This window comes from Triturus cristatus, chromosome 7, assembly GCF_964204655.1.
Source record: "Triturus cristatus chromosome 7, aTriCri1.1, whole genome shotgun sequence".
In the NCBI taxonomy this organism is placed as follows: domain Eukaryota; kingdom Metazoa; phylum Chordata; class Amphibia; order Caudata; family Salamandridae; genus Triturus; species Triturus cristatus.
The window spans coordinates 1,182,424,724-1,183,001,439 of NC_140590.1; the positions used below are offsets into that span (position 1 = coordinate 1,182,424,724).

Below are 576,716 nucleotides of genomic sequence, written 5' to 3' on the forward strand. Positions count from 1 at the left end.
CTACCCCCTCGCATTCAGTGTAGACACTTAGACGCTTGTACACGCACGCACAGTCAGTATAGAATAGATTCTGTCCGAGAGTCCTTCTTTTGTGGATAACATAGTTCTTTAAACATAGGATGTTAGATATGATTTGGGATTAGGTTGACTTGACCCCCCAGACTTCTTGTCTCCACACGTAGAGCTAAATGTCAAGTCCCCGTCACCCCCTAGTTACACGTCAATTACACGTCAGACTGCTGCGCGCGCATCAATGCCAAGTATTATCTTATAGATCCACCTATGTATTACATCATAGCCAATCATGTTCCTTTTTACTCATTATTACACCCATTTTCGGTTACGCAAACCAAACGTCAATGTCCTTATCAATTGTTACGCCTACTGCATTCACTTCATTATGATGTATGTATTATAAAAGTTACTGCTTGTCAATAAAGTATGTACTTCACTTCCTGAACTCCCGTGGTGATGGAACTTGAAGCATCCGATTATAATCGCTTATTGGAATAAAGCCCATTCTGAAACTCTAATATCACGGATTCTGCCTCTCATTTCATTGAGCTATTTTACTATGTTCCTGTATCAAATTCAGTCCCGGTAAAGGAGAAATATTTACCACATGATGGCGCCCGAACAGGGACACTTTCTCATCTCACGCGCCGGCGGTGCGTTGCAGGCCCGGTCTCCTGCCACAGCTGGACGGACAATAACGCGTACCAGCAGGATTTCCTGTATCTCCCTCCGGTCAAGCGGGGGCGACTGAGACTGCAATCAACACCCAGACGAGGCGGTGAGAAGTGCGAAGTATCCCGACCAGAGCCTAGCTGAGAGAGCAAGATCCGAGGTATACAGAGACCCACCAGTCCGACGTCAAGCCCAGTGTCCGACGAGTCGAGTCGAGTCCAGTCCAAATCCGAGTCAAGTTCAAGTTACTGAGGCCTTCCGTTTCCGAAGCTACCCGGTGAGTACCATTACTGGGGAGGCATTTCTGACGTGCACATAGGTTGTGCCGGTCAAGACGGGTTTGGGTACACAAATCCGGTCTGCACTGTTTTAGCAGTGTATCTGTACTGTTTAGCAGTATATCAAGTATTCCGAAGTATTCCGAAGTGTCTAGTTATTATCTAGTTATTGTCGAGAATTAAGCTTGGTGATTAGTTATGCAGACGATCATCATTGTTGTTTCAGTTAAAGGTTTAATGTTTAATGTGTGAAGTGTTTAAGTATATCGTGGTATGAATGACTGTTCATTATCGTGTTTATTGTATTAAGTCTGTTCAAATTCAAGTATCAGGTCAAAATCAAGTATAAGGTCAGTTCTCAATATGCCGTTCTTTTCGAAATTAAGACAGATCACTACCAGAAAAGGGGTTCTCGAAGAAGCCGTCCCTATTCCTCCTAGGGACACCCCAGGGCACTTTATGTATCACAAACATGGATTAGACGCTATATTATTTCTTGATTTATGGGTAGACTATACCAAGGGATTACCAGAAAGTCAGAGGTGGCCCACAGCAGGGACCTGGGATGCAGAGTGCATCATGAAAGTCGAGGAAGAGTTATGGAAAAGGAAAGTCAGACAGTCACAGAAAGACGCCGTTGAATTATGGCGTAAAGAATCACATAGACGAACAGAAAAAGCACGTAGACAGGAAGAGAAGAGTAAAGAGAATTCCAATAAAGTTCGAGAGAATCTATTAATTGAGGAAGGAATCCGAGTGAAATCAGAACAAGTAGACAGACAAAGAAATGCCCTTATGAATGGTATGTATCCCCTCCTGGCCGAAGGATTACCTAAGGCTACTCCGGAAACGCCAAAAGACTTGCCAACCCCATTGTTCCCCATAAAGGTACATCCTAAGGGGCATCCTAGAACCGCAGAAGATGTTTTTCTTTCCTCATATTTAGATGACGCAGCTCCCGAGTATGCCAATTCCGCCCCACATAGACCGCATACCAGGGAGGTTCAACGCCAAGATCCAGTACCCGTATCCCTACAGCAACAAATCGAGTCACAAGTTCCGGCAAGCACATCTGTCTCTGTATCCGCTCCTACAGCTACTTCTATGGCTGTGTCCACACCTGTAGTTGCTGTGTCACGTTCTACGAATCCTTTTACACCCGACGCCCCAGATGGAGCCGCGGGAGGAGCTACCAATGTCTTTTCTACGCCACCCAGAATAAATAAGCTTACTTTTCAAGAGTCAGCGCATTCACGTACACCCAAACTCCTTAGTGCCCGTGCGCTTAAGGAACTTCTTATAGATTGTAGATATGACCCGGTGCCTGGAAAAGAGGACGAAATGACCCTAGCATCATTGCGTATCAGACGAGCCGCAGTGTATTTAGCGAAGTTACCAGGAATGACTGCGCATCTAGATAATATATATCATTTTGTCCAAACAGGGCGAGATCCAGAATGTATTTACAGAGCTATGGAATACCAGAAAGTAGAGATACAGGGGGAACTGTTACGTTTCCTCATAAACTGTGTGATCAGAAATCAAGACCGACCGGGGGTAGACCCGGAAGCCATGAGAATTCTTACAAGATGGAGCCAGAATATATCAGAAGGGAGACATGATAAACAAAATTGTATAATAGCCATGTGCCGAAAGATCCGTAAAGAAATAGAACGCCTACACGAAGAGAGATTAGAGACAGACGAGTTCGAACAAAACGAGGAAGAAGGGCCAGGACTGCCCACAGGACAGTCAGACACCATAGCCTATGTAGGTAGAGGAAGATCTTGTAATAGGAATCAGACTAGATATCATACTGACTCAATACATCCGACATGTCCAGATAATAACAGGAATTTTCAAATACCTATAATTAATATAAGGTCTAACGAGCATTCGTTCCAAACCGCCGACAAACTACTCCGAGAACGAAGGGGTTATCATTTCCTCGATTCTATGGATGAACAAGATTTAGCCAGGGCAGCTGTCCATTGGGTGGACAGTCCCGGAAAATATAGTGATGATACAGTAGTACGCACATTTTTGAATCTTACCCCAGATGAACAAAGGTTAGCTGGGATTTATATGATCCAACAACTCATTATACTATATCGGAGTCAGCATTCGGACCCTGGTCCCTTGCCTGACATACTGACTGAATTACTTATGAATAAATGGAGAGGTCCAGGTACTGAATTAATTAAAGAAATTCTAGAATCAAGAAAGCAGTATATTCTTTTCGTATGTTCAGAACATGTTCCATTGTCCGTCAAGGAAAGAACTACGTATCACATAGATAGACAGAATCCCTTACGAGAAGTGCACCCAATAAAGGGTGAGGACAATGAGTTTAAACGCGTATTTGTATATACGCCTATATCAAAAATAGAATTATTAGAAATGAAGAAAGTAGTACCCAGTCATGACAAGGACCCAGCGGGGTTTCACCGAGAAATTAAAGACATGTTACTCATGGGAGAGTATACCTACCCCGACATTATGACAATATTAAAGGTGTTGATGCCTGCTGGCATTTATGAGAAACTCAAAGAAAAAGAGTGGGAGGTAGGTGATCAAAAGATAGAATGGTCAGCATTAGAAGCAGAAGAAAGGGCCCGAGGTCCAGGTTCGGGGCTTGGGGACAAAACTAAGGCATTACCAGGACTACTAGTACAGGTACTGCCACGCTTATTAACCACGAAAAAGGAAGATTGGGGTACAATTTCAGCATGTAAACAGAAGCAAGATGAAGACACTAGTGATTACTATGCCCGTTTTGAAAAATGTTTTGGTATAAATAGTGGCATAAAAGCAAGTAGCGAATCATACCCACATCTGTTTGTAACAAAATTAGTAGAAAATGCTCTGCCTCCAGTAAAGAATAGAGTATTAAAATTCGAAAGTACCTGGCAAGGTAACACTCCAACACAAATGTTACAAATGTTACAGTACCACCACAATAGAATTAAAGAGGAACAAGAACATGAACACAGACGCATGAAAGACACAAAAATGAAAATGCTAGTTTCCCAGACAGTTCCAGCTGAAGGACATAAAAAGGGTATGACACATTCCGATTCAGCAGGACCTGTAAAAGGGACATGCAATTATTGTAAAAAGCCAGGCCATTACGTACACGATTGTCCAGTTTTAAAACATAATATCGCCATAGGTAAAACACAAGAAAGATCACGGCCACTCAGACAAGACCAGAATGAACAAGGAGCTATACAGCATGTCCAGGCAATGCCAGCCGCACAACAGCCAATACAGTTTGTGCCAGCTGCACCCCCATTGCCTGTTGCTGCCACACAGACAACAACACGACAAATGTATCAGACCGCACAGTATGAATATCCCGAGTATCAGCGTTACGCATGAACTAGCCTAGAGAGGGAAGTTGACTTACCCCTTATCGAGATTCCTGTAGATCAAGAAGGACCTTATGTACATAGTAAATTATTAGGTCAAGATAGAAAATTTTTACTCGATACAGGGGCAAGTCGAACAACTATAAAACGTAGTGAAGTTCCAGGGGCACCCCTCTCAGGCTCACAGAATATTTCCCTTGGTTTTTCAGGAAAACCTATTGTTAATGAAGTGTCACAACCTCTTCCACTTACGATAGGACCTCTGACCCGAACTACAGATTTACTGCTTACTAAATCATGTCCAGAAAATTTATTAGGAATAAAAACGTTAAAAGCTCTAGGAGCCATAATATGTTGTTCTCCGGAAGGAGTAAGATTGTTTCTACGTGATTTTAAAGGTCACTATGTATCTAGAGACATGGATCCCCGACTGCAGACTTTACCTACACATCTATGGGCACAAGGCCCTACTGATGTTGGTTGCATGAATATTACACCATATCGAGTCACACTAAAGGCAGGAGTGGTGCTACCACGAATGCGACAATACAAGTTACCACCAGATGCTGTAGTGGCTTTACTACAAATCATTGACGAGCTCATTGCCCAAGGAGTAGTTGTGGAAACAGACTCCAATATATGTAATTCACCGATAATACCGATTCTTAAACGAACAGATCCGAAGGCCCCGCCAGTATATCGATTGGTTATTGATCTGCGCGAATTAAACAAATGCATTGTGCCACAATTCCCTGTGGTCCCAGATATCTCGTCATTACTGACAGCTATTGATTCCGAAGCGACATTCTTCACTGTAATCGATCTCAAGAATGCCTTTTTCAGTGTCCCAATAGATCCGGAAAGCCAATATTTGTTCGGATTTAGTTTAAATGGACGTAGCTTTAAATTCTCACGCGCACCTCAAGGATTTACAGAAAGCCCCAGCATCTATAGCCAAGCACTGAAACGAGAACTTGACAGTATCCACATGCCAGTTAACACTGCTCTGCTTCAATACGTCGATGATCTGCTGATCCCCGCAAGAAGTGAACCTGAATGTGAAAAAGCATCACTGACAGTTTTACAATTTCTAGCTGAAAAAGGGCACAAGGTGTCCCCTTCTAAGCTGCAATTCTGTGTCCAGCGAGTTGTTTATCTTGGACACTCGCTGGACAAGGAGGGAAGGCAGCTTACACCCGACCGCATTCAGTTAATAGCTAACATGCCAATACCCAAGACACAAAAAGAGGTGCGGGCTTTCATAGGCCTCACTTCATATTGTAGACAGTGGATCCCGCAATATGCATTCCTAGCAAAACCACTCATTCAGTTGACAACCCAGGAGGCAGCCACATCGACTGTTCTCCCTTGGACTCAGGAACACACACAAGCTTTTGAAAACCTAAAGAAAACTTTATGTCAAGCACCAGTTTTAGCAACACCATGTTACAGAAAACAGTTTACACTCTTTGTTACAGAACGCGAAGGTACTGCTTTGTCAGTACTCACACAGGAACAAACAGGAGCACACAAACCATGTGCTTATTTTTCTAGTACATTAGATCCCGTAGCTCAGGCTTTGCCTGCATGTCTGAAATCAGTGGCAGCAACAGCCTTAGCAATCAGACAAAGCGATGCCATAGTGTTAGGACATCCATTGACAGTTCAAGTACCACACGCAGTAGAGGTTCTTGTAAATAGAACACAAACACAACACTTGACTGTAGCACGACTTACAGGGTATGAACTTACATTGTTACAGCCACATATAGAAATAAGACGCTGTAACACATTGAATCCTGCCACACTTTTGCCAGTAATCGGAACAGACCCACTAGCTCATGACTGTATTGAAGTTATTACTGTAACAACAAAACCCAGACAAGACTTGACCGATGTTCCATTGTCAGATCCAGACCTGACATTTTATGTCGATGGTTCATGCATGAGAACAAGTACAGGAGAGTTAGTAGCCGCTTATGCAGTCACAACAGATACTGGAGTCATTGAAACTAATCGTATAAATACTTTGTCAGCTCAAGCCGCAGAACTCATCGCTCTGACACAAGCCTGTATTCAAGCCACGAATAAAAAAGTCAACATATACACTGATTCACGTTATGCATTCGGAGTTGTACATGACTTCGGCGTGCTGTGGCGAGAGAGAGGTTATTTAACTTCCCACGGTGCCCACATTCAGCACGGACCCCTCATTCATGCATTATTAGATGCAATACATCTACCCACTGCAATATCAATTATGAAATGTAAGGCCCATACAAAGGTTACTGATACCATTTCCCAAGGCAATGATCTAGCCGACAGAACAGCTAAACTGACTGCTCAAACTCAAACCCCCGATATGACAAAGACAATAGTCCCGACACCAACACATTGTATGACAGTTAAAGATCCTACTCTTGACGTAATTGACATACAGACACATGCTACACCAGACGAAATAAAGAAATGGACTGAATTAGGAGGGATCCAAACGGACCAAGGATGGATGATGAAGGAAAGGTCTGTATGGTTCCTTCCTGATTCAATGGTCCAAGTTATAATTAACACTATACATAGTCCAGCACATCTAGGAGAAAAAGCTATGCTAGACAGCATTCAACACATTTGGTTTAATAAGCATTTACGAGCAGCAGCCAAACAAAAGGTCCGTACCTGTATGATCTGTTGCCAGTTCAACCCAGGAAAAAGTGTTCCCGTAGAACAGGGTGGATTTCAGCCTCCTGATCACCCTTTTGAAGTCCTACAGATGGATTATATCCAGATGGAACGATGTCGAGGATTCAAATATGTTCTCGTAGTTGTCTGCGCTCTGTCCCGTTGGACAGAGGCGTACCCGGTTTCAGATTACACTGCCCCGACTACTGCCAAACAGTTAGTTCGAGAATTCTTCCCACGATACGGTTTACCACGTGTTGTCTACTCAGATAACGGCCAGCCGTTCTCATCCGAATTAATGAAACACGTTTCACTTCTGTTAGGTTATCAGTGGAAATTCCACTGTGTCCGACATCCCGAGGCAGCAGGTCTCGTAGAAAGACATAACCAGATACTGAAAATCAGACTGTCCAAAATATGCAGAGAGAAAGGGGTCGACTGGATAGTAGCATTACCAGTTGCACTCTTTTACATGAGAATGGTAGCACACTCTAGAACAGGGCTATCCCCGTATGAGGTGATCTTCGGTAGACCACCGAATATGTGGGGGACGCCCATACCACGCAAAATAACTGATATTGACTGTAATATGCTGACAGATTACTTGGCTTCCTTGATGTCTGCACTACAATCTTCTCGTTCACAGGTAGCTGCAGCCTTTCCCGACAACACTGAGGTGAAACCCCATGACGTTGTTCCGGGTAATCTTGTCTTTGTGAGAAATTTCGACAGAAAGACTCAACTGGAGCCCAGGTGGAAAGCACCCAAGTTGGTCCTGTTGACCACAAGAACAGCCGTGAAGATCGAGGGCCGCAAGGGCTGGATTCATTCAAGCCACATAAAAAAATTTCATGGACTACCTTCGGATATAGACATTGTGCCCTGCACTCCCTCACAGACTGATACAAAACTCCCATTTGTTGAACAGAACAAATCTGAAAATTACAAACTAAAGCTTAGGCCCACCAAGTCGAGCAATTTGATTGTTTAAGTCCTCTCCAAGGTGAAGCGGTTGAATTGTCTCTGACATGTATCCCCTGGACCTAAGTAGAGGAAATACCGGAAAAATGTTGAAACGACAGGCGTATTGTAAATCACTGCGTAGCCACTGCATAGTGACATTATTAATTTTGTTTTTATTGAGTCTTTTAATAATTATTACAAGTATGTTGTTGCACATATATTACCCTATTTCTAGACATGTTTATAATGTTGCTGCTGAACATTCTTTTAGTGACTTACCTCCGCATGAATTGTCTTACAGACTTGCGCTGCGCAATAACACTTTCATTAGTATGTTACATCATTCCCATCAGACTAGTAACGCCACCAATTGTTGGGTGTGTGGCCGACTCCCTCCCTATCAGAATTATGAAGGAGTCCTGCCTTTCTTTCCACATCCATTTACACATAATGGCTCCTGTGGAGCATGGTTTAGTTTAATTAATTCCATAGACTCAGACACAGCAGTTTACCAAGACCATTGGATATGGGGAAACCTGAACCTAGTTTTACTCAAAGTCTGCTACCCTGACAAGGAGGGTCGCCCCAAAAGAACAGGAACTGATCTAGAAAATGAAGTATATGGATTAGGTAATTTTACACCTAATCTCATGATTCTAAATGTCGTATCCGAAGTTGAGCTAGTCTTACCCACCATGTCAGTATTCCCAGCAAAAGGTGAATTGTGTGTAAGAAAGGTTGGTTCTATACATATGGGCCATAGTAAATGCACTACTACAGTAGAATTCAGTGATCAAGGCAAATCTTCATTCAGAGCTTCTCGCCACTCCTACTTTATATGTGGTCAGACTGCATATATGCGTCTACCTCTAGATTGGGATGGTACCTGCTACATTGCATTCCTTTTGCCACCTGTTTTCCTAGCTCCTCCTGATTATTACAGAAATATTCATTTAGTACACAACAGAGAACGGAGAGATCTCCCCATTGTCGATTACACTGAGACGGCATGGGACGAGTATGTAGATTTTAATAAAGGCATCTTTCCTTATATAGGTACTGTTACTAATAGTAAGCTAATACGTAGATTAACTAGAACCCTTGAAGCAGTAGTGAATGAAACTATTTCCGCCTTAGGCAATTTAACAGAAGAGCAGTCTGCTATGCGGATTGTTGTGCTTCAAAATCGTCTTGTCCTTGACGTCATCCTGGCTGATAGAGGCGGAGCTTGTAGGGTCATCGGATCAAGCTGCTGCGTATTCATACCAGAAAATTCGCCATCCGTATATAAAGCCATCACTCGCCTTCATAAGATAGTAAGCCAGATACACCAGAACCCAGGCACTTGGACTTGGTCCAGTTGGTTTTGGAATACGGTATCAGCCTGGGGATGGAGAGTTTTATCCTTCCTAGGTATTGGCCTTCTCATACTATTCAGTTGCTGTCTATGTCTACAATGTGGACCAGCGATCTGTGGTCTATGTGCCACATCGTACATTCCACATCAAGATTTTCATTCAAGATCCCGGAAGAAGAAAGAAGAACAAATGATGCTATATGAACAGATCAATGGATTGATGAAGATTGATATCTATTGAAGGGCAAGAAGGGGACAAGGAGGGAATGTGGAAATATGGATTTTTCTGGTCAGTTATGTCCCCTATCTTGGACCCCAACGGTTCTATGTGCATGTCGCAAGTACATGTATGCTCCCTCCAGTTCCAGTAATGATGACGCAAACACATGTGCGTCCACCGTCAACATGTCCTCTGTCAGATCCGCCATAAATGGGCTGGATATTCCATTCCTAAATATGAAAGGCCACCGGCTTTATATGGTTCACTTATGCCATTTTACAGTCCAGGCAAGTAGGCCCTGATTCTGTCATCGAACTCCTCTTGCCTTCTGCCTCTGAAAGCTCCAGTTCAAGCCTGCATCTGTGACCATGAACTTTGTCTCATTCTCTGCGCGGCTCACGAAGCCTGACATCAGCCTATTCTCTGCCAAGAACTGTATTTCACCTTCGAATTATCTGCTTCCCCCTCAGCCGATGCATTCCTGCCTAGTAGCTTAAGTAAACATTCTTCCAGTTACCAAGCAAAAAGGCCCATCTTCTCTGTCCTCATGCAAGTAATTCATAGCCCTGTTACCATGGAATATTCCTACCCCCTCGCATTCAGTGTAGACACTTAGACGCTTGTACACGCACGCACAGTCAGTATAGAATAGATTCTGTCCGAGAGTCCTTCTTTTGTGGATAACATAGTTCTTTAAACATAGGATGTTAGATATGATTTGGGATTAGGTTGACTTGACCCCCCAGACTTCTTGTCTCCACACGTAGAGCTAAATGTCAAGTCCCCGTCACCCCCTAGTTACACGTCAATTACACGTCAGACTGCTGCGCGCGCATCAATGCCAAGTATTATCTTATAGATCCACCTATGTATTACATCATAGCCAATCATGTTCCTTTTTACTCATTATTACACCCATTTTCGGTTACGCAAACCAAACGTCAATGTCCTTATCAATTGTTACGCCTACTGCATTCACTTCATTATGATGTATGTATTATAAAAGTTACTGCTTGTCAATAAAGTATGTACTTCACTTCCTGAACTCCCGTGGTGATGGAACTTGAAGCATCCGATTATAATCGCTTATTGGAATAAAGCCCATTCTGAAACTCTAATATCACGGATTCTGCCTCTCATTTCATTGAGCTATTTTACTATGTTCCTGTATCAAATTCAGTCCCGGTAAAGGAGAAATATTTACCACAACTCGCTTGCGATCCTCCATGCCATCTTGGGTCCGCCTCTCGTTCTCGGCCCCTCAGCAGTTCCGACCTTTTATTGCTCCCATCTCCTGGAATGGGTAGGTCTCAGTGTTCCTGGTCGGCACAGCTCCCCGCAGATCCAGACCAGAAACACTGCGATCCTCTATATGTGCTTTTTGCAGCTTGTGGCAGTCTCTGGGCTCCGGAGCTGATGCAGATCAAGTCCGCTCAGCCATCTTGCTTGGCCACGCCCCAAGCTCTATCTTTTTATCTTTGTTGCTTCTCTTTCCCCAGAGGGGGACTGGAATCCCTTTCTTGGGATTACCCCTCTGGAACTTTATAGACATGCTGGTGTGCACTCACATCACTCCTCCTTACCAAGCTGCCAGGGCTCTATCAGCTTGGAATCTACCAGATGCTGGTTGAACTTAGATGAACAATCACACAAAAACTGTGCTCTTTCAAAATCAAATTATAACCCCATCATTCCTACTCACTTACTGTCCGTCACCCAGCCTTCCTGTGCTTTCAATTAGGTATTCACAAACTCTACCCATGTTTGATGTGCCTGCCTGTTCGTGACCCAGAATGTCTTTCACTTCTCTTCAGTTGTAAAACCAAACTTTTCCACTAGTGAGTCCTTCATTTGGGTGGATGAATCAGCTACCTCTTTACCCAGAGTAAGGATTGTATTCCTCCCCGCTGTAGGTGCCAGAACCTACAACAACGCTCTCCTGTGTCACTTGCCCACCTTGCACATTCTCAATGCACTTTCACATGAGGTGCCCTATTCAGCTATGTCATTCTGCACCACAAAGCTAGGCACTATATCTTTTGGCCAGTGGGAGTTGTGTGGCCCCCACTGTAGATACCTCCCCATTACTGCCATCATCTTCATTGAACCACAGGAGTCCTAAACTACACTTCTTCTCCACCAAGACCAGCCTCTTTTCCTCTAGTGCTAGTTTCATTCCCCCCAAGGGGACTGCTGCCAGTTTGACTTGCTGACTGCTTATTGCTGAACTCCAGCTGATGGATTACCAGTTTAAAGCGGCTTATCCTTGCGGAGCCTATGTCACTATCATTCCTGGAAAATACACCAGAAAATCAATGTTGGAATACTTTGTCCCTGCCCACTTTTTTTCTTGGGTTCCCTGAATTACTTCATATTCCTCACTCTCCTCCAAGGTGATCTGTACTTAGCAAACCTCTTAAAAGGCCCTCAGAGGTTTCTCACAGTCCGCCTTCCTGGCTCCCAAGCGTATCTTCAGCTTCCTTCTACACCACCACAGTAAGATTGGCTAGGGTAGCTAGATCCCTCTCCATGTTCCCAAAAAGATTAAAGGTACAAATATGGAATCAAAAATAATTTAGAAAAATCAAAATTTACCAAATTGATGCTACAAATATTTGTTTGCTGTCAAAAACATTTAGGAAATTGTATTTTAATAGCTGATATGTACTGTTAAACACATGTTCTGGATCCCACTGTTGAAAACCAATGTGAGAAAGTGGTTTATTGGTTGAAGTGGACTAATGTCCACCACAAGTGATAAAGGCCCTGCCGTGTTAGGTCTACTTCAAGGTTTCCGTCATTTAAACTTTAGCTCAACCCCTAGTAACTCTGGCACAATGCTTAACTTTAAAAAAAATGTAAAGCATGTAGGAGTACCAAAACAGTTCAAGAGTCAAAAACACAACACAATAAAAACCTCACTCCAATTTATAAAAATAGAGTAACATATAATGAACAAATTGAAAACCAAAACAAGAAAAATCCAACAAAAGGAAGCAGATATCATTTTTTAAAGATTTAAAGGAAATAGTTCTGAGAAACACAAAGCGCCAATGCTAATCAATGGTTGTGAAAGACTAGGACCTAGGCATGCTTTCAGGCCCACCGCTATGCTGCTTGGGTCAGATATACCAACTCGGTTGGAGATTTTACCTTAGGACTTAGTCTTTTTTTCTGAAAGTCCAAATCCTTCAGCAGGGCAAAGCAGCAGGCTGTAAGTGTGGAAGTCTTCACAAAGTTTCATAGGCAAGGTACTGCTTAAGCCATTGGTTTTGGCAGGAAAATCTCAGAGTGGGCGAAATAAAAAATTCTCCCCAGGGAAGTCCTGTTGTGGGTTGGATACTTTTGACGGCTTTGCCCAGTAAAGATTTTTACTTTTGTACTTAGTCTCTTTTTTAGAGGTCAGAATCCTTCAGCAGCCGGGCAAGGCCGCAGCTGTATCGATGCTGAATTCCCAGAGGCTAGCTACCTTTTCACCAAAGTCCGCTCAATCAGATTAGCTTCTGCAGAGAAGCTTTGAGCGGGAGAAACCTGATTTCTCAGGCCAGAAAGGTTGTGCCTTGGTCGTATAGGCTAGGCCGTATAAGTTTGCCCCAGTTCCCTGGAACTTAAAAAAACTTCTAAGTTCTGGGCTTACAGGCGTAGAAGGAGAAGTTCAGTTAGGCACAGCTAAGGGTCCCTGGACTTCACGATAAGCCTCTGTGGTTCAAGACTCACTCGAGCAGCGGCCACTAGCATGGTCCAGGTTACTTCCATTTGGTACTGCTCAGCTGGAAACTTCAGAAAATGGCTTCTTGCAGCTTTGGTAGCCCTATAGCCACCTAGGTGGTTAGCCAACTGACTCTTGGAGTACACTTCTTATTCCTGGGTACAAGAAGTTGAAGTCCAATCCTTCTGGGCTCCACTCAGGTCAGCTAAGGCAGGTCCAATCCTGTTTTTTCTTTCACAAGCCCAGAAAGTGTTCTGAAGAGGTGCCAGGTGATGCCACATTTATTCTGGGCACTAGTTATTGCATGGGTGTGACTTCTTGCCCCAACCAATGGTGAAAACGTCCCCAGTGATAGCCCTACTCCCCTTTGAACGTTACACTCAAAATCCAAGATGACAAAACCTTTCTCCTCTTGTGCAGAACCTGTGTGTCCACCCAGAGTTGTGAGAAGGATAATGAGCTGTGCCCTCCTACTTGGTGACTTCAAACCAGTTCTGAGGGCAGCACAGCTTTCCGCCACTTGGTCTGGACCCTGCCTGACTGCAAGGACTAAAGCTGGGCCTTGCTAGGTGAAACCGAACATTTGCTTGTGATAGGGAAGGTCTCCTTAATCTAAATGAAATTTTTGTGTACACCCCAACTGGACTTCTTGCCAAGGGAACAGAAAACACCTTCCCATACCCAAGCGTTTGCCTCTGCCCTGGAACCAATTCCCACACCTCATCAGGAGATATTCAGTAGGTGGGCTACAGTTGGAGAGCTAATGCAAATTAGCCTCCAGGAGCTTCAGGCAGAGAAATGGCCCCTTTCTAACACTTACTTTTCTTTAATATTTATTAAAACTCAGACTTCACCATTAAGTTGGCTTTTAATAATTATTAAAAAGAATGGGCTTATCATATTGCTAGCTGTTCTCAATCGAGAGCTCACAGAATTAATATTTAATCCTGCTATCCATAGTATCTTTATCGGCCAGCTAGCCTTACTACAGTAAAACAATAACTTTTGGGTGCTAGTCACTGAAAGTCCAAGTTAACTTTAAATTTCTATATGTCTGTAAGAATAAGTCTGTAAGACTCTTTGCAGATTTCCCCCTGCTTTTTTTACTCCATTTGGACTACTAGATGCTGGTTTTCAACTCTGACTGTGCACGGAAGCCTGCTAACCAGGCTCCAGTGCCAGTGCTCGCTCCCTAAAACTTATGTGTGAACTGGTTATCCCCAATTGGTAAATACTTTACCACCTTATAGGTCCCTAGTATGTGGTACCAGGGGTTCCCAGGGCATAGGAGTGACTTGGTAACCCCAATTAGAAAATACTTTACCACCTTATACGTCCCTAGTATATGGTACCAGGGGTTCCCAGGGTATAGGTGATAAAGGGGTCCCCAGGGCTGTTGCACGGTTTTGTGCCACCCTGGGTGACCCAAACAAACTACTTACAGCAGGCCTGCCATTGCAGAATGCAGGAACAGTGAAAATCGCTCAAACCTGACTGTGCCCACACCATGTGTGGCACAGTCAAATACACTATCTTTAGTATATGACAGGCACCTCTAAGGCAGGAGCTCCCAGCCCATGAGGCAGGGTGAATTATATTAAAGGTGAGGACATATAGGTGCAATCCTATATGTCCCTATAATGGCTTTCCCTATTGGAAACTATTATAAGTGTTACATAGGATGCTACCTTGAGGTTGGCAGTTTCATTATGGTACTGAAAAAATATGTCATTTTTGGAATCAAACAACGTGCCTTCTCACCCCTGACATGAATCTTGTGCGCCTGGTGACATAGCATGCACCCAGGTGGCGACCTTAAGGTTGACCCCTTGGTTGCCCCAGCTTCTCTGTGCTCTGGCTGGCCAGCCCACACTTTCCCCTGCCTGCTTCTGCCAAGACAGAATTCTGACCTCCTGCCAGGCAGTGTGATCGCTCCCAGGAGTCAAGAACAAAGACATGGGCAAGAAGGAGGCACACCTCCCTCGTCCAAAACAGGCCTCTGATATGCATCAGGGCTGACTTCCAGTGGTGGAAGCAGCCCTCCCCCAGCACAAGGCACAATTGAACCTGGGCAGGCCAGAAACTAGCTAGGCAGGGAGGTGTACACCCCTGGAAGGCTAGCCAAACCTCCATGGTAAGCAGTCTGGTCTGTACACCATAATTATATTCCTGCCATCTTTAGGAATGACAGAATATAGGTTTCTGTGTGGAAAAGGTGACCTACACCCCTGGATGTGGTCACCTCAGGGGCGGATTAGCTGCAGGGACTAGCTGCCCATTGACTACTACCTTCCATACATCTTACTCCCCTAAATCTAGGATTTAAGGGAGCCCCATGACACCAGTACTTCAGATCTGAACAACTTGCATCAAGGAAGATTTGGGGAGGGGATGTGGCCTAACGGCTAGGGCGATGGATCTGAAATCTGGGGAACCCGGTTCGTGTCTCGGCAACTACGCTCAGCATCCTGTGATTCTGGGCAAAACACCTAATCTCCCTGTGCCTAATAAAAATGAATGTGTCCTTATGTAACGCAACTGGTGCTAATGTAAAGCACTCTGATACCCGATACCTTCAGGTCAAGTTCGCACTATATAAAACTCTGAAAGAAAAAAAAGGAAGGGCCAAAAGGATACTTGTGTCGCTGACAACAGGACTTTGCCTACAGCACCAAAGTAAAAGAGGGATACTTTGGTCCTATTGCAACAGACTTAGAACTGAGTAAACAACCATCATCCATGGCTAAAACTTGGCACTCTCGTAGAGAGAGGCCCCTGTGGAAGACAGAAGCACCTTCAGACTTTCCTGAACAAGTGGCAATAGTACCCTGCAAACTGCAGGTAAAAACACTCACCAGATACGAAGAATCGCTGGCCATTGGGCTCTCCGTGGGATCGCCCAAATCTAGGTGGTCAAGTGCATTGTGGGAGTTGTAGTCTCAGCTGCTGCAAAGTTTCCGGCTGCTACCACACTCCCCGGGACCCAATGAAGTTCCAGTACCTTTTCGTTGTGCTTACCCCAACCAAGGCTTGTTGTTCACCAATCCGGCAACTAACCCCCACACTCGACGTTGTATCTACAGGGAACACCATGCAACCTTCATCTGACGTCAGCAGCTGTGTATCTGTTGTGTTTTTGCATTCTGTTTCTTGCAGCCTCCTGTAAGCCGTAAAAACAGCATCCCCACAGCTACCAATCAGCACCAGTGACAGCCAGAACAACTCTGCACCCAGACTCCATGGTCTAGGTAAAATGTATCTGATTGTTGTGGCCTGGCCCAGGGGCCCGCATGACTTTTACCCTGTAAGGTTTCAACGTAACTTGACCTGCAAGTAACCGATTGTCACTAGTAGATTTTGCCATTCACCGCAATGTTATATTTTCCATGTATTATTTTGCACTTATTTAGTATATTGCTTAAAAAATCTATAACTTCTATAACTCTGGGTATAGTTATGCTGTTCCGTTTGTTTTGGTGTCTAAATAGAGATAAAAATACACTATTTTTATAATCTGCTGTTGGATTTCTCTAAAGTTGTGTCAATTACTTATCATTCTTGTTGGTTCTCTGAAATGCTTAACACATGTTCCTCTAGTAAAGCCTGACTGCTCTTTGCCACTCTACCAGGACTCAGCTAAGGATTTATTAGTTTGAATCCAAGGACCATTTGGGGGTATTGTGATAGTATTACATGGGTAAGATTAACCTCCACACTACATAATACTCCACTTTTCTACAATGTCCTACTTTTAAATACCATGCACTCTGCTTTACAGGCTGCAACGCTTACATAGGGTTGAATTATTAATATTTAGAAGTAAGTGTTTCTCCTGTTAAAAAGGGTTATTTTGGCAGGTTGGGCATAAGTTTAAAACTGCAGCAGCCAGGCCATAGTGGCAGGCCTGGGGTTGTGTTTGCCTTGTCACACTAGTAGATGGCACACTGCTGTATTCCATAGGTGACATTTAACTTACTTGCCAGGAGTGTATTTTGGGCTCCATATACCATGGACATATACCATGGACATATTAAAAAGTTATATTATGCCAATTAGGTGCTAGCCAATTTCATCATATTTTGGGGGTTCGAACACATGCACTGGGCCTGAGTAGCCGTGTTCCACTGCACAGAGTAAAAAACCTCAGAAGCATTAGTCAACAAAACATGGGGGTGACCATGCAAGAAGAGACGCTTTCTCATAGTGGTATATAAATAATAATTGTTTACTTCTTCAGTACAAGATACATCTTACACAGGCGAGCTTACTTTCTCCAGTGACTAATGTAGAACACTCTATAATGGTAGAATACCTCAGAGAATGTACATTCTAAAACGAAAAATAAAGAAAGATATCTACAATACCACAACAACCTAACACACCAAGCCAAGCTATCATCATTCAGGTGTTAGGCAGGAACATACACAAAGAGTATTTTCGGGCTAGAGAAGGTTGAAGACAGGACAATGGTAAATATGGAGATTAAGAACATAAAACCTTTAAGTTTTGGGCAACCTGTATTTGCTTCCTGGATTGGGGTAATTTCCAGGTCATTAGTGGTACAGCCCTATTGGAGAGCCCCATGGACTAATGAACCTTGCGTGGCAGCTTTGTATCTGTACCAGTTTGCACGCATACTTAATACCTCACCTGTGTTGGATTTCCCCTTCTTATTGGAGGTAGCAAATTCACTGTAGCTACAGGCATAGGTGTTAAGTGATAGCTGGGGCTTTTTTGAGTCTGTGAATGCTTTTAACTAGTAAATTAAAACGACAGAGACGGGGCATTGGTGCTATGTGAGTCTCATTAGACGGCAGTCCTTTGCCAATAAAGCAAACTCTCTCAGGATAACATTCTAAGCCAAAACTGTAAAGGTCTATTCAAATTTAGGAGTCATTGAGGAAGGCAAAAGTAGTTAGTCAAATTCAAATCGGCATCAATGATGCATCAAATAATACCAATTGCGAAGGATAACATGAGGGTGACCTCCAAAGCAAGTAAATAGCCAGAACCAAATTGTAGTTCAGTAAAGGACTAGAATAAATCTGCTCAGTTCAAGAGTCAAGGACACCAAGTATAAATCATTAGACAGACTAATGCAGAGTGTGCCTTCAAGAAAGTAAGCAGAATGTGTAAGTATAGATAATTAGACAGACTAGCACAGAGGGTGCCTTTTTGGAAGTGAGGACAAAGTCTAGCTCAAGGATAAATTTTTATAGGTTTTAGACAGTGAAAGGCACACTCTTGACATGGGGAGAACTGACACCACTGGGCTCTACTAATAATATTTCATTCACATCCACCAATAGTAAAACAAAACAAAATGTGATGCATTACACAAGAAACATTTAGAAACACCTACTTTATACCTAATTACAATAAAGCTTGCACAGGAAATAACATGAGATTTATGCTTGCAACAAGTGAAAACAATACACAGTACAACGGCTTAGCGCAGACACATACAAACGGTCCTCAATATGTTGCTTTGACTGGAACATTTAGTACAAGGCTTCCTCCTAGGGGAACAAAAATGAATACTTTTCAGCTGAGCAAAATAAACACCACCACAAAATGAATTATATTGCACTTATTTTCTGACAAGGAAAATCACGGAAGAGAAACATACATGTAGGAAACTCATTCATGTAAATTTTAAAGGCTACATTTTCTCTTTTACTGTAAAACAAATGTCAATGCAGGCAAGGCTTTGGCCTAGTCTCTGAGTGAGGCTTAGTTATACTAACTTAGACACTTTTTAAAACAAGCATTATTTTCGATTTATTAAAGACTCTGTAACAGGTCTACAAACTTGAACTCTGTCATAAGAAAAACCACTTCCATGAACAAAGTTCTACCTTCATACCATAGTCCTTCCAGCTGTTTTTACTATCTTAAGAAGCAAAGACCTCTATGGTAATTAGAAAAGGAAATGAAATTTTAGAAACCTGCACTGTCTTTTGGCCCCCCCCTCTTGACGCTCCTGCCTGAACGTGCCAGGAATAATTCAAAGTTGATGTATTTTTTGGGGGACAGTTTTGTGCAAACTCATCAAACTGTACCAAAGTTATTAAAACATGTCTTTTCAATGGAAAGTTGGACCCAACAATTACTAAGCAGCTGTTATTGCCGCCTGTGCAATATTTAACTGTATACACATATATATATCATTTCATGTATATACAACCCAGTGGCGGTTGCCACTGGGTAGTTATAGGTGGGTCAGCTGTTCCATAGGTAAAATATTTTTTGTGTTGCTAATAACTTTGGCCCCTTTGATGAATCGCCACTAAACTTTCCAAAAATATGCTACTTTTTGTCTGATTTGTGTATGTAAAGCTTTGGGGTGATCCGTCAAGAGTGGCCCCAAAGTGCAAACTCCCCATGCATTTTCTATAGACCTCTTTAACAGGCTACAGCAAAAACTGCTGAATGGATTTACACCAAATTTGGCAAAAAGCTAGATCTTGTTACGCACGTTGTGCTTCTTGTGATTCGGTGTAAATCCATGCAGTAGTTTTTGAGAAATCAAGGATAAAACAAATATAGATAGATAAAAAATAGAGCAGTCTGACTGGCCCAGGGAGCTTTTTTTCCATTGGGTCTAGTTACTTCAGTGGGAGTAAGAATCCTGCGGGAGCGAGCACTCTGATTGTCTGCTAGCAACATCAGACAAATGTTGCTGGCAGTCATTACATGACTACGGGACTTAGTCCCCTGTCCTGAAGTAAATAGGAAACATAATGCAAGGGGGCAGTGTAGGGATACCCTGCCCCCCTAGGCACATAGGGGGAACCCAGAAGGACCCCTCCAGGGCCAAAATGAAGAGTAAATTGTCAATTTTTGCCACAATCAAGCACGGCTCCAGCAGGATCAGAAGAAAAAAGAAAATGGTGGCTGGGTATGCGTTGTTTCTGGAGCCCACCCCTGGGCCGAAATGCCAATAAAAGTGGAGGGGAGGCGTGGCCCCCCTCCCCAAAACTTCATAGGCCCCAGGAATCCCATCCTTTGGGTCAATATATTTAATTTTGGGGGAGGGGGGCCAGGCTGACCCTCTCCTGAGCCATTGAAGGCCCTGGGGAGCCCACCCCGGACAGATTAATCAAATAAAAGGGGAGGGCACGGCCCCCTCCCAAGATCCTAAAGGCCGCTCATATATTCTGTCCCAGGTAACCCACCCCTGGGACACAGTAGTTTTCCTGCCTGCACCAGCGTGGGCAGGGAAACTTGTGATTGCTCCTGCCTACCGGGAGCATTTTTTAATCTACTGCCACGTGGGATCAAGCACAAAGTCTGCTCCGAGTAGGCGGGAGCTTTGAAAATACTGGAAGCAGACTTTTGATCTGTTTCCCTGCCAAAACTGATGCGGGCAGGGAAACAGATCAAGAGATTAAGCCCACCCAGAGGGTGCAGCATAAGTAGCTGCTTCCTGCGGGCGTGAACAATGCTGGCTCACTCAGCATGCGGCGAGCCAGCTGGGGCCATAGGGGCCCTGAGGCTCGCCCAACAGCCTCCAACGTTGAGCCTTTATCAAAACCAATGAGCTACTGCATGACTCTCAGTCTGGCTTTCACCCTGGTTACAGCACTGAATCTGTACTGATTGAGATGGCTGATTGCATTCGCTGGGCGGTGGATGGGGGATCTGCGACCATGCTAGTTCTCCTCGACGTATCGGCAGCATTTGACACGGTGTCTCACTCCATCTTGCTTGAGAGACTTAAGCAAATAGGCATCCATGGGACGGCGCTGGATTGGACCACTTCCTAACTCTATGGCCATGACCAACAAGTCTTTCTCCACCCTCACGCCTCTGATGTGAAACCACTCAGATGGGGGTTGCCTCAGGGCTCGGCCCTAAGCCCACTACTCTTTAACATCTATCTGGCACCATTGGCGGAGCTCATTACGAAAATGGGGGTCAAGGTGATATCCTATGCGGATGACACCCAACTGATGTGCTCCTTCAGAGATGTGTCATCATCAGTCTGACTCCTTCAGAGACTGTCTCAGAAGCATTGCCGTCTGGATGAGCAACAATTTTTTAAAGCTTAATGCTGATAAAAACGGAGGTTCTATTTTTCAACCAATCAGTGCCACCAACGGCAGCCCTGTGGCGGCCTGCTGAACTGGGGTCTTTTCCTGTGCCTAAGGATTCGGTCAAGAACCTCGGGGTTCGGTGGGACAAAGACTTGTCCCTTTCAGCCCATGTCAGCACATGTCTGCGACCTGCTTTGGTAAGATGAAAACTATTAGAAAATTCATCGACGACTTGCCCGAGGAATCCCGTAAAACTGCGGTGCATGCCTTAGTCACCTCGCACCTTGACTACGCCAACGGACTGTACCTAGGCCTGCCTAGTGGCTTGATCCGAAGATTGCTGATAGTGCAGAACGTGGCCTCAAGTATGGTCTGTAAGGTGCCACTCTGCCAGCATATCTCTCCCCAATTCAGACAACTTTATTGGCTCCCTGTTGCCAAGAGAATTGAATTCAAGGCCCTTGCGTTCGCTTTTCGGACCTACCAGGGCAGAGGCCCTAACTATCTGAGGAGGAGACTTCACCCTTACCAGCAGGGCATATCTCTAAGGTCCAACCATAAATGCTACCTCACCATTCCCCGTTTTGCTAAAGTGAGGGTGGGGGGCAGAACATTTGAAATGGGAGCTTCAAAATGCTGGAATGACTTGCCTATTCATCTATGTGTGCTGCACTATGAACTGGAGTTCAGAAAGGCCTTGAAGACCTGGCTGTTCTGCCATAGGGACTAGCACTTCTCCTGCTCTGCTCTGTTTTCCGCTTTAGCGCCAGGGCACCTCAGTCGAGGTAGCTGTGCGCTGTATAAGGAATATGCTACTTACCAGTATGCATCTGTTCTTGGCATGTAGAGCTGCAGATCTACACACTTTTGCATAGATCGCCATCTGGTGTTGGGCCCGGATGTTTGCAGTTTGTTTTTCCTCTTGGAAAGTCTTTGGAAGTCACGAGGTCGGTGACTCCTCCTTTGGATGGTATTGCGCATGGGCTTCGGCTCCATCCTCAGATTGTTTTTCGCCAGCAGGGAAAGATGGAGTGTAGTAATAACAGTGAAGAAACCCATGTGTGTATCTAAATAAGATAAACTGGGACAGATACAGGTAGCCGGGGAGGCGGGTGGGCGTGTGTAGATCTGCAGCTCTACATGTCAAGAACAGATGCATACTGGTAAATAGCATATTCCGTTTGAGGCATATGAGCTGCAGATTACACACTTTTGCATAGACTATATAGCAGTTCCCAACCTTAGCGGCGACCACCGGTATCTGTTGCAGTGGTTTTAAATAATGTTTTGAGTACAGCCTGGCCCACACTAGCTTGTTGCTTAGTTTGCACATCTACACAATAGTGTTTAGTGAAAGTGTGCGGTGTTGACCATGTAGCTGCTTTGCAGATATCATCTAATGGGATGTTCCCTAAAAATGCCATGGAAGCCCCTATCTTTCGTGTAGAATGGGCTTTAGGGGGAACGGATAGCGTTCGTTTTGCTTTGTGGTAGCAAATCTGAATGCATTTTACAATCCACCTAGCTATCCCTGATTTTGAGATGGGGTTGCCCTTGTGTGGTGGAGAGAAAGAGACAAACAGTTGTTTGGTCTTGCGGAAAGGTTGTGTTCTCTCGATGTAGTAGAGGAAGGCTCGTTTGACATCTAGCGTGTGCAGAGCCCTTTCTGCAACAGTCTGTGGTTGCGAGAAAAATACTGGTAGTTCTACAGATTGGTTTAGGTGAAAAGGGGAAATGACTTTAGGTAGGAATTTTGGGTTGGTACGAAGAACAACCTTGTTATGGTGCATTTGAAGAAAAGGTTCTTGTATGGTAAGTGCTTGTATCTCACTGACCCTTCTAAGTGAAGTGATGGCTACAAGGAAAGCTGTTTTCCATGTTAGGAATTGTAGTTTGCATTTGTGTAAAGGTTCGAAGGGAGGCCCCATTAGCCTTGTGAGAATGATATTTAAGTTCCACACAGGTGAGGGGGGTACTCTGGGGGGAATTATTCGTTTTAGGCCTTCCATGAAGGCTTTAATGGCAGGAACTCTAAAGAGTGATAGATGTTGCCTGTTTTGTAAGTAAGCTGCAATTGCTGCGAGGAGTAGTCGAATGGACGTATAGGCTAGATTACACCTTTGTAGGTGGAGTAAATAGCCTATGATGTGTTGAATGGACACGTCCAGGGGATTGATGGTGTTGTTATGTCAATAAACAACAAATCGTTTCCACTTGGCAGCGTAGCACGCTCTAGTGGTAGGTCGTCTAGCTTCTCTGATCACGTTCATACAGTCAGGGGGAAGATTTAGGTACCCAAATTCTAGGATTTCAGGAGCCAGATCACAAGGTTGAGCTGAGCTGGGTCCGGGTGTCTGATCTCTCCATGGTTCTGGGTTAGGAGGCATGGTGAGAGGTGTAGTTTTTGGTGTGGTACTACAGAGAGTTCCAGCAGCGTGGTGTACCACGGTTGTCTGGCCCACGTTGGAGCTACTAGGATTAGTGTGAGGGTGTGTTGTTGTAGTTTGCGCGCCACTAATGGAATGAGTGGGAGAGGCGTAAAGGCGTACGCAAATTTGCCTGACCAGTTCATCCATATCGCATTTCCTTTGGACAATGGGTGTGGGTATCTGGCGGCGAAGCTTGGGCATTTTGTGTTTTCGTGGGTGGCAAAGAGGTCTATCTGTGGATGCCCCAACATTTGAAAGAACGGATGAAGAGCCTGTGGGTGAAGTTCCCACTTGTGGATTTGTTGTGTCTGTCTGCTGAGCAGATCTGCCACGGTGTTTTGGACTCCTGGGACATGTTGAGCTAGGAGAAAGATTTTGTGGAGAATTGCCCATCTCCATATGCTCTGTGCTAATTGAGAGAGCTGTGGAGAGTGTGTGCCACCTTGTTTTTGTATATAATACATGGCCGTCATGTTGTCTGTGCGAATGAGGACTGCCTTGCCTGAAATCTGTGTTTGAAAAGATTTTAGGGCTAAAAAGATTGCTAGTAACTCCAGATGGTTGATATGGAGTAACTTTTGTTGAGGCGTCCATGTGCCCTGCACGGTGAGATGTAATAGGTGGGCTCCCCAGCCGGAGAGCGATGCGTCCGTTGTTAGTATTATCTGGGGAACCGGGTCCAGGAACGGTCGACCTTTGGAAAGGCTTGTGGTGTTCCACCACTACAGAGAGCGATGGGTGCGACGGTCTACCAACACCAGATCTGTCAGTTGACCTTGGGCCTGGTTCCACTGGTGCGCTAAGCACTCTTGGAGGGGACACATCTGGAGTCTTGCGTGGGGCACTATGAAAATGCAAGAGGCCATCATCCCTATTAGTTGCATGAACACTCGTGCTGGAAGGGAGTGTTGAGGTATGAATTTTTGTCGTAAAGCCTGAATGCTTGCAATCCTGGCCGGATTGGGGTAGGCTATCGCTTTTGAGGTGTCTATGGTGGCACCAAGGTATTGTTTTATGTGGGATGGTTGAAGCTGGGACTTTTGGTGGTTCACCGTGAAGCTTAGTTGGTGAAGTAGTTCGATTGTGGTGGAGGTGTGTTGTACACACTGATTGTATGAAGTGGCTTTTATCAGTCAATCGTCTAGTTATGGGAAGACGTGAATGTGCTGTCTTCTCAAGTGTGCCGCCACCACTGCCAGGCACTTGGTGAATACCCGTGGTGCTGTTGTGACTCCGGAACGTGAGCACTTTGAATTGGTAGTGTTGTCCGTCCACTACAAATCTAAGGTACTTTCTGTGAGCATGGTGCACTGGAATGTGGAAGTATGCGTCTTTCAAGTCCAGAGTGGTGAGGAAGTCGTTTTGGGAGAGGAGCGGAAGTACCTGCTGAAGCGTTACCATATGAAAATGGTCTGAGTGTATGTATGTGTTTAGGGGCCGGAGATCTAGAATAGGTCGTAGAGTCTCGTTTCTTTTTGGTATGAGAAAATATAGGGAGTAGACCCCCATATTCTGTTGATTGACAGGAACGTGTTCTATTGCCTGTTTTTGTAGGAGGGAGATTACCTCCTGCTTTAGTAATTTTGAATGTTCTTGTGACATTGGGCGTTGCCTGGGTGGAATATTTGGGGGGTAGATGTTAGTTCTAGGCAGTAGCCTGACCGAATTATTTGGGTCACCCATTTGTCTGAGGTGATGGTTGCCCAGACATGAAGGACATTTTGGAGTCTGCCCCCGACCGGAGTGGAATGGTCTGGGGGGAGCGGGGGGAAGTCATTGGGTAGGAGGTGTGGCAGAACGGGCGTTGCTTGTTTTGCCTCTGCCCTTGTTGTTGTTACCCCTGTAGCCGCCTCTTTGGTAACCTTTTGTAAAGGTGGTCTGAGTAGGGGATTTGTATGATGCGGACGCTGTGTCTGAGGAGTAGCCTCTGGATGTACTGCGAAAGGAGGAGCGGCGAAAGGATCGTCTGGGCGGGTGTGACTGTAAGGCCCCCATGGATTTTGCGGTATCCGTGTCTTTTTTCATTTTTTCTAAGGCCTCATCCACCTTTGGCCCAAATAGATGTTCCTGGTCAAAGGGATGGTTTAGGATGGAGGCTTGTACTTCTGGTTTAAAACCAGATACCCTTGGCCAAGCATGGCGACGGAGAAGGACGCTGGTGTTGATGGCCCTGGAGGCTGTGTCTGCTGCATCTAGGGCACAACGTTTGGAGGTATTTGTGATTGTTTTACCCTCTTGAATTAACTTGTTGGCCCTAGCTTTATATTTTTCAGGGAGATGGTGCATTATGCTTTCTAACTCATCATAATGAGCCCTGTCATATCTGGCCAGTAGTGCTTGAGTGTTTGCTATACGCCATATGTTGGCCGCCTGGGATGCTGTGCGTTTGCCTGATGCATCTAGTAGTTTTGATTCTTTGTCAGGTGGTGGTGCATCACCTGACGCTTGTGAATTTGCCCTTTTACGTGCAGTAGATACTACTAAAGAATCTAGTAGTGCTGGTCCTCTGATGTAGGAGGGATCTGAGGGAGCAGGTTTGTATTTTTTTTCAATACGTGGGTTAATGACCGTGGCTCTAACTGGGTCCTTAAAAACTTCTGGTGCATGGTTTACCACTCCTTTGAGCATGGGCAGTATGGAGGTGGACCTATGTGCGGTATCAAATGTGTCTAGGAGGAAATCTTCCTCCACGGGTTCGGTATGCAAGTCCACCCCGTGATAATGTGCCGCCCTTTGCAGAAGATGGTTGAACCCTAATGAATCTTCTGGTGGAGATGGCCTAGAAGGGTAAAGATCGTCTTGTGGGACGTTGGGGATATCTGGAATATTGTAATCGTCCCATGGGTCTGGGGATCCTGTAGGGGTGGGGTCCTGTGGCACATCCCCTATATCATGATATGGGTCCCCCTGATCATCATCGTCTGGAGACTGGGTCGGAGAACGATGAGGTGGGGGTGGAGAGGGCGGACGGGGTGGAGGTGGGGAAGGAGGAGGAGGTGGAGGGGGAGGGGCAGGTATTCTGAACGGAGAGGTAGCAGAGTCCTTCCTCTTTGGAGGTGGAGGCGGAGCAGGCTTCTCCAAATGTCTCTTTTTGGTAGAGAGTGTCAAATGTCCAGTTTTTGGATCCTTGGTGAGAGTTTTTTGCAAGGGATCCGGTGTAAATAGTTCTGGTGAGGTTATTTGGTGTGTCGGCGCCGAAGGCGTCGGGGCTGATGTCTTTTTAGGTTTTTCTGTGCCGGTTTGTTGCTTAGAACCCGGCTTGGGAACCTCCGGTCTCTTGGTCGGCGCCGAGATGGGCTTCGGCTTGGAAGTGTCGGTGCCGGTGGCCTTGTGTGGTTTGGTCGGTACCGAAGATGGCATCGGTACCGAAGAGCTGGGTTTCGACCCCGAGGGCTTCAGTGCGGAGCTCGGTGTCGGGGTGGAGGCCGGTTTCTTTTTCGGTGCCGAAGTGTGTTTCTCGGCACCGCTGGTAGGCTGGCTCGAGCCCGAGCCGCCGGAAGGCTTACTTGGCTTCTTCACCGGGCCCGAAGGTGGGGTGTGTGAAGCAGTGTCTCTAGTCTTACTTAGGCCTGGAGGCGAAGGTGTGACCAAAGACTTTTTGGGTGTCGGCGCGGGTGTGGGGGGGGGGGGTAGATTGGTACTCACGACCCTCTGCGCCGGGGTGATGTCTTCCACATCTGACTCGTCGGCCTCGGAAGCGCTGACGAGGTCCTCTTCGGTGCGATGCTGTTCCGGATCGTCGATATCGTCTCCGAAGATGTCCACTGGAATGGACGTCGAGGAGTGTGCCATGTTCCTTCTGGCTCTTCGGTCCCGAATAGTCTTTTTGGATCGGAAAGCCTTACAGGCCCGACAGTCTCGAGCCTCGTGTTCAGGGGAGAGGCAGAGGTTGCATACCTCATGAAGATCGGTGGGGGGAAATTTGGACCCACGTCGAGGGCACTTTTTAATTGGAGTTCTTTCCATGAGCCGGGACCGGAGCTTGGGTAGGCCCGAAGGCCGCCGTCGACGACTGGAACCGAAGGTTTGTGCCGATGAGAAGGCGCGTTGATTGAAGAGATCGCGATCGAAACAATACCGCGATTTAGGGTGAGGATTGCGCGTCGATCGTCGAACTGGAAGCTGTTCGGAACCGGAGCGGGAAGATTACATCCGAGCCCGGTGGTGGAAAAAAACAATCTGAGGATGGAGCCGAAGCCCATGCGCAATACCATCCAAAGGAGGAGTCACCGACCTCGTGACTTCCAAAGACTTTCCAAGAGGAAAAACAAACCTAAACATCCGGACCCAACACCAGATGGCGATCTATGCAAAAGTGTGTAATCTGCAGCTCATATGTCTCGAACATGTCTTTATTATTATTATTATTATTGTGGGTGCCCTGGGTAGGCACCGGGGGAACCCACCTTGACATAATGTTTTCCCTGGGGGAATGGGGTCCCCAGGGCCGTTTTTAAGGCTTGGGAAGGGGGGATCCTCCCCTTTTTTGTAAGTTTTGGCCCCACAGGTTGGCTACCCAAGGATTCATCTGGCTCGGGGAGGGGGGGCCTACGGAACCACTCCCATTTTAATATAGACTGAAAATATACACTATATACACTATATACACTGAAAGAAACAAAAGATAAAGACTGAAAATATACACTGTATACACTATATACACTGAAAGAAACAAAAGATAGAGGGACGTTATATTTAGGCTCACATTTCACTAGTACAAAACCAGTGAAATTCAGCAGTTATAGTAACCAGAGCTAACTATAACTTACGCGCCTGAAATGCACTGCTTATGACTTCACATAATACATCACTCATGACATCTCAAATTACACCACTCATGACATCATCCAATGAATGTGAGTGTTTCTAAAAGTTTATGAGTGTTAGATATATACTACGGTATTACAAAAGTACCACATACTCCCAGATATACAAATTTGGTGTTCATATAATATCTCCAAAACTACAAAACGGATTTACACCAAATAACAAAAAGGGTGATCTCTGGAACAAAATCGGCCTTTCTGCCAAATTTGGTGTAATTCTGTCCAGCGGTTCGGGCTGCAGGCGTGTCTAAACACTCTATGGGGATTGACACGAAAAACGCACTCCCCCCCGCCCCCCTTTTATTACTTGGCCCCCGCTTGACGGATCACCCTGAAACATTCCATGTACAACTAGAATCACAGCACACTTTTTTGGGAGTATTTTGTGAAGATTTAGCAACCGGCGCAAAAGAAATAGGAAAGTGAAAAAAGTGTGAATTTAGTGAGAATATGCTCTCATTTCAGCTTCTATAACCTCTATGGGAACCTCTATGGGAAAATCATAAGAAAACAGTTTCACTCAAATGATTGACGATTGATGTGCTCCCAGCAGAAAGCGATTTCACAGAGTAAAATCACCGTAGAAAAATACCACAATTCCTAAAATTAGTATGGTACCATCAACTAATGATTTCTCTTTTTGTGACCCTCAAAACCTACAATACATTTCAGTGGGGTGCTATCATGTATATTGGTCCTGAGATGGCTGCCAGCACTTTCCGGCTGCACAGATCTCACCATGAGATCTGTGCTTAGGCTCTGCCCAGATATCCTTATTAGCTTTGTCTTAAATTTCTACTACTGAACAGATTGACAACAAATAACTGAAAGCATGATCTGCGAAACAAAATCTACCTTCCTGTCATATTTGGTGTAATACCGTCCAGCTGTAGGCACAACAAGAATCACTATAACACTTTAAAAAAAAAAAATTGTTAAGAGTCGTCAAACAACGCCGAAGATATAGGCAAGTCAAAAAATTATTTTTCTATAGAAACATGATCCTAACTCAAAATACCTACTGGCAACTGCCAGTAGGTAATATATGTAAGGGTAAGGGCATTTTTAGAGTTTAGGGTGGGCGTTGTTTTTTGTTGAGAGGGGATTTTTTAGGGTTTAGGGTGGATATGGGTTTTTGGGTGGCAAGGGTTTTTGAGTGGTATGGGATTTTTTAGGGTTTAGGTTGGTGTATGGGTTTTTGGGTGGCAAGGGAATTTTTAGGGTTTAGGGTGGGTATGGGATTTTGGGCGGTAAGGAAATTTTTTAGGTGTAGGGTGGTATGGGTTTTTGGGCTGCAAGGACATTTTTAGGGTTTAGGGCGGATATGGGTTTTTGGGCGCAAGGACATTTTCTGGGTTTAGGGTGGGTATGGGTTTTTGGGTGTGAAGGGATTTTTTAGTGTTTAGGGTGGGCATGGGATTTTGGGTGGTAAGGTATATGTTAGGGTTTAGGGTGGGCATGGGATTTTGGGTAGCAATGAAAGTTTAGGGTGGCTGTGGGGTTTTGAGTGGAAAGGTATTATTTTAGGGCTAAGGGTAGGTATGGGTTTTGGGCTGGCAAGGGAATTATTAGGGTTTATGGTGGGTATGAGTTTTTGGGTTGTAAGAGATTTTTAGGTCTCGCCTGACCCAGCGCATGCGCTGGTCTGGCGAGACTTATTGAGAGGGCTCCAAAAAGTGCTACCAGGCCAGCCTACAGCTACAGTGCATGTACGCGGGCACGCGTGCCGCGCTTTACCGCGATTACTTTCACTTTCGCGGCCGCTTTGCATAGCCAATAGGTCTCGCTTTTGGGACCTTATAAGTATTTAGTTATGCAACTGTTGCATGGCTAAACACGTATAAGGTCCCAAAGTCGAGACCTATATGCCACTGCTTGTTAGGGTGGGTATTGGTTTTAGATAGGCAAGGGAATTTTTAGGGTTTAGGGTGGCTGTGGGGTTCTGAGTGGTAAGGTATTTTTTTTTAGGATTTATGGTAGGTATGGGTTTTAGGGTAGCAAGGGAATTTTTAGGGTTTACGGTGGGTATGGGTTTTTGGTTGGAAGAGATTTTTAGGGTTTAGGGTGGGTATTGTTTTTCATGTGGCAAGGGAATTTTGTAGGGTTTAGGGTGGGTATGGGTTTTTTGGAGGTAAGGTATTTTTTAGGGTTTAGGGTGGTATGTGTTTTTGGGTCACAAAGACATTTTTAGGGTTGAGGTTAGGCATGGGATTTTGGGTGGTAAGGTATTTGTTAGGGTTTAGGGTGGGCATTGGGTTTTGGGTGCAATGACATTTTAGGGTTTAGGGTGGCTGTAGGGTTTTGAGTGGAAAGGTGTTTTCTTAGGGTTTAGGGTAGGTATGGGTTTTGGGGTGGCAACGGAATTATTTGGGTTTACGGTGGGTATGGGTTTTTGGGTTGTGAGAGATTTTTAGGGTTTAGGGTGGGTATTGGTTTTAGGGTGGCAAGGGAATTTTTAGGGTTTAGGGTGGGTAAGGGTTTTTGGGGGTAAGGTATTTTTTAGGGTTTAGGATGTGTATGGGTTTATGAGTGGCAATGGAATTGGTATGTTTTAGGGTGGGTATGGGTTTTTGGGTGGTAAGGTATTTTTTAGGGTTTTCGGAGGCTGGGTTTTTTGAGTAGTAAGGCATTTTTTAGGGTTTAGGGTGGGTATAGGTTTTTGGGTAGCAAGGGAATTATTAGGGTTTATGGTGGGTATGGTTTTTGGGTGGTAAGGGATTTTTAAGGTTTAGGGTGGGTATTGGTTTTAGGGTGGCAAGGGCATTTTTAGGGTTTAGGGTGGCTGTGGGGTTTTGAGTGGTAAGGTATTTTTTTAGGGTTTAGGGTAGGTATCGGTTTTGGGGTGGCAAGTGAATTATTAGGGTTTACGGTGGGTATGGGGTTTTGGTTGTCAGTGAATTTTTAGGGTTTAGGGTGGGTATGGGTTTTTGGGGGGTGAGGTTTTTTTTAGGGTTTAGGATGTGTATGGGTTTATGAGTGGCAATTGAATTGGTATGGTTTAGGGTGGGTACGGGTTTTTGGGTGGTAAGGTATTTTTTAGGGTTTTGAGTGGCTGGGTTTTTTGAGTGGTAAGGTATTTTTTAGGGTTTGGGGTGGGTATAGGTTTTTGGGTAGCAAGGGAATTATTAGGGTTTACGGTGGGTACGGGGTTTTGGTTGTAAGAGATTTTCTGGGTTTAGGGTGGGTATTGGTTTCAGGGTGGCAAGGTATTTTTTAGGGTTTAGGGTGGGTATGGGTTTTTGGGGGGTAAGGTTCTTTCTAGGGTTTAGGGTGGGTATGGGTTCTTGAGTGGTAAGGTGATTTTTAGGGTTTAGGGTGGCTGTGAGTTTTTGGGTGGAAAGGGAATTTTTGGGGTATAGGGTGGGTATGGATTTTTGATTGGCAAGGGAATTTTTTGTGTTTAGGGTGTTTATGGGTTTTTGTGGGTTAAGGTTTTTTCAAGGGTTTAGGGTGGGTATGGATTTTTGAGTGGTAAGGTTTTTTTAGGGTTTACGGTGGTATGTGTTTTTGGGTCACAAAGACATTTTTAGGGTTTAGGTTGGGTATGGGTTTTTGGGTGGTAAAAGATTGTTTAGGGTTTAGGGCGGGTATGGGTTTTTAGGCGCAAGGAACTGTTCAGGTTTTAGGGTGGGTATGGGTTTTTGGGTGGTAAGGGATTTTTTTAGTGTTTAGGGTGGGCATGGGATTTTGGGTGGTAAGGTATTTGTTAGGGGTTAGGGTGGGCATGGGGTTTTGGGTGCAATGACATTTTAGGGTTTAGGGTGGCTGTGGGGTTTTGAGTGGAAAGGTATTTTTTTAGGGGTTAGGGTCGGTATGGGTTTTGTGGTGGCAAGGGAATTATTTGGGTTTACAGTGGGTATGGTTTTTGGGTTTTAAGAGATTTTTAGGGTTTAGGGTGGGTATTGGTTTTAGGGTGGCAAGGGAATTTCTAGGGTTTAGTGTGGGTATGGGTTTTTGGATGGTAAGGTATTTTTTAGGGTTTTGGGTGGCTGTGTGAGTGGTAAGGTATTTTTTAGGGTTTAGGGTGGGTATGGGTTTTTGGGTGGCAAGGGAATTATTAGGGTTTACGGTTGTCACAGCTCAAGCCTCTTGTACCATCAAATGGCCCCACTGTTAGTCAGGGGTAGCAATGCCTGATCTGCAGAGATAGAGAACGTTTTGCAAGATTCCCTTGCCATGCTGAAGAAGGACAGGAATTTATACACGCTCTCTTAAGGGACTGAAGAAGGACAGGAATTTATACACGCTCCCTTAAGGGTATAAATGCAGGCCAGCAGATGGACCCAGTGCTTGGCTTCCGGAAACTTCACCCTTGAGACCAGGCCCACTTCCTGTTCCTTCGTGGAGATCATCCTTGCTGTGGCTGAAACCTGTTTTTCTGTGGAGGTATTAAATCCTATTTATTTTGGGCTGCCAATCCTTTTTGTTCCTTTCTTTTGCCAGCTGGCACGCTACCGCTCCCTCATTCTTTTTGTGGATGGAGCGTTTGCCTGTTATTGCGCAGTAGCGCAAAAGGCATTTAATGAGCAGCACCTATTTTTTTATTTGAGCAGTGTGTGACTCTGCGGCCGCGTTTGAAGGTTATTCGTGGCCGCGTCCTTTTTCTCGCTGCAAACCAGGTCGCGTATATATCTAATCCGCGACCATGTTTATTACAGTAGCACCTCTCTGTTTTATTTTTTTGGCTTAAGCGCCAATTCATGAACATTCCTGGCCCCAATATCAAGTGGCAACATTGGGCTGAATAAACGCCCCAGAAATAAAAGGCCTTTTGGGAAATTGAACCATACTACAGCTTTTTTATTTTGTGCCAAAGTCTCTATGTTTGGAAATCTCCATATGTTCTCAGTAATAGACTGTGAATGCTCTTAAGAGGCCTACGAATTAGTAAAGTCAGACTTTTTGTGGAACTTACGCCTTTAAACATATTTGGACATTGAAAGCAAACCATTTTGGATTTATCTGCCTCTACTTCTTCAGATCTTCTGCGGACTGTGAAGGAAATAACTGATGTGCCTGATTTACCTCGTTCTTCGAATCACTCACAAAGTTCATACGTTCCTTATCAAATCTGGCTGGTATGTGGAACGACTGTCTCTGCAGGACAGGCATAATATCCTTACGAAGTTTTTGAGATTTACATAAGGGGATAGAATTTCATTTGGGGCATTTCTTGTTTTCTCTCCTAGGACACTCATTTTGAATTCGCTTTCCTTGAACGTTTTGGGGATTCAGAAGAGGCTACCTGGGTTGGATATCATTCCCCGCATCTCCCTGGGCTAGCCTTCCTGTATGAGAGAATCTCTTTTCCATATCAGGGGGGCTGTCTTTGGGGAGTGTGGAGAGCTCTCTTTGTTCCCGTGGACAGGGCATCACTTCAGGTCAGTGGATCAGGCGACAACGTGGGTATGGGTTTTTGGGTGGCAAGGGATTTTTAGGGTTTAGGGAGGGTATTGGTTTCAGGGTGGCAAGGGAATTTTTAGGGTTTAGGGTGGGTATGGGTTTTTGGGGGGTAAGGTTTTTTTTTAGGGTTTAGGGTAGGTATGGGTTTTGGGGTGGCAAGTGAATTATTAGGGTTTACGGTGGGTATGGGGTTTTGGTTGTAAGAGATTTTCTGGGTTTAGGGTGGGTATTGGTTTCAGGGTGGCAAGGGAATTTTTAGGGTTTAGGGTGGGTATGGGTTTTTGGGGGGTAAGGTTTTTTCTGGGGTTTAGGGTGGGTATGGATTCTTGAGTGGTAAGGTGTTTTTTAGGGTTTAGGGTGGCTGTGGGTTTTTGGGTGGCAAGGGAATTTTTGGGGTATAGGGTGGGTATGGATTTTTGATTGGCAAGGGAATTTTTAGTGTTTAGGGTGGGTATGGGTTATTGGGGGGTAAGGTTTTTTCAAGGGTTTAGGGTGGGTATGGATTTTTGAGTGGTAAGGTATTTTTTAGGGTTTAGGGTGGTATGTGTTTTTGGGTCGCAAAGACATTTTTAGGGTGTAGGTTAGGTATGGGTTTTTGGGTGGTAAAAGATTGTTTAGGGTTTAGGGAGGGTATGGGTTTTTGGGTGGTAAGGGATTCTTTAGTGTTTAGGGTGGGCATGGGATTTTGGGTGGTAAGGTATTTGTTAGGAGTTAGGGTGGGCATGGGGTTTTGGGTACAATGAAATTTTAGGGTTTAGGGTGGCTGTGGGGTTTTTAGTGGAAAGATATTTTTTAGGGTTGAGGGTCGGTATGGGTTTTGGGGTGGCAAGGGAATTATTTGGGTTTACAGTGGGTATGGGTTTTTGGGTTTTAAGAGATTTTTAGGGTTTAGGGTGGGTAGTGGTTTTAGGGTGGCAAGGGAATTTCTAGGGTTTAGGATGGGTATGGGTTTTTGGATGGTAAGGTATTTTTTAGGGTTTTTGGTGGCTGTGTTTTTGAGTGGTAAGGTATTTTTTAGGGTTTAGGGTGGGTATGGGTTTTTGGGTGGCAAGGGAATTATTAGGGTTTACGGTTGTCACAGCTCAAGCCTCTTGTACCATCAAATGGCCCCACTGTTAGTCAGGGGTAGCAATGCCTGCTCTGCAGAGATAGAGAACGTTTTGCGAGATTCCCTTGCCATGCTGAAGAAGGACAGGAATTTATACACGCTCCCTTAAGGGACTGAAGAAGGACAGGAATTTATACATGCTCCCTTAAGGGTATAAATGCAGGCCAGCAGATGGACCCAGTGCTTGGCTTCCGGAAACTTCACCCTTGAGACCACGCCCACTTCCTGTTCCTTCGTGGAGATCATCCTTGCTGTGGCTGAAACCTGTTTTTCTGTGGTGGAATTAAATCCTATTTATTTTGGGCTGCCAATCCTTTTTGTTCCTTTCTTTTGCTAGCTGGCACGCTACCGCTCCCTGATTCTTTTTGTGGATGGAACGTTTGCCTGTTATTGCGCAGTAGCGCAAAAGGCATTTAATGAGCAGCACCTATTTTTTTATTTGAGCAGTGTGTGACTCCGCGGACGCGTTTGAAGGTAATTCGTGGCCGTGTCCTTTTTCTCACTGCAACCGCGGTTGCGTATATATCTAATGCACGACCATGTTTATTACAGTAGCACATCTCTGGTTTTTTTTGTGGCTTAAGCGCCAATTCATGAACATTCCTGGCCCCAATATCAAGTGGCAACATTGGGCTGAATAAACGCCCCAGAAATAAAAGGCCTTTTGGGAAATTGAACCATACTCCAGCTTTTTTATTTTGTGCCAAAGTCCCTATGTTTGGAAATCTCCATATGTTCTCAGTAATAGACTGTGAATGCTCTTAAGAGGCCTACGAATTTGTAAAGTCAGACTTTTTTTGGAACTTACGCCTTTAAACATGTTTGGACATTGAAAGCAAACCTTTTTGGATTTATATGCCTCTTCTTCTTCGGATCTTCTGCGGACTGTGAAGGAAATAACTGATGTGCCTGATTTACCTTGTTCTTCGAATCACTCACAAAGTTCATACGTTCCTTATCAAATCTGGCTGGTAAGTGGAACGACTGTCTCTGCAGGACAGGCATAATATCCTTACGAAGTTTTTGAGATTTACATAAGGGGATAGAATTTCATTTGGGGCATTTCGTGTTTTCTCTCCTAGGACACTCATTTTGAATTCGCTTTCCTTGAACATTTTGGGGATTCAGAAGAGGCTACCTGGGTTGGATATCATTCCCCGCATCTCCCTGGGCTAGCCTTCCTGTATGAGAGAATCTCTTTTCCATATCAGGGGGGCTGTCTTTGGGGAGTGTGGAGAGCGCTCTTCGTTCCCGTGGACTGGGCATCACTTCAGGTCAGTGGATCAGGTGACAACGGTCGGTATGGGTTTTTGGGTGCCAAGGGATTTTTAGGGTTTAGAGAGGGTATTGGTTTCAGGGTGGCAAGGGAATTTTTAGGGTTTAGGGTGGCTGTGGGGTTTTGAGTGGTAAGGTATTTATTTAGGGTTTAGGGTAGGTATGGGTTTTGGGCTGGCTAGTGAATTATTAGGTTTTAGGGTGGGTTTGGGGTTTTGGTTGTAAGAGATTTTCAGGGTTTAGGGTGGGTATAGGTTTTAGGGTGGCAAGGTGTTTTTTAGGGTTTAGGGTGGCTGTGGGTTTTTGGGGGGGTAAGGTTTTTTCTAGGGTTGAGGGTGGGTATGGGTTTTTGAGTGGTAAGGTGTTTTTTAGGGTTTAGGGTGGCTGTGGGTTTTTGGGTGGCAAGGGAATTTTTAGTGTTTAAGGTGAGTATGGGTTTTTGGTTGACAAGTGAATTTTTAGTGTTTTTTGACTTGCCTATATCTTTTGCGCCGGTTGACGAATCTTCACAAAAGTGTTCAAAATAGCTGTGCCGGTGGTTCTAGTTGTGCATGGAACGTTTCAGGGTGATCTGTCATGTGGGGGCCAAGAAAAAGGGGATTAAAAAAAAGTGTGTTTCTCATGTCCATTCCTATGGAGTCTTTAGACATGCCTGCAGCCTGAACCGCTGGATGTAATTACACCAAATTTGGTAGAAAGGTGGATTTTCTTTCAGAGATCATGCGTTATGTTGTTTGGTGTAAATCCGTTCAGCAGTTTTGGAGATATCATAGGAAAACCAAATTTGTATATATGAGCGTATTTGGTACTTTTGTAGTACCTTAGTATATATGTTTAACACTTATAAACCTTTAGAAAACACTCACAATCACTGAATGATGTCAGCAGTGATGTAATTTGAGATGTCATCAGTGATATCACTGACCATGTCATAAGTGATGTAATATGTGAGGTCATAAGCAGTGCACTGCGGGGGCGTACGTTGTTGTTAGCACAAGTATCTATAACTTTGGATTTTCACTGGTTTTGTACGATTGAAATGTGAGCCAAAATATAACGTTTCTGTAACCTTTGTTTTGTTTCAGTGGATGTCTAAGGTTTTTTAAATTCTATTTCCTAACTATAATGTCACTGTAACCTTTGTTTTTTTCGTTGAGATGTCTAAGGTTTTTCTAATTCTATGTCCTACCTGTAACCTTTGAAAATGACTGTGTGAGTTAGTGCAAGGGTGCCTCAGTGGGTTTGTGACTGAGTGCATGTGTGTCTGAGTGGGTCTGGGACTACCTGCATAAGTGTCTCACTGGGTGTGTGATTGGGTGCAACACTGTCTGAGTGAGTCTCTGATTGTTTGAGTTGATGTATAAGTGGGTGCATGAATGTCTGAGTGGGTCAGTGACTGGGTGCATGAGTTTTTGAGTGGATTCGACATTTGAGAAAGACCTATAACATGCCAAGTGAAGCTTGCAGTAAGAGAGCACACACAGGGTCTGCACTAGTAGCCATAACCCATGTTTGAAGGACTATTTTCTGTACAGGATTGAGATGGTTATGTCAGTACTTGCCAACATATCTCAGAGAGTGTAGGAGTACACCTCTAGCAGTGCCATGAGACATTTAAGTAAATATGCTGATATGTAACTGCCTGCTATAATACCTCTATGGCTGCCTAAATGTGTATGTACGTGGCTGCACAAATGCTTCAGTTCATGTGTTAGGCAATAGAGAGCTGTGTAGGTGTCACTGCAACTACCTTTGAGAGTGCTGCATGAATAGTTTCTGGCAAGGGACTGGATGTATAAGTGCTTCTGTAACTGTCTCTGTAACTGAAAGAGAGGCTCTATGCTTTTGTGAACATCTATGTCAATTGTTTTAGGGATGGCATACTCTATATAGTATTTGGCATAGAGGCCTGCAAGTGCACAAGTAACTTATTCAACTCAAAAGGGCACCTACCAATGTCTTAAGCACAGAAATAGCGTCCTTTATGCAATACCTACAGAATATCTTAGAGGAGTGCGTTTGGTACTTGACCTGTCACATACCAAGTGAAGCTTGAAGTAAGAATATACAGATAAGGTCTGCCATCCCCCAAGATTTATGACTGATTTCCCTGCATGGTTCAGGAGGTTGTGTCAGTACTTTCCCACATATATAAGTGAGTGTAGCAGTACATCTGAATTAAGTGCCATAAGATGATTAAGTAAATATGCTGGTATGTGACTGTGTGTTTTAGTAGCTCTATGGCTGTCTAAATGTGTATGTAAGTAGCTGCACAAATACTTCAATGCCTCTGTACGGGAACAGAGAGCTAAGAACGTATGACCGCAACTACCTTTGGGTCTGCTGCAGGCATAAGTAGTTTCTAGTAAGTGACTGAATGTATATGTGCTTTTGTAGCTGTCTGATTAGGTTGCAGAGAGGGTCTATGCTATTGTGAATATGTATATCAGTTGCTTTAGGGGTGCATACTCTACTTTGCATAGGGGCCTACAAGTGGTCAAGTAACTTATCCAACTCAAAAGGACATCTGTCAATCTCTTAAGTGTGAAAGAGCACCCTTTATGGCATATTTACAGCATATTTTAAAAGTGTGTTTATGTTCACCAAAACGAGGGTCTGACGCTTCAGAAACACCTATAACATGTCAAGTGAAGCTTGCAGTGACATTGCACAGGCAGGGTCTGCACTAGTAGCCATCACCGATTTTGAAATACTTCTTCTCTGCATGGTTGAGAAGATTGTGTCAATACGTGCCTATGTATCTGAGAGAGTGTAGAAATACAACTCTATCAGTGCCCTGAGATATTTAAGTAAATGTGCTGGTATGTATGCCTGCTATAATACCTCTATGGCTGCCTAAATGTTTATGGAGCCCTGCCAGGTACCACGTATCAGGGGTTAGACTGACGCATTTTAGTGTGGTGTTCCGCATCACTGTCATGACCAGACCAGGGGCACTAGGACCCTGGGGAAAAGGGCAGAGGCCAGAGGACATTGGACACCAGGTCCGGTGAGGGGAGGGGACAAGGGGGACAGGAAACAGTCGAGGGCAGGACCTCAGGGCGAGAGGTCGGGGACGAGGAACGGAACAAGCCCATGTGAAATAAAGAGTACCTGAACGATCCTGTGTCTCTCGTGTCTTCTGTGGGATCGGGAACACGACAACTGGCGACGAAGGTGCGTGATCGTGTGCCCAGCAGAGGAAAGAAGAGCGGCGGTCCGTCGCGTTGAAGGACACCGTCATCGAGACCAGGAGCCCACCCTGGCTCGTGTGTGCGGCCACACAAGGAGACGCGGCGCGGGAGCCCACCCTGACCGTCATCGAGCAAAAAAAAGACTGTCCTGCACCACCCGGTAAGGAGACTGGAAAGCCGAGTGAACGCGCGCTGTGAGCAGTTTGAAGTGCGAAATATCGCGAGAAGAGGGGCAGCCACTTTGAAGTCAGGCAGAAGGAGGGACAATGAGCATTAGAAACAGCGGGCGGCCATTTTTAAGTCAGGCAGCGCCCCGATTGGAGAAAAAGTACCACGAGACCACCGGCGGCCATTTTGAGGTCAAGCAAAGGAAAAAGTGCCAAATAGAACACCGATAAGAGAAAACAAGCGTTGGCAAAGGCAAATAAAAGGGCCAGAAGTCAAAGGAAAAAAAACAAGCATTGGCAAAGACAATAAATAAATAAATAAATAAATAAAGAGGGCCATAAGTGACAAAACAAGCGTTGGCAAAGGCAAATAAAGAGGCAGCAATAAAAGAAAAGGATGGCAGAAAGACAAAGTGCGCAATATCGTAGACCATTACCATTTAACCTATCAGAGCCACAAGCAGGAATACGGTGGGAGAAATTGATCAGGCGTTTTGAAAGGTACACGGAAGCGACCGATGTGACAGCAGAGAAGCAACTAGGCCTATTCCTAAACCTAGTAGGGGATGAGGTTGAAGACCTACTAGTGACACTGCCAAAAGAAGAGACTACCACCTACGACAAACTAAAGGCGTGCCTGACAAATAAATTTGACCCGCAAAGAAATGTCGATTTTGAGCGATACACCTTCACGATTGCTTTCCAACAACAAGATGAAACGCTGGATGATTTCGCAACGAGACTGCGAAAGCTCGTAACACACTGTGAGTTTGACAAATTCGATAACAAACAAGCCATCAGACTGCGAATCATTGAGGGCTGCTGTGATACGGAATTTCGCGCAAGAATTCTAGAAAACATCCTATCACTAGCAAGAGCAGAAGCAAGAGCGACAGCACAAGCAAAGGAAATGGAACGAGGAAAGGAACGATCAGTGGACCAAGTGCACCGAATGACAAACAATAACCGCACAAGTGGATGGAAAAAAGAGAGAAATGACCAGACAGTGAAGAAACGACCAGAAGGAACGTGCTACAGGTGCGGACTTGAATTTCCACATCGAGGTTCGTGCCCGGCGTTTGGTCAGACATGTCGGAAATGCAATGGGAGAAATCACTATGCCAGTGTGTGTCAAGGAATGCAATTCAGGAACGATAGAGGAAGAACAGGAAGACCCCGAGCATCAGCAAGCAGACATGTCCGACACATTGAAACAGGAATAAGGAGCTCCTCAATAGAATCTGAAGAAGAAGAAGAAGAAAAAGAAGAGGCACCGACGGGACGACTATATCTCATGTCGGATGTCACTACCGAACATGCTGAGGAGGGTAAAAGCGGAGAAAGCATATGTCTGGTAGACAAAAGCAAGATAAAAAGGACAGAATCGGTGACAATAGGTGTAGGGTCGCACAAAGCAAAGTTTATCCTGGACAGTAGCGCAACATGTAACATCATGTGTGTGTCGAAATACAAAAAATGGAAATAAAGCCAAGCTTGAGGCCGTCCCGAGTTGAAGTATTCACCTGGGGGTCCCGAACGCCAGTAACAAACATGGAAGTTTACAGAAGACCTGACATACAAAGACCAAAAGACGATGGAAGAAATTCATGTGTTAAAGGGTGACATCCCAGCGCCATGCCTATTGAGCAACATCACGGCTCAGATGCTGGGTCTTTTTTAAATGACTTACAATGTATCAGATAAAGGAAGCATCCTGAATGAATACCCCAAACTACCGCAAGGACTAGGGAAGCTAAAGGGGCGGCAAATAACACTACACATTGATGAAACAGTAAGACCGGTAGCGCAACATCATCGGAGGGTACCAATACACTTGCAGCCGCAGGTAGAAGAGGAATTGGATGCATTACTAAAGCAAGACATCATAGAACGAGCAGAAGGACCAACGCCGTGGGTGTCACCGATCGTGGCCGTACCAAAGAAAGATACGTCAAAAATAAGAATCTGTGTTGACATGAGGATACCAAACAAAGCAATTGAACGCGAAAGACATCCCGGACCGCACCTTGATGATATGATCAGCTGTCTAACAGGCATGAGGCGGTTCTCTAAACTAGACCTGCGCAAGGGATACCACCAGCTAGAACTAGATCCTCAGTCTCGATACATCATGACGTTTTCCACACACTTAGGCCTGTTCAGATACAAACGTTTGAGCTTTGGTGTATCGTCGGCTGCGGAAATATTTCAAGAGACAATACGACAAGTAATAAGGCCGGTAAAAAACAGCCTGAATTACAGCGATGACATCCTGGTGTTTGGAAAGTCAAACGAGGAGCACGACAAAGCGCTAAGAGAGGTATGCTCTCACTTAGAGCAGGCGGGTCTGACACTAAATAAAGAGAAATGTGAGCTGGAGCGAGATGAACTAGTATTCTTTGGCCACATCTTCTCCAAGAAAGGAATGCGGCCGGATCGCAACAAGGTAAAAACGCTGGAAAGAGCACAACAACCAAGCGATGTGGCAGAAGTGAGGTCATTTCTTGGCCTGGCCAGCTACTGTGCAAGGTACATTCAAGACTTCGCCACTGTAAGTGCACCGCTGAGGGAATTAACAAAACAAGGACAAAGTTTTGCATGGACTGAAAAATGCAGCAAAGCTTTTGAGGAGATAAGAAACGCCGTAACGGCAGTAGATCACCTAGCATACTTTGATCCGAGGCTGTGCACTGAACTGACAGTAGATGCTAGCCCAGTGGGGCTAGGGGCAATACTGGCGCAACATCAACCAGGAAAAGACTCCCCAAGACATGTAGTAGCCTATGGAAGCAAAAGCCTATCGGATGTCGAAAAAGGATACTCCCAGCCAGAAAAAGAGAGCTTGGCGGTAGTATGGGCATGTGAACACTACCACATGTTCATTTACAGAAAACCTTTCACAATAATAACAGATCACCAAGCACTGATAACAATATACGGAAATCCAAATGCAAAAATACCACCCAGGATAGAGAGGTGGGGGATACGGCTAATGGACTACAACTTCAAAATAATACACAAACCAGGGAAGGAACACAATCCGGCTGATTATGTGTCAAGGCACCACCTGCCACAAACATCTCAAGTAACAACCATGGCGGAGGAATACCTAAACTTCGCACTCAAACACAACACCCCGGCAACGATATCAATGGAAGAACTGGAACAGGAGACAAGGAAAGACCTCACCATGCAAGCAATAATGAAAGTGACGAAACAGCAAAGGTGGAGGCACGTCAACAACAACAACAGCTGGGAAGAAGGAGAAAGAAGAACTGCTTGCATTCAAAAAGATCAGCGAAGAACTCTCAGAAAGCGAAAATGGAGTAATGATGAGAGGCACCGAATTGTAATACCCCGAACTCTGAGGAGAAAGACAGTAGAAATAGCACATGAGTCACATCGAGGGATTGTGGCAACAAAAACAATGCTACGAGAGAAAGTGTGGTTCCCGGGACTGGACAACATGGTGGAAGACACCGTGATGCACTGCCACATCTGCCAAGTAACAGGGCCCCCATCAAAGCCGGAGCCACTGCAAATGTCCAAACTACCAAAGGCAGTGTGGACAGAACTGGCGGCTGACTTCTATGGACCTCTGGAGACAGGAAACTACTTGCTGGTAATAATAGACGAATTCTCCAGATTCCCAATAGTGAGGCAGGTAGCGTCAACGTCAGCAAATGCAACACTGCCAGTTCTGGATGACGTATTCGCAGCATGGGGCTCACCACAGACACTGAAGACGGACAATGGGCCCCCATTTTCAGGCGAGGAATTCAAAAGGTTCATGGAATACCTCGGGATAAATCATCGACGAATAACTCCCCTATGGCCACAAGCAAATGGGATGGCAGAACGGTTCATGGGGACAATCAAAAAGGCAATATAAAGAGCAAAGTTGACGCAGATCTCAATAGGACAAGCTCTGTGCCAGGTCCTAAGGGACTATCAAAACACCCCTCACAGCTCCACAGGAAGGTGCCCCGCAGAACTGGTGTTGGGGCGATCGAGCAGGACGAGGTTGCCACAAGTGAAAGAAGAGGAAAGCATAGAGCGACAAGACATAGCAATGAGAGACACCGAAGCGAATGAAAAGATGAAGGCATATACTGATCGGAGAAGACACGCGGCAAGCTCAAAGATAGAAGAAGGGGACACCGTGGTAGTACGGCAGAAACAAGTGCGAAAATCAGACAGTGTTTTCTCAAGGGACCCATTGACAGTGACAGGAGTGAAAGGGCCAATGATAACGGCTTCAGCAGGGCCATACCACATTACTCGCAACAGCTCGCACTTCAGAGAATTGAAATCAAAAGAAGAGGAGCTGCCAATACATGGGCTGAAGGAAGAGACACACGAGGAGACAGCTCCAGCAGATATCAGAACGCAACGACCAAGAAGAGAATGCAAGAAAACAAAAAGACTAATTGAAGAAATGTGAGGAGACAGAAGTCTGTAGAAACTATCTCTCTCTCTCTCTAACTAAAAAAAAAAGAAAGAAAAAAAAGAAAAACATTTTGTTTGCAACAAGGGGGGAGATGTCATGACCAGAACAGGGGCACTAGGACCCGCGGGCAAAGGGCAGAGGTCAGAGGACACTGGACACCAGGTCCGGTGAGGGGAGGGGACAAGGGGGACAGGAAACAGTCGAGGGCAGGACCTCAGGGCGAGAGGTCGGGGACGAGGAACGGAACAAGCCCATGTGAAATAAAGAGTACCTGAATGATCCTGTGTCTCTCGTGTCTTCTGTGGGATCGGGAACACGACAATCACCTCACTAAAATGCAAAGTCATGCATTTATAGCGCCCCCCTGAAGCTCTCACAGACACTGACTGCTGCAGGGCATGGGGGCTGGCTCAGCTACACTTGCTGGCTCCAGTGGCAGTCACGGTACAACATTACTTAATGGGAGACTCATTGCAACAACTTGTCTGATCATTTAATTTGCCCAAGGGCGGCCCAAGACTTATAATTATGGCGGCCCATCCGTGGCGCAACGGGAGCCAGAGCGGGTACCAGTAAAGTTGCCACAGTTTCTTAAAGGTTTTCTGGCTGGAGTGAGCTTGACGCTGCTCGCACTGCTGGCAGTATTTGGTGCACACTTGCAGCCTCTCACTAGATGCCTCTTGAGTGCAGACTGTGACCGCGAGAGATAGTTTGGGGCCTGCAGCCTCTCATGACATTTGCCCTGCCTGTACCCCTTGGCACGCTCTGCCAAAGTCAGGTTGTCATTAGTCTCAACCAGGTAATTTAAATACTAATAAATTAATATTAGAGCGTCAATCTTCACTGTTGTGACTGTGAGCATGTTACAGTGCTCAATTCTTGGCTTTCTATTCTCTGTTGTAACTGGATGCATTGCACCTTGTTAGGCACCTGACTCACAGGCATCAGCCCTTCACCAGGCCTTGACGGGATCATAGCGTGGTGCGGTGGTGGTGGTGGGGGAAGGAACCCACGCCACCCGGATTCACCCGCTCAAAGTGTCTGTCTCCTGAAATAAAGGCCCCTTCTGTGTTGACTTTTATTTTAGTTGTTTTGATTTTTTTCACATTTATGTTGCTCCATGTGGAGTCATCCAGATGCTTCAGAGTTATTTTAACTCCTTTACTTTATTTGCTATTTTCGAACTTCATTATTGCCACATGTGGCCTCTTGGAGAAAAGGTATAAAATATATTAATTGTTTCCGTGGTATATTTGATGCAGCGTGGACCTGGGGCACTGATCTGAGAACGGTGTCATTGCAGGTATTGTTTGTTTACAACACATGAAGCTGCTTTTTAGGTCTCACCTGGCGTTATCAGCGCGCATGCGCTGCCCTTGCCATGCGAGGGCTTCTTGTAATCGATACGATTACAGAAGTGGAGTGTAGGCTCCGCCCCTTATTTTGATTTGCTAGCGTTATTCTATATGCTAAACCCTGGCTTCCTATTCTTTGTGAGGCTTTTAAGTCCCTCCCGGTTACCACCCTGTCCAGTTTTAGACCCACCCACCTGGACTGGATGCTTTACTGGCGGCGTGACACTCTCCCCTTTATTACTTGGTGTAGGAACTTTTTTTCAGGAGAAAGCGCAGCTCCTGAGTCCGACTGCTGCCTCCTTCTGTCAAGCCGCCTTGTTCTTTTTGTAGCTCTCATTCAATTCCTGGCCCGCTGTGCTGTATTATCAGTCTGCACCATGCTGAACAAGTCATTGGCCAGGGAGGTGTCCGCTGGCACAAGTGCCACAAACCATTTCTACTTTGTCCCCAGTGGCCCACGAGTCTTGAGAAACGGCGAGTTCCTGCTTTATCGCGGAGTTCTGCGGGCCTCCGAAATAACAAGCAGCGCACGCAGTGAAAATAAGAACCATACGGGCCAAGCTGCACGGTTTGTAAATTCAGGGTGAAATACACAATGCCAAAAATATGCGCATTCGTCCTGCCTCCCTTTGAATTGCTTTTTAAAATGCACTGAAAGCTCTCTTGGAATAATTTCAAAGATTTTTGGTTTTGGAGCTAAATTATCTAAAAGGATAGCTCTGTCTGTTAACCGCTTCAGCATTTCGGGGAAATGGACGCACACGCCTGGACAATTTCCTATCTTTGAATTGTATGTGTGTGTGTGTGTGCGTGTGTAAATTTATAACCCGGTATCCTGTATTGCTAATTTTTTTCTAGGGTGTCCTCCTGCAAGCCCGTAGGAGAGCCGAAACATTTCTCATGGTAACCCCCAAGAACCTCCTTTGAAGAATCTGGAAAGCGGCTTTACCCTGGCATCACAGCAGAGGCAGCGGTGGCCTGTGCAAATGGCGGCTCATCCCAATGCTTTCGAACCTGAATCTTTATTTTGCCCCGCGGGGACCTTTCCCACAGAATCCTTTGAAAGGTGCAAAGCAATTAATGGATTTGAGAAGGAGAGGGCTGTGGTGTTTACATTAGCAGATAATTCCACAGAAGGCTCATAGATAATTTCCAAAATCAACAGAGGTTAAATGGTCAGAATAACAAGGTAATTTAGAGAAAAAGGATACATTCTGGCATCTGTTTAAAAGCCACGTCAAAGAGTGGAAAAGCCGTCAAAATGTGATACCTATTAAAATATGTTTAAAACAAAGAACCATAATCTATAACAATAGCTTCCTATAGCCATTACGATCATTCCGTGAGTTATTTGTTTTTGACTCTTGACCAGGTCATCTCAGCTATTAATCCTTCCAAAGCATATTCGCTGAACAAATGCATGTAATGATAGTAACCGTTAATAAAGCGTTTCAACAGTGACATGTACGTTGTTACATTACTTTTGCACTAGTAATTCTAAATCACTCAGATTTCTCGTGTACACCTCCGGATCACGGATCGATCAGACCTTTTTCGTACACTGTATCTGTATTGCACTCTGCATATTCCTTCTTGCATTTCTGCTGTATGTATTACCTGACTACTATGTGTACAGCGGTCTGATAGATACCCTGAAAGGTCATGTTTGCGCTATATAAAACTCCGGAAATAAATAATTAAAATAAATAAATATCGAGTCATTGATGGAACGGTAAAAAAGCATTGTTGTTGTTATTGCTGAATGAGGGAGATAAAAAGCACACTGAACACAAATCTCCTATTTAATTTTCAGCAAAAGATTCTTGTCTGAAAAACGAAACCCTTGCATACTTTTCTGGCAAACAAAAAACAGTTACACTTAAACTAAAATCTTTTGTGTAATTTCATTTTAGGCAACCGCACAATTAATCAAATCTGCACTGAAGATAAGGCCCTGGGTGTAGCTATGCAATGCTTTGGAAGGCTCTTTCGCTCAGCAGGAGAATGAACATTAATTTTATATATTTTGTAAACAGCTAAAATCCTGGGGTCATATGTAGGAAAGTATTTTGCTGTTGCGAATCTAGCAATTCTCAAAATCACAGGTGTTGTGTCAGCACAATTGTGTTTTTGCATGTAGTAAAAGCATTTTGTGCAGTCTTCCCGAATCGCAAAACAGCTTTCCACAGAGACAGAGGCGCGCGCGTGCGCCCGAGAGGAGGCGCAGCAGTTGCGTCCTCACTGGCCAGTCTCCTCCTCCCTACAGCGACTTCACTGGGCGCGGAGTGGACGGAACGCCGATGGCGTAGTCAAAGGGGAGACTCACATGGGCCTAACGCTGAGAATGAGCAGTTCGAGGACGGACCAGTAAGTCAGATATATCAACTAGAATAACATTTACCTCCTGCTGAAAGGACACAGCCAACACCCACTCAGCTTCAGAAGTGAATTTAAAGCCTAGCGATTCCATTCTCAGCAGTTGGGGGCCGGTCCACGAAACAACGTGTACTCGGCAACCCGTTGATTCTATTTGCGGCATTTCGTAGACGTGGAAATACACAACCCTTCCCCCTCCGGATGGCCTTAGACATTAATAATTATGGCTGCCTTCTTCCTTAATGCCACCGCCCCGTAGACTTACAATCCAGCCAGGCATGCCGTTGACGGCTTCCCCAACTGGACAATCTAAAATACTCACCGGACTCGAGAACACAGAGACTCGTTGAAGACCCCACTGTTAAGCCTACACCCTACAACCTAACACGCATGCGGCTAGAGGCGCAAATCCACTCATTTGCGGCTATGCACCCATGACTCTCGGAGTCATGTCGGTGTGGAGCCTTCCATGAAACTCCAGCCCGTACCCAGGACAGTGACCAGAAGCGCATTAGACCTAAAACAAATATATAAAGAACGGGTGGTTGGAGGCTGAATTTCAAAGGCATGGTACAGCGATGTCCCAGGGGTGGAAAGGTCACGGCTCTGTGAATTGATAGACTTTACAGTCTGGTATTCTTTGTAGTCGTTTAGGGAGCATTCTTTCCATTCAATAACTTTATTTCGGCCAGTTTGACCATAACAGCACAGACAAAACAGCAGACATTGCATTTACTTTAAAATAAATATAAAAAGCCAAATACGTGCAATTATAGAAATTAGATCAAAACAAAGCCAATTATGGCCTAAAACATTATAAAATACAGTACAATCTATGGTAGCAGCTAAGTGGTAGGAGGTTCACTTCATATGAGTCACGGTAACGATCAGAAATAGGGAGTAATAATGATGATTGTAAGGTGCATGTGCCAAATATAAAAACAAATCACTAGGCGAGATTTAACAAATCAAAGTTTTAACTACTCTGGTATAAACGTTCGAATCTCAAAGGCATCAATCCAGTATGACGGTAGATTTCTATTGGAATCAAACAAATGAAACCATAATAGTAATTCCAGATTAAACAATTAATACCTTTGGAATAACATCGTTAAACAAGGGGTGAGCAGAGGTTGGATCATCGTCATTCATTTAATTTATTCTTCTTATTTTACTATTAATTTTTCAGAGTTGACTTTAGGAGTACTCTACGAGTGCACCACATAGAGAATAGAAAGCCTACTACCGAATAAGCAATGGGGAGGCTAGTGTCATTTTTCAATATGCTATAGGCCTCAGAACAGCGCCTAGTTCCCAAGTTTCTGCAGATCTGAACCAGCCACCGTTTTCTTGCTTTGAGATACCCGGGGCAACAAAAAAACACATGATAGACTGTTTCTATGGTACAGTCACAAGCCGGACACCTGGGTTTGTGAGCCCGCCCATTTGTTGGTAAAGGAGCGGAGTGGCAGCACCCCATGTCTGAACTGGAGGTAGAGCTTCCTGACTCCTGCCGGCTTGATATCGTTCCTGCCGGCTTGATGCCGGCTATACAGATCCTTAGTTTCTAAAAAAGCTGCGGTTAACTTGCCTACTAGGGGATTAGTCTGGAGTCGTGCCAGTTTGTGCTCCCAGTAACAGTCCTTTAGTTCTTTCCTGGACACTATGGCACATGCCTCTTCTGGGTTGTCCCAGAGATTGCCCTGTCCCATATTCATTAAGGTATGTCGAACGAGGGCGAGCCATGGTAATCTCCTTGTCCCTGGTAAGCTCGTCACCTCTCTAAGTTTGTCCATATAGTCTACAAGTTCTGGGGTAGCCCACAGACGCCGCCAAAATAAAATAGGTCTATGGTTGACTTCTTCAGCAATGGCCCTTACCCCTAGGTCCAAGTGGAGCGGCACAAGTGGGGAGCTCCGTGGGAGACCAAACAGTTGCCTAAAAAAGGTGTTTTCTATCTTCGTGAGACTGTCAGGACAGCAATGACCCCACATCTCTGCACCATACAAAGCCGCTCCCCTGACTTGAACCTTGTAAATTTCTATTGCTGGGCTCACAGGTTTGTGACTAGATTTACGAAAAATCTTCGCTAGACCCCTTGTCGTTTGTGCTAATTTCAGGGTAGATTTTTTTATTTGAGCCCCCCAATCCATTGTTTCTGTGATGGTTATGCCGAGATAGTCAAAAGAGGATACTCTCTCTAGGGGTTTACCATTAAGAGATGAATTTGATCGGGAACTTTTGGCTGAGTTAAACACCATAAATTTTGTTTTTTGGAGGTTAATCTCAAGCCCTCTTTCTTTACAAAAGGCATAAAATCTATTAAGTACCCTCTGTATCCCCATGGTAGATTTTGATGACATTTAAGACTCCCCCCCCCATACTTTGTCCCAAGGGCTGGGTTGAGCCCCCCCTTGGGTCTTGGGCTCTGTGAACGTTAATTCGCCCCTCATTAAATCCTGCTTTGCTGCAGTGAATGAGACCAGGCAGTACAGCAGGAGACCCTTTTCAAATACGCTCTGTCCCAGGTGTAATGGGGGGGCTAGCGTAACATGAGACTGCACAGCACTATTAAAGTGTGGGTGCTCACCGACCTCTCTTTAAAAACCGGAACATGCATTTATTTTTGCAAAATGTGTTGTGACACCGGGACAGTCCATGAAAAACTGAGACTATCCAGGACAATTCTGAACGTCTGGTCCCCTTACACATACCGGCTTTCTCTTCCTCCCTTATCTTTTGGATTTTAGCTTTTATAATAGTTAACTAATCCACCTGCCCGTGGAATCGAGGTGTTTTGTTTGTATTTCTTTTATAACTAGTCATATTGTAGCCGGTTCCCTTCCCTCATTGAAACCCATCAGAAAAAATTGTCACACCAGTGAGTGACCTAGGAAATGCGTTCTAACGTTATCATACGCTTTCAACAGTGCAAGAGTAAATAACTGTACTATGTCTTCAGTAGACATTTTAAATCTAAAAATATGCTCCTTTTTGAAATCTCAAGTGGTTGCCGTGGGGGAATCTAAAAAAAAACAAGCCAAGAAGCAGAGTTAGGACCACACAATGCCATTCTATAATTATTCCTCTTGAATAGGGCTCCCGGGTTTATGGTATTTATTTAGTTACATTTAATTCTGTATTAATCCATACTTATTTTTTTAGCAATCTTACCTGTATTTTTTCACTTTCATTTTGTGAACAAATGATGTTATAAAATTGTACATTTCCACATTTATTTAACTGATAAACGTGCACTCACACTCTAATAATTGTTGTGTATTAGCAAATTAATCAGGCAAATATAGCATACCACACACCCACATACTAGAAATGTATGTTAACATAGGCCGATATTTAAGGAAATTCCATCCTGCTTTTGAAATCCCCATTCAGTCTACTTGCTCAGTTGTTGACCTGGATTCACGAGAGCACGGAGAGTAACTTAAAAGATGCTCGATGTTAAGTATTTTTCCGCTTTTAAAGATAAAAGCAGAAAGATCTATTTGTAAAAATGGAAAACACTGGAGCCTTAATCATAAACAATGGTGATATTGGGGGGCGGGGGTGGGGGGGGGGGTGCGATTTTGCAGCTATGCTGCAAGAACGGCCCTATAACAAAATCGGCCCCCGTGCGGGGATTGCCCAGTGCCCGCTACGGCCAGTCCGGCCCTGGGGGTAAGTTTCCACTGCGTACATCACAAAAGAGATCCCTTGGCATGAAGGGGATTGAGTTTACTCTTTCACAGTGGTAGTACGTCACCCCACACCTCCACCCTGCAATTATGCCCTGCACCCCGGGCCTGATCACTTACTTAACCCGAAGCATCCCAGCGCATAATTCAGACGACTACTGGAGCCACTCTGTCTAGAGACCCCATAAAACCCCCTGAAAAGCCCATCCAAAACCTACCCCTTTTTAGGTTCCCTTTTGGTGTACTACAGTCCAGGAATTTTCCTTCACTACATCTTCCTTCTGATCCCCTTAATCATGACATACGCTTTGGCACTCTTTGCCCAGTCCGCATTCTCCCTCTGGGCTACAGATACAGCCTCTTTCCAAATATGGAAATCCATGTATGCCTACTCTCAACCTTCCACTTAGAGGTCCAAAGAACACTGTACCGTGCACAGTGCAAACGCTGCCCTCCCCAAATATTTTTTATCTAGTCGCTATGTCCCAGTTGGGTGTTCCATAGATAAGAAGCTCCAAGGAGTATATTTTGCCCATACAATAAATAGGACACCATACCAGTACCCCTTCCATACACCCTACACCAGTGGATTCCATTTTTCATATGCCCCTTCCACTTTGAGCAAATAGGCGAGGTGGAAGGGTGCCCTCATGTTACATAACTTAGTAACCTTAATGGTGGACATTAAACACGACTAGTAGAGAGCTTTAGAAATTATGGGTTATTTGTTCATGGCTAAATTCAGAGGGCAGTTTAAATATGCACGCAGCACTGCTTTCCACATATTAGATGTAAAGTGCGACAAATAATACAGTGTAGACAGCAATCCCTCAAGCTCCCCTGTATCCCGGAAGACAACCCCAACATTGTTAGCAAGCAGATCGGGCCAATTGACTTCAATGGAGCCATTCTGCCCCTCCGTGTGCACATACTCCATGTCTTCTTGTCTCCAGCAAAATGTGCAGGTGGCAGGGTGACGGCCTAGGCCAGTACATTGGTTCTCTGTCATCATCATATCTTCTGCCACCCCTCCTGAGCAAGCCGTCTAGCTATATATCTGTCTGCTGGCCCAAGAGAGTCTCTCAGCCTGCACCCAGTCATCTTCAGCTCGCCATCATAGACCGTCTTGAAGGTACTGTCTGATCTGGCTCTCTTGTTACCTCAGCCACACCTAAAGAATCCGGCCTATATCTGTGCCAGCCATGAGTTAGCCCGGAGACACCTCCAGCCAAACCGCAGACAATCCTAGCATGGCATCTGCCTTTTGACAGCTAACCTCATCCAGCCCTCTAACCACCATAAGTCTCTTGCTGCTTGCCCTCAGAAGACCTTAATGAGCCCTAACCTAAACCTGAGAAGCTTTGAGCTTCACATTCTCTTAGCAGGCCCTTATAGACCACCCATTCTGTTGCATCCACACTCACCGCAGAGAGGATATTTGCATTTCCATAAGAGCATCTGAAACTTGAGAGGCAGTACATAGGCCAGACTTCTTCATGTAGTATGTATTTCAAACAAGCCTACAAAAGAGAGAACATGAAGAGAAGGTGCATTGAGAGGATGTGGCCTAACGGCTAGAGCGCTCGATCTGGAAGCTGGGGAACAGGATTCGAGTCTCAGCGTCAGCTCAAGAACCTGTGATTCTGGGCAAATCACGTAAGCTCCCCTATCTAACAAAATGAATGTGACCTTGTGTAATGTAACTGGTGCTCATGTAAGCGCTCTTACTCTTTGGGTCGCACTATACAAAAATACACAGATCTATAAAACTGAACACGGCTAAACACACATGTGGTCCCAAAGGCGAGACCTATTGGCTATGCCAATGCTTGTTTTTTTTTTGGTTCAGCTCACGTCAGACAGACGTTCTTGATGTTTCCTCAGATGAGGGTTGGTTCGTAGTTCGAGGTCACAGCTGTGCCTTATTAAAGGGACAGACACCTCCCTTTGGCCTGGTTCCCTAGGGGTACATTTAATCAGAGCCCTTGCTCTGACGTCACTACGTTGGCAGCACAGCACTGGACGCTGACATTGCTGGGGGTGCATTTACTCAGAGCCCTCGTTCTGATGTCTCTACATTGACAGCACAGCACTGGATGCTGACACTGCTGGAGGTGCATTTAATCAGGGGACTGTTAGCTTTTCTTCGAGAGTTGAGTGCAAGAGGCTTCCATGTGCTGAATATTCTGGTGCCCTCTAGAACACCAGGCAACTGAAGATAGTTGAAAGCAAGACTGAGTAATTATGATAATTTATTAGCAGGCAGCTGAGATCATGGGCGCTGGGGCCTCTCGCATCCTATATGGTACAGTCGGGTCCCACAGTGCCCTTCCAATTCTAGTGCTTTGCAGCAGTTTTAGGATGATCTTATAGCTTCTCATTGCTCAAATGTCTGTAAATTCTGATATATATTTGTTTCCCTCATCTTCATTGCTTGATTTTGCTCGCGAGAAAGTGTCATTAATAGTCGCTGAGTGTAACGAGGCAAAAAAGCAAAGATGAGCAATGACTCCGGAGGTGTCTATAGGGAAATGTAAACCAGGGATAAAACTAGCAACCTGGATTGTTGCGGGCCTTGGTTTAAAGATGGGTAATGCACAGTGGACGTCTATTTGGCAGAAACAGGATATATTATGTTTACAGGAGACCTGGGCAATAGACACAATATTTGTAAATGCGCACGGATCGTTTCAAATGGAAGAAATCCCTTCCCCATCAAGTAGAGATAGAGGTGGTCTATTGACTTTAATATCGAACACATTGCCAATCAAGCTTAACCCCTTCGCTGCTAGGCCTTTTTGCCCCTGTGCTAAGCCTTTTTTTGGCTATTTGGGGTATGTCGCACTTAGGCCCATGTAACTTTTTGACCACATAAGGTATCCATGCCAAATTTGCGTCTTTTTTTTCCAACATCATGGGAATTTTAAAGGTACCCAGGGTTTGTGGATTCTCCTGGAGAGAACCCAGAAAATAGCCAAAATATAGCTACATTTTTATTTATTTTTAAAATGGGAAAAAAGAGCTACAGATGAAAGCGACTGGTTTTTCCCCTGCAAATGGTATCAAAAAAGGGGTTGTGGTGCTGAAATTACCATCTTCCCAGCGTCCAGCGACAAGTAGACTTTTGTCAGAAAACCAACATTTTTTACACAGTTTTGCCATTTTTCTGGGACATCGCCTAATTTTGCTATTTTTTGTGCTTTCAACCTCCTTCCCGTTAATGATAGAAATGGGTATGACAGCAATAATGGATCCTGGAAAGCTATACATTTTAAAAAAGTAGACACAATTCTGAATCCAGCAAGGGGTCATTTGTGTAGATCCTTCAAGGTTTCTTTGTGTACATTAACAGTTAAATATAGGAAACATAGAAAATTTGTTGAAAAAAATAGCCATTTGTGCCAACGTTTTCACCTGTAACTTCTTCTAATTGTGACAGCTGTTTAAAAGCAATATACCGTTACATCCGCTAGACCTTTCTGGTTGTGGGTATGTGTAGGACTTGTAGGTTCACCAAGAACCCGACGAACGCAGAGCCAATAACTGAGCAGCGTCTTGCAATGTTTTTTCATTATGTTCCGGGTATATAGCAATTCATTTGGGAAAATATATACGTGGAAAAATCGGTATGAAAGATACCTATGTATTTCTGAAATTGGAACAAAATATAGAGGTTAGAAACAGTAGATATTTGTACATTTCCGAAATTGTGAGTCCCCTTACTAGCATGAGACTTATAGGTAATTTTTCAAAATGACTTATTTTTTACATATTGTCTTTCATTTGGAAGGCAGAAATGCATTGAAAGTCAATAGGTAATTACAGTTGCTCTACAATTCTGTGTTACCCTAAGTCTCCCAATAAAAATGGTACCTCACTTGTGTGGGTAGGCCTAGTGCCTGCGACAGGAAACGGTCCAAAATGCAACGTGGACACACTTTATTTTTACAGTAAAAACTGACCCTTATTTTGCAAAGTGCCTAGCTGTAGATTTTGAACCCTAGCTCTGCTGGCAGCCAGGCAAACCTATACATTTTTTAAAATTAGACACCTAGGGGAATCCAGGATGGGACGACTTGACTGGCTTTCACCAGGTTCTGTTACCCAGAATCCCTTGCAAACCTCAACATTTGTCCAAAAAAACAAATTTTCCTCACATTTCTGTGGTGGAAAGTAATGGAATCTGCATGGATCCACACAATTCTACCCACCCTGTGTTCCCCAAAGTCTTCAGAGAAAAATGGTACCTCACTTGTGTGGGTAGGCCTACTGCCCGTGTCAGGAAACGACCCAAAACCACATTTTCACAGTGAAAACTGACCAATTTTTTGCAAAGTGCCTAGCTGTAGATTTTGAACCCTAGCTCTGCCGGCACCTAGGGAAACCTAGCAAACCTATACATTTTTGAAAATTAGACACCCAGGGGAATTCCAGGGAGGTATGGCTTGCATTGATTCTCCAACGTTTTCTTACCCAAAATCCCCTGCAAACTTTAAATTTAGCTGGAAAATCACTTTTTCCACACATTTTTGTGTGGAAAAGTTATGTGGCATCACCGGGCTGACACAGATTTCCTACCACCCAGCTTTCCCCCAGGTCTCCCGATAAAAATAGTACCTCACTCGTGTGGGAGGCCCAAGTACCCGCGACAGGCAACGACCTGGTTTTGCAAGGGGTTCACCTGGGTTTGGCCCCGTGCTCGGTGGCCAGCTAGGGAAACCTACCAAACCCACACATTTCTGAAAACTAGACACCCGGGGGATTATAGAGAGGTATGGCTTGCATGGATCCCTCAACTTTTTCTTACCTAGAATCCCCTGCAAACCTCAAATTTAGCTGAAAAAATCACTTTTTCCACACATTTTTGAATGGGAAAGTTGTGGAATCACCGGGATGACAAAAATGTCCTACCACCCAGCGTTCCCCCAGATCTCCTGATAAAAATGGGGCTTCACTTGTGTGGGAGGCCCAAGTACCCGCGAAAGGGAAGGGCCCAAAACGTATTGAGGCGACATCAAAATTGCCTATCACAAAATGACCTGGTTTTGCAAGAGGGGTGTTGCGCGGTGAATGAATGCACAAGTCAGAGGGGTGGAATGCAAGGGTATTTATTCTGCCAACAGAGATTGAAAAAAAGAATGTACTTCATGTAACACCGTCCACACTCTTTCTCTGGAATGGGGGAATCAGCTCCTCGCTCCTCTCCTGGTCGCGTCTGTCTCAAGGACTTCCCAAGTGGCGGTATGAAAGGGAAAAGGAAAAGAAACAAGCCCTTACTATCAGGCGGTCCGGCAGTAATGGGGGAAGGGATAGTGAGGGAGCACCAGTAGGCCGGGGCGTGAGAAGGGTAGGGGGACTAACACCGAGACACGGGACTCAACCCCGGTACACAAGGCTATGGACACCACCCGCTTTAAGTTTCACCCGGGTACGAAGCAACCACCCGTCTCCCAGACCCCCGGAGTCTCTCACGAACCTGTTGAAGCCACGAACCTCCGGGTCTGTGGCTGGGCGCTTGGCGGCAAATGCCTCCTGGCTCCTCGTCGAGTTGTCTGATGTCGTAGCCTGGTTCCGCGGCAGCAGCGCTTCCTCTCCTGGGTTCTATCCGTCCTCGGGGTAGGGAATCGTCTTCCTCTCTGCTCCATTCAACGGGGTCCTGATTGGCTGGCCGGGTTTTAACTGCCGGCGAATCTGATCCGGCGCGGACTTCAGGGGCGGGGCCTTGCATCACATCAGCCCCGGAAAGGGCCAGAAACCTGAGACATCCTGCGTCCCAGGATCACAAATGGCAACGTCGGCGTCCGGAAGCTGAAAACAAGCAAAGGGATTTGCAAGAGGTGAGTCCCGGGGTTGTTCTACAGGACTGGGACAGTTCGAACTCCGACTGGGGGTCACCTGGGTTTTTGGCCCTGTGCTTGGCGGCCAGCTAGGGAAACCTACCAAACCCACACATTTCTGAAAACTAGACACACGGGGGATTTCAGGGAGGTATGGCTTGCTTGGCTCCCCCAACTGTTACTTACCCAGAATCCCCTGCAAACCTCAAATTTAGCTGAAAAAATCACTTTTTCCACACATTTGTGTGTGGGAAAGTTGTGGCATCACTGGACTGACACAAATTTCCTACCACCCAGCGTTCCCCCAGGTCTCCCGATAAAAATTATGTCTCACTCGTGTCGGAGGCCCAAGTACCCGCGACAGGCCCAAAACGTAATGAGGAGTCATCAATATTGCCTATCACAAAATGTTTTGGGCCTTGCCTGTCGCGGGTACTTGGGCCTCCCACACGAGTGAGGCACCATTTTTATCTGGGCTGGGCAGATTGGGGGCTACTGCCCCCATCTGCCCCCCAGTGGGGGCGGAAAGGCTATAATGGTGGTGGGGTGGGGTCATTGGCATGCCTGTTTTGGGCAGCCCCCACCCTAATTACATATGGCATTGAAAAATCCCTGGCGTCAAGTGGGCCTTCTGCCCCCCGGGGGGCAGATTGGGGTCTACTGCCCCGGGGCAGAAAGGCTGTAATGCTGGCGGGGGCTTTGGGGTGCCCGTTTCGGGCAGCCTCCATCCTAAAAACAAATGCGCAAAAAAAGAAATCCCTGGCGTTTAGTGAGCTTTCCCCCCCCCCGGGGGGTAGATTGGGGGCTGCTGCCCCCATCTGCCCCACAGGGGGTGCAGAAAGGCTGTAATGGTGGCGGGGTGGGGGCATTGGCTTGCCCGCTTCGTGCAGCCCCCACCCTAAAAACAAATGCGCAAGAAAAGTTTAGTGGGCTTTCTTCCCCCCGGGGGGGCAGAAAGACTAATTTATGCCCATTTGTTATGGGGGGAGCGAAGGCCCTTGCCCCAAGGGGCTGCTCCCCCCTCCCTGGTGTCTATTGAGTGGATCCCTGCTTGGGGATCGCCCCCCTGGGGCCAAGCAGGGGTCCACTGGGGAGATTCTCCCCTTTCCAATGATACCCCTCCCGTCTTTCTACATCATCAGGGGGCTGAGATAGCCCAACGAGCACGTAGAAAGTGAAACTGAAATGAGCCTAAAGGCTCATTTCAGTTTCAGTGAAATGACATCAGCGCGACGTGCACGCTGATCGTCATTTTACTGAAACAGCGGGGGGGGGGGCCTAGGGAGCTGGAGAAACTCTTCCCCAGCTCCCGAGGCTACAGGGGAGAAATAGAAATCCCTCTGGTGCCGGGACCAGAGGGATTTCCGTGGCCATGTGCCATGACAGCTGGGAGCCGTCATGCGCACACGAGCACCGTTGCGCACGAAGACACCCGGCCGTCGTGCACATGGAAGGGGTTAAAAAGTTCGAAAGCCCATCTACCTATTTAAATATTTGTTACTTGAAGGAGAAAGCGATCTGGACCTGCTTCTGATAAACTTTTATAATAATAACTTTGGTGGGAATATGTCTTCGGTGATAGTTTTATTGGAAAAAGAGATTAATAAAATCAGTGGAGCATTGCCCAAAAAAATGTATTTACACTCTGTGGGTAGGTGATTTTAATGTCCAGCCATGTAAACACTCAATGGATATTGTTTGCTGTTTAGTGGACATTGCGGGTGACACAATTTACCATTTTACACATCAGGAATATGGCAATAGCCTAAATCAGATACTATCCAACAGGAATTTGGAAATAATCAACAAGGTAGATTCAGACACAGGAGGTTCTGTAAAAAAAAATTGTCCGCAGCAAGTATGAGTCTACAATCGACTTTGTAGTAGCCTCTGAATCTCTCCAGCGAACTATTACCCAAACAGACATTAAGGTGCCGATTCCAATCCTGTAAAACCTGGGTACGAATAGTCGTACGGAGCGTATTCTCCGTCCGACTCGTACCCGGGAAAACCACCTTACAAACCCGCAAGTACGATTCGTACAGAAATACCATTTCCGTACGAGTCGTACAAAACACCGACCGGCAAAAAAATACCCACAATTCCGATCCGGAACATCGCGTACGTGACGTCCGGACGGAGTCAGGCAGCGTTTTACGGACCAGCAAGTACGATCCGTGCCCACGTCACTCCGCAGCGCTCATTTTTTACGGCAGCCAAAAACTCCCGGGAAATTGAGGACGCCGCGAAGAAGGAGCACCGGTACGCGACGGACAGCCATGGACCCCATCCTACGTGTCATCCCGGCCCTCCTAGCCTACGACCTGGTGCACAGAAACCGACGCAGACGCCGCAGAAGGTCAGAACAACACCCAGGGGCAAAGGGGGGGGGGCAGGGGCAGCAAACATAACCCCCACCCAAGTACAAATGTTAATATGTCCTGTACATACCTGACCTCCAGGGTCTGGTCACTTCGGGGGGGCGTGTCCACCAAGCGCTACGTACCGTCACAACGGAAGTGGACGTGGACGCGCACCCGTCACCACGACAATGGTGGTAAAGACCGTACCCACGCCCCCAGAGCGTGGGTACGGCCCGTACCACCATTGGAGTGGTGATGTAGGGGTACGCGCCGTACCCACGCCCTCAGAGCGTGGGTACGGCCCGTACCACCATTGGAGTATTGATGTAGGGGTACGCGCCTGTAACAAGGTGTCCAACCCTGACCGGGACAAAAACCACCCATTGCGGACTGACTGCATGAACAACCCCATTTCCCCTCTTTACCTCCAGCATCCTGACGCCTGGAACAGAGAGGCGGACTTAAGAAGCACGGGAGGAAACGAAGACCCCTGTTTCTTTAACTGGAACGAGCTCGGCTCAGACCACGCCCCCATTGATGACGACACGGACGGAAGGAGGTCATATGGCGGAAGTACAGGAGAAGAGAGGAGAGCGACTACGGACGAAGAGGAGAGCGAGACGCGAGAGAGTCGAGAGGAGAAACCAGAGAGAGAAGGAGAGGACGAGAGACCTATCCCAAGACCGAGGATCCAGACATCGGAGCCAGGAGGCCAACGACCCGGTGATTCGCCCCGCCATGTTTCTGGAGAAGCGTGGCACCAGCAGGTACGGGCTCGTATCGCGGGTTGGGCGGGACGTCAGAAGTTAACTAAGCCCTAGGAGTCGTATTCCCCAGTACCCGTTCCCTCACTCACCCGACACCTAGGACAGGAGAAAGAGCACGGTGTGACTCCCTCACTCCCCGTCCCCTCATGTTAAACCAAGTTTGAGCACTGGACTGATACCGGTCTCCTTTCTCTTTTCCCACGCACCCATTTGGACCAGAGAGTCTTCCTCTACCCCGGAGAACACGGCAACCTGGACCAGAATAGGAGAGGAAAGAAGGCTCCAAACCGACGGTCGGCCGCAGATCAAGAGGCGGACTCCCCTCTTCCCTTCTACCGGACAACCACCTATAGGAAAAGAGTGTACCGAACAATAAAAACCCCTTCAACCTCTTATTCCGCCTCCGTGATTCATTCAATTCCGCGACAGCGCAGTACCCACGCCCTCAGAGCGTGGGTATGGCCCGTACCACCATTGGAGTGTTGATGTAGGGGTACGCGCCGTACCCACGCCCTCAGAGCGTGGGTACGGCCCGTACCACCATTGGAGTGTTGATGTAGGGGTCCGCGTTGTACCCACGCCCCCAGAGTGTGGGTACGGCTCGTACCACCATTGGAGTGGTGACGTAGGGGTACGCGCAACGGAAGTGGACGTGGACGCGTACCCGTCATCACGATAATGGTGGTACGGGCCGTACCCATACTCTGGGGGCGTGGGTACGGCGCGTACCCCTACGTCATCACTCCAATGGTGGTACGAGCCGTACCCACACTCTGGGGGCGTGGGTACAACGCGGACCCCTACATCAACACTCCAATGGTGGTACGGGCCGTACCCACGCTCTGAGGGCGTGGGTACGGCACGTACCCCTACATCAACACTCCAATGGTGGTACGGGCCATACCCACGCTCTGAGGGCGTGGGTACTGCGCTGTCGCGGGATTGAATGAATCTCGGAGGCGGAATAAGAGGTTGAAGGGGTTTTTATTGTTCGGTACACTCTTTTCCGCCTCCGAGATTCAGTCAATCCCGCGACAAGTGGTGGAGAATGCGGGCATAGCACAAGACATCTGTAAAGAAAAGATGGACGAGTTAATACAACACATCGTAAAGGGTCAGGAACAGCTGGGATGGATGGTAGAGCAACAGCTCACTTCCGCACAAGCCGATATAGAGACTTTCAAGACTACCATCTCTGCCCAATTGGAAGGCATACAGACCATGATACGGGATCCTGTAGCCGGACCATCCCCCAGCAACAGACCAGCCCCTCCAGGACCGTCTGGGATTTCACTACAGAAATACGTGGCAGGCGAGGATCCCAACGCATTTCTGCTTAATTTTGAAAGAGCCGCCCTAGCGTGCGGATGGCCAGTAGAAAAGTGGCCTTTCCTTTTAGCTCCCTTGCTAACTACTGAGGCCCAGGCGGCCTACCAGGTCGCCAACGCTACCGGCAACGTCCCTTATGCTAACATCAAAGCCATCATACTGGATCATCTAGGGCTAAACGCGGAAGCATACAGGGTGCGGTTTAGAAAAGAAAGGGGAAGGCCAGGGGAGAATCCCAAAACCCTGTTCTTCCACCTCAAAATGGCTGTGGACAAATGGCTAGCGCCGGCCTCCAGTACCAAGGACGAAATCATGGACAAGATCTACTTGGAGCAGTATCTGGAGGCGTTGCCCTTCAACACGCAAAAATGGCTTCGACAACAGCCCCACTTGTCCACAGTCCAAGCCATCGACATGGCAGCTTCCTATGCTCGAGCGCAACCACACGCTACTCCTTGGGAAACCGAGAAAACATCCCGAACCTTCCCGGCTAAAGTAGAGAGGAAACCCCGCCCACGCGGAGAAACCATCCCGCCAAGGCCCTTAAGGCCAGAAGCCCTCTCCTTCAAGGGACCTCAATGCTTCGAATGTGGGACTTGGGGGCACATTGCGCGATTATGTCCCCACCGGAGGTCCCAGGAAGAACCAATGGAGGTGGGGTACGTCCCCAAATCAGTCATGTACACGGCGGAACTGGGGAGTTCCTTCTACGTAAGTGTGAGGGTGAATGGGAAAACGATCCGGGCCCTCCTAGATTCAGGATGCCGCCAGTCAGTAATACAAGGAGTGTTTGTGGAAGCTAAACAAGTGGTTCCCCACTCCTTAGTAAGCATCAAGTGTGTGCATGGGGACACAAAACCTTATCCGGTGGCAATCATCCGCCTTGAGATCCCTGGGGGTGGGCAACATATAGTTGGGAGTCCTAGAAACACTGCCGGAGGAATTGATAATAGGGACAGACAATCCCGAATTTCTGGAGCTCTTTTCACGCTCCACGTCCATACCTTCTCGCCGTGACACAACCACTACCCATGGGGGTCAAGCACGCCCTGCCTATATTACTCCAGAACCGTGGGTAGGGGATAAAAACTTTAGCTTTGCCCAAGCTAACGATAGCACCCTCTATAACGCCTGGGAACAGGCCCACTACTCTCAGGGAGACCCCACACCCAAATTTCCCCGATTTACCATTCAAAAGGGATTGTTATATAGACAAGGGACCAACGAAGAACCCCTACAGATGCTGGTACCCACTCCCTTCAGGGACCAAATCATGTTTTATTCACATTCCCATCTATTAGCAGGACATATAGGCAGTGAAAAAACGACCCAGAACGTCCTACGACATTTCTATTGGCCGGGATATATAAAGATATCAAACTTCATTGTTCCTCGTGCGAGGTCTGTCAGAAAAAGAACATTCATCGGCCCCCTCCTGTCCCTTTGCAACCACTCCCCATCATAGGGACCCCCTTCGAAAGGGTGGGCTTGGACTTGATAGCTCCCTTACCCAAAACCAAAAGAGGGAACCAATACGCATTGGTTGTAGTGGACTATGCCACCCGGTTTCCGGAAGCTTTCCCCTTGCGCACCCCCACCTCACGAGTAATTGCCGAGAAGATGATCGAATTATTCTCCCGCGTGGGTTTCCCAAAGGAAATTCTAACGGATCAGGGGTCCCCGTTTGTGTCCCGACTAATGAAAGAGGTGTGTCAGCTGGTGGACCTCCGACAAATAAGGATATCCGTTTACCACCCTATGGTAGTCTATAGTCCCTAACGGGGTGGCGGGTCCGCAAATAAGCCGTCTACTACCACTGTATTGATTCTGCCTTTATTGTTTTTAACACGTTTGGAAGGGTAGGCAAAGTAGAACCAAGTTTAGGCAGGAGTTATCTCCTAACAGTCACAGGTATAACAAGAAAACAAAAACAGTCTCTGTCCGAGGGTTCTTTCTTGTGGGTGTGGTCTTCTATGGGGAGGGTACGTCGCCTTCAATGTTCCGTAGTCCGCCACTTGAGGGGCTCGGTGGTTGAAGGGAGGGAAGAAAAGAAAAGAAAACAGGTCTGAGTCACTGCTACTCTCCGTAGTTTGCTGTGTGTTACCATCACCGAAGGAGCGTGTAGGGAGGGGAGTGCGGGAGTCGGGGAGGGTCTCACCCTGTTCTGGTGCCTCACTGCCCTTCACAACCTCCCCACCAACCCCACCCGAAAGGTCCCCGGAGAGCCACTTGCCTCGAGCCACGGCCCGTTCCCTGGACCGCGGCGCTGGGACCCGGGGCGTCTTCTCCTCCCTGCAGCCCACCGGGTTTGATCGCCGTAAAGACCTCGATGTTTCTTCTGGGTCCGCCGTCTTCCGACTCGCCGTCCTGCGCTCCTCTCGCCTTCTGCCTTGGTCTCTGCTCTTTTCATCCGGCCCGCTTCCTCTTCCGTCGTTGGCTCCTCCCCCAAGGTTGGTGTGAACGCTAGACCGTCTCCTGCTTCCGGAGCGGAGCCCAGCGGCACAGTCCCGCTCCACTTCCGGTCCGTCTCGTGCTCACACACCCCCAAACGGACGGTCTCGTCGAACGTTACAACGGGACCCTCAAGACCATGATGAAGAAGATTCTGTCTGTGAGTGGGAAGGAGTGGGACAATATACTACCACTGGCGCTGTACGTGATACGAGGACAGACACAGAGCAGCCTTGGCTGTTCGGCTTTTGAGATGCTGTACGGACGACAACCACGAACCCTGCTCGAAATGACCAAAGAAGCGTGGAAAAAAGATGCGGGAGAAAGCCAAGGAGTACTGGAGTATACACAAGACCTGAAAAGCAAGCTAGGGAAGTTAAGAGAACTGGCCTACGTCCACTTAGCCCAAAGCCAAATACGCCAGAAGAACTGTTATGACAAAGGAAAAAAATTGAGAAAACTAGAAGTAGACGACTGGGCTTTGGTGCTGTTACCTTCGGCGACCCGAAGATTCCAAACGGAGTGGATGGGACCATACAAAGTAATCGCAACCATAGGGAAGACCAGCTACAAGTTACAAGTATCCCCTAGAAAGACACAGGTATACCATATCAACCTGCTTAAAAAATGGATCGGCCCACCACCCCAGAACGTACATCTCTCAGTACCTACAACCATCCCGTCTGACTCTACGCTGGGGAAGTTGATCGTGAATGACGACCTTAGACAACAAGAGAAAAAGAGCCTACAGGAGACCCTGGTCCCCTTTTCCAGATTATTTTCGCATGTTCCGGGGAAAACAACAGTGATCGAACACCGAATCGACACACCTCCGGGGGCGGTCGTGAAGAAACGACCTTACCGGATCCCTGCCGCCAAAAGACCAGCAATACAGAAGGAGGCCCGTGAAATGCTGCGCCTTGGAATAATAAGGCCCTCGCGGAGTGAATGGTCGTCACCGATAGTGATGGTACCAAAACCCGATGGAAGTACGAGGTTTTGCATGGACTTCAGGGCCTTAAACCAACTGTCCTCGTTCGACGCCTACCCCATTCCACGGGTTGACGAACTCATCGAACAACTAGGAGAAGCCAAATACATCAGTACCCTGGACTTGACCAAAGGATATTGGCAAGTACCGCTACGCGAAGAAGATCGCAAGAAAACGGCCTTTTCAACACCCGACGGGTTATTTGAATTTAACGTCTTGCCATTCGGACTCCATGGAGCCCCCGCGACGTTCCAACGGCTAATGAACGAAACACTACGAGAATACCCCTCCTTCACCTCGGCATACCTCGACGACATCATAATCTTCAGTACCAGCTGGGAAAAGCACCTGTTACACATTTCTTTGGTACTGCAGGCATTACAGAAAGCAGGGTTGCACGTGAACGCCAACAAATCCAGAGTGGGCTATCAGAAAGTGAAATATTTGGGATACGTCCTGGGCCATGGGGTCATTGAACCGCAAATAGAGAAGGTTAGAGCCATTTCCGAAACCCCTTTTCCCTCCAAAAGAAAAGAAATGAGAGCTTTTTTGGGGCTTATAGGGTATTATAGGAGATTCATCCCCTTGTTTTCCGAAATAGCCGCCCCTCTAACAGACACACTCAAAAAGCGGTATGACTCCCAGAATTTCCATTCTCCCTCCCCGGCTATGTGGAAAGCCTTCAACACGCTGAAAGGGATTATCACCACTAACCCGGTCTTAGCCTCCCCTGATTATACTAGACCTTTCATCCTCCATACCGACGCTTCGGACTATGGGGTGGGGGCGGTATTATCTCAAAGGTCAGAAGAAGGAATCGAGCACCCCATACTGTATATTAATAGGAAACTGTTCCCTAGGGAAGTAAAATACCCCACAATAGAAAAAGAATGCCTGGCCATCAAATGGGCCGTGGAGAAGTTAAGATATTATCTGGAGGGTGACACATTCACCCTATACACGGACCATGCCCCCTTGCAATGGATGAGCCGGAACATGTCCCACAATCCCCGAGTGTTACGCTGGTTTTTGGCACTACAAACCTTTTCGTTTACCGTACACCACCGGAAAGGTGTAGAGAACGGTAGTGCGGATTTCCTCTCCCGACACCCTCTCCCCGATCGGGAGAATCCAGGGGGGTGGTGTGTAACAAGGTGTCCAACCCTGACCGGGACAAAAACCACCCATTGCGGACTGACTACATGAACAACCCCATTTCTCCTCTTTACCTCCAGCATCCTGACGCCTGGAACAGAGAGGCGGACTTAAGAAGCACGGGAGGAAACGAAGACCCCTGTTTCTTTAAGTGGAACGAGCTCGGCTCAGACCACGCCCCCATTGATGACGACGCGGACGGAAGGAGGTCATATGGCGGAAGTACAGGAGAAGAGAGGAGAGCGACTACGGACGAAGAGGAGAGAGAGAAGCGAGAGAGTCGAGAGGAGAAACCAGAGAGAGAAGGAGAGGACGAGAGACCTATCCCAAGACCGAGGATCCAGACATCGGAGCCATGAGGCCAACGACCCGGTGATTCGCCCCGCCACGTTTCTGGAGAAGCGTGGCACCAGCAGGTACGGGCTCGTATCGCGGGTTGGGCGGGACGTCAGAAGTTAACTAAGCTCTAAGAGTCGTATTCCCCAGTACCCGTTCCCTCACTCACCCGACACCTAGGACAGGAGAAAGAGCACGCTGTGACTCCCTCACTCCCCGTCCCCTCACGTTAAACCAAGTTTGAGCACTGGACTGATACCGGTCTCCTTTCTCTTTTCCCACGCACCCATTTGAACCGGAGAGTCTTCCCCTACCCCGGAGAACACGGCAACCTGGACCGGAATAGGAGAGGAAAGAAGGCTCCAAACCGACGGGCGGCCGCAGATCAAGAGGCGGACTCCCCTCTTCCCTTCTACCGAACAACCACCTATAGGAAAAGAGTGTACCGAACAATAAAAACCCCTTCAACCTCTTATTCCGCCTCCGAGATTCATTCAATCCCGCGACAGCGCAGTACCCACGCCCTCAGAGCGTGGGTATGGCCCGTACCACCATTGGAGTGTTGATGTAGGGGTACGCGCCGTACCCACGCCCTCAGAGCGTGGGTACGGCCCGTACCACCATTGGAGTGTTGATGTAGGGGTCCGCGTTGTACCCACGCCCCCAGAGTGTGGGTACGGCTCGTACCACCATTGGAGTGGTGACGTAGGGGTACGCACAACGGAAGTGGACGTGGACGCGTACCCGTCATCACGATAATGGTGGTACGGGCCGTACCCATACTCTGGGGGCGTGGGTACGGCGCGTACCCCTACATCAACACTCCAATGGTGGTACGGGCCGTACTCACGCTCTGAGGGCGTGGGTACGGCGCGTACCCCTACATCAACCCTCCAATTGTGGTACGGGCCGTACCCACGCTCTGGGGACGTGGGTACGGTTCGTACCACCATTGGAGTGGGGATGTAGGGGTACGCGTGGTACGGACCGTACACATGCCCCCAGAGCGTGGGTACGGCTCGTACACACCATGAATGTGGGTGTAAGGTCCGTCCCACCCGTACCCCTACGGCACTAGTACAGAATGGATACAAGGCATACACACGCCACGAATGTTGGCTTAGGGCCTGGTGCAGCATATAAGCAGTATATTGGTGTGTGTGTATGCACAGGACAGCAGTGTACTGCACCAAGGGGGCGGGTGGGTGGGTGTCTGGGTGGCTGCAGAGGACTCCCAGCAGTGCCCAGACATATGAGGGGTGGGTGCAGAGGAACACCCAGTAGTGGACAGAGACATGTGAGGGGTGGGTGCCTATCACTCCCAGCAGTGCCCAGACATATGAGGGGTGGGTGCCCAGGACTCCCAGCAGTGGACAGAGACATGTGAGGGGTGGGTGCCTATTACTCCCAGCAGTGCCCAGACACATGAGGGGTGGGTGCAGAGGAACACCCAGTAGTGGACAGAGACATGTGAGGGGTGGGTGCCTATCACTCCCAGCAGTGCCCAGACACATGAGGGGTGGGTGCAGAGGAACACCCAGTAGTGGACAGAGACATGTGAGGGGTGGGTGCCTATCACTCCCAGTAGTGAACAGAGACATGTGAGGGGTGGGTGCCAATCACTCCCAGCAGTGCCCAGACATATGAGGGGTGCGTGCCCAGGACTCCCAGCAGTGTACTGAGACATGTGAGGGGTGGGTGCCTATCACTCCCAGCAGTGCCCAGACATATGAGGGGTGGGTGCCCAGGACTCCCAGCAGTGGACAGAGACATGTGAGGGGTGGGTGCCTATTACTCCCAGCAGTGCCCAGACACATGAGGGGTGGGTGCAGAGGAACACCCAGTAGTGGACAGAGACATGTGAGGGGTGGGTGCCTATCACTCCCAGCAGTGCCCAGACACATGAGGGGTGGGTGCAGAGGAACACCCAGTAGTGGACAGAGACATGTGAGGGGTGGGTGCCTATCACTCCCAGTAGTGAACAGAGACATGTGAGGGGTGGGTGCCAATCACTCCCAGCAGTGCCCAGACATATGAGGGGTGCGTGCCCAGGACTCCCAGCAGTGTACTGAGACATGTGAGGGGTGGGTGCCTATCACTCCCAGCAGTGCCCAGACATATGAGGGGTGGGTGCCCAGGACTCCCAGCAGTGGACAGAGACATGTGAGGGGTGGGTGCCAATCACTCCCAGCAGTGCCCAGACATATGAGAGGTGGGTGCCAAGGACTCCCAGCAGTGCCCAGACACATGAGGGGTGGGTGCAGAGGAACACCCAGTAGTGGACAGAGACATGTGAGGGGTGGGTGCCTATCACTCCCAGCAGTGCCCAGACATATGAGGGGTGGGTGCCCAGGACTCCCAGCAGTGGACAGAGACATGTGAGGGGTGGGTGCCTATCACTCCCAGCAGTGGACAGACATATGAGGGGTGCGTGCCCAGGACTCCCAGCAGTGTACTGAGACATGTGAGGGGTGGGTGCCTATCACTCCCAGCAGTGCCCAGACATATGAGGGGTGGGTGCCCAGGACTCCCAGCAGTGGACAGAGACATGTGAGGGGTGGGTGCCTATCACTACCAGCAGTGGACAGAGACATGTGAGGGGTGGGTGCCAATCACTCCCAGCAGTGCCCAGACATATGAGAGGTGGGTGCCAAGGACTCCCAGCAGTGCCCAGACACATGAGGGGTGGGTGCAGAGGAACACCCAGTAGTGGACAGAGACATGTGAGGGGTGGGTGCCTATCACTCCCAGTAGTGGACAGAGACATGTGAGGGGTGGGTGCCAATCACTCCCAGCAGTGCCCAGACATATGAGGGGTGGGTGCCCAGGACTCCCAGCAGTGGACAGAGACATGTGAGGGGTGGTTGCCTATCACTCCCAGCAGTGCCCAGACACATGAGGGGTGGGTGCAGAGGAACACCCAGTAGTGGACAGAGACATGTGAGGGGTGGGTGCCTATCACTCCCAGCAGTGCCCAGACACATGAGGGGTGGGTGCAGAGGAACACCCAGTTGTGGACAGAGACATGTGAGGGGTGGGTTCCTATCACTCCCAGTAGTGGACAGAGACATGTGAGGGGTGGGTGCCAATAACTCCCAGCAGTGCCCAGACATATGAGGGGTGCGTGCCCAGGACTCCCAGCAGTGGACTGAGACATGTGAGGGGTGGGTGCCTATCACTCCCAGCAGTGCCCAGACATATGAGGGGTGGGTGCAGAGGAACACCCAGTAGTGGACAGAGACATGTGAGGGGTGGGTGCCTATCACTCCCAGCAGTGCCCAGACATATGAGGGGTGGGTGCCCAGGACTCCCAGCAGTGGACAGAGACATGTGAGGGGTGGGTGCCTATCACTCCCAGCAGTGCCCAGACACATGAGGGGTGGGTGCAGAGGAACACCCAGTAGTGGACAGAGACAAGTGAGGGGTGGGTGCCTATCACTCCCAGCAGTGCCCAGACACATGAGGGGTGGGTGCAGAGGAACACCCAGTAGTGGACAGAGACATGTGAGGGGTGGGTGCTTATCACTCCCAGTAGTGGACAGAGACATGTGAGGGGTGGGTGCCAATCACTCCCAGCAGTGCCCAGACATATGAGGGGTGCGTGCCCAGGACTCCCAGCAGTGGACTGAGACATGTGAGGGGTGGGTGCCTATCACTCCCAGCAGTGCCCAGACATATGAGGGGTGGGTGCCCAGGACTCCCAGCAGTGGACAGAGACATGTGAGGGGTGGGTGCCTATCACTACCAGCAGTGGACAGAGACATGTGAGGGGTGGGTGCCAATCACTCCCAGCAGTGCCCAGACATATGAGAGGTGGGTGCCAAGGACTCCCAGCAGTGCCCAGACACATGAGGGGTGGGTGCAGAGGAACACCCAGTAGTGGACAGAGACATGTGAGGGGTGGGTGCCTATCACTCCCAGTAGTGGACAGAGACATGTGAGGGGTGGGTGCCAATCACTCCCAGCAGTGCCGAGACATATGAGGGGTGGGTGCCCAGGACTCCTAGCAGTGGACAGAGACATGTGAGGGGTGGGTGCCTATCACTCCCAGCAGTGGACAGAGACATGTGAGGGGTGGGTGCCCAGGACTCCCAGCAGTGGACAGAGACATGTGAGGGGTGGGTGCCTATCACTCCCAGCAGTGCTCAGACATATGAGGGGTGGGTGCAGAGGAACACCCAGTAGTGGACAGAGACATGTGAGGGGTGGGTGCCTATCACTCCCAGCAGTGCCCAGACATATGAGGGGTGGGTGCCCAGGACTCCAGCAGTGGACAGAGACATGTGAGGGGTGGGTGCCTATCACTCCCAGCAGTGGACAGAGACATGTGAGGAGTGGGTGTCAATCACTCCCAGAAGTGGACAGAAACATGGGGGTGGGTGCAGAGGACTCCCAGCAGTGGACAAAGACATGGGGGTGGGTGCAGAGGATTCCCAGCATAGTGCTGACATATGAGGGGTGGGTGCATCATCCTCAGATGACCACACCTCCATGGGTTCATTAACGCATCCCCAATGTGTGAAAATGTTGAGAGTGCCATATCAACACATCACTGACAGCACTGTCCCACTCCCATGAGGATGGACGTCTTTCCCCCACGGCATGACACACCACATGTGGCTGTGAGGACAAATGACACATGCATACCCACCCCTGGCAGATGCAGCACAATACACACACTGAGAACATGTCACAAGACAGCATAGTTCTGTGAAAGCCTACTAAACTAAGAGAGCCAAAGGGAATACACACTGTCACGCACATTCCAGGACTGATAGGAATGTACAGGTGCTGGCACAGCCACCAAGTAGTTGTCTCCCATGGAAGGAATAGGGTGGACTTCCCACAGGTGACCAAATACCCTGCAGAACAAGTACCAATTGTGTGCTAGGCTGGGAGTACACACATGCATAGTGCGGAAAAGGGACAATTTCCACATGGAGGCATGGCAACATACTCTATACACAAGTACAGTGACTACTAAGGATGGCACAGACGATGCAGCCGGAGACATTGCTGAGCAGGCATGGGCCTAGTTGAAGTGATCCGTCTGCCACCAAGGAAATGTAGACACAGGTCAGCACAACAATTGTGCAACTCCCTGCAGGGAAGATGTCAGGTGCCACAGAGGAAGGAACACTCCTTGGGACAATGTCTCCAATCACAAAGAGCATACACGAGCAAAGAATCTTTGCAGAGACCTTGTGATGGCACGCAGATACCAGGGTTCACCCCATGAGCACCATACTACAACATTTCCCAGACACCTAACACATGATCACCACCTCAACTCATGGAGCATCAGCACCAACATCAATACCTGAAAAGCAATCGTGTTCAAAGGGAAAACAAAATGCTTTATTCAGCAGTAAAAAAAATGTATGAAAGGACACTATGTACAAAGGCCATAGGCCAGTCCAGATGCGATGTCCTGGGGGGGGGGGGCACATGTCCATGCATCTCCCCTACCTTGCCTGCACATTCGAAACCTCTGGTTCATCGACTGGGGTGGGGGCATCATGTGGGGAAGGACCAGGCACCGCAGGGACAGGAGGGGGAAGGGTAGGTGTTGTGGGTGCAGGGACGGACGACTCCACCACAGGGGGTGGGGCAGCGGCAAAGGTGGAGGTTAGTATGGCGCTGCACACGTCCGCAAGGTCTGCCAGCGTCTCCCCTGCACCCGAATGAACCACAGGCCCCAAGGAGGGGGGGGGGTGGAGGGATGGGTTGCAGCGCTACTGGGGGTGGTGGTGGACAGGGGGGGACTCAACTCCCCTACCCGTGGAGTGCCTTGCCCGTTTGCGCGATGGTGAAGCTCTGGGGCTGAGGCCCAGCACAGCCAAGTAGGCCTCCTTCTCAGACTGTGGGGCAGGGGAGCCGAGGGGAGTGACATTGGAGGGACTGGGGAGTGAGGCATGCGGACTCCGACTGTGGCTGCGTGTCTGCCTGTGTGCCCTAGACCCAGTGGGTGTGCCTTCTACCCCCTGAGTGTGCGTGACTGGAGGTGTGCGCTTGCCCTTCCCTGTTGGTGTGCTGGCTGTGTCTGGTGTGGTGCCTGCCTGGGAATGTGTGTGTGTGTGCTTGGGACAGGCATGGGAGTGGGAAGTGTGGATGGTGCAGGGGTAGGTGGGGGGACCAAGCGCTGCAGGAGACCCACTGCTGTCGTCAGTGACGAGTCCATGGACCTCAGCAACATCCGTTGGTCAGACATCGCTGATGACATGCCCTCCATGTATGACACCATCTGTGTCAGCAGTGTGGTGTGGCCATGGAGGACAGTCAGGATCGATGTCTGCCCAACCTGCAACTGCCGCTGAATGTCCACAGACTCGGAAGTGAGGGCAGCAGGGGAGACAGGGGCAGGGGGTGCGGTGCCTGGCACGAAGGAGACACGTTGTTGCCGTACACGGACAGAAGGGACCGGAGCAACTGGGAGGGCGGTGATGGGAATGGAGGGGGCGGTGACAGTTGTAGTGCTGCTGCCAGCTGTTGGAGCAGCCTCCGCCCCCTCAGGGAGTTCAGCCTCGGACCCGGACGCGTGTGTACGGGCCGTATCTCTATGGCGTACGCCTACGGCAACACTACCATAGGGATACGACCCCTACACACGCGTGTACGGGCCGTATCTCTATGGCGTACGCCTACAGCAACACTACCATAGGGATACGACCCCTACACACGCGTGTACGGGCCGTATCTCTATGGCGTACGCCTATGGCAACACTACCATAGGGATACGACCCCTACACACACGTGTACGGGCCGTATCTCTGTGGCGTACGCCTACGGCAACACTACCATAGGGATAGGACCAGTGTGTACACGTACGTGTGTACGGTCCGTACACACACGCGTACTCCTGCCCAACCCCTATATAGTGATACGAACGTACACACGCCCTCAGAGCTTCTGTACGGTGCGTTTCACAGCTTACACTGGTGATAGGAGGCGCACAGGAAAGGAATGGAGGTGTCAGCCTTGCACAGGAATGGACATCAAGTCATTGTCAGTGCAGTCCTTCATGTGTAGGGCCTAGGTGTGTCAGGCAGTGATGTGGCACATGTCTCCTCATGTTTTAACCCAATAGTTGTGTGATGACCTGTGTACACATGTCATGTGTGATGGGGCACTATGTGGCACACTTCCCCTTCACACCTTTTACATGTGTGCATGTAGTACAAACTTGTCAAGCACTGCATCACTGGCATGACACAGTCACCAACACCCTCAACTGTCCCCTGATGCCAGGTACACGGATGATGACACCTGACATCTAACTACCAGCGTGCCACGATGTGACTATGTCATGTGTTCCCATGAGCTTGCTGTTGGTGTTCCGTCAACTGCATCTGCTGTAGCTGCATCCAACATGTGTCTGTGTGAAGATGCCCATGTCACATTATTACGCACACCAGGCCAAATGTGGAATCACACGTAACGTGTATCTGTATGCAAAGAAGAAAAGGGTCTTGCGAGCTGAGGACATATCAGCGTAGTCTCAATGTCTGTGTGATAAGTTTTGACATGTACCCCTTCATGGCAAGGTGTGTGGTCTGTCCTTTTTCAATGACATGTGACCTGTGCATCTAGCTTGCCGCCAGCTGTCTGTATGAGATAACATCCTTCAAATGCACATATGTGGATGTATGTCACTCCTGTAATGTGTCTGGCTGTTCACTCACACTGGCCCACAGCTACATTCATGGCATGTCATGTAGACCTTGACAATCCACGTTTGTAGCTGGCTCTTGGTAGGAGTATCACCTGGCTGGCATACGTGTGCAGGATGTATTGCACAGACCAGACTCTGTATATAGCATATGTGTATTAGCTGTCGAACATGTGCTCAGTTCATTGACATTGGTGTAGTAATGTACTCACTCTTCGTTATTCCTTCCAAATTTCTGCAGGGCACCGCCTCTCCCCCAACCAATGCCAGACTTGGGTGCCATGAGGGAACGTGACTGCATACGCCGCTACAGATTCCCCCAACAGTTAATTGAGGACCTGACAAACAGGCTGGCACCACACCTCCAACCGCGACACAGTTATCCAACTGCGCTGACCCCCAAGATGAAGGTGATGTCAGCCCTACATTTCTTTGCCACCGGTACGTTTCAATTCACCATAGCTGATGTGGGTGGCATGTCCCAGACCATGTTCAGCCGTGTCCTGCATGATGTTTTAGAAGCCATGTTGGAGCACCTGGATGAATTCATCCATTTTCCAACTCGTGAGCAGATGACAGGTATCAAGGGTGAGTGCTATGCTCTGGGAGGGATGCCCCATGTAATTGGGTCCGTTGATGGGACACATGTGGCTTTGGTACCACCACAGGCACAGGAGGTAGCCTATCGAAACCATAAACATTATCACTCCATTAATGCCCTTGTGGTGTGTCTTGCTAACATGCTGATTTCCCATGTATGTGCACGTTTTCCAGGGTCAGCACACGATGCCTACATCATGAGGCGTAGCAGGGTGCCAGAAATGATGCTGCAGCTGCACAACGAACGAGCATGTCTTGTTGGTGGGTAGACTCTGTTTGTCCAGTATTTAGCGGTATCTTTGTATGTATCGGCATCTCCTGACCCACTTCTTTACATGATGTTTCCATGTAGGGGACTCTGGCTATCCCAACATGCCATGGCTGGTGACGCCTCTCCGCAACCCCAGAACAGCTGCAGATCACCGTTACAACAACGCCCATGGGCAGACCAGGCGAGTGATTGAGAGGACGTTTGGCCTCCTGAAGAGCCGATTCCGTTGCCTCCACAAGACAGGCGGGTCCCTCCCATATGCACCGGTGAAGGTCTGCAAAATCTTCCTCGTGTGCTGCATGCTGCACAACATGGCAGTGGAGAAAGCTGTGCCACTCATCCTGGATCCCGATGAGCAGGAACATTCACCCGTGGAGGATGACGGCCTTGGTCACGAGGCAAGTGAGGAGGAGGAGGAGGAGGACATCCGGAGTCAGCTCATACGCAACTTCTTCTCATAATGGTGAGTCCCTGGGTCTGAGTGTGCACGCTTGGAGCCTTGTGTGGCATGTGTTGCAATGTGTGTGTCCAGCTGACTGTATGCTAAGTGACTTTGAGGTGTGTTCTGATGTGTCACTCGAGTGTTGATGTCATTCCACACATTTTAGCTGACACACTCAATTGACAACTAGCATGGTGTCAACCTTAGTCATGTAGAGTACATGACCATGCATGCGGATGACTATGTTTTTCCTGACTTCTTGTGTGTCTCTCATCCCCAGGTAGTTGCGCATACTGTCTGCTCGTGGCATCGTTGTGCTCCTGCTATTCCTCATGAGTATTGCAACGTGTGCTGAATCAGCGTTACATGGACGGACATGGTGAAAAGTCTCCTTTGGGTAAGGATTGCAGCAAGGCATTTTGGGTGTGGTAGTTGTTTGGAATGTGTGGGCACTGCTCCTGTGCAGGTTTTGTTACTGTGCATACATGTCGACTCACCATGGGGCACATGACATGTAGCATGACTCACATGAATTGATAGTCACACTTCGTGACAGTCATCTGTTATGGGATTGTGGATTTTGATGAAGGCATCAATGTGTGTACAACTTCCCTCGGAAACATACGGGAGGCTAAGGGTGGACATATTGCGGGACATCCCCATAAGAGGCTCAATGGGGAATTGCAGCCTCTCCGTGTGCAAAAGGGGATGTTTGGCTCACCCCCTTCACTTGTGTGCCACTCCAATGGATTTACAGCATCTGAGTGTGAAGGGGGTATCCAGTGTAGGTCCCACATGTTAATCCAAAAGACCTGTGAGTCTGTTAATATTGATGCATTTCCATAGGTGTGAGCCTGAGTAATAAAGGTGTTCCTCAGCCTCCAAGGTGCCTCATCTCTGTCAATGCAGGTCTCTTGCCACTGTGCATGCGCCATCTCTGGCATGGTTGTCAAGGATTGTGCATATGAGTCTATGTGTAGATTAGCAACCTGCATGCTGTTCTTCATGTATTTGATTCTCTATTGTGCATGAAGTCCAAGGCTGTGTATGTGTTTTGGTATGTTGGTCCCCACAACGGGCCGTCAACACCTTCTGGGGTGTGTTTCCTGTGCGCAGCTCGGCCTTCAGTCTCATGATCCGGTGTCAGTCATCTTTGGTGATTGTGCATCCTTTGTCTCTGGGTGTGCCATTGAAAACCGGTCACTCCTTCCTTGACATACACCTGTTGCAGTAGTCTTTTCTGACATCCTAGTCTTTGTGTGGAAATTGTGGCATAGTTCCCAGGACATGCCGCCTGCTGTTGCAGCCACTGCAGCAAGGGCACACGAAGTTTCCTGATTTGGCAACACACACACATCAAAGATGCTCCTCCCTTCCTCCCTCAACCCATTCATTTGGCTGTCATCAGCTTGTCTGTGCCACAGTTGCGGCCACGCGGTGCCAAAGGCTGGACCGTCTGCACATGCAACGTGCCCATTGCACGACCCTCAGGTCCTTGCATGACCCACATCACACTACAGTCTGATGTTGCAGCCACCCTCCAAGCAATGTCCATCCACACATCTCCCGCCTGCTCTCAGGCATACACTAATCGCACACACAACACCTTTGCATGATGAGTGTGCAACTCCGACTGCCTACACAGCGCTGCCACGCCTTCCAGGCCCTGTCACACCCACCAGGTCATGTTCCTCCTACTCCCCACCGGCTCTGTACCCCGGCAAGGCCTTGGGAGTGGGACTCAAGGCTTCTGCATGTAGTATGCTGTCGTCGTGAGGCACATGGCACAGGTATCATCTCTCAGCGTGTCAATCTACAATGTGTCCAGGACCCCCCTCTCCACCATCACATGCGCACAGCACCACATCATCAGCTCGTATGCCATTGACAGCCAGGTGCTCCTCACCCTCACCAAGGACGCAGACATTGCCAGTTCCAATATTCAAGATTGCATGAGATCCATTGATGAATGGCAGAACAGCAGCCACCTGAGGCTGGACTTGTACAGGACTGAGGTCAACATCTGAGGGTTGTCCCATTACAGCTGGGTCAACTGCTTGTGTCCCACCCGCAGAAGCCCCGCACAAGCACCCAGTGTCCACGCACACAAGATGGTGTGCATCATGGATTGCTTGCTCACATTTGCCATGGTAATCACCAGCATCTGTACCTCAGACTGCAACACCCCCTGCATTATGCACATGATCTCCAGATAGATCCACTCCAAGGAAAGACGGACCATCCCCCAGGTCCACGACAACATCCGTGTCAAATACTGCCCTGCCCTGCCCTCTACGGAGCAGCCACATCCAAACTCCCGGGACACTTGTCCACATCCAGGCTGCATCTGCACACCTCAGCTGCAACATCCCGCGCCCCAGCCACATTACCGTCCAGCAGAGATAGCTGCAATGGATCACTGTGTGCTGCAGGATGACCTTCAGACTCCCCACCCACACTCAGGAGGCCGGCCACAACCCCGACCCAAAACCAACCTTGTACCACAGTCATCCGAGATCCCGTAGTGCCATCTCCGTGCATCCAACCTTGACCTGGCCACCATTCTTCACATCCACGTACTCCAGCATGCAGGACATAGTTCTCCCACCTGGGAACACATACCTGGGACTCCCTCCCCGGGAACCTCCAAATGAGGCATGACCTCTACGCCTTAATGATACTCTTCCAAATAGGTCTGTCCGCACAGTATTGCAAGCACCCCCTCAGCAGCTTGAGGCCATCACAGGTGAGAATTGTGCTCCATGTCTGCATTGACTGATAAATTGTGACCCATGTGTGTCCTGTACCAGACTCAGATCCCAGGGTATGGATGGGTGGAGTTAGTTCAACACTCAGGCATAGTTTGACATTTACACACACATATGTTGTGGACTAATGCCAAATGACAGCAACATCTCATGACAAAAAAAGATTTTATTTTTGGTGGGGTAAGTCTTTTGGTAGATGTACTAAGGTGCTCTACCGGGTGCATAGAATCCAAAGTTCACAGGGGGAGATGGCATCCTTGTCAGTTGGAGTCATCAGAGTCCAGACCACAGTGTTGGTCATCATTGGTCAGACTGTGACCAGCAAGTCCATGTGGCAGAGAATGTCATTGGGTGAGGTGCTGCTGTTGCGCCAGTGGGCCAGGTGCCAGGCCAGGTGACCTGGGAGATGTGGATGGTCCGCTGACTCTCACGGTCTTTTCCGTGGACGACCCACCTTCCTGGGGGGACCCCCAGATGCAGGTCTTGATGATGTCTGTGATGCTCCGTCGGACGAATCCTCCTCCTCCTCCCTCCCTGTGGCTGATGGTGGTCTTCACCTGGTGGCACAGGGAGGGTTGCCCATGTTGTCGGCGATCCGACTGAGTGAACGCCTCATGTCCGTTTGCACCGCCAGGAGCTCAGCCAGTCTTGCCTCCATCCGTCCTTGGTGTTGTTGTTGACTGGCATGTTGCTCGGCCTGCAGGTTCTTCATCTCGTTGAGGGCCCCCTTCATCTCTGTGAGGCTCGACACTACCTGGCTGATATCCCTGGTGTCATGCCGGTATGTGTCCAGGATGTGGCATATGTGTGACATACCGGTTCCCTCAGCTGGCTGGTCAGGTTCTCGCCTCCGCCTGCCTCCACTCCCACCACCCCTGCCCACACGAGCCTGGCCTGCCATTGTGGGCACATTGGGTCTACGGGACCCCTGAGGGATGGTATTATCGGGGTTGTCTGCCTCCTCCTGGGTGCCCGGAGAACCTTGTCCCTCCTGGTCAGACTGGCTGTGTTGTTCAGTGCGAGCAGGGCTCGTGGGTGTCTCCTGGGATGTGGCAGGAATGGGGGTGGTGGTTGGCACAGATGTACCTGACGCAGGTGCTGCAGGGGCTTGGGCACCAGAGGGGCCAGGTTGGTCGGGGTCATCCACGGAGTGGTGAGAGTCGTCCCTGCCAGTGGGATCATCTTCACGCTGAGCCTGGGACTGTGATTGTTCCTCCCATTGTTGGGGGGAGGTCGATGACGTTGCCCTGTGTGTGAGAGAGAGACAATGTTAATGCTGTTTCATGCCACATCCATGATTCATACATATACAAGTTGTCACAGTTCCTCCAGGTAGTTGGATGTGCCTAGCATTCCTCTCAATGTACACTTGGGGATGGGGATGTTGCGGGGGACAGATTGGTATGTTCTCCTGAATGTTTGACCAGTAGAATTTTGGCTCGGATGCTTATTTGGCGATGGTTTGGTCTTGTTGTGTCACATGTCCATTGTGAGAGTGGGTAAATCCGTTGCCTGCCCCGGGGGGGTGTGCTTGTGTGAGGGGGGTGTGTGACCGGGCCTGCTGTTGGGTGTAGTGTGATTTGTCATTGGGTCTCCCAGGTGATGTGTCTGTCCCCTCATGGTGCATGCTGGCATGACAGTGAGTTTGAGTTCCTGTGCTAGATTGAGCTTGTGGAGTTGGTGTTGAGTGTACAGTGGTCACAGGAGGGCCTTGTGCTGCATACAGCAGGGCCATGTGTCAGCTACCTTGTCAGTACTTTGCCAGTCCCTGTGCATTGGGCATGGTGCATGGGTAGGTACCTAGGCCATATGGGCTGAGGGCATTGGTGTCTGCTTCTGAGTTGCACAATGTGTTGTGTGAGCCCCACCCTCCCAGCATCCCGGACATCCAGTCTTGGGTTTGTGGTTGGTGTGGCCTGGGACATGACATTGCCTTTATTTGTGAATGGGGCATGGAGACGTTAGTGGCATGAGCGTGGTTTTTGACTGTGGTTGTGTGCGGTGAGGGCTTGGGGGAAGTTGCGTGCATTTGGTGTATTTGTGGAGTGGATGGCATTCCCCCATGTTACGTGAGTTGTTTGTGTACTCACCAGGCTCTGCGACTCCTTCGACTCTGTGTACTCCCACCGGCGGAAGCATGGCCATCACCTTCTCCTCCCAGGGATGGTAATGTACGGGTCTGCGGGGCAGCCCGCCTCCAGTGATGTTACTCTGGGCGTATTCCTCGTTCATTTTCCTCTTGACTGCCCTGCGCAGATCGTACCACCTGGCTTGGCATTCATGCCTGGTCCTTCGGATGGGCGCAACAGCATTCACCTTATCGCCGATCCTCTGCCACAGGCTTGTTTTTTGGGCTATGCTAGTCTGTATGACCAATGTTCCAAACAGCTGTGGCTCGACTCTGATAACTTCGTTGACAAGGAGGTCCAGCTCCGCCCTTGTGAACTTTGGATTCTTGTCTGTGGGCATGGTGTGGGATGTGGGTGTGGATGGTTGTGGGTGTGTGGGTGTGAATGTGACGGTGTGTGTGTGAATGTGAAGAGGGGGTGTTTGTGAAGGAGGTTGTGTGAAGGTGTGTAAGTTAAGGTGTAGTCAAGGTGTAAGTAAGGTGCAGTTGTTTGTCTGTGGGGTCTGGCAGCAGTGGGTCTGTTGCAAAGGCTCACGGGTTGTGTGTGTGGACCCTTTTTATTAGTCCATTTGTGGGTGTGGCTGGGTTTGAATTTGTGGTGGGTGTGTTATAAGAGGTGGTTGTGATTTAGAGCCTCTGTTTGCCTGTTTGGATGTGCCAGGTCAGTCATAGAGATGTATTTTGTCATGTAGACGTGTTTTGTGGTGTTGTGCGAGTCGAATTGACCCTCTTTGTGCTGTTTTACAGTGTCCTGGGTCTGTACGAGTATTTTTCGCGTAGGTAAGGTCCGTACATACGCGATGCTGGGTGAGGGTGCTGGGGTACGGTGTTGGGGTACGGTGCGTTCAGGTACGGGGCTGGGGTACGAGCCAGGGGTGCAGCGCGTACAGGTGGGGGGCTGTGCTACGGTGTTGGGGTACGGTGCGTACAGGTGCGGGGCTGTGCTACGGTGTTGGGGTACGGTGCATACAGGTGCGGGGCTGTGCTACGGTGTTGGGGTACGGTGCGTACAGGTGTGGGGCTGGGGTACGAGCCTGGGGTGCGGCGCGTACAGGTGGGGCGCTGTGCTACAGTGTTGGGGTACGGTGCGTACAGGTGCGGGGCTGTGCTACGGTGTTGGGGTATGGTGCGTACAGGTACGGGGCTGGGAGACGGGCCTGGAGTGCGGTGCATACAGGGGGGGCTGGGGTACGGTCCTGGGGTACGGTGCGTACAGGTGCGGGGCTGGGAGACGGGCCTGGGGTGTGGCACGTACAGGTGCGGGGCTGTGCTACGGTGTTGAGGTATGCTGCGTACAGGTACGGGACTGGGAGACGGGCCTGGGGTGCGGCGCGTACAGCTGGGGGGCTGGGTTACGGTCCTGGAGTACGGTGCGTACAGGTGCGGGGCTGGGAGACGGGCCTGGGGTGCGGCGCGTACAGGTGCGGGGCTGGGGTACGGTCCTGGGGTACGGTGCAGAGGGGGGGTACGGTGCTCACATACTGGGTACGGTGCTGACATATGCGGGGTGAGGGGGGCTGTACGACTCGTATCCGGGCACAAGTTTACCCGTGTACATGTGTGCTACAGCGTTCGCTCCGTACGGGGCCTTTTACATGCGGTTGTGTATTCGGACGGGCGGTACGGATCGTACTTGTGCGCTCGGACTTCTGTTTTACGATTTGCACGTAAAAATGTCCGGCTCCCTATCGTACACTTTTCCCGACGCTATTCGGACGTAAAAATTTCCGGCTCCCTCTCGGACCATTTTCCCGACGCAATTCGTATGTATTTTTCACGTACGAATCGTACTTCGCAGTTTGTACGGTACTTGTACGATTCGTACGTGAAAATATACGGATACGAGTCGTACGCAAATTTTTTTCCCCGGATCGGAATCGGCACCTAAAAGTACCAACTTCAGTGACCATGCAATCCTTTTCTTACTGATGATTGGGGCGGGTGCTAGTACTTCGCCAATAGTAAAGGTACCGAAGGCAATTTTGGCTAGAAAGAATGGCTACCAACTAAAATGGGATAAAATCGACAAGGCGAAAGTAGTTCCACAGATTTTATTTAATAAGTTGGAATCAGTATTTAAGTGTTTAGATCCTGATTTATGCCCTGATTCATTGCCATCACTGTTTCTGTAATTACTTGGGGAAATCAAACTCGCCTTGACTCGGCCTAAACTTCCTAACGGGGCCCCAGTAAACCAATGGTTTGATGAGGCCTGTAGAAAATCCCTAAAAGACTTGCACAGGGCCCTTAATGCGCAAACTAGAGACCAGGCCCAGATTAAGGCATTATTCAAGGTGTACAAGTCAGTCTGGATAACTAGGGAAAGGGGTTTGAGGGAAGCTGCCTGGGAAAATCTTGCACAGACAGCAATTATTTAGCATAGTAAGGAATTCTGGAAGGTGATAAACGCTCCCTTTTAAAAAAATAATAAAGAGATAACACCGGATACTCATGTCAGCAAGAATGCTTGGGTGGCCCACTTTGAACAGATGTTTGGGACCACGGACGAATCCCTGAAAGACCCAATTAGTGCAGTCCCAGCCCCAATGGAGTACTTGGTATTCAATCTGGAAGAAGTAGGAATTGGGCTGGGTAAGTGCAGCAGTGCTAAAGCCCCAGGCCCAGATTGGATTCCTATAGTTTTTTCTTAGAGCCCAAGATTTATGGGCCTCACTCCTAACCAATGTATTTAATGCCAATTTATAACAAGCATTTGCAATGCAATAGGTCTCGCATTTACAAGAGGTTGAGCTATTGGCATTGTAAATGACAATGCCTTTTATTTATGTGTTGATTTTAAAACAGGTAAATAAAAGGCATTGTCATTTACAATGCCAATAGTTTAAACTCTCGCAAATGCGAGACCTATTGCATTGCACTATAATTTGTTTTTTAAAGCGTTAGGAGAGAGCGTGTCCAAAGCGATTTGAGAAAATTGTGCTCGAAGGCTGTAATTAAAGCCCTAAGTAAAAACACATATGGCAGGGGGTGTCGCCATGGGTTGTTACAAAAAGAGACAAGGCGGTACTAAGGAGGGACTACTAAGCCTATTGACCAATGAACAGCCACAGTTTACTGTGGACAATGACACAAGTCAATGAAAAATATGGGCTGAGAATGGGTGGAGCTTCAAGTCCCTACCCGAATACAGAATGCCTTGCAGAGCAGCGCATGTGCTGCACAGGCTCGACCTAAGAACCTGCAGAATCATAAGAAAAAGGGGTGACCATTCAATAAAAAGACATTTTCCTACAGGTGGCCCCTGCAGTGCATCAGCATTTCCCACTGTTTAATTAGAAACCTGTTCATAAATTGTAAAACAAAACCTAAACATTCAACCTGCACATAGGGCCCATTGTTAGCAGACTGTAACAGGAGAAGCTTGAAACATTGCTGAGCTTAGCCAATGCTCCTTGTGTAGTAGTCTATGTGTGAAAGGAAACCCTAAACATTCTAAATAGAATCAGGGCAAAGTGTTCACTCAACATTGCAGAAGTAGTTTAAAAAATGTCTGAGCATAACCACTTTGTGTTGTGCGCACTGCTATATTCACAAAAGCTTCACTTTCTAACTGCGATCAGGGCCCACTGGTAGCTCGGCCTTGCTAGCAGCTTCAACAATCTCTGATTTCTATAGCCAGAATGTGCTTTTTAAGAAAAACATGTTTTATGAGGAGCTCTGTTTTGTAACTACATAATTAAAAACTTTTCTCTTATTAGTAGCACAACTAAAGAATTTAAGCCTGTATTGTATTTACTGCTTGAAATAAACATTTACATGTATGAAAATTATGCAATGTTGTCATGCTCTATGCACCAAAGTAAGTATGCAATACAAAACATACATGATGAGTAACTTGTGCAATATGTTCCTATACTGCCATTTGGAGGAGGGGTGTCTGGTGACATTCACGATGCCACTGCAAATGATTGATGGTGATACACAGGACCATAGCACATTGATGCCTGTTTTGTGTTATAGATAGATAGATTAGATAGATAGATAGATAGATAGATAGATAGATAGATAGATAGATAGATAGATAGATAGATAGATAGATAGATAGATAGATAGATAGATAGATAGATAGATAGATAGATAGATAGATAGATAGATAGATAGATAGATAGATAGTTCACAGGGAATGAGACAGAGGAGAGAAAAACACAGATACAGATAGAAATACAGCAAGAGAGGCTCACAGAGAGTCTTAATCAAGCATCCTAGGACCGGTTTCGGGGTTTCACCCCTCTTCAGCCAGGATAGCTTGATTCCAGTGGCATGGAGAGCAAGGGACCCACGTCTGGACATACTTTTTTTTTTTTTTGCATCTTTTATATAGCGCGAACTCGACCCGAAGCTATTGGAGCGCTGTATATGAGCACCGTATTTACATTACATATTCAGGCACAGGGAGATTAAGTGACTTGCCCAGAATCACAGGATTTGGACACAACAGGACGCGACCTCGAGGCTCGAACCCTGGTTTCCTGCACCAAAGTCGGCAGCGCAGCCGACGGACCACATCCCCTCTTTTACTTTGTTAAATTGCTACAGATATGTGTTTGCTTTGCCTTCAATATTTAGATTTTTTTATTTCTCTTTTCTTAAACAATACAAACATTCGCAAAGGCAGCAGCAGGTAGGTCCGTTATTAATAATGCAAGACCTATTGGCTTTGCCAATGCTGATTGCCTCTGAAAAATCTGGTCACCGTAGCTCTGCCATCTTCGCTTTTGCCTTTCAACATCTTCCCTCCCCAGCTCCCGCCGCTCGATGCTTTCAGACAGGCATCTACTTCTGTCTGTGGATGAACTTCTGCGGGAAGTGACGTCGAAGCGCGTGTGGCGTGTCCTCTTTCTCAGCGGCACACCGGCCGGTTCTCTCTGTCATTCTTCGCCCTGGCCCTCACTCACCATGGCCCTGCACGTACCCAAAGCTCCGGGCTTCGCCCAGATGCTCAAGGACGGAGCCAAAGTAAGTGCGCAGGGGGAGGACTTTGCATCTTGGTCACCCCTTTCTAGATGTTTCTTGGGCTGCCCTGGTGTCGGGAAACGTTCAGCTGGTACCAGGGAAGGGAGGCTGCCCGTGGGCTCATTCAGGAGAAGTCCGTATAGCCTGAGCTGAGACCGCTGCTTACCCCACGCGGGCCACTGCGGGGAATACACATGGTCTCGCAGCATACTGCTGTGGGCCACGCTGGCGCTTTGTCATTCTCCATCATCCGGTGCTCCGTTGTGAAGGCCCTATATGGAGCGAGAGCACTCTCCTGTCTCCATCGCCCTTCTTCTGCGTGTGTTCCTCTCAACGCTTCAGTCGTAAATTGTTGTGGTGGTTGCCATGAAACACTGACTGGAGGCTTGATCAAAGGGGGCGTCCTCTGTTGACACATTAGTGCTTCAAATCGCCCGACCCCCATTTTTGCAAAAAATATTAAACTGAATCGTAAAGCGAGGCGTTTTTTACTTTAAGAATTTCCGTATTTTAAACAGCCCTAACACCACACGTTAAAGCTCCCTAGGATTCTTAATGTCTGCTGTCAGATTTAAGCTCTATAGGACTTGGGCGTGGTCTTTAAAACGGTGTCCCTTTACGTTAGGTGCTGTTTTAAGGTGGTAGTACGTACGTTACTTTGATAACTAAAGTTGCCACTGATTATCTTCAATTAGTGATTGTCTGTCTATTTATTTATGCAATTTTATATAGCTCGGACTTTATCCAAAGGTGTCGGAGCGCTTTACAATAGAACCAAGTACGTTACATGACGAGATTTACAAATTTACACGTTACAGATACAAACGGTATAGTTGAAAAAATAAAATAAGAGGTGGCAATCACAGCAACAAAAAAAAGGCAATGGATGAGCCAATAGTCTCAAAGGCGAGACCTATTGGCTTTGCCAATGCTTGTTGTACAGGGGGCGGCGGCGGTGGCGAGGTGTCTGCGCGCGCGTTAGGCAGCCGCGGATGCGGTGAGGGGGGTCGGCAGCGGTGGGGTGTGTGCGCGCGTGTGTGTCTGTGTGTGCGTCTGCGCAAGCGCGTCCACAGACCCCAATCGCTGCGCGTGCCCCGGTCTGTCTCCCTTGAGAGGCATCTCGGCGACAATAGGTCTCGAGAGCGAGACCTAAAAAAGGATACAAAGTAAAACACCATAACTATAGACCCATCTCCAATTTGGATAGCACCTCAAAATTGATGGGCCATATTTTGCTAAATATGCTGGAGGAGTGGAGTAGGGAGAAAAACATCCTGATTCCAGCCCAGTATGGCTTCCAATGGGGTAGAGGGACGATAGACCAGTGTTTGAACTTGAGCCTGACCATTGCTAAATATAGCACAGCTAAGAGCGATCAGACCAACATGGCCTTCATGGATTTAACGGCTGCATTTGACTGTGTGAGCCATTCTAAACTGTGGAATATAATGGAAGTGATTGGTGTTGATGCAGTATTAATTAAATTTATCCACCAGCTGTATTCCCAAGCTACGGCACATGTGCGTTGTGGTAAAAATGGGGAATGCACACAAACCTTCCAGATTATGAGGGGCGTTAGACAAGGCTGCGTCCTTGCCCACTTTTTATTTTCGATTTATTCAAATGGGGTTGAGGCCGCAGGTGTTATACTGGACGTCCCCTCTTTTAACACAGTTACACTCCAGATTTTGGCTTATGCTGACGATGCAGTCTTAATACCTAGAACAGGGGGTGGCGTTACAACGCCTTATAGTGGCCTATGTGAACTTTATGAAATCACTGGACTTGGGGGTAAACAAGTCTACATTCTTTGTATTAGTAACAGGGGTAGTGCCCTCCAAAGGAATTCCATCCTTTTATATAGGGTCCCGAAAATTGGATGGGATGGACACCTTTCCCTATTTAGGGGTATCGTTTGATAAAAATCAATCCTGGTCAAATATGGTGTAAAACAGGGCCCTAGTAATGGAGAGAAATATTATAGCCATTTTAAGCTGTATTAAAAAATTGGGATCCAAACCAATTGTGCCCATAAAAAAGGTTTATAATGCCAAGACCATCTCCGCCACGACGTATGAGGCAGGGGTCTGGAGAACGGCACCAATAGGCTCTCTCTGGATCTTGCTCTAATTATGTTTGCCATCTAGAACTTGGTTTACCATGTGTGACTGATACCATGAAACTTGCACCTATTTTGCTACGGTACTCAATTTGGAGAAGGGACACAGTCAACCTAACTCAAACTATAAAAAAAAACTGCTTGTCATTGGATAACGTACATAAAATTACATGGTTGCAGTATGTAAGCACTGCTCTGACTTCTTTAGGACTAGCTGATTTATTCATGAACCCTAGATCCTGCATTAACTTTCTGAAAGTGAGATTAAAGGCATTATTTTTATCCAAGGCAGTTTATGAAAGAAAGGAAAACAAAATATGCAAAATCCTTTGTAAAGCTATACCAAATTACCCCTCCAATAATGGAGGGAGAGTACTGGTATTTAGAAAAAGTAAGGAACCCTCAGCATAGATTCATTCTGGTGAGGCTTCAAATGAATTTAATCCCTTTGATGCTTTGTTTCACCGCAAAGAAGTATGGTTTTAGCTAACTGACAACTTGCCCATGCAATAATACCTCTGAGCAATCTGACCTTCACTTACTTTTATTCTGTGGCTTATATAATGAACAAAGATCAAGATATATTTTGCCTGTTTGACGACGTTATAATGTTACTCAATGTCGCCCTGCTTTGTACTTTCTTTAAAAACGTAATGATCCATTAATTCGTTTTTCTTTAGCTTTATTTCTTTGGGCCTGTATGAGAAGGGGGAAATTCTGTTCAGCTGAGAAGCCACAGAAGCGCCTATCTGATCTATATAACTTATCACTCAGCACTTTATGGAGCCAATAATAAGGAATTTTGAGGGGTAATTGTCATAACTTTTAAAAAGAAATGTTTTTATAAGGTAATTTTACCTGTTTAGGGGTTTTTAAATGTGATGGCTGCACTGTGTATTATTAAGCTTAGATATTGTAGGTTGTATACACTTTATGGGAAGATGTTGGTAGATATGAATTCTGAACTTGGACATGTTAATCGCACTGTGAATAAGTAAGTAGGTAATTGTCTACTTGGCGGACCTTGAGTGAAATTTTTAGAGTTCATTCCATCTACCTATGGTATAATTTAATTAATTAGTTTTCTGGATAATGTTAGGCTTGACGTGTTAATAATACGGACGCCTTAATGCCATTTTTATCCTGTATTTTCCACTAAGATTTTATGTATCGTCATTATCAATGTTAGAATCCGGGTTCCCTGGTTGGCACAGGTAGGTACTTGTGACAAGCAGGAAACCTTTCCTCTAGTCAGGGTAAGGGGTTACACTCCTAAAATAACCCCTGCTCACCCTCTAGGTAGCTTGGCGCGAGCAGACAAGGCTTATCTCAGAGCGTTATAGGTTAAACGTTTGTGAACACATACAGTAACCAAGTGACAACACTACAAATGGACACCACACAGGTTTTATATTAAACATAAGGATTCTTTATATAGAGTTACCACAAGACCATTAAACGACAAAAATACACAATACTGTTACTTTAGATGGTAGAAGTTTGCTTAGTTCTCTTAAGTTCTTAAATGCGACACTTTAAGTCAATGTACCTTAGATGCGACACGCAGGGCAACGAAAGTGTTGCAACGATGCTGATGCGATGAAGTTTTTGGTGCAAAGAAATAAAGACGTGAAGATCTTCCAGATGCGTTACGCTTCTCCGATGTTGCGAGAAGACTCGACTCGATGCGTCAGCTACAGCGGCGTCACCCCTTTACGCGATGCGACAACAGCGGCCTTGGCAGCAGCACTCTTCTCCGACGTTTGCGAGATGCTTCCGCTCGATGCGATGCTGCAGCGGCGTCACCCCTTTACGCGATGCGACAACAGCACTTCCGATGGCGGCACGCTTCTCCGTGGATGCGAGGCGCTTTTCTTGATGCGGTGCAATGCGACAACTACGATGGCTGCGATGGCTACACGCTTCTTCCTCAATGCGAGACTCTTCTCTTGATGCGGTGCAATGCGTCAGCTACAATGGCTGCGATGGTGACACGCTTCTTCGGCGTTGCGAGACACTTCTGGAATGATGCGAGACGCTTCCGCTCGATGCGATGCTGCAGCGGCGACACCCTTTGCGAGATGCGACGACAACAGCTCCGACGGCGGCACGCTTCTCCTTCTTGAGTCGCGCTTCCAGCTCCTTGCGACACGCAGTCCCTCAGAAGGCCCAACAACAGCAGCAGGCACTTCCAAAGAACTCTGGGGAGCTGGGGGGGGGTGAAGTCCACTGGTCCTGGGACTTCGTTCAGGGGGCAAGCTCAGCACAAGCCCTTGGAGATCTTTTAAGCACAAGTTGAAATAAAGTCTTTGTAGTCTTTCTCCTCTCCTTCCAGCAGCAAGGCAACCACTGTAGGCCAATCCCCCAGGTCAGGGACAGTACTCCTCCTTACAGCTTTCCCAGTTCCTTCTCCTCAGGCAGAGGTTCTTCTTGTCAAGCAGGATCTAATTTCTTGAGAGCAGGGTCCCAATACTTATACCCCTAATTCCTTTGTTCCTCTGGGGTAGAGGGGCCTTTGACCAGTCCAAACCAGTTCTTGAGCACTTTGTTGACATGACTCTGCCTTTCTATTCAGGGTGCAGGGCAGAGACATCAGCCGCTCCACAGGAGGTGGAGCCAGCATTGTGGTGGCAGAGCACAGCCCTATTCAGAGTCCAGGTGCACTCCTCCCACCCATCTGGATGTCAATCTCTCTATTCACCACAAGGCTACCTAGCCCTGCCCCTCTGGGTTTCCCCAGCCCTGTCACTCACACAAACCAGACAGGCAGATACACATCATAGCAGAGGTGGGCTGAAATGGTTAGGCAAGCAAATACCAACTTTCTAAAAGTGGTATTCGCAAACCCAGAATATTAAAATAAACTTTACTAAAAGATGTAGTTTATTATTCTGAGTTCAGGCGTACTAAACTCGATTTTCTACCATGTTCCCTGGGTCTGTTAGGATCATAGGATGTAACAATTCTAACAGCCCATTCTGGCCTATGGAGAACAGGTAGCCTTACAATAGTGAAAAACAAAAATGGCTGCAATTCACTATTAGGACATGCCACACACATCAGGGCTTGTCCTACCTTATGCTTACAATGCACCCTGCCCGTGGGCCTACCAGAGGGGTGACTAATATGAAGTTAAGGGAAGGTTTAGGGACTGGCAAGTGGGTGCACTTGCCCAGTCAGCATGACAGTACCAGACTGCACGCAGGTTCTGCAATGGCAGACCTTAGACACATTGTACTAGGCCGCTTCCGTGGGTGGCACAACCAGTGCTGCAAGCCCACCAGCAGCATTTGTATTTACAAGCCCTGGGCACTCCTGGTGCACTTTACTGGGGTTTGACAGTAAACCAAATAAGCCAATCATGGAATCCAACCAACATATACATTTTAAATAGGGAGCACTTGCACTGTGGCACTGGTTGGCAGTGGCACAGTGCTCTGAGCAGCTAACACCAGCAAAACACATGAGGCACAGCGACAAAAAGTGGAAGGGAGATTCACGCCAAGGTGCCAGGTCTAACACGTGTCCCCTCCAGCTGAAAAGTGGGGAGATCTTCCCTACCTCAGGGAGTTCCTCATCACTAAGGCGGACAAATCTGGACAGACCGTCAGCATTTGCGTGATCTGTACCAGGGCGATGTTCCACCGTGAAATCCATACCCTGTAGGGAAATGGACCACCTCAACAGCTTTGGATTCTCACCCCTCATATGCATCAACCATCTGAGGGGCCTGTGGTCTGTCTGAACCCGGAAGTGAGACCCAAACAGGTAGGGTCTTAGCTTCTTCAGCGCCCAGACCACAGCAAATGCCTCATGCTCAATAGCACTCCATCTCTGTTCCCGTGGTAGTAACCTCCTGCTAATAAAGGCTACAGGTTGATCTAGGCCCTCTTCATTAATCTGTGAAAGAACAGCCCCCACACCATGCTCTGAAGCGTCTGTCTGAACGATAAACTCTTTGGAGAAGTTGGGAGCCAAAAGCATGGGCGCCGTGCACATAGCAGCTTTCAGGGCCTCAACAGATTTCTGACAGGTGTCAGTCCAAATCACCTCCCTGGGCTGCTTCCTTGAAGTCAGCGCTGTCAAGGGGGCAACAATGTTGCCATACCCCTTGACAAACCTCCTGTAGTACCCGGTGAGACCTAGGAAGGCTCTCACCTCTGTCTGGGTTTTGGGCGACTCCCAATTCAGGATGGTTTCTATCTTGGGTTGAAGGGGTGCCACCTGGCCACTCCCAACTTGGTGCCCCAAGTACACCACTGAACCCTGCCCGATCTGGCACTTACTCGCCTTGATCGTGAGGCCTGCCCTCCGCAGCACCATCAACACTTCCCAGAAGGCGCAGGTGTTCCTCCCACGTGGAGCTGAACACTGCGATGTCATCCAGGTAGGCTGAACTGAACGAATCCAGCCCAACTAACACCTGGTTGACCAACCTCTGGAAGGTGGCAGGGGCATTCTTCATCCCAAAGGGCATAACCCGGAACTGGTAATGCCCATCAGGGGTGGAAAATGCTGACCTCTCTTTGGCCCCATCGGTCAAGGCGATCTGCCAATACCCAGATGTCAAATCAAACGTGCTGAGGTAGTTGGCAGCCCCTAGCCGATCTATGAGCCCATCAGCTCTGGGGATGTGGTGTGCGTCAGTCCTGGTGACCGAATTGAGTCCTCTGTAGTCCACACAGAACCGGAGTTCGGGTGTGGCTCCCGGCGCTGCAGCCTTTGGGACCAAGACCACTGGGCTGGCCCAAGGACTGCTTGAGGAATCAATTACCCCAAGGGCAAACATCTTGGAGACCTCCTCCTTGATGCAGGCCCTTACCCTGTCAGTCACCCTGTAGGCCTTGTGCCGCACAGGTGTACTATCCCCAGTGTCCACATCATGGACACACCAATCAGTGACACCGGGAATCAGGGAAAACAGGTCAGAGAATTGTCCCAGTAACTGGCGACAATCGTTCTGTTGCTCAGGGGTCAGGGTGGCATAGAGGATGACACCATCCACTGACCCATCTTGCTCCTTGGCTGACAGGAGGTCAGGAAGAGGCTCGGTCTCCTCCTCCATCCCAGCATCTGTCGCTAAGAGCATGCCCACTTGGGACCTCTCCAAGTGGGGCTTGAGGCGATTGACATGAAGGACCCTCAAGGGCTTCCTTGGAGACCGCAAGTTCACCAAATAGGTGACAGGGCTCTTGCGCTCCACAACCTCAAAGGGACCGGTCCACTTATCCTGGAGCGCACAGGGCTCCACTGGGGCCAAGACCCATACCTTCTGCCCAGGCTGAAGCTCTACCAGAGTGGCATTCTGGTCGTACCACCGCTTCATCTCCTCCTGGCTGGCTTCCAGGTTTGCCTCGGCAAGTTCCCTGAAACGCCTAGTCTGGTTCCTGAAGGCCAGCATGTAGCTATATACATTCTGGGGAGGTTTCCTGGGAGATTGCTCCCAGCCTTCCTTGACCAGACTTAGAGGTCCTCTCACTGGGTGTCCGTACAGAAGCTCAAAGGGACTGAACCCTAGAGACTTCTGTGGCACCTCTCTGTAAGCAAAGAGAAGGCATGGTAAGAGGACGTCCCACTTACGCCTCATGGGTTCCTCGAGACCCATTATCATGCCCTTTAGGGTTCGGTTGAATCTCTCAACCAACCTGTTTCCTTGGGGGCGGTAAGGTGTGGTGAACTTGTAGGTTACACCACACCCTTGCCAAAGGGATTTCATATATTTAGATATGAAATTGGTACCCCGGTCAGACACCACCTCTAGAGGGAATCCCCTCGGGAGAAAATTCCCATCAGCGCACGTCCCACCACGGGGGCCGTCACTGTCCTCAGAGGGATGGCTTCCGGGTACCGGGTGGCATGGTCCACCAGGACCAGGATGAACCTATTGCCCATCGCTGTCCTGGGGTCCAGTGGCCCTACAATGTCAATCCCCACTCGCTGGAATGGGGTACCGACCACAGGGAATGGCTGGAGTGGAGCCTTCTGCTTCCTTCCACTCTTCCCACTTGCCTGGCAAGTCTGGCAGGTCCTGCAGTGAGTTTCTGAACTACTGCGCATTTGGGGCCAAAAGAAGTGGGTGACAAGCCTTTCAAAGGTCTTGTCCTGCCCCAAATGTCCTGCCAATGGCACATTGTGAGCCAGCCCCAGTAGGAAGGCTCTGAAGCGCTGGGGTACCACCAGCACATGGGCTGACCCAGGCTCAGCAACCTTAGGCTCAGAATACAGGAGGTCGTTCTCCCAGTAAATGAAATGTGTTCCAGACTGATCACCGTTGGCCTGGTCTGCAGCCTGCTGCCGCATACCCACGAGAGAAGGGCACTCTTCCTGTTCTCTGCAGAATTCCTTCCTGGAGGGTCCTCCTTCTTGCTGCCAATGGGTCAGCTCAGGCAGGTCCCCCAGTTCAGCTATCTGTTCCCCTGTAGGTTCCAGGGCATCCCCCTCAAGGTCTGCTTCCTTCTGGACCGTGGGAACTTCAGGGGCCGGTTTCCCGCGCCCCCTGCCTCTTCTCACTAAGGCCGGTTCCTGGGCCTCCCTCTCAGGCTCCAGGTCCTCTTGAGCACCTCTACTTGCTGTCAAGGACCGTGTGGTGACACACGCCCAATCTGGCATACCCAACATCTCCAGGTGAGCACTCCGCTCCACCTTAGCCCAGGGTGAGCTCTCCAGATCGTTCCCTAACAGACAGTCTACAGGCATGGCGGGCCTCACAGCTACCTGAAGAGTACCAGAGAACCCCCCACCCCCCCCCCGACTCAAAGGGAACCTGAGCCACCGGGCAGTGACTCTCGGTGTTGTCGGCGGCAACAACCGGATAGAATGCTCCTGGGACGACCTGCTCCTGAGACACCAGGTGGCGCTTGACAGCCGTCACACTGGCTCCTGTGTCTCTGAGAGCTTCCACCCTATGGCCATTTATGGTCACCCACTGCCTGTATTTTTTAGTGTTCTCAGGCAGCTGGGTTTTGGGGACCACTTCACGGTCTCCTTATGAGACCAGGGACATTTCTACTGAACCCCAACCCACCTTGGACACCCATCTCTCCACCCAGGGCTACACTAGCTGTCTGCCGGGGGGTTGCACCAGGGGTTGCTGGTTTACCAAACTGGCGACACTTGGGATCATTGGCAAAATGACCCAGCTCACCACATCTGTAACAGGTTGGGGGCCCTCTTTGAACAGGGGTACCTGTCGGCGCCCCAGTCCGTTTCTGGGGTGGGGGAGGCTGAGAACCTTTCCCTTGGTTCCCTTGGGGAATACTTTGGGGCCTCCTCTGGAACTCCCTCTGTTTACCCTTGTCCCCCCGCTCTTCTGCTGGGGACCCTGCCCACCTTTGGCGGAGTCTCCCACGGGACCCTTGTGGACCCTGGTACTGACCCAGCGGTCCACCTCCTCAGCAAGCTTCCTAGGGTTAGTCAGCCTACTATCAATCAGGTGCTGGCGTAGCTCAGGAAAACAATTACTGGACAAGTGCTCCCATGCCATTAAATCAAGAAGCCCTTGAAAATTATCAACCTTGCTACCCTTCACCCAACCATCCAGTGCTCTGCAAAAAAAGTCACATACTCCACATACGTACTATTGGGAATCTTAGTGCAACCCCTGAACCTCTGTCTATACATTTCAGGAGTTAACCCATACCTAGCCATTAAAGCATCCTTCATATGGGGGTAAGAGTTATGCGAATCTGAGGGCAAATCTAGCAGTGTGTCCCGCCCTTCACTCAAGAACCGCCCCCACAACCCCGCTCCCCAATCCTTCTCAGGGACCCGGTGGGAGGACATGGCTACTTCGTAGGCTTTGAACCACTGCCCTATGTCATCTTTTTTTTTTAATTCCTTCACTACATCTTTGGGTATGTACACTCTGGACTCTACCTGCACTGGGGGTGTGCTGCCACCAGAGGGAGTGCTTCCCAAGCCCTGGGCTTTCAACTCCAGCTCCCTCATTTTCATCTCATGCTCCATTTGGCTTTTTCTCTCTTCCATTTCCAGCCTTTTTTGTTCCATTGCCAGTTGTCCATTTAGTTTCGCCATCTCTATCTCATGAGCTCTGGTTTCCTTCCTGTCTACCAACTCCTCTGGAGATAAACTTTTGCTAGAAACACTGCTACCTGCAGGGGAAGGGGTTCTCCTTCCTCTTGGACCCACTGGCCCATCCAGCTGCTCATCTGCATTATCATCATCAGTGGCATTCCTTGCTTCTACCCAGGCCCTCAGCGCCTTGTAGAACTCTGCCTTGTTTTTACATCCAGTTGTAGAAACATTACATTTCTTGCAGAAGAATTTCAGCTGCTTGGCAGTGTAGCTATCCAATTTCTCTTCTTCCCATTCAAATTCAGTATTAACAGAGACTATGGATGCTGCTTTCTCCACCATGGTTAAGCTTGGCAGTGCTCAAAAATAGATAGTCCCAAAAAGAAATCTACCTACAAGTATTGGTTGCGTTTAAGGTCTGCACTCACTACGTAGTGTTCACCAATTACTGTACATGAGTCACAAATGCAAGTCCAGAATCCTCACCGCTGACCACCAATGTTAGAATCCGGGTTCTCTGGTTGGCACAGGTAGGTACTTGTGACAAGCAGGGAACCTTTCCTCTAGTCAGGGTAAGGGGTTACACTCCTAAAATAACCCCTGCTCACCCTCTAGGTAGCTTGGCGCGAGCAGACAAAGCTTATCTCAGAGCGTTATAGGTTAAGCGTTTGTGAACACATACAGTAACCAAGTGACAACACTACAAATGGACACCACACAGGTTTTATATTAAACATAAGGATTCTTTATATAGAGTTACCACAAGACCATTAAACGACAAAAATACACAATACTGTTACTTTAGATGGTAGAAGTTTGCTTAGTTCTCTTAAGTTCTTAAATGCAACACTTTAAGTCAATGTACCTTAGATGCGACACGCAGGGCAACAAAAGTGTTGCAACAATGCTGATGCGATGAAGTTTTTGGTGCAAAGAAATAAAGACGTGAAGATCTTGCAGATGCGTTACTCTTCTCCGATGTTGCGAGAAGACTCGATGCGTCAGCTACAGCGGCGTCACCCCTTTACGCGATGCGACGACAGCGGCCTTGGCAGTGGCACTCTTCTCCGATGTTTGCGAGACGCTTCCGCTCGATGCGATGCTGCAGCGGCGTCACCCCTTTACGCGATGCGACGACAGCAGTTCCGACGGCGGCACGCTTCTCCGTGGATGCAAGGCGCTTTTCTTGATGCGGTGCAATGCGACAACTACAATGGCTGCGATGGCGACACGCTTCTTCCTCGATGCGACTCTCTTCTCTTGATGCGGTTCAATGCGTCAGCTACGATGGCTGCGATGGCGACACGCTTCTTCGGCGTTGCGAGACACTTCCGGAATGATGCGAGACGCTTCAGCTCGATGCGATGCTGCAGCGGCGACACCCTTTGCGAGATGCGACGACAACAGCTCGGACGGCGGCACGCTTCTCCTTCTTGAGTCGCACTTCCAGCTCCTTGCGACACACAGTCCCTCAGAAGGCCCAAAAACAGCAGCAGGCACTTCCAAAGAACTCTGGGGAGCTGGGGGGGTGAAGTCCACTGGTCCTGGGACTTCGTTCAGGGGGCAAGCTCAGCACAAGCCCTTGGAGATCTTTTAAGCACAAGTTGAAATAAAGTCTTTGTAGTCTTTCTCCTCTCCTTCCAGCAGCAAGGCAACCACTGTAGGCCAATCCCCCAGGTCAGGGACAGTACTCCTCCTTACAGCTTTCCCAGTTCCTTCTCCTCAGGCAGAGGTTCTTCTTGTCAAGCAGGATCTAATTTCTTGGGAGCAGGGTCCCAATACTTATACCCCTAATTCCTTTGTTCCTCTGGGGTAGAGGGGCCTTTGCCCAGTCCAAACCAGTTCTTGATCACTTTGTTGACATGACTCTGCCTTTCTATTCAGGGTGCAGGGCAGAGACATCAGCCGCTCCACAGGAGGTGGAGCCAGCATTGTGGTGGCAGAGCACCGCCCTATTCAGAGTCCAGGTGCACTCCTCCCACCCATCTGGATGTCAATCTCTCTATTCACCACAAGGCTACCTAGCCCTGCCCCTCTGGGTTTCCCCAGCCCTGTCACTCACACAAACCAGACAGGCAGATACACATCATAGCAGAGGTGGGCTGAAATGGTTAGGCAAGCAAATACCAACTTTCTAAAAGTGGTATTCGCAAACCCAGAATATTAAAATAAACTTTACTAAAAGATGTAGTTTATTATTCTGAGTTCAGGCGTACTAAACTCGATTTTCTACCATGTTCCCTGGGTCTGTTAGGATCATAAGATGTAACAATTCTAACAGCCCATTCTGGCCTATGGAGAACAGGTAGCCTTACAATAGTGAAAAACAAAAATGGCTGTAATTCACTATTAGGACATGCCACACACATCAGGGCTTGTCTTACCTTATGCTTACAGTGCACCCTGCCCTTGGGCCTACCAGAGGGGTGACTAATATGAAGTAAAGGGAAGGTTTAGGGACTGGCAAGTGGGTGCACTTGCCCAGTCAGCATGACAGTACCAGACTGCACGCAGGTTCTGCAATGGCAGACCTTAGACACATTTTACTAGGCCGCTTCCGTGGGTGGCACAACCAGTGCTGCAAGCCCACCAGCAGCATTTGTATTTACAAGCCCTGGGCACTCCTGGTGCACTTTACTGGGGTCTGACAGTAAACCAAATAAGCCAATCATGGAATCCAACCAACATATATATTTTAAATAGGGAGCACTTGCACTGTGGCACTGGTTGGCAGTGGCACAGTGCTCTGAGCAGCTAACACCAGCAAAACAAATGAGGCACAGCGACAAAAAGTGGAAGGGAGACTCACGCCAAGGTGCCAGGTCTAACACGTGTCCCCTCCAGCTGAAAAGTGGGGAGATCTTCCCTACCCCAGGGAGTTCCTCATCACTAATGCGGAAAAATCTGGACAGACCGTCAGCATTTGCGTGATCTGTACCAGGGCGATGTTCCACCATGAAATCCATACCCTGTAGGGAAATGGACCACCTCAACAGCTTTGGATTCTCACCCCTCATATGCATCAACCATCTGAGGGGCCTGTGGTCTGTCTGAACCCGGAAGTGAGACCCAAACAGGTAGGGTCTTAGCTTCTTCAGCGCCCAGACCACAGCAAATGCCTCACGCTCAATAGCACTCCATCTCTGATCCCGTGGTAGTAACCTCCTGCTAATAAAGGCTACAGGTTGATCTAGGCCCTCTTCATTAATCTGTGAAAGAACAGCCCCCACACCATGCTCTGAAGCGTCTGTCTGAACGATAAACTCTTTGGAGAAGTTGGGAGCCAAAAGCATGGGCGCCGTGCACATAGCAGCTTTCAGGGCCTCAACAGATTTCTGACAGGTGTCAGTCCAAATCACCTTCCTGGGCTGCTTCCTTGAAGTCAGCGCTGTCAAGGGGGCAACAATGTTGCCATACCCCTTGACAAACCTCCTGTAGTACCCGGTGAGACCTAGGAAGGCTCTCACCTCTGTCTGGGTTTTGGGCGACTCCCAATTCAGGATGGTTTCTATCTTGGGTTGAAGGGGTGCCACCTGGCCACTCCCAACTTGGTGCCCCAAGTACACCACTGAACCCTGCCCGATCTGGCACTTACTCGCCTTGATCGTGAGGCCTGCCCTCCGCAGCGCCATCAACACTTCCCAGAGGTGGCGCAGGTGTTCCTCCCACGTGGAGCTGAACACTGCGATGTCATCCAGGTAGGCTGAACTGAACGAATCCAGCCCAACTAACACCTGGTTGACCAACCTCTGGAAGGTGGCAGGGGCATTCTTCATCCCAAAGGGCATAACCCGGAACTGGTAATGCCCATCAGGGGTGGAAAATGCTGACCTCTCTTTGGCCCCATCGGTCAAGGCGATCTGCCAATACCCAGATGTCAAATCAAACGTGCTGAGGTAGTTGGCAGCCCCTAGCCGATCTATGAGCCCATCAGCTCTGGGGATGTGGTGTGCGTCAGTCCTGGTGACCGAATTGAGTCCTCTGTAGTCCACACAGAACCGGAGTTCGGGTGTGGCTCCCGGCGCTGCAGCCTTTGGGACCAAGACCACTGGGCTGGCCCAAGGACTGCTTGAGGACTCAATTACCCCAAGGGCAAACATCTTGGAGACCTCCTCCTTGATGCAGGCCCTTACCCTGTCAGTCACCCTGTAGGCCTTGTGCCGCACAGGTGTACTGTGGTAAATAATTTAATTACCGGGACTTAATTTGATGCGGAAAATCTATAACAATAGCTCAGTAAAATAAGAGGCAGAATCCGTGGTATTAGAGGTTCGGAACGGGCTTTATTCCATAATCAATTTAAATCGATGAGCTCCATATTCCATCACCACGAAGGTTCAGGAAGTGAAGACCCAACTTTATTGACAGGTAATCATTTTTATACAATAGGCATTACAGTGAAACAGATGGAGGAGGCGTAACAATTGATAGCAAAGATAAGACATACATGCGTAGCAAAAATGGGTGTAACTGGGTGTAACTAAAGAACGTCATTGGATATGACGTCATAAATGGGTGGTTCCATGAAAGAATTTCGCAATGTCAGCAGAAATACTTGGCAGAGATGCGCACGCAGCAGCATGACGTGTGACTGACGTGTAACTAGGGGGTGAAGGGAACTTGACATTTAGCTCTACATGTGGAGACAGAAGTCTGGGGTTATGTCAACCTAATCCCAAATCATATCTAATATCCTATGTTTAAAGAACTGTGTTATCCAGAAAGAAAGGTCTCTTAGAGTAGAATCTTATTCTATACTGACTATACTGACTGTTAGTGCGTGTACAAGCGTCTAAGTGTCTACACTAGATGCGAGGGCCGAAATCTTTCATATTAACAGGGCTATGAATTACTTGCATAAAGACAGAGAAGCCGGGCCTTTTGCTCGGTAGCTGAAAGAATGTTTACTTAAACTACTAGACAGGAATGCATTGGATAGGGAGCGGAGCAAAGCAGATAATCTTGAAGGTGAAATACAGTTTTTGGCAGGCAACAGGCTGGAGTCAGGCACCGTTAGCCGCGCAGGGAGTAGGACAAAGTTCATGGGTACAGATGCGAGCTCGGACTGGAGCTTTCAGAGGCAGAAGGCAGGAAAAGGCTTGATGGCAGAATCAGGGCCTACTCGCCTGAACTGTAAAATGGGATAAGTGAACCATATAAAAGCCGGTGGCCTTTCATACTTAGGAATACAATATCCGGCCCATTCATGGCGGATCTGAAAGAGGACATGTTGACGGTGGACGCACATGTGTTTGCGTCTTCATAACTGGAACTGGAGGAAACATACATGTACTTGTGATTTATACATGAAACCGTTGGGGTCCAAGATAGGGGACATAACTGACCAGAAAAATCCATATTTCCACATTCCCTCCTTGTCCCCTACTTGCCCGTCAAGAGATATCAATCTTCATTAATCCATCGATCTGTTCATATAGCATCATTTGTTCTTCTTTCTTCTTCCGTGATGAATGAAATCTTGGTGGTGGAATACACGATGTGGCACACAGACCACAGATCGCTGGTCCACATTGTAGGCATAAGCAGCAACTGAATAGTATGAGAAAGCCAATACCTAGGAAGGATAGGACCTTCCATCCAAAGGTAGATAATACACTCCAAAACCAACCGGACCAAGTCCAGGTGCCTGGATTCTGGTGTATCTGGCTTACAATCTTATGAAGGCGAGTTATGGCTTTATATACAGATGGCGAATTTTCTGGTATGAAAATGCAACAGCTTGATCCGATGACCCTACAAGCTCCGCCCCTATCGGCCAGGATGACGTCAAGGACAAGACGATTTTGAAGCACAACAATCCGCATAGCAGACTGCTCTTCTGTTAAATTGCCTAAGGCGGAGATAGTTTCGTTCACTACTGCTTCAAGGGTTCTGGTTAATCTACGTATCAGCTTACTATTGGTAACTGTACCTATATAGGGAAAAAGACCTTTATTGAAATCTGTGTATTTTTCCCATTCTGTCTCAGTGTAATCGACTATTGGGAGATCTCTCCTTTCTCTATTGTGTACTAAATGAGTATTTCTGTGATAATCAGGAGGAGCTAGGAAAACAGGTGGCAAAAGGAATCCGATGTAGCAGGTACCATCCCAATCTAGTGGCAAACGTATGTATGCCGTCTGACCACATATGAAGTAGGAATGGCGGGAAGCTTTAAATGTAGACTTGCCTTGATCACTGAATTCTATTACAGTGGTGCATTTACTGTGGCCCATGTGTATAGAGCCATTCTTTCTTATGCATAATTCACCTTTAACTGGAAATACTGACATAGCGGGCAAAATTGGGGCAGCTTCAGATTCAACATTCAAGATCAAGAGATTGAGCGTAAAATTACCTAATCCATACACTTCATTTTCTAGATCAGTTCCTGTTCTTTTGGGAAGTCCCTCCTTGTTGGGGTGGCAGACTTTGAGTAAAACTAAGTGCAGGTTTCCCCATACCCAGTTGTCTTGATAAACTGCGGAATTCGAATCTTGGGAATTAATTAAACTAAACCATGCTCCACAGGAGCCATTGTGTGTGAACGGATATGGGAAGAGGGGCAGAATTCCTTGATAGTTCTGATAGGGAGGGAGTCGGCCACATATCCAACAATTTGTAGCATTGCTAACCTGATGGGAATGATGTAACATACTAATAAAAGTGTTGTTGCGCAGCGCAAATCTATATGACAACTCATGCGGGGGAAATTCACTAAAAGAATGTTCAGCAGTAATATTGTAAACATGTCTAGAAATAGGATAATATGTGTGCAACAGTATACTTGCAGTAATTATTAAAAGACATAAGAAAAACAAAATTAATAACGTCACTGTGCAATGACTACGCAGTGATTTACAGTACGCATGTCGTTTCAACTTTATCCTTCTGTTTCTTTCTCTATACAGGTCTAAGGGATACATGTCAGAGACAAATTCGACCGATTCACCTTGGAGAGGACTTAAACAATCAAATTGCCTGACTTGTTAGACCTAAGTTTTAGTCTATATTGTTCTGAGTTATTTTGTTCAACCAAAGGAAGCTTTGAGTCTGTCTTTGAGGTAATACAGGGTTTAGTCTCTATATCGGATGGTAGTCCATGAAATTTCTTGATATGACTTGAATGTATCCAGCCTTTTCGACCTTCGATCTTCACGGCTGTCCTCATTGTTAACAATACGAGCTGAGGCGACTTCCACCTAGGATCCAGCTGAGACTTCCGATCAAAGTTCCTCACTAGAACTAGATCCCCTGGAATTACGTCATGGGGTTTCACCTCGGTGTTGTCGGGAAAGGCTGCAGCTACCTGTGAACGACAAGATTGTAGTGCAGACATCAAGGAAGCCAAGTAATCTGTCAGCATATTACAGTCAATATCAGTTATTTTTCGTGGTATAGGCGTCCCCCACATATTTGGTGGTCTACCGAAGATCACCTCATAAGGGGATAGCCCTGTTCGAGAGTGCGCTACCATTCTCATGTAAAAAAGTGCAACGGGTAAGGCTACTACCCAGTCGACACCTTTCTCTCTACATATTTTGGACAATCTAATTTTCAGAGTTTGATTATGTCGTTCCACGAGACCTGCTGCCTCGGGGTGTCGGACACAGTGGAATCTCCACTGATAGCCTAACAAGAGTGAAACGTGTTTCATTAGTTCGGAGGAGAACGGCTGGCCGTTATCTGAGTAGACAGCACGTGGTAAACCGTACCGTGGGAAGAATTCTCGAACTAACTGTTTGGCAGTAGTCGGGGCAGTGTAATCTGAAACCGGGTATGCCTCTGTCCAACGGGAAAGAGCACAAACAACTACGAGAACATATTTGAATCCTCGACATCGTTCCATCTGGATATAATCCATCTGGAGGACTTCAAAAGGGTGATCAGGAGGCTGAAATCCACCCTGTTCTACGGGAATGCTTTTACCTGGGTTAAACTGACAACAGATCATACAGGTACGGACCTTTTGTTTAGCTGCTGCTCGTAAATGTTTGTTGAACCAAATGTGTTGAATGCTGTCTAGCATAGCTTTTTCTCCTAGGTGCGCTGGACTATGTACAGTGTTAATGACAACTTGGACCATTGAATCAGGAAGGAACCACACAGATTTTTCCTTCGTCATCCATCCTTGATCCGTTTGGGTCCCTCCTAATTCAGTCCATTTCTTTATTTCTTCTGGTGTAGCATGTGTCTGTATGTCAATTACGTCAAGAGCGGGATCCTTAACCGTCATGCAATGTGTTGGTGTCGGAACTATTGTCTTTGTCATGTCAGACGTGTGAGTTTGAGCAGTCTGTTTAGCTGTTCTGTCAGCTAAATCATTGCCTTGGGAAATGATATCAGTAACGTTCGTATGAGCTTTACATTTCATAATTGATATTGCAGTGGGTAGATGTATTGCATCTAGTAAGGCATGAATAAGGGGTCCGTGCTGGATGTGGGTACCGTGAGAAGTTAAATAACCTCTCTCTCGCCACAGCACGCCGAAGTCATGTACAACTCCGAATGCATAACGTGAATCAGTATATATGTTGACTTCCTTATTCGTAGCTTGAATACAGGCTTGTGTCAGAGCGATGAGCTCTGCTGCTTGAGCTGACAAGGTATTAATACGATTTGTTTCAATGACTTCAGTGTCTGTTGTGACTGCATACGCGGCCACTAACTCTCCTGTACTTGTTCTCATACATGAACCATCTACATACAACGTCAGGTCTGGATCTGACAATGGGACATCTGTCAAGTCTTGTCTAGGTTTCGTTGTGATAGTGATAACTTCAATACAATCATGTGCAAGTGGGTCTGTTCCGTTTACTGGTAACAGTGTGGCAGGATTCAATGTACTACAACGTCTGATTTCTATATGTGGCTGAAACAATGTTAACTCGTAACCAGTGAGTCGTGCTATAGTCAAGTGTTGTGTCTGTGTGCGGTTCAAGAGAACCTCTACTGCATGTGGTACTTGTACTGTCAATTGGTGTCCTAACACTATGGCATCGCTTTGTCTAATTGCTAAAGCTGTTGCTGCCACTGATTTCAGGCACGCAGGCAGAGCCTGAGCTACGGGATCTAATGTACTAGAAAAATAAGCACACGGTTTGTGTGATCCTGCTTGTTCCTGTGTGAGTACTGACAAAGCAGTACCTTCGCGTTCTGTAACAAAGAGCGTAAATTGTTTGCTGTAACATGGTGTTGCTAGGACAGGTGCTTGACATAAAGCTTTCTTTAGGCTTTCAAAAGCGTGTGTATGTTCCTGAGTCCAAGGGAGGACAGTCGATGTGGCTGCCTCCTGTGTTGTCAACTGAATGAGTGGTTTTGCTAGAAATGCATACTGAGGGATCCACTGCCTACAATATGAAGTGAGGCCTATAAAAGCCCGCACCTCCTTTTGTGTCTTGGGTATTGGCATGTTAGCTATTAACTGGATGCGATCTGGTGTAAGCTGCCTTCCCTCCTTGGACAGCGAGTGACCAAGGTAAACAACTCGCTGGACACAGAATTGCAGTTTAGAAGGGGACACCTTGTGCCCCTTTTCGGCCAAAAAATGTAAAACCGTCAGCGAGGCTTTTTCACATTCAGGTTCGCTTCTAGCGGTGATCAGCAGATCATCGACATATTGAAGCAGGGCAGTGTTGACTGGCATGTGTATACTGTCAAGTTCTCGTTTCAGTGCTTGGCTATAGATGCTGGGGCTTTCTGTGAATCCTTGAGGTGCGCGTGTGAATTTAAAGCTTCGTCCATTTAAACTAAATCCGAACAAGTATTGGCTTTCCGGATCTATTGGGACGCTGAAAAAGGCATTCTTGAGATCAATTACAGTAAAGAATGTTGCTTCGGAATCAATAGCTGTCAGTAATGAAGAAATGTCTGGAACTACGGGGTATTGTGGTACAATACATTTATTTAATTCGCGCAGATCAATAACCAATCGATATACTGGCGGAGCCTTTGGATCAGTTCGTTTAAGAATCGGAATTATCGGTGAATTACATACATTGGAGTCGGTCTCCACAACCACTCCTTGGCCAATAAGCTCGTCAATGATTTGCAGTAAAGCCACTACAGCATCTGGGGGTAACTTGTATTGTCGCATTCGTGGTAGTACCACTCCTGCCTTTAGTGTGACTCGATATGGTGTAATGTTCATGCAACCAACATCTGTAGGGCCTTGTGCCCATAAATGTGCGGGTAAAGTCTGCAGTCGGGAATCCATGTCTCGGGACACATAGTGCCCTTTGAAATCACGTAAAAACAATCTTACTCCTTCCGGAGAACAACATATTATAGCTCCTAGAGCTTTCAAAGTTTTTATACCTAACAAGTTTTCTGGGCATGATTTAGTAAGCAATAAATCTGTAGTTCGTGTCAAAGGACCAATCGTAAGGGGAAGAGGCTGTGATACTTCGTTAACGATAGGTTTTCCTGAAAAGCCAAGGGAAATATTCTGTGAGCCTGAGAGGGGTGCCCCTGGAACTTCACTACGTTTTATTGTTGTTCGGCTTGCCCCTGTATCAAGTAAAAATTTTCTATCTTGGCCTAATAGTTCACTGTGTACATAAGGTCCTTCTTGATCTACAGGGACCTCAATAAGGGGTAAGCCAACTTCCCTCTCTAGGCTGTTTCATGAGTATCGTTGGTAATCAGGATAGTCATACTGTGCGGTCTGATACATCTGTCGGGTCGTTGTTTGGGTGGCAGCAATAGGCTGCTGTGGTGGAGCTGGCATGGACTGTTGCGGAGCTGGCATGGACTGTTGCGGAGCTGGCATGGACTGTGCATGCTGCGGAGCTCCTTGTTGATTCTGATCCTGTCTAGGTGGCCGTGGTCTTTCTTTTGTATTACCTATGGCGATATTATGTTTTAAAACTGGACAATCGTGTACATAATGACCTGGCTGTTTACAATAGTTGCACATTCCTTTTACAGGACCTGTTGGAACACTGGACTGTGTCATACCCTTTTTATGACCGTCAGCTGGAACTGTCTGGGAAACTAGCATTTTCATTTTCGTGTCTTTCATGCGTCTTTGTTCATGTTCTTGTTCTTCTCTAATTCTATTGTGATGGTACTGTAGCATTTGTAACATTTGTGACGGAGTGTTACCTTGCCAGGTACTCTCGAATTTCAATACTCTATTCTTAACTTGGGGCAAAGAATTTTCAACTAACTTTGTCACAAACAGATGTGGATACGATTCGCTACTTGCTTTTATTCCACTATTTATACCAAAACATTTTTCGAATCGGGCGTAGAAATCACTAGTGTCTTCATCTTGCTTTTGTTTACAGGCTGAAATTGCACCCCAATCTTCCTTTTTGGTAGTTAATAAACGTGGCAGTACCTGTACTAGTAAACCTGGTAGTGTTTTGGTCTTCTCCCCAAGCCCTGCACCTGGACCTCGAGCTTTTTCTTCGTTTTCTAATGCTGTCCAATCTATCTTTTGGTCTCCCACCTCCCAATCCTTTTCCTTGAGTTTTTCATAAATGCCCGCAGGCATTAATACCTTCAATATCGTCATAATGTCTGGATAGGTATACTCTCCCATGAGCAACATGTCTTTTATTTCACGGTGGAAACCCGCTGGGTCTTTGTCATGACTGGGTACCACCTTCTTCATTTCCAATAGTTCTATTTTAGATATGGGTGTGTATACAAACACACGTTTAAACTCATTGTCCTCACCTTTTATCGGGTGCACTTCGCGTAAGGGATTCTGTCTATCCATATAGTACGTCGTTCTTTCCTTGATGGGCAGTGAAACATGTTCGGGACATACAAAAAGAATGTACTGCTTTCTGGATTCTAGTATTTCTCTAATTAGCTCAGTACCTGAACCTCTCCATTTATTCGTGAGTAATTTAGTCAATATATCAGGTAATGGACCAGGATCGGAGTGTTGGCCTTTATATAATATAAGGAGTTGTTGAATCATATAGGTACCAGCTAAACGCTGTTCATCTGGAGCGAGGTTCAAAAACGTGTGTGCTAGTGTGTCGTCACTATACTTTCCGGGACTGTCAACCCAATGAACGGCTGACCTGGCTAATTCTTGTTCGTCCATAGAATCGAGTATATGATAACCCCTTCGTTCTCGGAGTAGGTTGTCAGCGGCTTGGAACGAATGTTCGGGGGACCTTATATTTATTATAGGAGTTTGGAAATTTCTGCTATTATCTGGACGTACCGGACGTATCGGATCAGTGAAGCATCTAGTATTATTGCAAGATCTTCCTCTACCTACATAGGCCATTGTTTCTAACTGTCCTGTGGGCAGTTCTAATTCCTCCTCCTCCTCGTTTTGTTCAGGTTCGTCTACTGCTAATCTTTCTTCGTGTATTCGTTCTATTTCTTTGCGGATTTTTCGGCACATAGCTACTATACATGATCGTTTATCGTGTCTCCCCTCTGATATATTCCGACTCCATGTGGTAAGAATTTGCATTTCTTTCGGATTTACCCCTGGTCGGTCTTGATTTCTGATCACACAATTTATGAGGAAACGTAACAGTTCCCCCTGTATTTCCACTTTTTGGTACTCCATGGCTCTGTCAATACTTTCGGAATCTCGTCCTGACTGGACAAAGTGATATATATTTTCTAAGTGCGTAGTCATTCCTGGTAGCTTCCCTAAATATATAGCAGCTCGTCGGATACGTAATGATGCTAGCACCATTTCGTCCCCTTTTCCGGGCACCGGGTCATATCTACAGTCTATTAGAAGTTCCTTGAGCGTGTTGGGAGTTACTAGTTTGGGCGTACGTTGGTGAGCTAATTCTTGAAAGGAAAGTTTATTTACTCTGGGTGGCGTGGAAAAAATGTTTGATGCACCTCCGGTAGCCCCACCTGGGGTGCTGGATGTGAAAGGATTCATCGAACGTGACATAGCAACTATAGGTGTGGATACAGATGTCGAAGCAGATGTGCTTGCCTGAACTTGTGTCGGAGTTTGCTGTTGCGGAGGTACAGACGGAAGAGGGTCTTGGCGTTGAACCCCCTCTGCAGGCGGTCTATGTGGCGCAGCATTAGTATACTCGGGAGCTGCGTCGTCTAAATAAGAGGAAAGAAAAACATCTTCTGCGGTTCTGGGATGTCCTTTGGGATGTACCTTTATCGGAAACAATGGGGGTGGCAAGTCTTTTGGTATCTCCGGCGTAGCCTTAGGTAATCCTTCGGCCAGGAGAGGATACATACCATTCATAAGGGCATTTCGTTGTCTGTCTACTTGTTCTGATTTTACTCGAGTACCTTCTTCAATTAATATATTTTCTCGAACTTTATTTGAATTCTCCTTACTCTTCTCTTCCTGTCTACGTGCTTTTTCTGTACGTCTATACGATTCTTTACGCCATAATTCAATGGCGTCTTTCTGTGATTGTCTAGCTTTCTTTTTCCATAATTCTTCCTCTACTTTCACGATGCAATCTGCATCCCAGGTCCCAGCTGCGGGCCACCTGTGACTTTCTGGTAATTCCTTGGTGTAGTCTACCCATAAATCAAGAAATAATATGGCGTCTAGGCCATGTTTATGATACATAAAGTACCCTGGAGTGTCCCTAGGAGGAATGGGAACAGCTTCTTCGAGTAACCCTTTTCTAGTTTTGATCTGTCTTAATTTCGAAAAGAGCGGCATTTTGAGAACTGATCTGATCTGATACCTAAATTTTGAACACGTTTAATACAACGAGACACAATAATGAACAGTCATTCATACCACAATATGCAGAACGTATTTAAAACATTTAACATTTAACATTTAATGAACAACAATGATGGCCGTTCACTAAGCATAATACTCGATACTAACTAGATAATTCTGACTTCATATACTAGACATACTTGATATACTGCTAAACAGTACAGGTACACTGCTGAAACAGTGCAGACCGGATTTGTGTACCCAAACCCGTCTTGACCGGCACAACCTATGTGCACGTCAGAACGCCTCCCCGATAATGGTACTCACCGGGTAGCTCGGAACGGAAGGCCTCGGAACTGAACTGAACTGGACTCGGACCGGACTGGACTCGACTCGATACTTCGGAGCTTCGGGACTTCGGAACTGGTGGGCCTCTGTATACCTCGGATCTTGCTCTCTCAGCTAGGCTCTGGTCGGGATACTTCGCACTTCTCACCGCCTCGTCTGGGTGTTGATCGCAGCCTCAGTTACCCCCGCTCGGCAGGAGGGAGATACAGGAAATCCTGTGGGTACGCGTTGTTGTCCGTCCAGCTGTGACAGGAGACCGGGCCTGCAACGCACCGCCGGCGCGTGAGATGAGAAAGTGTCCCTATTCGGGCGCCATTCATGTGGTAAATAATTTAATTACCGGGACTTAATTTGATGCGGAAAATCTATAACAATAGCTCAGTAAAATAAGAGGCAGAATCCGTGGTATTAGAGGTTCGGAACGGGCTTTATTCCATAATCAATTTAAATCGATGAGCTCCATATTCCATCACCACGAAGGTTCAGGAAGTGAAGACCCAACTTTATTGACAGGTAATCATTTTTATACAATAGGCATTACAGTGAAACAGATGGAGGAGGCGTAACAATTGATAGCAAAGATAAGACATACATGCGTAGCAAAAATGGGTGTAACTGGGTGTAACTAAAGAACGTCATTGGATATGACGTCATAAATGGGTGGTTCCATGAAAGAATTTCGCAATGTCAGCAGAAATACTTGGCAGAGATGCGCACGCAGCAGCATGACGTGTGACTGACGTGTAACTAGGGGGTGAAGGGAACTTGACATTTAGCTCTACATGTGGAGACAGAAGTCTGGGGTTATGTCAACCTAATCCCAAATCATATCTAATATCCTATGTTTAAAGAACTGTGTTATCCAGAAAGAAAGGTCTCTTAGAGTAGAATCTTATTCTATACTGACTATACTGACTGTTAGTGCGTGTACAAGCGTCTAAGTGTCTACACTAGATGCGAGGGCCGAAATCTTTCATATTAACAGGGCTATGAATTACTTGCATAAAGACAGAGAAGCCGGGCCTTTTGCTCGGTAGCTGAAAGAATGTTTACTTAAACTACTAGACAGGAATGCATTGGATAGGGAGCGGAGCAAAGCAGATAATCTTGAAGGTGAAATACAGTTTTTGGCAGGCAACAGGCTGGAGTCAGGCACCGTTAGCCGCGCAGGGAGTAGGACAAAGTTCATGGGTACAGATGCGAGCTCGGACTGGAGCTTTCAGAGGCAGAAGGCAGGAAAAGGCTTGATGGCAGAATCAGGGCCTACTCGCCTGAACTGTAAAATGGGATAAGTGAACCATATAAAAGCCGGTGGCCTTTCATACTTAGGAATACAATATCCGGCCCATTCATGGCGGATCTGAAAGAGGACATGTTGACGGTGGACGCACATGTGTTTGCGTCTTCATAACTGGAACTGGAGGAAACATACATGTACTTGTGATTTATACATGAAACCGTTGGGGTCCAAGATAGGGGACATAACTGACCAGAAAAATCCATATTTCCACAGTACTATCCCCAGTGTCCACATCATGGACACACCAATCAGTGACACCGGGAATCAGGGAAAACAGGTCAGAGAATTGTCCCAGTAACTGGCGACAATCGTTCTGTTGCTCAGGGGTCAGGGTGGCATAGAGGATGACACCATCCACTGACCCATCTTGCTCCTTGGCTGACAGGAGGTCAGGAAGAGGCTCGGTCTCCTCCTCCATCCCAGCATCTGTCGCTAAGAGCATGCCCACTTGGGACCTCTCCAAGTGGGGCTTGAGGCGATTGACATGAAGGACCCTCAAGGGCTTCCTTGGAGACCGCAAGTTCGCCAAATAGGTGACAGGGCTCTTGCGCTCCACAACCTCAAAGGGACCGGTCCACTTATCCTGGAGCGCACAGGGCTCCACTGGGGCCAAGACCCATACCTTCTGCCCAGGCTGAAGCTCTACCAGAGTGGCATTCTGGTCGTACCACCGCTTCATCTCCTCCTGGCTGGCTTCCAGGTTTGCCTCGGCAAGTTCCCTGAAACGCCTAGTCTGGTTCCTGAAGGCCAGCATGTAGCTATATACATTCTGGGGAGATTTCCTGGGAGATTGCTCCCAGCCTTCCTTGACCAGACTTAGAGGTCCTTTCACTGGGTGTCCGTACAGAAGCTCAAAGGGACTGAACCCTAGAGACTTCTGTGGCACCTCTCTGTAAGCAAAGAGAAGGCATGGTAAGAGGACGTCCCACTTACGCCTCATGGGTTCCTCGAGACCCATTATCATGCCCTTTAGGGTTCGGTTGAATCTCTCAACCAACCTGTTTCCTTGGGGGCGGTAAGGTGTGGTGAACTTGTAGGTTACACCACACTCTTGCCAAAGGGATTTCATATATTTAGATATGAAATTGGTACCCCGGTCAGACACCACCTCTAGAGGGAATCCCCTCGGGAGAAAATTCCCATCAGCGCACGTCCCACCACGGGGGCCGTCACTGTCCTCAGAGGGATGGCTTCCGGGTACCGGGTGGCATGGTCCACCAGGACCAGGATGAACCTATTGCCCATCGCTGTCCTGGGGTCCAGTGGCCCTACAATGTCAATCCCCACTCGCTGGAATGGGGTACCGACCACAGGGAATGGCTGGAGTGGAGCCTTCTGCTTCCTTCCACTCTTCCCACTTGCCTGGCAAGTCTGGCAGGTCCTGCAGTGAGTTTCTGAACTACTGCGCATTTGGGGCTAAAAGAAGTGGGTGACAAGCCTTTCAAAGGTCTTGTTCTGCCCCAAATGTCCTGCCAATGGCACATCGTGAGCCAGCCCCAGTAGGAAGGCTCTGAAGCGCTGGGGTACCACCAGCACATGGGCTGACCCAGGCTCAGCAACCTTAGGCTCAGAATACAGGAGGTCGTTCTCCCAGTAAATGAAATGTGTTCCAGACTGATCACCGTTGGCCTGGTCTGCAGCCTGCTGCCGCATACCCACAAAAGGAGGGCACTCTTCCTGTTCTCTGCAGAATTCCTTCCTGGAGGGTCCTCCTTCTTGCTGCCAATGGGTCAGCTCAGGCAGGTCCCCCAGTTCAGCTATCTGTTCCCCTGTAGGTTCCAGGGCACCCCCCTCAAGGTCTGCTTCCTTCTGGACCGTGGGAACTTCAGGGGCCGGTTTCCCGCGCCCCCTGCCTCTTCTCCCTAAGGCCGGTTCCTGGGCCTCCCTCTCAGGCTCCAGGTCCTCTTGAGCACCTCTACTCGCTGTCATGGACCGTATGGTGACACACGCCCAATGTGGCATACCCAACATCTCCAGGTGAGCACACCGCTCCACCTTAGCCCAAGGTGAGCTCTCCAGATCGTTCCCTAACAGACAGTCTACAGGCATGGCGGGCCTCACAGCTACCTGAAGAGTACCAGAGACCCCCCCCCCCCCACTCAAAGGGAACCTGAGCCACCGGGCAGTGACTCTCGGTGTTGTCGGCGGCAACAACCGGATAGAATGCTCCTGGGACGACCTGCTCCTGAGACACCAGGTGGCGCTTGACAGCCGTCTCACTGGCTCCTGTGTCTCTGAGAGCTTCCACCCTATGGCCATTTATGGTCACCCACTGCCTGTATTTTTTAGTGTTCTCAAGCAGCTGGGTTTTGGGGACCACTTCACGGTCTCCTAATGAGACCAGGGACATTTCTACTGAACCCCACCCACCTTGGACACCCATCTCTTCACCCAGGGCTACACTAGCTGTCTGCCGGGGGGTTGCACCAGGGGTTGCTGGTTTACCAAACTGGCGACACTTGGGATCATTGGCAAAATGACCCAACTCACCACATCTGTAACAGGTTGGGGGCCCTCTTTGAACAGGGGTACCTGTCGGCGTCCCAGTCGGTTTCTGGGGTGGGGGAGGCTGAGAACCTTTCCCTTGGTTCCCTTGGGGATCACTTTGGGGCCTCCTCTCGAACTCCCTCTGTTTACCCTTGTCCCCCCGCTCTTCTGCTGGGGACCCTGCCCACCTTTGGCGGAGTCTCCCACGGGACCCTTGTGGACCCTGGTACTGACCCAGCGGTCCGCCTCCTCAGCAAGCTTCCTAGGGTTAGTCAGCCTACTATCAATCAGGTGCTGGCGTAGCTCAGGAAAACAATTACTGGACAAGTGCTCCCATGCCATTAAATCAAGAAGCCCTTGAAAACTATCAACCTTGCTACCCTTCACCCAACCATCCAGTGCTCTGCAAAAAAAAGTCACATACTCCACATACGTACTATTGGGAATCTTAGTGCAACCCCTGAACCTCTGTCTATACACTTCAGGAGTTAACCCATACCTAGCCATTAAAGCATCCTTCATATGGGGGTAAGAGTTATGCGAATCTGAGGGCAAATCTAGCAGTGTGTCCCGCCCTTCACTCAAGAACCGCCCCCACAACCCCGCTCCCCAATCCTTCTCAGGGACCCGGTGGGAGGACATGGCTACTTCGTAGGCTTTGAACCACTGCCCTATGTCATCTTTTTTTAAAAATTCCTTCACTACATCTTTGGGTATGTACACTCTGGACTCTACCTGCACTGGGGGTGTGCTGCCACCAGAGGGAGTGCTTCCCAAGCCCTGGGCTTTCAACTCCAGCTCCCTCATTTTCATCTCATGCTCCATTTGGCTTTTTCTCTCTTCCATTTCCAGCCTTTTTTGTTCCATTGCCAGTTGTCCATTTAGTTTCGCCATCTCTATCTCATGAGCTCTGGTTTCCTTCCTGTCTGCCAACTCCTCTGGAGATAAACTTTTGCTAGAAACACTGCTACCTGCAGGGGAAGGGGTTCTCCTTCCTCTTGGACCCACTGGCCCATCCAGCTGCTCATCTGCATTATCATCATCAGTGGCATTCCTTGCTTCTACCCAGGCCCTCAGCGCCTTGTAGAACTCTGCCTTGTTTTTACATCCAGTTGTAGAAACATTACATTTCTTGCAGAAGAATTTCAGCTGCTTGGCAGTGTAGCTATCCAATTTCTCTTCTTCCCATTCAAATTCAGTATTAACAGAGACTATGGATGCTGGTTTCTCCACCATGGTTAAGCTTGGCAGTGCTCAAAAATAGATAGTCCCAAAAAGAAATCTACCTACAAGTATTGGTTGCGTTTAAGGTCTGCACTCACTACGTAGTGTTCACCAATTACTGTACATGAGTCACAAATGCAAGTCCAGAATCCTCACCGCTGACCACCAATGTTAGAATCCGGGTTCTCTGGTTGGCACAGGTAGGTACTTGTGACAAGCAGGGAACCTTTCCTCTAGTCAGGGTAAGGGGTTACACTCCTAAAATAACCCCTGCTCACCCTCTAGGTAGCTTGGCGCGAGCAGACAAAGCTTATGTCAGAGCGTTATAGGTTACGCGTTTGTGAACACATACAGTAACCAAGTGACAACACTACAAATGGACACCACACAGGTTTTATATTAAAAATAAGGATTCTCTATATAGAGTTACCACAAGACCATTAAACGACAAAAATACACAATACTGTTACTTTAGATGGTAGAAGTTTGCTTAGTTCTCTTAAGTTCTTAAATGCAACACTTTAAGTCAATGTACCTTAGATGCGACACGCAGGGCAACAAAAGTGTTGCAACGATGCTGATGCGATGAAGTTTTTGGTGCAAAGAAATAAAGATGTGAAGATCTTCCAGATGCGTTACGCTTCTCCGATGTTGCGAGAAGACTCGACTCGATGCGTCAGCTACAGCGGCGTCACCCCTTTACGCGATGCGACGACAGCGGCCTTGGCAGCGGCACTCTTCTCCGATGTTTGCGAGACGCTTCCGCTCGATGCGATGCTGCAGCGGCGTCACCCCTTTACGCGATGCGACGACAGCAGTTCCGACGGCAGCACGCTTCTCCGTGGATGCGAGGCGCTTTTCTTGATGCGGTGCAATGCGACAACTACAATGGCTGCGATGGCGACACGCTTCTTCCTCGATGCGAGGCTCTTCTCTTGATGCGGTGCAATGCGTCAGCTACGATGGCTGCGATGGCGACACGCTTCTTCGGCATTGCGAGACACTTCGGGAATGATGCGAGACGCTTCAGCTCGATGCGATGCTGCAGCGGCGACACCCTTTGCGAGATGCGACGACAACAGCTCGGACGGCGGCACGCTTCTCCTTCTTGAGTCGCACTTCCAGCTCCTTGCGACACGCAGTCCCTCAGAAGGCCCAACAACAGCAGCAGGCACTTCCAAACAACTCTGGGGAGCTAGGGGGGTGAAGTCCACTGGTCCTGGGACTTCGTTCAGGGGGCAAGCTCAGCACAAGCCCTTGGAGATCTTTTAAGCACAAGTTGAAATAAAGTCTTTGTAGTCTTTCTCCTCTCCTTCCAGCAGCAAGGCAACCACTGTAGGCCAATCCCCCAGGTCAGGGACAGTACTCCTCCTTACAGCTTTCCCAGTTCCTTCTCCTCAGGCAGAGGTTCTTCTTGTCAAGCAGGATCTAATTTCTTGGGAACAGGGTCCCAATACTTATACCCCTAATTCCTTTGTTCCTCTGGGGTAGAGGGGCCTTTGCCCAGTCCAAACCAGTTCTTGATCACTTTGTTGACATGACTCTGCCTTTCTATTCAGGGTGCAGGGCAGAGACATCAGCCGCTCCACAGGAGGTGGAGCCAGCATTGTGGTGGCAGAGCACAGCCCTATTCAGAGTCCATGTGCACTCCTCCCACCCATCTGGATGTCAATCTCTCTATTCACCACCAGGCTACCTAGCGCTGCCCCTCTGGGTTTCCCCAGCCCTGTCACTCACACAAACCAGACAGGCAGATACACATCATAGCAGAGGCAGACTGAAATGGTTAGGCAAGCAAATACCAACTTTCTAAAAGTGGTATTTGCAAACCCAGAATATTAAAATAAACTTTACTAAAAGATGTATTTTATTATTCTGAGTTCAGGCGTACTAAACTCGATTTTCTACCATGTTCCCTGGGTCTGTTAGGAACATAGAATGTAACAATTCTAACAGCCCATTCTGGCCTATGGAGAACAGGTAGCCTTACAATAGTGAAAAACGAAAATGGCTGTAATTCACTATTGGGACATGCCACACACATCAGGGCTTGTCCTACCTTATGCGTACAATGCACCCTGCCCTTGGGCCTACCAGAGGGGTGACTAATATGAAGTTAAGGGAAGGTTTATGGACTGGCAAGTGGGTGCACTTGCCCAGTCAGCATGACAGTACCAGACTGCACGCAGGTTCTGCAATGGCAGACCTTAGACACATTTTACTAGGCCGCTTCTGTGGGTGGTACAACCAGTGCTGCAAGCCCACCAGCACCATTTGCATTTACAAGCCCTGGGCACTCCTGGTGCACTTTACTGGGGTCTGACAGTAAACCAAATAAGCCAATCATGGAATCCAACCAACATATACATTTTAAATAGGGAGCACTTGCACTGTGGCACTGGTTGGCAGTGGCACAGTGCTCTGAGCAGCTAACACCAGCAAAACACATGAGGCACAGCGACAAAAAGTGGAAGGTAGACTCATGCCAAGGTGCCTAACAATTAATCTGTATTGTTATTGATATTTTTTAATTGGTTCGAATAAAGTTATTGAATTGAATTGATTGTCACTCATAATTACATTAAAATTATGAAAATGTTACACATAAGCAATCTGAAACCTTGGCAGGTATGTGTATGTAAGTGGCTGCAGACGGTTGTATGACATAATTTCGACAGACAGAAAATCGACCTACAAATATATCGCAACAAAAATATCGATGTCAAGAATATCGACATCCTATCTACAACATGGTAAGTACAAAAATATCGAAAATTAAATATCGATGTCAAAAATATCGTTATTAAAAATATCGTTTTTCTTTTACTTTAAAAATATATGTAAAATAAACCAAATTATACTTAGAAATTAAATAAACATAATTAAATATATTGTATAATATTTAAAATTTATAATTAATATATATAATTTAATAAAACTTTAATTAAACATATACATATAATATATAATATATATACTTACTTAATAATTAATTGTAATAATAATTTCTGTAACGTATAAATTATTAAATGTTTTTAAAAATTACCAATACATCTATACACATAAAATAATAACATTAATAAATATTTAATAATTACATATAGCAAATAATAATCAATATTTTTAATGTGAATAATTTTTATTATTAATGATATATTACAATAGCAAAAATAATACAAAACATATGAAATATCAGACACAATAAAACTACTAGTCCAACACCAACAAAAACAACAGTAAGGAAAATGTTGGATACCGTAGGGGTAAAAATTACTATTCCAACTCCAAAGAGTGCAACAGTAGGGAAAGCGTTGGATAGCGTAGTGTTAAAATTACTATTCCAACTCCAGAGAGTGCAATAGTAGGGAAAGCGTTGGATAGCGTAAAGGTAAAAATTACTATTCCCACTCCAGAGAGTGCAACAGTAGGGAAAACGTTGGATAGCGTAGGGGTAAAAATTACTATTCCAACTCTAAAGAGTGCAACAGTAGGGAAAGCGTTGGATAGCGTTGGGGTAAAAATTACTATTCCAACTCCAGAGAGTGCAATAGTAGGGAAAGCGTTGGATAGCGTAAGGGTAAAAATTACTATTCCCATTCCAGAGAGGCAATAGTAGGGAAAGTGTTGGATAGCGTAGGGAAAAAAATTACTATTCCAACTACAGAGAATGCAACAGTAGGGAAACCACTGGATAGCATAGTGGTAAAAATTACTATTCCCACTCCAGTGAGTCCAACAGTAGGGAAAGCGTTGGATAGCGTAGGGGTAAAAATTACTATTCCCACTCCGGAGAGTGCAACAGTAGTGAAAACGCTGGATAGCTTAGAAGTAAAAATTACTATTCCCACTCCAATGAGTGCAACAGTAGGGAAAACATTGCATAGCATAGGGGTAAAAATTACTATTCCCACACCAGAGAGTGCAACAGCAGTGAAAACGCTGGATAGCGTAGGGGTACAAATTACTATTCCCACTCCAGTAAGTGAAACAGTAGGGAAAGCGCTGGATAGCGTAGGGGTGAAAATTACTATTCCAACTCCAGAGAGTGCAACAGTAGGAAAAGCGCTGGATAGCGTAGGGGTAAAAATTACTATTCCAACTCCAGAGAGTGCAACAGTAGGGAAAGCGTTGGATAGAGTAAGGGTAAAAATTACTATTCCCACTCCAGAGAGTGCAACAGTAGGGAAAGTGTTGGATAGCGTAGGGAAAAGAATTACTATTCCAACTCCAGAGAGTGCAATAGTAGGGAAAACGTTGGATAGCGTAGGAGTAAAAATTACTATTCCCACTCCAGTGAGTCCAACAGTAGGGAAAGCGTTGGATAGCGTAGGGGTAAAAATTACTATTCCCACTTCAGAGAGTGCAACAGTAGTGAAAACGCTGGATAGCGTAGGGGTACCAATTACTATTCCTACTCCAGTAAGTGAAACAGTAGGAAAAGCGCTGGATAGCGTAGGGGTAAAAATTACTATTCCCACTCCAGTAAGTGAAACAGTAGGGAAAGCGCTGGATAGCGTAGGGGTAAAAATTACTATTCCAACTCCAGAGAGTGCAACAGTAGGAAAAGCGCTGGATAGCGTAGGGGTAAAAATTACTATTCCAACTCCAGAGAGTGCAACAGTAGGGAAAGCGTTGGATAGCGTAGGGGTACAAATTACTATTCCCACTCCAGTAAGTGAAACAATAGGGAAAGCGCTGGATAGCGTAGGGGTAAAAATTACTATTCCAACTCCACAGAGTGCAACAGTAGGGAAAGCGTTGGATAGCGTAGGGGTAAAAATTACTATTCCAACTCCAGAGAGTGCAATAGTAGGGAAAGCGTTGGATAGCGTAAGGGTAAAAATTACTATTCCCACTCCAGAGAGTGCAACAGTAGGGAAAGTGTTGGATAGCGTAGGGGTAAAAATTACTATTCCCACTCCAGAGAGTGCAACAGTAGTGAAAACGCTGGATAGCTTAGAAGTAAAAAATACTATTCCCACTCCAATGAGTGCAACAGTAGGGAAAACATTGCATAGCATAGAGGTAAAAATTACTATTCCCACACCAGAGAGTGCAACAGCAGTGAAAACGCTGGATAGCGTAGGGGTACAAATTACTATTCCCACTCCAGTAAGTGAAACAGTAGGGAAGGCGCTGGATAGCGTAGGGGTGAAAATTACTATTCCAACTCCAGAGAGTGCAACAGTAGGAAAAGCGCTGGATAGCGTAGGGGTAAAAATTACTATTCCAACTCCAGAGAGTGCAACAGTAGGGAAAGCGTTGGATAGCGTAGGGGTACAAATTACTATTCCCACTCCAGTAAGTGAAACAATAGGGAAAGCGCTGGATAGCGTAGGGGTAAAAATTACTATTCCAACTCCACAGAGTGCAACAGTAGGGAAAGCGTTGGATAGCGTAGGGGTAAAAATTACTATTCAAACTCCAGAGAGTGCAATAGTAGGGAAAGCGTTGGATAGCGTAAGGGTAAAAATTACTATTCCCACTCCAGAGAGTGCAACAGTAGGGAAAGTGTTGGATAGCGTAGGGAAAAAAATTACTATTCCAACTCCAGAGAGTGCAATAGTAGGGAAAACATTGGATAGCGTAGGAGTAAAAATTACTATTCCCACTCCAGTGAGTCCAACAGAAGGGAAAGCGTTGGATAGCGTAGGGGTAAAAATTACTATTCCCACTCCAGAGAGTGCAACAGTAGTGAAAACGCTGGATAGCGTAGGGGTAAAAATTACTATTCCCACTCCAGTAAGTGAAACAGTAGGGAAAGCGCTGGATAGCGTAGGGTTAAAAATTACTATTCCAACTCCAGATAGTAAAACAGTTGGGAAAGCACTGGATAGCATAGGCATTCTATAAACATAATAACCAATTAAATAATTAGTTATAAAAAAATAGCATATTAATAATTAATTTACAAAATATGTATTATTAAATACCAATTATTTAAAATAAATATTTATATAAATAACTTTAAATTACAACCCACACTATTCCCCCTTTAACACACTACACATACAAAATACACAATACATTTAAATATCAGTGTATCTATTATTTACAATTAATAATACATTCTTTATAATTAATATACTTATTATTTACAAATTTATACATATTAACTACCAAATTACAATTATTCACAAATTAATTATTAATTAACAATACATTAATTAGCAATAACAACAAATAACATGAAATAATAAATTATTTATATTTACTATATTTAACGTACTAATAACAATTAATTACCAATTAATAATTAATTAACAATTAATTATTATTAATTACAAATAAATACAAATTATCAGTAATTATTTGAATTTAATTACATCCCACCCTATTCCCCTATAAACCCACAACCCACTACACATAAAAATTCACATAATTAATTTAATCATCAATTAATCACTTAATAAAATTAAATCACCAATTAATTAGTAATTAACAATTAATTAACAATACCAATAAATAAATATTAATATTAAACTAATTATAACGTATATAATTAACCAATTAATAAAATTAATTTACAATTAATAATTAATTAACAATTAATTAATCAATTAATATATTTAATTAACAATTAGTAATTAATTAACAATTAATTAATCATAAATACCAATTAAACAATACATATTAATTAATTATCATTAAATTATTTCCCACCCTATTTCCCTATAAACCCACAACCCGCTCTGATACTAAACCGCTAAATTATATTTTAAATAATTATTAATCTCTAAACATTTATTTATAAATGTATTAAAATACATTGCAATAATCTTTAACATACAAATAAAATACATATTAAAATACATTACACTAATAAAATATCGATATTCTTGACATCGAAATTTTTGATTACGATATTACTTACATCTATATTAATGACTTCGATATTATTAACTTCGATAATACTTACCTTGGGGTCGATATTCTGTCCATCGATATTCTTGACTTCGATATTCTTTACCTACGATATTTACAACTCGATATACTTGTAGGTCGAAATTTAAAACTCGATATTTAGACTGCTCACCGCTGCAGACATACCTCAGTGCCTGTGATCCAGCGGTGTACCAACATCAACAGATACTCCACTACTATATACTCATCTGGGCCCATAAAACACACACACACACACAATTGAGTAAACCGCTGGAGTCAAAGTTTATATGATTTTCACAATATTTTAGGATTAGTTATTTCATACTCCTAACTAACCTTTCACTGATCAAAAAGTTTTTTCCTCTGGTCAATGGACCATTAGTTGAACTAGTTGATGGTGATAATGAACACTAAGGTGCCGATCACGATCCGGCAAAAAATTCCCCCGTGCGACTCGTATCGGGTCTTTTTACCGTACGAATCGTACAAGTGCCGTACGAACTGGCAATCACGATTCGCATGGTAAAAAGTCCATACGAACCGCTTTGGGAATCATTCCCCACACGTCCTCGGGTCGGAAAATGTGTCCGACACGTCCTCGGACGATTTACCTTACAAACGTGAAAATCCAAGTCCGACCGAGGAATCACGATCCATCCCGTGCGTCCGAGCGTACAACCGTATGGAAAAAACACCGTCCGCACCGAACACCTATAGCAACCATGGAGACATGTGCCCGCATTCGCGCCCAACACTCCCCCCAGCCCCCGTACGTCCGACACGTACCCCCCGTATATGTATACCCCCACCCGTCTAGGTACACCCCAGTACGTTCCAGTTGTACCCCCACCCCAGTACGTGTCGTACCACCGTCAATGTACACCCCCCCACCCCTGTACGTGTCGTACCACCGTCTATGTACACCCCAGTACGTTCCAGTCGCACCCCCACCCCAGTACGTGTCGTACCCCCCGTGTACCTACACCCCAGTACGTTCGAGCCACACCCCCACCCCAGTACGTGTCATAGCCCCGTCTACCCACACCCCAGTACGTTCCAGTCGTACCCCCACCCCAGTACGTGTCGTACCCCCGTGTACCTACACCCCAGTACGTTCGAACCACACCCCCACCCCAGTACGTGTCATAGCCCCGTCTACCCACACCCCAGTACGTTCCAGTCGTACCCCCACCACAGTACGTGTCGTACCCCCGTGTACCTACACCCCAGTACGTTCGAGCCACACCCCCACCCCAGTACGTGTCATAGCCCCGTCTACCCACACCCCAGTACGTTCCAGTCGTACCCCCACCCCAGTACGTGTCGTACCACCGTCAATGTACACCCCCCCACCCCTGTACGTGTCGTACCACCGTCAATGTACACCCCCCCACCCCTGTACGTGTCGTACCACCGTCTATGTACACCCCAGTACGTTCCAGTCGTACCCCCACCCCTGTACGTGTCGTACCACCGTCAATGTACACCCCCCCACCCCTGTACGTGTCGTACCACCGTCAATGTACACCCCCCCACCCCTGTACGTGTCGTACCACCATCAATGTACACCCCCCCACCCCTGTACGTGTCGTACCACCGTCTATGTACACCCCAGTACGTTCCAGTCGTACCCCCGCCCCTGTACGTGTCGTACCACCGTCAATGTACACCCCCCCACCCCTGTACGTGTCGTACCACCGTCAATGTACACCCCCCCACCCCTGTACGTGTCGTACCACCGTCAATGTACACCCCCCCACCCCTGTACGTGTCGTACCACCGTCTATGTACACCCCAGTACGTTCCAGTCGTACCCCCACCCCTGTACGTGTCGTACCACCGTCAATGTACACCCCCCCACCCCTGTACGTGTCGTACCACCGTCAATGTACACCCCCCCACCCCTGTACGTGTCGTACCACCGTCAATGTACACCCCCCCACCCCTGTACGTGTCGTACCACCGTCTATGTACACCCCAGTACGTTCCAGTCGTACCCCCACCCCTGTACGTGTCGTACCACCGTCAATGTACACCCCCCCACCCCTGTACGTGTCGTACCACCGTCAATGTACACCCCCCCACCCCTGTACGTGTCGTACCACCGTCAATGTACACCCCCCCACCCCTGTACGTGTCGTACCACCGTCCATGTACACCCCAGTAGTTCCTGGCGCACCCCCAACACAACCTCCTAAGTACGGAGCGCACCCCATGCCCCAACATCACAACCGCATGTACGAGTCGTACAAAGCCACACACAAGGACATAATCGTACCACCAAATGGCCCATGTACACACCGTACACACGCTCAAAACGCACGTACACAACAAGGACAAAACAAAACAACACAAGAATACACCATTCGAAAGGCACACAGCCACTAAACATGGCCAACAACCACTAAAATAACACAATCACTGACCTGCAACTGTCAAAAACAAACAGAGGCCCAATACACCACCACTCCTTATAACACACCCACCCAAAATTCAAACACTGCCACACCCACCCATGGACCAATAAAAAGGGCCCACACACACAAACCATGAGCCTTTGCAACAGACTCACTGCTGCCAGACACCACAGAACCAGACTACAAGCTACACCACACCTTACACTTGCACACCTTCACACGACCACCCTCACAAACACCCTCTCATCACATTCACACACACACACAACCATCCACACCCCCCCCCAACATCCACACACCCCCCACACCCACACCATCCCCACCCACACCCCTCACCATGCCCACTACCAAGAATCCAAAGTTCAGTCACCGAGAGTTGGAGGTCCTTGTTGATCAAATCCTCAGAGTTGAGCCACAGATCTTTGGAACATTGGTCAGAAGCACCAGCCAGGCAGCCAAAACAGCCATGTGGCAGACCATCGTCGATGCTGTGAATGCCGTTGCGGACACCAGGAGGACCAAGCAGGATTGCCAGAACAGGTGGTACGATCTGCGGAGGAGGGTCAGAGCCAAGAGGCAGGAGGAACACGACCAGGCCAACGCCACCGGAGGAGGGCCCTCCCGCAGACCCGTACAGTACCATCCCTGGGAGGAGAGGGTGATGGCCATACTGCCGGTGGAGGCAGTTGAAGGAGTAGAAGGACTCCGAGACCCGGGTGAGTACACAAACAACGCACCTCACATGGGGGGAACTGCAACCACAACCAAAATTACTAACAGGCACGCAACCACCACAAGCCATCGCATGACTCAACCACACTCCATGAGCACGCACATGCCACTGCTGCCACCATGCCCCATGCACCCAGCTGGACAATGTCAAGTCACAGGCTACAGAAGACAACAACACATGACACGGTAACCCGGATGGCGGGAGGCTGGGCACAAAAAATCACATAGTGCGACTCCAAAGCAGACAACAATGCCCTCTGCCCATATGGCCTAGGTCACAGCCAGACAAACACTGTGTCCCAACACAGGAATGACTTGCCAGCAAATGGCGGACGCCTTGCATCAACACATGGGGGTGAAGGCACTGTTTTGCACATGACAGCAGCTAATGAACAGCCAACATTGTGAAAGAGTGGCAGCACACACCACCACAGCAGCAGCGCACAGACACACAGCAGACAAAATGGGTGCCTGGAGATCAGAAACAAACTCACATCAACAGGCCAAGGGCCACTCAAAGATCTGCCAACAGTGTGTGCCCAGGAAGCTGGGCCAAGGTGACAGAGGGTGACACACGGAGGGAGGGAGAGGGGGACAGAGAGGGAGGGAGAGGGGGACAGAGGGAGGGAGAGGGGGACAGAGATGGAGGGAGAGGGGGACAGAGAGGGAGGGAGAGGGGGACAGAGAGGGAGGGAGAGGGGGACAGAGAGGGAGGGAGACGGACAGAGGGAGGAGGCTGACACACGGAGGGAGGGAGAGGGGGACAGAGAAGGAGGGAGACACAGGGAGAGCAAATCAGTCCTTTGGTGTGTGGGAATGTCTGCTCGTCAGCAGGTGGACTGCGTGCATGTAGACAAGGGTGGCCAGTGCCAGAACCCCCCCTCTTCATCATGGCAAAACGCAGGGCCATGTCCCAACCTGTACACGAGCACAAGGACAGCCACCTGCATCATATAAGTGTGTGGATCCACTCCATGTGCACATGTACAGTGCTACAAGGAAGGCGCAAATGCATGGCTCGCCACACCTGCACACTCCACTGCTGACTGCAGTCACACTTGACGCAGCAAGTAAGACTGTGCCACACATAGTTAAAGGGGCCAAATTGGTGCCCAAGGGACACACCCATGCACAAGTGCACTGTGAGTGGAATGCAAGACAGATCCTAATTCCAAGAGGAAATGTGCCAACTTTGAAACGGGTGAAACATGGATGTTGCATGGACCACAATTAACATTTTCTCTCTCACACACAGGTCAACGTCGTGCTGCACCCCCCAACACTGGGGGGTAACACTCACAGGACCCGGATCTGCAGGAGACCGATCCCACCGGCAGCGACCACTCTCACCACTCTGCGGACGACCCCGACCGACCTGGCCCCTCTGGTGTCCAACCACCTGCAGCACCTGCGTCAGGTACAACCGTGCCAACCACCACCCCCACTCCTGCCACATCCCAGGAGACACCCAGGATCCCTGCCCCAACACCACAATGCAGCCAGGCTCGCCAGGAGGGACACGGTGTCCCGGGCACCCAGGAGGAGGCAGGCGACAACGCCAATGCCACCCCTCAGGGGTCCCGGAGACCCGATGTGCCCACAAGTGCAGGCCAGACGCAAGTGGGCAGGGGTGGTGGGAGTGGAGGACGGCGGAGGCGCGAGCCTGACCAGTTGGCTGGGGATCCGGTATTTTCCCATGTCCGTAACATCCTGGACTCATACCGGCAGGACACCACGGGCATGGCCCAGGTTGTGTCCGTCCTCGAGGGGATCAAGGTCCAGCAGGCCCAGCAACATGCGGAGCTAATAGCCTGTCTACAGGTACACCAACGGAGGATGGAGGACAGACAGGCTGAGCAAGTGACGGCGTCCCAGGGGATTCACGCTACACTCCGTCGGATGGCCGACACCATGGCCGACCCTCCCTGTGCCAGAAGGCGGAGAACATCACCACCCACAGGGAGGGATCAGGAGGAGGAGGAGGAAACATCCGACGGAGCATCCCAGACGTCGTCACGGCCTGCTGCTGAGGTTCCCCGCAGGAAGCCGGGTCGTCCACGGAAAGGACCGTGAGGGTGGCTGCTACATCACCATCTCTCAGGACACCTGGCCTGGCACCTGGCCCACTGGAGCAACAGCATCACAGCATCAAGAGACATTCTCTGCCACATGGCCCTGCTGGTCACTGGCTGACCAATGTTGACAAAGACTGTGGCATGGACTCTGAGGATTTCCAATGGCAAGGACACCAACTCCCCTACTGAACTTTGGATTCCCTAATCCCGGAAAGCCCCTCACTTTGTCCCCCCCCCCCCCCCAATAATAAATCACACTATTAAGAGTAGATGCCTGCTGGTAGCATTATTACCTAACATGTGTCTTGTACAGTCTAAACATGCCTGAGTCATCTGTTCACTTCAACCATCCACACCCTGGGGCCTGAGTCTGGCACAGGACACATGGGTCACAGTTCATTAGGCAAGACAGACATGGAGCACCATACACACCCGTGATGGTCAGAACCAGCTGAGGGGGTGGCCGAACAACCGTGCTGACAGACACATTGAGTACAGCAACAGTCATGCGCAGAGGTCAGGGATCCTGGCCAGTGTCCTGGGGGGCACCCAGGTATGTGTAGACAGGTGGCAGAACCATGTCCTGCAAGCTTGAGTCCGGTGGATGCAGAGAATGGGGTCATGGACAACATTGGATGCATGGGGATGGCACATGTCACAATACCCACACAGTCATGGACATCATGCCCAATACACAGTCTCAGCACACACACACAGCTTGCATCTTGCCACTCGACGCATTGACACATAGCCACAATCAGGGAATACCATGCCAGACATGCAGGATGCACCGTGCCAACACACCAGCATTGACTGAGAAGAGGCACCTTGGAGGCATAGGGACACCTTTATTAGTCATGTTTTTGGGATTGCAGAGGCAACGTGAAGTACACATGAACACATCATGTGGAGTAACATGTGGGTCCAACACTGGCACCCCCCTTCTGCAGCACAAATGCGTGATAGCCATGGAACTGGCACACAAGCGTCGGCTAACAGCTAAACACCCACAGCTGCTCACGGAGAGCCTGCCATACACCATAGATCCGCTGATGTGGAAGTCCCACGCCATGTAAAGACAATGTTAACCGTATGTGTCCGAGGGCAGTGTCACACACATTGATGCCATCATCACAATCCACTATCCCATCACTGATGACTGACAACCAGGCAGCCCATCTATTCAGGTGTACCCAGCTGCATGTCGTGTCCCATGGGGATGCCACATGTCCGCAGAGGAACCAAACCCCGACCGGGGCAGTGTGCACACATCGTGAACAACTGCCACACCCAATACACCCCAGATGCATCCCTTACCCCATGGAGACTTCCAAACGTGTCCGTGCCTGTAACGCTGAGTCAGCCCACGATGTCATGTCCATGAGGAATAGCAGTGCCACAACAATGCAACCAGCAAACGGCATGCGCAGGTACCTGGGGAAGAGAGACACACAAGAAGTCAGCCACAAAAAGCACAGCCACTTGCATGTGCATTTACTCGACACATGTATGGATGACAACATGCTAGGTCACAATTATGACTGGGGAAATACTACCATCACTGCCACCATCACTCCAGTGACACACCCACACACACCTCTGACCCATGTGCCATACATGCAGGTGGAGACACACATCACAACGCATGCCACACGGGGACCAATGCGTGCACACTCAGACCCTGGTACTCACCACTAAGCAAAGAAGTCGCGTATGAGCCGAGTCCGGATGTCCTCTTGCGGCTCCACATCCTCCACATCACTAGCCCCATTGCCAAGCCCTTCGTCCTCCACGGGTGGATGGTCCTCGTCATGTTGATTCAGGATGAGTGGCACAGCTCTTTCAACTGCCATGTTGTGCAGCATGCAGCAGACCATGAAGATCTTGCAGACCTTCGCCGGGGCATAAGGGAGTGCACCGCCGGTCTTGTGGAGGCACCGGAATCGGCTCTTCAGCATGCCAAACGTCCTCTCTATCACTCGCCTTGTCCGGCCATGGGCGGTGTTATAGCGGAGCTGGGCCGGCGTGATGGGGTTGCGGAGAGGTGTCAGCAGCCAAGGCATGTTGGGATAGCCAGCGTCCCCTACATGGGAAGCACATGGACATCGTTAGAACTGGTGAAGCGGTCGTGCTGGTCGGCTATACAGAATACAGGACAGACAGACTGTACCCACCAACAACACATGCCCGTTCGTTGCGCAGCTGCATCATCATATCAGGCATCCCGCTACGCCTCATGATGTAGGCATCGTGTGCTGATCCTGGGAAACGAGCACAGACATGTGAAATCACCATATTGGACAGACACACCACAAGGGCATTGATGGAGTGGTAGTGCTTCCGATTGCGGTACGCCACCTCCCGTGCGTGTGGTGGTACCAAACCTACATGTGTCCCATCTATGGACCCAATGACATGGGGCATCCCTCCCAGGGCATAGAATCCACGCTTGACCTCAGTCATCTGTTCAGGGGTTGGGAACTTGATGAAGTCATCCAGGTGAATCAACATGGCCTCCAAGAAATCATGCAGCACACCGCTGAACATGCTCTGGGACATGCCACCAACATGAGCTATGGTATTTTGGAAGGTACCCGTGGCAAGAAAATGTAGGGCAGCCATTACCTTCAGCTGGGGTGTCAGTGCCGTAGGATACCTGTGCTGCGGTTGCAGGTGTGGTGCCAGTCTCGCCGTCAGCTCCAGAATCAACGGTTGGGTGAAGCGGTAGAGCCGGATCCTGTCATTCTCCTGCATGGTAGCCAAGTCTGGAATTCTTCGGGCAATAGGAGGCGCTCTGCAGTAATTTGGAAGTGACAAGGAAGAGTGAGTGCACTACGAGAACAACTCATGTCTACTGAGCACATGTAAATCTGGCAATACACACATGCTACATAGGGAGTCAGGCATGTGCTACATGCCCAGGACACGTATGGATGCAAGGTGACACTCCTTCCAAGACCCAGCTACACACGGTGATTGAGAACCTCCCCATGCCACGCCATGTTAATAGCTGTGTCCCAGTGCAAGTGCACAGCCCGACGCAAGACAGGAGTGACATACGCCCACACATCAGCAGAAGTAGGATGCCGATTGCAGAGACTGGTAGCGGAACACTGGAGCCACAGGTCACATGACATTACACTAGTCCAGCCCACACACCTTGCCATGAAGGTGCACATGTCATGACTCACCACACATTCCTTGTGAGGATGCTGACATGGCCTTGTCACGCTACTCCTTGTCCCATGCATACATGTGCACCTCACATCCGATAACACATGTGGCATGGTGTGCGGAACAGTGTGCAATGACAATCTACACACAGCCACATGTTGGTTGCTGCAACGGCTGCAGCTTTTGAGGGTGCTACAACATCAACCTGATGTAAATCCCGGACACATATATGACATAGTCACATTGTGCACTGTGGGTAGTGACAAGTCATGTGTCATGACCCCTGTACCGGGCATCATGGGACACTTCCGTGTGTTGGTGTCCGTGCCATGCCAGTGACGCTCACCCCAAGTGCGCAGTCCCACATGCACACATGTCAAAGGAGTCAAGGGCATGCCTGGCACACATTGCACCCTCACACAGTACACATGTACACATCTCATCATACATCTGGTGCCTTCTCCACTCAGGAGGCATGTTCCACATCACATCCTGTGACACCTGTGCCCCACACATGTAGTAATGCACAGACGATGCCTTGATGTCCATTCCTGGACAAGTATGTCCATCCATGGACAAGTATGTCCGCCCTATTCCTACCTGTGTGTCGCCTATCACCACAGTGATGTGTAAAAACCGCCGTACTGCTGCTGAGAGGGCCTGTGCATGTTCCCAAATCACTGTGGGAGTGCTGCCGTATGTGTACCCATCGTGATGGCGAGCGTACAGGCATTTGTACGGTCCGTAGCACTACGAGTACGCATACGCGTGCAGACCCATAGTGATAGTGAGCGTACATGCGAGTGTACGGTCCGTACCACTACGGGTACGCATACGCGTGCAGACCCATAGTGATAGGGCCGTACACACGCATGTACGCTCACTATCACTATGGGTCTGCACGCGTATGCGTACTCGTAGTGCTACGGACCGTACACTCGCATGTACGCTCACTATCACTATGGGTCTGCACGCGTATGCGTACTCGTAGTGGTACGGACCGTACACTCGCATGTACGCTCACTATCACTATGGGTCTGCACGCGTATGCGTACTCGTAGTGCTACGGACCGTACACTCGCATGTACGCTCACTATCACTATGGGTCTGCACGCGTATGCGTACTCGTAGTGCTACGGACCGTACACTCGCATGTACGCTCACTATCACTATGGGTCTGCACGCGTATGCGTACTCGTAGTGCTACGGACCGTACACTCGCATGTACGCTCACTATCACTATGGGTCTGCACGCGTATGCGTACTCGTAGTGGTACGGACCGTACACTCGCATGTACGCTCACTATCACTACGAGGACGCATACGCGTGCAGACCCATAGTGATGGAGAGCGTACATGCGTGTGTACGGTCCGTAACACTACGGGTACGCATACGCGTGCAGACCCATAGTGATAGAGAGCGTACATGCGTGTGTATGGTCCGTAACACTACGGGTACGCATACGCGTGCAGACCCATAGTGATAGTGAACGTAGGCATGCATGTACGGGCCGTTGCCATGCATTTGGGGTGCCCTAGGGCCCCGAAACGCACCGTACCTGTGTGTGATGCTCCAAATTACATAGGGGACAAGTATTAAGGCCTACATGCATGCTGGTTGTCATGGAGACCAAGTTCAAATTTCGAAATTGTTCTGGAAGGTGCACAGCAGAAGTCAGTTGGAATTCTTCTACTTTGTTGCAATGTGTTTGTGGGGCTGACATCATGCAGGAGAATGAAACCGATAGAGAACCCACAGACTGCTAGGTTTGAAGGGATTGGTGGAAACATAGGATGCAAATGTGAGTGACCAATCACTCTGTACTCCTGTGCATGAGACTGGGCAGAAGGGCACATATAAGGCAGCCAGGTCCCATGAGGGAGCACTTGCCTGCACATCTTTGCATTCGTCGACCCAGCTGCTGCTACTGATTCCCTGGAACCATGTCAAGGGCTGTGGAGAGGACACAGCCATTCACCCTGGAGGAGAACATGGCTCTGCTGGATGTGATCCTCCCACAGTACTCCATGCTGTATGGGCGACCAGGGTATCAGGTGAGTGCATAGGCCACTGCCACAGACTGTCCCTATGTTGTGACTGTGACTTCTGCCATTGCGTCCAGGTGTAACACACATGCCATGTACTGTCGGGGGGGTCCCAGGGGGGGGGTGCCAGATGTCTCCCAGCAGTGCCCTGAGACAGGAGGGGTGGGGGCCTATCACTCACAGCAGTGCCCTGAGACAGGAGGGGTGGGGACCTATCACTCACAGCAGTGCCCTGAGACAGGAGGGGTGGGGGCCTATCACTCACAGCAGTGCCCTGAGACAGGAGGGGTGGGGGCCTATCACTCACAGCAGTGCCCTGAGACAGGAGGGGTGGGGGCCTATCACTCACCGCAGTGCCCTGAGACAGGAGGGGTGGGTGTGATGCACAGTGTGAGCCTTGATCATTGATTGTGACATTGCCATCATTCCACCTGTGTACCCACTGTGGCACGTAATGCTTTTTCCCTCACCAGGGGATGATGTCCCTATGACAAAGATGCAATGCGTTGGCTGCATGACATGCCTTGTTGTAACCAGCTAATTTGTACCCATATGTCTCTCTGTGACATGTGGCTGGTGTATTGATGTGGTGTCACTTGTTCCTCCTCACAGGTAGGCGCCACTGCCAAGGAGCAGATCTGGCTGACCGCCGTCAGTGCCGTGAGGGGTGTGGATGGTCGGAGGCGGAGCCTGCCCCAGGTGAGGAAACGCTGGCAGGATATCCGGTGCTGGACGCGGAGGATTGCACGGCTCCTGCTGGGGGACTCACCTGAGAGCCACAAGAACCGCGGCCGCCGCCGTCTGAGCCACCTCCACAGGCGTGTGCTGCCGGTGGTCTTTCCAGACCTGGAGAGGCGCTTACAGGCGATGCAGCAGCCGGAAGGGGGTAGGTACATGCGTGTTTGTTGTGTGTCACCGGCATTTGTAAGGGCACAGTAGCATGAATTCACTGGCAGGGTTTAAAGGTGCTGTGCAGATCCTGTTTGCCCCAGTATAGCGCTGTGCCCCTGCCACCCTTCCCCTCCTTGCAATGTGTTCCCTGGTCTGTGTGTAGTCACTCCTTCACAAGGTAATGTAGGCTGGCGCTTTGTCCACGAGAGCAATGACTGTAGCATCATGTGTGGGGGTGGTGTGTAACAGGTTGTGGGACCTTGCCTGTGCACTGTCAAGTTCACTGCATGTGGGTTCCATGTCAGTTGGCACTGATGCTGACTCCAGACATGGGAGTTGGTCTCTCATGTGTCATGCCTTACAGCGCACATGTCCTATGTAGTGGCCTGTGACATGATGTGCATGAGTGTGCGATACACATAGTGCAGGGATGGTGACGTGTGTTGCAGTCATTGCCATTCAGTAGCATGTAGTTGCGTGCCCACTACTGTCCCCTGGGGCACCTTTTCCTCAGTGGTGTATGTGTCATCATTAACGTGGCCAATCTCAGTGTCTACAGCGTAGGTTGTGCTCTGTGCCATTGTCCCCTGTCACCATGTATATAGACGTGCTATTTTGTACAGGTGTCCACTGTGCAGCCTGACCTGATTGTCCTTCTTCATACTCACAGTTGCCAGTGCCTGTGTGTCTTGTTATACTCATCTGAGGATGGGCACTGGTACCTCATTATTTGTACAGGCGCACCTTGGCTGTTTGGCGTACACTCTTGCTTTTTGCCTGCCCCTGTGTGTATCACCCAGACTATGAGATGTTGGTGCCACCTGTGTCTCAACAATTTGCCTCGTGTAGGGTCTTGTTGAGGCGGGCAATGCCTATGTGTCAAATCCTGATTTCTACTTGCTGGGTCTGGGCAGTGTGTGATGTGTCTGGACACACACGCAATGTGCAGTGACCGAGTCATGTTGGGCATGTTTTCAGCATTACCTATGCAGCATGTGTCTCAAGTTCATGGATATGGTCCCTGGTCATCGGTATTTTCGCCAACGCTGTGTGGTGCAGATGCAGTGCTGAATTGTCCCCAGGGCCTGGGTGCTATGTCAGACTCCGTTTCCTGTGTTTAGCTATTGTCTCATGCTCTCCATGGTATTTCAGTGGCATGGTGGCTCAACCAACTGTGTGTTTCATGCCCTACATCGGTACCTTGTTCAGTAGATGTTAGGGATCTTCCTTTTCAGGCTATGCAATGTTACCTATGTAGATTGGACTCATGTGACAGATGTGTACAGGTGTCTGATTAATTTCTGTCTCTCCACCCTGCCCACAGCATCGTCGGGGGACACAGAGGGAGACATGGACACAGACCAGGCGGAGGGACCGAGCACCAGTGCCAGCCGTGACATCGGGGCTGGCACATCGAGTGGGACAGAGGCGGAGGAGAGTGTGGCCGAGGACCTGTCGACTGGCACATCAGACTACGAAGCTGACAGGTCCGAGGAGGATGTCTCCGAGTGGGCGGAGGCTGCACCAGCAGCTGACAGCGGAACAACACCTCGCCCCGCCCCCTTAGTTTCCATCAGCCGCCTCCCACTTGCTCGTGTCCCTTCCCAGCGTGCCCGGTCACAGCATGTCTCCTTCCTGCCAGGCACCGCACCCCCTGCCCCTGTCTCCACTGCTGCCGCCAATGCAGAGTCTGTGGACATCCAGCGGCAACTGCAGGTTGGTCAGGCTGCGATCCTTAATGTCCTCCATGCCCACGGCAAAACCCTCACCAACATCGAGGCTTTCTTGGAGGGCATTCATTCATCGCAGGCTGACCAACGCAACTTGCTGAGGTCCATCGACTCCACACTGACTGCAGCAGTGGGTCTCCTGCAGCGCGACCTCCCCCCACCTACCCCTGCCCCATCCACACTTCCCACTCCCATGCCTGTCCCACGTACACCCAGACGTCGGCATGCACCCACATCAACGGACACGGGCACCACACCAGCAGGGAAGGTCCACCCCACTCCTCCTGACACGCACACACAGGGTGAGGTAGGCACACCCACTGGGTCGGGGGGCAAACGTGTGACACGCAGCCATAGTGGGAGTCCGCATTCCACCCAGTCCACTCCCTCCAAATCCCCTCCCCTCAGCTCTCCTGGCCACATCTCCCCCAAGGACTCCTTCATGGCCGCTCTGTCCCTGAGCCCCACAGTTACACCACCACGCAAGCGGTCAAGGAGGTCCCCGGTCAGGGTGGTTGAGTCTCCCCCCCTGTCTCCACCCTCCCCCGGTGGCGCTGCGACCCATCCCTCGGACCCCCCCCCCTCCTTGGGGCATGAGGTCCCTTCGGGTGCAGGGGACTCCCTGGAGGACCTTGCAAAGGTGTGTAGTGCCATCCTGGCCTCCGCCTTTGGCACTGACCCACCCCCTGTGGTGGAGTCCTCCATCCCTGCACCCACGACGCCGCCCCTTTGCCCTGATGTCCCTGCGGTGCCTGTTGCTTCCCCCCCCCTGATGCCCTCACCAGTGTGGAAGACGATGCCATTTGACTGTGCAGGCAAGGTAGGGGACACGCATCCCACTGTGTCCCCCATCCAGCTGAGAATCATTGACTGCCCTATGGGCTTTGGGAAGATTGAACTGCCTGCGATCCACGGACATTGTGCTCATGCTGATTAAAGCTTTATTTTGTTTTCATTATCACACTACTGCTATGCTGGTATTGGTGTTGGTGGGGCTGCTACATGGTTTTTGGTGGTGTGTAAGGGTTTGGGTGTGTGGGATATGTAGTAGTGTACTGCTCATTGGTGGGACCCTGTGATCTGTGTGCCATCACAAGGTGTTGGCTAACTTTCTTTGTTCATGTAAGCAGTTACTGCATGGTGCACTTGTCCCAGGGTGTATTCCTTCCTCTGTGTACCCAGCTTTCTTCCCTGCAGGGTGTTCCCAATGTTTAGCGCAGAGCTGTGTCTACATGAGCTGTGTGTGTGACGGAGCCCTTCTACTTTGGCCATGCATGCAGGGCCATGTCTCCACCTGCAACAATCGTGGCATCCTTGGTGATCACTGTACTTGTGTGTGGAGTCTGTTGACATGAGTTCATGGGGACATGTTCCCTTGTAGCCAGTATGCATGTGGATAATTCTGGCCTCACACACATGTGTTACACCCCTCCTGTCTCAGGGCACTGGTGGGAGGACTCCACACCCACCCCTCCTGTCTCAGGGCACTGCTGGGAGGACTCTGCACACACCCCTCCTGTCTCAGGGCACTGCTGGGAGGACTCTGCACACACCCCTCCTGTCTCAGGGCACTGCTGGGAGGACTCTGCACACACCCCTCCTGTCTCAGGGCACTGCTGGGAGTGATAGGCACCCACCCCTCCTGTCTCAGGGCACTGCTGGGAGGACTCTGCACACACCCCTCCTGTCTCAGGGCACTGCTGGGAGTGATAGGCACCCACCCCTCCTGTCTCAGGGCACTGCTGGGAGGACTCTGCACACACCCCTCCTGTCTCAGGGCACTGCTGGGAGTGATAGGCACCCACCCCTCCTGTCTCAGGGCACTGCTGGGAGGAATCTGCACACACCCCTCCTGTCTCAGGGCACTGCTGGGAGTGATAGGCACCCACCCCTCCTGTCTCAGGGCACTGCTGGGAGTGATAGGCACCCACCCCTCCTGTCTCAGGGCACTGCTGGGAGGACTCTGCACACACCCCTCCTGTCTCAGGGCACAGCTGGGAGGACTCCACACCCACCCCTCCTGTCTCAGGGCACTGCTGGGTGGACTCTGCACACACACCTCCGATTTCAGGATATGTACGCTTGGCACATACACGGTGGGGGTACGCTCAATGCATTCGAGGTAAGGGTACGAGTCTACTTGCACTGGTGTGGTGGGGGTACGCTCCTTGCATACGCGGGTGAGGGTTCGAGTCGTACTTGCACTGTTGGCATGGGGGGTACGCTCCATGCATACGCGGGTGGGGGTACGGGTCGTACTTACACTGTTGGGCTGGGGGGTACGCTCCTTGCATACGCGGGTGAGGGTTCGAGTCGTACTTGCACTGTTGGCATGGGGGTACGCTCCATGCATACGCGGGTGGGGGTACGGGTCGTACTTATACTGTTGGGCTGGGGGGTACGCTCCTTGCATACGCGGGTGAGGGTTCGAGTCGTACTTGCACTGTTGGGCTGGGGGGTACGCTCCATGCATACGCGGGTGGGGGTACGGGTCGTACTTACACTGTTGGGCTGGGGGGTACGCTCCATGCATACGCGGGTGGGGGTACGGGTCGTACTTACACTGTTGGGCTGGGGGGTACGCTCCTTGCATACGCGGGTGGGGGTACGGGTCGTACTTACACTGTTGGGCTGGGGGGTACGCTCCATGCATACGCGGGTGGGGGTACGGGTCGTACTTACACTGTTGGGCTGGGGGGTACGCTCTATGCATACGCGGGTGGGGGTACGGGTCGTACTTACACTGTTGGGCTGGGGGGTACGCTCCATGCATACGCGGGTGAGGGTTCGAGTCGTACTTACACTGTTGGGCTGGGGGGTACGCTCCTTGCATACGCGGGTGAGGGTTCGAGTCGTACTTACACTGTTGGGCTGGGGGGTACGCTCCTTGCATACGCGGGTGAGGGTTCGAGTCGTACTTACACTGTTGGGCTGGGGGGTACGCTCCATGCATACGCGGGTGGGGGTAGGGTCCGTACATATCCGTCCCCACGCTATGTGATGTTTGTGCGGCCCGTACCCAGGCCTTTGCCACGTGGGTGCGATCCGTCCCGCCATTGTTGGGGTGACGTGTGTGGGCGTGGTCCGACTCGTACCCACGCTCTTCAGGCGTGGGTACGGGACGTACCTGTCTGGTTGTGTTGCCGGTTCGCGTGGTGACGGACTTCCGTTGTGGCGGTCGCTGGCTTATCAGGACACGCCCCCACCCCCTCGTGGTGACCAGGGCATGGGAGTCAGGTATGTCCAGGCCATGTGTGGTGTGTGACTTATGTGGTTGTTTTGTGGCCTGCCCTGGTCCTGCCACCCCCACCCCACCCCACTTTCCCCCCTCCCTTAGTTATTCTGACCTTCTGCGGCATCTGCGTCGTAACCTGTAGAGGAGGTGGACTGCTATGAGGGCAGGGATGACTCGTAGGTTCGGGTCCATGTCTGTCCGTCGCGTACTGGTACTCCTTGCTCGCGTCGTCCTGTCGCGTACGGGTCCTCCTTGATCGCGTCGTCCTGTCGCGTACGGGTCCTCCTTGGTGGCGTCGTCCTGTGTGTCCGTCACGTACTGGTCCTCCTTGTTCGCGTCGTCGTCTGTCCGTCGCGTACTGGTAGTCCTTGTTCGCGTCGTCCTGATTTCCCGGCAGTTTTTGGCTGCCGCAAAATATTCACCGTGCGGGGTGACGTCGGTGCGAATCGTGATTCCTGGGTCGTGAATGGCTGGCTGCGAGCGTCCCGACGTCAGGTCGGCGCTTTCCCGGATCGCATTGGTAGGTGTTTTTTTGTTCGGTCGGGCTTTTTTACGATTCGTACGGTAATGGTGTACCCGTGCGAATCGTAATTCCTTGTTTGTGAAAATTGACGACCGGGTACGCGTCGGGCGGAGATTGTGCTCCGTCCGACGGTTCGTACCCGGTTTTTGCAGGATCGTGATCGGCACCTTACTCTAACTTATTCATATAAAAAGTGAATAACCACAGACTCTGGAAATTTTTTAATCTTTATCTAAATTAAATGCATGTGAACCACTTCAAAAATACAGTACAATCACCATCATTCATATGAGAGAAAATTCAATTGATTAATCATCAAACACATACTTCGAACACATGCAGTGATCAATACTTTGAAAGGGAGAGGACAGAGAGAAAGAACATCTACAAGTAACGTGACATTATAGTTACCAAGATGGTGTGAAGACCAACCCCCTGGCAAGGAGCTGGTAAGGGTCCCCCGGGATAGATCAGGCGACTGTTACAACAACCTGAGTTCTGTAGCCACAGTTCCTTTGTCAACTGTTAATTGGCAGTATACATTTGTATTTGTATGAAAATGGACACACGAAAAAAACTCAATAAAAATATTTACAAAAAAAAAGAAAATGGACACACGGAAGAAACAGTTTTTGACCTCATTGATACTTCTACCTTTGGTGTCATACTAGGAGTTCCATGGTTAGAACAACACAACCCTAGAATAGATTGGGTTAAACGGACAGTGACTTTGGACTCAATACATTGCAGAAATCATTGTTACCAGGATATTCAAGACCCGATACTCCCTTTGTTCTGTTCTGCAGTAGAATCAGCCGTTCCTCAGTTACCCACAGATTACCAAGACTTCTCTGACGTTTTTGACCCAGTCCAAGCGACAAAATTACCACCTCACAGGGTTTATGACTGCAGAATAGATCTAATTCCCGGTGCGGTCTTACCCTGTAACACAATTTTCGCCCTGACTGAGCCAGAAAATCAATATCTAAAAACCTATCTAGAAGAACTCTTAGAAAAAGGTTTTATACGACATTCCACATCACTAGTCTCCTCGCCACTCTTTTTCGTGTCCAAAAATTCTGGCTCTTTGAGAGCGTGCATAGATTATCGCGCAGTAAATAAGGCAACAATCAAGAATCGTTACCCTCTTCCTCTGATACAAGTTTTGCTAAATCAAGTGAAGGGGTCTAGTATTTATACTAAATTGGACTTGCGCGGCTCCTACCATCTGGTCTGTGTTAAAGAAGGTGATGAGTGGAAGACCGCATTTCGTACAAAGTATGGTCTATTTGAATATACAGTGATGCCTTTCGGCCTCTGCAATGCCCCGGCCGCATTCCAGTACTTCATTAATGAAGTACTGCATGATCTACTGGATGTTTGTGTCATTGTATATATAGATGACATACAAATTTTTTCTAAAACAGACTAGGAACATCCCCAACATGTCCATTCCGTGTTGCAAAGGTTAAAGGACAACTCCTTGTATGTGAAACTTGAAAAATATGTTTTTCATACCAAAAAAGTAGAGTTCTTAGGATATTGGCTTTCCCCCGAAGGTATAACCATGGATCTAAAAAAGGTGGACGCAATATTAAATTGGCCCACACCATCTTCAATAAAAGATACTCAACGAGTTTTGGGCTTTGCCAATTTTTATTGGCGTTTTATCTCTAACTTCTCTGACATTGTAACACCAATCACACAACTACTTCGAAAAGGTGTAAAATTTCAATGGAATTCAGATGCTGAAAAGGCCTTTTCAAAATGCAAGCAAGCCTTTACTTCCGCGCCAATTCTGATCCTTCCAGATCCTGACAGACAATTTTTTGTTGAAGCAGACGCTTGTCAAACAGCCTTAGGATGGGTCTTAATGCAAAAAGATGTAACAACTGGACACCTACATCCCATCGCTTTTTATTCTCGCAAGCTGTTGGCAGCAGAACAAAATTACACTATTGCTGAAAGAGACTTGTTGGCAATTAAGGCAGTATTTCTCGAATGAAGACATCACTTATTGGGTGCCAAACATACCATCACCATATTTTCAGGTCACAAGAACATACAGTTTTTTACCACAGTTAAGGCTTTAACTCCCAGACAGATGCGCTGGTTATTATTTTTTAGTGAGTTCGACTTTATAATCACATATCGCCCTGGACAGAAACAACTGCTGTCAGATACACTTTCAAGATTAGTTTGTGATAAAAAACCTGAAGATGGAATGAAAGTTCAGAGTATTATTGCATCTGAAAAGGTAATAGCATTCACACAAGCAGATACCTTTCTAACACAATTAAAACAGAGCACTCAGACACTGAATCAACAAGAGTGGCTTTCATAAAAATCAAATTTCATACATGAAGGATATTTTTTCCACAACAAGAAACTATTCGTTCCTCCAGGAGAATTAAGACAACAGATCATAGAATGGAATCATGATTCCTGCTTGGCAGGGCATCCAGGAATACATAAGACCTTGGAGCTATGTCAGAGACATTTTTGGTGGAACAATATCAGTCAGGAGATCCAACAGTACATTAAATCATGTCCAGTGTGTGCTCGACAGAAGTCCTCCCATCAGTCTCCCGTGGGACCCTTGCAACCATTGCCCATACCCCCGTTTCCTTGGCATACCATTAGTCTAGACTTCATCACAGATTTACCTAACTGTCATAATTTCACTGTAATCCTAGTAGTAGTTGACTAGCTCTCTAAAATGTGGCATTTCATTCCATTAAACAAACTACCAAATGAAATTGAGATAAGTGAAATTTTTATAGATCACATAGTAAGACTACATGGCCTTCCCTGTAAAATTGTTTCCGACAGAGGCCCCCAATCTGTCTTTAAATTTTGGGGTCAGCTATGTAAAAATTTAGGAATAGAAATAGCACTGTCCCTTGACCCCACACTTAGATATGACCGCAACCTGGGCCCACCCCTGCAACGGCTTAAAAGTGACATCGTACATTGGAAGTCACTCCCGATCTCTCTATTAGGCAAGGCTGCCTTGTTTAAAATGATGTCCTTGCCCCATTTCCTTTATGCATTACAAAATGCCGCGGACCCTGTCCCTAACTCGTATTTTAGAGAAATAGAAGGACTCCAGAGGGACCTCCTATGGTGTGGAAGACCACGCATCGCCTTGCCAAAACTCACTCTTAGTTGGTATGACGGTGGAATCGGGCTACCAGACATCAGAAAATATTACTGGGCTGCTCACCTCACAGCTATAAATCACGGCACCTATGGCCCCCCTGATGCTCCGGGGTTCCGGATGGACCGCTGGATCCTCCCTAACGGGGCCTATACCCGAGCTCTGTATTCCAAGCCTTACAAATACCCATTGACGGGGCCCACTAAACACACAGTCAAGATCTGGCACGTTGCAACACAATCTCTAGGCTGGAACAATAGACTAACGCTTGCCACCCCACTTTGGGACTCACAAAAGCTAGGATATTTGGGGAACACCAAAGGTTTTAACAAATGGGACCTGATCGGCATTTCCAGTATTGAAGATCTGTGGGGTGCAGAGGGAGTAAAGCCGTTCCGCGTTCTTCAGAGTCAGTATTCATTGGCGGACTCTGAGTTGTTTAGATATCTTCAGGTCCGACATGCACTGCAGTCTGCAATAACTAGTGACGCCTCCTTACCGGACAGCTCCCCATTAGAGGACAGACTTCTAGATGGGCACATGCCTGAACGGGCTATATCCCTGACATATAGGAAGCTTATCAACAATATGAGCGACCCCCTGACCTTGTTGCGAGAGAAATGGACAGAAGACGGTATTGAATTAGACGACGAAGGATGGCAGGAGGCGATTTCATCCCCTAAAACAGTCGCAATATCAGCGCGGCTCCGGTTGGTGCAACTTGACATTTTGCACAGAATATATGTGACGGGGCCCCAACTGGTACACATGGGGGGCCAGACGGATGGGTCTTGCAGACGGGGGTGCACACAACCAGGCATTTTCATGCACACTTTATGGCACTGTAGGCTAATTCAGGACTACTGGCGTAAGATACACAAAATCATGACTGACACTCTAGAAATTGAGATCCAACCAGAAGCTCCCAGATGCCTCCTTAATATCTGGGAACCAACGGACCTGAACAATTACGCCATGCAATGGGTCACACTCGGTTGCATGATAGCCAAAAGGAATATCGCACAGCTCTGGGGGGCTTCAAATACACCCAAAATTGCGTACTGGAAAAAAGACCTTGATTGGTGCATGCAGCGGGAGAAATCAGTCTACACTGCTCGGGGCTGCCCCCGTAAGTGGTCCAAAGTATGGGCCCCTTGGAACGCATATCGTGGTAACATATGTACCCCACCCCCCCCCCCCGCCCCCCCCCGATTGCTAGAGGAAGATGTCTCCTTCACCGTGTAATTCCTACTGCATAAATTTAATGTATTCTGAATAACTTCTGTTTTGCTGTCACCTTTGCTATGATTCTGTGATACTGTGCCATGTTGTCGAATCAGTTTTAATAAAAAGATTTACAAAAAAAAAAGAAATAGCACTATCCTCTGCTTTTCACCCACAGATTGACGGACAGACGGAAAAACTAAATCAGTACCTAGAACAAAGTCTAAGTTGTCTAACGTCAACAGGGTCAACTAGCTGGGATGAGATTTTACCATTAGCTGAATTCTCGTACAATAATAGTTTTCACGCATCCATAGGTTGTTCGCCCTTTTTTTTGTACTACTGGTATACACCCACGTTCCCTTCCAACTATCTCTCCAGACTCTACAAAAACAGTACCTGCAGTTGTGGAACGGTTGCACAAATTACAAAACAGGCCAAGCAAAGTTTAGCCAAGCATAAACTAAAGAGGAAACTGATAGTTGAAAAACATAGAAATCCAACATCACCTTATCAGATAAGGGACCTTGTCTGGCTCTCAACTAGGAATATTCAAATGGATGGTCCAAAGAAATTAAAACCGAGATATATTGGGCCTTATCCAATTGATAAAATTAAAAATCCCGTTTCCATTAGATTGATTTTACCTAAAGAATTTGCTATTCATCCTGTGTTTCATGTTTCCTTTCTCAAGCCACAAGATCCCTCCACTCAACAAGATGACCCACCTCCACCAGTGGTTGTGGGAGACCACGTTGAATATGAGGTTAAGCGCATATTAGATTCCAAACGAATACGTGGACGTCTATATTACCTCATTGACTGGAAAGGCTATGACACTTCCGAACGCTCATGGGAACCAGAAAACCATGTTACTGCCCCACACCTCATCAGGTCTTTCCATGCCTTACATCCAGATAAACCCCGCCCTGTGAGAAGATCTTTGAGGGGGGGGAGGGACTGTTACGAAAAACTGAGTTCTGAAGCCACAGTCCCTTTGTCAACTGTTAATTGGCAGTATACATTTGTATGTTTCACGTTGCATTATTGTTCATGATGGCGCACTGGATGATGGTTTAATTACACATTGCTCTTCGCATTTCTTTGAAACACTATAAGTAACTGCTAGAACAAACTATTCGATTTGTAGTTACCAATGCTTGTTTGTTTTAAACGAACTATCAAGTCTGCAATTATTCCATTGTTCAAAGCTCATGCTTTACACGTGTTAACCGTTCAGGTTGCTCCGCGTGCCATGCTGTACACGTGTTAACCGATCTGACTGCTCTGCGCGCTATGCAAATCAAGGCACACCCTAGGACATGTTGAAAGCACCTTCGTATTTGCATACGCAATACTATTTAAACCCCACCGCCTTGTCCCGATGCTTCGCTTCCCGAGAGAAGAATCTTACCTGACTCCGCTTCAATCCCTCGATCCTCCCCTGGATTCCTGCTCGTGTGCATCGCTCCGTGTTGGTCCCTGACTTCCTCGAGGGTGCTTCAGACTTGGAGATCCGGCTGGGTCCCCTTCCGCTCCTTGATTTCCGGTGACCTGAAAGAAGACGAACAGACAGTCAACAACCGGTTGCCTAGCAACCCTTTGTGGAACTTGGTAACCTTTAGCTTTAGAAAATCCTTATTACGGTAAGAGCTCTTACTTTATTTTTTGAAAGACAAACAAGCCAGCAAGCTTTTGATCTTATAAACCTGCGCAGAAACCCAAGTGAAATCTTTACAAACACGGATGTGTTTAACAAGAAAAGAACACAGCATATTAATAAAAAGACTTTGTGTGAGAAGTTGGCCTGGCATATGCTGTTCCTAGTTATAGGGACACCTTGCACCAGTCCAATTCGACTCTTATTGATGATAGGTTTAAGACAACCTTTAAAGAAAGCTATCCTAGTGGTAGCTGTGGAGAGCAGCCTTCAGTCTAAGTCTTGAAGGAGTGTTAAGCTTATTGTTTTACCATAATAACCTCTTGAATAACCAAATGAAAGAGTAGCCCACACAGGTATATATATAAAATATATGTATTTATTCTAGACAGAATCCCACAGTCACTTTATGAGGCTAGTGGCAAAGTTACAATTCAAACAAGCACTTATAAACACAATAAATAGCACAGGAATCACAGGGCCCCAGGGGGGGACCAAACCATATATAAAAAAAAGTGGTATAAGAACCACGACAAGGGGACCCACGGGAGGCGCGTGCAGTGGAAATAGCTGCTATCGGGTTCTCTATTATAGTCTAGGGAGAATGTCGTGGTTGAAATTACACAGATTAAAGTCACTTCTAGCAGGAGTACAAAGTTAAAACTTTAGACTTAAGCTTTTGAGGAGCCCACTACCATGAGAGTACCGAGGTACCACTGTTACCTGCCCCAGGGAAGCCGGGTGCATAGGTCGATTCTGGTGTCGGGTCGCGGGCTGATTTTCTATAGGAAAATGTTCAAAAGTGCTGCTAGCCAAAAGCGTCGATGATACTGTGAAGATCAAAGATGTGAAGATTGTAGAGAAGAACCTGAAAGCAGAGGGGACAGAGTCTGGGTCACGGCAAAGTGACCAGGAGGCTCAAAGCAGAGAGCCCTTCGATGTCGGGTGCTTCAGGTGCGAAGTGGTGTAGCTTGGATCTGCAGCCACGGGCTCCGGGAGGCTTCAAGGAAGGCCAGCTTCCGGAGGGCGACTGCCTCACGTCGGATGAGGGTCGCTGCGGTGTTAGTGTCCGGATTGGATCCACTAAGCCTTGGCAACCGCAACCCACAAAGAATAAACAAATCGGCTACAGTGCACACCCACGAGGTCTGGGAGAGGTCTCCTTTGGAGAGACTGTAGAGCAGGCCTGGAGCAACCAGGGAAACTCTTGATTGTCGGAATAGACCTCCGCTAGGGCCCACAAGTCGAGAGACAATGGACCGCGGGAGGCGGCAATTTGGAGTGCGTAAAAGGGCACCCACGAGCCACCGGAGGGGGCTAGGGCGCTGGTCTTTGGCACAATTGCTGTAGAGTGGTTGGCTCAAAAACGGGCCAAAGCACAACTTCCCTACTGGTCAGGGTCGTGTGCTACACAAGAGGTGGCCGGTGTCCTAGGTTATTGGGGATCTCGGCACCCACGCGGTCCACGGTGCCCAAACTCGTTGAGCACACTCACTGGCCTCTGGGATGCGCTGGAAACCCACCTCAAGGGTGCTGGAAGTTGTCGAAGTCCGTAGGAGCAGCGCGGTTCCAACCGGGTCACTTGCAGTGTTTCAGGTGCCTGCCAAGCAGGGGGATAACTCCTTTATCCCAAGGGAGATTCCTTCCGTCAGCTGGGCAGCAGCAAGTCGAAGGTCAAGACTGTAAAGTTCAAGATTAATCTGAGGCTCTGGGGCCACGTTATTCACCTTTATCCCCAAGATTAGGGGAGTGTCCAGAGTAGCGTCCACCAATGAGTGGTGAGGCGGGAAAGGGTGGGTACACCCTCTCCCCTTTGTGTTTTTCCCGCCTGGGCGAGGGGCAGGATGCCCCTGAACCGGTTCCAAGCGGTGTATGCAGAATGAGGGCTCTGCAGCTGCCTACGTGCAACTCTGAAAGGACATTTGGTGCACCCACCCTGTTCCAATCCACATTATCCTGTCTGGGGAGATGCTAGCACCTCCCTGCCACAGGAGCCCTATTGTCCAGCTGGCGAGGCTGGGGTTTTCCCCAGCAACAGCCAGCCAGAGTCGTGTGGGTGGCGGGTAGTAGCCATTTTGTACTACATGTGCACTTTTAAATTGGTGTCTCAATTCTGCCGCTTTTCCCATATCGCCCCTCTAGCAGGGGGGGATCGTACCCTCATGCCCATGGCTGGACTGGGGGTATGATTCCTACATGTTTGACACCAAACACGATATGGTTCTGTGTAGCCATTCTCAAGTTATCACGTTATCGCGATAGACTTATAATGCGGTTAAGAGTATATGGTATGGCTACACTACAAACAACCCAGCAATGATTTTACGAAGGTTGCAGGGAGGTCCTACTCATGTAGGGGTCCCCCCTCACACATACCTCAGCACCCTGCCTTGTAGGATTAGCAAGGCCTGCCATAGGGGTGACCCATGAGAGTACATGTGTTGTAATGGGGTGGGATATAGGCTACCTATATCCCTGTAAGGGGTGCTAGCACCACCTTACCCAGACTACAGTAGTGGTCTGGTGGTGTCAGTTTGTATGGCTGTCCCAGGGTGGCACAATAAGTGCTGCTGCCCTGGTAGGCCTACTGAGGGACCCATGCCATGGGTACCTAGGGTACCATCTACAAGGGACTGTCAGGGCATCCTCAGCATCCAATTAGTTTGTACCTAGGGTACTTCACATTAGTTTTAGGGAGAAAGCAGATAGGCTGGGGTCCTGGATAGCAGGATCCCAGCCAGACTAGTCAAAAACCACTCAAATACCAGGCAAAAAGTTGGGGGCAACCATTAGTCAGATTCCACCTTCCTACATAACCCCCCCCCCCCCCAAACGAAAGGAGATAAGGCTAACCTTGTCCGATAAGCCTTTATTTCCTGAGTGGCCATATAAGGAAGAACCTGCACTAGCATGGTTGCTCCCTGTCTCATGGTCCACTTGGGAAATCCTACCCCAAGGGGTTCTAGAGTTTCTCCAAAGTCTAGGGGAATTACCTGTATTGGTGTTTGGTACAGAGGTGGGCTGGTGGGGTGTCTGAGTCTGGAAGTGAGGCCCTATTTGGGGTGGTCTCAACCTCCTCAGGTCACTGGTCACCATGGAAGCCTTTCTGCCCATGACTGTGTCATATCTGGCCCTAAGGGTCAACCTCTGGCTGCCTACAGCTGGGGGTTGGATCCCTTTGGTTGGAATAGTGGAGGGCACTGGAAGGTTTGGGGCAACTATGCCCCAGGTTTCCCTGTGCCCAATAACATCCATATGAGGGGTACCTATACCTAGGGGTAAGGGGGATCCCTCAGTTTGTAGAGGAATATTCACCTGGCTAGAACTACTCTGCTGGGTGTCCCTAATCTGCTGATGAGGGGGTTCCTCTGGGCAGGGGCCCCTTAAGGGTCCACTGACCTCTGCAGCCCTGGGCTGACTGAGGCAGGGTAGAGAGGGGCAGGATACCTGCTCCAGACTGGGTACCGCCTTGGAAGGATCCCCTGCCATCAGAGAGGTGGCCAGGCCAGGCCTGTCCACTTCTGGGGCAGTTACTTCACAAGGGGCAGGATCAGTTCCCTGAGAAACTTGACCCTTACCTTTAGTCTGGTGGGGGGAGGACTGTTCCTCTTCCCCTATGCTCTCTGTTTGGGTGGGGTGATCCATAGTTTCAGGCTTCACTCTTTTTACTTTCTCCTGGGGTGGAGGTGAGGCCTTTAAGGTCTCATCCACTCTCTCAGGGATGCCTACCATTTTCAAGTGGGCCTTGTGGTCTACCTTAGCCCAGGCTGAGATTTCCAGATCATTCCCCAGTAGACAATCTACAGGCAAGGTTGGGGACACTGCCACTCTCTTTGGGCCAGTGACCCCTCCGCAGCTGAGATTTACCACTGCCATGGGATGGTCTGTCCTAATTCCATCTATGTTGGTCACCTGGTAGCTAAACCCAGGTAAAAGCTGTTCTAGGGGCACTAGCCTCTTGGTCACCATGGTGACACTGACCCCTGTGTCCTTGTAGGCCACAGCCTTCTGACCATTGATCATGGGCTCTTGTCTGTACCTGCCCAAGATATTGGGATCCATGGTAAAGTTGGCAAACCCCATGCCACCATCACATACTAGAGTTGCTTGTGTAGGGGACCTGGTTAGGCCAGAGTCCACCTGAGTTCCCCAAGAAAGCCCAACAAAATATTTGGGTGCACTCCCACCACCTGGGGGATTACTACTAGTAGTAACAGGAGGTGTTGGAGCTGCAATGGGAGGAACATTTTCTTTATTGCCATTCTTTGGACAGCTTGATTCAGTTTTCCAGTGGCCAGGTTGCTTACACACATGGCAATATGGTTTCTTGTTAGAAGGGGAAGGATTTTGGGACCCACCCCCAGCACTGGGTTTTTGGGGCCCTTCAGAGGACTTTTCTGTTTTATTATCCCCACCTTTCTCTTTGGGCTTGGTAGAATCTTTCTTCTGGTCACCACCTTGGTTCTTGGGCCTGATCCTGGTTCTGACCCATTTGTCTGCCTTCTTTCCCAATTCTTGGGGAGAGGTCAGATCAGAGTCCACCAGGTGCTGGTGTAAGAGTTGGTTCTGACAATTATTAAGAATCTGCTCCCTCATTATGAGATTATACAATCCTTGGTAATCATTTACTTTACTGCCATTTAACCAACCTTCCAATGCCTTGGTAGCACAATCAACAAAGTCTACCCAATCTTGATTCTGTGCTTTTTGGGTGTCTCTGAACTTAAGTCTGTATTGATCAGTGGTTAAGCCAAACCCATCTATTAAAGCATCTCTCAAGATATAGTAATCATCAGCATCCTCTTCTCTTACAGAGAGGAGCTTATCTCTACCTTTGTCTGCAAAGGAGAGCCACAGGATTGCTGCCCACTGCTCTACTGGGACCCTTTGTACTTTACAGGCCCTCTCAAGAGCAGAGATCCATTTGTGGATGTCATCCCCTGTCTTATAGGGGGGCACAATCTTGTGGAGGTTCCTATTGTCAGGGACTTTCTCTCTAACTCTTGGGGTTGCATTACTGCCACCAGGGGTCTCTAGACCCCACCTTCTTGATGCTTTCTGAAGCTCCAGGGACTCCCTGTCCAATGCTAACTGTTCTCTCCTGAGCTGTAGTTTTGCCTGCTCAAACTGGATCAGTCTGCATTTCCTCTCTTGGGAGGATTCTCTCCTCTGAGGAGAGGCAGAGGTCCTTTTGGATCTCCTAGAATGGTGGAACCCACTGAGGGGGATCTGTTCCTTCTACTTGGATCCACCACTCTCCCTTTAGGGATGGAGAGAGTGCCTTTTGGGCCATCACCACCATGTTGTGAGTGGTCTGGTTCTTCCAGGTCAGGATCATCATCCTCTTCCTGCTCCTCATCAGAGTCCTCTCTAGGAGGGTCCTCTTCTGAGGGGTGCCCACCCAAACTATCTACCCCATCAGACCCTAAAGTCTGCTTAAAGTTTGCTATGAGCAGGATTTCCCTGAGGCGTTGAGTATTGGCACCTTTGTTTGTCTTAAGTTTCCTAGAGGTGCACATCTCCCTAAGATCAGCAAAGGAGAGATCATATTTGTCGACTGGAACCCTTTGGGGTCCTTCCAGAGCCTTATGGGCACCTGAACCTAAAGACATTTCTAGTGTAGTGATAGTGGTGTATCTACCTACTCTAGGTGTGGCCTACTAAACCCTTTCTTGAGTTGTAGTCAAGGTGTGCTAAACCCTCTACACACAACTCCTAAGTTCAGTAGAACTTATTGTATTCTAGCTTGAATTTATATGTACCTTTGGTACCAAGTGGCTTTCACTTTAGAAATTCAATTTGTTATCTGGTAAAACAATGGCAAGCTTGAATCCCACCGCTGCCACCAATGTGAGAAGTTGGCTTGGCATATGCTGTTCCAATTCGTCTCTTATTGATGATAGGTTTAAGACAACCTTTAAAGAAAGCTATCCTAGTGGTAGCTGTGGAGAGCAGCCTTCAGGCTAAGTCTTGAAGGAGTGTTAAGCTTATTGTTTTACCATAAAAACCTCTTGAATAACCAAATGAAAGAGTAGCCCACACAGGTATATATATAAAATATATGTATTTATTCTAGACAGAATCCCACAGTCTCTTTATGAGGCTAGTGGCAAAGTTACAATTCAAACAAGCATTTATAAACACAATAAATAGCACAGGAATCACAGGGCCCCGGGGGGGACCAAACCATATATAAAAAAAGTGGTATAAGAACCACGACAATTCTACAGACAATGCCTAGGGCATTTAGGATCGCTGGCCCCTTAAGAATCCACCCCAGGTTATGAGGAAGGGGACCCACGGGAGGCGCGTGCAGTGGAAATAGCTGCTATCGGGATCTCTATTATAGTCTATGGAGAATGTCGCGGTTGAAATTACACAGATTAAAGTCACTTCTAGCAGGAGTACAAAGTTAAAACTTTAGACATAAGCTTTTGAGGAGCCCACTACCACGAGAGTACCGAGGTACCACTGTTACCTGCCCCAGGGAAGCCGGGTGCATAGGTCGATTCTGGTGTCGGGTCGCGGGCTGATTTTCTATAGGAAAATGTTCAAAAGTGCTGCTAGCCAAAAGCGTCGATGATACTGTGAAGATCAAAGATGTGAAGATTGTAGAGAAGAACCTGAAAGCAGAGGGGACAGAGTCTGGGTCACGGCAAAGTGACCAGGAGGCTCAAAGCAGAGAGCCCTTCGATGTCGGGTGCTTCAGGTGCGAAGTGGTGTAGCTTGGATCTGCAGCCACGGGCTCCGGGAGGCTTCAAGGAAGGCCAGCTTCCGGAGGGCAACTGCCCCACGTTGGATGAGGGTCGCTGCGGTGTTAGTGTCCGGATTGGATCCACTAAGCCTTGGCAACCGCAACCCACAAAGAATAAACAAATCGGCTACAGTGCACACCCACGAGGTCTGGGAGAGTTCTCCTTTGGAGAGACTGTAGAGCAGGCCTGGAGCAACCAGGGAAACTCTTGATTGTCGGAATAGACCTCCGCTAGGGCCCACAAGTCGAGAGACAAGGGACCGCGGGAGGCGGCAATTTGGAGTGCGTAAAAGGGCACCCACGAGCCACCGGAGGGGGCTAGGGCGCTGGTCTTTGGCACAATTGCTGTAGAGTGGTTGGCTCAAAAACGGGCCAAAGCACAACTTCCCCACTTGTCAGGGTCGTGTGCTACGCAAGAGGTGGCCGGTGTCCTGGGGTATTGGGGATCTCGGCACCCACGCGGTCCACGGTGCCCAAACTTGTTGAGCACACTCACTGGCCTCTGGGATGCGCTGGAAACCCACCTCAAGGGTGCTGGAGGTCGTCGAAGTCCGTAGGAGCAGCGAGGTTCCAACCGGGTCACTTGCAGTGTTTCAGGTGCCTGCCAAGCAGGGGGATAACTCCTTTATCCCAAGGGAGATTTCTTCTGTCAACTGGGCAGCAGCAAGTCGAAGGTCAAGACTGTAAAGTTCAAGATTAATCTGAGGCTCTGGGGCCACGTTATTCACCTTTATCCCCAAGATTAGGGGAGTGTCCAGAGTAGCGTCCACCAATGAGTGGTGAGGCGGGAAAGGGTGGCTACACCCTCTCCCCTTTATATTTTTCCCACCTGGGCAAGGGGCAGGATGCCCCTGAACCGGTTCCAAGCGGTGTATGCAGAATGAGGGCTCTGCAGCTGCCTACATGCAACTCTGAAAGGACATTTGGTGCACCCACCCTGTTCCAATCCACATTATCCTGTCTGAGGAGATGCTAGCACCTCCCTGCCACAACAGCCCTATTGTCCAGCTGGCGAGGCTGGGGTTTTCCCCAGCAACAGCCAGCCAGAGTCGTGTGGGTGGCGGGTAGTAGCCATTTTGTACTACATGTGCACTTTTAAATTGGTGTCTCAATTCTGCCGCTTTTCCCATATCGCCCCTCTAGCAGGGGGGAATCGTACCCTCATGCCCATGGCTGGACTGGGGGTATGATTCCTACATGTTTGACACCAAACACGATATGGTTCTGTGTAGCCATTCTCAAGTTATCGCGTTATCGCGATAGACTTATAATGCGGTTAAGAGTATATGGTATGGCTACACTACAAACAACCCAGCAATGATTTTACGAAGGTTGCAGGGAGGTCCTACTCATGTAGGGGTCCCCCCTCACACATACCTCAGCACCCTGCCTTGTAGGATTAGCAAGGCCTGGCCGTAGGTGTGACCCATGAGAGTACATGTGTTGTAATGGGGTGGGATATAGGCTACGTATATCCCTGTAAGGGGTGCTAGCACCACCTTACCCAGACTACAGTAGTGGTCTGGTGGTGTCAGTTTGTATGGCTGTCCCAGGGTGGCACAATAAGTGCAGCAGCCCTGGTAGGCCTACTGAGGGACCCATGCCCTGGGTACCTAGGGTACCATCTACAAGGGACTGTCAGGGCATCCTCAGCATCCAATTAGTTTGTACCTAGGGTACTTCACATTAGTTTTAGAGAGAAAGCAGATAGGCTGGGGTCCTGGATAGCAGGATCCCAGCCAGACTAGTCAAAAACCACTCAAATACCAGGCAAAAAGATGGGGGCAACCATTAGTCAGATTCCACCTTCCTACACTTTGCATATAGCTGCGTAAAAACATTGGGTTACAAGGAAAAGACTTTCATTTGAGTGATTTAGCTTTTGAACACTCAATGCCTCAGAACATTGAAGTTAATGGAACTATAATCGAGAGCAGTGTGCCCTGAAAAGATTTCAATTAAGACTTGCATTGTGAAATACTATTTTATTTGTTAGATGTTCTTTCTTTTCATGGAATCTTTTGCACTACAGTCATGCTAACAATTAGGTATGTATTATTCCTAATGCTTTTCAGGAATTTGATTCATGACGAGATTCACAGCACATTAATTAATAATTTGTTTATGTTTATTAAAGGACACAGCACAGTTATAGGAAACTAAGAACAGCATTTGAATCCAGGAAGTGATATTAACATCTGGATTCCTTTTTATTGGTATGTGAAAGAGGAAGCTTTAAAAATAAGATATTGTCTAGTGACATAGAGTTGTAAAGACAAGGTTTGTGCATTAACATTTATCTGTCTCTATTAGACGAAAGTCCCAAGTCACGCTGCAAGAAGAACCAGGAATTCGGTGCCTTTCCCTTCCCTGAGAAGACTCGTGATTGGATCCAGTCTTGGGCTCCAGTGTTTTATCTTCTTGTCTCTCCTTCCCATTCCCCGGGGGTCAATCTGAGTGACAAGTGACCCCTCCTTGCCGCTCTGGTTGGTGTCAGAGGGAGTCGGGACCTGGCAGCATCGAGGAAGGAACAAACCGGAGTTCAGGTGGGTGACTTCGTAACAGCGACAAAGACTTCAGGACAGGATTCAGGACAGGATAGTTGACCTCTCTAGAAAACCGACGGTTGCGCCGCACCCCTCTCTGACACTCTTTTCCTCCTCGAGATTCTTTTGCAATCTTCTTATCTAACCCAATTAAATTAGGATAGAAGGTTCTGCATTTGGCTTCTTCATCAGCATCTCTCCCAGCATCAGCATCTCCCGCTCCAAGCTCACAGCATCTGGACTCTGCATTCAGCAATTAGTCATCTCTTCTTCTAACTAACTAAAGCTATCTCAATTATACCTTTTGTTCATCATGTTCCACCCACTAAAGTTTCAGCAATGTAAAAATACTAAATCTAATTGGTCAGGCAAGGGGGATGATCATCACACCATGCTTACATGTCATCTAAATTAGTTTGACCATTGTTCACAAACCCATCTCCTTAATTTTTTATTTAAAATCTATTTCACGGGGGGAGGAGCCTAGCACGCATCCAAGATGGTCGCGTGAGCACAGGGCTCCCCGGACCCTCGCTGCTCCTCGGAACTTATCCTGACTCTATCCTGACTTGGTTGACGGATTCTGGAAGATGAACGTTGGCTGAACCCTAAACTCTTTTCAGAAACCAAATCGGACCTGGGAGACCTGATCTATGGTGGTTTGAACTTTTGAGGCCCAACTGATGGCTGTGCCCGGTGCGAAGGTGAACTGTGGAGCCGGGGCATAGTTGAACAACAACGGCATCGGGGCTGTGCCGGCGGCCGTCTCATCACTTTCGGTTTCACTTTTGGATCTCTGAGTGGCTGGACAGTGGAGTTGCTTTGTGCGGCTGGGTTTTTACTCGGCCTTCGCTTCGTGCCTTTGCCTCCGCCTGAACCCAGTGTGCCCATTGACTTTGATCCTCTCGCACCGCCACATTGCGGTCCCTGGTACGGCTCGTGTCGGCTTCGCCCGTGCCACTTTGACGCTTGCTCGGTGGTCCCCTTCGGCGAGCGTGGTTCCACATGGGAGGCAGAGGGGATCCCGAGAGGCGTAAGACCAAGACATCCCTACGTGGGGGACCGGTCCAGACCAACAACATGGACCGCTACACTCAGGGTAAAGGGTCCCCTGGGACTGCCAGTGTTCTCCCGGATGACGCTGGGGGTGTTCCGTCCGCCCCTCCGGATTTGTCCCTGCAGGACATCATGGCGCCATTAATGGCATCAAGGAGACCATCGCTCAGCAGTACGAGGCCTTGGCCCGTAAAATCGACACGGTGGCCATTGATGTTACGCTAATTCGGGCGGATCTCTCTAAGACCAATGAGAGGGTCCAGTCGCTGGATTTGCGGACGTCCACCCTTGGTACGGATGTGTCGGACCTGCAGACTGCTCTCGGCGACCTCAAGTCGACCAACGACCTGATGGCCCGGCGGCTGGAGGACTTCGAGGGACGGGCTCGACGCAATAACATCCGCGTCATAGGTGTTCCGGAGACCTCCGACAATCGCCCGGTTGATCTTATGGTTGAGGAACTCATCCTCAAACAGCTTGCCCCCGCTGGCCTGAGTAAGTTCTTTGCCGTGGAGCGGGCCCATCGAGTCCCAGGCGGTCGGCCGCGACCGGGAGCTCCCCCGAGGCCTATTGTCGCAAAACTTTTTCACTACAGAGACCGAGATGCGATTCTGCAGGCCTCACGGGTACATGGCCCGGTCCGATATGAGAACTCATCCGTTAACTTTTTCCCGGACTTCACCCAACTGGTCCAGAAACAGCGGATGGGTTTCCAGGGGGTGAAGCGCCGTCTCCGGGACCTGGGTCTTAAGTACTCGATGCTTTTTCCTGCTAAGCTCCGAGTGGAATACGAAGACCGGGCTACCTTTTTTGACTGTCCTGCGACTGTGAGTGACTGGCTGGATTCTCTGCCGGACCGGGGTGACCGGCCTGGGCCTTCTGGTGGTGCCGAGGGTGGCGGGCCTCCTTCGGAGTGACTTTTGGTCCTTGACTTTGACATTTTGTTTTGTTCGGCTGGGTTCTACTTCTTTTGTACATTTTGTTTAATTATGATCTATGTTGGGGGCGGGCAGGGACGGGTCCCTTTCCTCCTCCGGGGTCTTTTCGTAGAATGGGGTTTGTAGGGCGACAGGCACACTGCAAGTTGGGGTGGTTTTTTGGACCGCAGGGGTGCAGGGTGGGAGGAGTTGAATTTGGGGGGGGGTTGGTGGGTGGGAGGGGTTGTTTGGATTTGTGTTTTTTGTTTTCAAGGCGAGGTATTGGCTCAGTTTCAGTTTCAGGTGTCGCGCTATTTGCTGGGGGACCTTTGATCTATTGGAGGGGATGGGGGGGGACGGGTTGAGACTGATGTCTTGGAACGTCAACGGATTGGGGGATCGTATCAAACGGGGTGTTGTGCTGCAGTATTTGCGTCGTTTGACTCCTGATGTGGTATTCTTACAGGAGACGCATCTGGTTGGTAATGTTTGTCATGCCATGAACAGGGGGGGATACCGACTCGTGGCCCATTCCGGTTTCACTACTGGCTCTAGAGGGGTGGGCATTCTCCTACGATCTTCACTTCCGCTAGAGATCACCAGGGTTGTCCTAGACGATAGAGGGCGCTATGTGGCTCTGATTGGGAGGTGGGAGGGACAGTCCCTTTCCTTGGTTTCGGTTTATGTTCCCCCGGGCCTCCAGAACTCCACTTTCTCAGACTTGGGTCGTATGCTGCTTGAGCTTCCTGACAGTCTTTTGCTTATGGGTGGGGATTTTAATTCGGTTGTTTCGGGTGATTTGGATCGCCACCCGCCCAAGGCCCTCCCTGCTGCCCAGGCGTGGCTCGGCGGACTCTTGGATACCTTCGGTCTGGTGGATTGTTGGAGGTTAATGCATCCGACACAGTGTCAGTACACATTTCACTCTGGGGCCCATGGGAGTCTCTCCAGAATGGATTATTTTCTTATGCCCGCGGCCCAGACTGCCCGGATTCGAGAGGTCAAGCACTTGGCCCGGGGTATCTCTGATCATTCCCCACTGTGGTTGCTTTTCGACACCGGGATGCGGTCCGCTGGGCGGATCGCCCCTATTAACCCTTGGTACTTGCGAGACCCCAAGATTCGTGATAGCCTTGTTAAGTCGATTGATCAGTATTTTCTCGAGAATGAGGGGTCGGTGTTGTCCTCAGTGTCCCTGTGGGAAGCCTTCAAAACAGTGCTCCGCCGGCATGCCCTATCCCAGATAGTGGAGGCTAAGAGGGTTAAGAATGAGGCGGTGGTGAAGCTGGAGACTGAAATATCGGGGCTGGAGGCGGCTTTGGAGACGGGTGTCACTCAGGATGGGCTTCATGCCCTCAGCTTGAAGCAGTTTGAATATAAGTCTCTTGTCACTGACGCTGCCAAGAGCATGTATAGGGAGCAACAGGGTAGGTTGTATGATGCCGGGGACAAGGCGGGTAAACTGATTGCTTGGTTGGATAAGAAGGAGAGAGTGAATCGTGTGGTCCCGGAGCTTCGGGTTTCGGATGGAGTGTGTGTGACTGACCCTGGTGAGATTGTGGAGTGTTTTGCTGACCACCTCCGGGCGGTGTACTCCCCGGTGTCTGATAGAGATGAGGATGACTCGCGTCTCTTGCTGCGGGATATCGCCTTGCCCGGCCTATCCGTCGAGGACCGTGAGCAGATGGATGCCTCCCTGTCTGTTGCCGAGATTGCTACCGCGATTCGTTCCCTTCGCTCGGGCAAGGCTATGGGCCCCAACGGACTGCCGATTGAACTGTATAAACTACGCCCGGATAAAATCGCGCCCTTCCTCCGTCGTATGTTTCTGGAGTCGCTCGAGCGGGGTTCCCTTCCCGACGACCAGCGTCTGGCTACTATAGTTGTTATTCCCAAGGACAGTAAGCCACGAGACCGCTGTGCCTCATATAGGCCTATCTCCCTACTAAATGCCGAACCGAAAATCCTTGCCAAGGTTCTCGCTAATCGCTTGCTGGGAGTTATCTGTGATTTGATACATCCGGATCAATGCGGCTTTATCCCTCATCGTAATACCGCTCTCAACTTGCGGCGTCTACATGGCGTCCTCGCTAGGGCGGAGTACTTCTCTGAACCGGCCATATTGGTTTCCTTAGACGCCACGATGGCCTTTGATACCATCGAGTGGCCATTCCTTTGGGCCGTATTGGCGAAGTTTGGCTTTGGGGAGGGATTTATTGGTTGGGTGAAGCTCCTCTATGCTGGTCCAATGGCTCAGGTGGTTGTCAATGGGCGGGTTTCTCGGCCCTTCGCGCTCGGGAGGGGTACTAGGCAGGGGTGCCCGTTGTCCCCTCTGCTCTTTTCTCTCGCCTTGGAACCGCTCGCTGCCTGGCTCCGCTGGGAGCCCTCGATCAGAGGGATCCGGTGGGCCCCGGGCTTCGAGGATCGGGTCTCGTTGTACGCGGATGATATTCTTCTGTACCTCACCTCGCGCGGAAGTCGCTCAATGTACTTTTTGATGTCCTTACTTCCTTCGGGAGAAATTCGGGTTTGATAATTAACTGGTCCAAATCTTGCGTATATCCTATCTCCGGTGGCCTTCCTCTCTTGCCGCCTCGGCTTCCGATCCAAACATCTCAATCCGGCTTTAAATACTTGGGGGTATACGTTTCGTTAGATCCGGCGGTCCGCTATGAGCAGAATCTCCTGTCTCCCCTCCGGCGTTTGAGGGCGGACACGGCTCGGTGGTGTAAGTTGCCCTTGTCTCCACTTGGTCGCGCAGCACTGTTTAAAATGATGTCCCTTCCCAGATTTCTTTACGCTCTCCAGAACTCCTTCGATATCATTCCGGCGGCCTACTTTAGGGAAGTGGAGAGTTTGCAGAGGAAACTGGTTTGGGACGGTCGTGCGCGTATCGCTTTGGCAAAGCTGACTCTTCCCTGGTATGACGGGGGCATCGCGCTTCCTGACATTAGAAGGTACTATTGGGCCTCCCAGCTGTCTGCCATTAACCATGCTACGTACGCTCCTGGCTCGAACCCGGCATATGAGATGGATAAATTCCTGCTTCCCGGCGGTAACTATAACAGAGCGCTTTACTCTCGATCTGCCGGAAGGACCCTCACGTGCCCTACTAGGATTGCGGTACGTGTGTGGAAGGCGGCGAATGTAGCTGTGGGCTGGAGTGAGCGGTTAACGTGTGCTACTCCTCTATTCGCCTCTGAGCGCTTGGGAAGCTTCTGGACAACGAAAGGCTTTGAGCACTGGGATACGATCGGCATTAGCAGAGTGGGGGACCTATGGGTTAAAGGCGCGGTTAAATCCTACGCGGCGCTTCAGAGCGAGTACGAGCTTAGTGAAAGGGAGTTCTTCCGCTATGCCCAGGTTCGGCACGCCCTACTCTCGGTCTTTGGGGAGGGGACCACGGTCCCTGTTTCTTCGCCTCTCGAGGACCGTATACTCGACGGACACGTCCCCGACAGTACTATCTCCCTGATTTATAAAAAACTAATAAATAATCGGGCTGATCTCTTGGTGCGTCTTCGGGAGGCATGGACGGGAGATGGGGTGGAGTTGGACGGCGAGGACTGGCAGTCTGCGCTGTCATCCCCTAAGGAGGTTGCCATCCCGGCCCGTCTCCGTCTGGTCCAGCTTAAGATTCTCCATCGTGTCTATGTGACGGGTCCCCGTTTGGTCTCGATGGGGTTTTCTGACGACGGGCTCTGTAAGCGTGGCTGCGGGCTCAGTGCCACCTTTCTCCACATCCTCTGGGAGTGCCGCGAGGTGGCGGAATATTGGCGTCAGGTGCATGATGTTATGAAACGAGTCACTGGGGTCGCTCTGCTGCCGGAGGTGCGCCGATGTGTTCTGAATGTGTGGGAGCCCAATGACTATAACGCGGCCCAGGCTCGGTGGGCGGCCCTTGGGAACATGATCGCAAAGAGAGATATTGCGCAGCTTTGGGGTTCCCAACGGCCTCCCACCGTGTCCGTATGGAAGGAGAACATGGACTGGTGCATGTTCAGGGAGAAGACGGTGTATATGGCTCGTGGTAAACCGGGGGCGTGGGGTAGAATCTGGGGTCAGTGGAATGTGTATCGAGGGACTATCTGTTCTCCCCCCCTGGTGGATACGTCTGAGGTTGCCTTGTCCCTCTGATCCTTGAGGGTTCCTTGCTTACTCTGTTCATCTGAGTATAGATTTGGTTTTCCCGTGGCCCCCCCCTCCCTCTCAGACCCCCCTTTTATTGACCACCCTAGGGTGGTCCTATGTGGAGTTCCTCTGCTATGGTTAGACGCCCTTTCAATGTTTTTCGCCTTGCTTTTTGTTTTTCTTTACTTTGGTTGATAGTTATGTAAAAAGGGTGTATCCTGACTTCCTTTATGTGCAGCTTGATCTCCTGTCATTTAGCGGAGCCCCTGCGGGCCAGTCATTGTTTTTGAACTGCTTGATCATTTCTGCATACTAGCGGCCGGCCCAGGAGGTTGTAGGCCCGTGCTTGTACCCTTTTTCTCTGCACAATAAAATTTTTATATATAAAAAAAAAAAATCTATTTCACACACGCATTCACGTTTTATTTGCAACATTTTTATTAACAGTTTGAATGTGAGTCCACATCGTTGAACTTTTCACCATCCGTTCCCAGGGTAGAACACTTTGCGACCTTGGCTCCCGTTCAACATCCAAGTCATCATTCTGGGTTAACTTTCAGTGGACATGCACAGTCATCACATGAAGCAGCTTTCTTCAGTTATACAAGAGAGGCCCAAATGCCCACTAGTGATAAAGTCAGAAAGACAAATATTATTTCCCGAATAAATGGTTTCACTGTTTACCACCCATCTCTACTCTTTTCCCCTTTACTTATTAATACTTTCCCCATATTAGCATTAATAAAAATAGCTCGTTTTTGTTTCAGTTAAGCAGATGCCATGCACGCGAGTCTTCAAGACTCCATTTTAGTGTCTTTTGCACATGCGCAAGAATTTCCCTCCAAGTGATAGCTCGTCATACTGCGTAGGTGCAGTTGACGCATGTGCAGTAAAGATTTTCTGTTTAAAGCGGTTTTAGTCCTTCGTTCATGTTATTCGCGTTTGTAAACACATAAGTATGCTTCACTAACCTGTGTAATCATGTGGTGCGCAATAGTTTTACACAAAACAATTTTAATAACTTGTTAGTGAGTTAAAGGAGCAGATTGCTTCTGAGCAAGTCTCTTTTCTAAGAGTCCTTGCTCCATCAATCCCCTCTCTGATGGCATTTTGAGCCATTCCTTTGTTTCTGCAACATTTGCACCAAATCATTATTGCTAAAACTATTATTGTTATACCAACTATTGGAAGAATTATTTGACCTAAAATATTTTTCCCTAAATGAGAAAACCAAGTCCCTATTGAAGAAATACTCTTTGTTAGTCTCTCCCATACACTGTCAAATATTCATGAAGTTTTGTAATATTCTTCATATACCCTTTAATTTCCTTACTTTTGTCAGGAATGTAAGCATGTTTCTCGTGCAATGCATTTTGTTTTTGCTGTCATCTACAACAAATTTATGGAAATTTATTTTTATGATAAATTATGTACACTAGAGGGATATTTGGATTTATTGTAATTTCATTACTTCCAGCGCTGAGGAAGTCGCTTGGGTTAATCCCTATTGCGACGAAACGTGTGGGGAGTGGAAGATTTCTTTTCAAGAATAAAGAAGAACAAGATTTCTAATCAATGCCATTTGTCTACTGATTGTGTATACATGTATTTAAAAGTTTGCGTGTGCATCAATAGTTTGTCTTTATTCTAATCAATCTTTGATTGAGTTATTTAGGGAATTGGGTGTTATTCCCTACTATGATAGCACCGCACTTATTTGGTTCAGATTTGTGAATATTAGTGTGGATTCCTGTTGGAGCGCTAGTTTCGTTTCCCCTTACACCCATCAAGTATATAGTTCAAATTTGGGTTCAGCTGCACCACAGGCACAATATCAATAATGAGTGATAATTTGGACAGAGATAGGTTAGCGGACGAATTATTTGATAACCTATGTAGAGGCAGCACAGTGAATGAGGCAGTTAGAAGCACAAACCAGACAAAGAATGAAGGACTGCGTGAAAAATTTATAAGACTTGAAAGGCTTAAGCGGTCTGAATTATCGAAGTGGTGGGATGGTGCTACTTTAAAACAGTATTTAAAATTAAATAGGATTCCCAGAGGTCTTCGATCCCAAATCATCCCAACATATGATGACTTGGACGAAGACCTCCTTTCGATTTGGGAAAAGGAGCTAACATCTAGCTCGATCAAACTAATGGAAATCCTCATTGAAAATGCGGAAAGGAAAGTAAAAATATTACAAGCAGAAATTATACAATTGGAGGAGGAAATTACATCTTTAAATAAGCCTGAAGTAGCAGCTAAGAATTTTGAAATACTGAAAGGAGTATTATTAAACCATCAGAATGACATCAAACAGAGAAAGGCACGCAAGTTAAAAAGGGATGAGGTAGATTATAACAGCGGAAGAATTTTTACTTTTTCTAAAAAATATGATTACCTCATTTCTGATAAGAACAGACAGGTCCCTGATCCCCGATCTACAAGTTCTCTGCACAGTACCAACTAGTGGTAGTGATGTGGAAGGGGGCTCAGAAGCAACAGACAAACAATTATACCCTTTGGGCAATTCATCTTTCCTACAGGAAGTAAATCGGATCAAGAGAGGGAACAGAGTACAGGAACAGAGAACAGGAAATTTAAGAAAACCAGGAGAGGCAAGAGGAGTGGCAGCGGAAGGAAACAGAGCAGGGATGAAAACCCGCTCATGGGACAAGAGGGATTGAATGGATCTGAAATAGAGGATGTGCAGATAATTAACTTGTCAGACTTCTTACTTACAACAGATATGGTTAAGGTCTTGAAGAAAGGTTTGGGTTTTTGTCCATTTCAGGTGGGAAATCTGTGTGACATGAAAATTGATCTTTTTCGTTTTATTAGACATCTGAAATTGAAAAAACATTTTGCAATGAACCCAATCCCAAATAAAAAGGCTGTATCGCAAGTATGTAATCTGGCTCCTAATACATTGACTATTAGAGATATTCAGGATACAGTAACATTGCTTTCAATTACCGAAATGGAAGATGATCCAGTGACAATGTCTAGAGTATTAGACGATTTGGATATTAGACCAGATGTCTCTCTATCCAGTGGACTGAAGGGGAAATCTCGCTGGTCTCCAACTTTGGTGAGTGGCAATAACATTGAAATCTTTCATTCCTTGGTAGTTAATGATTTGGATAATATCTGCGATAGAAATGCTAATGCCATGAAATTTCATCAAGACAATCTAACCAAACAGGAACGACAAGCATTACCTAACCTGATTATTAGAAAGGCAGACAAAGGGGGCAACTTGGTTCTGATGAACAAAAAAGACTATGAACAAGAAATTTATGCGCAACTAAATGATGCACAATGTTATGAAAGAGTTGTCCATAATCCAATTTTCTCTCTTGTTACCGTAATCAATGGTTTTCTTAAAAATTGGCATGAAAATAATCTACTTGATGATGATGAGTTTCTATATTTAAAAGTAAATCGCCCTAGATATCCATGCCTATATACCTTACCAAAAATTCACAAAGACCTCCCTTTTCCACCAGGGAGGCCTATTGTATCTGGTATTGGTGGGCCTACCGAGCGCCTATCACAATATGTGGATGTGTTCTTACAGCCAATTGTGGTCAATCTACCATCGTATATTAAGGATACAAGGCATATTCTTAACATTCTAAGTGATATTGTATGGGAACCGGATATGATGCTTGTTACGCTTGATGTGGTATCATTATATACCAGTATACGAAATGAGTTAGGTTTGAAAGCAGTTAACCATTTTTTGTCCAAAAGACCTGCCAGCCAATGGGAACATACCGAAATGTTATTATCTATGACGGAACTAATTTTGTGTAACAACTATTTTCTTTTCAAAGGGGATTGGTTCAGGCAGAAGCAAGGAGTGGCTATGGGCTCGAGATTTTCGCCGGCCTATGCGAATTTGTTCATGGGTTGGCTAGAGGAAATGCTGGTATGGGGTCCATCGGGCAGTCGTTGGAATGATCAGATCCTTTACTGGGGACGTTATATAGATGACTGCCTGATGATTTGGACTGGTACAGTGGAGTTATTGCAGGAATTCACGAACTATCTCAATGACAATGATCTAAATATCAGGTTTACGTCACATGCTAGTCCTACTAATATAGTGTTTCTTAATGTAGAACTATATGTAAAAGAAAATAGAATTCATAGCAATATGTACCGAAAACCCACATCATGTAACGCTATATTACATGCGGATAGTGCGCATCCTAAGCATCAAATAACAGCAATCCCATATGGCGAAATGTTAAGAGCACGAAGAAATTGTAGTGAAGACAAATAATTTATATCTTGTATTACAGACATGGAAAGACGCTTTTACCAAAGGGGCTACTCTAGATTGGATGTACTGAAAGCGAAAAATAGAGCTTTCAAAATTAAGAGAGCATCCACACTGAAGTCAGTTCACCTAACAACACAGGAATCACCTAAGATTAGAATGGTTGCAGATTATAATTCTATGAGTACGACACTATACAAAAGTCTAAGAAAACATTGGCATATATTGAAAGCTGACAGAACTTTGAAGGAGTGTTTGGGGACAAACCACAAATCACATTCCGGAGAGGCAAAACATTGGGCATAATACTAAGTCCCAGCTATCCCATTGATAAAAGAGAGGAGGGATGGCTCTTTTACAATTGAGCAAAGGATTTTATAAATGTGGCCATTGTAACATGTGCAAATCTGCTAAGGATAGAACAATACAGTTCACAGATGATAAGGGCCGTACATATGACATTTTATCCAATATAAATTGTACTACTAAATATGTGGTATATCTTATTTTATGCAAATGTCAAAAAGTTTATGTAGGCAGTACAATCAGAGCATTAAAGGATCGTATCAGCGAGCATTTAAGGGCTGTTAAATGTAATGATTGTAGGTATCCAATTGCCAAACATATTTATAATTGCTCAGCACAGGGTCCATCTAAGTCCTTTCAATTTATGGGAATTGAGCATGTTAAATTAGACCCACGAGGTGGGGATAGAGAGCTTCAATTGCGGAGACGGGAGGCAAGGTGGATCATGCGCTTAAGGGCGGTTGAATCGGGTCTTAATTACGACCATGAGTTACAATATTTTTTGGGTGACTAGGCATCATCGGGGATGAGAATTTATCCTCCATTTGGGGCTTTACTGATATGAGTACTCTGTAAGGCGGTAGTTGGTAACTTTTAGACGCTGGAGGCTCTAATATGACATGTTATTCAGTTTTGATGGGACATTTATGTAGTAAGTACACACTGTGTGTACTAATAATGAGATGTCTATATATTATATAGCATTATAATATTGAGTAATGCATAAAACAATTCTTGGGATTTTGGTAAATATTTTAGATTTACTTTCTACATATATTTGTGTTCTCTTACCAGGCTTGTATGAGATTCGAATATCTTAATTTACAATTTGATTATTGGCGGTCACGTATTGTTTTTGGTTACCGCCAAATGAAAAACAATCGCAAGCACAATTTGAAGGAATAATCATTTTCTGTATTTCCTCATTCTCAATAATATTACCACTTAGTAATGGCGCCTGATTTTATGCATTGGAGGCTAGTCACCTCTTCTGTGTTGGTGTTGGGCCTGTAAAGTATTCTAATCTTGAGATAGCCGAGGAAACGTTAATAATAAAATTTAAACTTGGACTATGGGGTTAAAACCTATTTTGCGTATTATCAAATGATAAATAATTATGCTTGAAAACAGAAGGGTGAATTACCGTTTTTATTTCGTTAGCCTCTAGTCACAATACCTTTTAAATATGGCGCCCGATAATACGTTTGAAATTAGTCACCTCTTTTATGTTTCCTGTTGAGCATGTATAACGTGACGCTTGTGTCTCGCGTCAGCTGATGTAGCCTGTATTCGGGTAGCAATGTTATTTTGAAGGTAAGCGGGAGCGTTTGAATTCTCAAAGCGTTTTGGGATATTATTAGGAGCATGAAACATCTGTGACGAATCTCTCCGATTTATTATAGGTCCCAGTACTCTAGGGCACCTCTAGACACTATGAAAGTTGGATTATAAGCGTCTTTTGAAAAACGAATTCTGCAAGGTGATCGTTTTTCTAATCTTAACGCACATATCGTTGCACGTTGTCTATATTAGTGAACTCACTCCATTTCACTTGATGAGTTGGGTCTATCTCTAATCCTTAGGTCCTGAATTTGGAGGTACCTTCGGATTTAAATATTGCTCTTTTTGGCGTTTTTTGGATATTTTCTGGCATGAGATATGACGGCTTTGTTTTAGAGGTGAGCACACTTAAAAAGCACTGAGAATCTTTATATTGAGTTAATAAAGGGCGCAATTGTGTACGGTAACATTCAGTCACATATTAGTTTTGGTTATCCTCTTTTAGGGATTATGCTGCAGTATGTGAAAACAAATTAAAAAAGAATCTTGGATCATTAAGAAACTGATTGTTTAAGGAATAACGAGGTAAGCAATATCTTTAGAAAATATTTTAGGTGGCGAATGAATCGCCCTGCGAGTGATGTTTCCTTGCCTCCTGTATCTTGCAGTTACTAACTACAAATATTTTCAATATAATTTAATAGGAATTCTATGAATTAAGAATACTCAAGGTACGAATTAATAATAAGTGGTTATGGCATGCTATTTCACCTTTTTTGGGGGTGAACTGCACTTTTGTTTTGTTTTGGGTGCGTTTACTATATGATATTTAGTTTAGAGCTCGTTTGAGTATATGGTCAAGCAGGGCACTGGGTTCTTACGAATATTGGTTGACACATATTTTCATTAATGTGAAACTTTAAGCAACATTAATTATTTTGTAAGAACTTGTTGTACGTAATTGAAATGGTATTATGTTTCTCGTGCAATGCATTTTGTTTTTGCTGTCATCTACAACAAATTTATGGAAATTTATTTTTATGATAAATTATGTACACTAGAGGGATATTTGGATTTATTGTAATTTCATTACTTCCAGCCCTGAGGAAGTCGCTTGGGTTAATCCCTATTGCGACGAAACGCGTTGGGAGTGGAAGATTTCTTTTCAAGAATAAAGAAGAACAAGATTTCTAATCAATGCCATTTGTCTACTGATTGTGTATACATGTATTTAAAAGTTTGCGTGTGCATCAATAGTTTGTTTTCAGCATTCCACAGTCTCCGCCCTCTTCTGCTAATAAAATATCAAGCGCAAGTCGATTTTGTAGAACCATAGACCTAATTGCAACCATTTCCATATTTGTCATCAAGAAACTCCCAGCAATATCAGTCGAGAGACAATCAACTACTGTCGACAATTTACAAATTCTATGTGAATTTAGAATGACTCCCACTGAAGGTATCAATGCACCAAATTTATCACCTACTATTTCTGAAAAACTAGCTCTCTCTGCTCTCTGTGTTAGTCCATTAGTGTTTTCATTGTTTCCAGTGATTCTTTTTACATGATAAATTTTCGGGAATGCTATCCCAAATTGCAGCTTCCATACCACCGTGCAGGCAACTTATAATAAGCATTATTCCCACACATGTAGTAAACCCCAGGAAATACTGGATCAGTTCCCCCTTTTAGTCCCCAACCTCCCAAAATTAGGAAGTTATGTTCACATTCACTGGAACCAATAAATAAGTTATTATAATCTGTCTTTAACCTATTGAGGCAGGTTTTCCCTTTCTTCACAAAGTCCAGGGACATTGCAGCATGAGCCTTGCCAGTTGCATAAATTCCTTCTTTCCCAGCCCATGGTGGTACATGGGTTTTCTGCTCAGCAGCTTTCTTTTGGAAATCCTGTCTCCTTCCCTCTACTAAATTCAAAAGCACTTTCTCTTCTTCACTTAATATACATGTTAAATTATTCTTGAGTGCCTTCACTATATCTATTGATTTCATTGTTAAGAAAAATTCACCCATGAACTGTGCATCTTGACTACTAAGTACTGGATTCATATTCTTTCGAATAGGAAGCTCTGAAAATACTACATCTAAGTTTGAATAATAATACTGAAGTTTTCCTGTTGCATAAAAGAGACTTGCAAGAACACTACATGATATACCATATGCTAAAGGTAAATGGTGATATGTAACTGCCTCTGCCACTGGTAATTTCATACAGACATAACAATCACTAATCTCCATTGTATCTACATATTGAAATAAGAATTTCGTAAAAACATTTAAAGATGTGTCATCATCTAATACTGTGTGATGAAAATCTGTCTCATCTGCTGCTTCTAATTCTACTCTGTCTCCTTTTTTTGTAGCTGCTTTCTCATTAGTAAGTGTATCATTTTTTTTTATTTGTTATCATCAATAATCTGTCTCATCTGCTGCTTCTAATTCTACTCTGTCTCCTTTTTTTGTAGCTGCTTTCTCATTAGTAAGTGTATCATTTTTTTTTATTTGTTATCATCAATAAAGGCGCTGCCACTGTTAGAAATAGCCATACTGAGATCACTAATAAAATACTAGATATGCAAGCTCTACAACATCTTCGTGTTAAACTTTGTTTCGGTTGCTCAGAGACTCAATTTTTCGCCATTTTAATCTTAAGAAGATGATTCTTCTTTTTCTTTCTTCACTTGGAAATTCAAACTTTTGTTTCTAAGGTGGTCTCAATTTTCTTTCATCAATCTGTGTAGCTACTTCTTCCGATTTCTCACTTAAATCTAAATTCTCAAAGTCTTCTAATATTACATAGGTCCACTCAGGGGCCTTGGATTTATTGTTCAAAATTCTCAGTCATGGGCTTCTTCGTGTATTTCTCACAGTTGGCTGTTCAGACTAAGTTTGACTAGTAAACTCATTCACTTGCTCTGGTCTTTCGTTTGTTTTTCTCAGATAGTATCTCAATCTTTTCACTCCATTCTGCCAGTTATCACCTTTTCTGACCCTTTTAACTTGAATTGCACAATCTGTTCTTGTTCTGCATCATTCCCTACATGTTCCTGTTCAGGTCTTATTATTGTTATTTCATTCGCCTGAACCTGTTCTTCTTCCTCTATCTGGTCCTGTTCAGGTCTTATTTCAAATTGATCTTCTTCTTCTTCTGCCTGAACGTATTCTTCTTCTCCTAACTTGTCCTGTTCAGGACTTACTACAATTTGCTCTTCTGCTGCCTGAACGTGTTCTTCTTTTCCTGTCTGTCCCTGTTCAGGTCTTTGAATAGTTCTGGTCTCCTTTGCCTGAGTATATTCCTCTTCCCCTGCCTGGGCCTGCCCAGGGACTCGAGTAGCTTTGTTCACTTCTTCTTGAGCGTGCACTTCTACACCTATCTCATCCTCACTACTTTCCTGTCTCTCTAATCTAGTTATTCTTCTTGTTTGAATAACAACTTCAGGTATGTCAATCACTGGTATCCATCCATCCTGACTTGTGCTTGGTTGTTCCTCATCTATTACTTCAGAATCTATTACTCTAGATTCTTCGACTTCACAACCTTCAGCTGTTTCAACTGGTTCTCTCAGTTGCTGTTCTTCAGTAGGGCCTGGAACTCTCTTGGTATGACTGGCATGAATCCAATTGGGTAAGTCTGCACACTTCACTGCTGTGGTAGTAACCAGTATGACTTGACGTGGTTTATCCCACCCGGGTGCTAGGCACGACTTTCTGGCGTGTTTCTTCACTACCACCCAGTCTCTAGGATTCAAATCATGCGCCTGTGTTGACTGCCTGGCAACTGCGTCTTCTCCAACCTGGTGAGAGACAAAATGCACTAGGTCAGCCAATCTTTTACAATAGTCCAATACCAGATCATCAGTTATATTCATCAATTTATGTCCAGGAATAAATGCTTGTCTCATTGCCCTTTCATGAGTATTTCATGTGGACTCAATCCTGTTTTTCTGTCAGGAATACTTCAGAGTCCCATCAACACAAGAGGCAATGCATCTGGCCATTTCAGTGATGTGGATGCACACGCTTTCCCTAACCTTGACTTGATTGTGCCATTTAGTTGCTCAACCACTCCAGAAGCCTCTGGACGGTATGCTCAGTGCAGTTTTTGTTCAAAATTGAATGCTTCATAGATTAATCGAATTATTTCATTATTAAAATGAGGTCCTCTATCTAATTTCAAAGTGACTGGGAAACCGAAACGAGGAATCAACTCTCTTAACAGCAATTCAGCAACTGTTAGACTGTCATTTCTCCTAGTGGGATATGCCTCCACTCATCGTGAAAACAAACACACTATGACAAGGACGTACTTCATTCCGTTGCTTGGAGGTAACTCTATGAAGTCAAGCAGCAGTCTTGTGAATGGTCCTTCTGCTTTCCAATTTTTCCCCAACTGACCGCTGTCTTCCTGCCTGGATTTAACTGCTGACAGATCAAGCATCTTTGGCAAAGACTCCCTGCGACTACCCTGAACTTTGGATTGTACCAAGTCTGTCTTAATAGTCTATTCATTGCATCCCTACCCACATGTGTGTCCCCATGATACATGCTTGCCATTTGAGAGAGTAAGCAGTCTGGCATGACTGGTCTGCCATCAGTGTATACCCATATATCATCTGTCCTTCTTTCACAACCTGACTTTATCAAGATTTCCTTTTCATTTGCCTCAACGTCATCCTGCAACTGTCTAACCTCATCCCATGTTTCTAGAGCTGAGAAAAACATAAGTTGGCAGCTGATTTCATTTGTTTCAATTTTTCTGTTAAGTGCCATGTTATTTCTTGAACAATATTGAGCAACTTGGTCAGCGTATCTGTTACCTGCCGCCACATAGTCATTTCCTGACTGGTGAGCAGCCCACTTGACCACTGCTATTTCTTTTGGCAATTGTATTGCTTCCAACAAATCTTTTACATTTTTGCCATTTTTTATAGGAGATCCTAAAGAAGTCAGAAATCCCCTCTGCATCCAGAGCTGGCCAAAGTCGTGCACAACCCCGAAACCATATTGACTATCCATAAATATGGTTATTCTCCAATTTTTCCCAATTTTGCATGATCTTGTTAAGACCACCAATTCGGCTACTTGTGCACACTTAACTCCCGGTGAACAGGATGCTTCAATGACCTCTGAAATTTTACATACAACATAGGCTGCACTAAGTCCTCCTCCTTCTGTTCTCATGCATGACCCATCTACAAATAGTTTATGATCTGGCTCTTTCAAGGGCACTTCTTTTATATCGGGACGGGGCTTGGTACACATCTCAGTTACATCCAGACAGTCATGATCCACTTCATCCTCCACTTCTTCACAACAGGGGTCTGGCAATAATGTGGCAGGATTCATTATTGTACATCATATTACTGTCACATTTTCCGCTCCCAGAATCACTCTTTCATACTTAGTCATCTGACTAGGGGTAAGGTGCTGTGTTCGAGTTCTTGTTAAAAGAATCTCAACTGAATGTAGGACGTAAACTTTGACCCATCACAATCGACTCACTTTGCTCCAGACTCATACAAGTAGCAGCTACTGCTTTTAAGCAGCCAGGTAAAGCAGCCAGGTAAAGCTGAAGCCACAGGATCCAGAGTAGCAGAGAAATATTCTACTGGACGTCAGCTTTATCCATGCCTTTGAGTCAAAACTGAAAGTGCACAACCTTCTCTGTCACAACAGAACATTGCAAATTCTTTAGTGTAATCAGGCATGTCTAAGCCAGGGGCCTCGCACAGACAATTTCGCAATTTCACAAATGCTTCCACACACTCATCATTCCAGACAATCGAATCTTTTGCTCTTGTCCGGGTCATTTGAATCAATGGTTTTGCCAGCAGGGAAAACCCTATCTTCCACTGCCTACAGTACCCAACTACTCTGAGAAACATTCTCATCTCCCTTTGTGTCTGAGGCAATTTCATTTGCTTTATTCTTTTTATTCTCTCTGGGGTCACTTTTCTAACTCCTCTTTCTATTTTGTGGCCTAAATCTTTAACTTCTTGCTGACAAAACTGCAATTTCTCTGGAGACACCTTGTGCCCTCCTTCGGCCAAATGGTTTAGTAATGCAATTGTGTCAGTGACACAATCTTCTCGTGTTTTTGATGCCACCAGTAGGTCATCAATGTACTGAACCAAAACTGAATTCCTGGGCATGACCAGTGTTTCTAGACACTTCTTTAGGATTTGATTAAAAATGGAAGGACTCTCTGTATACCCTTGAGGAACGCGGCACCATGCCAAGACACAGTCTTCGAACTTGAAGGCGAAAAAATATTGGCTGTCTGGGTGCAAAGTAATACAGAAAAAGGTTTGGCATAAATCAATTACTGTAAACCAGCCTGCATTCCAGGGTATCTGATAAAGGATCACTGCTGGATTTGACACTACTGGGCAACAAGGCACTACCATTTTGTTAATCTTTCTCAAATCCTGTACTATCCTGTCTTTTCTGCTAGGCTTTTTAAGTCCCATTATTGGCAAGTTGCAAGGACTGCTCATTATTTCTTTTAAAATGCCGTGTTTAATCATTTGGTCAATTTCTGAAGCAACTCCTACTTTCACTTCTGGGCTCATTTTGTATTGTCGTGTGTTTGGATAAACTGCACCTTCTTTCACTGTTACTTTCACAGGATCTACATTTGACATCAGCCCTATATCTTTTCCTGTAAAATTCCACACTTCTGGATTTACTGTGGTTCTTAACTCTTGTGGCAATTCACCTTTGGTTATCAATGAAAACATCTCATCTACCTCAGTACCCTGCTTAGCTAGCATCATTTTGTATACAACATCTTCATCAGGGGTTTGGAAAGCAACACCATCTGGTGTACAGTAGATTGTGCAGTTCATCTTGCACAATAGATCTCTTCCCAACAGATTTACTGGACTGGAATCGCAAACTACAAACCGATGCATGTCTTAAAAATTTCCAATATGTACTTCCATTGGTTTTGTGATTGGGGTTCTAATCTGTTGATTCGACACTCCTACAACATGGATAGATTCTCCCGAGAGGGGTAGGTTTGGGATGTCTGCTGCTCTCACAGTAGACCGGGTAGCACCAGTATCCAATAGAAAAGTGATATCACTACCTTCCACTTTCCCATCAATAAATGGACCTGACTGATCTACCAGCAAGGATGCGGCAAGCACACACTCCTCTACCCCCCCCTTTCAGGCACCGTCATTGCACATAGTCTGCTTCGTCAATATCATTCTGTAAAAAATATTGTGTAACCACAGAATTTTTTTTACCACTTCCTCCGTGAAATCCGGCGTCCGCACTGTATTTTTGAGTGTTCACAAAGTTTGGCATAGGAGCTGGTGGCACCTGATAGTGTGGAGTAACTACCTGCTGCGGCTGATTTATAATCACTTCATTCTGCGTCTGTAGATTGAAATTTTGGTTTGGCCCGTCATTATTCTGAATAATCTTACACTCGTTCTTCCAATGTCCAAGCTTTCCGCACGCATGACAAGGAAACTTCTTCTTCGCTTCCTCTCTATTCAATCGTCCTCTTACTTTACCACCATTCGCCGCTTGATCATTCTGATTCTGCTCTTTCACCTGATTATCAGTCTGGGTATTTAAATTATTTTGCTGCTGTTCTGCCAATTTCACTTGTGCCCACATAATTTTCTCTTTTAGCTTTCTATGCCTTGCCTCAATATCACCTCCGCAATACTTGGCATACTTCAAGATCTCGTCGATCGCTTTACTCTGCCAGCACAACATGTGCTGCTGAATCATCTGTCTAATCTCCGGTTTCAGACCATACAGAAACCGATACACAAAATGTCCCATATCCTTATCACCAATGTTCTCAAAACCACTATAGTGATTAAACACTTGTAGTAACCGCTCATAATACGCATGTACAGACTCATTTGGCTCTTGAGTTGTTCTATCTACCTTTACCCAATCTGTTTCTTTAGGAGGGTTTTTTTCTTTCAGAAAAGTAATTACTTGGTGATATTTCTGTGCATACTCCACATCTTGGCCAATCTACTGTGATCTTACACTCTGTCCATAAATCAGCAGGTACCACAATATCAAACAAACCATCCAGATCCTTCAACAGAACCTTTGAAACTTTCACAAATCTTTCAACCTGTTTGTACCATTCAACAGGCTTCTCTCTTAACCTAGGGAAATTGTTTGTAAATGACAAAATATCCTGTCTGTTCCATGGAACATGAACATATCCACCACCAGGAACCTCTCTCATGGGACACACTCTCTCTGCCTTTTTTATTCTTTTAGTAAGAATGCAAATGATGTTTCCTTTGCTTGTGCTTCCTCCTTTTTCATGGCCCACCTAGTCCTCCACTTGTCAATGTATCCCCACTGCTACAAAATGTTAATTAACTCATTTATCTGTAGTCTTTTACCAGACACATTCATATTCTCCAAATCCTTATCAGTAAACTCCACTCTATATGGTTTCTGTAATAATTTCGATCTCCCTATATCCACTCCAATCTCTGAAGCAACCTCTGTCAATCTGTCATGAAACAACTTTGCGTTTCTGGTTATACTCCTACATATAAACAACAACTCTTCATCATTATAAAGGTTCAACCTCTCTATTCCCACATTTCCAGCTATCATCTCTTTCAACTCCACTTTCAATCTGGAAATATCTAAGATCTTTGGTGTTGAGCTTCGTTTTTGTATCCCCGGTGCTCATCTTTCCAAATCTTCTGGAGTGACTGCTGTTGAAATTCTAGTTCCTAAAGGTACCATAGACCCTTTTCCTTTCAAATTTCCAGGTGTAACTCTTTTCGGATTTTCAGTTAAAGGTTCCCTTATTGGAGGGTCCGTTAATGAAATGCCTGAATCGCACTCACTGGCCTGATCATCAGATATTATTACCCCTTTTCTGGGATTACTCAAAGGAGTTGTTACAGCTTGAGGTTTTGGGCAACTCATTTTATCTCCATATATTGGGATAACAGGACCTATAGTCACCGGTACTTTCAATGTTTCAGTATTTAAATTCAATTGACTTATTTTCTGTACTACTTCCTCCCCATTTTTATTCATGGCTTCTCTCTCATTATCTTGAAGCACCCTATTAACCGATGTATCATGTAAAATGTGAGGAATTAAGGGTGTTCCCATTACTGGTGCACTTGGGGGGACTCTACAGGGTCCTTCTTGAAACGGTGGAGGATTTTTAGTTAACATTTCCTCCAACAATTCATCATCTGATTCACTATATCCTGTCACATTCATGTGTTTTGCTTTCTCCTTACACTTGCTCCCCGACTGTTCCTCAGCCATTAACACTGGGTATAAAACTTCTGATACCATAGCTCTTCTTCATTGCTTCATCTGACCTTCACGTGACTGAGGCAAATGTCTGGGAAAAAATCCTCTGTATCTCTTACCACCTCTGCATTTCTCTTGCACAAATTACTTAGTCTCCCATTCCTTCTTAAAACTTTATTCAATTGTTTAAAAACAGTCATAAAAGCACATGGCATCAATAATACAATACAATACATAAAATGATAAAATAACAATACATTCAGTTAACAATAAGAAAATGGGGCAAAAAAGGGGGGGTGAGCCAAATGGACAACATCTGCAAGTATCATTTCACATATAATTTCAGTAAATAATACTTTTCCTGACGGACACAGATTGCAAAATAAAGGTCGGTGTAAAAAAGCATACATCCGGTTCGTCAAGTGCAAAAAGAAGGATCATCGCAGATCTGACATTAGACACTGAATATTTTTAAAAAAGGGGTTTAAGATAGGCAATTCGGAGATATAAATACAGGGGGCAAAGAAGCAGAAAGTGCTCAGTGCTCTGCTTCGATGTCCCATCACAAGGACAGGGCATTACCGTATAATTATTAATCAACGGAAAGGCCACTAAAATGTGGGCAATACCTAGACGTAGTCTGGAGAGGACAAACTGATAAGATTGTTTGGTGACCACTTTTAGGTACTTGGCGAAACCTAAACTTGCCTGGTTAAGGGAATAATAAAATTGGTGAGTAGCCAACGTGCAAGTTATATCTCTACGCACTTTGGATTTAATCCCCAAGTAAATAAGTTTTAGCTCCTTTTTTGAGGAATCTACAGCCCTGGCAGGGTCCACCAAAACATTCATATCGAATATCTCTCTATAAGATAAGATCACGTAATTAAGCCATGGAATCTGGTTATATTTATCCAAACGGAGACATTCTTGGATAATTTTCCTAGTGAAGCCAGTTTCCTCCTTAGCCCAAATCGATCTCCAAGTCATTAGTGGGCCTAACCCCGTAAGGTCAGTCAGATATTCCAGCCCGACCTCAAGGTGGGACAGTCCAGTAGAGGCTGACTTTGGGAGACAAAGAAGCCTCTTTAAAAAGCTATTTTCCTCCACCTGGAGGTCTCCATGGCGACAATGACCCCAAACCCCTGATCCATAGAGGGCCACAGAAACACATCTAAGGCGGTAAATGTGCAACATATCACAAGGACGCCGGCTTCCTAATTTTGAGGCGAATTTAAAAACACCAGAAATGGCTTTGCCCATCTTTGCCTTAACGTTACGAATCTCCTGTGCCCACATGCCATTACTACTAAAAGTGATGCCTAAAAGCAAAATGTATCCACCACTTGTATCTTTTGGTCCACAAACTGGAAAGATCTCAGATTTTTTATTTTCTTGCCACAAGCCATAATAAACATCTTGGAGTTGTTGATTTTTAATTTCCTCCCCTGGATAAAACTGAAAAACTATCCATTAATCTCTGCAGACCCACTGGAGTTCTAGATAATAAAACAGTATCGTCTGCGTAGAGCAATACAGGAATGGCTTGGCCCTTGGCTTGAGGTGCATCAGCGGAGACCAATCTCAATTCTGAATCCATGTCATTAATAAAAAGAGAAAAGAGCAGTGGGGCAAGGACGCAGCCTTGTCTGATACCAGATTTGACCTCGATATCATCAGTGCATTCACCCGCTTGGCCATAACGAATCCTGGCCGATAGTTTACTATATAATCTGGCCAGAAAATAAATAATTGCGGGTGGGGCGCCCATGTTTAATAACGTGGTGTACAGAAGGGCATGGTTCACCAAATCAAAAGCGCTGGACAAATCAGCAAAGCAGAAGAATAAGGAGCCCTGTTTGGCTCGGGTGTATTTACCTATAATAAGATCCAAATTAACACACTGCTCAAAGGTACCAAGGCCCCTACGGAACCCAAATTGGGAGTCAGCCAGGATACCATTGACCTCTGCCCATTCCTCCAGACGCTGTAAGAGCACCCTACTCATTATTTTTAGCGAGGAGTCCAGAAGGGAGATAGGGCGGTAGTTCTTTGCCTCGCTCCTAACGCCCTTCTTGTAGATTGGTATAATGATTGACTCACCCCAAGTAAGAGGGGTGCTTACCATAACTGCTGCGTTAAAAATTTTGGTCAGAAGGGGTCCCCACAAAAAAATTTCAGCCTTGTAGAGGTCTATCGGCACCCCATCAGGCCCTGGGGCCTTTCCTCCCTTGCTGTTTTGGATGGCAGTAACTACCTCATCAGTTGTAATATTTAGAGGAAGGTTTGGACCAAGGGCTGCTGCTCTAGGACACGTACTAAATTCCCCCCCTGGATTAAAAATGCTATTGTAAAACACAACCCAGTTTTCTTCACTAACCTGGGCTGACAATACTGGGTAAGCCTCCTTCTGATCCAGAAAAGGACTATTCACAGTGCTCCAGAAGAGTTTGCTGTCCCACAATTCGGCTGCTTTGGAGAAATTATCCCAGGCTTCCTCCCGTAATTCGTGCTTCCTCCGGGACAATTGGTCCTTATAGTTTGCTCTGAGGGATTTAACAACACACTTGTCCCTGGGGTGATTGCATAGGGCTTTCTTTAGTTCCTGCAAAGACTTCGTACAGGCCCTGTCAAACCATCCCACGTTAGCCCTGGGCCTGTTGGGTGCAGTAAGTATTTTTTTAGTTATGGCATTGATTTCCTCGAAGTCAACAATAATGTTTGCCGCACTTGTATTATCATCTAAACAGCGCTGCAGCTCAGGAAGACTTACAGCCACAATTTTTTACATCAATTTCTCAGAATTCTCACTGCGCCATTTTATTCTACATCCATTAGGCCTATGAGGGGTTAATTCAGCAACTGTCCTACGGGCAACTTGGGCCTTCCTCCCCCAAATCAAGGTGTTAAAAGTAATTCCGTTATGATCACTAAGGGATAGGTCTACAATTTGCGGGACAGAACAGAGAGAGCTGATGTTCTCCGAAACCAACAAGTGGTCGATAACAGAGGCTAAGTTCCTCCCTACAAAAGTTGGAATCGGGTTGCCCTCCCTATCATTAGCGGGCACATGGACAAATAGGTCAAATCTTAACAGTAAGGCATTTAGTGATTCTCCGTAAGGTGTATGTACGAAATGTGCCCGGTCGGCCCCTTGGTCCCCATCAAATCCGCAGGCGTTAGAGAAAGAGAAAGTACATGTGGGAATATTAAAATCACCCCCCCAGATAATAACAAATGGAACCGGGTTAGCCCTACATAGATTATCAACTTCAGTTGCAAGTTCATTAACTACAGATGAGCTCGAGGAATCAAACATGTTGTTATAGTGGTTAATCAGCAGGACATCACGGCCCCCACTTTGCTGCAGCCAAAGGACCTGTGAATGGGATCCTACAACGGTGTGAGATTTAACTTGAACCGGGAAGCTTACAGACAAAAGGATCACAAGACCGCCTTTGGCCCTACCCATGGTTGATGCCTGCGCCGAGCAGTAAAAAGAGACAAAACCATCAAAGAAAATCTCTTCTATGGACCAGGTCTCTTGGAGGCAGAGTATATCCTGGCCGTTAACAATCTCCCTCCACCCTAAGGCCTCCTCCTTTTTACGCCATCCTGCAATATTCCAGCTCAAGATTTTAAACCTTGCACCATAATCCACAGCATCAGATCCAAGGATATCCCCCACGGGACTACTGAGGAGTGTCAAATCCTTAGTGGCCGCCAAGCTATTAAGTTGGCTGGCGCACACGGAGGGAGATTGGGGCTGGTTGTTAGGCCATGGCCGAGCACCAGCCGTTGGCAGATACTCCGCACGGGCCAATTCTGACTGATCAATACTTCCTATTAAAGCTTCTACACTCAGGGGAGTACTCCCCTCCCCAGGAGATGGCTGTATTACCCGGGGTAGTCAGTCAACTGCATCAAGGCAGCTAAAACGGTTATAATCACAAAACGTGGCTCTAGGTGGCATAGGGCCTGAAACGCCATGATATCTCCTATTTCTGCCCCTATAGTTGACCCTAATCCACTCATTACTGCCACTCCCATAGGGCATCGGGGATGGGGGGTAAAAGAAAGAGAGCGGCAGTGTCTGAATAGTGGAGTCAAAAGACCTATTAAAACCGGCACAAATATGGTGAACTGTTCTGGGGTCCCTAAAATTAATTATTATACAATCCCCATTTATAGTTTTTGCCAGCTTTCCCGCCCAAGGTACCCTTCTTCGCATTATGATCTCGCTAGACAGCTGGGGTGGCAGGGGTCTGTTCCAATTAAGCCATTTGACAACCTTGCTTTTAAGTGAGGTAAATTATTCATCTTCCCCTTCTTCTAGGGCTGGGACACCCGCCAAGACCATCATAAAGCGGTTAGCTTCAGGGGGAAAGTCCGGGGATCGGGGTTTAACAGCCCTGATATCTTTCACTGACGTTGGAGGTACACTATTACCCCTGTCTGTAACTGTAACCCCCGGGTTATCATTACCTCTGTCATCAGCCGGGGAGCAGGCCAGCGGCTGCCTAGGAGGTACCAAGGGAAGAGGGTTGGAGCCCGGTAATCCAGGCAATCTACAGCTGGGGATAGGCAAACTACTAGCTGAGTGGGGAGAGCATCCTCAGGAATAATTGTACTGGAAATATTGGCAGGAATAGGTCTTGCTACTAAAGTGGACGTTGCTCTCTCAATGTTAGCCAATCTAGTTTCAATCTGTTCCAATTTGATCTCTAGGGGGTATAATATAGATTTAAATAGTGCTCCCAGGTTTTCAAGGGTCAATGCAGTACCATGCTGGCCTGGGATATGGGTAACGGGAGGGGGCAAGGTCAAGTCTACCAATCCACTACCCAAATCTTGTAGCCCTGCAGCAGGCCCGCCTGATTTGATATTACTACTATTTTGCCTGGCAACCATTCTTTCAAAGCCTCATACTGAGTTAACCTAGGTCTTGGTTATAAATCATTAATTCTCATTCTTAAATTCTGAAGAATTCTCCCATTAAACGTACCATGTTCTGGAAAAGCTAGAACTCCATCACCCTTTGTATATTTCATCCAATTCTCCAACCATACACAAGTATGATATCCTCTTTCCATCATCATAAAGGAAGCGGGTGTTTTTGGTAGCGGAATACGAATTCCCTCTCTAGTCAATAAAGGCTTATCTTTATTAAAGAAATTCTTAATTTTCTTTATTAACAACATTTTTCTCTTTTCTCCATACAGTCTAGACGAACGATATATGAAAGAATATTCAGCAAACTCTTGAACTCTACTATCTGTGCGACTCACACCAGCAGTCAAATCGGAATCCAACATACAATTTCTTCTTAACCAATGCTAACAAAGCTTCTATCTAATAACCAATCAGACTCAGGCTCATGGTCTGACCAATGCCAGCGCAGCCTTTTGTGACGCCAGTATTGCTCCTTACTACTGACCCCTCCTTTACAATCTGCTTCTGTCTCACACCCGCTATTTTTACCAATCCCAGCGCGGCCTTCTGTGATGTCAGCACAACTCCTGCGACTGACCCTCCCTTCACAAGGTAATACGAAAAATGTATTTCTTTATGTTTCTTATAATAAAATCCGTTAGTAACAACATAAAAACATTCGCTACTCTGCCTGTTCCACTAAACAAAGGATAGATTTTCGACTTATTCTGGAGTCTCAGAATTGCACCTCTTCTACTGCGAGTAAAACCCCTGCTCATTCAAGCTCGGGAGAACCTGTTACTCCTTCAGTGTTACCCCCTACTGGGAAATATGACCAAAGTTTCACCAGCGAACCCTCTGCTATCACTCACACTCTACTTTTATACGAAATAGTCCTTAGTTTAATATAGCCAGCCCTACGTAGCTTCTCAGTATTATTCCAACAGACGAGTAACCTCACTGCAATGTGGCTTCTGTCACCACCCGCTATTCATTTCCCCAGGATTTTCCGGACAACATAAAACAAGACACTCTTTTGTTAAACATGAATCAATAATCAGTATTTATCACCAAACTAGTCAATAATAACTATAACTCTGCTACCAGAAAACTGATCCAGGGGCGTACCAACAACAACAGATACTCCACTACTATATACTCACCTGGGCCCATAAAACACAAAGGCACGATTGAGTAAACTGCTGGAGTCAAAGTTTAATGATTTTCACAATATTTTAGGATTAGTTATTTCATACTACTCACTAACCGTTCACTGATAAAAAGTTCTTTCCTCTGGTCAATGGACCATTAGTTGAACTAGTTGATGGTGATAATGAACACTAACTCTAACTTATTCATTTAAAGTAAATAACCACAGACTCAGGACATTTTTTAATCTTTATCTAAATTAAATGCATGTGAACTTCAAAAATACAGTACAGTCACCATCATTCATAGGTAAGAAAATTCAATTGATTAATCATCAAACACATACTTCGGACACATGCAATGTTCAATACTTAGAAACGGAGAGGACAGAGAAAAGAACATCTACAAATAACGTGAAATTATAGTGACCAAGAATGGTGTGAAGACCAACCCCCTGGCCAAGGAGCTGGTAAGGGTCCCCCGGGATAGATCAGGTGACATAGACTTCAGGACAGGATTCAGGACAGGATAGTTGACCTCTTGTTGGGTTTTAAATGTTGTTGTTTTCCCGTGACCTCAAGGAATCCTTACCCCGTGAGGTTCCAGAACTGGAGGCGCCGGGAACAGTTTACGGTTGTTCTGCTGAGCCGTACGGTCCAGCGGTCCTTTGCTCTGTCTTGATGGGAATAAAGAATCTGGCTACATACCTGAAAACTGCCTGTCGTCTTCCTTTCACTGGCGACGATCTTCGAGGCCACCAAGACTGGATGCCCACGCATGTCTGCCATTTTTCAACTCGTCTTCAAGGATTTAGAAGATATCACGAAGCAACGGACCATTAAAAGTATTTGAATTATTCAAAAAGAACATTGCCGTTCCTGAAGAAGAAAAGCGTACCTTCGTCAGAGGTTGTGGTGAGAATTTATACAATTTAAACACTCTAAGCTGTTTCGCCATTTGAAAAATTGCACGCTCGCGCTGTACACAGCTTCGTGATCCAGGATACTTTCTTTTATGACGTAAGCGCATCATACCTTGACTTTCCGCCTGGCTGCCTGAACGCTGCATGTTCAGCGTAGGTGAAGCCATTTTGAGTACTCTGTATTTGCGATTGCTTGTGTCACCGTAGCAACCCAATATTTGTTTAGCGGCTGCTTTGTGGTGATTTAAAAAGTGACTTTTCCACATGCGCGAGTTATATTTGTACAAAAGTGTTACCATAAGCAACAGTTGTTTGAATTGTTAATCAACAGGCGCACAGTTTAAAAGGAAATCACTGATGCGCACAGTTCTTTGACATTTATACTACCACTACGTTTTTGCATGCCATCTATAGTAAAGCACACAGTGTGAATTTCACGGTAAATTCACCATTGTGTATATTTCACTTAGTAAGAAAAATTAAATGGTGACACACACATCATTGCAGCCATGCAACAATCTTTACAGCCTCCTCCTGCGATTTCACTGAATCCTTCCTCTCCTGAGACTGATTGGGAGAAATGGAAGGAAAGTTTTGAGGCATATTTAGATGCCCTTCATGGTGAATCATTCATGAACAAGAAAAAAATCGCAATTTTAAGACATTGTCTAGGCACAGAAGGTCGGAGTATTCTTAAACATATTCCAAAGGTTCTTGTATTGTTCATTGAAGGTGAAGGAGATGCGTTGAAGATGAAAACGCAACAGCCATCAAATCACTGGACACCAGATTCAAAGCAAGCACAAATATCACGTTGGAGAGGCATACATTCTATAAAAGAGCTCAACTTTCTGGAGAATCTGCGTCCAGTTTTGTCTGTGCTTTAAGAATCCTAGCAGCTACGTGCAATTATAAGAGATTTGAGGAAGTAATGATTAGAGACCAACTTGTGGAAAAAACAAATAGCAAAAAAGTCCAAGAAGCTCTTTTGTCAAAACCTGATTTGTCTTTACTAAAAGCACTGGAGATAGCCACAAGGATCGAGAGCACTACTTCTTATCTGGAAGAAATGTCAATTTCTACTCCATCTTTGTCAACGCAAAATGTTTTGGCCGTCAAAAGTAAATGTAAGTCTTCAAAATAGATACCACACCATGAGAAACCCGGAGAGCGTGTAAAATCTGACACCAGACCCTCTAACAAACGATGGGAGTGTTTCCGTTGCGGTAGTACCTCTCATCTCGGAAATGCCAAATTTTGTCCTGCTTTGGAAAAAACATGTGCTAAATGTTTTAGGAAAGGACACTTCGCCAGTGTTTGTATATCTGCTAATTCAAAGTGGTCTTCTTCGAAAACAATTCTCAACATCGAGCAGCACACCGGAGAATCATCTTCAAGTGATGAGGACCACATTTGTTTAATATCTGAATCACAAAGCACTGATGTTGTCTCCACCATTTTGCAAGAGAGAAGACGTCCTTTATGTATCCTCTCAGTCAACGGTACAGATGTTAAAATGTTGGCTGACTCTGGGTCCCCATTCACAATTATCAGTGACAAAATATGGGAAGAGCTCTTTCAGCCTCAAGGGTTCAATTTAAACCATTCAGCTGTTCGTCCTGTTGGGTACGGTGGGTAAACCATTTATGTATTAGGTGAATTTCATGCCAATTTGTGTTTTAAAGGTAGTAATGCACAGGGTGTTATTTATGTTGCCAAAGATGATACATGTTTGCTAGGATGGCATGACCAGGGTAATCTAGATATCATTTTAGTTCCCAATGATCCTCACCAGGTCATATTAAAGAAAGATTTAATTTGTGTATAGGCTGTCAAGGAAGAAACATGGGAGTCCAGATATCCCAAAATCTTTAATGACAAGTTGGGTCTATTTAGGGGATTTAAACATAAAATTTAGATTACTCAATGATGCAAAATCTGTGGTACACAAAGTCTGCAGAGTTCCTTTAGCCTTACGTGACACACTTAAAAAAGAATTACACAAGCTGTGTTCAAGTGATGTAATAGAACCCATTGAATCCTCTGATTGGGTTTCCCCCATTGTTTTGGCCCGTAAAGCCAATGGGGCGTTGCGCATGTGTGTTGATCTTCGCGATTTGAACCGTAACATTTGGGTTGATCAACACCCCTTGCCCAACATCACTGAGATGACAACCACATTGAAAGACGGTAAGTGGTTTATCCTACTTGACATGACTTCCGCCTACCATCAAATTGACTTACATCCTGATTCCAGGCATTACACTGCGTTCATCACCTCGGAAGGTCTGGACCAATACAAACGCATGCCCTTTAGACTTGCTTCTGCATCTGCAGTCTTCCAAAGGATTGTAGAAAGCATGTTCAAAGACGTACCCGGGGTGGTGGTGTTCCAAGATGATGTGTTGGTCCACGGCTCCTGTCAAGATCAACATAATGAAAGGTTGAACAATGTCTTTTCCATTTTAAAAAGGTGTCACATTGAGTCTTGAAAAGTGTAAATTAAATGTAACTTCTGTAGATTATTTGGGGTACAGAATATCTGCAAATGGTGTTGAGCCGAAAGCAAATTTAGTTAAAGCTATTGAAGATTTCTGTGCACCTGGTGATAAAGATCAGTTAAGGTCTTTTATGGGACTCATCGAGTTCTATGCAAGATTCGTACCCAGTTGTTCAAGTAAGACTTTTCATATGAGGAACCTCCTTAAAAAGAATGTTATTTTCAAGTGGAGTAATGAATGTGCTGAGGAGTTCCAAAAAATCAAAAAAGAAATTGCTCATGCCATTCCGCTCAAGCCCTTCGACATCAATGACCATACCATAATCATGACTGACGCCAGTCAGAAGGGTCTTGGTGCTGTGCTAATGCAACATAGGAATGGTAGAGATGTAGTGGTAGTGTTTGCTTCTAGAGGTCTCAAGGGAGCTGAAGCTACGTACTCAGTAATAGAACGTGAAGCGTTAGCCTGTTGGTGGGGTACTGTTCACTTTAAACAATATTTATGGGGCTCCAAGAGTGGACCACAAACCTTTGGTCCAACTTTTCACTATGAAAGGAGGAGACAAAGCCACTCCTCGGATTGCCAAATGGCAATACAGGCTTTTAGAACACAATTATGATGTTGAGTATATTCCAGGCATACGAAACATTTTAGCGGACTGTCTGTCCAGGTTGCCCAGCAGTACGCATGAAATAAATGATGATGATAAGAATTTTGATTCTGACATCTACTGTTATGCTGTGTCTTACCCCAATGGAGCTATTTTAGAGAGCGAGTGGAGAGATGCATGAGATTCTGATTTAGACATTAAGAAACTTATGAATGTAGTTCACACAGGTTGAACAAGAGAATGTTCTCACGATGATGATCTCGGTAAATTCAAGCATGTTTTGGATGAACTTTCTGTGGTGAATGGTCTTCTATATCGCTCTTCTTTACTGGTAGTTCCTATGAGCATGAGAGACAAAGTTCTTAACCTGGTTCATGAAGGCCACATAGGCATGCGCGCCATGAAGAGAAGAATTAGAGAGTTCTTTTGGTGGCCTGATTTAGACAAACAAGTAGAGCATTTTGTGAGAGACTGTATGTCCTGCGCTGTGAGTGATAAATCTCAAGTGACAGTTCCCAGTCTTGTTCAAGCTGTTAGCGTGCCTTCCAAGCCTTGGTCCAAACTCGCAGTTGAAATCAATGGCCCTTTAACTCTGTCCGATAACGGTGTTTCCAAATATGGTATAGTTCTAATGGATTACTACAGTCGTTGGCCAGAGTTGAAATTTGTTAAAGCTCCCACCACTGTCTGTGTAGTAGAATTCTTTGACTTTCTATTTGCTCGAGAAGGTGTTCCCGATGAAGTAGTCTCTGACAATGGTTGTCAATTTACTTCATCACTCATGACACTCTCTTCCTCCTCGAGATTCTTCCGCGATCTTCTTATCTAACCCAATTAAACTAGGATTGAAGGTTCTGCATTTGGCTTCTTCGTCAGCATCTCACAGCATCTCTCCCAGTATCAGCATCTGCCACTCCAAGCTCACAGCATCTGGACTCTGCATTCAGCAATTCGTCACCTCTTCTTCTTCTAACTAACTAAAGCTATCTCAATTATACCTATGTCATTGATACTAAGGGAATTTGTAGCACAAATTTCAGATTACCTTCCAAATATATACCACAACCTCCAAGGGACAACATCGATGTCTTCGCGGGTGTTGTGGCAAATGATATTCTAATACTGAGCAAAAAAACACAGAAGAAACACAATATAGGCAAGGCAGAATGGGAAGCTCTAGCTGCCCTCCAAAGAGACCAGACTATCATCATCAAACCATCGGACAAAGGGGGAAACATAGTCATCATGAATAGTAAAGACTATGTGAAGGAGGGACTCAAACAACTTAGGAGCACAACATGCTATATGAAAGTAGACAGAGAGTATATCAAGAATGTAGAAACAAAATACACAGAGAGATTATTAAATTGGCATGAGGACCAACTCTTAAATTGGGACGAGTTATTGTTTTTGAGAAATGACACACCCATGAGCCCAACACTGTACTTGTTACCAAAGGTACACAAAAATCCTAAGAATCCACCAGGCTGCCCCATTGTTTACTCTAAGAACAGTCTGTTCGAAAATACATCACTTTTTATTGACTAATTCCGTTCACCTTTTGTACAAAACCTAAACTCTTATAATAGCGACACGAAAGACTAAATCCAGAAAACACAAAATCTATGTTGGAAAAATGAGTGTTGGATAGTGTGTTTGGATTTAGAGAGTCTCTACACCAGCATCAGACATGATGATGGTATCAGTGCATGTAAATACTTTCTACGAACCAGTAATGTTACTGTCCTACACCATAAACAGATGTTATTAGCAATGATGACCATCTGATTGAAAGAGAACATCTTTTTGTTTGAGAAAACTCTTTACCAACATGTACAAGGCACTGCGTTTGCACCTGCTTCGCCCCCAGCTGAGCCACTTTGGCAGTGGGCTGTGGGTGGAGCAGGTGCTCTGGGGCACGGATCTCAGCAAATGGACCAGCGACTTCAGTGTGTGGTTGCATTACATAGACGATATTTTGTTTGCTTGGGAAGGAAATGAAACTGATTTAAATATCTTATATGGCAAAAAATCAAATAGAATGAAGTAAATCTTAGATTTACCATGCAATATAGCAGAAAAACAATTGACTACTTAGACATCGGATTGACAATTAATGAGGGTAACCTACACACTGAACTGTAACAAGGGGGCCTTGCCAGGCCATGTTCCTACGGGCTCTAACGACTGGTGGTCGGCATATTCCCCTTTAGCCCCTCTGTTTTCTCCCCACCAGGACACCTGGAGAGAAAGCCCGGACGAATGGGAGACGGCGTCTCCCCATGAGAGACACCGCAGTCCCTTTAACCCGAATCGGAATCAACCTGAGGCCTCGCCTACCAACAACGTCATGGCCCTTTCATTGGATAAAGACCCGGATGCCCTGAGGGAGGTGTGGCATACACCCCGAGTGCGGAGACCGGAGGAGCTGGAGTTGCGGAGACCGGAGGAGCTGGAGTTGCGGAGACCTGAGGAGCTGGAGTTGTGGAGATCGGAGGAGCAGGAGTTGCGGAGACCGGAGGAGCTGGAGTTGCGGAGACCGGAGGAGCGGCCGGCTTTGGAGAGGGCGAGGGCGAGGGCGAGAACCACCGTGGAAGAGGGAGCGGCGGAAGGCGAGCCAGGAGGCCAACGACCAGGCGCAGCCCCGAGCCACGTACCAAGGGGTGCGTGGCTTCTTCAGGTACGGGAGCGGATGGCAAGGGTGTTGGGAAGGCGGGAGAGTGCGGTAATAGAATAGCGGCGTTTCGAAACTACCCGAAACATACGAAACCAAGAGTGTCACCAACTCATTGTTACTTCTCTCCTTCCCTTCCCTACTTTTGCATAAAGCGCACCCTCCACCATTTATTCACGTGTAGAAAGTGCTATCACTCTGGGTGTACTCCCTCACTCCCGGTCCCTTGGGGAATCCTTGGATATAGCATCCAACCGCCACTGACCCCTTTCCTGTTTGTCCTTTTCTCTACCTCGTGAGGGAACGCCCGGAGGACGTGAATCGATCCAAGGACGGCAGAATTCTCCCTACTGAGAGTACGGCTCCCTGTCCAAGAATAGGAAGAAACGTCCACTGCCCTTACGAAGAACAGGACTGTTGAACGGAGCGGGACGTCAAGAAAGACGGACCCCTCTAAAGAACTGAGCAAACAAAGACTCTTGTATGGAAAACATAAATACAAGGGAATAAAACCATATATCCGTAAACCAGGTCTACGCCTTTTCACTGCCCCAACCAGACATGAACTATTCAGGAAAAACAGGGCTGGCAATTCAATTCTACATGCAGATGGCTGCCATTCACTCAGCTTTTGCTGGAGTATTCCGTACAGAATTTCTCAGGGCAAAAAGGAATTGCAGCTCAGAACTTAGTTACAGAGGACGAAGAAAGAAATGACTGAACAATTGGTAGCAAGGAAATATCCACAGAAGGCCCTTCTGAAAGCTAGTGAGAGAGTAGATTACAAAACCAGAGAAGAAACATTACACCAGAGGTTACAACCAAATATGGAACCCAGTAAGGAACCCATATGCTTTATCACTAGATTCAGTAGACAGGCGGTACACCTTAGGAAGATACTGAAAAATAGATGGCCAATACTTACACAAGACAACATATTGAGTGCCAGAATTGGAGACACTCCCAATATCACCTATCATTGAAACCTCTCTTTGAAGCACATGCTAGTACACAGTCATCTAACCCCCCAAAATTTGAATTGACACCACCAAAGCAAAGGCTTTAAACGATGTGAACATTGCAAGGCATGTAAGCATAGTGTTAATGTCAAGAGAGGTTACACTTGAAAGGATCAAAAAGAAATGTTGTATCTCCAATTTAATCACATGCAAGCCTGACTTTGTAGTGTATGTAATTACTTGGCCTTGTGACAAGTGGTACATAGGCTCCACCACCTTTCCAGTACAAAAACGGATACTGGAACACTGATGATCAATTACTAACGCAGACATGAGCTATAATACAGTGAGCCAATTTCAAGAGCATCATGATGGGGACTGGACGAAAGCAAAGCTTTTTGGTATTGACACTGTGCCTGGACATCCCATAGGTGGTAATAGAATTTCTGCTTTACGTAGACTGGCATCTAGATATATCATGCAAGCTAGATGTCTGATTTCCCCATGGAAAGAATAGTGATGAAGAATTACATACACATCTGTAGATTGAGCAATCCCCGTAACTAATACAGTTCCGGGAGTGTTTTTATAATTATAATCAATGCAATTCCTCTTTTCCTGCCGTTTTCTTTTCTTGTATTTCTAGTAAAGTAGTATATATATTGTGTGCTATTTAGTTCTGGAATAACAATGTTATCTTGTTTTGGCAGATATAAGGAAGGTTCGCTAGGATTTTGCAACACTGGGAGAATGGCACCAAGGGAGTTAATCTGCACGAAGTATGCTCTCTGTCATTATGGAAACCTTTTCTTCTTACTAGTGGGAGCACCAGAAGAACCCCTTGGTAACTAAGGGCCAAACTTTTGAAAAACAGTGGATAATCCTAAAGCTACTTGAGCTAAACTGTACTCTAATACTAGATGAAACATTTGTTTTCCCCCATGAGTGACAATCATACCTCCGACTTTATCTCGGAAGCTGAATTTAATTAGGTACTATACTTTTATTTTGTGCATATGATAACATACATAATTAAGTTTAGTTACTGCTCTACCTTCATTCGAACTTACCTTTATCTGAACCTAAAACTAATTGAATATGTTCTATCACTAAGTATAAAACCGTTTTCGAGTAACTATGCGAACCATTGATTATATTTTTGTATCAAATTATTATCTGCGTGAAAACAGAATAACAGAGACCTCTTTTGAAATTAGGATGCATGCACACATGTACTTAAAATAACACTGGTTGGAGTTATTACTTCTGTTAAGTACAATTTTCTAAATATGTTAAAAAAAAGTTTTCAAAATTACCTGAATATGGGAGGAAAAAAAAGAAATGGTTGAATTTTCCCCAAAGTATTTTTCTCGTTTTGGTTCGGTGCGTCCTGTGTGACTGTCAGGACTCATCGGGCAGGATAGCTCCAAACAGAGGACACGGAGCAGATGACGGGCATGGAACTACATTTCCCGTCACTCCGTCCGCACTGACAACGCACGCACCAACGCAAACACGCTGCCTGACGTGCTGTCAGCGGAGCGGTATATCCCAAGATGGCGCCTGGATGAAGACGCCGATTATTCCTGGTGTTCCGTTGATCCTGGGAGCACGGACGGTAAGGGTGCGGATGCGCACCAACCTGTTTCATTGTTGTTTAGTAACTAGTGAACTCCGGTGTGTTCCGGGAAATCCATTGTGTTTTCTCCCATTGGCGAGACGCACACTTGCCCTGGTGGTCTCATGCGGGAGGAAAGACTGGCATTTCGCTTTCTCCCGTTGGCGAAACACACGCTAGTCCGGGTGGTCTCATGCGGGAGAAAGACTTTCTCTAAAACACTTCCTGGGGCAAAAACACTCTTGTTGCGAGGAAACAGCGAGAGCAGTCTCAGCCTGGATAACGGGCATTACGGTATTTCTTTCTGACAGGCTCTATCGGGGACTAGTAACTCTCGTTATGAGGCAATAGCAAGAGAAGCACCCCGTGTGATTGTTGGACTCCTCAGTACTGACAAAGTTGTTTTGGGTTGCTACCATATTTCTGTTGAAAGCGCATTGGATAGAGCTTTTCCCTTATGGTGCATAGCAACAGAGAACTTTCTAAAAGACCCTCTGGATGTACAGTTAATCTTGGACTCTGTGTTATCTTTTGTTTACAGGGGAGGTCATTTGGGGGTATCCAGGGCTAAACTGTCAGAGTTTAGTAGGGGACAAGCACTATCCTATTGAAGGTATGCACATAGGTGTCCTACCTGTTGATAACCTAAAACAGGAGTGGCTGTTGATTCTTTGTGTTGTCTGTGGAGTCTATCTCTGTGTTTCCTCATGACAGGCTCATGCTGGTACCTTGTGATTACCCTCATGTCTCACCCCATTTAAGGCCATCATTATTTTATTTTACAGGTAGCTATATAATTGTATATGTATGGTGAAAATTCTTTCAGTGTGATGTTCCGTGATAGACAGGAATAACTAGGAGTGGAACCTCTTTGTAAAACTGTTTTCTCTCTCTTGTTTACTCCTAGGTCTCCTTCCCTGCTGTTTCTACCCTTTCCTTCGCTCGTCAATCCATCCCACTAGTCCGAGAGGATCTATTCCATCCGGACTTGGGGCTGTCGAAAGGTGGACCCCATAGAGCTTCAACCTGATCCTGAGGATAATCTGGTGACCGTGACAGTGACGCCATATTTAGTCCGGTTTGCCGGGGTACTGTGGTCATGTGACCAAGACCGGTGTAAGTCGAAATGCGTCTTTTAGTTTGTGGCAACAATTGTGGATTTAAACTCCGTTGGTGTGGCTGGTGTCCTGTCTCATCGCGGGGCGGGATTGAAATATATATTCACTGAAAAAAACATAGGTTTCAGAGACATTATAGTTAGAAATTAGCATTTAAAAAACCTTAGAAATTCACCGAAAAAACCATAGGTTTCAGGGGTGTTATAGTTAGCTGGACATTTCATTTGTACAAAACCATAGAAATTCCTCCGTTATTGTTAGTTCTGCTTATTATAACTTGCGCGCCCGCAATGCACTGCTGATGATGTCACATATTACATCATTCATGACATGGTCAGTGAAAAAAAGGAGGGGAGGCTGCTGGGGAACGGGAAGGCCTGATAAACCCCAGGTCCAAGAAGTGATCGAGGTACTCCCTCAAATAGTTGGTCTCAGGTTCCGAGAGCGCGTATACCCTACATGCAGGTAGGATAGCTCCCTCGACTAAGTCTATCTGACAGTCGTATGACCGGTGAGGCGGGAGCTGCTCTGCCCTTGTCTTGCTAAAGACATCAGCGAACTGGGCATATTCCTGAGGGATCTTCACTTCCTTTTCGGCCGCCGTTGCCAGCAAGAACGGGCTAGCTAACATTGCTGCACATGACTCTGGCTCTGACATGACATGTTCCTGACACTCTTCTGACAAGAACTGGATGGTTTTTTCACGCCAATCGATGGAAGGGTTATGCCGTCTGAGCCACGGCATACCCAAGATCACCTCATACTGAGGTGCCTCGATGATATTCAGGGCTAGGATTTCCACGTGTCTTCTCCCCCTTGCTCTAATGGTAAGTTTTACGGCCTCTGTCTGTTCTAGTAGTAACCCCGAGGTCAGTGGCTTTCCGTCCACTGCGCCAATATTGAGACACCCACAGATGGATACCCCCTTTGTACGAGGCGGTGGGAGCCATACTCTCACAAAGAGATAAAGACACGGGTCAGCTGCACCCGGTAGCCTTCCTTTCCAAGAAACTAAACCAGGCAGAAAGAAACTATAACATCACAGAAAAAGAGTTGCTGTTGATCAAGAAGGCTTTTCAGGAATGGCGTCCGTATCTATGGGGAGCCAGGTATCCGATTACCGTGTATTCCGATCACCGGAACTTGCAGAATCTCAAGACCGCTAGACATCTCTCCCAACAGCAAATGAGAGGGATGCTTTTCTTCGAAGAATACGAGTTTACTATCACCTATCGGCCAGGGTCCGACAACCACAAAGCAGATTCCCTGTCTCGGTTGGCCTCACCATCGGAGAAGGCCACCGCTCCAGAAAAGGCCATTATAGCTCCTTCTAAAGTGGTATGTACGCTCAAAGCTGAACAGTACTTGGACCACATACGTAACAACCGAAGTGCGGCTCGTTGGGGTGTATGGGCTACCGCCACACCTGAGAGAGACAGGGCCTGCCTTTTCATATGAACAAGCTACTCCTTCCTACGGCGGAGCTGTGGAAAAAGGCGTTTGCGTGGTGTCATGAATCCCCAATTGCCGACCATCCTGGGATGAAAAAGACTATAGTTTTGGTACAGCGATATTTCTGGTGGGAGACGTTGGTACCGGATGTTAAGAGATGGGTGTTAGAATGCGACAGTTGTGCCAGAGGCAAATCGGACACTTCCAAAAGGAAAGGAAAGCTCATTCCTATGCCTACGCCTAGGGCACCTTGGCAACACATAAGCCTGGACTTTGTTACGGGGCTTCCAGTGGACCAGGGGTGCTCTGCAATCCTCGTGGTGGTGAACAGTCTCACCAAGATGGGTCATTTCGTTCCTTGCAAAAAATTGCCTATGGCGGGACAGACCGCTCTGTTAATGCTCCAAAACATTGTGCGACTCCATGGCACCCCCGAGGTCATAGTGTCAGACAGGGGGCCCCAGTTCATAGCAAGCTTTTGGAGGAAGTGGTGTCAGGCCTTGCAGGTGGAGGCCGCGGTATCCACCAGCTTCCATCCTCAGACGGACGGACAGACAGAAAGACTGAATCAGACCCTCAAGAAATACCTGAGGTGTTATGCCACAGAGGCCCACGACTCATGGGTTTCCTTGCTGTGGATGGCCGAACTGGCATATAATAACGCCCCTCACAGCTCCACTGGGGTGTCACCATTCGCAACGCCCACATCAAGACTCTCACGGAAGGGCATCAGACGGTGAGGAAACAGCTACTGAAGGCAAAATTAATGTATAAAAGATGGGAAGATAGACATCAGATAGTGGGCCCACAGTATGAAGACGGGGATCTAGTGTGGTTATCCACAAAAAACATAAAGTTCAAGCTTCGCAGTGTGTTTCACCCGCGGTTCATAGGCCCCTATCCGGTGGTAAAGAGGATAAATCCTTTTGTGTTGTTAAATATGTGGAACTATGGTTTAGACTGCACGTCCAGAATGCAGTAAAGGCACTGGTTCATTGGTTGCATCTCAGAACTACATAGACGGAAGTCTGCCAAAACGCTGGGGTTGCACCGCCCTACACCTCGCTTTAGGGGAGAACCAAAGGTTCTGTGAGTTTCAATACGTTTTTGTACAGGGGATTTCTACGCAGGTGTGTACCTGGGGAACCGGTGTGCTGGCTCTGGGGAAAGTGATTGGTTGAGTATGTGATAATGTTGGTGTGTTCTTCTTGTTTCTCATGACAGGTATGAAGTAATACCTGTGGTTAGAGGAGGATGGCAGAAATTGTGTTGCATCATTGAAACAGGTATAACAGACGGTCTAGTGAGAATTCATTGAGAGTAGTGTTGCATGCTTCCGTTTAAGTTAACGGTGTATTTTTGTATTACAGGTTCTCCTCCCCGCTGTTCCCTTCCTACCCTTCCCTCACTTGTTACGTCACTCGAACCCTGAGGAGCACCCCTTTCGGAACAGGAGCATAACAGTAACACCCCTGAAACCTATGTTTTTTTCTGTGAATTTCCAAGGTTTTTTAAATGCTAATTTCTAACTATACCGTCTCTGAAACCTATGGTTTTTTCAGTGAATTTCAAAGCTTTTTTAAATGCTAATTTCTAACTATAACGTCTCTGAAACCTATGGTTTTTTCAGTGAATATATATATATATATACATACATATATAAACATATATATAATCTGCATATCTATATAAATACAAATATAATTGCATGCATACATATATGCATACATATGCATGTTATGTACATGAAAGTTTGAAAAACACTAATAGAAGCAAAGCTAAAAAGCCACCTAATTACTAACAGAATTGCTTTAACTTAAATGAGGGCGAGACCTATTGCATTTTCAATGCTTGTTTACTTTGGTTCCATCAAGAAGGCATTCAGATGTGTCACACATTTGCCATAAATTCTGAATGGTAGCACTCTAGTTGCTCATTAGATCACTGTAGTAAAGCTACTGCTCACCAGGTAAGTCTGCTGCTGGTATTCAAAGTGCATGTTTCAGTCTGCATGTCAGAAATAGAAGAGGATTTGAGAAGTCAGAATGAGCCCTAATTTTTCTTTCTGCAGCACTAATCATAATTTCTATGGCAAAATGAACCCCCTCATTTTGTTCCTTTGCAAATTAAATGTTTTAAGTGTTACCACTTTATTCCAATCAAGATGGCTACAGGTGTGACATACTTTTGTCATAAGTAAGACTGTTAGCGCTCTAGTTGTTCTTTAGAACACTCTGGGACATTCTGTCATTGGGCTATACTTGGGCTACATCTGGGTGATATTTGTGCTACATTTGGGCTCTTTTGTCTCTGGTGGCCATCTTGGGAGACTTATTTGTTATGAAGTTTCCTAATTTCTTCATTTACTACAGTCGGAAATACTTGTCGTTTTTTTTACTTTGATTCCATCAAGAAGGCATTCAGATGTATCACATAACACAATTTCGGAATGTTAGCACTCTAGTTGCTTATTAGATAACTGTAGTAAAGCTACTGCTCACCAGGGAAGTCTGCTGCTGGTATTGAAAGTGCATGTTTCAGACTGCATGTCAAATTTTTTTAATGAAATAGAAGAGGATTTGAGAAGTCACTCAAAATGTGCCCTAATTTTTCTTTTTTTCAGCACTAATCATAATTTCTATGGCAAAATGAACCCCCTCATTGTGTTCCTTTTAAATTAAACTACTCACTCTCTACTACTCACTCGCTACTACTCTCTACAACTCACTCTACTACTCACTCTCTACTACTCTCTACCACTCACTCTCTACTACTCTACTACTCTCTACTACTCTCTCTCTACTACTCCCTCTCTACTACTCACTCTACTACTCTCTACTACTCACTCTCTACTGCTCTCTCTACTACTCACTCTCTACTACTCTCTACTACACACTCTCCACTACTCACTCTCTACTACTTGCTCTCTACTACTCTCTACTACTCACTCTCTTCTACTCACTCTCTACTACTCTCTCTATCACTCACTCTCTACTACTCTCTCTCCACTACTCACTCTCTACTACTCACTCTCTACTACTCACTCTCTACTACTCTCTATTACTCACTCTCTACTACTCTCTACTACTCACTCTCTACTACTCACTCTAATACTCACTCTCTACTACTCTACTACTCACTCCCTACTACTCTCTACCACTCACTCTCTACTACTCTCTCTACTACTCACTCTACTACTCACTCTCTACTACTCTCTCTCCACTACTCACTCTCTACTACTCACTCTCTACTACTCACTCTCTACTACTCTCTATTACTCACTCTCTACTACTCTCTCTACTACTCACTCTCTACTACTCTAATACACACTCTCTACTACTTGCTCTCTACTACTTTCTCTCTACTACTCACTCTACTACTCACTCTCTACTACTCACTCTACTACTCACTCTCTACTACTCACTCTCTACTACTCCACTACTCTCTACTACTCACTCTCTACTATACTAATCCCTGCTACTCCCTCTCTACTACTCACTCTCTACTACTCCCTCTCTACTACTCCCTCTCTACTGCTCTCTCTCGACTACTCACTCTCTACTACTCGCTCTCTACTACTCTATACTACTCACTCTCCACTACTCACTCTCTACTACTCACTCTCTTCTACTCACTCTCTACTACTCTCTACTACTCTCTACCACTCACTCTCTACTACTCACTCTCTACTACTCTCTCTCTACTACTCACTCTCTACTATTCACTCTACTACTCTCTACTACTCACTCTCTACTACTCTCTCTACTACTCACTCTACTACTCACTCTCTACTACTCTCTCTCCACTACTCACTCTCTACTACTCACTCTCTACTACTCTACTACTCTCTATTACTCACTCTCTACTACTCTCTCTACTACTCACTCTCTACTACTCACTCTAATACACACTCTCTACTACTTGCTCTCTACTACTTTCTCTCTACTACTCACTCTACTACTCACTCTCTACTACTCACTCTACTACTCACTCTCTACTACTCTCTACTACTCACTCTCTACTACTCCACTACTCTCTACTACTCACTCTCTACTATACTAATCCCTGCTACTCCCTCTCTACTACTCACTCTCTACTACTCTCTCTCTAAAACTCCCTCTCTACTACTCACGCTCTACTGCTCTCTCTCGACTACTCACTCTCTACTACTCGCTCTCTACTACTCTATACTACTCACTCTCCACTACTCACTCTCTACTACTCAATCTCTTCTACTCACTCTCTACTACTCTCTACTACTCTCTCTACTACTCACTCTCTACTACTCTACTACCCACTCTCTACTACTCACTCTACTACTCTCTACTACTCTCTACCACTCTCTCTCTACTACTCTTTCTCTACTACTCACTCTCTACTACTCACTCTACTACTCTCTCTCTACTACTCACTGTCTACTACTCTCTCTACTACTCACTCTCTACTACTCCCTCTACTACTCACTCTCTACTACACACTCTCTACTACACACTCTCCACTACTTGCTCTCTACTACTCGCTCTCAACTACTCGCTCTCTACTACTCACTCTACTACTCACTCTCTACTACTCCCTACTACTCACTCTCTAGTACTCTCTACTACTCACTGTCGAGTATTCCACTACTCTCTACTACTCACTCTCTACTACTCACTCTCTACTACTCTACTAATCCCTACTATTCTCTCTCTACTACTCACTCTCTACTACTCACTCTCTACTACTATCTACTATTCACTCTCTACTACTCTCTCTCTACTACTCACTCTCTACTACTCACTCTCTACTACTCACTCTCTACTACTCTCTCTAAACTACTCACTCTACTACTCACTCTCTACTACTCACTCTCTACTACTCTCTACTACTCACTCTCCACTACTCCCTCTACTACTCACTCTCTACTACTCCCTCTACTACTCACTCTCTACTACTCACTCTCTACTACACACTCTCTACTACTTGCTCTCCACTACTCTCTCTCTACTACTCACTCTCTACTACTCACTCTCTACTACTCTCTCTCTCTACTACTCTCTCTACTACTCACTCTCTACTACTCACTCTCTAGTACTCTCTACTACTCACTGTCGAGTATTCCACTACTCTCTACTACTCACTCTCTACTACTCACTCTCTACTACTCTACTAATCCCTACTACTCACTCTCTACTACTCACTCTCTACTACTCACTCTCTACTACTCACTCTACTACTCACTCTCTACTACTCTCTACTACTCACTCTACTACTCACTCTCTACTACTTCTACTATTCTCTCTCTGCTACTCACTCTCTACTACTTTCTACTACTCACTCTCTACTACTCACTCTCTATTACTCTCTACTACTCACTCTCTACTACTCACTCTCTACTGTTTACTCTCTATTACTCATCCTCTACTCTCTACCTCTCCACCTCTCTCTACCTCTCTCTCTACCTCTCTACCTCTACCTCTCCACCTCTACCTCTCTACCTCTACCTCTCTACCTCCACCTCTCTACCACTCTCTACTTCTCTCTACATGCACACATATGCATATATATATATATATAAAAGTAAAGGTGCTCAGATATGAGGCCGCACTCCGCTGAACAGGCTGGTTCACACCACTTTATTAGCAAACCATACACCTTCCCTTCTCGTTATTAGGTCCCTCGGCCTGACGTGTTTCAAAGCCTTTGTGCTTCTCTTCAGAGGCCTCCGCCAGGATTCACAGTTCATTGCCTTTCACGCCACCCCTTTGCATGCTCTTAAAATACTCTTATTGGCCTCCGGTGTGCCTCTGTAATTAATTAGGTCTCACAATGCATGCTGGGGCACGTAGTTGATTTTGGCATATTTTGACCCTCCAGTGGGTTTGATTCCGTGCCCCAGCAGATTATGGCCTCGGGAGGGGGTCCATGCGGCCCCCTTACGGAATTTGGAGGCAGGCCCTGGGGGATGGGGTACCCAGGACCAATAAATTAGAAAAAGAAGGGGGGCTACACAGCGGGGGAACAAATTCCCCTTGAATACTGGGGATCCCTGGGGGCCAACTAGCCCACCAGTTACCTCCAGTATGCGCCAGGGAGCTGCGTTGCAGAGAGGTGTTCTGAGGCCACGCCCCTTTTTACACCTCTCTGCAACGCAGCTCTGTGGCGCTTACTGGAGGTAGCTGGTGGGCTAGTTGCACCCCAGGGACCCTCTGTATTCAAGGGGAGTTAATCCCCCAACTTAAAACGCGCCACGGGGCGCGTTTGCACAGTGGTGAAGGGATGGGGCGGGGCCTGAGTTCACATGTGTGCAAACACGCCCTGTGGCCCGGTTTAAGTTGGGAAATTAATTCCTTGTCAATACTGAGGGTCCCTGGGGGTCAACTAGCCCACCAGGTACCTCCAGTAAGCACCACGGAGCTGCGTTGCAGAGTGTTGTAAAAAGGCGCATGGCCTCTAAGCACCTCTCTGCAACGCAGCCTCCTGGCACATACTGGAGGTACCTGGTGGGCTAGTTGGCCCCCAGGGACCCACAGGATTGAGGAGGAATTAATTCTCTAACTTAAAACGCGCCATAGGGTGTGTTTGCAGACATATCACCTCAGGCCACGCCCCTTTATTTCACCACTGTGCAAACGCGCCCTGTGCCGCGTTTTAAGTTGGGGAATTAATTCTCTTTCAATACTGAGGGTCCCTGAGGGCCAAATAGCCCAACAGGTATCTCCAAAATGCGCCAGGGAGCTGCGTTGCAGACAGGTGTTCAGAGGCCACGCCCCTTTTTACACCTCTGCAACACAGCTCTGTGGCGCTTACTGGAGGTACCTAGTGGGCTAGTTTGACCCTAGGGACCCTTAGGATTGAAGGGGACTTAATCTCTCAACTTAGAACGGTGACAGTGCGTGTTTACACAGTGGTGAAGGGAGGGGACGGGGCCTGACAGGATGTGTGCAAACATGCCCTGTGGCGCGTTTTAAGTTGGGGAAAAAATTCCACTTCAAACCTGAGGGACCATGGGGGCCAAGAAGCCCACCAGGTGCTTCCAGGAAGCGCCACTGCGCTGCGTTGCAGAGAGGTGGTGCAGGCCGTGCCCCTTTTGACATCTCTCTGCTACGCAGCTCTGTGGCGCTTACTGGATGTACTACGAATTCCGATATACTCACCTGTTATCAGGAGAGACCTCAGTGCTGCATCTTTGAGCCCAGTACTGATCCGGAAAAGTAATTCTAACCATACATACCAGTAACTTGAATTTCCTTCCATAGGCTAACATTGACTGGTTTCACTTGGAAATTCTTCTGAGTGTGGAGTTTTGGAACTTTAAAATATTCATCGAAAATCATTCGAAGAACCAATTCCGATTTACTCACCTATTATCAGGAGAGAACCCAGTGCTGCATCTTTTAGCCCTACAAAAGGGGGTGGTGATGGACGGAGCATCAGAACCAATCAAACACTCAAACCCAGTCAAGAGATCTGGGTTTGATCCATCACCGTTCTTTAGCCCACTCTGCCACCCCAGTTCAGACATGGCCATATGCAAATCAGTCTGACCCTGTGCCTCATGGGAACAGTCCAGCCCGAACTGCCAAGCCATGCCTTCCCTGGAGCGGAAACAAGCTTCCTAGGACCGGTTTCTGGCATTTCAGCCGTCTTCAGCCAGGCTTGCTTGAATCCAGTGGCAAAGTGAGCAAGGGACTCACGTCTGAACATACCCTGCCAACAAATGGCGAACAAAGCGGTAAAAAAGGGGGTGGTGATGGACGGAGCATCAGAACCAAACACTCACACCCAGTCAAGAGATCTGGGTTTGATCCATCACCGTTCTTTAGCCCACTCTGCCACCTCAGTTTAGACATGGCCATATGCAAATCAGTCTGACCCTGTGCATCATGGGAACAGTCCAGCCCGAACTGCCAAGCCATGCCTTCCCTGGACCGGAAACAAGCTTCCTAGGACCGGTTTCTGGCATTTCAGCCGTCTTCAGCCAGGCTTGCTTGAATCCAGTGGCAAAGTGAGCAAGGGACTCACGTCTGAGCATACCCTGCCAACTTATGGCGAACAAAGCGGTAAAAAAGGGGGTGGTTAAGGACGGAGCATCAGAACCAATCAAACACTCACACCCAGTCAAGAGATCTGGGTTTGATCCATCACCGTTCTTTAGCCCACTCTGCCACCCCAGTTCAGACATGGCCATATGCAAATCAGTCTGACCCTGTGCCTCATGGGAACAGTCCAGCCCGAACTGCCAAGCCATGCCTTCCCTGGACCGGAAACAAGCTTCCTAGGACCGTTTTCTGGCATTTCAGCCAGGCTTGCTTGAATCCAGTGGCAAAGTGAGCAAGGGACTCACGTCTGAGCATGCCCTGCCAACTTATGGCAAACAAAGCGGTACAAAAGGGGGTGGTGATGGACAGAGCATCAGAACCAATCAAACACTCACACCCAGTCAAGAGATCTGGGTTTGATCCATCACCGTTCTTTAGCCCACTCTGCCACCCCAGTTCAGACATGGCCATATGCAAATCAGTCTGACCCTGTGCCTCATGGGAACAGTCCAGCCCGAACTGCCAAGCCATGCCTTCCCTGGAGCGGAAACAAGCTTCCTAGGACCGGTTTCTGGCATTTCAGCCGTCTTCAGCCAGGCTTGCTTGAATCCAGTGGCAAAGTGAGCAAGGGACTCACGTCTGAACATACCCTGCCAACTTATGGCGAACAAAGCGGTAAAAAAGGGGGTGGTGATGGACGGAGCATCAGAACCAAACACTCACACCCAGTCAAGCGATCTGGGTTTGATCCATCACCGTTCTTTAGCCCACTCTGCCACCTCAGTTTAGACATGGCCATATGCAAATCAGTCTGACCCTGTGCATCATGGGAACAGTCCAGCCCGAACTGCCAAGCCATGCCTTCCCTGGACCGGAAACAAGCTCCCTAGGACCGGTTTCTGGCATTTCAGCCGTCTTCAGCCAGGCTTGCTTGAATCCAGTGGCAAAGTGAGCAAGGGACTCACGTCTGAGCATACCCTGCCAACTTATGGCGAACAAAGCGGTAAAAAAGGGGGTGGTTAAGGACGGAGCATCGGAACCAATCAAACACTCACACCCAGTCAAGAGATCTGGGTTTGATCCATCACCGTTCTTTAGCCCACTCTGCCACCCCAGTTCAGACATGGCCATATGCAAATCAGTCTGACCCTGTGCCTCATGGGAACAGTCCAGCCCGAACTGCCAAGCCATGCCTTCCCTGGACCGGAAACAAGCTTCCTAGGACCGTTTTCTGGCATTTCAGCCAGGCTTGCTTGAATCCAGTGGCAAAGTGAGCAAGGGACTCACGTCTGAGCATGCCCTGCCAACTTATGGCAAACAAAGCGGTACAAAAGGGGGTGGTGATGGACAGAGCATCAGAACCAATCAAACACTCACACCCAGTCAAGAGATCTGGGTTTGATCCATCACCGTTCTTTAGCCCACTCTGCCACCCCAGTTCAGACATGGCCATATGCAAATCAGTCTGACCCTGTGCCTCATGGGAACAGTCCAGCCCGAACTGCCAAGCCATGCCTTCCCTGGACCGGAAACAAGCTTCCTAGGACCGGTTTCTGGCATTTCAGCCGTCTTCAGCCAGGCTTGCTTGAATCCAGTGGCAAAGTGAGCAAGGGACTCACGTCTGAGCATGCCCTGCCAACTTATGGCAAACAAAGCGGTACAAAAGGGGGTGGTGATGGACAGAGCATCAGAACCAATCAAACACTCACACCCAGTCAAGAGATCTGGGTTTGATCCATCACCGTTCTTTAGCCCACTCTGCCACCCCAGTTCAGACATGGCCATATGCAAATCAGTCTGACCCTGTGCCTCATGGGAACAGTCCAGCCCGAACTGCCAAGCCATGCCTTCCCTGGACCGGAAACAAGCTTCCTAGGACCGGTTTCTGGCATTTCAGCCGTCTTCAGCCAGGCTTGCTTGAATCCAGTGGCAAAGTGAGCAAGGGACTCACGTCTGAGCATACCCTGCCAACTTATGGCGAACAAAGCGGTAAAAAAGGGGGTGGTTAAGGACGGAGCATCAGAACCAATCAAACACTCACACCCAGTCAAGAGATCTGGGTTTGATCCATCACCGTTCTTTAGCCCACTCTGCCACCCCAGTTCAGACATGGCCATATGCAAATCAGTCTGACCCTGTGCCTCATGGGAACAGTCCAGCCCGAACTGCCAAGCCATGCCTTCCCTGGACCGGAAACAAGCTTCCTAGGACCGTTTTCTGGCATTTCAGCCAGGCTTGCTTGAATCCAGTGGCAAAGTGAGCAAGGGACTCACGTCTGAGCATGCCCTGCCAACTTATGGCAAACAAAGCGGTACAAAAGGGGGTGGTGATGGACAGAGCATCAGAACCAATCAAACACTCACACCCAGTCAAGAGATCTGGGTTTGATCCATCACCGTTCTTTAGCCCACTCTGCCACCCCAGTTCAGACATGGCCATATGCAAATCAGTCTGACCCTGTGCCTCATGGGAACAGTCCAGCCCGAACTGCCAAGCCATGCCTTCCCTGGACCGGAAACAAGCTTCCTAGGACCGGTTTCTGGCATTTCAGCCGTCTTCAGCCAGGCTTGCTTGAATCCAGTGGCAAAGTGAGCAAGGGACTCACGTCTGAGCATGCCCTGCCAACTTATGGCAAACAAAGCGGTACAAAAGGGGGTGGTGATGGACAGAGCATCAGAACCAATCAAACACTCACACCCAGTCAAGAGATCTGGGTTTGATCCATCACCGTTCTTTAGCCCACTCTGCCACCCCAGTTCAGACATGGCCATATGCAAATCAGTCTGACCCTGTGCCTCATGGGAACAGTCCAGCCCGAACTGCCAAGCCATGCCTTCCCTGGACCGGAAACAAGCTTCCTAGGACCGTTTTCTGGCATTTCAGCCAGGCTTGCTTGAATCCAGTGGCAAAGTGAGCAAGGGACTCACGTCTGAGCATGCCCTGCCAACTTATGGCAAACAAAGCGGTACAAAAGGGGGTGGTGATGGACAGAGCATCAGAACCAATCAAACACTCACACCCAGTCAAGAGATCTGGGTTTGATCCATCACCGTTCTTTAGCCCACTCTGCCACCCCAGTTCAGACATGGCCATATGCAAATCAGTCTGACCCTGTGCCTCATGGGAACAGTCCAGCCCGAACTGCCAAGCCATGCCTTCCCTGGACCGGAAACAAGCTTCCTAGGACCGGTTTCTGGCATTTCAGCCGTCTTCAGCCAGGCTTGCTTGAATCCAGTGGCAAAGTGAGCAAGGGACCCACGTCTGAGCATACCCTGCCAACTTATGGCGAACAAGGCGGTACAAAAGGGGGTGGTGAGGGACAGAGCATCAGAACCAATCAAACACTCACACCCAGTCAAGAGATCTGGGTTTGATCCATCACCGTTCTTTAGCCCACTCTGCCACCCCAGTTCAGACATGGCCATATGCAAATCAGTCTGACCCTGTGCCTCATGGGAACAGTCCAGGCCGAACTGCCAAGCCATGCCTTCCCTGGACCAATATAACAATTAATACATTTAAAAATTGTCATTTAAAAACCTTTGAAATTCACTAAAAAAACATAGGTTTCAGGCACGTTATAGTTAGAAATTAGCATTTAAAACCATAGAAATTCACTGAAAAAACCATAGGTTTCAGGTGCGTTATAGTTAGTTGGACATTTCTCTCGTATAAAACCATTGAAATTACGCACTATGTAATACCCTCCACCGAACCATACAGACACTCATACTGATACTCAAAAAACCAACTAATAACCTAGATAGACACTCATGTAGCTACTCAACAACCCATGCAGCCACTTATACACAAAGTGAGAGACTGATACAGATATCTACATATTTAAAGATTACTTACTAACCCATGTATTCACTAAGATACACTTAATCAGTCAGTTATTGAATCAATTTTCCCCCAAAAAATTCATCCATTTAGACACTTATATACCCATTTATTCTTCCATCGACCTTGAGATATACATATATAAAACATATTTGATTTTCAGAAAAACACACATTCAGTGGATGATGTCAACAGTGATGTCATCAGTGATGTCATTTGAGATGTCATCAGTGATGTCATGAGTGATGTCACTGACCATGTCATGAGTGATGTGATATGTGATGTCATCAGCAGTGCATTGGGGGCGCGTGAGCTATAGTTAGCTGAACTAACTATAACGGGGGAATTTCAATAGTTATGTACGAGAGAAATGTCCAACTAACTATAACGCACCTGAAACCTATGTTTTTTTCAGTGAATATATATATATATATATATATATATATATATATATATATATATATATATATATATATAAAGCTCAGTTCCCTCTGGTTATCAACAGAAAGGATGTCGCACTCGCGGGGCGTTGAAATGCAGTTTATTCAATCAAATGACCAGCAGTGTAACAGACGCGTTTCGGCGGAATGCCTTTCTCGATGTTACTGAGGCACCGCTAACGCCATGTTTTTCAATCATTTCCGTGTCCACAAAATAGAAAAGGGGACCAAAAAGAACACCTCCAAACACCAGGTGGTGTCCCAACAATGTGGCTTACCGAGCTCCACAAACTTGCAGCTTCTGGTCCCAATGTTGAATTGATGGTGTTACTGGAACCTGGTGTAACTCCTGTAGCTATAGCATTAGCTACAGGAGTTACACCAGGTTCCAGTAACACCATCAATTCAACATTGGGACCAGAATCTGCAAGTTTGTGGAGCTCGGTAAGCCACATTGTTGGGACACCACCTGGTGTTTGGAGGCCCTTCACTTTACGGGTCTTCGCAGCGAACTACAACGACCAGCATGCAATTGGCCCCGGTGAGCACGAGGGAACTGCAGACTACATGTCGAGGCGGGGCACCAGCATTTCATTGGGTGTGGCCATGAGAGCGTCACAAGATTTATTAACGACCGCCAGGTGAGAGATTCGACTTGGGAACCGGCACTGAGGAAAGCACTACCGCTGAAACGCGTCTGCCAAAATGTTTCCAGTTTGAAGGCATAACCCGTGCTGTTAATTGTGGAATAAATCCTGTTGTCAACCCCAGCATATGTCGGGCTCATTTGTAGTGACGAGTGAGCATTGGATTTTATGTGAAGCCAGTATTGCTGACACTGGCTACCGGCATGCCCTCACGTTCAGGTGCAACGCGCATTCAGCAAAAAACTTTGGATTTCGTATTTTCAAGTACAGCACGGTGCCCCCCTTTGAGGATCATCAGTACTGACTGTGACCACATCAGGAGTGAGGATGTAGCATTAGCTACAGGAGTTACACCAGGTTCCAGTAACACCATCAATTCAACATTGGGACCAGAAGCTGCAAGTTTGTGGAGCTCGGTAAGCCACATTGTTGGGACACCACCTGGTGTTTGGAGGCCCTTCACTTTACGGGTCTTCGCAGCGAACTCCAACGACCAGCATGCAATTGGCCCCGGTGAGCACAAGGGAACTGCAGACTACATGTTGAGGCGGGGCACCAGCATTTCATTGAGTGTGGCCATGAGAGCGTCACAGGATTTATTAACGACCGCCAGGTGAGAGATTCGACTTGGGAACCGGCACTGAGGAAAGCACTACCGCTGAAACGCGTCTGCCAAAATGTTTCCAGTTTGAAGTCATAACCCGTGCTGTTAATTGTGGAATAAATCCTGTTGTCAACCCCAGCATATGTCGGGCTCATTTGTAGTGACGAGTGAGCATTGGATTTTATGTGAAGCCAGTATTGCTGACACTGGCTACCGGCATGCCCTCACGTTCAGGTGCAACGCGCATTCAGCAAAAAACTTTGGATTTCATATATATATATATATATATATATATACAGTTTCACAATGCCAAAGCTTCAAGACGCACTCTCCATAGGAAAAATCAGGCAACAACGTAGTCTGTAACTCCCTGGTTCATAACATTGCCTTACGCGTTTCAAACATAAGCTGTCCTTTGTCACAGGCAGAGCGACATCAAATGAAAGGCAAAGACTGCTGCTGAGTATTACAAATACTTTTAATTGCCTTCAGGTGAGGCCTTGTAGTTTCAAAAAATTGCATTCTGGGAACAGCAGTTCTTACATCAGCCTCGTAGTTCGTAATAAACAGCCAATGTCCACTCTCAATATATTTATAATTTCGCCATTAGTGGGCTTACCAGTAGAAGCAGAAAAACGTTGTTAAAATAATAAGCCATCCTCATGGACCGAGAACAGCTCTTGACATCCAGAGCCTCCGGCCCGCAATTACTCTCTGCGGTGGTGCAGTCCTCACGGCATGGCTGCCGTGTATATTATACAGTTTCACAATGCCAAAGCTTCAGGACGCAATCTCCATAGGAAAAATCAGGCAACAACGTAGTCTGCAACTACCTGGTTCATAACATTGCCTTAAGCGTTTCAAACATAAGCTGTCCTTTGTCACAGGCAGAGCGACATCAATTGAAAGGCAAAGACTGCTGCTGAGTATTACAAATACCTTTAATTGCCTTCAGGTGAGGCCTTGTAGTTTCAAAAAATTGCATTCTGGGAACAGCAGTTCTTACATCAGCCTCGTAGTTCGTAATAAACAACCAATGTCCACTCTCAATATAGTTATAATTTCGCCATTAGTGGACTTACCAGTAGAAGCAGAAAAACGTTGTTAAAATAATAAGCCATCCTCATGGACCGAGAACAGCACTTGACATCCAGAGCCTCCGGCCCGCAATTACTCTCTGCGGTGGTGCAATCCTCACGGCATGGCTGCCGTGTATATTATACAGTTTCACAATGCCAAAGCTTCAGGACGCACTCTCCATAGGAAAAATCAGGCAACAACGTAGTCTGCAACTCCCTGGTTCATAACATTGCCTTACGCGTTTCAAACATAAGCTGTCCTTTGTCACAGGCAGAGCGACATCAAATGAAAGGCAAAGACTGCTGCTGAGTATTACAAATACCTTTAATTGCCTTCAGGTGAGGCCTTGTAGTTTCAAAAAATTGCATTCTGGGAACAGCAGTTCTTACATCAGCCTCGTAGTTCGTAATAAACAGCCAATGTCCACTCTCAATATATTTATAATTTCGCCATTAGTGGGCTTACCAGTAGAAGCAGAAAAAAGTTGCTAAAATAATAAGCCATCCTCATGGACCGAGAACAGCTCTTGACATCCAGAGCCTCCGGCCCGCAATTACTCTCTGCGGTGGTGCAGTCCTCACGGCATGGCTGCCGTGTATATTATACAGTTTCACAATGCCAAAGCTTCAGGACGCACTCTCCATAGGAAAAATCAGGCAACAACGTAGTCTGCAACTCCCTGGTTCATAACATTGCCTTACACGTTTCAAACATAAGCTGTCCTTTGTCACAGGCAAAGCGACATCAAATGAAAGGCAAAGACTGCTGCTGAGTATTACAAATACCTTTAATTGCCTTCAGGTGAGGCCTTGTAGTTTCAAAAAATTGCATTCTGGGAACAGCAGTTCTTACATCAGCCTCGTAGTTCGTAATAAACAGCCAACGTCCACTCTCAATATATTTATAATTTCGCCATTAGTGGGCTTACCAGTAGAAGCAGAAAAACGTTGTTAAAATAATAAGCCATCCTCATGGACCGAGAACAGCTATTGACATCCAGAGCCTCCGGCCCGCAATTACTCTCTGCGGTGGTGCCGTCCTCACGGCATGGCTGCCGTGTATATTATACAGTTTCGCAATGCCAAAGCTTCAGGACGCACTCTCCATAGGAAAAATCAGGCAACAACGTAGTCTGCAACTCCCTGGTTCATAACATTGCCTTACGCGTTTCAAACATAAGCTGTCCTTTGTCACAGGCAGAGCGACATCAAATGAAAGGCAAAGACCGCTGCTGAGTATTACAAATACCTTTAATTGCCTTCAGGTGAGGCCTTGTAGTTTCAAAAAATTGCATTCTGGGAACAGCAGTTCTTACATCAGCCTCGTAGTTCGTAATAAACAGCCAATGTCCACTCTCAATATATTTATAATTTCGCCATTAGTGGGCTTACCAGTAGAAGCAGAAAAACGTTGTTAAAATAATAAGCCATCCTCATGGACCGAGAACAGCTATTGACATCCAGAGCCTCCGGCCCGCAATTACTCTCTGCGGTGGTGCAGTCCTCACGGCATGGCTGCCGTGTATATTATACAGTTTCACAATGCCAAAGCTTCAGGACGCACTCGCCATAGGAAAAATCAGGCAACAACGTAGTCTGCAACTCACTGGTTCATAACATTGCCTCACGCGTTTCAAACATAAGCTGTCCTTTGCCACAGGCAGAGCGACATCAAATGAAAGGCAAAGACTGCTGCTGAGTATTACAAATACCTTTAATTGCCTTCAGGTGAGGCCTTGTAGTTTCAAAAAATTGCATTCTGGGAACAGCAGTTCTTACATCAGCCTCGTAGTTCGTAATAAACAGCCAATGTCCACTCTCAATATATTTATAATTTCGCTATTAGTGGGCTTACCAGTAGAAGCAGAAAAACTTTGTTAAAATAATAAGCCATCCTCATGGACCGAGAACACCTCTTGACATCCAGAGCCTCCGGCCCGCAATTACTCTCTTCGGTGGTGCAGTCCTCACGGCATGGCTGCCGTGTATATTATACAGTTTCACAATGCCAAAGCTTCAGGACGCACTCTCCATAGGAAAAATCAGGCAACAACGTAGTCTGCAACTCCCTGGTTCACAACATTGCCTTACGCGTTTCAAACATAAGCTGTCCTTTGTCACAGGCAGAGCGACATCAAATGAAAGTCATGCTGCTCCTAATCCACCAAGTACGCTCAGCACTCCAGGGGGGGTGCCCGTCTAAATACGCGGTGGTGGAACCGCGATAAATCTCCAGCTCCAAACATCAAATTAATGAAGAGATGGCACTTTCGGGTGAGGAAAAGAAGCCTGTTTTATTATCGGGTTTTCTGAAACAACAAACGTGTTTCCGTTGACGCCTTTATCAACATTCAGTGAATTGCAGTAGCGGCATTTTTAAAACAAACATCACATGTAATTTCCTATTTCGACGCAATCATAGAAAAAGAACATTCTTTACCACAGAGGACTTCGCAGTCATTACGGTCGCCATATTTGAATGTCTAATTTACTTCTCATCTTTTTACCCTCTATCATGATTTCTCTGAATGAAAAAAGCATATAAACATACATATATGTGAAGAACTCCTCCTAAAACATTTGGTTTCATTTAGATACATTTTCACCCGAGTATCAAATCTCACCATCGCGCTCTCAATGAGCTTGCAAATACACTGCTCCTGGCCATTGCGCTCTGTATGAGCCTACAGACAATGTATACTTTCTGTGCCACATATTATAAGTGGACATGCCCAGGATACATTAAAAAAGGAAGGAGGAGTAAATACACATGGTAAAAAGCCAATTATTTTTTGGTCTCTTAGGCGGCCGATATTTCCTCAATATTTACACATATCCGCTCAAACTTATTTGAACACAAGGTTCACCAACATCATAGTTGCACTAAGGGTAACATTCAAGCTCTAGATGAGCAGCCATAATTCTAAAATGGCCCAGGGGGATGGAGTCCCAAGGCCCTAAAGAGGCTCAGGAGAGGGTCAAGCAGCCCCGAACCCTTTAAAATATATATGGCCCTGGGGCATTGGGTCCCCAGAATCATAATAGGCTCGGGAGGGGGATGCATGGCCCCTCCCCTTTTAATATATAAATATAGCCCTGGGTGATGGAATACTTAGGGCCATAATACGGCTTGGGGAGGGGGGGGGGTCGCGTGGAAAAAAAGATCCTGGGGGATGTTGTCCCAGGGGGTAAGAAGGCTCGGGAGTGGGGCTGTGTAAACCCCTCCCCTTTCAAAATAAGACAGCCCCTGGTGATGGGGTCTCCTGGGCCTTTTTAAGAATTGGGGAGGGGGAGTGCGTGGCTCCCTCCCATTTAAAATAAAAAATAGTCCTGGGTGATGTGGTACTCAGGCCAATAATAAGCGTGGGGAGAGGGGGTTGTGTGGCCCCCTCCACTTTAAAAATAAAGACCCTGGGGGATGTCGTCACCAGGGGGTAATAAGGCTCGGAGAGGGGAGGCGAGCAACCCCTCCACTTTAAAAAAAAACGTCCCTCATTGATGGGGTCCCCACTGCCTTTTTAAGGATTGGGAGGGGGGTTGCGTGGCCCCCTCCCCTTTAAAAACAAAAGGCCCTGAGGATGGGGTCATAGGGTCTAATGGGGCTTGGGGAGGGGAGCCACGCGGCCCCTTCCCCTTTTATATTGGTATGGCCCTTGTGGATGGTATCCTTTGGACCTAATAAGGTTCGTTGGGGGGAAGGCGTTATAGATAGGTGTGACAAAAAAGATCTGTTTTTGATTTTAAAAAACACCTTAGAAATTCACTGCAAAAAACAAAGGTTAAAGTAATGTTGTAGTTAGGTGAATATATCAGTGAAACATTGGAGCCGATTAGGATGGCTGAAGGCCAGCCAACACCGGCCCTGCGGTCCTTCCGCCATCACACCTGCCCGCGATTTACCCACCACCCAATTAGGATGGTGGTGGGTACCACGGCGGATGCAAGGTTCGTCCACCACTTCACTAGCAAAGGCAATCGTTCCGATTGCCTGGTGCACAGTGCAGGGTGCCTAAAACGGTGGCGGTGCCTAGCAGGCACCGTCCACCAAATTAGGATGTTGGTAAAAAACGGCCTTTCCATGGTGAACGGCTGGCGGGGATTGGGTTTGGGGCCCGTTGCGGGCCCCTCTTGTTTTGGGGGGAGGTATTGCTGCACTGGGGGGGGGCATTTCTCTGCACTGCGTGGCAGGCACCGCGAGGTGCAGGGAAATGCACAGCATCACATTTTAACATTGCGTACGGTGCTGCAGGCAGCAGCATCGTCCCCAATGTTAAATACCTGGAATGCACACCCGCCATATTGGCGGGTGCATTGTAATTGCAGTGGTGGGACCGCCGCATAATTGGTGGGCGTTCCCTAACACCGCAATGATGGCGGGCGGACTCATGTCCGCCCACCATCGTAATGAGCCCCATTGACATTTGGAACTAAATAAAAACAGAAATTCACAATCGTTAGTAGAGCTAATTATATTTTGCTCCCCGCCATGCACTGTTTATGACCTCACATATACCATCAGTTATGACGCGACATCTCAAATGACATGATTTATGACATCACTGATGGCATCACTAATGACATCATCCCATTCTCGTTTTTGCACATATTGCCAATGCTTAATTTGTAAGAAATTAAGTGCCAGTGTCTTTGTCAGGCGACAACTACAGCTTGCACTACACACTGCCTCTGCCAGGGCTGCCAATAATAGTACCAGCACAACTACTAACCTTCACACTACTATAAATGTGACAATTCAGTCTATTTGAGGCCCCATAAGCTATAAGAGTGGCTTAGACAGCAGTTAATAGCCATGTTCAATCTATATTGAATTAATAAACAACTGTTGTTGTGTTAATCTCTAAATTAGACAGACAGCCCTGCCATGTGGCAGACTGTCGCAAGTGCTGGTTTTGGCAATTAAATACAGGTGCTGAACATCGGAAACCACGGGTTAAAAGTAGGCACTGCATATTGCTCTGTAAATTAATATGGCATTAGAGACCTGAAAGTAAGTACAAAATAAATTAGAATAATATGGAGCATCATTAATTCCAGATGCAACTCCCTTGGGTGTAGCAAGTATGTGTTATGTGCAACACTGACCCTATACCATGCACTTCACGGGAAGCCTAGTTCACATTAACAATCAAGAAGCATAGATATATGGGAAACCCTCATTGCACACAGGGTTCAATATGTATACAATTTTTCAGAGAAAGCCAAGGTCCTCAAGGTAGTCAACGTCTGTTGAAAAAGGAATGCCCTACTACGGACAGCTTTTTCTGTATCAAACCAGTCACAGTCACCGACCCTCCATTGAGAAATGAAGCTGATATGAGTAGAAAAGTAGGTATTGTAAACAGTGTTTACTCGATGGAGAAAGCTTACTCTCTGCCACACTGTTTGCAGAAATTGGACCTCTATGAGAAATACACTACAGAGTGTTAAAAAAGTATCTATTTAGAACAGGGTACACTCAATGCAATACTTGTCAAAAAAGACACTATTCGCTTCAAATAACCCAGGTCTAAAGGTGCTAAAGATCATACTACCTATACCCTTCATACTGTGGTGAAAACTTTACAAATCGACCATCTTTTGAAGGTAAACAAACACATGTACATGGGTAAGTATCTGGTGCACACATACTAGTATGCTGTATGGATCAGTAACATAATATCGACTACAAAAATATCCCCATACTCAAATATCAACAGACAAATATCGACATCCACAATATGGACATCCTATCTTTAAAATGTAAAATATAAAAATATTGAGAGAAAAAAATATAGATGTAAGAAATATCGATGTTCAAAGTATCGATTTTTTTATATATAAAAATAATGTTTAATAAATTAAATAATAACATTAACTACATTTTTTTTTAGATGTCATGTACATTCAAATATAATAAATACATGATATTTAAAAAATGTAAATGTACATGTATAAAATGTAATATATACATCTATATTTCCTTTAAAATAATTAATAAACTAATAACTTGAATCTATTTTAAAATGTTATAAATATATAAAAATTAACAAATAAATATATATAAATATACGTATACCTATAACACAAAATCTAATAAAAAAACATTATATTATAAATGAAAATAATTATACATTTAAAAAAAATGTAAACTTACATTTTGCACTCCATTGAGTGCAACAGTAAGAAAAGTGTTGGATAGCGTAGGGGTAAAAATTACTGTTCCCACTCCAGTGAGTGCAACAGTAGGGAAACTGTTGGATAGCGGAGGTGAAAAAATGACTATTTCCACTCAAGTGAATGAAACAGTAGGGAAAGTGTTGGATAGCGCATTGGTAGAAATTACTATTCGCACTCCAGTGAGTGCAACAGTAGGGAAGTGTTGCATAGTGGAGGGGTAACAATTACTATTCCCACTCCAGTGAGTGCAACAGTAGGGATAGTGTTGGATAGCGTAGGGTTAAAAATTACTATTCCCACTACAGTAAATGCAACAGTAGGGAAAATGTTGGCTAGCGGAGGGGTACAAATTACTATTCCCACTCCAGTGAGTGCAATAGTAGGGAAAGAGGTGGATAGCAGAGGGTTAAAATTAATATTCTCAATAAAGTCAATAAAAAAAATAAAAACAAACAAAAACTCAACTACAATACAACATTTGTTAAAAATAAAAAATGTATAAAAATATTCAAACTAAATAATAGAAAGAAGTTTTAATGTTAAACGAATCTAAAAATTACCAACAAACATTATTTTATCAAAATTAAAAAACTATTACAAACAAATAACTATATGTATTATAAATTAATTAGAATCAAAAACATTAATTGTTACATAAAATAAATATTCTTTATTTCCTACCCTATAACAAAACACATTTCAAAACACACATCTAAATTTCTGAAAAGATTGTACCTCCATAATTAAAATAATGAATTATCAAATAAACAAATATTAATGATTTAAAAGCTAATTAAAGGTACTGGGGTGCACAACACCTTCCTACATTCACAGAATGGAAATCCAATATGGATTTATTCATGGCTGCGGAAAAGTGGTTTATAAAGCAAGGGGCTGCCCACGTAAATTCAGGAAAATTTGGTCCCGTGGTTGAAGTATTACAAGCTCGATTTGGATGTAAAACAGGGAGCCCTTGCATTATCTCATGCGAGGGCTGATTCTGGCTTATAAGAATCGCTTGCCTGCCCTCTGTTCGCGAATAGACCTCTTAGTAGAATGGTCCTATGTATTAGTCGATTGTCACTGCTGATATATATGAACGATTTCTCTGGAGTAACCCTGCTGCGAGATTCACCAACCATTGCTGTACATCCATACCGAATGTTGATCATACACCTTGTACTGATGACGTATTTTCCCATCTGTCAGTAGTATTGTTATTGAATTGTATAAAAATTAAAAATAAAGTAAAAAAAAAAAATCTAATTAAAGGGGGCGCGGCCAAGCTACTAGCGCAATGGCCGCAGCTTAGCGGAGTTCCGCCGATCCTTCTAACTCCCCGTCTATCCGCAGCATTCATCCTGAGCACGATCGCGCGATTATCCAAGGAGAAGGTGTCCGACGACCGATTCCAACCCGGCAGACACCAAGCTGTATCCTGGGGCCGGACGCACACCGTCATTTTACTGCGGCCTGGTGGAGACGCGGCAGCCGGGACCTCGAGTGGCAGAGGAGCCGGGTCGCAGACATCGTCTCGGCGCATCCCTTTTCCGGATTTCAAGCCTGGGGAGACTCCGTGGGGATCCCCACTACGGACGGAGCACAACATCGGCCGGGCACCGGAGGGCGGTCCGAGGTCCCCTGGGGCCTGAGGGAGGAGTGGACATCGGGACCTTGATCACGGGGTTCGGCGGCGGGCCGCGGCCGCGCTGATTGCGGTGCTGGTGAGCTCATCAGAGTCAGCGGCCCGCTGGCTCAGACCCGTCGAGGACTGCGCCCTCCCTCTCCCCCCTCCTGAAGAGTACTTGGGGCTGCGTCGGCAGACCTGGGAGACGACATACCTGGAATACCGGACCCTGGATTGGCCTGAACCCAGCCCCCGCTGAGGGGGCGAGGGGGGGAGGCGAACATCTACCGCTTCATCCGTGCCCCTTGGGGGGGCCAAGACTCACGGGCCCATTACCAAGTATTCCGACCTGGGGCTAACACACTGCTCCACAGCAGCCTTATAAGGCTAACAGAGCTTTGCGTTCCGACCAGAAACATCTGCTCCTAGTTCCCAGAGTGAAAAGGGCTCGGGCGGGTGGGCGTAGATTCTCGGTCAATATAGCCTACCTGTGGAATGCGCTTCCTTTGAGTTTGCGCTCAGAGACTTGTACCTGTCGGTTTCGGAAACTTCTTAAAACTCATCTTTTTCCTGTTTGACGCTGCTGACCCGTCTGTTGCTCTTGTTGTCGCCCTGGACAAGCGCTGGGATGCCCTAGGGTAACTATGCGCTATATAAATCTCAAATTCATTCATTCATTCATTCATTCATTCATTCATTCATTCCTAGAGGAGAGACGCAGCTAGGCTGTCTCGGAAGCGCTGGGTCCCTTTCAGCGAACATTGAGCGTGGTTGAGGGCGAGGCGCCTTGCACGCTGAGGTCACCGCCACTGTTGTCATCTACCCGGTGCAACCCCCACAGTGAACCACATTACATATTCCTCGAAGCAATTGGAAGGGGAATTGATTGTCCTCCTGCACTCATTACTGTCAAAATGCTGGACCTGTCTTCCCCCCGGAGGGCCTGTCATCTGTGCCTTAATATCTGAGATGCAAGGCTGTGCCGTCGTGCGGTGACTCATTCTCACCTCCACCCACCCTGCACCCTTGGGCCACGGCGTAAGTGCTATTGACTGGACATTAACTGATAACGCAAGCAGTGGTTTGACGCTGTTGGTCTCCGGTAACCAAGCCACCGACTCAGAGTCCTGTCCCGCGAGTGGAGCCACGTGCAGTGGTGGGGTGATCGGTCGCCCAGAAGGAGGTGCACTGCGCAACCCTTCCCCGAAATAGCGCTGTGGGCACAATGTCGTTGTCGCGTGGCTCCAAGTCCGTGCAACAGAATCGACTGGACAAGTACGCGATCCCCAAGACTTCTCTATCTGATTCCCCACCTGCTGGCAAGGGCGATGCAGCGCAGGGAGAGAAGTCGCCAGAGCCAACGCTTAAAGACGTGCTGGATGCAATCGCACGTATCAAATCCTCCCTGGAGCATAAGATGGATACTATCACCATAGAGGTAAACCTGCTCCGGGGGGACATGAATAAATATAACGAACAGGTTAAACAAATGGAACTAACCACCGCAAGCCTAGTGGAAGATACTCCCAACTGCAACTGGAGGTCAAGGACTTGCAAACATTTCGGAAGTACGCGGAATCCAAGATTGACGATTATGAAGGGCGCCTACGCAGCAATAACGTCCGTATCCTAGGAGTCCCGGAAAAATCGGCGGGGCAGGCTGCAGATCTCTTCGTGGAGGACCTTATCCTCAATCACCTGCAACCCAAGGGGTTGGGGAAATTCTTCGTTATCGAATGAGTTCACAGGGTCCCGGGGGTCGGCCGAGGCCAGTGGCCCCCCTCGCCTGATCCTGGCCAGAGTCCTCAACTTTCGCGACCAAGATGTCATTCTCCAGCATGCCAGAGCCGGCCCACCCTTGAAATAAGAGCACGCAGAAATATCGTTCTTCCCAGACTTCACACAGATGGACCAGAGGCAGAGACCCGCCAGGCTCCGGGTGGAAGCGGATGGTAAAACCTGGTTCTTTGAACATCCGGTGTCTGCGGCAGAGTGGCTGGAGAATCGCTGACTGACTGACAATTTGACGTGGTGGTAAAGTTTATGGGGGGGAGTGGGTACTCTGGGGGCTGGGGAGGGGTCCTGAACTGAAACTCTATGTGGACTGGGTCGGGTTGGATGATTGACCTATATGTTGGACTCGCCCATTAGAGCCTTTAAATGCACGGACCCTTCTTCATATATATCATTGGGTGTATTTGGAATTCTTTGTATACGATTGCGCAATGGTATTGTCAAGGGGAGGGGGGCACCACGTACCTTAATTTTCTACTCTTAGTCATTTAGTAAGGCGACAGATACTCTGCAAGGTTAGTCATGGGCAGTTTGAAGCCCAGAGTGCAGGGGAGCAGGGAGGGGGGCGGTTGGGAGGGGATGTTCAGATTGTTTGGTTATAATTTTTTTTTAGCAGGTTCAGTTCAATCGACAATCTTGGGTGTACACACAGAGCAGCAGATGCGCACATACAGAATTTTAGATGGGCACTCACTGGGATGTAAGGGTGAGATCCCTTAGCTGGAACGTCAATGGGCTGGGTGACAAGATTAAGCATAGTATGGTACATCAGTATATTTAACGACATGCCCCTGACGTTGTCCTGTTGCAAGAAACTCATCTGATTGGAAACATGTGCCAAGCGATGAATCGAGGGGGTTACAGGTTGGCTGCACACGCTGGTTTTACGTCAGGCTCCCGAGGGGTGGGTATCCTACTTAAGAAGTCGTTCCCCTTCACGGTACACTCCACGTGGACAGATATTCTGGGTAGGTACGTTGGAATTTCGGGTTTGTGGGAGGGCCGGACGATCACCTGTGTTTCAGTCTATGTTCCTCCCGGTCTTCAGACCAAGACATATAAAGACCTAGGGGCAGTAATGCTGTCGCTCCCACCGGGTCTCCTTATGATAGGGGGAGATTTCAACGCAGTGGTATCCGGCGAGCTGGATCGTCACCCCCCCTCCGGGATTTTAGACCCGCACAGCGGTGGCTATCTAACTACCTTGAGGCTATGGGGCTGGTGGATGGATGGCAGATGCGTAATCCGGATAGGGCCCAATATACCTTCCGGACCGGGGCTCATCAAAGTCTCTCCCGTATTGACTATATACTTGTCCCTGCGACACAGACGCGCGATGTCCGGGAGATCAGATATCTGGGCAGGGGCATTTCGGATCATTCTCCGGTTTGGATGCACATTGTATTGGGCCGTACGAATGCAGGGAGGGTTGCACCCATTAATCCATGGTATTTGAGAGACTCCATCGTTCGGAAGAAGATAATACGGGCCACGGACCAATATTTCCTAGAAAACAAGGGCACGGTGGACTCATCCCAAACGCTGTGGGAAGCCTATGAATCAGTCATCCGCAGAGAGGCCTTATCCCTCATTACTGGTAGGAAAAGGGAAGCGCAGAAGGACTTGGCGAGGGCGGAGGATGAAGTACTCACACTGGAGGGGGAATTGGAGCATACAGTGACATCAGAGAAACTGCATCTCCTGAGTCTAAAGCAAGATGACCTCAAAAGTCTAGCTACTGATAGGGCCAGGACGCAAGGGAGGGAGACGCAGAGTAGGATCTATCAGCATGGAGACAAAGCTGGGAAACTGATTGCATGGCTGGATAGGAAGAAATGGGCGGACAGACTGGTGCCCGAGCTGACTGGGGAAGGGGCAGATTCAATCACGGACCCACAACAAATAGCTGATCGGTTCGCTGATTATTACCAGAAAGTCTACAGTTCGGATGGGCACTACATGGAGGGAGACAATGCGTCCCTACTCGGGACGTGGATCGTGATTATCTCAAATTCAGTTTTTCGAATGACGAGGTCGCTCAGGCAATACGCACGATTAAATCCGGAAAAGCATCGGGTCCTAACGGTATTCCGATCAAACTGTACAAGTTGCAGCCTGACAAGATAGCTCCCCACCTTCACTCAATGTTTCTGGTTAGCAGGGAAAGGGGAATACTACCACTTGATCAGAGAACTGCGAATATTATAGTCATTCATAAAGACGGTAAACCTAAAACCTGCTGCACGTCTTACAGGCCGATATCGCTGCTAAACGCCGAACCCAAAATCCTAGCTAAACTGTTGGCGACGCGCCTGGTGAAGGTGATAGCCACCCTAATACACCCCGACCAGTCTGGCTTTATGCCGCATCGAAACACGGCCCCAAACCTGCGTAGGTTACATGAGGTGCTGGGCAGAGCACCAACTATCTTAGAGCCGGCAGTCCTGGTGTCGCTGGATGCCACCATGGCCTTTGATATGATGGAGTGGCCTTATTTCTTTGCAGTCTTAGACAAACTGGGATTTGGCCAGGAGTTTATGGGTTGGATTCAATTATTTTACTCAAAACCCATGGCCCGTGTCATAGTGAATAACCACATGGGGGCGGCCTTTGAGCTGAGCCGTGGAACACGTCAAGGGTGTCCCCTATCTCCGCTCCTCTTTGCCTTGGCCCTGGAGCCTTTGGCGGCGTGGATCCGCTGGGATCCGATGATCCGCGGTATGCGTTGGTCCCCGGGCTGGGAAGATATGATCTCACTATGTGCAGATGATATTCTTCTGTACTTGGCCTTCCCGAGGGCATCGTTGATATGCCTCCTGGATATTCTCTCAGTGTTTGGTAGATATTCCGGATTTACCATCAACTAGTCTAAATCCGTCCTTTATGTTTTGCAGGGTGAGCCACCAGCCATCCCGAAAGACTGCCCGATACAGATTGCTTCACAGGGCTTTCACTACCTCGGAGTCTTCATTACCTCCGATCCGGCGCTTCGTTTTGCCCGCAATCCTTTACCGTCACTCCAGAGGCTGAAAAGTGATATCGGCCACTGGAAGGCCTTGCCTCTCTCTTTGTTGGGCAAAGCCGTTCTTTTTAAAATGATGGCCCTGCCCCGATTCCTTTATGCCCTTCAGAACTCTATGGATCCGGTTCCCAAATCGTATTTTAAAAGGATAGAGTCACTACAAAGGACTCTTTTGTGGGACGGCAAACCTCGGATCACCCTAACCAAGCTCACCCTCAATTGGTACGACGGTGGCATTAGTCTCCCGGATATTAGGAAGTACTATTGGGCGGCCCACCTGGCAGCGATTAATCAGGGGATATATGGTCATATGGATGACCCGGGGTATGCCATGGATAGATGGCTCCTCCCTGGCGGCGACTATAACAGAGCTCCGTAAATATCCCCTTACGGGTCCAACTGCACACTCGGTGCATGTGTGGCATGAGGTGAACAAACATCTGGGATGGGACCGTAGACTCACACTGGCGACTCCCCTCTGGAGCTCTGAACGTCTGTGTAACCTGTGGCAAACAAAGGGATTTGACAAGTGGGACCTCATAGGTATCTCCCAGATCAAAGATCTTTGAGTTAAGGACGAGGTTCTCTCCTTTGCCACTCTCCAGCAGCAATACAACCTAGCGAGCGTTGAACACTATCGATACCTTCAGGTTCGGCACGCACTCCAGGCTCACCGGACCTCCAATGCTTCCCTCCCTGACATATCCCCACTTGAGGATAGAATACTCGACGGTCATCTCCCCGAGAAAGCCATCTCTCTGATCTATAAAAAAATTGATCAACAACATGGAAGACACGCTACAGTCCCTAAAGGACAAATGGGTCAATGACGGCCTAGAATTAGAGAAGGAAGGCGGTCTCCTCCCCTAGGGAGGTGGCAGTCCAGGCAAGTTTGCGGTTAGTGCAACTAAAAATTTTTCATCGAATTTATGTTATGGGGCCGGACTTGGTGCGCATGGGAAGGATAGATAGTGGTGAATGTAGACGTGGGTGTGGGGAGGTGGGTACGTTTTTCCACATTAACTGGGAATGCAAACACATTCAAACCTACTGGCAAGCCATACACCACACATTACGGGAAGTGTTTGCAGTCTACCTACGGCCCGAGGCACGACTATGCCTCCTAAATGTCTGGGAACCAACCGATCTCACCTCCTACTTGAAGTTGTGGGTCACTCTAGCAGTCAAGATGGCAAAAAGGAACATCGCACAACTCTGGGGGGCCCACCAACCGCCAACATTAGGGCAATGGAAGACGGATTTGGATTGGTGCATGTTCTGGGAAAAATCAGTGTATGTGGCCGGGAAGTGCCCCGGGAAATGGAGCAAAGTTTGGGGACCTTGGAATTCTTATAGAGGAGATATTTGCACCCCCCAACACCCCTGCATGACGATGAGACCCCCCTACACCTTAATAATAGTTCTTCATTTAATGTGCTCAGATCTTCAGTTATACATTTTGAGCCTGGAAAGATGTATGTTCCTCTGCTCATGTGAAAAAGTGATATGTGATGTCGATTTGTTTACTAATAAAAATATTTAATAAAATAATGGAAATGAAAGAAACAACCCAAAAAAAACCCAAATCTGATTAAAGGGAGTTGCGCGCACCGCTACCCAAGATGGCCGCCTGACCTCGGGGCTCCGCGCTGCAACGGACATCGCGGCTGACATTACGGCGGTAATTTTGTCATTTTCTGCATTATGGGGGCATCTTCTTGAATCGGATTTCCTCCTCCACACGAGGCTACCTTTATTATCTGTCAAGCTTCTGGAATAAGGCATATTTTTTTCAGGTGACTCTTTCTGATTTTTAGAGGCCGCCATTTTGAATTTTTTTTTTTCATATTCTCCTCACTGTTTTGACATACTGCCCCTGGAACTGCCAATTTCTATCCTTTTTTGCTAACCACATTACAACATTCTTGGCTAATGCTCATTTCTATGTTGAGAGACCCACATACTCACTACAAATATTGTTCTTTCTGTGGAGTGTCTTTATTGGAATTTTGCTGCGCTATGAGACAAGCCTGCTTTCTTGATTCCTGGTTACTCTTCTCATGGGCAGGAGCAAAAAGCTATTGCACTCCTCTCAAAATTTCAAATCCAGTGAATCATTGTCGGGCCCTGCTTACTCAGCGCTCGCCTATAATTCCTTTCAGCCTTATGTGGAACTACCACAAACGGTGCACTCTCGCCCTACAGCTGTGTCGATTATGGCATCCAAATCACAACCGCCCTCGACCACCCTTAAGAGAATCAAACATGATCCTCCTTCTCCTCCAAAATCTGTATCTCCGGTTTCTCTGGAAATGGTCCTGGAGGAAATTCACACTTTAAGACCATTTGTTGAAGAAACAAACTCTCGCCTGCAGATCTTAAATGACAAATGGTCATCCATGGATTCCCGCCTTTTGGTGGTGGAACAACAAATTAGCGATGTACAGGACTCATCCTCCAGAATCTCTTCATTGGAAAGGGAAGTCCTGCAACTAAGGAAATCGGCTGAAGACCTTCAAAATAGAAATTGTTGCAACAACATTTGCTTGTATGGTCTTCCTGAAGGCCTTGAGGGGGACAATCGGTTACGTTCTTCATTGCATTTCACCATATTTCTCCCACAGCTCTTGGGCCTTCCTACTTCAACCAAATTAAGTATTCAAAGAGCGCACAGACTTGGTCCACGCTTGTCCTCTTCATCCGCTCCATCTAAACCTCGTGGTGTAATCTTCTTGTTTCTACAATTCACAAATCTTCTACAGGTTCTGAATGAGGCTAAATCCAAGAAGCAACTAAATTGGCAGGGCACAAAATTATTTATTTCTCAAGACGTTTCTTCAGCTACCGCCAAGCGTCGACAGGAATCTTTGGATCTCCATCCCGCTCTTTGCTCCTTGGGGGCTCGCTATGGCTTATTTCATCCGTGCCTATTTAAAGTCACCTTTTTTAACAAAACTTCTACATTTGAGGACTGTGAGAGGTCCCCGGACATTGCCATGCCGACGCCCCTTCCCCGCTCCTACCTGTGGACTCAGCCAGGGGAGACCATCCTCGAGAACTCCCACGATCGGCCACTACCATTCCGGAGGCTGGCCCCGCCCCGTGACCCTCAGGTTCGAGCAGGTCCTGGCTCCGACAGGAGTGACCCGGAAGGGGGAGGGATTAAACCCGGATGTCCTTCTTTCCTGCAGGAGAAAAGAAGGACTAACCCAGGAGACAAGCGCACTTGTGCCGGAGTGAGACGGGAGACGGAAAAAGCAGCGAAGGTCGAGAGAGAACGAGAAGAAGAAAGAAGTGAAGCAGAGAGCGTAGAACAGCGGAACGAGGAGCCGGAGCAGCGAGGAGTGGGCGCGAGGCTGTCGAGTACCGAAGAGGAGGACGCCGTGGAGGTCCCGGACGAAGCGTGGTGCGAGGATTGGTGGACCCCACAGGAGGAGGCTGGAGAGCGGCCGCAACCAGGAAGTGTTGCGAAGGGGCCGGTGAGTGGCTAAACTATGGGGAAAACGGGACGGGGAGGAGGGTGGTAGACAGGGTAACGGGGAGGAGGGTGGTTACAGGAACACAGGGTGTAGTGTATGTGGTGGTGGTACAGTGCTGCAGCGTAAAGACGTCTCTCATTTCCCTTCCTCACTATTTGTTTTAAAAGCGACGAACACACCCCCCCCCCTTTTGGCTTGTAAAGAGATTGGTGATCGGGTCTTTGACTTCTTCACCCCACTCAGAATCCTTCGGTGTAGTGTCCTAAACCGAACATCCCCTAAAATACACGGGTGCGGTGTCGGATCTATCTTTCTCAGCGTAGTCCAACGATGACACCCTCCCTGACGGCCTTCCGTGTTTTTCTGTCTCTATCCCTCTCATGAGCCTCCCTGGGGAATCCATCCCGACCAGACCAGAACATCCAACCGGAGGAGGGGAACGACGAGAAGAAGAGAACGAAGTAGAAGAGATCCAGAGAACACAGCCAGAATCCCTGATATCTGACCTATCGGCCACATCACCTGCTAAAACAATAAAGACCTATCCACTGGCTCACTATATACAGCCTCCGCGTCTGTTTATCCGGCCCGCGCTCCCACAAGTGGTGTCAGAAGTGGGATCCACCGGAGACATGGAGGCTGTAATCGCCCGAATGGCGGAGAACCAAGAAAGTCTGGGGAAGGCCATGGAGAAATTCCTCACCATCGTAGAAGAAGATCGGGGAAAGTTGCAACAGGCCCTTACTGACCAAGGCCAGACCCATGACACGGCTATGGGGAAGATTGCCGACGCTTTGGGACAGCAAAGAGGTCCGAGTACCCTCCCGTCGGTGATATTGCAAAAGTACGTAGCCGGGGAGGATCCTGAATATTTCTTCAATAACTTTGAACGGATGGCTTTGGCCGCCGCCTGGCCAGCAGACAAATGGGGACAATACCTGGGACCTCTCCTATCGGGAGAACTACAGGCCTCCTACCAAGCCGCCAACATCCTGGGTACCACCCCGTATGCAGAGATCAAACGATGCATCATGGAACGTCTAGGAGTGGACGACGAGTGTTACAGGATGAAGCTACGCCAGATAAAGGAAGGACCCCAAGAAACTCCTAGAGCCCTATATTTCCGTGTGAGAGACATGGCTGATCGTTGGTTGAAGCCCGCTACCGCCACGAAAGAGGAGATTATGGCCAAGGTCTACTTGGAACAATATCTGACCTCCCTCCATCCCCCTATACAAAGGTGGGTAAGGCAGCATGCACACCTTACCCTGGATATTGCTGTCGATATCACTAGTGCCTATAACAGAGCACAGGAAGTGCAAAAAGGACGGGAAGAGACAAACTGGAAACCTGGCCCAAGTGGGGCCCATCGACCTCCCCGACCCATACTCAACAGAAAACCAGATCCCGTCACAATCGTCCCCGGACCCCCTATCTTCAGGCCCCCTGGACTCCCGGTGGTGCGACCCTCAGTCCCTGGGCCTCAATGTTATGGATGTGAAGGACTGGGTCACATCGCTCGATTTTGCCCGCAGAAGGAGGAGCCAATAGAAATTGGCATGACCAGAAACTTCTATTGCCTTCCCCCGAAGACTGCGGTCCCTCCTTATCGCTGTGAAGTGGCTGTCAACGGGCAAAGGATGACGGCCCTTGCGGATACTGGATGTCGACAGAGCGTGATACGACCCCAGGATTTGGGAACCCGAATCGGACCAGTGGAAGGGACTGTGAACATCCAATGTGTCCATGGAGACACTAAAACGTATCCCACAACCCATGTCAGGGTCCAAACCTCCACAGATCCAGGGTCAGCGTTGAAAGTGGGCCTGATTCAGCGCCTCCCAGAACAGGTCATCCTAGGGAATGACTATCCTCATTTGCCCGCTTTACTCCAGGAAGCACCGCGATCCGACAAAGAATGGTTGAACACGGCCCCTTTTGCCCAAGAGGAGAATCACGAGTGGCCCCCATCCAAACCCCGGAGACCCCGAAACCAAAAAAGAAAGGAAAAAGGGAAAAACCTATGCGCCCTCCCAGCTACCCCAGTAGAAACCCCGTGGGAACATAATCGCCAATTCCGTACCGCCCAGCAGGAAGACCCGGTACTGCAGGAAGCCTGGAGGAAAGCCCTGACGCAGGAAGATCCATTACACGTATGTCCTTATTTCTTTGTGAGAAATGGGCTTCTGTATCGGAAGGCAGACCCCAACAGCAACCCCCAGTTATTGATCCCTTCCCTTTTCCAAGATAAAGTCCTCTATTTGGCGCATAGCCATCTCTTAGGGGGGCACTTTGGGGAGGAGAAAACGGAGCAGTTAATAACCCGACAGTTCTATTGGCCAGGGATTTACAAGAAAGTTAAGATGTATTGTCGGGAGTGCCCGGTATGTCAAAAAAACAGCCGATACCGGCCTCCCCGAGCTCCCTTGCATCCCCTGCCCATTCTCGATGAACCGTTCAGTCGAGTGGGTATGGACATCATTGGTCCCCTTCTACCTTCCCGAAGCGGGTGTTGGTATGTGCTGGTTCTCGTCGATTACGCGACGCGGTTCCCAGAGGCCATAGCTCTACGACACCCAAACGCCACGGCCATAGCAAAGGCCATGATCACAGTGTTCTCCCGGGTGGGTTTCCCAAAAGAGGTCCTTACGGATCAAGGAACTCCGTTTATGTCAAAGGTCATGAAGCAAGTATGTACCCAGTTAGGGATTAAGCAAATAAGAACAGCAGCATACCACCCCCAAACGGATGGATTGGTGGAGCGTTACAATGCCACTCTGAAAACCACCCTGAAAAAACTCCTCGACCTTGAAACCAACCGGTGGGAGGATTTGTTACCCCTAGCCTTGTATGCCATCCGCTGCCAAACCCAAAAAAGCACAGGGTTTTCCCCCTTTGAATTACTATACGGACACCAACCCCGGTCCCTATTAGACATGGCCCGTGAGGCCTGGGAAACCGAACCTAACAGTAGTACACCCCTGATTGACTATGCCTCAAACCTGAAAACCCATCTAGGGCAGATCCGTACCATTGTGCGAAATAATATGGAAAAAGCACAAGAGGCACAAAGAACCCAATACAATAAAAACACAAAGGATAGATCCTTCAATGTAGGGGATGCTGTACTCCTGATGATGACTTCGTCTGACCACAAGCTGTTGGGTCAGTGGCAGGGACCCTACGTGGTTTTGGAAAAAGTGACCCCTGTTACCTATAAAATCGAGTTGGATAAACAGAGAGGTACATCCCAGGTGTATCACGTAAATCTATTAAAGAAGTGGGAGGGACCCCTTCCTGTATTAGCCGCCCTAACAGAACCCCAAACCCCTTTATACTGTCAGTGTATAGCCAAGGAGGTACCGGGCGACAACGCCGCTATGCTGATAGAATCCCTACTACCATTACAGAACGTGTTTTCCAATACTCCGGGAAAGACCTCTGTGGTGGAACACGCCCTCAAAACCAGTCCCGGGAAGGTGGTACGCCTGAGGCCTTATCGTGTCCCCGAGGCCCGCCGACAGGTCATACGCAATGAAGTCCACCAAATGCTGCAAATGGGGGTCATAGAACCCTCGGTGAGCGAGTGGAACTCACCTATTGTGCTCGTACCGAAACCTGATGGTTCGGTGCGCTTTTGCATTGACTTTAGGGAAGTCAATAAAGTGTCGGAGTTCGATACCTACCCCTTACCCCGGGTAGATGAAATGGTGGAGAGGATAGGAAGAGCGAAGTATGTCAGTACCCTTGATTTGTGCAAAGGGTACTGGCAAATCCCTCTGCGCAAACAAGACCGAGAGAAAACCGCGTTTTCTACCCCTGATGGCCTATATCAATTTGTCATGTTACCTTTTGGCTTACATGGAGCTCCCGCCACATTTCAGCGGGCTATGAATCTCATCCTACGACCCCACGAAAGATACGCCGGGGCATATATTGATGACATCATAGTCTACAGCGAAACCTGGGAGCAGCATCTGTCCCATCTATATGAAGTGGTCCAAACCTTGGGGAAATATGGGTTTAAAATCAATCCGGCGAAAAGCCACTTAGCTGCCCAAACGGTACACTATCTCGGCTACTTACTCGGAGAAGGTATGATCAGGCCCCAAGATAATAAACTGGCAGCCATATCCCAGATCCCCTTCCCACGTTCCGCAAAAGCACTGAGAGACTTTCTGGGTTTACTGGGATACTACAGGAGGTTTATACCTCGATTCTCCCACATAGCCGCCCCTCTCACCGACCTACTACGAAAGTCCGTGAAAACCGAAGCCAGACTGAGGGATCCCAGCCCCGAGGTAGTACAGTCCTTCCACGCCTTGAAATCCACCCTGACAGCAGACACGGTGTTAGCCAGTCCTGATTTTTCCTTGCCCTTTATACTCCAGACCGATGCCTCTGATCAAGGTCTGGGGGCGGTGCGATCCCAGAAAAATGAAAAAGGGGAAGAAAAACCTATCTTGTACCTTAGCCGGAAGCTATACCCCCGGGAACGGAACTACGCCGTAATAGAAAAAGAAGCCCTAGCCATTAAATGGGCCATTGACTCCCTGAAATATTATCTCGAGGGACGAGAGTTCACCCTTTTTACTGACCATGCCCCCTTGGAATGGCTTGCCCGAAATAAAGGAAACAATGAAAGAATATTGCGGTGGTTCCTGTCCTTACAACCGTATAGATTCCATACCCGGCACAGGAAAGGTGCGGACCAAACCAACGTGGACTTCCTTTCCCGCTATCCCTGTGACACCCCCACTAGAAAGACAGCAAGGGAAAAGGGATGTGAGAGGTCCCCGGACATTGCCATGCCGACGCCCCTTCCCCGCTCCTACCTGTGGATTCAGCCAGGGGAGACCATCCTCGAGAACTCCCACGATCGGCCACTACCATTACGGAGGCTGGCCCCGCCCCGTGACCCTCAGGTTCGAGCAGGTCCTGGCTCCGACAGGAGTGACCCGGAAGGGGGAGGGATTAAACCCGGATGTCCTTCTTTCCTGCAGGAGAAAAGAAGGACTAACCCAGGAGACAAGCGCACTTGTGCCGGAGTGAGACGGGAGACGGAAGAAGCAGCGAAGGTCGAGAGAGAACGAGAAGAAGAAAGAAGTGAAGCAGAGAGCGTAGAACAGCGGAACGAGGAGCCGGAGCAGCGAGGAGTGGGCGCGAGGCTGTCGAGTACCGAAGAGGAGGACGCCGTGGAGGTCCCGGACGAAGCGTGGTGCGAGGATTGGTGGACCCCACAGGAGGAGGCTGGAGAGCGGCCGCAACCAGGAAGTGTTGCGGCGGGGCCGGTGAGTGGCTAAACTATGGGGAAAACGGGACGGGGAGGAGGGTGGTAGACAGGGTAACGGGGAGGAGGGTGGTTACAGGAACACAGGGTGTAGTGTATGTGGTGGTGGTACAGTGCTGCAGCGTAAAGACGTCTCTCATTTCCCTTCCTCACTATGGGCCTCATGTAGGTAAATAAATTTTACCGGTTCTTAAATACCGAGCCGTACCGAATCGGTAAATTAGAATCGGTAAGTTATATGTAGGTAAAAATTCGGTAACTGTTACCGATTCGGTAACATTCGGTAATCACGAATCGGAATTCACCGAATCGGTAAATACCGAGGTGGTATTTACCGAATCGGAAAATACCGAGGTGGAATTTACCGAATCGGAAAATACCGAATCGGAATGTACGGATTCGGTAAATAAAATCACATGACTTGACGAAACAGCTAATCCTGTGCAACGACAGCCCACCCAACCAGGAAGTGCCCACACCCAGGCAGGTGTACATAATTAGCCGAAGTGGCCACACCCAGGCAGGTGTACATAATTAGCCGACCCTGGAGAGGCTTGGAGTGCAGAGGAGAGGCAGGGAGCCGTTGCATGTGCGAGCGGGTAAACGAACAGCATGTCCAGCCAGAGAACACAGAAAGACGGAGGGGAAAGGAGGAGGAAGCTGAAATTTAGCCCCAAGGAACTCCAGGTGCTGGTGGAGGAGGTGGTGAAGCAGCACCAGAAGCTGTTTGGAAGGCAATCCCTGCAAGTGCCTGAGGCGGAAAAGCGCAACATATGGCTGGCCATCCAGGCGCAGGTCAATGCTGTGGGAGTGACCCACAGGGACATTGAGGTCCTCAAAAAGCGCTGGTATGACCTGAGGATTGTAACCAAGAGGAAGATGGGCGACATCCAGAAGGAGGCCAGCCAGACCGGAGGTGGAACCAACAGGGCACCTGCCCTCACCGAACTGGAGGAGCTGGTGGCGGCCACAATCCAGCAGGAGAGCGTCGTGGGTCTTGGGGACGCCGACAGCTCTGCCAGAGCCGCAACACACCAAGGTAAGACGAAAGCACAGCAATGTAGCCCCCCCCACCCCAATCCCACATCCCCCATTGTGAAACGAGAATCACACTGCAGTCCACACGTGTCAGTGCAGACAGGCAATGCATTCCGGGAGATGTAGTCAGGGCAACACTAACCATGCCGTAAATGTTACAGGGCAACAAGGCATGTCACGCACTCGAGGCACAAGGAGACAGAGGACATATTGGAATGTGAAATGTGTTATTGTGACGCTTGCAATGCAGCCCTTCGGGGACACTGAGCCAATGTTGTATTTCTGTCCACAGATGTGACATCATGCAGGACAGGGCATGCTGCAGGAGAGACGGCACACCGGCCACAAGTATCACCTCTAGCCAGCACAAGTTCAGACCAGGGAGCAGGCCCACTGGCAGCCGCACCACCAACACAGCCAGCCTCGCCGCACCCAGAGCCAGCATCACCTCACCGAGAGCCAGCATCACCACAACCAGAGCCAGCATCACCACAACCAGAGCCAGCATCGCCACTCATGTTCGAATCACCGGCCACATCTCCGCTTGCAGGTGTGAGAATGAGGAGGCGTCCAGCAGCCAGGCTACGAGCCTTAGACACCTTGTCAGACGACAGCATGGGCCCAGAAGACCGCACCGGGCCCCAGGAAGGGAGCCATGCCACTGTGCCCCACATCTCACAGGCAGCACAGACGGGAGCAAGAGGGCGCCGCAGGTCGCGTGTCCAGAGTCCACCAGCACCCACTGACGGCCATGGTGTCTTCTTGGGTCTCGAGGGCCAAATGTTGAAGCAACAGCGCCTGCAATCAAAGGCAGTCATGTCAGTCCAGAGGCACATGCGGGTGATGAGGACAACATTAGTCAACATGGACAGTAACATTAGCGGCATGGCTGCGGGCATTCGGGACATGTCCCAGTCAATCCAGCAGTTGTGCAGCAAATTAGATGCTGACATCGAAGCACGGCGCCGGGAACGCCAGAGAAGGGACACTACCAGCAGGGCACTCAACCGTCTGGCAACTGCGACTTCTCTACTGTGCCGGCGCTCTGTGACGATGCAGGAGGGCCTAACACAGTGCTGCAGCGACCTGTCTCGGGGGATGGTGCAGGTGACAAGTGCACTAGGGGTGCTATTGACTAGTCAGGCGTCGACAACTGCTGCAGGGGATGCTGCGGAGAGCATCGACACCAGCAGCAGCATCACACCCCCCGTCCCAGAAGCACGCAGGAGCAGCAGGCGGCTTGGGGTTGGCTCTAGTGAGGATGCACAGGCCGTGCAATCCACCACTGCAGCGCGTATGCGCAAACATTGATGTAGCCCTGCTAAGCCACTTCCCATTGGGTGACGTAACCCTGGACATACTCCTTGTATAGATGGTATATTGCCTGATTGGCCTGTTCATGTGTTCATGGCGTGGTGCCACATTAAAACTACGTCAGGACTTCTCACAACTCGCTGTGTCCCCTCACTTACTCAGAAATAGTTGCATGTGATCTCTGCCCGTCTCTCTCTCCCATCGATTGCAGTTGGCACTCTAGCTGCGTTGCCCTCTGGCTGGCCTGACTCATCCTCGTTGTCCTCAAAATATGTTAGTTCCACATCTGTACCTTTTTTCGTGGCAAGGTTGTGCAGCATTGCACAAGTGGCAATAATCTTGCAGCAGGTGATGGGTTTGTACTGGCGTGCGCCTCCGCTCTTGTGCAGGCAGCGGAACCTGCTCTTCAGTAGTCCAAACGTGCGCTCCACCACATTGCGTGTTGTTTTATGTGCCACGTTGTATCGTCTCTCACTCTGGGTTGCTGGGTGTAGGTAGGGAGTGAGGATGAATGACCGGCATGCATATGCACTGTCGCCTGGATGAGTAAAAGGGAACCATCAGTAACATGCCTCTATACACTATGATTTGCAGGTTTCAAGGGGCGTCACTGTTACTTACCTAGCAGGTATCCCTCTCCGAATTCTCCGGCACTCAGTCGTGTGTAGATCCCACTATTCTGGAAGATGTAAGAGTCGTGGGTGCTCCCAGGAAACTTAGCAACAATATCTGTGATGATGTTCCCTGCATCACAGATCACCTGCACATTGATGGAGTGGGTGGACTTCCTGTTCCTGTAGATGTGCTCTGTATCAGCTGGTGGACAGATTGGGATGTGTGTACCATCAATACAGCCGATGACATGGGGGAACTGTGCCATGTGATAAAAGTCTGTTTTTGTTTTCTGCAGTGCAGCCTGTGTGTTTGGGAAGCTTATGTAGTGGTGCATTCTCTGCATCATGGCATCCAGGAACTTCCTGAAGAAACGTGACAGGCAACTCTGGGATACCCCACCCACCGCAGCTATCACCACCTGATAACTGCCGGATGCCAACAGATGTAGGCTGCAGAGCACCTGCACATGTGGGGGTATGGCGTGCGCCCTTCTTATTGGCTGGTCCAGGAGTGGGTGAAGGTCCCTGATTAAGTCCATGATGGTTTCGGGGTGTAGCCTGTACCTCTCATGTATCTCTGCATCAGTCAGCTGGAATAGTGTGATGCACTGTCTGTAGATTTGTTCCTCCCGTCGCCACACCCTCAGTCCTGCTGCCTGTAGACGTAGGCGCCTTGCAATGACGTACATGGCGGCCATGTTGTCCACGCTGTTGCATTTTGGGTTTGCCTATATGCATTGTTGATGGTTACCACCTGCTTTCAATCCGTGTTAATTACCGACTCTTATTTACCGATTTTCCTGGATTTCTTAATTACCGAGTGCTCCTACATGTCATTTTCAATTTTACCACTTCATATTTACCACTTCATGTTTACCGAATCGTTAATTATGTATTCGGTAAATCTGATTCGGTATTTTAGAATTCGGTAAATATGATTCGGTATTTACCGCCTCATATTTACCGAAAAGTGGTTTTTGGACTCCTACATCTCACTTGTCTGAATACCGGTCGGTAACGGCATATTTACCGAAAATCGGCCGTTACCGACCGGTATTTGGCTACCTACATGAGGCCCTATTTGTTTTAAAAGCGACGAACACACCCCCCCCTTTTGGCTTGTAAAGAGATTGGTGATCGGGTCTTTGACTTCCTCACCCCACTCAGAATCCTTCGGTGTAGTGTCCTAAACCGAACATCCCCTAAAATACACGGGTGCGGTGTCGGATCTATCTTTCTCAGCGTAGTCCAACGAGGACACCCTCCCTGACGGCCTTCCGTGTTTTTCTGTCTCTATCCCTCTCATGAGCCTCCCTGGGGAATCCATCCCGACCAGACCAGAACATCCAACCGGAGGAGGGGAACGACGAGAAGAAGAGAACGAAGTAGAAGAGATCCAGAGAACACAGCCAGAATCCCTGATATCTGACCTATCGGCCACATCACCTGCTAAAACAATAAAGACCTATCCACTGGCTCACTATATACAGCCTCCGCGTCTGTTTATCCGGCCCGCGCTCCCACAAGGACCCTGCAGATCTCAGAAAATTAATTCACTCTCATTCTCCTTCTTCGATGGAGATTGCTGGTTCTCCTCCCCAAACCTGACTTTAATGATTCTTCTGTAATGTTTAAATTGTATTTGCTTTTATTGTAACAGGTTACACTGCCTTTTTATTCCTTTTCATTTACATAACGTTTTGATTCTTTATCAGGTTCTTTTTTTGGATCCTAATTTTGTACCTACCTCATGTTCCTGTCCCATTATCTGTTTTTATTGACGTCCCGTGTGGTTCGCTGCCCTTTGTTAGGTGTACCATCCCTGTTGTCCGTTCACGCTTCTCATCTTTTCCTTTGTGTTTCCCTGTGAAGGTACGTATTACGGTAGTCAATTGACATGTACTGTCTCTTCTTACTCATACTTCTTTTCTCCTCTCCCTCTTTCCTCCTAAGATATCCTTATTCTATATTCTGGCTTTGCCTATTACTTTTCTTATACTCTTCCACTGTTATCAGTTCCATTGTTTTATGTGTATGGTTATTGTTTCACATTCAGAGTTGTTACATGGAATGTAACAGGTTTAAATAATCCTTTAAAGAGGCAGAGAATTATTTCACATTTAGCCTCTTACAATCCTGATTTAGTTTTTTTACAAGAATCTTACTTATCAGAAGCTGAGGCCCTTAAGCTTAAGCGTAATTGGGTCGGTTCTGTTTTCGCTTCTCCTTCAAGTACAAAGAAAAATTGTGTTATTATTTTAGTTCATAAAAACTTGAAATGTTCTGTTATTTCACCGGAAATTGATGCTGAAGGCAGATGGATTTTAGTTAAATTACTTATTAATAATATTTCTTTAACTGTTTTTAATGTCTATGGTCCGACCCAACCAGATTTCACTTTCTGGCCTGCTATTACTAATAAATGTATGCACTATAAAGATGATTTTTTTTATCCTTGGAGGTGACTGTAACCAGGTTATAGACCCTTTTATTGAACACAAATCACATGTACGCTTCATTCCACATAAATCTCATGAGCAGTTTCATAGCACAATTACACAGACTCATCTTCTAGATGCTTGGAGACTCTGCCACCCAGACCAATCAGAGTTTTCCTTTTTCTCTCCTTCACATGGCTCCCTATCCTGACTAGACTATATCTTCCTATTTAAACCTTCAGCTCAAAATCTTATTTCATCTTCGATCGAACCCATTTTAATTTCAGACCATGATCCGGTGATTGTTGATTTTGATCTGCTCCGTTCCCGACCCAAATCTGCCAGCTTGAGATTTAATCATTTTCTTTTACAGGATCCGTTATTCTCATCTTCTTTCACTTCCTTTGTGGAAGAATTCTTTTCTTTGAATGAAGGTCCTTCTATATCTCCTGCTTTACTATGGGATACCTTTAAAGCTACTGCCCGTGGTTTTATTATTGATTTTGTGGCTAAGAAAAAGAAACGCAATCTCACTCAACATAAGGCTCTGTTATCCAGTATTAAGCGCCTAGAACATCAATTGTACACTTCCTCATCTAACTCCATCCTGCAGGAGCTTGTTTGTGCTAAATTAGAGTTTAATAAGATCTCCACTGATAACGCTTCATCTATTCTTCTTCACAGTGGTGCCCGATATTATGGAGGTCGTAATAAGGTTGGATCACTTTTAGCTAACTATCTTAAGTCTACGAAGGAGAGAACACTGATAGATTCTATTCAATCGGCTGATGGGAAACATCTTTTCAAAGACCAAGAAATCCTAGATGAATTTACAACTTTTTATAATAACTTGTACACTTCAGAAGCACCTGCATCAAATTCTCTTATTGACTCCTATTTAAGTACTATTCTTTCTCCTATCGCCACTGATCATGATTTCAATTCCCTGGACTCAGACGTTTCACTTCAAGAAATTGCTAATTCTCTTAACTCATTAAAAAAGAATAAGTACCCTGGCCCAGATGGTTTTTCAGTAGAATTTTATTTACATTTTGCAAATTGTTTACTGCCCAAAATCTTTAATCTTTTTCAATACTTTTGTTCTACCGGCAAGGCGAGTGGCACTTACTTAGAAGCCTCTATCTGTCTCATTCTTAAAGGTGGTAAGGATCCCAAATTTTGCACAAACTATCACCCTATTTCCTTGATAAATGTGGATTATAAAATCTTTGCTAAGCAATTGCCTTTGCATCTTGAATCATTGTTACCCAATTTAATTGGTTGAGAACAATGTGGATTTGTCAAAGGCAGATTAACTTCTGATAATTCTCGGTTATTCTTTAATGTTTTAAATAAAGCATCTACTTTATCCGAGTTGAATGGTCTTTTTTATTCAAATCTCTTTGTTGGCATGGTTTCGGCTCTAAATTCATTTCTTTAGTTTCTTTACTTTATACGGCACCGACTGCCTCCACATAGTCAACGGTCTAGTTTCAGATCGTTTCTCACTTCATCGGGGGGTTAGACAGGGTTGCCCTTTATCTCCTCTTCTTTTTGGTCTTTCCCTTGAACCCTTTCTAGCTCGCATTCGCTATAATACTTCTATTTCTGGTTTCTTAGATGGCGACCAACACCTGAGGCTCTCTGCTTACGCAGATGATATTTTACTCTTTGTATCTAATCCAGAAATTTCTATTCCCCCATTATTACAAGAATTTTCAGATTTTTCGGCAGTATCGGGTTATAAAATTGACTTGAATAAAACGGAGATTCTGCCTATAACTAAATTTTGTTCTAAACAACAGCCAACTGGCTTCCATTGTAATAGTTCTAAAATTAAATTTCTAGGATTATGGTTTACCAATTCTATCTTGGTGTCAGGGCGCACCGGTCTGGTGTACACTGACCACAGGTTCACGGAAGAAAATAGAACCCAGAACTACAGTTCCCGGCATCCCTCCTCCTGGAGACATCCTGCGTAACCTGGTCACAACGTCAGAAAACCTGGATATTAGGACGGAGGAGATCAGGGAAGCTGCTGATTATTTGAGTTTCATCCGGTTCGTTTTGGCAGTCCTGCATTTCACTTCTATGTAGTGGTAAGGGTGCTGAATGCACCTGTTTTCCTTTTGACGCTTTTAGTTTGACATTACGCTCAGTCGGCCGTGTCAGTTCCGTCGCTGCACTACCGTTGGCGATACACGCAATTTCTGCGATCTCATGCGGGAGAGATAAGTGGACTCTGTTCTATTCCTCAGTGTTTGTCACCTTCCCTGATGGAGAAATCCCCATTCCACTGTGGTCTCATGCAGGGAAGGACCAAGTAGAGTTAAACATAACCTGTTCTCTGCTTTATGCGCACGCTCTCATTTTGGGCTACAGAGTGGGAAGCGCATTGTCTGATTATCTGTGCCTGTACTTCTGCAACCATTTTTTGAATCAAGACTTTATGTTTAAAATAGTCTACATTTAGAAACAACTGTTTCTATAGAGCTTGTGCTTTAATTGTTTCTCAACCCGTAAAGAAGCCACTGATTCTCAGTTACCTGGCTACCAATGAGACCTACACGTGGTCTATTGTATGACAATGTTGATTCAGATTTCAAGGCTCATGACTACTAATGAGGCCTCAACGATCTGGAACCAATACAAGAAAAGCGAGTGATTCATGGTCTCTCTTTTTTTTACTGTTACTTTTATTTCTTAATTTGTATGAGAGGTTAGTAGGGGGTGTCCAGGAAGACATCTGTAAAACTAGATACGCCTTTCAGAGCTATAAAAGGGTAGGTGTGGTAATGGTTCTTACTGTTCTATATAACGTGTTAACTTACGCCTGTTCGAAAGACCTCACTCTTCTTGTTGCTTTTTCCTGTTAGTATTCAAGTGGAAACCTGAAAACCCCTCTCTCCTCTCCTGATACAGCTCCTTTTCTTCCTTTACAGGCAGCGTGTTCCCTTCTCATTTTTCGGTGTGGTAGTGTAGGAATAGTAGAGGTGATTAGGGAGGTTATCCAGTGCTCACAGTGTTCCTTTTGTCTTTTACAGATCTCCCTCCCTGCAGTTCCTACCCTTTCCTTCCCTCACTTGACTACCTTACTAGTCTGTGTGATATATTATTTCCGGACTTGGGGCAGTTGAGAGGTGGACCCCTTTATAGCATCAGCACAATCCTGAAGATAACAACGGGGACAATGTGACACTCGGAGTCGATTAAAACAAATATGAAGTAAGTTCTTGAACGGATCTCCAAACTTCTTTCCTCCTGGAATCCTCTTTTTCTTTCTTGGTGGGGACGTCTAGACTCTATGATGATTACTCCTATTATGTTATATATTCTTTCAATTATTCCGGTTTACATTCCTTCCATCTATTTAAAAAAACTTGACTCTCTTCTCTCCAAATTTCTATGCAACAATAAAAAATCCAGAATCTCTTTATCTCACCTTAGACAATCAAGACTCATGGGTGGGGTAAATTTTACAGACTTTAGATTTTATCATAAAGCCTTTTGTCTTAGACAAGCTTCTTACTGGCTTCAAGCAAATATTTCCTCTTTCACCCCTTTATGGGACTGTATCGAGCGCCGTCTTTGTTCCTCTTTTTCTTTCCTGGAGGTTCTGGCCTTTACTTCCAAAACTAATCTCACATCTCTTCCATTATTCAAACACACTTGCTCATTACTGAGGCCTTACTGTCAACCAAAGAGAATTTCTAGGACTACGTTTTTACACTCTCCTATTTGTCATAACCGTTTTCTTAGCATTAATAATAGACCTTTATTTGGGAGTTCCTGGAGATCTAAAGGTATCATCCGGTTTCAGGATATCTTTGATGGTACTTCTTCTTCTTTTTCCCAATTCCAAACCAATTTCAACTGGCCTTGTTCGTTCCTACACAAGTTCTTATCACTTATGGAAGCTATTTTGGAGGCTTTTTACTCCCTTCCTTCTGAAAATTCCCTATCTTTTCATGAGCCGCTTCTTAGAATTCTATCTGCATTCCCTAGGGCTTCCCTCATCTACAAATATCTCAACTCTGCTGTCCCAGAACGTTCTAAGACTAAGGGGCCGATTCCGGTTCCGGATGTAAAACGTACCGACAGACACGGACCGGGGACGGAGACCGACCGACATGGACCGGCACCGTACGACCCGTGCAGTACGATACAACGGGTGTGAATTACAACCCACTCACACGGAACACGAGCCGAACGACCGACCTGTATGAAAATCAGTGAGTCGCCCGTAAAATGACCGTGAATCCCACCGACCGACATGCACCAGGAATTGACACAACCGAAACTTACCCGCTATGCACGAGCTGCGCAGTACAATGCCAAACGTGTGAATTGAGACCGACTCGCTCGGAGCACGATCATGAAAACCGAGACGCACAGCAAATAGTGACTAGCAAATAACAGACCCCTCTGCGTACGACAACGTCAAAAACAGCAGAATGTCAGTGTGACAGACTCGGGTTAGCCTGCGTGAGCCAAATCCAGCATCCAACACGGTCAAGCAAACGTCTCCATTAAGCACAACAAAAGCAAAGGAAAAGTCACAAAAAAAGCCCAAAAAACAAACAACAAAGCCAATAAATAAAAAAATTTAAAAAGAAGAACAAAGACACACCCACAACTCCACCTATATAATGGCAAGAAAGCCCTACCACGATCCTTTGCAAACTACAGGCATAGGACAGCAGACACTACCACCACATTGCAGAGACACACCACAACTCACACAACACACAACTACACAATTTGCACCACTTAAAAACTAAATAATATATTCACTGACAAACTTACACCCACCACACTCACATACATCCCTCCCATCAATCCCCACAACCACCCAGCACCATGCCCCCCAAGAAGAATCCAAAGTTCACAGATAGTGAGTTGGAAGTCATGATTGACTAAATACTCAGGGTAGAGCCACAGTTGTTTGGCACATTGATCCAACAGACCCCCATGTCACAGAAAACCAAGATGTGGGAGAGGATTGTCGACAAGGTCAACGCACAAGCACCTTGTTTGTGCACAAAGGACGACATACAGAGCAGGTATTATGATGTGCGCAGGAGGGTCAAGAAGCTCATCAGCAGGGAACACACCCTGAGCAGGCAGACTGGCGGTGGCCATCCTGCCAAACCAATGCACTTCAGGTCCTGGGAGGAGAAGGTGCGGGCCATCCTACCACCGAAGAGCATACATGGATTAACAGGAATACCAGAGCCTGGTGAGTACACAACCAATTCACTCAACATTGTGTGGCAACACACATATAGCACTGTCAAGGGAACTGTGAAGCAAATTACCGCCAGCAAAGCCATCGCAATGGAAGGGCAAGTATCCTGTGATGTGTATATCAGTTACACAAACACAATACCTGCCATCCCACAGTAATATGGAACTACGTCCTAACATGAAGAAACCTAAAGACCAATACTGCAAGGCGTGACCAGAAATAACCAACAAACACTGTCATCCATTTTGCCACCACTGTCCCACCACCTCACTGGAAAGCTGAGTCAAAATGAAGGAAGGTTGGGCTGCTGGGAATGTGCATGTAGCAGAAAGCATGATTAGAGTTGCAGTCACAGCTACCAGTCCCCCACCAAACATGTCCCTGCAAGCTCACACTGAACCATGCTCACCTCACAGGGAGTGCAAAAGTACTGCCAAGATGCCTGACACTAGGCCCTGTTGTGGGGAGCACAAGATCCTGCTGGGACTTGGGATTCAACTGATAACAGGACACCAATGCCAGGCAGCCTGAAAGGTGACTACTACTCCCTGCAATGGAAGCATGCTGCATGGTGGGATGGCTGGACTGGGGGAGGAGGACTGCCAGCTCTGACTACATCTACCAGCAGCCCCTGTCACACACACCCCTCCTACCTGCACCAAAATACACACCTGGCATCATGCTCCACAAGAGAGTCGGTGAAAAGTCTCTACCATGAACCCTGACAATGGGCACCGCTGTGGGGAGCACAAGGCCCTGCCTTGAAATTGTGCACAAACAAACAACTGGATACCACTGTCAGTCCTCTTGCCATTGCTGTCTCAATCACTCACATGGTAGCAGAGTCACAAGAAGGAAGTTCAGGTATTGTGGGAAGGTGGGTGGAGCCAAAAGCATGATGGGAGTTGCAGTCACAGTCAACAGTCTCCCATCCACATGTCCCAGCAAGCTCACTCTGAACCATGCTCACCTCACAGGGAGTGCAAAAGTACTGCCAAGATGGCTGACACTAGGCCCTGCTGTGGGGAGCACAAGGCCCTGCTGGGCCCTGGCCTCTACCTGACAACAGGCCACCAATGCCAGACACGCTGAACATAAATTGTGACTCCCTGCAATGGAAGCATGCAGCATGGTGGCAGGTCTGGACTGGGGGAGGAGGACTGCCAGCTCTGACTACAACTACCAGCAGGCACTTGCACACACACACACACACACACAAACACACACACACACCCCTCAACACAAACTACACCCAACCCACCTGGTCCAATGCATCTCCTCAGAATCCATTTGAATATCCCACAAAGAATGACCACACTGGGTTCTGCTGTGTGAAGGACATGGGCTTTTCAGGACTTGAGTGCAAACAATCACCAGGACACCACTGCCTGCCAAACTGTCAGCACAGGCACACCACCACATAGGGAAAAAGATCCACAGGAAGGAAGCTCAGGTATTGTGGGAAGGTGGGTGGAGCCAAAAGCATTATGGGAGTTGCAGTCACAGCCACCAGTCCCCCACCCACATGTCCCTGCAAGCTCACACTGAACCATGCTCACCTCACAGGGAGTGCAAAAGTACTGCCAAGATGCCTGACACTAGGCCCTGCTGTGGGGAGCACAGGGCCATGCTGAGTCCTGGCCTCTATCTGACAACAGGACACCAATGCCAGACATCCTGAACGTAAACTGTGACTCCCTTCAATGGAAGCATGACACATGGCGGATTCGCTGGCCTCTGTGGGTGAAGGAGGTCCTGCAATGACTCCAAATGCCATCAATGCTGCCCCAAAGCACACCTTCTCAGCCAGAACAAAGTGCACCCTTGGGATCAGTCACTCCAAAAGTAAATGCCTTGGCAAGATTGATGACACATGGTCATGATGTATGAATTGTCTCAAACACATCTACACTCACAGCCATTGGAACTGTAGGTATCCTCCGACTTCCTGGAGATGCAGTGTCTCAGTAGTGTCCCCTGACCTGGCTGTGAAGGTATGTCTTGTAGATGACAATTGGGGAGATATAGACATAGTACAAAGCAACAAGCACACACGGTCAACGATGAAAGTCCAGGGGTGTGTGGCACATCATTGGTTGGGACAACGAGTACTTGCACTCTGGAACAAGGATCTGTGTCTTGGGGTTCAGACCGTACCACACAGCATCTAAAGTACCCCGTGAAGGACAGACAGAAAACACAATAAAAAACACAGATTTACAGCAAACAACAACAATATACATGCCCAAAACAAAACACTAACTACCCAGACACAACCTAACAATCAGGTAAACGCTGGGAGTACAGACTACCAGAAAGGACACATCACAGCAAGCATACTGACAAGTAGCATACAGCCACACTCAATCAGCACCAGTGCACCACCAACATAGGTCATGCCGACACAATACTTTGACAACACATACCTGTATACTGACATTCAGAAGAAGAAGTTCTGGATCAGCTGGCTCCGAACATCACCATCACCCTTATCATCACTGGCATCATGCCCCAGACCAGGATCCTCCACGGCTGGCGGAGGTTGGTCATCGTCATCCTGGATGAGAGGCAACCGCTTCCGCACTGCCAGGTTGTGTAGCATGCAGCACACAATGATGATCCTGCACACCTTCGCAGGTACATATGGGAGGGCCCCTCCTGTCTTGTCCAGGCAGCGGAATCTGCTTTTCAGGAGGCCAAATGTCTGCTCAATCACTCTCCTGGTCCGACCATGTGCCTCATTGTAGCGCATCTCCGCTGGTGTCACAGGGTTCCTGAGGGGTGTCATCAACCACGGCATGTTGGGGTATCCAGAGTCACCTACAGGGAGACAATTGCACATTAGTTGAGCGTGAAAATAGGGTGCGAATCAACTTTAGCAAACACACACAATGCTAAGCAGTCAGTACACACCGACAAGCCAGGAACGCTGGTACTGCATCTGTGCCATCATCATTGGGATGCGACTACTCCTCATTATGTAGGCGTTGTGCGCTGAGCCCGGGAACCTTGCACACTCATGGGAAATGGTCAAGTCCGCCAAACAACCCACAAGAGCATTTATAGAGTGAAAATGCTTCCTGTTCCGGTACGTCTGCTCATGTGCCTGCGATGGTCCCAAAGCCACATGTGTCCCATCGATGGAGCCAATGACATGTGGCATCCTACCCAGGGCATAGAAGTCCCCCTTGATGTCAGCTAGTTGTTGTGCTTTGGGGAAATGGATGTACTGGTCGAGGAAATGCAACATTGCCTCCAACACATCCCGAAGCACATGGCTGAACATAGTCTGTGACATCCCACCAGCAGTAGCAACAGTGTGCTGGAAAGTACCTGTGGCAAAAAAGTGTAGGGTTGCCATCACCTTCACCTTGGGGGTCAGCGCTGTAGGGTATGTCCGGCCAGGTTGCAGATGTGGAGCCAACTGCTCTGCCAATTCTTCGATCAGTGGCCTGGTGAAGTGGTACCGTCACATGCAGCCACGTTCAACCATGGTTTCTAGGATCTGGGAACGGTCTGTGGACATTTGGTCTCCTGCAGTACATAGAAGAGCAAAGACAGTTTGTCATTCCCCCTATCTATGTGCCAGTGTACATGACAAATAGCACATAATACCACATTACAGGACACAAGAACATGATGTGTGTGTTGTTGGGTATGGACACACATATCAGATACATGCTCATCATCTGACATCTCAGCTCTACAGGGCCACACAACAAGGTCCCTGTTGTGCTGTGAGCAATCAATGGGCTCCGTCACAGTACATCAGTACGAGTGTCACATACCAGACACACACCACAGTGACTAGTGAGGACAGATGTCTCCGCCACATCACAATCCTGACAGACACACACAGGGACCTTGTGTCGAGACATGGACACCATCATGATGTGGCGTACCATGTGCACAACACAACGCACATATGACACACACATGAAGTGACCCCTGATTCCATGCCAGCTCACACATGGATGTCTGTGACACACAGACGCAACATCAACTCACATTGACAATAGACTGGGATTTTGTGAACATTTGACATTGAGCACATGAAATCTGAGTCATCTCTGCATGGAAATGCACACATACTGTGGATGAACCTCACATATGTGGCACTGTGACACCCTGTGAGGCACCTACCATTCCACCGAAGAGTCAGGGTGTATGTCACATAAAATACACAATGTACACCGGGAACTGTGTACATGCCTCATGCACTGAAATGCACTGTTGTCAAACACAGTGGTTATATGTCCAGCCAACAATTGGATCTGTCCCCATGACAACCTGCCTGCCTGGGAGTGGGTGCCACTAAGAGAAACATACAAATTCACGTTTACCCACATACACACACAGGTAATGCAGCCTGACATGCACTTTGAGTTACTGTGTCACAGACTGTATTGTTGTTGTGCCCATGGGTCAATAGCAAGCTATGGTGTGTTGCACGCCTTAAACAGTTACTTCTATGGTGACTGACGCAGGTGACCAATGCGAAAGACGTGCTGAACACCTAGGGAAGGAGCCGCACGCACGCCTTGCACAATGTCACCAATGTGGACTAACGCGGGTGGACCGAGCCGCACGCACGCCTTGCACGCACGTCTTGCACAATATCACAATTGTGGACTGACGCAGGTGGACCAATCCGCACGCACGCCTTGCACAATATCACCAATGTGGACTTGCACGCACGCCTTGCACAATGTCACCAATGTGGACTGACGCGGGTGGACCGATCCGCACGCACGCCTTGCACAATATCACCAATGTGGACTGACGCGGGTGGACCGAGACGCACGCACGCCTTGCACAATGTCACCAATGTGGACTGATGCGGGTGGACCGAGCCGCACGCACGCCTTGCACGCACACCTTACACAATGTCACCAATGTGGACTGACGCGGGTGGATCGATCCGCACGCACACTTCGTACAATGTCACCAATGTGGACTAACGCGGGTGGACCGAGCCGCACGCACGCCTTGCACGCACGCCTTGCACGCACGTCTTGCACAATATCACAATTGTGGACTGACGCGGGTGGACCAATCCGCACGCACGCCTTGCACAATATCACCAATGTGGACTTGCACGCACGCCTTGCACAATGTCACCAATGTGGACTGACGCGGGTGGACCGATCCGCACGCACGCCTTGCACAATATCACCAATGTGGACTGACGCGGGTGGACCGAGACGCACGCACGCCTTGCACAATGTCACCAATGTGGACTGATGCGGGTGGACCGAGCCGCACGCACGCCTTGCACGCACACCTTACACAATGTCACCAATGTGGACTGACGCGGGTGGATCGATCCGCACGCACACTTCGCACAATATCACCAATGTGGACTAACGCGGGTGGACCGATCCGCACGCACACCTTGCAAAATGTCACCAATGTGGACTCACGCGGGTGGAGCGATCCGCACGCACGCCTTGCGCAATGTCACCAATGTGGATTGACGTGGGTGGACCAAGCCGCACGCATGCCTTGCACGCACGCCTTGCACAATGTCACCAATGTGGACTGACGTGGGTGGACCGATCCGCACACACGCCTTGCACAATATCACCAATGTGGACTGACGAGGATGGACCGATCCGCACGCACGCCTTGCACAATATCACCAATGTGGACTGAAGCGGGTGGACCGATCCGCACGCACGCCTTGCACAATGTCACCAATGTGGAGTGACGCAGGTGGACTGAGCCGCACGCACACATTGCACGCACGCCTTGCACAATGTCACCAATGTGGACTGACACAGATGGACCGATCCGCACGCACGCCTTGCACAATATCACCAAAGTGGACTGACGCGGGTGGACCGAGCCGCACGCACGCCTTGCGCAATATTGCCAATGTGGACTGACGCGGGTGGACTGAGCCGCACGCACGTCTTGCACGCACACCTTGCACAATATCACCAATGTGGACTGACGCGTGTAGACCGAGCCGCACACAAGCCTTGCACAATGTCTCTAATGGGAACAGACGCGGATTTGAGCCTGGTACGAATCAGTGTCTTGAAAATTCGTTGGCTGCCTGCACCAATGTTTCAGACTCGTCATTGCAATGCTTTTGAATATTTCAAACGATGCGGAAGGCATGTACGAGGCGTGCAATGCGATGGATTGGCCAGATTCATAGGATGCAAACATGTAGGACCTATCTCTTTTGACACATGGGACTGAATCTGCCTCTGCAGCACATATATAAGTCTGTCTATTCACCTGGGAGCTCACTTGCCTGCACTACATGATCAAGATTGACATCTCTGCTACCACTGCTGCTGTCTCTGCATCCTCTGGCTCCAAGAATGGCATGTACTGTGGAGAGGGCCCCAGCATTCACAGAGGAGGAGAAGAAGGCCCTGCTGGACAGCCTCCTTCCACAGTACAGCAAGCTGTATGGGACACCAGGGGAGCAGGTGAATGTGCACTCCACATCCCTTATTCATTGTGTATGTTGTCTGACTGGCACCAATGAAATTGTGTTCAACAGTATCTAGCATGCTCACTGAGTAGTTCATACCCCCATGGTGTGTAGGTCCCTGTAGTGGACAGGTACTGTGCATGAAAAGTGCATTTTCACACGCTTGTAATACTCAGGCAATGTTTCCCTGTCGAAAAATCAGGACAACTGTCAATCACCATATCTGCACTACCTGTGTCCATCATATTCCCTTACGAGAAAGACATGTATATCCTAATCTGTGATGCACAAACATGTGGCTTGTGTGGTAAAGGACTTTTTCTACCCTTGTCATCCTCACAGGTTGATGCCCACCAGAAGCAGGAGATCTGGCTGACCATTGCCGGGGCTGTTCGTGCTGTGGGGGGCCACAGACGCCGCATCCGCAACTGCCAGAAGAGGTGGCAGGACCTTCGTAGCTGGACCCAGAGGATTGCCAGAGTCCAGCTGAAGCTGTCGCCTCCTCGCAGAAGGGGCGGACGACGGACACTGACCCCCCACATGCTCAGGATTCCGGCGGTGGTCTTCCCGGACCTGGATGGGCAGTTACAGGCCAGACAGCAGCAAAGAGGGGGTAAGTGCATGCATCCTCTGTGTCCAATGTATCACATGCTCTTTGCACGCCCACATCCTGGTTACACTTCCACAGATCTCCTGTCTGCTTCTACAGGAGTCATGTGGCAAAACTATGTCATGTCCCATCCTCATCTGATACACAGGTGTGCCCCTTTCAGGCTGTGACTTGTGTAACTTGGGTTGTGTGTCCCTGCTGTTGTACAAACTTAACATTGTGAACAGCATCTGCGACCGGTGCATTGTTTTGTCTTCATGAGTGAGGCACATGATTTCCATGTGACTGCACATTGCCTGAAAAAAAAGACATGTAATCTGTGTGGGCAATTGATATGTGTTGCAATTGATGTTTTGGCACACCATATGTGCCAAGGGTATTTGACACACAGCCATGTAGCAGCAACGAGGATTTATGGGCCTCCGGAAAATGTACATCATGTGTTTCACACATGCATGGACACATGCCTGGTGTCCAGGGTAATCTCATGTTGCACATGTTCCTGGACAGGTAGCCCTACTCCGGACATGAAGTACACTCTGTTCTTCTACTCCTGTGTGTCACCCTAACATTAGTGCATTATAAAGTGTGCTATATGGTGTCTGCATCGGTGTCATTGTGAGGTGGCCTAGCCTCTTAGACTCCTGTGGTGTTGGTCATTTTGGTTTGTGCAGCTAGCTGGGGTGTGGGAAATGGATCATCACAATGGGTTCTTACATAGGTGTCAAATCACTTGGCAGGTGCATTATGTTGTATAGTACATCACAGTGCAGGCAGTCTCAATTCATTCCCATCATGCTGTGATGTCATCATGCTTACAGATTGGTGCTTGCAGTCAGTCATCTGTTGCATTTTTATTACGTGTGATCATCAGATGCATGAAGATGTGGTTAGCATTGGGTGTACCTGTGTACTTGACATCTGCAGGGCTTAAATTCTCATACATGTTAATGGTTGTGACACAGTGCAGAGTGTTTAATTTTGGATGCACTACCCCTGAGACTGAAGCCAGTGCTGGCTGCTTAGCCATACTGGGCCGTAGCATGGTCTCCCACTTGCTGATGTGTATCCCGCAGTGATGTCAGTTGTACAGCATGCACTCTATTGTGGCATTGACCATCAAGTCATGCGCACATCATGGTGTCTTGTGAGTGAATAATACCCATTTTACTGACAATGATTTTTGCCATCTGTGAGACGTTGGCCTGGCATATGCTGTCCTCTAGTTATAGCGGACACCTTGTACCAGTCCAATTCGACTCTTATGGTGATAGGTTAAAGACAACCTGTAAAGAAAGCTATCCTAGTGGTAGCTGTGGAGTGTTAAGCTTATTGTTTTACCATAGATAACCTCTTGAATAACCAAATGAAAGAGTAGTCCACACAGGTATATATATATAAAATATATGTATTTATTCTAGGAATAACCCCACTAGTCTCTTTATGAGGCTAGAGGTGAAGATACAATTCAAACAAGCATTGATAGTTACAATAAATAGCACTGGAATCATAGGGCCCCAGGGGGGGACCAAACCATATATCAAAAAAGTGGTATAAGAACCACGACAATTCTACAGACAATGCCTAGGGCATTTAGGGTCGCTGGCCCCTTGTGAAACCACCCAAGGTAGTGAGGAAGGGGACCCATGGGAGACGCGTGTGATAGAGATCAGGGTGTGTACAATATTCCCACTACCACAAATAAAGTAATCTCACAGTTACACGCACATGCATACATCATACGCTGGGGCCCATTTCACTAACATACGCTCAAATACTCTACCACCAATAAACCTGTGGAAGGAAAACTCCTAAACACCCTGCATCTATATCGAGGTCGATAAGACCTGGTTTTTGTGACTGTCCCTAAGCATAATCTATACAATATATACATCAATAATGCAAACCCAATAATTGACAAGAAAGAATATCCAACATCATGTTTAAAATTATATTGCTTTATCTAAAATTAGTCAAAGAAAATCAATCAGAGTAAATCATTTCTCATAGTTACCTATTCTAGCTAAATGTCAGAACGGGTCAGGACAAGTCTCTCGATAAATGTCTCTCAAGACGAAGTCCCTTCAGCATCAATCCTCAGCAACGCAGATTCGGTACGCGGCAAAGGCAAAATGGCAAGTGGCAAAGACCCTCTCTAGGCTAACATCTCTTATAGTTTCTAAACAATAGAAAGATACATTGGGAACATAGAAAAAACCATAATGTCCGCCGGACTTGCTGAGCAGAGCGAGAAGGAAAGGATGTAACATCGCTACATTTGAGAATCTCCGCTCAGGAAAAGTACACATAATGAAGACTACGGAACAGGAACCAAGAAAATAAAACATGTATCATATTAATCCTGCTTCTCCTCGGCCATCGAGCCATAGTTCGGAGCTTCTCTCTAAGGCTCCTTTGTTTCCCAAGGCTGCCAAGGACACTTTCACTTCACTTGGAGACTTCCCAAAAACTGCTGCTGTCCTCATGGAAAGTTTTTCAAGCAAGGACCATGGTCAGTTAGCTTCAGAACCATTTCCAGCAGGGGTCTCCCTCGTCACAGTTTTCATATTATAAATCACAGCCAGGCTCACAAGTCGGCCATCTTTTCTTAGGCCAACATAGGCCTCAATAGACCATCTTAATTAAAAGAGACAAAACAACGTTACCACAGCATAGTGATTAAACAGTGTTAACCCCACTAATACCCTTATGTGTATGCATTTATCTAGCACTTGCAACATAGAAAAGCATTAATTCAGAAAGCGTTTTGTGCTAAAAAATAAACAGCACATAGCAACGTTTAAACATGAAAACATGCACGTTATTTTTTAAAACAGCACATTTATGCACACCCACGTGTAACTCTCTCTTGTTAGGACAAACGGATTGATTAATATAAACGCACTTGCACAAGACAAATAATTAATTATTAATTATTAATAAATTAATACAACGAATAGACATGCCAGAGCTTCAAAAGCCCCAGAATTTTCAAACTGAAAACTCTGCTCCAGCAATCCCCCCTTTGGTGATTTTATCACCAAATAAACCCAAAAAAAAAAAATTAGTGAAAATTTAGTCCCATTTTAGGAGAAATCGGAAATGTCTTTTCCCCTTTACACAACATTAGACACCAGTCACTCTTTCATCATCCCTTTTTGTCTCTAAGTAAACACTCTCCCTCAATTCTTCTAGTTCAATTTCTTGAGGTTCTCTTTTCAACCTCTTGTTTTTCTTTTCTTTATTCAATTTCTTCCTCCCTCCCCTGTTTTTACAACACACACACACCAATCTTATTATTAATAAAGCAACAATTATACAAGTTAAGGGAAACAGTATTCTACCTATAATAGTACTACCTATTTTTGCAATAAAATCCTTAACAGCTATCATTTTATTAGCTATTTTAGTCCATAAACTCTCAGCTTCAAGTGGTACTAATTCTTCATGCAAATCAGTAATATTATTGATATAGACCTTCAGGTCTTTGCTTTCGTCTGGAATGTAAGTGCAACAATGTTGAACTTTCAGCATTCCACAGACTCCACCCTCCTTGGCCAATAGAATATCAAGGGCAAGTCGATTTTGCATAGACATGGCACGTACGGCACTTAATTCCGTATTCACCAAAAGAAACCCTCCAGCGGTATTTGTCGATAAGCGATCAACCACTGTGGACAGTTTCCGAATTCCATAAGCATTCAAAGAAATTCCCACTGCTGGAATCAAAACCCCAAAAATATCACCCACTATTTCAGACCAAGTTTCTCTCTTAAAACGCATTAGTAAGTTAATATGTTCTACATCTGTTACTTTATCTATATGAAAAATCTTTGGAAAAACTAGGCCCACATAACACGTGCCATACCAATGGTCAGGCAACTTGTAATAAGCCTTATTCCCACAAACATAATATACTCCTCGAAAAATTGTATCTTCTCCACCTCTGAAACCCCAACCTGTTGCAATGAAGTATGTATCATGGCACTCACTAGTCCCGACAAAATATGTATCATATTGGGATTTCCTTCTTGTAATACAAAGTTTACCCTTCTGTGGTGCATCTAGAGCTAAAGTTGGACTAGCCCCATTCTTCAACTCTTTTCCCATCTCAATGTCCCAAATTGTCTCACTCACTTTATATTTTCCTGCTTTCTCATGCATGTTCAATCTCCTTTCTTCTACCATATCCAGGAAAGCTTTCTCCTCTCCTTTCAAACTACAAGTTAAATTATTCTTAAAAATGTAATCTAATGTTAATCCTTTTTCTTCAATAAAAATCTCACCAAAAGTGTTAGCTTCTTTAGCTGGATTCAGCTCTTTGTTCATTGGCAAGTGCCCAAAAATACTATCTCTGTTAGACATCTTGTAATCTACCTTCCCTAACAAATAAAAAACACTACTTAAAATACTACAGGAAATACCATATGTAGCTGGTAAATGATGATAAGTAACACCCTCTGAAACGGATGCAGGTAATTGCATACAGACGTAGCAATCCCTTACCTCCATTGTCTTCACATATTCATATAACAGTTTCGAAAAAACATTACTAGAAAAGTTATTAATTGACCTATCTTTGTGTATGTAAGTATTACTAATTCTAATTGGAACTACTTTTTGTGAATTCTTCTCTACATTTGTCACATTCTCTGTATGCATTTCAAACTCTACTTTAAAAGTCACTAATAAAACTAAAACACCCCATAGAAGCATTAATAATCCAGTACAGCAGCAGCACATCCTACACCACCTTTTAAAGAAGGCACATCTATTTCTATTATCCTCTATGTTAGCCATTTTAGTTTAGCCTCTACTACTCCACTACTGTTTGAACTTTTTCAATTTCAATTCTTCAGCAATTCTTCAGCTTTCAGTTTATCCAAATGATCTCTTCGTTCACTTAATCCAAGTGAATCCTTCTTTATTCAGTTTGGATACTTGTCATTCTTTACTTCAATTTCTTCAACATCAAATTGTATTAGATCTCCAACATCAAAATCCTCAGTACTCGACTCTTCTCCAATGTCAGTCAAGAGTACTTTCAGAATTTCACCAGTATCTTCCTCAACCACTTCTCTCAAGATCTCTTCCGGATTATCTCGAGTCACTGCTTCTTCTTTTCCTCCTTCAGACAGTGCCACATAAGACCATTCCGGTGATCTGTACTTTTGGTTGGGTCTTCTTACTCTTTTTATTTCTACTGGTTCGTTTGACTCCTTTGATTCTTCTCCTTCAGCTTTTGAACTTTGACTCGAAACTTCATTCACTTGTTCAGCTTTCGATGTATTTGCTCTTATTATTTTGTATCTCAGCCTCTTAACTCTGTTGTTAGGCCAACGATCTCCTCTTAACACCTTTTTCGGCTTTATTTCTTTATTACTTCTTTCTCCAATCCAAGTTCTCTTTCTCAGAACTCGACCCTCTGTTTGTTCATCCTCATCATCTGTTTCAAGTGCCTCTTGTTTCCGCTTTCCAGCAGCTCTCTTCTTTTCCACAGATTTTTTCACCACTGTTTGAGACTTCCCTACTCCTGTCCCTCCTCGGATCTCCGACACGCAATCTTCTTGCTGTCTACTTGTCCCTTCACCTGGCTCATCAAGAATGTTCCCTACACCTCCTCGGGGGTCTTCCGCAATCTGTCCCTCTCTATCTTCTTCTGACCCTACTTCTTCAAGTATAATCTCAAGTGGTTCTTCAATCTCCTCCTCTTCTGATTCAGGAGTAGTCTCTGTGTGATTTCTCTTTTCTTTTCTTTTTCCTTCACTGCTGTTTGAAACTTCAGGCTCTTTTACAGAATTCGATCTCTTCTCTGATACTCGCAGTGGTTCATTCGAAGCTCTTCTTACTTCTTTCCCCACTGATTCTGTATCTTCATCATCGCTGGAATCTGACTCTTCAAAATACTCTTTACCAGTCCCTTCTTTTGGATTTGGAACTCTCAGAGTATGACTTGCATGTACCCAGTGCTTCACTCCAGCACACTTTACTGCAGTCGTCGTAGTCAGAATAACTTGTCTCGGCCTTCCCCACCTTGGAATCAAGCAATTTCTTCTTCTGTGAACTTTTATCCTCACCCAGTCTCCTGGACTCAGATCATGGGCTTGCTTCTTCTCAAGTGTGGTAGCTTCTTCTCCAACCTGGTGAAACACAGAATGAACTGCGTCAGCCAGGCCTTTACAGTAATCCAAAATCATGTCATCAGTTATTGTCACCAATTTATTGACAGGCACGAATGCATGGCGCATTGCACGTCCCATGATTATCTCGTGCGGGCTCAAACCAGTAGTTCTATCTGGAGTAGATCTCATAGTCATCAGAACTAGAGGTAAAACATCTGGCCATTTCATGCCAGTGGCTAAGCACATTTTTCCAATCCTATTCTTGATTGTGCCATTAATCTGCTCAACCACACCAGAAGCCTCTGGTCTGTATGCACAATGTAGCTTCTGCTGTATTTTCAATGCTTCACAAATCAAAGCCATGAGCTCATTTTGAAAATGTCCACCTCTATCAGACTCAACTGTGACTGGAAACCCATACCTAGGAATCAACTCCCTTAACAGTAACTTTGCCACTGTTAATCCATCATTTCTTCTAGTCGGGTAAGATTCCACCCACCTTGAAAACAAACAGACTACCACTAGAACATACCTCAGTCTGTTTACTTGGGGCATCTCAATGAAATCAATCTGCATTCTTGTAAAAGGACCTCCTTCTCTGCCTATTGTCCCCAGACTCACCACTGTCTTTTTCCCAGTGTTAAATTGCTGACAAACTAAACACCTCTGACAGATGCTTTCTGCAATTGTCCTGAACTTTGCATTGTACCAGGTTTGCTTGAACGACCTAACCATCGCGTCCCTCCCCAAATGTCCCTGGCCATGATACATCCTTGCCATTGACAACAAGATGGAGTTGGGCATCACTGGTCTGCCATCTCTGTAGACCCAAACATGGTCTGTTTCTCTTGGAGCACATCCTGCCTTAATCCAATCTTTTTTCTCTTCCTCTCCTGCCTCATCTTGCAACTGTTTCACTTCATCCCAGGTCTCTAAGACATTAGTAAACATCACAGAGAGTAAAGACATTTCCCCTTCTCTGTCCCTGTTGATGGACTGATTTGTTTTGGCACAATATTGTGCAACATCGTTCGCATAACGGTTTCCGACCGTTATAAAATCCTCCCCTTGTCCATGGGCAGCACATTTTACAACTGCTAACTCCTTAGGCAGCTGTATCGCCTCAAGCAATTTACCAATCATTTCAGCATTCTTTATCGGAGTTCCACTCGATGTCAAGAAACCTCTTTGTAGCCAAAGTTGGCCAAAATCATGCACCACTCCAAATCCATACTGACTATCAGTCAATACAGTTGTCCTCAAATCTTTCCCAATTTCGCAAGCTTTTGTCAATGCTATCAATTCAGCAACTTGCGCAGATTTCACTCCTTTCAATGGTGATGCTTCCATGACCTCTGAAACTTTGCATACCGCATATGCTGCACATAGCACACCATCATCATTTCTCAGGCATGATCCATCCACAAACAACACATGATCACTCTCATTCAAGGGTAGATCCCTTATGTCTGGTCTTGGTTTTGTACAGTACTCAAGCACATCCAAACAATCATGATCATCTTCCATCTTCACACCCACATTTTCAATATCTGGTAAAAGTGTCGCTGGATTCACATTCACACATCTCTCGAGAGTCACATTTGATGCTCCCAGAATCACTTTTTCATATTTAGTCAATCGACTATGTGACATGTACTGAGTTCTGCTTCTTGTCAAAAGAATTGCCACATTGTGAGGTACGAATACCCTTACAGGATATCCCATTATGATTCCCTCACTTTGTTCCAGACTCCTGCATGTTGCAGCCACAGATTTCAGACAACCTGGTAAACCCACAGCTACAGGGTCAAGTGTCGATGAGAAGTACGCAATAGGCCTTCTCAGTAATCCATGCTTCTGAATTAACACTGAAAGTGCACATCCATTTCTTTCACTGCAGTACAGCTCAAATTCTTTTTCATAGTCAGGCATACCCAAAGCTGGAGCCTCACACATTTTACTTTTGAGCTCTTCAAATGCTGCCATTTGTTCTGCATCTAGATCCAATGGATCTGTCATTTCACTTTTTGTCAGTTTAATCAGTGGCTTTGCTATCAAGGAAAAATTAATTATCCACTGACGACAATAACCCACCATACCCAGGAACATTCTCACTTCTCTCTGGGTTTTTGGAGCTTTCATTTCTCTGATTATTCTGATTCTGTCAGTAGTCACTTTTCTCAGACCCTTTTCAATATTGTGTCCAAGATAATGCACCTCTTTCTTGCAAAACTGTAATTTGGCTGGAGATACCTTTAACCCTCCATCTGCCAGATGATTCAGTAAAGCTATGGTATCTACTTCACAAGCTTCACGTGTCTTTGATGCCACCAATAGGTCATCAATGTATTGCACTAGCACCGAACTCTCGGGCATGATCAAACTTTCCAACGATTTCTTCAATAACTGATTGAATATCGAAGGACTCTCCGTATACCCCTGTGGGATTCGACACCATGCTAAGATACGCTGGCCAAACCTAAATGCAAAAATCGGCTGGCTATCATGATGCAATGGAATTGAAAAGAACGCATGACACAAATCAATCACTGTATACCACTCAGCATCATGTGGAATTTGATACAGAATCACTGATGGATTTGGCACAATAGGACAACATGCCACCACAATTTGATTAACCTTTCTCAAATCCTGTACGATCCTAAATTTCCCATTGGGCTTTTTTAGTCCCATTATCGGTGAATTACACGGACTACTCAGTAGTTCTCTCAGGACTCCTTGCTGAATCATTTTCTCTATTATAGGAGTTATCCCTTCAATTATTTCTGGTGTCATTTTGTATTGAGGAATGTTAGGATATGTGATTCCCTCTTTTACTGCAATTTTCACTGGATCTACATTATTCATCAATCCCACATCCTCTCCAGTAAAATCCCAAACTGTCCTTTTCACTGTGTCTCTCAGCTCTTGAGGCAAATCCTCCGGATTAAACACAGCAAATGCACCAATTAACTCACTTTCTCTATTTTCTAGAGTCACTCGGTACAAAGCATCTTCATCTGGTGTCTCAAAGGCTATTCCATCCGGTGTACAAAAAATTGTGCAGTTCATTTTGCACAACAAGTCCCTACCCAATAGGTTCACTGGACTCGTGTCACAGACAATGAATCTGTGCATGTCTGAAAATTTCCCTATCTGTACTCTTACAGGTTCAGTAAGACGTGTTTTGATTTGTGTATTGGCTACACCAACTACTTGGATTGCTTCATCCGAGAGAGGAAGATTTCTAACATCTGTTGACCTGACAGTTGATCTTGTCGCACCTGTGTCTACCAAAAAAGTAACACTCTCCTCATTTATTTTCCCATCCACAAATGGTCCTGCCTGGTCTATTTCTAGAGTTGCACCAAGTATGCACTCTTCTTCCTCTCCTCGGCACCGTCAATAATCACCCTCAGACTCACTCCCTTCACTCTTTAACAAGTACTGCTGTACTTTGTTAGAACGTCTTGGTTTGTTTACCTGCTCATCATTGTAGAATCCTGAATCCTGATTATACTTTTGTAACCCTCTATTCTGCGGCAAGGGCGGTTTTGGCTCTTGACTCTGCTGTCTCACAACTTTCTGTTGTTGCTGCTGTTGATTATTTCCTTCGTTCTGCACCTGTTGATTTAAAGTTTTATTCTCATTACTCACTAATGGTGGATTAGGACACTCCGATCTCCAATGCCCCAATTGGCCACAGTTGTGACAAGGAAACTTTTTCTTCGCTTCCTCAAGACTTCCTTTTCCTTTTCCTGCATATCTAGGTCTATTCCCTGCATTATATCCTGGATTATTTGCTTGTTCCACTAACTGTGCTTCCTGTCTCTCTGCAACTTTCACTTGTGCCCACATTGCTTTCTCTTTCAGCTTTCTTTGTTTTGCTTCAATTTCATCACTGAAGTATTTTGCATGCCTCAGGATCTCATCTACTTTCTTACTCTGCCAATCCACTGTGTGCTCACAAATTCTCTCACCAATTTCAGGTCTAAGGCCATATACAAATCTGTATACAAAATGACTCAAATCTTTGTCACCCAGGTGTTCATCTCCACTGAATTGTTTAAATGCCAGTATCAGCCTCTCGTAAAAAGCATGAACTGATTCTTTCGCTTCCTGTTGTGTTCGATCTATCTTTACCCAGTCTGTCTCTTTTGCAGGTACTTTACTCTTCAGGTATACCATCACCTGATCATACTTCCTCATTACTTCTGGATCTGGTGCCCCTGTTCTTGGGTCTCTTGGATATTCCTCAGTAGGCCAACTCACAACTATTTTACACTCAGTCCACAAGTCTGCTGGAACAATTTTATCAAACAGACTATTCAGGTCAACCCACAGCACTTTTGACAATTTCACAAATCTATCTACCTGCCTATACCACTCGACGGGCTTTTCTCTCAATCGAGGGAAATCATTCGTAAATGATAAAATATCCTGTCTAGTCCATGGAACATGTACATATCCTCCTCCAGGTATTTCTCTCATAGGATAGTTATCCACCGGTTTCTCCTTTTCTCTCACTGGAAATGCTGAATAAGTTGTTCTATCTTCAGCCTCATCCCTTTTCTTGTACCACCTATCCTTCCACTTTTCTACATCACCCCATCTTCGCAATAATGCTACCATTTCCTTAATCTGTCCTGTTCTACCAGTAGCATTCAAATTTTCAATGTCCTTCTCTGTAAAATCCATCCTGTAAGTTCTTTGTAAAGCTTTCACTTTATCAATGTCAACTCCCTGTTCATTTGCTATTGCTTTTAGCCTGTCATGTGTATTTCTTGCTCTCCAGGTAACACTTTTGCACATAAACATTAGTTCACCATCATGATGACTCTTCAGAATCTCTGTTGGAACTGTTCCTGTGACAAGCTCTTCTAGTTCTAGACGTAACTTAGCTACATCAATTACTTGTGAATCTTTATCCTTTTTCTGTAGAACCTTCATCCAATCATTCAAATCATCAACTGTTATTTCAGCAGTTTTTCTCACTGGAACCACTCTCTTTTGCGGTTCTAAAATTGGCATCCCTGAACAACTAGCTTCACTAGCATCCAATATTTCACTACATGTGTCATGTCTTGATTGTCTCAGGTCATTTCTTTCTGCTCTTTTGCCTGAATCTCCTGAAGGACCAACTGAATTTGTCAGATTATTCCCAACATATGGAATCACCAGTCCATTCTCACCTGTCCTCTGTTTGTCAAACACAGGCATAACTGGACCTATTGTTACAGGCACCGTAACAGCTTCTAGATTCTTTGTTAACTCCCTCATTTTCTCTGTCAACTCTGTTGTAGTTCTGGCTAATTGTCTGGCATTCTTATCAAGGTAATGATCACTTCTTACCTCAGGCGTCTCATTTTCTGTCTCACTAACACAAACTGTATCTCTTATCGGAGAAACAACTGGTGTACTTTTGTCCGGGTCTGGTCTATATGGAGGTGGTCTTTTGTAAATCATGTCATTCAAGACCTCATCCTCATACTCATTAACTCCATATTTTCTTATTTCTGACTCAGGAACCCTTTCTGTTCCTCCTTCAACTGTTCTCATCGGATATAATCCCTCTGACATACTAACATCTCGCCACCTTTTCATTCGATCATGATGAGTCTCACGATCATGTCTTCTTCCAAACATATACCTATAGTACCCTCCAGATCTTTGTTTCTCTCTCTCATGTGCTTCCTCTTCCCATTCCACTAAAGCCTCGAACTGTGTAGGTCTCGGTTTCGGGTCAAGACATAGCATCTTTTCCCGTAAATTTCTCAACACGGCCAGATTAAATGAACCATGTTCTGGAAATGCTAGAACACCATCTTCTTTAGTATACCTAACCCAATTCTCCAACCATATACAGGTATGAAACCCATGTCTTGCAGCCATAAAGGATGCAGGTGTTTTCGGTGGAGGTAACAACTCACCCTCTCTTGTTTTAACATCTTTATCCTTGCTAAACCACTTTTTAACTTTACCAAAAAATGTTTTCTTCTTTTTCTCTTCTTGGTAATACATTTTAGCGTTTACAAAGAACTCTCTACTCTTTCCGTATTATAAATATACAATACGAATTTTCAACCAATAGCAGCGCGACTCACACTAACGCACCAATCCTGAAACGTCTACGTCACTAAATAGCCCTTCCAATCCTTGCGCGGCTCACACTAACGCACCAATCCTAGCGCGAGCACTATTCTGATCTACCATCCAATCAGAGCGCGGTCTTTCTGACGTCAACAGTCGCTGCAGTTTGTCTTCTGTCTTCTGTCACTCGTCTACCCCTCCTTTACAAAATCTTTTCAGTAGACTTCGTGTCAAAATTTCTACAAAATCTATTAGTTACAACATAAAAACATCTCCATTGTCTGCTTCGCTAACCACAGAATAGTAAAAGAGAGTCTATTTCATAAGAAACCTTTCATTGACACAGTAGCACTTCTACTACTCTGCCCTACTAACATACATTCATTAACTGTTTCCTCTAGGACTTGTCCAAAGAGTCTTACAATCAACTAAATGTACAAACATTCACGCACATTCATACAAAGGAAATATAGTACATACACACAGAATCCTGCTTCCCGAGAACAGACAATCTGCTCCACTACAGAATTATAACATACATCAACTAAGCAAGCTTTCTTTGCCCAGTTCTTCAAACAAGCTCAGAGAATACCTATTACTCCTCCCGCGATAAGCTTTAACGGAAATCCTTACGGATCCCTGGGACTTAAGACCAGAGTTTCACAGATAACCTTCACTATCATACACACTCCTTATATACCAGAAATATCTAATAGTAACATACGACGATGTCACTGATTCCGAACCCAGACAATGTGACGCGCAACTTCAATTGTCACATGTTATTCCTACAATTCCGTCTTTCCCGAGAGCAGCATATACTTCCCTCTGCCCTACTACGGAACTGCTACAGCTTCCAAGTTCCAGAAGCACTACATATAACTCAACATTACGACTCTAACATATAGTATTAGTACATATATCAACATGAACCAATAATCAATAATCAATAAAAACAATCTTATCTGATCAAGACAATCATCAAAAACCATCAATCTCTGCTACCAGGAAATTGATAGAGATCAGGGTGTGTACAATATTCCCACTACCACGAATAAAGTAATCTCACAGTTACACGCACATGCATACATCATACGCTGGGGCCCATTTCACTAACATACGCTCAAATACTCTACCACCAATAAACCTGTGGAAGGAAAACTCCTAAACACCCTGCATCTATATCGAGGTCGATAAGACCTGGTTTTTGTGACTGTCCCTAAGCATAATCTATACAATATATACAACAATAATCAATAATGCAAACCCAATAATTGACAAGAAAGAATATCCAACACCATGTTTAAAATTATATTGCTTTATCTAAAATTAGTCAAAGAAAATCAATCAGAGTAAATCATTTCTCATAGTTACCTATTCTAGCTAAATGTCAGAACGGGTCAGGACAAGTCTCTCGGTAAATGTCTCTCAAGACGAAGTCCTTTCAGCATCAATCCTCAGCAACGCAGATTCGGTACGCGGCAAAGGCAAAATGGCAAGTGGCAAAGACCCTCTCTAGGCTAACATCTCTTATAGTTTCTAAACAATAGAAAGATACATTGGGAACATAGAAAAAACCATAATGTCCGCCGGACTTGCTGAGCAGAGCGAGAAGGAAAGGATGTAACATCGCTACATTTGAGAATCTCCGCTCAGGAAAAGTACACATAATGAAGACTACGGAACAGGAACCAAGAAAATAAAACATGTATCATATTAATCCTGCTTCTCCTCGGCCATCGAGCCATAGTTCAGAGCTTCTCTCTAAGGCTCCTTTGTTTCCCAAGGCTGCCAAGGACACTTTCACTTCACTTGGAGACTTCCCAAAAACTGCTGCTGTCCTCATGGAAAGTTTTTCAAGCAAGGACAATGGTCAGTTAGCTTCAGAACCATTTCCAGCAGGGGTCTCCCTCGTCACAGTTTTCATATTATAAATCACAGCCAGGCTCACAAGTCGGCCATCTTTTCTTAGGCCAACATAGGCCTCAATAGACCATCTTAATTAAAAGAGATAAAACAACGTTACCACAGCATAGTGATTAAACAGTGTTAACCCCACTAATACCCTTATGTGTATGCATTTATCTAGCACTTGCAACATAGAAAAGCATTAATTCAGAAAGCGTTTTGTGCTAAAAAATAAACAGCACATAGCAACGTTTAAACATGAAAACATGCACGTTATTTTTTAAAACAGCACATTTATGCACACCCACGTGTAACTCTCTCTTGTTAGGACAAACGGATTGATTAATATAAACGCACTTGCACAAGACAAATAATTAATTATTAATTATTAATAAATTAATACAACGAATAGACATGCCAGAGCTTCAAAAGCCCCAGAATTTTCAAACTGAAAACTCTGCTCCAGCACGTGCAGTGGCTAAAGCTACTGTTGGGATCTCTATTAAAGCCTATGGAGAATGTCGCGGTTGAATTTTACAAGATTAAAAACACTTCTAGCAGGAGTTCAAGTTCAATACTTTAGAGTTAAGCTTTTGAAGGGCCCACACCCACGAGAGTACCGAGGTACCACTGTTACCTGCCCCGGGGAGGCGGGGTGTATAGGTCGTTTTCGATGTCGGGTCGCGGGCTGATTTTCAATGGCAAAACGTGAAGAACTGCTGCTAGCAAGAAGCGTCGTCATTGTCGTGAAGAATGAAAATGCAGATCTTGAAGAGAAGGACCTGAAAGCAGAGGGGACAGAGTCTGGGTCACGGCACAGTGACCAGGGGGCTCAAGAGAAGGTTCCCTTCAATGTCGGGTGCTTCCAGATGGAAGAAGTGTAGCTTGGATCGTCAGCCACGGGGTCCAGGAGGTGTCAAGGAAGGCCAGCTTCTGGAGGGCAACTGTCCCACAAAGGATGAGGGTTGCTGCGGTGTTAGTGTTCGGATTGGATCCACTAAGCATCGGCAACCGCAACCCACGCAAGAAACACAAAACTGCTACTGGTGCAGACCCACGAGGTCTGAGCGAGGTCTCCAGTGAGGAGACTGAAGAGCAGGCCTGGAGCAACCAGGGGAACTCTTGGAATCGAAGAATGACCTCCGCTAAGGCCCACAAGTCGAGAGACAAGGGACCGCGGGAGGCAGCAATTTGGTGTGCGTAAAGATGCGCCCATGGGTCGCTGGAGCGGGCTAGGGTGTCGATCTTTGGCACAGATGATGCTGAAAGGTAGGCTCAATAATGGGCCAAAGCACAACTTCCACACTCGTCGGGTTCGTGTGCTGTGCAAGAGGTAGCCGGTGTCCTGGGATATTGGGGATCTCGGCACGCACGGGGTCCACGGTGCCGAGCTTTGCTGTGCACACTCACTGGCCTCTGGGATGCTTGGAAACCCACCTCAAGGTAGGAAAGAGTCGTTGATGTCCGTAGGAGCAGCGAGGTTCCAGCTGGGACACTTGCAGTGTTTCAGGTGCCTGCCAAGCAGGGGGGTAACTCCTTTACCCCAAGGGAGATTTCTTCATTCAGCTGTGCGGCAGCAAGTCGAAGTTCAAGTCTGTGAAGTTCAAGAATAATCTGAGGCTCTGATGACCCTGTATTCACCTTTATCCAAAGATTAGGGGAGTGTTCAGGTCAGAGCCCACCAATGAGAGTTCAGGCGGGAAAGGGTGGCTACACCCTCTCCCCTTTGTGTGGTTTCCCGCCTGGGCAGGGGACAGGATGCCCCTGAACCGGTTTGAGGCGGTGTATGCAGAAGTAGGCACTGGAGAAGCCAACGTGCAAGTCTGAAAGACATCCTATGGTGCACCCACCCAGTTCCAATCCACATAGTCTGTCTGGGGAGGTGGGAGCACCTCCCTGCAACAAGATCCCTATTGGCCAGCTGCCATTGCTGGAGTTATGCCCAGCAACAGGCAGCCAGAGTCGTGTGGGTGGCAGGTAGCATCCATTTTGTACTACGTGTGCACTTTTAAATTGGTGTCTAAATTCTGCCGCTTTTCCCATATCGCCCCTCTAGCAGGGGGGAATCATGCCCTCAGTCCCATGGCTGGATTGGGGGTATGATTCCTACATGTTTGACACCAAACACGATATGGTTCTGTTTAGACATTCTCAAGTTATCACGCTATCGCGATTACTTATAATGCGGTTAAGAGTATATGGTATGGCTACACTACAAATAACCCAGCAATGGTTTTACGAAGGTTGCAGAGGGTCCCTACTCAGGTAGGGGTTCCCCCTCACACATATCTCAGCACCCTGCCTTGTAGGATTAGCAAGGCCTGCTTTAGGGGTGACCTATGAGGATATAGTAGTGGTCTAGTGGTGTCAGTTTGTATGGCTGTCCCAGGCTTGGCACAATAAGTGCTGCAGCCCCTGGTAGGCCTCTGAGGGACCCATGCCCTGGGTACCTAGGGTACCATCTACAAGGGGCTGACAGGGTGTCCTCAGTATCCAATTGGTATGTACCTAGGGTACTCACATCAGTTTTAGGGAGGAAGCAGATAGGCTGGGGTCCTGGATAGCAGGATCCCAGCCAGACTAGTCAAAAGCCATCCAAATACTAGGCAAAAAGTTGGGGGCAACCATATAGTCAGATTCCACCTTCCTACATAACCACCCCCCCCCCCCAAACGAAAGGAGATAAGGCTAACCTTGTCCAGATAAGCCTTTATTTCCTGAGTGGCCATATAAGGAAGAACCTGCACTAGCATGGCTGCTCCCTGTCTCATGGTCCACTTGGGAAATCCTACCCCAAGGGGTTCTAGAGTTTCTCCAAAGTCTAGGGGAATTACCTGTATTGGTTTTTGGTACAGAAGCAGGCTGGTGGGGTGTCTGAGTCTGGAAGTGAGGCCCGATTTGGGGTGGTCTCAGCCTCCTCAGGTCAATGGTCACCATGGAAGCCTTTCTGTCCATGACTGTGTCATATCTGGCCCTAAGGGTCAACCTCTGGCTACCTACAGCTGGGGGTTGGGTCCCTCTGGTTGGAACAGTGGAGGGTACTGGAAGGTTTGGGGCAACTATGCTGCAGGTTTCCCTGTGCCCAACAAAGTCCATCTGGGGGGTACCTGTACCTAGGGGTAAGGGGGATCCCTCAGTTTGTGGAGGAATGGTCACCTGGCTAGAACTACTCTGCTGGGTGTCCCTAATCTGCTGCTGAGGAGGTTCCTCTGGACAGGGGCCCATTAAGGGTCCACTGACCTCCCTGACCTCTGCAGCCCTGGGCTGACTGAGGCAGGGTAGAAAGGGGCAGGATACCTGCTCCAGACTGGGTACCACCTTGGAAGGATCCCCTGCCATCAGAGCTGTAGCCAGGACAGGCCTGGCCACTTGTGGGGCAGTTACTTCACAAGGGGCAGGATCAGTTCCCTTAGGAAGCTGACCCTTACCTTTAGTCTGGTGGGGGGAGGACTGTTCCTCACCCCCTATGCTCTCTGTTTGGGTGGAGTGATACATTGTTTCAGGCTTCACTCCCTTTAATTCTTCCTGGGGTGGAGGTGGTGCCCTCTGGGTCCCATCCACTCTCTCAGGGATGCCTAACATTCTTAAATGGGCATTGTGGTCTACCTCAGCCCAGGCTGAGATTTCCAGGTCATTCCCCAGTAGACAATCTACAGGGAAGGTTGGGGACACTGCCACCCTCTTTGGGCCAGTGACCCCTCCCCAGCTGAGATTTACCACTGCCATGGGATGGCCTGTCCTAATTCCCTCAATATTGGTCACCTGGTAGCTAAACTCAGGTAAAAGCTGTTCTAGGGGCACTAGTCTCTTTGTCACCATGGTGACACTAGCCCCTGTGTCCCTGTAGGCCAGGATATTGGGACTCATGGTAAAGTTGGCAAACCCCATGCCACCATCACAGACTAGAGTTGCTTGTGTAGGGGACCTGGTTAGGCCAGAGTCCACCTGAGTTCCCCAAGAAAGCCCAACTAAGTTTTTGGGTGCACTCCCACCACCTGGGGGATTACTACTAGTAGTAACAGGAGGTGTTGGAGCTGCAATGGGAGGAACATTTTCTTTATTGCCATTCTTTGGACAACTGGAGTCAGTTTTCCAGTGGCCAGGTTGCTTGCACACATGGCAATATGGTTTCTTATTAGAAGAGGAAGGGTTTTGGGACCCACCCCCAGAACTGGGTTTTTGGGGCCCTTCAGAGGACTTTTATGTTTTATTATCCCCACCTTTCTCTGTGGGCTTTGTGGAATCTTTCTTCTGGTCACCACCTTGGTTCTTGGGCCTAATCCTGGTTCTGACCCATTTGTCTGCCTTCTTACCCAATTCTTGGGAGAGGTCAGATCAGAGTCCACCAGGTACTGGTGTAAGAGTTGGTTTTGACAATTATTAAGAATCTGCTCCCTCATGATGAGATTGTCCAATCCTTGATAATCATTTACTTTACTGCCAGTTAACCAACCTTCCAGAGCCTTAGTAGCACAATCTACAAAGTCTACCCAATCTTGATTCTGTGCTTTTTGGGTATCTCTGAACTTTAACCTGTATCGGTTAGTGGTTAAGCCAAACCCATCTATTAAAGCATCTCTCAAGATATAATAATCATCTGCATCCTCTTCTCTGACAGAGAGGAGCTTGCCTCTTCCTTTGTCTGAAAAGGAGAGCCATAAGATTGCTGCCCACTGCTCTACTGGGACCCTCTGAACTTTATAGGCCCTTTCAAGTGCAGTGATCCACTTATGGATGTCACCCCCTGACTGATAGGGGGGCACAATCTTATGCAGGTTCCTATTGTCAGGAGCTTTCTCTCTAACTCCAGGGGGATTATTACTGCCACCAGGGGTCTCTAGACCCCATTTTCTTGAAGCTTTCTGAAGCTCCAGGGACTCCCTGTCTAATGCTAACTGTTCTCTCCTGAGCTGAAGCTTGGCTTGCTCAAACTGGATCAGTCTGCATTTCCTCTCTTGGGAGGATTCTCTTCTCTGAGAAGAGGCAGAGGTCATTTTGGATCTCTCAGAATGGACAGACTCCTCAGTGGGGGAGGGCGGAGGGTGCAGCTCTTCGCAGGGAAGAGGATAGGGGGCTCAGGAAACAACCCATCTCGATGGACTGGGAGGCTACGCTGCTTAAGCTAGAATCACTCGATCTACTACCTCCGCAGAATATCCCAACCCATTAGCACACAAGATTCCTATATGACCCTTTCATTATAGGTTTCGTGACCCAGACACACAGGTTTTCCTAACCCGAGGGCATTGCTACCCTTTGAGTTCTATATCATAACGCCACAGAGAGATAGTTGGAGAAACCAAAATACGACTGACCAGGAGTGGGAAGCGGGTGGGCTAGGGAGGGAGGGTGGGTATGGTTTAATGGGGTTCCCTTGTTGATTGGAATATAATTGTCTTCTATTGTTGACTTATATTGTCAGATTCTGTTGTTTTGATGTTAACGACGCTATGGGAGATCACTGTATTCGATTTTATCGTTCAAGGAATGACACATATAGTCACTATAAGTAGTATGTATAAGGTTATTACTATAAAAGCAAAAGACTGTCTCTGTAGAATGACTATTACATTTCAGAATTGTTAAAGTCATCAATAAAGTTTGTCAAAAAAAAAAAAAACAACATTGGCACTTATGTCTTACCAACATCATGTTGTTTTCCCTATGTGGTATCTGTCATTGACAAGCTCACTTGTGTGTGTGTGTGTGTGTGTGTGTGTGTGTGTGTGTGTGTGTGTGACGACTCCCTATCATCAGGGTCATTGCTGCTATGTTGGAAAGTGTCGAAATTTGTACGTTGTGGCTCTCCTGTGGTTCAACATTGGTGTAGGTGTCTGGCAGGGTTCCGAATGAATTGTGTAGTTTTCAAGTAATGTCGATGTGTTGTCAGCCCATGTGTGAGGATTTGAGGATACCTTTGATCCCCCCACCACCCCTGGGATTGTCATGTGTGCATGAGCAATATCACCAGTCCCTGTGTGCCTAGCTGATGCACATTGTTGCAGATCAAAGTGCGTGGTGTTGATGTTGGCAAAATGGGAGTTGTTTCATGTCTAGGCCCATAACTATTTTTTGGCCATTGTTTGCAAGCCATGGCCAGTGATTTGTGTTTATGGAGGTGTGATGTGACTTTGTGGTCCAGGACACATGACCCAGGACGCACATCTGACTGTGCTACGCAGTATGGGGAAAACCTAGCTTTGTCATCAAAGTGGGATTGGCGTACAGGCTAATGTCACCACAAATATAGGGTACTAGAGGGTAGTGCTGTGTTGGGTTTGTCTCTTGCTGTGTTGGTTGCTGTTCCACCCACATTGTCTCACATGAATCCTTTGTGATCCCGCTTAACTGACAATGCCTGCTTGCCCCCCCAGGTGTGCCCAGTCAAAGACTTAGGGCCATATGTAGGTAAAACGTGTTTTGCGATTCTCTAATTGCAATTTTTAGGGAATCGCAATTAGAGAATTGCAAAACGGAATGTAGGTAGGATTAGCAAAATATTTTGCGATTCCCACCTATTCCTTATTTGCGAATCCCAAATTGAGATTCGCAAATAAGGAATACCTTGCCATTCATTCCTATGGGCTAGAAGGCCCATAGGAATGAAAAGGCAGACAGTCTCAATTTGCGATTCTCAATTAGAGAATCGCAAATTGAGAATGCAATTTCAAGGTTGCAAGGGTGTCAATAGGACACCCTTTTGCACCCCTGAAATAAACATGTGTGCACATGTGGCGCACATACATGCCGCTAAGGGCATGTATGTGCGCCACATGGCAATTTGAAAAATGCAAAAAAGTGCATTTTTCAAGGAAATCGCAAATTACCACCAACCTGAGGTTGGTGGTAATATGCGATTCCTTAAGCCAAAATTGCACAACTTGGGTGCTTCCTACATTGCATTTAAGGAATCGCAATTTGGGATTCCTTAAATGGATCGGCGAATTTCAGCATTTGCGATCGCAATTTGGCTTCCTACATATGGCCCTTACTTTTGTATGGCACAGTGAACACATGTGTGTCAATATAGTTCAACCCAGCGTTGTGCAGTAGGTTGGGGACACTGTGACACACACACGTGTTGTGTATGATTTGCAGTGTGTGGCTGCCTGGCTGTGTTTGTGCATCTGTGCCTCTGCATTGGTGTGGCTTCAGTGTTCCACTGGGGGGGATGTTGTTTGTGTTATTGTCCCTATTGTCCAAGCGTCTTGTAGGTCATCATCCTGCACATTGATCATGTTTGGTATGTCCCATTGCTGCCATGACATCGACAGTTTACACAGGATTCCGCTGTTTCTGTGCCTGTTTGTAGAGATATGTGTGTATGCATCATGATGCTCACTTTTCACACAATCTAATTGTACACTGTTGGCATTCTCAGGAGTCAAGGCCAATGCTTGTCTGCACTTGGCAGAGGGAGTTCTTGTGATACACAGCATTCTTTGCCTCTCATGTCTATGTTTGTAAGTGACACAACCACCACATTGCCACTACATTGGTTGTGGTGTTGGGTGCAGTAGTCACAAATGCTGGTCTGGTGATACAGCCCCCTATGAGCTGTGGGGAGTGGTGCAGGTCATACATCCCCTTAAGAGTGGGGAGGGTAGTTGTGCAGAGCATACATCCCCCTATGAGTGGGAGGGGTAGTGGTGCAGGACATACATCCCCCTATGAGTGGGGAGGGTAGTGGTGCAGGGCATACATCCCCCTATGAGTGGGGAGGGTAGTGGTGCAGGACATACAGCCCCCTATGAGTGGGGAGGGTAGTGGTGCAGGGCATACAGCCCCCTAAGAGTTGTGGGGAGTGGTGCAGGGCATACATCCCCCTATGAGTGGGGAGGGCGGTGGTCCAGGACATACAGTCCCCTATGAGTGGGGAGGGTAGTGGTGCAGGTCATGCATCCCCCTATGAGTGGGGAGGGTAGTGGTGCAGGCCATACATCCCCCTGTGATTTGGGAGGGTAGTGGTGCAGGACATACATCCCACTATGAGTGGGGAGGGTAGTGGTGCAGGACATACAGCCCCCTATGAGTTGTGGGGAGTGGTGCAGGGCATACATCCCCCTATGAGTGGGGAGGGTAGTGGTGCAGGACAGACATCCCCCTATGAGTGGGGAGGGTAGTGGTGCAGGGCATACATCCAACTATGAGTGGGGAGGGTAGTGGTGCAGGGCATACATCCCCCTATGGGTTGTGGGGAGTGGTGCAGGGCATACATCCCCCTATGAGTGGGGAGGGAGGTGGTGCAGGAAATACAGCCCCTTATCAGTTGTGGGGAATGGTGCAGGGCGTACATCCCCCTATGAGTGGCGAGGGTAGTGGAGCAGGACATACAGCCCGCTATGAGTGGGGAGGGTAGTGGTGCGGGGCATACATCCTCCTATGAGTGGAGAGGGTAGTGGTGCAGGACATATATCCCCGATGAGTGGGGAGGGTAGTGGTGCAGGGCATACATCCCCCTATGAGTGGGGAGGGTAGTGGTGCAGGAAATACAGCCACCTATGAGTTGTGGGGAGCGGTGCAGGGCATACATCCTCCTATGAGTGGGGAGGGTAGTGATGCAGGGCATACATCCCCCTATGAGTGGGGAGGGTAGTGGTGCAGGACATACAGCCCCCTATGAGTGGGGAGTGTAGTGGTGCAGGGCATACATCCCCCTATGAGTTGTGGGGAGTGGTGCAGGGCATACATCCCCCTATGAGTGGGCAGGGTAGTGGTGCAGGACATACATCCCCCTATGAGTAGGAAGGCTAGTGGTTTAGGACATACAGCCCCCTATGAGTTGTGGGGAGTGGTGCAGGGCATGCATCCCCCTATGAGTGGGGAGGGTAGTGGTGCAGGACATACATCCCCCAATGAGTGCGGAGGGTAGTGGTGCAGGACATACATCCCCCTATGAGTGGGGAGGGTAGTGGTGCAGGGCATACATCCCCCTATGAGTTGTGGGGAGTGGTGCAGGGCATACAGCCCCCTATGAGTGGGGAAGGTAGTAGTGCATGGCAGACATCCCCTATGAGTGGGGAGGGTAGTGGTGCAGGGCATACATCCTCCTGTGAGTGGTGAGGGTAGTGGTGCAGGACATATAGCCCCCTATGAGTTGTGGGGAGTGGTGCAGGGCATACATCCCCTATGAGTGGGGAGGGTAGTGGTGCAGGGCATACATCCTCCTAGGAGTGGGGAGGGTAGTGGTGCAGGACATACATCCCCTTATGAGTGGGGAGGGTAGTGGTGCAGGGCATACATCCCCCTATGAGTGGGCAGGATGGTGGTGCAGGACATACAGCCCCCATTGAATTGTTGGGAGTGGTGCAGGGCATACATCCCCCTATGAGTTGTGGGGAGTGGTGCAGGGCATACATCCCCCTATGAGTGGGGAGGGTAGTGGTGCAGGGCATACATCCTCCTGTGAGTGGTGAGGGTAGTGGTGCAGGACATATAGCCCCCTATGAGTTGTGGGGAGTGGTGCAGGGCATACATCCCCTATGAGTGGGGAGGGTAGTGGTGCAGGGCATACATCCTCCTAGGAGTGGGGAGGGTAGTGGTGCAGGACATACATCCCCTTATGAGTGGGGAGGATAGTGGTGCAGGGCATACATCCCCCTATGAGTGGGCAGGATGGTGGTGCAGGACATACAGCCCCCATTGAATTGTGGGGAGTGGTGCAGGGCATACATCCCCCTATGAGTTGTGGGGAGTGGTGCAGGGCATACATCCCCCTATGAGTGGGGAGGGTAGTGGTGCAGGGTGTACATCCCCCTATGAGTGGGGAGGGTAGTGCTGCAGGACACACAGCCCCCTATGAGTGGAGATGGTAGTGGTACAGGGCATACATCCCCCCTATGAGTGGGGAAGGTAGTGGTGCAGGACATACATCCCCCTATGAGTGGGGAGGATAGTGGTGCAGGGCATACATCCCCCTTTGAGTTGTGGGGAGTGGTGCAGGGCATACATCCCCCTATGAGTGGGGAGGGTAGTGGTGCAGGGCATACATCCCCCTATGAGTGGGGAGGGTAGTGATGCAGGACATACAGCCCCCTATGAGTTGTAGGGTGCGCTGTAGGGAATACATCCCCCTATGAGTAGGGAGGGTAGTGGTGCAGGACATACATCCCCCTATGAGTGGGGAGGGTAGTGGTGCAGGGCATACATCCCCCTATGAGTGGGGAGGGTAGTGGTGCAGGACATACATCCCACTATGAGTGGGGAGGGTAGTGGTGCAGGGCATATATCCCCCTATGAGTTGTGGGGAGTGATGCAGAGCATACATCCCCCTATGAGTGAGGAGGGTAGTGGTGCAGGGCATACATCCCCCTATGAGTGGGGAGGATAGTGGTGCAGGACACACACAGCCCCTTATGAGTTGTGGGGAGTGGTGCAGGGCATACATCCCCCTATGAGTGGGGAGGATAGTGGTGCAGGGCATACATCCCCTATTAGTGGGGAGGGTAATGGTGCAGGACGTACATCCCCCTATGAGTGGGAAGGGTAGTGGTGCAGGGCATACATCCCCCTATTAGTGGGGAGGGTAGTGGTGTAGGACATACATCCCCCTATGAGTTGTGGGGAGTGGTGCAGGGCATACATCCCCCTATGAGTTGTGGAGAGTTGTGCAGGGTATACATCCCCCTATGAGTGGGGAAGGTAGTAGTGCAGGGCATACATCCCCCTATGAGTGGGGAGGGTAGTGGTGCAGGACATATCGCCCCTGATGTGTTGTGGGGAGTGGTGCAGAGCATGCATCCCCCTATGAGTGGGGAGGGTAGTGGTGCAGGGCATAAATCCCCCTATGAGTGGGGAGGGTAGTGGTGCAGGACATGCATCCCCCTATGAGTGGGGAGGGTAGCGGTGCAGGGTATACATCCCCCTATGAATGGGCAGGGTAGTGGTGCAGGACATACAGCCCCCTATGAATTGTGGGGAGTGGTGCAGGGCATACATCTCCCTATGAGTGGGGAGGGTAGTGGTGCAGGACATACATCCCCCTATGAGTGGGGAGGATAGTGGTGCAGGGCATACATCCCCCTATGAGTGTGGAGGGTAGCGGTGCAGGACATACATCCCCCTGTGAGTGGGGAGGGTAGTAGTGCAGGACATATATCCCCCTATGAGTTGTGGGGAGTGGTGCAGGGCATACATCCCCCTATGAGTGGGGAGGATAGTGGTGCAGGGCATACATCCCCCTATGAGTTGGGAGGGTAGTGGTGCAGGACATACAGCCCCCTATGAGTTGTGGGGAGTGGAACAGGACATACAGCCCCCTATGAGTGGGGAGGTTAGTAGATCAGGGCATACATCCCCCTATGAGTGGGGAGGGTAGTGGTGCAGGGCATACATCCCCCTATGAGAGGGGAGAGTAGTGGTGCAGGACATGCATCCCTCTATGAGTGGGGAGGGTAGTGGTGCAGGGCATACAGCCCGCTATGAGTTGTGGGGAGGGTAGTGGTGGAGGACATACAGCCCGCTATGAGTTGTGGGGAGTGGAGCAGGGCATACATCCCCCTATGAGTAGGGAGGGTAGTGGTGCAAGGCATACATCCCCCTATGAGTTGTGGGAAGTGGTGCAGGGCATACATCCCCCTATGAGTGGGGAGGGTAGTGGTGCAGGGCATACATCCCCCTATGAGTGGGGAGGGTAGTGGTGCAGGACATACAGCCCCCTATGAGTTGTGGGGAGTGGTGCAGGGCATACATCCCCCTATGAGTGGGGAGGGTGGTGGTGCAGGGCATATATCCCCCTATGAGTGGGGAGGGTAGTAGTGCATGACATACAGCCCCCTATGAGATGTGGGGAGTGGTGCAGGGCATACATCCCCCTATGAGTGGGGAGGGTAGTGGTGCAGGGCATACAACCCACATTGAGTTGTAGGAAGTGGTGCAGGGCATACATCCCCCTATGAGTGGGGAGGGTAGTGGTGCATGGCATATATCCCCCTATGTGTTGTAGGGAGTGGTGCAGGGCATACATCCCCCTATAAGTGGGGAGGGTAGTGGTGAAGGGCATACATCCCTCTATGAGTGTGGAGGGTAGTGGTGCAGGACATACAGCCCCCTATGAGTTGTGGGGAGTGGTGCAGGGCATACATCCCCCTATGAATGGGGAGGGTAGTGGTGTAGGACATACAGCCCCCTATGACTGGGGAGGTTAGTGGATCAGGGCATACATCCCCCTATGAGTGGGGAGGGTAGTGGTGCAGGGCATACATCCCCCTATGAGTGGGGAGGGTAGTGGTGCAGGACATATATCCCCCTAAGAGTGGGGAGGGTAGTGGTGCAGGGCATACACCCCCCTATGAGTGGGGAGGGTAGTGGTGCAGGACATACAGCCCCCTATGAGTTGTGGGAAGTGGTGCAGGGCATACATCCCCTATGAGTGGGGAGGGTAGTGGTGCAGGGCATACATCCCTCTATGAGTGGGGAGGGTAGCGGTGCAGGACATACATCCCCCTGTGAGTGGGGAGGGTAGTAGTGCAGGACATATATCCCCCTATGAGTTGTGGGGAGTGGTGCAGGGCATACATCCCCCTATGAGTGGGGAAGATAGTGGTGCAGGGCATACATCACCCTATGAGAGGGGAGAGTAGTGGTGCAGGACATGCATCCCTCTATGAGTGGGGAGGGTAGTGGTGCAGGGCATACATCCCCCTATGAGTGGGGAGCGTAGTGGTGTGGGACATACAGCCCTCTATGAGTTGTGGGGAGTGGTGCAGGGCATACATCCCCCTATGAGTTGTGGAGAGTTGTGCAGGGTATACATCCCCCTATGAGTGGGGAAGGTAGTGGTGCAGGGCATACACCCCCCTATGAGTGGGGAGGGTAGTGGTGCAGGACATACAGCCCCCTATGAGTTGTGGGAAGTGGTGCAGGGCATACATCCCCCTATGAGTGGGGAGGGTAGTGGTGCAGGGCATACATCCCTCTATGAGTGGGGAGGGTAGCGGTGCAGGACATACATCCCCCTGTGAGTGGGGAGGGTAGTAGTGCAGGACATATATCCCCCTATGAGTTGTGGGGAGTGGTGCAGGGCATACATCCCCCTATGAGTGGGGAAGATAGTGGTGCAGGGCATACATCCCCCTATGAGAGGGGAGAGTAGTGGTGCAGGACATGCATCCCTCTATGAGTGGGGAGGGTAGTGGTGCAGGGCATACATCCCCCTATGAGTGGGGAGCGTAGTGGTGTGGGACATACAGCCCTCTATGAGTTGTGGGGAGTGGTGCAGGGCATACATCTCCCTATGAGTGGGGAGGGTAGTGGTGCAGGTCATACATCCCCCTATGAGTGGGGAGGGTAGTGGTGCAGGATATACAGCCCCCCATGAGTTGTGGGGAGTGGTGCCGGGCATACATCCCCCTATGAGTGGGGAGGTTAGTGCTGCAGGACATACATCCCCCTATGAGTGGGGAGGGTATTGGTGCAGGGCATATATTCCCCTATGAGTGGGGAGGGTAGTGGTGCAGGACATACATCCCCCTATGAGTGGGGAAGGTAGTGGTGCAGGACATACAGCCCCCTATGAGTTATGGGGAGTGGTGCAGCGCATACATCTCCCTATGAGTTGTGGGAAGTGGTGCAGGGCATACATCCCCCTATGAGTGGGGAGGGTAGTGGTGCAGGACATGCATCCCCCTATGACTGGGGAGGGTAGTGGTGAAGGGCATATATTCCCCTATGAGTGGGGAGGGTAGTGGTGCAAGACATACAGCCCCCTATGAGTTGTGGGGAGTGGTGCAGGGCATATATCCCCCTATGAGTGGGGAGGTTAGTGCTGCAGGACATACATCCCCCTATGAGTGGGGAGGGTAGTGGTGCAGGGCATATATTCCCCTATGAGTGGGAGGGTAGGGGTGCAGGACATACATCCCCCTATGAGTGGGGAAGGTAGTGGTGCAGGGCATACATCTCCTTATGAGTTGTGGGGAGTGGTGCAGGGCATACATCCCCCTATGAGTGGGGAGGGTAGTGGTGCAGGGTGTACATCCCCCTATGAGTGGGGAGGGTAGTGCTGCAGGACACACAGCCCCCTATGAGTTGTGGGGAGTGGTGCAGGGCATACATCCCCCTATGAGTTGTGGGAAGTGGTGCAGGACATATATCCCACTATGAGGGGGGAGGGTAGTGGCACAGGGCATGCATCCCCCTATGAGTGGGGAGGGTAGTGGTGCAGGGCATACATCCCCCTATGAGTGGGGAGGGTAGTGGTGGAGGACATACAGCCCGCTATGAGTTGTGGGGAGTGCAGCAGGGGATACATCCCCCTATGAGTAGGGAGGGTAGTGGTGCAGGGCATACATCCCCCTATGAGTTGTGGGAAGTGGTGCAGGGCATACATCCCCCTATGAGTGGGGAGGGTAGTGGTGCAGGGCATACATCCCCCTATGAGTGGGGAGGGTAGTAGTGCAGGACATACAGCCCCCTATGAGTTGTGGGGAGTGGTGCAGGGCAAACATCCCCCTATGAATGGGGAGGGTAGTGGTGCAGGCCATACAGACCCCTATGAGTGGGGAGGGTAGTGGTGCAGGGCATACAGCCCCCATTGAGTTTGTAGGGAGTGTTGCAGGGCATACATCCACCTATGAGTGGGGAGGGTAGTGGTGCATGGCATACATCCCCCTATGAGTTGTAGGGAGTGGTGCAGGGCATACATCCCCCTATGAGTGTGGAGGGTAGTGGTGCAGGACATACAGCCCCTATGAGTTGTGGGGAGTGGTGCAGGGCATACATTCCCCTGTGAATGGGGAGGGTAGTGGTGCAGGACATACAGCCCCCTATGAGTGGGGAGGTTAGTAGATCAGGGCATACATCCCCCTATGAGTGGGGAGGGTAGTGGTGCAGGGCATACATCCCCCTATGAGTGGGGAGGGTAGTGGTGCAGGACATATATCCCCCTATGAGTGGGGAGGGTAGTGGTGCAGGGCATACATCCCCCTATGAGTGGGGAGGGTAGTGGTGCAGGACATACAGCCCCCTATGTGTTGTGGGGAGTGGTGCAGGGCATACATCCCCCTATGAGTGGGGAGCGTAGTGGTGCGGGACATACAGCCCTCTGTGAGTTGTGGGGAGTGGTGCAGGGCATACATCCCCCTATGAGTGGGGAGGGTAGTGGTGCAGGGCATACATCCCCCTATGAGTGGGGAGGGTAGTGGTGCAGGACATACATCCCCCTATGAGTGGGGAGGGTAGTGGTGCAGGGCCTACATCTCCCTATGAGTGCGGAGGGTAGTGGTGCAGGACATACATCCCCCTATGAGTGGGGAGGGTTTTGGCACAGGACATACAGCCCCATGTGAGTTGGGGGGAGTGGTGCAGGGCATACATCCCCCTATGAGTGGGGAAGGTAGTGGTGCAGTACATAGAGCCCTCTATGAGTGGGGAGGGTAGTGGTGCAGGGCATACATCCCCCTATGAGTGGGGAGGGTAGTGGTGCAGGACATACATCTCCCTATGAGTGGGGAGGGAAGTGGTGCAGGGCATACATCCCCCTATGAGTTGTGGGGAGTGGTGCAGGGCATACATCATCCGATGAGTGGGGAGGGTAGTGGTGCAGGACATACATCCCCCTATGAGTGGGGAGGGTAGTGGTGCAGGGCATACATCCCCCTATGAGTGGGGAGGGTAGTGGTGCAGGACATACAGCCCCCTATGAGTTGTGGGGAGTGGTGCAGGACATACATCCCCCTATGAGTGTGGAGGGTAGTGGTGCAGGACATACAGCCCCCTATGAGTTGTGGGGAGTGGTGCAGGGCATACATTCCCCTATGAATGGGGAGGGTAGTGGTGCAGGACATACAGCCCCCTATGAGTGGGGAGGTTAGTAGATCAGGGCATACATCCCCCTATGAGTGGGGAGGGTAGTGGTGCAGGGCATACATCCCCCTATGAGTGGGGAGGGTAGTGGTGCAGGACATATATCCCCCTATGAGTGGGGAGGGTAGTGGTGCAGGGCATACATCCCCCTATGAGTGGGGAGGGTAGTGGTGCAGGACATACAGCCCCCTATGTGTTGTGGGGAGTGGTGCAGGGCATACATCCCCCTATGAGTGGGGAGCGTAGTGGTGCGGGACATACAGCCCTCTGTGAGTTGTGGGGAGTGGTGCAGGGCATACATCCCCCTATGAGTGGGGAGGGTAGTGATGCAGGGCATACATCCCCCTATGAGTGGGGAGGGTAGTGGTGCAGGACATACATCCCCCTATGAGTGGGGAGGGTAGTGGTGCAGGGCCTACATCTCCCTATGAGTGCGGAGGGTAGTGGTGCAGGACATACATCCCCCTATGAGTGGGGAGGGTTGTGGCACAGGACATACAGCCCCATGTGAGTTGTGGGGAGTGGTGCAGGGCATACATCCCCCTATGAGTGGGGAAGGTAGTGGTGCAGTACATAGAGCCCTCTATGAGTGGGGAGGGTAGTCGTGCAGGGCATACATCCCCCTATGCGTGGGGAGGGTAGTGGTGCAGGACATACATCCCCCTATGAGTGGGGAGGGAAGTGGTGCAGGGCATACATCCCCCTATGAGTTGTGGGGAGTGGTGCAGGGCATACATCATCCTATGAGTGGGGAGGGTAGTGGTGCAGGACATACATCCCCCTATGAGTGGGGAGGGTAGTGGTGCAGGGCATACATCCCCCTATGAGTGGGGAGGGTAGTGGTGCAGGACATACAGCCCCCTATGAGTTGTGGGGAGTGGTGCAGGGCATATATCCCCCTATGAGTGGGGAGGGTAGTGGTGCAGGACATACATCCCCCTATGAGTTGTGGGGAGTGGTGCAGGGCATACATCCCTGTGAGAAGTTGGCCTGGCATATGCTGTCCACCAGTTATAGGGGACACCTTGCACCAGTCCAATTCGACTCTTAAGGTGATAGGTTAAAAGACAACCTTTAAAGAAAGCTATCCTTGTGGTAGCTGTGGAGAGCAGCCTTCAGGCTATGTCTTGAAGGAGTGTTAAGCTTATTGTTTTACCATGGATAACCTCTTGAATGACCAAATGAAAGAGTAGTCCACACAGGTATATATATAAAATATATGTATTTATTCTAAGAATAATCCCACTAGTCTCTTTATGAGACTGGGGGTAAATATACAATTCAAACAAGCAATGATAGTTACAATAAATAGCACTGGAATCATAGGGCCCCAGGGGGGGAACAAACCCTATATTAAAAAAGTGGGTCGCTGGCCCCTTAAGAAACCACCCAACGTAGTGAGGAAGGGGACCCAGGGGAGACACGTGCAGTGGTATAAACTACTGTCGGGATCTCTATTAAACCCTATGGAGTATGTGGCGGTTGGAAATTACAAGAATCTAAACACTTCTAGTAGGAGTTCAAGTTCAGCATCTTAGAGTTAAGCTTTTGGAGGGCCCACACCCACGACAGTACCGAGGTACCACTGTTACCTGCCCCAGGGAAGCCGGGTGCATAGGTCGTTTTCGATGTCGGGTCGCAATCTCGTTTTCAATGGAAAAAGGTGAAGAACTGCTGCTGGCGTGAAGCGTCGTCGATGTCTTGCAGATTAAATATGTAGATCTTGAAGGAAAGGACCTGAAAGCAGAGGGGACAGAGTCTGGGTCACTAGCCAGTGACCAGGGAGTTCAGGAGAAAGAGCCCTTCAATGTCGGGTGTTTTCAGGTTGAAGACGGGTAGCTTGGATCAGCAGCCACGAGGTCCAGGAGGCTTCAAGGAAGGCCAGCTTCTGGCGGGCGACTGTCCCACGAAGGATGAAGGCCGCTGCGGTGTTAGTGTCCGGATTGGATCCACTAAGCCTTGGCAACTGCAACCCACGCAAGGATCACAAAACAGCTACCGTGCAGACCCACGAGGTCTGAGCGAGGTCTCCAGCGAGGAGACTGTAGAGCAGGCCTGGAGCAACCAGGGGAGCCCTTTAAAGTAAAGATTGATCCGCTAGGGCCCACCAGTCGAGAGACAAGGGACCACGGAGGCGGCAATTTGGAGTGCGTAAAGATGATCCCACGGGTCGCCGGAGCGGGCTGGAGCGTCGTCCTTTGGCACAAGTAATGCTGAGAGGTTGGCTCAATAATGGGCCAAAGCACAACTTCCCCACGGGTCGGGGTATTGGGGATCTCAGCACCCACGGGGTCCACGGTGCTGAGCTTTGCTGTACACACTCACTGGCCTCTGGGATGCTTGGAAACCCACCTCAGGGTAGGCAGAAGTCTTCGATGTCCGTAGGAGCAGCGGAGTTCCAACCGGGTCACTTGCAGTGTTTCAGGTGCCTGCCAAGCAGGGGGGTAACTCCTTTACCCCAAGGGAGATTTCTTCATTCAGCTGTGCTGCAGCAAGTCGAAGGTTCAAGTCTTTGAAGTCCAAGCTTAATCTGAGGCTCTTGGGCCCTGCACCCACCTTTATCCAGAGATTAGGGGAGTGTCTGAATCAGAGCCCACCAATGAGAGTTCAGGCGGGAAAGGGTGGCTACACCCTCTCCACTTTGTGTGTTTTCCCACCTGGCCAGGGGACAGGATGCCCCTGAACCAGTTTGAGGCGGTGTATGCAGAAGTAGGCACTGGAGAAGCCTACGTGCAAGTCTGAAAGACATCCTATGGTGCACCCACCCAGTTCCAATCCACATAGTCTGTCTGGGGAGGTGGGAACACCTCCCTGCAACAAGATGCCTATTGTCCAGCTGCCGTGGCTCGAGTTCTGCCCAGCAACAGGCAGCCAGAGTCATGTGGGTGGCGGGTAGCATCCATTTTGTATTACGTGTGCACTTTTAAATTGGTGTCTAAAATCTGCCGCTTTTACCATATGACTCCTCTAGCAGGGGGGAATCATGCCCTCACTCCCATGGCTGGATTGGGGGTATGATTCCACGATGTTTGACACCAACATGACATGGTTCTGTGCAGCCACTCTCAAGTTATCATGCTATAGCGATTACTTATAATGCGGTTAAGAATATATGGTATGGCTGCACTACAAACAACCCAGCAATAGTTTTACGAAGGTTGCAGAGGGGCCCTACTCAGGTAGGGGTTCCCCCTCACACATATCTCAGCACCCTGCCTTGTAGGATTAGCAAGGCCTGCCTTAGGGGTGACCTATGAGGATATATGTGTTGTATTATGTGGGATACAGGATACCTATATCCCTGTAACGCAGGGGTCTTCAAACTGTGGGGCGCGACCCCCAGGGGGGCCGTTGAGCGATGCAAAGGGTGTCGCGCCTTCCCAGTCACACTTCTGCCCAAGTGCTTCAGCCCCCCCCCCCCTCTTCCCCCGTCCTGTGTTTCAGCCCGGGTGCTGCAGTGCAACTCGAGCTGCTGGGGGCTGGGCAGTGTCTGGAGTCTTATCTCCGGCGCAGAGTTTTTCACAGGTCTTTAAAGACCATTTGCATATTTACATGCCTTTGTAAACTGGTTACAGAGGTTTCGTTTTTTTTCTGGGTTCTACAAGGAGGCGCCATGAATTGCCTAAATCCACATGAGCCGTACCCATCTTCACCTCTGATTTTTTGTATTCTTGACTTACCCTGACGTTTCGTACTCTACATCCTTCTATCATATTCTCTGGTTACGTTTTCTTCACTGATTCTTATTTGATCCTTGATTCATTTGCAGTTTTTCAAATGTTTCCTCTATTAATACTTCCCTCTCCTCTCTTTCATTGTCAGCCACCGATTGCCATTCCACGGACACCCCATAATTTCACTTCCCCTCTCAAGACCCAGGGATAGAGACAATGCATTTCCAGTGCCCCACGATATTAACCACCGACTTGAGTGACAGAGGACTTTGGTCTTAGAGACCAAACCAGCTGCAACTAATGCAGAACATGCAGTAGCAGCCACACACAGCGCAGAGCATGGCAGACACGACGCGGAAATAACAACCCCTCCATCTAAAGCACATTTAAAACAACGCAGCATAAACTTCAATGTCTTCATTTTCAAAACATCGAATGGGCAGAAATTAGGTTGGAGACGAGCTGTTTGCTTTGAACCAGACAACCAAATCCAATCAGAGGCAAAAGCACGACTAAATGAACCGTTTTTCAAAATGTGTTGAATTTATTGGCGTCAGAAGAGAAGAGTCACATCTGTGAGCCGCTGCCTTGCGACAAAGCTTCAGCAGAGCCCACGTTTGACACTAATTTCAAACTCCTTTAACCACTTAGATGTCCTGGAGGGCATTTAGGGGCACTCAGTGCTGCATGAGTAAAAATAAATAAATAAAAATAAGCGCAGAAGCCACATTTGTTAATGGGAGCCAACCGCCATTGTTGCCGAATGCCGGAATTGCTTGATACAAAGACTGCCTAATGTTCGTTCCTCCTCATGCCTATTTCTTCCACCCCTTCCCCCCTCCACTTGCTCTCTCTCCTTGTTGCTCCTTTTCATTCCTGTGTTCTCCTCTGCACTGTTATCCTATCTGTCTCTTCCTACTCTCCTCTCTTTCCTGCCTTTCTCGCTCTTGATCTCGGTCGAAGTGAAATGATAATAAAAAATAAGTCCTAACCCCACAAAAATGAGTGACGCTTCCCTGCAACTTCCAGCAAATTGTGGCATCTCAACAAAGGAGCCATGATAGAAGTAGTGTGTAGAGATAAACAAAAAGACCTACATTCTCATCGAATGCAAAATGTAGAACATGATTATAGTAGAAAAAAACTTTATCAAACTTGTTCAAAAATTCTCTAGCTGGTTTTCATGAACGGCTTAATGTACTGCTGAGGAGTGGGGGCACTGGTAAATGCAAGGGCTTGAGCAATCCTGGAGGATCATAGGTATGTCTCTGTTCAAACCGGTCAATATTCCATTTTAATATAGATTTGGAAAGTTTGCAGATAAACTTATCTTATTTTAGTACTAGAAAAATTGAACCAATGTTCTCTTGCATTGGCAAAACCTCACAACATCATTGTACTGAAGTTACGATGCACCTCAACATTTTCAGTTTTAACTAGTATCTTTTAAGATGGGGTGGTAGGTGTGGGATAATTGGTGTTTACCGACAAGCACCTTCAAGAGTAAAATTTTCTTTGGTCCTTTGTGTTGAAACCTTTGTGAAAAAGCAGATTATTAGTTGAAGTGGATGGTAGGCCAGTTTTGTGTGGAAGGAGCACCTTCCAGCACAAAGCAATCAATTGAGTTGATTTCTTCTTCCAATGCATGCTGTAGAATGCAGCACACATTGGAAGAGGAAAGAAACAAGGAGAAATGAAAACATTTGCACCTCGCAATGCCACCCCTAGGGTGGTGTAGCATTCTGACGCATTTCCAGATTTACGATTGCTCGTAAATCTGGAAATGCATCAGAGGACATGGGTGTTGCATGGGATCACCCACAGGAACACCCGGGCGATATTTACAAGCAAAGGTAAAGCCACACAAAGTGGCTTTACGTGTGCTTGTAAATATCACTCAGCAGGTTGCGCCGCCTGTGCGACACAATACGCGATGCAACGGTGGTGCAAGGGGTTTGTAAATCTGTCCCCATGGGGTTTACTGTAAACTATCACAGAATGCCCCTCTCTACCTAAAAGAAATATGGCAGAGCCTTTATTCCTTTGTGCAGAGCTTCCTGGGCCCCTCACTGCTAAATATGCAACTCTCAAACAAGCCCATCAGTAATCATACATTCATTCATCCCATTCTGAACTTGCATCCGCACGTAAATTCATACGCCACCTCACTCACCCTGCAGTCACTCCTCCTGCCCTACTCTCACACTGTTGCATCGCTCACTGTGCACTCACATGGGCACTCTTGTCACCCACACAGTGCAGAGAGTTAATGTGCCTGCTACATTGAACATGTACCTTGCAGATCACAGAAATGAGTGTGAGTAAACTAGGAGTAGCGCTATAAAAAAATGAAATGTTTGTCAGAAAGGTGCTATAGAAAGATGAGGTGCATTGTTGATGAGTGGCAGTGAAGGAATTCATGGAGAAGGAGGAAACGGGGTGGGGCATCAAAAAACACTGTTGCACGGTGTGCGACCAGTGTTAGGACCAGCTCTGGCTGGGAGTGTTAGCACCCCCCTCCGAAGTTGTGGTCTAGTGACTCCCCTACTTCTGCCTATTATTATTTACATTTGTAGTACGCTACTGTTACCAAAAGGTGTCCTGGGGGTAATAGCCATCTGCTGCCTGAAGGCAAATGAGAAACACATAGAAGGGGAAGGGGAACCAGCCAAATTGGGTAACCTACAGAGCATAGAGAAAGGTTTTTATATCTTCCTGAAGAATAATAGATTCTTGGTGGAGTGAAGCAAAGGAGGGTGCACGTTCCATAACTGCACGGCCTGCATCAAAACAGCGAGACAGACAACTCATGCCTTCTTGAATTAGGGAACAATAAGCAGAGTGGCACGTGCCGAGAGGAGCATACGGGTCTGACCCGTATGCTTGGTGAGGAGAGATGAGAGGATGAGAGAGGACAGCAAGGGAGTGAGAGAATTTGATTGAAGAGGTCAGGGATGAGGAGAAATGCGAATTGCCGAAGAGAAGTGTGGACACGCAAGAAGTGAGTGTGAGCCAAAGGTGGGGGCTTCTGTTAGAACAAAGGGGAGATGTGAAAGATGAATGGGGGGACTGGAGAGGTGTAAGATACAAATAGACAAAAATTTGAATGGAGAGACGAGGTGAATGAGAAGTGCTGAGGGGCACAGGAGGTGACAGGGCCAGAGAGGCCATGAGATAAATGCGAGAGACTGTTCGAGATGAGGGCAGTGAAAAGACAGAATGGCAAGAGGTGATTAAAGGTGAAGTGAGAGGTTGAATGGGGAGAGTTCAGAAGTTGTAAAAAGGGGTGAAAGAAAATGGCCTGCAAAGTGAGAGAGGGATCCGGGGTTAGGAGAGGAGAGAGGGATGGAAGGGAGGGGGTGAGAGGAAAGCTGCATGGGTAAACTGCTTAACTCTGCACAAAACCGCCAGGGTTTTAAGGGACCCCTGCTTCTCCCGGCCAGGGCCAGGTGAGCTTCTAATGTGGCAGCACGTATTCCTGGAGAGTGGAAGGCCCTTCACAAAGGTTGACTAGAAATGTTTCTGATGATAATTGCTGTATTTTGGTTATAAACGGGTACTGATTGGCTGAAATCTTTCCTTAGTGTTACTGTGTGTAAAAAATGTCAAAATAATGAAGCAATGCTATCCCAAAATACGCGGCATCACATAACCTCATTTACATTTTCATCCCACGCAATTTAGTCAAACCTGTCGCGTAATTTGGTCCTCACCAGCCTCATAATTCCAGTAGCCCTGCCTACAGGTTTTGAATTTTTTGTCAGGAGGGGGTCCTTACGACTGAAAATGTTGACAGGGGGGTCTCGGCATCCAAAAGTTTGAAGACCTCTGCTGTAACGGGTGCAAGCACCACCTTACCCAGACTACAGTAGTGGTCTGGTGGTGTCAGTTTGTATGGCTGTCCCAGGGGTGGCACAATAAGTGCTGCAGCCCCTGTTAGGCCTCTGAGGGACCCATGCCCTGGGTACCTAGGGTACCATCTACAAGGGGCCGATAGGGTGTCCTCAGTATCCAATTGGTATGTACCTAGGGTACTCACATCAGTTTAGAGAGGAAGCAGATAGGCTGGGGTCCTGGATAGCAGGGCCACAGCCTGGCTAGAGTCAGAAAACAGTCAAAACATCAGCAAAAAGTTGGGGGCAACTATGCAGTCGATGCCACTCTCCTACATAACCCCCCCCCCCCCAAACGCAGGGACATTAAACTAACCTTGACCAGTTGAGTCTTCATGTTCTAAGTGGAAATATCTGGAGAGGCCATCTGCATTTGCATGGTTGCTCCCAGGTCTATGTTCCACTGTATAGTCCATCCCCTGTAGGGAAATGGACCACCTGAATAGTTTGGGGTTTTCACCCTTCATCTGTTTTAGCCATAGGAGGGGCTTATGGTCGGTTTGAACAATGAAGTGAGTGCCAAACAAGTATGGCCTCAACTTCTTCAAGGCCCAGACCACAGCAAAGGCCTCCCTCTCTATAGCTGACCAACGTTTCTCTCTGGGGGTCAACCTTCTGCTAATAAAAGCTACTGGTTGATCCTGGCCCTCTTCATTCAGTTGTGATAATACAGCACCTACCCCCACCTCAGATGCATCAGTTTGAACTATGAATTCTTTGGAGTAGTTGGGTCTTTGGAGCACTGGAGCAGAGCACATGGCCTGTTTTAGGTCATCAAAAGCTTTCTGACAGCTGACAGACCACTGAACCTTTTTGGGCATCCTCTTAGAGGCTAAGTCATTTAAGGGGGTCACAATGGATCCATATCCCTTTACAAATCTTCTGTAGTAACCAGTCAGGCCTAAGAAAGCTCTGACCTGAGTCTGGGTGGTTGGAGCAACCCAGTCCATGATGGTCTGGATCTTGCTCTGTAGTGGTTGAACCTGGCCTCTACCCACAAGGTGGCCCAAGTAAACAACCTGACTCTGCCCTATCTGGCATTTGGTAGCCTTGATAGTGAGTCCTGCTTTTTGCAGGGCTTCCAAAACTTTCCTTAGGTGGATCAGGTGATCCTCCCAGGTGGAGCTGCAGACAGCAATATCATCTAGATATGCTGCACTAAAGTCACCCAGGCCTGTGAGGACTTGGTTCACCATCCTTTGAAAAGTGGCAGGTGCATTTTTCAAACCAAAGGGCATTACAATAAATTGATAGTGCCCACCAGGGATGGAAAATAATGTGTTGGCTTTTGCAGATTCAGCTAACCTTATCTGCCAGTAGCCAGCTGTCAGATCAAATGTGCTCAGATATTTGGCTGAGGCCAATTTATCTATGAGCTCATCTGCTCTGGGAATGGGATGTGCATCAGTCCTAGTGACTGCATTGAGTCCCCTGTAGTCTACACAGAACCTCATCTCTTTCTTGCCACCCTGGGTGTGAGGTTTGGGTACTAGGACTACTGGGCTAGCCCAAGGGCTATCTGAGGGCTCAATAACTCCCAATTCCAACATCTTTTGGACTTCTGTCCTTATGCAGTCCCTGACATGGTCAGGTTGCCTGTAGATCTTATTCTTCACAGGCAGACTGTCCCCAGTGTCCACTTCATGAGTGCACCAGGTGGTCTGACTTGGAGTCAGTGAAAACATATGTCTGAATGACTGGAGAACTTGTCTGCAGTCAGACTGTTGCTGAGCAGTGAGGCTGCCTGCCAAGGCTACACCATCTACTGACCCATCATCAGGGTTGTGAGAGAGCAGGTCTGGGAGAGGGTCACTCTCCTCCTCCTGTCCCTCATCAGTTGCCATGAGCAAGCCCATGTCAGCCCTGTCCACATATGGTTTCAGTCTGTTTACATGAAGTACCCTGTGGGGACTTCTGGGAGTGCCAAGGTCCACCAAGTAGGTGACCTCTACCTTCTGTTCCAATATGGTATGGGGTCCACTCCATTTGTCTTTGAGGGCTGCTGGGGCCACTGGCTCCAACACCCTTACCTTCTGTCCTGGCTGGTACATCACCAGTACAGCCTTTTGGTCATGCCAGGCTTTTTGTAATTCCTGACTTGCCTCGAGGTTTTTTGTCGCCTTCTTCATGTACTCAGCCGTCCGGGAGCAGAGACCAAGTACATAGTCCACAATATCCTGTTTAGGGGGTTTGAGAGGTAACTCCCATCCCTCCTTCACTAGACAGAGTGGCCCTCTGACAGGGTGGCCAAACAAAAGTTCAAAAGGGCTGTAACCAACCCCCTTCTGTGGCACCTCCCTGTATGCAAAGAGAAGGCAGGGCAGAAGGACATCCCATTTTCGCCTGAGCTTTTCTGGGAGTCCTTTGATCATACCCTTTAGGGTCTTGTTAAATCTTTCGACAAGCCCATTGCATTGAGGATGATAAGGGGTGGTGAACCTGTAGTTAACACCACACTCCTTCCACATTGCCTTGAGGTAACTACTCATAAAGTTTGTACCTCTGTCAGACAAAACCTCCTTAGGGAACCCTACCTTGGAAAAGATTCCCAGGAGGGCTCTTGCCACCACAGGTGCTGTGATGGTTCTAAGGGGAATAGCTTCTGGGTACCTGGTGGCATGATCCACTACCACCAGTATGAACCTGTGCCCAGATGCTGTTGGTGGGTCAAGGGGACCAACAATGTCAATCCCTACCCGTTCAAAGGGAACCCCCACCACAGGTAGTGGTATCAGGGGGGGCTTTGTGGACTTACCTGCCTTGCCACTGGCCTGGCAGGTAATGCAAGAGCTACAAAAACTCTTACAGTCCTCACTCATTTGAGACCAATGAAAGTGATGGACAATCCTGTCCCAAGTCTTATTTTGGCCTAGGTGTCCTGCTAAGGGAATATCATGGGCTAGTGTGAGTAGGAAGCCCCTAAACTTCTGAGGTATGACCAACCTGCTGGCTGCACCAGGCTTGGGGTCTCGACCCTCAGAGTAAAGGAGTCCATCATCCCAATATATCTTATGGGTTCCACCAGCATTCCCAGCAGCAGCCTGCTGTCTGAGGGGTTCAAGGGTGGGGCAGCTCTGCTGCTCCAGGCTCAAGTCTGCCCTAGAAGGTCCCCCTGTCCCCAAGAACTCAACCTGATCAGGTTCAAGTTCATCTGAGACAGTTCCTTCTTCAGGTGTCAGATCCTCTTCTGCTACAAGAGTCTCTTCAGACTGACCCTGGGGGGAAGGCACTGCCTTACCCCTGCTACTCCTCCTCTTGGAAGGTCCTTGGTCCATTTTTCCAGGATCCAAGGCCTGTTCAGTTTCTGTCAGCTTAGCATTCGACCTTGTCAGGGCAAACACTTCTGCAGGGATACCCAGCATTGCTGCATGGGTAGTCAGCTCCACCTCAGCCCATGCTGAGGTCTCCAAATCATTTCCTAGCAAACATTCTACTGGTAGGTCTGCACTGTGATATAGCCCCACGGGTCCCGAGACCCTTACTCACCCTGCCAGGATTATCACCCCTCCGATGTTCTCCCTTCCAGGGCGCGCAATCCGAAACAACCACAAAAGCGTCCATGACAACGGGAACCCCGCCCCTCTCTCTGTTGCAGGATCCAATCCGGAGAGACGACGGACCGGAAAGACTACCCCTTGACCCCGGAAGTCCCCCCTCCATGCTGATGGCCGGACACAGAAAAGACGGAAGACGAGAGGCAGAAGAGGTCGGAGTATCGTGGCAGGAGATTTCGACTGGAGCTGCGGCGGAAGGAGAGGACGGGAGTGGAGAAATCGAGGAGCGGTCCGAAGACTGGTGGAATCCCCCGAAGGTGGCTGAAGAGCGGCCGTAACTCGGAGGAGAGTTACGGCGGAGCGCGTGAGTACCAGCTACCTTCTTAAAAGCACGCTAGGTGCTCTGTGTAAACAGTACGGCCCCTGTGTAATTACTCCCTCTATCTTAGACACGCCACTTATAACGGTTCTTAGACACGCCACTTATAACGGTTAGACACCTTGTATATAGTATACAGCACCTTGCACTGTGTAAATACTGCCCCCACACAAACCTTTTCGAGCACCCCTCTTTCTTTGCCATTCCTTGTCCTTCCCCGCCCTTTTTCCTCACGATCTTTTCTACTTTCTCACCCCTGGTTATGGTTACGGTACCTGGCCTCTAGCCCCAGTAGGACTAACGGCTCCTTCTCTTTCTCTTACTGCCCTCCGAGTAGCCTTCCCGACCTCCTACAGACGTCTGGCCCCAAGACCGGGAAGCCCACTGGACCCCCAACCCATGCGGCAGAGGCGGAAGAAGACTGCACAACCTTTTTTTTAGCCATATCTTGGTTTCCACTCTTGTTGTAAGAACTACCTTGTGTGCAATAAAAGGACAATATTGCCCACTATATCCGGCCTCCTTGCCTGCTTTTCCAGCCCGCCGACCGCCCACGATCACATGCACTCACCACAACCTTCTTTAGGCCAGTTACCCCTCCCCAAGAGAAGTTAACAACTGCCAGAGCATGGTTAGTACTGACATTGCTCGCATTGGTCACTTGGTAAGTTTCTCCCAGTATGATTTGGCTAGGATCCACAAGGTCCTTAGTCACCATGGTGACACTAGCCCCTGTGTCCCTGTATGCTAGAGACTCCCTTCCATTTATCCTAGGCTGTTGTTTGTATTTGCCTAGACCACTGGGACTCACAAATAGGGACAGGTCCCCATCACAAACCAGCACAGCCTGAGTAGGTGTTCTGACTAGGCCAGAGTCCTCTCCAGATCCCAGGGTCAACCCTACTATACCCTTGTTCTGTGAACCACCCCCTATAGCTGGACTACGGTGAACAGGTGCCTTAGGGGCAGGTGTAGTGGTACTGGTGGAGTCTTTGGCTTTGTTACAGTCTGAAGTCCAATGGGTTTTCTGCTTACAGTTTTTACACCATGGCTTCCTTGGCTGTTTAGCTTTGCTAGATTGGGAATTTTCAGATGCTGCTTTTTGGGGGCCTGTTGAAGACTGCTGGTCTTTTCCCTTTTCCCCACCCTTCTCAGAGTTTTTGGCATCTTCCTTTTTAGTTGCACCCCCCAAGGGCTGGACCTTTTGCTTGATCCTGGTTCTGTCCCATTTGTCTGCCTTCTTTCCCAATTCTTGGGGAGAGGTCAGATCTGAGTCCACCAGGTGCTGATGCAATAGCTGATTCTGACAGTTATTAAGAATCTGCTCCCTCATGATGAGATTGTACAATCCTTGATAATCATTTACTTTACTGCCATTTAACCAACCTTCCAGAGCCTTGGTAGCACAATCTACAAAGTCTACCCAATCTTGATTTTGTGCTTTCTGGGTATCTCTGAACTTTAACCTGTATTGATCAGTGGTTAGACCAAACCCATATATCAAAGCATTTTTCAAGATATAATAATCATCTGCATCCTCTTCCCTAACAGAGAGGAGCTTGTCTCTTTCTTTGTCAGCAAAGGAGAGCCATAAGATTGCTGCCCACTGATCTACTGGGACCCTTTGAACTTTACAGGCCCTTTCAAGTGCAGTGATCCATTTATAGATATCATCCCCTGACTGATAGGGGGGCACAATCTTATGCAGGTTCCTATGGTCAGGAGCTTTCTCTCTAACTCTAGGGGTATTATTACTGCCACCAGGGGTCTCTAGATCCCACTTTCTTGAAGCTTTCTGAAGCTCCATGGACTCCCTGTCTAATGCTAACTGTTCTCTCCTGAGCTGAAGCTTAGCTTGCTCAAACTGGATCAGTCTGCATTTCCTCGCTTGGGAGGAGTCTCTTCTCTGAGAAGAGGCAGAGGTCCTTTTGGATCTCTCAGAATGGGCAGACTCCTCTGAGGGGGATCTGTTCCTTCTGTTTGGATCCACCACTCTCCCATTAGGGATGGCGGGGGTACCCCGTGGGCCTCCACTTCCATGTATAGAGTGGTCTGGTTCTTCCAGGTCAAGTTCATTATCTTCTTCCTGGTCCTCATCAGAGTCCACCACTTGGGTGTCCTCTTCTGTGGGATGCCCACCCAACCTGTCTACCCCATCAGATACTAAAGTCTGCTTGAAGTCTGCAATGAGCAGAATTTCTCTGAGACGTTGAGTGTTGGCACCTTTGGTTGTCTTCAAATGTCTAGCAGTGCACATCTCCCTAAGCTCAGCAAAAGTGAGATTGTCATACCTGTCGAATGGGACCTTTGAAGGTCCTTCCAGGGCCTTATGGGCTCCTGATCCTGAAGACATTTCTAGTGTAGTGGATTGTTGCATCTACCTACACTAGGTGTGGCCTACTGAACCCTTTCTTGAGTTGTAGTCAAGGTGTGCTAAGCCCTCTACACACAACTCCTAAGTTCAGTAGAACTTATTGTATTCTAAGCTGAATTTATATGTACCTTTAGTACCAAAGTGGCTTTCACTTTAGAAATTCAATTTGTTATCTGGTAAAACAATGGCAAGCTTGAATCCAACCGCTGCACACCAATGTGAGAAGTTGGCCTGGAATATGCTGTCCACTAGTTATAGGGGACACCTTGCACCAGTCCAATTCGACTCTTAAGGTGATAGGTTAAAAGACAACCTTTAAAGAAAGCTATCCTAGTGGTAGCTGTGGAGAGCAGCCTTCAGGCTAAGTCTTGAAGGAGTGTTAAGCTTATTGTTTTACTATGGATAACCTCTTGAATGACCAAATGAAAGAGTAGTCCACACAGGTATATATATATAAAATATATGTATTTATTCTAAGAATAATCCCACTAGTCTCTTTATGAGACTGGAGGTAAAGATACAATTCAAACAAGCATTGATAGTTACAATAAATAGCACTGGAATCATAGGGCCCCAGGGGGGGACCAAACCATATAATAAAAAAGTGGTATAAGAACCAAGACAATTCTACAGACAGTGCCTAGGGCACTTAGGGTCGCTGGCCCCTTACGAAACCACCCAAGGTAGTGAGGAAGAGGCCCCACGGGAGACGCGTGCAGTGGTATAAACTACTGTCGGGATCTCTATTAAACCCTATGGAGAATGTTGCGGTTGGAAATTACAAGAATCTAAACACTTCTAGCAGGAGTTCAAGTTCAGCAGCTTAGAGTTAAGCTTATGGAGGGCCCACACCCACGACAGTACCGAGGTACCACTGTTACCTGCCCCAGGGAAGCCGGGTGCATAGGTCGTTTTCGATGTCGGGTCGCGATCTCGTTTTCAATGGAAAAAGGTGAAGAACTGCTGCTGGCGTGAAGCGTCGTCGATGTCGTGCAGATTGAAGATGTAGATCTTGAAGGAAAGGACCTGAAAGCAGAGGGGACAGAGTCTGGGTCACTAGCCAGTGACCAGGGAGCTCAGGAGAAAGAGCCCTTTAATGTCGGGTGTTTTCAGGTTGAAGACGGGTAACTTGGATCAGCAGCCACGAGGTCCAGGAGGCTTCAAGGAAGGCCAGCTTCTGGAGGGTGACTGTCCCATGAAGGATGAAGGCTGCTGCAGTGTTAGTGTCCGGATTGGATCCACTAAGCCTTGGCAACCGCAACCCACGCAAGGATCACAAAACAGCTACGGTGCAGACCCGCGAGGTCTCCAGCGAGGAGACTGTAGAGCAGGCCTGGAGCAACTAGGGGAGCCCTTTAAAGTAAAGATTGACCTCCGCTAGGGCCCACCAGTCGAGAGACAAGGGACCGCGGGAGGCGGCAATTTGGAGTGCGTAAAGATGAGCCCACTCTTCGCCGGAGCGGGCTGTCGTCCTTTGGCACAAGTAATGCTGAGAGGTTGGCTCAATAATGGGCCAAAGCACAACTTCCCCACTGGTTGAGGTTGTGTGCTGTGCAAGAGGTGGCTAGTGTCCTGGGGTATTGGGGATCTCGGCACCCACGGGGTCCACGGTGCTGAGCTTTGCTGTGCACACTCACTGGCCTCTGGGATGCTTGGAAACCCACCTCAGGGTAGGCAGAAGTCTTCGATGTCCGTAGGAGCAGCGGAGTTCCAACCGGGTCACTTGCAGTGTTTCAGGTGCCTACCAAGCAGGGGGTTAACTCCTTTACCCCAAGGGAGATTTCTTCATTCAGCTGTGCAGCAGCAAGTCGAAGGTTCAAGTCTTTGAAGTCCAAGACTAATCTGAGGCTCTGGGGACCCTGCACCCACCTTTATCCAGAGATTAGGGGAGTGTCTGAATCAGAGCCCACCAATGAGAGTTCAGGTGGGAAAGGGTGGCTACACCCTCTCAATAAATTACAGCAGAGGGACCCTGAATATATTAGTAGGTGAGGAAGGGATCAGGGAACAAGACTATTCAAAAACAAGACTTCCTACACTATACTATTTAAATTGAAGGCAATATGTCCATGTAATAAAGTAATACCCACAGTCAACGGTATATAAAACTATATTATTTCATTTATTAGTTCATTTTATCATTTTTTTTGTCATTTTTTTTTATAAACCACCTTAAGAAACATATACATAAACATTTTTCATACTGTGTTGTAATACATATAATATAATTCACATCAAACTATTGAAGCACAATTTATGATTAATTGTACAACCATGACATAAATAAGAAAACCTATATACCACATATATGACACACAATTAAAGACAATAAACCTGAAACTCAAAAAACAATATATTGACAATTAAAATCATAGGTTGTGAAATTTAAACATAGGACCAGCGCCTACGCGCGTTTCGGAGCTCAAAAATGGTCTTTACAGGCTCCTTCTTCAGGGCGTATTACAGTGGTCTTTCAAAGAAAAAAAGGCTTCAAGGCCTAGTTTGATGTCCAACACTCATACATTGGAGTTTAAAAATTGGATTTTGACAGCCGTTGGTCTGTGGGTATAAAAAATCACAATAAGTGATAGTGAATATTATTTAGCTTTCTTTGAATTTATTAGGAAAAAAGGAGCAGGAGCTATAGAAAGAATAAAGAGATAAGGACCTCTATATACACCCGTGATAGAACAAACACCCAAGAGCAGGAGTTTGTGAGGAAATGCCATTATAGTTCCAAAAAACCTAAGTATGAAAAGATAAAAATATTGAGGAAAGGAAGGATTCAGAAGGAGTAATAAGTTTTAGTAACAACATACTTGCCAACAAGAGATTCTTATACAAGGGGATACCAATAACGAAGTTTCCTAAATCTTTAATTTTAGTGTTTGAAAGGCTACAATGAGAAGGAAAGAATAACCATAATTAGATCTGGGAACATGGTGGGGTACCAAATGAGACTAGGCAGGACTCACGAGGCTGACATGAATTGCAGTGAGGCTGGGGTAGAGATTTTCCTTATATATTAAAAGCAGTTTTCAATTATATCTGTCCATAGTATAAGAAAGGATCTATGTACAATGAGCATCTAGCAGAAATGGCTAGGTTATCAGTCAAGAATGATGCAATGATCATATCTCACGGTAGAACATTATGGTTTGTTCAATGGACCACACGACAAATTATCGATAGGATTTTGGGAGGAACTAAGGAATAATAGGTAACTTCCTACACTATCACTTAATATCTGAGCCAATGTTATGTCTTCAGACTTAATTCAATATGGCTGGACGAGCATCTAATGATATCCAGGAAATTCAGCCAAGGTGGTCACATATTAAAACGTCGCTCAAAAATGTACCAAGGGAAGGCTAATTTAAATGCCTGGATGTATTAGAGAAGACTCAATGTGTATCTCGCTAAGTCCACTCACTTACCCAAATGTATCAAAGAAGAACACGCTGAGAAAATACAGGCCGAAGCTTTGAAGGCCTATCAGGGAATTGATTTAAGTGCGATAAGCATACCTAAAAAGGCAAAATGGTCTCATAGTGTTATAGACTACTGGATTTGAATTAAAACCTGAAAATATACAAATTTTAGGAAACGTTGAAAATATATGCACGAATTGCTCACCTAAGTTGTATAATAAGAGGCAAATGAGTTGCCTGTTCTCCTTATTTATTCAGTCGTGCGAAAGGCTGACTTCAATCAAGCGTGGATCAGGTGCTTAGCGTAAATATCAGTACTCGTAGAAGCAATCTATAAAAGAATTGCGTGTAGTTTGGATATAATGCTAAAAAGAATAGCAACGTAGACGTATTTTTAAAGCAACAAAAGAGGCTGAAACTGGCTTATAACAGTTCTTACCGAGCATTTTAGCAAAGACTTGTCAGGGATTCCATGGGTGACGCTCAAAAGGAGGAATGTGTGGAAACTGGCGTTTCCCTTATGAGGAGGACCAGGAAGTGGTGAGAACGCAAATCAGATGCTTGGCGTAAATATTAACGCTCGTGGGAGTAATCTACAATGAAATTGCATATAGTTTAGAAATCAGATGTTTGGCGTAAATATTAACGCTCGTGGGTGCAATCTACAATGAAATTGCATATAGTTTAGAAATAATGCTACAAAAGTAGCAGCGTATAGTTCTTACCGATCAATTCAGTAAAGATTTGTCAGGGATTCCATGGATAGCGCTCTTCAGGAAGAATGTGTGGAAACTGGCGTTTCCCTTATAAGGAGAGCCCGGAAGTGATGAATTAATAATGGGCACTAAGATAGGACTACAAATGAAACGGGAAAGCAACCTCAAAATGTATTCTCCATTTAGAATGCAGACCATGAACTCGACAGTAGAGGCGGACATCTTGGAAGTGAAATAAGGCTCTCTAGATGTACCTTAACAACACGTAACAATCATGCCTTATTGATAAATTTTTACCAGTGATTGAATTAGAAATTAAGGGGCAAGAATTACTCGATCCAGGAAGTGATGAAAACTCATGGTGGACACTAAAATGGGACTACAAATAAAACGGGAGCGCAACCTTAAAAAATATTCTCCATTCGGAATGCGGACCATGAAATGGACAGTAAAGACGAACATCTTTGGGGGTGGAATTAACCTCTCCGTAGAGAGTTCCTAACATTTACCTTAGTCGGCTCATAGAGATCATGCCTCATAAATGAATTTTTACCAGTAGTTGTTTTATAAATTATGGGGCACGAATTAGGTGGCAAAAGTATAATTAGTGGTCCCGGGGGTACTGTATGGTATAACAATACAGGAGTGTGTGTTTATAACAATACAGGAGTGTGTGTTTAGCCCACTTTTTTTAGATGCAGTCAAAATGGCAACTGTGATCACCGGTTAATATTTTATATATTCGGCTTAATAAACACTATATGTTTCCTTTAACAAAATGAAGTAAAGGAATATATATTCGCCAACCAGTTTACTATAAGTGGGACCAGGAGTAATTTTATATAATCGCGTTTTCCCAAGGAAGATGTTCGTTAAGGCCTTTTTCTTGTGTCTTGAGGACATATATCCAAAAAACTTCCCTTTTGCGTCTAATAGCATCCACATTGAGGTTGTTAGGGGGATGTACATGTTCCAAAATTAGCCACCTAAGGTCTGAGATACTGTGATGTTTCTCAGTCCAATGGGCCACCAAAGGGGCTCCTTCACGTTTGTTAAGTATTGCTGACTTGTGTTCACTAAAACGTACACAAAATTCTCTGCTGGTTTCTCCAACATATCCTTTGTCACAAGGACAAAGGATAAGATAGACAACATGTCGAGTACGGCAATTAGTCATGTCTTTAAATGTGAATGTCCGTTTGTCCCAGATCAATTCGTCAGTCACCATGGCAAACTGGCATGCGTGGCAACTGCCACATTTGTGAGTACCACTGATCGGTTTAGTTCCAGTGATGGATTTTTGTACAAATGAATTGGCAGTAGGTATTTTAGATTTAACCAAAGAGTTCCTTAAGTTTTTGTTACGTCTGAATGCAAAAATAGGCCTCGGGAAGCTCTTTCTTGTATGATCTGTATTAAGAATATGCCATTCTTTGTTGATAATTTGTCTGATTTTATGATCAATATTGGAATGGGTGGTGACGCAGACCAATTTCTCATCAGTTTTTGATTCTTTAGGTTGCAATAGTACGGTTCTATCGTAATATTTTGCTCTTTTGTAAGCATCTTTAATAAGTTTAGGGGGATACCCTCTGCTTGCAAACTTTTGTTTGAGTTCCTCTGCATGTATATCATAGTTTGATATAGTAGTACATTTCCTGCGTAACCGTAAAAATTGGCTAAAAGGGATATTGTCCTTTTGGCTTCGAGGGTGAAAGCTAGAGTACTGTAGTAGAGTATTTTTAGCGGTAGGCTTAGTGTACAGACTGACTTCAATTTTAGCATCAATAATTTGTATCCAAATATCTAGGAATTCAATTTTGGACTTACTTATATTGGGGCTAAATTTGAGGTGGACATCGCAAAGGTTGATCCACGCCATGAATTCATGCAGTTGTTCTTCCGGACCTCTCCAGATAAAAAAAATGTCATCAATAAAACGATACCAGCTTTAGATGTTTTCGCTGAATGGAGCTATTTCATTGAAAATAAACTTATTTTCAAATTCTCCCATGTATATATTCGCTACATTGGGTGCACAGGCTGCGCCCATACTAACTCCAAGTATCTGTTTAAAAATGTGTCTGTTAAATTCAAAGTAATTTTCTTTTAGAACAATTGCTAGGCATTCCAGCAGGAACAACCGATCAACCGTGGTGTTGCTGTTCTCGAGGGTGTGTTTAACTGCTTCTAATGCCCCTAGTTGTGGAATGTTAGTGTATAAAGCTTCGATGTCCATAGACACTAGAAAGTCTGTATAGATGTTAAACTGAATGCCTTCGATTTCCCTAATGAGGTGTCCCGTGTCTTTTATATACCCTCGGAGATTAGATGCCAGCGGTTGTAAAATTTTGTCCACATATTTGGACAAGGGCTCAGTTAGTGACACGACCGTGGAGACGATGGGTCTAAACGGTGGGCTGGAAGAGTTCTTATGAATTTTAGGTACTCCGTATAAAATGGGTATTCTATGGAATTCTACGTTAAGATAGTTAAATTCTTGCATGCACAGTGAACCTCTATCAAGTGCTCTTTGGGTGATCTCTAAAATGTCCCTTTTAATTCTTAGTTCTGGATATGTCCTGGATTTAGCATAGTGTTCGGGAATGTTAAGCATAGCCTCAATTTGCTGTATATATACTGGACTATCCATAACTACAATCCCTCCACCCTTGTCCGCGGGTTTAATAGTTAGCTCAGTGTTGTTGGCCAGTTGTTTAAAAGCTTGGTATTCCGGATAGTTCAAATTATAATCCGGTTTGGGAACAAAGGAGAGAAGTTTCTGGACTTTTGCAGTTACCACTTTTTCAAAAACACCTACTTCTGTACCCACTTGGTCTAAAGTGGGTGAGAAAATGGATTTGGGTCTAAATCCTGTAAGGTTGTCATTAGTTTGAAGAGGGTTGTCTTCAAAGAATCTTTTAAGACGGATTTTACGAAAGAAGGATTGAATGTCCGTCATCATCTTGAACCGATCAAGGTAGGTAGTGGGGATAAACGTTAGCCCTCGAGATAACAATTCGATGGCAGACGTATCTAGATTCATCTTGGAAAGGTTAAATACCGGTATAGTTTGGATATCTCTGGTGGTTTTATTCTCAGGGGCATTTTCTATCCCTGCAGAGGAATAATCTTTAGAGGTGCTGGGTAGTGGGGCTGAATTGTAGTTAAAGGGTACCTTTGTAATGCTATTATTATCAAAGTTGGTATCTATTCTCTCCAATATTGGTTCCTTCGGGTCTGAAGGAATTGGGGGGTGTTCTCTGATTGTTGATAGGACCCCCTTTCTGAGTTTCGATACCGTGTTCTCATTTGACCCCGTCTGTTGCCTAAAAAATGGGCATTCCTTCTCGGGCCTTGATAGTTAGCCCTTCTTTGTCCATAGTTCAATTCATGTCGGCCTCGTGAGTCCTGCCTAGTCTCATTTGGTACCCCACCATGTTCCCAGATCTAATTATGGTTATTCTTTCCTTCTCATTGTAGCCTTTCAAACACTAAAATTAAAGATTTAGGAAACTTCGTTATTGGTATCCCCTTGTATAAGAATCTCTTGTTGGCAAGTATGTTGTTACTAAAACTTATTACTCCTTCTGAATCCTTCCTTTCCTCAATATTTTTATCTTTTCATACTTAGGTTTTTTGGAACTATAATGGCATTTCCTCACAAACTCCTGCTCTTGGGTGTTTGTTCTATCACGGGTGTATATAGAGGTCCTTATCTCTTTATTCTTTCTATAGCTCCTGCTCCTTTTTTCCTAATAAATTCAAAGAAAGCTAAATAATATTCACTATCACTTATTGTGATTTTTTATACCCACAGACCAACGGCTGTCAAAATCCAATGTTTAAACTCCAATGTATGAGTGTTGGACATCAAACTAGGCCTTGAAGCCATTTTTTCTTTGAAAGACCACTGTAATACGCCCTGAAGAAGGAGCCTGTAAAGACCATTTTTGAGCTCCGAAACGCGCGTAGGCGCTGGTCCTATGTTTAAATTTCACAACCTATGATTTTAATTGTCAATATATTGTTTTTTGAGTTTCAGGTTTATTGTCTTTAATTGTGTGTCATATATGTGGTATATAGGTTTTCTTATTTATGTCATGGTTGTACAATTAATCATAAATTGTGCTTCAATAGTTTGATGTGAATTATATTATATGTATTACAACACAGTATGAAAAATGTTTATGTATATGTTTCTTAAGGTGGTTTATAAAAAAAATAACAAAAAAAATGATAAAATGAACTAATAAATGAAATAATATAGTTTTATATACCGTTGACTGTGGGTATTACTTTATTACATGGACATATTGCCTTCAATTTAAATAGTATAGTGTAGGAAGTCTTGTTTTTGAATGGCTACACCCTCTCCCCTTTGTGTGTTTTCCTGCCTGGCCAGGGGACAGGATGCCCCTGAACCGGTTTGAGGCGGTATATGCAGAAGTAGGCACTGGAGAAGCCTACGTGCAAGTCTGAAAGGCATCCTATGGTGCACCCACTCAGTTCCAATCCACATAGTCTGTCTGGGGAGGTGGGAACACCTCCCTGCAACAAGATCCCTATTGTACAGCTGCCGTGGCTGGGGTTCTGCCCAGCAACAGGCAGCCAGAGTCGTGTGGGTGGCGGGTAGCATACATTTTGTACTACGTGTGCACTTTTAAATTGGTGTCTAAAATCTGCCGCTTTTACCATATGACCCCTCTAGCAGGGGGGAATCATGCCCTCACTTCCATGGCTGGATTGGGGGTATGATTCCACTATGTTTGACACCAAACATGACATGGTTCTGTGCAGCCACTCTCAAGTTATCACGCTATCGCGATTACTTATAATGTGGTTAACAGTATATGGTATGGCTGCACTACAAACAACCCAGCAATAGTTTTACGAAGGTTGCAGAGGGGCCCTACTCAGGTAGGGGTTCCCCCTCACACATATCTCAGCACCCTGCCTTGTAGGATTAGCAAGGCCTGCCTTAGGGGTGACCTATGAGGATATATGTGTTGTATTATGTGGGATACAGGATACCTATATCCCTGTAAGGGGTGCAAGCACCACCTTACCCAGACTACAGTAGTGGTCTGTTGGTGTCAGTTTGTATGGCTGTCCCAGGGGTGGCACAATAAGTGTTGCAGCCCCTGGTAGGCCTCTGAGGGACTCATGCCCTGGGTACCTAGGGTACCATCTACAAGAGGCTGATAGGGTGTCCTCAGTATAGAATTGGTATGTACCTAGGGTACTCACATCAGTTTAGAGAGGAAGCAGATAGGCTGGGGTCCTGGATAGCAGGGGGCAACTATGCAGTCGATGCCACTCTCCTACAATCCCCCTATGAGTGGGGCGGGTAGTGGTGCAAGGCATACATCACCCTATGAGTGGGGAGTGTAGTGGTGCAGGGCATACATCCTCCTATGAGTTGTGGGGAGTGGTGCAGGGCATACATCCCCTATGAGTGGGGAGGGTAGTGGTGCAGGGCATACATCCCCCTATGAGTGGGGAGGGTAGTGGTGTAGGACATACAGCCCCCTATGAGTTGTGGGGAGTGGAGCAGGGCATACATCTCCCTATGAGTGGTGAAGGTAGTGGTGCAGGGCATACATCCTCCTGTGAGTGGGGAGGGTAGTGGTGCAGGACATATAGCCCCCTATGAGTTGTGGGAAGTGGTGCAGGGAATACATCCCCTATGAGTGGGGAGGGTAGTGGTGCAGGACATACAGCCCCCTATGAGTGGGGAGTGTAGTGGTGCAGGGCATACATCCTCCTATGAGTTGTGGGGAGTGGTGCAGGGCATACATCCCCTATGAGTGGGGAGGGTAGTGGTGCAGGGCATACATCCCCCTATGAGTTGGGAGGGTAGTGGTGTAGGACATACAGACCCCTATGAGTTGTGGGGAGTGGAGTAGGGCATACACCCCCCTATGAGTGGGGAAGGTAGAGGTGCAGGGCATACATCCTCCTGTGAGTGGGGAGGGTAGTGGTGCAGGACATATAGCCCCCTATGAGTTGTGGGAAGTGGTGCAGGGCATACATCCTCTATGAGTGAGGAGGGTTGTAGTGCAGGCATACATCCCCCTATGAGTGGGGAGGGTAGTGGTGCAGGACATACATCCCCCTATGAGTGGGGAGGGTAGTGGTGCAGGGCATACATCCCCCTATGAGTGGGCAGGGTGGTGGTGCAGGACATACAGCCCCCTTTGAGTTGTGGGGAGTGGTGCAGGGCATACATCTCCCTATGAGTGGGGAGGGTAGTGGTGCAGGGCATACATCCCCCTATGAGTGGGGAGGCTAGTGGTGCAGGACATACAGCCCCCTATGAGTTGTGGGGTGTGGTGCAGGGCATACATCCCCCTATGAGTGGGGAGGGTAGTGGTGCAGGATATACATCCCCCTATGAGTGGGGAGGGTAGTGGTGCAGGGCATACATCCCCCTATGAGTGGGGAGGAGAGTGGTGCAGGACATACATCTCACTATGAGTGGGGAGGGTAGTGGTGCAGGGCATATATCCCCCTATGAGTTGTGGGGAGTGGTGCAGGGCATACATCCCCCTATGAGTGGGGAGGGTAGTGGTGCATGGCATACATCCCCCTATGAGTGGGGAGGGTAGTGGTGCAGGACATACAGACCCTTATGGGTTGTGGGGAGTGGTGCAGGGCATACATCCCCCTATGATTGGGGAGGATAGTGGTGCAGGGCATACATCCCCCTATGAGTGGGGAGGGTAGTGGTGCAGGACATACATCCCCCTATGAGTGGGGAGGGTAGTGGTGCAGGGCATACATCCCCCTATGAGTGAGGAGGGTAGTGGTGCAGGACATACATCCCCTTATGAGTTGTGGGGAGTGGTGCAGGTCATACATCCCCCTATGAATGGGGAGGGTATTGGTGCAGGTCATACATCCCCCTATGAGTGGAGAGGGTAGTGGTGCAGGACTTACAGCCCCCTATGAGTGGGGAGGGTAGTGGTTCAGGGCATACATACCCCTATGAGTGAGGAGGGTAGTGGTGCAGGACATACAGCCCCCTATGTGTTGTGGGGAGTGGTGCAGGGCATACATCCCCCTATGAGTGGGGAGCGTAGTGGTGCAGGGCATACATCCCCCTATGAGTGGGGAGGGTAGTGGTGCAGGACATGCATCCCCCTATGAGTGGGGAGGGTAGTGGTGCAGGGCATACATCCCGCTATGAGTGGGGAGCGTAGTGGTGCAGGGCATACATCCCCCTATGAGTGGGGAGCGTAGTGGTGCAGGACATGCATCCCCCTATAAGTGGGGAGGGTAGTGGTGCAGGGCATACATCCCGCTATGAGTGGGGAGGGTAGTGGTGCAGGACATACAGCCCGCTATAAGTTGTGGGGAGTGGTGCAGGGCATGCATCCCCCTATGAGTGGGGAGGGTAGTGGTGCAGGGCATACATCCCCCTATGAGTTGTGGGGAGTGGTGCAGGGCATACATCCCCCTATGAGTGGGGAGGGTAGTGGTGCAGAACATACAGCCCCCTATCAGTGGGGAGGTTAGTGGATCAGGGCATACATCCCCTATGAGTGGGGAGGGTAGTGGTGCAGGGCATACATCCCCCTATTAGTGGGGAGGGTAATGGTGCAGGACATACATCCCCCTATGAGTGGTGAGGGTAGTGGTGCATGGCATACATCCCCCTATGAGTGGGGAGGGTAGTGGTGCAGGACATACATCCCCCTATGTGTTGTGGGGAGTGGTGCAGGGCATACATCCCCCTATGAGTGGGGAGGGTAGTGGTGCAGGGCATACATCCCCCTATGAGTGGGGAGGGTAGTGGTGCAGGACATACAGCCCCCTATGAGTTGTGGGGAGTGGTGCAGGGCATACATCCCCCTATGAGTGGGGAGGTTAGTGGTGCAGGACATACATCCCCCTATGAGTGGGGAGGGTAGTGGTGCAGGACATACAGCCCCCTATGAGTTGTGGGGAGTGGTGCAGGGCATACATCCCCCTATGAGTGGGGAGGTTAGTGGTGCAGGACATACATCCCCCTATGAGTGGGGAGGGTAGTGGTGAAGGGCATATATCCCCCTATGAGTGGGGAGGTTAGTGGTGCAGGACATACAGCTCCCTATGAGTTGTGGGGAGTGGTGCAGGACATACAGCCCCCTATGAGTGGGGAGGGTAGTGGTGCAGGGCATCCAGCCCCCTATCAGTTGTGTGAGCTGTGGGGAGTGGTGCAGGACATACTGCCCCCTATGAGTGGGGAGGTCAGTGGTGCAGGACATACAGCCCCCTATTAGTTGTGAGGAGTGGGGCAGGGCATACATCCCCCTATGAGTGGGGAGGGTAGTGGTGCAGGGCATACATCCCCCTATGAGTGGGAAGGATAGTGGTGCAGGACATACAGCCCCCTATGAGCTGTGTGGAGTGGTGCAGGGCATACATCCCCCTATGAGTGGGGAGGGTATTGGTGCAGGGCACACATCCCCCTATGAGTTGTGGGGAGTGGTGCAGGACATACATCCCCCTATGAGTGGGGAGGGTAGTGGTGCAGGACATACAGCCCCCTATGAGTGGTGAGGGTAGTGGTGCAGGACATACAGCCCCCTATGAGTGGTGAGGGTAGTGGTGCAGGGCATACATCCCCCTATGAATGGGGAGGGTAGTGGTGCAGGACATACATCCCCCTATGAGTTGTGGGGAGTGGTGCAGGGCATACATCCCCTATGAGTGGGGAGGATAGTGGTGCAGGGCATACAGCCCCCTATGAGTTATGAGGGTAGTGGTGCAGGACATAAAGCCCCCTATGAGTTGTGGGGAATGGTGCAGGGCATACATCCCCCTATGAGTGGGGAGGGTAATGGTGCAGGACATACAGCCCCCATGAGTGGGGAGGGTAGTGGTGCAGGGCATACATCCCCCTATTAGTGGGGAGGGTAGTGGTGCAGGACATACATCCCCCTATGAGTGGGGAGGGTAGTGGTGCAGGGCATACATCCCCCTATGAGTGGGCAGGGGGGTGGTGCAGGACATACAGCCCCCTTTGAGTTGTGGGGAGTGGTGCAGGGCATACATCCCCCTATGAGTGGGGAGGGTAGTGGTGCAAGGCATACATCCCACTATGAGTTGTGGGGAGTGGTGCAGGGCATACATCCCCCTATGAGTGGGGAGGGTAGTGGTGCAGGGCATACATCTCCCTATGAGTGGGGAGGCTAGTGGTGCAGGACATACAGCCCCCTATGAGTTGTGGGGTGTGGTGCAGGGCATACATCCCCCTATGAGTGGGGAGGGTAGTGGTGCAGGATATACATCCCCCTATGAGTGGGGAGGGTAGTGGTGCAGGGCATACATCCCCCTATGAGTAGGGAGGGTAGTGGTGCAGGACATACATCCCACTATGAGTGGGGAGGGTAGTGGTGCAGGACATACAGCCCCTTATGGGTTGTGGGGAGTGGTGCAGGGCATACATCCCCCTATGATTGGGGAGGATAGTGGTGCAGGGCATACATCCCCCTATGAGTGGGGAGGGTAGTGGTGCAGGACATCCATCCCCCTATGAGTGGGGAGGGTAGCGGTGCAGGGCATACATCCCCCTATGAGTGGGGAGGGTAGTGGTGCAGGAGATACATCCCCCTATGAGTTGTGGGGAGTGGTGCAGGGCATACATCCCCCTATGAGTGGGGAGGTTAGTGGTGCACGACATACATCCCCCTATGAGTGGGGAGGGTAGTGGTGAAGGGCATATATCCCCCTATGAGTGGGGAGGTTAGTGGTGCAGGACATACATCCCCTTATGAGTTGTGGGGAGTGGTGCAGGTCATACATCCCCCTATGAATGGGGAGGGTATTGGTGCAGGGCATACATCCCCCTATGAGTGGGGAGGGTAGTGGTGCAGGACATACAGCCCCCTATGAGTTGTGGGGAGTGGTGCAGGGCATACATCCCCCTATGAGTGGGGAGGGTAGTGGTGCAGGACCTACAGCCCCCTATGAGTGGGGAGGGTAGTGGTTCAGGGCATACATACCCCTATGAGTGGGGAGAGTAGTGGTGCAGGACATACAGCCTCCTATGTGTTGTGGGGAGTGGTGCAGGGCATACATCCCCCTATGGGTGGGGAGCGTAGTGGTGCAGGGCATACATCCCCCTATGAGTGGGGAGGGTAGTGGTGCAGGACATGCATCCCCTATGAGTGGGGAGGGTAGTGGTGCAGGGCATACATCCCGCTATGAGTGGGGAGCGTAGTGGTGCAGGGCATACATCCCCCTATGAGTGGGGAGGGTAGTGGTGCAGGACATGCATCCCCCTATAAGTGGGGAGGGTAGTGGTGCAGGGCATACATCCCGCTATGAGTGGGGAGGGTAGTGGTGCAGGACATACAGCCCGCTATGAGTTGTGGGGAGTGGTGCAGGGCATGCATCCCCCTATGAGTGGGGAGGGTAGGGGTGCAGGGCATACATCCCCCTATGAGTTGTGGGGAGTGGTGCAGGGCATTCATCCCCCTATGAGTGGGGAGGGTAGTGGTGCAGGGCATACATCCCCTATGAGTGGGGAGGGTAGTGGTGCAGAACATACAGCCCCCTATCAGTGGGGAGGTTAGTGGATCAGGGCATACATCCCCCTATGAGTGGGGAGGGTAGTGGTGCAGGGCATACATCCCCCTATGAGTGAGGAGGGTAATGGTGCAGCGCATACATCCCCCTATGAGTGGGGAGGGTAGTGGTGCATGGCATACACCCCCTATGAGTGGGGAGGGTAGTGGTGCAGGACATACAGCCCCCTATGTGTTGTGGGGAGTGGTGCAGGGCATACATCCCCCTATGAGTGGGGAGCATAGTGGTGCGGGACATACAGCCCTCTAAGAGTTGTGTGGAGTGGTGCAGGGCATACATCCCCCTATGAGTGGGGAGGGTATTGGTGCAGGGCACACATCCCCCTATGAGTTGTGGGGAGTGGTGCAGGGCATACATCCCCTATGAGTGGGGAGGATAGTGGTGCAGGGCATACATCCCCCTATGAGTTATGAGGGTAGTGGTGCAGGACAGAAAGCCCCCTATGAGTTGTGGGGAATGGTGCAGGGCATACATCCCCCTATGAGTGGGGAGGGTAATGGTGCAGGACATACAGCCCCCTATGAGTGGGGAGGGTAGTGGTGCAGGGCATACATCCCCCTATGAGTGGGGAGGGTAGTGGTGCAGGACATACATCCCCCTATGAGTGGGGAGGGTAGTGGTGCAGGGCATACATCCCCCTATGAGTGGGCAGGGTGGTGGTGCAGGACATACAGCCCCCTTTGAGTTGTGGGGAGTGGTGCAGGGCATACATCCCCCTATGAGTGGGGAGGGTAGTGGTGCAGGGCATACATCCCCCTATGAGTTGTGGGGAGTGGTGCAGGGCATACATCCCCCCTATGAGTGGGGAGGGTAGTGGTGCAGGGCATACATCTCCCTATGAGTGGGGAGGCTAGTGGTGCAGGACATACAGCCCCCTATGAGTTGTGGGGTGTGGTGCAGGGCATACATCCCCCTATGAGTGGGGAGGGTAGTGGTGCAGGGCATACATCCCCCTATGAGTGGGGAGGGTAGTGGTGCAGGACATACATCCCACTATGAGTGGGGAGGGTAGTGGTGCAGGGCATATATCCCCCTATGAGTTGTGGGGAGTGGTGCAGGGCATACATACCCTATGAGTGGGGAGGGTAGTGGTGCAGGGCATACATCCCCCTATGAGTGGGGAGGGGAGTGGTGCAGGGCATACATCCCCCTATGATTGGGGAGGATAGTGGTGCAGGGCATACATCCCCCTATGAGTGGGGAGGGTAGTGGTGCAGGACATACATCCCCCTATGAGTGCGGAGGGTAGTGGTGCAGGGTATACATCCCCCTATGAGTGGGGAGGGTAGTGGTGCAGGAGATACATCCCCCTATGTGTTGTGGGGAGTGGTGCAGGGCATACATCCCCCTATGAGTGGGGAGGTTAGTGGTGCAGGACATACATCCCCCTATGAGTGAGGAGGGTAGTGGTGAAGGGCATATATCCACCTATGAGTGGGGAGGTTAGTGGTGCAGGACATACATCCCCTTATGAGTTGTGGGGAGTGGTGCAGGTCATACATCCCCCTATGAATGGGGAGGGTATTGGTGCAGGGCATACATCCCCCTATGAGTGGGGAGGGTAGTGGTGCAGGACATGCAGCCCCCTATGAGTTGGGGAGTGGTGCAGGGCATACATCCCCCTATGAGTGGGGAGGGTAGTGGTGCAGGACCTACAGCCCCCTATGAGTGGGGAGGGTAGTGGTTCAGGGCATACATACCCCTATGAGTGGGGAGGGTAGTGGTGCAGGACATACAGCCTCCTATGTGTTGTGGGGAGTGGTGCAGGGCATACATCCCCCTATGAGTGGGGAGCGTAGTGGTGCAGGGCATACATCCCCCTATGAGTGAGGAGGGTAGTGGTGCAGGACATGCATCCCCTATGAGTGGGGAGGGTAGTGGTGCAGGGCATACATCCCGCTATGAGTGGGGAGCGTAGTGGTGCAGGGCATACATCCCCCTATGAGTGGGGAGGGTAGTGGTGCAGGACATGCACCCCCCTATAAGTGGGGAGGGTAGTGGTACAGGGCATGCATCCCGCTATGAGTGGGGAGGGTAGTGGTGCAGGACATACAGCCCGCTATGAGTTGTGGGGAGTGGTGCAGGGCATGCATCCCCCTATGAGTGGGGAGGGTAGTGGTTCAGGGCATACATACCCCTATGAGTGGGGAGAGTAGTGGTGCAGGACATACAGCCTCCTATGTGTTGTGGGGAGTGGTGCAGTGCATACATCCCCCTATGGGTGGGAAGCGTAGTGGTGCAGGGCATACATCCCCCTATGAGTGGGGAGGGTAGTGGTGCAGGACATGCATCCCCTATGAGTGGGGAGGGTAGTGGTGCAGGGTATACATCCCGCTATGAGTGGGGAGCGTAGTGGTGCAGGGCATACATCCCCCTATGAGTGGGGAGGGTAGTGGTGCAGGACATGCATCCCCCTATAAGTGGCTAGGGTAGTGGTGCAGGGCATACATCCCGCTATGAGTGGGGAGGGTAGTGGTGCAGGACATACAGCCCGCTATGAGTTGTGGGGAGTGGTGCAGGGCATGCATCCCCCTATGAGTGGGGAGGGTAGTGGTGCAGGGCATACATCCCCCTATGAGTTGTGGGGAGTGGTGCAGGGCATTCATCCCCCTATGAGTGGGGAGGGTAGTGGTGCAGGGCATACATCCCCTATGAGTGGGGAGGGTAGTGGTGCAGATCATACAGCCCCCTATCAGTGGGGAGGTTAGTGGATCAGGGCATACATCCCCCTATGAGTAGGGAGGGTAGTGGTGCAGGGCATACATCCCCCTATGAGTGAGGAGGGTAATGGTGCAGCACATACATCCCCCTATGAGTGGGGAGGGTAGTGGTGCATGGCATACACCCCCTATGAGTGGGGAGGGTAGTGGTGCAGGACATACAGCCCCCTATGTGTTGTGGGGAGTGGTGCAGGGCATACATCCCCCTATGAGTGGGGAGCATAGTGGTGCGGGACATACAGCCCTCTATGAGTTGTGTGGAGTGGTGCAGGGCATACATCCCCTATGAGTGGGGAGGGTATTGGTGCAGGGCACACATCCCCCTATGAGTTGTGGGGAGTGGTGCAGGACATACATCCCCCTATGAGTGGGGAGGGTAGTGGTGCAGGACATACAGCCCCCTATGAGTGGTGAGGGTAGTGGTGCAGGACATACAGCCCCCTATGAGTGGTGAGGGTAGTGGTGCAGGGCATACATCCCCCTATGAATGGGGAGGGTAGTGGTGCAGGACATACATCCCCCTATGAGTTGTGGGGAGTGGTGCAGGGCATACATCCCCTATGAGTGGGGAGGATAGTGGTGCAGGGCATACATCCCCCTATGAGTTATGAGGGTAGTGGTGCAGGACATAAAGCCCCCTATGAGTTGTGGGGAATGGTGCAGGGCATACATCCCCCTATGAGTGGGGAGGGTAATGGTGCAGGACATACAGCCCCCTATGAGTGGGGAGGGTAGTGGTGCAGGGCATACATCCCCCTATGAGTGGGGAGGGTAGTGGTGCAGGACATACATCCCCCTATGAGTGGGGAGGGTAGTGGTGCAGGGCATACATCCCCCTATGAGTGGGCAGGGTGGTGGTGCAGGACATACAGCCCCCTTTGAGTTGTGGGGAGTGGTGCAGGGCATACATCCCCCTATGAGTGGGGAGGGTAGTGGTGCAGGGCATACATCCCCCTATGAGTTGTGGGGAGTGGTGCAGGGCATACATCCCCCTATGAGTGGGGAGGGTAGTGGTGCAGGGCATACATCTCCCTATGAGTGGGGAGGCTAGTGGTGCAGGACATACAGCCCCCTATGAGTTGCGGGGTGTGGTGCAGGGCATACATCCCCCTATGAGTGGGGAGGGTAGTGGTGCAGGATATACATCCCCCTATGAGTGGGGAGGGTAGTGGTGCAGGGCATACATCCCCCTATGAGTGGGGAGGGTAGTGGTGCAGGACATACATCCCACTATGAGTGGGGAGGGTAGTGGTGCAGGGCATACATCCCCCTATGAGTGGGGAGGGTAGTGGTGCAGGACATACATCCCCCTATGAGTGGGGAGGGTAGTGGTGCAGGGCATACATCCCCCTATGAGTGGGCAGGGTGGTGGTGCAGGACATACAGCCCCCTTTGAGTTGTGGGGAGTGGTGCAGGGCATACATCCCCCTATGAGTGGGGAGGGTAGTGGTGCAGGGCATACATCCCCCTATGAGTTGTGGGGAGTGGTGCAGGGCATACATCCCCCTATGAGTGGGGAGGGTAGTGGTGCAGGGCATACATCTCCCTATGAGTGGGGAGGCTAGTGGTGCAGGACATACAGCCCCCTATGAGTTGTGGGGTGTGGTGCAGGGCATACATCCCCCTATGAGTGGGGAGGGTAGTGGTGCAGGATATACATCCCCCTATGAGTGGGGAGGGTAGTGGTGCAGGGCATACATCCCCCTATGAGTGGGGAGGGTAGTGGTGCAGGACATACATCCCACTATGAGTGGGGAGGGTAGTGGTGCAGGGCATATATCCCCTTATGAGTTGTGGGGAGTGGTGCAGGGCATACATTCCCCTATGAGTGGGGAGGGTAGTGGTGCAGGGCATACATCCCCCTATGAGTGGGGAGGGGAGTGGTGCAGGGCATACATCCCCCTATGATTGGGGAGGATAGTGGTGCAGGGCATACATCCCCCTATGAGTGGGGAGGGTAGTGGTGCAGGACATACATCCCCCTATGAGTGCGGAGGGTAGTGGTGCAGGGCATACATCCCCCTATGAGTGGGGAGGGTAGTGGTGCAGGAGATACATCCCCCTGTGTGTTGTGGGGAGTGGTGCAGGGCATACATCCCCCTATGAGTGGGGAGGTTAGTGGTGCAGGACATACATCCCCCTATGAGTGGGGAGGGTAGTGGCGAAGGGCATATATCCCCCTATGAGTGGGGAGGTTAGTGGTGCAGGACATACATCCCCTTATGAGTTGTGGGGAGTGGTGCAGGTCATACATCCCCCTATGAATGGGGAGGGTATTGGTGCAGGGCATACATCCCCCTATGAGTGGGGAGGGTAGTGGTGCAGGACATGCAGCCCCCTATGAGTTGTGGGGAGTGGTGCAGGGCAGACATCCCCCTATGAGTGGGGAGGGTAGTGGCGCAGGACCTACAGCCCCCTATGAGTGGGGAGGGTAGTGGTTCAGGGCATACATACCCCTATGAGTGGGGAGGGTAGTGGTGCAGGACATACAGCCTCCTATGTGTTGTGGGGAGTGGTGCAGGGCATACATCCCCCTATGAGTGGGGAGCGTAGTGGTGCAGGGCATACATCCCCCTATGAGTGGGGAGGGTAGTGGTGCAGGACATGCATCCCCTATGAGTGGGGAGGGTAGTGGTGCAGGGCATACATCCCGCTATGAGTGGGGAGCGTAGTGGTGCAGGGCATACATCCCCCTATGAGTGGGGAGGGTAGTGGTGCAGGACATGCATCCCCCTATAAGTGGGGAGGGTAGTGGTGCAGGGCATGCATCCCGCTATGAGTGGGGAGGGTAGTGGTGCAGGACATACAGCCCGCTATGAGTTGTGGGGAGTGGTGCAGGGCATGCATCCCCCTATGAGTGGGGAGGGTAGTGGTTCAGGGCATACATACCCCTATGAGTGGGGAGAGTAGTGGTGCAGGACATACAGCCTCCTATGTGTTGTGGGGAGTGGTGCAGGGCATACATCCCCCTATGGGTGGGGAGCGTAGTGGTGCAGGGCATACATCCCCCTATGAGTGGGGAGGGTAGTGGTGCAGGACATGCATCCCCTATGAGTGGGGAGGGTAGTGGTGCAGGGCATACATCCCGCTATGAGTGGGGAGCGTAGTGGTGCAGGGCATACATCCCCCTATGAGTGGGGAGGGTAGTGGTGCAGGACATGCATCCCCTATGAGTGGGGAGGGTAGTGGTGCAGGGCATACATCCCGCTATGAGTGGGGAGCGTAGTGGTGCAGGGCATACATCCCCCTATGAGTGGGGAGGGTAGTGGTGCAGGACATGCATCCCCCTATAAGTGGGGAGGGTAGTGGTGCAGGGCATGCATCCCGCTATGAGTGGGGAGGGTAGTGGTGCAGGACATACAGCCCGCTATGAGTTGTGGGGAGTGGTGCAGGGCATGCATCCCCCTATGAGTGGGGAGGGTAGTGGTTCAGGGCATACATACCCCTATGAGTGGGGAGAGTAGTGGTGCAGGACATACAGCCTCCTATGTGTTGTGGGGAGTGGTGCAGGGCATACATCCCCCTATGGGTGGGGAGCGTAGTGGTGCAGGGCATACATCCCCCTATGAGTGGGGAGGGTAGTGGTGCAGGACATGCATCCCCTATGAGTGGGGAGGGTAGTGGTGCAGGGCATACATCCCGCTATGAGTGGGGAGCGTAGTGGTGCAGGGCATACATCCCCCTATGAGTGGGGAGGGTAGTGGTGCAGGACATGCATCCCCCTATAAGTGGGGAGGGTAGTGGTGCAGGGCATACATCCCGCTATGAGTGGGGAGGGTAGTGGTGCAGGACATACAGCCCGCTATGAGTTGTGGGGAGTGGTGCAGGGCATGCATCCCCCTATGAGTGGGGAGGGTAGTGGTGCAGGGCATACATCCCCCTATGAGTTGTGGGTTGTGGTGCAGGGCATTCATCCCCCTATGAGTGGGGAGGGTAGTGGTGCAGCGCATACATCCCCGATGAGTGGGGAGGGTAGTGGTGCAGAACATACAGCCCCCTATCAGTGGGGAGGTTAGTGGATCAGGGCATACATCCCCCTATGAGTGGGGAGGGTAGTGGTGCAGGGCATACATCCCCCTATGAGTGAGGAGGGTAATGGTGCAGCACATACATCCCCCTATGAGTGGGGAGGGTAGTGGTGCATGGCATACACCCCCTATGAGTTGGGAGGGTAGTGGTGCAGGACATACAGCCCCCTATGTGTTGTGGGGAGTGGTGCAGGGCATACATCCCCCTATGAGTGGGGAGCATAGTGGTGCGGGACATACAGCCCTCTATGAGTTGTGTGGAGTGGTGCAGGGCATACATCCCCCTATGAGTGGGGAGGGTATTGGTGCAGGGCACACATCCCCCTATGAGTTGTGGGGAGTGGTTCAGGACATACATCCCCCTATGAGTGGGGAGGGTAGTGGTGCAGGACATACAGCCCGCTATGAGTGGTGAGGGTAGTGGTGCAGGACATACAGCCCCCTATGAGTGGTGAGGGTAGTGGTTCAGGGCATACATCCCCCTATGAATGGGGAGGGTAGTGGTGCAGGACATACATCCCCCTATGAGTTGTGGGGAGTGGTGCAGGGCATACATCCCCTATGAGTGGGGAGGATAGTGGTGTAGGGCATACACCCCCCTATGAGTTATGAGGGTAGTGGTGCAGGACATAAAGCCCCCTATGAGTTGTGGGGAATGGTGCAGGGCATACATCCCCCTATGAGTGGGGAGGGTAATGGTGCAGGACATACAGCCCCCTATGAGTGGGGAGGGTAGTGGTGCAGGGCATACATCCCCCTATGAGTGGGGAGGGTAGTGGTGCAGGACATACATCCCCCTATGAGTGGGGAGGGTAGTGGTGCAGGGCATACATCCCCCTATGAGTGGGCAGGGTGGTGGTGCAGGACATACAGCCCCCTTTGAGTTGTGGGGAGTGGTGCAGGGCATACATCCCCCTATGAGTGGGGAGGGTAGTGGTGCAGGGCATACATCCCCCTATGAGTTGTGGGGAGTGGTGCAGGGCATACATCCCCCTATGAGTAGTGGGGAGGGTAGTGGTGCAGGGCATACATCTCCCTATGAGTGGGGAGGCTAGTGGTGCAGGACATACAGCCCCCTATGAGTTGTGGGGTGTGGTGCAGGGCATACATCCCCCTATGAGTGGGAGGGTAGTGGTGCAGGATATACATCCCCCTATGAGTGGGGAGGGTAGTGGTGCAGGGCATACATCCCCCTATGAGTGGGGAGGGTAGTGGTGCAGGACATACATCCCACTATGAGTGGGGAGGGTAGTGGTGCAGGGCATATATCCCCCTATGAGTTGTGGGGAGTGGTGCAGGGCATACATTCCCCTATGAGTGGGGAGGGTAGTGGTGCAGGGCATACATCCCCCTATGAGTGGGGAGGGGAGTGGTGCAGGGCATACATCCCCCTATGAGTGCGGAGGATAGTAGTGCAGGGCATACATCCCCCTATGTGTTGTGGGGAGTGGTGCAGGGCATACATCATCCTATGAGTGGGGAGGGTAGTGGTGCAGGGCATACATCCCCCTATGAGTGGGGAGGTTAGTGGTGCAGGACATACATCCCCCTATGAGTGGGGAGGGTAGTGGTGAAGGGCATATATCCCCCTATGAGTGGGGAGGTTAGTGGTGCAGGACATACATCGCCTTATGAGTTGTGGGGAGTGGTGCAGGTCATACATCCCCCTATGAATGGGGAGGGTATTGGTGCAGGGCATACATCACCCTATGAGTGGGGAGGGTAGTGGTGCAGGACATACAGCCCCCTATGAGTTGTGGGGAGTGGTGCAGGGCATACAGCCCCCTATGAGTGGGGAGGGTAGTGGTGCAGGACATACATCCCCCTATGAGTGCGGAGGGTAGTGGTGCAGGGCATACATCCCCCTATGAGTGGGGAGGGTAGTGGTGCAGGAGATACATCCCCCTATGTGTTGTGGGGAGTGGTGCAGGGCATACATCCCCCTATGAGTGGGGAGGGTAGTTGTTAGACCTGGCACCTTGGCGTGAGTTTCCCTTCCACTTTTTGCTGATGTGCCTCATTGTGTTTTGTTGGTGTTAGCTGCTCAGGGCACTGTGCCACTGCTAATCAGTGCCACAGTGCAAGTGCTCCCTTTTGTAAAGTGTATACATTGATTGGTGTCCATGTTTGGCTTATTTGGTTTACTATCAGCCCCTAGTAAAGTGCACCAGGAGTGCCAGGGCTTGTAAATACAAATGCTGCTGGTGGGCTTGCAGCACTGGTTGTGCCACCCACAGAAGCGGCCTAGTAAAATGTGTCTAGGGTCTGCCACTGCAGAACCTGCGCGCGGTCTGGTACCGTCGCGCTGACTGCGCAAGTGCACCCACTTGCCAGTCCCTAAACCTTCCCTTAACTACATATTAGTCACCCCTCTGGTAGGCCCCAGGGGCAGGGTGCATTGTAGGCATAAGGTAGGACATGCCCTGATGTGTGTGGCATGTCTTAATAGTGAATTACAGCCATTTTCGTTTTTCACTATTGAAGGCTACCTGCTCTCCATAGGCCAGAATGGGCTGCTGGAGTCACTACACGCTGTGACCCCAGTGGACTCATAGAGCATGGTAGAAAGTCATGTTTAGTATGCCTGAACTCAGAATAATAAAATACTTCTTTTAGTAAAGTTTATTTTAATATCCTGCGTTTGTAAATACTACTTTTAGAAAGTTAGTTTTTACTGATCTGGCCATTCAGTCCGCCTCTGCGCTGTGTGTGTGTGTGTTCTGCCTAGCAACAGTAAGGAGCAGGGTTGGGGAAACCCCAGAGACAGGTTGGCTGCCAGGTGGTGGGTAGAGAGATTACACCAGGATGGGTGGGAGGAGTACACCCTGACTCTTGAATAGACCTGTGCTCTGCCAGCACAAAGCCGGCGCCGCCCCCTGTGGAGCGGCTGATGTCTCTGCCCTGCTGCTGAAAGGAAAGCGCAGAGTCACCACAACAAAGTGCTCCAAAAACTGGACTGAACCAGGCCCAGGCCCCCTGGCGCTAAAGAACAAAAGAATTGGTGTATAAAAGTAGGAGCCTGGCTCCTAAGAAATTAGATCCTGTTTGCGCCAAGAAGAAACTCTGCCTGAAGGAGAAGGACCTGGAGAAGCTGAAGGAGGAATACTGTCTCTCTGCCTGAGAGACTGGCCTGCAGTGGGTGCCTGTCTGCTGGAAGGAGAAGGAAAGCCTGAAGAAAAAGACTTTAATTCAACTTGTGCTTTGACAAACAATCTCCAAGGGCTTGCGTGTGAACTTGCCCCCTGACCTGCGCCCCAGGAACAGTGGGCGCTACCCCCCCCCTTTCAGGAGAAGAGACTGCCGTTGGTAAACCTACACCGCTGACTCTGGAGAGACCTTGTGCCCTGGTCTCCCCCAAACAACGTGATCCTCTGCCACCGGAGTGCCTGTAAACACCGTGAGGGCCCCCCAGCCTAAACAACGTGAGCAACTACCCCAGTGAGCCGTCGCTCGCAAAGTGAGGAGGAGATCCCCTGTCCGAGCATCGAGCTCTGCATCCCCCCTGGGCCGCAGAAATCACAGTGAAGACGTGGGGCCCTGCTCGCCCCAACCGGACGAAGCCAACAGCGCGCTGCGCTGTGTTCTTGCCCCCAGGCTGCCCCTCGACTCCTGACCTCGTTGGTGGATGTGTGTTGCCGCTGAAGAGTGCCCCCACAAAGCATCCCGGTCCACGGAGGAGCCGGGACCCAGACGCGACGTGTGACACTCGTGCCCAACTCTGCAGACTGCCGCGAACATTTGCCCCCAAAGAGAAAGGTATTTTGTGCCTCTACGGCCCGTACTAACCTTCGTACGGACCGTAACCGCTTTGCCCCGTGAATTCTAGACAGTATTGTGCCAGGCGCGATCAACGTACGGCCCGTACTTGCCTAGGTACGGACCGTACCTACCTCTGCAGCCTTGAAGCCGGGTTCGTTGTTTGGAGCCGTACCCAACCAGCCTGGTGCGCGAGTACGGCCCGTACTTGCTGTGGACGGACCGTACTTGTGAAGTGTTTTGACCCGTACTGCCGTGCAGCGTAGTTCGCACCGTACTTCCAAAAGTAGAATCCTGGGGTGAAGTGCACTGCCTGGCATCGTGGTTTGAGCCGTACCTGCTGCTGCAACATCCTGGGTTGAACCGTACTGCCAGCTGACATCAGTGGGCTTTGAAGCGTACGTCCTTTTGCCTTGGTTCGAACCGTACGGGCCTTGGAACCAGCAGAGTTCGAACCGTACCTACGTTTGAACCGAACATCATTGAAATCTATTGCCGGTGCTCACGCGGGAAGCGTGAGACTCGGCAAGCGTACTCGGGCTCACGCGAGAAGCGTGAGAAACGGCAAGGTCCTGTTAAAACCTTGCCCAGAGTACCCCAAAGGCGCTACGAAGGGCCCCGAAGACCTAAAGAACTTATTTTAAAGAGAACTGTGCCATTTTAAAACCTGTGGACTGCCCTTAAGTATTTTAAAGTAACTGGATTGAGATTCGCTAAGAGAACTGTATTTATTCAACCTGCCTAAAAGAAAACCCTTTTATATAAAGACTTCTACTTTTGATGAATACAGCCTTGTGTCTTTTGTGTGGTGGGGTGGTGATGATTGTGTGGGACAACTTGAACGCTTAACCATAAGCCCTCTGGAAATTTAGCCTGACTGCTCGCGCCACGTTACCTAGAGGGTGAGCAGGGGTTATTTTTAAAGAGGTGATCCTTTGCCCTGACTTAGATGAAAAGGGTCCCTGCTTGTCGCAAGTGCATACCTGCGCCAACCAGAGACCCCGGATTCTAACATTGGTGGCAGCGGTGCGGATTTACGGATTTGCGTTCTTGGTGTCTGCGCAGTGATTGCTAACCATTGCACAGTGGACAGTCCAGTAGCTTAAGCCACAGAACTTTAAAAGTGTTATTTTCACTTGCCAAGAAAAAGAAGATCCCTTGCGTTTGAAGCCATGCCGGGCTCAACCAGCACAGCATCTGGAGCCTCAGAGGCTGGAGATTTGGAATGGGATGAGTCCAAACTGGACAGCTACACAAGGGACCAACTCAAGCATTTTTGCAAGAAGCTCAAGGTTCCACATAGGGGATGCAGGAACAAATCAGAGCTCTACAAGGCAATGAGAGCCTGGATGGAATCAAGGGGTGCAGCTGAGGATGTTGCACCTGAGGAAGCTGACCGAGTAGACCCAGTGGAGAGCATTCACAGTTTTGGCAGAGGCCTGTCGCCAGAGGAATTGGCAGACAGACAGGCCGCAAGAGATCATGAGGTTATTTTGGCAAAGTTGAAATTGAATAGCCAAATGGAGCTAGAGAGCAAGAAGATGGCTCTTGAAGAAAGAAAGCTACAGATGGAGCACGACGCCAGAATGAGGGAACTGGCGATAAAAGAGAAGAGTTTGGAAAACACTCCCTCTGGTGGCAGCGCAACGCCGGTGCAGGTAGAGTCAAGGGTGTACATCCCAAAAGATGTAGTTAAAGAGTTCTACAAGAATGATGACATAGGGCAATGGTTCCGGGCCTATGAGGTAGCCATGTCCTCCCACCGGGTCCCTGAGAAAGACTGGGGAGCGGGGTTGTGGGGGCGGTTCCTCAGTGAGGGGCGGGACACACTTTTAGATTTGCCCTTAGACATGCAGAATTCTTACCCCCACATGAAAGAAGCTTTAATGACCAGATATGGGCTAACTCCTGAAATGTATAGACAGAGGTTCAGGGGGTGTACCAAGATTGCGGGGGGTACGTATGTGGAGTATGTGACCTTTTTCTGCAGAGCACTGGATGGCTGGGTGAAGGGTAGTAAAGTAGATGATTACCAAGGTCTCTTTGATCTAATTGCATGGGAGCACTTGTCGTTTAATTGTTTTCCTGAGCTACGCCAACACCTGATAGATAGCAAGCTGACTAACCCTAGGAAGCTTGCTGAGGAGGCGGACCGCTGGCTCAGCACCAGGGTCCACAAGGGTCCCGTGGGAGACTCCGCCAAGAGTGGGCAGGGTCCCCAGCAGAAGAATGGGGGGGACAAGGGAAAACAGAAAGGGTTCCAAATAGGCCCCCAAAGTAATCCCCAAGGGAACCAGCAGAAGGGTTCTCAGCCTCCCCCGACCCCGAAGCAGACAGGGGCCCCGACAGGTAAACCTGTTCCCAAGGGGCCCCCTCAATGTTATAAATGTGGTGAACTAGGTCACTTTGCCAGTGATCCCAAGTGTCGCCAATATGTGAAACCCGCACCCACTGGTGCTCCACCCAGGCAAGTGGCTACAGTAGCCTTTGGGGAGGAGGTAGAAGTCCAAGGTGGGTGGGACCCCGTCCAGATGACCTTAGTCTCACTAGGAGACAGTGAGATGGTCCCCCAAGCCAACTTGCCCTCTAACACTAAGAAATATGGGCAAGTGGTGACCGTCAATGGGAAGAAGGTAGAGGCTCTTAGAGACACAGGAGCCAGCGTGACTGCAGTGCGGCAGCACCTGGTATCTCAAGAGCAGGTCGTACCCCATGCCTATTGTCGGGTTGTCAATGCTGACAACACGGAGAGTCATTGTCCAATGGCTCAAGTTCCCTTTGAGTGGGGGGGGGTCTCTGGTACTCTGCAAGTCGCTGTGAGAACTGCCATGCCTGTAGACTGTCTCCTAGGGAATGACTTGGAGAGCTCCCCTTGGGAAAAGGTGGAGAAGACAGCCCATCTGCGGATGGTGGGTTTACCTGATTGGGCGTGCGTGACCACCCGGTCAATGGCAGCCAGTAGGGGTGTTGAAGGGACCCTGGAGCCTGAGGGAGAGGCCCAGGAACCGGCTTTAGAGAGAGGGCAAGGGAGGCACGGGAAACCGGCTCCTGAAGTTCCCACGGCCCAGGAGGAAGCAGACCTTGAGGGGGATGCCCTGGAGCCTACCGGGGAACAGATAGCCGAACTGGGGGACCTGCCTGAGCTGACCCATTGGCAGCAAGAAGGAGGCCCCTCCAGGGAGGAATTCTGCAGGGAGCAGAAAGAGTGCCCCTCTCTAGAGGGTATGCGGCAGCAGGCTGCAGCCCAGGCCAATGGTGATCAGTCCGGAACTCACTTGATCTACTGGGAGAACGACCTCCTGTACTCAGAGCCTAAGGTTGCTGAACCTGGGTCAGCCCGTGCGCTGGTGGTACCCCAGAAGTTCAGAACCTTCCTACTGGGGCTGGCTCACGACGTGCCATTAGCAGGGCATTTGGGGCAGGACAAGACCTTTGAAAGGCTTGTCACCCACTTTTATTGGCCCCAAATGCGCAGGAGTTCTGATACTCACTGCAGGACATGCCAGACTTGCCAGGCAAGTGGCAAGAGTGGAAGGAAGCTGAAAGCTCCACTCCAACCTTTCCCTGTAGTCAGTACCCCATTCCAGCGAGTGGGGATTGACATTGTGGGGCCACTGGACCCCAAGACAGCCATGGGCAACAGGTTTATCCTGGTCTTGGTGGACCATGCCACCCGGTACCCTGAAGCCATCCCTCTGAGGACAGTGACGGCCCCCGTGGTGGGACGAGCACTGATGGGAATTTTCTCACGAGTAGGATTCCCTCTAGAGGTGGTGTCCGATAGGGGGACCAATTTCATATCGAAATATATGAAATCCCTTTGGCAAGAGTGTGGTGTGACCTACAAGTTCACCACCCCTTACTATCCACAAGGAAACGGGTTGGTTGAGCGGTTCAACCGAACCCTAAAGGGCATGATCATGGGCCTTGAAGGACCAATGAGGCGTAAGTGGGACGTCCTCTTACCATGCCTTCTCTTTGCGTACCGTGAGGTGCCACAGAAGTCTCTGGGGTTCAGTCCCTTTGAGCTTCTGTATGGTCACCCTGTACGTGGACCTCTGAGTCTGGTCAAGGAAGGCTGGGAGCAATCTCCCAGGAAACCTCCCCAGAATGTATTTAGTTACATGCTGGCCTTCAGGAACCAGACTAGGCGTTTCAGGCAACTTGCTGAGGCAAATCTGGAAGCCAGCCAGGAGGAAATGAAGCGGTGGTACGACCAGAATGCCACCCTGGTTGAGCTTCAACCTGGTCAAAAGGTATGGGTCCTTGCCCCTGTGGAGCCTTGTGCACTCCAGGACAAGTGGACAGGACCCTTTGAGATTGTGGAGCGCAAGAGTTCTGTCACCTACTTGGTGAACTTGCAGTCTCCTAGGAACCCCTTAAGGGTCCTACATGTCAATCGCCTCAAGCCCCACTTGGAGAGGTCCGAAGTGGGCATGCTCTTGGCCACCGATGATGGGACGGAGGAGGAGTCAGAACCTCTTCCTGACCTCTTGGTAGCCTCAGAGCAGGACGGGTCAGTGGATGGAGTTAACCTCTCACCCACCCTGACCCCTGAGCAACAGGATGACTGCCGCCAGCTGCTGGGGCAGTTTCCTGACCTGTTCTCCCTGGTTCCTGGTATCACAGATTGGTGCATCCATGATGTGGATACAGGAGACAGCTTACCTGTGAAGCACAAGGCTTACAGGGTAACTGACAGGGTCAGAGCCTGCATCAAAGAGGAGGTCTCAAAGATGCTTGCTCTTGGGGTGGTTGAGTCCTCCAGCAGTCCTTGGGCCAGCCCAGTGGTCTTGGTCCCAAGGGCTGCAGCGCCGGGTGCCACACCCGAACTCCGGTTCTGTGTGGACTACAGAGGACTCAATTCAGTCACGAAGACTGACGCGCACCCCATCCCCAGAGCTGATGAGCTCATCGATCGGTTAGGGGCTGCCCGGTACCTCAGCACGTTTGATCTAACGTCTGGGTACTGGCAGATCGCCTTAACTGATGGGGCCAAAGAGAGGTCTGCATTCTCCACACCAGATGGGCATTTCCAGTTCCGTGTCATGCCATTTGGGATGAAGAATGCCCCTGCCACCTTCCAGAGGTTGGTCAACCAGGTGTTGGCTGGACTGACCGAGTTCAGCGCAGCATACCTGGATGACATCGCAGTGTTCAGCGGCACATGGGAAGAACACCTGCAACATCTCTGGGAAGTGTTGATGGCACTGCGCAAGGCAGGCCTCACGATCAAGGCAAGCAAGTGTCAGATCGGGCAGGGGTCCGTGGTGTACTTGGGACACCAGGTGGGGAGCGGCCAGGTGGTGCCCCTACAACCCAAGATAGAAACCATCCTGGCTTGGGAGCCCCCCAAGACCCAGACGGAGGTGAGGGCCTTTTTAGGACTCACTGGGTACTACAGGAGGTTTGTCAAGGGGTATGGCAGCATTGTTGCCCCCTTGACAGAGCTGACTTCGAAGAAGCAGCCCAGAAAAGTGATATGGACTGACACCTGTCAGAAGGCCTTTGACACCCTGAAAACTGCCATGTGCACGGCGCCCGTGCTCTTGGCTCCTGACTTCTCCAAGGAATTCCTAGTGCAGACAGACGCATCAGAGCATGGTGTAGGGGCTGTTCTCTCACAGATGACTGAGGAGGGCTGGGACCAACCTGTAGCCTTTATCAGTAGAAGGTTACTTCCACGGGAACAAAGGTGGAGTGCGATAGAGCGAGAAGCGTTTGCTGTGGTCTGGGCGCTGAAGAAGCTAAGACCCTACTTGTTTGGGTCTCACTTCCGGGTTCAGACCGACCACAGGCCCCTCAGATGGTTGATGCAAATGAGGGGTGAAAACCCAAAACTGTTGAGGTGGTCCATCTCCCTACAGGGTATGGACTTTACGGTGGAACATCGCCCTGGCACAGATCACGCCAATGCTGACGGTCTGTCCAGGTTTTTCCGCCTTAGTGAAGAGGAACTCCCTGGGGTAGGGTAGTTCCCCCCACATTTCAGCTGGAGGGGACACGTGTTAGACCTGGCACCTTGGCGTGAGTTTCCCTTCCACTTTTTGCTGATGTGCCTCATTGTGTTTTGTTGGTGTTAGCTGCTCAGGGCACTGTGCCACTGCTAATCAGTGCCACAGTGCAAGTGCTCCCTTTTGTAAAGTGTATACATTGATTGGTGTCCATGTTTGGCTTATTTGGTTTACTATCAGCCCCTAGTAAAGTGCACCAGGAGTGCCAGGGCTTGTAAATACAAATGCTGCTGGTGGGCTTGCAGCACTGGTTGTGCCACCCACAGAAGCGGCCTAGTAAAATGTGTCTAGGGTCTGCCACTGCAGAACCTGCGCGCGGTCTGGTACCGTCGCGCTGACTGCGCAAGTGCACCCACTTGCCAGTCCCTAAACCTTCCCTTAACTACATATTAGTCACCCCTCTGGTAGGCCCCAGGGGCAGGGTGCATTGTAGGCATAAGGTAGGACATGCCCTGATGTGTGTGGCATGTCTTAATAGTGAATTACAGCCATTTTCGTTTTTCACTATTGAAGGCTACCTGCTCTCCATAGGCCAGAATGGGCTGCTGGAGTCACTACACGCTGTGACCCCAGTGGACTCATAGAGCATGGTAGAAAGTCATGTTTAGTATGCCTGAACTCAGAATAATAAAATACTTCTTTTAGTAAAGTTTATTTTAATATCCTGCGTTTGTAAATACTACTTTTAAAAAGTTAGTATTTACTGATCTGGCCATTCAGTCCGCCTCTGCGCTGTGTGTGTGTGTGTTCTGCCTAGCAATAGTAAGGAGCAGGGTTGGGGAAACCCCAGAGACAGGTTGGCTGCCAGGTGGTGGGTAGAGAGATTACACCAGGATGGGTGGGAGGAGTACACCCTGACTCTTGAATAGACCTGTGCTCTGCCAGCACAAAGCCGGCGCCGCCCCCTGTGGAGCGGCTGATGTCTCTGCCCTGCTGCTGAAAGGAAAGCGCAGAGTCACCACAACAAAGTGCTCCAAAAACTGGACTGAACCAGGCCCAGGCCCCCTGGCGCTAAAGAACAAAAGAATTGGTGTATAAAAGTAGGAGCCTGGCTCCTAAGAAATTAGATCCTGTTTGCGCCAAGAAGAAACTCTGCCTGAAGGAGAAGGACCTGGAGAAGCTGAAGGAGGAATACTGTCTCTCTGCCTGAGAGACTGGCCTGCAGTGGGTGCCTGTCTGCTGGAAGGAGAAGGAAAGCCTGAAGAAAAAGACTTTAATTCAACTTGTGCTTTGACAAACAATCTCCAAGGGCTTGCGTGTGAACTTGCCCCCTGACCTGCGCCCCAGGAACAGTGGGCGCTACCCCCCCCCTTTCAGGAGAAGAGACTGCCGTTGGTAAACCTACACCGCTGACTCTGGAGAGACCTTGTGCCCTGGTCTCCCCCAAACAACGTGATCCTCTGCCACCGGAGTGCCTGTAAACACCGTGAGGGCCCCCCAGCCTAAACAACGTGAGCAACTACCCCAGTGAGCCGTCGCTCGCAAAGTGAGGAGGAGATCCCCTGTCCGAGCATCGAGCTCTGCATCCCCCCTGGGCCGCAGAAATCACAGTGAAGACGTGGGGCCCTGCTCGCCCCAACCGGACGAAGCCAACAGCGCGCTGCGCTGTGTTCTTGCCCCCAGGCTGCCCCTCGACTCCTGACCTCGTTGGTGGATGTGTGTTGCCGCTGAAGAGTGCCCCCACAAAGCATCCCGGTCCACGGAGGAGCCGGGACCCAGACGCGACGTGTGACACTCGTGCCCAACTCTGCAGACTGCCGCGAACATTTGCCCCCAAAGAGAAAGGTATTTTGTGCCTCTACGGCCCGTACTAACCTTCGTACGGACCGTAACCGCTTTGCCCCGTGAATTCTAGACAGTATTGTGCCAGGCGCGATCAACGTACGGCCCGTACTTGCCTAGGTACGGACCGTACCTACCTCTGCAGCCTTGAAGCCGGGTTCGTTGTTTGGAGCCGTACCCAACCAGCCTGGTGCGCGAGTACGGCCCGTACTTGCTGTGGACGGACCGTACTTGTGAAGTGTTTTGACCCGTACTGCCTTGCAGCGTAGTTCGCACCGTACTTCCAAAAGTAGAATCCTGGGGTGAAGTGCACTGCCTGGCATCGTGGTTTGAGCCGTACCTGCTGCTGCAACATCCTGGGTTGAACCGTACTGCCAGCTGACATCAGTGGGCTTTGAAGCGTACGTCCTTTTGCCTTGGTTCGAACCGTACGGGCCTTGAAACCAGCAGAGTTCGAACCGTACCTACGTTTGAACCGAACATCATTGAAATCTATTGCCGGTGCTCACGCGGGAAGCGTGAGACTCGGCAAGCGTACTCGGGCTCACGCGAGAAGCGTGAGAAACGGCAAGGTCCTGTTAAAACCTTGCCCAGAGTACCCCAAAGGCGCTACGAAGGGCCCCGAAGACCTAAAGAACTTATTTTAAAGAGAACTGTGCCATTTTAAAACCTGTGGACTGCCCTTAAGTATTTTAAAGTAACTGGATTGAGATTCGCTAAGAGAACTGTATTTATTCAACCTGCCTAAAAGAAAACCCTTTTATATAAAGACTTCTACTTTTGATGAATACAGCCTTGTGTCTTTTGTGTGGTGGGGTGGTGATGATTGTGTGGGACAACTTGAACGCTTAACCATAAGCCCTCTGGAAATTTAGCCTGACTGCTCGCGCCACGTTACCTAGAGGGTGAGCAGGGGTTATTTTTAAAGAGGTGATCCTTTGCCCTGACTTAGATGAAAAGGGTCCCTGCTTGTCGCAAGTGCATACCTGCGCCAACCAGAGACCCCGGATTCTAACATTGGTGACAGCGGTGCGGATTTACGGATTTGCGTTCTTGGTGTCTGCGCAGTGATTGCTAACCATTGCACAGTGGACAGTCCAGTAGCTTAAGCCACAGAACTTTAAAAGTGTTATTTTCACTTGCCAAGAAAAAGAAGATCCCTTGCGTTTGAAGCCATGCCGGGCTCAACCAGCACAGCATCTGGAGCCTCAGAGGCTGGAGATTTGGAATGGGATGAGTCCATACTGGACAGCTACACAAGGGACCAACTCAAGCATTTTTGCAAGAAGCTCAAGGTTCCACATAGGGGATGCAGGAACAAATCAGAGCTCTACAAGGCAATGAGAGCCTGGATGGAATCAAGGGGTGCAGCTGAGGATGTTGCACCTGAGGAAGCTGACCGAGTAGACCCAGTGGAGAGCATTCACAGTTTTGGCAGAGGCCTGTCGCCAGAGGAATTGGCAGACAGACAGGCCGCAAGAGATCATGAGGTTATTTTGGCAAAGTTGAAATTGAATAGCCAAATGGAGCTAGAGAGCAAGAAGATGGCTCTTGAAGAAAGAAAGCTACAGATGGAGCACGACGCCAGAATGAGGGAACTGGCGATAAAAGAGAAGAGTTTGGAAAACACTCCCTCTGGTGGCAGCGCAACGCCGGTGCAGGTAGAGTCAAGGGTGTACATCCCAAAAGATGTAGTTAAAGAGTTCTACAAGAATGATGACATAGGGCAATGGTTCCGGGCCTATGAGGTAGCCATGTCCTCCCACCGGGTCCCTGAGAAAGACTGGGGAGCGGGGTTGTGGGGGCGGTTCCTCAGTGAGGGGCGGGACACACTTTTAGATTTGCCCTTAGACATGCAGAATTCTTACCCCCACATGAAAGAAGCTTTAATGACCAGATATGGGCTAACTCCTGAAATGTATAGACAGAGGTTCAGGGGGTGTACCAAGATTGCGGGGGGTACGTATGTGGAGTATGTGACCTTTTTCTGCAGAGCACTGGATGGCTGGGTGAAGGGTAGTAAAGTAGATGATTACCAAGGTCTCTTTGATCTAATTGCATGGGAGCACTTGTCGTTTAATTGTTTTCCTGAGCTACGCCAACACCTGATAGATAGCAAGCTGACTAACCCTAGGAAGCTTGCTGAGGAGGCGGACCGCTGGCTCAGCACCAGGGTCCACAAGGGTCCCGTGGGAGACTCCGCCAAGAGTGGGCAGGGTCCCCAGCAGAAGAATGGGGGGGACAAGGGAAAACAGAAAGGGTTCCAAATAGGCCCCCAAAGTAATCCCCAAGGGAACCAGCAGAAGGGTTCTCAGCCTCCCCCGACCCCGAAGCAGACAGGGGCCCCGACAGGTAAACCTGTTCCCAAGGGGCCCCCTCAATGTTATAAATGTGGTGAACTAGGTCACTTTGCCAGTGATCCCAAGTGTCGCCAATATGTGAAACCCGCACCCACTGGTGCTCCACCCAGGCAAGTGGCTACAGTAGCCTTTGGGGAGGAGGTAGAAGTCCAAGGTGGGTGGGACCCCGTCCAGATGACCTTAGTCTCACTAGGAGACAGTGAGATGGTCCCCCAAGCCAACTTGCCCTCTAACACTAAGAAATATGGGCAAGTGGTGACCGTCAATGGGAAGAAGGTAGAGGCTCTTAGAGACACAGGAGCCAGCGTGACTGCAGTGCGGCAGCACCTGGTATCTCAAGAGCAGGTCGTACCCCATGCCTATTGTCGGGTTGTCAATGCTGACAACACGGAGAGTCATTGTCCAATGGCTCAAGTTCCCTTTGAGTGGGGGGGGGTCTCTGGTACTCTGCAAGTCGCTGTGAGAACTGCCATGCCTGTAGACTGTCTCCTAGGGAATGACTTGGAGAGCTCCCCTTGGGAAAAGGTGGAGAAGACAGCCCATCTGCGGATGGTGGGTTTACCTGATTGGGCGTGCGTGACCACCCGGTCAATGGCAGCCAGTAGGGGTGTTGAAGGGACCCTGGAGCCTGAGGGAGAGGCCCAGGAACCGGCTTTAGAGAGAGGGCAAGGGAGGCACGGGAAACCGGCTCCTGAAGTTCCCACGGCCCAGGAGGAAGCAGACCTTGAGGGGGATGCCCTGGAGCCTACCGGGGAACAGATAGCCGAACTGGGGGACCTGCCTGAGCTGACCCATTGGCAGCAAGAAGGAGGCCCCTCCAGGGAGGAATTCTGCAGGGAGCAGAAAGAGTGCCCCTCTCTAGAGGGTATGCGGCAGCAGGCTGCAGCCCAGGCCAATGGTGATCAGTCCGGAACTCACTTGATCTACTGGGAGAACGACCTCCTGTACTCAGAGCCTAAGGTTGCTGAACCTGGGTCAGCCCGTGCGCTGGTGGTACCCCAGAAGTTCAGAACCTTCCTACTGGGGCTGGCTCACGACGTGCCATTAGCAGGGCATTTGGGGCAGGACAAGACCTTTGAAAGGCTTGTCACCCACTTTTATTGGCCCCAAATGCGCAGGAGTTCTGATACTCACTGCAGGACATGCCAGACTTGCCAGGCAAGTGGCAAGAGTGGAAGGAAGCTGAAAGCTCCACTCCAACCTTTCCCTGTAGTCAGTACCCCATTCCAGCGAGTGGGGATTGACATTGTGGGGCCACTGGACCCCAAGACAGCCATGGGCAACAGGTTTATCCTGGTCTTGGTGGACCATGCCACCCGGTACCCTGAAGCCATCCCTCTGAGGACAGTGACGGCCCCCGTGGTGGGACGAGCACTGATGGGAATTTTCTCACGAGTAGGATTCCCTCTAGAGGTGGTGTCCGATAGGGGGACCAATTTCATATCGAAATATATGAAATCCCTTTGGCAAGAGTGTGGTGTGACCTACAAGTTCACCACCCCTTACTATCCACAAGGAAACGGGTTGGTTGAGCGGTTCAACCGAACCCTAAAGGGCATGATCATGGGCCTTGAAGGACCAATGAGGCGTAAGTGGGACGTCCTCTTACCATGCCTTCTCTTTGCGTACCGTGAGGTGCCACAGAAGTCTCTGGGGTTCAGTCCCTTTGAGCTTCTGTATGGTCACCCTGTACGTGGACCTCTGAGTCTGGTCAAGGAAGGCTGGGAGCAATCTCCCAGGAAACCTCCCCAGAATGTATTTAGTTACATGCTGGCCTTCAGGAACCAGACTAGGCGTTTCAGGCAACTTGCTGAGGCAAATCTGGAAGCCAGCCAGGAGGAAATGAAGCGGTGGTACGACCAGAATGCCACTCTGGTTGAGCTTCAACCTGGTCAAAAGGTATGGGTCCTTGCCCCTGTGGAGCCTTGTGCACTCCAGGACAAGTGGACAGGACCCTTTGAGATTGTGGAGCGCAAGAGTTCTGTCACCTACTTGGTGAACTTGCAGTCTCCTAGGAACCCCTTAAGGGTCCTACATGTCAATCGCCTCAAGCCCCACTTGGAGAGGTCCGAAGTGGGCATGCTCTTGGCCACCGATGATGGGACGGAGGAGGAGTCAGAACCTCTTCCTGACCTCTTGGTAGCCTCAGAGCAGGACGGGTCAGTGGATGGAGTTAACCTCTCACCCACCCTGACCCCTGAGCAACAGGATGACTGCCGCCAGCTGCTGGGGCAGTTTCCTGACCTGTTCTCCCTGGTTCCTGGTATCACAGATTGGTGCATCCATGATGTGGATACAGGAGACAGCTTACCTGTGAAGCACAAGGCTTACAGGGTAACTGACAGGGTCAGAGCCTGCATCAAAGAGGAGGTCTCAAAGATGCTTGCTCTTGGGGTGGTTGAGTCCTCCAGCAGTCCTTGGGCCAGCCCAGTGGTCTTGGTCCCAAGGGCTGCAGCGCCGGGTGCCACACCCGAACTCCGGTTCTGTGTGGACTACAGAGGACTCAATTCAGTCACGAAGACTGACGCGCACCCCATCCCCAGAGCTGATGAGCTCATCGATCGGTTAGGGGCTGCCCGGTACCTCAGCACGTTTGATCTAACGTCTGGGTACTGGCAGATCGCCTTAACTGATGGGGCCAAAGAGAGGTCTGCATTCTCCACACCAGATGGGCATTTCCAGTTCCGTGTCATGCCATTTGGGATGAAGAATGCCCCTGCCACCTTCCAGAGGTTGGTCAACCAGGTGTTGGCTGGACTGACCGAGTTCAGCGCAGCATACCTGGATGACATCGCAGTGTTCAGCGGCACATGGGAAGAACACCTGCAACATCTCTGGGAAGTGTTGATGGCACTGCGCAAGGCAGGCCTCACGATCAAGGCAAGCAAGTGTCAGATCGGGCAGGGGTCCGTGGTGTACTTGGGACACCAGGTGGGGAGCGGCCAGGTGGTGCCCCTACAACCCAAGATAGAAACCATCCTGGCTTGGGAGCCCCCCAAGACCCAGACGGAGGTGAGGGCCTTTTTAGGACTCACTGGGTACTACAGGAGGTTTGTCAAGGGGTATGGCAGCATTGTTGCCCCCTTGACAGAGCTGACTTCGAAGAAGCAGCCCAGAAAAGTGATATGGACTGACACCTGTCAGAAGGCCTTTGACACCCTGAAAACTGCCATGTGCACGGCGCCCGTGCTCTTGGCTCCTGACTTCTCCAAGGAATTCCTAGTGCAGACAGACGCATCAGAGCATGGTGTAGGGGCTGTTCTCTCACAGATGACTGAGGAGGGCTGGGACCAACCTGTAGCCTTTATCAGTAGAAGGTTACTTCCACGGGAACAAAGGTGGAGTGCGATAGAGCGAGAAGCGTTTGCTGTGGTCTGGGCGCTGAAGAAGCTAAGACCCTACTTGTTTGGGTCTCACTTCCGGGTTCAGACCGACCACAGGCCCCTCAGATGGTTGATGCAAATGAGGGGTGAAAACCCAAAACTGTTGAGGTGGTCCATCTCCCTACAGGGTATGGACTTTACGGTGGAACATCGCCCTGGCACAGATCACGCCAATGCTGACGGTCTGTCCAGGTTTTTCCGCCTTAGTGAAGAGGAACTCCCTGGGGTAGGGTAGTTCCCCCCACATTTCAGCTGGAGGGGACACGTGTTAGACCTGGCACCTTGGCGTGAGTTTCCCTTCCACTTTTTGCTGATGTGCCTCATTGTGTTTTGTTGGTGTTAGCTGCTCAGGGCACTGTGCCACTGCTAATCAGTGCCACAGTGCAAGTGCTCCCTTTTGTAAAGTGTATACATTGATTGGTGTCCATGTTTGGCTTATTTGGTTTACTATCAGCCCCTAGTAAAGTGCACCAGGAGTGCCAGGGCTTGTAAATACAAATGCTGCTGGTGGGCTTGCAGCACTGGTTGTGCCACCCACAGAAGCGGCCTAGTAAAATGTGTCTAGGGTCTGCCACTGCAGAACCTGCACGCGGTCTGGTACCGTCGCGCTGACTGCGCAAGTGCACCCACTTGCCAGTCCCTAAACCTTCCCTTAACTACATATTAGTCACCCCTCTGGTAGGCCCCAGGGGCAGGGTGCATTGTAGGCATAAGGTAGGACATGCCCTGATGTGTGTGGCATGTCTTAATAGTGAATTACAGCCATTTTCGTTTTTCACTATTGAAGGCTACCTGCTCTCCATAGGCCAGAATGGGCTGCTGGAGTCACTACACGCTGTGACCCCAGTGGACTCATAGAGCATGGTAGAAAGTCATGTTTAGTATGCCTGAACTCAGAATAATAAAATACTTCTTTTAGTAAAGTTTATTTTAATATCCTGCGTTTGTAAATACTACTTTTAGAAAGTTAGTATTTACTGATCTGGCCATTCAGTCCGCCTCTGCGCTGTGTGTGTGTGTGTTCTGCCTAGCAATAGTAAGGAGCAGGGTTGGGGAAACCCCAGAGACAGGTTGGCTGCCAGGTGGTGGGTAGAGAGATTACACCAGGATGGGTGGGAGGAGTACACCCTGACTCTTGAATAGACCTGTGCTCTGCCAGCACAAAGCCGGCGCCGCCCCCTGTGGAGCGGCTGATGTCTCTGCCCTGCTGCTGAAAGGAAAGCGCAGAGTCACCACAACAAAGTGCTCCAAAAACTGGACTGAACCAGGCCCAGGCCCCCTGGCGCTAAAGAACAAAAGAATTGGTGTATAAAAGTAGGAGCCTGGCTCCTAAGAAATTAGATCCTGTTTGCGCCAAGAAGAAACTCTGCCTGAAGGAGAAGGACCTGGAGAAGCTGAAGGAGGAATACTGTCTCTCTGCCTGAGAGACTGGCCTGCAGTGGGTGCCTGTCTGCTGGAAGGAGAAGGAAAGCCTGAAGAAAAAGACTTTAATTCAACTTGTGCTTTGACAAACAATCTCCAAGGGCTTGCGTGTGAACTTGCCCCCTGACCTGCGCCCCAGGAACAGTGGGCGCTACCCCCCCCTTTCAGGAGAAGAGACTGCCGTTGGTAAACCTACACCGCTGACTCTGGAGAGACCTTGTGCCCTGGTCTCCCCCAAACAACGTGATCCTCTGCCACCGGAGTGCCTGTAAACACCGTGAGGGCCCCCCAGCCTAAACAACGTGAGCAACTACCCCAGTGAGCCGTCGCTCGCAAAGTGAGGAGGAGATCCCCTGTCCGAGCATCGAGCTCTGCATCCCCCCTGGGCCGCAGAAATCACAGTGAAGACGTGGGGCCCTGCTCGCCCCAACCGGACGAAGCCAACAGCGCGCTGCGCTGTGTTCTTGCCCCCAGGCTGCCCCTCGACTCCTGACCTCGTTGGTGGATGTGTGTTGCCGCTGAAGAGTGCCCCCACAAAGCATCCCGGTCCACGGAGGAGCCGGGACCCAGACGCGACGTGTGACACTCGTGCCCAACTCTGCAGACTGCCGCGAACATTTGCCCCCAAAGAGAAAGGTATTTTGTGCCTCTACGGCCCGTACTAACCTTCGTACGGACCGTAACCGCTTTGCCCCGTGAATTCTAGACAGTATTGTGCCAGGCGCGATCAACGTACGGCCCGTACTTGCCTAGGTACGGACCGTACCTACCTCTGCAGCCTTGAAGCCGGGTTCGTTGTTTGGAGCCGTACCCAACCAGCCTGGTGCGCGAGTACGGCCCGTACTTGCTGTGGACGGACCGTACTTGTGAAGTGTTTTGACCCGTACTGCCTTGCAGCGTAGTTCGCACCGTACTTCCAAAAGTAGAATCCTGGGGTGAAGTGCACTGCCTGGCATCGTGGTTTGAGCCGTACCTGCTGCTGCAACATCCTGGGTTGAACCGTACTGCCAGCTGACATCAGTGGGCTTTGAAGCGTACGTCCTTTTGCCTTGGTTCGAACCGTACGGGCCTTGAAACCAGCAGAGTTCGAACCGTACCTACGTTTGAACCGAACATCATTGAAATCTATTGCCGGTGCTCACGCGGGAAGCGTGAGACTCGGCAAGCGTACTCGGGCTCACGCGAGAAGCGTGAGAAACGGCAAGGTCCTGTTAAAACCTTGCCCAGAGTACCCCAAAGGCGCTACGAAGGGCCCCGAAGACCTAAAGAACTTATTTTAAAGAGAACTGTGCCATTTTAAAACCTGTGGACTGCCCTTAAGTATTTTAAAGTAACTGGATTGAGATTCGCTAAGAGAACTGTATTTATTCAACCTGCCTAAAAGAAAACCCTTTTATATAAAGACTTCTACTTTTGATGAATACAGCCTTGTGTCTTTTGTGTGGTGGGGTGGTGATGATTGTGTGGGACAACTTGAACGCTTAACCATAAGCCCTCTGGAAATTTAGCCTGACTGCTCGCGCCACGTTACCTAGAGGGTGAGCAGGGGTTATTTTTAAAGAGGTGATCCTTTGCCCTGACTTAGATGAAAAGGGTCCCTGCTTGTCGCAAGTGCATACCTGCGCCAACCAGAGACCCCGGATTCTAACATTGGTGGCAGCGGTGCGGATTTACGGATTTGCGTTCTTGGTGTCTGCGCAGTGATTGCTAACCATTGCACAGTGGACAGTCCAGTAGCTTAAGCCACAGAACTTTAAAAGTGTTATTTTCACTTGCCAAGAAAAAGAAGATCCCTTGCGTTTGAAGCCATGCCGGGCTCAACCAGCACAGCATCTGGAGCCTCAGAGGCTGGAGATTTGGAATGGGATGAGTCCAAACTGGACAGCTACACAAGGGACCAACTCAAGCATTTTTGCAAGAAGCTCAAGGTTCCACATAGGGGATGCAGGAACAAATCAGAGCTCTACAAGGCAATGAGAGCCTGGATGGAATCAAGGGGTGCAGCTGAGGATGTTGCACCTGAGGAAGCTGACCGAGTAGACCCAGTGGAGAGCATTCACAGTTTTGGCAGAGGCCTGTCGCCAGAGGAATTGGCAGACAGACAGGCCGCAAGAGATCATGAGGTTATTTTGGCAAAGTTGAAATTGAATAGCCAAATGGAGCTAGAGAGCAAGAAGATGGCTCTTGAAGAAAGAAAGCTACAGATGGAGCACGACGCCAGAATGAGGGAACTGGCGATAAAAGAGAAGAGTTTGGAAAACACTCCCTCTGGTGGCAGCGCAACGCCGGTGCAGGTAGAGTCAAGGGTGTACATCCCAAAAGATGTAGTTAAAGAGTTCTACAAGAATGATGACATAGGGCAATGGTTCCGGGCCTATGAGGTAGCCATGTCCTCCCACCGGGTCCCTGAGAAAGACTGGGGAGCGGGGTTGTGGGGGCGGTTCCTCAGTGAGGGGCGGGACACACTTTTAGATTTGCCCTTAGACATGCAGAATTCTTACCCCCACATGAAAGAAGCTTTAATGACCAGATATGGGCTAACTCCTGAAATGTATAGACAGAGGTTCAGGGGGTGTACCAAGATTGCGGGGGGTACGTATGTGGAGTATGTGACCTTTTTCTGCAGAGCACTGGATGGCTGGGTGAAGGGTAGTAAAGTAGATGATTACCAAGGTCTCTTTGATCTAATTGCATGGGAGCACTTGTCGTTTAATTGTTTTCCTGAGCTACGCCAACACCTGATAGATAGCAAGCTGACTAACCCTAGGAAGCTTGCTGAGGAGGCGGACCGCTGGCTCAGCACCAGGGTCCACAAGGGTCCCGTGGGAGACTCCGCCAAGAGTGGGCAGGGTCCCCAGCAGAAGAATGGGGGGGACAAGGGAAAACAGAAAGGGTTCCAAATAGGCCCCCAAAGTAATCCCCAAGGGAACCAGCAGAAGGGTTCTCAGCCTCCCCCGACCCCGAAGCAGACAGGGGCCCCGACAGGTAAACCTGTTCCCAAGGGGCCCCCTCAATGTTATAAATGTGGTGAACTAGGTCACTTTGCCAGTGATCCCAAGTGTCGCCAATATGTGAAACCCGCACCCACTGGTGCTCCACCCAGGCAAGTGGCTACAGTAGCCTTTGGGGAGGAGGTAGAAGTCCAAGGTGGGTGGGACCCCGTCCAGATGACCTTAGTCTCACTAGGAGACAGTGAGATGGTCCCCCAAGCCAACTTGCCCTCTAACACTAAGAAATATGGGCAAGTGGTGACCGTCAATGGGAAGAAGGTAGAGGCTCTTAGAGACACAGGAGCCAGCGTGACTGCAGTGCGGCAGCACCTGGTATCTCAAGAGCAGGTCGTACCCCATGCCTATTGTCGGGTTGTCAATGCTGACAACACGGAGAGTCATTGTCCAATGGCTCAAGTTCCCTTTGAGTGGGGGGGGGTCTCTGGTACTCTGCAAGTCGCTGTGAGAACTGCCATGCCTGTAGACTGTCTCCTAGGGAATGACTTGGAGAGCTCCCCTTGGGAAAAGGTGGAGAAGACAGCCCATCTGCGGATGGTGGGTTTACCTGATTGGGCGTGCGTGACCACCCGGTCAATGGCAGCCAGTAGGGGTGTTGAAGGGACCCTGGAGCCTGAGGGAGAGGCCCAGGAACCGGCTTTAGAGAGAGGGCAAGGGAGGCACGGGAAACCGGCTCCTGAAGTTCCCACGGCCCAGGAGGAAGCAGACCTTGAGGGGGATGCCCTGGAGCCTACCGGGGAACAGATAGCCGAACTGGGGGACCTGCCTGAGCTGACCCATTGGCAGCAAGAAGGAGGCCCCTCCAGGGAGGAATTCTGCAGGGAGCAGAAAGAGTGCCCCTCTCTAGAGGGTATGCGGCAGCAGGCTGCAGCCCAGGCCAATGGTGATCAGTCCGGAACTCACTTGATCTACTGGGAGAACGACCTCCTGTACTCAGAGCCTAAGGTTGCTGAACCTGGGTCAGCCCGTGCGCTGGTGGTACCCCAGAAGTTCAGAACCTTCCTACTGGGGCTGGCTCACGACGTGCCATTAGCAGGGCATTTGGGGCAGGACAAGACCTTTGAAAGGCTTGTCACCCACTTTTATTGGCCCCAAATGCGCAGGAGTTCTGATACTCACTGCAGGACATGCCAGACTTGCCAGGCAAGTGGCAAGAGTGGAAGGAAGCTGAAAGCTCCACTCCAACCTTTCCCTGTAGTCAGTACCCCATTCCAGCGAGTGGGGATTGACATTGTGGGGCCACTGGACCCCAAGACAGCCATGGGCAACAGGTTTATCCTGGTCTTGGTGGACCATGCCACCCGGTACCCTGAAGCCATCCCTCTGAGGACAGTGACGGCCCCCGTGGTGGGACGAGCACTGATGGGAATTTTCTCACGAGTAGGATTCCCTCTAGAGGTGGTGTCCGATAGGGGGACCAATTTCATATCGAAATATATGAAATCCCTTTGGCAAGAGTGTGGTGTGACCTACAAGTTCACCACCCCTTACTATCCACAAGGAAACGGGTTGGTTGAGCGGTTCAACCGAACCCTAAAGGGCATGATCATGGGCCTTGAAGGACCAATGAGGCGTAAGTGGGACGTCCTCTTACCATGCCTTCTCTTTGCGTACCGTGAGGTGCCACAGAAGTCTCTGGGGTTCAGTCCCTTTGAGCTTCTGTATGGTCACCCTGTACGTGGACCTCTGAGTCTGGTCAAGGAAGGCTGGGAGCAATCTCCCAGGAAACCTCCCCAGAATGTATTTAGTTACATGCTGGCCTTCAGGAACCAGACTAGGCGTTTCAGGCAACTTGCTGAGGCAAATCTGGAAGCCAGCCAGGAGGAAATGAAGCGGTGGTACGACCAGAATGCCACTCTGGTTGAGCTTCAACCTGGTCAAAAGGTATGGGTCCTTGCCCCTGTGGAGCCTTGTGCACTCCAGGACAAGTGGACAGGACCCTTTGAGATTGTGGAGCGCAAGAGTTCTGTCACCTACTTGGTGAACTTGCAGTCTCCTAGGAACCCCTTAAGGGTCCTACATGTCAATCGCCTCAAGCCCCACTTGGAGAGGTCCGAAGTGGGCATGCTCTTGGCCACCGATGATGGGACGGAGGAGGAGTCAGAACCTCTTCCTGACCTCTTGGTAGCCTCAGAGCAGGACGGGTCAGTGGATGGAGTTAACCTCTCACCCACCCTGACCCCTGAGCAACAGGATGACTGCCGCCAGCTGCTGGGGCAGTTTCCTGACCTGTTCTCCCTGGTTCCTGGTATCACAGATTGGTGCATCCATGATGTGGATACAGGAGACAGCTTACCTGTGAAGCACAAGGCTTACAGGGTAACTGACAGGGTCAGAGCCTGCATCAAAGAGGAGGTCTCAAAGATGCTTGCTCTTGGGGTGGTTGAGTCCTCCAGCAGTCCTTGGGCCAGCCCAGTGGTCTTGGTCCCAAGGGCTGCAGCGCCGGGTGCCACACCCGAACTCCGGTTCTGTGTGGACTACAGAGGACTCAATTCAGTCACGAAGACTGACGCGCACCCCATCCCCAGAGCTGATGAGCTCATTGATCGGTTAGGGGCTGCCCGGTACCTCAGCACGTTTGATCTAACGTCTGGGTACTGGCAGATCGCCTTAACTGATGGGGCCAAAGAGAGGTCTGCATTCTCCACACCAGATGGGCATTTCCAGTTCCGTGTCATGCCATTTGGGATGAAGAATGCCCCTGCCACCTTCCAGAGGTTGGTCAACCAGGTGTTGGCTGGACTGACCGAGTTCAGCGCAGCATACCTGGATGACATCGCAGTGTTCAGCGGCACATGGGAAGAACACCTGCAACATCTCTGGGAAGTGTTGATGGCACTGCGCAAGGCAGGCCTCACGATCAAGGCAAGCAAGTGTCAGATCGGGCAGGGGTCCGTGGTGTACTTGGGACACCAGGTGGGGAGCGGCCAGGTGGTGCCCCTACAACCCAAGATAGAAACCATCCTGGCTTGGGAGCCCCCCAAGACCCAGACGGAGGTGAGGGCCTTTTTAGGACTCACTGGGTACTACAGGAGGTTTGTCAAGGGGTATGGCAGCATTGTTGCCCCCTTGACAGAGCTGACTTCGAAGAAGCAGCCCAGAAAAGTGATATGGACTGACACCTGTCAGAAGGCCTTTGACACCCTGAAAACTGCCATGTGCACGGCGCCCGTGCTCTTGGCTCCTGACTTCTCCAAGGAATTCCTAGTGCAGACAGACGCATCAGAGCATGGTGTAGGGGCTGTTCTCTCACAGATGACTGAGGAGGGCTGGGACCAACCTGTAGCCTTTATCAGTAGAAGGTTACTTCCACGGGAACAAAGGTGGAGTGCGATAGAGCGAGAAGCGTTTGCTGTGGTCTGGGCGCTGAAGAAGCTAAGACCCTACTTGTTTGGGTCTCACTTCCGGGTTCAGACCGACCACAGGCCCCTCAGATGGTTGATGCAAATGAGGGGTGAAAACCCAAAACTGTTGAGGTGGTCCATCTCCCTACAGGGTATGGACTTTACGGTGGAACATCGCCCTGGCACAGATCACGCCAATGCTGACGGTCTGTCCAGGTTTTTCCGCCTTAGTGAAGAGGAACTCCCTGGGGTAGGGTAGTTCCCCCCACATTTCAGCTGGAGGGGACACGTGTTAGACCTGGCACCTTGGCGTGAGTTTCCCTTCCACTTTTTGCTGATGTGCCTCATTGTGTTTTGTTGGTGTTAGCTGCTCAGGGCACTGTGCCACTGCTAATCAGTGCCACAGTGCAAGTGCTCCCTTTTGTAAAGTGTATACATTGATTGGTGTCCATGTTTGGCTTATTTGGTTTACTATCAGCCCCTAGTAAAGTGCACCAGGAGTGCCAGGGCTTGTAAATACAAATGCTGCTGGTGGGCTTGCAGCACTGGTTGTGCCACCCACAGAAGCGGCCTAGTAAAATGTGTCTAGGGTCTGCCACTGCAGAACCTGCGCGCGGTCTGGTACCGTCGCGCTGACTGCGCAAGTGCACCCACTTGCCAGTCCCTAAACCTTCCCTTAACTACATATTAGTCACCCCTCTGGTAGGCCCCAGGGGCAGGGTGCATTGTAGGCATAAGGTAGGACATGCCCTGATGTGTGTGGCATGTCTTAATAGTGAATTACAGCCATTTTCGTTTTTCACTATTGAAGGCTACCTGCTCTCCATAGGCCAGAATGGGCTGCTGGAGTCACTACACGCTGTGACCCCAGTGGACTCATAGAGCATGGTAGAAAGTCATGTTTAGTATGCCTGAACTCAGAATAATAAAATACTTCTTTTAGTAAAGTTTATTTTAATATCCTGCGTTTGTAAATACTACTTTTAGAAAGTTAGTATTTACTGATCTGGCCATTCAGTCCGCCTCTGCGCTGTGTGTGTGTGTGTTCTGCCTAGCAATAGTAAGGAGCAGGGTTGGGGAAACCCCAGAGACAGGTTGGCTGCCAGGTGGTGGGTAGAGAGATTACACCAGGATGGGTGGGAGGAGTACACCCTGACTCTTGAATAGACCTGTGCTCTGCCAGCACAAAGCCGGCGCCGCCCCCTGTGGAGCGGCTGATGTCTCTGCCCTGCTGCTGAAAGGAAAGCGCAGAGTCACCACAACAAAGTGCTCCAAAAACTGGACTGAACCAGGCCCAGGCCCCCTGGCGCTGAAGAACAAAAGAATTGGTGTATAAAAGTAGGAGCCTGGCTCCTAAGAAATTAGATCCTGTTTGCGCCAAGAAGAAACTCTGCCTGAAGGAGAAGGACCTGGAGAAGCTGAAGGAGGAATACTGTCTCTCTGCCTGAGAGACTGGCCTGCAGTGGGTGCCTGTCTGCTGGAAGGAGAAGGAAAGCCTGAAGAAAAAGACTTTAATTCAACTTGTGCTTTGACAAACAATCTCCAAGGGCTTGCGTGTGAACTTGCCCCCTGACCTGCGCCCCAGGAACAGTGGGCGCTACCCCCCCCCCTTTCAGGAGAAGAGACTGCCGTTGGTAAACCTACACCGCTGACTCTGGAGAGACCTTGTGCCCTGGTCTCCCCCAAACAACGTGATCCTCTGCCACCGGAGTGCCTGTAAACACCGTGAGGGCCCCCCAGCCTAAACAACGTGAGCAACTACCCCAGTGAGCCGTCGCTCGCAAAGTGAGGAGGAGATCCCCTGTCCGAGCATCGAGCTCTGCATCCCCCCTGGGCCGCAGAAATCACAGTGAAGACGTGGGGCCCTGCTCGCCCCAACCGGACGAAGCCAACAGCGCGCTGCGCTGTGTTCTTGCCCCCAGGCTGCCCCTCGACTCCTGACCTCGTTGGTGGATGTGTGTTGCCGCTGAAGAGTGCCCCCACAAAGCATCCCGGTCCACGGAGGAGCCGGGACCCAGACGCGACGTGTGACACTCGTGCCCAACTCTGCAGACTGCCGCGAACATTTGCCCCCAAAGAGAAAGGTATTTTGTGCCTCTACGGCCCGTACTAACCTTCGTACGGACCGTAACCGCTTTGCCCCGTGAATTCTAGACAGTATTGTGCCAGGCGCGATCAACGTACGGCCCGTACTTGCCTAGGTACGGACCGTACCTACCTCTGCAGCCTTGAAGCCGGGTTCGTTGTTTGGAGCCGTACCCAACCAGCCTGGTGCGCGAGTACGGCCCGTACTTGCTGTGGACGGACCGTACTTGTGAAGTGTTTTGACCCGTACTGCCTTGCAGCGTAGTTCGCACCGTACTTCCAAAAGTAGAATCCTGGGGTGAAGTGCACTGCCTGGCATCGTGGTTTGAGCCGTACCTGCTGCTGCAACATCCTGGGTTGAACCGTACTGCCAGCTGACATCAGTGGGCTTTGAAGCGTACGTCCTTTTGCCTTGGTTCGAACCGTACGGGCCTTGAAACCAGCAGAGTTCGAACCGTACCTACGTTTGAACCGAACATCATTGAAATCTATTGCCGGTGCTCACGCGGGAAGCGTGAGACTCGGCAAGCGTACTCGGGCTCACGCGAGAAGCGTGAGAAACGGCAAGGTCCTGTTAAAACCTTGCCCAGAGTACCCCAAAGGCGCTACGAAGGGCCCCGAAGACCTAAAGAACTTATTTTAAAGAGAACTGTGCCATTTTAAAACCTGTGGACTGCCCTTAAGTATTTTAAAGTAACTGGATTGAGATTCGCTAAGAGAACTGTATTTATTCAACCTGCCTAAAAGAAAACCCTTTTATATAAAGACTTCTACTTTTGATGAATACAGCCTTGTGTCTTTTGTGTGGTGGGGTGGTGATGATTGTGTGGGACAACTTGAACGCTTAACCATAAGCCCTCTGGAAATTTAGCCTGACTGCTCGCGCCACGTTACCTAGAGGGTGAGCAGGGGTTATTTTTAAAGAGGTGATCCTTTGCCCTGACTTAGATGAAAAGGGTCCCTGCTTGTCGCAAGTGCATACCTGCGCCAACCAGAGACCCCGGATTCTAACAGTAGTGGTGAAGGGCATATATCCCCCTATGAGTGGGGAGGTTAGTGGTGCAGGACATACATCCCCTTATGAGTTGTGGGGAGTGGTGCAGGTCATAAATCCCCCTATGAATGGGGAGGGTATTGGTGCAGGGCATACATCCCCCTATGAGTGGGGAGGGTAGTGGTGCAGGACATGCAGCCCCCTATGAGTTGTGGGGAGTGGTGCAGGGCATACATCCCCCTATGAGTGGGGAGGGTAGTGGTGCAGGACCTACAGCCCCCTATGAGTGGGGAGGGTAGTGGTTCAGGGCATACATACCCCTATGAGTGGGGAGGGTAGTGGTGCAGGACATACAGCCTCCTATGTGTTGTGGGGAGTGGTGCAGGGCATACATCCCCCTATGAGTGGGGAGCGTAGTGGTGCAGGGCATACATCCCCCTATGAGTGGGGAGGGTAGTGGTGCAGGACATGCATCCCCTATGAGTGGGGAGGGTAGTGGTGCAGGGCATACATCCCGCTATGAGTGGGGAGCGTAGTGGTGCAGGGCATACACCCCCCTATGAGTGGGGAGGGTAATGGTGCAGGACATGCATCCCCCTATAAGTGGGGAGGGTAGTGGTGCAGGGCATGCATCCCGCTATGAGTGGGGAGGGTAGTGGTGCAGGACATACAGCCCGCTATGAGTTGTGGGGAGTGGTGCAGGGCATGCATCCCCCTATGAGTGGGGAGGGTAGTGGTGCAGGGCATACATCCCCCTATGAGTTGTGGGGAGTGGTGCAGGGCATACATCCCCCTATGAGTGAGGAGGATAGTGGTGCAGGGCATACATCCCCTATGAGTGGGGAGGGTAGTGGTGCAGAACATACAGCCCCCTATCAGTGGGGAGGTTAGTGGATCAGGGCATACATCCCCCTATGAGTGGGGAGGGTAGTGCTGCAGGGCATACATCCCCCTATGAGTGAGGAGGGTAATGGTGCAGGACATACATCCCCCTATGAGTGGGGAGGGTAGTGGTGCATGGCATACACCCCCTATGAGTGGGGAGGGTAGTGGTGCAGGACATACAGCCCCCTATGTGTTGTGGGGAGTGGTGCAGGGCATACATCCCCCTATGAGTGGGGAGCGTAGTGGTGCGGGACATACAGCCCTCTATGAGTTGTGGGGAGTGGTGCAGGGCATACATCCCCCTATGAGTGGGGAGGGTAGTGGTGCAGGGCATACATCCCCCTATGAGTGGGGAGGGTAGTGGTGCAGGACATACAGCCCCCTATGAGTTGTGGGGAGTGGTGCAGGGCATACATCCCCCTATGAGTGGGGAGGTTAGTGGTGCAGGACATACATCCCCCTATGAGTGGGGAGGGTAGTGGTGAAGGGCATATATCCCCCTATGAGTGGGGAGGTTAGTGGTGCAGGACATACATCGCCTTATGAGTTGTGGGGAGTGGTGCAGGTCATACATCCCCCTATGAATGGGGAGGGTATTGGTGCAGGGCATACATCACCCTATGAGTGGGGAGGGTAGTGGTGCAGGACATACAGCCCCCTATGAGTTGTGGGGAGTGGTGCAGGGCATACAGCCCCCTATGAGTGGGGAGGGTAGTGGTGCAGGGCATACATCCCCCTATGAGTGGGGAGGGCAGTGGTGCAGGACATACAGCTCCCTATGAGTTGTGGGGAGTGGTGCAGGGCATATATCCCCCTATGAGTGGGGAGGGTAGTGGTGCAGGACATACATCCCCCTATGAGTTGTGGGGAGTGGTGCAGGGCATACGTCCCCTATGAGTGGGGAGGATAGTGGTGCAGGGCATACATCCCCCTATGAGTTATGAGGGTAGTGGTGCAGGACATAAAGCCCCCTATGAGTTGTGGGGAATGGTGCAGGGCATACATCCCCCTATGAGTGGGGAGGGTAATGGTGCAGGACATACAGCCCCCAATGAGTGGGGAGGGTAGTGGTACAGGGCATACATCCCCCTATGAGTGGGGAGGGTAGTGGTGCAGGACATACATCCCCCTATGAGTGGGGAGGGTAGTGGTGCAGGGCATACATCCCCCTATGAGTGAGGAGGGTAATGGTGCAGGACATACAGCTCCCTATGAGTTGTGGGGAGTGGTGCAGGGCATATATCCCCCTATGAGTGGGGAGGGTAGTGGTGCAGGACATACATCCCCCTATGAGTTGTGGGGAGTGGTGCAGGACAAACAGCCCCCTATGAGTGGGGAGGGTAGTGGTGCAGGGCATCCAGCCCCCTATGAGTTGTGTGAGCTGTGGGGAGTGGTGCAGGACATACAGCCCCCTATGAGTGGGGAGGGCAGTGGTGCAGGACATACAGCCCCCTATTAGTTGTGGGGAGTGGTGCAGGGCATACATCCCCCTATGAGTGGGGAGGGTAGTGGTGCAGGGCATACATCCTCTATGAGTGGGGAGGGTAGTGGTGCAGAACATACAGCCCCCTATCAGTGGGGAGGTTAGTGGATCAGGGCATACATCCCCCTATGAGTGGGGAGGGTAGTGGTGCAGGGCATACATCCCCCTATGAGTGAGGAGGGTAATGGTGCAGGACATACATCCCCCTATGAGTGGGGAGGGTAGTGGTGCATGGCATACTCCCCCTATGAGTGGGGAGGGTAGTGGTGCAGGACATACAGCCCCCTATGTGTTGTGGGGAGTGGTGCAGGGCATACATCCCCCTATGAGTGGGGAGCGTAGTGGTGCGGGACATACAGCCCTCTATGAGTTGTGGGGAGTGGTGCAGGGCATACAGTGGGGAGGGTAGTGGTGCAGGGCATACATTCCCCTATGAGTGGGGAGGGTAGTGGTGCAGGACATACAGCCCCCTATGAGTTGTGGGGAGTGGTGCAGGGCATACATCCCCCTATGAGTGGGGAGGTTAGTGGTGCAGGACATACATCCCCCTATGAGTGGGGAGGGTAGTGGTGAAGGGCATATATCCCCCTATGAGTGGGGAGGTTAGTGGTGCAGGACATACATCGCCTTATGAGTTGTGGGGAGTGGTGCAGGTCATACATCCCCCTATGAATGGGGAGGGTATTGGTGCAGGGCATACATCACCCTATGAGTGGGGAGGGTAGTGGTGCAGGACATACAGCCCCCTATGAGTTGTGGGGAGTGGTGCAGGGCATACAGCCCCCTATGAGTGGGGAGGGTAGTGGTGCAGGGCATACATCCCCCTCTGAGTTATGAGGGTAGTGGTGCAGGACATAAAGCCCCCTATGAGTTGTGGGGAATGGTGCAGGGCATACATCCCCCTATGAGTGGGGAGGGTAATGGTGCAGGACATACAGCCCCCAATGAGTGGGGAGGGTAGTGGTGCAGGGCATACATCCCCCTATGAGTGGGGAGGGTAGTGGTGCAGGACATACATCCCCCTATGAGTGGGGAGGGTAGTGGTGCGGGGCATACATCCCCCTATGAGTTGTGGGGAGTGGTGCAGGGCATACATCCCCTATGAGTGGGGAGGATAGTGGTGCAGGGCATACATCCCCCTATGAGTTATGAGGGTAGTGGTGCAGGACATAAAGCCCCCTATGAGTTGTGGGGAATGGTGCAGGGCATACATCCCCCTATGAGTGGGGAGGGTAATGGTGCAGGACATACAGCCCCTATGAGTGGGGAGGGTAGTGGTGCAGGGCATACATCCCCCTATGAGTGGAGAGGGTAGTGGTGCAGGACATACATCCCCCTATGAGTGGGGAGGGTAGTGGTGCAGGGCATACATCCCCCTATGAGTGAGGAGGGTAGTGGTGCAGGACATACAGCTCCCTATGAGTTGTGGGGAGTGGTGCAGGGCATATATCCCCCTATGAGTGGGGAGGGTAGTGGGGCAGGACATACATCCCCCTATGAGTTTTGGGGAGTGGTGCAGGACATACTGTCATGATTGCCGGGAACAGAGGCACGACGTCGCTTGCGAATCTCCCCCCGCGTCTACCAACCACGCATGCGCGATAGCGCCCGGCCAGTAGAAAAGCCAAACGTCCGGTAGTCTCGGGGCTTCGCGTTCTAGTGTTGCCCCGCAGGCTGTTCGTTGGACTTCCTGTTTCCTGTTTCCCTTGGATTGCGCGTTTTGTAGTTGTTTGGACTTCCCCGCAGTACGGTTCCCTTCGTGTGTGGCAGTTAGCACGTCCCCGTGTTGGGCGTACCCATGAGAGGCTTCTCTCTTGAACAGAGCTCTGTTTCTTTTTTCCGTACTTTACTCCGCTTTTTGTTGAGTCCCTCGGTGAGGCACGGCTGGACTTGGTTCTTACGATTTAGGATTCCTGGGTTACGAGGGTCAGAGCGCTCCGCCCGCCTTGCCGGATTTCGTCCCGCGGGCCGGCCGGGTGTCTCTGCCCTGTCTCCTTCCCACTCGGAATTACCGCTGCGGACCTACCAGGCATCCCAGAGGTGGGAACCGGTCTAACTTACTCCAGTGTTCTCCTGGTCCTTCATTCTGAACTGCTCTTTGTCTTCCCCTGCTGTTTCGTCCGGAAACTGGCTGATGACACCGATTCTTCTCACTGTGATGACCTCCGGATCCCCTTGTAAGATAAGTGGTAAAGGGGTATTGGGGTTCTCAAGAGTTTCCTGTGGTAGACTCAGGCTATTGTTTCTTTTCCTGTTATAGGGACAATACGTGATCACTACAGCAAGAAAGGGGGATTACTAGCTTCCGCTTTCCTGATATCTTCTGTTATCCTGTGCAACCCTATAGATATTTGCTGACCTATAGCCGTGAGGTAACTAAGGGAGAGAAGCTACATAGGGGTGGTCTACTAGGGTTATCATAGGGGTGCTAGGGCTACTTATATTGTTCTTTTTTTTACCCTTTTGCAGAAACACTGTTTCACGGACACAGACACAGTTCCACAGACACAGTAGAAGGAAGAGGACAGCAGCTCCTGAGTTTCTTTTCCCCTTTATCCTTGTTTTGTTTCCCCTCTTTCCGCCACTACCTATGTGCTCTAGGGATTGATAGAGGCACTAGGTGGGGGTAGAAGGTTGGGACTTATCTACATCTACAGCTGGTATTCCTTGGCGTCCCTGCAGAACTTTGACCGGGTAAGATCCTTACAGAACGCGAAGCCCACGTGGTGTGTTCTGCCCGGGCGTCATGGAACTACAACAGGTGACGTTGGCGGATCTCGCCAACATGATTGGGAATCTCCAGGCAGAAACCCAGGCTTTGGCAGCAAGGGTGAATTCTATACAAAGGGAGAGGCATGGGGAAGGCAGTTCTAGGGATTCCGCTCCAGTAATACAGGTCACTACTCCTCCATCAATCCCTCTTGCCCCGCCTGAGAGGTTTACTGGCGATTCCTCCAAGTTTTCCACTTTCATTAGTCAATGTCAATTGCATTTCACTTGCAAAGCTCCCTGTTTTCCCACTGATCAGGCTAAGGTGGCCTTCCTGATTTCATACTTAGGGGGGTCTGCTGCCAATTGGGCGATTCCGTTAATAGAAAGGGATGACCCTCTTTTGCAGAACTATGGGGCTTTCAAGGACGAATTTAAGAAATTATTTGACAAGCATACGTATACGCTCTCCGCAGATACGGAATTGCTCTCCTTAAAGCAAGGGACCAATGAGATTGCCACCTACATCACTTCCTTTCAGCGGTTAGTAGTTGAGGCAGGCTGGCCCGAGGAAAAACGTGGTACTCTGTTTTATAGAGGTCTTAGAGATGAGATCAAGGACGCCTTATCACACATAGTGGACCTTCCCAGTTCCTGTAAAGACCTCATTGATCTTGTAGTTCAAATCGACCATCGTTTACAGGAACGAAAGAAAGAGAGAGGAAAGACAGAGGTTCGGGTGGTGACGATAAGGGAGAAAAGACCCGACTTCCCCTCGACAGTAGAGGAAGCAGAGCCGATGCAGATTGGTATAGTGAGAGGGCCTCTGACCCCAGAAGAGAGACGCCGACGGAGAGAAAACAGGTTGTGTCTGTATTGTGGTAAGGCGGGACATTTCTTGAGATCCTGTCCTACCAAACCTGTGCCACCCAAGAAGTCGGAAAACTAGGAAGCCCGGAGACCTGTGAGACAAGGACTTCGGGTTATTCTGGGTTGAGTGTCTCTTCTTCCGACCCCATAGCGACTTCTTCTGGTCATTTCTTTGTCCCGGCAGACTTGTTTTGGGAACAGGGAAAGGTTAAAACTCAAATTATGTTGGATTCAGGGGCTTCGGGGAACTTTATGGATAAAACATGGGCTCAGGAACATCACATTCAATCACAAGATAAAGGGTACGGAGAGACTGTCACCACCATAGACGGGAGTGTATTAAAATCAGGACCCATCACACATAAGACCGAATCCGTCAAGGTACTCCTAGAACCTAACCATGTTGAGCAGGTGGAATTCGATCTAATCCAGTCTCCACAGTTTCCTGTTCTTCTAGGCCTACCCTGGTTAAGGAAGCACAATCCCCTCATAGATTGGCATAAGGCTACTTTACAGTTCCGACCAGAGTGCTGCAAAGCACATACCCTAGCTGTCAGTCAAAACGAAGAGGTTGTGATTACAGAGAGGGAAGAAGTGTTGCCTGAGGTGTATCACGACTTAAGCTCCATTTTTGACCCTAAGGAAGCCACTTCCTTACCGCCTCACAGACCCTTCGACTGTCGTATTGATCTCCAAGCAGGAGCCAAGATACCATTCAGTCGTGTCTACTCCCTGACGGAAAAGGAAAACCTTTATCTACGCGAATATCTTGACAACATGCTATCGTTAGGGTTTATCCGTCCCTCCAAATCCCCTGCTTCTTCATCTCTGTTCTTTATCCCTAAGCGGGAAGGGGGTCTACGCTGTTGCATAGACTACAGGGCCTTAAATAAGATAACCATAAAGAACAGGTACCCTCTTCCACTCATCTCCTCTCTCCTAGATAGAGTAAAGAACGCCCGTGTGTTCACAAAATTGGACTTACGTGGGGTGTATCATTTGGTACGGGTAGTGGAGGGAGATGAGTGGAAGACGGCTTTTTGCACCAAGTATGGACTTTTTGAATATTTGGTAATGCCCTTTGGGCTTTGTAATGCGCCCTCTGCTTTTCAGTTTTTCATAAATTAAGTGTTAAAAGACATGTTGGATGTCTTTGTGATTGCCTATATCGACGATCTGTTGATATACTCGAAGTCATTACAAGAACACATACCACATGTACGGCAGGTTTTGAAGCGCCTGCAGGACAACCAGCTGTACTGTAAGTTGGAAAAGTGTACGTTTCATGTACAGTCAGTTCCCTTTTTGGGGTTTATTATCTCTCCACAGGGGTTACGCATGGATCCACAGAAGGTGGAGGCCATTTCTCGTTGGCCTGCTCCCCAAAAGGTCAAAGAGATTCAAAGCTTCATTGGTTTTGCCAATTTTTATCGGCGCTTTATCGATGGCTTTTCAGGATTAGTGGCACCCATCACGCGATTGCTTAGGAAGGGTATTCCTTTCGTATGGTCAGCTGAAGCCGTTAAAGCGTTTCAAACCTTAAAGAAGGCATTCATCCAAGCCCCAGTACTCCAACATCCAGACCCGAGTTATCCTTTTGTGTTGGAAGCGGACGCTTCTCAAGTCGCAGTAGGTGGGGTACTTTCACAAGCGGATAAGACCACCGGAGAATTGCATCCAGTAGCCTTTTTTTCACACAAACTAAACCCAGCGGAAGTGAATTATGCTGTGGGAGACAAGAAGTTATTGGCCATTAAAAAGGCTTTTGAAGAATGGCGACAATACCTGCTGGGAACCAGATATACGGTGACTGTGTATACGGATCACCGTAATCTGCAATTCCTAAAATCTGCTAAGACCTTATCCATGAGACAGCTCCGTTGGGCCCAGTTCTTTAGTGAGTACGACTTCACAATACAATACCGTGCGGGGCGAAAGAACGGCAAGGCCGATGCCATGTCTCGATTAGGGTTTGAGGTACAAGAAGAGCGGGTGGAACCTCCCCTAATCATCCCGCCAGGCAAGATCATAGGAGTGTTATCTGAAGAAGAGTTCCTCATGGAAGTTTTGAAGGAACAACAAGGTGAAAAGGGGCAGGAACTAATTAAGGCAGCAGAACATGAGAGTAGGGAGGGCGTTGCGTATGTCCAAGGGGGAATGGTCCTTACTACCCCAAACTTGCAGAAGCAGGCTTTGAGTGGTGCCATACTCATCCTTTGGCCGGTCATCCCGGAATTAAGAAAACCATAGACAATGTACGACGCCGGTTTTGGTGGCCAACATTAGGAAAGGATGCTGAGCAATACGTCAAGACGTGCCATGTATGTGCCCAAAGCAAGGTATCTCATCAAAACCCTGCCGGGTTGCTCCAACCATTACCCACTCCTCCTCTTCCCTGGCACACTGTGTCTTTAGATTTCATTGTAGAACTCCCATATACTCCCAGGGGCCATACCACGCTGTTGGTAGTCGTGGACTTGTTTACGAAGACTGCTCACTTCATCCCCCTAAAGGGATTACCTACTGCAGCGGAACTTGCCACTGTTTTCTTACAGCATGTGGTTAGGTTACACGGATTCCCCTCGGTGGTAATTTCGGACCGAGGCGCCCAGTTTGTTTCCCGATTTTGGCGACAGCTATGCTCCTTACTCCAAATAGATGTGAGACTGTCATCTAGTCACCATCCACAGACAGACGGGCAGACCGAGAGGGTCAATCAGTGTTTTGACCAGTACGTGCGGAGTCAGTCCTTACACTCACACAGCGATTGGGATAAGATGGTGTGGGTGGCTGAATTCGCATACAATAACAGCCAACATGCATCCACAAAATATACACCCTTCTTTTGTTCATATGGTTTCCATCCCAAAGCTTTTTTTTCTCCGATTCTATCATCTTGCAACGCACCTGCAGTTAGTGAGTTCATTCACGATATCCAACACATACATCAGCTGACACAGATCAATTTAGACCAAGCAAAGGCAGCTTACAAGAAGGGAGCGGATCGACATAGACAGACAGAACCGAAGTATAAGGAGGGGGATGAGGTATGGTTATCCGCTAAATACATTCCATTAAGGGGGTCTTGTAAATTCAAACCCAAGTTCCTTGGACCATACCCGATCTCTAGAGTCATAAATCCAGTGGCGATGGAACTAAAACTCCCTGAGACTATCAAGGTACACCCCGTTTTTCATGTCTCACTGATCAAACCTGTGGAACCCGGCACTCGTCTTCCTACTCACCCTGCTCCGGTGTTGGTCATCGAAGAGGAAGAATACGAAGTGGAATCCATTATTGACTCTCGACGGAGTAGAGGCCGATTACAATATTTGATACAATGGAAAGAGTATGGAATAGAAGAACGCACATGGGAACCAGCCAGTCAGGTACATGCTCCCAGGTTGATACGTTTGTTCCACAGAAGACATCCTCACAAGCCCAAACCCGTGGGGGGAGTGTTGGGGGGGGTGTACTGTCATGATTGCCGGGAACAGAGGCACGACGTCGCTTGCGAATCTCCCCCCGCGTCTACCAACCACGCATGCGCGATAGCGCCCGGCCAGTAGAAAAGCCAAACGTCCGGTAGTCTCGGGGCTTCGCGTTCTAGTGTTGCCCCGCAGGCTGTTCGTTGGACTTCCTGTTTCCTGTTTCCCTTGGATTGCGCGTTTTGTAGTTGTTTGGACTTCCCCGCAGTACGGTTCCCTTCGTGTGTGGCCGTTAGCACGTCCCCGTGTTGGGCGTACCCATGAGAGGCTTCTCTCTTGAACAGAGCTCTGTTTCTTTTTTCCGTACTTTACTCCGCTTTTTGTTGAGTCCCTCGGTGAGGCACGGCTGGACTTGGTTCTTCCGATTTAGGATTCCTGGGTTACGAGGGTCAGAGCGCTCCGCCCGCCTTGCCGGATTTCATCCCGCGGGCCGGCCGGGTGTCTCTGCCCTGTCTCCTTCCCACTCGGAATTACCGCTGCGGACCTACTAGGCATCCCAGAGGTGGGTGCCGGTCTAACTTACTCCAGTGTTCTCCTGGTCCTTCATTCTGAACTGCTCTTCGTCTTCCCCTGCTGTTTCGTCCGGAAACTGGCTGATGACACCGATTCTTCTCACTGTGATGACCTCCGGATCCCCTTGTAAGATAAGTGGTAAAGGGGTATTGGGGTTCTCAAGAGTTTCCTGTGGTAGACTCAGGCTATTGTTTCTTTTCCTGTTATAGGGACAATACGTGATCACTACAGCAAGAAAGGGGGATTACTAGCTTCCGCTTTCCTGATATCTTCTGTTATCCTGTGCAACCCTATAGATATTTGCTGACCTATAGCCGTGAGGTAACTAAGGGAGAGAAGCTACATAGGGGTGGTCTACTAGGGTTATCATAGGGGTGCTAGGGCTACTTATATTGTTCTTTTTTTTACCCTTTTGCAGAAACACTGTTTCACGGACACAGACACAGTTCCACAGACACAGTAGAAGGAAGAGGACAGCAGCTCCTGAGTTTCTTTTCCCCTTTATCCTTGTTTTGTTTCCCCTCTTTCCGCCACTACCTATGTGCTCTAGGGATTGATAGAGGCACTAGGTGGGGGTAGAAGGTTGGGACTTATCTACATCTACAGCTGGTATTCCTTGGCGTCCCTGCAGAACTTTGACCGGGTAAGATCCTTACAGAACGCGAAGCCCACGTGGTGTGTTCTGCCCGGGCGTCATGGAACTACAACAGGTGACGTTGGCGGATCTCGCCAACATGATTGGGAATCTCCAGGCAGAAACCCAGGCTTTGGCAGCAAGGGTGAATTCTATACAAAGGGAGAGGCATGGGGAAGGCAGTTCTAGGGATTCCGCTCCAGTAATACAGGTCACTACTCCTCCATCAATCCCTCTTGCCCCGCCTGAGAGGTTTACTGGCGATTCCTCCAAGTTTTCCACTTTCATTAGTCAATGTCAATTGCATTTCACTTGCAAAGCTCCCTGTTTTCCCACTGATCAGGCTAAGGTGGCCTTCCTGATTTCATACTTACGGGGGTCTGCTGCCAATTGGGCGATTCCGTTAATAGAAAGGGATGACCCTCTTTTGCAGAACTATGGGGCTTTCAAGGACGAATTTAAGAAATTATTTGACAAGCATATGTATACGCTCTCCGCAGATACGGAATTGCTCTCCTTAAAGCAAGGGACCAATGAGATTGCCACCTACATCACTTCCTTTCAGCGGTTAGTAGTTGAGGCAGGCTGGCCCGAGGAAAAACGTGGTACTCTGTTTTATAGAGGTCTTAGAGATGAGATCAAGGACGCCTTATCACACAGAGTGGACCTTCCCAGTTCCTGTAAAGACCTCATTGATCTTGTAGTTCAAATCGACCATCGTTTACAGGAACGAAAGAAAGAGAGAGGAAAGACAGAGGTTCGGGTGGTGACGATAAGGGAGAAAAGACCCGACTTCCCCTCGACAGTAGAGGAAGCAGAGCCGATGCAGATTGGTATAGTGAGAGGGCCTCTGACCCCAGAAGAGAGACGCCGACGGAGAGAAAACAGGTTGTGTCTGTATTGTGGTAAGGCAGGACATTTCTTGAGATCCTGTCCTACCAAACCTGTGCCACCCAAGAAGTCGGAAAACTAGGAAGCCCGGAGACCTGTGAGACAAGGACTTCGGGTTATTCTGGATTGAGTGTCTCTTCTTCCGACCCCATAGCGACTTCTTCTGGTCATTTCTTTGTCCCGGCAGACTTGTTTTGGGAACAGGGAAAGGTTAAAACTCAAATTATGTTGGATTCAGGGGCTTCGGGGAACTTTATGGATAAAACATGGGCTCAGGAACATCACATTCAATCACAAGATAAAGGGTACGGAGAGACTGTCACCACCATAGACAGGAGTGTATTAAAATCAGGACCCATCACACATAAGACCGAATCCGTCAAGGTACTCCTAGAACCTAACCATGTTGAGCAGGTGGAATTCGATCTAATCCAGTCTCCACAGTTTCCTGTTCTTTTAGGCCTACCCTGGTTAAGGAAGCACAATCCCCTCATAGATTGGCATAAGGCTACTTTACAGTTCCGACCAGAGTGCTGCAAAGCACATACCCTAGCTGTCAGTCAAAACAAAGAGGTTGTGATTACAGAGAGGGAAGAAGTGTTGCCTGAGGTGTATCACGACTTAAGCCCCATTTTTGACCCTAAGGAAGCCACTTCCTTACCGCCTCACAGACCCTTCGACTGTCGTATTGATCTCCAAGCAGGAGCCAAGATACCATTCAGTCGTGTCTACTCCCTGACGGAAAAGGAAAACCTTTATCTACGCGAATATCTTGACAACATGCTATCGTTAGGGTTTATCCGTCCCTCCAAATCCCCTGCTTCTTCATCTCTGTTCTTTATCCCTAAGCGGGAAGGGGGTCTACGCTGTTGCATAGACTACAGGGCCTTAAATAAGATAACCATAAAGAACAGGTACCCTCTTCCACTCATCTCCTCTCTCCTAGATAGAGTAAAGAACGCCCGTGTGTTCACGAAATTGGACTTACGTTGCAGAAACACTGTTTCACGGACACAGACACAGTGCCACAGACACAGTAGAAGGAAGAGGACAGCAGCTCCTGAGTTTCTTTTCCCCTTTATCCTTGTTTTGTTTCCCCTCTTTCCGCCACTACCTATGTGCTCTAGGGATTGATAGAGGCACTAGGTGGGGGTAGAAGGTTGGGACTTATCTACATCTACAGCTGGTATTCCTTGGCGTCCCTGCAGAACTTTGACCGGGTAAGATCCTTACACATACAGCCCCCTATGAGTGGGGAGGGTAGTGGTGCAGGGCATCCAGCCCCCTATGAGTTGTGTGAGCTGTGGGGAGTGGTGCAGGACATACAGCCCCCTATGAGTGGGGAGGGTAGTGGTGCAGGGCATCCAGCCCCCTATGAGTTGTGGGGAGTGATGCAGGACATATAGCCTCCTATGAGTGGGGAGGGGAGTGGTGATAGGCAACCCCCCCAGGTGTTGTGACTGCTGGTGGTAGGGACAATGCTACCCCTGTGGTTTTGCTGTTGCTGGTGGAAGGGATGTCACCACCCCATGTGTGTGTAGGATTTCGTGTGTTCGTGATGTTTATTTGTGGGGGTGTCTGACTGACCGTCTGCGTTGTGCGCGTCTGTCCTGATCCGGTCATAGATCTACAGTACTCGGATGACCTGCGCGATGGGATTCATCGTTGGTTCGTCCCATACATGCTGCTTGTTGCTCCGTCTCGTACACGTTGAGAATTGGTCCGTCTCGTAGCCGTGGATCGTGTTGTGGCGCGAATCGGACCTGATATGCAGCTCTCCCGGATGCGCTGTGACGTGCTGCTAGTGGCGACCCATCCGGCGCGTATGATTTGCGCATCGTACTTGTCCGGCCGTAAACTGTTGTGGGAACTGCTTCCGGGCAAATCATCGTTTAGAGGTACGGCTCGTACGGGAAATGCTGCTGGAATCGCAGCCTACGTGTCAGACGGAATTGTATCAGTTATGCGCATTGTACCTCATTGCCGGTACGGACCGGCTCCTGGGACGAGTCGGTCGCAAGGTAAGGCTACATACAGCTCTCGGAGGGCTGTCCAACCCGGATCGGAATTGACCCCTAAATTGGAACTTGCCTGGGAGACTGATTTCGGTTGTGATGGGAGCACTGACTTTTGGAACAAGATATGGTCTTGATCGTTGAAAATATCTAGAGCTGCCTCTACTACTCAATCTATGTTCTTTCTCTATCACAGACTTTATTTTACTCCAATTTCCATTGCCAATTCCACATACTCTAATAACAAATGTTGTTGGTCCTGTGACCATCCCTTAGCTGACCTTTTCCACCTTCTGTTTTCATGTCCTCCTGTGGCTTCCTTTTGGTCACAAATGTGGCCTCGGATTTTAATTTTTTTTAATCTAAAAATTCCTCTATCGAATGGCCTCTTGTTCATGGGTAGTTTATCAGAATCACTTGATTTATCACCTCATGAACGTGGGCTGTTTGACCTTATGCTAGCTTTAGTCTTTCAACGAATCACACTTAGGGGTCCACTTTTTGTCCGCCCGCCACCATAACGGTAAACAGGACCGACCACCAGAGGTGCGACGGTCCCGCTGTGCCCATTAGGATTTTGACCGCCACCCTGGCGTTCGCATCCCGCATATTTAACATTGTGGGGGGCGGTGCTTTGAGCAGCACCCGCCACATTGTTAAATATGCATGTTGTGCATTGGCATGCACAACGTGACAGGCACCGCGCGGTGCCTGCCACCTTGTGCATGTCAGTTTTGGGGGGTACCATAGGTACCCCCCAAGTGCAGCCACCCAACCCCCCGATCCGATCCGCCTGATATCATAATGGGCCCCTTTATTGGAAATACCCAAATCAGCTCACAGTCAAATCCTGGTGGAATACTGTATGCCACTATCATAGATTGGACATTGCTTTTGCCTCCTGTTGTAACCCTCAGATAAACAGAGATCTATTTTGGTTTTTCCTGACTGTTTATTTAAATAACATCTCTATCTGTCAGATCTCTCATAATCGGTCAGAACATTTTCAACCTCCATGAGCTTTTTCTTTCTTTCTTTCTTTGCCTTATTTCTTCAGTTTATTACCCTTCATATTGTAATTTTTTATAGAAAATAGGTTAACTGTATTTATTCTAATGAGTATTTTTTGCCAGTTTTATCTTTAATTGTAAAAGCATATCTTATCTCTCCCCTTTCCTTTCCCTTGTAATTTCTAAAATTGAATACAGCTTTCTGTTATATTTCTGGCACATTCTTGAGCACATATGTCTATTATTATATATTGTTATATTTTGCCCATGTTGTATGATGAAGATTTTTCAATAAAGCTTCTAAAACTTAAAAAAGAAAATCAAATAAAACATATAAAAATTAATTTACTGACCAAACGTTACCCCTATAAAACCAAACTCCACACACAAACTAAAAGTAAACAATAAACATAAAAAATTATCAATTACAGAATGAATAATAATGAGCAAATAATTAATTAATAAAACACTTTCCACCCTCAACCCCACTAAACACCACAACACACACATAAAAGTCATTACACAATTTCCATACCTAATTTTAAATATTTTAAATTTCTGCAATTAACAACTTATTAATTATTTGAAAATAATTCACTTCACACCCTTTACCACTATAAACCCCACAACTCACATCTCAAAGTAATTTCGACAATTGGCATAATTAATTTTTAATACATTAATTACCATTATCAATTAATTATAAATTAATTTTAAATAAATTACTTCACACCCTATTCCCCATTAAACCCCACCACCCATTCATAACAAATGACACCATTAACATAATTATTGACAAAATATGTAATTAATTAATATTAATTAACAAACAATTGATAATTATTAATAAATGAATTCCCACAATTAACACCATAAATTAAAAACTAAATAAAGATTAATATCTAAAAATTATTATTAAATGTATTAAAATTAAATTACTTCCCATCCTATTCTCCTATAAACCCACAACCCGCGCCTATAAAAATAGCACAATTAACATAAGTACCAATTAATTATTAATAATTAATAACCAATTAATTAATTATTAATAAATTAATTTCCACAATGAACACTATAAAATCTAAATGATATAAATACTAATTATAACAAAATATTAATTAATTTGTTAGAATTGAATTTCTTTCCCACCCTCTTTCCCAATAAACCCACAACCCGCTCCTAAAATAAAGTAACACAATTAACATAATTATCAATTAATTAATTATTTCAAATTAACAACCAATTAATAATAAATTCCCACGATTAACACTATAAAATTTAAATTAAATAAATACTAATAAATAAAAAATATTAATTACTTTATTATAATTAAATTACTTCCCACCCTATTCCCCTATAAACCCACAACTCGCTACAGAACTAAAAAACGCAAAATTTAATTAACATAAAGGGGCCGATTCCGATCCTGTATTTTTTTTTCCTGTACGACACGTATCCGTAGTTTTTTTCCGTACGAATTGTACAAGTCACGTCCGACCCGTGAAGTACGATCCGTACGGGAAAAAGTACATACAGATCGGCCCGATCCGTACGAATCGTAGTTGGAAAATTAGTACGAGACGGACCCGGACACTTCTCCGTACAAATCGTAAAAATGAAGTCCGACCGTACTAGTACGATCCGGACTGGCGTTACAATTTACGATCCGTACGGAAAACGTCCCGTACACGGGGAATGACTTTGCCCGCTATGAAGCGAAGTTTGTACGCACCGTACCCCCAGCGCGAATGTATGGTGTGTACCCCCAGTGCGTAGGTACGCACCGTACCCCCAGTGCCTAGGTATGCACCGTATCCTCAGCACGTAGGTACGCACCGTACCCCCAGTGCGAATGTACGGTGCGTACCCCCAGCGCATGGGTACGCACCGTACCCCCCTGTGCGAATGTACGGTGCATACCCCCAGCGCGTAGGTACGCACCGTACCCCCAGTGCGAATGTACGGTGCATACCCCCAGGACGTATATGTACGGTGCGTACCCCCAGCACGTATGTACGCACCGTACCCCCATTGCGAATGTACGGTGCGTACCCCCAACATCGCGTATGTACGGCGGATTTTGCGGGTACGCACCGTACATACGCGATGGCGGTCTACGCACTCGCACCGTACAGAAGCAATGGGGTGTACACACCGTACATAGCAATGTCTGTGTACGCACCTCACATCCACTACGAATGGGGGTGTGTGGCTGTACGACTCGTACCCCTGTACCGTACTGAACCACGGACACTGTAAAACAGCACAAGGAGGCCCTATTCGACTCGCACAACACCACAAAACACGTCTACACTGCACAAAAAATGGAAAGGACTGACCTGGACACATCCAAACAGGCAAACAGAGGGGCAACCTCACAACCACCCCTTATAACACACCCACCAAAAATTCAAACTGAGCCCCACCCACAAATGGACCAATAAAAAGGGACCACACAAACAAACCATGAGCCTTTGCAACAGACTCACTACTGCTACAGAGCACACACAAACCACTGCACCCATCCACCTTAACATATACACCTTCACACACACACCTTCACACATACCCACTCTCCACATTCACACACACACCGTCACATTCAGACCCACACACCCACAACCATCCACACCCTCACCCCACACCATGCCCACCAACAAGAATCCAAAGTTCACAAGGGAGGAGCTGAAGATCCTTGTCAATGAAGTCATCAGAGTCGAGCCACAGCTGTTTGGAATATTGGTCAGACAGACCAGCATAGCTGAAAAATCACGCCTGTGGCAGAGGATCGTCGATAGGGTGAATGCTGTTGCACCCATCAGAAGGACCAGGAATGAATGCCAAGCCAGGTGGTACGATCTGCGGAGGGCGGTCAAGAGAATAATGAATGAAGAGCACGCCCAGACCAACATCACTGGAGGTGGTGCGCCCCGCAGACCAGTACATTACCATCCCTGGGAGGAGAAGGTGATGGCCATGCTTCCGCCGGTGGGAGTACATGGACTCCAAGGACCTCCAGAGCCTGGTGAGTACACAAACAACTTACGTAACATGGGGGTAATGGCATCCACACCCCAACTACTCCAAATGCACGCAACTACCCCCAAGCCCTCACCCGCCAGAACCACAGTCACAAACAACGCGAATGCCAATAACATGTGTATGCCCCATTGAGAAAGCAAGGCCATGGTATGTCCCATGCTACATGAAGCACCAACCCAAGAATGGTTGTCCGGTATGCTGGGAGGGTGGGTGCACCAAAACGCATGTTTGAATTCCAAATCAGACAAAATTGTCCTTATCCCATATGGCCCGATACATACCCATGCACCATGCGCAATGCCCAGGGATTGGGAAAGTACTGACAAGATAGCTCACACTTGGCCCTGGTGTAGGCAGCACAAGGCCCTCCTGTGACCAGTGCAAGGTCAGTGTAAGAAGGGGTGGGGGTCTCAATCCCTTATAATATATGGACCCAGAGTCAGTAGTAATTTCAAAAGGATATGAGCCTTTATTAACACCAGTCCAGCTCAAAACAAAACGTAGTACGAACACCCAAGGGGGAGTCTTTAACGGCGACTTTGCGTAGCCTGGACCGGTAGCTTCTCCTTTCCTGTCAGGGACGCTTCCGGGGGTAGTGTGACTGGGATCCCGATGTGTCTCTCCAACAAATAAAGAAAAGAATCGTGGGTTATGTACAGTCCGGGACTTCCGGAGATGAAAGAAGGGGGGAGGGAAAGTGACGGGATCACCAGGGAACCATTACCACAAACAATAATCCTCTTGTGTAGGGGAGGTGCGCTGGTTGTGACAAAAAGAAACCACCCAACTGTCCTGCGACCACCGTCACCCACCCCTACCTATTCCCTCCCCGTGGGAAGACGAGCCCTCGTAACCTGGCCCGTACCTTGTGGTGCCACACTTCTCCTGAAGTGTGGCGGGGCGGAGAGTGGTCTCGTTGGCCTCCCGGCTTTCTCTCCTCCTGGGACGATGCGACCTCTGGCTCTCCTCTCGGCTCCTCCTGCGGCGGCAGTTCCTCGGCTACTTCCTCCTTCTGGATGTCGAAGACCTTGGCAAACGCTCGGGACGGCTGCTCCTCTCCTGTCTGCGTCGTCGTATCTGCTTCCGGATGCCAGGCTATGAACTTCCCCGAGACATTCAATTGGTTAACGGGCTGTGACGTCAGAGGCGGGGTTCCCTCCTCCCGGAAAGTCCGCTCTGTCTTAAAGGGGCCATGTCCATCCTGCAGTCGGGGTTCAAACAAACACGGATTAAAGTCCCCACCCGCCTCGTGGCAGGCAGGGACCCCCTGACACATCCCTCCCCTGGGATTTCCCCGATCGGGGGAACAAGGAAATCGGGACAAAAAATCGGCATTCCCCTGTTCCAGACCTTTCCGATGCCGAACTTCAATTTGGAAGGGCTGTAGAGCCAAGAACCATCTGAGAATGCGATCATTGTGACCACGGTTCCTTTGAAGCCACGTCAGCGGGGCATGGTCCGTATATAAAACAAAGGGACGTCCCTCCAGATAGTATCTGAGTTTGTCCACTCCCCAACGGACTGCCAGGCACTCTTTCTCAATAGTGGAGTACGCCATTTCCCTGGGGAACAGTTTTCGACTAATGAAGAGAATCGGTCTTTCCAACCCCTCAGGATCTTCCTGTGAAAGGACCGCCCCAATACCCACTCCTGAGGCATCGGTCTGTAGGATGAAGGGTTTGGAGAAGTCCGGTGACATCAATACGGGTGCAGTGGTAAGGACAGTCTTTAGGGCCTGAAACGCATTGGCTTCCCTGGGAGTAGGTGCTGGTAGCCTAGGTGATGACTGTGTTTTCTTTAAGAGGTCAGTGAGAGGCCCGGCTAAATCGGCAAATTGGGCAATAAACCTCCTATAATAACCCACTAGGCCTAGGAAAGCCCGCAGATCTCTTTTGGTTTTGGGATAGGGAACTTCGAGGATGGCCTTAACTTTTTCAGTCTGAGGTTCTATCCTCCCCTCTCCCAGGATATAACCTAGATACTTCACTTTCCTGAAGGCGATTCTGTTTTTTTTGGCGTTTATGTGAAAGCCCGTTGTCCTCAAACTATGGAGTATTCTTTGTACATGAGTCAAATGTTCTTCCCACGTTTTACTGTAGACGACAATATCGTCTAAGTAAGCGGAAGAATATTGAATGTGAGAGGACAATACCTTATCCATTGCTCTTTGAAATGTTGCCGGAGCGTCGTGTAGTCCAAATGGGAGGACTGTGAAATGATAATGGCCAGAAGGTGTAGAGGAAGCGGTTTTCTCTTGATCTGCAGGGTTAAGCGGAATCTGCCAATACCCCTTGGTGAGGTCTATAGTGGTGATATAACGAGCCTCTCCAAGGCGTTCTAGCAGTTCGTCCACCCGCGGAAGGGGGTAAGCGTCTTGTTTAGATACCCTATTCACTGCTCTAAAGTCGATACAAAATCGAATACTGCCGTCCGGTTTAGGGACGAGGACAACCGGAGAACACCAGTTGCTGTGAGATGGTACTATCACTCCAGAGCGCAGCATTTGGTTGAACTCTTCTTGGAAGGCCTGTCTTCTGGCTTCGGGTATATGGTAGGGCTTTTGTTTGACCACCGTCCCTGGAGATGTAGGAATGGAATGTATGGCTATGTTTGTTTTCCCGGGTTGATCCGAAAAGACATCGGCATAACTGAGAAGAAGTGACACGATTTCTTCACGTTGTCTGGGTGTAATGTCAGAGTTGATGGGAGTGTCATAAACAGTGTGATTGGCCACTGTAAGGGAATTGACTGCTTGGGGAGGTTTTCCTAACCATTTTTTTAGCAGGTTTATGTGACACATTTGTGTCTTGTTACCTTTGACTTGTAGAATGTAGGTTGTTCTACCAAGTTTCCTGATAATCTTAAACGGACCCTTCCATTCTTTTCTTAGTTTATGCGTTGATGAGGCCAACAATACCAACGCCCAATCACCAACATCCAACTCTCTCCATTTCTTTCCCCTATCATAAAACGTTTTTTGTTTGGTCTGGGCTATAGCCAGGTGATCATGGGCCATAGTCCGGAGTTTGTGCAACCTGCCTTGTAATTGCCGGGTATAGTCTAGTAAGGTTTCTGCTTCATGTGCTCCTTCCCTTTCCCAACTATCCTTGGTGATTTCCAAAAGGGTTCTCGGGGTTCTACCAAACAATAATTCGAAAGGGGAGGTGCCTAGACTGGCTTGTTTTTGGCTCCGGAGGACAAAAAGAGCCAGCGGTAGTAACTGATCCCAGTTTTTTTCCGTCCCCCGAAAGAAGTTTCTTCAGGGTGAGCTTTAAGCTTCCGTTATACCGCTCTACCAAACCATCCGTCTGGGGATGGTAAACAGATGTTTTGATATGAGCGATTTGGAGTTGTTTACAGACTTGGGTCATTAAGCGTGAGACAAAAGGTGTTCCTTGGTCTGTGATTATTTCGCGAGGAAAGCCCATCCGAGCGAACACCTCAATGAGTTTTTGGGCGATCGCTGTTGACGTCGCTGCCAGGAGGGGAAAGGCCTCCGGGTATCGAGTCGCATAATCAACTAGGACTAATGCATACAGATGGCCCCTAGCTGACTTAGGCAGTGGACCTATAAGGTCCATTCCTATCCTCTCAAAAGGTTTACCTATGATAGGCAAAGGGTTAAGAGGTACCGGAGGTGGAACATAGGGGTTTTTTCATTGGCATATCTGACACTCCTGACAATAACGTTGAATTTGGGCATAGATCCCAGGCCAAAAGAAGTGTTGCAAAATGGCCTGCCCTGTTTTTTCCACCCCTGAATGTCCTGCAAGTAAGTGTGCGTGTGCAAAGAACAATATTTGGTCCCTAAAGGCAACAGGTACCAGGAGTTGGGGCACTGATTCGGGTTTGGCCAACCTATATAACAACCCATTTTTTTCAATGAAGGTGGGATAGGTTCTGGTTACAGGATCCTGACCTGAACGGGCTATTTGCCAAGCATTAGTAAGAGAGGAATCATTTAGTTGTGCGGTCCTAAAATGGGTGTCCCTGGCCCATGGCTCAGAAGCAAGAAGAGTACTACGGGGAAACCTTTGTACGGCATCAGACATGAGGGTGATGAAACCCGGATTATCTGTTCCTATGATCACAGGTTCGGGTAGTGTAGGTAAAACCCCAACGACTACTTCTGTTCTAGTGCCTGCGCTAGTACTGATGGTGATGTTGGCTAGTGGATACTCCCTTACGTCCCCGTGTACGCATTTTATGTGAACAGTTTTCCCTGGTAAGAGGCAGGAGGGGGGGACCAGTTCCTTTCTAACTACCGAATGCCCACATCCGAGTCAAGTAAAGCTCGAACTACCCTCCCATAAATGGTTACACTCATATAGAAAATTGGACCTGTTTCTTGGGCGTATAGAAGAGAGTGTGGGGCGTAGCTCACATTCATAGGTTCTTCTTCCTTTTCTTTCCTTTTTCGGCAATACCTTGATATCAATCAATCAATCAATCATAGGCATTTGTATAGCGCACTGCTCACCCGGAGGGTCTCAAGGCGCTGGGGGGGGGGGGAACGCTACTGCTCGAACAGCCAGGTCTTGAGTTGCTTCCTGAAGGCGAGGTGGTCTTGCGTTGTCCGGAGGTGGATGGGGAGGGAGTTCCATATCTTGGCTGCCAGGTAAGAGAAGGATCTTCCTCCGGCGGTGGCTCTGCGGATGCGGGGGACGGTGGCGAGAGCGAGGCTGGCGGAGCTGGCGGGTGGGCTTGTGGAAGGTCAGGCGGCTGTTGAGGAACTTGGGGCCCAGGTCGTAGAGGGCCTTGTGTGCGTGGGTGAGGAGTCGGAACGTGATTCTTTTGTTGACGGGGAGCCAGTGCAGGTCTCTCAGGTGTCCGGAGATGTGGCTGTGTCGGGGGATGTCCAGGATGAGTCGTGCTGAGGCGTTCTGGATCCGTTGGAGTTTCTTCTGGAGTTTGGCGGCGGTGCCGGCGTAGAGGGCGTTCCCGTAGTCCAGCCGACTGGTGACGAGGGCCTGGGTGACCGTCTTCCTGGTCTCGGTGGGGATCCACCGGAAGATCTTTCGAAGCATGCGCAGGGTGTTGAAGCATGAAGACGAGACAGCGTTGACTAGTCTGGTCATCGAGAGGGAGGAGTCCAGGATGAAGCCTAGGTTGCGTGCGTGGTCCGTTGGCTTGGGGGTGGCTCCCAGGGCGGGGGGCCACCAGGAGTCGTCCCAGGCGGAGGGTGATGATCCCAGGATGAGGACCTCCGTCTTGTCTGAGTTCAGTTTCAGGCAGCTGTTCTTCATCCATTCGGCGACGTCTTTCATCCCTTCGTGTAGGCTGGCTCTGTCGGCGTCCGGGTCGCTGGTGAGGGAGAGGATCAGCTGGGTGTCGTCGGCTTAGGTGATGATCTTGAGGTTGTGTTGACGTGCGATGGTTGCGAGGGGGCTCATGTAGACGTTGAAGAGGGTGGGGCTGAGCGATGACCCTTGTGGAACGCCGCAGATGACTTCGGTGGCCGCTGACCGGAACGGGGGGAAGCGGACTCTCTGGGTTCTTCCGGCGAGGAATGAGGTGATCCACTCCAGGTCCTTCTCCTGGATGCCGGTGTTGTTCAGGCGCTGTACCAGGGTGCGGTGGCAGACAGTGTCGAACGCTGCGGAGAGGTCCAGGAGGATGAGGGCCGCAGTTTCCCCGTTGTCCATTAGGGATCTGATGTCGTCTGTGGCTGCGATGAGGGCAGTCTCCGTGCTGTGGTTGGCTCGGAAGCCGGATTGCGAGTGGTCGAGGGATCCGTTGGTCTCGAGGAAGGCGGCTAGCTGTCTGTTGACGGTCTCTCGATGACTTTGGCAGGAAACGGGAGGAGCGAGATGGGGCGGTAGTTCTTGAGGTCGGAGGGGTCTGCAGTTGGTTTCTTCAGCAGGGCACTGATCTCGGCGTGTTTCCAGCACTCCGGGAAGGTGGCGGTGTTGAAGGAGGCGTTGATGATGTCGCGGAGGTGGGGTGCGATGATGTGGTCGGCCGTGTTGAAGATGTGGTGTGGGCAGGGGTCCGTAGGGGATCCGGAGTGGATGGTGTTCATTGTGCGTGTTGTGTCTTCGGTGCTGACTGGGGTCCAGGTGCGGAGGGTGGCCGTGGGGGGCATCGGTTCGGTGGTGGGGTTCGTGGTTGGTGGGCCGAAGCTGTTGTGAATGTTGGCGATCTTGTCGTGGATGAAGGCTGCGAGGGAGTCGCAGAGGTCTTGCGAGGGAGTGATGTCATTGTTTCCGGCGTCTGGGTTGGAGAGCTCTTTGACAATGCTGAAGAGTTTCTTGCTGTTGTGGGTGTTGTTGTCCAGTCATTCCTTGAAGGCTGTCTTCTTTGTGGCGCGGATCAGTTGGTGGTGTTTGCGGGTGGCGTGTTTGAGGGCCGTCATGTTGTCTGTGGTCTGGTTGGTGCGCCAGGTGTTCTCCAGGGAGCGGCAGTTCTTCTTGGAGGTGATGAGCTCGTCGGTGAACCAGGAGGCTTTCTTGCTGCCGCGTCTGCTGGGGGGGTTCTTCTTCAGTGGTTCGAGGGCGTCTGCGCAGTTGGTGATCCACTGTGTGAGGTTGTTGGCAGCTTCGTTGGGGTCCGTTGAGCTGGTGGGGGGGTTCTGGCTGAGGAAGGTGGTGAGCTGGTCGCTGGTGATCTTGTTCCAGCTCCTGCGGGGGGCTTGTTGAGGGTGGTGGTGGGTCGTCGTTTACTGAAGCTGAAGTGGACGCAGCTGTGGTCAGTCCACTGGAGATTGGTGGAGTGGCTGAAGGTGACGTATTTGCTGGATGAGAAGACTGGGTCAAGCGTGTGGCCGGCGTAGTGGGTGGGGGTGGTTACCAGTTGCTTGAGTCCGAGGTTGGCCAGGTTGTCCAGCAGAGCAGTGGTGTTGCGGTCCTTGTTGTCCTCCAGGTGGAAGTTGAGGTCCCCCAGGAGGATGTAGTCGGTGGAATTGATGGCGTGCGGGCTGACGAAGTCTGTGATGTCTTCGCTGAACTGTGTGCGTGGTCCCGGTGGTCTGTAGATGAGGGTGCCTCTGAGCGTGGTCTTGGGGTCGGTGTGTATCTGGAAGTGGAGGTGTTCGGCGGAGGTGAAGGTGTCATCGGAGTTTGGTCGTGATGCAGATGGTGTTCTTGTGGATGATGGCGATGCCTCCTCCTGTCTGGTTGACGCGGTCCTTCCTGGTGATTTTGTAGCCTTCCGGGACGGCGATGGCGACGTCTGGCGCTGAGGAGGCGTTCATCCAGGTTTCCGTCAGGAAGGTGATGTCTGGTGCTGTCGAGTCGAGGAGGTTCCAGAGTTCGACGGCATGCCTGTGAACGGAGCGGGTGTTGAGCAGGATGCACATCAGGTGTTTGTTGCTGGGGCTCGGTTTAACAGGTGCGGTGTTGGGTCGGAGGCCGGTGAAGCGGCAGGTCAGGCAGGTGAAGGGTCCGTGGGTGCGTCTCGGGGTGGCTCGGTAGCAGGCGGTGTTTCGGCCGGCGTTGAGTGCGTGGAGGGTTTTGGCGTTGTAGATGTGCAGGGTGTGCTGGCGAGGGCGAGGACCAGGGGGTCTGGCACTGGGCGTGGTCCAGGCGCGAACGGGCGCAGATGGGCTTACCTTTGGCGCACCTTCGGTGCTCAATCGGCGCTCCCGCTGCGCGCGTCCGCTGCGCGGTCGCTCTGGGGGCGTCATAAGTAAGGAGCCGGGAGGGAGGAGCAGCTGGGTGGCGGGAGCGGGGCGGCGAATGGAATCACAGGGGGGCGGGGCCGCAGGGCGGCAGCGGCGGGATATATGTCCCCACTCGCCACAGTCATAACATTGAGGACCTGGGTTGGGTTGAAAGTCCGTTTTAGGTGGACGTGGTCTGTGAGGTTCTATCGGGAGCTTTATGTATTTCTTGTCCGGTTTTCCCGGGATGCTTTTATTGGTCTTTTCTGAGTCTCTTAAAGGGGGTCTTCCCTGGGCCCTCGCATAAGACGTAGCCATCTCAATGGCATGTTCAAGCGTTAAGCCGGCATGTTGTCTTAGCCAGCGTTGTGACCCATAAGGCAACGCTTCCAAAAACTGTTCCAGATATATTTTATTCATCACGTCTTCCATATTACCTTCCTGCGGCTTGAGCCATAGGTCGGCAGCTGCCTTTAGTTTATAGAAGAGCGGCTTTGGACGGTCGCTTGGTGTGCCGCGTTCTTGGTGGAATTTACTTCATGGGTCTCTTCATCTACCCCTAGTCGGTCAAGTATATACTGTTTCACCAGAGCATAACCAGAGGTACCGTCTTTATTTATCATTTGATACGCAGCTTGCGCCTCCCCAGTTAAAAGAGGGGCAAGGTAAAAAGGCCATCTCTCACCGGGCCAACTGCTGGCCCTAGCGGCCCTTTCGAAATTCAAAAAGAAAGCCAAAGGATCATCCCCAGGAGCGAATTTCTGCAGAGGGACAACCGTTCCTGGGAGAGGGGCACTTGTTCTCCCTTGTCCTAGTACTGCGATGAGTTGGTTTTGACCTTCTGCCAACTTCAATAGGCTATTGGCTTGACTTTGTATGGCAGTGGTGAAGGTTGTGCGATCTGCTTCTGCCTGAGTGGAGGTTTGTCCTATTGCCCATTCGAGCTTATCCTGGCCGTCCTTCATTTGTTGAATGAGGTGTTCCATCTTGTATCAGAGGATGGTTGTCGCACCTCCAATCTGGCTCGCCACTTGTAAGAAGGGGTGGGGGTCTCAATCCCTTATAATATATGGACCCAGAGTCAGTAGTAATTTCAAAAGGATATGAGCCTTTATTAACACCAGTCCAGCTCAAAACAAAACGTAGTACGAACACCCAAGGGGCAGTCTTTAACGGCGTCTTTGCGTAGCCTGGTCCGGTAGCTTCTCCTTTCCTGTCAGGGACGCTTCCGGGGGTAGTGCGACTGGGATCCCGATGTGTCTCTTCAACAAATAAAGAAAAGAATCGTGGGTTATGTACAGTCCGGGACTTCCGGAGATGAAAGAAGGGGGGAGGGAAAGTGACGGGATCACCAGGGAACCGTTACCACAAACAATAATCCTCTTGTGTAGGGGAGGTGCGCTGGTTGTGACAAAAAGAAACCACCCAACTGTCCTGAGACCACCGTCACCCACCCCTACCTATTCCCTCCCCGTGGGAAGACGAGCCCTCGTAACCTGGCCCGTACCTTGTGGTGCCACACTTCTCCTGAAGTGTGGCGGGGCGGAGAGTGGTCTCGTTGGCCTCCCGGCTTTCTCTCCTCCTGGGACGACGCGACCTCTGGCTCTCCTCTCGGCTCCTCCTGCGGCGGCAGTTCCTCGGCTACTTCCTCCTTCTGGATGTCGAAGACCTTGGCAAACGCTCGGGACGGCTGCTCCTCTCCTGTCTGCGTCAATGTATCTGCTTCCGGACGCCAGGCTATGAACTTCCCCGAGACATTTAATTGGTTAACGGGCTGTGACGTCAGAGGCGGGGTTCCCTCCTCCGGGAAAGTCCGCTCCGTCCTAAAGGGGCCATGTCCATCCTGCAGTCGGGGTGGAAACGAACACGGATTAAAGTCTCCACCCGGCTCGTGGCAGGCAGGGACCCCCTGACAGTCAGATATCTAGGACAGGAACTCACACTCACTGTCATGGCAGCATGCTCCATGGGGGGACAGCTACGTCACCCAGGAGCCCCAGTGCCAAATCACACTACACCCACCAGCAGGCCCTGTCACACACACCCCTTACACAAGCAGACACCACCAGGACAGGCAATGGATTTACCCACTGCCACAATGGACATGTAACACAACAAGACCAATACATAGCCGAAGAAGCACCCAAGCCACAAATGGACATGTCAAAGACTCAGGAGAACATATCAATCTGTCCCCCGCAACATACCCACACACAAGTGAACATTGAGGAGAATGATAGGCACATACAACTACCTGGAGGAACAGTGCCAACTTGAATGTGTATGAAACATGCATGTTGCATGAAACAGCATTAACATTGTCTGTCTCTCTCACACAGGGCAACGTGATGAACATCCCCCCAACAATAGGGGTGAAGAATCACAGTCACAGGCTCGGGAGGAACCGGATCCCACCAGCAGCGACGCCTCTCAACACTCCGCAGATGACCCCGACCGACCTGGACCCTCTGGTGTCCAAGCCCCTGCAGAACCTGGTTCAGGAACATCTGTGCCAACCACCACCCCCATTCCTGCCACATCACAGGAGACACCCAGGAGCCATGCCTGCAGTGAACAGAGCCAGTCTGACCAGGAGGGACAAGGTGCGGCGGGCACCCAGGAGGAGGCAGACAACACCGCCACTGCCATCCCTCAGGGGTCCCGTCGACCCAATGTGTCCACAACAGCAGGCCAGGCTCGTGTGGGCAGGGGTGGCGGGAGTGGAGGCAGGCGGAGGCGAGAATCTGACCAGCCAGCTGAAGGGACCGGTATGTCACACATCCGCAACATCATGGAGGCATACCGGCGTGACACCAGGGAGATCAGCCAGGTAGTGGTGACCCTCACAGAGATCAAAAACCAGCAGGCCGAGCAACACGCCAGTCAACAACAACACCAAGGACGGATGGAGGCAAGACTGGCTGAGCTCCTGGCGGTGCAAAGGGACATAAGCCATTCACTCCGTCGGATTGCCGACAACATGGGCAACCCTCCCTGTGACATCGGGCACAGACCAGCACCAGCCACAGGGAGGGAGGAGGAGGAGGATTCGTCGTACGGAGCGTCCCAAACATCGTCAAGGCCTGCATCTGAGGGTCCCCGGAGGAAGGTTGGTCGTCCACGGAAAAGACCGTGAGAGGCAGCGGGCCATCCACATCTCCCAGGTCACCTGGCCTGGCACCTGGCCTTCATGTGCGACAGCATCACCTCAATGATTGACATCATCTGCCACATGGACTTGCTGGTCACAGTCTGACCAATGATGCCAAACACTGTGGGCTGGACTCTGATGACTTCAAATGGCAAGGATCCCATCTCCCCCTGTGAACTCTGGATTCTATGGTCCCTGCATTTCCCCATTTTCTGTGCACAAATCACGCCCCAGAGCTAGAAATTAAAAAATTAATAATTGAAATTTCATGTTGCAGTCATTTAGCATGAGTCCACAACATACGTGTGGGGATATGTCAAAGTATGCCTGAGTGTGGAACTAACTCCAGCCATCCATACACTTGGATCTGAGTCCGGTCGAGGACACACATGGCTCACAATGTATCACAAAATACAGACATGGAGCCCAACACTCACCCGTGATGACCTCAAGCTGCTGAGGGGGGGCTTGCTATATTGCTCTGACAGACCAATTTGGAAGAGTAACATGAAGGTGTAGAGGTCATGGGTCATGTTGATGTGCCCGGGGAGGGAGTACCAGGTCTGTTTTGCGAGGTGGGTGAACTATCTCCTGCATAAAGATTTTATGTGGATGTGATGAATGGTGGCCAGGGCAAGGTGGGCTGCATGGAGTAGGGCCAACGGGGTTTTGGATGACACACGTCCAAGGTCGGTTTGGGTCTGGGGTTGTGGACTGCCTCCTGAATGTGGTTGAGGAGTCTGAAGGTGATCATGCAGCACACAGTGACCCATTGTACCTCTCTCAGGTGGACGGTGATGTGGCTGGGGCGGGGGATGTTGCAGATGAGGTGTGCGGATGCACCCTGGATGTGGATAAGTTCTCCTGCATGTTTGCTCTTGTCCTCTGTAGAGGCCGGTGCTGTATTTGAGCCGGCTGGTGTCCTGGACCAGGGGGACGGTCTGTCTTGCCTTGGAGTGGATCTATCTGGGGGTCATCAGCAGCATGTGGAGGGTGTTGCAGCATGAGGTACAGATGTTGGTGAGTTGCATGGTAATTGTGAGCGATGGGTCCATGATGAACACCAGCTTGCCTGTGTGGCCACTGGGTGCTGGTGCGGTGCACAGACCAGTGGGACGCAAGGAGTTGACCCAGCCGTAAGGGGACAATCCTCAGATGATGACCTCTGTCCTGTCCAAGTCCTGCCTCAGATGGCTGATGTTCAGCCATTCATCAACGGATCTCATGCCTTCTTGAAGTTTGGATCTGGCAATGGCTGGCTCTTTGGTGAGTTTGAGGAGCAGCTGGGTGTCAATGGCATACCAGATGATGATGAGGTTGTGTGCGCATGTGATGGTGGAGAGGGGGGTCATGGAGACATTGAAGATCGTCACGCTGAGAGAAGAGCCCTGTGGCATGGGCCAGATGAACCCAGTGTACTACATGTTGCAGGGTGGAGGCAGACTCCCTGGGCCTTGCTGGTGAGCTAGTTCCTGATTGAATCCTGGGCCCTCCTCTGGATACCAGGGTTGGAGATGTGTGAGCTGACAGTATGGTAGCACATGGTGTAGAATGCCATTGAGAGGTCAAGGGTGGTGGCCTCACCATTGTTGAGCAGGGCAAGGTAGTCGTTGGTGGTGACAATGATGACGGTTGCAGTGGTGTGATTACTGTGTAAAACGGTCTGGTGCCGTTTGGCTGGAGCTGGTTGCATGTAGGAAATTGGTCAGTTGCTTGTTGAGTGTCTTCCTGGTGACATTTGCTGGGTAGGGAAGTAGGGTGATGTACCAGGAGATCCTACGGTACTGCTGTCCATTGTTTAAGAAGGGCCTGGGGCTCTGCATGCCTCCTGCAGCCATGGAATGTGGCTAACTCAAAGGAGACATTCATGACGCGCTGGACGTGGGCTTCAAGGATGGCGAATGATGTGGTTGAGATGTTGTGTGGGAAGGGGCCTGATGGAGAGCCAAAGTGGATGGTGCACATGATCCCGGTTGTGTATTTGCTGCTGACAGGAGTCCATGACCTGAGGGGGGTTTGTCCAGCGGATAATAGTGCTGTCTGCCTCTGTGTGCCAAGGCTGTTGTGTATGGCCATGAGCTTGCAGTGGTACAAAGTTGCAAGGGATGGGATCTGCCTTGCAAGGGTGGGGTGTCTTGGATGGAGACTGCTGTCAGTTCAATCACAATGCTGATGAGCTCCTTGATGTCGTGTGTTTGGGTGTCTCGGCACTATCTGAAGTATCTTCACTTGTCCTTGCTGATGATATGGGGATGGTTGTGTGTGGTGTTTTCCAGGGCTGTAAGGAAAATGATGTCTCTTTGTGTTGCAAGGTTTGCACAAGAGTCAGGCTAGGTCTGTATGAGTCCAGTAGCTCTGCCTTGTCCCAGGTGCCTTAACTGTTGTTGTGCTTCACAGGAAAGTCCGTCAATGTGGCAAGATTGTTGGATCAGTTGCTGATCCAGTGTGTGAGTTTGCAGGGTGTGGCGGTGGTGTTGTTTTGAGTGCCCCACACAGCTTGTCTGTGGCGACTTACATCAAGCATCTTTGGGGGATCGGTAGCGGGGTGTGTGGCACTGTGTTGCTTGTTGGAGACGTGGATTCAAATGTTGATGGACCAATGATGGATGGTGGTGTGTGTCCCCTCCAGCAAGAAGTTACTGGCCCCCAGCCACATGTAGCCTGTGGAGGTGAGGGCCTGCGTGCAGATGTACGTTGATGGCTTAGCGGAATTGTGGATGTAGGCCTGCAGATCTGTAGATGAGTGTTACTCCGAGGGTTGCTAGGAAGTTGCTGCGAACCCGGACTTGTGACTCTGGGGGTGTACTTGTGAATAATTAGCAATTCAGCCCCCGGGATTGGTGTTGGCGTCCCTGCGGGTGATCTTGGATCCGTCTGAGATGGCAATGAAGACGTCATGTGCTGAGGATGCTTTTGTCCAGGTTACTGTCATGAAGGTGATGTGTGGGGCTGTAGTGTTGAGGAGGTAACAGAGTCCAATGGCGTGCTGGTGGATGGAGCGGGTGTGGATTAGGAGGCACATAACCTGGTTGTACTGACAGGGTCTGGTAGGCTGGGCAGTGCTGCGTAGGCATTGGAATAGCACACTCAGCATGCGAAGGTATCATGTGTGTGCTTAGGGGTTGCCTGATGGCAGGAGGATGATTGTCAGGAGGACATTGCTTGGAGAGTGGCTGCAGCATGAGCCTGTTGTGTGACGTGGGTCATGCAAAGACTAGAGGGTCGTGCACTGTGCATGTTGCAGGCGCAGACGGTCCTGCCTTTGGCACGGCGCTGGGGCTACAGTGGCACAGAAAAGCTGCTGGCTGCATTTCAAATGGGTGGAGGGGGAAGGGCTGAGCATTTTTGAGGCATGGGGGTTGCAGAATCAGGGCACTCGGAGTGGCGGGGCGGCAGGTGAGGCAGCAGCAGGCGGAAGGGGTTAGAAATCATGCAAAAATCAACACACAAAGACATGGAGGTTTGCAAGGCACAGTGCAACAGGTGAATGTCAAGGAAGGAGTGTCAGCTCACTCATGGGTCACTCCCAGAAAGTGTATGATCCATCACCATAAATTACAGCCACTGTATCAGGCAACAAAATGCAGAGATGCGCTAAGGAGACAACCCATCAGCAGGCATTCACGTCCCGTTGTGGGCAGCAACCTGCACAAATACATACACAACCAGGTACTTCATGCACAATAGAGATCATTGGCCATGAAGCACTGCATGCATGTTGCCAAAGTACACATACACTCATATGCTCAATCTTTGTCAATTATGCCATAGATGACGCATGCAAACTGGTAAGAGATCTGCAGTGACCGAGATGAGGCATTTTGCATTGTGCTGAACACCTTTATTCCACATACACACACAAAGGGATATGCCTCCATATTAACAGACTCACAGGTCAGTTGACAGAACATGTGGGACATACGCTGGACCCCCCCTTCACAACACGGATGATGTCAATCCCAATGAACTGGGACACAAGATAAGGGGATGAGCAAAACACATCCTGCTGCACACGGAGAGGCTGCAATTCCCCATAGAGCATGTTGTTGTGATGTCCCCCACTATGTCCACCCACAGCATCTGCAATGTTTCAGCGCCAAGGTTCACACACATTGATGCCTTCATCAGATGCCATATTCCACTACAGATGACTGTCAAGAAGGCTGACTATCATGTCATGGGAGTGATGCTACATGTTATATGCTCCATGGTGAGAAGACATGTATGCATGGTACCACAACATTCACAGAAGCAGTCACCACACATTCCCAACCTGTACCACCACCCAAAAGCCTTGCTGCAATACTTACCCAAACTGACATTTCCATATGTCCGTGCATGGAACGCTGATTCAGCACACGTTGCAATCTTCACGAGGAATAGCAGGAGGACAACGATGACACGACCAGACAACAGGTGCAAAATACCTGGGAATGACAGACACACGAGAAGTCACCTAAAATAATTCTCAACGCACACATGGAAGCGTACAAAACATGAACAATGTTGGACACATGTAAATTGCCAATCAAGTCTCTCCGCAAAACTGTGTTGCATGAGATCATCACTCGAGTGACACATCAGAACACACATCCAAGTCACTTTGCATTCAGTCAGCTGGACACACACATTGCAACACATGACAATCAATGCTACAAGCTTGCACACTCATAGCCAGTGACTCACCATTATGAGAAGAAGTTGCGTATGAGCTGACTCCGGATATCATCCCCCTCCTCCTCCTCATCACTAGCCTCGTGACCAAGCCCTTGATCCTCCATGGGTGGATGCTCCTGCTCATCTGGATCCAGGATGAGTGGCACTGCCTTCTCAACTGCCATGTTGTGCAGCATGCAGCACACAATGAAGATTTTGCAGACCTTCTCCGGTGCATAAGGGAGGGACCAGCCTGTCTTGTCCAGGCACCGGAATCGGCTCTTCAGGAGTCCAAACGTCCTCTCAATCACTCGCCTGGTCTGCCCGTGTGCATCGTTGTACCGGTGATCTGCAGCTGTTCTTGGGTTGCGGAGAGGTGTCATCAGCCATGGCATGTTGGGATAGCCAGAGTCCCCTACATGGAAACATCATGTAAATAAGTGGGTCACGAGATGCCGTGAGAGACAAAGATACCGCAACACATAGGACAAAAAGACTATACCCACTAACAAGACATGCTCGTTCGTTGTGCAGCCGCAGCATCATTTGTGGCACCCTGCTACGCCTCATGATGTAGGCATTGTGTGCTGATCCTGGAAAACGTGCACAGACATGGGAAATCAGCATGTTAGCAAGACACACCACAATGGCATTTATCAAGTGGTAATGTTTTCTATTGCTATAGGCTTGTTCCTGTGCCTGTGGTGGTACAAAAGCCACATGTGTACCATCAATGGACCCAATTACATGGGGCATCCCACCCAGGGCATAGAAATCCCCCTTGACATCCCTCAACCCCTCTGGAGTCGGAAATTTGATGAATTCATCAAGGTGCTCCAACATGGCTGCTAAAACATCACGCAGGACACGGCTGAACATAGTCTGGGAAATCCCACCCACATCAGCTATGGTCAATTGAAACGTACCTGTGGCAAAAAAATTTAAGGCTGCCATCACCTTCATCTTGGGGGTCAGCGCAGTAGGATACCTGTGTTGCGGTTGGAGGTGTGGTGCCAGCTTGTTTGTCAGGTCCTCAATCAACTGTTGAGTGAATCTGTAACGTCGGATGCAGGCACGTTCCCTAATGGCAGCCAAGTCTGGCATTAGTCTTGGGACAGGTGGTGCCCTGCGAAACATAGTTTTGAAGAATGAAGATTGAGAGTCGGCAAACATCAATGTCAATGAACATAGCACATACTACACTGCTAATACACATCAGGTAACTATGGAGTCGGGTGTGTGCAATTCATCCAGGACACAGATGCCAGCTTGCTGGCACTCCTACAAAAAGCCTGATACACCTGTTGATTGTCAAGTCTACATGACATGCCCTGAAATGATTTGGGGGCCAGTCTGAGTGAAGAGCCACAGATATGACCGGAGTGACACACAACCGCATAGCTGCATTTGAAGGATGTCATCTAATCCAGACAGCTGACTGCAAGGCACACGCACAGGTCACATGAAATGTCAAATTTACATATCAAACACAGTGCGATGAAGGGGTACACGTGACAACACAAAGACACAGCCATTGAGACAAAAAACACATGTATGACTGAAAATATATGATGTCCCATGCACACAGACCCTACAGCCTTGGGAATCCACATGTGGCATGGTGTGCGTAGATGTGTTACATGCCCATCTCCACACAGACCCCTGTTGGATGCACCAACAGCAGATGCCGTTGACGGGACACTGACATGAAGCTCATGGGAACACATGACACACACCTGACATAGTCCCAAAGGGGCACGCTGATCGTGACAGGTCAGTTGATAAAGTGTCCCTGTCCCTGGTATCAGGAGATAGGTGGGGGTGTTGATGACTGTGCCACCCACTGCTGCTATGCATGACACAGTTGGACTACAGACACACATGTGGCAAGTGTCAAGGTGATGTGTGACACATCGTGCCCCATCACACATGACATGTGTCCACAGGTCAGAACACATCAATTGTGCAACTAGATGAGAGGACCTGTGCAATATCACTGGCTAACACACCTAGGACCTGCCCATGAAAGTATGCACTGACAAGTACTTGATGGACATCCATGTGCGACTCGTAGCCCTCCATTCCTGGCATGTGTACGGCTGTATTACCATTGTAAGCATGTGAAATGCGTACGTGTACGCACTGGTAGTACGCGTATGTGTACTAAGGTAGTACACGTACGTGTACTACCAGTGCGTACAGTAGGCACTGGTAGTACACGTACTTGTACACGTACGTGTAGGCACTGGTAGTACACGTACGTGTACTACCAGTGCCTACACGTACGTATGCGTACACGTACGTGTACAACTAGTGCGTACACCTACGTGTACTACCAGTGCGTACACGTACGTGTACAACTAGTGCGTACACGTACTTGCACACGTACGTGTAGGCACTGGTAGTACACGTACGTGTACTACATGTAGGCACTGGTAGTACATGTACGTGCACAACTAGTGCGTACACGTACTTGTACACGTACGTGTAGGCACTGGTAGTACATGTACGTGTACAACTAGTGCGTACACGTACTTGTACACGTACGTGTAGGCACTGGTAGTACACGTATGTGTACTACCAGTGCCTACATGTACGTGTACAACTAGTGCGTACACATACTTGTACACGTACGTGTTGGTAGTACATATGTGTAGGGACTGGTAGTACACGTGCATGTACTACCAGTGCCTACACGTACGTGTACAAGTACGTGTACGCACTAGTTGTACAAGTAAGTGTACGCACTGGTAGTACACTTACGTGTACTACCAGTGCTTACACGTACGTGTCAAACGCACTGTGCAACTGGTGCCGTAGGGGTACGTGTGAAACGCACCGTACCTGTGTGTGGCTTTCAAAATTACATAGGGGACACATAAGGGACAAGTATTAGGCCCTAAATGCATGCTGGTTGTCATGGATACCGAGTTTTCCCTTCAAATGTTTCCATCAGGTGTCCTGGAAAAGTCAGTTGGCCACAAAATACAATGTTGCAAAGTGGTTGTTGACTTGACATGATGCTCTAAATTTGAACGATGCAAATGCTGTCACTGGTGTATGTTTAAAGGGATTGGAGTAAACGTAAGATGCGAATGATTCTGACCAATTCCTATGTACTCCTTAAAATGAATGCCCCTCAGCAAGACAGATATAAGGCAGCCAGAAGCCATGAGAGGGCACTTGCCTGCACAACTTTCCTGTCGATAACATTGCTGCAGTCTCTGCTTCCCTGGACCATGTCTCGTGCTGTGGAGAGGGCCCAGCCATTCACCCTGGAGGAGAATCAGGCCTTGCTGGACGTCCTCCTCCCACAGTACACCAGCCTGTATGGGAGACCAGGGGAGCAGGTGAGTGCTGAGTCCACTACCTTTGCCTATGCACCTGTTGTGTGACTGTCAATATTGTGTCCATGTGGGACTGACATGCAATGTTGTTCAGAGTGTGTCCCGGGGGGGGGGGGGGCATGCTTGTGTCTCTCATGCAGTGCATCATGTAGTTCCTGGTGCGCTCCTCACTTGCATGGTGCTTACAGTGACTTTCACTGCATAGTGCATGAGACATTCAGCCTGGCTAATCCTTGGGAGCTTTTATTCCTGTTGTCCTGAGGTGATTCAGTGGTCCCCCCGGTGTGACAGGTGACTGTACCCACAGATGTGTATGAGTTGAGTGGACCTGTGGTGAGAGTGTCCAAATGACGTGTACGACCTCATGGACATTGATGTGTGTGAATGTTCCTTGTCATGTGGGTGAGTGTCTATGTGAAGTGTTGCACCACAGCTGCATGTTGGAGGCTACTGATCTAACCATCTGATGTGACAAGTGAGCCGTGATTTGTGTCTGACTTGCAGAGCTAGCACGGCACCTGTGACTCCCCCCTGGCAAATGGCACATGTGCAGAGTGAGGGTTGTATCCGCTGTTGTCAATGATAGGCCAGTGATCTGTGGCTGGGTGTGTCTGTCTAGTCTGCTGAGGGTGCATCAGTGGAGTGGGACATGTGACTGCATTGCACGTGCTGCCCATCGGCCTGCTGTTGCATGTGCTGCACAGTGTGTGGCATGTTCATTGACTGTTTTGCACCCCTCATGCCACCTGTAGACTTTCAATGCCATGTACTGCATTGGCGCTTGCACACAGGCCAATTTCATGTTGTGAATGAGGCTATTCATGTCAGCATCCTATGCCCTGTTCAACATTTCAAAGATGTTCTAATGTGTGTCTCTGGGACATGGAGCAGGTGTATTGATGTTGTGTCACTTTGTCATCCTGACAGGTAACTGCCTATGAGAAGGGGGTGATCTGGACCAACGTCGTTAGGGCCGTGAGGACTACGGGGGGCGTGATCGGCAGCTGGCTCAGGTCCGCAAGAGGTGACAGGACATCCGGTGCTGGACCCGGCGGATCGCCCGGGTCCAGCTCAAGCTCTCTCCACCTCGCCCACACGGCGGCCGCCGACACCTGACCCACCATATGAAACGTGTCCTGGCAGTGGTCTTCCCTGACCTCGATAGGCAGTTACAGGAGAGACTGCAGCAAGGAGGGGGTAGGTACATGGCTTTTTGTCGTGTTATGTGTCGCCAGATTTAGGAAGTGCTTTTTTGCATGAATACACTCCTAGAGTTCATATGTACAGTGCATTTTCTGTTCCCAAATGTCACCTGGTTATCTTTTTCATCCCTTCCTCTCCTTGACATGTGTCCCCTAGTGTGTGTGTATTCACATTTGCACATGGTCATCTAGGGTGCCAGTACATCTAAGTGCACATTGCTTTCTGCATCATGTGGGAGGGTGGTCTGTGACTTGTGTTGGTACCTTGCCTGTGCCATGGCCTGTTCACTATGTTGGGGGTCCATACTTGTTGTCACTGATGCTGATTCTCAACATAGGAGTGTGAGCTTTCAACTGGACACCCTTGCAGCATGCATGAGCAATGTTGTGGCCTCAGACATGATGTGCATGAGTGTGAGATATGCATAGTGCCATGACGGTTGAACATGGTAGAGTCAGCTCATTCCAGGACCATGGAGCAGTGTGCCCACTACAGTCCCCTGAGACACCCTGGCCTCAATCATGTGTGTCATTGTAGGAGAGTGGAATCTGACTAATGGTTGCCCCCAACTTTTTGCCTGGTATTTGAGTGGTTTTTGGCTAGTCTGGCTGGGATCCTGCTATCCAGGACCCCAGCCTATCTGCTTTCTCCCTAAAACTGATGTGAGTACTCTAGGTACAAACCTAATTGGATTCTGGGCATGCCCTACCAGTCCCTTGTAGATGGTACCTTAGGTACCCAGGGCATGGGTCCACCAGTAGGCCTACCAGGGCTGCAGCACTTATTGTGCCACCCTGGGACAGCCATACAAACTGACACCACCAGACTACTACTGTAGTCTGGGTAAGGTGGTGCTAGCACCCCTTACAGGGAGATAGGTACCCTATATCCCACCCCATTACAACACATGTACTCTCATAGGTCACCCCTATAGCAGGCCTTGCTAATCCTACAGGGCAGGGTGCTGAGGTATGTCTTTGGGGGGACCCCTACATGAGTAGGGCCTCTCTGCAACCTTCGTAAAATCGTTACTGGGTTGTTTGTAGTGTAGCCATATCATATACTCTTAACCGCATTATAAGTCTATTGCGATACCGCGATAACTCGAGAATGGCTACACAGAACCATATCGTGTTTGGTGTCAAACATGTAGGAATCATACCCCCAGTCCAGCCATGGGCATGAGGATACGATTCCCCCCTGCTAGAGGGGCGATATGGGAAAAGCGGTAGAATTTAGACACCAATTTAAAAGTGCACAAGTATCACAAAATGGCTACTGCCCGCCACCTACACGACCCTGGCTGGCTGTTGCTGGGGAAAACCCCAGCCTCGCCAGCTGGACAATAGGGCTCCTGTGGCAGGGAGGCGCTAGCATCTCCCCAGACAGGATAATGTGGATTGGAACAGGGTGGGTGCACCAAATGTCCTTTCAGAGTTGCACGTAGGTAGCTGCAGAGACCTCATTCTGCATACATCGCTTGGAACCGGTACAGGGACATCCTGCCCCTCGCCCAGGCGGGAAACACACAAAGGGGAGAGGGTGTAGCCACCCTTTCCCGCCTCACCACTCATTGGTGGACACTACTCTGGACACTCCCCTAATCTTGGGGATAAAGGTGAATAACGTGGCCCCAGAGCCTCAGATTAATCTTGAACTTTACAGTCTTGACCTTCGACTTGCTGCTGCCCAGCTGACGGAAGAAATCTCCCTTGGGATAAAGGAGTTATCCCCCTGCTTGGCAGGCACCTGAAACACTGCAAGTGACCCGGTTGGAACTTCGCTGCTCCTACGGACTTCGACGACTTCCAGCACCCTTGAGGTGGGTTTCCAGCGCATCCCAGAGGCCAGTGAGTGTGCTCAACGAGTTTGGGCACTGTGGACCACGTGGGTGCCGAGATCCCCAATACCCCAGGACACCGGCTACCTCTTGCGTAGCACACGACCCTGACCAGTGGGGAAGTTGTGCTTTGGCCCGTTTTTGAGCCAACCACTCTACAGCAATTGTGCCAAAGACCAGCACCCTAGCCCCCTCTGGTAGCCCGTGGGTGCCCTTTTATGCACGCCAAATTGCCGCCTCCCGTGGTCCCTTGTCTCTCAACTTGTGGGCCCTAGCGGAGGTCTATCTCTACAATCAAGAGTTCCCCTGGTTGCTCCAGGCCTGCTCTACAGTCTCTTCAAAGGAGACCCCTCCTAGACCTCGTGGGTCTGCACTGTAGCCAATTTGTTTATCCTTTGTGGGTTGGGGTTGCCAAGGCTTATAGGATCCAATCCGGACACTAGCACCGCAGCGACCCTCATCCAACGTGGGACAGTCACCCTCCCAAAGCTGGCCTTCCTTGAAGCCTCCCGGAGCCCGTGGCTGCAGATCCAAGCTACACCACTTTGCACCTGAAGCACCCGACATCGAAGGGCTCTTTGCTTTGAGCCTCCTGGTCACTTTGCCGTGACCCAGACTCTGTCCCCTCTGCTTTCAGGTTCTTCTCTACAATCTTCACATCTTTGATCTTCACGGCATCGTCGACGCTTTTGGCTAGCAGCACTTTTGAACATTTTCCTATAGAAAATCAGCCCGCGACCCGACACCAGAATCGACCTATGCACCCGGCTTCCCTGGGGCAGGTAACAGTGGTACCTCGGTACTCTCGTGGTAGTGGGCTCCTCAAAAGCTTAAGTCTAAAGTTTTAACTTTGTACTCCTGCTAGAAGTGACTTTAATCTGTGTAATTTCAACCGCGACATTCTCCATAGACTATAATAGAGATCCCGATAGCAGCTATTTCCACTGCACGCGCCTCCCGTGGGTCCCCTTCCTCATAACCAGGGGTGGATTCTTAAGGGGCCAGTGATCCTAAATGCCCTAGGCATTGTCTGTAGAATTGTCGTGGTTCTTATACCACTTTTTTGATATATGGTTTGGTCCCCCCCTGGGGCCCATTGATTCCTGTGCTATTTATTGTATTTATAAATGCTTGTTTGAATTGTAACTTTTCCACTAGCCTCATAAAGAGACTGTGGGATTCTGTCTAGAATAAATACATATATTTTATATATATACCTGTGTGGGCTACTCTTTCATTTGGTTATTCAAGAGGTTATTATGGTAAAACAATAAGCTTAACACTCCTTCAAGACTTAGCCTGAAGGCTGCTCTCCACAGCTACCACTAGGATAGCTTTCTTTAAAGGTTGTCTTAAACCTATCATCAATAAGAGTCGAATTGGACTGGTGCAAGGTGTCCCTATAACTAGGAGACAGCATATGCCAGGCCAACTTCTCACATTGGTGTGCAGCGGTTGGATTCAAGCTTGCCATTGTTTTACCAGATAACAAATTGAATTTCTAAAGTGAAAGCCACTTGGTACCAAAGGTACATATAAATTCAAGCTAGAATACAATAAGTTCTACTGAACTTAGGAGTTGTGTGTAGAGGGTTTAGCACACCTTGACTACAACTCAAGAGAGGGTTCAGTAGGCCACACCTAGAGTAGGTAGATACACCACTATCACTACACTAGAAATGTCTTTGAATGGAGGTGCCCATAAGGCTCTGGAAGGATCCCAAAGGATCCCAGTCAACAAATATGATGATCTCTCCTTTGCTGAGCTTAGGGAGATGTGCACCACTAGGCAACTTAAGACAAACAAAGGTGCCAACACCCAACGCCTCAGGGAAATCCTGCTCATAGCAGACTTTAAGCAGACTTTAGTGTCTGATGGGGTAGGCAGGAAGGGTGGGCATCCCTCTGAAGAGGACACTCCCAGAGTGGACTCTGATGAGGACCAGGGAGAGGATAGTGATCCTGACCTGGAAGAACCAGACCACTCACAACATGGAGGTGATGGCCCAAGAGGCACTCTCTCCATCAATAAAGGGAGAGTGGTGGATCCAAGTAGAAGGAACAGACCCCCCTCAGTGGGGTCCAACCATTCTAGGAGATCGAAAAGGACCTCTGCCTCTCCTCAGAGGAGAGAATCCTCCCAAGAGAGGAAGTGCAGACTGATCCAGTTTGAGCCGGCAAAACTACAGCTCAGGAGAGAACAGTTAGCATTGGACAGGGAGTCCCTGGAGCTTCAGAAAGCTTCAAGAAAGTGGAGTCTAGAGACCCCTGGTGGCAGTGATGAAACCCCTAGAGTTAGAGAGAAAGTCCCTGACAATAGGAACCTCCACAAGATTGTGCCCCCCTATAAGACAGGGGATGATATCCACAAATGGATCTCTGCTCTTGAGAGGGCCTGTAAAGTACAAAGGGTCCCAGTAGAGCAGTGGGCAGCAATCCTGTGGCTCTCCTTTGCAGACAAAGGTAGAGACAAGCTCCTCTCTGTAAGAGAAGAGGATGCAGATGATTACTATATCTTGAGAGATGCTTTAATAGATGGGTTTGGCTTAACCACTGATCAATACAGACTTAAATTCAGAGACACCCAAAAAGCACAGGATCAAGATTGGGTAGACTTTGTTGATTGTGCTACCAAGGCATTGGAAGGTTGGTTAAATGGCAGTAAAGTTAATGATTACAAAGGATTGTAAAATCTCATAATGAGGGAGCAGATTCTTAATAATTGTCATGACCAACTCTTACACCAGCACCTGGTGGACTCTGATCTGACCTCTCCCCAAGAATTGGGAAAGAAGGCAGACAAATGGGTCAGAACCACGATCAGGCCCAAGAACCAAGGTGGTGACCAGAAGAAAGATTCTACCAAGCCCAAAGAGAAAGGTGGGGATAATAAAACAGAAAAGTCCCCTGAAGGGCCCCAAAAACCCAGTGCTGGGGGTGGGTCCCAAAATACTTCCTCTTCTAACAAGAAACCATATTGCCATGTGTGTAAGCAACCTGGCCACTGGAAAACTGACTCCAGCTGTCCAAAGAATGGCAATAAAGAAAATGTTCCTCCCATTGCAGCTCCAACACCTCCTGTTACTACTAGTAGTAATCCCCCAGGTGGTGGGAGTGCACCCAAAAATTTAGTTGGGCTTTCTTGGGGAACGCAGGTGGACTCTGGCATAACCAGGTCCCCTGCACAAGCAACTCTAGTCTGTGATGGTGGCATGGGGTTGGCCAACTTTACAATGGATCCCAAAATTTTGGGCAGGTACAGACAAGAGCCCATGATCAATGGTCAGAAGGCTGTGGCCTATAAGGACACAGGGGCCAGTGTCACCATGGTGACTGTTGGAAGGCGGACCCCGAGGAGTCGGCGAGACCACTCAGGGGGGGGCCCCCCCACACTGTACGAAGTAGCCGAGCGCTGCAGAGAAGCCTCCTGGGAGATCCTTCTCCTATTATGTACTAGCACAGTAACACCACCACACAGGACTCAAGGAGGTTGTCTCAAGACGAGCAATTCTTTATCAGCACTTAAAGGTTACGGGATCAATATTTACACGAAAAGGGATCAAGGGATCCACAAAAGTCTCAGTGTCTCTTTAGAAGGGAAGGGGTAGCGGGACAGTCTTTGGCAGGAGCTTGGTACGAGGGTACCTGGGGCCCAGTTCTTATCCTCAAGCTGGAGGGCCTCCGGAACTCGGAGGGGTCGAGCCGCGACGGCGTCAGCAGGGCTCTGGCGTTCAGTTCGTGGAGAGCCGCGACCAGGTCAGCAGGGCTCTCAAGATGGTTTCTGCTCAGCTCGAGCCGCGACGTCGTCAGCAGGGCTCCGAGGGAGGTTTCAGCGAGGTTGGGCCGCGACAGCGTCAGCAGGGCCCCGATGTTCCGGGGGGCTTCAGGGTTTCAGCAAGAAGGAGCCGCGACGCAGTCTGCAGGGCTCGTGGCGGTTTCAAGCAAGAGTTCTTCTCCGTAGGGTCGGCCGCGATTCAATCAGCAGGGCTCTCGACTCCGGGATACAACTGCCGGTCTGTTGCGGGGTCGCCCCAGATATAGGCCTGGAGCCCTTTGAAGTCCGGACCCTTGCGCCCGGAGGGGCGGAGAGGCCGGGGTGGGAGCGGCCAGACGCCCAGCAGGAGAGGCACCGGGCCCAGGAGAGATGGAGGCCGATCGCACCTCGGTGTGTGGGGACGGTTGGGGATCCCATCGATACCGCCCTCCGCCAGGGCGATGAGGTGTTCACGTGACACCCCCTGGCCAGTTCTTGGTGCCTCAATGTCTGGGCCTCGCTGGGGCCGAGGCCGGGTTGAGCGGAGTCAGGTGGACTGGTGTGCAGGGTCACGTGGCAGGCAACAAAATGGTGGAGCCCCGAGGTGTATGCGACCTCGTGCGGCTCGAACGGGTGGCCCGTGGAGGCCAGGGCGGGGAACGGGCCCAACCCCAGGGAAGTCAGGACCACGCCACGAGGCCGGGTCCAACAGGCGTCCCCCCCAGCCGAAGGCAGGGAGAGTCACCCATCTTCTTGGGGATTCTCCTCGTCAAGGCGGAAGAAGCGGGACAGGCCGTCAGCGTTGGCGTGGTCATTGCCGGGTCGGTGCTCAACCGAAAAGTCCATCCCTTGCAGGGCAATGGACCATCGCAGCAGCTTGGGATTCTCGCCTCTCATTTGCATTAACCACCGCAAAGGCCGGTGGTCAGTCTGGACCCGAAAGTGGGTACCGAAGAGATAGGGCCGGAGCTTCTTAAGGGCCCACACTACAGCGAAGGCCTCGCGCTCGATGGTGCTCCATCGTTGCTCCCGGGGCAGCAGCCGTCGGCTGATGAAGGCCACTGGGCGGTCGAGTCCCTTCTCATCAACCTGAGACAGGACGGCCCCGATCCCATATTCGGAGGCGTCTGTCTATACGATAAACTCTTTACTGTAGTCAGGGGCCTGGAGCACAGGGGCAGTGCACATCGCGGCCTTGAGAGTCTCGAAAGCTGATTGGCAGCGGGGAGTCCAGTGCACCTTCTTGGTCTGTTTCTTTGAGGTGAGCTCCGTGAGAGGCCCCACAAGGCTCCCATAGTCCCGGATGAACCGCCGGTAGTATCCGGTGAGGCCAAGGAAGGCCCGCACAGCGGTCTGGGTAGTGGGAGGTTCCCATGCCTGGATGACATCGACTTTTGGTTGGAGGGGGGCCACCTGACCGCTTCCCACCTGATGGCCCAGGTAGGTCACCGATCCTTGGCCGACCTGGCATTTGCTGGCCTTAATCGTGAGCCCAGCCCTTTGGAGGGCGGCCAGGACGGCTTTGAGGTGAACTAGGTGCTCAGCCCAGTGGTTGCTGTACACGGCAATGTCATCTAAATAGGCCACGCTGAAGGCCTCGAGCCCGGCCAGGACCTTGTTTACGAGTCTCTGAAAAGTGGCCGGGGCATTCTTCATGCCGAAGGGCATCACCCGAAAGTGGTAATGCCCATCAGGGGTAGAAAAGGCGGATCTTTCTCGGGCGCCGGGGGTAAGCTGAATCTGCCAGTACCCGGTGGTGAGGTCCAACGTGCTCAGGTAGCGGGCGGACCCCAAGCGATCGATGAGTTCGTCGGCCCGGGGTATAGGATGGGCGTCCGTCTTGGTCACAGCATTCAGGGCCCGGTAGTCTACACAAAATCGCAGCTCCGGGGGATGGCCCGGGGCTGCGGCCTTTGGTACCAGGACGACAGGGCTGGCCCACGGGCTGTCAGAGGGCTCGATGACCCCGAGGGCCAACATCTTCGCTACTTCGGCCTGGATGCATGCCCGTACTCGGTCGGGTACCCTGTAGGCTCGGTGTCGCACGGGGGGGCTGTCCCCGGTGTCGACGTCGTGGACGCACCAGTGGGTCACCCCCGGGGTGAGGGAGAAGAGGGCTGCGTAGTCCTGCAGCAGTTGTTGACAGTCGATGCGCTGTTCCGGGGTCAGGGAGGAGGCGAGCTGGACACCTTTGATGGATCCGTCGTGGACGTCGTTCTGCAAGAGGTCGGGTAGGGGCTCGGAGTCGTCCTCGCCCCCCTCGTCGGTCGCCAGCAGCAGGCTCAGTTCGGTCCGGGCGAAGTAGGGTTTGAGCCTGTTAGCATGTAGAACCCGGAGGGGGTTACGGGGGGACTCTAGGTCAACTAGGTAGGTGACGGGGCTCTTCTTTTCCACCACCTTGAAGGGCCCAGTCCACTTGTCCTGGAGGGCGCAGGGCTCAACAGGGGCCATGACCCAGACTCGCTGGCCTGGCTCGAACTCGATTGTCGAGGCGTTCCGATCGTACCACCGCTTCATGTCCTCCTGGCTGGCTTCGAGGTTGGCTTCGGCCAGGGCTCGGAACTTGCGGGTCTGGTTACGTAGGGTCAGGAGGTATCGGTAGACGTCAGGAGGGGCGCCCTGGAGCTTCGTCTCCCAGCCCTCCTTGACCAGGCTGAGGGGCCCGCGGACCGGATGTCCATACAATAGTTCAAACGGGCTGAACCCCAGGGACTTCTGCGGGACTTCCCGGTAGGCGAACAGGAGGCATGGCAATAGGACATCCCATCTCCGCCGGAGGGGCTCTTCCAAGCCCTGGATCATCCCCTTTAGGGTTCGGTTAAAGCGCTCTACCAGCCCGTTCCCCTGGGGGTGATAGGGGGTTGTGAATTTGTACGTGACCCCGCACTGCTGCCACAGGGACCGCATGTATTTGGAGATGAAGTTTGTGCCCCGGTCGCTCACCACTTCGCGGGGAAATCCCATTCGGGAGAAGATTCCCATTAAGGCCCGGCCCACCACGGGGGCCGTTACAGTTCTTAGCAGGACAGCCTCCGGGTACCTGGTGGCGTGGTCCACGAGGACCAGGATGAAGCGGTGGCCCAGGGCGGTCCGGGGGTCCAGGGGCCCCACAATGTCGATCCCGACTCGTTCGAACGGGGTGCTGACGGCTGGAAAGGGCTGGAGGGGGGCCTTGACCCGACCCCCGGTCTTCCCGCTGGCTTGGCAGGTCTGACAGGACCGGCAGTGGTTGTCCACGTCTTTTCGCATCCGGGGCCAGTAGAAGTGGGTCACCAGACGGCTGTAAGTTTTGTCTTGCCCCAGGTGCCCGGCGAGGGGCACGTCATGTGCCAGGTTGAGAAGGAACTCTCGGAAGCGGAGAGGGACCACCAACACGCGGCTGGCCCCGAGTTCTGCCACTTTCTGTTCACTGTACAATAGGCCCTCGGCCCAGTAGACCCAGTGGGTGCCGGTCTGGTCACCGTTGGCTTGGGCGGACGCTTGTCGTCGGACCCCTTCGAGAGAGGGACAGGACTGCTGTTCTTGCTGGAACTGTTCTCGCGAGGGGCCCCCTTCGTGGCGCCATTGTGTAAGTACTGGTAGGGCGCCTAGGGAAGCAATCTCTTCGGGGGAGGGTTCAGTCGGTCCAGTGTCGGTGTCCGCCTCCCCCTTGCTGCAGGCGGGGGTTGGTGCGAGCCCCTCGGGCTGGGCGGTACCGGGGGCCTGGGATGAGCGGGGGGGCCTGGGCGGCCATGGACCGGGTGATGGCGCAGGCCCATTCGGATAGTCCCAGCATTCGGAGGTGCTCTCGTCGCTCCACTTGAGCCCAGGGGGAACTCTCTAGGTCGTTCCCCAGGAGGCAGTCCACGGGTGCGTCGTCCCGGACAGTCACTTTCAGTAGGCCTGTCACCCCTCCCCACTCGAAGGGGACCAGGGCCATCTGGCACAGGCTTTCGCTGTTGTCGGCCGTCCGGACGGGGCACAGCACATCGGGTAGGATTTGTTCGGGGGTCACCAGGTGGCAGCGGACAGCGGTGACACTGGCGCCGGTGTCACGAAGGGCGTCGGCCCGTCGGCCATTGATGGTGACCTGCTGCCGGTATTTCTGGGTGTTGCTTGGGATTGGTGTGCGGGGCACCATTTCTCGGCTGCCCAGGCAGACCAGGGACATGGCCGCCGGCTCCCATTCGGTGGTTCCTTGGTCGAGGATTTCTTCTTCTTCCTCTCCTTCCCCCAGGGCGGCGGCCACCAGCTGTCGGGGCGGGGGCCCGCCGGCCCCGCTTCTTCGGTTCAGGGGGCATACCGGATCGCTGGCATAGTGTCCGGTTTGTTGACAGCCGTAGCAAGTTACTGGGGGCCGTGGTCCGGTTCTGGCTGAGGTCGCCCCTCTTCGGGCTAGGCTCGGGGAGAGGGGTTGCGGCGGCGGCCCTCGAGGCGGGCTCCTGGGGGCCCCGGCGGGGGGGTCCTGATTCCGGTTCGGCCCTCCCCCTCCACCGCGTTGGCGTGGAGGTCCGGTGGGGTTCCTCTGGTACTCCCCCATCGAGTTCCGGGGGACGCGGGTGTTGACCCATCGATCGGCCTCGACGGCGAGTTTACGTGGGTCGGTCATCTTGCTGTCGAGGAGGTGTTGCCTTAGCTCCACGAAGCAATTGTTGGAGAGATGTTCCCAAACAATGAGGTCGACCAGCTGCCCGTAGGTGGTGACCTTGCTACCCCTGATCCATCCTTCTAGGGCCCGGCTGAAAAAGTCCACATATTCCACCCAGGTAGTGCCCGGGATCTTCTTACAGTCTCTGAACCGCTGGCGGTACATTTCCGCGGTTAGCCCGTAGCGGGTGAGCAGGGCCTCCTTCATGTGGTCGTAGGAGGTCATCACCTCCTCTGGCAGCTGGAGCAGTGTGTCTCGACCTTCACTAAGGAACCGACCCCACAGGCCGGCGCCCCAGTCCTTTCGGGGCACCCGATGGGAGGTCATGGCCACCTCGTATGCTTTGAACCATTGTTGGATGTCGTCATTTTTGTAGTACTCCTTGACGACATCTTTAGGGATATGTACCTTGTTTTCGGCAGGCGGTAGGGTGTCTCTATTACTGGGGGTGTCGGTCCCCCCGTTCTTTGCCTTGATTTCGAGCTCTTTGAGACTTCGCTCGTGCTCAAGGGTCAGTCTTTTTTCCTCCAACTCTCGGTGCCGTCTCTTCTCTTCTATCTCCTCTTGTAGCCGTAGCTGCTCTAGGGCCAGTTTCTTTTCTGCTAGCTGGAGTTCGCCGTCCAGCCGTAGTCGTGCGAGCTCTAGTTCGTGGTTCCGAACCTTCTCCCGTTCTCGTATCTCCTCTTCGGAGAGGCCGATTTCTAGGCTGTTTCTTCCTCCGGTTGCCGGAGTCGGTGCGGTTGATGTGGCCACAGTCAGGGGCAGTGGACCTTCGTCCTGGGAGGGGCCTGCCCCGGCCTCTAGCCAGGTCCTCAGGGCTTTCTGCATCTCTTCTTTGGTACCTAGGCCGGTGGTTGCAATGCCCTTGTCTTTGCAGAACTGTTTCAACTCTTTGTGCGTATATTCCTCCAACCGTTCGGGCTGGAACTCCGTGGTCGTGTTGTTCTCTTGGTTGCTCATGACTTCCGGTTGTTTGGATGGGTAGCTAGTGGGTTACTGGCTTGTACGTACTGCGTTCGGCTCGGATCCCGTCGCTGGCCACCAAATGTTGGAAGGCGGACCCCGAGGAGTCGGCGAGACCACTCAGGGGGGGGGGCCCACACTGTACGAAGTAGCCGAGCGCTGCAGAGAAGCCTCCTGGGAGCTCCTTCTCCTATTATGTACTAGCACAGTAACACCACCACACAGGACTCAAGGAGGTTGTCTCAAGACAAGCAATTCTTTATCAGCACTTAAAGGTTACGGGATCAATATTTACACGAAAAGGGATCAAGGGATCCACAAAAGTCTCAGTGTCTCTTTAGAAGGGAAGGGGTAGCGGGACAGTCTTTGGCAGGAGCTTGGTACGAGGGTACCTGGGGCCCAGTTCTTATCCTCAAGCTGGAGGGCCTCCGGAACTCGGAGGGGTCGAGCCGCGACGGCGTCAGCAGGGCTCTGGCGTTCAGTTCGTGGAGAGCCACGACCAGGTCAGCGGGGCTCTCAAGATGGTTTCTCCTCAGCTCGAGCCGCGACGTAGTCAGCAGGGCTCCGAGGGAGGTTTCAGCGAGGTTGGGCCGCGACAGCGTCAGCAGGGCCCCGATGTTCCGAGGGGCTTCAGGGTTTCAGCAAGAAGGAGCCGCGACGCAGTCTGCAGGGCTCGTGGTGGTTTCAAGCAAGAGTTCTTCTCCGTAGGGTCGGCCGCGATTCAATCAGCAGGGCTCTCGACTCCGGGATACAACTGCCGGTCTGTTGCGGGGTCGCCCCAGATATAGGCCTGGAGCCCTTTAAAGTCCGGACCCTTGCGCCCGGAGGGGCGGAGAGGCCGGGGTGGGAGCGGCCAGACGCCCAGCAGGAGAGGCGCCGGGCCCAGGAGAGATGGAGGCCGATCGCACCTCGGTGTGTGGGGACGGTTGGGGGTCCCATCGATACCGCCCTCCGCCAGGGCGATGAGGTGTTCACGTGACACCCCCTGGCCAGTTCTTGGTGCCTCAATGTCTGGGCCTCGCTGGGGCCGAGGCCGGGTTGAGCGGAGTCAGGTGGACTGGTGTGCAGGGTCACGTGGCAGGCAACAAAATGGTGGAGCCCCGAGGTGTATGCGACCTCGTGCGGCTCAAACGAGTGGCCCGTGGAGGCCAGGACGGGGAACGGGCCCAACCACAGGGAAGTCAGGACCACGCCACGAGGCCGGGTCCAACAGTGACCAAGAGGCTAGTGCCCCTAGAACAGCTTTTACCTGGGTTTAGCTACCAGGTGACTAATATAGATGGAATAAGGACAGACCATCCCATGGCAGTGGTAAATCTCAGGTGGGGAGAGGTCACTGGCCCAAAGAGAGTGGCAGTGTCCCCAAACATGCCTGTAGATTGTCTACTGGGGAATGATCTGGAAATCACAGCCTGGGCTGAGGTGGATCACAAGGCCCACTTGAAAATGGTAGGCATTCCTGAGAGAGTGGATGAGCCCTTAAAGGCCTCACCTCCACCCCAGGAGAAAGTAAAAAGAGTGAAGCCTGAAACTATGGATCACTCCACCCAAACAGAGAGCATAGGGGAAGAGGAACAGTCCTCCCCCCACCAGACTAAAGGTAAGGTTCAAGTTTCTCAGGGAACTGATCCTGCCCCTTGTGAAGTAACTGCCCCAGAAGTGGACAGGCCTGGCCTGGCCACCTCTCTGATGGCAGGGGATCCTTCCAAGGCGGTACCCAGTCTGGAGCAGGTATCCTGCCCCTCTCTACCCTGCCTCAGTCAGCCCAGGGCTGCAGAGGTCAGGGAAGTCAGTGGACCCTTAATGGGCCCCTGCCCAGAGGAACCCCCTCATCCGCAGATTAGGGACACCCAGCAGAATAGTTTTAGCCAGGTGAATATTCCTCTACAAACTGAGGGATCCCCCTTACCCCTAGGTATAGGTACCCCTCAAATGGATGTTGTTGGGCACAGGGAAACCTGGGGCATAGTTGCCCCAAACCTTCCAGTGCCCTCCCCTATTCCAACCAAAGGGATCCAACCCCCAGCTGTAGGCAGCCAGAGGTTGACCCTTAGGGCCAGATATGACACAGTCATGGGCAGAAAGGCTTCCATGGTGACCAGTGACCTGAGGAGGTTGAGACCACCCCAAATAGGGCCTCACTTCCAGACTCAGACAACCCACCAGCCCACCTCTGTACCAAAAACCAATACAGGTAATTCCCCTAGACTTTGGAGAAACTCTAGAACCCCTTGGGGTAGGATTTCCCAAGTGGACCATGAGACAGGGAGCAGCCATGCTAGTGCAGGTTCTTCCTTATATGGCCACTCAGGAAATAAAGGCTTATCTGGACAAGGTTAGCCTTATCTCCTTTCGTTTGGGGGGGGGGGGGTTATGTAGGAGAGTGGAATCTGACTAATGGTTGCCCCCAACTTTTTGCCTGGTATTTGAGTGGTTTTTGACTAGTCTGGCTGGGATCCTGCTATCCAGGACCCCAGCCTATCTGCTTTCTCCCTTAAACTGATGTGAGTACTCTAGGTACAAACCTAATTGGATGCTGGGCATGCCCTACCAGTCCCTTGTAGATGGTACCCTAGGTACCCAGGGCATGGGTCCCCCAGTAGGCCTACCTGGGCTGCAGCATTTATTGTGCCACCCTGGGACAGCCATACAAACTGACACCACCAGACCACTACTGTAGTCTGGGTAAGGTGGTGCCAGCACCCCTTACAGGGAGATAGGTACCCTATATCCCACCCCATTACAACACATGTACTCTCATAGGTCACCCCTATAGCAGGCCTTGCTAATCCTACAGGGCAGGGTGCTGAAGTATGTGTGAGGGGGAACCCCTACATGAGTAGGGCCTCTCTGCAACCTTCGTAAAATCGTTACTGGGTTGTTTGTAGTGTAGCCATACCATATACTCTTAACCGCATTATAAGTCTATCGCGATACCGCGATAACTCGAGAATGGCTACACAGAACCATATCGTGTTTGGTGTCAAACATGTAGGAATCATACTCCCAGTCCAGCCATGGGCATGAGGATACGATTCCCCCCTGCTAGAGGGGCGATATGGGAAAAGCGGTAGAATTTAGACACCAATTTAAAAGTGCACAAGTATCACAAAATGGCTACTGCCCGCCACCTACACGACCCTGGCTGGCTGTTGCTGGGAAAAACCCCAGCCTCGCCAGCTGGACAATAGGGCTCCTGTGGCAGGGAGGTGCTAGCATCTCCCCAGACAGGATAATGTGGATTGGAACAGGGTGGGTGCACCAAATGTCCTTTCAGAGTTGCACGTAGGCAGCTGCAGAGACCTCATTCTGCATACACCGCTTGGAACCGGTTCAGGGGCATCCTGCCCCTCCCCAGGTGGGAAACACACAAAGGGGAGAGGGTGTAGCCACCCTTTCCCACCTCACCACTCATTGGTGGACACTACTCTGGACACTCCCCTAATCTTGGGGATAAAGGTGAATAACGTGGCCCCAGAGCCTCAGATCAATCTTGAACTTTACAGTCTTGACCTTCGACTTGCTGCTGCCCAGCTGACGGAAGAAATCTCCCTTGGGATAAAGGAGTTATCCCCCTGCTTGGCAGGCACCTGAAACACTGCAAGTGACCCGGTTGGAACTTCGCTGCTCCTATGGACTTCGACGACTTCCAGCACCCTTGAGGTGGGTTTCCAGCGCATCCCAGAGGCCAGTGAGTGTGCTCAACAAGTTTGGGCACCGTGGACCGCGTGGGTGCCGAGATCCCCAATACCCCAGGACACCGGCCACCTCTTGCGTAGCACACGACCCTGACCAGTGGGGAAGTTGTGCTTTGGCCCCTTTTTTGAGCCAACCACTCTACAGCAATTGTGCCAAAGACCAGCGCCCTAGCCCCCTCCGGTGGCCCGTGGGTGCCCTTTTACGCACGCCAAATTGCCGCCTCCCGCGGTCCCTTGTCTCTCAACTTGTGGGCCCTAGCAGAGGTCTATCTCTACAATCAAGAGTTCCCCTGGTTGCTCCAGGCCTGCTCTACAGTCTCTCCAAAGGAGACCTCTTCCAGACCTCGTGGGTCTGCTCTGTAGCCGATTTGTTTATCCTTCGTGGGTTGCGGTTGCCAAGGCTTAGTGGATCCAATCCAGACACTAGTACCGCAGCAACCCTCACCTGACGTGGGACAGTTGCCCTCCTGAAGCTGGCCTTCCTTGAAGCCTCCCGGAGCCCGTGGCTGCAGATCCAAGCTACACCACTTTGCACCTGAAGCACCCGACATCGAAGGGCTCTTTGCTTTGAGCCTCCTGGTCACTTTGCCGTGACCCAGACTCTGTCCCCTCTGCTTTCAGGTTCTTCTCTACAATCTTCACATCTTTGATCTTCACGGCATCATCGACGCTTTTGGCTAGCAGCACTTTTGAACATTTTCCTATAGAAAACCAGCCCGCGATCCGACACCAGAATCGACCTATGCACCCGGCTTCCCTGGGGCAGGTAACAGTGGTACCTCGGTACTCTCGTGGTAGTGGGCTCCTCAAAAGCTTAAGTCTAAAGTTTTAACTTTGTATTCCTGCTAGAAGTGACTTTAATCTGTGTAATTTCAACCGCGACATTCTCCATAGACTATAATAGAGATCCCGATAGCAGCTATTTCCACTGCACGCGCCTCCCGGGGGTCCCCTTCCTCATAACCAGGGGTGGATTCTTAAGGGGCCAGCGATCCTAAATGCCCTAGGCATTGTCTGTAGAATTGTCGTGGTTCTTATACCACTTTTTTGATATATGGTTTGGTCCCCCCCTGGGGCCCATTGATTCCTGTGCTATTTATTGTGTTTATAAATGCTTGTTTGAATTGTAACTTTTCCACTAGCCTCATAAAGAGACTGTGGGATTCTGTCTAGAATAAATACATATATTTTATATATATACCTGTGTGGGCTACTCTTTCATTTGGTTATTCAAGAGGTTATTATGGTAAAACAATAAGCTTAACACTCCTTCAAGACTTAGCCTGAAGGCTGCTCTCCACAGCTACCACTAGGATAGCTTTCTTTAAAGGTTGTCTTAAACCTATCATCAATAAGAGTCGAATTGGACTGGTGCAAGGTGTCCCTATAACTAGGAGACAGCATATGCCAAGCCAACTTCTCACATTGGTGTGCAGCGGTTGGATTCAAGCTTGCCATTGTTTTACCAGATAACAAATTGAATTTCTAAAGTGAAAGCCACTTGGTACCAAAGGTACATATAAATTCAAGCTAGAATACAATAAGTTCTACTTAAATTAGGAGTTGTGTGTAGAGGGTTTAGCACACCTTGACTACAACTCAAGAGAGGGTTCAGTAGGCCACACCTAGAGTAGGTAGATACACCACTATCACTACACTAGAAATGTCTTTGAATGGAGGTGCCCATAAGGCTCTGGAAGGATCCCAAAGGATCCCAGTCAACAAATATGATGATCTCTCCTTTGCTGAGCTTAGGGAGATGTGCACCACTAGGCAACTTAAGACAAACAAAGGTGCCAACACCCAACGCCTCAGGGAAATCCTGCTCATAGCAGACTTTAAGCAGACTTTAGTGTCTGATGGGGTAGGCAGGAAGGGTGGGCATCCCTCTGAAGAGGACACTCCCAGAGTGGACTCTGATGAGGACCAGGGAGAGGATAGTGATCCTGACCTGGAAGAACCAGACCACTCACAACATGGAGGTGATGGCCCAAGAGGCACTCTCTCCATCAATAAAGGGAGAGTGGTGGATCCAAGTAGAAGGAACAGATCCCCCTCAGTGGGGTCCAACCATTCTAGGAGATCGAAAAGGACCTCTGCCTCTCCTCAGAGGAGAGAATCCTCCCAAGAGAGGAAGTGCAGACTGATCCAGTTTGAGCAGGCAAAACTACAGCTCAGGAGAGAACAGTTAGCATTGGACAGGGAGTCCCTGGAGCTTCAGAAAGCTTCAAGAAAGTGGAGTCTAGAGACCCCTGGTGGCAGTGATGAAACCCCTAGAGTTAGAGAGAAAGTCCCTGACAATAGGAACCTCCACACGATTGTGCCCCCCTATAAGACAGGGGATGATATCCACAAATGGATCTCTGCTCTTGAGAGGGCCTGTAAAGTACAAAGGGTCCCAGTAGAGCAGTGGGCAGCAATCCTGTGGCTCTCCTTTGCAGACAAAGGTAGAGACAAGCTCCTCTCTGTAAGAGAAGAGGATGCAGATGATTACTATATCTTGAGAGATGCTTTAATAGATGGGTTTGGCTTAACCACTGATCAATACAGACTTAAATTCAGAGACACCCAAAGCTCCACCAAATATTGGGATATCCCTATCAACCACTACTCCACTTCTTGACCACCTGGCTCCCATTAATGGTGAAATTAGTATAGCCAGTTTGCCCTCTAGAACCGATGGTAAACTGAATAACGAGGAAATGTTGGCTGATCATACTGAGGATATGAGAGGGAATGGTCCATCCTCATTGAGGACAGATCTCATTTCAGATCGTACCTTAGATCCCCTTATTTGCCCCGCGAGTAACACCTTGGTTTGTAATATATGTTCTTGGAATATTGCTGGTATTAAATCTAAAATTGTTAACCCTTTGTGGCAAAATTTTATATACCAGCATGAACTTATTTGTTTCCAAGAAACTTGGTCAGAGGACCCAGTTCATATTAATGGGTTTATAACATTCCACACTCCAGCAGTGAACTCTCCCCACGGCAGAGCTAAAGGAGGCTTGACGACCTATGTATCCAACAATCTGTTTTTATTAAAGATACTGGAGCCAGTTAAAGACCCCTACTTCCAAATTCTGATCTTGGTCTTCACCATAGCTACCCCGATTGTCCTTATCAATTTTTATAATAATTTTGTTTTGGAGGATGCCGCTAAAATACTAAATAAATTGATGACAATGGTGGCTCAACAAGAAAAAGCTTATGGACAAAATGTAATGATCCTCCTGTTGGGCGACTTTAATTGCACCCTGTGTCCTATGGCGATTGATAAGCGATGTACCGTGGGGCGTGAAGACGGAGTGAATTTTCTACATTTTAATCACTCCCACTTAGGAGATCTATATAATGAATTCTTGGGCCACTTTGATTTGGGTTTCTTAAATGAAACTTCTAATAACCCCTTCCCTCTCCTACCAACTTTTAACGGTCGTGGTTGTTCCTCGACCATTGATTTTGCACTTTCCTCTAATAGGCATGTCGAAAGGTTTACTGATTTTAGTATTTCTGATATGGCACTAAGCGATCACTTTCCCCTGTGCCTAACTATGTCTATACCCAAGACGACGATTTCTAAAGATAATGACAGGGACATATTGTGGGAGAATTTGACTATTGGTAGTATCAACGGGTATTCCCTCAAATGGGAGCACGTTGATCAACCTAAAGTATTAACTTCCGTTATAAACAAGTGTGCCCCAGAGTTGTCAATTTGTCTATCGGAGGATGCTGCCCCTGATAAAATTCTTGCTTCTTTTTCCTTAATGTGTGACCAAATAAAATCTGCTCTGACGAGGAAATGTAAAAACAATAGAGCACCGAGGGAAGGTTGGTTTAACTCTAGTTGCACTAGAGCATATTCATATTTAAAGAAAACACTTGCTATCCGCCCTAGGTGTATAGAGGATATACGCAGAGCAAGGTTAACATATAAACTAGCTTTAAAAGAGAGGAAAAACGAGCTAAGGAAAGAATCTTGGGAAGCGTTGCATCAGGCTTCGATTGATAATGACTGCGCAAAGTTTTGGAAAATTATCAGAAATCCCTTCCTTAGTGAAGAAGCTTCCCTTTCTGTTGAGATAGCCATACCAGAGGACAAATGGATTGATTATTTCTCCAAAGTCTATGAGGGAGAGACAATGTTCTATTCTCCATGTAAACCCACGGACCATCCTCCATTGAGTAACATGCAGTTCTCTCTAAAGGAGGTTGAAAAAGCTATATCTATGAGTAAGGGAGGTAAGGCTCCTGGTCCCGACGGTGTACCTATAGATGTGTTTAAATCTTAACCGTCCTCATGGGCTCCTCTCCTGGTCCAGGTGTTAAATGCTAGTTGTAGGACGGACTTACTACCCTCGTGGGTGGAGTCGATAATAGTTCCAATTTTTAAAAAGGGGGATAGGCATGACCCGGGTTGTTATAGACCTATCTCCCTTTTAGACTCCTATACCAAAATAGTAGGACGTGTAATTTTGGACCGCCTACTTTTATGGGTCGAAAATAACTCTGTCCTATCTGATCTACAATACGGTTTCCGGTCTGGTCTAGGAACAGTGGAACAGGGTCTTAATTTTTTGATGCTGACCAGGAAGTACACCAGGGCTAAGAGGGAGAATCTGTTTGTGGCTTTTGTCGACCTCTCAGCCGCCTTTGATTGTGTGGTTCATTCTAAATTATGGACCCTTCTGGAACAAATTGGGGTTGAAGATAATATTATTTATTTTCTTAAATGTTTTTATAACGAGGCATCCGCTTGCGTTCGCTATGGGCGCAAGGGACAACGCATGGGTAAAATCCCAATCAGGAGTGGTGTCAGGCAGGGATGTGTACTGGCACCACTCCTTTTTAATTTATATATTAATGGATTAGAGAAGGCCCTGTGCAGTTTAAGATCTGACCCACCGCACGTAGCGGGTCGTCCAATACCGCTATTAATGTATGCGGATGACGCTGTGTTAATGTCTCGTACACAAGTGGGTTTACAGCGCACGGTGGAAAGTTTTGCCCTCTTCATGAAGGATTTGGGCCTTCGAACTAACATTTCCAAAACCTTCATCATGCGCTGTGGCAGACGCCCCAACATTAAAAAGCCTGTATATATTGAGGGTCAGCAACTATTGTGCACGAAACAATTTTCTTACCTGGGCATTTTATTTACTGAGAAGGATGTCTGGGGTGAGGCCATTTCGGCTAAAAAATAGGTTATGAACCGTACAATTGCCGCCCTTAGATCCTTCACTAGGAAACTAGGAACCAGACCCCCTACAGAATTAATTAAGATATACAAAGCAAAATGCGTCTCTGGCGCAGTGTACGGCAGTGGGATCTGGGGCTTTGCCGATACTTCACAGCTTCAGGTACTTGAAAATTGTTTCCTTAAATTTATACTTGCAGTTCCGAGGAGTTCCTCTAACTATAATTGTCACTCGGAATTAGGACTCCATTTTTTTTCCGATCTTATCAAGTTGGAACCGATATTGCTCTGGCATAGGGTATGGACAAATGAGGAACCCAAACTCAACAGAGATATACTGGCTGACACTCATAAACTTGACGGATACTTAAGGATACCATGGCTGAATTATGTACGTAAATTCTTAACTGATATTGGCAAATTGGATTATTTTTTGAAACCACAAACCATGCTTGCTATCTCTCGGAAAGAGCTTAAAAAAGAGGGTACACTCTTCCTAGAATCTTTAAGAATTACTACAGAGATTGTAAAACCCACTGTTTTAAATCATCAAATAATTTTAACATCTTTTAACATTCAACCCTATTTGATCCATGTTCCGGGTAATTATGATAGATTTTTATTAACCCGCCTAAGGTTGGGACTGTTCCACAGACTGGTTAGCTTCCCATCAGTTAATAATTGGTCTCACATATTACCGCCCTGTCCGTGCGATGGAAGCTCTCCCCAAAGCACAATACATGTTGTCCTGTTCTGTAAATTTTATCATCAAATGAGGTCTGCGCAATTATTGCCTTTCCTAAGAGAGCTTGGGCATCGGCAATGCCGCCCGGCTATGTATGACATTCAACGTCTGGACAATCATCTTTGCGTTGCAATAATTACAGTGTACTTAAAGAAAGTGATCTCTATTAGGAAAAGAATAACTGTATAAAAGGTAGTCCCCTCTACTAACTATGATTATGTGCTTCTTAATGACTGTGATGTTATGATGTATTTTAATGAATTGTATTGTTTTGTTATTTATACACTTTTATGATTGTTTTTACCTTACAATCGAATAAAGTTCTTTTGACTTGACTTGACAGGGGATGATATCCACAAATGGATCTCTGCTCTTGGGAGGGCCTGTAAAGTACAAAGGGTCCCAGTAGAGCAGTGGGCAGCAATCCTGTGGCTCTCCTTTGCAGACAAAGGTAGAGACAAGCTCCTCTTTGTAAGAGAAGAGGATGCAGATGATTACTATATCTTGAGAGATGCTTTAATAGATGGGTTTGGCTTAACAACTGATCAATACAGACTTAAATTCAGAGACACCCAAAAAGCACAGGATCAAGATTGGGTAGACTTTGTTGATTGTGCTACCAAGGCATTGGAAGGTTGGTTAAATGGCAGTAAAGTTAATGATTACAAAGGATTGTAAAATCTCATAATGAGGGAGCAGATTCTTAATAATTGTCATGACTAACTCTTACACCAGCACCTGGTGGACTCTGATCTGACCTCTCCCCAAGAATTGGGAAAGAAGGCAGACAAATGGGTCAGAACCACGATCAGGCCCATGAACCAAGGTGGTGACCAGAAGAAAGATTCTACCAAGTCCAAAGAGAAAGGTGGGGATAATAAAACAGAAAAGTCCCCTGAAGGGCCCCAAAAACCCAGTGCTGGGGGTGGGTCCCAAAATACTTCCTCTTCTAACAAGAAACCATATTGCCATGTGTGTAAGCAACCTGGCCACTGGAAAACTGACTCCAGCTGTCCAAAGAATGGCAATAAAGAAAATGTTCCTCCCATTGCAGCTCCAACACCTCCTGTTACTACTAGTAGTAATCCCCCAGGTGGTGGGAGTGCACCCAAAAATTTAGTTGGGCTTTCTTGGGGAACGCAGGTGGACTCTGGCCTAACCAGGTCCCCTGCACAAGCAACTCTAGTCTGTGATGGTGGCATGGGGTTTGCCATCTTTACCATGGATCCCAAAATGTTGGGCAGGTACAGACAAGAGCCCATGATCAATGGTCAGAAGGCTGTGGCCTATAAGGACACAGGGGCCAGTGTCACCATGGTGACCAAGAGGCTAGTGCCCCTAGAACAGCTTTTACCTGGGTTTAGCTACCAGGTGACTAATATAGATGGAATAAGGACAGACCATCCCATGGCAGTGGTAAATCTCAGCTGGGGAGAGGTCACTGGCCCAAAGAGAGTGGCAGTGTCCCCAAACGTGCCTGTAGATTGTCTACTGGGGAATTATCTGGAAATCACAGCCTGGGCTGAGGTGGATCACAAGGCCCACTTGAAAATGGTAGGCATTCCTGAGAGAGTGGATGAGCCCTTAAAGGCCTCACCTCCACCCCAGGAGAAAGTAAAAAGAGTGAAGCCTGAAACTATGGATCACTCCACCCAAACAGAGAGCATAGGGGAAGAGGAACAGTCCTCCCCCCACCAGACTAAAGGTAAGGGTCAAGTTTCTCAGGGAACTGATCCTGCCCCTTGTGAAGTAACTGCCCCAGAAGTGGACAGGCCTGGCCTGGCCACCTCTCTGATGGCAGGGGATCCTTCCAAGGCGGTACCCAGTCTGGAGCAGGTATCCTGCCCCTCTCTACCCTGCCTCAGTCAGCCCAGGGCTGCAGAGGTCAGGGAAGTCAGTGGACCCTTAATGGGCCCCTGCCCAGAGGAACCCCCTCATCCGCAGATTAGGGACACCCAGCAGAATAGTTTTAGCCAGGTGAATATTCCTCTACAAACTGAGGGATCCCCCTTACCCCTAGGTATAGGTACCCCTCAAATGGATGTTGTTGGGCACAGGGAAACCTGGGGCATAGTTGCCCCAAACCTTCCAGTGCCCTCCCCTATTCCAACCAAAGGGATCCAACCCCCAGCTGTAGGCAGCCAGAGGTTGACCCTTAGGGCCAGATATGACACAGTCATGGGCAGAAAGGCTTCCATGGTGATCAGTGACCTGAGGAGGTTGAGACCACCCCAAATAGGGCCTCACTTCCAGACTCAGACAACCCACCAGCCCACCTCTGTACCAAAAACCAATACAGGTAATTCCCCTAGACTTTGGAGAAACTCTAGAACCCCTTGGGGTAGGATTTCCCAAGTGGACCATGAGACAGGGAGCAACCATGCTAGTGCAGGTTCTTCCTTATATGGCCACTCAGGAAATAAAGGCTTATCTAGACAAGGTTAGCATTTTCTCCTTTCGTTTGGGGGGGGGGGGGGTTATGTAGGAGAGTGGAATCTGACTAATGGTTGCCCCCAACTTTTTGCCTGGTATTTGAGTGGTTTTTGACTAGTCTGGCTGGGATCCTGCTATCCAGGACCCCAGCCTATCTGCTTTCTCCCTTAAACTGATGTGAGTACTCTAGGTACAAACCTAATTGGATGCTGGGCATGCCCTACCAGTCCCTTGTAGATGGTACCCTAGGTACCCAGGGCATGGGTCCCCCAGTAGGCCTACCAGGGCTGCAGCATTTATTGTGCCACCCTGGGACAGCCATACAAACTGACACCACCAGACCACTACTGTAGTCTGGGTAAGGTGGTGCCAGCACCCCTGACAGGGAGATAGGTACCCTATATCCCACCCCATTACAACACATGTACTCTCATAGGTCACCCCTATAGCAGGCCTTGCTAATCCTACAGGGCAGGGTGCTGAGGTATGTGTGAGGGGGGACCCCTACATGAGTAGGGCCTCTCTGCAACCTTCGTAAAATCGTTACTGGGTTGTTTGTAGTGTAGCCATACCATATACTCTTAACCGCATTATAAGTCTATCGCGATACCGCGATAACTCGAGAATGGCTACACAGAACCATATCGTGTTTGGTGTCAAACATGTAGGAATCATACTCCCAGTCCAGCCATGGGCATGAGGATACGATTCCCCCCTGCTAGAGGGGCGATATGCGAAAAGCGGTAGAATTTAGACACCAATTTAAAAGTGCACAAGTATAACAAAATGGCTACTGCCCGCCACCTACACGACCCTGGCTGGCTGTTGCTGGGGAAAACCCCAGCCTCGCCAGCTGGACAATAGGGCTCCTGTGGCAGGGAGGCGCTAGCATCTCCCCAGACAGGATAATGTGGATTGGAACAGGGTGGGTGCACCAAATGTCCTTTCAGAGTTGCACGTAGGCAGCTGCAGAGACCTCATTCTGCATACACCGCTTGGAACCGGTTCAGGGGCATCCTGCCCCTCGCCCAGGTGGGAAACACACAAAGGGGTGAGGGTGTAGCCACCCTTTCCCGCCTCACCACTCATTGGTGGACACTACTCTGGACACTCCCCTAATCTTGGGGATAAAGGTGAATAACGTGGCCCCAGAGCCTCAGATCAATCTTGAACTTTACAGTCTTGACCTTCGACTTGCTGCTGCCCAGCTGATGGAAGAAATCTCCCTTGGGATAAAGGAGTTATCCCCCTGCTTGGCAGGCACCTGAAACACTGCAAGTGACCCGGTTGGAACTTCGCTGCTCCTATGGACTTCGACGACTTCCAGCACCCTTGAGGTGGGTTTCCAGCACATCCCAGAGGCCAGTGAGTGTGCTCAAAGAGTTTGGGCACCGTGGACCGCGTGGGTGCCGAGATCCCCAATACCCCAGGACACCAGCCACCTCTTGCGTAGCACACGACCCTGACCAGTGGGGAAGTTGTGCTTTGGCTCGTTTTTGAGCCAACCACTCTACAGCAATTGTGCCAAAGACCAGCGCCCTAGCTCCCTCCGATGGCCCGTGGGTGCCCTTTTACGCACGCCAAATTGCCGCCTCCCGCGGTCCCTTGTCTCTCAACTTGTGGGCCCTAGCAGAGGTCTATCTCTACAATCAAGAGTTCCCCTGGTTGCTCCAGGCCTGCTCTACAGTCTCTCCAAAGGAGATCTCTCCCAGACCTCGTGGGTCTGCTCTGTAGCCGATTTGTATATCCTACGTGGGTTGCGGTTGCCAAGGCTTAGTGGATCCAATCCGGACACTAGTACCGCAGCAACCCTCATCCGACGTGGGACAGTTGTCCTCCCGAAGCTGGCCTTCCTTGAAGCCTCCCGGAGCCCGTGGCTGCAGATCCAAGCTACACCACTTTGCACCTGAAGCACCCGACATCGAAGGGCTCTTTGCTTTGAGCCTCCTGGTCACTTTGCCGTGACCCAGACTCTGTCCCCTCTGCTTTCAGGTTCTTCTCTACAATCTTCACATCTTTGATCTTCACGGCATCATCGACGCTTTTGGCTAGCAGCACTTTTGAACATTTTCCTATAGAAAATCAGCCCGCGACCCGACACCAGAATCGACCTATGCACCCGGCTTCCCTGGGGCAGGTAACAGTGGTACCTCGGTACTCTCGTGGTAGTGGGCTCCTCAAAAGCTTAAGTCTAAAGTTTTAACTTTGTATTCCTGCTAGAAGTGACTTTAATCTGTGTAATTTCAACCGCGACATTCTCCATAGACTATAATAGAGATCCCGATAGCAGCTATTTCCACTGCACGCGCCTCCCGTGGGTCCCCTTCCTCATAACCAGGGGTGGATTCTTAAGGGGCCAGCGATCCTAAATGCCCTAGGCATTGTCTGTAGAATTGTCGTGGTTCTTATACCACTTTTTTGATATATGGTTTGGTCCCCCCCTGGGGCCCATTGATTCCTGTGCTATTTATTGTGTTTATAAATGCTTGTTTGAATTGTAACTTTTCCACTAGCCTCATAAAGAGACTGTGGGATTCTGTCTAGAATAAATACATATATTTTATATATATACCTGTGTGGGCTACTCTTTCATTTGGTTATTCAAGAGGTTATTATGGTAAAACAATAAGCTTAACACTCCTTCAAGACTTAGCCTGAAGGCTGCTCTCCACAGCTACCACTAGGATAGCTTTCTTTAAAGGTTGTCTTAAACCTATCATCAATAAGAGTCGAATTGGACTGGTGCAAGGTGTCCCTATAACTAGGAGACAGCATATGCCAGGCCAACTTCTCACATTGGTGTGCAGCGGTTGGATTCAAGCTTGCCATTGTTTTACCAGATAACAAATTGAATTTCTAAAGTGAAAGCCACTTGGTACCAAAGGTACATATAAATTCAAGCTAGAATACAATAAGTTCTACTGAACTTAGGAGTTGTGTGTAGAGGGTTTAGCACACCTTGACTACAACTCAAGAGAGGGTTCAGTAGGCCACACCTAGAGTAGGTAGATACACCACTATCACTACACTAGAAATGTCTTTGAATGGAGGTGCCCATAAGGCTCTAGAAGGATCCCAAAGGATCCCAGTCAACAAATATGATGATCTCTCCTTTGCTGAGCTTAGGGAGATGTGCACCACTAGGCAACTTAAGACAAACAAAGGTGCCAACACCCAACGCCTCAGGGAAATCCTGCTCATAGCAGACTTTAAGCAGACTTTAGTGTCTGATGGGGTAGGCAGGAAGGGTGGGCATCCCTCTGAAGAGGACACTCCCAGAGTGGACTCTGATGAGGACCAGGGAGAGGATAGTGATCCTGACCTGGAAGAACCAGACCACTCACAACATGGAGGTGATGGCCCAAAGGCACTCTCTCCATCAATAAAGGGAGAGTGGTGGATCCAAGTAGAAGGAACAGATCCCCCTCAGTGGGGTCCAACCATTCTAGGAGATCGAAAAGGACCTCTGCCTCTCCTCAGAGGAGAGAATCCTCCCAAGAGAGGAAGTGCAGACTGATCCAGTTTGAGCAGGCAAAACTACAGCTCAGGAGAGAACAGTTAGCATTGGACAGGGAGTCCCTGGAGCTTCAGAAAGCTTCAAGAAAGTGGAGTCTAGAGACCCCTGGTGGCAGTGATGAAACCCCTAGAGTTAGAGAGAAAGTCCCTGACAATAGGAACCTCCACAAGATTGTGCCCCCCTATAAGACAGGGGATGATATCCACAAATGGATCTCTGCTCTTGGGAGGGCCTGTAAAGTACAAAGGGTCCCAGTAGAGCAGTGGGCAGCAATCCTGTGGCTCTCCTTTGCAGACAAAGGTAGAGACAAGCTCCTCTTTGTAAGAGAAGAGGATGCAGATGATTACTATATCTTGAGAGATGCTTTAATAGATGGGTTTGGCTTAACCACTGATCAATACAGACTTAAATTCAGAGACACCCAAAAAGCACAGGATCAAGATTGGGTAGACTTTGTTGATTGTGCTACCAAGGCATTGGAAGGTTGGTTAAATGGTAGTAAAGTTAATGATTACAAAGGATTGTAAAATCTCATAATGAGGGAGCAGATTCTTAATAATTGTCATGACCAACTCTTACACCAGCACCTGGTGGTCTCTGATCTGACCTCTCCCCAAGAATTGGGAAAGAAGGCAGACAAATGGGTCAGAACCACGATCAGGCGCAAGAACCAAGGTGGTGACCAGAAGAAAGATTCTACCAAGCCCAAAGAGAAAGGTGGGGAAAATAAAACAGAAAAGTCCCCTGAAGGGCCCCAAAACCCCAGTGCTGGGGGTGGGTCCCAAAATACTTCCTCTTCTAACAAGAAACCATATTGCCATGTGTGTAAGCAACCTGGCCACTGGAAAACTGACTCCAGCTGTCCAAAGAATGGCAATAAAGAAAATGTTCCTCCCATTGCAGCTCCAACACCTCCTGTTACTACTAGTAGTAATCCCCCAGGTGGTGGGAGTGCACCCAAAAATTTAGTTGGGCTTTCTTGGGGAACGCAGGTGGACTCTGGCTTAACCAGGTCCCCTGCACAAGCAACTCTAGTCTGTGATGGTGGCATGGGGTTTGCCAACTTTACCATGGATCCCAAAATGTTGGGCAGGTACAGACAAGAGCCCATGATCAATGGTCAGAAGGCTGTGGCCTATAAGGACACAGGGGCCAGTGTCACCATGGTGACCAAGAGGCTAGTGCCCCTAGAACAGCTTTTACCTGGGTTTAGCTACCAGGTGACTAATATAGATGGAATAAGGACAGACCATCCCATGGCAGTGGTAAATCTCAGCTGGGGAGAGGTCACTGGCCCAAAGAGAGTGGCAGTGTCCCCAAACGTGCCTGTAGATTGTCTACTGGGGAATGATCTGGAAATCACAGCCTGGAATGAGGTGGATCACAAGGCCCACTTGAAAATGGTAGGCATTCCTGAGAGAGTGGATGAGCCCTTAAAGGCCTCACCTCCACCCCAGGAGAAAGTAAAAAGAGTGAAGCCTGAAACTATGGATCACTCCACCCAAACAGAGAGCATAGGGGAAGAGGAACAGTCCTCCCCCCACCAGACTAAAGGTAAGGGTCAAGTTTCTCAGGGAACTGATCCTGCCCCTTGTGAAGTAACTGCCCCAGAAGTGGACAGGCCTGGCCTGGCCACCTCTCTGATGGCAGGGGATCCTTCCAAGGCGGTACCCAGTCTGGAGAAGGTATCCTGCCCCTCTCTACCCTGCCTCAGTCAGCCCAGGGCTGCAGAGGTCAGGGAAGTCAGTGGACCCTTAATGGGCCCCTGCCCAGAGGAACCCCCTCATCCGCAGATTAGGGACACCCAGCAGAATAGTTTTAGCCAGGTGAATATTCCTCTACAAACTGAGGGATCCCCCTTACCCCTAGGTATAGGTACCCCTCAAATGGATGTCGTTGGGCACAGGGAAACCTGGGGCATAGTTGCCCCAAACCTTCCTGTGCCTTCCCCTATTCCAACCAAAGGGATCCAACCCCCAGCTGTAGGCAGCCAGAGGTTGACCCTTAGGGCCAGATATGACACAGTCATGGGCAGAAAGGCTTCCATGGTGACCAGTGACCTGAGGAGGTTGAGACCACCCCAAATAGGGCCTCACTTCCAGACTCAGACAACCCACCAGCCCACCTCTGTACCAAAAACCAATACAGGTAATTCCCCTAGACTTTGGAGAAACTCTAGAACCCCTTGGGGTAGGATTTCCCAAGTGGACCATGAGACAGGGAGCAACCATGCTAGTGCAGGTTCTTCCTTATATGGCCACTCAGGAAATAAAGGCTTATCTGGACAAGGTTAGCCTTATCTCCTTTCGTTTGGGGGGGGGGGGGTTATGTAGGAGAGTGGAATCTGACTAATGGTTGCCCCCAACTTTTTGCCTGGTATTTGAGTGGTTTTTGACTAGTCTGGCTGGGATCCTGCTATCCAGGACCCCAGCCTATCTGCTTTCTCCCTTAAACTGATGTGAGTACTCTAGGTACAAACCTAATTGGATGCTGGGCATGCCCTACCAGTCCCTTGTAGATGGTACCCTAGGTACCCAGGGCATGGGTCCCCCAGTAGGCCTACCAGGGCTGCAGCATTTATTGTGCCACCCTGGGACAGCCATACAAACTGACACCACCAGACCACTACTGTAGTCTGGGTAAGGTGGTGCTAGCACCCCTTACAGGGAGATAGGTACCCTATATCCCACCCCATTACAACACATGTACTCTCATAGGTCACCCCTATAGCAGGCCTTGCTAATCCTACAGGGCAGGGTGCTGAGGTATGTGTGAGGGGGGACCCCTACATGAGTAGGGCCTCTCTGCAATCTTCGTAAAATCGTTACTGGGTTGTTTGTAGTGTAGCCATACCATATACTCTTAACCGCATTGTAGGAAGGTGGATATCTGACTATGGTTACCCCCAACTTTTTGCCTAGTGTCTAGCTGGTTTTTCGACTTAGTTGGCCTGAGATCCTGCCATTCAGGGTCTCAGGCTGTCTGCTCTCTCTTTAAAATGGACTCCATGTACCCTAGGTACATTCCCAATTGGTAAGGATCACCTTATTGGCCCCTGTACAGTGTACCCTAGGTACCCAGGGCATAGGTGTACCCTAGGCCTACCAGGGGCTGCAGCATGTATTATGCCACCCCTGGCCTGGCCTTCCATTCTGACACAACTGGCTGATCACTCAGCTGGGGCAAGGTCGTGTAATCACCCCTTGCTTAGGTGTAGTATTCCTATACCTAACTTACATATAGACACATGTGTACCTATCAGTCACTCCTATGGCAGGCCTTAACAATCCTGGAGGCAGAGTGCTTGGTAACATGTGAGATGGTGCTCTAGCATGAGCTGAGCCTGTCTGCAGCTTTCGGAAACAAGTCCTTATAGCTGTTCTATGATATAGCCTACCATATACTCTTAAAGTGCCTTATAATCTTAAACGGTTATGGTAACTATGGTTTGGCTTTATCAAAACATGTCGTGTAAGGTGTCTAACACTTTGGAATAATACCCCCATACCATTTCTGGTGATGAGGATATTATTCCTCCCTTCTAGAGGGAGAGACATGTTAAAATCCTACTTTGCTGTTAGCCTCTGACCAAAGCCTCAGCATCACAAAATGGATGCTGCTGCCACGACACAAGTCTGACCTCCTGCAGCTGGGAGTGATCCCAGCCAGGGAGTCCTGGACAATAGGTTTCCTGCTTGGGGAGGTGCTAGCACCTCCCCAGACAGCCTTTAGTGTATTGGGGCAGGGTGGGCTGAAAGGAATGAGACATGCCTGGGGCACACAAGGTGTTCCTTGCATAGTCCAGTTCAAACCGGCGCTGGGGCACTCCAGCCCCAGCTCTGGCGCGAAACTGGACAAAGGGAAGTGGGTGTAACCACCCCCTCCCAGGTCCCACCCATAAGGCGTGACCTAGCAGGTATCCCAGCCCCCCAGATTAGTATAAGAGTGGGAGTTGGGCCTCAAGACTTTGGATTATCCTGAACCTGCAAAACTGAACAGAAACTCTGGACCTTCGACATTCGACGAAAGAAGAAGACTGAAGAATCTCCCTTGTAGCCAAGGAGTGGCTACCCTGTGCAAACAGGCACCATCAAGAGACTACCCTTTGCTTTGCCCACGTTCTACGAGGAACCGACTGCAGAGCCTGACCAGAGCCTTGACTTCCAGACTTCTCCGACCCTGATCCACATCTACAGCAGAGCTGAGATCCGTGGAGGCGACGAGCGACGTGGGACCGGCTACCTGGAAAAAGTGGCTAGTAACTTAAAGCGCAGCTTCTGAGGTACCCTCGAAGTTGTGCACCGGGGATTGAGAAGCCCCAACCCCAAGCACCATCTGCACCGAAGATCAGCCCCCCACACTCCACGAGTCCTGCGTGGGGCCCTTCAGCATTTTCCTGCTTGCCGCGTCTGTCCGGTTGCTTGCCCGCTGGCTAGTGGCCTTTGTGACGACGCACCCTGAAATCTTCTGCGCTGGTTTGGCTCCTCCAGACTGGCTCCCGCTTCTCTGCAAAGAAGAAGCACCCCAGACCTTCCTGGTCTGCACCAGAAGCAAGTCCTTCGTTCTTCGTGGGTTCCGCTTGCCAAGGCTTGGTGAGTTCTAGTCCAACTTCGACGCCGCCGACAGCAAGAGCCTTCGTGGGACAGCTCGCCTCCTGGTCCTGGTCGTCCTCGACGCTTCCTGGTCCTCCTGGCTGCAGCGACAAGCTTCACCTTCACCTGCAATCTTCACGACATCGCCTGGTTCCTTCCTGGTTCCACGTGGTCACTGGCTAGTGACCTTGACTCTGTCCCTTCTGCTTGCAGGTTTCTTCTCTTCTTGATCCCAGCCTTGGGATCCACCGGACACTCTTCACTGACTGCCTGTCAGCATCTTTCTTCAGGCATCCATAGGAGTCGACAACGAAAACGACGCATCTTCACCCCTATGCACCCGCAGCCTGTGGGCTAGGTAACTTGGGTACTCCGGTGCTCATCAGGATAGTGACTATCCTAGTGTCTAGTTTTCAAGTCTCAACTTCCTAGCTACTCCGGAAGTGTCCTAAATCTACCGTTTTCTAAACTGTACTATTGCTATTGACTTTTACGCATTACGCGTGAGTGTTTCCACTCTGCACACGAATCCCGTGGGCCTCCCACTTCCTAACTAACACTAGTGTAGTGTAGCCCCAGTGATTCCCTAGGCCTAGGCCTATTCTATTTCCGTGACAGTGGTTCTTATACCACTTACTTAGTATATGGTTTGCGTGGCCCCTAGGGCCTAACTGTATTACTTACCTGTGTGACTTAATGTATGCTTAAATAAGACTGTGTTGTACTTACCTCTAATCTCATAAAGAGTGCTGAGGGTTTGACTAGAATAAATACACTTTATTTTATATATATATCTGTTGTGGTGTCCTTTCATTTGGTATTCAAGGGATTATATATGGTATCACAGCTGGCTTCACATGCCATTCAGAGTTTAGCCTAAGACTGCTCTTGTCCATGCTACCACTAGGATAGCTGGTCTATAAGGTTGACTTTACAACCAATCACCATAAGGGTATTTGGACTGATATAAGGTGTTCACTAGAACTAGTGACATCATACATCAGGCCAACTTCTCACATTGGTGAGCAGCGGTTGGGATCTGAGCTTGCTGTTGTAATACCATTGTAATCTTGAGATACTAAATTGAAAGATCACACAGATATTGTCTAGGTACATATAACATAGATTATAATACTTAAGTCCTACTGGACTTTGTAGTTGTAGGTTGAAGGGAGTAACACACCCTGACTACAACTACTAGAGAGGTTTAGTAGACACAACTAGTGTAGGTAGGTGCACACACCACACCCTCACTAGATCATGTCTCTGAGAGGAGATCAAGTAGATGCTCTCTCAGGAGGATCAGGTCTGCAAAAGACCCCCTCTAGATATGATACCTTAACATTCCAGGAGATGAGACACTTGTGTACCTCCAGAGGAATAAAACAGGGTGCAAACCCTACCCTCCTTCAGTTAAGACAACTCCTAGAGGAGTATGACATTCTTAGGGCATCTCAGGCAGGTACCCTAGGTACAGAGGAGGGTCTACCCACCACAGAGGAGTCAGATGGGACTTCAGATGAAGAGGTAGACAGCCAGGGCCAAGTAGGAAGACTTAGCCAGGCTAACCTAAGCTTACATGGGAGTTTGCATGGGGTCCCCCCATACAGACCCCCAAGTAGGCTTACACAGAGAAGCAGGAGGGACAGATCCCCTTCAAGGGAATCCATCCACTCCCATGTCTCTAACATCTCTAATGCTTCCTCTCACAGGGGAATGACTTCCCCTGAGAGAAAGGAGCATGAAGCCAGAATGAGGGAAGCTAATCTGAGGATTCAGAGGGAAGAACTTGCCCTTGCCAAGGAGAAGCTTGCTCTGGCTAGAGAGCAAAAATTGTGTGGGTCAGAACCCACTGGTGGCAGCAACATTCCTAGAGATAGGGATAGGTCTTATGACCATAGAAACCTAAGCAAGATAGTCCCCCCATATCAGAATGGGGATGACATCCACAAGTGGATGACTGCTTTGGAGAGAGCCTGCAAAGTACAGCAGGTACCCCAGAGTCAGTGGGCAGCTATCTTGTGGCTCTCCTTTTCTGACAAAGGTAGAGACAAGCTCCTCACAGTCAGTGATGAGGATGCAAACAATTACAAAGTCCTGAAGAGTGCTCTGATAGATGGGTTTGGCTTAACCACTGAGCAATATAGGTTGTTGTTCAGAGACACCCAGAAGACACAGACACAGGACTGGTCTGATTTTGTGGATTGTGCCACTAAGGCTTTGGAAGGTTGGTTAAATGGCAGCAAGGTGCAGGACTATACAGGATTGTACAACTTGATTATGAGGGAGCAGATCCTTAGTAATTGTCAGAACCAGCTTCTCCATCAACACCTGGTAGACTCAGATTTGACCTCTCCCCAAGAATTGGGAAAGAGGGCAGATAAATGGGTCAGGACCAGGATTAGGCCTAAAAATCAGGGTGGTGACCAAAAGAAAGATACCACCAAGCCTCAAGAGAAGGGTGGGGATAAAGCAAAAGAGAAATCTTCCTCAGGGCCCCAAAACTCCACACAGGGTGGTGGGTCCCAAGCTCCCTCCTCTACCACAGTTAAAAAGCCTTACTGCCATGAGTGTAAAACTCCTGGGCATTGGAAAACTGACAGCAGTTGCCCAAAGGCTAAAAACAAAACTGTTCCTCCAACTACTCCTGTCACACCACCTATTACTGTCAGCAGTAATCCCCCAGGTGGTGGGAGTGCCCCCAAAAATTTGGTTGGGTTGTCTTGGGGAACACAGGGGGATCCTGGCTTAGCCAATTCCCCTACAGCAGCTACTCTTGTCTGTGATGGTGGCATGGGGTTTGCCAACTTCACTGCCTGTCCCAACACTTTGGGTAGGTACAGACAGGAACCCTACATCAATGGTAGAAAATCTGAGGCCTACAGAGACACTGGAGCTAGCATCACTATGGTGGCCCATAGGCTAGTTCCCTCTGAGCAGCTTTTGCCTGGTTTCTCATACCAGGTAACTAACATTGATGGCAAACGGAACAGTCATCCCATGGCAGAGGTATGTCTCAGCTGGGGAGGGGTCACTGGCCCTAAAAGGGTGGCAGTGTCTCCAACCTTGCCTGTGGACTGCTTACTGGGGAATGACTTAGAACTCTCAGCTTGGGCTGAAGTTGAACAAGACACCCATTCTAAAATGGTAGGCCTTTCACAAAAGGCTAGTGGGGTTGTGCCAGCCACAACCCCTGTCCAAGTAGATTTCCTCCCTGAAAAGGTTGGAAGGGCAGTGGTAGCCACAGCCCAGGCGAAGACAGACTTCCCTGTAGAGATTGGCAGAGCTGTGACAGTCACAGCTCAAACCCAAACTGAGTGCCTCCCTGAAAAGGTTGGCAAGGCTGTAATGGTCTCAGCCCATACTCAGACTGACATAGGTGTAGTGAAGCCTGAAACTATGGATCACTCCACACAAACAGAGAGTAGTGGGGAGGAAGAAAAGTCTCCCTCTCCCCAGACATTAGGAAAAGGTCAGCCTCCTCAGGGATCTGACCTCACCCCTTGTGAAGGAACTGCCCCAGAGGTAGCCAGGCCTGGCCTGGCAGAGCCTCTGATGTCAGTGGCCCCTTCCAAGGTGGGACCCAGTCTGGTGCAGGTAGCCTGCCTCTCTCTACCCTGCCTCAGTCAGCCCAGGGCTGCAGAGGTCAGGGAGGCCAGTGGACCCCAAGAGGGCCCCTGTCCACAAGAACCCCCCCATCAAAAGAATGAGGATTGCCTGGCTAGTAGCCTTAGCCAGGTGATGGGTAAAAACATTCCTGAGGGATCCCCTTTACAGGTAGTTAGGGACCTCCCCCAGAGGGATTCTGTTGGGCACAGGCAAACCTGGGACCTTAGGGCCCCAAACCTGACCTGTCCCTCCAGTAAGCCCACAAAAGGGACCCAGCCTCCAGCTTTAGGTAGCCAGAGGCTGACCCTGAGAGCACAGTGCAACTCAGTTAAAGAAAGAAAGGCATCCATGGTGGAGGATGGTTGGAGGAAGCTGAGGCCTCACTTTGAGGACACTCACTTCAGTACTCCATCTCAACACCAGCCTTTTACTTTGCAAAGACACACCCAAGGTAGAGATTCCCTATGGTGGAGACCCTATGATACCTTTAGGATGAGGGATTGCTTAGTGGACCATGAGACAGGGGGTAACCATGCCAGTGCTGGTTCTTCCTTATATGGCCACTTAGGCAATAGAGGCTTACCTTGTCAAGGCCAGCCTTATCTCCTTTCGTTTGGGGGGGGGGTTGTGTAGGAAGGTGGATATCTGACTATGGTTACCCCCAACTTTTTGCCTAGTGTCTAGCTGGTTTTTCGACTTAGTTGGCCTGAGATCCTGCCATTCAGGGTCTCAGGCTGTCTGCTCTCTCTTTAAAATGGACTCCATGTACCCTAGGTACATTCCCAATTGGTAAGGATCACCTTATTGGCCCCTGTACAGTGTACCCTAGGTACCCAGGGCATAGGTGTACCCTAGGCCTACCAGGGGCTGCAGCATGTATTATGCCACCCCTGGCCTGGCCTTCCATTCTGACACAACTGGCTGATCACTCAGCTGGGGCAAGGTCGTGTAATCACCCCTTGCTTAGGTGTAGTATTCCTATACCTAACTTACATATAGACACATGTGTACCTATCAGTCACTCCTATGGCAGGCCTTAACAATCCTGGAGGCAGAGTGCTTGGTAACATGTGAGATGGTGCTCTAGCATGAGCTGAGCCTGTCTGCAGCTTTTGGAAACAAGTCCTTATAGCTGTTCTATGATATAGCCTACCATATACTCTTAAAGTGCCTTATAATCTTAAACGGTTATGGTAACTATGGTTTGGCTTTATCAAAACATGTCGTGTAAGGTGTCTAACACTTTGGAATAATACCCCCATACCATTTCTGGTGATGAGGATATTATTCCTCCCTTCTAGAGGGAGAGACATGTTAAAATCCTACTTTGCTGTTAGCCTCTGACCAAAGCCTCAGCATCACAAAATGGATGCTGCTGCCACGACACAAGTCTGACCTCCTGCAGCTGGGAGTGATCCCAGCCAGGGAGGCCTGGACAATAGGTTTCCTGCTTGGGGAGGTGCTAGCACCTCCCCAGACAGCCTTTAGTGTATTGGGGCAGGGTGGGCTGAAAGGAATGAGACATGCCTGGGGCACACAAGGTGTTCCTTGCATAGTCCAGTTCAAACCGGCGCTGGGGCACTCCAGCCCCAGCTCTGGCGCGAAACTGGACAAAGGGAAGTGGGTGTAACCACCCCCTCCCAGGTCCCACCCATAAGGCGTAACCTAGCAGGTATCCCAGCCCCCCAGATTAGTATAAGAGTGGGAGTTGGGCCTCAAGACTTTGGATTATCCTGAACCTGCAAAACTGAACAGAAACTCTGGACCTTCGACATTCGACGAAAGAAGAAGACTGAAGAATCTCCCTTGTAGCCAAGGAGTGGCTACCCTGTGCAAACAGGCACCATCAAGAGACTACCCTTTGCTTTGCCCACGTTCTACGAGGAACCGACTGCAGAGCCTGACCAGAGCCTTGACTTCCAGACTTCTCCGACCCTGATCCACATCTACAGCAGAGCTGAGATCCGTGGAGGCGACGAGCGACGTGGGACCGGCTACCTGGAAAAAGTGGCTAGTAACTTAAAGCGCAGCTTCTGAGGTACCCTCGAAGTTGTGCACCGGGGATTGAGAAGCCCCAACCCCAAGCACCATCTGCACCGAAGATCAGCCCCCCACACTCCACGAGTCCTGCGTGGGGCCCTTCAGCATTTTCCTGCTTGCCGCGTCTGTCCGGTTGCTTGCCCGCTGGCTAGTGGCCTTTGTGACGACGCACCCTGAAATCTTCTGCGCTGGTTTGGCTCCTCCAGACTGGCTCCCGCTTCTCTGCAAAGAAGAAGCACCCCAGACCTTCCTGGTCTGCACCAGAAGCAAGTCCTTCGTTCTTCGTGGGTTCCGCTTGCCAAGGCTTGGTGAGTCCTAGTCCAACTTCGACGCCGCCGACAGCAAGAGCCTTCGTGGGACAGCTCGCCTCCTGGTCCTGGTCGTCCTCGATGCTTCCTGGTCCTCCTGGCTGCAGCGACAAGCTTCACCTTCACCTGCAATCTTCACGACATCGCCTGGTTCCTTCCTGGTTCCACGTGGTCACTGGCTAGTGACCTTGACTCTGTCCCTTCTGCTTGCAGGTTTCTTCTCTTTTTGATCCCAGCCTTGGGATCCACCGGACACTCTTCACTGACTGCCTGTCAGCATCTTTCTTCAGGCATCCATAGGAGTCGACGACGAAAACGACGCATCTTCACCCCTATGCACCCGCAGCCTGTGGGCTAGGTAACTTGGGTACTCCGGTGCTCATCAGGATAGTGACTATCCTAGTGTCTAGTTTTCAAGTCTCAACTTCCTAGCTACTCCGGAAGTGTCCTAAATCTACCGTTTTCTAAACTGTACTATTGCTATTTACTTTTACGCATTACGCGTGAGTGTTTCCACTCTGCACACGAATCCCGTGGGCCTCCCACTTCCTAACTAACGCTAGTGTAGTGTAGCCCCAGCGATTCCCTAGGCCTAGGCCTATTCTATTTCCGTGACAGTGGTTCTTATACCACTTACTTAGTATATGGTTTGCGTGGCCCCTAGGGCCTAACTGTATTACTTACCTGTGTGACTTAATGTATGCTTAAATAAGACTGTGTTGTACTTACCTCTAATCTCATAAAGAGTGCTGAGGGTTTGACTAGAATAAATACACTTTATTTTATATATATATATCTGTTGTGGTGTCCTTTCATTTGGTATTCAAGGGATTATATATGGTATCACAGCTGGCTTCACATGCCATTCAGAGTTTAGCCTAAGACTGCTCTTGTCCATGCTACCACTAGGATAGCTGGTCTATAAGGTTGACTTTACAACCAATCACCATAAGGGTATTTGGACTGATATAAGGTGTACACTAGAACTAGTGACATCATACATCAGGCCAACTTCTCACACGCATTATAAGTCTATCGCGATACCGCGATAACTCGAGAATGGCTACACAGAACCATATCGTGTTTGGTGTCAAACATGTAGGAATCATACTCCCAATCCAGCCATGGGCATGAGGATACGATTCCCCCCTGCTAGAGGGGCGATATGGGAAAAGCGGTAGAATTTAGACACCAATTTAAAAGTGCACAAGTATCACAAAATGGCTACTGCCCGCCACCTACACGACCCTGGCTGGCTGTTGCTGGGGAAAACCCCAGCCTCGCCAGCTGGACAATAGGGCTCCTGTGGCAGGGAGGCGCTAGCATCTCCCCAGACAGGATAATGTGGATTGGAACAGGGTGGGTGCACCAAATGTCCTTTCAGAGTTGCACGTAGGCAGCTGCAGAGACCTCATTCTGCATACACCGCTTGGAACCGGTTCAGGGGCATCCTGCCCCTCGCCCAGGTGGGAAACACACAAAGGGGAGAGGGTGTAGCCACCCTTTCCCGCCTCACCACTCATTGGTGGACACTACTCTGGCCACTCCCCTAATCTTGGGGATAAAGGTGAATAACGTGGCCCCAGAGCCTCAGATCAATCTTGAACTTTACAGTCTTGACCTTCGACTTGCTGCTGCCCAGCTGACGGAAGAAATCTCCCTTGGGATAAAGGAGTTATCCCCCTGCTTGGCAGGCACCTGAAACACTGCAAGTGACCCGGTTGGAACTTCGCTGCTCCTGCGGACTTCGACGACTTCCAGCACCCTTGAGGTGGGTTTCCAGCGCATCCCAGAGGCCAGTGAGTGTGCTCAACGAGTTTGGGCACCGTGGACCGCGTGGGTGCCGAGATCCCCAATACCCCAGGACACCGGCCACCTCTTGCGTAGCACACGACCCTGACCAGTGGGGAAGTTGTGCTTTGGCCCGTTTTTGAGCCAACCACTCTACAGCAATTTTGCCAAAGACCAGTGCCCTAGCCCCCTCCGGTGGCTCGTGGGTGCCCTTTTACGCATGCCAAATTGCCGCCTCCCGCGGTCCCTTGTCTCTCAACTTGTGGGCCCTAGCGGAGGTCTATCTCAACAATCAAGAGTTCCCATGGTTGCTTCAGGCCTGCTCTACAGTCTCTCCAAAGGAGATCTCTCCCAGACCTCGTGGGTCTGCTCTGTATCCGATTTGTTTATCCTTTGTGGTTTGCGGTTGCCAAGGCTTAGTGGATCCAATCCGGACACTAGTACCGCAACGACCCTCATCCGATGTGGGACAGTTGCCCTCCCGAAGCTGGCCTTCCTTGAAGCCTCCCGGAGCCCGTGGCTGCAGATCCAAGCTACACCACTTTGCACCTGAAGCACCCGACATCCAAGGGCTCTTTGCTTTGAGCCTCCTGGTCACTTTGCCGTGACCCAGACTCTGTCCCCTCTGCTTTCAGGTTCTTCTCTACAATCTTCACATCTTTGATCTTCACGACATCATCGACGCTTTTGGCTAGCAGCACTTTTGAATATTTTCCTATAGAAAATCAGCCCGCGACCCGACACCAGAATCGACCTATGCACTCGGCTTCCCTGGGGCAGGTAACAGTGGTACCTCGGTACTCTCGTGGTAGTGGGCTCCTCAAAAGCTTAAGTCTAAAGTTTTAACTTTGTACTCCTGCTAGAAGTGACTTTAATCTGTGTAATTTCAACCGCGACATTCTCCATAGACTATAATAGAGATCCCGATAGCAGCTATTTCCACTGCACGCGCCTCCCGTGGGTCCCCTTCCTCATAACCAGGGGTGGATTCTTAAGGGGCCAGCGATCCTAAATGCCCTAGGCATTGTCTGTAGAATTATCGTGGTTCTTATACCACTTTTTTGATATATGGTTTGGTCCCCCCCTGGGGCCCATTGATTCCTGTGCTATTTATTGTGTTTATAAATGCTTGTTTGAATTGTAACTTTGCCACTAGCCTCATAAAGAGACTGTGGGATTCTGTCTAGAATAGATACATATATTTTATATATATACCTGTGTGGGCTACTCTTTCATTTGGTTATTCAAGAGGTTATTATGGTAAAAAAATAAGCTTAACACTCCTTCAAGACTTAGCCTGAAGGCTGCTCTCCACAGCTACCACTAGGATAGCTTTCTTTAAAGGTTGTCTTAAACCTATCATCAATAAGAGTCGAATTGGACTGGTGCAAGGTGTCCCTATAACTAGGAGACAGCATATGCCAGGCCAACTTCTCACAGTCATCCAACACTGTGCACATTCTCTGTGTGTGCTGCGTAGGTCTGCCTCTGTGGCATTGTTCCCTGGCCTAGTTTGGATTTTGTTAATGTGTGCTACATGTGTCCACTGGACAAGGATACACTATTTTGCTTGTGCATACTCACACTGGGCAGTGCCTGTGTGGCTATTCACAACAATCTGTTGATGGTTGTTTGTCACAAATATGTGTTGTCAGCCCCACAAGGTGATGTGGTGTCAATGAAGCAATTTTTCTAGCACAGTTGTTGTAACCCTGAATAAGAGGTGTCACTTCTTGATCTGTATAAATCACATTGACTCAGGTATTGGGGGGGGGGGGGGGTGCCATTAGCTTATGCATTGTCCTGGGTGTGGACATGTGTGTCACTCCAGATGACAGGCAGTAGGTCATATGTGTAGCCAACTGTGTAATCAGGTGACGGATGGCCTGGTGACAACTGACATGATTCAAGTTGTTACTCTTCATGAATTGTACCTTGGCACTCACAGCACTTGTCAACAGTTGTTCATATTTAACATGTGGAAATTTGATGATTTGTGTTAAGAACACTAATGTGCCTGCATGCAATATGTCGCACAAGGCAGTGCACACAAAAGTACATTGACACTGTCATTGAATAAGCTGGCACCTTTTCAAAGAAGCCACTGTTATAAATAAATGGTGTTGCAGATTCTCCATATACATGTTCCCACGGTGGTCTTGATTTTGTGAGACTCATTAGTTGTCGGTGATACAAACTAACGAGTGTCAAGACGTCAAGACCTCCGTGGGCCCATGTATATGTACTTTCTGCAACACCATCTATGTCTAACAGTGGCTCCTCCGAAAAGGTGCCAGCTTCTTCAATGACAGTGTCAATGTACTTTTGTGTGCACTGCCTTGTGCAACATCTTGCATGCAGGCACATCAGTGTTCTTTTCACGAAATGGCCAATTGGCATATCCCAAACATGTAGATTGGTTAAAGTATTGTGAGTCCCAAGGTACCAACATTTGTTCGTTTTGTGTTCCAAGGGACTTACAGGTCTCTCAGTGGGGTGGCACCTTGAGTATTGAGGTGTGTAAGTTTACCTTGAGTGCATCACTCCTGTTTATTTCAGGGTAAACAAGAGGTGTCATGACTTCATTGTATTGCTGTGCTCACCGGTTCACAGACACTAGCTTCTCAGTGTATTGCTCATTCAAGTTGTGGCCTTTTGTGTATTGATTTTCCTGGTGTCAAAGTGGCATGGTGGGTCTCCCAACTGGGCAGTACAGGGCTTACATATGTGCGGAGTAATCCAGCTGTTACTCATGATGCATTGCCTGATATGCACTGTGACCAATTGTTCTTGTGCTCATGTGTCAGATGTATACAGGTGACTGATGCTTTCTGGTTTCTTCTCCTTGCCCACAGCATCATCATCCACAAGCGAGGGAGACACCTGCATGGACCTTGAGGAGGGACCCAGCGACAGTGCCACCAGTGCTGTGGAGTCAGCAGGAGACAGTGGCACGGAGGGCGAGGGGAGTCAGTCGGAGGACCTGTCCGGAGGCGAGAGCATGTACGACACTGACGGGTCCTAGGCTGACATCCTTGAGGAGGCAGAGGATGCAACAACATCTGGCAGCATCCCACCATCTGTACCCGCCTCCTCCATTGCCATCTCCGCCCTCCCAGTTGCTCCCATCCCTTCTGTCCATGCAGGGTCCCACCATGTCTCCTTCGGACCAGGCACCGCAGCCCCTGCCCATGTCACCCCTGCTGCCCTCAGTGAAGAGTCTGTGGACACACTGCGGCAGTTGCAGGTTGGTCAGGCATCGATGCTGCATGTCCTCCATGAACACACTAGACTGCTCACACAGTTGGTGTCGTTCGTGGAGGGCATGTCATCAGCGATGACTGAGCAACGCAGGTTTCTGCGGTCCATGGACTCTTCACTGACGGAAGCAGTGTCTCTCCTGCTGCGCTCCGTCCCCCCCCTACCCCGGACCCATCCACACTGCCCTCTCCCATGCCTGTCCAAAGCACACACAGACAGTCACAGGCACACACCCCAACAGACACATCCAGCACACCCCCAACTAAGGCACAGCGCACACCTACTGGCACGCACACTCAGGGGGATGTAGTCACACCCACAGGGTCTGGGGGCAAACGGCAGACACGCAGCCACAGTCAGAGTCCGCAGTCCTCACGTTCCACTTCCTCCAAATCCACTCCCCTTAGCTCCCCTGCCAAAATGTCACCCAAAGAGACCTACATGGCTAGTCTGTCCCTCAGCCCCACTGTGACACCACCCCGCAAGCGGTTGAGGAAGTCTCCGGCCAGGGGAGTTGAGTCCCCCCCCATGTCCACCACCTTCCCCAAGAGCGCTGCACCCCATCCCTCGGACACCCCCCCCCACCGTTGGCCCTGGTGTTTCTTCCGGTGCAGGGGTTCCTCTGGACGCCCTGGCAGCAGTGTGCAGCGAGCTGCTCACCACCACCTTTGGCGCTGCCCCACTCCCTGTGGCGGAAACGTCCAGCCCTGCACCCACCACACCTACCCAACCCACTCCTGTCCCTGCGGTGCCTGGTACTCCCACTGATGATGCCCCCCCCCCCCAGGTCGACAAACCTTGAGGTGACTTTGTGCAGGCAAGGTAGGGGTGGACACAGTCGCATACGTCCACCCTTGGACTCGAACTATGGACTGGCCATTGGCCTTTGTAAATAGTGTCTTCTTACAGTTTTTTTTGGGTGTGCTGAATAAAGCCTTTTTATTTAGTTTCCACACTATTGCATTTCAGGTACTTGATGTTGGTGATGAGGCCCATGAAGTTGGTGTTCTGGTAATGTGTTAGGGTTCAGAGAAATGTTTTAGTATGATGGTCATGAGGGGGACCCTGGTATCTGTGTGCCATCACAATGTCTGTGAAAATATTAATTGGTAGTGTGTGTTCCTTTGGATTGTGAGACATTGTCCCAAGGAGTGTTCCTTCCCCTGTGGCACCTGACATGTTCCCTGCAAACAGTTGCACAATTGTTGTGCTGACCTGTGTCAACATATCCTTTGTTGGTGACGGATCCCTTCAACAATGGCCATGCATGCTCACCGATGTCTCCTGCTGAATCGTCTGTGCCATCCTTGCCAGTCACTGTACTTGTGTTTTGTGTATGTAGGAATGGCTTCAGGGACCAATTGCCCCTTTTCAGCACTATGCATGTGTGTAATCACGGCCTAACACACAAATGGCACGTGTAATGCAGGGTATTTGGGCACCTGACTCACAATTGTGGGCATTGTATCTAGTGGCAGTGAACCCTATTCCTTACATGAGAGACAACATCTAGGTGGCTGGACCAGCACCTGGACATTCCTATCACTCCTGTGATGTGCGTGACAGTGTGTGTTCCCCTTGGATAACTTATTTTAGTATGCATTTCCATGACTATACAGTCTGTTGGCATGAAATCAGGGTGTGTATTGTGGGGCATCCGCCATGGGTGGGTATGCATGTGTTGTATGTCCTCACACCCACATGTGGTGTGTCATGCATTGTGTGAATGACATGCATCCTCCTGGGAGTGGGGCACTGCTGGGAGTCCTCTGCACCCACCCCTCATATGTCTGGACACTGCTGGGAGTCCTCTGCACCCACCCCTCATATCTCTGTCCACTGCTGGTAGTGATATGCACCCACCCCTCATATGTCTGTCCACTGCTGGGAGTCCTCTGCACCCACCCCTCATATGTCTGGACACTGCTGGTAGTGATATGCACCCACCCCTCATATGTCTGTCCACTGCTGGGAGTCCTCTGCACCCACCCCTCATATGTCTGGACACTGCTGGTAGTGATATGCACCCACCCCTCATGTCTCTGTCCACTGCTGGGAGTCCTCTGCACCCACCCCTCATATCTCTGTCCACTGCTGGTAGTGATATGCACCCACCCCTCATATGTCTGTCCACTGCTGAGAGTCCTCTGCACCCACCCCTCATATATCTGGACGCTGCTGGTAGTGATATGCACCCACCCCTCATATGTCTGTCCACTGCTGGGAGTCCTCTGCACCCACCCCTCATATATCTGTCCACTGCTGGGAGTCCTCTGCACCCACCCCTCATATGTCTGTCCACTGCTGGGAGTCCTCTGCACCCACCCCTCATATGTCTGGACGCTGCTGGTAGTGATATGCACCCACCCCTCATATGTCTGTCCACTGCTGGGAGTCCTCTGCACCCACCCCTCCTATGTCTGTCCACTGCTGGGAGTCCTCTGCACCCACCCCTCATATGTCTCGACACTGCTGGGAGTCCTCTGCACCCACCCCTCATATGTTTGGGAACTGCTGGGAGTCCTCTGCACCCACCCCCATATCTCTGTCCACTGCTGGTAGTGATATGCACCCACCCCTCATATGTCTGTCCACTGCTGGGAGTCCTCTGCACCCACCCCTCATATGTCTGGACACTGCTGGTAGTGATATGCACCCACCCCTCATATGTCTGGACACTGCTGGTAGTGATATGCACCCACCCCTCATATGTCTGTCCACTGCTGGGAGTCCTCTGCACCCACCCCTCATATGTCTGGACACTGCTGGTAGTGATATGCACCCACCCCTCATATGTCTGGACACTGCTGGTAGTGATATGCAACCACCCCTCATGTCTCTGTCCACTGCTGGGAGTCCTCTGCACCCACCCCCATATGTCTGTCCACTGCTGGGAGTCCTCTGCACCCACCCCTCATATGTCTGTCCACTGCTGGGAGTCCTCTGCACCCATCCCTCATATGTCTGGGCACTGCTGGGAGTCCTCTGCACCCACCCCTCATATGTCTGGACACTGCTGGGAGCCCTCTGCACCCACCCCTCATATGTCTGTGCACTGCTGGGAGTCCTCTGCACCCACCCCCATATCTCTGTCCACTGCTGGTAGTGATATGCACCCACCCCTCATATGTCTGTCCACTGCTGGGAGGCTTTTGCACCCACCCCTCATATGTCTGGACACTGCTGGTAGTGATATGCACCCACCCCTCATATGTCTGTCCACTGCTGGGAGTCCTCTGCACCCACCCCTCATATGTCTGGACATTGCTGGTAGTGATATGCACCCACCCCCATATGTCTGTCCACTGCTGGTAGTCCTCTGCACCCACCCCTCATATGTCTGTCCACTGCTGGTAGTTATATGCACCCACCCCTCATATGTCTGTCCACTGCTGGGAGGCCTCTGCACCCACCCACACATCCCCTTGGAGCTGTACACTGCTGGCCAGGACCTACACACACAACAATATGAAGGTAACATGCTGGGCCAGTCCACTATGCCCACATTCCTGGCGTGTGTACGCCTCGTATCCAAATTTTCCTGCTGCCGTAACGGGGTACGTGTGGTAAGGACCGTACCCACGCATGTATGCGTGGGTACGGTCCGTACCTGAGTACTCATGGGGCCGTAGGGGTACGCACCGTACCCACGCATGTATGCGTGGGTACGGTCTGTACCTGAGTACTCATGGGGCTGTAAGGGTACGCACTGTACCCACGTATTCATGCGTGGGTACGGTCCGTACCACTGTTGTCATGGTGCCGTAGGGGTACGTGTGGTATGCACCGTACCCACGCATTCATGTATGGGTACGGTCTGTACCACTGTTGTCATGGTGCCATAGGGGTACGTGTGGTACGCACCGTACCCACGCATTCATGCGTGGGTACGGTCCGTACCACTGTTGTCATTGCGCCTAGGGGTACGTGTGGTACGCACCGTACCCACGCATTTATGCGTGGGTACGGTCCATACCACTGTTGTCATGGCGCCATAGGGGTACGTGTGGTACGCACCGTACCCACGCATTCATGCATGGGTACGGTCCGTACCACTGTTGTCATTGCGCCTAGGGGTACGTGTGGTACGCACCGTACCCACGCATGAATACGTGGGTACGGTCCATACCACTGTTGTCATGGCGCCGTAGGGGTACGTGTTGTACGCACCGTACCCACGCATTCATGCGTGGGTATGGTCCGTACCACTGTTGTCATTGCGCCTAGGGGTACGTGTGGTACGCACCGTACACACGCATTCATGCGTGGGTACGGTCCGTACCACTGTTGTCATGGCGCCTTAGGGGTACGTGTGGTACGCACCGTAACCACGCATTCATGCGTGGGTACGGTCTGTACCACTGTTGTCATGGCGCCGTAGGTGTACTGTGGTACGCACCGTACACGTCCACTTCCGTTGTTGCGGTGCGCAGGGGTTGCTGGCCACGCCCCCCCAAGTGACCAGACCCTGGTGGTAATGTATGGCCTCCATATTATAGGTTTGTGTTTGCTATGGGGTATGTTTCCTGGCTCTCACTACCCCCCCCCGGCCCCTGGGTGTTGTTCTCACCTTCTGCGGCGTGTGCGTCGGGTGCGGTGCACCAGGTCGTAGGCCAAGAGGACCGGGATGACACGTACGATGGGGTTCATGGCTGTACGTCACGTACCGGGGCTCCGTGGTGTAGGGTTCTGCTTTTCCGGCAGTTTTTCGTTCCCGTAGTCACAGCGAGGTACGTAGTGACGTCGGTACGAATCGTACTTGCTGGGCCGGAAAACGCTGCTGAAATACGTACGGACGTCGCGTACAAGCAGTTCCGGATCGGAATCGTGGGTATTTTTTTGATGTATGGTCTTTTGTACGATTCGTACAGAAAAAGGCTTTCTGTACGAATCGTACTTCCTAGGTTGTAGAATGAGTTTACCTGGTACGAGTCGTACGGAGAAAATGCTCCGTACGACTATTCGTACAGACTTTTTCCATGATTGGAATCGGCCCCAAAATGTATCACTACTCAAAATTTAACACATATATTAAAAAACAAAATCAATACTTATACAAAACAATTACATCACATACTTTTGAAATACATACTAAAATACATAACACTAATATAAAAATCGATATTTTAAAGAAGGATTTTTTAACAAACGATATTACTAACTTCGATATTTTCCAAAACAATATTTCTTACCTTAATGTCGATATTCTGGACCACGATATTCTTGCTCTCGATATTCCTGTATGAGGATATTTCAAAATCAATATTTTTGTATAACAATATTTGAAACTCGATATTCTGTCTGTGCACCATGATGTGTAGTAATTGTTAGGCTGTGACGATTCTGTCTAAAAACTCAAGGCTGCTTATAATACTTAGGGCCTGGTTACAGGTTTGGAAGTGTCGCAGTTGGCCGCTCGCCAAAGCCCTGCTGCAACACCGCCAAACCTGTAGTCAACCCGCCCACCGTATTCCAACTGGAATACAGGTTGGGCTGTTCTGCGGCAGCCGTACCACGGCAGTGCCTTTCTAAGGCTCATAGGAGAGTGTGAATGTTGTGCATTTTGTTCTGTGCAGGAACAGGGAGTGCATATAGTCAGGGGGGCACACCATGCCCCTCCCTGTGCATGCAACCCCCCCATGCACCAGGGGATCAGGGGGCCCTGTAGGGCCCCCTCATTTCTTCATCACCACCCTTTTCATGGCAGGCTCATTGCCATGAAATGGGTCGCGGTGATGAAACTTTTAATATGCTTGGCGATGATGCAGCAGCACCGCCAGCATAATACAGCCTCACACCACTGTGCCACCGTCGCGGGATCAGGGATTCCTGGCGGTTGCAGCGGTCCCGTGGTGTTCCCACTGCCGTAGTTGTAATACAGCAGGTAGACCACTAGTCTGGCAGCCCAGGGACCGCCGCCACAGGATTGGCCCTTAGTAACTACTACACAGACTCTTTGCCCTGCTGAAATCTTTTTCTGCAGAACCAAAAATGTGTGTGAACATGCTGAACACCAGTCCTCAACTGTCACCTGCACACAGAGTTACTTTTATAAATAAAAGATTTATAATGTGTTCAAAACCTCTACACACATCTGAGGCATTAGGAGCACATGCTTTTTGTAAACACTTGCACTCATTAGCTGGACACAGGCTGTTCACAATTAGGTAGAAATGTAACATCATAGCTTCTCGCCACTACGTTAACTATAAAACAAGCTAACAAAATCATTGGATAATGCCATCAGTGATGCCATCAGTTATGTCATTTGAGATGTCACCAGCGATGTCGTTAATGTATGTCATAGAACACGTCAAGAGTGATGTAATATGTGAGGTCATAAGCAGTGTGTAGCTGTGGCACAGGTTATTGTTAGGTCTGCTAACTATAACTGGCGAATTTCTGTGGTTTTGTAGCTCAAACCGTTAATGTTGTCACTGACCTATTCACCTAACTATAACGTTACTTTAATCTTTGTTTTTTGTGTGTATTTCTAAGGGTTTTTTTTAAACAAAAACATCTTTTTATCACACCTAACTATAATGCTACTTCAACCTTTGTTTTTTTCAGTGAAAATATAAACAAACAATTGCTATATAGAAGGTCAGGAATTCCATAGTAGAAAAAAGTACAAAAAAAATAACTGTGTGAGCATATAGAGATAATAGGTTGAGAAGGCTTGCATGGTATAGGGTATTGTACTGAAGAGATGGTTGGACTATAAGCCCATCACCACCTGAGCAGTCATGGAGGGTCCAGAGCCAAGGAAAAGGGGTTGGGAAAATGTGCTGAATCTCCACACACAACCTAGAAACTTACTGTGTGAAAGGCTTTCCAAATCACCTTGGGCTCACCATAGGATATTGGGTGAACAAGTGAAGACTTTATTTTTTTTATTTAACTAAAATGACAGAATTTTTTCCTTGCTTAAAACGTTATGTGCCTTAAAATATTCCCCCGATTTTGCACCTCTAAATCTCCCTCTCTTCTGCTCCCAAAGGTTGACCTGTATCTACATTTCAACACTCCTAATTTAGGCAGATGACTCACGATTTATGAAAAAATATATGGAATTTTTGTTGCCTTGCACTAATATATCCCTCCATTCCAATGCAAATCAATCGGAAAATTCAATCCTAGCTATTGTTTCTCTAAACTGTCTTCTTACGTCTTCCCAAAGAGCAGTTTGTATAGGACAGGAGGAAATACCGTGGTCCTGAATCACTAAGGTAACTTGCATGTTTTAGTTAGTTTACACTTTTGTGTTAGTTTACTACTTTTAGGCACTCATAAACTCCGAGTGAAAATTCACCTGTAATTTACATTTCTCCACCCCTTTAGCTGCAGGGGTGGAGTCTCAATAGTCATAATTTATGACTGTAAACTTACTGCATGTAACTTAGGACAGTATTTTCACACTGGCAGAGACTCTGCACTCATTGCACAGACTGCACTCGTGGCGGAGATACCGTATGTTTGTGAATAGCGGACTTGGCACACAGGACAAAATCTCTGCACAGAAAGACCTCGACATGGTAGCAAATAGGAGACCTACACATGTCAATTTATAGGAAAATGATAAACACCTGAAATCAGTCAGGCACATCTAACAAACTTTCAGCTACAAACACATATATTCTGTCCAAAACCTAGGAACTCTGTATTTCCTCTTCAGTATTTGCCCCCTATTTCTTACTGTGGCGCTCACTTTGGAAAACTGACTCTACTGTTCCGACCCAAATGCCTTTCATGCGCAAGATTAATCAGTTTGCCTTTCAATCATTAGGAGCCACCACACATTTACCTCTAAAGATTTTACCATCCAAAATGTTCAACTCATCTTTCACCCTGAAGACATTCTCCAAAGTAGAAGACAACATCTTCCTCTCTGGCCAACCTTTCACAATAAAGTCTTTTAAAACATCAAAATCAGAGTCATTTGAATAAGCATCAGCCAAATCCTTGTCTTCAAATGCAGACTCACATACCCAGTTTACTGTCACACAATCAACATTGTCCTCATCATGCGGAATAGGCAACCTAGACATGCAATCAGCCGTGCAATTCTTTAAACCAGGAATAAACTCAACCATAAAATTGTAGTTAGGCAAACCATCCACCCATCTAGAAATTCTGGGGGAAATATTATCCAACTCTCTGCACAAGAAAAATCCTGGAGAGTGGCTTATGATCGGATCTGACAGTAAAAGGTATTACCCACAAAAAGAATTCGAAATGGAGAATGGTCCAATACACAGCCAGTGCCTCTTGCTCTATTACAGAATATCTCTCTTCAGCACCTCTCAGGGAATGAGAAGTACAGGCAACCACATTTAAAACACCATTATCAACTTGAGCAAGTACTGCACCCAACCCACTGATGCTGGCGTCCGTAGATAAAATCGTTAACTTGTTGACATCAAAATGGCCCAAAGTGGGTAATTTTGCAATGCAATCCATAACACAATTAAAAGCAACTTCACACTCATTGGACCAAACATACTGAGAACTTTTTTTCAGCAAGGATCTCAAAGGTTGAGAAATGTTAGCAAAAATCCGAATGAACTTGGAGTAAAACTCTGCCTAACCAAGAAAGGAGCGTCCTTGACCTCTGTTGACAGGCTTAGGAGCTTCCATTATACTCCTGGCCAAATCCTTCTTTGGACTAATCCCTTTACTAGAGATTGTGTTACCTAAATAAGTCATGGATGTGACCCTGACTTTACATTTCTTCCTTTTGATAACCAAACCAGCATTCTGCGATCTGTCTAGCACTTTTCACAACATTCCATCACGTTCCTCCAGAACCATACACAACTATATTGTCCTGGAAGAATAAAACCTTGTCCAAACCCTGCAACACCTGTTTCATCACTCTCTGGAAAAACGACACAGCCGAGGCAAGCCCAAAAGGCATTCGAATAAACTGGAATGCACCTATGGGTGTCACAAAAGAAGTTAAGTATTTAGAGTCTGGATGAAGCTTAACCTGGTGGTAAGCGGAGGACAAGTCCATCACACTAAAAATCCAAGCATCTTTTATGAGAGCTAAAGTTTCTGTGATATTTGGTAAAGGTTGTCTGTCCTCCCAAATGAATTTATTCAAACCTCTCAAATCTGCACACAAACGAATTTCTTTGCCACCATCCTTCGGTGCCAACACCACCGGAGCCAACCACTCAGAACTCTAAATTTCTTTGATAACGCCTCTCTCTTTAAGTTTCTTGATCTCCAATTCCAACTGAGCCAACATCATGTGTTGAACTTTCCTCACCTTGGAGGCACATGATACAGCACCATTCTTCAAAATAATTCTATGTTTGGAATTATTCAGTAAACCTAGATTACTACCAAACACCTTGGAAAATTTGGAACAGATGTCCATAGGCAACTCTTCTTTGGCCCGAACCATTACTTGCTGTTCACTATTAGGATTTAGTGCGATGCCCATGTCTCTCAGATGTCTCCAACCAAGAATATTGTCCCCCCTCTTTGCAACATAAACTTTACCAACCGTTTCACGATCAGCAAATTAAATCTTCTTCACACAATAACCAAGCACATCAATCCTCACACCACCGTAACCCACAGCGATGATGTAAGGAGGTAACAATTCAACACCATCACCCCCAAATGTAGTAGCCCAATTCTTGTCACCAACCATTGTGTAGGGTGATCCAGAATCAGCAAGAACCAATTTGTTTTTCTTACCAATCATAATTTCACATTCAGGCATCTCAATCGGATTGTCATCCACACGTCCATCATCACGCACACTCAAAATAACCTTCACTTCTTCATCCAGATAATTAAAAAAAAAAAGAAAGAAAAAAACACCAAAATACATCACCTTCAAGGCTTTTGATGATGAAAAACCACTAAATCCTGGACATCTCGATGTAAAAACAGAGTGAAAATCAGGTGTGTGTATCACCGACAACACTTGACAGACTCATGATAATTACCACAACGTGATTCAGGTGTAAATCAGGTGTGTATCACCGACAACACTTGACACACTCACGATATTTCCCACGACGTGGATCAAGGTGTGTGCATCACAGTGTGCACTTGCGATCCATTTTCGCATTGACCGCACTTCACTGCATTCATCTGACAGGACAATAAAGCACGTACAAAATTGCATGAACTGTACATGCAAAAATCACATCCAATATGGCCGCCGCCGGCAATACATCGTTACGTCGACGTGTTTACACCAAGAGGAACCCAAATATGGCTGCTGAAGTTAGCAGTCTAGCGTTACGGCCACATCACGATGTCACAACGTCAGCGTATAGTAATCTCCCAAGTCTAGAGAAATTACGCCGGAACACTCACGATGGCGGTTGAGGAGATCACCACGTCATCATAAGGGTGCAGGATCTCGTCCCGTATACATCTACCTGGATCGCTAGTCGTTATGCTCCACGCTCCACCGTCACTCACAGATTGACGCCTGCAGAGCACATGGTCCACGCAGCGCCGTCACTCACAGATTGACGCCTGCAGAGCATACGGATTCCTGGAGTCTGTCGATCTTCACCAATACACCTCGCCACAGTCAGCAGAGGATATCCACAGATCCACAATGTCCACAATGAAAGTCGGGTCTTCAAAAGCATAGGTCCCACACAATTCCTTTTTCTTTTTTTTATTAGGTTTGATGTTCGTTATTCACATTTCCCAATCATCACCAATGTTAAGTAAATGAGGAATCCAAACACAGCATTGTGTTTAAGAGGGTTTATTGCTTCAAGTACAAGCCATCAACCCTAACTGACCACGATCCAGCCTTCAACTGCCAGATCAACGTTCCCACACAGAACACAAGTGCAGATGGAACCCCAATACATCATGCAGTGACAAAGTAAATATTCCAAACACAAAACATAACCATAGCAACTCCCTAACTTTAAAACTTCTTTGTGAAATATGCCAGACCGTTGGTTCACTTATTCATGTTGATTATTAAATTGAATATGAATTTTGACAATATGAGTAGGAATTTAATTTACATCTGGCCTTGTTCAAGGTGGCCTAATACCATTTGGTGTGTCTTTCAAAATGAGTATGGCAAACTTGTACCTAGCCTCTTCTTGTTTGACTTACAAAGTGATGCTCAGCAGTATATTTGTGCTAAGGTGGCTACTCTGCGTGAATTTCAGACTCACTTAAGGGACTCCCTCAGACGACTGAAAGGCAGAGTCATGTCATGAATAGTGTTGTGAAATGTTACCAAGACGTGACAAAGATGCACAAAGAACAGCTAAGAATTTATATGGAAGAGAGAGCAAAACACAATGCCTTGGAATGAAGATGATGCAAGCAATAAGCAAAAAATGCCAATGTCACAGCTAAAGCATACAGAAGGTTATATCCAGACGTCTGCGCCACCATCAGGACCCCATCTCTCCCACCTGCACAACCACCTGCCCCACCTGCACCACCTCAGTACCAACTAAAGCACCAACTGCACACAACACGTTCACAGTTCACAGTTATAAAGACTCACACCACTGAGTAGGCGGAATGCTAGGAGAAAACCCATGCAACAAATTAGTTCACTTATTTGTCTAACCATGTTCTTTAAATAAAAATATTCACACATTTAACACCACAATCCTGTGTCAACCCATCATTAGTGTGAATGTTTTTGCTTTATTTCCCATTTTAAAGGTAAGCCATTTTAAAACAGCACAGACATATAGAAAGCATTTTCTGAACAACTAGACATTTTATTTGAAGGACTAAGAATGCATCATACATTATGCTTACTACATAAAAAAAACAGATTTTGTTTAAATTTGTTTATATATTTTTGGGTTGAAACTACACATAAGGTCAAATTACTATCCTGGGAAAAGGACTTAACTAAAACTTAAGGTAGAAGAAAAACTTAACTTGGAGAAGGTCGGGCAAATTATTATTTTTTAAAGTCAGGAACCATCAAGGGAAACCAGTCTACACATAAAAGTATTTTTAAAAAGTTTATAGTCCAAAACAAGTCAAAAAACTAAAGTCCATTGTGAAATTAGATAATGGAATCTGACCTCCCCACCCCCACCAAGCCAGAGTATGTGTCAAACTTATGGCTCTGTTTTGGGGTCTTTGGTCGCTGGCTAGCCTCAATTCTTTACTTTGATGGTGATTTTCAGATCCTTCTCTGACGCAGGCATAAACTGGGTGACCAGGGCAGGACCAGACACCCCACGGGAAGAAAGAACATGTGGGGTTGCAGGGGAAACAGTGAGGACAGATGAACTGGGAACAGACTACAGGAGGTGGGGCAGATTGGGGAGGCGGACAAGACATAATAGCGGCAGTCAAGTTGGTGATGTCACCATTTAGGTGCCGATTCCGATCCTGTAAAACCCAGGTTCGAATCGGCGTACGGAGCGTTTTCTCCGTGCGACTCGTACCCGGAAAATGCACCTTACAAACCAGCAAGTACGATTCGTACAGAAATACCATTTCCGTACGAATCGTAAAAAACACTATGCGATCCGGGACAGCGCGTACGCGACATTCGCACGGCGTCAGGCAGCGTTTTACGGACCAGCAAGTACGATTCGTACCCACAGCACTTCGCACGGTAATATTTTTACGGGAGCCGAAAAGTGCCGGAAAAACTAAGTATGCCGCGATGCATGAGGAAAAGGGGGCCCGGTACGCACCGTACCCCCATCCCTACATGTCCGCACTGTACCCCCAGCCTCCCCCGCATGTACGCACCGTACCCCCACCCCCGTATGTACGGCGCGTACCCCACCCCCGTATGTACGGCGCGTACCCCACCCCCGTATGTACGGCGCATACCCCACCCCGTATGTACGGTGCGTACCCCACCCCCGTATGTACGGCACGTACCCCACCCCCGTATGTATGGCGCATACCCCACCCCCGTATGTATGGCGCGTACCCCAACCCGTATGTACGGCGCGTACCCTACCCCCGCATGTACGCACCGAACCCCCATCGCTACGCGCTGGGGTTACGGAGCGTACATGCGGGGGTGGGGTACATGCCGTACATATGGGGGTGGGGTATGCGCCGTACATACGGGGGTGGGGTACGCGCCGTACATACGGGGGTGGGGTATGCGCCGTACATACGGGGGTGGGGATGGGGGTACGCGCCGTACATACGGGGGTGGGGTACGTGCCGTACATACGGGGGTGGGGATGGGGGTACGCGCCGTACATGCGGGGGTGGGGTGGGAAGCTGGAGGGGCCGTACGACTCGTACCCCTCGCCCAGGTGTACCCAGGGTAGGGGTGGTACACAGTTCGCACCGTACGGGACGTTTTACATACAAATGTGTATTCGGAACGCCGGTACGGATTGTACTTGTGCGCTCGGACTTCAGTTTTACGAATCGTACGTAAAACTGTCCGGGCACGTGTCATAGACTTTTCCTGAGGTCATTCGTATGTATTTTCCACGTACGAATCGTACTTGGCCGTTTGTACGGGACTTGTACGATTCGTACGTAAAAAACATACAGATACGAGTCGTACGGGAATTTTTTTTTAACGGATCGGAATCGGCACCATAATGTTTGTAGGTGCCCAGAAACTGTCTCCCAGAGCATCAGATCTCTCTCATTTAGTCCAGGACATCTTCAGAGAGCGCTCTCTGAGCCTCTCTAATTGACATCGTCACCTCCTTGAATGCATCAACTGGAATCGACTCGGTAGAAAGGGATTGGGCATTACAAGAGGGGAGTGGAGTGTTGGGGCAGAATTGGCACTTGACTCTTGTTCTTCCAGAGGAGCACTGGGAGGAGAAGTGGAAGCAGTTGGAGGTCCTGATGGAATTGAGGTTTGGGATGGGCTGGGTGCAGGCCCACATTTTGTTGGGGCCTGCTGTAGGGACACTGCTACTTGTTCTTGTAGGCCAGGAGGAAAACCTACATCTACTTCCCCCTGGTTGGAAGTGTCCACTTCCACTTCCACTGTCACCCCCCCTCCCCCTCAGTGGAATGTTCAGCCTTCACCCATCGCCTTTTGGTGGAAGATTGCAAAATTCTTTGGGTGGAGGGGTGCACTACCTCTGTTGGTGTTTGGCTCCTCCTCCAATGGTACAGTTGTGTCATGCAGGGGGTACTGTGTATGTTGTGGCTGGGAGGACAATCCCATAATGTTCTTGGCCTTTATATGGGCCCAGTGATGCAGGTCCACCCATCTCTTACAATACAGCTTCATCTGCTGGTTGTGGACACCCACTGCACTGCACTGCATGGTGATGTCACTCCAGATTTAGGTTAATGCTGGGCTATGATCCCCTCACTGACAATATTTAATATCATTTCAGAAAAATTAGGGTTTCTCCTCAAATCCCTCAGCCATGTTGCGGGCAAGATATGGCAAATGAACAGCGGGATGGAGGTGTATGCTTCTCTGAAAATGAGGCTGGCTCAGAATGAAAACAAAATAGCTGACTTCCTCTTCATATGACAATTTCTGATTATTAGTAGTAGCCAGAGATCTCCATCCCCAAATGTGAAGTCTCTGCCCGAGTGAGGAAGAGAACCTCCGCACAAGGAGCAGAGGCTCAAATGAGGGAGGGGGAAGCCGTACATGTAGTTCAAAACCCAAAAAGGTTACACAGTACTAAAATATAGGTAGGGATAGTTTATGCAACTAATATATGTGTGCTTATTTAAGATATTTTCATGTTTGACCTGAACAATAAAGGCCTGATTCACAAAGGTAACTTACACTTTTGAGTGAGTTTTCGGTATACACAAGCTGCAATTTTTTTTTAGCAACTTAGGGGTCTATTAGGATGGCGGGCGGAAAAGCACCGTGACCGCCATGGAAGCGGAAAACAACTGCCCGCTGGCACCGTGGAAAAACCAGCGGGCGAATTAGGATTAGGACCGGTCGGATTTGCAGCGCGAAAACACCAACCTGCCATAAGTATAGCGGAGACACCGCACCAGAAATTAGGATATCCCCGACGGTCCCGCGGTACGTACCGCTGTCTCTGACCACCGCGGTCGCACTATGGGATGAATGGGAGAGCCAGCAGAAGAGCTAAAGCACAGCCACCGCGGCGGATGATCCATGAAAAATATGGCAGATGAAGCAAGAAACCCACAAGAAGGCCAAAAAGTGCACACAGAAAACTAGCCAGGCCCTCCCAATACACAAAACACACCCCAATGACACAACCACATGGCAAAAAGAAAAATACAAATCCCAGGACAACACACCTGACAGCAACACCCCAATTGGACACACCCACATAGCTGAGTATAAAACCAGCCCTTTCCCTGACCACAATCCTTTGCAATACTCCATGAGAGAAGGGGCACATACCCCAGCTGACAGGAGAGGCAAAGGACACAACATCACTAGCCACACCACACACAACCCCACCACTACCTCCACACATGCACAACTAACCCACCTGCACAACACACACCATACACAGTACAACCACAACCACCACTCACACCCCTGCACCCAGAACCACTTTGCACACCACACACCATGGCCACACAGAAAATGCCCAAATTCACTGAGAGTGAGTTGAAGGTTATGGTAGATGAGATAGTCAGAGTGGAACCACAGCTTTTTGGTACCCTGGTCCAACAGACACCATTAGCCACAAGGACACAAATGTGGGCAAGGATAGTCCAAAGGGTCAATGCAGTTGGGACCACCCCAAGATCAAAAAAGGAGATCATGAAGCGGTGGCATGATCTGAAGAGAGTGGTCAAGGAGAGGAGAAGCAAGAACCGTGAGCTGGCTCAGAGGACTGGCGGTGGCCCTCCCATTCCACAAAAACCATTCTCACAATGGGAGGAGAAGGTGCTTGCCATACTGCATCCAGAGAGTCTCACAGGAGTAGCCGGGGGAGTGGAGGCTGGTAAGTACAAACAAATGACTACCGCCACTCTGCTATGTACTCTCTCACAACTACAAAGCTACACCACCTAGGACACATACCATCCATCTGCTCCCCACACTCACAAAAACATGAGTCACAGATCCAACATTCACCCACTCCCATTCACCACAAACGTAGCTACCAACATTACCATGGGGGCATGTTTACAGGCAGACAGCACTACAACTCCCATGAGGCCCCCTGTCCCACAGCCTAACAAGATGGATCCCTCCCACCACCCCACCCAGAAACATGTGTCAGCCATTACGCAACCCACATCAAACTCACAGGTATGTAGACATCTTCCCTGGGAGGGTGTCTGGGGGTGGGGGACCTGTACCACTACTCCCACCATGCCCCCGTCCCACAGCCTACAAAGATGGATCCCTCCCACCACCCCACCCAGAAGCATGTGTCAGCCATTACACAACCCACATCAAACTCACAGGTAGGTAGCCATCATCCCTGGGAGGGTGTCTGGGGGTGGGGGTCTTGCACTACAACTCCCACCATGCCCCATGTCCCACACCTGAGCAGGATGGAGCCCTTCCTCTACCCCACCCAGAAGCAGTTGGAAGGCATTGCAGTACACCAAACAAACTTACAGGTAGGTAGCCATCTTCACAATGAGGGTGTCTGGGGTCTGCACCACTACTCCCACCAAGCCCCCTGTGGAGCCCCCCCCCCCCCAGCAGTTGGAAGCCATTACATCACCCTCATCAAACGTACAGGTAGGTAACCAACTTCACAGTGAGGGTTTTTGTGAGTGGGAGGCCTGCACTACTACTCCCAACATTCCCTCTGTCCCACACCTGAGCAGGATGGAGCTCTCACTCCACCCCATCCAGAAGTAATTGGAAGCCAGCATAGTACACCAAACAAACTTACAGGTAAGTAGCCAGTACGTGCACCCACCTATTTGTCACAAATTAAATGGTGCCATATGACAACACCAGCCCTCTCATTGCACAAAGAGGCATACCAACCCCATTGACAAGCACGGTGTGCACACAGGTAAGCTAAGGAAACTGTCACAGCCACCAAAGTGTGACACACCAATGCACAAGCGGAAGAAAGTCAGGGCACATTCATGCACAGCACCTAGTTATATGTACATCACCATGGGGCAAGTGCAACAAGGACCATTCGAAAAACATGAAAGCATGTATGGTGGTACAAATCAAGATATGCACATGACAGGACAAAGGTATGCAGGAGATGACAATGGCCAGTCCATGTCCAGATGTGACGTCTGCCAGGTCAGACAAATAAACAATGAGTTCTCAATCAAACACATGTTGTGCCAGGCCCTAGATGGCAACAAGTCCCTGTAATCCTTAATTGTGCACGGGTCGCATGGTATGCCTTGACACTTCACACCATGGACAAGTGATGTCTGTACCACTGCATCATGTCAGGAAGCACAGTGGTGCACATAGTTAACAATGTGATGATCTGTCAATTGTGCAGTGTACAAAAAGTGAATGACACACAGCTAACACAAAGCTTGCCGGGTGCACTACAATGACCATTTCCCATATGACCCACAGGTGACCAAGAACTCACTGTAGAAAGATAACACCAGCAACCTGCAGAGCCAGTCTCCACCCCCCCCGGTACATGGACTCTCGGATGTTGACTCCCAGGATTCCATGAACGATGAGCTCGAGGCCGGCCCATCTGGTGTGCCAGGGATCAACAGGTCCCAGGACCCCATCGTCCCCCCCCACCACATCTGCGCCAACAACAACTGCACAGCAGACCCCTGCTGTCATGGCCTCTGCGGCCACCACCACCACCAGTGCTGCCTGCAACACCCTCTCTGTCCCAGAGGATGACCAGCACACACCACCGACGGAGGAGGGCAGGGAGAGGATGCGGGTGCCCATAGTGGTGAGGCAACAGATCCGTGGCAGCGGGGCAGGTGGGAGGGGCAGGGTCACCCTCGGACACCAGGAAGCTGGGACCCAATCCCTGTAACATATCACCAGAGTCCTGAACGCATACGAACAGGCCCAGGGACGAACGGGCCGATCGGACGAACTGTTGCACAAGCTCATCCTGCTGATGAGGTCCATCGACACCCGCATGGGACAAATCATTGACCTCTTGGTCCAGCAAGTGGCGGTACTGAGGGATAGGCATGCGCCACAGACAACACCTCCACCTCCTTCTGGTGGGCCGCATGATGACAGTTCACCATCCTCCCCTGCGCCCACAGAGAGGGGTGAGTCCTCAGACCCCACTGGCCCAGCAGCAGGGCCCCACCTGCCATACGATGAAGGGGCCGTCCCAAGAAAACCCTGGGAGTATCTGGAGGCAAGCACCTGCCAGACGCCAGTCACGGAGCCAGCCATGATGGCAACCTTCTCCACCACTGCATTGACTTTTTGGACTGTCCTTCCCCACACTGCCTTGTGAATAGCATCTGTCTGTTGGACTGGGTCACCACAGCAATGTGGTGACTACTTGACTATCTCATCTACCACAACTGTCAACTCACTGCTCCACCCCAGCATCCAATGGAAATGTATCCCCCCTCGCATCTCACCCTTGCAAATTAAATATCCTTACACACATGTTGCCGTGTCTGCTCCGTCTTTATTGCAGGATGTACAGTCTTCAACATGATCACAATGTACCAGGAGCATGGGCTGTATGTAGGCAAGGAGAAGTTGAAGGCACCTAGGGAAACACAACAGAACTACTTCCACTGGTCTGGGTGGGGCATCACAGACATCACACAACCCCTACCATCAGGATAACCCAACATGCACATGTCACAATGGGCAACAAGTGTTAACATACACGGGGCGTGGCTCGCCAGCCAGCATGACGGACAGGGATCTGTGAAGCCGGAGCCGTTAATCCCCCATGCCTGCAAATTTCTCCTGCTATTGTCCATTAACACATACCTGCTCAGGCGAATCCAACGTCGGAAGCTCTCCCGCACCAGCTGGGCTGCTTATAATGCCTCTGGACCTGCTGGGACCGCGGTGGTGACTGGGCGATCCTGCCGGCTCCGGTGTGCGCGCGAAGCGTCCTCTGTATGTAAAATGGACGCTCTCGCCTGAAGTAAGCTTCCAGCGGAGGCGGCGAAACTGGGCTCTGTGAGGTGGGACGAGGTGGCTAACACGCCCGCTCAGCGGTATCTATCGGACCGCGCTGTTTGGTGTGTCTTTGGGTCTGCTGGGGCCGCGGTGGGGACAGCACGTCTTGCTGGCTCCTGTGTGCACGCGTGGCGTCCCCTGCAAGTAAAATGGACGCCTGCATCTGAAGGCGGCTCCCTGAGGCAGCGGAGGACCTGGACACCATGAAGCCGGACGGGGTGGCTGAGGCGCCCGCTCGGCGGTGTACATCGGACCACGCTGCCCCCCCTTCCCCCCTGCTGCAACCTGGCGGTGCACGGTTGGTGGACCTGCCTGAACACCGGAGTGTTCCTTGTGCTGTCAGTGCTCCCGGTGGTGTATGGGACGGACGCTTGTGTGGCCCTGGGCGCCCTCCAGCGGTGGGGGCGCTGAGTCTCCTGGGTCCCAGCCGGCTCACGGTGGTGGCGGTGAAGACCGTGGGGCACAATCTGTCACTAACCTCCTTGCGGCGGCGCCCGCACTCAACTGTGGTGACTTGAGGCGATAGTGGACTGTAGCTTTGGCAGAACCAGGTGAAGGGAGTATAGCGGACCAAGCCGGCACCCCTCTGCGTCCGATGAGCGGAGTCTTTCAATGCTGGAGCAGTAGCTGGAGGTGAGCGGGGGGATCCCTGGCGCCATTTCGGAGACATCGGAAAGGTGGTGGAGGTACACCTGATGGGGCCCCACCTCTCGGTGCAGGCCACACGGGGACACTGCGACCTGGAGGCCGATGGGACCGCTGCTGATGGTGGCTAACTAGGGTTGTCCCTGCCTGAATCGGACTAAGTGGTGCCGGCTGGCACTCACACTGGCGGCCACTGGCACAGCACACGAGTTGCCGCTTGGAGTCCTAAAGGTGGCGCACCTGGCGAGACACGCCGGCGATCGGTGTATGCCCCTGATGTGACGAGACTACGTGGGCCGGGCATACTTCGCAGAACCTCGGGTAAGGCTGGGAAAAGGGTGGGGGCGCTAGGTGGCGCGCACACGGAATGGCCGCACTGCAGTGAGGCTCCCACAGCCCGGTGCCTTAATTCTCTAATAATCCTGCTCAAATGAAGTGGCGGCAGTGTAAGCTTATCTCAACGGCTGCAGGAATCTCATAGGCAGCCTCGATGCGAATCTGGCGAAAATCGCGCCGAGGGATTCGAAACCAGACGGCTGGAAAGAGTGGCCGGGACGCAGCGGGAGAGCGCTGCGAGGTGTGCGGGCGGCCGACAGGTGCACTTGAGGCCGCGGCTGAGCGCGAGGCGTTAGGGCTCGGGGGCGGCCTGGACATAGTGTGCAAAAGAAGTGAAAGGCCGTGCCTGCAGCAGAGGAGATCGCCAGTGTCCCGTGCCCTGGCGGTGGCTCTGTGCTCGGCCTGCAGAGCGGAGACAGCGTCGTTGGTATGCCCGGGAGTTGAGGCGGTGAGTGACGGCTGGCGGAAGATCCGCCCGGCGTTCGCGGCTGTACAGCGGATGCGGTGCGGGGATCGGAGGACGTGTGGGGCAGAGAAGTGGCCGCATCAACCCCCCCCCCCTGCTGCATTATCGCGGAGCAGTGTTGAGCGCCGGGAGCGGCCCGGAAATGAAAGGCCTCTGACGAGGTGGCACTGTTGGAGCCAGCGGCCTGAATGCCTGCGGTGATTCCCGGCCAAGACAGGCTTCTCCCATCCGCGAGACTAGTGAAATACGCATTGCTGGAGACACTGCCTCATTTACAATAGGGAGAAGATCTGTTGGCAGCTGAGGGGGCAATCTGTGATTCGGATGACCACATCCTCTGGGGCAGTACAGTTGGGAGCACGACTTGGCTTTTTCATCGGGCGGCGACTGCATTGTGGTGGCAGTTGAACTGCATATGGGCCTGATTGGAGCAGGATCAACTAAGCGGAATGGAGATCTGAGGTGATGCTCTGCGGTAGATGTGCCTAGTGGGTGTACCAGAGCGGATAGTCAGGAGAACTTGCGGACTGCGTTAATATTGGGGACAGCGATAGGAGAGTGTTGCCTGGACTGGTGAGCTTCATATGAGGCTGGGAGAGGCTGCGGGCCAGGAGATAGGAGTGAGGCCTGGCGAACGGTGAGGCGGGGATTTGTTGACACTCGGACTGTATAACCGCTTCAGAGACAGACTGGGCAAGACGGATGCCAGGCAGCCAAAACTGCATTTCGAGACAGTGCGACGTGGTACGCAGGCCCAACAAACAGGTCTGCTACAAGAGGGACGGAATGTGGCCCAGGAAGGAGCTGTGGCGCCAGATACCGACGTCCAGAGCATTCTACAGGAAATCCGGCAGGGCTTCGCCACTGTGGTTGAGAAGGTAGACCACATGTCGACCAGAATGGATGCTATAGTCCACAAGCTCGAGGGGCATGAGGAACAATTAACAGAAGCAGAACGGCGTATATCAGAAACGGAAGATGCAACCTCCAGCCATACCAGGCGGCTTGCCCGGATGGATAATCTGCTGCGGGTAATTGCCGCAAAGAATGAGGACTTGGAAGCGCGCAGTCGGCGCAACAATATACGCATACTGGGAATTCCGGAATCAACCAATGTTGGGAGAATGGACGAATATATAGAGAAGTTGCTATTATCCTCTGTAGGCATGGAAGCATTCTCCAGCCAGTTTATTGTAGAACGTGCCCATAGAGTACTGGGGCCACGGCCGCCACCAGGAGGCAATCCACGTCCGATCATTGCGAGACTCTTAAACTATAGAGACCCCGATGTGGCTTTGCGCGCCGCCAGAGGAAAACAGCCTCTGACATATGATGGGAATACCTTTTCAATCTATCCTGACTTTACGCCTATGGTTCAAGAGGAGAGGCGTAAATTTATGGAGGTCAAGGCTAAATTATGGAAGGCGCAAATTGACTATGCGTTGTTATACCCGGCACGCCTCAGAGTGACACATCAGGGAAAACAACATTTCTTCACTGCGCCAAACCAAGTGGAAGAATTCCTTAAGCAAATGAAAAGAGCGAATCGTAATGGTGGAGGAGGGCCGGCTGCGCGGCGGTTGGTGTCGGAGGGAGCGGCGGAGGACTCCCTGGGAGCTGCTGCAAGCGGACCCGGAGGGGACATTCTCGAGACCTGATGTATACTAGTTTTGCTGCGGCAGGAGACAGGACTGAGGCTAAGTACTATTGCTGCCTGCTGTCCTATTTGAGCAAATGATTTTGATCACCGGGCACCCTCTGCCCCCTGGAGCCTGAATGTTTCCTTTGGGGGAGGCTTTCTTTTTGGGGGCGAGAGGTGACTGTGCGGCTACCTAGTTGAAGCCCCCAGCGGGTATCACCCCGGGGCGGTTCGCTGCACATCCTAGATGGGTGTTGTAGCATATACACTGGACATGTTGGGATTGGGGAGGGCAGGGAGGGACTATATCGCTGGTAAGTTGGGGCTGCTTCAGTGGGAGGGGGTGGGGACTAATGGGAAGTTTACTGGTTTCAATATGTCTATCGCTCAGAAGGGAGCTAATGGAAATGGGCTGGGGGTGAGTTGGACCAAGTTCGAAGTTGAGCGTCACAGATTGTCTATTGTCCTATGTGATACTGTAGGAGGTTGGATACACTACAATGCTGGAACAGTGCATCGGGCATGGTTGGTGGACGGGAGTATGGCGGATTGTGATGCTAGCAGTTTGAATATTGTCACATGGAATGTTCGGGGGCTGGGGATGCGCGGAAGAGGCGACAATTGCTAGCCTATCTGGACAGGCATCACACACACATTGCCATGCTACAGGAGACACATTTTACTCCCCAGAAATCTGGTGGGTTTGCAAACAGATGGGCAGAACATAGGATTTTCTCCTCCTACTCTTCCTATGCATGCGGAACGGCTATCCTTATAAAGAGACAGGTGCCCTTTCATCTGGTGGGTTCAGCAGGGGATGTACAGGGACGTTATTGCATAGCGTGGGGGCGGCTGGGATCGGTGTCTGTTACTTTGGCCTGTTGCTATGGGCCTAATGTCGACGATCCGGCGTTCTTTACTGCGCTGTGGGCCAAGATATTTGAGGTGGGCTCCCAACACATTATTTGGGGTGGGGACTTTAACGTCACGTATAACCCAAGGTGTGATAGATCACATCCGGCCTCGCATCATTACACCAAGGCAGCTGGGGTTCTCAGGGACACTATTGATGCATACCAGTTAATAGATGCTTGGAGACACGTACATCCGAGCTCGCAAGAGGGCACACACTACACGGCGCAGGCAGCCACCTGGGCGAGGCTTGATTATTGGTTAGTGTCTAGGGGGCTGGGCCCCGCGCTCTCACAGGTGCAACATATGGCCAGAACATACTCTGATCACGCCCCAGTTCGGCTCACGTTGTCCTCGGCAGACTTGGGGGTGCCATGAGGTAGCTGGCGGTTGCAGGCTACCATGCTGCTTGATGCGGTCTTCCAGGAGGAGCTGCTGGAGGAGGTACGGGAGTTCTTTGCCGGCAATAAAGGCTCAGTGGATAGCGTGGAAATTATTTGGGAGGCGTTTAAGGTAACAATACGGGGGTTCTGCATGTCCAAGGGGTTCGGGGTGCTAAAGGATATAACTAACACACTACATAGGCTGGAGAGGGAGCTGAAACTGATGGAGGAGAAGATGGCTCTGACTCCATCCACTAAAGTCCAGGCACGTTTCAGAGACACACTCACGGAGTATATGGCTACAGCTGAGAGGGAGACACGCTTTAGGGGGGAAAACTGGAGGGCCCGCTGCTATGGAGAGGGTGAACGGCCGGGGAGGATGTTGGCAAACGCAGTTAGGAAACCTCGCTATTCAAATTATATTTTGGAGATTGGAGAACTTGAGGGGGCGGTTTACCGGGACACGGCTAATATTCTTAGTGCATTTACGAGACATTACGGACAATTATATACCACCACCAGACAGGATGATTTAGATCTGGAAGGTTTTTTAGGGGATGTAGCGCTGGGGTGGCTTAGCGATGCGCAACGAGAGTTTTTATGTGCCCCATTTGAGCTAGATGAGGTTCGGGAGGCTATTATGAGCATGCAATACGGGAAAGCCACTGGAACAGATGGTATCCCCATGGAATTTTATAAGACGAATATAGATATTATGGCCCCCGTTCTGCGAGAAGTCTACGAGGAATCGCTGGAAGTTGGCTCCCTTCCTGCGTCCATGAGGGAAGCACTTATAGTATCACTGCTGAAGCCGGGAAAATTGCCCCGGCAGTGTGATTCCTATAGGCCACTCTCCCTCCTGAACTGTGACGCCAAGATATTGGCTAAGCTGATTGCCACTCGCCTGAGCCTGCTACATGAAAATTTGATACTCCCGGACCAGTCCGGCTTTGTACCGGGAAGGGCAACATCCCATAACTTACGGACACTTTTTGCAATTCTTAATAATGTCTCGCCTGACTTACCTATCGCAGCTGTATTTTTAGACGCCACTAAGGCGTTCGATTCGGTAGAGTGGGATTATATCTTTGGAGTAATGCTACGAATGGGCTTCCCCCCCCTTTTTTTGTCATGGATCAGACTCCTGAATAACTTACCAGTAGCCAAGATACTCATAAATGGGCATACGTCACCACCATTGTCCATTACGAGGGGTACCCGACAGGGGTGCCCACTTTCTCCTCTGCTCTTCGCCATAGCAATGGAACCATTGGCAGCGAAACTGCGACAGCATCATAAGGATAGGGCATTGCGTTGTAATCTGCGGCAGATCCTTGTATCCCTGTACGCGGACGATATTACCTTATATATCCGGAATCCCCAAGATAATTTGAATCCGATACTGAGAGAGTTTATAGTGTTTGGGAAATGATCAGGGATCCATATTAATTGGAACAAATCTAGTATATTTCCATTGACGCAGGCAACGCATAAATTTGCATTGGACTACCCCCTAGAGTGGTGTGATGAGGAGCTGCGCTATTTGGGATACGAGTGACGAGAGACAGAGAAGAGCTTATGAGATTGAACTATGGTACTGCAATAACGAGAATGGCAGAATGTGTGACCCGATGGATCGCACTCCCCCTGTCCATGGCGGGTCGGGTCTCCTTGATAAAAATGGTGATTCTGCCTTAATTACTCTACTTATTTCTAAATATTCCGTTTTATCCGGGGAGACATTTCTTTACTACACTCAGGTCGGAACTGACACGATTGATCTGGGGAGGTCGGCAACCGCGGTTGCAATGGGACGTACTTACTAGGCCATACTCGCAGGGACGGTTTGGGGTGCCAAACTTTGAATTATATTATCTCAGCGCGCAGGCCCACTATGCTTGGTACTGGGTGGCGCAGCCCAGGTATATGCCACAGGTGGCGGCGGAGCATTGGCTCGCGCACCCGATACCGATTGATGGAGTGCTCTTTGAATCGGTTGCACCTAGGGATAAGAAACCAACTACGGTCACCTGTACGATCAATGCTTGGCAAGGGATTGGGCGCATATTACAGACCTCCATGCAGTATGCGGCTTCATTGCCGCTCACGTATCACCCGAATTTACCTTTGCTGCAGGAGACACTGATTCACAAGTTCAGGGAGCGTATGAATCTACAGAGGTGGAGGGATTTGTATCATGATGGGAAGTTTTGCTCCGCAGAGCAGATATTACAAGGGTCGCAACAAACCCCACTTGATCTTTTTTTATATGTAAGACTGAGGCAGGGGATTCGAGCTATTACTCCGAATTTCTCAAATGAACCACCGGCGTTTGCCCCACTGCATGTAATGCTGAAGTGCAAGACAGCCACACGGCTAGTCTCATTAATCTACAGAACAGTACACACCCAAAGGGGAATGGCTGATCTGCTCTCTCGTGCGCGATGGGACACAGAGCTCAACATGACCCTTGCGGATGAGCAGTAGGAGTCTTGTTGTCTGCAGACTGAGAGAGTGACGGCCAGCAGTAGACTCCGCATGATACACTATAAGTACCTACATAGATTATACTATACGCCGGTTAAGATGTATAGATATCGGTTGAGAGAGACAGATTGCTGCGCCAGATGTGGGACCCCTGGAGCGGATTTTCTGCATTTGGCGTGGGCATGCCCTGAGGTGAATGAATATTGGCGACAGGTCTTCGAGGCGCTGACTCATATGGTACATACGCATATTGAACCCACATCATTGGTGGCGTTGCTTGGTTATGTAAGACCGATACAGGCAGCACATAGGAAATATGTGGCACAGGGCTCTTGATGGCAAAGCGGAGGGTGGCCTGTCGATGGGGTAGGGGCCGAGCCCCGAAATTTAAGGACTGGATTACTGATCTTGTGACATGCCGGGAGCGGCTTGACGCATACTCGGAGCTATTGCCCAGTGCCTCTAGGCCGCGAAACATATGGGCCCCCTTGACCTGTTATCTGCTTGAACATCCGCAGGAGGCAGTGGAACCGGAAACAGGGGGGGTAACACACTAGAAAGCGGGGAGCTATGGTTATGGGAATGGAGGCTTGTTGTAGCGCAGAGATGGGAGGTGGTTGTGATTCTGGTATCAGTCACTCCCCAATGGTGACAGGCGACTAGAATGTGTGTCATATAGAGTATTGGGAGACTGACCTCACTTGTTCCATTTAATGATGTCTGTGATGATGTAGACTCTAAACCAGAGGTCTTCAATCTTTCTGATGCCGAGACCCCCCTGTCAAAAACTTTTAGGCGTAAGGAACCCCTCCTGATGAAAATCTCTAGAACTTGAGCCTCCTCATTATTGCTAACTATCGACAACCATAAACGCCTCTAATTACCACAACAGATCATGTATACATTGGGGAAATAAATTAAACCGTATTTAGCAAACCAAAGGTCAGTGGTTGGGGGTGTGGTCAAAGGTGTGGCTAAAAACAAAGGGCCTCATTTATGAGGCACTGACGTAGGGCAGAGCTGCAAGTCTTCTTGCAGCGCTGCCCTACGCCAATGTGAAAGGGCAGGAATGCACCTTATTTATGAAATTTCCCCCTATGTTGGCACACAAATTGCTGCCTAGCGCCAACATGGGCTGGATGGTTTTTGTGCAGGATGGGGCACCTTCCTGCACAAAAACAATCCTGAGAGGGGTTTTCCTCTTTCCATGTGTGCTGCAGAATGCAGCACACATGGACAGAGGAAAAAACGAGGAGAAATGAAAACATTTCCCCTCGTTACGCCTGCTGTGTAGAGGCGTAGGATTTGGCACTGCCCCAGGTTTACAAGGTTTTGTAAATCTGGGGCAGTGTCAAAATCCATGGGTGTTGTGTGGGAACACCCACTGCAACTTCTACGGAATGCCTACTTGACATAGAGTAAGGCAACGCAGCGACTTGTGCTGTTTTGTCTTACTCCATATCTATGAGGTCATGCAGAGCCACGCAGGGTGACTTTGCCTAGCCTCATAGATATGATTGAGATGCTTGTGCCGGCGAAGCTCAAAAAATTGACGCTTCAGTGGCGCAAGCCTCTCATAAATCAGCCCCAAAATATTTTGTTCCTTTTTAGGTCTTTCACCATCAGGTAGCTACATATAAAATAATGGGTAGCTTAAATGAAAAATACATTTAAAAAGTGGTTACTCAGTGGGAAATGCACTATACAGTACATTATATAACCTCTATTATTTAATGCACAGCATAGGTTTGTGTGTAACCAGAGAGCCACAGAATTAAAATTGGTTGGTGCAGTGGAAAATAGTGACTTGGGTATTTTTTGTGCTTTGAGGTCACAGCCTGTGACAGAAAGCACTGTGAATAATGTGTAAGTCATTATTTTATACTTGCTTCCAAAATGTATATTAGTATATTATCAGACTGTAAGTAATGCATTTATTTTTGCATAACTGTCCCTTCAGCACCTTTTCAGGGGTACTAAGCACTGTGTAAATTCAAGCACACACTTTACAGCCCAATTGCTAACCACCACACAAAAAAACACATCTTTTCACAATGCTTGAAGTGATTCGAGCAATTAAAGCCAGAACCACTCCCAAGCATCCTTTACATTTGCAGATTAATTCCTAGGGTACATTTGCACTTCATTCAGGCAAGCAGGCACCCTGGCATGAAGGCTGAAGGATTGTTTTACCTGTCTGCTGGGCCTCTTAGTTTTACAGCACATGAGACTCAATTCATGTCAGCTGAAGCATTTTAAGGAGTGTGGTTGTGTTTGCCCAAAGCACGTTTTGCATTCCAGGCAGAAGTTAGGCCTGGAAATGCACGACCCCCTTCCCAGGACTCCAGGCCCCCCTCTGGGGGTCGCGCCCCACAGATTGAAGACCTTTGCTCTAAACGCAGAGCGTGTTCTAACTGGCCTCCGAGGGTTTCACTAACTTAATGCCATGTTTTGATGATATATATCTCTATGATGAATATGCTTCTGTTGAAACAAAAGATGTATTGCTGATGCATTGTGTATCTATGTGACATTGCTGATGATGCTACTGTTTGAAATAAACCAATAAAAATACATAAAAAAAAAAAAAGGCTGGGAAGAGGGTGGGCCACCCCACACTGGTGCCCGGACGGGTGACGCCGGGTCCCACACCGGAGTTAAACCCGACAACAGTGCGACAGTTCCTGCGGAACCCAATTGGAGCGGACAGCGGCTGTCTCAGCGCGTGTTGGCGTTCACGTGCGCCTGGTGGACTGTGTGCCTGGGACCCAATCACTAGCGTAGCGGCCCCCTTGCTGTCACACCGCCTCGGCTAGTGGCCGTCTGCGAATGCCCACGGTGCAGCAACTCGTGATGGGTCGTATGAAATCCAAAATGCAGCAGGGGCCCTCGCGTGGGAATGATCTAGACCCTCCGTCTTTGTGTACTGGTGGCACGCCGGAACCTACGCCCACGGCCCTAGCGGCAAAAATGGATTCCGTCCTTGCAGCGATGGAACGGATAGGTACCGCGGTGGAACACACCAGAACCTCCCTGGAAACCAGAATAGATAAGATCGCCTCGGACTTCACCCTCATGTACGCGGACCATCGTAAGTTGGCCGATAAAGTCACTGTGCAGGGCCATACAATAAAGGAGCTCCAACCCATCACCCAAAGCCACACTGCAGCGCTGCAGGACCTACTGGATCGGGTTCATGAGCTGGAAGACAAGGTGGATGATGCGGAGGGCCGTTCCCGCCGCAACAACGTCCGTGTGGTGGGCCTGCCGGAAGGTGAAGAGGGTAGTCATCCAGAACAATTCATGGAACGGTGGCTTCGTGAGCTCATACCTCAAGCTCTCCTGTCGCAGCAGTTCGTTATTGAAAGAGCCCACCGCATCCCAGCTCGGAAGCCTCAACCGGGAGCCAGACCACGGCCATTCCTCTTTAAGCTACTTAATTATAGAGACCGTGACATGGTTCTCCGTGAAACGCGCAAGATGGATGCTCTCACAGTGAGTGGTAGCTCGGTCATGTTCTTTCCTGACTATACTGCCCGGGTGCAAAAACGTAGGAGCAACTACACTGCAGTGAAACAGCAACTCCGCGCCCTTGCAATCCCATACTCACTGTTATTTCCAGCATGCCTGCGCATTACAGCTAAGGAGAAGACACACTTCTTTGATTCCCCAGAGGTGGCATGGGACTGGCTCGAGAAGTCAGGGCTATGGTCGGGTGCGAGGCCGGCTAACTCAAACAGTGGTGCTGCAGCGGGTGGTGGAGCCCGTCGTCGTCGTCGCCGCGGAGCCAGGAGGCTCATCTAGCCTGGGATCATTGCCCCAGAACATGTGTAGGGAGAGATTGGAGGCTCTGGAAGCAGTTACCACCCTCGGTGCCCCACATACTCAAGAACGCTTGGACCACCGCATACAGACCACTCTGGTGCCAAGCGGCTCTTCCTCGCCCTCCACTACCGCTTCAGATAACCTTATCCTACTGGTGGTGACTCCGCAAACTGCTGATGATCTTATGTTATGTTATGTTATCTTTAATTTAAACAGCGCGCAGCTACTCGAAAGTGTCCCGGCGCTAACTACGGAAAAGAGAAAGAAGAAAGGCACACCAATCAGACTAAAAAAGCAAAGTTTTAAATTTTCTTTTAAACAAAAGAGGGTCCTGGGTAGTCCGAAGCGCTACAGGCAACTGATTCCAGGCTATGCCCGCTTTATGAACAAAGGAGTTCCCACCCAGTCTTTGGCGACTAAAGCTGGGGGTCTGGACCAAAAGCTGAGCAGACGAACGCAGCTGTCTCCGTGGTGTGTAAAAGGCAAACCTCTTACGCAGATAAATGGGACCCAGACCATAAAGGGCCCGATGGGCAATGGATAGCATTTTGAATTTCAAACGAGATTCGACTGGGAGCCAGTGCAAGGAACGCAGATGGGCACGAACACTAAGACTAGGACATAAGCCCAGGAGAAGCCTGGCGCCGAATTTTGAACAACTTGCAGTTTCTTAACTAAAAATCCCGGGCTGCCAACCAAAAGGGCGGTGGCATAGTCCAAACGGGAAAGAATAAGGGCACGAACCACAGTTTCTTTAGCCTTACCAGGTAGAAAAGGAAGATACTTCCGCAAGGTTTTGAGAATACCAAAACAAGCACCGGCCAGCTTTTTTACTTGAGTTGCAAAATTCAAGTTCTCCCCGAACCAGACGCCAAGATTTTTTACCGCGCCTTTACCAGTGGTAGGACGAGGGAAACCCAGAGGCCAAAACCTATCTCTAAACCCAGAAGAAAAGGAGCCATAGAAGAGAACTTCAGATTTGCCTTCATTGCATTTCAATTGGGCATTTGCCAGCCAATGAAAGACTGACGACAGGCAATGTTGCGCAGCCATAACCGAGTCATCATCCCTACTCCAACAAAATAAGAGCTGAGTATCGTCAGCATTGCCATCACTCTCGCCCCCAATGACTCCGCGAGATAAACCAGCGGAGTCATATAGATGTTAAATAACAAGGGGCTAAGGGATGAACCCTGCGGCACACCCGTAGTCATTTGCAGTTGCACAGAGGCGCATTGGGGGATCCAGACCTGCTGTGACCTACCCTCTAAAAAAGACCTGAGCCACTGCAAGGCAAAACCAGCGATGCCAATTTCAGAGAGATGATCCAGGAGCAAATAATGGGGCACGGTGTCGAAAGCAGCTGAGAGATCTAACATCACCAAGGCCGCTTTCCCACCAGCATCCAAACAGTCACGGATCGCCTCTGTCACCTCAAGCAGAGCTAACTCCGTGCTATGAGAAGTACGGAAACCGGATTGAGCCGGGTGAAGCAAACTCGAGCTCTCAATAAAGTTAGTAAGTTGGCCCGTAACCACTCTCTCGCACACTTTCGCCAGGCGAGGCAAGAGTGAGATAGGGCGATAATTCTCAGGAAGAAGAGGGTCAAGAGATGTCTTCTTAAGGAGGGGAAGAATCAGCGCCTGCTTCCATGCAAGCGGAACATGTGCCTCAAGCAGCGATTTATTAATCATATGATTAACTTCTAAGTTGATGGTGTATGCCACATCAGACAGCAGTCTGACAGCCAATGGATCTTTAGGCGATCCCGACTTTAAAGACCTAAGAATCTTAAAAGAGCCAGGGAGATCAATCGGACTAAATGCAGAAAAGGAGGGAGCCAGATTTTCCCTTGACCTCACCACCATGGCACCATCAATCTTCTCCGGGATAGTCAGAAACGTCTCTTGGATGCTAACTATTTTATCCCTAAAAAAGTAAGCCAGGGAGTTGCACCAGGTCTCCGAGGAAGGTGTCACTACCACTTGGGCAGTAGGCGTCAAGAAATTCTGTACAATGGTAAAAATTTCTTTTGAGTTGTTATTGGCCCTCTCAATGCGGTCAGAGTAGTACCGCCCTTTGGCCTCTCTGATGGCCGTATAGTACAATTTTTGTTTGGATCTAAGGGCACATTTAGCAATGGCACAATATCCACTGGAGCGCCAAGCTCTCTCCAGTAATTTACACTCATGTTTTAAAATCCTCAGCTCAGGGGTAAACCAAGGCTTAGAGGGGGACTCTCTCCTCATCTTTCGTTGACGTGGAACAGACAAAATCTCAATCAAACTTGTGAGCCAGTCGGCAAACTGGGACACATTATCCTCCAGGTCCCCCTGAAAGGAGGGGCGGGAGGCTGCCAGAGAGCTACTAAGCCGCCCAGGGTCCACTTTCCTAATAACTAGAGGACGATAACGGTTAGCAGTGCGACAGGGATGTTTAATGTCCCAAGAAAAAAATAAGGGAAAATGATCTGACCAAGCAACTGGCCTTGGCTTCACCACTAAAATAGGACAATTGGAGCAGATGATATCCAAGGTATGCCCGCCCAAATGGGTGGGATCCATAACCCATTGGGCAAGGTTAGCCAGATTAAGGAGATCCAGAAACACCGCAGAATCAGTCAGCTCCGTGTGATCAAGATGGAGATTAATGTCGCCAAGAAGCACATACTTCGAGAAACGCAGAGCACGCTCGGCCAGAGCATCCCCACAGGTCTCCAGGAAAGCCCTGGCTGAACCAGGTGGTCGATAAATCAGGGAACCCCCCAAAGTGAAATGGGCCGATTATTGCAATTGGAAGTTCAAAACCTCGCAGTCTCCCCAAAGAGTGCATGATTCACTGAGAAGGGACCAGCAATCCCTGTACAAAATGGCCAGGCCCCCGTCTCTACCAACAGGGCGGTCCAGCCGAAAGATTTTAAAGCCAACTGGGGTTGCCAAGGCCACGATTGGATTACAAAAGGCATCAAGCCAAGTCTCGGTAATGAACAAAAGGTCTAGGCCATTATCTGTAATCAGATCCGCCACATCCACATAGTGCTTTTTTAACGATCTGAACAAACCTTCTGGTGATGGCCACTATCATGGACAGCTCACGCAAGTAACCCATTGGCAGTCCATGCTGGGCCCTGACTGTGGCTGGGAGCGGGGGTGGATCTGTCATACTTGCGGTACTGTCTGGCCCTACTGGTGTTGGAGTGGTGGTGACCCGCCTGCTGTTGGCCGGGTCACGCATGCCTGCTCATGGGGCCGGAGGGAGGAAGGGGGGTGGACCCGGGGGGTGTTGCATTTCCCTTGCCCACCAACCAGAATCGCGGTCTGTTGGCCCTGCATGTTAGCGTCAGAGTCCACACTGTTGACACGCATACGCAGGAGTAAGGGGGAAGGCTACGGCACGTCACGTCACAGCTGGCGCACACACCCTCACAGGTACTCTACTGACCTAGTTTACGCTACACCATTGCTATAGAAGTTTGGACGGACATTACGCAATGTCTGCCCCTGATGTTACGCTGTTCTTGGTTTCTCAGTTGTGTTTCTTGTTGCAGCACTCCGACACGATATTACCGGATCTTGCCCCGCCTGCGCCCACCTTAGCCCTGGCGCCCCTATCACACTGGCTCACTCGCGATGGCGCGCACTGACATAATTACGTGGAACATCCGTGGCATGTACACGCCCTCACGTCGGTATTCCATCTTTGCATATCTTCAGAGACACTCTGCAACCATTGCCCTCCTACAGGAGACACATATGACCGAGCCGGAGCTAGACAGGTTGCGCAGACGCTGGAGAGGCAAACTATATGGCACAGCCTATTCAGCACGTGCTCGGGGCACACTGATCTGGGTGCGGGCGGGTACCCCATTTGTATGTGCAGATACAGTGATAGACCCTGCAGGCAGGTACACTCTAGCTCGGGGAACACTAATTGGCCAGCAAATACTGTTGGGCTCCATTTATGCTCCGAACATCGACCAAACCTCATTCTTGGCACAGCTGTCCCAGTCATTGGCCCCTTACGCTGGAATTCCGTGGTTACTGGGCGAGGATTTCAATTCGGTACTAGATATACACCTGGACAGGTCCTTCCCGCCCCTCCGTACCACGCAGGCCGGTTCGAACGCCCGGGCCCTCGCCGGATGGCTTTCGCATTGGGCGTTGCTAGATGTGTGGCGTTGCCTGCATCCTGACACTCGTACGTATTCTTACCACTCTGCGGTGCACGATCTTCACGTGCGATTGGACAGGGTGGTGGGCTCCCAGGCGCTGTACCCGCTGATTGAGGATGCTGAGTATTTAGAGCGTACCCATTCGGACCACAATCCCCTGAAGCTGCGACTGAACTGGGACCCTGGTCGCCCCCCTGTACCCACATGGAGTCTTCAACCCGCTGCGTTGGAACATCCAGAATTTCGTGCCTCTCTGGGAACGGCTATCCTGGAGTATTTTGAATTGAATGAAGAGACGGCGAGCAGTGCGCTGTGGAGTGCCTTGGTGCAACGTGGAACATACGCAAACAATTAGCATGATCACTTACTCGCATCGAAACGCAATTACTTAAGTATGAGTGAGACGGCGAGGGAGGGGATCGCCACTCTGCACATTTGGCACGCCTTCGGGCGCAGCATGCTGACCTTCTGGAGCGTCTGCGCTGCCACAATTACACGGCCCACACGGCACACACTCATGCCAAAGCCGACAGGGCAGGTCGCTTGCTAGCTTGGTTACTCAAGCTGGAAAATGCCCACGCCCCCATCGGGCCATACGTACGCCCGAGTGCCCCCTGGTCTACACGCAGCGCGAAATACACCGGGTGATGACCGACCACTATGCGCAGCTGTATTGCTCCATGGGGCGCTGCTCCGGGCTCGAGCTGGACGGTTTCTTGGAAGCCGCCCGCCTACCCATGGTCCCCGGAGAACATCTGGAGTCGCTTAACGGCCCCCTTACCTTGGAGGGGATTGGCGAGGCGATCAGCTCCATGGCCACCGGGAAGGCGCCGGGACCGGATGGCCTCCCGGCTGAATACTATAAGGCCTACAGGGAGTCCCTGGTGCCGAAACTGCACGCTCTTTATTCCGCAGCTCTCGAAGAGCGCGTTCTGCCCCCTTCAATGCGCGAGGCCTACCTGGTGTCCCTGCTTAAACCAAATAGGGATCCCATGAGTCTGGGATCATACCGACCCCTGGCTCTACTTAATGTGGACTATAAAATATTAGCCAAGGTGTTGGCGGAGCGCCTGGCACCGGTGGTGCCCCTATTGGTGCACAGCGACCAGAACGGATTTGTGCCTAAACGTAGTACCTCACTGAACCTGAGGCGGTTCTTCCGGGTGGCCTCGGATAGTGTGCAGAGGTGGCCTGGGGCGGGTTGTCTCGCACTGGATTTCGAAAAAGCCTTCGACTGCTTGGAGTGGGGCTACCTCGAGGCAGTGCTGATGCGATACGGACTGGGCCCGGGGTTTCTCCAGATGGTCGCACTCCTGTACAGGAACCCTTCAGTGAGGGTAAAAATTGGGCCCCACATCTCTGCTGCAATACCAATCTGAAGGGGCACCAGGCAGGGGTGTCCACTTTCGCCCCTCCTGTTTGCGCTGGCAATGGAGCCCCTAGCCGTGGCATTATGCACAACACTAGGAGATAGAATCCCCCTAGGGGACGCAACACATCAGGTGTCACTTTACGCCGATGACCTTCTGATGTTCGTCAGGGATGTTAGTAACATTCTGGTCGCTCTAGAACGCACACTGCTTAACTTTGCAGCTCTCTCTGGACTTAAGGTGAACGCCACTAAGTCCTGTTTGTATGCGTTTGGAGGGGATATCCTGGACCCAGGCTATATCCTGGGTGGCGTGCGTGTGCAGTGGAAGGCGGACACTTTCCGATATCTAGGAGTCCAGATATACCGCCAGCCAGCGGACCTCATTGAGGGCAATTTGGGCAGGGCTGTGACGGCGATTAGGCCCCAGATACGTTTTTGGAGCACGCTCCCATTCACGGTCACCGGCAGGGTAGCCCTGTCCAAGATGGTGATACTCCCCCGTCTTCTGTATTATTTTGCCAATCTGCCAACATATATCCCGGCGGCCTTCTTCGTCGCGCTCACGCGGTCGCTCCGGGATTTTGTTTGGGGTAACTCGCGGCATAGGATGGCTTTGCCCAAGCTCTACTTACCTACCGACCAGGGAGGCCTGGCTGCGCCGTGCTTTGAACATTATTACTTGGCAGCGCAGCTTCAATGGATAGCCCGCTGGTTAGCAGGTAGGGGCCTAGATGACACTGCAACTACAACACCTCCCCTGTCTCTAGCAGACATTGCCAAGCTCTTTCATCCTGCCGCGAAAGCCTCAACGCCGACACCACTCCTCATGGTAGCAGCCTACAAATGCTACCGCCGCAGTCTTCACCTCACTAGAACCCTGGTTCCTTATGCTCCGGCCATTCCACTGGAGGGCTACCCTAGCGGGCTGGGGGTGCTCACCGCCCCTGAGCTAGCGGAGTGGCATGCAGCGGACATACAGACCTTGGGTGACCTCTATCGGGACGGCACTCTCATTGACAACGAATCCCTGGTCGATGAGGCAGGCCTGCCACCTGGGCAATTCCTCAGACACCGTTCCCTGGTCGCGACATTGACTGCTAGATGGGGGGACATGGCGGTGGAACTGAGCCACCACCTCACCATACAGCATCTACATGTGATGGGGCGGGGTAGGCACTTGATACGGTAGTTTGCGGCCTCTCTACGCACGCACGCGGCGATCAGCCTAGAACCGCTGCGTCGCAAATGGGAGATAGACCTGGGGAGGCCACTGGACGACATGGAATGGGGCAAGATACTGCAGAGCCCAATACGCGTACCCCGCAACATGCGGTTCCGCCAGATACAGCTGTTTATACTCCACAGGGCGTACCACACACCTGAAATGATTAATAGATACTTCCATCGCATAGATGCGGCTTGCCCCCGCTGTGCGGAGTTGGAAACTGGGCTGGTGCACATGCTGTTGAGTTGCCGCAAGCTGCGCTCATATTGGGAGTCAGTTCACGAGGCGCTGCATATATGCACAGGCCGCACCATACCATTTGAGTGGCCCGTCTACCTACTACACCTATTCCGCAGAACACCAGCCATGAAAGTCACTTCCCGTTTCCTTGACTTGGGGTTGGTGGTGGCTAAACGGCTACTCACCAAACACTGGAAGACACCGGACCCACCACACACACGGGCATGGTGGTTTTCACTCCAGACATGGGCCAAATCGGAAGGCATAGCTGTCCTGAGGGAGGAAACAATGGGACTTCGGAGGAAACCTATTACAACACAGTGGGAAGGTCTCTTGCAGGCCTTGACGTGGATTGAGGGGGACACGGCGGAGAGACACACTGCCCAGGAGGGAGGGGTGCCCCCGGAGACGGTTGAGCGTATGCATGCGGTCAGTTAGCCTGCCAAGCAGTCAGCTGCGTGAGGACTGATGCCCAGGGTGGACAATATCAGGTTTCCTGTGTGGAACTGCTCGTTTGGGGGGTGCTTGGAGGTGAGGGGGGGCGGAGGGGCTGGGGAAATAATGTGAAATATATGTTTGCAGGTCGGACTCTGCTGCTGTTCTTGGTTGCTGGGGGTTCTGGACATTCTGCCTCCTGTTTATGTTCCATTTTATTATCTGTAACCGCAAGTATCCTGTCGGATTTGTGTAGACTCTGTGCGCTATACCACTGGACCTATCATACCAAAGCATGATATTGTGTATCGTACTGGGGTTCGTATTATTGACACTTGGTCATTGAAACAATTGACTGTCGGGTGAGAGGTCCCCACGTTTCACGGTACGGCTCCTCTGGTCTAGCCTACTGCTTTATGATATGGTCAATGTTAATTGAGTCCTGGTGTCTGTCTGTAAGCTGTAAAACTTGCAAAACAATAAACAGATTTTTCACAAAAAAAACAAGTGTCAACATACACATCCTGTAGATGTTCCCAGATGACCTGTCCCAGAAACAGTGCCAACCACCACTGAGCCTACAACTGGCTGCTGCTACAATTCTCACATGCCCCTTCACAACAACAGCAAAATCAGCAAACAATGGGTATGTTGCACATTGACAGCCACCTTCAAGTGAAGTAGAGGGTGATGAGCTGTTGACGCAGGGCAACACCTTCCTCCTCTCTACTGTCCTCATCACTAGACACGGCTTGGTTTGCAGGCTGGGGCCTTGGGTCCTCACCATCATCCAGGAGCAGGGGAATCTCCTTGTGAATGGCTGGGTTGTGGAGCATGCAGCATGCCACTACAATCTGACACACCTTCCTGGGCGAGTATGCCAGTGCACCTCCGGTCTTGTCCAGGCAGCGGAAACGTGACTTGAGCAGACCAAAAGTGCGCTCCACCACACGACATGTCCTCCCATGGGCCTCATTGTAGCGGACTTCGGCCGGGGATCTGGGATTCCGCAGCGGGCTCAGCAACCAGGGACGGTTGGGATATGCAGAGTCACCTAGGTATGACAAACACAAATAGACATTGCAATGGCGCAGAGGCTGAGGGCAGCAGGTCACACACCCAGCACGCCACACGACTAGGCATATTCACCCACAATCCATGCACGCTCGGGAAGAAGATTAGCCATCAGCTGGGGCACAATGCTGTTCCGCAGGATGTAGGAGTCATGGGCCGAGCCTGGGAATTTGGCACAGACGTGCGAGATGGTCATATCTGCCAGGCACACCACCTGCACATTGATGGAGTGGTAATGCTTGCAATTGCAGTAAATGTGCTCACTTGTCTGTGGTGGCACAAGCCCGACATGGGTGCAATCAATGGCCCCAACAACATTGGGGATGTGTCCAAGGGGATAGAAATCTCCCTTCACATCTGGCAATTCAGCACCCCTGGGGAAATGGATGTATCTGTCCTTGTATAGCATCATGGCGGACAGTACATCACGCAGCACCATGCTGAACATCGGTTGTGACATCCCACCAGCGCTAGCCACTGTCTCTTGGAACGATCCAGTAGCAAAAAAATGCAGGGCTGCCATCACCTTATAAGTAGGGGTGAAAGATGTTGGATATATCCTGCGGGGCTGCAGGTGGGGCTCCAACAGATCACAAAGGGTTTTCAGGGTGGCTCTGTCCAGGCGGCATTTTCGTATGATCGCAACGTCCTCCATGTCCTCCAGCACCGTCAAGTGACAAATCAAATTTGACCTCCTCCTAGTGGAGATGATAGTGAACACATGTCAATGCATTACATCATGAGATTTGCACAGCATAGTAGAGAAGCGAGAATGGGAGCGATTCATAGCATCGACACACACGGGTGCGGAAGGGGGTCACACAGAAGGCTCTGGAGCAGCATCACTATCTACGCCTGGAGTACCAGGCAGCATAATAATCAAACCGATCAATACTCAAGGGGAGACAGCAGTGCAGGGAGGGGGGTGGTGGGGGTAGTTGTGGTTGATGCCTTTTTTTGGGGGGCGAGGGAGGGGGGTGCATCCAATGTACTTAGTACATAGCTAAGGGGAATACTGTGATCTTTCAAATTGTCATGAACAGATGGGGCACGGCGAGGGTACCGACAGTATCAACATGTCAAATGTGTCATATTGCTCACTCCCGGCCAATGTATACTGCTACCTTAAAGGAGTTTGATGTCCGCTACATAAAAGGTAATAAAGTTTGTTTTAAAAAAAAGAAAGAAAATGAGATGTGCACAGCACATCACGTTCTGGATGACACAACGACAACAATGACTGACATCAACCTTGACTAACAGATCAGCTCACATGTAGGGACACCTTCATGTGCACAAAGGCCACACCTGTCAACTTACACAAGACAAGTACCTCAAACACCACCTTGATCAATGTGAATGCACATAGGAAGACGGACACATTTCAAATGGGCACGCCTGGGAGTATAGCATCCATCAAATGTGTAACTAATCTAACCCAATGTCTCATACCTAGCTGCTCTACCTGTCACACCTCAATGCATCATTACAACCTGGCACACATCCACCACACAATGACCACAGTCGGCGCTGGACTGACGAATGTGTGCATGAGCAGACATGAGAGGCAATGCAACATAGTTCATCATTCATTGAGACGCGCATCACTGTGATTGTCACTGCACCTCAACACACTGACATGTGTACACATTGCAGAGTCCAGAACAGCACTGTCCTGCCTACACCAACATCAAATCCATAAGTGACATGTGAGTGGGTACAGGCCAATCTACGAAACACACACACAAACATGGCATGTGTAGCCATCAGTGGAGTAAGTGGGAGATTGGCCTCGTGTGCACGGTGATGTTCCATTGACCATCTTGGCACTGTGCCCTGTTGATGTTTGACAGATGGACATTGCAATAGTATGGCCCCATATCGCAGCAGCCACCGCCTGGTCCTGGCGGTGTGTCCCCAGCACCCCCATTCACACAAGTGTGGTAGTCATAGGCATGGAGACATGGGGAAATGGCGGTGGGCATGCTCCGCCACCCATATCGCGGTAGCTACCGCCTGGCCCCGGCGGTGTGTCACCAGCACCCCCATTCACACAAGTGCGGTAGTCATAGGCATGGAGACATAGGGAAATGGCGGTGGGCATGCTCCGCCACCCATATCGCGGTAGCTACCGCTGGCCCCGGCGGTGTGTCACCAGCACCCCCATTCACACAAGTGCGGTAGTCATAGGCATGGAGACATGGGGATAATCGCGGTAGCGCACTCCGGGCCCCTGCCGTGTGTCATAGCCATGGAGCTTGCCCCAGAGCCAATGCGAAGCTCGATAGCGGTGGCATGATGCAATTTTGAAGATCGCGGTAGGCGTGCTCCGCCACAGCGGAGGCGGACATTGGCTGCATTTGAAAGATGCAGTATCGCGGCAGCGCACCCCGGGCCCCTGCGGTGTGTCACCACCATGGAGCTTGCCCTAGAGCCAATGCGAAGCTCGATAGCAGTGGCATGATGCAATTTTGAAGATCGCGGTGGGCGTGCTCCGCCACTGCGGAGGTGGACATTGGCTGCATTTGAAAGATGCACCATCGCGGTAGCGCACCCCGGGCCCCAGCATTGTGTCATCGTCATGGAGCATGCCCTTACAGCCAATGGGAGCCATGATTGTGGTGACATGATGCAATTTTGAAGATCGCGGTAGGTGTGCTCCACCACCGCGGAGGCGGTCATTGGATGCATTTGAAAGAGGCAGAGCTGGACCACCAATTGCTGCAGGTTGGCACATTTGAAACGACCCCAGGGGGCTATATATGTGTGGGAGTGAGCCTCACATTTCCACTGCTCCCAGAGCCTGCTGCCTGAGACCCCTCACCTGCTGCTGCCTCCAGGGACTGCTGACTGAGACCCCTCACCTGCTGCTTCCTTCAGGGACTGCTGCCTGAGACCCCTCACCTGCTGCTGCCTCCAGGGACTGCTGCCTGAGACCCCTCACCTGCTGCTGCCTCCAGAGCCTGCTGCCAGAGACCCCTCACCTGCTGCTGCCTCCCAGTTCTGCTGCCTGAGACCCCTCACCACCCAAATCCACTGCTGTTGTCTCATGTCCACAGTGATGGCAAGGACAGAGAAGATCCGTGCCAGTCCCTTCACGAGCGAGGAGCTGGAGGTCCTGGTGGACGAGGTGCTCACACAGTACCCAAAGCTATATGGTGCCCCAAATGGCGTGGTAAGTCTTCGACAGTGGTGGGGTAGGGCAGGGGGGCTACACATGTAGCTGGACCGATGCAGTATGTGCCTGGGAGTGTGGGGTAGTGTCATGCACTGCCTGACATGCTGTCTCCAGTGGAAGGGTGTATGTACACAATGCCACAGCTTTCCCTCCCTGCACATGTATGTATGAGTGACCTGTGTTGTGTTGTCAGCCATACAGTGACACAGAAAGTTGTTCATGCTGTAGTCAGGACTGTGATTGCATGGCTGGATGGCTGTGTGTGCCCTTGTAGTCCATCTCAGTGTGAGCCCAGCTGGCCTGCACAGTCCCCGCCTACAAAGACAAGGACACCTCACTTAACTTACAGAGTATGACATCAGTCTTTTCACATTGCACTCCTGCTATGGGCCATCTCAGCACTGTATTTTGCACACAACTGCCCTTGTGAATGGCAATTTGTATTTGTGAGATCATGTCCCTCAATGTGAACACCATGACACATTCATCTATTCACAGGACAGGGACACTGATGGCTGCGCAGTCTTGGACACAGTGAGTCTACCCCCAAACACAGGTTGACATGTGATGTATGTGTTGCTCAATCCAACAATGGACTGGAGATGTGGGCAGGCTACTTGGCTGTTTCAGTGCTGGCATCCTGCATGTGTGTGAGATGTGCAGGGACTGTGTTCCCCCTCACACCTGCATGCTCTAACATCAGCTTTTCCCATGCAGGTGTCCCATGTGAGCTGTACTATAGTCTCTGATTGACCTATCGTTGGATATGTGTTGAATTTGTCTCTTGCTGCTATACTGATAGATGTCGGTACATGACACTGTGACACTGATCATTTCCCCCTCTTGTCTCCCACGCCTGCAGCTCAAGGTACACCAGCATAAGGCCGTGTGGAGGGCCATTGCAGCGAAGGTGCGAGCTCTGGGGGTCTCAAACCGACGGCGCACCCACTGCCACAAGAGATGGGGCCACATCAGCCGGCTGGCAAAGAATGTGGCAGAGATGACCTTGGGGCTGCTTCCTTGCACTGGGCATCTGGCACGGCGCAGCATAACACCACTAATGGGGCGCATCTTGGTGGTGACACAGCCTGAGCTGGATGCACGTTTGAAGGAGCATCAGCAGCAAGCCAAGGGTGAGCATTTGGGGAGTCTGACTTGGCTGGGAGTGGCTGTATGTGTAAGGAGCCTGTGCCAGCGCTGGCCTATGTGATGTTGGTAGTGTGATGCTGTGCTGTGGCACTCCCTAGGTGTGCTCAGAGCTAGTTGTGTGTCTGTTTCAACAGAGCCACAAGCAGGGTGTTGTGCTGTGTGGTCATCACTTGGCTCACTCATGCCTGAGTTTCAAGTTTTAACGCACTGCTTGGGTCTATATAGTGAGTTGGCACGATGTGATTGCAGAGGGTGGTGTGCAACATGTAGATTTGGTCAACTTTTGTCATGCGTTGCTTGCATATGTTTGTTCTGTTGCTGCGGACGGAGACGGAAACCAGTGGGGGTGAAACTAGCACAACAGCTGCCCAGGAGCCCAGTGACACAGATGTCACCAGCGCCTCAGAGGGGGACAGGAGTCTGCTGGAGGAATCCCAGCCTGAGACGCAAAGCACCACATCATCCGATGCCAGCGGGGATGCATCCATGTTGGAGGGCACAGGGAACGGGGACACTGCATCGACTTCCACCACACAGCGGCCATTGCCCACCCTCTCAGCCACTTCCTCTGGTGCTGCCCGTGTCTGCCTTAATAAGAGGGGAAGAGTGTCCTTCACCCCTGGCACCGCTGCCCCTGTCCCCCGTGCTGCCATCAGTGCTGAGTCTGTGGACCTTTTGCGCCAGCTGTGTGTAGGCCAGACAGCTCTCCTCAATGCCTTCATTGACCACGACAAGAAATTGGCCCAGGTGGTTGCTTTCATGGAGGGCATACATTCCGACGTGGGTGGCCTGCACTGGACAGTCCAGGCTTTGTCATCAACAGTGATGTCTGCCCTGCAACAGGCACATACTCACAGTCCAGCTCCGGTCCCTTTGTCCACCCCCTGGCAGTTGGCACATCTGACGATAGTAACCACAGTCCACATACGTCAAAGTCACGATACAGCACACGAAGCACACATCAGCAGCAACCCAAGCGGTCCCGGGCGCAGATCCCATCCCCACAGAAGACCAAAGGCACCCCAGAGTGCAGGGAGAAAAGCCCATCAGGTGACACCAGAGGACAAAAAGCAAAGCAGCAGACCTCAGACACACATGCCTCAGTGGCATCCCCATCCAAGGACTCTCCTGCCCCTAAAGTATCTCGCAAAGCGAAGCATACAGTATCTGTGGCCACCAAGGAGGTTGTGCATGCCAAGGGTACACCTAGGAAGGGCTCCAAGGCAGACTTACCAACCACCTCATCTCCCATTCCAAGCCCAGTGAAGCAGGGGCCGGAGGGCACTGTAGGGGTAACACCTAGTAAACAGGGGAAGGCGGGCAGAGGATAAGCCAGGGAAAGCGTTCCGCTGGGTCCAACACATCACCAGAGGGGCTGCCAGCGCCTGCACCTGCAGCAGCTGTGGTGGTGAATGTGCCTGTTGTGCCCACACCACTTCCCATTGATCCAAAGTCAGGCAAGCCATTTAGAATCCCCAAGAAATGGAAAGGCACCCCTCCACAATCTCCCAGCCACACCGTGTCTCCCGTCTGCATGACTTCACCTCCAAGTGCCACTACACCACCTGGTCCAAGCAGCCCTCTGGCTTGCCAAGCCACTGATAGCTCTACCTCAGCTGTTCCGCTCTCTCCCCGGTCAAGTGCCCCAACAGCCAAGTCTGAGTGGTAGTCAACCTCACACACCTGTCTCTCACACAGGTGGGCCCGTATTGCACATTGTTGCCCCCTGACTGTATTGCCGACCATGGAAAGGTACAGATGCACACATTCCCTGTGCAGCTTCTTATGGACATACTCTGCACCCTGAAGTGGCCACTGGCCTTGTTGCTCTTTGCTGTGTTAAACTATTCCCTGTGCAGCTTCTCATGGACATACTCTGCACCCTGAGATGGCCACTGGCCTTGTTGCTCTTTGCTGTGTTGAAGTATTCCCTGTGCAGCTTCTCATGGACACACTCTGCACCATGAAGTGGCCACTGGCCTTGTTGCTCTTTGCTGTGTTGAAGTATTCCCTGTGCAGCTTCTCATGGACATACTCTGCACCCTGAAGTGGCCACTTGCCTTGTTGCTCTTTGCTGTGTTGAACTATTCCCTGTGCAGCTTCTCATGGACTCAGTCTGCACTTTGTCCTGGCCACTGTCCTTGTCGTTCACTGCTGTGTGCCCCCTGCCTGTGCAGCTTATCATGGACTCAGTCTGTACCTTGTCCTGCCCACTGGCCTTGTCGTTCACTGCTGTGTGCCCCCTGCCTGTGCATCTTCTCATGGACTCAGTCTGCACTTTGTCCTGCCCACTGGCCTTGTCGTTCACTGCTGTGTGCCCCCTGCCTGTGCAGCTTCTCATGGACTCAGTCTGCACTTTGTCCTGCCCACTGACCTTGTCGTTCACTGCTGTGTGACCCCTGCCTGTGCAGCTTCTTCTGGACTCAGTCTGAACTTTGCCCTGCCCACTGGCCTTGTCGTTCACTGCTGTGTGCCCCCTGCCTGTGCAGCTTCTCATGGACTCAGTCTGCACTTTGTCCTGCCCACTGGCCTTGTCGTTCACTGCTGTGTGCCCCCTGCCTGTGCAGCTTCTCATAGACTCAGTCTACACTTTGTCCTGCCCATTGGCCTTGTCGTTCACTGCTGTGTGCCCCCTGCCTGTGCGGCTTCTCATAGACTCAGTCTGCACTTTGTCCTGCCCACTGGCCTTGTCGTTCACTGCTGTGTGCCCCCTGCCTGTGCAGCTTCTCATAGACTCAGTCTGCACTTTGTCCTGCCCACTGGCCTTGTCGTTCACTGCTGTGTGCCCCACTGTCTGTGCAGTTTCTCATGGACTCAGTCTACACTTTGTCCTTCCCACTGGCCTTGTCGTTCACTCCTGTGTGCCCCCTGCCTGTGCAGCTTCTCATGGACACGATCTGCATCTTGCACCTTGCTCTTCTCTTTTCATGGTGCCTATCTGTGCAATATGTGAATAAAGACAGTTCCTCCTGTTGTCTATTTTGTCAGTGTCCTTACTGAATAAAGTTATTTTGCTGTGTGTAAATGGTTTACTGTGCCACATGGTCTGTGTGGCACTTCAACATAGTCAAAGTTTGGGCTCACTTACTCTCTTTTTTTCAGGGGTGACAGGGTTTTCAGTTCTTCTTGACCCAGATACTTGTGTGGGCAATGGTGTCAATTTCAAATGGTTAGCAGTAGTCATTTACTTAATTAGTTCATGTGGCTATATTGTACACATGTGAGGTTGGGGGCACTGCCAGCACAGAGTGGGTTTCTGCACACAGTATTGCAGGCAGGCTGTCCAGGGTCATCATGTATGTGTGTTCTTCCTTTATGTGTGCCCAGTGGTGTATGTGTGTGGTCATCTTGTGATGGCCAGTCATTCTAGTCCCATGGCTTACTTTCCATTTGTGCTCTTGGATGGCTAGGTAGTGTGCTGTGTGAAGGGGTGAGTTTGTGGGGAGTGTTGATGTGTACATGCCTCTGCAATGTCAACTACACACATGTGTCACCCAGGAGTTGTGTGCCTGTTGTTCATATCCGTGGATGTGGTGATATGTCAATGTGTGAGTTGTATGTTGTGCACTGTGCAGTGTGTTGGTGTGTCCTTGCAGTTCTGTCTGACTCCTACTTGTTGTTTTTGTCACTTGTGAGTATGCAGAGAGTGTTACTGGAAAGTCAGTGTTGTGTTTTGTTGCACATCTATGTGTCTGGTGGCTGTTTGTGGGGACTGTGCAGACCTGCTGCTCCACACTGCCATTGTGGTTGTGTTTTCTCATGCCTTGCTGTCACATGGTGCCTTCTTGCCTCCAGTGTGGCATGTTGTGTGTGTTGTCATGACATCCCCTATCTGTGCTTCAGCTGCTTACCCATTGTGGGTCTGCACTCCTTCTCTTTGTGTATGGTACACTCCTGCCATGTCCCCTGCTGACATGCAGTACACTTCACTTTCGTGTGAGCCGTCCCCTAGGTTTGTATGTGTGTGTGCCTCCCCATGACTTCATTTGTGACACTATGCTTTGTGGTGTAGTTCTTTTGCCAGGGCAAATGTGTCACTCAGGGCATTTCCCCAATGGGTCATTTGTGATGTTCTAGTGCTGTTTGTCAGTCATGGTTGCTCCTATGCAGTTCAACTGTGTGTGCTGCCCAGTCCTCTGGTCAAGTAGTTTCCACCTTTGTGTCCCAGACTTGTGCATCTATTGGGTGTTGTGTTGGACGTATGTGTGTTGTTTGTGTTATTGCTTCACTTCCTGGTTGTGCTGTTGTCTTTGTGCTGTGCTGTATGGTGTTGTGTGGGTTGCTGTTCTGTCACTGATGTCTGTGTGTGTCTGGTATGCTTGGTGCGCACACACAGCTTGTTGGGCATGCAGTGCTGTTTGTGTATGTTGCCTTGTGATTGCCTGGTGTGCATCCCCTGATGTGTTTGCTATGTGATTGTTCTGCCTGTGCATCTGTTGTTTGTTTTCTGTGGCTGTGTTGTTCTGTGATGGTGCACTTCTTGTGTGTGTTGTGGTATGTTGTCTGTGCATTGTTCCTGAGTGATGAGGTTGTGTACTCCTGTTGTGTCTGTGGTCCCATTGCCTTTGCCCAGTTTAGCTGCACAAGGCATGTCTGTTGTTGTTGTTGTTGTGGCTCTGTGTGGGTTTCTTTTGGGTTATGTGTTTGTCTGTTGTATTTGTTTCCACATTTGTGGTGGCATCCCTGTGTGTGTGTGTGTGTGTGAGATGTTTGTGGCTGAGCCCAGGGTGTGTGATTGTTTGTCTGTGTATTGACTGTCAAGTATTGCCAGCCTTCAGTGTGTTTGGCACTGGTGTTGAGTGCTGCTGGTGTGAGGGGGGGTATGTGTGTAGATTCTTACTGGTGTTTGTCAGTCCTGAGGTGTGTAGATGGGCCCGGTTTGTAGTGCTGCTGGTGTGCTCCTGTGAAGTTGTTGTATGGATGTGTGGCTGTTCACAGTTTGACTTCAGGGCCTTCCTTTCATCCTTGTGCCTATACGTGGTTTGCCTTGCTGTCTCCCTGTGTTGTTGCACTGAGTTGTCTGTGGGTTTGAGTTCACTGACTGTGCCAGCCATGTATGCTTTGATGGTGTGAGGGTGTTGTTCTCTGTTCCTTGTGTTGATGTGATGTACACATGCTTGTTGTGTGTCTCCATGGCCTTCCATTTGTGTGCAGCCCACCTTGGTTTCCATATTTGATGTGCTCCATTGCTGTTGGCATGTGGGGTGTGTATGTGTGTGTGTCACTCTGTGGTATGTATGTGTGACTGTGCAGGCTGTGTGTCCATTTGGATGTTAATTCCTTGTATGTGTTTATTTGTTGCTTGTCCTCATTTATATTTCCCTGAGTGTGGTGTTGTGTGTGTTTCCCTGGCCCTGAGCTACTGTGTTGTGTATTCATGTGCAGCCACTCCTGCAGTGTGTGTCTCCATGATTGTTTGTTGTGTGGTGCAGGGTGTGTATTGACCTGGCTTGTTGTTGTGCATGGGGTGCACAGGAGGGGCACATAGCATGTGCCTTCATGGGGTGTGCTAGTGTGGTGGGAGGGGGTGTGGCCTTGTGGTCTTTGTGCCCTGCCCATGCCTGGCACTGGCCCTGCCTTCTGCATTGTGCCCATGTATTTGCTTCTGTCCACCGCTGCGGTGACGTGACCGGGACATTGCTGCATGGTGGCGGTAGCTGTGTGTCCAGGATGCAGAGGGGTGACTTTGTGGGCGGCGGTGAGTCTCCATTGGCTCCCACCGCCGCGGTGGCGGGCGCACTTTGATGGCGGTGTGCGTCGCACCGTGGCGGTCGGGAAATGGCCTATGTTTGGCCATACTAATATGGGGGACGTGAGGACTGTTGCTTGCGGGCGGAAAAAAAAACATTCTGCACCACCAGCACCGTGGTGGTGCTACCGCCCGACATCCTAATGGGCCCCTTAGTATTAGGTCCGACACTACACATGGCCTACCGTCAGTACTGCTACAGCCTCCCATCGAAAATAACGGAAGAAAGGACCTCAAACAAAAAAACATAGAAAATATTACTAAAGTAAATTACATTATTTAAAATAGTTAACAATATAAATAAATATAAATTAATGTTAATATATAAATAGTACCAATGTATTATTTAATTATAAAATAATTAATAACCTGTTTTGAATTTAAAAAAATAATGTAACAATAATTGTAACAAATATACATACTATTTTTATATTAATTTATATTTGTAACTAATTTAAATAATTCACTTTAACTTAATGGTATTTCCTATTGGACTTTATTTTAAGTCCCTATCTCCATAATTATGTATGGGAGGGTGTTGCTATATTGTGAGATATAGTTTTGTAATTTTGGTCTGGCTAAGTAAGCCAGGGTTTTAGAACGGACAAAGTTGTTTTTTCACTTGAGTACAGCATGTTAGTTAGACACATTTTGCAAAGTAAACTAAATTGTCTCAAGATGGTACGTACGGACAATGTGTTAGATGTCCATCATTCATCAATGATAAAAGACTGTTCAACCACAAAAATATAGTACCCAAACAGGCTCAAGAGAAAAATAAGTTGACCAGCCGATACGGCACTGTCATACCCTGACCTTGGTTCTGGTCCCCACCCTGGTTCCCCAGATGTGGAAGTAGGTCGCAATCAACATCTATAAGTAAGCCCTGTGGTATAATGATGTTATGTAACACACCGATGTTGTGCAGCACAGGTTTGAACAAGCTTGCTCACAACTTCTGGGTTGTACATTGGCACCCCTAAACCCCCTGTAAGGTTCAAATCTGAATTGCGATTTGAGAAGGGCTACAGTGCATTCAATAATGGCAATTTGTGTGCATTAATGTACCTCCACTGAGATACTGTGGTTGGAGGTCTGTAGGGTGTGAGGAGTTGGTGAGAGAGACCATACCCAGCATCACCTATTTTTTTTAATAAAGGGCTATCTATTCTCTTTGAATTACACCATGCATGTCTACCTACCTGTAGTGTGTGTTTGGGTCATGTGTATTGCTTGTGTTGTAGTCAAATCTGGATTAGTATTGACTTGCCTCCCAAGATTCCAATGGAAGCCCTGTATGAGGTATGCTTACTTACCAATAAGTCACATATCACAGAATCCCCCAGCAACCAAATGAAGTGCAAGCGGTGACACCTGGAAAATAAAGGGTCTGATTCTCAAATGTAAACTTACACTTTTGTGTAATTTCACTATTTGTTTTTTGTATTCACAAACTACAAGTTTAATTTTACTAATTGTGATTTTTCTACTGAGGAAACTCAGCAGTCGGAGATGAGAACTCTGCACATAAAAAGATAGGACAGGACTGTTTATGTGTGCAGTCTCCGCAGTCATAACATTACTGTTGGTAAAATCGAACTCATTGTCATTAGAAAAAAATAATAAATTTAAACAAAAGTGTAAGTTTACCTTTGTGAACCAGGGCCAAAGCTGTTGTGTGCTTCAAGGTAAGACAGCATACACATCTGTTAGGCAAGCCCTGCCATTTCAGACAGCCTGCATGCTGATGCAGTGGCAGTGGTGTCTGTGGCAGAAAAGGGTGTGAAGTGCAGTGGGGTGGCTGGAGTGCCACATGGCTGCAGTCAATGGCACCTGGTAAACGAGGGAAGTGGGCAAAGGTATAAAATTCTCATACCACCCTTTTCTTGCCCCCAGTAACTGTGGCATGAAAATAAACTAGTGTTCTCTTCTGTGGATGCATCTCAGGACTAGCTTGCCTGTTATATGACAACATTGTCAAAGGAGACCCATTGGAAAGGTCTAGTGGCCAAACATGGAGTGCAGCTAGTATTTTGATATAGGCTGGGATAGCCTGGAGGCGGCCTGTAGAAGAATCCAGGTCCTGATTCCACTAAGGAACCATTTCCAAGATCGCATTAGATTGAAAGGGGTATCTGTAAATACAGCTTCTGAACACTTACCAAAGAAGTTAATCCTTTGCCTATCAACCCTCTGTCTCTCTCCTCCTCAAATAATTCCTCCTCTAAACAAGTGGCAAACCCACAAACATATTCAAAAACGCAGTGAAGGCAGGAAAAGGGATCGGCTTTGTGCATTCCTTTTTTATGTGGTGCGCCTGGCTGTGATTTGTTTTTGGTTCGTTGGGCTAAAATATATTAGCCAACATTTAGGAAAAGGAAGACATTGAAAAAATTATTATAATTGTGTAATATTAACAACATGCAAAATATTAATCTACACTCAAATTGACATATGTACACTGATATGCTACTAGGCCTCGTTGCCATCTTATTCAAAATGGATGCCTCATCATGTTTGAGTTCTTTTTATGATTTCTGCTGCATGTAGTCAAGCAAGTTACGTGTGTTTATCTCGGACTGACATATTTCTTGAAGAAGGATTCTCTAGAAGGGGCTCAGTAATGTGCCATTTCTCCAAGATTCTTTTGCCTGCACATGGTATTGAATTTATTCCCAATGGTTCACTGTTGTTTATGCAACTAGTTTGTTATGAAACCTTCGGATGTTAAGGGGACTGAATCAATATTCAAGTGTGGGGTTAGTCTTAGGTGGTAAGACTATTCTACAGTCTAGTTTCTGATTTGCTGAAAATGTATTTCTTTGCTCACACAATGATGAGTCTGCACTGTTCATGCTTGTCTATGAATAAAATTACTAAATGGACCCTCGGATTTGAAGGTGAGCCAGATGTTTTTTGGGTGTTACTAGGGATGCTGTCCGATTTCTTACTGATTTTGCTGCACATTTGAGACTTAGCATTTTCCTCTAATTTTGTCACTTTCTGTACTGATAATCTTGGTGGCAATTTATTTTTCAGTATCCTAGCAGTTTTGTAATTAAATATTTATATCATACCTTTAAAATTTTTGTAACTAATCTATATAAATTTCTAATTCGCCCTCGACCATGCTTGAGCCATTCTTTTCTTATTTGACTGAAATTTTGATTTTTTAAAAACTTTTTTGTATTTGTATTTTGTCAAATAACAGGGTACAATGCAGTAAACAGCATTTATAAAGGTCATACATTTCTAACGTGTGGCCAATATCACAACAGTCCTTATAAAAAGCAATACTGATTGTGAGAAATCCAAAAACCCATAGAGATGCTCAAGTAGCTACTCACCAACCCAAGCAGCCGCTTACATACCAACTGACAGACTGATACAGACATTTACACAGTTTAGTCACTAACCCATGCATTCAGTAAGACACGTTTAATCACTCACTTATACAGTCAGTCACACACCTACTAAATCATCCATTGAGACACTTATACACCCACTCTTTCTGCAATACACCTTCGCATATATATATAGCAAACAATTTAAAATTTATAGAAACACGCAGTCACTGGAGGATGTCATTTGAGATGTCATCAGTGATGTCATCAGTGATGTCACTGACCATGTCATGAATGATGTAATATGTGACGTCATCAGCAGTGCAACACGGGGGTGCGAGTTATAGTTAGCTGAACTAACTATAACGGCTGAATTTCTCTGGTTTTATACCGGTGAAATGTCCAACTTACTATAACGTCCCTGAAACCTGTGATTTTTCTGTGAATGTTCAAGGTTTTTTAAATGCTAATTTCTAACTATAAAGTCCCTGAAACCTATGGTTTTTTCAGTGAAAAAAAAAAAATATATATATATATATATATATTTATATATATTAGTAGATAGTTATAGTTAGGACCGTGTTTCCATAGGAAATCCGCAACATTCTATTTGGAATAACTTTGGCGCCGGTCGACAAATCCTCGCGAAATTTTCAAAACTAATGGGGCGCTACGCTACGCTCCTACCCTGAAAGTCTCGGGGGGATTCGTCAAGCGGGGGCTGAGAAAAAAGGGGGGTCCCAAAACGCGTTTTCCCCATGCATTTTTCCATAGGACCTTTAGACACAGCTACAGCCCGAACGGCTGAACAGAATTACTTGAAATTTGGCAGAGAGGTAGTCCTCAGGTCAAGGATGTGCCTTTTGTAGGTCTGGTGTAAATCTGTTCAGTAGGTCCTGAGAAAATAGAATTTAAATCAATATATATATCTGTAAGCGCGCTCCGTGCGCTTACCGTAAGCTTACCGTACGCGTACGGTGACGTGCGCGAGCTCAATTCTGATTGGTGGTTACATGACTGTAAACATTCGAATCGGTCGAAATCAGGAAGTGTCGGCCGCCATTTTCTGTCTCTCGCACTGAGAAACAAAGGTGGGGAACGTGAAACGGGGGCAACGAAGAGAGTTGCAGACCCCCTAGTGTTTGTCAGGGGGTCCAAGAAGGACCCAAAAGTACGAAAAATAAATTTAATAATTTTTAAAAAAAATCGCGGGGTACGTGTACGGTAAGCTTACCGTACGCGCACGGCAAAAAAAATAAAAAAAATAAAATAAAGAAGTAACAATCACATTTATTAAATAAATTAAAAGACCCACACGGGAGAAAAAAACAAATGTTACTGCGTAAAAAAAGGCGAGGCGCGCACGGCATGGACTGCGCAACGTGGGCGCTTGGTGCGCAAAGCGCACCGTGCGCGCAGGGTGTGCGCATAGTGAAAAACCAGAAAAAAAAATAAAAAATAAATACATAACTTAGCATTTAAAAAACCGTACAAATTCACTGAAAAAACCATAGGTTTCACACACGTTATAGTTAGGAATTATCATTTACAAAACCTTGCAAATTCACTTAAAAAACCATAGGTTTCACACATGTTATAGTTAGCTGTACATTTCACTCGTAAAAAACCAATGAAATTCCACGTTATAGTTAGATCAGGTAACTATAACTTGCGCGACCGCAATCCACAATGTGTAATTTCAGATGTCATCATTGATGTCATGAGTGATGTCACTGACCATGTCATGAGTGATGTACTATGTGACGTCATCAGCAGTTTATTGTGGGCGCGCAAGTTATAGTTACCTGATCTAACTATAACGTGGAATTTCATTGGTTTTTTACGAGTGAAATGTACAGCTAACTATAACATGTGCGAAACCTATGGTTTTTTAAGTGAATTTGCAAGGTTTTGTAAATGATAATTCCTAACTATAACGTGTGTGAAACCTATGGTTTTTTCAGTGAATATATATATATGTACATATATATATATTATCTACTGGCGGTCGCCAGTAGATAGTTATAGTTAGGACCGTGTTTCCATAGGAAATCTCAAAATTCTATTTTGAATAACTTTGGCGCCGGTTGACGAATCTTCGTGAAGTTTTCAAAACTAATGGGGCGCTCCGCTCAGCTCCTACCCTGAAAGTCTCGGGGCGATTCGTCAAGCGGGGGCCGAGTAAAAAGGGGGGTCCCAAAACACGTTTTTCCCATGCATTTTTCCATAGGACCTTTAGTCGAAGGTACAGCCCGAACGGCTGAACAGAATTACTTGAAACTTGGAAGAGAGGTAGTCCTCAGGTCAGGAAAGTGTCTTTTGAAGGTCTGGTGTCAATCTGTTCAGTATTTCCTGAGAAAACAGCATTTAAAAGCATATAAATATCTATACGCGCACACCGTGCCGTGCGCAAGCGAAATTCTGATTGGTTGTTAGATGTCAGTCAACATTCGAATCGGTCGAAATCAGGAAGTGTCGGCCGCCATTTTGTTTCTGGCACTGAAAAGGAAAGGGGGAAAAAGGTGGAAAAGGTGAAAAGGGGACAGGGAAGAGAGTTCCTGACTCCCTAACCTTTGTCAGGGGGTCACAGAAGGACCCACATGGGTGAAATACATTTTTTTTTTTTTTTATAAAAATCGCGGGGTGCGCGCACGGTGCGTGCATGGTGCACGGTGTGCGCAGCACACCGTGCTCCCAATGCGCGCGCACGGTGTGCGCAAGGTGAAAAACCTTAAAATATATATATATATTAATAAATACATAACTTAGCATTTAAAAAAACGTACAAATTTACTTAAAAACCATAGGTTTCACACACGTTATAGTTAGGAATTAGCATTTAAAAAACCTTGCAAATTCACTTAAAAAACCATAGGTTTCACACAGGTTATAGTTAGGTGGACATTTCACTCGTAAAAAACCAATGAAATTCCCCCGTTATAGTTAGTTCAGATAACTATAACTCGTGCGACCGCCACTCTATCACAAGGATGATGTCATCAGTGATGTCATGAGTGATGCCACTGACCATGTCATGAGTGATTTAATATGTGACGTCATGAGCAGTGGATTGCGGGCACGCGAGTTATAGTTATCTGAACTAACTATAACGGGGGAATTTCATTGGTTTTTTACGAGTGAAATGTCCACCTAACTATAACCTGTGTGAAACCTATGGTTTTTTAAGTGAATATATATATATATATATATATATATATATTACCTACTGGCGGCCGCCAGTAGGTAGTTATAGTCAGGACCTAATATCCATAGGAAATCCGCAACATTCTATTTGGAATAACTTTGGTGCCGGTTGACGAATCTTCGCGAAATTTTCAAAACTGGTGGGATGCTCTGGTCCGCTCCTATCCTGAAAGTCTCGGGGTGATTCGTCAAGCGGGGGCCGAGAAAAAAGGGGGTCACAAAACGTGTTTTCCCCATGCAATTTTCCATAGGAACCGTTAATCACAGCTGCAGCCCGAACTGCTGAACGGAATTACACCAAATTTGGCAGAAAGGTAGACCTTGGTTCAGAGTCGTGCCTTTTGCTTAACTGGTGTAAATCCGTTCAGTAGTTCCTGAGAAAGTCAAAATCAAATTCATAGATATATTTATGGCCTCGGAGGATCCGCGCACCCTATGCGCACCCAGCGCGCACCCTCCCGATCACGAGCTGCATGCTAATTGGCTGTCAACACTCCAAATCAGGAAGTGTTGGCAGCCATCTTGTGCTTCGGTAGAACCGAGGCACAAGAAACCTAATAAAAAAACGTGCAAAAAGCGAAAAAGGGGCAGGGTAGAAACACCCTGACCCCCTAGGCCTGCTCAGGGTGTCCCACAAGGACCCCCAAGGGCAAGAAATTTTTTTTTTTTTTTAAATTGGCAAAATCCACATTGGGACCACGGATCCTGCCGATCCCAAAAAAAAAAAAGAAGCGCGGGCTCCCGCGCTTCAATCCTAATTAGCCACGGGGGGGCCAATCCCGGGGGCATGTTAATAGTAAAGTGTGGGGGGGCCCAATCCCCCCCACACTGCCCCGGGGACTGCCACCCCCTGGGGCAAAGTATGAATAATTGCAGGGGGCACACGGCCCCCCCGCAGCCCCGGGGACTACCACCCCCGGGGCTTAATAGTTTAATGTGGGGGGCCTCTAAGGCCCCCCGAGCCCCGGGGACAACCACCCCCCGAGGCTCGACTTTATTAACATTGCGGGTGCGGCACACAGCCCCCCCCGCAGCCCCGGGACCGCCACCCTCAGGGCTTTTTAAAAATAAATAAATACCCTGAGTGGGGGGGCTCAAGCCTCCCCACACACCCCGGGGACCGCCACCTCCCCGGGGCACTAAAGATTCAAATTGGGGGGTCCGTGACAGACCCCCATCCCCGGGGACCACCACCCCCAGGGCTTTGTAAAATATGGGAGGGGGCCACGCGGCCCCCCTCCTGAAGCCTTGTTGTGGGCCTGGGGACCGCCACCCCCCAGGGCCGGCTCCTGCAGTGTCCCGGGGTGCCCACCCCCAGGACACTCTAGTTTGCTATGGCAGTGCGGGAGCCTCGCGGCTCCCGCCCTGTCATAGCAACTTGCTTTTCCACATGGGGAGCTGCATCTTAGCAGCTCCCCCTGTGGAAAAGCAATGCTGGCTCCCACACTGTCCCTAACGGAGAGGGCCAGCCCCGGGGGATGGGGTCCCCGGGGCTACAAGTGACCCGGGAGGGGGGCCACGTGCCCCCTTCCCGAAATGTAATTTTTTTTAAAGAAATAAAAAAAAAAAAAAAGAAAAGGCCTGCCCCGGGGGATGGGGTCCCTGGGGCCATAAATGGCCTAAGGAGGGGGCAAGGCAGCCCCCCTTATATAAAAAATAATTTTAAAAAAAGGGCCATGCCCCGGGGGATGGGGTCCCCGGGCCCGATTATGGCCTCGGGAGGGGGGCCACGCGGCCCCCTTCCCGAATTTTTCATTAAAAAGAATAAATTAAGGAGCAGGCCCTGGGTGATGGCGTCCCCAGGGCCAAAATATTAGGAAAAGAAGGGGGGCCACACAGCCCCCCTTCTTAAACAAAAACAAAAAAAGAAAAAGACCGGCATCGCGCCGGAGGCCACGCCCCCCTTCTTGTAGCACTCTGCAAACGCGCCCCCTGGCGCGTTTGCAGAGGGCGAATGAATTCCCCTTGAATACTGGGGGTCCCTGGGGGCCAACTAGCCCACCAGAAACCTCCAGTATGCGCCAGGGGGCTGCGTTGCAGAGAGGTGGTCTGAGGCCACGCACCTTTTTAAACCACTCTGCAACGCAGCTAAGTGGAACTTACTGGAGGTAGCTTGTGGGCTAGTTGCACCCCAGGGACCCTCAGTATTCAAGGGGAGTTAATTCCCCAACTGAAAACGCGCCACGGGGCGCGTTTGCACAGTGGTGAAGGGAGGGGGCGTGGCCTGAGTTCACATGTGTGCAAACACATCCTGTGGCGCGGTTTAAGTTGGGGAATTAATTCCTTGTCAATCCTGAGGGTCCCTGGGGGCCAACTAGCCCACCAGGCACCTCCAGTAAGCGCCACAGAGCTGAGTTGCAGAGTGTTGTAAAAAGGGGTGTGGCCTCTGAACACCTCTCTGCAACGCAGCCCCCTGGCGCATACTGGAGGTACCTGGTGGGCTAGTTGGCCCCCAGGGACCCACAGGATTGAGCAGGAATTAATTCTCTAACTTAAAACACGCCACAGGGTGTGTTTGCAGACATGTCACCTCAGCCCACGCCCCCTTCCTTCAACACTGTGCAAACACGCCCTGTGGCGCGTTTTAAGTTGGGGAATTAATTCTCTTTCAATACTGAGGGTCTCTGAGGGACAAATAGCCCAACAGGTATCTCCAGTATGCGCCAGGGAGCTGCGTTGCGGACAGGTGTTAAGAGGCCACGCCCCTTTTTACACCTCTCTGCAACGCAGCTCTGTGGCGCTTATTGGAGGTACCTAGTGGGCTAGTTTGACCCTAGGGACCCTTAGGATTCAAGGGGACTTAATCTCTCAACTTAGAATGGCCACAGTGCGCGTTTACACAGTGGTGAAGAGAGGGGACGGGGCCTGAGGTGATGTGTGAAAACACGCCCTGTGGCGCGATTTAAGTTGGGGAAAAAATTCCCCTTCAATCCTGAGGGACCATGGTAGCCCACTAGGTGCTTCCAGGAAGCGCCACTGCGCTGCGTTGCAGAGAGGTGGTGCAGGCTGTGCCCCTTTTTACATCTCTCTGCTATGCAGCTCTGTGGCGCTTATTGGATGTACCTACTGGGCTAGTTGGACTCTAGGGACCCTCAGGATTGAAGGGGAATAATTTTCCCAACTTAAAACGCGCCACAGGGCATGTTTGCACAGTGGTGAAGGGAGGGAATGGTGTAGGAAAGTGGCTCTATATATACTGGACCGAAGTAAAATCCGCCGAACTACGAATTCCGATTTACTCACCTGTTATCAGGAGAGGCATCAGTGCTGCATCTTTGAGCCCAGTACTGATACTGAAAAGTAATTCTAACTGTACTTACCAGTAACTTGAATTTCCTTCCATAGGCTAATATTGATTTGTTTCACTTGGAAATTCTTCTAAGTGTGGAGTTTTGGAACTTTAAAATATTCCTCTAAAATCAGCTGAACTACGAATTCCGATTTACTCACCTGTTATCAGGAGAGACATCAGTGCTGCATCTTTGAGCTCAGCACTGATCCTGAAAAGTAATTCTAACCGTACTTACCAGTAACTTGAATTTCCTTCCATAGGCTAACATTGACTGGTTTCACTTGGAAATTCTTCTAAGTGTGGAGTTTTGGAAATTTAAAATATTCACCTAAAATCATCCGAACAACGAATTACGATTAACTCACCTGTTATCAGGAGAGAACCCAGTGGTGCATCTTTTAGCCCAGCACTGACCCTGAAAAGTAATTCTAACCGTACTTACCAGTAACTTGTATTTCCTTCCATAGGAATCCATTGTCTGGTTTTCACAAACTACAAATATTCCTTAAAAATCGCCTGTATGACTTAAACGCATTCTTCCAACTGTTTACAGGAGATGCGCCAGTGCTGGATCCAGGATCCACTACTGAGTAAGAAAAAGGCAACAATAACACTACTTACCTGCTAAGTGAATTTCCTCCCATAGGATAACATTGGTGATTCTATGTGAAAAAGTCTCTGTCAACTTTTAAAATACAATAATATTCCTTAAAAATCACTACTGTAACCAAAACGCTTTTACTCAACTGTTTACAGGAGATGTCCCAGGACTGAATCTAGGATCCAGTCCTGTGGTTAGAAAAGTAATCCATAAAGTAACTAATTGCATTTAACTAGAAATTCCTATTGAGCTCAATGTTGCATTGTGTTGCCTAGTGCAACAAACTGTAACTATTGCATTCAAAAAGTATATTGCCTATTTGAAAAGTATTTAACTAAAGTAATTCATTCTGAGAAAGTATATTTTGTAATGTAATGTATAATGTAATTATAATGTCATTTAAAAAATAAAATATCTAAAAGTAAATAGTTTAAAAAAATGGAGTAAATCAGTATCAAAAAAATAAATATAACGAGTAATACATTTAAAAATTGTCATTTACAAAACCTTTGAAATTCACTGAAAAAACCATATGTTGCAGGCACGTTATAGTTAGGAATTAGCATTTTAAAAACCTTAGAAATTCACAGAAAAAAACATAGGTTTCAGGGGTGTTATAGTTAGCTGGATATTTCACTCGTACAAAACCATTGAAATTCCACCGTTATAGTTAGTTCAGCTAACTATAACTCGCGCGCCTGCAATGCACTGATGATGACGTCACATATTACATCACTCATGACATGGTCAATGACATCACTCATGACATCACTGATGACATCTCAAATGACATCACTGATGACATCACTGATGACATCATCCTTGTGATAGAGTGGCAGACCTCCTCTCACCCTAATATAACCTTTGATACACACATTCAAATATAGAAACTAAAATTTTCAAAAAAATAGACATACCAATACCAGTTACAACCTATTCAGTAATTCCAAGATCTACATACACAACCACTCATTCACCAACAGTCCTATATAGTCACTCATACATGTACTCACTCTTCATATGTACTCATACACCTATACATCCTGTTACACACCACCACTCATTCATATAGTTACTCACACACATTGTCACTCGTGCTAATAAAGAATCAAACATCTATTTACTTGCATATACAGTTATACACACACCACTACACTTATTTCTACAGAAACGTACACATACTTACTCTCTTAAACAATCACTTATAGAAGCACATAATTATTTATACAGGAACTCTTCCAATCTCTCACTCTCACATATACTCACTTATATACACCAATACTCACAAATACTAGTTTAAAACATATGTCATTACTCATAAAGACACTATTGAGACAGTCATTCACTCACTAATACACCCATACACATACTCATCCACCCATACAGTCCTGCACACATGCTGTCTTCAACACATACAAACAGTGAGTCACTCATTCATGCATCTATGCGCTAAGTAATACCCCCACCGAACAATACAGACACTCATACTGATACTCAAAAAACTAACTAATATCCTATGTAGACACTCATGTAGCTACTCACCAACCCACGCAGCCACTTATACACAAAGTGAGAGACTGATACTGATATTTACATATTTAAACATTACTCGCTAACCCATGTATTCACTAAGATACACTTAATCAGTCAGTTATACAATTTTACAAAAAAAACATCCATTTAGACACTTATTTACCCATTTATTCTTCCATCGACCTTCAGATATACATATATAAAAAATATTTAATTTTCAGAAAGACACATTCACTGGATGATGTTATCAGTGATGTCATCAATGATGTCATTTGAGATGTCATAAGTGATGTCACTGACCATGTCATGAGTGATGTAATATGTGACATCACCCTCAGTGCATTGCGGGCGCATTATAGTTAGCTGAACTAACTATAACAATGGAATTTCAATGGTTTTGTACGAGTGAAATGTCCAGCTAACTATAACACCCCAGAAACCTATTTTTTTTTCTGTGAATTGCTAAGGTTTTTTAAATGCTAATTCCTAACTATAACGTGCCTGAAACCTATGGTTTTTTAAGTGAATATATATATATATATATATATATATATATATATATATATATATATATATCCACCACCAAGCTGACAGGTCTTGGTCACATGACCATAGTTTCAAGTTTCGATTTTTTATACTTACGCGTCACACACAACACTTCAACATAGAAAAAAGACTGTGCATGTATAACCACGAGTGCCGTGACATTTAAACACTAGAGTAAAATACAATAATCCACAATTATATATAACATTGGATTTCACGTACAAGCCACTTTTTTAAACCATTCCTAATGTTAAAGTATCATGAAAATGCACCTTAATTTTAACGTAGAAATGGTAGAGGGACTGCTCTTGGTTGACTCCACACATTCATTTATTGATCTCCTGCACATTATACAGGGTATAGCACCCTTAGTTTTAAATGTCAATGACCCACTTTGTGAGACCGGATACCATGCATTCTGGGTAAAGTACCGAACTAAATCTAAGGACTTGGGTCATGAGGACCAACAGAGGGTGTTTAGTCTACACACAAACGTTATTCTCGGAAAGATCCCATAGGGTATAGTACCCATATAATGTATAATCACTAATAAGAAGAAAATGGTTGTGGATACATTACATCCGGATCTCCGTGCTCATAGCTTCTAAATGTGAAAGTAGTGATAACACCCCTCTTTGAATCTCCGCCACTCTGCAAGAAACAGGAAAACAAACCCAATTAAATATCTTAATTGCTCGTTGTTCAATATTAATGACTCCTCCTAGAGTCAAATCTCATATCAATTTAAATGCAGATAATCCGCAATACAATATCCCCTCTATCATAATACAGCTAAGTCTGTGAACTAGTATGTGAACTAAATGTCAAATTTCAACAGTGTGATACCAAACCACTACAAGGGGTGGTAATACGTGTAACATAAATAAATGACAAATAAATAAATATAATAATGAAAAGATAATAAATATTGAAATATTGAAACTGAAGTTCTTGAAAGATACCTTGGGAGACTCTCACATTATATATTCTTTTTATAACTTTATTTTTCTGTATCAAAAAAAAACAAAACTTAGAGATGGGAAAAGAAATCATCAATACAAAAGATATGATCACTAATGTGTATGGAGGTACAATAATGGACAATGAATATTGCTGAGGATTGCTCAAGAAAAAACATACATTCACATCGACAGTGGCAGTCCAGTAAGCACATAAGGCAAGACCTTCTAGAATTCCAATCTCAAACAGATGGTGGGAGAACATTTCTTCCGGGTCAGAAGCAGACCTCGCATGAGACAGTGCAAGGGCTCCCTCTTCTGCCCCGAGATCCAACTTGTAATATTTCAACCATGGGGACCAATTTTTCCGAAATTTATGCGGGCAGCCCCTCGCCTTATAAACCACTTTCCCTGCCGCCATGTAGAGATCCATATTGGACTTCCACTCTGTAAGTGTAGGAAGGTGTTGTGCACCCCAGTATTTGGCTATATCCCTTTTAGCCACCACTAACCCAAGGTTGGCCAGTAGGAGCCCATATCGGAGCAGGTCAATATCTTTGGGAATTCCTAGGAGTAAGAATTTCACGTTTATCCCCATGTTTGCCCCAAGTATTTTGTTTAGTTCTTCCACTATTGTGTGCCAGTAGGGCTGGATGTGACTACATTCCCAGAGAGTGGGGATGTACGTGCCATGCTCCGCACGGCATCTGAGGCATCGTTCCCTATCGTAGTAGACCCTATGAAGGATCTTGTATTGAATAAGGCGCAATCTTAATTTGATCGCTGCCTCTCGTGGGTGCATGAGGGCTGCTTCCCAGTCTATATCCTCGAGTGGCCCTGTGGTGAGTTCCCATTTTGCACGAAGTGGGCCAAGATTGTCCAGCATATAATTAATTCGCGTTTTATACGTCAGAGATATCGCCTGATTCGGGATCTCCTCCTGAAGGAGTCTGCCCTCAAGGGGGGCATATTCCGGTAGCGTCACGTCATCTAATCCCCCTGCCTGCCAGGCATACCGAAGTCTAAGATATGCGTAGGCTTAGGAATAATGAAGTTGGTATTTGGATTGAAGGAAAGACAAGGAAGCCAGAGAGCCTCTCTCCAGGAGGTCTCCTATCTTCGAAATGCCAATAAGGTCCCATTTCTTGGAGCCCCTCAATTTCTTGATCTCGGACAGACTAGCCCCTTCCCACAAGGGGGTCTCCCGCGTAGGTTTCTCCTCTCATCTCATCAATTTTCCTGCAGATTTCCAGGCCTCTATTACCCGCCGCGTAGCCAGAAGAAGTTGTGTCTTACCTGCTCCCCCGTATAAATAGTGCAGCAGGGAATGTTCCTGGAACTGGAGCCTTTCCAGCCTGTACGTCGGGTGATCCCCTGGTGCGTGATTCCATTAATTTATAATGATGAGGTGGGCCGTCCTATCGTAGGCTCTAATGTCCGGTACGGCCAATTCTCCATTGTAGGGGTTGTGTTGCAGGGTCTGCAATGCTATCCGTGGATGAGCACCGTCCCATAGAAGGAGGCATAACTCATTGTTAATGAGAGTACAAATAGTGTCGGGTAGTTTGTGATATGTGTTCTGGAGAACGTAAAGAAGCTGAGGGAGCGTTACCATTTTGTACATTGCGGTTCTTCCCAAAATAGTCAGAGGGAGCTTTCTCCAGCGTTTCCCGTCTGCCTGAAAATTAAGCAACACTCGTCGTATATTGTGATCCAGGCGAAGCACGGGGTCGTTGGTAATGTAGAGACCCAGATAAAGAAATCCCTCTGTGACCAGCTGCAGGCAGCTGGGGTAAGTGTAAGACACTGGGTCTCCACTTAATGGGAAGAGGGTGGACTTAGTCCAATTGATCTTATAGCCAGCGTAGCTGCCCTATTCCTCAAAGATGTGCAAAAGGCGGGGGAGTGTTTCAGCGGGTTGTGTGACATAGAGCAGAACATCATCTGCGTATAGCGAAATGCGCTCTTCCATCTAGGGAACCCGAACTGGCGAGGAAGCCACCCAGGCCCGGTCGGGTACGAACCACACAAGCCAGGGGCTCCAGTATGAGGGCAAACAATAAAGGGGATAGAGGGCATCCCTGTCTGGTGCCCCTCTGTATCGGCCAACTATCGGAGAGAGTGACGTTGACCCAGACTCGTGCCTCGGGCAAATTATATAACAACGCCAGCCATTCTAGGAAAACCGGGCCGAAGCCCATTGTTTCCAGAGTTCGCCACATAAAGGGCCAGTGAATCATGTCAAACGCTTTCTCCACATCAAGCGAGAGAGAACCACGTGGGGACTATAGCGACCCCGTACTGTGTCCATCCAGTTAGCTAGACGGCGTAAATTGAGACGTGTAGCACGCTTTGGCATAAAGCCAGACTGGTCTTTGTGCACCAGCGGAAGAATCATGTTCAGCAGCCGCTGTGCAAGACTCGTGGCCAGTATCTTTGTTTCAAAGTTAAGAAGGGATATGGGGCGATAGACCCACAGTCTTCTGGGGGTTTCCCTTCCTTGTGGATAACCACCACCATGGCCAGACGAAGATCTGGTGGGAGACACCCCTGTTTCTTTGATTCCAGGAACATCTTAAGGAGATGGGGCACCAATAATGCACTGTTCATTTTGAAAAATTCACCCGGCAGACCATTGGGGCCTTGGAGTCTTACCTGCCTTCTGCCGGCCTATGGCCTCGGTAACCTCCGCCAATGTCAGGTCACCTTCGAGACTGTCCCGTTCCTCGCGTGTAAGGGAGGGCAGGTCAATACCTTGGAGATATTGGAGTATCTGAGAGTCTCCTGCCTGTGTGCGGCCCTCGTAAAGAGTCTTGTAATACGCTCAAAGGCTCCCGCAATATTTTCTGGACAACCTCTTGTTCTTTTATTGACATTACCCATCGTGACTCAAGTTCCTTCCGCTCCAGCCACGCTAACATCTTCCCCGCCCTATCTCCGGTTTCGTAAAGTCGATGCTGGGTTGCTAGTTGGTGCGCTTTTACCTCATCAGTTGCAAGCGCTAAATACTCTCGCCTAGATATCTCAAGCCGACGCATATCCTGTTCAGTCATTGTGGCTGGGTTTGCCCCCTCCAGATCCAGGAGTGTACGTTCTAACTCCTCAAGCTCCTGGGTCGCACGCTTCTTTTTGTGGGCCAGTATATTTTGCGCCCTGTCACGCAGCACCGTCTTATAGGCCTCCCACAAAGTGACCACTGCAGAACCTTCGTTTTCAGTGAAATATAGCTAAGAGTCGACGGGGAGCTCCTCAGCAACTGTCACATCTCGCAGTTTCCATGCATTGAGCCTCCATTGTGGTGTTCGACGACCGCCTCCACCACCTACTTTCATGAGTAGGGGAGAATGGTCTGATATGCCCCTAGCAAGATAATCAATCGTGTCCACCCGCTGTATCTCCCCCGCCGGGGCGAGAAGATAATCTAAGCAAGAGACCACCCTGTGGGCGCCGGAAAAATTAGAATACGTCCGCCGATGTGGATGGTGGCGCCGCCACAGGTCAGACACCCTAGTGACTCTAAGAGCCGGGCCAAAGACGTAACATCAGGAGCTTCTCCTCGAGATAAGGAGCGGTCCAGCAAGGGATTCAATACGTCATTGAAGTCTCCCCCAAAGATATGTACGGCAGGCCAGTGTGCAAAAGGAGCGCAGTAAATATGTCTAACGTGCGTTGCTGGAGCCGAGGAGGTGCATAGACACTAACTAAGAGGTATGTCTTGCGTTTCCACACCCCCCTGACTGCCACATATGTCCCTTCAGGGTCCACCCATGTTTGCATGACATGAAAGGGAGGGGATCTCCTAATAAGGATCTCCACCCGACGGGATCCCCTGGTAAATCCTGCGTGCGCCAAAGTGGTTTAGCACCCCCGTCCCAGAAAAGAACAAGTCGACCCCAACAGGTGTGTCTCCTGTAGGAATATTATATCAGGCCTATGTCTTTTAAGATATGGGGTTACCAACCCCTGCTTCACCTTGTTACCCTATGTTAGAAGGCGACCTCAGAGGGGCCCGGAGGGGGCCCTGACTGCCCTGAGACCCACCATCGAGGTATCGTAGCCGGGCACTGGCGGGAGACTCCTCAGGGGAGGAACCTCGTATCTAGGATCGCACACTCGGCACCACACGACAGAGAGACACCACACGAGGAGTTCTTACGAACAAATCTTTATCAGGTTAGAGTGGTAGGATCTTTATGATCAGCACGGCAAATATATACAAGCAGAGCGTGGGCTCTCAGAGTCTTGGAGGGGGGGTAGGAGGTAGCGGGACAGTCTTTGGGGATATGGATCAAATGCAGGAGCGTACCCGGCGCACAGCTCACAATCCTCGAGCTGGGGGATACGCTTGTCGTCGTGGGGTCCGGCGGGACCAAGAGAGTCTGTGGGAGCCGCGAGTCACTCAGCAGGGCTTGGATACAAGTTCGGTGGTCTTACGATCTTCGAGGAGCCGCAGTCACTCAGCAAGGCTCAAGCACAAGTTCGGAGGTCTTACGATCTTCAGGGAGCCGCGAGTCACTCAGCAGGGATCAAGCATAAGTTCGGAGGACTTACGATCTTCAGGGAGCCGCGAGTCACTCAGCAGGGCTCAAGCATAAGTTCGGAGGTCTTACGATCTTCAGGGAGCCGTGAGTCACTCAGCAGGGCTCAGGTGTTCCAAGGCGAATCTGCCGGACCGTCCCAGAGCACCCCTTCTTATAGGGCGACTCCTCTTTGATGTCCGGAGTCTGTGCAGGCAGGGGTCTTGTCACCTGGGGGTCGCTCATTGGGGTTTCCTGCCATTGTCTTTTGATCCTTTCAGGGCCGGGTCGGGAGGAGTCCCAGACACCCAGCAGGCGTGGAGCCAGCCCTCGGGGAGGCCGGCAGGTCGATCGAAACCCACCGTCCCAGGGAAGCGCAGAGGTGTGATAGAAACTGCTCCTCCCTTTCTCATCCCAAGGGGAGCGTGATGTCCTCCAGCCGGAGTGGCGCCTCTAGGCCAGGGTCGCGCTGGGGCCGGGCGGCCATCTTGTTGCATGAAGTGGGCACGCGGGCCCGGTGTGGCCAAAGGGCAGGAGGCCACGGACGGGGAAGTCCGGGTTGGGTGCGTGCGAGTTCTGGTGGGGAGGATCGGCTAGGCCGTAGGTTTGGGGGCTGGTGTGAGGTGCAGGGGTCAGGTCTAGCTATGTTACGAGGGCCGGGTTTAACATGCGTCCCCCCCAGCTGAAAGCCGGAGAGAACTACCCATCTTCTTGGGGTTCTCTTCGCTGAGGCGGAAGAACCGGGAGAGGCCATCGGCGTTGGCGTGGTCAGTCCCAGGGCGATGTTCCACGGTGAAATCCATCCCCTGGAGGGAGATTGACCACCGCAGTAGCTTGGGGTTTTCTCCTCGCATCTGCATGAGCTATCGCAAGGGGCGATGGTCGGTTTGGACCTTGAAATGGGTGCCGAACAGGTAAGGGCGTAGTTTCTTGAGGGCCCAGACTACGGCGAATGCCTCTCGCTCGATGGTGCTCCATCTCTGTTCCCTGGGCAATAGCCTTCGGCTGAGGAAGGCCACGGGCTGGTCTAGGCCTTGGTCATTCACCTGGGAGAGGACTGCCCCGATGCCATGCTCGGAGGCATCAGTCTGTACCACAAACTCTTTGGAGTAGTCGGGGGCCTGGAGGACGGGGGCAGTACACATGGCCGCTTTCAGGGCCTCGAACGCCTCTTGGCAGGCAGGGGACCATTGCACCTTCTTGGGCTGCTTTTTGGACGTGAGTCCCGTGAGGGGACCGACCAGGCTGCCGTAATTCCGGATGAATCTCCGGTAGTAGCCCGTGAGGCCCAGAAAGGCTCGGACCTCCGTTTGGGTAGTGGGGGGTTCCCAGGCTAGGATGGCGTCGATTTTGGGCTGTAGAGGGGCGACCTGCCCGCTTCCGACCTGGTGCCCCAGGTAGGTTACCGAACCTTGCCCAATCTGGCACTTGCTGGCTTTCACGGTGAGGCCTGCCTGGCGCAGGGCGGTCAGCACCCTCCGAAGGTGCTGGAGGTGCTCACTCCACTCAGAACTAAAAACTGCGATATCGTCGAGATATGCGGCACTGAATTTTTCCAGCCCGGCCAGGACTCTATTTACCAGTCGCTGGAAGGTGGCCGGGGCATTTTTCATCCCGAAAGGCATCATGCGAAAGCGATAGTGCCCATCCGGGGTGGAGAAGGCGGACCGCTCCTTGCCTCCTTCTGTGAGCGCAATTTGCCAGTAGCCGCAGGTGAGATCGAAGGTGCTGAGGAACCGAGCAGCCCCGAGCCGGTCAATGAGCTCGTCGGCTCGGGGAATGGGGTGGGCATCGGCTCGGGTGACTTCATTGAGTCCCCGGTAGTCCACGCAGAAGCGGAGTTCCGGTGCGACCCTGGGGGCGGCTGCTTTTGGGACCAGGACCACGGGGCTGGCCCAGGGGCTGTCTGAGGGTTCGATTACGCCTAGGGTCAACATTTTCGAGACTTCGGCTTGGATACAGGACCGGACCCGATCAGGGACTCGGTAGGCCCGGTGTCTCACTGGCGGACTGTCCCCGGTATCCACGTCATGGACACACCAGTCGGTGGGTGACCCTAGGGACCAGGGAGAAGAGGTCCGAAAACTGCCCTAGGAGCTGGCGGCAATCTTCCCGTTGCTGGGGAGTGAGAGACGGGGAGAGGTTCACTCCCTCTACGGAGCTGTCCTTCTCTTTGGTACACAGGAGATCGGGGAGAGGATCGGACTCCTCCTCGGACCCATCATCAGTGGCCAGTAGGAGGCTCAGCTCCGTTCGCACAAAGTGGGGCTTGAGGCGGTTCACGTGGAGGACCCGGAGGGGGTCCCGGGGGGACTGGACGTCCACTAAGTACGTGACCTGGCTCTTCCGCTCAACCACTTTGAAGGGCCCGGTCCATTTATCCTGGAGGGCGCAGGGTTTCACGGGGGCCATGACCCATACCTGCTGGCCCGGCTGAAACTCGACCAGAGTGGCGTTCTGGTCGTACCAGCGCTTCATCTCCTCCTGACTCGCCTCCAGGTTGGCCTCGGCCATCTCTCGGAACCTTCTAGTCTGATTTCGGAGGGTCAGGACATACCGGAACACATCTCGGGGGGGGCCTCGAGGCGCCGCCTCCCAGCCTTCCTTGACCAGGCTGAGGGGCCCCCTGACGGGGTGCCCGTAGAGTAACTCAAAGGGGCTGAACCCCAAGGATTTCTGGGGAACTTCGCGGTATGCGAATAGGAGGCAGGGGAGCAGGATGTCCCACTTACGCCGGAGGGGCTCTTCCAGGCCCGCGATCATCCCCTTCAGAGTCCGGTTAAACCGCTCTACCAGGCCGTTTCCCTGGGGGTGGTACGGGGTGGTGAACTTATAAGACACCCCGCATTGTTGCCATAAGGACTTCATGTATCGGGAGATGAAGTTGGGACCGCGATCGCTCACGACCTCGCGGGGGAAACCCATGCGGGAGAAGATTCCCATCAACGCCCGGCCCACCACGGGGGCCGTGACGGTGCGCAGGGAGATGGCCTCAGGGTAACGGGTGGCATGGTCCACCAGGACGAGGATGAACCGGTGCCCTTGGGAAGTTGGGGGGTCCAGGGGCCCTACAATGTCGATCCCGACCCGCTCAAAAGGGGTACTGACGACAGGGAAGGGTTGGAGGGGAGCCTTGCTCTTCCCTCCGCTCTTCCCACTGGCCTGGCACGTGGGACAGGACTTGCAGTGGGCTCCTACATCGGCTTTCATTCGGGGCCAGTAGAAGTGGGTCACGAGGCGACTGTACGTTTTGTCCTGGCCCAAGTGGCCTGCGAGAGGGACATCGTGGGCCAAGCCCAGGAGGAGGTTTCGGAAGCGTAGGGGTACCACCAGCACCCGGCCGGACCCTAGCTCCACCGACTTCTGTTCGCTGTACAGGAGGTCATTCTCCCAATACACCCGGTGCGTCCCCGTCTGGTCGCCTGCGGCCTGGGCCTCTGCCTGTTGCCGGGGCCCGTCCAGGGAGGGACAGGTAGCCTGCTCTCGGCAGAACTCTTCTCGGGAGGGGCCCCCCTCGTGGCGCCACTGGGCTAATTCGGGCAGATCGCCGAACTCGGTGACTGGGGTGGAGTCGGAAGGCGGGGGTTCGTCACTGGCGATCGACTCTTCTGGTGGGGTAATGGGGGGACCCTCGGCTGGGACCATCCTATCTTCAGGGGTCGGGGCGTCGTCGACTTCCCTCAGGGGGTCAGTCGGGCCGCCATGGATCGAGTGGTGGCGCACACCCACTCAGGGAGGCCCATCATCCCTAGATGGGTCTTGCGCTCAACTTGTCCCCAGGGGGAACTTTCCAGGTCATTCCCCAGGAGACAGTCGACGGGCTGGGAGGTTCTTACTGCAACCTTCAGTTTACCGACCACCCCTCCCCACTCAAAGGGCACCAGGGCTACCTTACATAGGCTTTCTGTGTTGTCGGCTGAAATGACCGGGCAAAAGACGTTGGGGAGGACCTGGTCTTCGTGTACTAAATGGCTAAGGACACCGGTGATGCTGGCCCCGGTGTCACGGAGGGCTTCTACTTGGTGGCCATTGATCGTTACGAGCTGCCCATATTTCTTTGTGTTAGAGGGCAGGAGGCTCCCAGGAACCATCTCTCTATCTCCTAAGGATACTAGGGCCATAGCGGCGGGTTCCCACTCTTCGGGGTCCTCAACCTCCTCCCCCAGGGCTACATTGGCTATCTGTCTAGCAAGGGGTGCTGCCTGGGTGGTGCGTGGGGCCATGGGGCATTCAGGGTCGTTGGCGTAATGCCCGGGCTTCTGGCAACGGAAACAAGTGATGGTTACCCGGTGCCCCCGTCTAAGGGGGGGGCCGGATACAGCAGGTGGGGGTGCCGGGAAAGGTGGAGGTTGGGACTTCGGGGGACTAGCCTGGGACTCTCTCTGCCCTCCCTAGTTTCCCCCCCCTCTCTGGCGGGGTGGTCCCTGACTGGCTCGGGGGTACTCTCTTAAAGGGCCCCGGGAGACCCGGGTGTTGGTCCAGCGATCCGCCTCGACAGCCAGCTTCCTTGGGTCCGTGAGCTTGCTGTCGAGCAGATGCTGGCGGAGTTCCACAAAGCAGTTGGCCGCCAGGTGTTCCCACAACATAAGGTCTGTTAGTTCTTCCAGGGTGGTTACCTTGCTGCCCTTGATCCAACCATCGAAGGCGTGGCTGAAGAAATTCACATATTCCACCCAGGTGGTACCCGGGATCTTCCGGCAGTCCCGGAACCGCTGGCGGTACATCTCCGGGATGAGGCCGTACCTTGTGAGGAGGGCCGCTTTCATGTGTTCATAGGACGTTTGCATAGAGGTGGGTAGGTCGAGCAGGGTGTCTCTCCCTTCGCTCAGGAATCGTCCCCATAACCCAGCCCCCCAATCCTTCTGTGGGACCCGATGGGAGGTCATGGCGACCTCGTAGGCCCGGAACCACTGCTGAATGTCATCATTTTTGTAATATTCTTTGACCACATCCTTGGGGATGTGGACCTTCTGTTCCGTCGGGGCGGCCGCCTCCCGGTTCCCCGGGAGCCGCGTTTCTTCGCTTCTTGCTTTCAGCTCTATTTCCTTCAGGCTGCGTTCATGTTCCAGTTGAAGTCTCTTTTCCTCGTGTTCTCGTTGGAGTTTCTTCTCTTCCAGCTCTCCTTGTACTCGCAACTGTTCTACTGCTAGCTTTTTCTCGGCTAATTTCAGCTCGCCCTCAATTTTGAGTTTTGCTAATTCGAGCTCGTGATGGCGACTTTTTTCTCTGTCTGCAAGTTCCTCCGGGGATAGGCCCCCGTCTGGTACGAAGCCTCGCACCTGGTTGCTGCTGCGTTCTCCTTGGGAGGGTCCCGCTTCGTCGTGGGGCTCCCCCGCTCCTTCTGGCCGGGAGGCTCCAGAATCCACCCAAGCTTTCAGCGCCTTTTGCATATCTTCTTTAGTGTTGAGACCAGTGGTAGCGATTCTGAGTTCCTTACAGAATTGTTTTAGTTCTTTGTGAGTGTACTCTTCCAGCTGTTCAACTTGGAACACGGTACTGGCGTCGTCTTCTATAAGAACCACGGCGTTTCCTTCTGCCATCTTTGTCGGTAGTGCGTCAGCCGTTCACGGTATGATCTCTAGATGATGGGCCTGAATCCCGTCGCATGCCACCAATGTTAGAAGGCGACCTCAGAGGGGCCCGGAGGGGGCCCTGACTGCCCTGAGACCCACCCTCGAGGTATCGTAGCCGGGCACTGGCGGGAGACTCCTCAGGGGAGGAACCTCGTATCTAGGATCGCACACTCGGCACCACACGACAGAGAGACACCACACGAGGAGTTCTTACGAACAAATCTTTATCAGGTTAGAGTGGTAGGATCTTTATGATCAGCACGGCAAATATATACAAGCAGAGCGTGGGCTCTCAGAGTCTTGGAGGGGGGTAGGAGGTAGCGGGACAGTCTTTGGGGATATGGATCAAATGCAGGAGCGTACCCGGCGCACAGCTCACAATCCTCGAGCTGGGGGATACGCTTGTCGTCGTGGGGTCCGGCGGGACCAAGAGAGTCTGTGGGAGCCGCGAGTCACTCAGCAGGGCTCGGATACAAGTTCGGTGGTCTTACGATCTTCGAGGAGCCGCGAGTCACTCAGCAAGGCTCAAGCACAAGTTCGGAGGTCTTACGATCTTCAGGGAGCCGCGAGTCACTCAGCAGGGCTCAAGCATAAGTTCGGAGGTCTTACGATCTTCAGGGAGCCGCGAGTCACTCAGCAGGGCTCAAGCATAAGTTCGGAGGTCTTACGATCTTCAGGGAGCCGCGAGTCACTCAGCAGGGCTCAGGTGTTCCAAGGCGAATCTGCCGGACCGTCCCAGAGCACCCCTTGTTATAGGGCGACTCCTCTTTGATGTCCGGAGTCTGTGCAGGCAGGGGTCTTGTCACCTGGGGGTCGCTCGTTGGGGTTTCCTGCCATTGTCTTTTGATCCTTTCAGGGCCGGGTCGGGAGGGGTCCCAGACACCCAGCAGGCGTGGAGCCAGCCCTCGGGGAGGCCGGCAGGTCGATCGAAACCCACCGTCCCAGGGAAGCGCAGAGGTGTGATAGAAACTGCTCCTCCCTTTCTCATCCCAAGGGGAGCGTGATGTCCTCCAGCCGGAGTGGCGCCTCTAGGCCAGGGTCGCGCTGGGGCCGGGCGGCCATCTTGTTGCATGAAGTGGGCACGCGGGCCCGGTGTGGCCAAAGGGCAGGAGGCCACGGACGGGGAAGTCCGGGTTGGGTGCGTGCGAGTTCTGGTGGGGAGGATCGGCTAGGCCGTAGGTTTGGGGGCTGGTGTGAGGTGCAGGGGTCAGGTCTAGCTATGTTACGAGGGCCGGGTCTAACACCCTAACCATTGACATTCCATGTCATTACTGCATATACATCGTCTGGCATAATACTGCAGCCGTGAAATCTAGCTCAGTGTCTGGTCTCAGCAGAAATGCACCCCACCCACCACCCTTCCCACCCTCCACGTCAGTGTGATCACAATCCTGAATTAAACAATCTCCGTTCCCATCGAATAATCTCCAAACATTACTCAAAACACCACAATAGCCCCCCCACACTCTTTTGACATTCTCCCCTTCCTCCCACTCCTCAACATGACAACTTTGGAGCAGATCGTCCGCTAAGAGGTCTGTTACCCCCCGTCCCTCCCACCCAATTAACTACACAATACCAATACAATTACAACACACCCACTACCTTCCCAGCTCAAATCTAAACTAGTGGATAGTCACTAGAGCTCAGGGAAGTCTTACTGTCTGGCAGCGGCCAGCGGGCCCCGCCTCTCAAGCCTCTTCGCCCACCACAGGAGGCTGCCAAGTCTGCTTATCGGAAACTTGAAGATCTTTGTCTGTCGCTTCTAAGCGCAGGATACTGTTAAGTAGCGGGTGGGCACTGGGCATTTCATCAGAGTCTTCACGTTCAGACAAGTTGGTTTGGCCCGTATCATCCGGCCTGTTCGGGGGATCAGCTGATCTCGAGCGAGGTGCTTCTTCCCCAGAGTCTGATAGGAGTGTGTCTGTGCCTCCAGACCGCAGTGCTCTACCCAGTGTACCACCTGCTGAGTTCCTGGGCCGCAAGCCTCGCCTTCTGCGTTTTTCTTTAGGTCTGTCCTGGGACCAGGCCCCTCGTTTGAGCGGAGAGTTATTGGAACTCTGTGGTGTTGGCTGTCGCATTTGTGGTCGTTCCTCCACCCAGGACCATGCCTCTTCCGGAGTGTGGAAGAACAACGTAGAGTTCTGGAAGATGACCTTCAGTTTGGCCGGAAACAACAGCATATATTGGATCCCAATAGCACGCAACTTAATCTTAACTTGATCAAAGGTCCGTCTCTGTTTTTGTACGCCACGAGAATAGTCAGGAAAGACCATCACCTTTGTTTTCTGGTAGCGGATCTCTCCGTTTTTCCGGATTTCTCTCAATATTAAGTCTCTAACATGAAAGTTCAGAAAGCGCGCTATCAGGGGTCGTGGAGGGGCCACCGGTGGAGTCTCACATCATATATGAACATATAGCTCTTCATCATTGTTCATTCCTGTAGGAAAGATACAACCAGCCTGTAGGATGAACCTAGATTCTGACCTGCGCAAGGCTTGAATTTTATTGTCCCCCCTCGGATTCTTGGGGATGGTATCTAGGGCAAAGTACTTGGCAGTGGTCCAATCACCATTGTGTGACTTGTTAAAATGTCTTGCTGTACTGTAACTTAGATCTTTGTTTGTGATCGCTCGCCAGTGCTCAAGAATCCTTTTCTTCACTGGGAAGGTCGTGGATCCAATATACCACTTGTCGTACAGGCAAGTGATGCAAAAATTACACAATCTGTTCCACAGCTGATGTTTTTCCTGATTTTCCACTGTCTATTGGTTCGCTGTAGTTTAACCTATCTCACGGTCTCACTGTGGCTACAAGCTTTACATTTGTCACATTTGTGGAACCCTCCTGTTTTTTTCTAACCAGTTAGGCTTACGATGTTCAAAGTGGCTCCTGACTAGCATATCTTTGATTGAAGGACCCTTTCTGTATGATATTGATGGATGATTACCCAATTTTGACTTAAGGGTCTGGTCTTCCATCAGGATATGCCCATCTCTTTTTTTATGATCTTACCAAAGTCAGCAGACTGTGTGTTAAAGGTCGTGATTAATCTGATAGGGGCTTTTGTATCTTTGGGTGCTTTGTACAGGGCTACGCTCCTCTCAATTCAATCAGCTTTAGTTGCCCCCTTTTTGAGAATTTTGAGGGGATACCCTTGTGCCCTAAATTTGCTCATCATCTCTATCTTGTTTCTTTCAAAGATACTTGCGGCACTGCTGCTTTTTTTAGCTCACAAGAACTCACTAAATGGAATGCTCCATCTGAAGTTAGGGGGATGACAGCTAGCTAAGTGGAGTATAGAATTTCCCGCTGTCTTTTTCCTAAACAGGTCCGTTTGTAACTTGTTGTCCTTGACTGTTAGTCTAATGTCAAGGAAGTCTACTGTGTGCTGACTGTGCTGCATCGTGAATTTAAGATTTAAAGTATTCTGAATCAATTCACTGACAAATTATAAAAGGTCCTCTTCTCCGCCCTCCCACACAAAAAAGACATCATCGATGTACCTTAACCAGATGTTCACTCTGCTAGTCCAATGTTCCAGAGACTCATTCCAGAGCACCTGCTTCTCCCACCAGCCCACCAAGAGATTAGCGTAACTGGGGGCGAAGCAGGTGCCCATCGAAGTCCCTTGTATTTGTTTGTAAAATACCCCGTTAAACATGAACACATTTTCAGTCAAACAGATCTCTATCATTTGGCGTAATATGTGAGTATGTTGTAGTAGGTATATACTTCTGATTTTCAAAAAGTGCTTGCATGCTATAAGACCATCTCTGTGTCTTATATTGGTGTAAAGGCTTTCAACATCCATACAAACCAACCAATGCTCTCTACCCCAGTGTATGTTCTCTACTTTCTGTAAAGAATCCTTAGTGTCTCTCACATATGATGTCAGGTCCCTGACATAGCCAGCTAGAAAATGGTCTACACAAATAGAAACATTTTCAAACAGACTATTCTTAGAGGACACTAGAGGGTGACCCAGTGGATTAAGTGGATCCTTATGCACCTTGGGGAGTATATAGAAGGTAGGGACTGTAGGTGTGCTATTTACCAGGAATTGATGCTCATCCCAATTCAATAGTTGGTTATCAAACCAGCCCTTCAGCATGTCTGTAACTCTGTTCTGTAGTTTGACCAGATAAGACTTATCCACCCTTTGATAACAAGTAGTATTGTTGAGTTGTCTCATGGCTTCTTGTATATAACCTTCCTTATTCATCAATACTACATTGCCGCCCTTATCTGAGGGTTTAATGATGATGTCATCATCATCCTATTTGGCCAATATAGCCTCTCTCTGAGTTTTGGTGATATTAGATCTGGCTACAGGTCTTTTAAGTAGCTGTAGGATGTCTTGGCTCACTGCCTCGTGAAAGATGTTTATGTTGTCCCTGGCAATCTGGGGCATATACCTTAATTTAGCCCTAAATGGCGTCTCACTAGATACCCCAGGATCAATGTCAAAACTGGCTACAGTCGAGATGTTGGCTGGATCAAAAAGATCCACAAATTGCGTTCCATGAACCCCTGGTTCTTCCTGTAACTCATGGAGTGATCTTAACATATTTATATCTTCAATTGCAAAAGATGAGGTGGTATATATACACACACACACATATATATATGTATATGTGTGTGTGTGTATATAAAATATATATGGTGTGGTAAATAATTTAATTACCGGGACTTAATTTGATACAGAAACATAATGAAAATAGCTCAATAAATAAGAGGCAAAGTCCGTGGTATTAGAGGTTCGGAATGGGCTTTATTCCAATGGATGATTCGAATCGGTGACTCCAAGTTCCATCACCACGGAGGTTCAGGAAGTGAAGTACATACTTTATTGATAAGTAATCACTTTTATACAATAGGCATTACATTGAAGCAAATGCAAGAGGCGTAACAATTGATAGTGTAGATAAAACATACATGTGTAGCAAAAGTGGGCGTAACTGGGTGTAACTAAAGAACGTCATCAGGTGTGATGTCATAATAGGGTGGTTCCATGAAAGAATTTCGCAATGTCAGCAGAAATACTTGGCAGAAATGCGCGCGCAGCAGCATGACGTGTGATTGACGTGCAACTAGGGGGTGAAGGGGACTTGACATTTAGCTCTACATGTGGCGACAGAAGTCTGGAGGGTCAAGTCAACCTAATCCCAAATCATATCTAACATCCTATGTTTAAAGAACTATGTTATCAAAAAGAGAGGTCTCTTAGAGTAGAATCTTATTCTATACTGACTATACTGACTGTTAGTGCGTGTACAAGCGTCTAAGTGTCTACACTAGATGCGAGGGCAGAAGTCTTCCATAATAATAGGGCTATGAATTACTTGCGTAAAGACAGGGAAGCCGGGCCTTTGCTCGGTAGCTGGAAGAATGTTTACTTAAACTACTAGACAGGAATGCATTGGGCAGGGAGCGGAGCAGATAATTTCGAAGGTGAAATACAGTTTTTGGCAGGCAACAGGCTGATGTCAGGCATCGTGAACCGCGCAGGGAATGAGACAAAGTTCATGGTCACGGATGCAGGCTCAGACTGGAGCTTTCAGAGACAGAAGGCAAGAAAGAGCTTGATGACAGAATCAGGGCCTACTTGCCTGGACTGTAAAATGGAATAAGTAAACCATATAAAGCCGGTGGCCTTTCATACTTAGGAATGGAATATCCGGCCTATTCATGGTGGATCTGAAAGAGGACATGTTGACGGTGGACGCACATGTGTTTGCGTCTTCATAACTGGAACTGGAGGGAACATACATGTACTTGTGATTCATACATGAAACCGTTGGGGTCCAAGATAGGGGACATAACTGATCAGAAAAATCCATATTTTCACATTCCCTCCTTGTCCCCTACTTGCCCGTTAAGGGATATCAATCTTCATCAATCCGTTGATCTGTTCATATAGCATCATTTGTTCTTCTTTTTTCTTCTGGTATGAATGAAATCTTGGTGGTGGAATACACGATGTGGCACACAGACCACAGATCGCTGGTCCACATTGTAGACATAGACAACAACTGAATAGTATGAGAAGGCCAATACCTAGGAAGGATAGGACCTTCCATCCAAAGGTAGATAATACACTCCAAAACCAACCGGACCAAGTCCAGGTGCCTGGATTCTGGTGTATCTGGCTTACAATCTTATGAAGGCGAGTTATGGCTTTATATACAGATGGCGAATTTTCTGGTATGAAAATGCAACAACTTGATCCGATGACCCTACAAGCTCCGCCCCTATCGGCCAGGATGACGTCAAGGATAAGACGATTTTGAAGCACAACAATCCGCATAGCAGACTGCTCTTCTGTTAAATTGCCTAAGGCGGAAATAGTTTCGTTCACTACTGCTTCAAGGGTTCTAGTTAATCTACGTATCAGCTTACTATTAGTAACGGTACCTATATAGGGAAAGAGACCTTTATTGAAATCTGTGTATTTTTCCCATGCTGATTCAGTGTAATCGACTATTGGGAGATCTCTCCTTTCTCTATTGTGTACTAAATGAGTATTTCTGTGATAATCAGGAGGAGCTAGGAAAACAGGTGGCAAAAGGAATCCAATGTAGCAGGTACCATCCCAATCTAGAGGCAAACGTACATATGCCGTCTGACCACATATAAAATAGGAATGGCGGGAAGCTCTAAATGTCGACTTGCCTTGATCACTGAATTCTATTACAGTGGTGCATCTACTATGGCCCATATGTATGGAACCATTCTTTCTTACACATAATTCACCTTTTACTGGGAATATTGACATAGCGGGCAAAATTGGAATAGCTTCGGATTCGACATTTAGGATCATAAGATTAAGCGTAAAATTACCTAATCCATAAACTTCATTTTCTAGATCAGTTCCTGTTCTCTTGGGAAGTCCCTCCTTGTTAGGGTAGCAGACTTTAAGTAAAACTAAGTTCAAATTTCCCCCTACCCAGTTGTCTTGATAAACTGCAGAATTTGAATCTAGGGAATTAATTAAACTAAACCATGCTCCACAGGAGCCGTTGTGTGTGAACGGGTATGGAAAGAGAGGTAGAATTCCTTTATAATTCTGATAGGGAGGGAGTCGGCCACATATCCAACAATTTGTCGCATTGCTAACCTGATGGGAATGATGTAACATACTAATAAACGTGTTATTGCGCAGCGCAAATCTATAAGACAACTCGTGCGGAGGTAATTCACTAAAAGAATGTTCAGCAGTAACATTATAAACATGTCTAGAAATAGGATAATATATGTGCAACAATATACTTGCAGTAATTATTAAAAGACTTAAGAAAAACAAAATTAATAACGTCACTGTGCAATGACTACGCAGTGATTTACAGTATGCATGTCGTTTCAACATTTTTCGGGTTTTTTCTCTATTCAGGTCTAAGGGATACATGTCAGAGACAAATTCAACCGCTTCACCTTGGAGAGGACTTAAACAATCAAATTGCCTGACTGGTTAGACCTGAGTTTTAGTTTGTATTGTTCGTGATTACTCATTTCAACCAAAGGAAGCTTTGAGTCAATGGGTGAAGACACACGAGGTGTGGTATTTACATCCGATGGTAGTCCATGAAATTTCTTGATATGACTTGAATGTACCCAGCCTTTTCTGCCTTCGATCTTCACGGCTGTCCTTGTGGTAAGCAAGACCAATCGCGGTGACTTCCACCTAGGATCCAGCTGAGTCTTCCGATCAAAGTTCCTCACTAAGACCAGGTCCCCCGGAACTACGTCATGGGGTTTCACCTCAGTATTGTCAGGAAAAGCTGCAGCTACCTGTGAACGACAAGATTGTAGTGCAGACATCAAGGAAGCCAAGTAATCTGTCAGCATATTACAATCAATATCAGTTATTTTGCGTGGTATAGGCGTCCCCCACATATTTGGTGGTCTGCCAAAGATCACCTCATACGGGGATAGCCCTGTTCGAGAGTGTGCTACCATTCTCATGTAAAAGAGTGCAACTGGTAACGCTACTACCCAGTCGACACCTTTCTCTCTGCATATTTTGGACAATCTAATTTTCAGGGTCTGATTATGTCTTTCCACGAGACCTGCTGCCTCGGGGTGTCGGACACAGTGGAATTTCCACTGATAGCCTAACAAAAGTGAAACGTGTTTCATTAGTTCGGATGAAAACGGCTGGCCGTTATCTGAGTAGACAACACGTGGTAAACCGTACCGTGGGAAGAATTCTCGAACTAACTGTTTGGCAGTAGTCGGGGCAGTGTAATCTGAAACCGGGTATGCCTCTGTCCAACGGGAAAGAGCACAGACAACTACGAGAACATATTTGAATCCTCGACATCGTTCCATCTGGATATAATCCATCTGGAGGACTTCAAAAGGGTGATCAGGAGGCTGAAATCCACCCTGTTCTACGGGAATGCTTTTTCCTGGGTTAAACTGACAACAGATCATACAGGTACGAACCTTTTGTTTAGCTGCTGCTCGTAAATGTTTGTTGAACCAAATGTGTTGAATGCTGTCTAGCATAGTGTTATAATGAAGTACAAAGCAGGTAAGCAGATAACTCTTCTTTATTCGTACTTCCACCACCACAGGATCCAGCATAACCAAGGAAGGGAGCAATAGAATGTTGGTGACAGGGCTAGGGGCGAACCAAGGGAGGAGAAAAGGAGGGGGAGAGAGGGACGTACCAAATAGGAGATTACAACACACCTCCCTGCGTAGGGCGAAGAAAGGGAAAGAGAAAGAGAAAGTTATAAGGGACGAAAGAGGAAGACACGGTCAAGGAGGAGAAAGGAAGGACACGAAGCCTGAGAGGGAAAACGGTGTAACAGGCAGCAACATGGTCACTACAGTAACAATGTAAAGAGTAGAACAGCCAGGCTAAAAGGGAACCACACGGAACATTTTACACTATCTCATTTTACACAGTAGTCTCTGGTCCAGACAGGTGATCTCCTTGTTCTCATAGACCTTCTGTGACTGAGAGTTTGCGACTCTGTCTCTGGGTTACTATCGTTGTCCCAGCCACCCCCTTGTCCATGAGGAATGATTCTGTCCATGCTCCATGTTTGGCCATTGTCGAGATGGACTACATTCCTGCCCACACTAATTATTTTGTAAGGATCCGAAAATCTTGACGCTTCTTTCCTGCGTGCTTTTGGTAAATCCACCCGGACCCAATCACCTTCTTTGAACATTTGTGTCTTTACATGTTTGGTCTGGTCGTATCTGACTTTGTATTTAGCTTGGTGTTCTTCCACTTTTCTTGAGATTTCACCTCTGTTTACTACACCAGCGTCCATTCTTGGCCCTACCGGTGGAGTTAGTTTAGTCTTAGGGATCCTTCCTTTGAGAGAGGTGAACGGAGAAACACCAGTAACACTGTTTGGAGAAGTGCGATATGCCCATACTGTTTCCACTAGCGCTGAATTAGCTGGTGTCCCCATTACTTCTGCTCTCTGCAAACACTCTTTGAACAATCGGTTGATCCTTTCCACCAACCCATTTGCACGGGGACAGTACAAAGCAGATTTGAGGTGAGTGATGCCCCGGTGATACAGAAATTCTTTCATATTGTCCGAAGTGAACTGTACTCCATTGTCTGTAATAAGGGTATCAGGTAACCCCTCCTCAAAAAACACATTTTCTAAGAATTGTATGAGAACTCTTGTGTCGATTTGCTGGACACATTTGTAGACCAACCACCTTGAGTGATAGTCCACTAGCACCAGGATGAAACGTTCCTTCAATGTTCTTAGGTTGAGGGGACCAATGATGTCCAAGGCTAACTTTGACCATGGTCGATCAGGCACTTCGACAGGAGAAAGGGGGGGCTTGCGGGTCTGGTGAGTTTTGTCACTCCGGCTACAGTCTACACAATTTCTCACCACCTGTTCCGTCATTGCGTCCATACCTGGCCACCAATATTCCAGTCTGATTTTATTCTTGGTTAGGCTACGCCCTAAGTGTCCTACGTGTGCGAGTCCCACAATCTTCTCTCTCAAGTTCTTCGGTGGAATCACTTTCTCCCCTCTGCAAACCACATTTCCTTGTATATTGAGTTCTACTCTGACATCCCAGAATTTACTTAAACTGGTAGGAATATCATTCTTGTTTTCTGGCCAACCATTCTTGATGAACTCTTTGATTGAACACATCTCTGCATCATTTTGCATACTGTCGTTCCATTCTTCTTTTTTTAAGCATGTAAGTTGCAAAATCACATCATCACATTCACAGCTAGCTGGAGCACTTTCTCCCTCTGATGGAGACCGTGACAAGAAGTCAGCAACCGTGTTTTGATGACCTGGCATATATTTCACACAAAAATTGTAGCCTTCCAGTCCCAAAATCCATCTAGCAATTCTGGGGGTGGTTTTGTTGGCCCCTTTGGTGGTGAAAGCAAACATCAGTGGTTTGTGGTCCGTCTTTACAGTAAAAGGGATACCCCACAGAAAGAAGCGGAAGTGTTTGATCGCCCAGAAACAAGCTAGTGCTTCTTTCTCCACCACCGAGTAGTTGATTTCAGCACCCTTAAGAGCTCGAGATGCAAAGGCCACAATGTGTTCCTTGCCTTCCCTCATTTGAGTGAGGCTGGCCCCCAACCCTTTATTGCTTGCATCAGTGCAAAGGATAGTGGTTTTGTTAGGGTCAAACCTACCCAGCGATGGTGCAGAAATTATGCTATCTTTGACTAGATCAAAGGCCTTCTGACAGGCATCGGACCACACATACGAGGTCCTGGATTTGAGTAAGTTGCGTAAAGGTTCCACTATTGAGGAATAGTTCCTCACAAATTTTGAATAATATTCGGAAAGGCCCAAAAATGATTTAAGCTCTTGAACACCTTTTGGGGCCTCAGTGTCCCTAATCGCCTTAACTAGGTCTATTTTGGGTTTGATACCATCTTGAGAGATGGTGTGTCCTAGATACTCAACCGATCCCACCCCAATGCGACATTTCTCTTTTTTTAGAGTGAGCCCTGATTTTTCCAAGTTAGACAAGACCATCCTGAGAGTGACGTTATGCTCGTTTAAGTCCTTCCCGTAGATTAGTATGTCATCTTGAAAACAGAGAGTTCTGGGAAGGTCTTTCAAGACATGCTGCATGATCCTCTGGAAGGCAGCCGCAGCTGAAGCCAAGCCGAAAGGCATGCGACGGAATTGGAAGGCGCCCAGGGGTGTCACAAAGGAGGTGAGATGCCGTGAGTTGGGATGAAGCTCCACCTGGTGATAGGCAGAGGATAAATCGAGAACACTGAAACAACTCGCACCATTAATGAGAGTTAGCACCTCATGAATACGTGGGAGGGGGTGCCTGTCTACCCATATGTTCTGGTTAAGGTCCCTGAGGTCTACACACAGCCTGATGTCCTTACTGGTAGCCTTGGTGGTAAGAACAATGGGGGCCAACCATTGTGAACATTCTATGGGTTCAATAACCCCCAACGACAGTAATCTGTATAGTTCATTTTGAAGGGGAACTTGCATTAAATGTGGTATGGGTCTGGCTTTGTGTGCTACAGGCTTGGCATTGGATTTCAATTTGATGGAATGTTGATAATTCTTAAGTAATCCTAGGTCATCAGAAAACACTTTAGGGAAATCATTGCAAACCTCCATCCCTCCCACCGAGGGATCCACTAAGAGGACTTGATCAGGACTGTTGGGGTCTAACTTAATCCCAAGTTCCCTCTGGTGTTTCCATCCCAACAAATTGGACCCCTTTTGGGTAATGTATATCTTGCCCACCGTGTTCCTTCCTTTGAACCCTATTTCCTTAGTAGTCATGCCTAATAGTGGTATGGGGTCCCCATTGTAGCCTCCTGGTTGGATGTCCGGAGGTTGTACCGTTTCTTCCCATAAGGGAAACAGTTGAGAAAATACTGTGGCATCAACAAGGGTGTAAGGGGAACACGAGTCAGCAAAGACAGATAGGGTTTTGTTATCCAGGGTAATGTTGCAAGATGGAAATTTATCAGTATTGTTCTTGTCTTTAAGTTGAAAAATTAACTTGGGATCAGGAAATATTTGTGGCTCGATCTCTAACACCGCTTTGGAGCGTTGATCATGACAAACCCTGGTTAAATGTCCCTTTTTCCCACATTTGTGGCAGACCACCGAACGTGCTTGGCATACAGGGTTGTTGGCTAAGTGTGTTGGGCTCCCACACCTATAACACTTGAGTTTGTTTCCCTGAAATGAGGTTTTCGCTGTCTTACTATTGTGATCTTTGCTTATGGCATTGACCTCCATAGTTTTGCCCCCTTCACCTTTCATTTCAACCATACAATCTGCCGTGTGCTCAATCCCTACTGCTATATCAATGGCTTCCTTGAGGTTGGGATTGGCCACCAGGAGCCTCTCCTGAATCTTGTGATTGTTGGTGCACCTGACCAACTGGTCTCTAATCAGGGAATCCTGAAGGGACTCAAACTCACATGTGTTCGCTAGACCCTTTAAGGCTGCAATAAATGGTTTGACCTTTTCATTTTTCCCTTGTGTTCTTGAGAAGAATTTATGTCTCTCTAACACTACATTTATCCTCTTACTGAAATGCTTTTCTAGTTTGTTTACTGCCACTATATATACATTTTCATCATCATCACCATCACTTCCCCCTTCAGCATTAGTCGAAATATCATCATAGACTTTACGTCCCTCAACGCCCAAATTGTGCAGGAGGGTGTGTAACTTACGTAAATGGGAAAATTTTTCCCCCCCAATAGCAATCAGATATGACTCCAGTAGCCCAAACCACTGTTTCCAGGGCAGAGCAGGTTCTCCTGCCTCGTTAAGGAAGGGTGGTGGTTGCGACATATTTGCTGCTGCCATATTCCAATTACAAATTGTTGGAAGGGGTTAATATTCAGCACTCCCGGATAATGAACAAAATAGTTAGAGGAAAAAAAAAACCCCCACAAAAATCACACAATATTTACAGCCCATACATTGCAAAACTCCCTAGTCACGTTGGGGCATGAGTAAGGAAAATAAAGTCAAGAGGAAGCTGAGCCTGTCAGCGTGAGCAGTCAAGCACGACGGAAGTGACAACAACAGTGCTCATAAGTGATGACAACTTTGTACAGCTGTGCCCGTCAGCGTGATTTGACAGGCCTGAATCCCAAAAGCTGTGCCCATCAGCGAAAAGAAGATAACAGATCCTTGATGAAAGAGATCCCAAGAAATTCCCTGGATTTGTGTGGGAAATAACGCTGGAAACCCCAAAGTAAAGTGAGTTGCTGTTTGTAAGAATAATCCTTTAAGTAAGGTTGAACAATGTGGCCACACTGCCACCCGGAGGAACGAAGCGGAACCACACCTCAGACGTCACAGCTGGGAAAAATAAATTTTGACAGGCTGCTACGAGCGTGCGAGGTGGAATGCCAGTTCCCGCCACGATCGTGACAGGAAAGATAGGAATTGGCCACAAACTTGAGGAATTTACAGGGGCTGTCCAAAACCTGACTCCCCACCAGACTGATTGCCACACGCTCCCTGGAGATGCCTCAGAAAATGGTCATCACAGCACAGTCCCTCAGATGGCAGCACCCAACCACGGAAAGCGCTGAGGCAGGGAAACCAGGGCACCCGTCTCCGAGCAGCGCTGAGGTGCACAACTGAAGATGAAGGTCCGGTAACTGCAGCACAGGCACAGAAAAGATGCGCAAAGCAACGGATGAACGCCGAAATGCAACCTCTTTCGACCAAAGCAGCAACGGAGCAGGGGACCCACGGGATAGGAATTCCCCGCTACCACGGCTGAGGCAAAGCTGAGAGGCACTATGCAGGAAATCCGTCACCAGCAACCAGAAGTAACGCGCTCCTTTAAACAGCACTTCAGATGGCAACACCCAGCCAACACTGGACAGCGCTGAAGCAGCTACGTCGGCCGTTACTGAAACAGTGCTCGTGTATTCAAACTGGGAATAAAGCGCTGGAAGGTGAAATCCAAGATGCAATGCGCTCCCCTCATCGGCCGAAGGCAAAGAACAGCCCATAAAAAACAAAGTAGTGTTACTTGAATTTTCACCTCTGAGCCACCACAGGTGCTGAACAGTGATGAACTCCAAACCGCCGATGACTTATAACAACTGGATTTGAAGAAGAAATTGGGGGTGGTGGTGAGCCGGCCCCACCCAGCGAATCGTCGCCAGTGTTATAATGAAGTACAAAGCAGGTAAGCAGATAACTCTTCTTTATTCGTACTTCCACCACCACAGGATCCAGCATAACCAAGGAAGGGAGCAATAGAATGTTGGTGACAGGGCTAGGGGCGAACCAAGGGAGGAGAAAAGGAGGGGGAGAGAGGGACGTACCAAATAGGAGATTACAACACATAGCTTTTTCTCCTAGATGCGCTGGACTATGTACAGTGTTGATAATGACTTGGACCATGGAATCAGGAAGGAACCACACAGATTTTTCCTTCGTCATCCATCCTTGATCCGTTTGGATCCCTCCTAATTCAGTCCATTTCTTTATTTCGTCTGGTGTAGCATGTGTCTGTATGTCAATTACGTCAAGAGTGGGATCCTTAACCGTCATACAATGTGTTGGCGTCGGGGCTATTGCCTTTGTCATGTCGGATGTTTGAGTTTGAGCAGTCTGTTTAGCTGTTCTGTCAGCTAGATCATTGCCTTGAGAAATGATATCAGTAACTTTCGTATGAGCTTTACATTTCATAATTGATATTGCAGTGGGTAGATGTATTGCATATAATAAGGCATGAATGAGGGGTCCGTGCTGAATGTGGGCACCGTGAGAAGTTAAATAACCTCTCTCTCGCCACAGCACGCCGAAGTCATGTACAACTCCGAATGCATAACGTGAATCAGTATATATGTTGACTTTTTTATTTGTGGCTTGAATACAGGCTTATGTCAGAGCGACGAGCTCTGCGGCTTGAGCTGACAATGTATTTATGCAATTTGTTTCAATGATTTCAGTGTCTGTTGTGACTGCGTAAGCGGCCACTAACTCTCCTGTACTTGTTCTCATACATGAACCATCTACATACAACGTCAGGTCTGGGTCTGACAATGGGACGTCTGTCAAGTCTTGTCTGGGTTTCGTTGTGATTGTAATAACATCAATACAATCATGAGCTAGTGGGTCTGTTCCGATTACGGGTAAAAGTGTGGCAGGATTCAATGTGTTACAACGTCTAATTTCTATATGTGGCTGAAACAATGTTAATTCGTAACCAGTGAGTCGTGCTATAGTCAAGTGTTGTGTTTGCGTTCGATTCACAAGAACCTCTACTGTATGTGGTACTTGAACTGTCAATGGATGTCCTAACACTATGGCATCGCTTTGTCTGATTGCTAAAGCTGTTGCTGCCACTGATTTTAGGCATGCAGGCAAAGCCTGAGCTACGGGATCTAATGTACTAGAAAAATAAGCACATGGTTTGTGTGATCCTGCCTGTTCCTGTGTGAGTACTGACAAGGCAGTACCTTCGCGTTCTGTAACAAAGAGTGTAAACTGTTTATTGTAACATGGTGTTGCTAAAACAGGTGCTTGGCATAAAGCTTTCTTTAGGCTTTCAAAAGCTTGTGTATGTTCCTGAGTCCAAGGGAGAACAGTCGATGTGGCTGCCTCCTGTGTTGTCAATTGAATGAGTGGTTTTGCTAGAAATGCATACTGAGGGATCCACTGCCTACAATATGAAGTGAGGCCTATAAAAGCCCGCACCTCCTTTTGTGTCTTGGGTATTGGCATGTTAGCTATTAACTGAATGCGGTCGGGTGTAAGCTGCCTTCCCTCCTTGGACAGCGAGTGTCCAAGATAAACAACTCGCTGGACACAGAATTGCAGCTTAGAAGGGGACACCTTGTGCCCCTTTTCGGCTAGAAATTGTAAAACTGTCAGTGATGCTTTCTCACATTCAGGTTCGCTTCTAGCGGTGATCAGCAGATCATCGACATATTGAAGCAGGGCAGTGTTTACTGGCATGTGGATACTGTCGAGTTCTCGTTTCAGTGCTTGGCTATAGATGCTGGGGCTTTCTGTAAATCCTTGAGGTGCGCGTGTGAATTTAAAGCTACGTCCATTTAAACTAAATCCGAACAAGTATTGGCTTTCCGGATCTATTGGGACGCTGAAAAAGGCATTCTTCAATTTCAAAATATCTTTATTGAAAAGTTTTGTGAAACAAGAACATAAAAGCAGTACAGGAGTTGGGCTCAGATCGCGGGCCCCCAATACCCATGACTGTGTTTCACCGGAGCAACAAATGTTTATCCAATTAGACGATCATCATAACAAAGATGCCCTACCGAGGCACCAACACCCGGAGAGGGGGAGGAAAGGAAAAGAAGGAGAGAGAGAGGAGAGAAGAGAAGAACAGAAGAGATGTCCGGCGCCTCTAGCTACACAACAAAATACCGTGATACAACAACAAGTAACCATCTTAATAGTGACCTTGGTATGGTGACAATCTGCGACTTTTCTGCTAGAAATAAAGTCATGGCGGCTTATGGGAAGCAAAGTAGTTATCCAGGGTAGACCAAATGTTCCTCGTGGGTGATTTCCAGGGTGACTGTTGTAGGACAATATTATCTGCTCCCCTGAGATGAATGACCCAGTTCATCCAGCACATATACGAGACCTTGCTAGTGTCCTTCCAGTTGGTGAGTATCATTTTAACTGCCGAAATCAATAGTAGATCAAGGAGGTCACGATCCCCCTCCGAGCGCAAGTCCTCCTGTAAAAAAGCAGTTACTACGGATGACAAGGACCTAGGGAGAGGACAGTTAAATAATGCATACAGAAACAGATAAACTTTATCCCAGAAGGGTTTCACAATAGGACAGAGTAGAATAAGGTGGGCCAAATCCCCTTTGTCTTGCTTACAGTTCCAACATATATCATCGTCCCGGATCCCCACGGAAAATAGCCTGGCTGGTGTCCAAAAAGCCTTGTGTAATAACCAAAATTTCGTTTGGGAGAGGGCCGGGGAAATCTTATTACGTGTGACTGATCTCCATATCTGGGGCCAGGCAGCGTCAGATAACTGAGTATTGGACAGATCGTTCCAGTAGCTTACCACCTTAGAATTGATATTGGATGATTTGGGACGCAGGAGTCGGTAGATTTGGGAGACATGGTGACCAAGCCTATTAATTTTTGCTGCAAAGTTGGGAAGCGAAGGGGATCTGGGAGACACTCTGGATTTCGCAATGGCAGCCCTTACTTTCAGGAAATTATAAAATTCGATATCAGCCAAGTGGAAGCGGGTTTGGAGCTCCCTGAACGTTAGAGGATATGTGTCCCCCATCAATTGGTTTGGAAAAAAGATACCTCCTCTGCACCAGGAATCAAGGAGTAAAGGTTCGCCATTATAAAGGAACTTGGAGTTAAGCCAGAGTGACTCCATATCGGATCCCCTCATACCAACCTCCAAGAACCTGTCTACTTTTAAGAGAGCCAGTTTAGTGTTCCTAAAGATGGATCTGGAGTGGGTGGCAGTGAGGCGGTTGGCTGTGAGAACCGACAGAGGACGTATGTTCTGTAAGAGAGCCCTTTCTACCTCCAGCCACACCGGCGTATAGTGAGCAGGAAGAGAGACCCAGAGCAAACCCTGTCTCGCCAGGAAAGCATATTGGTATAAACGAAAGTCTGCAAGATTCACACCGCCCATAGACTTGTCAAGCCTCAGTTTACGGATGCCGATCCTGGCTTTTTTACCACGCCATAAAAAGGACGTCAGGAGAGCATCTAGTTTATGGTGAAAGGAGTCGGTAAGTAACAGTGGTAACATACTAATGAGATAATTGACTAAAGGTGTAACCATCATCTTAATAGTCTCAATTCTCCCCCACCATGTGATGAATTTAGGGGACCAGGTTTCCAGGAGTGTTTTTATTTTCTGCAAGAGTATCTTCTCATTCTGATGCAGGGTTTCCAAAACGTTATTACCAAATTCAATCCCCAGGTATTTGATGAAACTCGGTTGCCAAGCTAACCCAGAGTCCCCCAGTATGTTGCTAGTACAAAAAATGTTCAGTGGTTTAACCTCCGATTTATCTCTGTTAAGTTTGTAACCAGAGTGCAGAGAATATTCTGCAATCGTCTCCATTAGAGCAGTAATGGAGGAGTCCGGACGCTCTGTAACAATCAAGATGTCGTCCGCGTACGCAGCCAGTTTAACCCGGATGCCATTGATATCCACACCCGCAATATCCCTGTTTAGTTTGATAGCCTGAAGGAGGGGTTCTAACGCTAGGAGGAAAAGTGATGGGGACAGAGGACAACCCTGTCTGGTACCCTGATATAGGGGAAAGGGTTCCGAGAGAGCCCCATTAACAGCTATACGCCCAGTCGGCTTTAGGTAGAGTAACATAATCATTTTGATAAAGTCGTTACCCAGCTTGAAAGAGTGCAAACAGCGCTCCAAGAATGGCCAGGAAACTCTATCGAAGGCCTTCTCGGCGTCTAATGTGATAGCAATCGAGGGCTCAGTTTTGGTTGCAGCGTTTTCCAGTACGTGGCACAACAGTCGTGTGTTGTCATTAGATAAACGGTTACGGAGGAACCCCACCTGGGAGTTACTTATCAATTTGTGGAGGACCGAATTGAGTCTGACTGCGAGAATTTTGGCATAGATTTTGCAGTCAGCATTTATAAGCGATATTGGCCTATAGTTTTTTGGAAGAACCGGGTCCTTCCCCTCCTTGGGGATAACTACAATGTTTGCTTCAGTCATGGAATCGGGTGTATGTCCAGAGTCGGCTATATGATTAAAAACCTGCAACATCACAGGACCTAGTTGGGTTAAGAAAGACTTATAAAAGGAAGCCTGGGACTCTCTCTGCCCTCCCTAGTTTCCCCCCCCTCTCTGGCGGGGTGGTCCCTGACTGGCTCGGGGGTACTCTCTTAAAGGGCCCCGGGAGACCCGGGTGTTGGTCCAGCGATCCGCCTCGACAGCCAGCTTCCTTGGGTCCGTGAGCTTGCTGTCGAGCAGATGCTGGCGGAGTTCCACAAAGCAGTTGGCCGCCAGGTGTTCCCACAACATAAGGTCTGTTAGTTCTTCCAGGGTGGTTACCTTGCTGCCCTTGATCCAACCATCGAAGGCGTGGCTGAAGAAATTCACATATTCCACCCAGGTGGTACCCGGGATCTTCCGGCAGTCCCGGAACCGCTGGCGGTACATCTCCGGGATGAGGCCGTACCTTGTGAGGAGGGCCGCTTTCATGTGTTCATAGGACGTTTGCATAGAGGTGGGTAGGTCGAGCAGGGTGTCTCTCCCTTCGCTCAGGAATCGTCCCCATAACCCAGCCCCCCAATCCTTCTGTGGGACCCGATGGGAGGTCATGGCGACCTCGTAGGCCCGGAACCACTGCTGAATGTCATAATTTTTGTAATATTCTTTGACCACATCCTTGGGGATGTGGACCTTCTGTTCCGTCGGGGCGGCCGCCTCCCGGTTCCCCGGGAGCCGCGTTTCTTCGCTTCTTGCTTTCAGCTCTATTTCCTTCAGGCTGCGTTCATGTTCCAGTTGAAGTCTCTTTTCCTCGTGTTCTCGTTGGAGTTTCTTCTCTTCCAGCTCTCCTTGTACTCGCAACTGTTCTACTGCTAGCTTTTTCTCGGCTAATTTCAGCTCGCCCTCAATTTTGAGTTTTGCTAATTCGAGCTCGTGATGGCGACTTTTTTCTCTGTCTGCAAGTTCCTCCGGGGATAGGCCCCCGTCTGGTACGAAGCCTCGCACCTGGTTGCTGCTGCGTTCTCCTTGGGAGGGTCCCGCTTCGTCGTGGGGCTCCCCCGCTCCTTCTGGCCGGGAGGCTCCAGAATCCACCCAAGCTTTCAGCGCCTTTTGCATATCTTCTTTAGTGTTGAGACCAGTGGTAGCGATTCTGAGTTCCTTACAGAATTGTTTTAGTTCTTTGTGAGTGTACTCTTCCAGCTGTTCAACTTGGAACACGGTACTGGCGTCGTCTTCTATAAGAACCACGGCGTTTCCTTCTGCCATCTTTGTCGGTAGTGCGTCAGCCGTTCACGGTATGATCTCTAGATGATGGGCCTGAATCCCGTCGCATGCCACCAATGTTAGAAGGCGACCTCAGAGGGGCCCGGAGGGGGCCCTGACTGCCCTGAGACCCACCCTCGAGGTATCGTAGCCGGGCACTGGCGGGAGACTCCTCAGGGGAGGAACCTCGTATCTAGGATCGCACACTCGGCACCACACGACAGAGAGACACCACACGAGGAGTTCTTACGAACAAATCTTTATCAGGTTAGAGTGGTAGGATCTTTATGATCAGCACGGCAAATATATACAAGCAGAGCGTGGGCTCTCAGAGTCTTGGAGGGGGGTAGGAGGTAGCGGGACAGTCTTTGGGGATATGGATCAAATGCAGGAGCGTACCCGGCGCACAGCTCACAATCCTCGAGCTGGGGGATACGCTTGTCGTCGTGGGGTCCGGCGGGACCAAGAGAGTCTGTGGGAGCCGCGAGTCACTCAGCAGGGCTCGGATACAAGTTCGGTGGTCTTACGATCTTCGAGGAGCCGCGAGTCACTCAGCAAGGCTCAAGCACAAGTTCGGAGGTCTTACGATCTTCAGGGAGCCGCGAGTCACTCAGCAGGGCTCAAGCATAAGTTCGGAGGTCTTACGATCTTCAGGGAGCCGCGAGTCACTCAGCAGGGCTCAAGCATAAGTTCGGAGGTCTTACGATCTTCAGGGAGCCGCGAGTCACTCAGCAGGGCTCAGGTGTTCCAAGGCGAATCTGCCGGACCGTCCCAGAGCACCCCTTGTTATAGGGCGACTCCTCTTTGATGTCCGGAGTCTGTGCAGGCAGGGGTCTTGTCACCTGGGGGTCGCTCGTTGGGGTTTCCTGCCATTGTCTTTTGATCCTTTCAGGGCCGGGTCGGGAGGGGTCCCAGACACCCAGCAGGCGTGGAGCCAGCCCTCGGGGAGGCCGGCAGGTCGATCGAAACCCACCGTCCCAGGGAAGCGCAGAGGTGTGATAGAAACTGCTCCTCCCTTTCTCATCCCAAGGGGAGCGTGATGTCCTCCAGCCGGAGTGGCGCCTCTAGGCCAGGGTCGCGCTGGGGCCGGGCGGCCATCTTGTTGCATGAAGTGGGCACGCGGGCCCGGTGTGGCCAAAGGGCAGGAGGCCACGGACGGGGAAGTCCGGGTTGGGTGCGTGCGAGTTCTGGTGGGGAGGATCGGCTAGGCCGTAGGTTTGGGGGCTGGTGTGAGGTGCAGGGGTCAGGTCTAGCTATGTTACGAGGGCCGGGTCTAACACCCTAACCATTGACATTCCATGTCATTACTGCATATACATCGTCTGGCATAATACTGCAGCCGTGAAATCTAGCTCAGTGTCTGGTCTCAGCAGAAATGCACCCCACCCACCACCCTTCCCACCCTCCACGTCAGTGTGATCACAATCCTGAATTAAACAATCTCTGTTCCCATCGAATAATCTCCAAACATTACTCAAAACACCACAATAGCCCCCCCACACTCTTTTGACATTCTCCCCTTCCTCCCACTCCTCAACATGACAACTTTGGAGCAGATCGTCCGCTAAGAGGTCTGTTACCCCCCGTCCCTCCCACCCAATTAACTACACAATACCAATACAATTACAACACACCCACTACCTTCCCAGCTCAAATCTAAACTAGTGGATAGTCACTAGAGCTCAGGGAAGTCTTACTGTCTGGCAGCGGCCAGCGGGCCCCGCCTCTCAAGCCTCTTCGCCCACCACAGGAGGCTGCCAAGTCTGCTTATCGGAAACTTGAAGATCTTTGTCTGTCGCTTCTAAGCGCAGGATACTGTTAAGTAGCGGGTGGGCACTGGGCATTTCATCAGAGTCTTCACGTTCAGACAAGTTGGTTTGGCCCGTATCATCCGGCCTGTTCGGGGGATCAGCTGATCTCGAGCGAGGTGCTTCTTCCCCAGAGTCTGATAGGAGTGTGTCTGTGCCTCCAGACCGCAGTGCTCTACCCAGTGTACCACCTGCTGAGTTCCTGGGCCGCAAGCCTCGCCTTCTGCGTTTTTCTTTAGGTCTGTCCTGGGACCAGGCCCCTCGTTTGAGCGGAGAGTTATTGGAACTCTGTGGTGTTGGCTGTCGCATTTGTGGTCGTTCCTCCACCCAGGACCATGCCTCTTCCGGAGTGTGGAAGAACAACGTAGAGTTCTGGAAGATGACCTTCAGTTTGGCCGGAAACAACAGCATATATTGGATCCCAATAGCACGCAACTTAATCTTAACTTGATCAAAGGTCCGTCTCTGTTTTTGTACGCCACGAGAATAGTCAGGAAAGACCATCACCTTTGTTTTCTGGTAGCGGATCTCTCCGTTTTTCCGGATTTCTCTCAATATTAAGTCTCTAACATGAAAGTTCAGAAAGCGCGCTATCAGGGGTCGTGGAGGGGCCACCGGTGGAGTCTCACATCATATATGAACATATAGCTCTTCATCATTGTTCATTCCTGTAGGAAAGATACAACCAGCCTGTAGGATGAACCTAGATTCTGACCTGCGCAAGGCTTGAATTTTATTGTCCCCCCTCGGATTCTTGGGGATGGTATCTAGGGCAAAGTACTTGGCAGTGGTCCAATCACCATTGTGTGACTTGTTAAAATGTCTTGCTGTACTGTAACTTAGATCTTTGTTTGTGATCGCTCGCCAGTGCTCAAGAATCCTTTTCTTCACTGGGAAGGTCGTGGATCCAATATACCACTTGTCGTACAGGCAAGTGATGCAAAAATTACACAATCTGTTCCACAGCTGATGTTTTTCCTGATTTTCCACTGTCTATTGGTTCGCTGTAGTTTAACCTATCTCACGGTCTCACTGTGGCTACAAGCTTTACATTTGTCACATTTGTGGAACCCTCCTGTTTTTTTTCTAACCAGTTAGGCTTACGATGTTCAAAGTGGCTCCTGACTAGCATATCTTTGATTGAAGGACCCTTTCTGTATGATATTGATGGATGATTACCCAATTTTGACTTAAGGGTCTGGTCTTCCATCAGGATATGCCCATCTCTTTTTTTATGATCTTACCAAAGTCAGCAGACTGTGTGTTAAAGGTCGTGATTAATCTGATAGGGGCTTTTGTATCTTTGGGTGCTTTGTACAGGGCTACGCTCCTCTCAATTCAATCAGCTTTAGTTGCCCCCTTTTTGAGAATTTTGAGGGGATACCCTTGTGCCCTAAATTTGCTCATCATCTCTATCTTGTTTCTTTCAAAGATACTTGCGGCACTGCTGCTTTTTTTAGCTCACAAGAACTCACTAAATGGAATGCTCCATCTGAAGTTAGGGGGATGACAGCTAGCTAAGTGGAGTATAGAATTTCCCGCTGTCTTTTTCCTAAACAGGTCCGTTTGTAACTTGTTGTCCTTGACTGTTAGTCTAATGTCAAGGAAGTCTACTGTGTGCTGACTGTGCTGCATCGTGAATTTAAGATTTAAAGTATTCTGAATCAATTCACTGACAAATTATAAAAGGTCCTCTTCTCCGCCCTCCCACACAAAAAAGACATCATCGATGTACCTTAACCAGATGTTCACTCTGCTAGTCCAATGTTCCAGAGACTCATTCCAGAGCACCTGCTTCTCCCACCAGCCCACCAAGAGATTAGCGTAACTGGGGGCGAAGCAGGTGCCCATCGAAGTCCCTTGTATTTGTTTGTAAAATACCCCGTTAAACATGAACACATTTTCAGTCAAACAGATCTCTATCATTTGGCGTAATATGTGAGTATGTTGTAGTAGGTATATACTTCTGATTTTCAAAAAGTGCTTGCATGCTATAAGACCATCTCTGTGTCTTATATTGGTGTAAAGGCTTTCAACATCCATACAAACCAACCAATGCTCTCTACCCCAGTGTATGTTCTCTACTTTCTGTAAAGAATCCTTAGTGTCTCTCACATATGATGTCAGGTCCCTGACATAGCCAGCTAGAAAATGGTCTACACAAATAGAAACATTTTCAAACAGACTATTCTTAGAGGACACTAGAGGGTGACCCAGTGGATTAAGTGGATCCTTATGCACCTTGGGGAGTATATAGAAGGTAGGGACTGTAGGTGTGCTATTTACCAGGAATTGATGCTCATCCCAATTCAATAGTTGGTTATCAAACCAGCCCTTCAGCATGTCTGTAACTCTGTTCTGTAGTTTGACCAGATAAGACTTATCCACCCTTTGATAACAAGTAGTATTGTTGAGTTGTCTCATGGCTTCTTGTATATAACCTTCCTTATTCATCAATACTACATTGCCGCCCTTATCTGAGGGTTTAATGATGATGTCATCATCATCCTATTTGGCCAATATAGCCTCTCTCTGAGTTTTGGTGATATTAGATCTGGCTACAGGTCTTTTAAGTAGCTGTAGGATGTCTTGGCTCACTGCCTCGTGAAAGATGTTTATGTTGTCCCTGGCAATCTGGGGCATATACCTTAATTTAGCCCTAAATGGCGTCTCACTAGATACCCCAGGATCAATGTCAAAACTGGCTACAGTCGAGATGTTGGCTGGATCAAAAAGATCCACAAATTGCGTTCCATGAACCCCTGGTTCTTCCTGTAACTCATGGAGTGATCTTAACATATTTATATCTTCAATTGCAAAAGATGAGGTGGTATATATACACACACACACATATATATATGTATATGTGTGTGTGTGTATATAAAATATATATGGTGTGGTAAATAATTTAATTACCGGGACTTAATTTGATACAGAAACATAATGAAAATAGCTCAATAAATAAGAGGCAAAGTCCGTGGTATTAGAGGTTCGGAATGGGCTTTATTCCAATGGATGATTCGAATCGGTGACTCCAAGTTCCATCACCACGGAGGTTCAGGAAGTGAAGTACATACTTTATTGATAAGTAATCACTTTTATACAATAGGCATTACATTGAAGCAAATGCAAGAGGCGTAACAATTGATAGTGTAGATAAAACATACATGTGTAGCAAAAGTGGGCGTAACTGGGTGTAACTAAAGAACGTCATCAGGTGTGATGTCATAATAGGGTGGTTCCATGAAAGAATTTCGCAATGTCAGCAGAAATACTTGGCAGAAATGCGCGCGCAGCAGCATGACGTGTGATTGACGTGCAACTAGGGGGTGAAGGGGACTTGACATTTAGCTCTACATGTGGCGACAGAAGTCTGGAGGGTCAAGTCAACCTAATCCCAAATCATATCTAACATCCTATGTTTAAAGAACTATGTTATCAAAAAGAGAGGTCTCTTAGAGTAGAATCTTATTCTATACTGACTATACTGACTGTTAGTGCGTGTACAAGCGTCTAAGTGTCTACACTAGATGCGAGGGCAGAAGTCTTCCATAATAATAGGGCTATGAATTACTTGCGTAAAGACAGGGAAGCCGGGCCTTTGCTCGGTAGCTGGAAGAATGTTTACTTAAACTACTAGACAGGAATGCATTGGGCAGGGAGCGGAGCAGATAATTTCGAAGGTGAAATACAGTTTTTGGCAGGCAACAGGCTGATGTCAGGCATCGTGAGCCGCGCAGGGAATGAGACAAAGTTCATGGTCACGGATGCAGGCTCAGACTGGAGCTTTCAGAGACAGAAGGCAAGAAAGAGCTTGATGACAGAATCAGGGCCTACTTGCCTGGACTGTAAAATGGAATAAGTGAACCATATAAAGCCGGTGGCCTTTCATACTTAGGAATGGAATATCCGGCCTATTCATGGTGGATCTGAAAGAGGACATGTTGACGGTGGACGCACATGTGTTTGCGTCTTCATAACTGGAACTGGAGGGAACATACATGTACTTGTGATTCATACATGAAACCGTTGGGGTCCAAGATAGGGGACATTACTGATCAGAAAAATCCATATTTTCACATTCCCTCCTTGTCCCCTACTTGCCCGTTAAGGGATATCAATCTTCATCAATCCGTTGATCTGTTCATATAGCATCATTTGTTCTTCTTTTTTCTTCTGGGATGAATGAAATCTTGGTGGTGGAATACACGATGTGGCACACAGACCACAGATCGCTGGTCCACATTGTAGACATAGACAACAACTGAATAGTATGAGAAGGCCAATACCTAGGAAGGATAGGACCTTCCATCCAAAGGTAGATAATACACTCCAAAACCAACCGGACCAAGTCCAGGTGCCTGGATTCTGGTGTATCTGGCTTACAATCTTATGAAGGCGAGTTATGGCTTTATATACAGATGGCGAATTTTCTGGTATGAAAATGCAACAACTTGATCCGATGACCCTACAAGCTCCGCCCCTATCGGCCAGGATGACGTCAAGGATAAGACGATTTTGAAGCACAACAATCCGCATAGCAGACTGCTCTTCTGTTAAATTGCCTAAGGCGGAAATAGTTTCGTTCACTACTGCTTCAAGGGTTCTAGTTAATCTACGTATCAGCTTACTATTAGTAACGGTACCTATATAGGGAAAGAGACCTTTATTGAAATCTGTGTATTTTTCCCATGCTGATTCAGTGTAATCGACTATTGGGAGATCTCTCCTTTCTCTATTGTGTACTAAATGAGTATTTCTGTGATAATCAGGAGGAGCTAGGAAAACAGGTGGCAAAAGGAATCCAATGTAGCAGGTACCATCCCAATCTAGAGGCAAACGTACATATGCCGTCTGACCACATATAAAATAGGAATGGCGGGAAGCTCTAAATGTCGACTTGCCTTGATCACTGAATTCTATTACAGTGGTGCATCTACTATGGCCCATATGTATGGAACCATTCTTTCTTACACATAATTCACCTTTTACTGGGAATATTGACATAGCGGGCAAAATTGGAATAGCTTCGGATTCGACATTTAGGATCATAAGATTAAGCGTAAAATTACCTAATCCATAAACTTCATTTTCTAGATCAGTTCCTGTTCTCTTGGGAAGTCCCTCCTTGTTAGGGTAGCAGACTTTAAGTAAAACTAAGTTCAAATTTCCCCCTACCCAGTTGTCTTGATAAACTGCAGAATTTGAATCTAGGGAATTAATTAAACTAAACCATGCTCCACAGGAGCCGTTGTGTGTGAACGGGTATGGAAAGAGAGGTAGAATTCCTTTATAATTCTGATAGGGAGGGAGTCGGCCACATATCCAACAATTTGTCGCATTGCTAACCTGATGGGAATGATGTAACATACTAATAAACGTGTTATTGCGCAGCGCAAATCTATAAGACAACTCGTGCGGAGGTAATTCACTAAAAGAATGTTCAGCAGTAACATTATAAACATGTCTAGAAATAGGATAATATATGTGCAACAATATACTTGCAGTAATTATTAAAAGACTTAAGAAAAACAAAATTAATAACGTCACTGTGCAATGACTACGCAGTGATTTACAGTATGCATGTCGTTTCAACATTTTTCGGGTTTTTTCTCTATTCAGGTCTAAGGGATACATGTCAGAGACAAATTCAACCGCTTCACCTTGGAGAGGACTTAAACAATCAAATTGCCTGACTGGTTAGACCTGAGTTTTAGTTTGTATTGTTCGTGATTACTCATTTCAACCAAAGGAAGCTTTGAGTCAATGGGTGAAGACACACGAGGTGTGGTATTTACATCCGATGGTAGTCCATGAAATTTCTTGATATGACTTGAATGTACCCAGCCTTTTCTGCCTTCGATCTTCACGGCTGTCCTTGTGGTAAGCAAGACCAATCGCGGTGACTTCCACCTAGGATCCAGCTGAGTCTTCCGATCAAAGTTCCTCACTAAGACCAGGTCCCCCGGAACTACGTCATGGGGTTTCACCTCAGTATTGTCAGGAAAAGCTGCAGCTACCTGTGAACGACAAGATTGTAGTGCAGACATCAAGGAAGCCAAGTAATCTGTCAGCATATTACAATCAATATCAGTTATTTTGCGTGGTATAGGCGTCCCCCACATATTTGGTGGTCTGCCAAAGATCACCTCATACGGGGATAGCCCTGTTCGAGAGTGTGCTACCATTCTCATGTAAAAGAGTGCAACTGGTAACGCTACTACCCAGTCGACACCTTTCTCTCTGCATATTTTGGACAATCTAATTTTCAGGGTCTGATTATGTCTTTCCACGAGACCTGCTGCCTCGGGGTGTCGGACACAGTGGAATTTCCACTGATAGCCTAACAAAAGTGAAACGTGTTTCATTAGTTCGGATGAAAACGGCTGGCCGTTATCTGAGTAGACAACACGTGGTAAACCGTACCGTGGGAAGAATTCTCGAACTAACTGTTTGGCAGTAGTCGGGGCAGTGTAATCTGAAACCGGGTATGCCTCTGTCCAACGGGAAAGAGCACAGACAACTACGAGAACATATTTGAATCCTCGACATCGTTCCATCTGGATATAATCCATCTGGAGGACTTCAAAAGGGTGATCAGGAGGCTGAAATCCACCCTGTTCTACGGGAATGCTTTTTCCTGGGTTAAACTGACAACAGATCATACAGGTACGAACCTTTTGTTTAGCTGCTGCTCGTAAATGTTTGTTGAACCAAATGTGTTGAATGCTGTCTAGCATAGCTTTTTCTCCTAGATGCGCTGGACTATGTACAGTGTTGATAATGACTTGGACCATGGAATCAGGAAGGAACCACACAGATTTTTCCTTCGTCATCCATCCTTGATCCGTTTGGATCCCTCCTAATTCAGTCCATTTCTTTATTTCGTCTGGTGTAGCATGTGTCTGTATGTCAATTACGTCAAGAGTGGGATCCTTAACCGTCATACAATGTGTTGGCGTCGGGGCTATTGCCTTTGTCATGTCGGATGTTTGAGTTTGAGCAGTCTGTTTAGCTGTTCTGTCAGCTAGATCATTGCCTTGAGAAATGATATCAGTAACTTTCGTATGAGCTTTACATTTCATAATTGATATTGCAGTGGGTAGATGTATTGCATATAATAAGGCATGAATGAGGGGTCCGTGCTGAATGTGGGCACCGTGAGAAGTTAAATAACCTCTCTCTCGCCACAGCACGCCGAAGTCATGTACAACTCCGAATGCATAACGTGAATCAGTATATATGTTGACTTTTTTATTTGTGGCTTGAATACAGGCTTATGTCAGAGCGACGAGCTCTGCGGCTTGAGCTGACAATGTATTTATGCAATTTGTTTCAATGATTTCAGTGTCTGTTGTGACTGCGTAAGCGGCCACTAACTCTCCTGTACTTGTTCTCATACATGAACCATCTACATACAACGTCAGGTCTGGGTCTGACAATGGGACGTCTGTCAAGTCTTGTCTGGGTTTCGTTGTGATTGTAATAACATCAATACAATCATGAGCTAGTGGGTCTGTTCCGATTACGGGTAAAAGTGTGGCAGGATTCAATGTGTTACAACGTCTAATTTCTATATGTGGCTGAAACAATGTTAATTCGTAACCAGTGAGTCGTGCTATAGTCAAGTGTTGTGTTTGCGTTCGATTCACAAGAACCTCTACTGTATGTGGTACTTGAACTGTCAATGGATGTCCTAACACTATGGCATCGCTTTGTCTGATTGCTAAAGCTGTTGCTGCCACTGATTTTAGGCATGCAGGCAAAGCCTGAGCTACGGGATCTAATGTACTAGAAAAATAAGCACATGGTTTGTGTGATCCTGCCTGTTCCTGTGTGAGTACTGACAAGGCAGTACCTTCGCGTTCTGTAACAAAGAGTGTAAACTGTTTATTGTAACATGGTGTTGCTAAAACAGGTGCTTGGCATAAAGCTTTCTTTAGGCTTTCAAAAGCTTGTGTATGTTCCTGAGTCCAAGGGAGAACAGTCGATGTGGCTGCCTCCTGTGTTGTCAATTGAATGAGTGGTTTTGCTAGAAATGCATACTGAGGGATCCACTGCCTACAATATGAAGTGAGGCCTATAAAAGCCCGCACCTCCTTTTGTGTCTTGGGTATTGGCATGTTAGCTATTAACTGAATGCGGTCGGGTGTAAGCTGCCTTCCCTCCTTGGACAGCGAGTGTCCAAGATAAACAACTCGCTGGACACAGAATTGCAGCTTAGAAGGGGACACCTTGTGCCCCTTTTCGGCTAGAAATTGTAAAACTGTCAGTGATGCTTTCTCACATTCAGGTTCGCTTCTAGCGGTGATCAGCAGATCATCGACATATTGAAGCAGGGCAGTGTTTACTGGCATGTGGATACTGTCGAGTTCTCGTTTCAGTGCTTGGCTATAGATGCTGGGGCTTTCTGTAAATCCTTGAGGTGCGCGTGTGAATTTAAAGCTACGTCCATTTAAACTAAATCCGAACAAGTATTGGCTTTCCGGATCTATTGGGACGCTGAAAAAGGCATTCTTGAGATCAATTACAGTAAAGAATGTTGCTTCGGAATCAATAGCTGTCAGTAATGACGAGATATCTGGGACCACAGGGAATTGTGGCACAATGCACTTATTCAATTCGCGCAGATCAATAACCAATCGATATACTGGCGGGGCCTTTGGATCTGTTCGTTTAAGAATCGGAATTATCGGGGAATTACATACATTGGAGTCTGTCTCCACAACCACTCCTTGGGCAATGAGCTCATCAATGATTTGCAGTAAAGCCACTACAGCATCTGGTGGTAACTTGTATTGTCGCATTCGTGGTAATACCACTCCTGCCTTTAGTGTAACTCGATATGGTGTAATATTCATGCAACCAACATCAGTAGGGCCTTGTGCCCATAAATGTGTAGGTAAAGTCTGCAGTCGGGGATCCATGTCTCGAGACACATAGTGACCTTTGAAATCACGTAAAAACAATCTTACTCCTTCCGGAGAACAACATATTATAGCTCCTAGAGCTTTCAGTGTTTTTATACCTAACAAGTTTTCTGGACATGATTTAGTAAGCAATAAATCTGTAGTTCTGGTCAAGGGTCCTATCGTAAGTGGAAGAGGCTGTGATACTTCATTAACAATAGGTTTTCCTGAAAAACCAAGGGAAATATTCTGTGAGCCTGAGAGGGGTGCCCCTGGAACTTCACTACGTTTTATAGTTGTTCGACTTGCCCCTGTATCAAGTAAAAATTTTCTGTCTTGGCCTAATAATTCACTATGTACATAAGGTCCTTCTTGGTCTACAGGGACCTCGATAAGGGGTAAGTCAACTTCCCTCTCTAGGCTGGTTCATGCGTATCGTTGATAATCAGGATAGTCGTACTGTGCGGTCTGGTACAGCTGTCGTGTCGTGGTTTGTGTGGCAGCAACAGGCAGCGCTGGTGCAGCTGGCACAAACTGTATAGACTGTTGTGGAGCTGGCATGGATTGTGCATGCTGCGGGGCTCCTTGTTAATTCTGATCCTGTCTAGGTGGCCGTGGTCTTTCTTGTGTTTTACCTGTGGCAATATTACGCTTCAGGACTGGGCAATCGTGTATGTAATGACCTGGTTGTTTGCAATAGTTGCATGTCCCTTTTACAGGTCCTGCTGAATCACCAGACTGTGTCGTACCCTTTTTATGACCTTCAGCTGGAACTGTCTGAGAGACTAGCATTTTCATTTTCGTGTCTTTCATGCGTCTATGTTCATGTTCTTGTTCCTCTCTAATTCTATTGTGATGATACTGTAACATTTGTAACATTTGTGATGGGGTGTTACCTTGCCAGGTACTCTCGAATTTTAATACTCTATTCTTCACTTGGGGTAAGGAATTTTCAACTAATTTTGTCACAAACAGATGTGGGTATGATTCGCTACTTGCTTTTATGCCACTATTTATACCAAAACATTTTTCAAATCGGGCATAGAAATCACTAGTGTCTTCATCTTGCTTTTGTTTACAGGCTGAGATTGTACCCCAGTCTTCTTTTTTCGTAGTTAATAAACGTGGCAGTACCTGTACTAGTAAACCTGGTAGTGCTTTAGTTTTATCCCCAAGCCCTGCTCCTGCAGTTCGGGCCTTTTCTTCTGCTTCTAATGCTGTCCAGTCTATCTTTTGGTCTCCCACCTCCCACTCTTTTTCCTTAAGTTTTTCATAAATGCCAGCAGGCATTAATACCTTTAATATAGTCATAATGTCGGGATAGGTATACTCTCCCATGAGTAACATGTCTTTAATTTCTCGGTGGAAACCCGCTGGGTCTTTGTCATGACTGGGTACCACTTTCTTCATTTGTAACAATTCTATTTTCGATATGGGCGTATATACAAATACACGCTTAAACTGATTGTCCTCGCCCTTTATTGGGTGTACTTCTCGTAAGGGATTCTGTCTGTCCATGTAATACATCGTTCTTTCCTTAATGGGCAGTGAGACATGTTCTGGGCATACAAAAAGAATGTACTGCTTTCTTGATTCTAGTATTTCTCTAATTAACTTAGTACCTGAACCTCTCCATCTATTCGTGAGTAGTTCAGTCAATATATCAGGTAAGGGACCAGGATCTGAATGTTGGCTTTTATATAGTATAAGGAGTTGTTGAATCATATAAATCCCAGCTAAACGCTGTTCATCTGGGGTGAGGTTCAAAAATGTGTGTGCTACTGTATCATCACCATACTTTCCGGGACTGTCAACCCAATGAACGGCTGACCTGGCTAATTCTTGTTCATCCATAGAATCGAGTAAATGATAACCCCTTCGTTCTCGGAGTAATTTGTCAGCGGCTTGGAACGAATGCTCGGGGGACCTTATATTTATTATAGGCGTTTGGATATTCCATTTATTATCTGGACATATCGGACGTATCGGTTCAGAAAAACATCTAGTACTATTACAAGATCTTCCTCTACCTACATAGGCTATGGTTTCTGACTGTCCTGTGGGCAATCCTGATCCTTCCTCCTCGCTTTGTTCGAACTGGTCTACCGTTAATCTCTCTTCGTGTAGGCGTTCTATTTCTTTACGGATCTTTCGGCACATGGCTATTATACATTTTTGCTTATCATGTCTCCCTTCTGATATATTCTGGCTCCATCTGGTAAGAATTTGCATTGCTTCCGGGTCTACCCCCGGTCGGTCTTGATTTCTGATCACACAATTTATGAGGAAACGTAACAGTTCCCCCTGTATCTCCACTTTCTCGTATTCCATAGCTCTGTTAATACATTCAGAATCTCGCCCTGTTTGGACAAAATGGTATATATTATCTAGATGCACAGTCATTCCTGGTAACTTCCCTAAATACACCGCGGCTCGTCTGATACGTAATGATGCCATGATCATTTCGTCCTCTTTACCGGGCACAGGGTCATATCTACAATCTACAAGAAGTTCCTTAAGCGTGCGGGCATTTATGAGTTTGGGGGTACGTGGATGTGCTGACTCTTGAAAAGTAAGTTTATTTATTCTGGGTGGCGTAGAAAAAATGTTAGTAGCACCTCCGGTAGCCCCGTCTGGGGTATCGGGCGTGAAAGGATTCGTTGAACGCGATACAGCAACTATAGGTGTGGACACAGCTATAGAAGTAGCTGTAGGAACAGATGTGGAAACAGATGTGCTTGCCGGAACTTGTGTTAGGTTTTGGTGCTGTAGAGATGCAGATACAGGATCTTGGCGTTGAACTTCCCCGGCAGCCGGTCTATGTGGGGCGGGGTTAGCATACTCGGGAGCTGCGTCATCTAAATATGAGGAAAGAAAAACATCTTCTGCGGTTCTAGGATGCCCCTTAGGATGTACTTTTATTGGAAATAATGGGGGTGGCAAGTCTTTTGGTATCCCCGGAGTAGCCTTAGGTAATCCCTCGGCCAGAAGGGGATACATACCCTTCATAAGGGCATTTCTTTGTCTGTCTACTTGTTCTGATTTCACTCGTGTACCTTCTTCAATTAATAGATTTTCTCGGACTTTATCTGAATTCTCTTTATTTTTCTCCTCCTGTCGGAGTGCTTTTTCTGTACGTCTATGAGATTCTTTACGCCATAACTCAACGGCATCTTTCTGCGACTGTCTGGCTTTCCTTTTCCATAACTCTTCTTCTACTTTCATGATGCACTCTGCATCCCAGGTCCCAGCTGCGGGCCACCTCTGACTTTCTGGTAATTCCTTGGTGTAGTCTACCCATAAATCAAGAAATAATATAGCGTCTAAACCGTGTTTATGATACATGAAGTACCCTGGAGTGTCCCTAGAAGGAATAGGAACAGCTTCTTCGAGTACCCCTTTTCTAGTTGTGATCTGTCTTAATTTCGAAAAGAGCGGCATATTGAGAACTGATCTGATACTTGATCTTGAACAAACTTAATACAATAAACACAATAATGAACAGTCATTCACACCACAATATGCAGGACGTATTAACACATTTAACTTTTAACATTTAAATGAGCAACAATGATAATGACGATCTAAGGAAACCTTAATCACTAAACATAATACTCGGTAATAACTGAATTATTCTGAATTTATATACTTGATATACTAGATATACTGCTAAACAGTACAGATACACTGCTAAAACAGTGCAGACCGGATTTGTGTACCCAAACCCGTCTTGACCGGCACAGGCTATGTGCACGTCAGAACGCCTCCCCAGTAATGGTACTCACCGGGTAGCTCGGAACGGAAGGCCTCGGAACGGAGCTGAACTGGACTGGACTGGACTGGACTCGACTCGACTCGAAAACTTCGGAACATCGGAAACCTCGGAACTTCGGAACTTCGGAACTTGGTGGGCCTCTGTATACCTCGGATCTTGCTCTCTCAGCTAGGCTCTGGTCGGGATACTTCGCACTTCTCACCGCCTCGTCTGGGTGTTGATCGCAGCCCTAGTCGCCCCCGCTTGACCGGAGGGAGATACAGGAAATCCTGCTGGTACGCGTTGTTGTCCGTCCAGCTGTGGCAGGAGACCGGGCCTGCAACGCACCGCCGGCGCGTGAGATGAGAAAGTGTCCCTATTCGGGCGCCATTCATGTGGTAAATAATTTAATTACCGGGACTTAATTTGATACAGAAACATAATGAAAATAGCTCAATAAATAAGAGGCAAAGTCCGTGGTATTAGAGGTTCGGAATGGGCTTTATTCCAATGGATGATTCGAATCGGTGACTCCAAGTTCCATCACCACGGAGGTTCAGGAAGTGAAGTACATACTTTATTGATAAGTAATCACTTTTATACAATAGGCATTACATTGAAGCAAATGCAAGAGGCGTAACAATTGATAGTGTAGATAAAACATACATGTGTAGCAAAAGTGGGCGTAACTGGGTGTAACTAAAGAACGTCATCAGGTGTGATGTCATAATAGGGTGGTTCCATGAAAGAATTTCGCAATGTCAGCAGAAATACTTGGCAGAAATGCGCGCGCAGCAGCATGACGTGTGATTGACGTGCAACTAGGGGGTGAAGGGGACTTGACATTTAGCTCTACATGTGGCGACAGAAGTCTGGAGGGTCAAGTCAACCTAATCCCAAATCATATCTAACATCCTATGTTTAAAGAACTATGTTATCAAAAAGAGAGGTCTCTTAGAGTAGAATCTTATTCTATACTGACTATACTGACTGTTAGTGCGTGTACAAGCGTCTAAGTGTCTACACTAGATGCGAGGGCAGAAGTCTTCCATAATAATAGGGCTATGAATTAATTGCGTAAAGACAGGGAAGCCGGGCCTTTGCTCGGTAGCTGGAAGAATGTTTACTTAAACTACTAGACAGGAATGCATTGGGCAGGGAGCGGAGCAGATAATTTCGAAGGTGAAATACAGTTTTTGGCAGGCAACAGGCTGATGTCAGGCATCGTGAGCCGCGCAGGGAATGAGACAAAGTTCATGGTCACGGATGCAGGCTCAGACTGGAGCTTTCAGAGACAGAAGGCAAGAAAGAGCTTGATGACAGAATCAGGGCCTACTTGCCTGGACTGTAAAATGGAATAAGTGAACCATATAAAGCCGGTGGCCTTTCATACTTAGGAATGGAATATCCGGCCTATTCATGGTGGATCTGAAAGAGGACATGTTGACGGTGGACGCACATGTGTTTGCGTCTTCATAACTGGAACTGGAGGGAACATACATGTACTTGTGATTCATACATGAAACCGTTGGGGTCCAAGATAGGGGACATAACTGATCAGAAAAATCCATATTTCCACAATGGCCTTGGGGCATGGGGTCCCCAGAAACATAATAGGCTCTGGAGGGGGGCTGCATGAATATTGGAATGTGTTCTGCATTTTGGGTTCCTGCTGGATGCCACCCCAGTGCGCTCTCATTCAGCATGTGATGAAGGTGTAAAGGAGGAACTGGCTTGGGAGGAATGCCAGTATCCGCAATGAGTGTGTCAATGGTGAGGAGTGCCCCATCTTGGTAGAGATCTGCCAGAGTGTGTGATACCCGTTCATGCCAAAAAACCAGTTCAAGCGTCAATGTCACCATGTAAGGAGACCCTTCCCGACCCCTCTAAACTCCACTACTTACCTTATATTCCACCGTTCCCTCCCTTGCCTTCTTCCTGCCTGCCGCTCCTGACCTGCGGAAATAAAAGAGAGTAGGATTAAAAAGGGAGCTCTGATACTAAGAGAGGACCTACTTTTTCATCAACGGTGGGGAGGAGACAAGAGGTCGGCGGACCAATACAGGAGCGGAGCAGAGGAAGAAAAGGAAGTCAGCACTGGGACGGAGGAGATCGAGTCAGAAACCAAGGAGCGTGGAGCAAGACAAGAGAGACCGGTAAGCAGAAGGTGCGAGGAACACGCCATCAAGGTACCGGAGGACACAGACCCTGATGAGACTCCAGAGGCTTGGAGCGAGGAGTGGTGGTCACCCACAGAGGAAGCAAACGAGCGGAAGAAACTCAGGAGAGTACAAGTAACAAGGGAATATTATAAACACAACAGAAGGATACCACATATCTTCTCCCCTTAAAATTGAAAATTATTTAAACCATACAAAAATGGAAACAACTATACACAATAATGTACAAATGCAGGAAATAGTCTAGAACCCAGGGATGCAAGGTAAAACACCACATCACAAGAGGAAACAAAGACTAAACAAAGGAGGAAAGAAGAATGAAAAGATACACACTAAATATCACACATCCTCCTCCTTTAATATTATTAACAAATGGAAAGTTTAGAGAACGTTAAGCTCACTGAAACAAAGTGAGAAAATACCACAAGACAAGACACGTAAAACTCAGACTAATGAAAGATGCAAAAGAAGCATCAAACCATGCACTGCAAAGCAGGGCAAGGCACAGTGAAGAGAAACACATGGGAGGAACACATCCCGGACCTCTAGCACTGTGGGTGGACTACACCTATGAATAGTTTCCTTATAAAAGTAACACTACAACAGAAACTGTGACGGAGGGACTACAACCCAACTCACCACCCCTCATGTAAGGGGCCATAAATGCGAAAATAGGACTGTGACCCATAATGAGAACAAAGCTAAATGGGACTAACACCCATAAAGTCAGTGAACAGGACGTGCAGCACAGGGTGACGTACACACACATAACAACTTAGAGAATAGGTGCAGCACAAGGTGACTTAAACACCATATAACCCATGTGCAGCACAAGGTGACTTATGCACTAAGACAACGCAAACAGTAGAAATGGGACTGACACCCACTCTAACATCTCTAATGTATGGCTTTGTAATGTGAAATGTGCAAATGGTCCTAACCCACACTAAGACAACGAACACATGTGCAGCGCAAGGTGACTTACACACACTAAAACAAATAAAAGTATATGTGCAGCACAGGGTGACTTACGCCCATTAAAACAATGTGCAGCACAGAGTGATTTACACACAATAAAACAATGTGCAGCACAAGATGAGTTACATACAATTACACAATGTGCAGCACAGGGTGACTTACACACATTAAAACTTTAAAACCAGAACACTGCAAGAAAACGATGACTGCAGAGAGTGTGGTAATAAAAAACCACGACAATGAATGGCTACCACCCATAAAAATAATAATACGACCCACCTGTAAGAGTCAGTACAAACTCACAACATAAGCAAAATGGGCAGTTAACCGGATATAGGAATGAAAGCCAGAAAAGGGAACATTGAGGAAAATATCAAGCGAAACATTAAGGAACACATCCCGACAACATACAGTTACAAATGAGGAAGAACAGCCTCATAGGTGCAAACATAGGATACTGCCACAGCTGAGGAAAGTCTTACTCACAGTGTACAAAACAACCCCCAATGCACACGCTAGAAGAATGCACAGTATGCCTGATATGCTCAAATTACCCATCACAGAACATTAAGACTACAAAAACGTGTCTACAATGCTCCTGTCACAGTTGTTGTGTGCTGCTCAGATCACGTTCTGCAAATCTGTAAAGCCACTACGTAACTCAGACTCTGCTCCAAACTGAAGAAAATAGGAGGGATAGCACTGGTCGAACTCGCTTGTGCTGCTTGTAAACACACAGAATGGCACTGCCAAAAATCCGCATCACCGGACATGCTAAAACAATACCTGTCGAGTTCATCTCTTTGCTTTTCTCGCGGCGTGCCAGTAGATTTTATAGTTTGTTACTGCTTATCGTGCATTGCTCACGATCTAGTAGAACAGGCTCAGGAGAATAACACGAAGACTGTAAGACAACCACAATTCCTTGTTTGCGCACTGCCGATAAACCAAAATGGTGGCACGCAAATTGAACAAAGGCCGGGTGGTTCTAGGAGTGTATGTGCTCCAAAACGTTTTTGTGCAGCACTCATATCACGTCACAGTACCTGTACACTTCCTTGCGACTTCAAGACTCCGCCAAGTAAAATGCGTGCGACGACTCCACAGCAACTGCCACCCTCACGTGGCATACAAACAGGTGAGCCTCATGCTTGGCACGCCCTTCTGTAACGGCTGCAACGTTCACAAATTTTGTAATGCCTCAGCACAGTATTGCACCAAACCAAATTCCCTTTGTTAAAACTACACATGTTGTATGTCGCCTGACGTGCAGCCAGTATACAAGCATACAATAAAAGCACATACCGCAGCTAGCCGCTTGTCATGTCGAACATGTCAAATGACACAAAAAACATGCACCTTAATTCAAAATTGAAAGACCAAGCGCTGTCTGAAAAAAGCTGGTGCACACAATTCTTTCTTGATCAACCTTATACCCAAGTTTGTAGAGATTGCCATTCCTGACTTCAAAATAGATTATGAGTGAAGCATGGGAAGTCCTTGGATTAAAATTCCACTCATTCCAGATGACTGCACTTGGAGATGAATTCCACTGTACTGTTGAATGTACAAAGGATGAAACGTGAGGAAGAACTCAATGTCGCACCAGAAGTCCCGCTGCATAAAATTCACGAAATTTATGGAAATTAAGCATTTCCAGGCCGGGGTTGTCTGGTGACAAGGACACTGGTGGGGCTGCATGGCCTGGTGTCTTGATTGCGCCTATCAGATAATACAGAATCTTCCACACGGTAGCCCAACACCTGGTGCAGCCAAAGACTTTAACACAGCACCTTTAGAAAAGGGTTTTATTTTACCAAATGCAAGGACTCTCTCTCTTAGAATAAGGGTTGGGGTTTTATTTTACACAATGCTCTCTAACAGAAAGGCTTTCCCAGATATCAAATGCACAGAATTCAAATACACAAAGAGATATATATGTTTATAGGCAAGCAATAATAACACACTTGGTAAATATAATGCTTGAATAATACTGATGAATAAACAAGCAGCAAATAATATGAAATAAGACTCAATCAAATATACTGAACTTCCTGCAAAAAATCTGAAAATATATATATATATATATATATATATATATACATCAGATGATTACTTTGGATGTGCACCTCAACTCACTCCTACATCATCACAAAGAAAACCCCTCAAATGATCAAAGCCACTGGCCAAACATCACAATGGCAATAACCAAAACTCAATACATCACCTGATGCAAAACACTGCATCTCAGACTGGGGAAGTAAACAGCCGTGATTGAGAGCCTCAGCAACAAGGGTCCACTCTCTGAGGTAGACGCATCCGCCCCCACTCAGATTCCAAACTCCCTGTGTCTAAGTCCACAACCCTCAGCTTTAAACACCGCATGTTCCAACCTTTATCTTGACGAAGCTCACAAAGCCTTTCAGAGTACATAAACAATCCCTCACAAAAACAGAAAGACCCTAAACGTGAATAACCCAAGCAACTTGCCACCGCTGCTGTGCACGCAGCAAGGCAAAGCCAGGAAAAAAGGATGACATGAGGCCATGTCAAAGCCAATAGTAAGCACTTCATAACTCTCATTAATGTACAACACAATACACAACTCTGCACAACTGCTTATAGATTCACACACTTCATCTCTCAATGTACAACACCGAGCACATGTGTGCATCACTGCCCACAACACTGCACTTCGAGACCAAAAAGTACATTCCACAACTCTCTCTCCCTTTCACGCCTTCAAATGCACATCCCACACGTTCTGTTCTTGGCAAGGCTGTCTACTCCGTGACAGCCCCCACTGAAAGACTGCAAGACTACAAGAAAGAGAAGCAAGGCATATGCAGGAGCGTCATACATCCAGGCTAGGATGAAATAACACACTAAAGTCAGATAAAATAATGGTAGTCAAAGGTCCTCACTGGGTGTCAAACCACAAGAGTGCCTCTAGCACTACATTTGGTGCCCCATTTTTACTGCTTTCAAGTGTAAAATAGTTCTCATTTGTAAACACCTTCTTTCTGGAAATGTAGTTTGCGCTGTCAGCATTTGAAGTTTCAGTAGGTTCCTTCAGCTATAAATTCTTCTTTATCATGTCCTCTTTAACTCCATTGAGACCATTTGTCAAGCATCAATCTGTCTCCAGATCGTCACCAAAATGTAGTGATGATGTCCCATTGCATATAAGTGAAGTAGTAGATGTAGCCGAGTAGTGTCTTTGTAAGTTATTTATTAAGTCCATTACATCAGTGGTTGCAGCCCCACCAGGAGCAGCCTGTCTGCCCATCTTCAACTGTCAACGCTCACGCCAGGCACCCAAGCATTTCACTCATGTCCATCACACCAACATTTCAAACCAAACACTCACACTGGCTGAGCAGCTAGGAACCAAGTAACAAGGAAACATTATAAACACAACAGGAGGATACCACAGGGAACTTTGGAACATTTTCTTTTTTTTCCGTCTCTTGGCTTCAATATTATGAATGTTTTCCGTTTTTCCTCAACGTCAGTATTTTTTTTATATAACTAAGAAGACTGAGAGGAAAGAAGTCCCCGATCAAGGGAACTAGGGTGATTAGTGACAAGACTAATTGTTGTAGTTACATAGAGCCCTAAATGTGAGAAGTTGGCCTGGTATATGATGTTCACTAGTTAAAGTGACCACCTTGTACCATGCCAAGCAACCCTTATGGTGTGGTTGTAAGTCAACCTTTTCGGACCAGCTGCCCTAGTGGTAGCGTAGGCTAAGCAGTCTTTGAGGCTAAACTCGTTTAGGCATGTAAAGCAAGCTGTTTTACCATATGTAACCCCCCTTTATACCAATGAAAGGACACCACACAGATATATATTCAAAATATATATGTATTTATTACTCAAAGTATCCCCTAGACTCTTTATGAGCACAGGAGCACAAATCGTTAAAAAAGAAAGTATTACAATATACAGAAGTTGCACTTTATATGGATAGGCCCTGGTGGCCGCTCAAACCATATACTAAAATAGTGGTATAAGTACCACGAACAGGAAAGGGAAAAGGCCTAGGGCCTCTAGAATCGCTGGGCCTACAAGGAGCTAACGTTAGTTAGTGACAGGAGGTCCACGGGTCGCGTGTGCAGTGAGGAAAGTTACACGCGGGCTCCCATAGGTTTTCAATGGGTGCGTTAAAGTTCAAAAGTTACTGCTAGAAGGGTCTTCTGGTTGGACTACGAATTCAAGACTTCAAACCTAGACACTAGAGATGTTACTCTACACTTGTGCACCAGAGTGCCAGCTTTACCTCACCCACAGGAAGCGGGTGCATAGGTCTCGAAGTGCGTCGGGTTTCGTCTATCTGTTCAATGGAGCCTGACAACAAAGATGCTGCAGGCGGTCGGTCCAGAAGAGATGCGGTGGATCCAAGGGTGGATCAGAAGTGTAGAAGACCTGTAAGCAGAGGGGACAGTGTTCACAGTCACTAGCCAGTGACCGGCGTGGCACCAGGTAGGTACCAGGCGATGTCGGGTGCAAACAGGTGAAGAGGTGTAGCTTGTCTCTGCAGCCACGTGGTCCCTGAAGGTCGACGACGTCCAGGAGTCGGTTCACGAGCTGTCCCACGCAGGCTCTCGCTGTCGGCGGTGTTGGCGACTCAAAAGGAGCAAACAAGCCTTGGCAAAAGCAGGAGTCGCAGGAATCGAAGAAAGCTTGTAGCTCTGACCAGCAAGGTCAGAGGGGCTGCTCCTTTGGAGGGAAGCAGGGACCAGTCTGGAGCAACCAGACCAGCATCGTAGTTTTCAAACAGGTTTGCCAAGATGGCCACTAGCCAACGGGCCAGGGACCGGGTAGGCGCATCGAGTCGCAAAGTGCAGAGGGGCCCCACGCAGATTGTGGAGATGCTGGAGGGCTCACCTTTGGTGCAAATGCTGCTCGGATGTTGGGCTTCTCAGGACCCAAAGCACAACTCAGAGGGAGCCTCTGTTGTCGCGCTTGCAGCTTGTCGAGTGTCTTCCAAGATGGCTGGCTCCACGTGTCTCAGTGCCTCCACAGGTTGCTTCTTTGCAGGGACTGTGGATCGGGCAGTGAGAGGTCTGGAGGTCCAGTTCTTGTCGGTCTCTGGGCTCGGGCTCCGGCGGGAGGCGGCGGCAAAGCAGACGTCGATTTGCTGGATGGTGCTTGCGTTAGCAAGATGGTCACTCCCTGACCATAGGGGAGATTTCCTTCAGTCTCCTGTGCAGCAGAACGTCGAAGTTCCCGTCTTCTTCTTAATTTCAAGTTGATTCCAGGATGTCTGAAGTCTTAGGACACAGCTCCTACCTTTAAGCGGATTCTAGGGCCCAGAACTACCTGCTAGGTCCCTCCCTAAGGGTGGGACCAGGAAGGGGGGTGGTTACACCCCCAATCCTTTGTCCAGCTCGCCCCAGGTCTCGGGCTGGTGTGCCCCAGGACCGGTTTGAACTGGCATATGCACCGAGGCTCCTTGTGAGCCTCAGGCATGTCTGATTCTATTCAAGCCCTACCTGACCAATACACAAAATCCTGTGTGGGGTGGTGCTCGCACCTCCCCTGGCAGGAAACCCTTTGTCCACGTCTCCCAAGCTGGAAGGACTCCCAGCAGCAGGAGGGCAGACTTGTGTCTGTGGTGGCAGCGTCCATTTTGTGGAGCTGAGGCTATGTCTGATTTTACCCGGGTTTCAGGATCTGTACATGTCGTGTCTCTCTAGAAGGGTGGAATGCTAACCCCGTCGCCAGAATTGGCGAGGGGTTAGTATTCCAATTCGTATGACACCTTACTCGACATGTTTTGATAAAGCCAAACCAAAGATAGCATTTAACCGCGAAGTTCATAATGCACTTAAGAGTATATGGTATGGCGATATCTGGAAACGGTAGAAGGAAGTTGTTCCGACCACTGCAGACAGGCTCAGCTCATGCCAGAGCACCATCTCACATGAAACCAAGCACTCTGCCTTCAGGATTGTTAAGGCCTGCCATAGGAGTGACTTATAGGTTAACATGTGTCCCATTTAAGGTTAGGTATAGGTATACTACACCTAAGTAAGAGGTGGATACACCAACTTACCCCAGCTGAGTGATCAGCCAGTTGTGTCAAATTGTTAGGCCAAGCCAGGGGTGGCACAATACATGCTTCAGCCCCTGGTAGGCCTTAGATACACCAATGCCCTGGGTACCTAGTGTACACTGGTACAGGGGCTCACAGGGTGATCTAGTTCCAATTGGTTATGCACCTAAAGTGCATAGTGTATATTTAGTAGAGAGAACAGCAGGCTGGGGGTCTGATTAGCAGGCCCACAGCCTCAGTATGTCAAAAACCAGTGAAGCAAAAAGCAAAAATTTGGGGTGACCATAGGATAGCAGACCCTACTCTCCTACACTAAAGAAAAGGAATTGGGTGGGAGAACACTCTTGATATCCATTAGTGTTTCTTCATTTCAAAAACAATAAAACCCGAATTTGAATTACCAGTCCTGGGGACAGGGAATTTGAAGGACATGCAAGATTGCATTCTCACCTTTCACGAAGAGTGAGTGCGTTATTTAGAACACAAAACCCACCAGCCACTGGGTGTGGTGACAGTCTCTATTATCTACGAGTACTGAAGAAAGTACCGCTGTTTTCTTTCTTCTTTTGAGCCTCCGGGTGACACCCTCCTTCACAAAGTCATTGTGCTGCGAGAGAAAAGCGCAAAGAAGAAGTCAAATCATCCACAATCAGGGCCGTTTCTAGGTGTTTTGCTGCCCTAGGCGAGAATTGAAAAATGCCGCCCCCTCCCTTTTACTACCATCATTTCTCCCCCTGTCATCCAGGCTAGAATAATTAATACACTAGATATTCCCAAACTCATGTTTTTTGCCGCCCTCTTCCTTTTGCCACCCTAGGCGGCCGCCTAGTCTTGCCTAATAGTAGAAACGGCCCTGTCCACAATGGCCTAATTTCTAGATAGGACAAAGTGTCAACATTTTATGTAATAAAGTTAATAAAAGATTCCATCATTCAGAAGGACATTTAGCTTCCTCGCTTCATTTTCCCAGCCCTTCTACACAATACCTGTGCATGGCATACCGAGTAGTTGCAGAGTTGGGGCATAGGGTGGGGTAGTTCGCGTGAGAAACAGACTTCTCTTAAAACAGCTGTGCGCCACACGTAGCATAAGCGAATATGGTATGGTGGCGCCAACCGTGTGTGAGTATGAAACAAGTGGAGTAGTCGGGACAGGTCTAATGAGGTTATATATCTGCCATGTCCTCTAGTTGGTAGCCTGCCAGTCATCTGGCCACTCATTGAAGCTGGGAGGCCAGGTAATAGTACTCGAAGTTCGGGATGCCTAGGCCTCCCTGATCAGTTGGTAAATAAAGTTTGGTGAGGGCAACTCTACGCCATGTGGAATGCCATATGAAGTCCCCGGTGAGTTGTTTAAGAGAGCGAAAGAAGGGTTTGGTGATATAGAAAGGCAAGTTGGCCAAATATTATAAGAGGTGAGGTTGCACTACCATCTTGGTTAGTGCCAAGCGGCTAGCCACAGAGAATGGCAAAGAGCGCCAAAACACCATATGCACGCGAACAGAGGTCACAGAATGGGTCAGGTTGCAGTCGATCAAGTCCGCTGGCGTGTGATATATATGTATGCCAAAGTAGCGAATGTGTCAGGCTGCCACCGCACGGCAGTACTGCCAATATGAAGGGCAGGGTATGGGGTTATGTACGAGAGTGGAAGGTGTCAGGATTTGGCCCAACTGACCTTCAGGCCAGAGACTAATGCAAACCTGTCTAGGGCATGCGCTTTGGTAGCCGGGACAGTGGTGATGTAGCGGAGGACAAGAAGCATGTCATCAGCATACAATGGCATACAGTGTGAGCCATTGCTTAAAGGAATCCCCCATTGGTGGCCCTGCTTGCAGAGCACGTGAGCCAGTGGTTCCATTGTCCGGGAGAATAGGAGCGGGCGGGGACAGTGAGCAGCCTTGGGAGGTCCCTCTGTGCAGAGGGATCGGGTCTGATATGAGCAGCCTGGCCATGGGGTTGGTATATAAAAGTTTAACGAGGCGAAGAAAGCGGGACCCTTGGCCGTAGCAGGTGAGCACTTCGAACAGATAGGGCTACTCTAGGAAGTCGAAGTCCTGCTGTAAGTCAAGTACCAGGCACCCCAACTAAGGCCACAGTGACAGGGCATATTCAAAATCCCTGAAGATTTGCCGCAGGTTAAGGGAGGGGTTTCTGGCGGGCATAAACCCTTTCTGGTCAGGGTGTACTAGTTGGGGGACCAACAGGGCCAGTTTGTCTGCCAGTATTTTATAATCAGTGTTAAGGAGGGCCAATAGTATCTAAATGCTATGTCCTCCGGGTCTCTTCCCGGCTTATGGAGCAATACCAGTAGAGCCTATCACATTGTAGGGAAAAGATGTATGCTGGACAGTGAGGTATCATATATTGTCTTCAGTTGAGGGGCCAGTTGTGGGGCACATGTTTTAAAAAACTCAGATGACAGGCCGTCAGGACCGGGAGACTTGCCTGAAGCGAGTATGAGGATGGCTGCACTTAATCTCATGCAAGGTGTAGGCAAGGTCCGTAGGCGTGGCCTGTGATGTCAGCTTGTATTGAGAGGTGTGGTAGTCGGTGAATGCCTTGTGAATGTCCTTCTGGGTTTGTATTTGATGGGGACCTATCTCAAGGCACTGGAGAGTATGAGGTGATGCAGCTCCTCTTGGCAGATCAACCAGGCCAGCAGGGCACCGGCCTTTTCAGAGTCAGAGTGTGTCCTGGCAGGATCTCTGACATATTATCGACAGACACATTATCGAACTACACAAATATCGCATCAAATATATCGACATCAAAAATATCGACATTGTATACTTATTTAAAAAACTACACTAATATCGACACTACAATATCGTAATACAATTATATCGATCACACAAATATCGCACACATTAATATCGCAATACTAAATATCGACATGAGTTAATAAATATGACACATGTCACAAATATCGATAACCAAAATATAGACATCAATAATATCGTTTTTTTAAATATATATCGACAATTCTAATACTAATAAAACCAATACTTTCAACAACATAAAGACAATATTTTACCAAAACATACATTTTCAAATGAGATTCTACTTAAACATAAACATAACATTTATCGCGATTTCAATATTTAACAACATAATAAAAAAACACTGAAATTATTATCACATTGGCATTTCGAACACATTTAAATAAAATTACTACACATTATAAACAATCTTTTTATATATAATTATTTAAAACTCTCCTCCTTTAAAAATAAATATACTCTTACTTAGCATTTTCCATAAAAGGAAACCAATTAACTAAAAAAAATTCAAACCATCCAATAGAAAGGCCACATACAGAAAACAACCAATAACATTCAAGAAACAATTTGAAACCACTATATAAACCAATTAAAACAAGTCTTCTATGGTGCCTTAAACCAAAGCATTGAACGAACAGAAGAAACCTACATCCTACTACTATTCTAAAAACGTAAGTAAATAATATTTTCTAACTAAACTGCCAAATTAAACTAAAACACTAATTTATCTTTACTCAAATAAATAACTAACTTATATATTCCATCTCTTTATGTTTCCACTACAGATATTACTCCAAACAGCTAAAGAAAATATTGAAGATTGCCAGAAAAGACTCACTAAAAAGTAAGTAAACTATCAAAATACTTTATAAAATATTAATTAAATCCTACTCAAACCCCAAAACATCCTAAACCCCTAAACAAATCCATGTTCTCTTTTTTAAATTTTTAAAAACCTGTATAAATTAACACCTATAGTCTATACCACTGGGCATGAGGGTAGGCTCTGTTTGCTTAGTGAGAGGTTAGGCTACTGCATCTTATTTATTAGGCAGGAGGGGCACATAGTAAGAGGGGTAGGGGACGGGGGTATATTGACATGTGGTGGGGGAGGGGGGGTGTAGAGAACTGGGTGGAAAGGTTGTTCATTCTCCTGAATAATTGGTCTTGATGATAAATGTGTGGAACTTCCGGGACAGGTGAAGGAGGGGGAATGTTTTTTGAGTTGTTAATTTGTAAAACAATAAAATACGTTTCTACAATAAAAATATAGTCTATACCAAACAGCAATACCACCCCACTTAAAAAACTAAACCAACAACAACAATAAATGTTCTTTAACTTTCAGAGACTAAATCAACTAAACAACATTTTGGCAACAAACAACATCTTCATTCAAATACAACCAAAAACACTTGGTAAGTATATATAAAAAAAATGCTTTTTTGCTATTTTCATATAAATATATAAAGTACTATTGCATATATTTTCATATACATTTTTTCCAGAATTGTAACACATCACGATGACAGAAGAAGCCCAATTCATAACTTCGCAGAAAGGAAAATTCCTATTGTGTTACATGGGTTACACATACACCCAAGAAAAGCAGACGGACCGAAAAGTGAACTGGAAGTGTACTAAATATTATTCTAACAAATGCTACGGACAAGCAACAACAAGAGAAACAACTGTACTATATACAAGAGAGCATAACCATCCACCCAATCTCTCTGAAATAGAAGTCAGATCAACTCTTGAAAATATCAAAGAATTAAGCACAGGTTCACAAACTGCTACAAGTGTAATCCTAAAAGAACTATTACCTAGAGTTGCCAAAGAAGCAAGAGGCCAATTACCATCAATTGCTTCTATAAAAAGAACTATTGCTAGGACCAAAAAAGCAACCACGACAACTATACCATCCCCTAAAACTTTTCAAGAGATCATCATTCCACCAGAATTAAGTACCACCCACAATAATGAACCTTTTATTTTTTTTGATAACAAAAGCCCAGAAAAAAGAATCATAATGTTTGCTACTGCAAACAATATAACTAAACTGCAACAATGCCAAACATGGATGATGGATGGCACCTTTACAATATGCCCAAAACCATTCTACCAGCTTTACACAATACACGGTCAATATCACAACACTTCCATACCTTTAATTTATGCACTATTACCTAACAAACAAAACACAACATATAATGAAATGCTAGGAAAACTAAAACAAGAATCAAATGATTTTTACCCTCAAACAATTATCATAGACTTTGAGCAAGCCATGATAAATTCCATTCTAAAACTGTACCCCCATACAGCTATCCAAGGATGTTACTTCCATCTAAACCAATGTATATGGAGACATTTACAAAAATCTTCACATGGGTGCCGATTACGATCCGGTAAAAACCGGGTACGAACCGTCGGTCGGAGCGTATTCTCCGTCCGACTCGTACCCGGTTGTAAAACATTACAAACATGGAATTACGATTCGCACGGAAACACCATTTCCGTACGAATCGTAAAAAACACCGACCGACGAAAATATGCATACGAATGTGATCCGGGAATGCTGCGACGTGACGTCGGGACGCTTCTAGGCAGCGTTTCACGACCCAGGAATTACGATTCGAACCGACAGCAGTCCGGATGGCAATATTTTCACGGCACCCAAAAAGTGCCGCAAATGCGAAGTACGGCGCGAAACGACCAGAGTAGGTGGCCCGGTAAGCGCCGTACCCCCCCCCAGCCCCCGCATGTACGCGCCGTACCCCCCCCAGCCCCCGCATGTACGCGCCGTACCCCCCCCAGCCCCCGCATGTACGTGTCGAACCCCCCCCGTGTATGTACACCCGAGTACGTGTCGAACCCCCCCGTGTATGTACACCGGAGTACGTGTCGAACCCCCCCGTGTATGTACACCCGAGTACGTGTCGAACCCCCCGTGTATGTACACCCGAGTACGTGTCGAACCCCTCCGTGTATGTACACCTGAGTACGTTCGAGTCGTACCCCCACCCGTGTATGTACACCCGAGTACGTGTCGAACCCCCCCGTGTATGTACACCCGAGTACGTTCGAGTCGTACCCCCACCCGTGTATGTACACCCGAGTGCTACGCGCTGGGGGTACGCACCGTACATACACGGGTGGGGGTACGACTCGAACGTACTCGGGTGTACATACACGGGGGGGTTCGACACGTACTCGGGTGTACATACACGGGTGGGGGTACGACTCGAACGTACTCGGGTGTACATACACGGGGGGGTTCGACACGTACTCGGGTGTACATACACGGGGGGGTTCGACACGTACTCAGGTGTACATACACGGGGGGTTCGACACGTACATGCGGGGGCTGGGGGGGTACGGCGCGTACATGCGGGGGCTGGGGGGGTACGGCGCGTACATGCGGGGGCTGGGGGGGTACGGCGCGTACATGCGGGGGCTGGGGGGGGTACAGCACGTACATGCGGGGGCTGGGGGGGGGGTACGGCGCGTACATGCGGGGGCTGGGGGGGGTACGGCACGTACCGGGCACCTGTTTGGATGTCTCCATGGTTGTTATAGGAGTTCGGTGCGGACGGTCTTTTAACCATACGGTTGTACATTCGGACGCCCAGGACGGATCGTGATTCCCCGGTCGGACTTCGCTTTTCACGTTTGTACGGTAAATTGTACGAGGACGTGTCGGACACTTTTTCCGACCCGAGGACGTGTGGGGAATTATTCCCAATGCGATTCGTATGGTCTTTTTCCCATGCGAATCGTGATTGCCAGTTCGTACGGCACTTGTACGATTCGTACGGTAAAAAGACCGGATACGAGTCGCACGGGGAATTTTTTTACCGGATCGTGATCGGCACCTGAGTGTAGAATACGCCACTAACATAAGTTTTTCACATCAAATAAAACTTCTAACAGCCCTAGCTTATGTACCAACCACAGATGTTGCAGAACATTACAATCTTTTATTAGAAAGTCCATTCTACAAACAAAATGAAGTAAAGTTATCTCCCCTGTTAGATTATTTTGAGGATACCTGGGTGGGGAGACTACACAGATCAGGCCATAGACGTCAGCCCAAGTTCCAAATACCTTGGTGGAATGTATATGTAAGTACACTCAACCAACAAGCCAAAACTAACAACGCCGTCGAGGGCTGGCATAATGCATTCCTAACTTCTACTGGGAGAACAACTCCAACACTACAAAAACTACTAATTGCCATACAAAAGGAACAAAGTTTCCAAGAATTAAGAATGCAACAATCTGTCCTACAATTAAAACCAAAACAGTCTAGACAAACTACTCAAATGTATAATTACCTACAACAACAGGTACAGCTATACCCATCCATAAGAGGACTTGAGTACTTAAATATAATAGCTCAAACTCTCTTCTAAACCCTTTTCTAAATATTAACCCACAATTCTACTAAAACAACTATCACAACATAAATAATCCACTTTATTATATCACATATTTAATTATGTGGTCTAAAATATATACATCAATTATATGGACATATATTTAGACAACATAATTAAACAAACCAAGTACACAACAACAATATTAAATATATAAGGTTTGGCCACCAAGAATAAAAATATTTAAATGAACTTACCTGTGTATTAGCTCCAATGGGATAATAACATTCCTTCCAAATAAACCCAGGGAGTTCAAAATCCATAGGTATCCAAAAAAAAAATCCCAATAAAATGTAAAAATACAACTGTTTATCGAAAACAAAGTCTACGCCAAAAAACGACTATCCATTAACCATAAAAATCCCGAAAAATATTAAAAAGTTAAATAACCGCTCCTGGAAACCCGAACAATAAAGGAAGTGTTAAATAAACATTAGTAAACACAACTAATACACACTTCCTTTAAAAAAAATAAGGTGTTTGAAACCGACGAAAATATCTTCTCCGTAAAACCTACAAAAGACAAACAAACATTCCCACCCACCCACAAACACACAAAACGCACGTACAAACATCACTACAAACGTTATTCAAACACTATAAAACTTTAACACACCGAAATAACAAAACACTAACAAAGCCACAAACACGGAACACAACGTTAATTATAAAACCGTATACAAACTATTACTAACACCCTAACTTCTAAAACATCAATCAATACACACTTATTACAACATAACTACTTCCACAAAACACTTAAAACTATTTAATAATAAAGCAAATAACTCTTACCTTCTCAAACGCGAAACAGCTCCGAACCGCAACCTGGATTCGACCAAAATAACTCAAAACAACAGCGAGCGGTTACAAAATAAAAGACCCAAACAAACATAGGAAGTTTGGAAATTAAATCAGCAGGGTTTTACGTGAATGCTCAGCCTGGACTTCTCACTTTATGAGTAACGATAATATTGCCCACCTCAAATGGTCAGCTGCTCAAATGACCACCAAGACAACAATTATCCACAAGTATGAGAGGCAACATATTGGAAGAAATGTAAATTAATGTCAAAATAAACAATTGTGTTTCGAATCCACACAGTAGTTGAGTATTTGCTTGAATTCCTTTAATCCAAGATTTAGTGAGACCAGATCCGCAGCCAACGCATTTCGCCCAAACATGGGATTTTCAAGGCGAGTTTCAACAATAAGAAATATTTACACGTCAAAACGGGGGGTAGTATGACGAAAGCGGCAGGACCCAGAGTTCAATCTAGGTAATAGGTCGATAGCTTTAGACCGTTCGTATGGTATATATCAGACAGTAAAATGTGTAGTCACTTTCTCCGAACTGGTCAGTGTAGAAACAGCGAGTGATTAGAAAACAGTCGAGGTCCGAGGTCCGAGGAACGATGGAAACCGTCGTATAGAAACATAACAACTAAAAAAATACCAATAAATGGCCTAACTATTTATTTAACATTACACATACAGTACAGAATATAAATTTTTAAATAATATACAGCTATAAAAATCTGATTTTTTAATTTTTACTTATTTTGTGTGTTCATATATTCATGTCCAAAATATACAATAAACAAATATATATCCATTATAAAAAAATTATTACTATAATACAAATGTTAAATATTAATTAATGTATTACATGTTTATTTCAATGATTTAATTATTAGAATATGCGTAATAATAAACAAAATTTTCTCTCGAATGAATATACATTCCAACAACTATAAAATAAATATTATTTTCCTTTCTACTATTTAATTTAAAAATAATTTGGAATTTGCATTCTGATATAACTTCTATCTTTTATCCAACCCAAACTAAAATCTACAGATTTGTTGTCAATTAAATCCAATTAATTTAACTATTCCTATTCAACTCTATAATTAATTCTAATATTTGCTATTTACCAAACTTAATTAACATACTACTCCCACTACATACTGAACTTAATTAATTTACTATTCTCAGTCCATTCTATATTAAATTAAAATAAATGCTGGACACTGAACTTAATTAATTTACTATTCTCACTCCAACCTATATTTAATTAGAGTATGTGCTGGACACTGAACTGAATTAATTTACTATTCCCACTCCAATCTATATTTTATTAAGATAAGTACTGGACACTGAACTTAATTAATTTACTATTCTCACTCCAAACTATATTAAATTACAGTAGGTGCTGGACAATGAACTTAATTAATTTACTATTCCCACTCCACTCTATATTTAATTAAAATAAGTGCTGGACACTGAACTTAATTAATTTACTATTCTCACTCCAACCTATATTAAATTAGGGTAGGTGCTGGACACTGAACTAAATTAATTTACTATTCCCACTCCAGTCTATATTAAATTAAAATAAGTGCTGGACACTGAACTTAATTAATTTACTATTCTCACTCCAACCTATATTTAATTAGAGTATGTGCTGGACACTGAACTGAATTAATTTACTATTCCCACTCCAATCTATATTTAATTAAGATAAGTGCTGGACACTGAACTTAATTAATTTACTATTCTCACTCCAAACAATATTAAATTACAGTAGGTGCTGGACAATAAACTTAATTAATTTACTATTCCCACTCCACTCTATATTTAATTAAGATAAGTGCTGGACACTGAACTTAATTAATTTACTATTCTCACTCCAACCTATATTAAATTAGGGTAGGTGCTGGACACTGAACTAAATTAATTTACTATTCCCACTCAAGTCTAGATTAAATTAAAATAAGTGCTGGACACTGAACTTAATTAATTTACTATTCTCACTCCAACCTATATTTAATTAGAGTATGTGCTGGACACTGAACTAAATTAATTTACTATTCCCACTCCAATCTATATTTAATTAAGATAAGTGCTGGACACTGAACTTAATTAATTTACTATTCTCACTCCAAACTATATTAAATTACAGTAGGTGCTGGACAATGAACTAAATTAATTTACTATTCCCACTCCACTCTATATTTAATTAAGATAAGTGCTGGACACTGAACTTAATTAATTTACTATTCTCACTCCAACCTATATTAAATTAGGGTAGGTGCTGGACACTGAACTAAATTAATTTACTATTCCCACTCCAGTCTATATTAAATTAAAATAAGTGCTGGACACTGAACTTAATTAATTTACTATTCTCACTCCAACCTATATTTAATTACAGTATGTGCTGGACACTGAACTAAATTAATTTACTATTCCCACTCCAATCTATATTTAATTAAGATAAGTGCTGGACACTGAACTTAATTAATTTACTATTCTCACTCCAAACTATATTAAATTACAGTAGGTGCTGGACAATGAACTTAATTAATTTACTATTCCCACTCCACTCTATATTTAATTCAGATAAGTGCTGGACACTGAACTTAATTAATTTACTATTCTCACTCCAACCTATATTAAATTAGGGTAGGTGCTGGACACTGAACTAAATTAATGTACTATTCCCACTCCAGTCTATATTAAATTAAAATAAGTGCTGGACACTGAACTTAATTAATTTCCTATTCTCACTCCAACCTATATTCAATTACAGTATGTGCTGGACACTGAACTAAATTAATTTACTATTCCCACTCCATTCTATATAAAATTAAAATAAGTGCTGGACACTGAACTTAATTAATTTACTATTCTCACTCCAACCTATATTAAATTAGGGTAGGTGCTGGACACTGAACTAAATTAATTTACTATTCCCACTCCAGTCTATATTAAATTAAAATAAGTGCTGGACACTGAACTTAATTAATTTCCTATTCTCACTCCAACCTATATTTAATTACAGTATGTGCTGGACACTGAACTAAATTAATTTACTATTCCCACTCCATTCTATATAAAATTAAAATAAGTGCTGGACACTGAACTTAATTAATTTACTATTCTCACTCCAAACTATATTAAATTACAGTAAGTGCTGGACAATGAACTTAATTAATTTACTATTCCTACTCCAGTCTATATTTCATTAAGATAAGTGCTGGACAGTGAACTTAATTAATTTAATATTCTGACTGAAATCTATATTTAAATATGGGATTTGTTAAATTCTAAAATATATTTACATTTTCTAAATATTAATATTTTTTAAATTAAAAATCTATAAACATTTTAAATTAACTTCCCACCCTTATCCCCTATAACCCAACATTCCGCTCCTAAAATTATTTGTAACATTCTAAATTAAATTTACAATTTCTAAATTAATTTGTTAAAAAATTAACAAATATATACACATTTTTAAAACACTTCCCACCCTTATCCCCTATTAACCAACATCCCACTCCTAAAATTATTAGTAAAATTCTTAATTTATTTTACAATTTGTAAATTTTTTTTTTTAAATTAACAAATATATAAACATTTTTAAAAAACTTCCCACCCTTATCCCCTATCAACCAACATCCCGCTCCGAAATATATTTGTAAAAATCGAAATTTTATTTCCAATTTATAAATATTTTTAATAAAAAATTAATAAATATATAAACATTTTTAAAACACTTCCCACCCTTATCCCCTATAAACCAACATCCCGCTCCTAAAATTTTATTTAAAAATCAAATTTTAATTTACAATTTCTAAATTAATTCTTTTTTAAATTAAACAATATATAAACATTTTTAAAACACTTCCCACCCTTATCCCCTATAAACCAACATCCCGCTCCTAAAATTATTTCTAAAATTCTAAATTTAATTTACAATTTCTAAATAAATTTCAAAACAATTCTAACAATATATAAACATTTTTAATACACTTCCCACCCTTATCCCCTATAAACCAACATCCCGCTCCTAAATTTTTTTTTAATTCTAAATTTAATTTACAATTTCTAGAAAATTATTTTTAAAAATTTACAAATATATAAAAAAAATTAAAACACTTCCCACCCTTATCCCCTATAAACCAACATCCCGCTCCTAAAATTATATGTAAAATTCTAAATTTAATTTACAAGTTCTAAATAAATTTCCCAAAAATTCTAACAATATATAAACATTTTTAATACACTTCCCACCCTTATCCCCTATAAACCAACATCCCGCTCCTAAATTTTTTTTTAAATTCTAAATTTAATTGACAATTTCTAGAATTTTTTTTTTAAATTTACAAATACATAAAAAATTTTAAAACACTTCCCACCCTTATCCCCTATAAACCAACATCCCGCTCCTAAAATTATATGTAAAATTCTAAATTTAATTTACAATTTCTAAATAATGTAAAAATTCAAACAATATATAAACATTTTTAATACACTTCCCACCCTTATCCCCTATAAACCAACATCCCGCTCCTAAAATAAAATATACATTTCACATTTTAAATTAAATTTAATAATTAATTTTTACAATATATTAAAAAAATAAATTAACTTTTTTAAAACACTCCCCACTCTTATCCCCTATAACCCAACATCCCGCCCCTAAAACAATATAAATATTTCTCATATTATATACATTTTAACTATTTATACAAACAACTTCAAAATATTTACTAAACACACAATGACGATATTTTCACATGTCGAGATTATTACTAACGATATTACTGACATCGACATATAAGTAAAAAAAAAAAAACAATATTTTTCACGTCGATATTAGCTATTTCGATATTTTGGACATTCGATATTTTTGACTCGATATTTATGTCCCTCGATATTAAAAAGTCGATATATAGACTGCTCACCGTCCTGGCAGTGTGTGCCGCATAGCTGAGACAGTGCAATTGTTCCAAGAGGTCTGTTAGCGTAGAGCGCATCCGACACAGTTGTTCTCTCCCGGATAGGGTCAGCTGCGTCTGCCCCTCAAGGCAGAGCAGCTCCCATTCAATGTCAGTGACCTCCCTGGTCAGCTGACTGAGCAGATTAAGAGCGATGCCCATGCAGTGGCCGTGCACAATTTTCTTAAAGGCCTCCTATTTAACGTGGCGATAAGAGGCATTGTCAGCATTAGTGACAAAGTATTTGGAAAATGCAGCTGTGTATGGATGCCTGAAACTGAGGTTCTTCGAGCGCAGAGGGTGATGGCACCATGTGGGGATTGGGGGGGCATGGTCCGAGCGTAAAATCATGTGAGGCGGATTATGATCAGAATGTGTCCTGCCTAAATTATCTATGTGTGTAACACGTGATTGTATGTATGCTTTAGTGAAGAGATGATGTATACGAATGTGTAAATGGTGTGCGTGTGAATAAAAAAAGTAGATCCTCGTGTGCTTGTTGCGATGACGCCAAGTGTTAATCAGGTGCTAGAGCTGTAGCCATATAGTTAGTGCTGGCGCGTTCGACACAGCGGTGATACGGGGGGAAGGATCTATCTATGGTGACATCGAGGACGCTGTTGAAATTGCCACCATGTACCCAGGGAAGGCAACCCCAGGGTGAGAGTACCCCAAATAAGCTGTGACAAAACACCGACTGTTCAGAATTGAGGGCAATGATCGAGCTGACGGCCGTCTAGGTGGATCTTGATGAATACATATGGGCCCTGCGGATCTATCACTATGTTATCTGCTGAAAGCGGGACGAATGTGCGAATTCAAACCAGGACTCCAAAAGTGTAGTTGGTGGAGTAGGCGTGGCCCCTCCACCACCTTTGGAGGCAAATAGCCCCTGCTTGTGTGAGGTGCAATTCCTGAATAAAAGCGTGTGTCTGCAGCGCAGATATAAATACACTGCATAGCTATAAGAAGGTGTGTGCAGCCCTCTGACATTCCATGTGAGGACGTAAGTGCCAGTCGCCATGGTGCATAGTGTGTGTGAGACCTCCACCCATCTCCCAAGGGGTGGGGGCAGCATGAGACAGTGTGGCAGACAGGTGCACGCCAGGACCATAATCCAATGCAGAAAAACCAACAATAACTGAAAATACTATCATTGTGTTAGCTCTATAGTGCTCTCGGGGGGACAAATGGTGGCTTCTGTCTATGATGGGGGGTAGGGAACTAACTCTGTTGTCCTGGAACGTGAATGGACTGGGGGACAGGATTAAACGTGGTGTGGTCCTGCAGTTCTTGAAGCGAATCTCGCCCGATGTAGTTTTTCTGCAGGAGACACACCTCATTGGCAACTCCTTCTGCGCCATGAATCGGCGTGGCTATCGCCTAGTGGCCCATTCGGGCTTCACGTCTGGCTCAAGGGGTGTGGGCATCATGGTTAAGAACTCGCTCCCGTTGGAGATTGATGAGGTGCTCCATGACGACAGGGGACGTTACACGGTCTTGGTGGGAAGGATGGAGGGCAAAGTGGTCGTTTTTGTGTCAGTATACGTCCCGCCGGGGCTGCAGTCGACTACCTTTGCGGACCTGGGGCGCCTCCTCCTTGGCCTTCCGGGGGGGATTCTGGTGGTGGGGGGGATTTCAATGCGGTGGTTTCCGAGACTGTGGATCGTCACCCCCCTAGGGACCTCCCCCGGGCCCAAGCGTGGCTATCTGGCCTATTGGACACTTTGGGATTGGTGGATTGCTGGCGTTTAAAACATCCCACGCAGCTACAGTATACCTTCCATTCGGGGGCCCATGGTAGTCTCTCACGACTAGATTATGTCCTGGTCCCGGCGGCCTATGTTGGGAGGGTGGGAGAGGTGCGCCATTTGGCACGGGGTATCTCGGACCATTCCCAGCTCCTGTTACACCTGGATCTTTTTAAAGGGGTGAGGGTAGGGTGGTCCCGATCAATCCCTGGTACCTGCGCGACCCCACCATTCGCGCTGAATTGATTAAATCCCTCCACCGCTATTTTGACGAGAATGTGGGGTCCGTGCCTTCGGCTGTCTCACTGTGGGAGGCATTCAAGACAGTACTAAGAGGAGAGGCCCTGTCCCTTATTTCCCACACCCGGAGGCGCGAGCGGGAGGAGGTGACCCGGGTGGAAGCTGAGATAGCCGAGTTGGAGGGTAATCTAGAATGTGGGGTGACGGATGCCGTATTACATGTTCTCCAACTCAAGCAAGCGGCCTATAGGGCCCTCGTCACGGAGGCGGCCAGGGGCCTCAGTAGAGAGCAACAGGGGAGACTGTATGATGTGGGTGATAAGGCTGGTAAATTGATTGCGTGGTTGGACAAAAAGGAGAGAGCGAGTCGTGTAGTCCCGCTGATTGAGAAAACGGACGGTGTGTGTGTTACTGAGCCGGAAGAAATTGTCTCCTGCTTCGCGGATTATTTCCGTGGGGTGTATTCCCCGGTGTCTTCCCGCTCTGAAGAGGATTCCCGTGCCCTGCTCAGGAATATCGCGCTGCCTTCCCTTTCGGAGGAGGACAGAGTGTCGTTGGACGCCGCTCCAACCTCCGACGAAATCGCCCTCGCCATACGTTCGGTCGCTTCCGGCAAGGCCATGGGTCCTAATGGTCTCCCCATCGAGTTGTACAAGTTGCGACCGGATACGCTGGCACCACATCTCCGATCGATGTTCCTGGAGGCTCACTCGGTGGGCTCCCTCCCACTGGACCAGCGTCTGGCTACAATCGTGGTTATCCACAAGGAGGGGAGACCTCGGGACCGGGTTACATCCTATCGGCCCATTTCGCTACTGAACGCGGAGCCCAAAATTCTCGCCAAGGTCCTAGCCAATCGGCTGGTCAGCGTGGTGGGCGACCTGGTTCACCAGGATCAGTCCGGCTTTATTCCCCATCGTAACACGGCCCTTAACTTGCGGCGTTTGCATGGGGTGCTCGCACGTGTTCAGTACATACGGGAGCCGGCCATTTTGGCGTCCTTGGACGCCACCATGGCATTTGACACGCTTGAATGGCCATACATCTGGGCGATGCTTGCGAAGTTTGGCTTTGGCGCAGGGTTCATCAGTTGGGTCAAATTGCTGTATTCGGGCCCATTGGCGCAGGTGGTGGTGAACGGTAGAGTATCGGCCCCGTTCGAGCTGGCCCGGGGCACGCGGCAGGGCTGCCCCTTATCGCCGCTCCTTTTTGCGCTTGCCTTGGAGCCCCTGGCGGAGTGGCTGCGGTGGGAACCTTCCATCCGTGGTCTCCGTTGGACCCCCGAGTATGAGGACCGCGTATCCCTATACGCTGATGACATCCTCTTGTACCTAGCTTCCCCACGTAAATCACTGATAGTACTGGTTGATGTTTTGCATTCATCCGGTCGTAACTCCGGCCTTGTCATCAACTGGGCTAAATCGTGCGTGTATGTTCTCTCTGGGGAGGCTCCTATTCTCCCGCGGGGCTGTCCGATCCAGATCGCCCCGCAGGGATTTCGGTACCTGGGTGTCTTCGTTACTCTGGACCCGGAGGCCCGGTATGATCGGAACTTGCTTCCCCCCCTCCAGCGCCTGAAGGAAGATGTCACGCGCTGGCGGCGCTTGCCGCTTTCTCCGCTCGGCCGGGCGGCATTGTTTAAGATGATGTCTCTGCCGCGTTTCCTGTACGCTTTGCAGAATACTATGGACCTCGTCCCAGCGCGCTACTTCCGTGAGGTGGAGAGTTTGCAGCGCTGCCTGTTCTGGGACGGGAGGCCGCGTATCGCCCTGGCGAAGCTGACGCTCCCATGGTATGACGGAGGGATTGCCCTCCCGGATCTCAAACGGTACTATTGGGCCTCCCAGCTGGCTGCGATTAATCACGGCCTGAACGGGCCCGCCTTAAACCCGGCATTCGAAATGGATAAGATGCTACTCCCGGGTGGGGACTATAATCGAGCGCTCTACTCCAGCGCGCCCGACGCTCGGCTGACCGGCCCCACGCGTGTCATGGTGCGAGTGTGGCTCGCGGCTAATGTGGCGATGGGGTGGAAGGGCCGTCTGACCCGGGCATCACCACTATACGCGTCCGAGCAGTTGGGCTCCCTGTGGACCTCGAAGGGCTTCGAGAAGTGGGACATGATAGGCATCAGCAAAGTGGGGGATCTCTGGACGAGGGGAGGATTTAAAACGTTTGAGATGCTGCAGACGGAATTCCAGTTGCATGACAGGGAGTACTTTTGGTATATGCAGATCCGTCATGCACTGGGCTCCGTCTTCCCGGACGTTGCATCCATCCCGGAGCATTCCCCCCTGGAGGATAGAGTGCTGGATGGACACGTTCCGGACAGCACGATCTCACTGATCTACAAAAAACTGATCAATGACCGCTCGGGATTGCTGACTGCCCTTCGTGAGGCTTGGGTTGCCGATGGACTGGAGCTGGACGACGAGGACTGGGCCTCTGCGGTGGCCTCCCCGAAAGAGGTGGCCATACCGGCCCGCCTTCGCTTCGTCCAGCTCAAGATACTCCACAGAGTCTACATGACGGGGCCAAGGCTCCTGCGTATGGGCTATGCTGTGGACGGGTTGTGTAAGCGTGGGTGTGGCGCTATGGGGACCTTTCTGCATATATTGTGGGAATGCCCGGAGGTGGAGCGATTCTGGCGTGGTGTGCATGAGGTCCTGCGTGTGGTTACGCATGTGGTGCTGCTACCCGAAGCGAGGAGATGCCTGTTGAATGTGTGGGAACCTACCGACTACTCGGCGCCACAGACGTGGTGGGTGACTCTGGGATATATGGTGGCCAAGCGTGATATTGCTCAACTGTGGGGATCCCAGAGGTCCCCGACTGTCTCGGCCTGGAAGGAACATATGGATTGGTGCATGTTTCGGGAAAAGGTGGTGTATGTGGCGAGAGGTAAGCCTGGGACATGGGTGAAAGTATGGGGCCCCTGGAACGCCTACCGCGGGGGAATCTGTGCTCCGCCGTTATTGCCCGATCCGTCGCCGGCCCCATCCCCTTAGCCGACCCATCTCCCTTGTTCCGGGCATTGAGTTTACCCAGCCCTAGTCCTGATCTCTTCCCCTTCTTGATACTCCTATGGACTGGTAGGGTCCCCCTCTCAGGGGAGCACATGCTGCTATTTCTGATTGTGGATTGCCTTGTGGGTTTGTTTTTCTGGTTGTTCTTTCAGTTTAAAATGAAACCGTACAGTGGGGTCCGGATGGTGTGGCTATCAACGCTGCTAACTCCTGTGCATCTTCCTCAGCCGCAACACACGCTCTACAATGTGTATCATATGCTCCTTTTGTCTGCTAGCGGCTGGCCGGAAGGTTGTAGGCCCATCTTTGTATATTTTTTGAGTTTTGTAATAAACGGTTTCAAAAAAAAAAAAAAATAAAAAAAAATAACTGAAAATACCATAGGGAACAAAGATACAATGGTGTCTTGCCCAAACCAGTACAAACAACTTGTCAGCACGGTATCACTGACGCAGGGGTGGTGAGCATGACGTCCATACTGTGGATGACGGAATCCCAAGTGTGCGACAGGTGTGGAACCACCGGGATTCCGTCCGCCCATCTGTGGTGAGCATTGAGGTCAAGTACCGTGGCCCAGCTGGCAGGGGTTTAGGGCGAGAGGGGAGGTGGGGGCAGTCAAACTATGTCATCTGATGTCTGCGGGGTGACATCAGGGGGGGTATTAGTGGTGAGCAGGAACAGGACTAATGAGTCAGAGCCTCCCTCGCTGACAGTCTTCATATTGTCGTCCTCGTCCAGGTCTGATGGTGAATTTAGGTCGCAGAACATAGCTGCAACCTGTAGGGCCTTACGCCTTTCCTGTATCAGCTGGTCCAGTTCAGGACAGCGGGCAGTTGAGTGTCCGCCCGCTCGCCTTTCCCCATTTGCAGTGGGTTCCAGTGTGGGGAGGGTGCTGTTTGACAGGTGTGGGAAGGGTCTGAGGGGATCCCAAGTAGTCTTGAAGTTCAGCCCAGTCCCTAGCCTCTTTAGGATCGGTGAAAAATTGGGTGAGTCCACCTGCTTGAATCTGGAGCTGGGCTAGAAACAGAAGGGAGTATTTGATGTTGGCCTCTCTGAGCTTGCATTCAACAGCCAGAAAGGAGTCCTGCTGCCACTAGACTACACGTGTATAGTCCAGGAACACCATCACTAGTGCATTGTCAATGGCGAGACCATCCTGCTTCCGGGCCTCACACAGGACGAGGTGACGATCCCTGTAGCGCATGAGTCTTGCCACTAAAGTTCTAGAGGGGCTACCGGAGGTGGGTGCCTGGTCAGCACCTGATGCACTTGTTCAATTCAGAAGAATGGTGAGAGGGCAGCCACAAAGATGAAGCCACAAAACCACACCTCGCGGTAAGCATCCATGTCCTGACCCTCAGCCTCCTCGGGAACCCCCACAACACTGACATTGTTCCTACGTGAGTGGCCGTCGGCATTTTCTGCCCAGTCTGTCAAAGTGCATACCAGGTGTTGCAGCTTGCGTATCTGGGTCTCGATCTCCTGAGTTTGTGGCTTAAGGGTCCCTAGGTCCTGCTCTGTCGTATGGACCCGGTCAGCTAGATTGCGGTGGTCATCCCATAGTAGTGTAAGGTTTGTGGTCACAGCATCTATCTTGTTTTCCAGCAACATCCAGGATATCTCTATGACTGCCAGGACTGTTTAATTTGACATCTGTAGTGAGGGGTCCTGGAGCGGGGGACTTGGATGTATCATCTTGAGAAGCTGTATGTCGCGGCCCTAGGTGGCGAACTGCAGGATTCACTGTGTGTGAGACCGGCCTCGCGGCGTGGGCCCTCCCGACCAGCAAGTCACACTACAAACACGCCGAACCTCGTGGGCACGGCCTTTCGGCTTCCGTGGACCAACATCCCGAGGGCCGAACAGATCCCCAACACGCATTCCCGGCCGAGGGAGAACGACACCCCCCCAAACCAGACCGAGAGGCGCCGACTCTGTCACACCTCTGGTCTCTTCCCCGAGGGAGGTTTCGATCGGCCACCAGGCCCCCGGTGAGCGGGCGCCTCTCCTGCTGGGCGTCTGGAGTCCCTCCCGGACACATCTGAACAGATCAAGGGGCTGAGCGACAGGAAACCCCGACACACCGCCCCCCAGGCACCAGACCCCTCTCCGCGAGGACCCCGGACTTCAAAGAGGAAGGGGAGTATAACAAAGGGTGCTGAAGGGATGAGAGGCAGAGAAGACCTGGACTGACGAGAGCCTGCTGACCTGGTCATGGCTCGATCGCTCACCGAACAGAAGATCGCTATCCGAACTCTGAAACCACCTGAGCCCTGCGGACGCTGTCGCGGCTCCCCGAACTCTGAAACCATCTGAGCCCTGCTGACGCCGTCGCGGCTCCCCGAACCCTGAGACCATCTGAGTCCTTATGACGCCGTTGCGGCTCCCCGAACTCTGATCCATCTGAGCCCTGCTGACGCCGTCGCGGCTCCCTGAACTAAGACCCTCCGGTGCCTGCTGAGTGACTCGCGGCCCGTTCCTCCAAGAAGATCGGTAGAGATCGCCGAGAGAAGCAACATCCCCTCAGCTCGAGGATTGAGAGCTGGGCGCCGGATAACTCGCAGAGACACTGATTCAGAGACTGTCCCGCTACCCCCTTTTTCCCTCATCACAAGATCGCTGCCGCTTGTGGCATTTACTTTGGCACCTGCTTACCGGATCATAAAGATCCCTGACAACTACCGATAAAGACTTATTGCCTTATAAACGACCTAGGTGCCAATTCCGATCCGGTAAAAAAATTCCCCGTCCGACTCGTATCCGGATTTTTTTCCGTCCGAATCGTCAAAGTAGCGTACAAACTGCCAAGTACGATTCGAACGGAAAAAAGTCCATACGAATCGCATTGGGAAGATTTCCCCACACGTCCTCGGGTCGGGAAAAGTCACCGACACGTCCCCGGTCGAAAAACCCACCGTGCGGAAAAATAAAGTCCGACAGCGCAAGTACGATCCCTCCCGTCCTCCCCATTCCACAACCGTACGCAAAAAACACCGTCCGAACCGAACTCCCATAGCAACCATGGAGACATGTGCCCGCATACGCGCCGAACACCCCACCACCCCCCCGCCCGCGTATGTACGCACCCAACCCCCACCCGTGTATGTACGCACCAAACCCCCCCCAGCCGTGTATGTACGCACCGAACCCCCACCCGTGTATGTACGCACCAAACCCCCCCAGCCGTGTATGTACGCACCCAACCCCCACCCGTGTATGTACGCACCAAACCCCCCCCCAGCCGTGTATGTACGCACCGAACCACCACCCGTGTATGTACGCACCAAACCCCCCCAGCCGTGTATGTACGCACCGAACCACCACCCGTGTATGTACTCACCAAACCCCCACCCCAGCCGTGTATGTACGCCCCGAACCCCCACCCGTGTATGTACGCACCCAACCCCCACCCGTGTATGTATGCACCAAACCCCCCCCCCAGCCGTGTATGTACGCACCCAACCACCACCCGTGTATGTACGCACCGAACCCCCCCCCAGCCGTGTATGTACGCACCGAACCACCACCCGTGTATGTACGCACCAAACCCCCCCCAGCCGTGTATGTACGCACCGAACCACCACCCGTGTATGTACGCACCAAACCCCCACCCCAGCCGTGTATGTACGCACCGAACCACCACCCGTGTATGTACGCACCAAACCACCACCCGTGTATGTACGCCCCCGAACCCCCACCCGTGTATGTACGCACCAAACCCCCCCCGTGTATGTACGCACCGAACCACCACCCGTGTATGTACGCACCAAACCACCACCCGTGTATGTACGCCCCCGAACCCCCACCCAGCCGTGTATGTACGCACCGAACCCCCCCAGCCGTGTATGTACGCACCGAACCCCCACCCGTGTATGTATGCACCAAACCCCCACCCGTGTAGGTACGCACCAAACCCCCCGTGTATGTACGCACCGAACCCCCCCCAGCCGTGTATGTACGCACCGAACCACCACCCGTGTATGTACGCACCAAACCCCCCCCCCAGCCGTGTATGTACGCACCGAACCCCCACCCGTGTATGTACGCACCAAACCCCCACCCCAGCCGTGTATGTACGCACCGAACCCCCACCCGTGTATGTACGCACCGAACCCCCCCCAGCCGTGTATGTACGCACCAAACCCCCACCCGTGTATGAACGGACCGAACCCCCCCAGCCGTGTATGTACGCACCGAACCCCCCCCAGCCGTGTATGTACGCACCAAACCCCCCCGTGTATGTACGCACCGAACCCCCCCCAGCCGTGTATGTACGCACCGAACCACCACCCGTGTATGTACGCACCAAACCCCCCCCAGCCGTGTATGTACGCACCGAACCACCACCCGTGTATGTACGCACCAAACCCCCACCCCAGCCGTGTATGTACGCCCCGAACCCCCACCCGTGTATGTACGCACCCAACCCCCACCCGTGTATGTACGCACCAAACCCCCCCCAGCCGTGTATGTACGCACCCAACCACCACCCGTGTATGTACGCACCGAACCCCCCCCCAGCCGTGTATGTACGCACCGAACCACCACCCGTGTATGTACGCACCAAACCCCCCCCAGCCGTGTATGTACGCACCGAACCACCACCCGTGTATGTACGCACCAAACCCCCACCCCAGCCGTGTATGTACGCACCGAACCCCCACCCGTGTATGTACGCACCGAACCCCCCCCAGCCGTGTATGTACGCACCAAACCCCCACCCGTGTATGAACGGACCGAACCCCCCCCAGCCGTGTATGTACGCACCGAACCCCCCCCCAGCCGTGTATGTACGCACCGAACCACCACCCGTGTATGTACGCACCAAACCCCCCCCAGCCGTGTATGTACGCACCGAACCACCACCCGTGTATGTACGCACCAAACCCCCACCCCAGCCGTGTATGTACGCACCGAACCACCACCCGTGTATGTACGCACCAAACCACCACCCGTGTATGTACGCCCCCGAACCCCCACCCGTGTATGTACGCACCAAACCCCCCCCCGTGTATGTACGCACCGAACCACCACCCGTGTATGTACGCACCAAACCACCACCCGTGTATGTACGCCCCCGAACCCCCACCCAGCCGTGTATGTACGCACCGAACCCCCCCAGCCGTGTATGTACGCACCGAACCCCCACCCGTGTATGTATGCACCAAACCCCCACCCGTGTAGGTACGCACCAAACCCCCCGTGTATGTACGCACCGAACCCCCCCCCAGCCGTGTATGTACGCACTGAACCACCACCCGTGTATGTACGCACCAAACCCCCCCCCCAGCCGTGTATGTACGCACCGAACCCCCACCCGTGTATGTACGCACCAAACCCCCACCCCAGCCGTGTATGTACGCACCGAACCCCCACCCGTGTATGTACGCACCGAACCCCCCCCAGCCGTGTATGTACGCACCAAACCCCCACCCGTGTATGAACGGACCGAACCCCCCCAGCCGTGTATGTACGCACCGAACCCCCCCAGCCGTGTATGTACGCACCAAACCCCCCCGTGTATGTACGCACCGAACCCCCCCCAGCCGTGTATGTACGCACCGAACCACCACCCGTGTATGTACGCACCAAACCCCCCCCAGCCGTGTATGTACGCACCGAACCACCACCCGTGTATGTACGCACCAAACCCCCACCCCAGCCGTGTATGTACGCCCCGAACCCCCACCCGTGTATGTACGCACCCAACCCCCACCCGTGTATGTACGCACCAAACCCCCCCCCAGCCGTGTATGTACGCACCCAACCACCACCCGTGTATGTACGCACCGAACCCCCCCCAGCCGTGTATGTACGCACCGAACCACCACCCGTGTATGTACGCACCAAACCCCCCCCAGCCGTGTATGTACGCACCGAACCACCACCCGTGTATGTACGCACCAAACCCCCACCCCACCCGTGTATGTACGCACCGAACCCCCACCCGTGTATGTACGCACCGAACCCCCCCCAGCCGTGTATGTACGCACCAAACCCCCACCCGTGTATGAACGGACCGAACCCCCCCCAGCCGTGTATGTACGCACCGAACCCCCCCCAGCCGTGTATGTACGCACCGAACCCCCACCCGTGTATGTAGGGCCGTACCCACACCCCACCAGGGAATGTACGGACCGTACCCCCACCAGTGCATGTACGGACCGTACTGACGCCAAAAACACACGTACTGAACCAGGACAAACCATATTTACACAAGGAGAGGCAATTAGAGTTTCCCCACACCACCAAACATGCCCAACAACCCCACAAACATCACATACACTCACCTGCAACTGCCAAACTGCCAAACAGAGGCCCAAAACTCAATCACTCCTCATAACACACCCACACAAATTTCAAACACAGCCACACCCACAAATGGACCAATAAAAATGGACCACACACACAAACCATGAGCCTTTGCAACAGACCCACTGCTGCCAGAGCCCACAGACGACCCACACCACCATACTTGAATCTCACACTTGCATACCTTCACACAACCACCTACACAAACACCCCCTCATCACATTCACACACACACCTCCACTACCACACCCACACACCCACAACCATCCACCCCCACACCCCCACAACCATCCACACCCACACCCCCACAACCATCCACACCCACACCCCACGCCATGTCCACCACCAAGAATCCAAAGTTCGCCCTGGCCATGGAGCCCCTGGCGGAGTGGTTGCGGTGGCACCCTTCTATCCGTGGTCTCCGCTGGACCCCCGAGCATGAGGACCGCGTGTCCCTCTATGCTGACGATATCCTTTTGTATCTCGCCTCCCCGCGCAAGTCACTGATCGTCCTGGTTGATGTTTTGCGCTCCTTCGGTCGCAATTCAGGCCTGGTCATCAACTGGGCGAAATCCTGTGTCTATGTGCTCTCCGGGGAGGCCCCGGTCTTGCCACGGGACTGTCCGATCCAGATTGCCTCCCAGGGTTTCCGGTACCTGGGTATATATATCACTCTTGACCCGGAGGCCCGCTATGAGCGGAACTTGCTGCCCCCCCTCCAGCGTCTGAGGGAGGACGTGGTGCGCTGGCGGCGTCTGCCGCTCTCGCCGCTCGGCCGAGCGGCCTTATTTAAAATGATGTCCCTGCCGCGCTTCCTCTACGCCCTCCAGAATACCATGGACCTGGTCCCGGCACGCTACTTTCGCGAGGTGGAGGGCCTCCAGCGGCGCCTGTTCTGGGACGGGAGGCCGCGTATTGCTCTGGCTAAATTGACGCTCCCGTGGTACGATGGAGGGGTCGCCCTCCCGGACATCAAACGGTATTACTGGGCCTCCCAACTAGCTGCAATTAATCATGGCCTTTACGGGCCCGCCTTGAACCCGGCATTTGAGATGGACAGGACGCTTCTGCCCGGTGGCGATTATCATCGAGCGCTCTACTCTGGCGCGCCCGACTCCCGTTTGACGGGACCGACGCGTGTCATGGTGCGTGTCTGGCACGCGGCCAATGCAGCTATGGGGTGGAAGGACCGTTTGACCCGAGCGTCTCCGCTGTATGCATCTGAGAGGTTGGGCTCCCTGTGGACGTCGAAGGGCTTCGAGAAGTGGGACACGATCGGAATCAGCACGGTGGGAGATCTCTGGACGAGGGGGGGATTCAAGACTTTTGAGACGCTGCAGGCGGAGTTTCAGCTGCAGGGCAGTGAGTACTTTCGGTACCTACAGGTCCGCCATGCGCTGGGCTCCGTCTTCCCGGATGTTACATCCATTCCGGAGTCTTCCCCCCTGGAGGACAGAGTGCTAGATGGCCATGTCCCGGACAGCACGATCTCCCTCATATACAAAAAATTGATTAACGATAGATCGTGTCTGCTGACCAGTCTCCGCGAGGCTTGGGTTGCCGACGGGCTGGAGCTGGACGACGAGGATTGGATCTCCGCGGTGGCCTCTCCGAAAGAGGTGGCCATCCCGGCTCGCCTTCGTTTCGTCCAGCTCAAGATCCTTCACCGGGTCTACGTGACGGGGCCAAGGCTTTTACGTATGGGTTTTGCCGGTGATGGAATGTGTAAGCGTGGCTGTGGTGCGTTGGCGACTTTCATGCATATACTGTGGGAGTGCCCGAGGGTGGAGCGATTCTGGCGTGGTGTGCATGAGGTTCTACGAATGGTTACGCGTGTCGCGCTGCTGCCTGAAGCGAGGAGATGCTTGCTGAATGTCTGGGAACCAAATGACTACTCGGTCCCGCAGGCGCGGTGGGTGACTCTGGGATACATGATAGCCAAGCGTGATATTGCCCAATTGTGGGGATCCCAGAGGCCCCCTGCGGTGTCGGCCTGGAAAGAGCATATGGATTGGTGTATGTTCCGTGAAAAGGTGGTGTATGTGGCGAGGGGTAAGCCTGGGGCGTGGATGAAACTCTGGGGCCCCTGGAACGCCTACCGCGGGGGTATTTGTGAGCCGCCGCTGCTACCGGCGGCCTCGCCGGCTCCGTCTCCCTAGATGGCGCCCCTCCCTTGGCCGCGGGCGCGCGGTCCCCCAGTCCCTGATCTACTCCCGTCCCCCTCTTCAGAATTTTGCTGCTGGTTTGGATCCCCCACCTATGGAGCACGTGTTGTCACTTTGGATCGAGGGTTGCCTTGCGGTTGTGGTTTGTTTACGTTGTTTCGCGTTAAGAAAATGGAACCGTACTGTGGGCATGGAGCTGTGAGGCCTGCACCATCGATCACTCCTGTCTTCCTACTGTGCACCGCTGAGACAGCTTTTTGCTGTATGTATGTAATATGCTTTTGATGCTCTAGCGGCCGGCCGTATGGTTGTAGGCCCATACCTGTAACTTCTATAAACTGCAATAAACGGTTTCAAAAAAAAAAAAAAAAAAAAAAAAAAAAGAATCCAAAGTTCACGAAGGAGGAGCTGGAGATCCTTGTCGACGAAATCCTCAGAGTCGAGCCACAGCTCTTTGGGACATTGGTCAGACAGACCAGCATATCCGAAAAAACGGCCATGTGGCAGAGGATTGTCGATTCTGTGAATGCTGTTGGGACCACCAGAAGGACCAGGCACGAGTGCCAATCCAGGTGGTACGATCTGCGGAGGACGGTCAAGAGGAAGATGACTGACAATCACAACCAGGGGAACATCACTGGAGGAGGGCCGCCCCCCAGACCGGTACAATACCATCCCTGGGAGGAGAAGGTGATGTCCACGCTGGCGGTGGAGGGACTACACGGACTGCCTGGACTCCCAGACCCTGGTGAGTACACAAACAACTCACCTCACATGGGGGGGATGCCATACACAATCAATCATGCATGCCACCCCCCCCAAGCCACCACCGCACACAACAACACTCCACAAACACACACATGCCACTAGCGCCTCCATGCCCCATGCATCAATCAGGGCCATGCCAAGTCACAGGCCACACAAAACACCAACACAACACAGGATGTGGTCGATCCTGGGAGTGGGGGCATCAAAACTAACATTGAGCAACTCACAAGCACAAAACAATGCCCTCAGCCCATATGGCCCAGGGCACAGCCATACAAACTGTGTGTACCCACACAGTACTGTCTTGCCTGCAAATGGTGGCTGCCATGCAGGATGACATGGGTCTGAAGGCACAATTTGCACATGACAGCAGACAATGAAGAAGCATCGCTCTGATAGAGTCTCAGCACACACCGCCACAGCAGCAGCCTACACTCAGACACACTGCCCAATGGGTGCCCGGAGAACAGGGACTAACTCACATGAACAAGCCAATGGCCATTCAAAGACCGGCTAACTGTGTGTGCCCAGGAAGCTGGCCTGAGGTGACAGAGAGTGACAAAGAGAGGGAGGGAGAGGGGGAATGAGAGGGAAGGAGACAGAGGGGGACACAGGGAGACAGACAGAGGGAGGGAGTAGGGTGACAGAGGGAGACCGACAGAGGGAGGGAGGAGGGTGACAGAGGGAGGGAGGAAGGGAGACACAGGGAGACTAAATCACCCTTGGGTGGTGTGGCCATGTCCACTCGTCAGCCGGTGGACTGTGTGCATGCAGACCAGGTCTGGCAGTGCCTCAAACCCCCCCTTCCGTAGATGAAGACCGGTCCATGTGTCAATCTGTGCACGAGTCCATCCGTGCTGCTGGCACAGACCTAACCACACACCCAGTATACCCACCCACTGTGTCGGTAAGAACCCTGTCACAAATGCTTCAGTCCCCTACCTGCAACATCAAATTGCCTTGGCAAAACACCATTTGGCCACGTACAGTGCAACACGTAAGGCGCCTCTGCATGGCTCGCTACGCCCGCACACCACACTGCTGACTGTGTACCCAAATAGATGCATCAACTAAGATTGTGTCTCACACATGCGTAAAGCCCTGACAGCTGTGGCCAAGGGACATACCCATGCACAAGTGCACTGTGAGAGGAATGCAAGACAGATCCAACTACCCAGAGGAAGAGTGCCAAATCAGAAATGCATGAAACATGGATGCCACATGTGACACTGTTAACATTGTCTCTCTCACACACAGGTCAACGTCGACGAACACCCCCCAACACTGGGGGGGGAAGTCTCACAGGACCAGGCTCCGCGGGATGAGGACCCCACCGCCAGCGATGACTCTCACCACTCCGTGGATGACCCAGACCAACCTGGCCCCTCTGGTGTCCAACCACCTGCAGCACCTGCGTCAGGTACAACTGTGCCAACCACCACCCCCATTCCTGCCACATCCCAGGAGACGTCCAGGAGCCCTGCCCGCACACGACCACCCAGCCAGTCTGCCCAGGAGGGACACGGTCCTCCGGGCACCCAGGAGGAGGCAGGCGGCAACGCAGATGCCATCCCTCAGGGGTCCCGGAGACCCGATGCACCCACAACGGCAGGCCAGGTGCACGTGGGCAGGGGTGGCGGGAGTGGAGGACGGCGGAGGCGCGAACCTGACCAGGCAGCTCAGGACCCGGTAGTGTCCCAGGTCAGCAACATCCTGGATACATACCGGCGTGACACCAGGGGCATGGACCAGATTGCGTCCACCCTCAATGACATCAAGGGGACCCTCCAGGAGATGAAGACCCTGCAGTCCCAGCAACATGCCTGTCAACTGCAACACCAAGGAAGGATGGAGGATAGACAGGCTGAGCTCGTGGCGGTGCAAACCCAAATGACCGGTGTACTCCGTCGGATTGCCGACAACATGGGCAACCCTCCCTGTGGCACCAGGCGAAGGCCATTACCAGACACAGGGAGGGATCAGGAGGAGGAGGATTCATCCGACGGAGCGTCACAGACATCGTCACGGACTGCTTCCGAGGGTCCCCGCAGGAAGGTGGGTCGTCCACGAAAAAGACTGTGAGAGTCAGCAGAACATCACCATCTCCCAGGTCACCTGGCCTGGCACCTGGCCCTCTGGCCCAATAGCAGCACATGACATTCTCTGCCACATGGACTTGCTGGTCACTGTCTGACCTATGTTGACGAAGACTGTGGCATGGACTCTGACATTTTGCTACGGCAAGGATACCAACTCCCCCAGTGAACTTTGGATTCTACACTCCCGCTGTGCACCTCTTGTCATCCCCACAAACCCGTAAACCACCACAAATAAATTAATCACACTTACAAGCTGATGCCGTGATTCTGCATTATTACAATACATGTGTGTGTCGTAAAGTCAAAGCATGCCTGATCTCAGAATTAACTCCAACCATCCAAACCGTGGGGTCGCAGTCTTGCCCAGGACACACATGGGTCCCAATGTATCATCTGATACAGACATGGAGTACCATACTCACCTGTGCTGGGCCCAACCAGCTGAGTGGTTCCCGCACAACTGTGGCTACAGACACATTCAGGGGAGCAACAGTCATGCGCAGAGGTCAGGGATCATGTGGAGTGCCCTGGCTTGCCGCTCCCAGGCATGTCTAGACATGTGTCCCTACAATGTCCTGCATGCTTGCGTCAGGCGGATGTTGAAAATGGTGGCTAGCCCGAGGTTGGATGCATGGAGATGCCAGAATGGAGTTTTGGATCACAGTGCCACATGGTTGTGTTGGGGTTGTGGGCTGCATCATGAGTGTGGCCGTGGATCGAGAAGGTCATCCTGCAGCTGGCTGTGAAACATTCCCCCCATCCCGTTTGGACGTTGATGTGGCCTGGTTGCCCGATGCAGTAGCAGAGCTGTGCAGATGCACTCCGGATATGGACAAGTATCATGGGAGTCGTAAGGCACATGTCCGTATACTGCATGGTAGGATTCGACACGGATGTTGTGGTTGCCCTGGGGGATGGTCTCTCTTGCCTTGAGGTGGATGGAACTGTGCATCTTGTGCATAATACAGTTCCCACTCCCTGACAAACCCCTAGCATCTTGTCACTCTACACATAGACACATATGCACCACCTCAGAAAACTATGCCAGACATGCCGCACGCACAGTGGCAACAGGCCACCATTGACAGGGAAGAGGCACCTTGGAGACAGAGGGACAAATTTATTAGTCATGTGTGTTGGAATGACAATGATACTCTGTCAACACATACACAGGTCATGTGGATGAACATGTGGGAGCAACACTGGCACCCCCCATTGCAACACAGATGCTGGTATTCCATTGAACTGGCACACAAGTGACGGATAACAGCTAAACACCCCCTGCTGCCACGGAGAGGCCGCTATACACCATTGAGGCCCTGATGGGGCAATCACACACCATGTCAACCCGGTGCAACCTGTATGTTTCCGAGGTCAGTGTTACACACAATGATGGCCTCATCACAATCCCCAATCCCCTGCCACATGACAGTCACCAAGTCTGACCATGGCTCCAGGTGAAGCCTGCCCCATGTCATGTTCCCCATGTAGGATCCACATGTATGTAAATGGAACACACATGAACCGGAGAAGTGCACACAGACTACAAACAATTCACACACCCAAAACGCCATGAGGCATCCCTTACCCTAAGGAGATTTCAAAACTTGCCCGTGCATGTGACGCAGAATCAGCACATGTTGCTGTGTTCATGAGGAGTAGCAGGAGCACAACAATGCCACCAGCAGACAGCATGCCCATGGACCTGTGGAAGAGAGACACACAAGGAGTCAGCCCAAAGGAGCACATCCGCAAGCATGTACTCAACACGTATCATGTTGTCAACATGACAGGTGACAATGATGACCCTCAGACAACATCCTTCCATTGCGCCATCACTCGAGTGACACTTCAATACACACCACTGACTCACTTGGCAGACATGCAGATGGACACACACATTGCAACACATGCCACACACGGCCCAATGCGTGCACACTCAGACACTGGAACTCACCACTAAGCAAAGAAGTTGCGTATGAGCCGACTCCGCATGTCCTCCACAGCCTCCTCCTCCTCCACATCACTTGCCCCGTCACCAAGGCCTTCATCCTCCACGGGTGGATGGTCCTGGTCATCTTGATCCAGTATGAGTGGAACAGCTTCCTCCACTGCCATTTTGTGCAGCATGCAGCAGACGATGATGATCTTGCACACCTTCACCGGGGCATATGGGAGTGCTCCGCCGGTCTTGTGGAGGCACCTGAATCGGCTCTTCAGAAGTCCAAACGTCCTCTCAATGACTCTCCTGGTCCACCCATGTGCGTTGTTGTAGCGGTGCTCGGCAGCCGTGCTGGGGTTGCGGACAGGCGTCATCAGCCATGGCATGTTGGGATAGCCAGCGTCCCCTACAAGGAAACATCATGGACAGAAGTGTGTCAGCACAGGCAGTGAGATTGGAAGATGACGCCAAACACTGAACTGCCAGAGTCTACCCACCAACAATACATGCTCGCTCGTTCCGCAGCTGCAGCATCATTTCAGGCAGCCTGCTACGCCTCATGAAGAAGGCATCGTGTGCTGATCCTGGAAAGCGAACACAGACATGTGAAATCACCATGTTGGACAGACACACCACAAGGGCATTAATGGAGTGATAATGTTTGCGATTCCTATACACCACCTCCTGTGCCTGTGGTGGTACCAACGCAACATGTGTCCCATCTATGGACCCAATGACATGGGGCATCCCTCCCAGGGCATAGAACTCACGCTTGACATCTGTCAACTGCTCACGAAATGGGAATTTAATGTACTCATCCAGGTGAACCAACATGGCCTGCAGAACACGGATGAACATCGTCTGGGACATGCCCCCGACATCAGCAATGGTATGTTGGAACGTACCCGTGGCAAGGAAATGTAGGGCTGCCATCACCTTCAACTTGGGTGTCAGTGCACTGGGATACCTGTGGCGCGGGAGGAGTTGTGCTTCCAGCCGGCCAGTCAACTCATCAATCAACCGTTGGCTGAATCTGTAGCGGCGTATACAGTCCCGTTCATGCAGGGCAGCCATGTCTGGCATACGTCGAGGGAGAGGCGGAGCCCTGCAGTGAAATGGAAGGAACACCGAAGAGTGAGCACTGTACAACGACATTGTCAATGCACTGAGCACATGTTACACAGCCAATACACATTTGCCACATTCTGAGTCAGGTCTGTGCAACATTTCCTGGACACGTACGCCAGTCAGGAGACACTCCTACCAAGGGACAGCCACTAACGGAGGGGGGCAAGATCACGATGACATGGCATGAGACTAGCTGTGGGCCAGTGTAAGTGAACATGCACACGCATCACAGGATTCACAGACATCCACACATGTGCAGAAGTAGTATGCGTATGGTACAGACAGGTTGTTGGATGCGATATGCACTGGTCACATGTCATAGGAATAGGACAGGCCACACACATTGCCTTGGAGGAGTACATGTCGAGACAGAACATACATAGAGAGCATGTGGATATGTACTTGTGTTGATACTCCGTGTAGTTGCATACATACACACCTCATGGCAAATCACATATGTGGGCTGGTGTGCGGAACAGTGTGCCATGGCCATCTGCACACAGACACATGTTGGCAGCAGCTACTGCTGATGCATTGGACCACACACCTACAGCAAAATCATGGAAACACATGCCACACACATGACATGGTTGCAGCGTGCAACGCAGCCATACACATGTCATGTGTAATATTCCGTGTACCTGGCATCAGGGGACAGGTGCGGGTGTCCGTGACTGGGACATGCAAGTGACTCATGGCTCCACTAGTGTGTACGACATGCACACATGTCAAAGGAGTGCAGGGGATGTGTGGTACAATGCGCTCCATCACACACGACATGTGTACACAGCTCATCGTACATGTGCATTGCCCACACCTCAGGGGTTAAGTGCCACATCACATCCTGACACACCTGTGTCACACACATGTGGTATTGCACAGACAATGCATTGGTGTCCACCCTTGGCAATATCTGACCGCTCCATTCCTGTCTGTGTGCCGCCTGTCACCACTGACAGTTGTGAAACGCACCGTACATACGCTCGGAGTGCGTGTATAGGGTCCCTGGGCCAATATTGCCGCTGGCGTATGCGTACGCCACAGTAGTACGAACTGTACACGCGCTTGTACGGTCCGGATCACAATATGGGCGCTGGCGTATGCGTACGCCACAGTAGTACGGACCGTACACGCGCTTGTACGGTCCGGATCACAATATGGGCGCTGGCGTATGCGTACGCCACAGTAGTACGGACCGTACACGCGCTTGTACGGTCCGGATCACAATATGGGCGCTGGCGTATGCGTACGCCACAGTAGTACGAACTGTACACGCGCTTGTACGGTCCGGATCACAATATGGGCGCTGGCGTATGCGTACGCCACAGTAGTACGGACCGTACAAGCGCGTGTACAGTTCGTACTACTGTGGCGTACGCATACGCCAGCGCCCATATTGTGATCCGGACCGTACAAGCGCGTGTACGGTCCGTACTACTGTGGCGTACGCATACGCCAGCGCCCATATTGTGATCCGGACCGTACAAGCGCGTGTACGGTCCGTACTACTGTGGCGTACGCATACGCCAGCGCCCATATTGTGATCCGGACCGTACAAGCGCGTGTACGGTCCGTACTACTGTGGCGTACGCATACGCCAGCGCCCATATTGTGATCCGGACCGTACAAGCGCGTGTACGGTCCGTATCACTGCTTGGGGGGTGCCCTAGGGCGTGGAACGCACCGTACCTGTGTGTATATGTATGAAAACACATAGGGGACACATGAGGGACAAGTATAAGGGCCTAAATGCATGATGGTTGCCATGGAGACTGAGTTAGATTTTTGAATTTGAGCACCAGGTGCCCAGCAGAAGTCAGTTTGAAAGAATCTACATTGTTGCAATGTGGATGATGACTTGACATCATCATCAAAACTGAAACCATGCAAAGGCACACACTGGGGTAGGTTTGAAGGGATTGGATGAAACGTAGGATGCAAATGTGACTGACCAATCAATCAGTACTCCTGTACATGAACAGGCCAGCCAGGCATATATAAGGCAGCCAGGTCCCATGAGAGAGCACTTGCCTGCACATCCATTCATCCATGACCACTGCTGCTGATAGTGATTCCTCTGGCACCATGTCCAGGACTGTGGAGAGGTCACAGCCATTCACCCAGGAGGAGAACCTTGCCCTGATAGATGTGATCCTCCCACAGTTCCAGAGCCTGTATGGTCGACCAGGGGTTCAGGTGAGTGCTGACTCCACTAGCTTAGACTGTGCCCCTTTTGTGTGCCAGTGACTTCTGCCATTGTATCCATGTGTGACAGACATGCACTGTTGTTTGGAGTGGGTCCCAGGGTGTGGAAGGCCTGATGTCACCCATGCAGAGCATGCTGTGTTTCCTGTGTGCACTCCTCACTTGCATAGTGCCTACTGTGACAATGAATGCACGGTGCATGCCACATTCTGCATGCATACTCCTCCCGGGGATGTTGTTTCCACAGTCCTGATGTGATCCTGTGTTCCCCCCAGTGTGACAGGTGTCAGTACCCATGGATGTGTGTTTGTTCAGTGTACCTGTGCTGTGAGTGTCCAAAGGCGGTGTTCGTCCCCTGCACATTGGTGTGTGTGTAAGTCCCCTGTCATGTGGGTGAGTGCATATGGGGAGTGTTGCACACAAGCAGCATGAGGGATGGATGTAGCCTGGCCATCCAATGTGAGCAGGGAGCAGTGCTGTGTGCATGCCGTGCTGAGCCAGCCCCACACCTGTGACACCCCCGTCTACTGGCACATGGGCAGAGTGAGGTGTGTACCCCCAGTTGGCAATGCCATGTGATTGTCCTGTACCTGTGTGTGTCTGTGTACTCTGATGAGGTAGCATCAGTGTGCTGGGGCAGGTGACTGCTGTGAGGTGCTGTACATAATCCTGTTGTAGCCTGTGAGGCACAGTGTGATCCCTGGTCAGTGAGTGTGAGGTACCCCTCATGCCACCCGTGTACTTTCAATGGCACGTAGTGCATTTGGCCTTCCACAGTGGATAATGTCCCTATGACAAAGGTGCAATTAGTTGCATGCATACCATGGCCTGTTCATAAAGAGGATTGTTCTATATGTGTGTCTCTGTGTCTCTGCTCATGTGGATTAATGTATTCTCACTTTTGCATCCTCACAGGTAGGCGCCATTGCCAAGGGGGAGATCTAGAGGGAAGCCGTCAGTGCCGTGAGGGGTACAGAGGGTCGGAGGCGGAGCCTGTCTCAGGTGAGGAAACGCTGGCAGGACATCCGGTGCTGGACGAGGAGGATTGCACGGGTCCTGCTGGGGGACTCACCTGTGAGCCGTAAGAACCGTGGGCGCCGTCGTCTGACCCACATCCAGAAGCGTGTGCTGGCGGTGGTCTTCCCCGATATGGACAGGCGCCTACAGGAGAAGCAGCAGCAGGAAGGGGGTAGGTACATGTGTGTCAGTTGTGTGTCCCCAGCCAATGTAAGTGTGCAGTTGCATGGATACACTGCCAGGGTTTGATTGTGCAGTGCGTCAACTTCTCAACAATTTAGCACAGTGCTGTTCTCACTCCCTCCCTTCCCCTCCTTGCCATGTGTTCCCTGGTCTGTCTGTAGCCACTCTTGCACAAGGTTATTTAGGCAGGCAGTTCATGCAGGTGACCTATGCCATCAGCATCATGTGTGGGGGTGATGTGCCACAGGTATGGGGACCTTGCGTGTGCCATGGCCAATTTCAGTCATTGTGGTGTCCATGTCACTTGGCACTGATTGTGAATCACGACATAGGGGTGTGTCTCCAAACTGTACAGCCTTCCAGCATGCATGTCCAATTGTGTGCCCTCTGACATGATGTGCCTGAGTGGGAGGCCTGCTAAGTGCAGGGACGGTTGCTTAATTTGCAGTCATGTCCATCCTGGACCATGGAGGAGTGTGGGCACTACTGTGCCCTGGGGCACCTCTTACTAGGTATCATGTGCGTCATCCAACAATATGGACATTCACTGTGTCTTCGCCATGGGTTGGGTAGGGTGGCATTGTACCCTGGGCTCAACTGTTAGGACCTACAGGTTGCTACATGTGTCCACTGTACAGGGGGACCCATTTTGCCTGTGCATACTCACAGTGGGCATTACCTGTGTGTGTTGTTGAGACAATCTGATGATGTTTGCCTGTCAATGATGTGTGGACATGCCCACCAGGGGCTGTGTGTGTACAGTCATTAATTAGTGGAGGCCATGTGTTTTCATCCCAGAGTAAGAGGTGTACATACTTTCTCCGTCTCAATGAGATTGTCTCAGGTGTGGGTGGTTTGTGCGTACAAGGCCCTACATGTCAGAAGCTTCATCCTCCTTGCTGGGTGTGGCCTGTGCGTGATGTTTGACTGGACATACGCTCAAGGTGCAGTGACCCAGTCATGTTTGGCCTGGTTTCATGTATTGCCTTTGCAGCATGCGGCAAGAGTAAAGGTATATCATTCATGCTCATCCCTTTTTGAAGACGCAGTGTGGTGCAGGTGCTGTGCACATTTGTCCCCAGAGGCTGGCTCCTCTGTAAAATTTCAGGTGCAGTGATTTGCTATTGTGTCATGCTCTCCATTGTGTCTCAGTGGCATGGTGGGTCGAAAAACTGTGTGTTCCATGGCCTACATGTGTACATTGTTTTGTAGGTGTTACTCCTGTTGCTTTTCAGGCTATGCAATGTGACCTATGTATATTTGACTCATGTGACATATGTGTACAGGTGTCTGATTATCTCCTGTCTCTTCACCTTGCCCACAGCATCGCCGGGGGACACGGAAGGAGACACTAGCACGGACCGGGAGGAGGGATTGAGCACCAGTGCCAGCAGTGCTGTCCTGTCTGGCACATGGAGTGGCACGGAGGCCGAAGGGAGTGAGGCAGAGGACCTGTCGACTGCCAACACAGACTATGACGCAGACGGGTCCGAGGCTGAGCTCCCAGAGGTGGCGGAGTCTGCCCCCCCAGCTGATGGCAGCCCTCCACATCCCCCCGCCACCTCAGTTTCCATCACCGGCCTCCCACCTGCTCGTGGCCCTTCCCTCCGTGCTCGGTCCCCACATGTCTCCTTCCTGCCAGGCACAGCACCCCCTGCCCCTGTCACCACTGCTGCGGTGAGTGCGGAGTCTGTGGACATCCTGAGGCAGTTGCAGGTTGGTCAGACTGCGATGCTAAATGTCCTCCATGCCCACACCCAGGTGCTGACCCAGATGGAGGCATACATGGAGGGCATGTCGGCTGCGCAGTCTGACCAACGGCAGTTGCTGAGGTCCATAGACTCCACACTGACTGCAGCACTGGATCTCCTGCAGCGCTGCCTACCCCCCCTACCCCTGCCCCATCCACAATTCCCACTCCCGTGCCTGTCACACGCACATCCAGACGTCAGCGTGCACGCACCCCAACAGACACAGGCACCACACCACCAGGGAAGTCGAAGCGCACACCTCCTGTCACGCACACACAGGGTGAGGAAGGCACACCCACTGGGTCGGGGGGGAAACGTAGAACACGCAGCCACAGTGGGAGTCCGCATTCCACACAACCCACTCCCTCCAAATCCACTCCCCTTAGCTCTCCTGGCCAACAGTCGGTGACAGCATCATCCACTGCGAGTGTGCCCCCCAGCCCCAGGATGACACCACCCCGCAAGCGGTGGAGGCGGGACCCGGCCAGGGGAGTTGAGTCCCCCACCCTGTCCACACCCTCCCCCAGTGGCGCTGCGACCCATCCCTTTGCCCCCCCCCCCCTCCTTGGGGCCTGTGGTTGGATTGGGTGCGGGGGAGTCGCTGGGGGAACTTGCCGACGTGTGCAGCGCCATTCTGTCCTCCACCTTTGGCGCTGGCACCCCCCCTGTGGCAGAATCATCCCTCCCTGCACCCACAACACCTACCCTTTCCCCTCCTGTCCCTGCGGTGCCTGTTTCCACCCTCCCCCCTGATGCCCCCTCTTCTGTGGATGAAATGGACTTGTGAACTGTGCAGGCAAGCTAGGGGACACACGTCCCGATGTGTACCCCCCCCCGGACTTTGCTGCTGGGCTGGCCCATGGCCCTTGTACATAGTGGACATTTTCTCAGAGATATTTTCCTGCTGAATAAAGCATTTTCTTTTTGTTTTGCACACTGATGCTTTCATGGACTTGCTGTTGGTGCTGGTGCTCCCTGAGTTGGGGTGGTGATAATGTGTTAGGGGTCTGTGAAATGTTGGAGTGTGCTGCTCATGGGGTGTACCCTGCCATCTGCGTGCCATCACAAAGGTCTCTGCCAATGGTATTTGGTCATGTTTGCTCTCACTGTATGGTGACATTGTCCCAAGGTGTGTTCCATCCTCTGTGGAGCAGGCCATTTTCCCTGCAGGGTGTCTCCCAAATGCTGTGCTGTGCTGTGTCTACATTTCCTGGATGTGTGAGGGTTGCCGTTCAATATAGCCATGCTGGCTCAGCGATGGCTCCGCCTGCATCTGGGGTATCACCCTTGTTGGTCACTGAACTTGTTGATGGGGTATCTTGTACTATGTCTGGGCACTGCTGGGAGGACTCAGCACCAACCCCTCCTGTGTCTGGGCACTGCTGGGAGGACTCTGCACCCACCCCTCCTGTGTCTGGGCACTGCTGGGAGGACTCTGCACCCACCCCTCCTGTGTCTGGGCACTGCTGGGAGGACTCTGCACCCACCCCTCCTGTGTCTGGGCACTGCTGGGAGGACTCTGCACCCACCCCTCCTGTGTCTGGGCACTGCTGGGAGGACTCTGCACCCACCCCTCTCTGCACCCACCCCTCCTGTGTCTGGGCACTGCTGGGGGTGTTTGGCACACACCATTCTTATTGCAGGTTCGGTGCGTACATACACGGGTGGGGGTTCGGGGCGTACATACACGGCTGGGGGGGGTTCGGTGCGTACATACACGGGTGGGGGTTCGGTGCGTACATACCAGGGTGGGGTGGGGGTTCGGTGCGTACATACACGGCTGGGGGTTCGGGGCGTACATACACGGCTGGGGGGGGGGTTCGGTGCGTACATACACGGGTGGGGGTTGGGTGCGTACATACACGGGTGGTGGTTCGGGGCGTACATACACGGGTGGTGGTTCGGGGCGTACATACACGGCTGGGGGTTCGGGGGCGTACATACACGGGTGGTGGTTCGGGGCGTACATACACGGGTGGTGGTTCGGGGCGTACATACACGGGTGGGGGTTCGGGGGCGTACATACACGGGTGGTGGTTTGGTGCGTACATACACGGGTGGTGGTTCGGTGCGTACATACACGGCTGGGGGGGGTTCGGTGCGTACATACACGGCTGGGGGGGGGGGGTTCGGTCCGTTCATACACGGGTGGGGGTTTGGTGCGTACATACACGGGTGGGGGTTTGGTGCGTACATACACGGGTGGTGGTTCGGGGCGTACATACACGGGTGGGGGTTCGGGGGCGTACATACACGGGTGGTGGTTTGGTGCGTACATACACGGGTGGTGGTTCGGTGCGTACATACACGGCTGGGGGGGGTTCGGTGCGTACATACACGGCTGGGGGGGGTTCGGTCCGTTCATACACGGGTGGGGGTTTGGTGCGTACATACACGGGCGGGGGTTTGGTGCGTACATACACGGGTGGTGGTTCGGGGCGTACATACACGGGTGGGGGTTCGGGGGCGTACATACACGGGTGGTGGTTTGGTGCGTACATACACGGGTGGTGGTTCGGTGCGTACATACACGGCTGGGGGGGGGGTTCGGGGCGTACATACCAGGGTGGTGTGGGGGTTCGGTGCGTACATACACGGCTGGGGGTTCGGTGCGTACATACACGGGTGGTGGTTCGGTGCGTACATACACGGCTGGGGGGGGTTCGGTGCGTACATACCAGGGGGGGTGGGGGTTTGGTGCGTACATACACGGGTGGGGGTTCTGTGCGTACATACACGGGTGGGGGTTTGGTGCGTACATACACGGGTGGGGGTTTGGTGCGTACATACACGGGTGGGGGTTCGGGGCGTACATACCAGGGATGGGGGGGGTTCTGTGCGTACATACACGGGTGGGGGTTCTGTGCGTACATACACGGGTGGGGGTTCGGTGCGTACATACACGGGTGGGGGTTCGGGGCGTACATACCAGGGTGGTGTGGGGGTTCGGTGCGTACATACACGGGTGGGGGTTCGGGGCGTACATACCAGGGTGGGGTGGGGGTTCGGTGCGTACATACACGGGTGGGGGTTCGGTGCGTACATACACGGCTGGGGGTTCGGGGCGTACATACCAGGGTGGGGTGGGGGTTCGGTGCATACATACACGGCTGGGGTTTCGGTGCGTACATACACGGCTGGAGGTTTGGTGCGTACATACACGGCTGGGGGTTTGGTGCGTACATACACGGGTGGGGGTTCGGGGCGTACAAACGCGGGTGGGGGTTCGGGGCGCACATACACGGGTGGTGCTTGGGTGCGTACATACACGGGTGGGGGTTCGGGGCATACATGCACGGGTGGGGGTACGGGCCGTACTTCCACGGGTGGGGGTACGGTCCGTACATACCCCTACCCACGCTCTGCGTGCCTGGGTACGGGCCGTACCCATGCCTTTGGTGGGTGGGTACGGTGCGTCCCCCCATTGTTGCGGTGCCGTGGGGTCCGCACCGTACACAGGCCTTGGGGGCGTGTCTACGGGTCGTACCACGCGTACCCCTACATGACCCCAGCAATGCTGGTACGAGCAGTACCAAGGCATTTCTGACGTGGGTACGGG

The 576,716-nt window shown here is 48.8% G+C and overlaps 1 protein-coding gene and 1 long non-coding RNA gene across 2 annotated transcripts; both read right to left on the reverse strand.

Annotated features, from left to right (window-relative positions):
- Positions 1–17,523: 17,523 nt before the first annotated feature.
- On the reverse strand, positions 17,524–430,155 carry LOC146811406 (uncharacterized). Its single transcript, XR_014965820.1, has 4 exons — positions 429,898–430,155; positions 425,240–425,285; positions 144,320–144,459; positions 17,524–18,783 (listed from the first exon to the last, which is right to left on the reverse strand). It is a non-coding gene; the product is annotated as an uncharacterized LOC146811406 (long non-coding RNA).
- On the reverse strand, positions 366,455–372,888 carry LOC146811407 (uncharacterized). Its single transcript, XM_085614508.1, has 3 exons — positions 372,771–372,888; positions 366,817–367,152; positions 366,455–366,571 (listed from the first exon to the last, which is right to left on the reverse strand). The coding sequence occupies exons 1-3, from the start codon at positions 372,798–372,800 to the stop codon at positions 366,479–366,481; spliced, it is 459 nt and encodes a 152-aa protein (XP_085470634.1). The 5' UTR covers positions 372,801–372,888; the 3' UTR covers positions 366,455–366,478.
- Positions 430,156–576,716: the final 146,561 nt, after the last annotated feature.

Excerpts from the sequence above, each read along its gene's own strand:
- LOC146811407 (XM_085614508.1), bottom strand. The coding sequence starts at position 372,800 with ATGCACGGACATATGGAAATGTCAGTTTGG. Across the intron at positions 367,153-372,770 it reads ATATGGAAATGTCAGTTTGG|GATGGACATGGCCCCTTTAG; the intron begins GTAAGTATTGCA and ends CCCCGACTGCAG. Across the intron at positions 366,572-366,816 it reads GAGAAGTGTGGCACCACAAG|AGACACATCGGGATCCCAGT; the intron begins GTACGGGCCAGG and ends TATTTGTTGAAG.